General features: G+C 41.9%; 6 protein-coding genes across 19 annotated transcripts; 4 read left to right on the top strand and 2 right to left on the bottom strand.

Annotated features, from left to right (window-relative positions):
• The first annotated feature begins 27,424 nt into the window (after nt 1-27,424).
• HHAT (hedgehog acyltransferase) lies at nt 27,425-185,716 on the top strand. Of its 2 annotated transcripts, XM_063328532.1 has the most exons (12): nt 27,425-27,588; nt 27,966-28,102; nt 29,483-29,550; nt 31,253-31,366; nt 31,979-32,173; nt 33,451-33,663; nt 37,240-37,411; nt 46,996-47,146; nt 63,960-63,995; nt 102,795-102,996; nt 119,921-120,065; nt 183,084-185,716. In XM_063328532.1, exons 2-12 carry the CDS (start codon nt 28,009-28,011, stop codon nt 183,173-183,175), a joined length of 1,482 nt encoding a protein of 493 aa, XP_063184602.1. In that variant the 5' UTR covers nt 27,425-27,588; nt 27,966-28,008; the 3' UTR covers nt 183,176-185,716. The 2 variants fall into 2 exon arrangements, with proteins under 2 accessions (XP_063184602.1, XP_063184601.1); XM_063328531.1 differs by lacking the exon at nt 63,960-63,995 and having other exon boundaries at nt 27,458-27,588.
• Nucleotides 185,717-194,291: 8,575 nt separating this feature from the next.
• Nucleotides 194,292-386,656, bottom strand: KCNH1 (potassium voltage-gated channel subfamily H member 1). Of its 2 annotated transcripts, XR_010070239.1 has the most exons (12): nt 386,456-386,656; nt 373,216-373,339; nt 372,863-372,969; nt 362,281-362,409; nt 353,696-353,814; nt 345,967-346,359; nt 332,936-333,365; nt 295,820-296,019; nt 291,922-292,174; nt 277,644-277,840; nt 200,193-201,237; nt 194,292-196,336 (listed from the first exon to the last, which is right to left on the bottom strand). XR_010070239.1 is itself a non-coding variant. In XM_063328529.1 (11 exons), the coding sequence occupies exons 1-11, from the start codon at nt 386,526-386,528 to the stop codon at nt 200,389-200,391; spliced, it is 2,874 nt and encodes a 957-aa protein (XP_063184599.1). In that variant the 5' UTR covers nt 386,529-386,656; the 3' UTR covers nt 194,292-200,388. The 2 variants fall into 2 exon arrangements, 1 of the variants encoding a protein (XP_063184599.1); XM_063328529.1 differs by having other exon boundaries at nt 194,292-201,237.
• Nucleotides 386,657-401,085: 14,429 nt separating this feature from the next.
• On the top strand, nt 401,086-428,159 carry RCOR3 (REST corepressor 3). 6 transcript variants are annotated; one of them, XM_063328523.1, is made up of 12 exons: nt 401,086-401,381; nt 402,062-402,118; nt 407,843-407,920; nt 409,529-409,581; nt 411,324-411,485; nt 411,853-411,977; nt 413,519-413,597; nt 416,303-416,521; nt 418,195-418,272; nt 419,066-419,123; nt 424,430-424,671; nt 425,106-428,159. In XM_063328523.1, exons 1-12 carry the CDS (start codon nt 401,240-401,242, stop codon nt 425,448-425,450), a joined length of 1,638 nt encoding a protein of 545 aa, XP_063184593.1. In that variant the 5' UTR covers nt 401,086-401,239; the 3' UTR covers nt 425,451-428,159. The 6 variants fall into 6 exon arrangements, with proteins under 6 accessions (XP_063184593.1, XP_063184592.1, XP_063184598.1 ...); XM_063328522.1 differs by having other exon boundaries at nt 413,519-413,615; XM_063328528.1 differs by lacking the exon at nt 424,430-424,671.
• Nucleotides 428,160-430,877: 2,718 nt separating this feature from the next.
• TRAF5 (TNF receptor associated factor 5) lies at nt 430,878-454,600 on the top strand. 4 transcript variants are annotated; one of them, XM_063328512.1, is made up of 13 exons: nt 430,878-431,000; nt 440,863-440,936; nt 443,250-443,394; nt 443,755-444,128; nt 445,292-445,349; nt 446,660-446,761; nt 447,335-447,499; nt 447,807-447,884; nt 448,262-448,336; nt 448,622-448,714; nt 449,681-449,821; nt 450,338-450,506; nt 451,016-454,600. In XM_063328512.1, exons 4-13 carry the CDS (start codon nt 443,914-443,916, stop codon nt 451,591-451,593), a joined length of 1,674 nt encoding a protein of 557 aa, XP_063184582.1. In that variant the 5' UTR covers nt 430,878-431,000; nt 440,863-440,936; nt 443,250-443,394; nt 443,755-443,913; the 3' UTR covers nt 451,594-454,600. The 4 variants fall into 4 exon arrangements, with proteins under 4 accessions (XP_063184582.1, XP_063184584.1, XP_063184581.1 ...); XM_063328514.1 differs by having other exon boundaries at nt 443,246-443,394; nt 443,904-444,128; XM_063328511.1 differs by having other exon boundaries at nt 443,246-443,394.
• A 2,320-nt stretch (nt 454,601-456,920) lies between these two features.
• On the top strand, nt 456,921-465,138 carry LOC134512786 (corepressor interacting with RBPJ 1-like). Its single transcript, XM_063328519.1, has 7 exons — nt 456,921-457,046; nt 457,449-457,520; nt 457,780-457,914; nt 461,999-462,051; nt 462,685-462,768; nt 463,004-463,096; nt 464,567-465,138. Exons 2-7 carry the CDS (start codon nt 457,451-457,453, stop codon nt 464,615-464,617), a joined length of 486 nt encoding a protein of 161 aa, XP_063184589.1. The 5' UTR covers nt 456,921-457,046; nt 457,449-457,450; the 3' UTR covers nt 464,618-465,138.
• A 3,415-nt stretch (nt 465,139-468,553) lies between these two features.
• Nucleotides 468,554-493,412, bottom strand: RD3 (RD3 regulator of GUCY2D). 4 transcript variants are annotated; one of them, XR_010070238.1, is made up of 4 exons: nt 493,210-493,411; nt 483,356-483,665; nt 474,523-475,625; nt 468,554-472,634 (listed from the first exon to the last, which is right to left on the bottom strand). XR_010070238.1 is itself a non-coding variant. In XM_063328518.1 (4 exons), the coding sequence occupies exons 2-3, from the start codon at nt 483,649-483,651 to the stop codon at nt 475,328-475,330; spliced, it is 594 nt and encodes a 197-aa protein (XP_063184588.1). In that variant the 5' UTR covers nt 483,652-483,665; nt 493,210-493,412; the 3' UTR covers nt 473,084-474,652; nt 475,312-475,327. The 4 variants fall into 4 exon arrangements, 3 of the variants coding, with proteins under 3 accessions (XP_063184588.1, XP_063184585.1, XP_063184587.1); XM_063328518.1 differs by lacking the exon at nt 468,554-472,634 and having other exon boundaries at nt 473,084-474,652; nt 475,312-475,625; nt 493,210-493,412; XM_063328515.1 differs by lacking the exon at nt 468,554-472,634 and having other exon boundaries at nt 473,084-475,625.
• Nucleotides 493,413-524,065: the final 30,653 nt, after the last annotated feature.

Genomic DNA, 524,065 nt, shown 5'->3' with positions numbered 1-524,065 from the left:
CTAGTGTTTGGTTGGTTTAAACCTTCTGATTCCCTCATTAATAACTTGATATTAATGCAGTGTCTCTGAGGACTGGCTTACTAAGATGATGGTGATGATGTAGAAAAATCACACGCTGGAGAAACTCTGAAAAGCTCTGGAGCCTCCCAGTCATTACAGATGGGTAAGTACTGCTGGAGACTAAGCCTTACAGCAGACAGCTGCAGCCTTCTGCTGCTGGACCTTGATTCCCAGTCTATTCCTGTTTCCATCCTGTTCCATAGCCTTGCTCCTACATATGGTCTTTTTTAGCGGTATGCATTTTTTGTCTATGGGACTTGTAGACATCTTTTACTTAACAGTGCACATTTCTAATCTAGTCTTGGGTATGGGACCTGAGGTCTTGAGGTATCTGATGACTGAGTATTATTTTGTGTGCTCAACTTGGAGAATTAGGCAATAAACATCACTCGTGCACAATGTATATACCTGTGTATGTAATTTAGGTTCCTGCTGTTAAACATGAGACTGTGAAAGATTTGGTCCTCCCATTTAGGTTTTTTTTCCCCTTAGGGATAAGAACACATTTTAGAAAACATAGATATCAGACATCCAGTTCAAGTTTTCACTATTACCTAGTTTACTTGAAACATCACCTCTGACTCATTCCTCTGCGATTCAGTGTTTGCACAGTTCTCTTCCCTGTTGCTTGTGAGAGGATCCCTCCTCACCACCCTGAAATTCAAAAGATCAACGGTGTTACAATTGCATAAAAAAAGAATGTTGGAATTGTCACCATAGCAAATTATACCAAAAAGATCTGTTGCTGATCTATACAAAGAATGTCAAAGCCTTTCCACAGCTATTTGCTTTGGCGTTGTCCACGGCACTGTCCTTGGGCACCATGTGAGGAACGTGCAGGCGCCATACAGGCGATACTTGGGCTTTCTTAGGAGCAGTCTGCCAGACAGATCACAGGGATTGTGCAACTGAGAATTCAAACTGATTAGACATGTGTTTTTAAGTGAAATTGGAAATGAGGAGATCAGTGAAGACAGATGCCGCATTATGTATAAAAATCTGCAACTTGGTTAAACTGAGTTTCACATGACAATACGTCCTTATAGTGATCCTAATAGAGGAGAACTTTCCCTTCTGTTGACTTTTCTGACTTCTCCTGTTCTCTACACTGCAGTAGCACTGAGCTTTCTTACTATCCAAATCCAAGCAGGTCTCATAACACGGCCTCGCAGTTCATACCAAGGCTTTATTAGCTAGTGCGATCCTTAAATCTAAGTAGTCCACCATAAAAATTACAGCAACAGGTAAACCCTTGAAACTTGTCTACTGGCACGGCCGACACAAAGTCACAGCTCAAGGGCACGATCCACCCTGGGGATATGTGAGGTAACTCCGCACACTGCAAAGACTGAGGAGGACATCATGCGATGACCTTAGGGCCGTCATGCTACTGAAAGACATAGTTGAAATCATCGTTTACAGGCAAAGCCGATTGGCATTTGTACTGCTTACAGCTTCTAGTTTCTAAAGAAACCCCACCTTTCCTAGTGCAAAGTTGCAGTCTGGTAGACAAATACAGTCACAGGCAAACATCCCTACCTTTTAAAAAACTGCTGTATGTTTGATAGGCTGTGGGCCAGTCTTGTGTAGCTACCTGAAATCCTGATACCAAAGCTGCAAGAGATGTACTCCTGAAAGAATCAGAAACATTTTTTTTAAAGCTAAATTATGCACAAATATGCTTACATAGTTCATAATTCCATTAAGTCTTTATTGCATTTCCTTGTTAGTTGGACCAGGCAAGTTTGTGATGCCCTCGGCTGTACTGAGGTCTGCTTGTATTCCCGGCTGCATTAATTTTTCTCCCAGGTATGTTATTTTCATTAGAGAGAGTTTATACTTTTTCTTGTTTAGCTTTCACAAGAAACGTAAGCTCTTTCTACTTGAAGTCCCCAGTCATGCACTTCTACTGTTTTTCCTCAGACCAAAACATAATCTTTGTAAACCTTACTACCTTCTACAGCAACAAAAACATGTTGTATTTTCCAGTAAAACGTCTCAGGTGCCAAGCACAACCCAACTGGCAGTCTGAAGTAACTGTCTCCCAAAAAGGTTGGTGAATATGTGCAAACATGAGCTGTTTTTCTAAAAGCACTTGCCAGAGCCCTTCTGACACACCAAGCTTAGAAAAATATTTGGCATCAAGCCCTTCTTCCAGAATTTCTCCATTTGTAGGCAGTGGAAAATGCCTTCTTTTCATGTATTCAGATCTTCTGGGTCAATGCATAAGCAAAGCCTTCTATCTTTAGTTCAGCAATGGCTGGCAAACACACACACTCTTTTAGCTTTTACTCATGATACAGTTCTTTGTTTAGTTGTACCATTCCAGTCTCCTAGTTTCTCCCTTAAGATGAGAGGACATTTTCTAGCACAGAAGCTGTAGGATGGATGAGACCTTTTGGCTTTTTTCTTTACCGTGGGCGAGGGGGAGTACGGTGCCCTGCACCTCCAACTTGCCAGTCCTCCCGTGACAAGGAATTTACGGCATTCCGTAACAGAGATCATACACCTCTGCATAAAAACCATATGCCACATACTGTGAACAGATTCAAAGACTTGAAATGAGGATTTCTCAAAGCCAAGCAGACATGAAGACTCATGGAGATGAGGGAAAAAATGAACTAAGGTTACTTTTTTGTGCTACAAAGCTATCTCAGCAATCTGGCTATATTCTTGGATGTCTGTCTGTGTTCCTTCCCATCTGGCTTGCAGGTCTTCCTGTAGACTTCCTGTTAAATTTCATCAGTTACCTATTATACACTATAGCATGCTGCGTGGACTTTTCCTGTATTGCAAAGTGCGAATTTATTAAGGAAGCGTGGTACAGATTTTGAAGCAGGTCACGACATGTCCACAGTAAGCTGGTAAGTAGGTTAATAGAGCAACCCAAGTCCATATGAAGGCTTCTCCAACTATGCTTTCCAGGCATATCTGCCACCCAGTTCTTTACGACAACAGAATATCACCTGTTTTCACAACTCCTTCATGAAAAATGCCGTGTTGGTCTCTGTTAGAAGCCATGGACCCAGCATGTGGACTCTCAGATTAGACTGAGAGTAGATAAACCCCAAATAGTATTTGTGATTCTTTCCTAGTTTCATCTCTTGCAACTCACATTTAAGTTATTACAGGAGTTACGATGAAAAACCTCATTGGTTTCTTTCTGCAGAAGCCAGGGTGCAACATCGAAAATCTTTTATTGCTAAAATCTTGATGCAAAGCAACACCTTTCTAGCAGCTCATCACATACTTTCTTTTGCATAATTTCCTTACCCTGGCAGAAACAGGTGGCCAAGAAATGCAAAGAAAAAAAACCCACTAAGTTCCAAAGAACAATTCCTTAAACAAGGCGTATATAACTCAAACTACTTTGTAGTTATTGTGAATCATATACGGTCATGCATCCCACATGCACTGGGGCCAATTCCATTGCTTAAACATCAAATAGTTTTCAAATAGTTTATAATTACAGCACTTGAATATTAACAACATCTGTAGGGTCAAGTGATCCTGCAAATATTTCATCGAAATTCTTGATGTTGTAACTGTCCAGCTGCTATATAAATAGGCCAAGGTCCAAAGGCTTTGCTGCATCACTACCCAGTTAGCAAAACCAAGGGCCTTTTTCTGTACAGAAGGTAAATCTTTGTACCTACTCGTACCAGCTAATAAGGCTCCCTTATCAATTAGGCTCTCAAGAATTCAATTTTTTTTTCTATTTGAATTGCTGTAATTGCCCAGAGCACTCAAATGCTCAACTCCAGACTAAATGGAGGTCTGCTAACATACGTTATGTTCGGCCGTCAGAGTGGGTTGCTACACAGGCAGGTAGCACCCTACTCTAATGTAGGCAAATCCTAGATGTAAACTTGTCCCATGGACGTAATTTCTGCGTAACAGCAGAAATAAATAATTACTCAAAGTCAGAGTTATTGCTGTGTGCTCTGCCTGACAGTAAATGAATAGAAAGCAAACCTTTCACTTGTGGCTGATAATGAAATGCAGAATGTCTTCCTGAAGGGTCTCTTCATAGCTATGTAGAATGATGAGAGACTGTGAGATACAGTCCTTCCCTCCTTCTGATTTACAACCGCCTATCATTTCTTGCAGCTGTTTGTCTAATTTGTTCCTAAAAATCTACAAGGATGGGAATTGCACAGACTCCTTTGGTAACCTGTGCCAGTACTAAGCTACCTCTTTAGCAACTGTCTGCTCCCCACTGCTCTGAAACAGGTTTGGCTCTTCAATTTGTTCCCTCTCCAGACATAGCAGGACGCTGGTGACTCATCTTAAAGCATGAAGATAATACGTGCTTTTCAGGGAAGAACATATTTGGATGAACAATTTGTAAAACTGATGTTTCTTCCTTTTTCAATTAAAGCATTTGGCAAAAATAGATATTAACTTTGCTTTCCTGTTAAAGAAACTGTTCAGGAATTCTGTGGGAATGGGTCCCGCCCAGCTCGCAGTGACCAGCTGGTTGTCAACGACTCTGAAGTTCTCCACGGGCCAGCTTATTTTTCATACCATTGCAACTGTCCTCCCTTGTGTGCTTGTGCTCTTTTGTAAAGATGTCCTGGCCAAGCTGTGTGCTTCCTCCCTCCCACGCGCTTGGGCTGGGCTCGGGGCTGGGCGCCCATTAACTCTGCCCGGCTGCGGGGCCGGCCGTGCTTCTCCTGGGGGCGTGCGGACCTTGGGTAGGTATGGACAGGATAGCCCTCCCAGACAAAAGAATTCCTTGCAATTCATAACACGAACATAAAATAGAGCAGAAAGGAAAAAGCAGCAAAAGAAAGAGAAGCTCTACGTGCCTGCCATTTTGTCTAGTAACAAACAGGGACTGGCTGTTTCACGCAGCTCGGTTGGAGTCTGTGTTTCTCATCTGTTTCCCATAGTAGTTCCCTGTCAACTACCAGATCCTTAAAAAGAAAGTAACTTTTGTCCCTTTGTTTCAATTTCAGGGGCCTTTGTTGTATCCTGACTGTGGAAATGTGGATTTTTGGCTTGTAAAGGGAAACTGAAAAAAAACAACCCCAACTTTTCCAGAAATTAAACCACCCCAACTAAAGGATGTCTGGATTTTTTTTTTATATGGTCTTTATACATGGATTGTTATGTGACCATATTTTAAAAGTATTTTCTTTTAATAAGCTTACTTCTTTTTATATGGAATGGAGACACAAAACTCTCAATAGGCTAAAATTCACTCAGATATTTTGCCACAACTGGCTAAAGTAAAATTCAAGTTCCTGCAAAATACCATTTTCCCTGGAGACCTCTCTCTGTCACTGGCAGCTAAACAATTAATAGACAAAACAAGTGCTTCAAATAAGCTTGTTTGGGGGTTCTCTCCACAGGCAATGTGAAATACAATGGGCTTGGGAATTTCGTGTTAATTCCTCTTAGAATAAGGAGGATAAAACTGCGGGCCACTTAGCAAAGCAGGAAATTCCCCAAGTGCAAACACACTTCCAGACCTCTCCCAGAGAAACTGAAAGTTGTAGGGGGGAGAGAGAGAGAGATTAGTGTAATTGGAGGTGATGAAGCAGGCAATATATGGCCTCCCTTGCCTCCTGCAGCCACTCTGGAGGGGTGGCCCAGGGCGAGGTTGCCCAGCAGCCCCCAGCAGAGTCATCCCCAGGGTCACAAAGATGCGACTTTGAGGCGACATTTAATCCACAGCAGTTGCAGCTCAGTGCGATGCAAGGGGTGGCCCACAGCAATGCGCATGTAGAGCCTGGACGTCATTGCAAGCGGCGTCTCCCACAGCAGGCAGGCCTAGGACGTTTGCTGGCACGGGAGAGGGAGAGAACCTGGCATCCTTTTGGGCACCGTCTCCTCTCGCATTGCTGCCTGTGGCCGTGGCAGGAATGAAACAGCAGGGCTGCATTTGGCAGCGCCCAGAGGGAATGGTGTAGCGAGAGGCCCCCCATGGCAGCACCGCGGAGCGAGGATGCCCGAGGGGGCCGTGCCATCCCGGGGTGGGGAGTGAGTCCACTTCAAAGACTGGAGTAGAGAAATAAGAGAGCATGGAAAAAAAGAGATGTTTGTTCGGTACAAAAATGGAGACAATCTAGGCTAAGAGGGTGTCTCCCGTGAAAATGAGTGGTGTAATGAGAGAGGAGGGAGTCACTTTTACTGAACAAGCAGCTGGGACAAGGGTGTGATGAAAGAGAGTAAATCCAAACCAGAGGTCTGGCTGGAAAACTTTGATCCTCCTCAGAGATCTGGTCTTTTTTTCTCTGCAGACCCGAGCACTGAAGGGCCTTTTGTAAAGAAAGAGTCGTTTCCATTTTTCTGAAGATCAGGAGACTGTACAATATGTGCAGGGAGAGAGACCTCTAAAAACATTTATGGTGTCATGTGTTTGTTCATTTGTTTTTCCCAACAGGGTTACAGTTTCATTGTTACGTGCTGCATTTAAGGTTTGTGATCTATGGCAGTTGTACAGTTTCACTCCAGCAGAGTTTTATTCAATTATCAGATGATACTTTAACTTAACGGACACGTTCGAAATCCTAGAAGTATTTTTCCCCCTGTACCTTAAATTGACATTGCCATGCATATGTGTGTCCTGTGTATCCTGCTGTGCATATGCTTTTCCTGTTTCTTCATGCATATCCTGATGATATGGTATGATAGCACGTTCTGGTAATAGACTGGAATAATAAAAATGCTTCTTTTTTTTTTTTTTTTTTTTTTTTTTTCCTTTCTTAGCAAGAACCACACTCCATTAGCAAAGATGTTGAGAGCTTATTCTTTACTACAGCTGGTCCTTTCAGGCATTTATCTTATAATATCATCAGTTCTTGCAATATCTTGCAAGTTCTTAAATATCATCACTCAAGCTGTATGCTTGCCTTTCTAAATTTGAAGCTTGCTCAGTGAACACAGTCTCTGGTAGGAATCCATCAGTCGGCAAGTTTGTTAAAGGTGTGATGTTATCGGCAGTTCAGTTTCATGATTTTCCACGTGCTGCAGTACTGTACAAGAAAAGCAAAGCAGCAGGGGAAGCGTGCACGTTAGGGAGGATAATAGCATAGCAGAAAGCTTCCTCATTCTCAAACAAGTGGGAATTCCTTCCGATAACATGGGATTACAGTGGATTTGCAGCCAGGACATTGGTTTTACTAAGTCGGTGTATCAAAGCTTTTTCTCCCCATTGTCAGCTGTTTGAGTGTTGTTTGCGTGCTCCATTTCAGATGAGAGGTTGGAAGTCGGTGTAGGACATGGCCTGCCAAATCTTGTAAAGTGACAGTGACTGCAAAGCGTGGGGCTAAATGAAGGGGACTATACACACACTCTATTTGTATGGTGGAGTAGAGAGGGGCTCTGTGGGGAGAGCAGAGATCTGGGAGGCACCGCATATGGATGCAGGGTCCTGCTCCTAGCTTCATACTGCTGTGTTTGGGGATGTACCTGTACCAGGAGGCTTCACATTAAAGCACAGACTGTTTATATTTGTGCGGTGTAGTGCTGTGAGGTACTCATCCACCATAATCCAGATGGGAGACGTGGCTAGAGAGCACCCAGTCTTCTACCCAGGTAGTTGCCTAGGATTTATGGTGAGATCTTCACCTATGAGGAGCTGCCTGCGCCTTTGCAATCTGTTTCCCAGGACAGAATAGTCCTTTATAACCCATTGCTTAACTCTGGAAAGTTAAACTAAATGAGCAATACAAAACTAAAATACAAAATGACATTATTGCTAAGTTGAGCCTTTAATTTCAGAGCTGCATGCTGTGGCAGACTGTGACTTCTCCTTTGTCCAAAAACTTAGATTTAGGAGTCTAAATAGTGAATATGTGTCCAGGGGAACAAGGAGCTAGAGGTCAGTGGTGTTGATGTCACATTCATTTTGCCTCTGTAAGAGAATTAATTAAGCTTCACACAGACAGAAAAGTGAAGGATTGAAATCGTGAATGAAACCAGAACGAAAGGCAATTGCACGTTTTCTCATGTTTGCTTCAAATTCAACAGAGTAAAAGACGGGCCATGTTCTCTCCCCTTTGAACCTAAGAACAGCTGTAGAAAGTCAGACCAGAGATTTGCCTGTTCCAATGTCCCGTGCGTGATATGGGCTAACAGCAGAGCCCTGGGTAAAAAGTTTATATACTAGGCAAGCATACAGGCTTGTTTCTCTCAAGGTACTCTTCCAGATTCTGGAAGTCTGTAGCTAGGGATTTCCTCAGCCAGAGATCGTATCCACATCTCCATGCTGAATAGTTTTTCACGGAGTTTTGCAGGGCTCAAAGTCACTTCATTCACAGAGCTGTCTTTGCTCTTGAGGATGGGACACAAAAAGGCTGTAGAAATACAAACGACGAGTTCACCGAGAGCTGGTACTTACCAACTCTGTGCTGTGGAAATGTTTCACTACTTTGGTGTTACTCGTGACTCTCACTTCAGTGCTACTCATGACTCCTACAGATGCAAGAAGAGATTTGAGCCTTTTTACTATATTGTATATTGTTTAACAGGCAATGCCTGTGCACACAGCAAAACCTTTAGATTTAGCATATGCTGTTTCCTCATCAGAAGCTATTAGCCTCCACCTGTTAACCACAGGTTTTTTTTTCAGAAACTAAATTAAAATTAATAGCTGCTGAAGACTGCATAGGAAGTCTGTAATTGCTATGAAATGAGGATGAAGTGCATTTTGCATCACTTCCTAAATGGCAGCTTCTGGTACTTCTCCTGACCAAGAGTTCAATGGAAGCAAAAATCTGCAAAGGAGACACTTCGTAGGAGTGTCCAGGGTATTGGATATGCACGTACAGGACTTCTTACCTGAAGTATATCTGCTTAGTTCATTTACCCTTTCTGAAGGGAGGAACTATAACCGATTTTGATGGAAAAGTCAAATAATTCCATCAAGCCAAATACAAGGAGAAGCAAGATTTTATATTCCTCAATTATGCTAACTTCCCTTTTGGCTGCATATTAAAATTTATTCTGCAAGCGCCCAGAAAAAAAAAAAATCACATAAACTTACATACATCCCAAAGCCACTCACACTCTGATATGGGTCTTTTCCAGTTCATAAACTTTTCAGGTGACTCTCTGGGGACTGCTTGTACATTGTCATTATCACGGTACAGGAGCTCACTGTGCTTGTCCCCTTGTGAAATTTCCTGAGATTTTCTTTCAAATGAGATCAGATCCCATTAAAAATCCTCAGCCTTTGTATTAGCATAAGCACTGTTCAGGTTTGAACTATAATTTGGTCCTTTATAGAAAAGCAGAATTTTTAGAAGAAATGTAATGCTATGATCTAATGATTTAGACTCGCTATTTTTGTAAAACGTAAAAATTTGGCAGTATTCTCTCCTTGGTAATCCTTTCTCGGAAAAACTAAGCTTCTTAATAAATCTCAGTAGCCATGGATGGAAATCCACCAACTGCAACAGTGTTTATTGACCTTTCCAAAGTGTTAGATTTAATTAGACTTTCATTAGTACAACTGTACATAAACTAGCCAAGTCAGCTCTTTTCCATATTTGCATTGATGAGGTTCTCGGCTTCTTTTAGCCTTTACCGGTTCTTCACTTTAAAGGATATTTTCGCACTTCAGTCTGCAGAGTGTTTTGGAAATACCTGATCTGACTCAGATACTGGGATCAGTTTAATTGCAGTGGCCTAGAGATGAGCAGAGGGTTTACCCCACTTCTTGGCAGGCTAGTCTGCAGTTTGACTACGTCCAGCATTTGAGCGAGCTCATTTGAAGCCAGCGGAGCTATCTCTGTGCCATGCCACAGTTGTAGTGCAGACACGCACCCCAGAGGTTTAGCGGTGCTTGATCCTCTGCTAATATGCTCACTTGGTAAGCCTGCTGAGGGAGCATCTTGCACCAAAGAAAACATGAGTGGGGTCGTCTTTATATATTTTTCTGCTTTCTTCCATGCTTTCAGTGTCATGCCAAAAGCAGGTGAAGTCAGGGCCAGGAGGGTGTCTGGTTTTCTCCAACTGGATTACTAGAGCAGTGCAGCTACGGGAACAACATGACTACAACATTTATGAAGTCTTTGTCTATCCAGTTTCAGTCTTATGGTAGACAGGTATCTTTCAATGTAAAGGGGAGCATACAGTGGGAATCAGAGAAAAACACCTGATGTCACACCAAACACAGGTATTCAAACCTTTAGTTACATCAACATCTTTATTATGAACACTTAGCTATCCAATTTCTTATGGTGCCTTTTCAGGATATTTTTTTCCCTTGGTAACTCTGTCTGAAGTTGTAAGAATACCTTTCCACATTTAAAAATACTGTCCGTAGCCATATGCCCAGGCACTCAAATACATACAAATTAGTATTTCCACAATGGTTTATTTAATTCTACTTATGCAAACATATAATGTAGTAAGGGCTACCAAAATTTCTAAAGTACTCCAAGTAAAATGTTCCTATTAAATTATTTCCATTATTAACACAGAACTACAGTGTTTTGACAGACGTTTTCTTTCTACTGAAAATCTTTGTGTCCTGTTAAGAGAGGGTGTATATATGTATATAAAAGTACTCATTAAAGTACATAGTGCTCAGAATGGTAATGTAGAAGTCCATTTGACATCTCTTTCCCCAGAAGACCATACTCTGAAAAGTGCTGGGATATAAGTTTGAAAATCATCAGAAATTTCTCACTGCAATTTGTCACAAGTCAACCACGTGAATGTGTACTTATGGTGTAGATCCCTGTGAGCCATTCAGACTCCCTAGATGCTCTTCACACACTATGAAACACTCATTTAGATTTTCCTAGCTTCTTTCTCGGAGGCTTTTATTACTGAATTAATTAAATCTGTTGCTATTTGGAATATCATTTTTCAGATGGCACGTTAGGAAAAACTCCACTAGGAGGGTATTGTATCTCTGGAATAGGTTACCCACAGAGGTGCTGAAATCTGCTTCCTTGGAACTTTTCAAGACTTGACTAGGCAAAGCCATGGCTCTGCAGAAGTACTGCCTTCCTTTCCACCAGTGTTTTCTATTTTTTTTTAATGCAAAATACTTTGCTTTTCCCTGGATGTTTAAATACCATCATTTTTTGGTATTTCATGTAGTTCAAGACCAGACTTGAGCCGTGCAATGATTTAGTCTAATCATCGGCATTACACAGACTACAGAACTTTACCAGGATTTCCTGGTGAAAGCTGTCTTGTAGTCGACTGACAGTGTACGCTCAAAGAAGCAATTCAATCTTTCTTTAAGGACTTCAGGTCGTGGTGCGTGTCCCAGTAATGCAGAGGGTTGACCCAAGGGATAACTATCCTCACAGCTTCTAATTTGCAGTTCGTTACCTAAGTTTTTCCAGTTTCAACTTTTGTCCATTTGTTTCTCCAGTATCTGATATCATCTTCCTCTGCAACGTTTACAGTCAGAATTAAGACATTGTTTAGTACATTTAATTCCATTAATTTCTTCTCCTAAGAATCTTTGGGTTTTTACCATATGATTTCAAGTTGGGTACAAGCTCCAGGGCTCTGTTATGATCTGTATTGATGCAGACCTGCAGAAGGATAGTTAAGGGACATTGTTGCTGTTTACTGCTCTGGTATGAAGCAGTAGAGCAGAATTCTTGAATAAGCGCGCACACACACACACACACATATATATATATTTGGTTTTTTTTTAAACAGCTGTGGCCTCAGCAGGGACTTCAGGGTACATTTTTCAGAAAAAAATAATCATCGATTTAGTTCGTTTTCTACTACTCAGTTTGAGCAAGCTTAAATTGTACTCCTCAGCTATTGGCATTCCCTTTTAGACTGAAAGCTCTTCGTAGCAGAAAGCGTGACTCTCATTTACTTGTGAAATTACTTGCTGCACTTTCAGGTGCTACAAGATAGATAATAGGAAGTGTGGTTTGCAGAGGAAAATCTTCCGAATGATTCAGAAAACTATTATTGATTATTATAGATTAGTAAAAGCATGCAATAAAAGTAACAGTAAACATTTCTTAATCTGCCTGAACCAAAATGTATGTAAACATAATTCCTGATGTGATTCAAATGATATTTCCAAATATTACTGTTGTGAGGACTACCATGGCCACATCTGAAAAGTGATCAGCTGCACAGTAGATTCATCCCCAGATTTCTAAAGCTAGCTTTGGGTTTGTTGAGGGTGTCTCACACATTTGTTCACGTAACGCCTAGGCTAAGGTGCAGGTCAAACCCAAAACTACAATGCTGGAACCTTTTAAGATCCCACAACAAACCAACAGGCTGATGGGAATCAGCTGTGCCATGACACATACTGCAGTGCTGAGGGGGTAAGGACAAATCCGCACGTGGATGTGATACCTCGGTGGGGGGTGGGAATGACACACCAGTTTTCAGAAGATCCCAGTGTTGTGTCGCTGTACCATGATGAAATAATGAAAGCTTGATGTAATGCTTCTGATTAGTTTTTCATTGGTTAAGTGTGCTGTCATTTGATACCCTGATGGAGAGATTTTTGGAGGGGAGGGCTGAGCCCTGTGAAACCTCAAAGCACTTTCTTTCCATTGTGGGCAGCTCAGTTAAGCTCTTATTAAACTCAGCTTTTTCTAATTTTGTAATTCACCTCCAGACATTTGCTTTTGCTCCAAACACAATATTAGCTGTAGGTGTTTGTCTGTGTTTGTGGTGTGGGTTGTTTTGTTGCTTGTTGTTGTCTGGATTATCCTTTTCTACTGTCAGGTATCAATTAAACATTTGATCCTTCTTTGGCTATAAAATGGCTTGCTAATCATTAGGCTAACGCTCTTGAATTTGGGGCTTTATTGAGGTTTACTGGTGAAAATGTATGTATTTAGATACATTGGAGGTAATATATTCTTATTATAACTTTTGTTTACATACAATGGTCCATAAGCTGCAAAGATTTTCTGGTATTGAAAACAAACGTAGTTGAAGTGAATTCACTTCTTACTCCACCAGAATGTGTTTCCCTTTTCCTGAAAAAAACCTTTTCAAGTCAGTTGCTCAAAATGTATCGAGTGACGAACTGCAGATAGCAAACTGAGCATTTGTTTGAGTTCATGCTCATTACAGCAGTGTTCTGGAAAGTGTTTGTGCTTAGGCTTTTAATAAACTCCCTCTAGAGATCAATTACCATGATTTGTCTAGTTACTATGGATAAGAGGTTTTTGGGGGTTGTTGTTGTTGAAATGTTTTGTTAAACTGAAAGAGGCTTGAATGCTTTTATTCAGGCAGAATAAAAAGAGAACGGGAAGCAGAACACGGTATCTCTACGGAAAAATAATAATTGAAATAGTCTTAGTAAAAGAGCTCTGCAATGTTACCGGTTCTTGTAGGACAATTTTGTCTGTGTGTTTTAGGCTTGTTCGCAGGTAGCCCAGAATGTAGGTCAGCAGGAGGAGACGTGTAGGAAGGAGGATAAGCACCGATAAGTTAATACTCTTGACAAAGTTTTCTCACTATAAGGTTTCAGTATAATCAAAACCAGTTTAGCATTTGAGGAAAAGCACCATGAAATGGAGTAATGGAATTAGCTTTTATGTTTTTCCAGGAACCTAAACCACATTTCCTGTCACAACTGTATATTATTAATACAAGGCATCTGCTAAATCGGAGCTGCCCTAAAATGTGCACAAATATCATACATCTGGTTTAAATCATTTATTTTTTGACGTTTGTGGTGGAAAACCAAAGCAAGATGCTGCCTCAACCCATCATAAAAAAGAGTATGATTTGGAATACAGCAAGTTTTCAGTATGGTCTCGCAGACAGATAATATAATTCTGTCAATTTAGCAGACAGGACTGTTACTGCCTGCATTTTTATGTCTTGCTTCCCTTTCATTCTGTATTCTGTGGTTGCAGCAATTAGTTTCCACTCACAGAGGGAAATGAGCAGCTATCTTGAAACTCACTCACTTTCCCAGCCCCCTGTCCTGTAGAACTGGGAGTAGAAAGTTGTTTGGTTTCTGATTTCTTGGGGGACGAGCGAGACAAAAGTCATCTTTTGTCACATTATAACCAGCCTCTGCAGGCTTAAGGCAAAGGGCCCAAAGTCTGATAACAAAATGGGACCATCTCAGGAATATAATGACCAGAATGTAATTTCCCAGGGGACTAATACCCTACCCAGATATTTTTCCACATTAATACCCACTGTGAAAAATATCTATTACCACATTTTGTTGTAGATTACTTCAACATAAACCAAGGATGACAGAGGTTTCTTTGGGAGCCAGACAAGCCTGGAAGTCTGGCACTGAGTCCTGGACTGTGAATCAGGACAACGAGACTCAGAAATTCCTGTGTAGTTTGCCCAGCCCTTTCCCAAAGGCCTGCGTGGAAGGGCTCTGGATAGTGTCACAGGTATCTGTGGCTGTGTGCTGCTTGTGTCACGTCAGCCTCATCAGTCTGACGAGCAGTGGGAGAGGGTATCTGAAATCCCACCTGATTACACTAGATGACTTACCAGAGGCCTCGAAAGCCGGCAAAAACTTTGTACAAATGTAGCTGTAAGCTGAGATAACATGAGCACCCTGATGTGGAGATCAGTTCCCTTTTGCAGAGCTCATCAGCTGGTTTTCCAGCCCTCAACAACTCATTTTACGCTGACACCCATCGTGTCTTCTTCCCTTTGTGCCAGTGATGCTTGACCACCTTAGCCTCCGTTTTCGCTTTGTCCCTTCTCCTGAACAGCTCCACCCCTTCCCACAGATTGTGCCCTGAAAAAATCCTCTCGGCACTTTAAACAATTTGCTCTTAATGAAAAACAAACGTACTGAAAAAAACAGTGTGAGGAGCCCCTCTTCTGCTTTCTTCTTTATTGTAGCTGCGCCTTTTTGCATCCTTGGTCTGTTGTGATCGCTTGGCCGTGTTATGCCTAATTTAGGGATTCTGAGATTAAAGGACAAAAGCATTAGCTAGTTCATGTCTGCCATGCTGTGCAGGTTTATACCAACTGAGCATCTGAATTTGTGGGTGCTAAAAACCCTTTTGCAGACTATTCAAGTGACATTTCACATACGGAGGGAGTAACTTGCCTATCCAGCCATGCAGCTGGTTTGAGCCCTGAATATTTTGTCTGTAAAATAACGATGATATCCAGAACCAAATAGGGAAAGGAGAATTTTTATAACCTGTTTCTTAGAAGCAGATCTGGGGATCTGAAAGCCAGTTTGGGTGTTTTAAGGTTCGCACATCTACCAGGATAAAGATTTTGCAATTAGAGTTAATTAATAATTTTCTTGGTTGATGAACCAAAGCCAAATCCTGTTCACCCGGTTCAGATTGTGAAAAGAGAAAATATTGTTTGGAGTTTACTCTCCAATGGGACTAATTCTCTGTATTTCACCCATCACATTATAATCCTCTTCAGAGAAAAGAAAGAATAAATGTTCTCATTAAATTCTGAAAGAGGCATTTTTTTCTGACAAGTTGCACTTCCTTTGAAGAGGCTAATATCCGATGATGGAAATTGTAAAGAATAAATAAAAAAGCTTTGTAGAGAATGATTTACTTAAAATTACGCTGTCAAAGAGCTTTTCATAATAATTAAAAAAAAAATTCACAATGTTTGTGATGAAAACGCTATTGAAACTGCAATCTGGTTACTCACCTGGTGGTATTTTCATGTTCTTACTTAATGAACACACTCTGTGTTTTGTTATTGTAAGGCTGCCTGGGGGAGCTGGGCTGGTAGCATTGACTCTTTCCTCAAAGACAGAAGTCTCAACTGAGCAAATCAGTCCTATTCAGCAAACCACTTGAGCACGCTCTCAAATTCCATTAATTCGAATGATTTTTCGGACCTGGAGACTAAAAGGTCCCTAGTAGCCACACAAGCCTTTTGCTCTCATTTTTTGCAGTAGGACCACATGTTTTGGGTATAGTGTGTGTATCGGGGTGAAACTGGATGATAATGCTCTCCTCAGTAGCTGTGTACACACAGTGCCGATTTCCCTGCGAGAGCAGTGTGTGTTGATATCCAAGGGAGAACAGACTGCTGGGTGAAGGTGGGTTACCTCCTACAGAGGATAGAGAGCAGTTTAATATCTTGAAAATCAAATTGGTTTGGTACTATGCCATTGAAAAGTGAACTCCCTTAAGAAGGTAGACAGGGTCTAACGAGGCTCCTTTGGACCATTATGAACCAGGACTTTTTGTCTCAAAGAGTAGTTTCATCATTCCTGGAAGCCCATCATATAGGTGTGCCTGATGAAACACACCTCCTGGCTGCCAGGCAAAGAAATAACTTTTCCTTAGTTAAGGAGTGTCTGTCCAAAGGAAGGAAAGCAGCTCCACGCTGTCCAAAGGAAGGAAAGCAGCTCCACGCTTAGCAGATCTATTTATATATATGAAATGGTGTAATTTCAACCTGCATGTTGTTCCTACCTGAACATGTGAAAAAAACTTCCCTCTCATACCTAGGAAAAACTTGTCTTAGCTGGCAAGTAATTCATCTGGAGAAGTGTAGGCTGAAGTAGGGAATGGTTGTGTACTTCTCCAGGCCTGTTTGCCTGACAAAGTGTTACTGAGGGGCAGAAAATGTCCCAGAGAGGATCATATCCAGTTTTGGTGGTACAGTGCTTGTAGGCTTATACCAGTTACATGAGGGCAGCTCTAAGACTAAATGGTGCTTGTACCAGTTTCACTGAAGTCCCCTGAACAACATGTCAATGTTTTAATCATGTTTTCCTGTCCTGCTGCTGCTGGCTCCTGCTATCTGCTCTCCCTCAGCTGCAGGACTTCTCAGTAGCTCGTTCTACTCCCGGCCTCGGAGTTTGTCTCTGTGGGTACCAGATCTGGATCCATGGACTGCTGACGTGTCCTTTGTGATTTTTTCTGTGTTACAGCTAGTGTAATCCATCAAAACTGGAATCATTGCTTTTCCTTGTGATCCACATACTTTTTTTCAGGCTGACTTAATCTAATTTTCTAATACAGCTACTGTAAGTAAGGTATTAGAGACTCTGGCACTTTGAGATTCTCTCATCTGGACACTTGAATCACTACATGGCCAATACGTGCTGTCAGCCAACTCCTAAAACAATGTTAGAAAAGAGCAGCCCTGGGAAAGTGGTGTTATCCTGCCCTAATTTTTAAAACTGCACTGCACCTATTCTTTGTGCTGTTAACAAAAAATATGCTGCGGGCCATACCAAAGAAATATGTATCCCACAGCTAAGTCCACATGATTTTATTTTTTTTTTTTAACACACAAGTTCAGACATGGTTTTCAAGCATGATGAATAGAGAACAATGTCCTGTTTGTGTGGGTGTGCGCACTGTCAAGCAGGCGAGGTTTAAGTGACTGCAGACTTTTGAATGGGAGTCAAAAAAGGTCATTTGGAAATGGACAACATTTGCTCCTGCACAGTTTGTGACTAAACATCTGAGATTCACAGAAGACACTAGAAAAAGATATTAGTAGTAAACAGGATTTTGCAGGTTTCTTCCACAGAAAGAGCAATACCAAGAATAAAAATGGTATCAGAGTAGAAAATGATCAAAAATTGTGCTGTGTGCACTTAAGCTGCTTTTAACAATTATGTTCTTCTTTCGTTGTGGTGTGTTTTTTTTTTTTTTCTACTCAGAGCCTTAAAAATTGACTAGTTCTAATGAAAAGGAAAAGACACCGATGTTATACAGCAGTGGAAAACAAACCAATTTGTTGAAAATTACTGTTGAAAAGTATTCTTCGCTAATAGGTCACATTTATCCTGTTGAAACGTGCAAATTTCTAAATTCTTCTGAGGTTGTAGTGAATGTTTTTCATCTTTACAATAATGTTTTGAGGAATCACAGAGAGCAGGCATCTCAGAAGGGGAACATAAGTACCCTCCCAAAGCAGTTTTTACCATAATATCATACTTCTCTACCTATTTTCTCCCCTCTTCAGAAAATACCAAAAAAAATTACTTGCTTTCAAGCTATAATAACTTAGCAATTTCTTCATTTATGCCCTTCAAGAAGGTATGTATCATACTTACAGTTGTTTCATCTGCCTCTTTTCTGTTGATTCCCCCCGTTTCAGAAAATGGACAAAAATGAGAGTAGCTATTGATGTGAAGAATACTGATGCATTATTTTAACGTATTTATTCCTGTAAACATTCGTTAGTTAAAAAGGATGCTTTCTCAAAGCACTTCCCAGCACATTCTTAAAACACAATTATCCAAATAGATTACTCCAAGAGCAGGCGTCGCCCAGGCATTAATAACCCAGTAGCTGAAGGCTTGTTGGCTTTCTTACCAGGGCCATACTCTCAGTTTCTCTCAGATCTGGAAAGCAAACGTGCCTTGCAGCATGCCTTGAAGGATGATAAAGTCAGATTATTATTGGCAATAGTTAGTCTTTAGAAGGGACGCATGAAGTATTGTTCTGAGCACAAGACAAAACCTGAAACTCCCAGTCCTGGCTCTGTGATTCTCTCCAAGGCTTTGCATAAACCACTTGATCTCTTCACCTCAGCTTCTTTATCTGTAAAATGTTGATAGTATCACTTTGAATAATTTTACGAGATGCTAGAAAATTAATGCTGGGAAAACATTTTGATGATAAGTCCATTTTAAGTGTGAGGTTTAATATAAGCAGCTTGTAAGAATGGTGTTCTGCACTCTGTTAGAAAGTAATCGGGGCAGATTAAATGCTTAAGTCATACTGCAGGACCTACAACTGTTTTTAGAACAATCTACAATAGCATTTCCTTAGAAAAAGATACAGAAAGTGGAAACCAAAAATGCTCCCCACTGTTTCCTTGTGGCAAGAATGTTGCAATAGAAATGGTGAAGAGAGATACCGTTCAGAATATTTTACTCAAAATGTCCACAGAATGTTTCAGCTGAAAACAAACTGACGGCTCAGTGGAGAGTTGTACTGGGCGTGCAGTCGCCTCCGAGTGTAGGTCAGCAGCAATCCTGCAGATCAAGTGGCTGGCTTTTGTGTTGCAAAGTAGCCGTAGATCAGGTGGCAGCAAGTCTGGAGCAGAACAAAGTGAGTAGCAAAAGATGGCATTAGAAGGCAGAGTTTTCTCAAAGACCACGCTTGAAAACAAAAAGCAATTTCAACCATGAGCGGAATGGAAGACCTTTATTTTTTAGCTTTGTTCTCTGTGTATGGGCTGTATTTCTGAATGATGAGGCTAGTTGAGCCCGTCTGAGGCTAGTCTGACCCTTCCTCTAAAAACTCCCTCTGGAGAAAAGGCTGTGAAGAATCAGTTAAATGACGGGCTAATTCCAAATAAGGACCGTCATCTAAAACAGAAATTGGGTAAACTGGAGGTACCTAACCAAACACTGCCACCTAAAACCACTTAATGCCAGTGGTGTTGAAATGCTCTAACATTTCCCTGTTAGACCCCAAATATCTTCAGGCACCTGGAGCTCTGCTTTATCTCTTATGCAGGCTCCCTGTGTCCTAGGCAGTGCTGTGAAAACTTTTAGGGCGTCTCTGAGTTCGGTGACTGTCCCTCTGCGCTCCCTGAGGGCTGCCAGGAGTATGCTTGCCTCAGCAGCCAGAGCAGGTCCCGTTCTCCACACCCTCAAGGTGGCCATCATCACTTTCTATTTAAAATACAAATGGTTAGCCCCCCTCTGACACAACCTAAAGCTCAGAGCACACCTCAGGATGGGGCTCTGAGCAACCTGGTCTGGTGTGAGGTGTCCCTGCCCATGGCAGGGGGGTTGGGACTAGATGATCTTTAAGGTCCCTTCTAACCTGAGCCATTCTGTGATTCTATAGAGACAGATCTTGTATTCTCGTCAGCCTCAGAGTTTCCACCTGTCTCCATAACAGAAGAGAGCTCATGGAAAAACAACATGATGGGCAAAGAGGGCTCTCTACTTTTCCTTGGAAGGGCTATCACCTGACAAAAAAAAAAAAAAAAAAAAGCAGGATACTTGGGGCCAAAAAGAGAAAAAAGTGTGGGGCTGTACCTGTATCTGGGACACTCATGAGGGAAAGCATTTTTCTGGTTTTTCAGTCTTCCATACAATTGTTTTTGTATTTTTACACTAAATCTCCATTGATTCAGCTGTGTAAACCACTGTCCAGAGATGGTGACTCTCAGTTGTCTCCTACAGGCAGCCTAGAGGATGATCTTGTAGGGCTTGCATCATTTGGATGGGCTGGTCCTTACTCAGTTCATTTTCCATGTCAAGGCAGTGTTTTAAAGAGGTGAGTCCTCTTCTCATTAAGGCAGGAAGATTATGGCAGTTCAGGGTAGATGTGAGGTTTGAAACCTATTCCAAAGCTACAGTAGTCAATGAAGACATTGTGCACTGAAAGCAGCACCTTGTCCTGAGGCAGCAATTTGATGTATTTGCAAATCATGTTGCAGTTATAAGCCACTGTTGGCAGTGACCCACTTTTTTACTGTACACAATGTTACTCAGTTGATTTGTGCTAGTTGCAGAGCAAAATTTTGGCATTTCAAATAGCTGTAAATATTTATAAGTTAAATGCAATTTTTGCTAATATTTTAGCACCGTTATATGAAGAGATCATCTGCAAAGGGTGAGGTGTCACTGGCATTTTGCACAGGCACAAAGTGATTTTTTGAGTTCTTTTTCCTATTGAAAGGCATAATTTCAAGAACAATCTACAAAATGCTTCACGTATGACAGAGCACTTCTTGTTGTTTATATACATTTACGGCCTGTTTACATAAATACAGAAGCAAAATAGAAGATGTCTGCATCCTGAAGTCAGTTTTTTTGTGACTTGGAAGCCCATCCTGGAGTACTACGCTCTCTCCAAGGAAAGGTGAAACATAAAATGGAGACAAATTAGGAGGAAGTCAATGCACAAAGCAAGAAAGCTTCTCATATAAAACATACAAAATCATTTGTTTTCTGAAATATCCTTAGAGGAAGGCTCCTCCTGACCAGTAATAATATGTTAGCCTAGTTCTTAAGATGTCATCCATGTTCTCAAATAGGAAACCAGCTGTAAAATTTTTATTTGCAATACAATGTGGAGACAGGTGCAGACTGATCTAAATGTGCATATGTGTAAAGGAAAAGGGACCCTGCAGCCACAAGGCCACAAATGCACCAGGTAGCCCAGGAGCACACATGACTGTGGCCATGAATATACTTGCACTGACTTTAGTATTCAGTGACTTTCTAATATCCATGTTGTGGCAGAGCGTAGAAGGAACAATTGACAATTACGGCATCATTGACTAGGCCCCATAGTTATGGAACAAAAAGTCCCTGAAGAGAGGGCAGCCTGAATAATAAGGAAAATATTGGCATTGCTCGTGAAGCTAGGATGTAGCAAAATCCATTCATAAAAGATATCAAAATGTATACAGTCCTTTTAGAAATGTTTTTAAGAAACAATATTTCTTCCAGAGAGTTGACATTAAAGACTGAGGTGTGTATCTTTGCCTGATTGCTATGAGGGAGCAGTTTCTGAGTCCTCTGCTGGTTCTGTCTGGACGGGGCTGTATTGGCTCCATGTGTGATGTTGTGAACAGTCAGTTCCACTGAGTCCTCTTCGTTTCATAGACAACAAAAGACAAAAAAAAAACCCAACAAACAACATTCCACCAAATAGAAATAATCAACCTGGAACATATTCCCACTCTGTCACAAAGATATGGCGAACAATAGGAAGTAAGGGATAAATTCATAAAATACAGGTGGTTGTCGTAGCTGAAATGATCCTTTACTGGCTGTTCATATAGCGAAGCAATGTGCAGAGATGGAGAGTTTAGAAAATGTGCTCAGTAGGCAGGGAGAGAGACCATTCTGTCTGAATATTTTTTGTCAATTATCATATAGTAATCTGAGATGTATTTTTTTGCTACATCTATTCCATTCACTGAACTGATTAAAAAGGCAATGTTTTCAGGAATATAACTATGGATTAAATATAGATGTGCACAGATAGGAGTCATTTCTTATGCCACTGAAAAAAATGTGTATAATCTTGTATGATAGAATGAGATTTGTATCTGATTTACAAGTTCGGTATAACTAAATTCAAAACACCTTTTGGATCACTTCCATTTTGTCAGCTGCTTGCGCTGTTGGAGGTCAGGTGGGAGTCTTGCGATTGTTTGTAATAATGTAAATTATAGTTGAGTAAACTGGCTGTGATCTGGCCTTTAGTCTGAATTTCACTCCACTATTACTTAAAAATGGTAAGAAAAGTAATACCTGAAGTAGTGATTTTTTTTTTAAGAATCCCTTCTCCCGTGTTTGGACTGGACCATCCGTTCTGCCCGAGGATGCCTGAGATACTGAAGTACTGAGGTGTTTAAATACTCCAGTAGTGGATTATCCACTTCCTCGCTAGAAATCATGGAAGATTTCAATATGATGGCCAAGGTATGTAGGAGTTGACTCACCATCCCCTTAACTTCCCTCATTTCATACTTAAAGCTAGACAACTTCTAAGTAATATCGTGGGGAAAAGCAAAAAACCCCACCTTTGTGTTTAATAGCTGACTACTTAGAAACTAAGACTCAAGCATGATTACCTAAGTCTCAGCCATGATCAAGGTAGCACAGTTGAACCTCACCCCAGCTACGGTAACCGTACACAAGTGGACTCTACATCCATGGTGAGAGTAAGGCTGTATGACTTTGCTTACAATACTGCTTTCATGGGAGGGAAGAATGGGTAATCAGTAAAGAAACCTACTAAAAGGCTCAGACAAGGAGCCGTGGTTTTCAGGGCTTTAGTTAAGCAAAGCAGGTAGTGTATTGACGAGGAAGCCTCTGAGATGTTCAGCATGAATCTAACAGTTAGCTGCTTAGTTACAATACCGTATTAATTTAATGTATTTTTTCCAAACGTAATTTTATGAATCCCCAGTCAGAAGCATGATGGTAATTTTCCAGCCTCAGAGCATGAAACAAGTTCTCAAAGATGCAAGGGATTCATTAAAAGGAAGCCAGGAAAATTATTATATCTGCGTGCACAGCAATACTGGCTCTGCCTTTGTAAGTATCTCCTTATAAACAATGTCTACATGGATACAGATAACGTTGATGGGGAAAAAAAATGCTTGGCACTTCACAAAGAACCAGTTGGGGGTCAGAGGACAGAGGAACCTGTAAAGGCGGGGCTATCTGCAATGCTGACCAACTTAGTGTAATGTTCGCTTTTCATTAAGACAAGACAAACAAGACAAAAGGGGCAAACTTGCATGTTGTCTCCCTAGAGTTCATAACTCTGTGCCTGAGATCTCCAGAGGGAGGGTTCCCGTTAACCTCAGTTGTGTCGTATTTAACTTGGCTATTGGAGGACTCTTGGCTCTCTTTGTAAATACCACACCTTTTATATTTCTGACTCTCTCCATTTAAATACTGCTGGTTTGCTATGTGGAGATTTCTTGTCATACTTGTAATTTCTTCTAAATATATCCTGTCTGCTGCTGAACTTCTAATCTGCAGACTCTCAGTGGGTGCCGATCGTGTCCCGTCATTCAGATATCAACCTGTGAGGGAAAGCTCTAGGGCGCTGCTGAAAAGCTGTGAGAAGCCCTATGCTTTAACCTGCCTGAGGATGCCACTGCTGGATTCATAAATACTCATTTTAACTTCTTAACCACATGTGAAACAAATGACAAGTTGGAAAAAAAGGGTTTCCCCAAAACCGCAAGCTTTGGTTTACTTTCCCAGCTGCAGAATGCCTCAGTCGCCCACCTCGTTGCCTTTTATGGCCCCACCCTGCCCTGTCGCCATGGCTATGATGAGGCCCTAGAAATGAAGAGTTCTGAAACAAGCCCATCTCAGAAGAACTTGCACAGAAGGGCCTGTTTAAAAGGCCTCCTGCTACCTCTGCCCTGCTTGATTCTGGAACTGTGTGCTTAAGTTTCTGATGATCACATCTGTATCTGATCACATAACAAAGGGAGACTCTCACCAAATGGCATTTGAACTTTACAGTCAAAACCCAACACACCAACAAGGTGCTATACCAGCTTCAGAAGAGATGGAAATTAAAAAAGCGGATATGAACATCTGCTAGAGATGGACTCTATTCTAGTGATGCTTGAACTGATCTGCAAGAGGCTGGCGCTGCACCCTCCACTGTTCATCAAGGCCATGGTGGGGACTGGATGCCTTCCTGCTGGCTTCCAGTAGTGAAGATGGACATGGACCTCTTTGGCAGGTTGCTGCCTCTGCACTCTGCCGCCATTCAATCAGAAGCGATACTCTGAATTTGTCCCAGAGAAACACCTCTACCATCACAAATAGTCATTCTGCCCGAGGTGAATTGCTTTTTTTTGGCCTTGGAGAAACCTGCTGCACGTGTACTCAGCATCATACCACTTTCTTCCCAAAGGGCAGATACCTTGAAGAGGCTGCCAGGACTGTGCAGCTGCTGGGTCATGGGGCAAGTGACCTTTAAAAAACCTACCTCCTTGCTGATAGATGAGAAGTGGGGCTTTCTGCTGCCACTTTTCTAGTTGTTTCTTTTCCTCTCAGGATCCTCTGCTGCCTGTCAGTTGATATAGCAGCAGCAGGACTTGCTTTTTATTTGTGCCATCTAAAATGGTGAGGGCCATGTCGATGTGCAGGTGTTTGTGCCAGTGATGCTCAGCAGCTTAGTTTACAGCTTGTCTTGAAAAGTCATACATTGAGATTCTTGTCACATTTTACTATACAAAATTATTTGAATAAGCTTGGGAGAAAAAAAAAAATCATCTGATGTAGAAGTCCAGGCAGTGAGATATTCCAGCTGGGACTATTGTCAGAGTTTGTCAGTGTCCCTGCTCCATGGGCTTGGCAGCGACCTTTGTGGAAGGGTAGCTGCTCACCTGGTCACGAAGGATGCTTGGGCTCCTGGATGTCACCACATTACTAATGACAAAGATGTCCTTTTCAGTATAATCTGATGTAAAAGCTTTAACTTGTTCTACCTTTTCCCTTTTTGCAGCCGCAGTACCACTGCTGCGTGCGCACTGTTTGTGTTATGCAGCCACCTAGAGGGCCTGCTGCCTATACCAACCAACTTCACCCTGTTGACCAGAAACCACAAAACTGCAGCAAAATACAAGCTCTGCTGACCCTCAGTGGCCATAACTCGGCTGCAGTGTTGTGGGAACGTTTTTACAAATTCAGGAGTGCTGTTCTGGTGCTGTTATGCAGGTGGTGTCATTTTTGGGGGGGAAGAAGGTACTGACTAACATGCTGAGGGCAAAACTTGGTGAAACCCTGTCAGCAGCAAAGAGGATCTGGGTATCATAGAGAAGAATGTACCTGACCTTGAGATTTTACAACAGTTCCACAGAGCAAATGCAATATCTTACACCTAGGGGCTATCAAAATTGACATCGTAAACTGAAGGTGAGTCATTGCCTGGCAAAGAGAGGAAGAAAAATTGAAGGCAAAAAGCAAAATGATTAGAGACCACCACGTGGCTCTGATGGACAGATGTGATTCTTGAAGACATCAAAAGTTGCACTTTTGGTTAGATAGGGAAGACTAACCCCTTGTACCAGTGTAGTCACCTGGAGTATCAGACACACACCTGGCATTCAAAGATCAGGAAACAGGAATTTGAATATGCAAAGGCAGCCTCAAGGTGATCAGGGGAACTTAAAGATCCAGGCAGACAACATCCACAAAAGAATATGAAATATTTCCCCCATTAAAAAAATGACATCACTGATGTCAGCAACAGAGAGGGATACAACTCACATGGTGCAAGGTCAGATGAGCATAAATTGCCCAAACCTTTTGGGCTGGAAAGTCAATGTGTGCGTAACACTAAAAGCAGTGAGGTTCATTAGCTGTGTCTGAAGCGCCAAGAGGAGGGAACTCTCTCCCTGCTAAAGTGCAGGTTGTCAGATCCATGAGGCTGTTGTCAGCATCAGCACTTCCAGACCCATGTCCCTGCTTTGGTGGTGCTCTTCAGATCTGCTAATTTCTCAAGTTATGTTGAGATGACTGTAAAAACCGTGTCCCTGCATTAGTGTACCTTCCACCCCAGGAGGGGGAAAATACATCTGTGAGAGGCTCTTATGGACATCCTTTTGGTCTGAAGAGAATCCTTCACTTTTACTTCATTGTTAGTTTACACGACATCTCTTGGAACAACTTTTCAGAGACTGATATGTGGAAGAAGATGTCTGTGTTTTCACTCTTCCTTGCAGCACCTTACTGTTTCCCAGTGCCATCCCTGTGGCTTGTCCCAGCTCCTGTAAAACAGTAAAGCTGTCACCCTTTTCCTAGGATGCCTTTATACAAGTGATACTCACTTATGATCCCTCAGCTGTAAACGTGTCCACATCCACAGTCAAGTCGTGGTAAACACTATGGAAACACAGACCAGAACAGTAACTTCTTACCCAAATGGTTCATAGATATAAACTAACTGACAGGTTCTCAGCAGATCTAAGCAGACCTGTATTGGACGTTTTATGCCCAAAGACGTTTCATAGAATCTTAGAGTAGTTTGGGTTGGAAGGGACCTTTAAAAGTCATCTAGTCCAAACGCCTTGCAATGATCAGGGACATCTTCAACTAGATCAGATTGCTCAGAGCCCTGTCCAACATGACCGTGGATGGGGCATCTACCACCTCTCTGGGTAACCTGTTCCAGTGTTTCACCACCCCCATTGTAAAAAATTTCTTCCTTCTATCTAGTCCAAATTTACCCTCTTTTAGTTTAAAGCTGTTACCCCTTGTCCTATCATAACAGGCCCTGCTAAAGAGTTTGTCCCCATCTTTCCTGCAGGCCCCCTTTAGGTACTGAAAGGCTGCTGTAAGGTCTCCAGGAGCCTTCTCTTCTCCAGGCTGAACAACCCCAGCTCACTCAGCCTGTCCTCACAGGAGAGCTGTTCCATCCCTCTGATCATTTTTGTGGCCCTCCTCTGGACCTGCTCCAACAGGTCCATGTCCTGCTTATGCTGGGAGCCCCAGAGCTGGACGCAGTACTCCAGGTGGGGTCTCACCAGAACAGAGTGGAGGGGCAGAGTCACCTCCCTCGACCTGCTGGCCATGCCTCTTTTGATGCAGGCCAGGATACAGTTGTCCTGGGCTGCGAGCGCACGTTGCCGGCTCGCGTCCAGCTTTTCACCCAGCAGTACCCCCAAGCCCTTCTCCTCAGGGCCGCTCTCAATCCCTTCATCCCCCAGCCTGTATTGATACCGGGGCCTGCCCCGACCCAGGTGCAGGACCTTGCACTTGGTTTATCGAATCTTATGCAGCCGCAGCCGGCGAGGAGCGGGGATCGGGGCCTGCCCCTCTCCATGCACCAGCCCGCGTGGCCGATCGGACCCGCAGCGGGAGGCGCGGCGGGGCCGGCGCAGGCCGCCGGGTTCGTTCCGCCGCGGCAGAAGGGCCGCCGCGCCGCCCGGCGGCCGGGAGCTGGCGCGCAGGGGCGGGGAGCTCGGTCCCGCTCCGCCCCGCTCCCGCCCTCCCTCCGCGGGGGGCGGCCGCAGCGGGCGGGGCCGTGGTCGGGTGGTGTGTGGATCGGCCGGGGGCATCTCGGCCCGGAGTTGCCCCTCGCCGGGGGTGTGCCTGCCCGCCGCAGGGCTGGAGCCTCGTCTCGGCCCGCCTGGGGCTGCCGCTCCCGCTCCTGGCGGCGGAACCCTCCTCAGGTAAGGGGGAGCGGGGTCCCCCCTCCACTCCCCTCGGTCCCCGGTCGGCGAGAACAGTCGGGGTCCGGCCCTGGCCCTAGTTCGGATCCGGGCCGCACTGAGCGCTCGGCCCCGGGGCCTCCGTAGCTGTCGCGGCCGGGCAGGGCTCGCCTAGCCTACCCTCCCGGCGCGGAGCCCGGCCGACTCCTTGCCCTGACCCGCCTCGCCGCAGGGCCGTGGCAGCGCCGGGGCCTGAGGCGCGCTCGGTGGCCGCTGCCCGGCCCGCCCGGGTCCCGCGCCGAGGGCCCGGCGTGCGGTGCCCGATGCGAGTTGTCCTGCCGCTCGGTACCCGTCCGTCTTCCGCGGGGAAACCTCTCCCGTCCTCTCTTTCCCCGCAGGGAGGCAGCCGGCGGGGTCTGCGGCGGAGCAGCCCCCGGGCCGATGCTGCTGCCGGCCTGGGAGATGTGTATCTACGGGCTCCTGGCCGTGGGCTCTCACCTCTACGCTTTCTACGAAGCGCACCAGGTGTCTCAAAGTAAGTCAGCGACGGGGCTGTGCCCGCTCCTGCAGCGCTTCCAGCTGGTGGCTGGTGAGGCTGCTGGGCTTGGGTTGTCCTCTCCGGGTTGGTTTCTACTTTGCTCTTCTGCAAGGAGCGCCTGTGCGCTTCCTGGCTGCACACCAGCCCTGTCTGAGGAAGCAGTAGCCAGCTGCCAGCTGGGCAGACAGCTTTTCCCAAGGCTTTTCTGCATCGAGTGCTGGGACACCCTTGGAGGTGGTGTCCTGGCACTCAGCTGTCAGGGAGGAGAGGAGGGAGACCACTGAAGCTCAGCTACTCAAATGGGGGAAGTGCAGGAATGTTGGCTCTGAATTGGATTTTTTCCTGGCTAGTCTTGAATCTTCTCCCCTGCAGCCTCATGGAGGTGGGTGGTTCAAAAGCAGCTGTACCTCTTGATGGTGCTTGCTGGGGGTTGAACTTGAGGAGGCCTCAGGGCAGGTGGGTCCTGCCCTGCCTGGAGCTCTGGGGCTCCTCTGCTGGGTTGTCTGTGCAGCTTTTGGGGTCAGTTTGCTTCCAAATACCCACCTGTGCCTTGCGTAACCTCTTGGTAGCTGCTATAGTGGCTTGGTTCGGTTCAGTGGAGCTGTGTAGTGCAATTTAAATACAATTTGTAGATGAAAAGAAGCTGTGTTCTGGCACATCGGTATCTTAAGGGAAATGAAAAGGGTATTATCTAATAAAAGTATAGCTAGTTAGAGGGGCTCGTTAGGGAAATGTGTAATGCATCCTGTTAGGCTTTAATCAGCAAGGTGTTCTACATTAATGACCCTGGCTGGCTCTCAAAAGAGCTTACAGGAAGAACAGGAGTGCCAGAAAGGCACTTGCAGGGTAGTGAAGGAAGTGCTGGGTGAATGAGTACAGAGCTGTGCACCCACATGCGCAGCACGTCTTTTGCAGAGATGGCAAAATGCTGTATGGGAACGGGCTCTGGGCTCTGGAGGCAGCTTCTCTGAGCGGCTTTGCCCTGCTCTGGCTGTGCTAGTCACTGTCAGCTCTGTGTGTCTCTTCTGCTCTGGTGGGAGAAACCAGGCAGCCCTGAAAGAGGGGAAATGGGGATTAGTGTGGGTTCTGTGTGGTAAAAGGTTGGTCGCTGCCTGCTACTGCCCTTGTTGCAAGGGAGAATCAAAACGTAAGTTCTGAGCATTCAGTGGTTTTGCCTTTGCCATGGGGCAGAGCCGTGGCCTGGTTGGGCAGCTTGCCTGGTGAGCAGTGACAAGGTGATGTGTGCTTTCCTGGCTCCAAGTGTCTCCATGGGCAGAGGCAATGTGGGAACACGTTGCTCTTGAGCAACAGAGGCCACATCCCTGACTCTCTGCTCTGGCTGCTGTGTCCTTAGCAAAGGTTTGCTCTTCTCTGCAGAGTATGAAGCTGTGATGGACAGAAGGTTTGGGCTAGAACCAGGGACTCTCTTCCAGGGCCTCAAAAAGGTAGGATGGGTGATTGGTACCAGTGTCTTTTATTTTGTGGCAAGAATGTGAACATCATGTCTCCATGCCCTTTGCTCACCGGTGCTTCTGATTTAGCTTCAGAGGTTTGTAGTAACTTTGGAGATCGGGACACTGATAGTTAATTTTAGTAAGTCTCTGATGAGGAAAAGGGACTTGCCAGGTGTGTCTAGATCTAAGAATCATAACCAGAGTTTTGTTTTGTTTCTTGATCCCTGGGCTCAGTGTCTCTCCTTTGTTACATCACTTAATTACCTTCTGTTTTACTGTTCAGCCTTAAAAGCTGTGATAAGAAGTGTCAACAATTCCTGCAGCCTTTTTCCCCTTTTTCCTGTCACTGGGTGGTTTGGATAATGCTTAACATTAGTGAAAATACATTTTCCTCTTGGTTGATCTGTAGTTCAGGATAGAGGAGAACAGATTTTTGAGGTATAAGGGCTTTAAGAAACATGGTTGTTCTTAACTAATAAGAAAACTAGCATCCCTCTACCCCAAACCAAAATCAACCAACACCCCACCACCACCTCAGCCCCCCTCCCCGTCTGCTTTTGACCTCACATCCTTTTGAAGAAGTGCAACTAATATTGAGGATGATTTACACAAGACCAGGAATGCATATTTGTAGAAGTATTTTGGTGTTTAGTCCCCCCATCACTGCTAGTTAGGGACCCTTGATATGTGCTTTCAAGAAAGTCATAAAGCAATTGTGGAGATGAACTTTTAGTGGGGCTGTTTACTGCGGGCAGGGCTGCCAGCTGATCCCCCTTACCTAATGTAGATAAAAACCCTATGTCACAAGAGTCTCCAGCTGACCTAACTTCATCTGATCCCACCTAAGCTTTCTTGAAACAAGAAGTGAAACTTCTCTCCTGGCAAGGTGCCTTTTCACCGAAGCTCTTGGTCTTCCAAGGTGGAGCAGTGTTGCTCTCTTAATCACTCAGGAGAGGTGAGGGACATGCACAGGGAAGGCAGTGCTCTGCTTCTCTGTCGCCTTCCTTAAAAGCTCTGTTGTAAAAGGCTGACAGAAGGTGAAAAAAGAAAAAATCCTGGCTAAACTTTGCATGGGTTAAGTGTAGTCCAAAACTGTGTTGTTTTTTTTTCTTTCTAAATGAAAAAAATCCTAAAATTAAGAGGATCAGGGCAAGCAGAGGTGTGAATTTGTTGGGTTTGAAGAGATGGTTAGCAACAGTAGTAGTAGCAGACTAATTTGTTGTTTCCCAAGAAGTTTCCTGGTGGGGAACCAAAGCAAGGATGTGTAGGACTGGGACGCCCTGAGAAACAGGCTGCATCTCTGTGTAGTCACCAGCCCATGTCCCAGGGAGGAGGGGTGTGTGCGTAGGTGCCTCCCTGCCCACTTTGTGGTTAGAAAACTCCCATGGTGTTTGTAGGGAACGGCAGTGACTGCTGCTCAATCAGGTTCAGCGCTAGCATGGGGTTTAGGAGTCACAACACCGTCTAAAGCTCTTTTTCTGAATTTCGCACCATTGGAAGTCAAAGCAGAGCTGTCAGAGCTCACTGCTGTAAGTGATCACAACTGCATTACTGAAAAAAGATATTCCCCAGATGTTGAGTTCTGTGGTGTTGGGTGACAGACCTGGTGTGTTGTGGAGATGTTTCCTTTGTCCTGTAACAGCATGCCTTTATGGCCAGATACGCATACTCACCAGTTCCCTTGCTGCCCCAGGACCCCATGGACTTTGAGTGGAGCTACTGGATCGAATGGGGAAGGGAACGTATACTGTGGCTTCTGGCTGGTCACCTGCTGGTATCACAAGTGTCCAGGCTCTTGGTGGAGAAGGTATGTATGGATTTTCTTCACAGCAGGGAGTTTCTGTCGGTTTCAAGTTACTCCGGGCATGGGAAACTTGACACTGAGGCTACTTATGAGAAATCCCATTCTGTGGGGTGAATTGTTTGAGTGGGTCTGTAATAATGTCAGAGTGAGTTTGTTGGTTGCCTTAGTGTTTGGAGACTTCAGCCTCCAATCCACGAAAGCCTGTGCTTTTTTGTGACCCATTAACGAGTGTCATTTGACCTGTACACAAAGGGAGGGTGTGATTATTCCTTTCCAAGATAGAGGTGATGACTGCTTGGGTTTAGGCATGATTGTGTGTAATGACCAGCATGTGGTGTCCACACATGCTAGTTTAGGGAAGGAAAGGAGGAAGTTATGTTCTCCCTGTAGATCAGGGAGGCTCTGGATTTCACACACACTACTGTAGAAACCCCTTCCCTTCTGTCTTTATGGATACAGTTGAGTTTCCCTGTATTGTTTCATATGTGTTCTTAACCTTGTTGGCTGAGTTTGTTTCTACTGTAGACTCTGTGTAAGACAGCACAGATATTGAGTGCATTTTTTTTCTTTAGAAATAATTAAATTTTAAATTGTTCTTTTTTCTCTTTCTAACAGTATAAACCATGGTGCTTGATGGTTTATGGAATGGCTGCCTGCTGGTTGTTACTGGGAATCAAGGGCTTTGCTGTCATTTTGTTACATGCAACTATTTCATTTGCTGTGGCTCAGTTTCAGCTGTCACTCCTGACATGGTTGTGCTCCCTTATGCTACTATCCACTTTACGCATACCAGCTGTGGAAGAAACCAAGGTAATGTGGGAAGGACTAATTAAGCATCAAATTAATTATGGTGGTGGTTGTCCATTATGGCAGCTGTCTATGATGGGGTACTACCCTTTCAGCTGATGTAAGCAGAAGTTGGCTTGAAAACCTTAGGCAGTAGAGCTGCAGTGACTTGTGCTGAAGCTTCTTCAATTAGAAAAGTTGTATTTCTCAACCATGCTGGCTGGTGCATTGACATGGAAGTATTTGCCTTAATGTGTAAGTGGTATTCAGTAGAGATGGAGTATGATACTACTTTACTAGTGCTCTAGTAAACACATTTCTTTTTCTTTGGAGCTGTAATCATACCAATTTAAGGTCCTGGGTTTTGAGTTCATGTCCAGGAGTTGCTTAGTCAAGCCTGACCGTACCTTGTTGTTGACTGCAGCCTTCTGCCTGGAGAGGGGGACTGTTTCTCCAACACTTTGATTTGTACCAAATGAGCTTGTTCACAACTGGTTGGTGCAAGCTCACTTTTGCTCTTTCTCTAATGGCATTTGCTGGGCAGTACAGATTTTAGAGAAACTGCTGCTTGGTTGTCAGGAAATGTCCTTGTTGCATTTACTTTGACTAAGGGGGAAAAACTGGGCATATGTTGTAAGGCTTGTTGCCCTGATGCTCAGGGAGAGGAGTGAGTAGGATCTCTTCATGTGGTGTAGACAAATTGTGTCTTGCTGTGAGGAGGAGAGGGCTCACTGCAATACAAGTGTAATCAGCCAAACTATGTTTGCAGATGTTTCTAAGTTTTTTGGGATGATGTGTTTTTGTTATTGGAAACAGGTGTGATGGGTAGTGTCAAAAACTCAATAAAGGCTCAGTAACATCTTTCCAGCCTCGAGCACTCTCAGGAGTGACTGATTTTCTTCACATCTGAACTGTGGCCTTGTCAGTCAGTAGTCTCTGTTGCCAGCTGGTTTGGATATTGTATGACTGGTCCAAATCTGAGGGAGATAATGGCATTCCTGTAAGAAAAGCTCTCCTGCTGTTATAGTTCTTCACAACATAATACATTTCTGAAATCAAGCTGTTGTCTCTTTATGCTGGTTGCAGTAGCTCTGGAGGCCCTTTCTCCATCGACAGCCAGTGCTTGATGTTCACGCATTTAGCAGTGCTGTTCATTTCAGATGCTCGTTCCAGCTGCTGTTTGCTTTAGTTGCTTCCTGCAGCTGCTGACCCTGAAAGTTAGGATCTCTGGGTGGACATCGCTGTCCTGCTATAATAGAAAACACAGCACCATTGTGATCTGGCTTTGTTTTGTCTTGCAGAGAAAGTGGTACGACACTGAAAATGAGTATTATCTGCTGCTCTTCACTGTGTCTGTCCGCTGCCTTTTCTGCACCAGCTTCAGCCTGGAGTACTGCTGGCATGGACCTGCCCAGAAGTCATCCCACTCATTCCTGTGGATGCTGGCATACGTGTTTTATTATCCCACATTCCACAATGGGCCCCTTATGAACTTTGATGAATTCAGTAAGCAGGTAACAGTGTTCTTAAGATCACACAGTTACAGATTTTCAGTGCATCTGTCTCTCAGGTGAATTGTGTGATGAAATATTGAAAAGGATGGCGACTTCTTTTCAACTGCCAAACATAGACACAAGCCCTATTTGAGGAATAGATTAAAGCATGAAAGGTTGATGTTGGCTTATTTTTTATTCCTCATCTTGACAGATATTAATACCAATCATGAGAAAATGTTAGGTAGATGATTTCATTCAGTTTTCCTTGAGATGCTTTTTTAATGATAGGTTTCATAATGTAGTTTACAGGTAAGCCTGAGTTTCTTTTTATCTTCCAGTTACCTACTTGACAAAAATTTGTACTGATGAAACTTTCAAACAGAAGGTGTTCCTAATGTTAGTCTGTATCTATTGTCCTTTTCCTCTGTAAGTGTTGAAGTACACTGCATGCAAAAGGGAAGGCTGTAGGTAGAAACCAATCTTGGATATTCATGCTTGTATGCCAGCCATGGCATAATACTGAACTCTCATAAGGCTGAGCTCATAAAATGGAGAATATATTTAGTCAAAATATATTGTCAAAATAAATCTTTGTATCTAATGCTTGGGTGGAGAGATGTTGATTAGATGCCAGTGTTTAGGCATCTAGAAGGTAGAAAGAAAGAAAATAGTTCTTGAAGGGTGGATGATTAATCTGATCTCTATTTCCTTCTAAAATAAATATTTTTCCCTCAATGAGATACTTTGTGGGAAAAAAAAAACACCCAAACCTACAGAAAAGTAGTTTTAATTTATGCATGTTTTGACTTCAGTAAAAGTATCTATAAATGATGTTGTAATATTTTTCCTCCTTACTAGTAATTTGAAGGATTACAATTTTTATTTAGTCTTTGGAGATTAAGAATTGTTTGCATCTGAAGCTATCTTCCACATAATTTTGAAAATATCAAATAATGTTACTGGGATGTGAAGACTGGACAGTTTTGAGTGTAGTGTGGGGAATTTGAATATCAACTTTAAGACAAACCATCCTCCCCAAGTTGTTCTGCTTTACAGGATGTCTTTTTGTATGGCATCAGATTAATCCCTTCAAACCAGGGAGCCAAAGACACATGTCATTATGTTTGGAGAGTATTCATAATTTTAGCATGTAGCTGCTGGACTTGATTTTTGTTTTCCTTTCCTCCATCAGGTGGAATAAATTCACGTTTTCAGCAGTAGCTGGCTATTAACTCTGATACAGATTTCAGAGTCACAAAAAGCTACTGGTTTGTATTGGGAATTCCCAAAGACCACAATTTCCCTTTGTGTTGGTGTGAAAACAGCTGATGATTTACTTGGAACGCTTCAGACTTTAACAGCTCCTTTAATGTGAAAGACCTACCTATCTTACTGCATTTTTTTTTCTAGCACCTTGCAGACTGCTTTTCAAGCCTGCTTCTACACGAAACCCCCAGATTTGCATGCTTTATTGCTTTCCTTATTTTCTTGCACACTTTAAGAAGTGAAATCACCAGCCATGATGTCTATAGCTAACATCATTGGGATAAAGTGGATGAGTGGACATTTCAAAGGATAAAACTGCTTCTTCAGTTTATGTGTAGAAGCTTAGGCATTTCTTGCTTCTGTTTATATTTGGAAATTTTCTGTTCAAGCCACAGCAAATAGACTAGGCTTTATGAAAGTGAAAAATGAGATTCTGGTGGACCCCTAAGTGACAAGTCCTATGCTCATTTGTCTTCAGTAGCTTTGGAAGATGCAAGGCTGAATGTTGTTATCCTGGGCTGGATGTTGTAGGAAAAGTCCGCATAGACTTGCATAAAAACTGAGGTAATTTTTTTTTTACTGTTTTTTGCTTTCTAGCTTCTGAAGTGTGTTAAATTCCACCTGTATTCATGAAGCCCTAGCAGAGGGAGATGATTTTTTTTTTTCCAAGGAATGTTTCAGAAGACACATGAGACTCCAAGTTGAGTAGCTTGGGGGTAGCTGGTAGGAAAAATTGTGTGTGGGGGTCTTGCATTGAAACTAAGCTCACCTGATATGTCCCAGCAAAGACCACCCATGTTCTTGGTATGAGGAGAAAAAGGAAGACTGAGAATGGGATGCCTATTTTTGCACTACGTTCTCATTTGAACATGCACAGACCTGTTTGGTTAAAGCCAGAAAGAAGATGGAACAAACTAAACAACCTTAACGTGTTTATTGTTGGTGTTTGCTGAAGTGCGTTGTCAGAGCTGTTATCTGAGCAGAAGATGCTGCCTTAACAGGTGAGGCTGGAGAATGGTTTTGAAGTTTGCAAAGCCCAGCAGTTGATTCAAAGTGCACAATACAAAGAGTGTGTTTATTGCAGCTGTCAGAAGAGACCACCCGTGGAACCCCTTGGCTAGAGCAGAGACTGAAGTGAGCATTCCAGCTGAGCTCACTGGAAAGCAGAAGTCCTGGAGATGAAGACAGAGAAGCTGCTTTGTGGCCTGAAATGCGTAATACCAATGCTGGCAATTGGTATCCATTGCCAGGCAGAAATGAGACTGTGATACTTCATCAATGGCCTCATTGAATTTCTGGGTTGAAGCAGGGCATAGCAGTTTGTCATGGCTTTGCAGGCCCATTGTGCAAATTCCCCTGATTAAATGGTAGTCTTCAAGCTTTCATCTAACTGGTACAAATGAACCTTCAAAATGAGTGTCCTGCTTAATTTGTAAGTGAGCAGAGCTAACTGCATGTTACCTGTACTGTCTGTGTGCAATTATGAGGGTGTGTTTTTTTCTGTGCAGATGGGTTGGTTGCTTACCTTTTACGTGCATATTTGGTGGCCAGTTAGAGACTTGAAGAGGAGATGTTGCACACACAAATGATAGACATACAAAACATGACTGAATTTTTAAGCAATACTATGTTTCTGTTATTTAATCATATTCTCTTTTACTGCAGAAAGAAGACAAAGTAATAGTATACCAATGTGTTTACTATAGTTAGTACTTGTAAGAGTTTGGGGCATCTTGAAAAGCCTGTCAACTGCAAACCTTGTCTTATCCGATATTTAACTTGCATGTAACTGCTATTTGCTCAGCATGTCACATAGGTCTTGCTGACCTTGGCAATGCTACGTGAGAAAAATGAAGAACCGTCCTCAAATAATCAACTTTAGCTGGTAGAAACTGGAGGTACTTTAAGAGCAAACAGTCCTTGTTTCTAGAGCTGCTGCTTGGAAACCCTTCTCCTTCATAGCTGTAGTTTCTTTAAGCTTTTTTGATTATCTGTAGTGGTTGATCAAGTTACAGGAATAACATGATCAGGAAAAAAGCACTCACGTCTGGTTTCTGTTCAGGTTAACAACACTTGGCCTTTTCTACAAGTTTGGTGCAGTGTATGTTCACGTTTGGCCTCTTGTTGATTTCTGCTGCTTACTGAGATTGAGAACGGACAGACCAGTCTCCCTCAAGGCTATGTCAGGAATTTCCAGATGGTGTAGTCAAATGGTCCCCTTGGTAATAGTAATGAATAGCAAATGAAATCTAAGAAAGTTCTCAGGATGAGTATTTGAGTAAAACAGTGAGTTATGTGCCATATAACATCTTTGGATTTCTTCTTTAGATGAGGAGACAAGAAGCCTTCAATTTGAAGACCAATCTCGGCATCTTAATTGTGGGCATAATTCGTATTTTCTTCTGGTGGTGCCTGGCTGAGCTGATGATTCACCTCATGTACATCCATGCTCTCTACAGCAGCGCTTCACCTTTGGAAGCTGCATCATACTGGGCCTTGGGTGAGTATAGAAACAATAGCAGAAGTCTTCCCTCTACCCTTACTTCAGGAAACCCTGTCTACTTCTCTTTTATGTCCATCTGTAGGTACTTATGAATAGTACATTATGGCCAGCCACTGTCCGAAAGGTGGTCTACTTAAGAGTCAGAAAGGCTAACATGTAGATCCTCTAAGAAGCTTACAGTTGAACTTACTGCGCTGCTTCCTAAATTAAAAAATATTCTGTATTTTTTTTCAATCTAAAGTGTGTCTAAACTTTGGGCTAAAGTGGCTTTTCTCCCCAGGTCATAAAGTGGACACTTAAAACCAAAAAAAAGAAAAAAGAGCTTGTTTAGTGTAGGGATGGAGGAGGGGAGATGTTAAGAATTACCGTGTCTGTTGACCTCCTTCAGTGTTTGATGTTTCTAGTTTGTATTCATGTTGAAAGGTAAAATGACAGTACTAATGAAAAGCGCGGAGGGAAGGAATTGCAAACAACCTGGCCTGAAAGTAACAGTCAGTGCCTCCCAGCTCTGTTTTCCTGCTTGACTTACCCCTCTTCTTCCCTTCCTAGATACGTGGTATTTCATTAAAATGCCTAACTGTGGTGGGGAAAAAATGAGCGCTGACAAATGTAGCATAAAACATCAAGAGATTCGGGGGCTGCTATATAGGTAGATGTAGGCCAGCCCGTAAGCAGCTGGCGAATGAAAGCAGAGAAACCCCAGGCCCTAAAATTGGGTTCTTAAAAAGCCTTGGTGACTGCTGAAGTAAAGGAGATGCCTCTTACTATACCAGCAAGTAACAGGAATTGATACACACACTGGTATGGTTCTGTCAAGCATTCATTGGAGATCATGTATGATGAGCAGTGCGCATTGGAAGGCACTTATGTATTGAACTCTGGTCAGTAGAGGGCAATGTGTGTGTTCTGTATGTGCATATATATACACATATGCTTAATATACATTTCAAAAATAAAATTTTTATGTATAAAAAAAGAGCAAGAGCAGATGGAGAGAAGAAAGTGAGTGGTTTGCCTCTGTTGTTTGTTCTACCCCTCCTCACTCAATCACTGTTTAGAAAGTGGATTTTGAGTTTTCGTCTGCTCTAAATGTCAGTTCATTGATGAATTAAATCTGTTAGCTCCTGGTATTGTCTGTATGTCTGACAAAATGCTTTGCTGTGTTACTGAGCATGTGCAACCTGGTAGGCGCTGGCAACTGGATAAGGCAGGCAAGTCTACAGAATTCGGGACAAAATATTCCGGCTTTGGTGTTACCAGTGGATTCTTCCCTCCCTTCAGGACTACCAGTGTTGATTTTAAAAAAGAGGGGGGAGGAAAAAGTTACTTTCCAGACAATACCTAAGTAGGCTGTATATTTATTTGACGAAATTAAGTATTATATCCTAAGAATTAAAACGTACTTTGAACAGATGATTAGAAGAGGCTAAAAATGCCTCAAAGCAACAGGTTGATGAAAGCCAGTGTTAAAGCAAGTTTGAACTGTAAAGCTGCCTGATTAAAATATGATCACTTGAATTGAAGCAAGTCCTCTGTGGAGACCCAGCTTTTGGAGAGGTATATTCAAAGTGTAACCCTACTCTCATTGAGTCTTGTCATTGTAGTAACGAAAGCAGGTGTTTAAATATTATAGTGCAAATGACATTCTGAGGCAGAAGTTTGTCACCTCTTAAATTGTTTTATCACAATGATTATACTGGTCACCTTAGGGTGCGGGCCACTGTTGTGACTTGCTTTAGGAAGCCACTGATATGCGAGTAAGGGTACTGGTAATATTTTTTTGTGTTGATCCTTATCATATCCTTATGGATCTTACCATGTGTCTATACCAGTTCTTGTACAGAGCCAGACACTCCCATCTGTTATTTTGCTATGTTATAATTGATGTTCTTTAAACCAATTACACCAGATACCTCTGATTACATCAGAGATTTCGGACCAAGGAAGCAGCTTGTTGTTGACTCAGGAGGATTGACCACATGGTATATTATAATGTCTGCACTGCTGGGCTTTTCGTTCATTTTGTACTTCCTATTTAACAGCAGCAGCTTCAAAGCAGTGGGGAGCATCTACTTACGTTGTGATGCCTGGCTGCACCGATATAGCCCGAGGGGAAAGGCTATGAGGCTGTTTAGCAATCAGCTCTAATTAGGGAGATCATAACCGCTCCTCCATTTTGCTTCTAGGATATCTTTGAACAGTGGGCAATAAATGCCAGCAGTGCAGGTAAAGATGAAAGTGCTATGAGATTGTGTTCTTGGCATCTTTAGGGCAATGCTGATGGTCGGTATACACCTTGGAAGTGTGAAGCTGCAGAGTGTTCTGCATCACTTTGTGTGGTGTTCCTGTGAGGTGAGACTGCAAAGAAATACAAAAAACTAAAACCAAAACGAACCTTGACTGAGTTCCAATGCTTGTTGTACACTGGCACTTTTAAACATTAATAAACGTACATGTCCATACATGACAAGGCAGAAATGCTAAAGTTACCTGAAGTAACATTGAGTGCACACAGGTGTAAACTTAAGAAAAATTAGTTAATGTTTTAGCACAGAATTAATTTAAAGATGTCAGCTGGGCAGCACAGTATTGTTATTTATTGATCCCAGGAAGCCATTGTTTGGAGAATGAGAGCACTTTCTGGAATTCACAAATCATTGTGTCTATATTCACAAATATTTATGTCTGTGAATAGTTAGCTATTGGCATATTGAACAATATCAGAGCATTTGCGCTGATTTAACTCTGAGCACCAAATGCAGTGTTTATAACAATTCCATGTTTTTGTATAAGTGCTGCATCTCATTCTAGTATTGTGTGTCAGACTGTCTGAAAGAACTGGACACTTTCAGAATTAATGACACAGCAGAAAGACCCATATTCCATGATAATGGAAACCCTGATCGTTCATTCTTCTCAGTTTTTAAAGTTAATTGGGACTAATTTGCTGCCTTTACATTTTACACTGTAAAACGAAAATTTGCAGGCACTGATGATAAAAGCCACTATGGATTCCAGTAATCCAGTATCCTAGTGAACTGCAGCATACCAGAAGAATAGCCACACTGGGCCAGATCAGAGGTTCATCTGCTCTAATGAGTAATGTTTGGACGCAGTATGTAAAGAAGCCTGGGAAAAGAAATAAAAAATGAAGGATAGGTAGGTTGGTGATCCTTTCCAATGTATGTTCTTCAGGCTTCTGTAGCTGAACGACAAATTCACTGACTCGTGTAGTAACAGGAAGCTCAACAGCACTACTTAAAAGATCTTAAATTGAAATAATTGATTTATTTTTTTTCTTCACTGTGACAACATAGAATATCAGTGGTAAAATTCACGCTGGTGGGGGGTACATTCTGTTATGTAGAAACTGGAATAGTTGTTGAGTGTTGCTGATCCGTTTGTGTATTCAGTCTGATTCTGAAAATGCAGAGGTTGAAAAAAAAAAAATAAACCACTGCCTATATTTTCCTTATGAGGTTTCACATCTAGCCTGCTGATTCAGCACCATTTACTCATCTCTGCTCATCTAAACAGAGCTTCATGTCAGTCTCACAAGGTATAGGGAAGGATGAAAGCCAGAATTCTGCATGAAAGTGTATTTGTCTAATACAATTGTTGCACTGGATTAATCCAGCATACTAATAGGTATTGTAATTCTGAAAATGTTTGACTAGGAATCTGTATATATGTGTCTTGTCAGAGGTGTGTGTCTGATGTAGAGACTAACATCTGAGTTGTATGATACAATCATGAGTGTTCTGTGGGTTTCATGTATTGGTCTTAACCATGTGCCAGTTGTTTGTTCTAGTGAAGCATGCGCTAGTTAGTGTCAATTGGCTATCATTGTTTTAATTATTAACTACATTTAGTACTCCAAAAGAGTATTTATTTTCCTATGAGCAGCATGTAAGTCAATGTAGAAAGTGATCTGTTCAAAGGTGGAGTCACCTGGTTTAATCTGTAATTGGTGATTTCATGTTTTTTTTTTGTTAAAAGAAGAAATGTTACCTAAGTTCCGCTTTGAAAGCAAGAAAGCTTTGAAACAAGACCTACAGAGTAGTCTGTGTAAATTGGATGCAGGGTGCTGGTTTTGATGTGTTGCAGTTCTTTTTCTAATAAAGCCATAGATAGGAAATGGATTTCTGAGTTCATTTTAAGAAGCACGTGGTGTTTTGCTATTGAAATTAGGGTAGCTGTGCATCTGTCTAAATGGTAATGAAATGCTAACAGAGTAATCTGAGATTATTTTTTTTCCATCCTGCAAGATAATGATAAGGAGAATCTGATAAAATATTTGGCATCTTGATGTCTGTTTTGAAAATGGGGAATATAAACATTAATCAGAAAGCTTAGTAAGATTTTATTCTCTAAAACACTGGGTAGTTCACTGCTTTATAGAAAGAAGTGGATGGAGGGAGGTAAACTTTTTTATAAGCTTTCCTGCAGGCTAAACTTCCAGATAGCATTGGCAATTAACGTACTTTTATGACTACATTTTTAAGTTGTGTGTGTTATGGCTTAACCCCAGCTGGCAACAAAGCAACTAAGTGCTGGCTCACTCCACCCCTGGCCCCGCTGTGTGGTTGAGGACAGAATCGAAAGGGTAAAAGTGAGAAAACTTGTGGGTTGAGATAAAGACAGTTTAATAAGTAAAGTGAAAGCTGCACACACAAGCAAAGCAGAACAAGGAATTAATTCACTGCTTCCCATGGGCAGGCAGGTGTTCAGCCACCTCTGGGAAAGCAGGGCTCAGTCATGTGTAATGGTTACTTGGGAAGACAAATGCCATCACTCCAAACATCCCCCCCCTTTCTTCTTCTTCCCCCAGCTTTATATGCTGAGCATGATGTCATATGGCATGGAATATCCCTTTGGTCGGTTGGGGTCAGCTGTCCCAGCTGTGTCCCTTCCCAGCTTCTTGTGCCCCCCAGCCTGTCTGCTGGCGGGGCAGTGTGAGGAGCAGAAAAGGCCTTGACTCTGTGTGACCATTGCTCAGCAATAAAGAAAACATCTCTGTATTCTCAACACCCTTTTCAGCACAAATCCAAAATGTAGCCCCATACTCACTAATGAATGTGAAGATAATTAACCCTGTCCCAGTCAAACCCAGCACAATGTGATAATTGTTGATTTATTTAAAGAATTCTTTCCTGCAAGTATTTACTAATTAACATAATTCTTACTGTAGATGTTTGGGGAGTATTCAAGGTAGGTGGCTTCAAGGCATGTGTATCCTTGAAAAAAAGCTTCTGTTTTTCTGCTATCTGGAAGACCTGTTTATGCCTTGACCAAGAGTCCCTCGGCAGCTCTGTTTAGTCTTGTTTAAGTAACTTCACTTTGGGGTCTTTATATCCATTCACCTTTGTACTTAGCTTCCAGGGCAAACATTGTGGTATATGTTTTCCTGCCACTGCTCCATATATTTTAGGATTTTTCTTGCTTTTTGTGTGCTACTGGAAGGCTGGGATTTGAAGCTGGGCTGCACTAGTCCCTGTAGTACTTTTTTTGTTTCATCATTCCTTTTGATTTTGTGAGCTAACACCTCTTTCAAAGCACTGCCAGGCAGCAGTGAAAAACACTGCCAAGCAATATGAGCCTAATTATTAATTGCATTGTTTGCTGTTCCAGTAATGAAATTTGAGGTGCTTCATGTTTCTTGCACGATGCTCTCTTTCAGTGGCTGGAGACAGGAATAGCAGAATTGAGTTGTCACTTTTGCACTAGTTCAGGTCAGTGTAGCAGGTACAAGTGGGCAGTTAGCCCTGGCCGGGGGACAGGTCAGCACTGCGTGATCTACGTGGGGTTGCTGGCAACGGCTGCAGAGCTCTGCGTACCTGGGGGCTTGTGCCGAGTTGATTTGGTGGTGTGGTAGTCATATGTTGGTATGAAAGCTTCCCTCAGCATGTGGTGTAGCCTCCTGCTGTGGTCAATACCAAACTAGGAAGGTTGTAGTAGATCCAGTCCTGGGGCTGTTGTCAGGGAGGAGCATCTTGCTGTGAAGAAAATGCTGTAGCCCAGTGTGTAAGGCTTGTCAATAATCGTGCTCTTATTGATTGATTTATGGAGCTGGAACCTCCTGATGCATCTTATGATTGTTGGCATTATTGTTGAGATACATCTGTAGCCTATCTGCTCCAGTGCAGAGCCATATTTTTTTAACCGTGACCTTACTTTGAGGGAATGCCTGCATAACTTTTTTTTTCTGTAGGAAAAGAGGCATGTAAGAAATAAAAGAAAGGGTAAATGAACCTCCTAAAGCCTGATACTTTAAACTTGATGATATGGCCCCAATTTGGCGCTGTTTTAAATGTCTGTTTCTTATTAGACTTGTGCCATATGTCGGTAACCCTTTTGGAATATGACTGCATATTTATCTCTGGTATGTGTTTTCTAGTTGAACCTGCCCTGGTACTTCACAGAAATGAGCATCTGCAATCATTAATGCCATAGGGTCAGTGTAGCTGCAAAAAGGGTAAATCTGTGCTGTTGTGCTTGTAATAAAATTGCCTGCTAAGTTATGGTTCTTGACCATGAGCTTTGGTGATGGTTTGTGGACAGAAAACTGCCAAGTGTGGCTTCTAATACCTGGATCCAAAGCTTTTGTCACTTACTTATGAAAATGTTCTGTTTGATAACTTCTGTCAAAAAATATCAGGCAGGGTTTTCAGAATATGAAAACTAAAAAAAATTAAAATTCTGTGAGTATTCTAAATTCTAACTATCCTTGAAACAAAGCTCTATGAGACTTAGAAAATGTGGTTTTGAAGTAAATTTAAGGAAGGTAAATATTTGAGGGTCTGTGGATGTATTTTTTAAAGCATAGGAAAATTTAGAATGTTTTAAGGATTGCAAGATGATAAATTGAAAATATCGATTTCTATAAAAGTTAATTTAATCTGGGACTTGAAACAGCTTGACTGTTGATGTGCATGTGTTTAAGATTGCATGGGTACTTTAACTTGATTCTTCTTTTTATCCCTTAATGTGTTTCAGTTTTAAAAAACTTTGACCTTGACTCTGAATCCTTTGAATTAATTTATTCTGGGGAAAAGATACGTTTTTGCAATACTTTTTCCCTTAGGTGTGTTTTTAATATACACTTGATATAGCTTCTTTTCAATTTAAGATAATGCTTGTGTGCGAGTTCTCTTTAAGCCTAAAATTGAACACTAGAGAACAAATTATGTGATATTGTTAATGAATTTGAGAAATTTAGCATGGATCTTAAATTTATTTTTTTATTTCATGTTTTTTAAATCAGGTGAAGCAGTGTACTTGTGGTTGCTTTGTGCTATAATGGAGCAAATGGAAAGCAGCTGGAATGCAAGAAGGTGTAAACCCTGTACCTGTTGCCAGTGCAGCCCAGCTGTTGTGTGGCTGTGAATCTTGCCTTAATTTTCCATGGGTGGCCAGAACTCTCACACAGCTGGGATAAGTTGAAGATGGATGAGAACTTAATCTACATAGTTTGATAGGGACCTTCCCATGGCTGGTACTGTGAGTCTTAGAATTGCCACATGCAGAGTCGCTAGTGTGTGCCGGGTAATGGTTGGTGATGTGACATCTACATTTAATTAAGATAACAGTGCTATTGAGCTGTCTGCTAGTTAATAGTAATGAAAAATTATATGCATGTTACTAGATATGGTAAAAATGTGGTTTTGTAATGGAACTTGTGTATTATAGCTCTGTATCTGAGAACTCGGAAACTTTCATCGTTGCTTTTTAAAATTAAACGTATTGATTTTGAGGTCTCGAGAGAGTGGTAGACTGTGTCTCTAAATCTCTTTCCATTGTACACAGACAAAGGATTTTGACTTTTACCAGTGCACAGGCAGCTGTGATCTTTGTAATTGGTTTGTGTGGGTGTCAGCATTCAGCTCTCCAATGAAATTTGTCAGAAAGGAAATGAGAAACTGAATGAGGTGGGAATTAAAGCAGAAAGTTGACTGTATAGATGATTTAGCAGTAATCTAATGTGTAGCTAATTGGCTAATATCCAAATTGTGCTTCTGATTGTTTATTTTCCTCTGGGGGAGAATGTTATTGAATACTAGATCACTGCTTCCTTGAAGAAAAATACCGTAAGCTTCATGTCTAGGTATTTTGTTCTCACATCAGTTTTTATCTTGTATGGCACAACTGTTTCTTATCACGCACATGGACCATGATATTAAAACTAAAAATGAGTTTTTCAACTTACATTATTAGTGCCAGAATTTCACCCTAGGTTACTATATATTAGATGAACTTTTAATGTTTAACTTTTCATTGTTATCCATAGTATACTCATTAGTCAGCAGAATGCAAAAGGGATGCTTTGGCAAAAAAAAAAAGGCAGATTTAGGTGTTCATGGACTTGTACTGCTGGAGTGAGACTGAAAACTTTGTCTCCAAGGAAAGTCTGCTGGAAGGTTTTAAAATTACATTAAATATCTAAAGTACTCCAGTCAAATAACGAGTTAGTCAATATGAGTGAGGGAAAGGAAGGAGATGTACCAATTGTATTTTATAATTTTTACTCTTTCAAATCATAATAATTTTACTTTCCCTCCTTTGGGATTAGTTTTTAATTATGTCAGCTGTCAGTTGGATGGAAAAGTTCACCAAAGTCACTGGAATTTTTAGGGGTGAACTCTCACCAGTTTCTGTAAAGGCATTGGCCTCTGCTTTTTACTGAATTTTTTCATATGATTATTGGTCAAATACCATCTTATTCAGCAGAAAACACTTAAAATATGAATCATCTGGCTTTATAATGTGTTCCAAGACTGTTACTTGCATGAGTAATAACTCTGAGAATAGCCAGTATGATTTTTCATCTCACACCTGTGCAAGGTGCTGCATTTTGTGCCATACCTGGGGTTTAAGCTGTGAGCAAACACACTGCCAAAATTTCTCCTTTGGAAATCAGGCAGCTAAAGCACCTTAAGGTGGCCTTTGTCCTGTGGGTTTAAAAACTGAAATACACCGTAAGCATTATGCCAAGTGGAGTTCCAGTCTTCTATGCCTGGGATGCAGCAGGAGTGATCTTGTAGGGAATGCTTTGAGGGATGCAAATAATCTGACGTTAATGGGATGTTTATGGATCTGACAGGATAAGCTGTGAAGACAACCATTGTTTGTGTCTGTTCTGGAGGGACAAATGGAAGTTGTTGTTTGGGGTTTTTTTTGCAAAGATAAAACTTGCTGTTCCTGTAGTTAAATGTTCATCACTTCTGTTCTGATTTTCAGCTCCACATAAGTCAGTATTTGGTTTTCATAGCAGTCAAATACCCATGGTCCAAAGATCTTTGAAAGTGGAACTACAGATGGTTACTTATGCCTTCATATTGGAATGATGGTACTATTTTGTGTGCGTGTTTGCCTGAAGTCATAATTGCATGTGATTGTGCCTTACAGCTGTTGCAAAAGTAGGTATTGTGTATCCTATCAACTGATGACGCTAGTTTTAGTTCTTTGAATAATGGCTCTTTAGAAGTAATCAGTATTAATGGGCTTTAAAAGTATTTCAGGAGGAGTTTAAGGTATAATTTTTATTTTTTTTATTTTATTTAACTTTCTCTTTTTTCTTTTAGGTGGCCTGGCTTTAGCTCAAGTACTATTTTTTTATGTGAAATACTTGGTTCTGTATGGTGTTCCTGCCCTCCTCCTTCAAATGGATGGACTCAAACCTCCAGCTCTGCCTTGCTGTGTGAGCCTGATGTACGGTTTCACTAAAATGTGGAGGTTAGTCACTGTTGCTTTTCAGATGGTTATTACTGATATATTGTAGTCAGTGTGTAAAACATGCTTGTGTGTGTTCACGGACATGTACATGCTTGCTTTCATGTCCTCGTGCTTTTTCTCTCACCCCTATGATTCGTCTTTAGCACTTTCTAAATTAACTTCAATTTGGTTACTTTTTTCACGCTGCAGAGGGAAGGGGCAAGCACCCCTTTCAGCATTTTCATCCTCTTAGTTACTAGAGTTAGACTCAGCCTATTTGCCTTCACTAACATAGCAATTGTTTTTTTCCAGATATCTGTTAAATGGCTCATTTTTCAGTCTTGGTCTAAACCCCATATTTCAGCTAGATATTCTTCCAGGGAAGGAAAAGAAATCACCCTGTGAGAAAAGCTGTAGTTATAACACTTTAATATCTGGAGTCATACAGTAGAGAAAGTCTTCAGGACGTTAAAAATACTAAGAAAAATGGTAATTGTTTATAACGTAGGATGCATTTCTGGATCCCCTTTGCTTTTAAAGAATTTCAGCACAATATTTCACAAAAAAATATCAGTTTTGAGTCTTACGGTTGCTTTTAAATTGGTGTTCACTGTTTCCCAAGTGAATTCTGCTTGCTGTTTAGCCTGTGTGTAACAGTGGATTCACTTGACTTCTCAACTCCCGTGTTTTCCTCTGCACTATCTCTAGCTCCTCCAGTCTGTGGGATGCTGTGCCCCAGTCTTCGAGAAACATTACCTAAAATTATTTAGATGTGTCAGCTTTTTAGTGCACAGCCTTCTCTTGTGTTAGTGCGGAACCTAGCACAATGATGCTTACCCTGTTTGGTCTCCAGCTGCTTTGCGATATGAATAAAGCTTTTTCATTTTAGTCATAAAAACAGCGGGCCTGCTATTATCAGAGCTTCATTGGATGAGATTTTAATTTTGTTTTCAGCTTGAAGCTAGTTGTAACAAGGAGGCTTTATACTTTATAATAGTTGGCAACTGTAGGTATGTAGTATTCAAAGAAATGCAGCAGAAATAGAGTGCAGAAAACGGATGAGCTGTTAAAAATTATTTGACCTACTAGCAAGTGCCTTGGTTTAAATTATCTTTCAGAGTTTGAGCTGAACTTATGACCTACATATTTAATACAGAAATCTGTGGTTTTTACCAGACCTCTCCTGAGAGCAGCATCTACTAGCCTGCTGGGCCTTGTAAGCAGAGTTGCAAACAGCAGTGGTGTGGTTTTTTTCTCCTCTTCCAGTTATTATTCCAGGGAATCCGTGTATTGCTCTGGAGATGCCAAATGAAATTGAATTTCAGCACAAATATTAATGACGCTGCTGTGTCAGGTAGTGGTAACAGACCATGAAAAGGTACTCTGCACCTGCAGAGATGTGTGGTATATCACAGTAAAAATATAAGGTATTTAAAAAAAAAAATGATAACACTTCTAAGAAAATTGAAAAGGGTATCTAAGCAGAAATTAATTTTTTATCAAAGGAAAAAACGTCAGCTGCTGATAGTTACCATTTGCCCAAGTATTTCATTGATTCATGTACAGCTGACTTGATTTCTTGCTCTCAAAGCTGTGTGGATAATAGCATTTCCTAGGACTACTAGTAAATTATGGGTCATCCTCAATTATTTAAGAAATCTCACGTATTTTGCCCTCCAAATCCCTGAGTTATGACTTCCTTATGCCTTTACAGTTAAATTCTTCAATCGCTACTACCCAGAGGCTTTGCAGTCTTTTTATGCGTGTTGGTATGTTAGACAGGAATGTCAGCGTTAGAGGTGGGAATAGCCTTTGTTTCTAAGCTGTATGACTGTCTGAACAGGACAGGAAGTGTGGAAATGATGGGTTTAGCATAAAAGCTAGCAAAAGAGGGTGAAAGTAAATAGCTTGTGTTGTGAAGCCTTATGAATAGTGACACTGTGTTTCCTTGAAGTGCTGAGTACTTTATTGTAGTTTGTGAATACCTTTACGTGAATGTTCCTAACTACTTTATCAGAGCGCGTCACACTTAAGTGCCCAGTTAAAAGCTGGTAGAGTGAGGAGATTTGTACCAGACTGTTTTCATAAGATGGTAGTCTGGTAAAACTTATTAAAGGCTCTGAGGGCCAGGTTGGGAAATGGAGTGGGGTGGAATGAGCCAGATGGCGTGAAGTGCACTGCTGTTACCTGCTGGCTGGTGCTGGGGAGGCTGCTCAGGAAAAAAAAAAAAAAGAGTGCTTGTATATGCTTGGCTTGCTATTGCCCTTGCTGGCGTCCACTTTAAGGTACTCTCAGAAAAAGGGTATTATGCTAGCTAGGCTTTTGGAAGACACGGTATTGCTATTTTTAGGTCTTAAAGCTATTAGCAGTGCAGATTTTGAAGGAGAGAAGGTAGCCTTGAAGAGAAAGACAACATGAATGTCACAACGTAAGGAATGCAAATGTGCTACTCAGGAGTCTTCCTCCACCACCTGGTGTCCTCTGAGTGTAACAGCAAAGCTTTTGATCTGATACATCCAGACCAGTGTCACTTATAATCGGTATATGCTGACATAATCTGCTATGTGATAGAGCCAGATGGAGGAGCTTTCAATCAGGAAGGTAAGAAAGATACCACAGTGTGTCTAAAATTTCTCTAGAGCTGAAAAGTAAAGCATGTGTTAGAAAAATAAATCAGGTACTTCGCCTCCCTATTTATGGTACTAAACAATAAACCAAATTGTGGCCATTCAAACTTTAAAATAAAAGGCTTTAATTAAAAAGGAGTTACCAACACTACAGCAAACTCTGCCTCATTTGCATTTTATTTAATCAAGACAATCTCTTGAGTCAAAAAATTAGCAATCTTGTTTACTGTCTCAAGACAAATACAGGTGTTGAATGTGTTACTGTGGTTTCATTTTACCAGGATATCATTATCTTGCTAAATATGCATCTGCATAGCTAATAAATGCATTATAAACTTATTAATATTCAAAAGCTTGATTATAGCTGTGAAAAGCAGTTTCTGAGCTCCTGATTTCCAGATAGGGCAGCGGTTCAGTGACATGCCAACTTCGAGTTTTTAATGTCTGCTTTATCTGAAGTTATGAGGAATCAAAACTTGGGGCTTTTTACCAAGGTTAAAAGCAAGGTAATGAATCGTGAGAGCAACCAGTGATGTTATAAACTTCTAAGTGCTTTTGAAGAGTTGGTCAAGGCTGACCAACTAGCTTCTGAGGTGGGGAACTGATTGTGTAGTGCAACTGGAAAAAGTTGTGCTACTGCTGAAACTTGCAAATTGGTTCAATATGTAAAAAATCCTAGTGGAGGAGTAAGGGTGTGGAAACTACAGAAACAATAGATAGCACGTAACTAAATCCTATATCAATTTCGACATATTGGTGAATGACTTTGGCAGTGTGTTCTACCAAGAAACTTGTCAGTTCACAAATTAGGACAACGTTTAGCACAGGTGCTGTTCATGGAAAAAAAATCATGCTTCTATTCTTATGTTTCCATACTATGTTACTGAGTGTGGCAAGTGCTGTTCTGCAAAACTGTCAGACGCATTAATCAGATATGTTTTGACATGCTGTGGGAACAGCATGGCATAAGAAACCAGGTATCTCTGGTCATAGACTGATATGAGATGTGCAGAAGCACAACTCTTCTTCTCTGCCTTTCCACCTTAAAATTTGCACGTTCTCAAGTATCTTATCCAAAAATAATTTGGAGACAAGTGTGTTGGGGACAAATTGTACTAAAACTATGCATGTTCAATATAGGTTAGCCGTGGTGAGGGTAGAGGTTCTTCAGGAAGGGAGTAAAAAGTAGTATTTGAAAGGCAGATTTCCCAGGAAGCAGAATTTCATCCAGAGTAAATAAAATGGAGTTTAAGAAATGCTGCCAGATAAAAATAAAATAATGCAATGTTGGAGAAAGATCTAGCCATTTTCAACTACCACGCGGTAAGCTCCGGATCGTATCTTGTATTTAGCACTCCAATTCTTGATCAGACAGGAGCCTGACATAAGTCAACACCTCCATTTTCTTGCATGCTAATGGGTGGGCTAGGAGGGGCTGTATTTTACATGACACACATACACGCTTTTATATGAGCACATGTTAAGTTTATCGCAGATAAGTTTTGGTGACATTCAGAAACGGCTTCTGGGTTATGATTTGAAAGAAGTTGTGTGCAATTCAGTCTGGTTTACCTGCCTCATTATTGCAAAAGCATTGCTTGCCTTGTATGAGAAAAGTGTCCTATATGCAAGGTCTCAGTGAATTGCTCCAAATTACGGATTAGAATTTTGCTGTAGGCTAATCATTTTTGGCTATAACCATGCCATAGAAAATGGATCTACAAATGAAAATGTAATCTCATCTGCATCTGTTTCTTCCTTACCCTGATACATTTGCCTACCTTCACTGTTGTTCTTGCAACCTTCCCCCCTCTGGAAGCAGTTCCTTTTGTGTGTCTACCAGAAAGGACTGTAAAGGGTATTTTCCCTTCCTTTCAGATTCTTTTCTGGGAAAAGATAACTCATACTGATGCTATGTGTGAGTGCGAGCACAAGGGATCACTGTGACCACATGCAGTAATTTTGGAATGATGAAAAGCAAGCAAAAACTTACCATCTCTTATTTCTGGCTTGAACACTTGATAGTATTTACATCCAATTGCTTATTCTTAGTTTGTGGTGAGGACTGGAATTATTTTTAAACAAGGAAAATGTATCTTCTGACCTGTAGGGGGAAAAAAGTAATTATTTAAGTCCATTTTCACCTGTGCTTCTCACTTTCTCAGCCAAATTTATCATGTACTTCCCTTCTTTGGCCTTTGATTTTTGTATTGGAACGAATAATTTTGGGAGTTAATTTATTTAATGTGTCAAGATGAGTAAGCTGCTGAAAGGCTTTTTTATAAGATATCACAAAGGAAATGGAAGGAAGGTCAGAAATGACATTTCTGTCAATGCTTGATTTTTGGGAAGCTTGTCTGCTTAATAGCAAATAGCCAATGTCTGGCACAAGTTAGCACAAATGTAATTGTCCAACTGTAATTGTAATTGTAAATGTAAATGTAATTGTAAATTACAATTAAATTAAAATGTAAATTTTAACAGTTAAAATGTAAATGTAAATTGTAATTGTAAATGTAATTGTAACTGTGCTACAGCTGTGTATAGTCAGGATGACATCTCTGCCTCTGGGCTCAGAAAAAGGTGCCTTTTACAAGTTAAGGCGCTTGTAGTCTAACTCTTGTGGAAGGCTTTTGCTTTTTATTTGAGCATTGTAATGCTCTTTTGTGGTGTTTCTGGATAAATTGACAAATGGTCTGAAATTAGAGAGAGATTATCTCCCTAAATTTCTTTTTTATGAATTTAGTTCTCTGATCATATGCTAGTAATAACAGCAAATCACTGTTGTGCAACCTGTCACTTGGAGGCAATTACAGGGGAAAAAGGAAGGCTACTAAATGAGGAGTCGTAAACTCCTTCCCGTGGCACGTATGCTTGAAAAATTTGCATGAGATCAGGAGAGGCAAGCAGTGAAAAGGAACTCCACTTCTCCGTGGCAATGTGAAGAAGGGATCCAGACCCTGGTAGAAATTTGAATGGCACATCCAGATCTGTGGCTCAGACGTGCTGCCCACCTTGCTGTGGAAGCCACAGGAGGATCTTCACTGGAGTTCTGTGCCTGGGGAGAGGATGCTATGGGGAGAGCAGGGATGCCGGGCCAAGCCTGCTTGGGTTACGAACAGAGAATCTCATTTTAAGTGCCATAAATGGCCTAGGAGTCAGTTTCAAGAAGCTCAGGTATTTTGAGGTGATTTGTTTTGTATCTGTCCTCTAGTTCTAGACAGCTGTGTTTTTGAAAGCTCTCTACTCCATGCCTCTGATGGGACTTACCCAGCAGCTGGAACTGACAGATAAAAAAAGGAAGGACGGGCTTATGCATATTTCCCTTTCCTCTGGAGATTAGGAGTGTCACTTCTGGTATATTTCCAGCCTTTGATGTTTTCAAAGCAAAAGTTGTCCAGTGTGTTTTAGACAGTGTATCAGGTAAAACAAAAAATGTCTTTTAATGATCTAGCATCTCACTGTTCTTAATATTAAAAACTATTAATGCTGCAACACTTCTATTTAAAAACCAAAAGGGGCCTTTCCCCCACCCTGTATCTTTAGAGAAGATCTCTTAAGTCTGAAAAAGGATTATTTAAAAGGATAGTTGGATTGAATAGAATTACACCTGCAGTGTTGAAATGGCCTAGTGCTCCAGGTCTCACTGTCCTTCCCACCTACAACCCCTATTGTATTTTTAAGCATGTTCCTGTATGAAATAGACAGCTGCAATGCAGAGTAACAGCTGGAGTCAGGGTGGTCTTTCGAAGAGGAGAGCCCTCCTTAGAAAGCGTATGGAGTTAATACACAGCCTTTAAACATTACACCTGCTTGCCAGTGTCAGAATACTTAAGATGCTTGCCCAAAAAGTTGGGTGCTCAATTGCAGAATTAGTGCATGTTTTTTAGTAGTGGAATAACTTGTTTCTAAGTTGAAAAATGACACTTTTCCTGATTTACTTACTTGTTGTATTTTTCCATTAACTGTTGTGACGCTTAAAGCTGGGCATTGATCTGTGACACATTGTTTTTAGCTAGCATGTCACCTGAATATATGAAAGACGCTTTAGTTCTGGATTGGTTAGTCATTCTTTCACTGACGGAGACAAAAGATTTAACTGCTTTTGACGTCAGCCAAATTAGTGCATGCTACAGTTCTTATCTGCTGTACAGCTCAATTTGCTTGTTACATTAAAGCTGTAAAAGGCTCCTTAAATCTCTTCAGTAGAGGAAAAAAAAAAATCTATTATTTGTCTCTTTGGAGTGTAAAAAGAGGCAATAATAAAGCACCCTAATCCTTCTTGGGTCTAAATTCCATAATTACTGGAAACTTATTTGCATGGTGACTGCTTTGTTACCGTAATCTGAAATTGCCGGGCTTTTATAACAAAAAAAATAAGCCCACCTACTGCTGATCGCCCATGAAGCCTGTTCCTCATAGTATTTGACATGAGCTCTGCACGGATACAAACTATTACTGCTGCTCACATTTGGCAAACAGTGCTCTGCCTGCTCATAACCACTGTAGAAAATGAGTAATGGCTATTAATAAATTTCATTGTTCTGTTTGCAATAAGGATAGGGATCTCATAGTGATTGGACAATCACACTGCATTGCAATAGTCTTACTTGAGGAAAACTGAAAGAGAACTTACCCTATGGCAGTTTGCCACTGATGGGCATTAGGTTTCATCCACTCACCACAGGCTTCTGGAGAATCAGGAAAGGTATAAAATTAAAGTAATATTTCTTCTGAAGGGTTCTAGGAGAGATTAACAGAATATAAATGAGATTTGTTCTTTTAAAGAGTGTTCTGCTGAACGATATCACCAAGATCCAGTGTGAGGAACGGAACTAATTTCTTGTCTTAAAGTCTCCTAAGTAGGCAGACTTGTGTCTAAGCTTACATTAACACTGGCAATAACTGATGTCTCCTTAAATTTCTTCTTGGTCCCCTTAAAGTTGTTCTTGTCTCTCTGCACAGGAGATTGCAGAGTTGGGGGGAAGTCACTGCCTAGAATCACTAAAACTTTCCTCAAGCTTTCTGATGTAATACAAGTTGTGTGTTTAAATGAAACAACAAAACAGATTAGATCATGGATCCAATTTGTTAAGCTGGAGGCCACTAGCAGTTTGTGAAGTCTTTTTATGCGGTCCACAAAAGAACTTTCTCTGTGTGGCCAACTTACTGTAGATTACTTCTGCTATATAGGTCTCCAGCCTGAGCTCTCGGCTAATAACCGAAACTCCATAGATGAAGCTTTGGGACTCTTATTGATATTTTCTGCTTGGAGGTGAAGGTGTCTGTAACAAAATGTATATCAAAGTTGGACTGTATCCTGTGTTATACAGTCTGTCCAGAGTCAGTACCAGTGTTTCTGCTTCTGTTGAAGTCAGTGTGAGAAATAAGTTCCGGTCTGAATGAAATAGGCTCAGGCAGAATCCTCTGTGAAGCACATTTTTGTTCATGTTCTTGCAAGAGCGGGTGACCTAGCAAGTAGGCACGCTTTCAGTTCTTGAAATGCACCTTGTTATTTCCTAATCCCAGCCAAATTTTTCCCTCCCCTGTTTCCCATTGGTTAGGTACTCCAGGGTTCACAGTCTGTCCGAGGCACGTAAAATTCTTCCTGGATGTCTTGCCTCTGTTTACTTCTCTTTACACCTAAAGGGGTTATCTGACTAGTTTATTTCTTTCCTTTTTGGTAAAGAAATTGCTCAATGTCATTAGCCCTGGTTAAATGTTTGACTACCCTTCTAGACACTAATCCAGGAGGAATCAGTTTGTCCTTTTGTCTGTGTGATAAGAGATGTTCTACAAGTCTTTGCTGGAGCCTCTTTGTCTCAGTCATTCCCTTATGTCACCTCTGATGGAAACAGCTTTTCTCCTCTGCAAAAGCAATACCTGCCTTTCTTACAGTCAGTGAGGGTTTTACTGCTGATACTTGACTGGGTCAGGATTTCATTGTGGATTCCCACCATTCTCATAGGTACAGAAAGCCCCAACTTCTTGTGATGTTATGGAGGAAATACTTGGCAAGTAAAATGTTTAGGGTTTGCTATGTTCAACCTCAAAGTAATCATGTATTTACAAAGTACTTTTTGTGGAGTAATGTGAGTTGGTGCTGAGGAGCTGTACAGCCACTGAGCAGGAGCTCCAGCTGCAGGCATCTGGCACAGGCTGAATGCAGTGGCAGCTTTGGTTATTCTAATAATGGAGGAAACCAAAAAGGAACTTGGTACTGCTGAATCATGCCAGGAGAAAACAGAACAGAAGTGCAAAGTGTTTTATCTAAGCATGAAGTGTTAAAATTCCAGTATGTCCTTAAGCAAGTGTCAGATAATATGATAAAGATATCTTCATGCATATACAAGTCCTGCGTATTATTACTGCAACAATAAATTGCTTGTCAAAGACATGATATAAAAGCATTTGACGGTCTTCAGATTTTTTCTTTCAAATAAGACTGGTTTTCTTTTTCATCCTTAGTTGCATTTTTACATGGAGAAGAAAGAAAGCTGCTGCTACTAGTTTGCTGCATTGCAGATGGTTAAGACTTAAAACCAAAGCTTGCAAAAAAAAAAAAAAAAAGGCAGTCCATTGAAGCTTGAGGTCTAGGTTTAAGCAGGTTCTTAAGATCTTGATGTTTAAAAGAACATTGAATTCAATTAAACAGGAATTTTCTCATTGGGTTGAGCCAGGGATTGTTGCATTGTAAGAACAGTTTTGTTTTTGAATAGGAAATGATAGGATTTGTTATTGTTTATCTTGAAGGAATGCCAAAAGAGCTGCATATACGTGGTTTTTTTTCCCCCTGATTCCAATATCATGTCAGTGGGCAGAATGTAAAATCCTTCTGTAAGTGGAATTCACCAAGTGTCTTGCACTAATTGAAAGGCTGAGTGAAAAACGAGAGCTCCAAGAACATACTTATATGTGGCAAAAGAGTCCCCAGAAAAATGTTATAGTGTGACTTTCAAGGCTCAGTGTCCAAAAGTATATTCCATAGTTTGGGTAATAGACCCAAATGTGTTGTTGTATTGGATTGCATCTCACTCTTCTGGGTTATTTGTGTCATCATTCATCTTCCCATCTTCATTTTAAAAACTAACACCACTAAACAGTCTGGGCCTTTTAGCTGAATATTTTCAGTTTTCATGCTATATTTATCTTTACTGTAAAACATCTTGTGACAATTTAATTGTTGTTTTTTCTATTTTAAGTTATGCATCTGCTTTCTAAATAGTGTATCCTAGCATGGTGGCAGCTGTTACTTAGGAAGAAATGTGCTGATTGTCACTGAAGAGACAAGCTTTGCTATGAAGGTGTAGGTTTCAAGTAAACTTGCAGAAAACAATGTGTCTGAATCTGTGTAAGCTATAGACAGGCAAAAGTGTCTTTTAAAAATATGAATAGCTTTCCCAGATCTTTATTTAATAATGAAGAGGATGGTGAGTTAATTGGTAGCAGTCACTACTTGAAAAATACTTATTCTACTTGGTAGGCATACCCCCTCTAGGGGATTTGCTGTAGCAAAGTTTTATTATTTATAGTTGAGACATTAAATAATCGAATTTAGCAAAGTCTATGTGCAGGTTTTGTATCTGCTTTCCCTGTAGTAACCTTATTCTTCAGACAAGACTCTAAAACATGTTTCAGACTTATGTTGCACACTTGTAATTATTTGTAATTTAGAAGCTTTCATCTGTGAGGGATTGCCAGCTGGGGAGGTTGCCACAGGCAGCGTTGGAAGAAAGATGATCGGAAGTAGGAGGATCAGGCAAAGTAGTTTAGAACTGCTAAATGGTGGGTTTCTCTCTTTACACAGTCTTCTGGGCATCCCTGCTCTAAGACGTTGCTTGTGAAAGAAGTAGAGTGAAGCAATTCAAGAGCATCGTGTTGGTGAAAGCAGCTGTCATTCAATGACCTCTTAGTGTCCAGTGCAAAATGTTCTGGTGTGGGGAAACTCTTAGTCAGCAGCTCACCGGCAAAATGCCAGATTTACTTCCAAAGACTGCTAATGGAAGTGCTGGTCTTGCGAATGCTGTTCTATGGTTAAATAGGATGGGCTCCCCTGAGGATACGTGGTTGAGTTAGACTTTCTAATGTCAAGTTTAGCCACATTGGTAAAAGGGCTGAGAACCACTGTTGAAATATTGCAGCAACTACAATGGTGCTTTAAGAGGTGGTGAATACTCACAGGGTACAGAGTACTGAAGCGGTAATAAATAACTCACTTGTTAGATTTCATCACCAACATAAGTGGTAACTAGTCTCACTGATTTGAAGAGATCTAAGTGCAGTTATTGTATTGTTTGCTAAAGTGAAATGTGGGATAGTGCTCCTGGTTGAACGACTTTCCTGTCTGTAGAATTTACACTATTCCTTTCTGTGTTCAAAAGTATTCGTGTCCCAGCAGAAACATGACTGTTTTTAATGTGCCTGGTATATTTCTGTCTATGATACAATACAGTCCCTGGGCATGTTTACCTATCTCCATCTACCTTGCTGACTTTTAACTCGTCACAAATGGCAGGCTGTCCACCTAGATCCATCCCCCTGAAGGTAGAGCCCAAAGTTAGAATCGTGCCACTATCCCTCTGCATGCTGCTAGTGTGAGTTGTTGTCACGTTGTGTTTTAGCTGCTGCAAAAATAGTTTGTTAGTCCTTGACAGAACTGACACAGACAAACAAATGTTCTCAATTCTTAAATAAAAATATTGACATTTTTTAGAATACAAGTGATTCTAGTACTGGATCTCCAGAATTATGCAGCGTGGCTATTGAGAGTGATAGATTTTTTTTTGTCTGTTCAAAAATGTGCAGAATATACCTCATGTTAGCTGTAAGAGCTCTCCTTACGTCCTTTCCCCCTTATAAATTTGTTTTCCATCTATATGGCTGACACATGCAGTTATTTTGAGTTCACTAGGAGTGTTGGCTATACCCCAGTCTTGATATCTAGCCTGTTACTTTCTTAGAACGGAAGAGATTGTGCTTTCTATCTGAGTTTTCCCCACATAGTACTTTATATCCTGTAACAAAGAAAAATCCATTGAAATCTTACCCTCTCTAGGCCCTTTGACTGATCAGAACTCTGATGGCGCATATGAGACCTGTATGGGTGCTGCACTTGTTGTGAAAATAGTAATTTCTTGCTCTTTAGGGAATGTGGATTTGATTCTTGTCCCTCATCTAAGCAATTTCAGGGCAGCAACTCTCAATATTTTTATTTTTCTTTTGAGAAAAACCAGGGGATAATGTGCCCCCACTTCTTTCGCTGAAGTCCTGTCTTTAGTCTGTGCATAAGGCTTTTCAGAGTGGTGACATCCCATGTCCTTGGCAGTGAGCATCTCTGCTGAAGTGCAAAGATAGCCAATCGTTTCCTAAATTATCCTAGAGGATGTGTAATTTTTGTGCTTTGTGTCCAAGAATAGCATGCAGCCCAGCAATCCTGGGGAGGAATTAATGGCAACCAAAGCTGTGCAATTTAGCTTCATAAAAAATTGTTCCAGTAATGAGCTTAGATTTAAATTGATTCATGTGAAGCTCACATGTACTTGGTACTTAACTTTTTTTTAATGCTGTAAGTCATAGGGGGTGAGGTCTTACAGTCAAACCTTGTTGTGAGATGGGGTCCTTTAGCCAGCACAATGGAATTGTGGTCCCTAACACAGATAAGTAGCAGTTTTCATCTAGGTAGGTGTGATGTCAGATCCTCTAGTGACGTAAGCTGGCATAATTTAATTGAATTCAAAAGTGATATACTAAAAGCTCATACAACTCCTTTGTTAGGGAACCTGAGTTTAGACCTCAGCTAAAGGAAGGCACAAAGGAAGGGTAAGGGTTTGGGAAGCGGGGCCATAAACAGTCCATCAGATAACATGTGCACATGGTGCTGACCAGGGCGGGTATTTGGATGGTGATGCTCAGGAAACAAGAGTTTGTCACTGCATGTCAATCTGTAGCTGCACTGGGAGCCACCCTGTCGTCTGGCCTGTGCTGGGATCAGGGTATGTGGCCAGGAAAACATGAACCACCTCCTGGGAGAAGGTCCTGACCAGTTTTTAATCCTGATTTTATATTGGTATGCGCCAGCCTGCAATAGGCAGATACAGTCGGAAACTTGTGCTATACAGCACTGTTAAGTGGCAAGTGATGGACTATAAGGAAATTGGACAAATGGAAATCTCAGAGCAAGTCCAAGGTATCCATGACACAAGGGGTAAAGAGATGACTGGCTCCTCTGGTACCCTAATTGCAGTATGAGCAAAAACTTGTCACAGTTTTTGCTCATTTGGCTTTCAGATAGGCACATAGGACTCTCGCATCCTGGGGACAAAAAGAGGGGTCTTGTAATTTATTTTTTTTCTGGGAATCATCAGGATTACAGTTTCAGTGCGTGTGCTGTTGATACTGACTGTAGTTCATACCAGCATGTTTCTGCCTTTTCATATCTCTTCTATATAAGACTCTCCCCCCACAGCCCCTTCCCCATCTAAGCTTTGTGCTGAATGCAAATTTGGAGGCAGCTTGTTGCATTATGCATTTAGCTTTCAAAGCAGAAACTGCCTTCTGAAATAACTTTTAAAATGCACCTTGAGGAGAGGTGTATGCTGGTAGGCAGAGATTTCAAAGATTATATTTTTCAAAAGAGGTCTTGTTGGTTTAGTATGTGTATATTGTTGGTCACTGATTTCTAGTTAACATATTGAGGAAAAGATGAATTTGATTAGGAAGGATTATATGTATAACCTTTCATTGAAAGGTATCAGAAACTAGAACTTCCGTGCTTAACAAAAGCATTCAAAACTGATGCCCTTCAGAGGAACAGAATTAGAGACCTTTTTATAAAGAAAACAGCTATTAAATTGTCTGCAATGAGTAACATGATTATGAAATGGAGATTAAATATCTCCCCTTTATTGTTCTACTGACTAGTCAAGATTTTTCCCTGTTTGAAGACTACTATTACTATTAAACTAGATTTTACCCACTGTTTCTCAAAAAAATTAAAATAATATATTGCTACTGACATCTGAGCAGTATAGAAAAGTTAACCGGCAAATCACTGTTTGCTCATATTGCTGTGGGTATCCTTTCTCTTAATTAAAATCTAAAATAACCTTTCTGTCAGAAAATTGTGCTCATTATAGGATTTAAAAAAGCATTTGTGAAACTTTTATGTAACTGAGGCACCCTAAATTGCAAGGGCTGCCAGTTAATAAATCCTCAGTTTTGCAGAGCAGCTCAGGATTGAACAAGCTGTATGAAGTTGATTATAAACTATGTTGTAATATCAAATAAATATGGGTATACTTTATAGGCAGTAGATAATCATGCCCACGTGCATATGGCAGGTGTAATTCTGAGTTAATTGTGGCGGGCACCCTGTCATGCCTGATAGGTAGATTCCTGTGATGTTGAAGGGATCACTATGAAATTTTTAATACAAATGCAGTGTGGTTACTTGTTCTCTCTTTTTTTTTTCATGTAATGTAGTTGCTTATTCTGTGCCCAAGTTGCAGTCTGAACACTGCTATACAGACCCTTTTTATCCCTTGTTAACTTTTTCCATCTGAGAATGGAGGTATTAATTACATTTATCAGATTTGTTTCCATTGCTACTACGCTGTATTTTCACTTCACTTGTAGACTTAAATGTAGTATATATTTGAACGTGAACAAGCAGGATGGTTGACAGCATCTGTGGTAGTGTTTTGTCAAAACCAGCCTCCAAGAATCAGTATTTCAGTATTTTTGCCTTGCACAATGTCTCTATTCATTATCCTAGGTGCTTAAAAGTTATTTACCCAGTATCTATAGCCTTAAGTAATGAAACTTTCTCCCGTTTACAGTTTGAAATTGTTTGGCCTTGTTGCTTTTGGAACTAATCAATGGTACTGTCCTGATGTATCTTTAAGACCTAGGTGTACACCCTGATGTTCTGTGTATTCTCATAATTCTGTTGGACATAGTGGTGTTACATCTTTAAATGACTGCTTACACTGACTGAGAATTCAGAATCTTAGGTAGTCAGTAGAAATATGTCAGTACAGCATCAAACTGAGGAATAATGGGGCCTGTCTATCGGTGCTGTTACACCTAGTGAGGCTCTGATCTTTTTTCCTCCTTTTCATTTATTCTAATAAATTGGTTCTATGCATGTTCATTTTTAATACTTATTGAAGATTTTGTGGAAGTATTTTAATAGCTGTAGCCTATATGAAATAAAGTTACAGATCTTTTTTTGATAACAATTGCATTATGTTTTTGAAAGTGTGAAAAATGAGAGGAAAAAAGGGCATGTAAGTTCACAGCAAACTATCTCATTCTCCATCCCTGTCTGAACCCATCTACCTCAGCTTTGTCCACCCCAGCCTCCTTCAGCTCTGATTATCTCAAGTCAGCAGGACCGTTCAGTTTCCATGCCTGCTATATACTAAGTCCTCTGGCTTTTGGTTCAGTGTCAAAAGCGGTGATGTTTTTACGCTCCACATCCTTGTCCACAAGAAGTCCAGATGTTGTCTCATCAGAGACTATAGCAGGTTTGGTCATTGCCATCAGACAATATCCAGGAGAACTTGAAAAGATGAGCTGGGTGAAGATGTGTAAGATGGCTGTTGAGCATACAGCAGTTTCCTAGAGCTGTACAAATTTCCTCTTCTCCCCATCCCAAGCACAGATCAAGTGCTTGGTTCCAATTGCTTGGAAGAAAAGTTTTTTAGAGCTATGAATATGGACTGTGGCTGGCTCTGATACAGAATACTGCCTGCATGACACAGAATATTTTAGTGAAGGGGAAGAGCCAAATTACAGTACGCATCCAGGCAGGAGGAATGTAGAAAGCTAACTGGATACACTTCATGCAGAATAATTACACAGTAATATAACAGTAATGTAAAATGGGTAATGATTTTAGGAAAGAAATGTGAAAATATATGTTTAATTATGACCATATGCATGTTTCTGGAAGAATATTTTTTTTTCCTGTTGCAAGGCAGCTCTTAAGTGAGAAACTTGCTCCCCTCCTGTCCACCTGCTGAGCCAGTAGACTTTCCCTCCCTTGTTAACTCCTAGAACTTCTGCAGCTCACTTACTATCTGCTGTTACCAGGATGCGGTTAACTATCTGATGACTTCTCTTGCTGTTTCAGGTAGAAGGTGCCACACTGCAAGTGATACTGTTAAAATAAAACCATGTTGTAATCAAATGATCAATTAGGTGTTTGGAACAGGATGCTCAAGAGCTTAGTATATGCCAAACTGTTTTCTGTGTACAGCATGTAAGCCCATTTCAGAGCAAGTCCAGCACTAGAAAGAATTCATTTGCATTTTCTAATTGTGCTGTTATGCACATAGTCTGGGATTATATTGATTGATAGTCCCAAAACTGGCACATATATCAGATACTAGATAAATATCTCAAATCAGCAGATACCTTCCTGTAGTGTCAAGGATTTGCTAGTACACTACTCATGAGCTTGATTCTCCTGAGCTGTCTGAGGCAGGGAGGAAACAGAAAAGGGAAAGAAACAGTGGCAGTAACTGCCAGTGTATGTTGTCAGTGCTGAGGTTTTCAGGCATGGTTCTTGTATTTTAGTGTGATCTAACTTGTACTTACTGTCAAAAGTCCTGAAAATTATTTTCCTCACTGGATCTGAGCGGAACACGCTTGCAAGGCCCACTTCTTGGTATATTCTGTGTATCTGTAGGAGACATAAGGGGGTTCTTTGGTTATTGTGTGTCATGGAGACAGTTCACAGCAATCCCTTGCATTTTAGTGCAGTACAGAGCACAAACGGGGAAAGAAAGGATTCTGCAGTAGCTTTGCATAGAGGATCTACCTGCATATATGACAGGAAACATACAGACTCACTGGTCATCAGGATGCTTAAAATATTTCCAGTAAAAGAATATACACAATTTATGCTTTATGTGGGTTATACTACTCTGAATGGTACTGCTTTATTGAAGAAATACTCAAACAAGGAATTTGTGAGCTTTTTAATGTGAATTTAAATCTTTCCGTATGATGATTATCTTAAATTTCACATGTCATTACAGAAAAGAGATTGTATATTACATTTCTGTTTTTATCAATTCAGGAATCTTATATTTATCTTTGGTATTATTGATTGTTTTGGAATTCAATGTTGGTACAATACCCAAGAGAGTAGTATTTTTTTTTTTTAATAATTAAAATATGGTGGATCTCTTTTCTTACAGAAGTTTTGACGTTGGGCTACATCGCTTTCTGGTCAGGTAAGCTAATGTTTGTTTTGAATTGCAATTCCATATTAAAAAGCATTTCTGTTTTAAGTAGAGTTGGCTATGTGAACTCAATACTACTTGATATTTTCTATGGCAAGATTCTCTTTCTCTTCCATTTATATATTAGTTTGTGGAACTTTAACTAAGGGACCTCTTCAAGTGTCCTTCACAAAAACCTCGACTCAGGAAATTTCGGTGGCAATGTTCCACTCATTCCTGAGGAAATCTTAATTTTTCTTGCAGTAAATAAAAATTATTAAAAGTGTTTTTTCCCACTGGAAACTCAAGTACTTTCGCACCTTCTAATAAGGGCTTGAATTTTGTAGAAAGTTTTGACTGTGGAGGGGAATTTTCTTTTTTTCAATAGAGAACTTGATTGATTCAATGCTGTGGATGGACTGTATTCTGAAGATGAATAAGGAAAGTGGAATAATTGTTGTGTGTTTTGTTTGCTGACATTTAGAGGAGCACAGTGATTAAAGCAGGGCATTTCAACAAGAAAAGGGAGGTTAATGCATTTGAATGTTACCCTGAGGAACTGGTTTTGCTGTTTGGAGTTCTTTTGTGTGAGCAAAGTCACAGGTGTTCACTAAGAATGTGTTTGCATTCATTTTTGATAACCCACCTATCACTATCTACTGATCTTTACAAAGAAGTGTGATGTGTACCGTGAAAGATGAAGTTTGCTGTCGTCTTCAGGCCCTTAGAAAATTCATTCTATCAGTTATTCCATCCCACTAAAATGTTGCAATAAGCATCTGTGAAGAACTTTACCTTGGAAGAATGAACCCAGTATGTGAGCCAGAGCATGCTGTTTGGGTCCCCACCGTAAGGCTCAGGTGATCTTAGGCTTCCCTTGATTTGGCCTTGCTACTAAACTCATTAATTTAGGATACTTTGTCATATTTCCTGGGTAAAGACTCTGTTAAGCCTTCACACTCATGAATCCTTATGGCCTTCATGCAAAGGTTTTCAGCACTGATTCACAGGCTCCCAGAGCTCTAACAGATTGGTCACTCCTGATTTGCTTTTCAGTCGTCTGGTCACTCACTTGAAGCATGTATTTTTTAACATTTTCAGAACCCTGCTAATAGCTTTCAACTGTAGCTGGTACAAGAAGCATGCAGCTCCAGACAGGATGATAAATGCCTAGAAGCATTTCTCTGACTTAAGCTCATCACTTCTAAGTTTCACTTTGTCCTCTAAAGTATCTAAGATACCCCTTTCAGATTCAGCGTCTCCTCTAGGTTATTAGTACCATGGCAAAATCCAGGAAAAAATGCTAATTCTTTGTCCAAGGTCTAGGTTCCAATCGGCCAATAATACAAAGTGTATGTTTTAAAGCGAAGAATTCTGGGTAGTATCATATTGAACACCATGCTTTTGTGCCTAAACTCAATACACAAAACATGAAAGATATGAGATCACACAAAGCCTAGGTCACAGGAAATACCAGGTTCGTTTTTAAGGTTGTACAGAAAAAACCCCATTCTGACATCTCCTAACCTCTGAGCAGTAGGCTATGTAACATTAGGGTTATCTTACGTACTTCTTTGCATGTAAAGTGACAGCTTTTTAACACACAGCTCTCTTCACTAAAGCCATAGCATTGATATTGCTGAAGACACATGTATTTCAGTGTGTAGATATAGTTTTAGACTACTGAATGTATTTAAGTTCTGGTATCAGTTCTACAAAATCAGTTGCATCTATATTTTGACCAGCAGATTGATGTTTTTTAAAAATAATCATATAAGAAATTGAAGTCGTATTAAGAAATGGTTTAAAAATATGCTAGTATTGTAAAGGGAATACAGCGCACAATAAGGTCTTCTGGGAATGTGGACAACTACTTAAGACTAGAATCATGGTAAGCGTTGATGTACTAAGTTTGAGCCCCTGGTAAAGCTTCTGCCACAAGATTTCCTCTCACTTTCTTCATACAATGAATGTAGTAAGATATTATTCTCTTATACTGCATTGTTTCAAATCCTGTGGAGATGCAGTATTGGAATCGCATGCTCATGCAATCACTGGACCGCAGATAGCTGTTGAATTTGAATGAGTTGAATGTCATCTTTGACTAATGTGTCATTTTTTTTTTTTTTTTTCAAAGCCCACTGTGGGTTCTCTGCAGTGTGGTGTTCTAACCTTGGACAGCTTTAATAATTCATTCTTAGTCTGACATCTACCCCGGTTAGCAACTTGGGGAGCCATCAGATACTTTCTCTGTAACTGTACTGCTAAGGAGGAAATACTGTTCCCTTCTGTTGAAGCAGTGTGAGTTTTGCTTGGGTTTCCTTAACTAAAAAACCATTTTCCTTTGTTTAGTAGACGAATTTTGGACTAGGAAACAGAGAACTTGGTGTTACATCTCTGTTGTTGGTCTGCCATGTGACCTTTAGAAAGTTAGTGCCTTTGTTTTTGCCTATTTAGACAGTCTCTGCTCCTGAGAACTTGCAATTCTCCTTCTGTGTTCATATAGTATCTATCATAAATGGTCCTCTTCACAGTTTAGGTTTCTATGTGTGAAATACAAACAGCGGGGGGGAAAAAACCCAACACAAACAAAAAACCAAACAAACCAGATTTGCAGGAACTGTTGAGAATTTATGAATTGAGAATTGAAACATTCAACGGGTACTATATTGTTTTAAATAGAAGGATGCCACCCTGCAGTGGAACGGGGAACCAAGTATGACACTTTTAAATACAAAAGCGAGGCCAACAGCAGTAAAACAAGTCTCTGTTAAAAGGTCAATCTGTGTCTAATTACTTATTAAAATGCTGATTGAAGGCACTAGGACAGTACATAGCCTGGCATACACGGTCAATGGCTTGCCCAAGTGAAGCTTGACACAAAGTGTGACAGAATTACCAGAATTACAGGTACACAGCTTCCTCTGTGTTCTTAGCAAAAAATAAATATGAAGTTTCTGTCCATCCATCTAGCTGTGGCTTGAACTGTACTTCTGATATGGATTTTAAGATAGCTCAAAGTTTTAAAAATCCCATCTTGTTACATGTATTTGTTATTGAAAAGTGTGCATTATACTGAAATGGCTAATTATGTGGTGTTTACCAGCTCAGGCTGAACTGCATTGTAGGACTAGATTTCTAATCACTTTACTTGCATGCTGAAATATGGTGGCATCATGGAATTACTGTTTGTGAAATTTAAGTGCAATTGAGTACATTGGGGTCTGGGCCTTGAACATTTGTTAGCTATACCATAGAGTTTGAGCGGGGATCATGGAAATTCACAGGGGAAAGGTCAGTAATTTCATGATGAAAACTGGGTTTTGATACTACCCATTGAAAATGTACTATTGTACTTGAAAGGTCATTTGCCTACTGTTTTCACACAATGATATAAAAGAAAGTATTTGTTACTTCTTTTAGGATCAGCAAAATTGTTCATCAAGTACTGTATAAGCATAGTAATATTTTTTTTTTTATTCGGCACTACAGGAAGAACAACCCTGTGTTTCCTAAATCTAGGCATTCTCAGAATGTGGCAATGGATGTATTTTCAGAGTTCAAAATGCATAAAAATAGCCTTTGGGGTAGCAGTTCAGAGGGGAAAGAGCAATGGTGCTGTTTGCTCACTGAAGCTATTTTATCCAGGCATTTCATCCAGTGCTGAGAACAGGGTATTAGATGAAATAAAATTGTGAACATATGAGAATATTTACTGTCCTAATGCCAAACAGTGCTTCCTTTAGGGCAGCACAGATGAGGGCAGTAGAGAAGAACTGACAGTTCCTGGAGGCATGATCCTTTTGAGAAGTCTCCACGCTTTCAGCACTGCTGTGCCTTTGAAAAAGTGTGAATCATACTCATTCCCATACAGATCTGGCTTTGAAAAGAGCTGCAAGACCAGACACCCCCGATGTCTTCCAAAGTTTTCCATCTGTTAGCAGTGCTGACAGCTCACCCCATGGTTTGCAATGACCTTAGCTTGTTTAGAGTTGCAGGTTATTTAGGTTTAGCTTATTACCTGGTGCAAAGGTTATCCAAATACAAAACTTGAAAATCATCACCTTTCCTAGTTTTCTCAGGTGGAGCACGGCATAGTTTAGCTCTGGGATCAAAATTTAATATGTGTTGCCACCTGTATTGATTTTTAGTTAGAAACAGGGCACCTCCATGTAAGGGCAGAATGGTCTCATGGCAAAAGAGGGATTATGGTTCTAAATAAGATACACTCATGAAAGAAGATAAGTAGAAGTCTGCTCATCAGCTGGCTCAGCTCCTGTTTTTGTTCTCTGTGGAATCCCCTAGGACCCCACATATTTCCCACAAGGTCCCCCTAGGGCCCCACAAAATAAAGATATTAATGAACTATCTGATAACTGGTTTAAGTAAATGTAAGAAAAGTCAGTTTTTTCCCTTGTTAGTCTAATCTGTTCAGAAATACACCACTGAGATCAGTTTCTGTGAGGTCAAACTTTCTGAAGTGCAGACATTTCCTCCCAAAAGACATTACAGCTTTTTACTTAAGATGGTGAGAAGTCACTAAGTGTAACCCCTATGGGAAGCACAGGCTCACCAAAGTGAAAGCCATCCCAAGCTGAAGAGATCTATCCCCCCGCATAAAAAACCAAAACCAAACCAACAAAAACACAACCTCCCCCCACCAACAAACAACCAAAAATAACCAACTACAAAACCCAACAGATCTGAGCTTTCTCCTCTCTAACACACCCAGGTGTCGGGAAGTCAACATCTGATGCAACTGTCCCTTTCAGTCTGTGTTGCATCCCTCCTCCAACTCCATTGCTAGAGAAGATCAGAGGTGATTCTGGGCTCCAACAGCTAGACTCCCTGCTGGGGTGCCACATGGGATACAGTGTAAAGCATGGCCCTGTTTTTGGAGGCAAATGCCAGTGCTAATGCTATACAGTCTCGCTGCTGCTGCTTTGAATGTGGCTGCTCATAAAATATTATTGATGTTCTAATATACTGTAGCTGGGCTAGGTAGCATGGTATTAAAGAGATTCTGCTCTTCTTGAAGCAGGATCAATAGAGGTATTTGGATAACCACCTCTGCCTTTGAAATTGCTAGGTGTAAAGTCCCACGAGGATGATTCATTTCTCCTCTGCTGTATCAAGAAGTTCAGCTTTTTGGTTCTCTCTGTGTCATGATCACCTAGTCATCCTTACTGCATGCGCGGCAATGTATGCATAAACTCTCTGCTGGAGCAAATCAAATATTTCCTCGAGAACAGAAGTCTGAGTGTGGTTCTGGTGGTGATTCATGCCACAGACCCTTTCCAGTAGGTGGTGTGTATACAAGTACACCAACTTTGCCTTCCTGCACGGTTCCCTAGTATTGCTTTTACCCTTAGGACTTCCCTTCTCTTTTTGGGCTGTAGTTTTAGTCAGCACATGACCTTAGTCTTTTGCCGTAATAAATGGGCATGGTGCTGCCCTCACCTTCCTTCAGCCACCTTGAGAAAAACACAGCACCCTACAGGGCAACTTCTGCATTGTGTGGAATTGGCCAATCTATTTCAGATGAGGTTAATCCTAACCAATTTTGCCAAATCTTTGTGCTGCTTTGCTTGGGAGTCCTGGATGACTGGTCGGAGTGGATGTGTTTGACCTTTTATATGTAACCTGTGTGTCTATGGGAGACCCACTGAATAAGCAATACTCTCTTCTTTAGTGTTACCTGTGGTACATCTGTGACAATTTTATGTCTCTGTCTCGTTTTTCTCACTTGGGTCAGTGCTGCAGCAATGTATGTGGATGAAGGAAGACAATTTCTATCTATATATAATCATCAAAGTAATGTACAGGGTAAAAACTGCCAAAGATGCAAGTGACACACTGCATTGTTCCACTTAAATCTACTGATGGGCTTCCCGGGGAAGAATCCAGTGATGCTGGTACTTAGTTCACATGCAGGTAGGACCACTGTGTGAAGGATGTATGCAGCTGCTTGCATTGTCTTTTGGGTCCTTTCTGCCTCCGATCCCCAGCCTCTAAATCAAGCCAGGACTAATAGGACACAAGGCTATGGCAAGTATTCACCAGTCTTGACTCCCTTGGACCGCTGTGCTCTTCTGGAACAGTGCAGATAAAGCCAGTAGAAGTAGCAGGAGCACTGTTTTCAGTCAAGGGTGTCCAGCTGTGAAACAAGCATCTAAGAGCAAACTAACAGAAACTGGCTGTTTCCAAGTTGCGTTACAAAAACATCCTTTTGGACAAAAAAGCCCCACTGTAACAATACTGCCTTAGTGAAGGAGCTAGGAAAAACAAAAGGTGATTCTTACCATCTGTTGCACATCTTGCGATGGGGATATGATGTGCAGGAGACAGCCCTCGTAGAGATTTATTTGAAATTTTGTGATTAAGTTAGCATACTGAAAACCCAAGAATGTAGTCTTGTTGCTAATAAAAGCAATTGTAGTAATCACTAGATGTGATTGAATGGCTTTGTGTCTAATTAATAAGTAGTTTTAAGGTTAAAGTGTTTATTTTATTGCTGTGAAGAGTTATTGGTATTAGCTTACGAATTATTTCTTGTTTAAATTGACTTTCAATATGAGGCCTTAGGGTTTCTGCAAAAACTATTTGAAAGTTCTAAAATACAGAAGAGAACAGCAATCAATCTATCCGCAGAGACCCCTGCATGGAGGAGCTGAAAGCTGGAGGTTTTTTTATAAAATATTGCGGTTAAATCCAGCCGCATCACAGACTCCCGTGAGCTTTGCTTTCAGTTGTGCTGGAAGTTCTGCAGTGTTTGCCGGCCTTGGCAATTTTTGAAGGGGTCAGCACCAGTCTGATTGTGTTCTTGTTGAAAGCAGTGATAACACTGAAGTGATATTAAAAAAAAACAAAACAAAAAACACAACGCAAAACCCACAAACAATCTGAGCAGTGCTTGGAAGCTTCTAAAGTATTCCCAGCTACAGGATCCAGCCTTACCACCATTAAAGCCCATGGCTGAATTCCCATGGATTGTGGCAGGAGGCTCCATGAGTGTTCTGCAATGGGTGTGCTGGCCTTAAGTATGAAACGCATGAGTGGCCGTGATGTATAAAATCAGTTAGGGCGCTTTGGTTAGAGTAGGACAGTGTCCAAAACTTTCAATTATTTTTTTTTTAAAAATACCTAAAAACCAAACAACAAAAACCCCCTTGATCAGACAGTAATGAAGAATGATGCTAAATTGCTTCAGAGCAACTGCAGTCTTTCAAATGCTGTCTCAGAATTAAACTTTCTTTTGATAGAGAAAACAATCTGTTGTTACATTATGAATTAGCATCGAGCATGTTGCAAAAATAAGGCTGGGTTTTGTATAAACAAGACTGAGTCTTTATGTAAATGTTATGTAAATGTGACATTTAACTTAAACTGTTGGAGTGGGGAAGTCGGGATTAACAAGGTACAGATCTCATCGTGTTTATGTGTTGCAACTGTGAATTAAAACAGTTTGTTATTTTTGTTGCAGGGTGTTTGAGTTACTATCTGTGAGCAAGAAATACACTGTTTATGGAACGTGAAGTATTTTGAAATTCAGTTCAGGCTGCTTTTAAATAATTTTACTGAGTAGTTTAATGGATCTGGATCAAAGGTTGTATTTCAATATAATAGAAGAAAGTATGTGCCCAGGAGTCTTGAACCACCTGAGATCATCAGGATTCTGAATTTATTCTTTGTGAAGTCCAGGAAATTATATCATGGGAACACTTTTGTCCCTGACTCTGTCTCTAAGGGCCTGAATTTGTCAGGAGTTTACATGTGATTTCAGTCTGAGGGACTTTGTGTCTTTTATAACTGAATTATAACTGAAGGAACTTGTATTTCAGAGTCAGAAAACTGAATCATAGAATGGTTTGGGTTGGAAGGGACCTTAAAGATCATCTAGTTCCAACCCCCCTGCCATGGGCAGGGACACCTCCCACTAGACCAGGCTGCTCAAAGCCCCATCCAGCCTGGCCTTGAACATCTATAACGAATCTATAAGAAAAGTCATTTATATATAAAAAAAAATATATATATAATACTTCAGTTCCACCAAACACTTGTAGTTATTAAGCCTGTATAAAAATTTCCTATGACCTAGGGTATAAGTTTACAGATTTTTGCTTAACTCTGTTTTCTTTTTGATTAATTCTTTTGTCTTTCTCAGTTTTGATGTTGTCTTTTTTTTTTTTCTTCCACATGTTGTGGTCCATATTTGTACTTTGGCATGCTGAGAGACATGATTACAACTTCCAAATAGTAGGATGTGGTTGGTATAAACTTCAATCTCAAAGTTATTTTGTGTTTTATGTTTTAGCTGTGTTTCGGTAAGCTGCGTGCTATTTTTGTGTGGAAGTATATTGGAATTGTTAAGATGTAGACCAGCACTGGAGAAAAATAGGATGAAAAGACCATTCTTTTCTAGTCTCAGCTTCTGGTAAATGAGTTGTATGCAGCACAGCTGCTGTAAATTATATCTTAGCCAGCACATGATTCAGACGAAACCTTTGTAATCTGAATTGCTGCCGTGCTGAGGTTACCTTTCATCCTCCCCCCTTAAAAAGAAACGTGTTATGAACCTCCCGCCCTGTTTTCCCTGCCCCATGCAGGAGACCTACATCCTTAAATTAACAATGGCTGTATTTCTGGCTGCCCGCTAGTACGGCGCCGGAGGGAGCCCCGGCAGCAGCGGTCCCTGGGCGGCCGCCTTTCCCAAGCCGCCCTCCGGTTCCCCGTGGTGCCGCCAGGGGGCGCCCTTGGCCCGGCGCTGCCCGCCGTGCCGCTCGCTGGCCGGGGAGGAGGGTTGCGCCGACCCCGGCGATGCGCCGGTGCTCAGCCGGTCCCTGCGGAACCCACTCTAGTGCGTTCTACCGAAGTGCAGGCGCCGAGAGCCGCCTGGCGGCACCCGCAGAGCTGCACCTTGTCTTTCCGCGCCTGTACGGGGCTAAGCTTGGGAAGGGATGAAACTTTGCATGTTTAAGCTGGGCTTTCTCTATAACGACTTTCTCTGCGCGGCAGGTGTTGCAGGGAATGAGCTGGGAGTCCATAAGGCTGCCTTTATGTTTTTTTGGAAGAGTATCCCAGAAGATGCAGTCTATTATGTGACTTCCTCTGCTTTGTGTGCCTTCTCTTCCTGAGAGTACCGGTTCAGGCAGTAGGTAGTTCACGTAACACGTGGGATTCTAGGAGCAGCTGCTCAGAATAACGTATCTGGGTTAACACAGTGAAATACAGAATGACTCCCTCCATCCCCATCTGCGGGAAAGCTTGCATGCGTTTCTCTTCCTTTGCTACCTTACTGCGTGCAGCTGGGGACTGAAAGTGCTCCGAATCCTGTCCTGAAGATCATGGCTTTTCAGCTCATTTTTGTGCTCGGGGCCAGCTTGTTTGGCTGTGCCTGGATCTAAAGTGGGTTTTTTTTTGAGGCAGTTTGTGATATCACATGTCAAAACAGCAACCCCTTAACTTTAACCCGAAGTCAGAAGTTACAGTTTTCTCAGATCATCCCACCTGGATAGTACGTTATCAGATGTGCTACTGAAGTAGTTAGCTTCACTGATTATTTTATGGCACTGCAGTGGCACGCAGTAGTTGCAGTCAGAGCCATACCCCAGTAGCCAGTGTGGTTGTTAGTACACAGTCTGCTTTTAGTCCTTGTTCCTGACCGGGTAATCTCCAATACACAGACTTGGTTCTAGGTTCTCTGAATAGTCCAGGGGAGTCTATAGAGTTAAGAAAGTCTGAGTTTAAACATGTGCCTTAGAGCAAGGTGCATAGTGGGCAAGAGAAACAAGTCTAAATGAGGGGAGGAAAGGATGAAGGCAGGAGGCTTGATAAGTCATATCTTAGGTACCCATGGATCTTAGGTGCTTTGAGGGTTTCAGTGTGGAGGTGAAAATACTTTGAGACACCTGAGTGGCGTCATTAGACCTTGATATCTGTGCGTCTGTCTGCAGCAGCATTGATTTCAGTAGTAAAGCCTGAGTAGAGGACTTGACTGCAGCTATTTACAGCTCTGATGGCAACGTTACTGTGTTTAAAGCTGTAAGAAGGATACACGGGAGAAGGTAGAGTACACAGCTAAAAAGTGCTGCCTATGTGGGATGGGAGGCATTTTAGTGAATGTCAAGCTGAATAAGATACTGTCTTGAAAGCCACTTTCTCTCTGGATTTATTCCTAAATGGCATGTGGAGTTGTTGAGTGCCAATCGCAGGCCACCAGTGTTGCGGAAGGCTCTGGGGTCTGTCTGAGGATATGGATGCTGTTCTGGCTGACTGGTGGTACTGCCATGTAAAGTGCAATCCTAGCTTGACTGTGGGAATTCAGCGAGAGCTGAATTTCACCCTGAAGATCTGCGTGTTTTTTCTTTTCATAGCTGAAGCAGGATAATGATCATCCTTTGTAAAATGCTTTGAGATCTATGGATTAAGAATGCTATATAAGAGCTCAATGTTGATATTTAGTATAAGCTCTTTACATAATGCCAGGAACAGATGATAAAACAGGACAGGAAGTAAGTATTGGATTTGGAATTGTTCTATCACAGATATAAATTTAGGGTAAAAAAAAAATAATAAGGAAACACTGTTTTTTTGCAACTTGTATGTGCTTTTGATTGCGTTTACTTGGTCGGATTATAAATGTAAATAGCAAACTAATAAAAAGTGATCTTTTAAGCAGCTAAGGAAAAATCAATAAAGCATGTATAAACTATGTCAGTTAACATCTTTGCAAATATACGTTATGATATGAAGTTTAAAGGGAAGCACTCCTTTCCTAGCTTCTGAAGAAATTAGCCCACGTGAATCAAAATCTCATGCAGACTTCCATCTTAAATGTCACAAATAAATAATTGGGTAGAACTCATACTTTTGAAGGAATGTACAGGTCAAAACCTGCAAACTTCTGTTTATTTTACGGTCTGAAATAAGAGAGTAAAGTAATATTCTGTAGGCTTCCTAGTATATCCCAAAAATGTAATTGCAGTGCTGAAGGATGAGCTAAGGGCATGGTAACCAAAGGATAATACTTTTTATCAGCTGTCACACAGTTCTTGTTTGCTCTCTCCTGGAGAAGATTTAGCGTTTTCTTGCAAGCAACATAGCTGGATACTTGAAAAGTAACTCCGCTTTCCAGCCAGCCTCTGGTGTTCTGCTTTACGTGAATAGCATAATGCAATTGGCTTGCCTGAGTTATGTGATGTTACCTCAAACTTAAAAAGCATTAGATAAAGCAGAATTCTGCCCCGACTGATGTAAAGAGAATCAGGATGTATAAGTATTGCTCTACTATTTTTTTGTGAGTACTGATATTATATAATGAATGTTATCTGCCCTAGCTATAAGGATAATGGCATTCTGTGTTCTAGTGCTTTTCGGAGACAGTTCTGGTAGATTTAGAGATTATTTCAAAATGTATCTAGCATTTTGGTACAATGAATTGCTTTTCAAATCTGGATTAGACTGTTGCTCTGAAAATATTAGATATTAGACACTTATAACTTGCTAGTGAGGCCGAGTAGTTTTAAATATTGATTTTATTTTTTTGATCAGTGATAGAGAGCTAACGTTAGAATGTCAACTTCAGTAGTGTTTTTCTTTGAGTTCTGCCAAACTCAAATAAATATATATATTTATATAACTATATAAAATATCTTTTCTGGGTGGATTGAAAAGGGGAGCCAAAACAGGCCATGAGTTGTTCAGCTAAACTTTCTCATTTGAATGCCCTGAGAGCGTAGCAACAACTGAGGAGCAAATCTTGTTCAAGAGTAACCTAAGTAGAGTTGATCCTGCAACGGAGGAAAGATTAGCTGACCTTGGCAGGATTCACAGATTGTCTAAAAAAATAAACAATGTGTTCAGTGGTAGGAATTTTTGCAAACACACAGCAACGGCAAATGCAGAAGTTTGCCTGTAGGATGGCAGACAGGCTGATCGTGTTCAAGTTGCACAACAGTTTCCAGGACACTTTTTTGGCTAGAACACAACAGGAAAAATGCTACTGCTTAGAAAAATATGTCTGTCTTGGACTCTGTATACTGTACTGCATGAGTCACCGTCCCTGGAGGTATTTAAAAGACATGTAGACGTGGCACTTAAGGGCACAATTTAGTGGTGGACTAGGTGGTGCTAGGTTAATAGTTGGACTTGATGATCTTAAGGGTCTTTTCCAACCTAAACGATTCTGTGGTTCTATTTATCACCTTGTACTGAAATCAGTACTGCAGGACCACTGTCGATATTGGAGTTAGCTACCTTGGGTTTATTTGTGCTTCGTTGCTGCGTGATGAGTATGCATACAGGACCTAAGGCTACGTGCCACCTCTTAACTGAGTCGATGTCCAAATACCAAGGACTCCAAAATACCTCCAGACTTCCCTGTGCCGGGGACTCTGTATAGAACGTTTCGGTGTCTGAGTGCAAGTCTGGAGTCGTCCCAGTACCGTTGGTATCACAGAGTTGCTTGTCATTCCTCCCCCAAACAGTAAGAAGCCTAGCTAAAATAAAAGTTTCCAGGAAATCAAAATAAAAGTGACCCGATTTAGATGGCTTTTTTGCTGAAAAGTGCTGTTCTACAGAATTAACCTTTTATTTAGGGTGATGAGTCAAGATAAGAGGAACTTCTTTTGCATTAGAAGTAAATGATTAAAACTCTAGCTGTTGAAAATGATAGAACTTGAGAGCAGCCTTTGGTGGTCAGTTAGTTTTAGCTGACAGCGAAGCAGGAGCTTTTACTTGTGAGACACCTGCAGTTTTGTCATTGGTCTCAAGGCAGGGGATTGTCTTCTACTGAAAATAAATTACAGATGAAATATTAGTAAATGAACTTGAGTCAAGAGCTTCCTCTGTGCATGTTCAGTAAGGGTTTGTCCTATGTAATATGCTCAATAGCACCAGCACCTAGTAGATGTCAGTGTGTCTTTTAGAGCTTCATCAGACAGTCAGCTATTGAAACAGATGTGACATGGTAGGAGCTTTGTGTAATGTAGATCTTAATAAATATTTCATTTCTTCTTGTTTATAGTGTCTTGTAGTTTTTAAACTACGTAAACAGCAAAATGGAGATGGGTTAACAAAGTAACCATGGAAACCTGCTCTATCTTCTTTCCCTATCTCAGTGGAAATGTTTTTTGATGATATTTATGATTACTTTTCCTCACTGTGATTTGAACCGAACCAACAAAATAACCCATAAAAATTGTATTTTAAGTTGTTGGTTATCTAGTCACAACCAATAGACCAATATTTGTATGATCAGTGTAAAGAGGGAGTTTGCGTTCATACTCTTTATTTGTGGTAGCACTGCAAGAATAAAGTAAGTGGTACCAAGTAACTGCATGTAACGCTAGTAGCAAACCCTGAGTGCACAAAATACGTCTCTGCATTTCTAATGAATGGGATCTTCAAATTTGCAGTGGCTTTTTTTCATTGTGAAATGCTGGATGAGGAAAACAGATAAGCAATCATTTGAGGTTTTTATTGGTATTTCAAGTATGTGAGTGATAACTTGCATGAGATTGAAGCATCATTAGACAAAATTATTGTACCTTTTTTGGGGGGGAATTCTTAAACTGGAGACAGTGCCCTCACTTTGTAGAAATAAAGGTCACCTGAAGTCTTGTTTAGTTGCTCAGATTTGGGAGACCTTCCTTTGGGGAACCTGGTAGGTTAGAGCAAAAGTTAACGATGAGTCTAAGAGCAACTGTGCAGGGTCAGAGCGCGTCTCACCCTGGCCAAGCACCCTGTCTTTGCCAGCAGTGAGCACCCAGCGAGGAGGTGTGTACAGACGGGTCAAGCCTTGTCGGTAAGCTGTCTTCAGCAAATTTGTGGTTCATTAACTTCTCAAGCCAGGAGTGGCAAATTCACATGTGATGGTTTGTAGCGTGCCCTGACTTTTGGACTTTCTGGGTTTAGATCAGAATTACTGCTGTGTAGGTGAAATGCCCTCTGAGGAGGGGGCTACCTGCAGCACTTTGTTCTTTTTGAACTCTGAGGGTAGGAACCACGCTCTCTCAGCACTTGCACTCACTTAGTTTTTAAATGGGGGAGTATTCCTTACCTTTTGGAACATATAGCCTGTTGCCAAAACACAGGCAGGTTTCACAGAACTGATCAACCCTGGATCTACAGAACTGATGGAGAGGAATATGAAAGGAAATAATCTTTTATGTTTAGAAATCACTAGGCTTTAGCATTAGAAGTGAGTGTGAAAACCAGTATTAGGTGTAATTTGCCTTTCTAATTAACTCCTGACAAAATGATAATTGCAAAAACAAACTACATACTTTACATAATCTGAGACAGTTTTAAGAAACACCTAAATATATTAAGACTTGATGACAATGCTTCAGGTTCATATTTTAGTTCTGGAGTATTCTTTCAAGATGATTCTCTGTGTATTGGCATTAAACTCAGCAGAAAGGGTTAGTGGTCTTTAATTTTTGTCAAATTAAACAACTGATTTTAGTAATATAAAAGCAAAGGTTATTTCTTGGATTAACTTAGTTTTAGTGATTAGATACAATGAAACATCTGTTACGTGAATGCTGTTATTGTCCTTTGAATTCCATAATTTGGAGTTGGAGAATAACTTAGTGGTCCACCCATGGTTTGGAGCATTACTCTGTTATTTAATACAGTACTGGTTGTACTGCATTCAGTCTGGTTTTAAGAATTTCAGTTGCTGGGATTTCCATCACGTTTCTTGGAAATTTTGTTCTTGCTTTTATGGGCAATGGTTCTATTTCTTTGAGATACCCACCTTTGCAAGATTTTCCCCGCCTTCTCCGATTCCGGAACTGAAGATTTGTTGATGTTTTGAACTGTCTGATTAGAGCTTTGCATGACTCAAGAGCAGTGGTTAAGGAGCAAAAGTTATAATGAATAATTTTGCAATTTCTTATTCATGGTTTTGCTTTGGGTTTTGGTTTGCAGTACTGCAGAGCATTCTGTTTTATGCAGGTTTCCAGTTGCCTACAGGAGTTGTTACAGCAGGTAGGAGTTAAGCCCTGACTTAAGTAAAGAATTGTATAGAAGCCATCAGTATTTTACTTCTGTATAAAAAAGAGCTTTATTAGGGACAAAGTTCTGAATACACCAGGCAGAAATTGCTCCTGCAGGCCAGTCTTTTGTTATTTGTACTCTCCTGTAGATGCGATATCAAGCTCGCTCTTCTGTTTTTTGATTCTCAAAAATTAATAGTGCTAACGTTAGTATAGCTGGAACTAAGTGAAAAGTTGTGATTGAATCGTCTGTGGTCGAATTTCTGGGCACAATCTGTGGCGAGGAGTTGAGGCATGTGCCAACAAAACTGCAGATGTGGTACAGTGATGTATAGATTGCTCAAAGCCGACATGGGCTTATTTGCTAAATGTTAGCAATTTAAAAGATGTTTTGGTGCTAGGAGGCAAGTGTCTGTATTACAGAGCACTAACCTTTGTTAATGTGCTTAGAGAAGGGTGTGCAGGTCAGAGGCACGGTGTTCAAAAGTGAGTTTCAAAAAGTGTTTAGTATCATCCTTTCCAAATTATTTTAGTGCCTCACATTGCTGATTTAAATGGTTTTTTTTCCTCTTCTGTAGAACTGAGGAAAGATGAAAACTTGATCCACCTCAAACAAGGAGCAGTGGCACAAGGTTTTATGAAGTGCTGTCAAGTGCACAGACCAAATCAACAGGGAAAGCCTGAAATTGTTTTTCTCAAATTTCTTTCACCTTAAGTATGACTTATAAGAAAAGGTTCAGAAAGGCAGAACTGTCTCACTTCAGCTGTTGGTGTCTCTGAAGAGTTCAGAAGTAAATTAGAAAAATAATGACCGGTTTCATTAAGATTTTTCAGCTGCGAAAGCAAATGTGTTGGAGTTACATACTTTCACTAGAGCTGTAGATGTACAAATCATTTTTAGGATCAGACTGACAAATCATTTAATCACAGAAAGTCAACATATCTTTGTGCTGATTATGATCAGTGCCTCGGAGGCAGCATACATCTTGACTGGGTGATTATCCTTTCGCTGGAGTAGCATAGGCCCTCCAGAACCTGTGCAGAGTGGTCACAGCATGTTGACTCCTCTCATGTATCCTACGGAAATCTCTTGAGGGTAGTACGTAGGAAATGTATTGTTATGACTTATTTTGTAGATGGTAAATATTTATATCATCGTTCCACAGAATTCCTGACTTGACATTTTATGCCAGCCTACAGTAAGAAGATAACTTTTTTTAAAGTGTAGTAGCATGTGAATAACTGCAGGTGTGTGAATAAACGTTAGGCTACTTTCCACAGGAGTAAAATGATTTTTTTTTCTCCTCATTATTAAACAATGAAGTTATTAATGCCATGGTATTGGGTCAGCATTCTGTGCTTCATTGTTTGTGTCCGCATAACATACAGCTTTAGACCTTGAAAATACATACGGTTTTCTTCAGAAAAATCCTCATGCTTGTGTTGAGATCATCAGACTTTTTATTCCGTTTCTGTGTGTGTTAGAGAAATAAAGATTTTTATTTCTCTCTGAAGAACTATGTGACTTTAGGTCCTGATGCTGCCCCCAAGAACTACTGATGCAAAAGTCTGCCCAGGGGTGCGTGCAGTAGGTCCTAGTTTTGTCAGAAGGATCATTTAAAAATAAATTGGCAATCAAAATGTCCCATAGTTCCGACTCTCATAAGGCCTCAGAAGACTGATAGTGAAATTAGTACCTCTGCCTCTTGTAGGCTTCCTTTTGATGTCCGAGTTCAGTTGGAGAGCTCCTTGCTCACCCAGGCAGGCCTCTTGCTGCCTTTGCATGATTTCTTATTTGTCAGGATGGACCTTCCTTGGGCTTGGAGGAGGTGATGCCTGAATATCAACCAGCTTTCCTGGACCCCTCTTGTCTCCAGAGCCATATCCCATGGGGTTCTTTTAAACAGATCTCTGAAGAGGATGTTGTCTGCTCCCCTGAAATCTAAGCCTGTGGTCCTGCTTTCTGCCCTGATCCCTCCTCTGAGGATCCTGAAGCCCATCATCTCATGGTTTCTGCAGCAAAGTCTGCCTCTGACTTTCCTGTCCCTGGCCAGTTCTTTGTTGTTTGCAAGTGTGAGGTCCAGCGGAGCACCTTGCCTTCTTGGTTCCTTGATCATCTGTATTGGGAAGTTGTCATCAATACACTCCAGAAGTCTGCTGCATTCTCCTTCTAGCAGATATTGGGGTGGTTAAAGTCCTCCATGAGGACCAGGGTCTGTGAACATGAGGCTTATTCTGGTTGTTTGAAGACTGCCTTCTTCATGATCAGGAGTTCTATAGCAAATACCCAGTACAGTGGTACCCATCCCTAGGCAGATCTCCATGCGCTCCAGCTGCTCTCTTGCATATTGGGCAAGTCCCCCTCCTGGCCTTCCCATCCTGTCCTTCCTGAAGAGCCTGTGTCCATTCATCACAGCACTCCAGTCATGTAACTGCAAACAGACTTCTAGCTCCTGTTTGTTCGCCATGCTGCCTGCATTAGTGCAGAGGTGTTTGAGAGAGCCACCTGAGCATGCTGACTCCCTAGAGCGGGCTTGAGAGCTTTTCCCATAAGACTGTTCCACATTGTTGTTGTTGTCTTTTGAACAAAATGTAGTGTAAAGTATACAGAGATATACTTTAGTAGTCCTGAAACAAATTACAGAAGTGTTTTAAGCCAATATCCTGTGTTGGACATGTCTATTTTTCCTACATTTTTATTTGTTTTTAATTTATGATCAACATTTAAGGGGTATGGGGTTCTTTTTCTGTGTAATCAGTTTAGTACTAACCCTTAGGAAATTATGGTAATGAAGAAAGCTCCCAAATGAGTCCGTTTAGTAGATGTACATTGGATGATGAACACGGCTTCCTCTGTTTTGTTGGTTTATCTTGGTTGTAATTATCAGAGCAGTGTGATTTTTTTTGAAATATGTCTAATTAATGAACATTTTTTTAATACAAAGAAACAAAAGGAAGTTCTAAAGAGAGCTGGTTTATTTGCGTTCTTTTATATGTAATAAAACAGTCTGTGATCTGTCTATGTTAATTTATTCTGGGTTTAATATCATTCCATCTGTGCTTTTTTGAGTTGTTGCTACTAAACAAAAAGGTATCAATGAAATATTTATCTATGAGCACCTGGCAACCAGTTGTGCAGTTCTGACAACTTTGTGAGAAATCTCAGGTCAGAAAAGTTATTAGTGGCAGCCTGCAAGGAGGGGAGCACTGAGACGGCAGTGTCAATGATCTTCCAGTCCTGGTAGGAATGGATAATACCTGTTGTTCAACTCTGCGGAAATGCCTGAACATAGGGGAAAGTACTATTTAGTGACTGTAACTCTTTCCTAAATACTGTTAGTGCTTTATTGATTTAATCTGAAATGTAAAGCCACGCTGTTGAGATTTCTCAAATCAGAGGCGGGGGGAGGGGGGAAGTAAAATCTGTTCCTACTATGCAAGTTGTCTGAGACAAAACTTTGTCTCTCGGTGGTGTATGTGCTTGTTTCACTTTACTTTTTTTGTATGCAAGGTAATGTTGCCAAGACCTTAGAAAGTGAAGATAAGAGCCTAAACTAATCCCATCTGACTGAAGGTGCTTTATAATTTCATCGTACCCCCCCCTTCACCGATTTGAGGTAAATGACACAAGAGGAGGTTTTTTTCCTCCGTTGCCATGGGTTGAGGAGGAGGAAATGAGACTGTTCATTATTTCTGTTGCATACACAAATGCCGTAGAAAAGGTGATCTAAAGGCAGTTGGTGCTTTCAAGAGCAACAGGCTTTGGTTCCACTTCACTTTACAGAACCTGTAGGCACAAAATATACGAATAGGCTGAAAATTGCTATCGTTTGCTTTTGGTAGTCTCTCGTGCCCACGCTGCCAAAGGGTAAATCATAACACTGGGCATTGGAGAAGCAATTTCTCCATATTCAGGGAAAGAGTGAAATGATGGGGAGTAGGAAGGCGGTGCGTGGATTGAGTTCTGACAGCGTGGCAGGCTGGGCTTCTTGGCGGCAGATGGCGTTAAAATGTCAGAGCATTAAAATATGCATGTCAGGAATAGGATTGGGCATGTAAGAGGTAATTATTTCACAGAAACGTGATATTTCTATGAAACAGATTCTGAGAGGATTTAGGATGGTTGCTGTTGTAATTAGCTATGTTAGGCTTATCACCCTGTCTTCCAGCCCTGGCAGGAGACTGCCACAACCACTTTAGTTAACGGACTCTCAATTATTTAAATAATGGCAGAAATGAACGAATCTTTCAATCCTGCCTTTCTCATCTGGGAAAGGAAAACCTCTTTGCCTGGAAAAGGTCTCCAGAAAGTCTCTTTCCAAGTTACTCAAGAGTTGCTCTGAAATAGGCTCCTATTGATCATTTTAGGTAAGAGTATTCTTCCTCAGCTGATATCCATCATCTTTGCACCATTTGCTGTTACAGCAAGACCATCTATTTTCCTGGTCCTTAAGGATAAAAACCCCACTTCCGAAGAATGGTGTTCATATATTTTTGCTGTCAGTATTTTGCTAACGTCTGGATTCTGCAATCCTGGTAAATCATAGAGGCTGGTCAATAAAGCACTATATTAATAGAGAAATATGTTGCCTTTATCTTATAAAAACAGCGGATAAGCACTGTGTGCTGAGTCCTCGCTGTCTGTGTCCCTGGATGCATTATTTATATATTGTCCAAACTGGTGGGCCTGCTGAATACTGTAGTAATAGGTGTCTGTGTATGGAGGTAATTGTACTCTGTAATATGTTGCCTAGAGATGTGATATATTCTTTACTTAGTTACTTATAGATTATTTTTCTAACACAGCTGTGACTTTGCATCTGAATCTAAAACAGGTTTTTGGCTGTGAATCCTCATCTCAAATAGGAGCCGTGGGACAGTTTTGTGTCAGGAACACTTGGCTCTGGTGTCCATTTTTCAGCAGTCTGGCTGTTAAAAGTTCTGTTCATCCATCCTCCTGGTGCTTAATTCATCCTATATATTATGATGGTTCTTTAGACCGTCTTGTTCTCCTTCCTGAACCCTTACTTTAAGCCAGAATTCCCGTATGACACTGGCCCATGTAACTATCTTATGGACAGAGAAACATGAAAGGCTGGTAGAGTTTCCTTGTCCCTACATTCCCAGCTACTGTGGATGCTCCAAGAAAATTGTATAGGATTCATAAGTTGATTTAGGAAATTTCCTACAGCCAGGACTTGTATTACTTGGTTATTTTTTGTATTAGGATCTCAGTCTATTAATTACTTCTAATGTTGATCATTTAAAACCTCTCATTGTATCCTAAAGAAGGTAGCTTCTAAGCAGACTACTGCATTTGCCTGTGTTACTTTAACTCAGTGTTCATACCAGTGACTTCTGCTCTGAACTATATACATAACTGAAGCTGAGAATGAAACTTCCGTTGTCTTTCAGTTCCTTTACAGCTGTTTGTCTTAAACTCTCTGGGAAGTCCTCCAATGACCAGTTTTCCTTTGGTCATCTGTGCACCCTCTCCTTGTTTGCCCAGCAACTTGCACAAAAAGGGCAGTTCAATCGCTACAATGCAGCTGCCACAGTGAGAAAAGGTGAAAAAATCGGTAATGTGATCTTTGCCTGCTCCCTAGATAATTACACTGAATTCAAGCTCCAATTGCTATGGCTTGGCCCTTGAAGTTTTTATGGTATATATCAAAGACTGTGATGAAAGAGATCTATCTTTAAGGCGAACTACGTTTTAAATATGGTTGTGTTGTGAAGCATGTATGTAGATTTGGTTTAAGTTTTGCTAAAATTATCCTTCCCTTTCTTAGACTTGTCCAAAAACCTGTGTGTGTATACTGTAAATGGAGGTACCTATTAAGTACACCTTACCCTTGGTTTAGGAATTGTAGGTTCAATATCCTACTTTTTGATGTGTTTGCATAAAATAAGTATCTGAAATTCCTAACTTTGAAATAGGTAGGCTATTTTCACTTCGACACTTCCTAGTTACATAAAATTTTGTTCCTATTCATATTTTTCGGGTACAACACCAAAATTTTCTAATACCTTATTTGCAGCATGTACATCTAGTGAATAGAATTGTAAAAAATGAAATGCAATAAGTTTTGATTGTGGAAAAAAATAGCTTTATGCCATGTTTACATGATAGAGAATTCTAGACAGCCAAACATTATCAACTTATGTCTCCTTGCTGTCAATCCCAAATTTTGCCTGAGATTTTTCACAGGTTTTGAGGCTTTTTGCCTAAAAAATTAGAACTGCTCACGAAAATGACTGTAAATTGCTGAAAATTACATTTTTGTATCACGGCACATGAGCTGACTTTTCTATTGCAGTGCGATCTCTTTTTGTTTCTGTAGCTTGTGTTCTGATAACTGCTTTTTCTATGCATTTTGAATTGGTTTTAATTCTTTAACATAAGCTTTTCCATTCAGTGCATTTTAAGGGTTTGGAATTTTGAGGGTGATGGGTAAATTTATTTTGTCTCTTTTTAAAACATCTATTCAGGTTATCTCTGCTTTTCTCTTTTTCTTATTCTCAGTCAGCTGAGTTTTTTCCAGCCTTTATAATTTCTGCCACTCTCTTAACTTTTGGTTTTGCCCCTTCAGCTAGCCTGCTTAGTGCTGTGGTGCCCTTATCTAGCCACTGTCTCAAAATAGTTCTTGATGATGATAAAATCAACAGTAGCAAAGATGACCAGTAATTCCAGCTATTACGGTGTCTGCTCCCTGTCAATCAGCCCTACTCTGCATTCTCCCCATTCGGTTTTCTTCCTTTCCAGAAGTCCATCCCATTAACTCCCGTGCAGCTAGCTGGAACAGGCATAGCAGTGACAGACACTGCGCACGGCAGTGTTGGCTATTCTGGAAGTGTTTGTTACATCACTGTGTTTCCATGACGTTCTAGAAGAAGTGTTCCTGTGTCCTGATGAACATTTCAGGATTTCTCTAAAAATAGCTGTGTCGAGCAATGCGTATGCATCCAACGCATATGGAAACACTGTAAATGTAAACTAGGCTCCGTATGGTTCATGCAGGTTGTTCACTGTTACTCAGTGAACTCGGGCTTGTTTGGGTGGGATAACGGGGGCAAGATCGGCTCATTTTGTGGTGTGTCATGTATTTCTCTCCTTCTTCTCCCTGCCTCCAGGGTACATGTTTTAGATCCAGTTACAAATTATGAATTGGCTTTAGCCCCGGAAGGGTGACTTTGAGGATGGTTCTTATTATCCCTGCAATGGATTGGTTTAGGTTGTTTACAATCTCCTTGTCGTTGGTTTGTTGGTTGGTTTTTTTTTTTTTCCCTGCTGGCATAATATGTGTGTAGGTTGTGACTGTGCAATGTTTTACATCTATAGATGGCATCCCTATTTTCATACATAGTTACCAAAGTAAAATGGGTAATATAACAAACAGTTTCTTCCTTTGGTGCAGTCAAGTACTAGCTCATGCAACTCAAGTGTCAGGGGAGGACGGGACAGGATTTGGAACTGGATTCTAGGGCAACACGGCTTGATTTTGTATAGGGTGGGGTTTTTTACCAATTGCTTTTTATACCGTGCAATATACCGATAGCCTCTAGCGTAGCTATTTTCAGTGGCTCAATGCAGCGTGCCCTTGAAACTGTATTCTTACATTTGCGAGTGCTCTGTCTTTTATAACTTCCATTGCCGAGAAACTTCTGTTATTCCTAGATAGTGCCACAACGTGATGCCGTACATTGAACGGTCCAGTTGGCTCTGAATACTCTAGTGCATTTTTTCACTACTGTGGGCTGATACTAACATGTGAAAGCTAATCTGCATTCTCTATACTCTACTACGTACTAATCAAGTTCAATGTTTGGGCTCTGTCGGGGGTAAGAGACCCAAAAGATTTCTTTGTAAAGATCTAGAAGGTAGACCAGGGTCAGTAACCCTAATCTTCAAAGGTAGTGAAGCCTTCCACCTGTAGGTTAAAGGTGATCTTTTCAGGAGTTTATTCTGTCTTTCAGGAGTTTGTTCTGTCTAGTAATATAGCCCATGGTTTTGTAGTGAGCAGCTATCCAAGCTAAGGGCCACGGTATCACCTTCTAGTCTGTAGGCAGAGCAGTGTCTCAAACCTTGCTTACTTCATTTCCAAATGCACTTGGGAAAATGCATGCGCAGTCTCCTTCCACGCCAGACTGCTATGCTATATCACACACGTTTTTCCCTCTGCGGCGAGCAAATAAAGCACAGAGTATGGTGCGTTCAGGTTTTTTGGTTTTCTTTTAATAGAGTACCAGAATGCATTCAGATACTGTAGTGATGGGGATAGGGTAAGCATTTTTATAGAACAAGTAAGAACGTGGTTTGACAAGCACGGACTATTTAAAATAAAATACAGAACGCTTAGCAGTGCCTGAAAATAACTTTGGAACAAAAAGAAATCTTTTGAGTATTGTTTTGAATAGATATACTATCCTAGATCACACATGACACGCAGAAAATAAACGGTATATTAAGATGACATTCAATGTAACTTTCCTGTCTGAGTGAGATAAGTACCAAGAATGAAATCTGCATTTTTAAGCATTACAGTTATGACAAATGTTCTTTTGTTTACCTTTTATCTGACTTAGTATGGCTTCACTGGACCTTATTGAGAGAATGTGAATGAGCTGAACCCTATTAGATCAGATCGCATATTTTAAAGGTATTTTCCTATGCATGTTAAGTGATGATAATTTATCTACCTTGAAAGCAACTCTCCCCAAGTATGCAGAAGGAAATAATATCTTTTTAGAAAAGTAATGAGAAACTTATTAAAAAAAAATCTGTAGTATCAGACACATCAGTACAGAATTCATACAGAATTCATTCAGTCTAGGGAATAAAGGACTACTAGCTGTGTTCTTCCTATATGTTCTTTCACCTATGAAGAGATACATATATGTGTGTTGATAATAACGACACTTTATCCTTTAGTCACTTTATAATTTCCAGGTGCTGCACAGATTTTAGTTAGTGTCTCACCTTGTTTCCAGTCAGCTCAATCTCACTGAGTCAGACCACATTAGTCCTTGATATGCAATGTTCGGCATAATCAACTTTCAGCTTGCAAAGAGTCTAAAATCTGTTCTTTCTAGTGTACAAGCAGTTCTTAAGACTTGTACATGGCAAGGTCACTTGCACTTGAATAATTATGATATAATTTGAAAACATAATTACCATCTGGGCAGTAAAACCATTTCCATCATTATCGGTCAAATGGCAAATTTCTAAGATACACTTAATTTCTGTCTCTCATTCCTTCTTCAGCTCTGCTTTAATTTTCATAAATTGAGTCGTGTATTTTAGTTACACAGGAAGAAAAAGGTGCTGAAAAGGAACAAAAAGCGTGGTGGGTTTTTTCCCTTCTGCAATTCATTTCCATGCAGACTTCTTTTCTCTACTTCTGCAAACTTGCTGATGAAAACAAGAAGTAGGGTGCTTGCAAATGGTGCCAGCACAGTCAGCTAGATCGTTATCCGTGTTTGCTTTGAAGCACGTGTGTTCAATCGCTTAGCTATTAGATGAAGCTGATCCCAATGCAATGTAGTAGAGGTTAAAACTTTAGGTCTATATAAAATGATTTGGGGAGTTTGTTTAGTCATGTTTTATGTGTTGTTAATGTTGGAATCATGATGACTTAAGAAAGCCTAGAATTTGAAGGTGAACATGTCAAGCAATTATTTTCTAATTGTAATAGAGCTCTTGGTCATGTTTGACAACTTAAATATTTTGTATACTTGATCATCTCTTGCCAGCAGCAAACATAGATGAGACATACCGGTTCATGCCTACCTTGGGAATGGTCAAGTGCTGTCAGTAAAACATTCTCGTCTTTCCCTTGGCCCTTTTTCTCTCTCACACGTGCATGCAAAAATGCACATGGAGTTAGCTGAATGATAGCTGAGTGGTGCAGGCCTTGCAGTGCTCGTTAGTGCTCTAATAAGCCCGGTGCAGGATTACCTGGTGGTAAGCTATTAAGTGTTCCTCAGAAATGGAACCAGGATGTGTTGTAAAATCCTGCCCAGGACCTACTGGTTTCCTGCCAAAGCGTGAGACGCAGTGAGTGTTGAGTCAGGGACACTGGATATACTGGCAACCCGGCTCTTTCCTGCAATGATGTGCATGGTGTTTGAGTTTGTCCAGCATCAGTGGTCGGTGCTTTTGTTTTCCTTCTCTCTCTCTCTCTCTCTCTTGAATAGTGGACTCAGTCCTTTGTCTTTGAAGCATACAAATACAAGTATTTGAAACATGTTTTGTTCACAAAACCAAAGATTGATCACAAACACATTTTCTTGGTAATCTTACCTTTCAAAAATTCTGAGTTAAAATGGAAAAGCATGGTGGGATTTTTTTGTATTGCTGTTCTCCTTTAAAAAGTGAAAAAGTATAGCAAAGGTGGCTGAAGGTAGAAGATGGAGAAAAATGCCTGTGCTGTTGATTTAAACTCTACCTACTCAGCAAAACAAGAACCACAGGAATCACAGCTAGGCTTCCTTCACAGAATGTGCTCATATTTAATATTGAACTCTATTAACGAGGTTCAAAAAATGTTGTATGATACCTAAGACTAGGTTTTCTTGCTCAGATACAGCTAGCAAAGAAAAGATGTATCCTGTGCAAAGAGCCTGTTGATCACAGGGGTTATCATTGTTAAGAAATGTGTATTTCAGAACCGGAATTAGGTTCTGGTAAATCTAAAACTCGATTTACAATTTAAATTTTGCCTGCACTCACTTTTTGTCCACTCTTTCTCCTTGTTACGTTAGGAGCTAAAAGTCACCTCCTGTTCTGAATGGCAGCAGCCCTGCCTAAAATCCTCAACCTTCTGCCAGCAGTGGATGCTTTAAAGGCTTTAACACCGGGCCTTAACGGTTGTCTTTATACTGTCCCCTATAGCTTTAAAGGGATGTTGGAGCTCGCTTAAATGAGTCTGTGAGTGGATCCTTTGACATTGAACCTTACTGCTTTCTCATCATGCCAGGCAGGAGCAGAAAAGCCGTTATCTGTTGGGATCTCAGGAGTAGCCCCAGCAGCTTGTGCTTTCTGGCTCAGAGGAGAGGTGATGAGGGAGCAAGGGAACAACAGCTGTCCGAGAGGGATTACCTTGGTGTCGTACACCCAGTTTATCCCATAAAGGCACAGAAAAGAACCTGAGATACAGAGAACAGTGTTTGTATGTTTGTTCTTTAAATAAAATCTGGGCTTAACACTGACACCTCACAGCTTAGCTGCAAAGTTAGTACTGTGTGTGTGCTCAGAAAAGGATTTAACTGGCAGCCTTGATGTTAAGGACTGCAGGTTAGCTTGCACTATTTTTTCTTGATGGTTTCTGCACCTTATGGAGATAATTACTTCTCAATCCATATGCAAGTAAAAATATCAATCGATCATGGAAGCATAGTAAGAGTTCCCATACAGGAATGCTTAGAAGATTAAAATTGGACAGCCAGGTCATAATTATGTATGGCTATTCTGCCTGGCATATAAGGCAAGAAAATCATTGTATCTTGCACACGGTATAAGGTTTTTATAATAAAGAATTTTTAATATAAGAAACATTGTTTTTTGACATTAAAATGTAAATCCTTTAATGCGTATACTCCGGAAATTGAACAAACTGAAAGAGCATTCAAATTGGCAAAAATATCTGTCATGTTCACTCTGCTAAATCCAATCTCCAGACTAAGTTAGTGCTGAAAGAATTTATTTTTGTCTTGGTGCTCTGCTAAATGTATGCTCTGCTTAATGAACCCCACCCCTGCATCCACAAAACCCACAAAACATGCAGGCATCCAGCTGAAGCATTTGTTTGAATACGTGCAGAAAAAGAAATATAAGCATACAATTATTCAATGCTTTTTTTTCCCTCTTAAAATAACAATGAGTTGTAGCATCATCTCTGTAACTATGGAAAGTTCGAGAAATCTTTGATTCTTCTGTCCTCAAATTTTGAAGATGTTTTGATTTAGCTAATTTTAGGGGTAGAGCAGAGGGGCCTTGGTGCAAAAGGTACTTGGCATTGAAAACAAGCACAGGACCCAGATCCCTAGCCATCTGAAACTGACGAAAAAATCCTGCTGGCAATAAAAGAAAATATGGTCTGGCCTTTTCTTTTAGAAGCAAATAAATTGATCTTAGTTTTCACTGTCCAAGATAATTCAGTGCTCACCTTGGTAATATTTTGGTGCATATCCATCAACAGAACACTTGCATTCTTCCCTTTGTCTTAGGAATAACCTAGCAATCTGAACTAATGATTTGTATATCTGATGAAGTGTTTGTAGCCATCAATCATCATTTATGTTTTTCAGTCATCAGTTTCAGACTGTTATTGTCTCCTCACTTAGTGAATCGACTCTAAACTTTCACGTTACTGTGTTTAATTTCTTTTCAACAGTGTTAAAGTGTAAAGGATAGAATGGAGACTGAGGCAATCGTAGAAGAATTGTCTTTTGGGACACGGTAATGAAGAGGGGATGGAGTGGGCTGCTGTTGTGGGACTGGGGCCCTCTAATTTATAGAAAAAGGTGAGAAATGCAAATGAAGGAGGCTAGCATCACTAATAATCAAATGGGTGAGCAAGTAAAAATGAGAAAGTATCATTCTGTGGCCACACAACTTCACATTAATTCTCACTGAACATTAGTAAACAGTACTCTAGAGATGGATCATCATTATCAATCTTTGCAATGGTGCTGTTAAACAAAACATTTGCAATGTAAACGGAAGATGTTCCAGGATATTGTCAACACACTTGACCCCAGACAATTGTATTTGACTTTTTGGTATGCATGAATTCTGTCCATATGGCTATGCTCTGCCACTGCATGAGCTTATAATTGAGAATCATGAGTTTTAGGTACAAACTGTGTGAGAATGGGAGACGACTCCTTAACCTGGCTGAGCATTTCTAGTCTACTTCAGGGCAAACTGTCAAATCACCTGTGAGGGTGCCTGAAATTCAGGGTCATTTTCATTGCCTCTCAGCTTTTGGTCTCAACCAGGAGCTGATGGATGCCTAGTAGCCGTGTAAATGCTGTACCCTGGCATCTTTCCTTCTGAAGTAACCCATCTGTGAGAGGGGAAAAGTGCTCCTGGAGGCAGGGGACTGTCTCAGCTTGGAGGCAGAAAGCATTGGACAATGTTCTGCTTGTAGCTCTCCAAGTCGAGTGATACTTGTATGAGCGGTGCTTTGTCACAGGGAGAAACCATTTTCCAGTCAGGAACCAGTCTCTGCAAGATGGTGGAAAATCAACAGCCAAGAGCAGTTGGTTACCCACTGCCTCCCAGTTGAGGCTGGAGTCAAGGACAAGCGTCCGACCTCCATCCAATGTCACCCATGGTTTGTGGGTGTCTGATACTCTCCCAGGTGTGGAACTTACATCCCTGGGAGGTACTCACACCCTGTTGCTGGTGGGTATGAGTTATTGAATACTGAAGCAGTTTAAATGCTTCATTCATATTTGGTGAATACCTCCAGCAGTTTCAAGGCTAAACCATAGCTATCTTACCATGATGTTCTTTATATTAATGTTGGGCTTTAACTGACAGATTTGTGTTTTGTTGAGGTTTTTCAGGGGAACATGCGAGTTTGGCATTGTTGTTTCTATTTAACTCTTTGAAGCTACATGCTATTTCTTAGCTGGGTAGCCCCAAGTACTGAGGGTGATGGGAGCACGAGCTGCTGCTTCATAGTCTGTATCCAAGCGCCACCAGGAATTTGTTAGGCAGTTCCCAAGCTGGGTGGGGGATTCTTGCTCCTGCTTGGTTCACCCCACTTTGGAAGAAAGAAAAGGAGTGAGTTTGCTTTTTACAGTCTGTTGAAGTCTCAAGAAGCAGAAAACAGGAAAAACAATCACTGGTGATCCAATGTGTAAACTAGATGCTTCCTTGAATATATTTCAGAGAATTTCATGAAGGCACACCGATTGGAATGCTGCTGACAGTCTTAATGGTTTTTAACTTATTTTCTACCTTTTCTGACCTGCATTTGTACTTCCTGGTTAAAACCAGTTATGTTGATTCATCGTCTTAAGGCTTTTCATGAAGATCAATGCAGAGAAGTCATTCTTTTATCAATCATTCTTTGTTCTCTCTTTGTAACAAACAGTACCTTTAGACAGCTGGAAGGATACACAGCTACATGTTGTAGGAGTATAAGAAGATTTATGGTACATTTTCTACTTACCTTTCTGTGATACCCTAACTGATTTTTTCCCCTGACAGACTTTTACTGTTCCTTTTTCCTCGAGCATGCACCTTTTCTTTTCCCGTTTCTCTCCCTTCCTTACATATATATTTAAATATCTGTTTAAATGCTATAGCTACAGCATTTCTTACTCGAGTATTACATTTGTACTGGGATAATTTGTTGCGGTGTGTTTAAAACATATTGGTTTGTTTAGCTCTGGTTCCCTGTCACCACTGACTTCACAGGAACTGACATTTCCCCCTTAAGTTTTTATCTGGATTGAACCATGTTCCCAATTAGCGTTAGGAGACTGTGTCTATGCTTTCTTTAAAAATGAAAAAGAAATGTGATCATCGTTATTTAAGGGTACTGCTTCAAGAAAAGTCAATATTTTGCTTCACTCTGCTTAATTAAATTCAATATGCATTCTCACTTATATAACAATTAGGCAACATTGATTTGGGCTGATAGATAGGGGTTGTACTCTACATCAGAGGGGATTTAACTCTGCTGGTGTCTGAATCATTTTTGACACAGGCTGGAGAGTGTATAAGAGTTCTTTACTGTGGAAGATGCTGTATAATCTTAATTTAAGTCACCCCAGCTTTGCTTAGACATCTCAATGCCTTGGCTGTATTTTATAAATAGTCTTTTCCCAGAACTGCAGACAGTATTTTCTAAAAACTGGGAACTCAGGAGAGGTAAGTGAATTACTCAGCTTGGAATAATGTCAGGAGTCTAACTCTTTAAATTGTGCTCATGTGATTTGGAGGAATATATAATACCGCTCAATATTCAAACAGATACGTTGATATTCATCAAGTTTCCTGCAATATTTAAGCAACGTCTCTTCTATATTTCTGCTTTTCATTAATTACATGTTTTCACTTTGTTTGAGAGATACATTTGAAGTACATTTTGTTGATGTTGATTTATAATCTGAAGGTTGTAACGCTTACCAAAACTTCACTGACTTTGGAACTTAGAATATCAAACGTTATTCTGGTCTCACAAAAATTTGTATTTCTGATGTACCCAGGTGAAAGTCTTCTGATGCCTTGGTTTCTGCTTGTCTATAGAACTGTACAGTCCAGTGAGGAAAAGGTATTGCATGGTTTGGTGAAACTGCTGTGTGGATACTAGGCCCTTTAACATGCATGTGTACAAAGGGATATATAAATGCAAAAGAATCATCAAGATCTCCACAAAGGGATCTGTGAAGATTCAACGATCTTTTCTGTTGCCTAGCAAATTGCAGAGGCCTCTTTTATCACCTTGTCTCTAAGCAAAAATGTTTTAATAAGGAAAATATTATAGGTATTATTGTAGTGACCGCATTTCATGCACCCGTTTGGCAGAGGCGTGCTGGAAAAGGTAGCTGTTAAGTGCATGGCGATGAGTGTATTTTAAACATCTGAATCCACAGATGCGGATGGATCTGCATTTTGTCTGATGTACCTGGCATACTAAGATTAGCAGGATGGCTAAATAGCTTGTGCTTACACATATGGAATTTAAAGTGGCTTTCTGAGAGGGGGGAGAAAATGTAGTACTTTATTCTTGGCACGGTCAAAGCAAAAAATGACACGTACTTAATAGTTTTTCACTACTCAACCACAAAGAGTTGGATATGTACAGACACACACACAGGAAGGATTGGTCTCTGTTGCTTTAGCTGTAGTTGAAAACTACTGTAAAATGTGCTGTTGTGAATGCACACTTATGATGAGAGGGGAGATGGCAAGGGAAGAGATGTACTGCAAAGGATTTATTTGTGTGGGAAAATTACGCCCATTGAGCCTCTGGTGCAGATTTGCAGAGCTCTGGTTTTTGAGCTGGGCCCTCCAATGCAAGAGTCAGGAGAAGTGAAAAAAAAAAGAGGGGGAAAAAATTAATTTTTTTGTTCATGGTGTTGCTTGTGCATTTTGTTTAATGATTCTTTAGGGCACAGTGAGCAATTCCTGGTGCAGAAAGCAGGACTGGGATCTCTGCGTCTCTCTGGGTAACGCTCTAACCACAGACTTGGGTTTTTTTGCATATTCACTCTCTGAATCTCATTTTCTTTTCTGCCTGGTGGCAGCCTGGTAACAGACAGCTGGAGCACTCCTCTGGGAGACAAGATATGTTGGTCTCCCTGGCAAAGAGCCTGACCTCGACCATTTTATAAGTAAAGAGTGACAGTGCTATTAATAGATCCCTCCTCCAGCCAGGTTTTTCAAAGGAGTAAGCCTGGTTGCTGTGCTTCGTGCTGAGCATAGATATTATCAGCACATGGTAGGTGTATTATGAGTATCAGGAATGAACTGGGTCCCTGAGGGGGGGTTAAGTTCATAAAGTCTTCAGGGAGCTCTGCAAACTCTGCATGGAAGGAGGCGCCTGCTTCCCAGCTCCATCGGCCAGCTGGGGACACAGGCCCCTCCTGCTCAGTGGCTGAGCTGCAGGCACTTAACTCTGGGCTGTTTTGATAATAACATATAGGCTCCTACTGTCAGCAAAAAAGTTGGGGTCCTGGTTTGGACTTAGTGATTTAGCCGGTCTTTTGCCTCTTTGGTCATCTGGAACCTCTCCCATTTCCATTGCGATCAAAGGTAGATGACTGGTAGTTTTGCGTTTGACTGCAAACAGGTGGTAGGCAGGGTTGCTTTCTTTCCTAGGTGTGGCTGGGAGAAAACTAAGCACACCAGTCCATCGGTAATGAAACTTTTTCTATTAAAAGGAAATATTATGATTTAGATTAAAATTTAATTTGAAATAAATGAATCTCTTTGAAAACATGAGCTTCCTTGGAAGAGTGAATTCAAAATGATTTTTTCAATATTCCCCACCTATCTGCCCTTTGACATATGGACTTGACATGGATAATTTTTGGTGTTGAATGCAAGTGAAGAAAAATACATTCCACACTTTTCAGTTTTTTCAGTAGGAAACTGCACACTCAGTCTTAGCTGGGAAACATGCTAATAACTGGAAAGTGAACCAAAATTCAGGTCATATTTGTAAAGCCGAGTATTCTTGCATATGAATATTCTCATTAATGCTTTGTAACCCAAATGGACTTAATTTCTCATTAAACATTTTTGTGATAATTTAACAAGGCTTGCCTGGAGCCAACATTAGCTTAAATATTTTAAAGGGTCTGCATTTGTCAAGGTCTATCTAAACATCACATTAAGCTGGTGAGGTGAGAGAATCTTAAAGAGCTTAAAAAGCTTTGCTGACAGCCCAGCAAAATTATTAGACCATCTAAAAAAATTGAGTTTTGCAGTCAGAACAAGGTTTACCTCTCCTAATGGAAATTTTGCCAAATGGTATTCTAAATACCTCTGGTTTTTTGTTTTTTTTTCTTTTTGTATTTCAGGTGCAAATATATGGGACTCAGCCTTCAAAGTCTCATTTACAGGAGATGTTTCTGTGATTGAAAAAAGATTTATTAATGTGGACCCAGTCCTGCAAAGACTTACAGGTGTGCTTTGTGTATGCACTCTGTGTAGCTCCGTCCAAGTCAGTGAAAGCTTAAACTGACAAAACAGGAATTGTAAGAGCTCACCCAGAAGTAAGAATTTTCAGAACTGGGCCTGAAATCTTTTTGTTATGCAGTAGACAAAAAGTTTGAAATCAATGGTCTAAGGACACAAAAAGAAAACAAGGGATTAAAAACAAATAAATTAAGGAAGCCCAACCCCAGTTCTAGAGGGAATTCCCTTCTAGTTCTCACCCTATGTCCTGCCCTGTTTTTCATTTCAATCAAATCTGTTTTGTGGTGACAATCCTTGCAATGATTAAGAAGCAAAATGAATGGTAACTTGTGGCTATTTATCCTCAAAATTGTTCAGGCTCACATTGAGCATTGATTTCATAAGTAATGATGAAGAACTTTTTATTGACTTAAAGGGTCAAATTCTCCAGGTGTAACGCTGTCCGAGTTAAACTTTGTATATATGTCCACAAATGGACACCATCACTGTAGAGAACCTCAAGCAATTTCTGTTGTCAGGTTGTAAGATAGAAGACATTATTACTGCTTTTTTAACTTTTACTGTGTTGGCTATGTAACTGTCTGACTCAAAACACTATGGGTAGCCCTTGAATGCTTTGAAATTCAGAGAGGCCTTGGAATTTTGAACATCAAATATTCTCTAAATAAAACACAAAAAGCTCTTAAAGTAATTATATTTACAAGAAGTTTGCCATTACAAGCAAATTAACATTTTTTTAAAACTTTACATCTTACGTGGTTCTGGATAAGACATTCCAAGACCAAGAGCTAAGGAGAGGGGAAGAAAAATCATGGATAGCATGCATCTTGCAGTATGGTCTTACTTCAGAAAGAAATTGAAGCACATGTTGAAGAAATCCCCTGGACAGAATAGCATTTAAACAGGTGCTTTACTTGCACTTACTTCAAGGTAGAAATATGTTTAAAATTACATGCATGTGGAAGTAAGAGCAGTGTATTGAGGCCTCAAGGAATAAAAGCCCTTCAGAGTGATTCTTAACTGGTTGCCCGTGCTCCTTTTAGTGGTTTTCTAAAGTTATCAGAATAAGAACTTTATAAAGTAAAAGAAAACAATGTGTTTTCCAAGGGAATGATTGTCAGATCTCTTATGAGCATTCTGTAGATTACCACTTCAAGAAAACTAACAAAATGGTTATTGGATTTCTCTGTAAGTAAATGTCACTTTTAAATACCTCAGCTATTATTCTTGTGTTTGCATTACTTTAGGGATTTAAATGGTACCATTTACATATTTTATCCGATTCTCCAATGTTCACTTAGTGAGTTAAAATTAAGATAAGTTGTGTAAATGGAACAGCTTCCTGGCTGTCGATAAGCTGATTTAAGCTACTGTAAGTGGAACTAAAAGTAAGGCGCTTGGTTATTTAGAAGACACATACATACTTAAGCTTTGTTTTTGAAAGTAACCAGTTTTATAGCATGTAAGTTTTAGTTTGAAATTGAAACAGAGTCTATGGAAATGTGGTAAAGACTGACAGCATCTTTGCCTTGGGAGGGGAAGACTTAAGAATGTATGTTTAGTTGTGTCAGGTGTGTGTTCAAATAATTTTTACTGTGTAACATTCTCTCAATATTTATTTGTATTTATTTGCCTCAAATGCCTCCCAGATGTTTTGAGATATTTAATCTACATGGAGTTCTCTTCCCCCTTCTCTTCTCTCCATCTAATATGCACAACTTTTTCTTCTGACAAGGTGAAGTGCCTTTCCTTGTTGTCATTTAGAGAGTTCTAGCCGGTCTAGGAATAGTTGGCAAAGCCTGCCCTGTGGCATTCACGAGTTCTTCTTTGACAGCCTGCCTGGAAATCCTCTCGGTTCTTTCACCTTCAAATTTCACCTTTGAAGTTTTGGCAGGGATTGACTTTTGATCCCCTAAGTTGATCTTTTATTTTTAAATACTCACCTAGCCCGCATTTTTTGATACTAAGCATCTTCCACAGGACTAATCTTCCTGTCTGTAATTTTTATGGATCTCAAGTGGGACCAGCATTACCCATCCCTCTAAAATAACCTGGAGGAACATGACCAATTACTATCCTCAAATCTACTTGCCTTAACATCCTTTTCTTTTTGTAAAATACTTCATTGCATTCCTTCATTTGTCTGTCTTTGGCTCATTGACCACCAAATAACTGTTGAGTTTTCTTTTTCTATGAGTATGTGAATTAAGATGAAGTTATTGCACGTTGGCACCACGTTTTTCAGCTAAATCTGCCTTCCTTGCACATCTACAGTAAATGTGTAATCTGCTTATGAGCTGTTAAGAAATTCTGCTACGAGGGTGTTCTTTTGAGTTGTGTTATTCTGCCAGGAGGAACCATGATTACTTTTATGTGCTAGTAGTCTCTGAACTGGGGGTTTTGAGCTTCTCCGTGGATTTTCTGTGATTAGAGATGGAAATAGTCTTAAAAACTGTGTGGAAGCTTAAAATGAGATATTTATGTAATGCTATTCTGCATATGGCGCAGCAGATCAACGTGCTCTACAGCAACCTCTCTGTTTGTGTAAACCCTGAGTTTACAATTGCAGGACAGAAGGACTGTAGGATGGATGGAAGCTAGTATTGGTAAGGAGGAAAAATTTGGGAAGCATGCAGATATATATATATATATAAGACATCAAATCGTAGTAGCCATTGCCCGTTAATCTCTCTCTCTCTCCCTTCTTCCCTCCTCATGGATTTTGTTAGTGAACAGGAGGACAGAAAAACTTCCCAGATGTACTGTAAGAGACTCCTTTTCTTCCCCATCCCGCCAGGGGGGAGTGAGTGAGGGGCTGTGTGGGGCTTAGCTGTTGGCTGGGTTTAAACCACAACAAATCCTTAGTTTCAAAGCATGTGTTGTGTCATAAATGATAATACAGAAGTAACATGTTTCTTCTGTCTTCTTGCTTAATACTATTCACTGGTTTATTCTTCCTCACACTATTGTAAACGTAGCTTTCTGTAGTCAAATGAGCATTTTCTGTGTGAACACATGGGGAACGTATTGAGAAATTAGATTCTAAACTACCATGATGCTCAAAAATAAGCAAAATGCATTTTTGTAACAACAAGGGCTCTTGCGGTCGTTCTTTCGCAAGACAATTTTGGCTGTATCAGAGAGCACAAAGTGGCTGTCAGGGAGCCAGGGGCTGGCCCTGGCTGCACGCTGCGTTGCCTATTGCTGGTACGCAGGCCTGACAACGTAAGAGCGTGAGCACAAGAACATGGCATGGACATGATGTGCGTGGGTGATGAGGTAGCAAAGATATTATTATTTTTTTTTCCTGATGTTTTCTGTGAAGTAATAATGGATTTTTCACAATTTTTTCTGCATAAAAAGCACAGGAACCATACATACTGCTCTTCATGCTGCTTGAGAGAAATGACTCAACATCCATCAGCCCTTTATACCTACTTTAAAATTGCCAGTGGGAATGCCCTGACAAGGGAAGGCAAGACCACAGGGGCTGAGGGGGGTTAGTGCCCTTGTGACAAAAAATGGCAGCCGCCACCGTTCTATTTCCTTATGGCAGCTAGCAGGGAAGGAGAGAGGCATTACTTTCTGCTTTGCATTTCTCTGCAGGCAAGGAAGCAGACTCTCTTCAGACAGGTCTTCGTAAAGTTAGCGCAAGCGAATTTTCAGTTGCACAATTGCTGTGGGCCTTACAAGGAGCTGAAACTTCACTAGCCTTGAAGATTCATCAGAATTATGAGTTATTGCTGCTCAATTACCTAGCTGCTGTTGTTGGACATCAAAAATCAGAAAATAGCCTATTTTTCTCTGCACAGTAATCTGAAAGACATTCAGACCAACTTAAACTGAGCTTCCACTGCAAATGCAGAAGCTGGTGCTGCCAGGCCGTCCCTGGCCGTGCCAGTGCCAGCAGAGGCTGCCTGTGAGGACAAGATGGCTGGTGCCTGCACAACAGCTCTGTCTCGGTGCAGGGAAAGGGCCTGTTTGGAAACCTGGAGCGACTTCTGCACTAAAAGCCACCTTTTGTGGCGTAGATTTAACCCAGGACCCTATGAGGTCAGCAGAATAGTTTCCTGAGGGCTTAGAGTAAGGTCTCCGTCACAGAGATGCGTCTCTTCGACGCTGTCTGGGTTACTTTTAAATGCTGTGTTTCAGTAAACATACGGCAGAGAGCAAGCTTTGCTGGGACAGGCAGTGTCCTGTGTCAGGTTCCTTGGGGTGAAGCTCTGCCAAAGGAGGTGGTGCTGTGCTCGCAGGGGCACCAAGGTTCTGCTCCTCAGGGCTGGGGTTTCTCTGCTGCGGAACGGGGCTGCCAGCCCTCCTCCAGCCAGCTTGCCGGGGGAACCACTAATGACCACGGGCCCTGCCTAAAAAATAGAACAGTCAGCCTTTAAAAAGGAGAGGGAAGGTGTTGGGAAGGTATGTCCTAAGAGAGAATGGACTGCGTTGGTCTTTTGTTTCTGTAGTCCTTTGCGTGGAAGGAGTTTGTCTGAAGCAGGGGGTCTGTGGCTCTGCTTTCTTCACCCTCCATGCCAGAGCCCTGCAGGGCATCCCCCTGGTTACAGACTGCTGAGTACCTCTCTGCTGTTAGACTAATTGATTGCGATTGCAACTGTCTATTATTGCCACCCTGTTTCTTTATATATGTGAAGAGAAAAGACTAGACCCGAGAAAAACATAGGAAGGGGAGAGAGAAGAAAAACACAACATAAATAAAAACTATTGATCTTAATTTCTAATTATTTTCTAAGTAAAAAGCACATTTATACTGAAAATCACTATAAATGTAGTCAGATGTTCCCTGTAGCAGGTTGAAGTAAAAAGTTGTATTGATGTTATGCTTAGAGAGAATTTGGTGTGTTTGACAGTTGTATTTTTAATGACTTCTGTGTTTACCTTTTCATTACTCTTATTGCTTTATTTTACACCGTTACTGTATTCTCTTACTTCCTAAGATTAGGAATAAAGCACTATGTGAATTTCCCCTTTAATTTTTTTAAGCTACTAATTATCTCTGAATATAAAAACAAATAACCAGAGATAAAAATTTTACTGCAAAAAATTTCCTCTAATTATCTTAGCAAGTAGGAATAGTCTCAAGTATGAGTAGAGTGCGTCATGCCGAAGGAATGACAGCTGAGGAGAACTGTCACCAGCAGTTCTCATATACCGTATCTCCTCGCCCCTACCGATGAGTTGGATGGTGACTCTGTTACCTGATGAGCTTCTTCGAAGTGTTGACAGAAATATGTGACTTTTTCAGATAAAGGCTGGCCAGTGGCCGGGCCTTACTTGGAAAATGCCAGGAGTGGATGTAGCTCTCTAGGCAGGAGGAAGTGGAGTGACCCAGAAAAGAGTGCCAGCTTTCAGAATCCCATTGCTTCTGGTATTTTTACAAACAAGCACTGCTTTCTGGACACTTATAAGCATCAATTAAAGACTAAGATTCTGACTCCTGGATTCAGTTTAAATACAGAATATAGTTGCATGCAGGGTGCTTCGTATAAGTTTTGGGGTTTTTTTGGTACATGTGCTCTGAAGGTCATTAGGCAGACATGATCCTGAGTGTATGGTAGGAGAACCAGATAGGAAATCTTTTCAGTTCATATAATATTTAATGAAAGATGTAAAAAGAAAGAAATAACAAGCTTTTAAAAGTGAAACATGTTTGCATGTGTCTACATTTCTGACAAGTGGAAAACATTCTGTGGGTTATGACTATATATGATATATATGACTTTATATAATGTTTTAAATTTTTTAAAGGGTCTTATTATTTAAATTCACGTGAAGAGGACATGTAATTTCTGTGTATGTAAGCTGTCTTACAACTACTGCAATTTAAAAAACCCGAACATTAGCATTTTGCAGTTTTGAGAATATTGTTTATGCTATACATTTGCCTAAAGCAGAGTTCCCGTGACCACAAAATTGTCTCTTTGCCAAATGTTATATGCACATATTTCATGAAGTGGTCTACAGCTTTGCAGAAACTAGGGCAAGCTCTGTAAATAGAGAATGTCAGGTAATTATTCAATTTATTTTTTTTTTATGTCACAAAATAACAGTTTTGTTCTGTAGTAGGTGTTTTTCTGAGATTTCTATGAAATCTCCAATAATGTTGCTTATCTGTCATTTCACCTACAGGTACATTTATGTTCCGATGGGAGGATCTCAGTCCAGTCTGCTGGGAACACTCTTTTCCACAGCCCTTACTTTTGCCTTTGTAAGCTACTGGCATGGAGGACAGAGTTATCTGTGGTACTGGGGTGCGCTTAATTGGCTTGGAGTAATTGTGGAAAATGGTGTCAAGAGGATACTTTCTATTTCACTTATTCAAGATTTAATTGTAAGTTGAATCTCTCTTCACTTCATGTTCTTGTTTCATGGCTCCATGCTCATCTGAAGTTTCCTGCTTACTAGTTTGGTTTAATCTAGATTGAAAGTCATGGATAACAGATAAAAGAGTTAGCATTCCCTTGCCCACCCTCCAGTATTTGAGATAAGCCACATAACCAGAATTTTGCAAAGTATCAGCAAAGCAAAACTGAAATATGCATGGTCTTAAAAGCTGCCTCTGCAGTCCTAGAGTAAGCAACTGCTTGTCACATTGTATATGGATGAACAGAAGCTAGTTTTAACATTTGTATTCTGATTTCGCTCAGGATGTCCTTAAAATATTCATCTTCACTAAAATGAGGAGTGTATATTTCTAACCATGTGTTTCCTGGACAAATGCGTGTGTAGCAGCTGCTTGCATCTGGGAACAAGCTTACACTGGGAAATCTCATGCCACTAAAGAGCCAAGTAAAGAAAATACTGTTTTGCTTTGAAGACCTCTGATATTTTCACTTTACTTATACTTTTGACCTACATGCTGTCATTTCCAAAGGACGAAATTATCTTTGACATGCAATCATATGCAAAAAGCCCTATTTTAATTTTGATTGTGATTTTAGTCTGCAGGTTTGCTCACTATGAAACCCTATAATTCCTATGTCTTGCTTCCTTAGTAGTGATAAGTGCGCAGAATTCCTGCTCCTATATAATGTGGTGGTGGTGGCTCGCTCTGCAGCCTGATGAAGTCCTGATGTTCACGTAATTATGCTTGTTCTCCATTCCACCCATTTCAGTTTTCACTGTTGTGGCATTCCATGTGTGGCAGCTGATACAGCTAAGTAATTTAGTAGCCAGTAACAGCCCGTGCTACCTTATATCATCCAACTGTCCATCACTGCAAATTCAGTGACAGTCTAGAAGCAGCTTTTTTCCTTCCTAGAGAATGAATTTATCAGATCCATTAATCCTCCCTCTGGGGTGAAACCGAGCTTCACCATCTGACCAGCTGCATACATTTTTCTCTGGACTGGAAGACAACATAGTTTTTTAGACATCCAGCTGTATGAGGAAATATAAGTGTAGGGGCTTTTTGTATTTGATGTTACTGTATTAGAAACTTTAAAAGAACTCTTAAGGAATTAAGTGCCTAAATACCATAGAAATTAGTGCCTAAATACCATAGAAATTATAAGGACGTGGCATTATGAGAGTGGGGCTATATGTGTTGGATTAATTTCTAACACATCGTTCTAATTATAGTTAAGCTATGCTGGCAGTAATGCTGGCTCTCTGACAATGAACCAATTGCATTTTACCCCATTCCTCCCCTTTGTTTTCATCCAGTGTTTTTAAAGGCCTGTCCAATGTCTTCCATGTCTCCCTTGTTTTGCATGTCTGTTTGGAAACAAGGCTGCAGACCTTCCTTAGAAGACACTTGCACATCTTTCCCTGAAATATATCTGAAGCCAGCATTTTTAATATGAATAGTTTTGGCATCTAAATTAGTGCATTGGGCAGATCTTGCTGCATTTGGTGGTGGCTGAGTCGTGCTTTGCCTTCTACCTCGAAGGTTTCTCTAGAACAACATGAGCGACAGTCTTTGCAAACTACCCCTCATTGCGCTCTCCTCACTTTTCTAACACGCTCCCATTTTCTTGAACGCTGAGACTGAGGAGCAGATGAGTAGTTGGACTTTGACCCTTCCTTATCAAGGGGTGGAGTGACACGACATTCTCTAAGTACCACATTTAAAATGAACTGCAAATTCCCTAATGGCTTGTATAAATTTCCTTTTTGTCCCTTGTAATCTGGCTTTTGGAAGCATTCCCATAATCCTGGCTCAGCGAGAGGTGTGCTGCAAGCCTAGTCACCGTGGCGTTGAGAACCTCGTTCTGGGGGATGGGTTTTTCACTTAAATTTCTTCTGTTGACAAGCTGAAATCCTTTGCATTCTTGTGCTTCACTCACTTGCTGTGTTGGCTCTTGAAGGCTATTTTTGAAAAGGAAAGTTTATTTTTGTCCCCAGAATAGCAGATGAGTTTCTGAAAAAATAAAAAGCACAGGTTTATGCTGCTGCTTTTTTTTTTTTTTTAAACCATTCTATTTACCAAGCCTCCTCATATATTGTTGCTAAAGTTGCGTTACATAATTTAGTTGAGCGGGAGGTGTTTAACTAATAAAATATATTTTAAAAAATATTGAAGAATAAATAGAATTTTAATTCTGCTCTGTTTTTAAAATTGAATTGATAACAAAGAATGACAAATACCAAATATTAGAATAAACAAATATCAAAACTATTTCCCTTTTATCCCCACTATATTGTCTCAATTCTCTTGCGAAAGAAACATTTAGAAATCTAAATAAAGCCCATTTGAGTCTTGTCCTTCACTGAATACCTGTACTGACAAAAAATATATATAAAAAGAATTGGACCCTATATTTATTCATGTTTTATGGTAGTTTAAATCTCAGCAGTTGAAACCTAGCACAATATGGGTAAATAACGCTTTTGTAGCAGTCTGACAGGTTTTAAATGTCATCTCAGGCATATTGAACTAGAATGAATAAAGAAGCATGGGAATTATTCATAAGAAGTTAAATCAGCATATATACCATTATTTACTGAAAACAGTAAACTTCCTGACCCGTAAAATTGGATCTGAAAATTTTCATTTGTACTGGTTGCATACCAGTGCCTGGCTTCCTGATTTCCTGATACTCCTTCTTATATATTGTTCAGCTTACACTGCTCTGAACTTTCATGTTTCAGTGAGTTGTGTTGTGAGAAGTTATCTAAGTATCTTTTTTTTCCCCTAGAGGTTACTTGTTACATATCAGTAAATTAGAGCTCAATTAAGTAATACTGTCTTTTCATTAAAACGGTGTATATGAAACAACAGTAAAGGCTATGCATCATAAGCTAGGGCAAATCGGTGAAGTTTGTATTAAACTGGAGAAGTTTCATTATATTTTTATCAGTTCGGGGTTTTTTTGTGGTTGGTTTTTTTTCTTTACTTTTTCAGGAGATATTTAGACCTGTACTAAGCAAAGTAGTGCTCTATTTCACTGATTCTATATTTATTTCTTACAGATGAACAGAGATTCCAGTAGTAATTTGTTTGAAACCAATGACAGAATTTGTATTGACTTTTTAATAAATAACGTCAGACTTCTGAAAGAAAATGCTAATGGCTATCATTCTTCCAATGATTTAAATTTATTTCCTTCTCCTTTTTCCTTAAGGGAAACAAGATATAGATCTAGACAAGAAATTAGGTCTTGGTATAAAAATAGATTTAGAATGATTTAAGCCTTAGAATAGGTGGCAACATCTTTACATCAATAGATTTTTACAAAAGAAATATTTGGAAATTATCCAAAAGAAGAGACGTAGCAAAGGAGGTAAAATTGGTAGATTGTTAAAATTAATGTTTCAATCTCAATTGAAACAGGAACATTTATCTTCTTAGTTCTTTCGTAAAGTGAAAACATGTCAGTCAGTCTAGTAAGAATTTTTTAAATAGAGACATAAAGATCTCTCTTCTAAAAATCATCTTATGATGAATTTCTAGTTTAAGATCTTATTTCTATCTTTATTCAGTAAGAAATGAAATACACCATAAACAATTCAATTTGAGAATCCAACTAATTTTAAGCGTGATTATTTGAAAGTAATTTGTACTATCCTTGCAAGTGTTTTTGTTTTTTTAAAGCATAAAATACTTTGATTTCAACATTTTCATTTATGGCTGTAATGAGGAGCACTAATTAAGTCCGTTTCAATACACTGTAATTGCCTTCCCACCCCCCTTTTACAAAAGGGGAAATATTTTGTATGATATCCGTGTTTTTCATTAGTGCGTTAGATTAGATTTGGTTAGTGTGCTAGATTTTTCCCCCCAGAAGAATGAACTCCATACATTTGTCTCTGTAGTTAAAATATCACTATTGTTTTGGGTACCAGAGACATGATCAATGACAATTGGCATCCTCAGCTTTGCACAGAACAGAATTTTAGATATCTTTCAAAAAGCTGGGTGTGGTAAGGGGGTTTTGTCCCTTTTTTTTCTCTGTTTGATTTGGTTTGCCCTGTTTCTTCTGCTAGGTACATTAAAATTTCTACAGTTATTCATAATAAGTTATGCATTATGCAATGATCCTGCAGACGGCTGGTGTGGAGGATGGAAAGTTACTGACTGATGGGCCTGACCTCTGGGCTGTGGTTCAACAGGGAATTAAGCTGATCTAACTGCGCTCTGCTATTGAAGAGGGAAAGGTTTGATTTCCCTTTCCTCCCTTCCTTGCAGTCTCACCACTTCCTCCTCTGCACGCCTTCCTGCAGGAATCTTTGCTGAGCTGACCTGGTGTTTTATCCTGGCAGAAAGCTTTACTTCCTCTGGTTATTTTATTGCTAGATGATTTGTCTCATGGAGAGGAACGTGAAAAGCACCCAAAGCAGTACAATGTAAGAGCCAAAAGCCAAGGAAAGGAAGAGGAAGAGGAGGAGCTCGACTACTTGGAATCTCCCCCTTGCAAATGTACATAGGCAGTACAGGGTAGTAGGCTGAGCCTCTGTATTCAAAGTCAGCGGGACAAAGAAACCAATTGGGTTCTGCTGTAGTAATTACTCAGCCCTATGTTAGGCCCCAAATTCAGCCTAGCTGAGATAAAGATTCCCGTGAATTTCACAACCATGTCCTGTATACATTGAGCAAACATATAACTATCTCCTTTAATGACAAAATTCCTTTTTGCAATTATAACTCATTTTAAACTACCGTGAGATAACTGTGAAGCTTCCTTCTGTAGCTGACTGAGGCAAGATCTGACCAAACACTAGGAACTTATTCAAGGGAAGTATGTTCGTTGACCACCTTGCAAGATTAGAGGTTTAATAAGATCTCTGTGATAAATAAAGACCCTTCTCAGCTGTTCTTCAGCACACATTAGGCTTTGATTTTTATTTTGCTTCATTTGGTGGAAAGAGTATTTATATCACTGGTTTACTAATGTTGAGCCTGTCTGGCCTTTCCTTTTTTAACAACGGTTTTGTGTAATTCATACATGCTTTTATTGCAACATGGTGATTCAATTATGTGGCAAGCATTCCCAATGGTACTTTCTTCATAAACTTTTTATGTGCTTCCTGTAGACTTCTGTTGGGCTTGTCTCTTCATTCTCTGAGAATCTGTAAGAATATAAGGTGGGGTAGTTGAACAAAGTCCCTTGATCAGATTCGTACTCTTCAGTGCAGCGTTGGGTTTTGAAATATAGGTATCACTCACAATGTCAAAACCCAGACCAGTGGTGCACCACACCCCCTGCCCTAACCTTGAGTTCAGCCATATCATTGTTCTAACCAGAAGTCTCTACTACCCAAAGTAGGTGTACTCTGACTCAAAATCAATGGAAACTCCTTTCTCTAGATGTGGATGTTAGCCGGGGCAGACTTGTGACAACTGGTCTTTGTGTTTGGTACCTAGAAATCGAGGTGCTCTTTTGTACTGAGCTGCTAAATGACCGTGAAAGGTGAATATGGGCTGGCTGATGCATCCTAGGTTTTTTCCACTGACTTTTAGCTTCGCCAACAATTCTGAGTCAAGTAATTCTTGCCTTTTTTCTGCTTTTGGTTGATTTTATTTTTTTCCCCTCTCTTCTCCACCCTCTTCTTGTAAGGGTTCATTTGTCTTCATGGAAGTGGATTCCAGAACATTTTGAGAACCCTTCTAAAAACGTGCACACACTTGCACTCTGACTCTGGTTTTCTTTACTGGGGGAACTTCTTGCCTCAGACTCGGTAACAAAGACTGAAAAATCCAGTAGGTGTTGTTTTGTGTGAGGGACAGGCATATGCAATAGGATACAGGCTTTTATATGGTGAATGACAAAAGTGGCTGCAGTAAGATTTCAGAGATAACATTCTGTCATTTCCTACATTTTGTGTACAAGCATCCTTTTTTTGTCAAATCTGTGCAAGAAATATTTTTGATGTCAGCAGTGAAGGAACTATCGTGATTTTCCATCTGTCTTTAACCAGATGATTGCTGCTCTGCTTCAGACTGCAATGCCAGCTGGGAAGCCCCTTGCTCAGTTGTCATAACAAAAAAATGTTTCTCCCACCTACCAGCATTATTTACTTCCCCTTCTGTTTTGGAGATACCAGGCAGTTTTCTGGTCCTCAGGACATAATACAGTTTGAAAAGCATGTAAATAATGATACGGGGTGTAAACAAGGCAGGGTGGTGCTGGTTCCATGCTTCTTTGTTACTGTTACGTGAATACAGCCTCCCTCTTTGTTCACCTCAAAAATTAGTCCAGACAATAGATGTCAGCAGTTACAGGAATACAAGTTAAAGTACCGTCGCGCTCATCTTTCTGCTGTGCCTTGAGCTACAGAAACTTGCAACAGGGAAAGTGAGGTCTGTATTTGCTGAGAGTGTTTATCAGATGTCTCCATGGGGATTATTACTGTGTATTATTTATTTGTTAACAGGTGCACAGTGGCAATGTGGGAGGGCCATAAGGGCAGGACCAAAATGCAGCACTAATGATGGGTGAAGTTAGATCCTTTCCCAATTGGATTACAATTTAAAAGGTAAAAAAGTTAAAATGTGGATGAGGGAACTGAGAGAACTGGAATGGGCAGAATGGGAACCAGAAGAGCAAAAATTAAGGATGTCAAGGACCTGGACACAAAGGAGAGTCCGTGTCTCTCTGGACCTGTCCTTGCTGAGGGCTGAGACGCATTTATAGGAGTATATACGCTGCCATTACTTGGTTAAATTCCCTGCTTTAAACATTGAACCGAAAAGAGGATGGTACATTTCAATGCTGTTCATTTTGCACTTTTCACAAGCTGCCACTTTTTTAAAAAAAATATGTTTGGGCAGGTTCTTTGAGGGCGAAGAGTAAGTGTAAGAGCAAGTATAGAAATTTACTTCTGTGTATGTCAAACTTTCACACATGCATCTCTAAGTGTAGTGCATACATAGGAGCTGGTAGGAGGCTTACTTCAAACAGAAGGCAGGGTTGGCTGTTTGCTGAGAGATGCTATAAATGTAGATCTTTTGGAAAATCTAAAAATGAACTGGTGCTAGTGCAAGACAGCGTTTTGTGGAGGGAATGTTTAGTAAGACATCAATAGAGAAGATGAGTATCTTCTCAAATACTATATATAGCATTTATTCCTAAATTCAGAAACAAGTTCTATTTGTGAAAATAGATCTTAACTGACAGCTGCTTGCTTTTAATTGTGTGGTCCTCTTTTTATAGGAGTGATGTAGGGAATTACATGTCATTTGCATCATCCTTCTCTTGGAAAAATGTTGTCAGTTCCCGCCTTCATGTGTGAACTTCCCAGGAGCTAATTTTTACCTTTGCTTTGGAAGGAAAGTATATACCTTGAAAAGAAACAGGAGCTGACCTCAGGCCACAGTTCAACTTGGGGAGAAGGGAGGGAACAACTACAAGCAAAATATAATGCCAGAAAAATAAAGCTGAGTAAAGGAGACTGGTTCTGGGTTAGGGCTAGATAAAGAACGGAGCAGACAGGAATGACTGCCATTGATTGCTGAAGGGTACAGTATATGTTGTTGGGAAATTAAATTTATTCTTCCATTTGGTGTGGCAGTTGTTGATGCATGAGATCTGGTAGCACATCTCATTCACTTTCCGTTTGCAGACCTGTTCCTTATCTTGTTACTGTTATAGCTCTGGGGATTCCACGATTTCTTTTGGATTATTTTATAAATGGATATTTAGCATGTGTGTTCAATCAGAATTCTTTATTTTTGTTGTGCTTCTGTTCTGTGGTACAGTCTCTGCTCTTTTCCTATTCAACATCTGTCCCTCTGCTTCAGAGTGCAGGAGTAGGTTTCATATTGACATGTCAGCCTCTCATCGGCTGCCTCTCCCTTGCTCCTGCTGCTCTTCAAGCTTAACTTCTACCAACGTCAATGAACACATGTAGTCCCACCCTTCGTTTCTGCAGTCTCCCAAACACACTTTTGTCACTACTACCCATTGACAATGTGTATTAATGAACATTTTTAGAAGTTGCCCCACAGCTTGGACCCAGCCCGTCTTCATTTCTACTGCTCACTTTAAAAATTAAATAAATTGACATTCTGTTTAGCAGAGCTTTGTCACAATTTTCAGCCTTTCCTCCATTCCATCTGCTCCCCCAGCTGCTCTGTCACACCCTGCCCTCCATTTTCAGTGCGCCTAACTGCAGACAGATAAAATAGCCAGTAACTGTTAGTCAGGATGTGTCCCTTCCCTTCCCACCATCCCATCTGCTCCTCGCTCTCTTTCAGCTTTTCACCCGTGCTCTTGTTTTTATGCTGGCCCGTTATTTTTGGCAAATGGCTGCATTGCGGATGACCCAGATTCAAGGGAAGCATTGAGGTGTTCACTCTTGTGGTAATGGAGTGATTACCGGGGTTCAGGGGTAGACATTGAAGACTTGGCCGGTCATTTATCTAAGAACGTTTTCTAAAAGAAAGCACTTAGAAGCGTGTTTAAGGTTGACTGGGTGGTCTCTATTTGCTTCTGTAGAGAAGTAAACAATTTCGGGCCTTACTCTTCAGTTGTGATGCAATATGGATGAAAACTGAAGTTCAGATCCTTAAATTGCGCTGGTAAAAGGAACCACAGCAAGCGATTTGAGGTTTTTTCCAAGCATTTTCCTGATATGCATAATGGCACCACCTGTGCCGCTCCTGTACTACAGCAACTTTACCCACAAACATTTTATCTGTCAGTCCCCTCCCCCCCAAAAATCCTTGTAAACCCTATGTAACAGACCATTGCAAAGAATATTTCTTTCAGTTTTTGTGACATGAAGATGAGTCAACGTTGCATTAGCTTTTAAGCATTGTTTCTCTAGTAAAACCCTGCAAGAAATTGAAAGCATGGAGCTTTAATAACCGAAGGAAGCACACTTAATCCCGTCTCATACACTAGGAGAGGCAGTCAAAGATAATGCAGGAGTAGGTGTTATATTCGTGGTAGTTAATTTGCTTGATTTCGTCAACACAACAAATAGGTCAGTTTGTGTATCTTATTTTAAAATTATTATGAATAAGTTGGCTGATAGGTCTAAGTGGGTGAGGATGAAATCTGTAGAACAGATAGTAATTAAATATTATACGTTGAAAAAGGCAACTCTTCTAAAAATTGTACATTTTTGACCCCTTAAAAATGAAAGGCAGATGAAAATAGAATAATGTAATCTGTAGTGTTGCAGTTTGTAGTACCAAGTACATGTTTCATGTCACTCTGGCCATAGTATTTGACAGTCTTATTCCACAGTGCATATGTTCCCATAAGAAATATTCAACTGCTTCTCCAGTTTTACCATACGCTCTTATTTTGCCATGTGCTTGCATTATCAATTCTCTGGAAGGGTATTTCAAAAAAGAAATAAATGTTGTGAATCTCTTTTTTAGTCCATGCAGATGGACTCTTGTTTAAATTGCAGCAAATTTAATTTCCTTACATGGGACTTATTAAAGTATTTTTAGTATAAGCAAGCTTGATAACATCACTGACTTCATGTAGAAGTTTTCTTTAATCTGTCCCAGAATGGCTATATAAATGATACGTGTTGCGAATGCAGCACGCATAGATAATGTCCATCTCATGAGCACGTGCCAAAAAGTTACCAGCTAATGTCTGTCAGGGGAGGCTTTTTGCCACATGTTGCCCTGTCATGAGGCTAGGTTTGTAGTGTGGTGAAAGACACGTACCCCAGTTCCTGAGCATGATGCATGTGACCTGCTCCCAGAACAAGCTACTGAGAGTGGATTCAGGAGCCCTCTGAATAATGAGCATTTGGGACATGCCAAGTCACCATGAGGCCACCACTGTTTTGAGAAAAAGTTTAAGAATGGTTGCTGTAGAAAGATGTAGGATTGGGTCCCTGATAAAATACCGGGGAATATATTTGTGTAGAAGAAGAATTCAGCATGATATTTTGTATAGGGCTGCCTAGTTTTGACTGCTGTACAGCATTCAGTCTTGGGTGGATGACTTATTCTGGTCAATATTCTCTAAAGTATTTTCTCTGCTGGCTATCTAGAAGATGTAATGCATTTAGGAAAAACACTCCTGGACCCTCAATTTTATCTCTCCATGCCATTTAGTAATGTTGTTGTACAAAGTCCTGTAAATCAGTGGAAATGCAAATTTATTTTTGATTAGGTCTAATTCACCTTAGAGAGAAGTTCTTTTAAATGATGCTCTGCTGTCTGAAGCCACTTCTTCTGCCATGTTTCTTTGTTTCGCACTCACAGTGGTGTAAGTACCTTGCAAAGCAAATGAAATGAGTATTTTCTTTCACATCCTCTCTGACTTCAAAATTCCACCATGTCCTTTAACTTGACTCTTAATTCTAACCTAAATGATCTATTCTTCTCCTTCATAATCTATCTTTCTCAAGAAACAACCATTATACAAGCTTCCTATTTCTGACTTGTTTCACTTAGAGGCTAAGTATGACATGCTTGTGTAACTGGAAATGGATTTAGGAATGGGAATGTTTGGACTGTGTAAATCCTCCATGACTGGAGGATCGTGATGGAAGGCTATAGGCTGTTACATAGAGACAGGCAGGGAAGATGAGGCGGAGTCACTCTCTATGTTAAGGAGAACCTTGAATGTATAGAAGTCAACTACGACGATTGTGGAAGCTGTATCGAATGCCTCTGGGTCAAGATCAGAGGGGTTGTCTCCAAGTGGGACCTTACAGTAGGTATCTGCTGCTGACCTTCAAACCAAGATGATAAGGCCAAGGAAGCAATATTTGAGTAACTTAAGCAAGCTTCGAGTCACCAGAACCTGTTTTTTGTGGGTGTCTTCAACTACCCAGACATTTGTTGGAAGAACAATACAGCAGCTCACATGTCATCTATCAAGTTCATAGAATGCGTAGAGGACTGCTTCCTCATACAAATGTTAGATGTGCCAAACAGGAATGAGGCACTGCTGGACATGCTACTCACAAACCAAGAAAATTAGCTTTGTAATATCTGCCTTGTCTGCAGTGATAACAATATTGTGGAGTTTGGGATCCTGCTGAGCACACTGAAGGTTAATACTAAGACAAAGGTTTTAGATTTTAGAAGAGCGAACTTCAGCTTGCTCAGAGCTCAGTTGGGAAGGATTTCGTGGGAAGCTTCCATGGATGATAAAGGAGCTAGTGGGTGCTGGGAGTTTTTCAAGAACGCTCTACTGGAAGCACAAAAACAGTTCATCCCCTTTAAAGGTAAGGGAAGTAGGCAGAGCAAGAGACCCCCTTGGCTTAACTGCAAGCTTCTGAGTCTGCTCAAAATGAAGAGAAGCATACCAGAGATGGAAAAGCAGATGAATGCCCATTGAGAACTACAGGGACATTGCCAGGACACGCAGAGATGCAGTTAGAAAAGCAAAAGTTCAGCTCGAATTGAAATTGGCCAGAGATGTCAAAAAACTACAAGAAAGGGTTCTTCAGGTATGTAAACAACAAGCAGAAACAGAAGGAAAATATTGGCCTGCTGTTAAACAGGTGAGGTGAATTACTCACCAACAACACTGAAAAGGCATAAACTCTCTACACTTTCTTCACATTTGTCTTTACCAGCACTGTTGGCCTCCAGGCCTTGGGAACAAAAATCCAGGTTGATGCAAACACAGACCCACTGTCAGTGAAGGAGGAGTTGGTATGCGAACTATTACAGAATCTTGACACCGACAAATCGATGGGCCCTGACATTATCCACCTGAGGGTGTTAAGAGAGCTGGCTGACATATTTGCGAGGCTGCTGTCCATAATCTCTGAGAAGTTGTGGAGATTGGGGGATGTCCCAGAAGTCTGGAAGAAGGCTAACGTCACCCTCATCAACAAGAAGGGCTTAAAGAAAGATCCAGGAAATTACAGGCCCATCAGTCATACTTCAGTCCCTGGGAAAGTTATGGAATGAATCCTCCTGGCGGCTATCACAAGTCAAATGAAGCACGTGATTGGGAAAAGCCAGCACGCACTCACCAAGGGCAAATAACACTTGACAAACCTGATCGCCCTCTATGACAAAGTAACTTGCTCTGTTGATGTGGGGTGAACAATGGACGTTGTCTACCTGGATTTCATCAAGGCTTTTGATACCATTCCCCACAGCCACCTCCTAGAGAAACTGATGTGTTACAATCTAGACAAGCGGTCTGTGCGGTGGGTGGGGAACTGGCTGACAGGCCACACCCAGAGGGTGGTGCTAAATTGCCGCTTTTCAAACTGGCAAGCTGTCACAAGTGGGGTCCCCAGGGGTCGATACTGGGCTCAATGCTGTTTAATATCTTCATAAGTGATCTGGATGATGGGATCAAGTGTACCCTGATGAAGTTTGCTGAGTGGGGTAGTGGACACTTTGGAAGGGAGAGCCACCCTGCAGGAAGACCTGGGTAGGTTGGAAGAGTGGGCTAACAAGAACCTTATCAAGTTCAACAAGGACAAGTGTAAGGTCTTGCACCTGGGAAAACGTAATCCAGGAGTGCAGCACAGACTGGGATCTACCTGGCTGGGGAACAGCTCTGTGGAAAGGGACCTGGGGGTCCTGGTGGACAACAAGCTCAGTATGGGTGAACAGTGTGCTGCTGCAGCAAAGAAAGCCAGCACAATGCTGGGCTGCATCAACAGGGGCATCACCAGCAGAGATAAAGAAGTCATTATCCCACTATACTCAGCCCTTGTCAGGCCACATCTGGAATACCGCGTACAGTGTTGGTCCCCACTATACAAAGAAGATGTGGACAGGCTGGAGAGGGTCTAGAGAAGGGCCACAATGATCAAAGGACTGGGAAGCCTGCCCTATAAGGATAGGCTGAGAGAATTGGGTTTGTTCAGCCTTGAGAACATCTTATCACTATGTTCCAGTATTTAAAGGGTCTCTACAAAGAAGACGGAGACTCCCTTTTTACAAGGAGTCACATGGAAAAGACAAGAGCTAATGGGTACAAGTTACCCCTGGAGAAATTCGATTGGACACAAAAGGAAAATTTTTCACAATAAGAACAATCAACCACTGGAATAATCTCCCCAGGGAAGTGTTGGGTTCCCCAGAACTGGACGCTTTTAAGATCTGGCTGGACGGGGTGCTGGGCCCATCTTGTTTAGACCATGCTTTTGCCAAGAAAGGTTGGACCATATGATCCTTGAGGTCCATTCCAGCCTGGTATTCTATGATTCTTTTCATGCCTGTCTTCTTCCACCCCTCTCAAAAACATATAGATTTTCACTTTTCAAGGTATTGCACTACATGATAGTATCATTTGTTTTTGTAAGATGACTGTGAAGGCCCAGTTGAGAGAGATGTGATGGTAGACAATTTTGCTAGACCCAACAATGTGCAGGGAGAGGTTTTTCCCAGCATCTGGCAAAAATGTCTGAGGCTGATTTTCATTTACAGTAGGAATTGAATTGGGATAGTAACCCAAACTCCATTCAGTTCCAGGAAAGGTGGCCTGAGTCAGCCTTTTAAAGTCATCTCCTGTGTCATGCCGCATGCCTTTGGACTGGGTATCTTGACAATATGTCTCTTTTTTTTGTGTAGTTTAAATGCTACAGCCCATTCATTTCACAGTGTGTGAGGAGATGGGGTGATTAGTAAAAGTAAAGTATGATAAAGTATTGATGCAAGATTACAAGCATCAAGGAAGGATGCAAATATAAGGGGTTCAGCCAGCCAGCCACGGCTTCGTTGTCATTTTAACACTACGTGCTCTTTTGCCACTCTGTCTTCTGGCCATATTTGCAACAAGAAAAGAGGAGAGAGAAAGAGACAGCAATAAAATCCACAGAAACACCACAAATCCATTGCAGCTGCTTGTATTGTTGCAATGGAACATGTTGTTAAAAGTGTTAAATAGCATAATGAAGAGTTGTGGGTGTGGAGGGTTTTTTTAATTTTGTCTGCTGATGAAAACAACTTGCTGTATATTCAGAAAAATTCACATGCTGGTAGATATTTAAATCACAAATGTTATTATGGATTATCTAGACCAGCCTCGTTCCTTTTTCATGGATAAATTAATGCTTCCAGCATATTAATTTGAGCACAATAGCTGCTCAGGTACTTTCATGGTTAGCTTTTTCTAGATGACATGAGATGTTTAAAGAAGGTTTTCTTTTTTTACCTTCGTTGCAGCTGGGTAAAAGCTGCATTGACATTGAAGACTCTCAGGAAAATGTGTACTGCTTTTTGGATCAATGCCTAGCAAAGTTAATGGAAATTAGCTATAGCAAAACCCAGAAAGAGTTCAGTGTTTGTCTAAACTGTTTCTGTCTTAAACTACTCCTTTATACCTTATAAATGACCAAAGGCTTTTATGGTCTGCACTACAGTTAACTTGTATTGTTTAACATATAGCGCTTTTGTAGAGGGTGATGCATTATATGTGACAGTTTTATTTATTTTTTAGTAACTATATTCATTGTTTTTTAAGAAAGTGGCAGAGCTTTTTTAGCTATTCATATTGTTTGTCTTAGTTGGACTGCTTTCGGTTGTAAAACAGGCAGACCTCACAAACTTACCAGGTCTGCTCAGTGCTTTGGTGGACAATGCAGTCCAACACCAGCTGTCTGATGGGTTGTCCGTCTCTAACTGTTTTACAGATTTACCAGAAGATTCTTTTTTTCCCCCTTTCCTAATTAAAACCATTTCTCTCTACAATTGATGAATAAGTTTGATAGACAAAGGGAGAGTGTAAGGTACATCTGATGATAGACCATGCTGTATAGATAAGCTACAGCTCAATCAGAATTAATCAGCATGGTGTAAGAAGTGTGAACTGAAGGAGAATGTTTTGGAAGTCCTTGGGCAGCTTTGGAGATGCAAAGTACTAGAAAAGGAAAGAGTTGTTTCAGTAAGTAACTGTTGGTGCCTGTGAATATTTATATAATTATCTTATATTCCCTACCCTTCTCCTATGATGCCCTAATTTTCATCCAGAGTTTTCAGAGAAAAATCTCAGTCTCTGTTCTCATACGTGAATGCTTTTCATAGTGTTGTATGGAAGGTTGACTATTGCTGTATTGCGCATGCAGCCTTATACAGCTTATCTAGCCCCATTTTTGTGCTGACTCAGACTGACTCATACACTAGATATAGCTCTGACTGGGGCTAACATTCAATTTACCAGGGATATACTTTGCAGTCATGTGTTAAAATTGTGTTTTTATGCTTGTAGCTGTGATACATTTGAAGACTTGTCACTTTATAATCTAGTAGTTGAAACACTTGTTTTGATGCTTACAAAACTAGCAATTTAATTGTCTAGGAATGTATTTTTAGGTCTGCTTTGAGCATGCGTTTATGTTGTTTCAGGTATCTGAGCATGAATTCCGGTCTGGTTGCAGATATTAAAGATTAATTACTGCTCTTTATTTTTTGATGCTGCAGTCACAAGACTTTGTTTTCTGCAACATCAACGTTTATGATGTGAAGGCTGAGCAGCTCCAGATATTTTCCTTAGTTCCCAAGCCCTGGCAAATGCTCATCACTTCATACAAAGCATTCAGTCTTTTGCAGCTTCAGGCACTATGTAAAGAGGCTTTCAGCCTGGGGCCATGATGAACAAGATATTTTTCTTACGCAGTAATGAGACAATGGTTCCTTGTGATGTGCTATAATGCTCTTCAAAATTTGTTCTAACAGCTGAACGTTGGAGGAAGCAAAACGTTTCTCATCCTTCTTTAACCATCTTCTTGCAGTCTACGTGCTGCACTCACACCTCAGGTGATAATGCAAAATATAGATTCAGAAAAATATAAACTAGTATATGATGAAGAGAGACCTACTTTATTTGTATCATTAGAACAGCAGTACCAAAAACTTTATAACAGATGTTTACACTTCTTGAACAGGAGCAGTAATATTTGCACTGAAAAAAAATTTGGGGATTGCATGTGTATTTAAATCTTTTTTTTAATATGGAAGTATCTGTTTATTAATACTCGTTGTGATAACCAGTTCTGATCTTACTCTAGAATCTTTCAGTGAAGTCTTATTAATGAACCAAAGCATGAGTGGCTTCTGAAGTTGTTTGATGCTGTTTGTTTTATACTGAGGTGGCTTTACTCCATATGGGAACCTATTGGATAGTATTATCCATCCCAGCATGTTGTTACTGTTTGTTTCCATCAGCAAAAATTCATCAAGGAGTACATTTAATAAGAAAAGAGTTAAGACATAGAATGTATAGAACTGTGTCCAGTTTTGGGCCCCTCGCTAGAAGACAGATATGGACATGCTGGAGTGAGTCCAGCAAAGGGCCACAAAGATGGTAAAGGGACTGGAGGATCTGCCATAAGAGGAGAGGCTGAGAGAGCTGGCACTGTTCAGTACAGAGAAGACAAGGCTCAGGGGGAATATTGTCCATGTGTATAAATACCTAATTGTAGAGGGGAAGAAGACAAAGCCAGACTCTTCTCAGCGCTACTTAGTGACAGGACAAAAGGCAGTCAGTTTGCTGAAATACAAGACATTCCATTTAAACATAAGAAAATCTTTTTTACTGTGAGGGTAGTCAAACACCGGCACAGGTTGCCCAGTGAGGTTTTGCAGTCTCTGTCGTCAGAGGTATTCAAAACCCTACTGGACGCAGTCTTGAGCAGCCTGCTGTAGCTGAGCCTGCTTTGCTGACCTTTCTAGGTCACTTCCAGAGGTCCCTTCCAACCTCAGCTATGATTCAACACCACTTTTTATTGTGAAGTTTTACCCAAACTTAAATGGCATCAGTGGGAGTTCTGCTAGATATTTTAAAAGCTTTGGGATCTATTCCGTAAGGATTTGAACTTCTGTATAAAAGTTGTTTGTCATAACTACAATGTCTTTTTCTAACGTTGCGTGAAAAACTGTAGGGGTTTTTAACTTCATCTGCACCTTTTGTTTTGCCCCTTAGGAAAGTTTCTTCTCGCCAAGAATTCGTCGTCGACTTCATGCTGTCCTAGCATCTGTTAGCACTTCAATGTTGATTTTATCAAATCTAATATTTCTTGGAGGAAATCATGTTGGAAAAATCTACTGGAACAGGATCTTTATTGAAGGCAAGTTTATTTTTATGTGCTTTTTAGGTAACAGAACTTTCCAAATATTACCTTGGGTGGGCTAAGCCAGGTTCTTTTCTCAGTGCACTAACTGGGAGAAACTTCTTTTCTGTTCTGTTCAAAACTGTCAAAAATCTGTCTGACAAAATCTAAATAACTATGCAGGCTGTGTGACTACAAAGAAACATTGCTTTTCTTCCATCAAATCTAGAAAGAGAATTATCCGGCTGTTCTGTCAGTGAAATCACTGAAGATCAAATAATAAATGTGTGACAAGTTAGCCAGGCTGGATTTTTTTTTTCTGCTCTGCATTTCAGGTGCATCAGTAAGGACAGGCATACTAAAGCCAACCCTATAGATTCTATGGAAGGTTAGTGAATGAGATCTGCATAATACAGCATAATTGAGCAGTTAAGGTTTTTTTGTAGTGGATCTGTTGTCAGCGTAGAGACCTTCTGACTATTGAGGACAGAGTTTGAGGACAGGGGAACTTGGGTGACAGGATCAGCCTGTGATGTTGCTAAATAAGCAGTATGCAGCATTGTGCTGTGAGCTGACTTGGGAGACAAATCCAGCTTTAATTGTTTTTTTGCCGGAGTTCAACGTAAGTGAGACCAGTTTTCTTCTCAGGTTCTTATTGCTGCCAGAGCCCCACATTGTCAAATAAAGGTCTTGTAGAGGAATATTTCTTCATCATGAGGGAAGCACTAATAGGCTTCTGTGCCTAGAAGCGCTCTCCTACAAAGACCACCACTGTCTGTTGCTCCTTCTTGCAATGTTGTCTCCTCTTGTTCCTTGCAATGGTTTAGAGGTCAGCTCTGGAGTTCCAAGGTCCTACTTAAGCATCCCAAAATAATGAAACTATTAAAAAGTAAGTTATGTACATAAAATTAACAATTCCTCTTCTGAACTCAATCAAAAAACATTCAAACAACCCTAAGAAAAGTACATTTTTAGCATAAAATATAGTGAACCTTTTTGTTAATACTAAGCAGGGAAAATGGGGTGAATTGCTTGCTTATGTTTGGTTTTTACTTTTGAAACATAAAAGATTTGTTTTCTGTTTTCTTAAAAGGGTTTCATTTTCTCTTAAATTATTTCCTCCCAGTTATTTGGCTAATAGTTTCAGTAGAAAAAAATAGCTGTGAGAGTAAGTTTGGAAGTAAGGTTAGACATCACTCATCACTCTTATCTGTTTTTTAAAAAAAAAGCACCGGTGAAATTTTTCAGTTCAGGTTTGTAACTTGGCATTTCACAGTTTGTAAATATAATTGGTATTTGTAGATCACTAACAAAATTAGTCAAGAACATATATGTTAAACTCAAGCAATAAAATGCATCTCAGAGCAGAAATCAGATCTCCAGGTTTAGGTGCAACTTCAGGTGTTGTGCATGGCATATCCAGGTCTGGCAAGTAAACGAACCTCAGAATATCAGTATTTTAAAACCCTAAACACCCAGTGTATAGCATTTTGTAGTCAGGAATTTTGAGTTCTATTTTATAATATCTAAAAACAGTGCTTGGAGAGCAGCTTTCCATTAGCATGTGTGTGACAGTGATGCAAATTTAAGATGAGTAACTCTTAAAAGAAAGTTTCACTGAAGCTGAAGATGTATAAAATGCACTTCTAGTTTTGCCCTTTGGTTATTGAGGAGGATCTACTGTGTTCTTTTGCAAAGACTAAGTATTATCAAAAATCTATACAGCTGTCTAAGAGTGGGGTGGAGAGGACATGAGCATGAAAGCAATTAAACCCCAGAACAGCATAGTCAATGCAAGGAGGACCACGCAAGTGAGCTACCTTTGTTCCCAAAGCTTTGTGGATTGCTTCTAGGAACAAGATTTAGATGAGGTTGTTTCTCACATGCGGCAAGCTTTGGATGCTGCAACGCCCCTTGCCATGCCATAGTTATCCCTTCTCTTTTCCCAGAATTCTGCCTTGACTGATACTTGGACTGCTTTGCAACATCTTGGCAGTGCTTTCCACAGCTCACATACCACTGACAAAGAAAGTTTTTCTTTGAGCATGCCAGGTAGCAGTATTTTTTAGCATTTGCTTTCCTTTTGTGAAAAATAAATTAAATTTACCTGGATTCAAAATTAATTTCTGTACATCATTAAAATCGCTATTGCCAGAATTGCAAGAGCAGAAGTGTGTGTGTCTTACATGTATGAGTATTTGTTCTTAAATTTGTTCTCAAACTGTTCGGACCAGCCTTAGTGCTTGTTTCTAAAACTTAACTTGGCCCCATAAGTTATTTACCAGGAAAAATGTTCCTGCAACAAGTGTTTGCTTTGACTTTTTTTAGTAAGACTTTTCTCATAAGAGACAATGTCATTCTAATAAGAAAGCAGGAGAAATGTCTTCTATATAACAAACTGGTTTTAATCCTGCATTCAGAGTAATTAATTAATACTTCACTTTAAAATGAGAGGCTCCAACAAGGGGGGTTCTTTTTGGAAGGGCCATCTCTTGGGACCAGCTCTGTGCAGTGCTTTTGTTTAGAAGGCTGAATTATCTTAGCAAGCAAGGACAAATGCAGTAAGCTGGGAGGGGACACAAGTATATTGGGTGACAAAGGTATGAAATGCTTCCTGCACTTCCTCTGGTTTTCAAGGAAGAGAGCCCAGATCAATGAGGAAAGTGCACGGTGCATGTCAGGTGTATTTTACTTTGAATAGCTGTCTGAAAACTGGACAGCCGTCATTTAACTTAACTGTAAACCAGTACTTTAACCATCCAGTCTACCTTGCCAAATTGTGAGAACTGCCTCTCTTTAGGGCAGTTCATCCCACGTACATCTATTTTAGCATGGGATGAGATGCATTGTCACTCTTCACTGACTTCAGAGGCATTTTGTACAGGCTAGTTTAGATTGAATTGGATGTCCAACCTTTGAGAAGGTGTCCTTTAGTACATGTCCAGCCAAGAGTGAATTTCACCCTTGGTTAGAAATGATTTACCACAGGAATACAGAACAGCTGGCTGGGCGGAATTCCTGCAGTGAAGGGTACCTGACTGTTCTACCAGATCGCAAACTTTGTGCATCAACAGCATCATACCACTTACAACAAAAATAGACCTTATGCCAAGGTGCATTGACAGCAGTGTAAAATGCATAAAATGACCTCTTCTCATACATGATGTTCTGAAGGTTAAAGTGAAAATATGTCCAGTTTTGGTTACAGCAGCTCAAAAAAATAATAATCATCTGACAATTAGGGAGAGGGAAATACAGCAAGATGATTTGAAGCTTAGGAGCCATGACCCTGAAATAAATGGGATTGTTTTGTTTTGAGAGGAAAGTATTGAGGGGAGAAATAGGTACATAGAAGTTTCTGCAAAGAAAAATGTTAACAAGCTATTCTGTATCACCAGTGAGGTCAGGAGAAGAAAAAACCTGTAAAATGTAGCAAGGAAGCTTTGGTTGAGGTAGGAGAAACTTTCAAACTGTAAGGCATGGAGAGTATTGAAACACATTACCTAGGTAAGCTTTTGGTTTGCCAGCTTTGGAGGACAGTCTCCAGGTAGACAAAAATCTGTCTAGCGATGTAGAAAGTACTGATATCATCATGATATAGGAGGAACCTCTGAATGGCCTCCAGACCCATTCCAAGTCCTGTTTTCTCTTGATGGTTCATCAGCAGATACAGCTGTTTACATGGAAGAGAAATCTATGTACAGCACAGCAGGATTGTCATTTGGATTTATGTATTTCTTCAGTAAGTTAAAGACCACAGTAAGGTACAAAAACGCAGTTTCAGTAGTTTTATGGCAATTTCTTTTTGAAGGTTGATGGTCTGATGGGGGGAAAAAAGCCCATAGTGCTGTGGTTGAGGTGCAGCTTAGTGGAAGTCGTGGTGCAACTTTAAACTACCGACAAATACTCTTATGGAAAAGTCTGAAATTATTTGCGGTTTCTTTTGTTCTAGCATTTAGGGTGAAATGCATAGTGTCGTATATGAATATTTCATTAGATAAATTTCTGAGAGCATTTAAAACCAATTGTAATACGCAAAACTAAAGCTGATTTCTCAGTGTCTAATATTTGTTCATTAATTGAAGATGGTGAAGCCTTTATTTTGCCTCCAGTTTTCCCTTTCAGCTTGCTTTGAAGCAAAAGCAGGTTTATGCTGATCAGAATTCAGTTATTTGATTAATTTACAGGGATAAGAAAATATTTTCTCATCACTACTACCTGGCCTACTTTATGGAGGCAGAAAGCCTTAGGACTTCTTCCCACCTGTGCAACACTATCTCCGATTGTGTTTCACAGGACATCTTAGACATTGATTTGCAAGCCGGAATTTCCATGATACAAGATTCAAAGGCTTGAGTGAACCAAAGAGTTTGGTGTAACACGCATAAATGTGGAATTTTTGGCTTCCTTCGTCAGAAACAGTAGACCATTATTTTATGATATTAAATTTAAATGATGCAGTATTGAAGATTATTCTCAGAATTTATATTTGTTTTGTTTTATGTAAATCACATAGTGAATGAGTTGAGAATTGAAAGGGTATCAGGATCCTTCGAGGCATCATCCTGGACTGCTGTTATCTCTAAGTTTTGCCCTTGATTTTGAAGACAGTGAAATTAGGTCCTTTTTCTACAAAAAATTTACTTGTATATTAGTGGTTGAGGTGCCTTTCGATGTTCAACAACTAAATCATTTAAAAACCACAACTTATTCTGTAGCTCCACTGCTGTGTGAGATGTCGATAACAAAAAAAGATGAGAGATTCCTGTACCAGGTGTTGTATGCTCTTGTCTCTCTCATGTAAGAGCACGTCTACCTATTAGATATGTTGCTGATCATATGCCTCATTTGCTGCAATAATGAGTGTAGGAAAAACATCTCGGGATGATCAGCAGTTCATATGACAGCATCTTTCCCTTCAGAAACTACCTGAATATTGCTAGTTAGCTTAGTTAACAGATTGAACACATTTTAAGGGCTGAAGGAAGCTAATAAAAAGAGTTGGAGCAAAGTAGTTAGAACTTGTGACTAAACAGGGTTTTGTTGGACTTTTGAACTCTGAGGTGTTGCTGGATAACATACAATGATGTATTAGGCACCCTATTGCACTTCAACTTCTGGTAGCAGCCATATCTGTAGATACCTAGCTATGAAGGGGCTTAAAGGTGTAGGAGGAATGAAATCACGTAGCAAAGGACCTCAAAGGACCACAAGACCTATCAGCTGAGGCATCTGTGTGACTGTGTGATACTTTGCTATCTGTCTTTCCATCCCTTGCAAAGCCTTCATCCAATTTCTTTGCAGCTGAAAGAAAAAGGAGGGGTACTTCAATGATTGGCTGTTCAGCATTATCATCATTTGTGTTTTCAGACGGCCCTTGTTTTCATTTGGAAGCTTCTGCTGTAGAGTAGCTGGCATATGGTCTTCCAGCATTCCTGTTCCTCCAGATTTTCACTTTCCCTGAGAAATCCCACTTGCTGCTGTTATGCAGAAACTTACTTAAGGTCATTTTTTCCAAAAATACATTTATGAATGCAATATTGATGGATTGCATAATTCAGAGAAATATCGCGTAGTGGCAGGAATAGTACTGGAGATGTCACATTTTTCCAAGTGATTCATTCCTCTTCATGCACAAAGGAAACTTGTTTTTACAATCATTTATGTGACCTTGCTTGGTGGGTGCAGTTCATTGGAAAGTGAACTGGCAAAATACCAAGAAAAATGCATTTTGGTCTCCATTAATAAGGAGGCAGTAATTATTTTTTTTTTTCCCCTTCACCTCCCAAAGATGAGAGCTGTATAAAAGCAAATACTCTTATGGTTTTGGGAGGTTTTTTGAAGTTGAAACTATAAAGCATGTTCTGCCGTTTTCTGTTGAATCCCGTTGGTTTGAGCCTCCAATTTGTGTGCAAACTGTTGGTGCATGAAAATTGTTGGAGCATTGCTGTGTTTAAATTTAGCCGTTGCTGTTGAATCTCAGTAGTTTACTGTTTGTGTTCACAGTCTTAGGTTCTGATCCTGCAATCGTATCAATGCAGAAAGATCCTTCTATCTAGAAAGTCCCAGAACATGTGCAGACACGACCCTGCTGGGACCCTGCAGGGTCGGAATCAGTCACAAAGAACCTACATCTGATATACCATGTAAAAGCCTTTATTTTACATATGGCATGTATAAGTACAAAAATGCAGGAGAGGCTACCCTATGACCGCATGTACAGAGTTCACTGTTGTGCATTATGTTGTATGTGACTTACAGAACTAAGGAAACTATGCTGCACACAGAAAACGGGGAGTTGTTCCTACATCATGCTGCCTTCTTGGCAATCTACGGTTCTTCTATAAAAAGACAAGAAGTTTGCTATGTAATGACTTTTGCCGATCACAGGCAAAAAGCCTCCAGATTTTCTATGACTTGGGGAAGGTTCGTGCAACCTTTTTCTTATCATTGTAATGATGCCAGTAAAGTGTAGGATGGACAATGGTTGGGTTGGCCAAGTCCATCTTGCAGATGTAACCCTGCTGATACCAATGTGCTTAGTGTGGAACCTGGAATGAATGATACCACCAAACATGCGCGTTCTGCTTGTGTAGCAGATCAGTACATGGTGTTTTAGCATAGTCTTTCAGAAACTGAAGTAGTTTGAGTATGTAGATCCTTTATGACTTAAACATAGCATAAACATAAGAAATAAAACTAGTTTTTCTCTCAAAAAGCTTAAAATTGCCATGACCTCATGATTGCTTGTCAACATGTAATTCAGCTTGTAATTCCTATAGCAGAGCTCAGCAAAGAAGTAAGAGGGTGGGAATGGTTTTAAAATTCATGGGAGAACTTTTTTAAAAAAATAATCTTGTAATGCCTCTAGAATGCCTTTCTCTTTTGCGTCCTTATGCACATAAAGTACAATGACAGACACATCAAAATGTAGGAATACCCTTGGAACCATGTTTTCTTGAAACTGTTCTTTGGGAATTACGAAAAAGGCAGGAATAGTGCTCCTCATTTCCCCTTTGAGTTGTAGATTAACTGGCAGGGACTGGGGCGCAGGGCTGCCAGAAGGATTGGTGGTGTTGCTTCCAAAAGCAGCGCTGGAAGATAGGAGTGTGGCTGTGGTTATGCCAAACTTTTTTTGTCATGCATGACCATCAAGAGTAATTTTTGAGGACCGTTAGCTTTCTTTTCTACTCCAGGCCCTGCTCATCCTGGGTGTTGAGGGGAGAGAGATAATTTTGACCATACCTTGCAGAGGAAGAAGTGTAGTGACCCACACTGAGCACAGTTGTTTCTCTTCTCTGCCATTGCACATGCTGGCTCTTGCCATGCAAAATAACCCAGCCAAGAACCTTAGGAGGGCAGAGGATGGTCACAGTTTTGTCTTCTCATTCCCCTGTTTTTTTGCCAGACACAGCAAAAGTCTCACAAGGACTCACAGTAACATAGCCTGGTAGAAAATATTTGAATTGCTGTTTTATACTTACTGTGTCACTATGCTTATTGGGAAATTTATACATAAATGTACTCAGGGATATGGTGGCGTGTATGTAACTGATTCGTAAGAGCCATAATTTCAGCTAAGAACTTGGAACTGTTGAGAAAAGTTCTCTGAAGAATGATGCAATCTTCTTCTTTTCCCTTATTCAGAAATTTCCAGGAGTCTTGTAGCTGCTAGTTCTTTCTCATCATTGAGTCCCGTTTCTTCCTTCTGTCAGTTCCTTTCATCTGTCTTCAGATTTGAACTAGTCCTGACTATTTCACTTTTTACAAGCTCATTGAGAGAACAGTTCCCAAATACAGAAAGTATCCATCTAACAGCAGGAGCTGGAACACCAGCTGTATTTTGCTTTGCAATCATTGCGACTTTCATGACAACTTTCTAAGTTATTTATTTCCTGAAAAGTGATGTTAAAACAGCATTGTGGGGTTCCACAATACTGCCACTTGGAGACTGCTAGATCAAATTTTCTCAGCATATAGGAAAAAAAGACCTTTTTTTTTTCCAAATGCCAACCCTGCTTATCAGCTTGAGATCAGAAATTCAAGCTGTGTTCATTCTGGCTCTTGCATCTTTAGATGTTCCTAACAATTCTGTTGTGAAGGTGCATGGGCCACAGAGGAGGCAGATCCTCTTCCAAAAGTTGTGCTGTCTGTGCAACAGAATGAAAAGCAGTTAAGAGCTTATTTTTCTCACCGAGGAAGCTAGACAGGAGTTTTTACTATGCCACAGCACAGTTCTGCTGCATAAATAGGCGACAATTTTACACTAACACTGTTTTGTCTGTAATTCTGTTCTAGGTTCACAAACAAAAATAGTTGTCTCAGGCTATTTTAGCATCTTTCATTTTATCTTTGAATGAATTTATTTCAACCATCCTTAAACAGCCACTGCTTTAAAGAATAGGAAAACTAAAAGTGCAAGAATCCTGTGAAAAATTGTCTGATCTGATTAGACATTCTCTCATTGTCTTGACTGTTGTTTTTTTGGGTGGGGTTTTGGTTCTGTGTTGGTTTTTTGTTTGGTTGGGTTGGTTTTTTTTGAGAGGGAGGGAGCAAAACATTGTACCCATATTTGATAAAATTTATAGACTTATAACCTCATAAATGCTAATAGTTCTGCAAAATGTCTTCTAGCCCCTGTCATTACATTTCTGACTAAATTGCATGCTGGGGCGCGTTTTCTTAGTGCACTTGGTCCCAGACCACAAAGATCTGAAACTGTGCAGAGTTGGGATTTAAGTTCATGCCCAACTTGGAGTATATCAAACTTTATGTGGACTTATCGAACCCCATGAGAAACAGCACCATACAGTGGGGCAAACTTAGCTCTGATGTCCCTAAGGAAGCACCGTGAGGGCAGAAGTGTGTCTCCTTTCTAAACAGCTGGGATTTTTTGCTCAGTGTTACACCACTCTATTGATAGTCTTGCTATCTAGGGTGGCGCCTGTAAAGAAAGGATGGATGAGCAGGGAGGAACATGGCTTTACTACTTTTCTGATCTCTTTGGGCACTGTCTTCCCCTGAGAAAATGGAGAGATGTCTGACTCTAACTCGTAAAATCTCAGTTCTGTCTGCTGCAGAGGCTGCACCCCTGGGGTACGGTGCTCTCCAGTGCTATCATGTGTGTGACTTCCGATGACCGTTTAAATACATGGTTTTGAAGGGCATGGTCCAGGTCCACCTAAGCTAAGTGAGACCAGATCAAATTAGACTACTAAATGGCACAGTTCCCAGACTTAACTTCAATAATCCTAGAAATTCTACATTTTTCTGTTAGTGTGTGTATGTGTGTGTGTAAGTAGCAGTATGTAGGTGAGATATTAGACTAAATAAATACAAGAAATATTAATGTCTTAAATACAGCTGTAAAGTCAGAGATCACTATAAGTGTTCCCGGTTATTGTGACAAATTACAGCTGATGCCTGCTGTTCATTCTATAGTGAAAAATTATAAATTTCCGATCAGGGAAATTCCTCAAGAATATTTCTTCCAAGAAAATAATGGACTTCCAGTGTTAGAGTAGTTTTTATTTAATAAACTTTATTCCGTATTATCTTTCTTTTCCTTTTCTCACTCACTTCTAAAATTCCTAAAATAAGGAGAGCCTGTGCTTGATACCCAGTTGTGACTTGTTAGGTTGTGGATTAGGTGTTGATTTTTCACTGTTAGTGGGCTGGTTTAAAAGCCTGATACAAATGTCTTAGCCCTCCATGCTTTAACAAGATCCGTTTTATTTCTGACAGTTGTTGAGATACTCAAGTCTTTTTTTTCTACAAATCTCTGTCAAGCTGCCAGACCTGTGTGTTTCTGCCCATTCTACTGGTTAGCAGTAAATAGTGGGAGTCATTTGTAGCTACAGAGTAGCACACCAGTATTTAAGTGTCTTAAGCAGAAAATGTGCTCTGTTGTTAATAACTGATTTAGTTATTTTGATTTTTTTTTTGAAAGCGACTTTCTTATTTTTGCAGCTTGCATGCAAAAACCGATAAATAACATGATCGGCTTTTTTGTATTGTTAACAGCCATGCTCCTAACCATATAACAGCAGTGGACTATTGATTTTTATTACTTCTGCCCTCTTTCATGTGATTTTTATTAGGCCCACAGCTAAGCCTTCTGTCAAATATAATAATCCTTGTGCAAATACTAACTTAGGCTTTGAAGCAATCCTAGGAGAAGAGTGACCTGTGTATTATAATACAAATTATCCATAAAAATACTCCCACTGGTGGGACTTTTATGTCTGAATGAAGTTTTATCTTGCATCTGGGTTGGACAAAAACTGAAATCATGGTACTTGTGTATGGACTATTGTGGGAGAGGATTGTTTGTCTCTTTAGAAATAGTAGTAAAGTGTTATTGAAGTAACTGCATTGTTCAGATGGAAAAATATCTTCTTTAGTAGTTCTTAACATTGAAAGAAAAGTGTAAGTGTATTGTTCCATTACGTGCAGGTTAGTATGCATCCTACAGTGAGGAATGGTTTGTAAATAATTGAAAATGTTTTAAACTTGAATATTGTGACTATTATGTTTTGCCAAGCCCTCTGTCTTTTAGTAAATAGTCAAGGCATCTTCTATTTAACAAATAGCGTGTATGTAAATGGTTGAAAACCAGTATAGCAGGAAATCTTAATGTTGTTCCCGTGGCTATTACCTTTGATTTAAAATGCTTAAAACAGTGATCTTTGTTCTAGCACATCTGTTGCACGCAGCCGAGAATATTTTATATATAAGAAGTGCCTCAGTTATGTTTTTAGTATAGCAAATCAGAAATTAAAACTTACATGTGGAACAAGATAATACTTGAGACACAGGCACCATTCATTACAGATGAAATCCAATATGTGTATATCTTATTTTTTTGCTCCTATATTGAAACAGGAGAAAATTTGCTCATTCCTGCCCAAATAGCTTGTTTAAATGCTTAAGAACAGTTAAACTGTAGACTGATTAGAAATGTGGAAAATGAAATGACTGAAAACCTCTAGAGAATTGTTAATGGCACGTACAGTCTCTCGCCTTAGCTTCAGTTCAAATTTTTTCCAGGTCAGGAGCAACCGAGAGTTTCTACAACCTGATAGTTTTTTCCATGTGTCTGGTATACAAACTGGGAAGAAGGGTTTGGATAAAGTTGCTGTTGTTTAGCAAGAACTCTGCAGTATCAGGGTGGGTCTGCAAACTGCTCTAGCAGTGGAATAAGCTTGGAGACTGAACTTCTCTTGTCAATAGTTTGGCCATTTGAATCCACAGCTATTGCATAAAAGCTATGAAAAAAGTTAGGGATTCAATTTTTGTCACACCCCAGATGTGCTAGGAGTATTTGCATGGTGGTTTGGATATTATTTCCTGCAAAAGCAGTCTCCGTCTAGCTGATCTTATTTCTAGCCTTACTAATGATGTCCTAGTGGAATGAGATTTGGCCAATGTTGCATATTAAGTCAGGGACACAAGTAGATGGAGAAACCAGGAATCGTGAGTCCTAGTCACTAAATTCTCCTTCCATGAAAACTTAATGGTTATAACTTGAGCTCTATAATTAATATCTTGTTGTGGACCGGCCATGTGGTACACTGATAATGGCTAACCTTGCCAGTGCAGAGTAAGGGTTTCATGCTAGACGTTGAGGGTCTGTCTTCATTTTTCTTGGATGAGCATGCAGGAGAAACAGAGAAAGCAGTATTCGTTAGTTAAATGGGACAAATTCAGGTATTACAAGCGAGCTGTGGCTAAAGACCCTCAAAAGTCTTTTTAAAAGTGCAAATTTTCCTTCAGCATTGTGGCAGACTGTCGTGTGGACCAAGTTTTAGTACGTTGGCCAGTCCTGGCATGCTCGAAGGTCTGTCTTCTCCAGTATTATGTGTCATGCTAGCACCCAAACCAGATGCTCCGGAAAAGAGCATAAGGAACAGACCAGGTCTGGAGAGTGCAGAACAGCAAAAGCTTTTGTTACAGTGAGAGCCAGTACACACCTCAGTCTGAGCAGTGCAAGCTAGGAGGGGCAAGGTTGTGTAAACATGGTCCTTTTGCTTCTCTTTTAGTAGGACTGGGGAAGCTCTTGGCAGGGATGAAAGCCACTTGGGCCTCATTGAAAATCTGGTCAGTGAATGTGTTGCTGACTTTGAGTACGGTGAACACCCTCATGCCCAGGGCAGGACGTAATTGCTGAGCAGCACTGCATAATTGCATAGGGCAGTACATAATGTTACACCTCCCTGAAACAGCAGGATTTAATTTCTCTTATGGAACTGAGGAAGCAGGCATCATTTCTTTATCTTACAAATATATGTTTGGTCTCTGCACTCTTCTGCTATTGACAGAGTCAGATATTTTGGCTTAACTACAACTAAAGCCTGAGAACAAAAGACAAAAGCTAATTAATATTCTTTTGACTGCTGCTTGAAGGAACGGAGCTGTATTCTCAGCTCCTTCTTAAGCTCCAGTGGAGATTAAAAAACTACAATTACTATGAGGGAGAACAGGAAAAAAAAGAAATGGAAACAAGGCAGATTCAGCCAAAATAAAGGTCTGTCCTAAGCATTTCTTCACACTGCAAATTCATGCAAAATAAGCCTTGGAAGGGAGACCTTCATTGAAGCCTACTCTGTCTTTGCAAATTTCCTGCATAGCTTTTGCGTAGGGTCTCACTGTCCTTGCCTGGAGACGAGCTGTTGTCCAGTTCCTTCTACTGGACTGGTTTGTGGAGCAGACAGTCCCACTGCAAAGTAGCACAAGGAACATGGATGGTGTATCATGCAGTGCAAGATTCCAGTGGGATCAGCAACTCGTTGCAAGAGCACATTCCATTGAATGAATAAGTTATACCTAGTTAAAAATGTAATATGGACCAACACTTTCAATCTATAAAAGCAGAGTGCAGATTCACATCTCACGGGTGGCTGCTCTAGCTTGCGTGGCTGGTGCTGACACAACCGCCAAGGATAATGCGAGTAACGTAACTGACCTTGGCATTTTAATGCAGCTAGTACGAACTGTAGTTAGGGGCATTTTTCTTTTTCTTTTCTTTTTTTTTTTTTTATTTATTTTTTTAATGCTGTGTAAAGAGTTAGATACAAATTGGCTTCTGTAGCACCAGGAGCCATTCAGAGCCTCTGGTGAAGATCTAAACCTGTGAAATTATTGGCATCTGCCATCTGAGATACTAATACATTCAAGGAAGTTTGGTTCTGACTTTGTCCGAATTCTTGTTCATCCCCTCTCCTCCAAGTTTTAAAAGGATTCTTTTTTCTTTTTGTTTTCCTCTTCAACACTTTCAATCATCGTGGCTGTTCTGACTGGCTTTACTGGTAGCTCTCCCTTGGTAGTTGACAGTCACCTGGAAGGGACATCTCCTGAGGCTGCACAATTGTGGGGCCAGTGCTAAGGAGGTGCGTCAAGGTAGTTCATAGTTTAATCCTTTTCAATATGTGTAACAGCAAATAACCATGAATTCCAGTTAAATCCAACAGATATCCAGGAACGCTTTGTTTGAAAGACCACTTTAGTTTGGGTTAATACTGGGTTTGATGTTCGACTATAGCCCTTGCTTGTGTTGTATGTATTGAGAGGCCAAAGTACAGGGTGCATTAATGCAGCTTATAAACTGCATGCCTGCTGATTTTTCTTTGAAGTGTAAACTGAATCTTTTCTGATTGTTTGTTAATGTTAGCTAGAGAAACATACCCAGGCTGCAAAAGTTGCTTCAGCAAAGCTCGCAAGTCTGTTATGGCTGGAAACGGATACGTTTTTTCTTGTCAAAGTTGGATGGCCAGGAGAGGAACGTCTCTTTGGACTGTTCAGTAATGAAGACAACTTTTTCATTGCTGGTAGAGGTTAGAGCAGTTGTAAAGCTTTTCCAGTTTCTGCTGAAATTGATGGCCCACAACAGCTCTTAGCAGGCTAGAGACTACAGAATGCCCTAGACTCTATCATAGTTTAATAAAGTCCAGCTAAGGTGTAGCAAAGATGTAAAGCCCACCTACTCTGGCTGTCCTATTTGTTCTTTTTACTCTTTTAATTTATTTCTAAACCAAAACCCACTCATTTATCACATGTAGGGTGACTTTTTTCTCTGCCATGTCCACCATTTTGAAGTAAAACGTCATTAAGTATAACATCTTTTGGCTGTATTTCTCTTTACCTTAAAAAGAATATAAACCCCTTAGAAAGGATCAAAAATATGTCCTTTCCTACAAAAATAGTGTCATCTGGAATAAAACCCAAACCATATTCAGCCAAATTTTTACAGCTATATACTGTCCCTGGCAATATCCCTTTCTGTATATTCTTTCCCTAATTCCCTCAATAAAACAACCTACCACCCAACCGGTGGGGTGAGCCTTTATTATCGTTATTATTAGCAGAGCTGGCTCCAGGAAAACATACACAAGTTTGACTTCATCAACACTTACATTTTGCTGAAATACCACAAGACATTAGTGAGGCTTTGTGTTTAGCAGACAGTGTACTTGCAAGGCATGAAAGCAGGCACGTTGCCCTTATTTTGTTCTTTTGTTCAGTTTTTAATCCTTTTAAATCCTTTTTCTTAGTCTTTTCCAGGGAAGAATTAAATGCTTGACTATTTTTGTGACTACTTTTATTTCTGTTAATTCTTTGCGAGATCGTTTCTTTTCACAGTTTTGGATTTCACTGGTGGTCATTGAAAGACATCACTCTGGGCTAGAGGATGTGTGATGGGGTGGCCTATCACTCTTGGCTGACTGGCAGACTGACAGTAATATTGCTCTGCAATAGCTGTCACGGATCAGTGACCATTTAGGATGTCATGTGTTGTGTGGGTCACTCCACCCCCCAATCCCAGTATCGCCCTGAACATGTCTTGATATAGAAGAATAAGAGTAATTTGAGGACATCGAAGAGCAAACAACTGCCTGAGGAGACTAAGTAGCATACAAATGATTCATGAAGTGATGTATTTGGCACTGCTAGCATTATTTTTTTGATAATGTATTCAGGACGAAGGAAATCAGTAATGGGATTTAAGAAGCACAAAAGGAGATTTCAGTGTAATAAATAGGTATTACCAAATATCTGTAGGTATTACAGGAACAGGGAGGATTTTTATGTGAAGTGCAAACACCATACCCAGATTTCTAACTCTGTTGAGCACTGGATGGGTACAGTATCTGTCGAAGACGGCATTAGTGCTTTGCATTACTTTCATCATTCACCCTGCTTCTGTAGGGAACCGAGTAGGTTTCCCCACTATGTAAGAAATACCATATCTTCATTGCTGGTTCCATGAAGAAGCTGATAACTTCATGGCATCTGAATTTATCTGTCTCACTCCTCACCAAATTTCCAGATTGTTTTATTGAAGCAAACAGCACCAACATGAAATCTTCAAGCCCCCCCAACTTGCTAGTTTTCACAGAAAGGAATTTATCTTCTTTCTTTACATGCTGTTTCTGGACAGTTCTTTTTGTTTTCAGAATATTTAGGTTTTCTACTGGACTGCTTGGTGTTCTTCAGTTCCTTCTTGTGAATCACCTTACGAGAAGACCACTGGAAGCCTATACATGTGAAGCATGATAACTGTATTTCCTTCATTCACTGCCTTGGTGTTGTAATAATTAAGACAATTTTCCTATGTTAAACTATGCTGCCCTAAAAATTGAAAATCTCTGGAAAACAGTGAACCAATAGGATCGTTTAACTCATTTGCTGGGTACATATATAGGATTTACCAGTCTGTGACTCTGCAGATTGAACATACGTTATTTTCCTCCTTGTTATACATGAACGTGTCGGGTGAGGAGAGGGAGACGTGAATTGAGTGCAGACACTCCATCACACACCAGAAAATGTAATTGGAAACATGCATTGAGTAGATGGTTTTAACTGTGTGTGCTCTCTCTGTGTCACAGGTGGAGTTGGTTAAGTAGCCTAGGCAGGACCTTCAGGCAGATGTTCTTGCTACCGGCTGCCTCAAGGCAGCATGCGCATCCTATACCTATGTGACTTAAGACAGGTACTTGTACAAGGTTCTTCTGCAACCCTCCAGTGCTGGGCTTCCAGACTGCTCTTCAGGTTGCTGCTGCCTGCCCTGCCAACATCCCTGTCAGGCAACCTGAGCTTTGCTAACACAAGGAACTCTTCTCCTTCCCTGGCCACTACAAGCTGATGGGACAGATTTTTTCCTTCTGTTTTTAGGTGGCCTTTTACAGATTTGATACGCTCCTCCCTTATTTTTTCCATGTGTCTTTCCATCAGTCTTTCTTTTATGTTGTCTCTAGGTCTCTTAAAATTCTTGCTGGATGTTTTCCAGTATGCCCACATGCTCGCATCAGGTAACCTAGTGATGTTGCAGAAATGCAGTATTTATATTTCATTAAAATCTCGGTCTGTCTCTAGTTACAATGGGGTGATTTCAAGTTCAAAGTTTCCATTTCAAATTCATTGAAATATCTACCCACGCAGCATTAGTTTGAATACAACTATCTTCCCATTGACTAAAGGAGAAGGGTAAAATGCTTACCTGGCATCATTTTACCATTGGCTAATTTCAGGTAATGAAGATAAAGCAGGTTTATTATATGAGTGTAGTCAGGTACTTGGTTTTGAAGAAGCTTTAATTGTGGTCCCAGAGCTGTCGTAAAGAGAGGCTGACTGAGTATTTCAGTTTACCCTGAACAGATTAGAAACAGGTTTGCTTATGCAGCTGTTGGCGTCAGTGTTACTGAGCTAGAGTAGGAGTGCTCACAGGGTCATTACTGCATTTGGGTAATTAAAACGAGCTGAAAACATACCTTTTCATTAGACCACTGTTAAGCTACAATTTTTTTAAGGTAAAAGCAGAACAATAAATAGGCATTGAATATTAGCACTGATGTAGCTACCATCCAAATATATATATGTGTTTATAGGTACATAAAACCTTAAACTAAAGTGGCTCTGACATTTTCCGTTTTACTTACCATACACTGAGGGAAAACTCATGAGGTAACTATCACACACCAATTTATACACGGCAGCTTTTAAGGGTTGATCAAGTGCCCGAGATTACCTGTGCACTCAAGTCAGGTAGTTTGCCTTGAATATTGTCTGTCAAATTTCCTAAAGTTCAAGTTTTCAAACAGAAAAAAGGAGTGTTAAAATGCTAAATGGGTTTTATGAGATGCCCTGAGGAAACCTTCTTACACGTAACTTTGCTTGACTTCGATGTGCCGGCATTGCTTTTTACATTTTGTACTTTCTGTGTTTCGTTTCTTTCTGGTAGCTCTGACCTCCTCCCTTATCGGTGCTCTCCAGGTCTCACAGGGAGTAGTGGCTAATGGGGAATTCACTGCGCTTCTTGCTGTTTCCACATAATTTAGCTGAAATGTTATGGGCATACTCCAGGATTTCATCTTTTTTCCTTTATGACAGTAATTAGTTTTCTGGGTTTATCTCTTAATTTGTCATGCTACCAATTTCTGTTTCTTAAAATAATTGTTCTGTTGCAATCTTTTTAATTTCAGTGGTTTTTACAGCTCGTCTGGGTAGAAAAGTAACAACAAAATTCCAGATTAAGGAGTTCTCAATTTAAAGTGCCAGAGTTACTACAGAATAACGTATTCCTGGTCAATGCTACTGAGCAGGCAGCCTCTCCATTCTTTATTATATTTTAAGTGAAGCACAGACATTGTTTGGCCTCCAGATCATAAATGCAAGGTTGTTGTCTGGCAGTCGAGCTCTGGTTTCTTTTAATCTAGTTCTAATAACATGGCATTTTTCCCTTGCAAAAAAGGAGGAAAAGCCAGTTTGCTGGAGATATGGCATAGAGCTTTTCATCCCAGCAAAGCGTTTGATACCCCATAACACTGAAGTACACAAAGAACTGATAGATCTGAGACAACCTGGATTATGGCAAGTGGAAAAATAGCTCAACAATGTTAGATGTGCGTGAGGGGCAGGTGAGTGGGAATTTGTGGGGACTCCTGAGTGAGTCCTTTCTGCTAAAAACCATATATTTTAAAGGATCTTTTATTAGAAATATTGTGATCTTTGTCACTTCAAGTAGAGGGCAAGTACATTTTACTTGTAAAACAAAGTTCTGTTCAGACTTTTGGAGCAATGTTGAAGAAGCTCTGCAGCTACTCCACGAATAGATGTCTATGGTAACGCAACAGGTTGGTTGGTTTGTTTTTTCCCCCCCCTAGACTTGCAAGCGTACGGTAGTTCTTTTCAGAATATGAGTTTAAAATGAAAAGGATTTGGGTTTTTTTAAATAGTTTCTGTTTACCTGTGGTACATCTGTCAGGCACGTAGCCAGTCAACAGTAGAACCTTAGGGCATTCAAACTGCTCCCCACTAGTTGTGGTTTGAACTTCAGGTGCGGTCTTTGCCTGTAGTGCAGAAAGAAAAACTTGCTAGGGGTTGAGAAAATGTGTTTTTGTCATTATGCTAAATGTATGTTAAGTAAATGACTGTACACAAGAGCACGTATGTGGAAGTCATTCACTGAAGCCATGCTTTCTTCATGTTGCCGCAAAAAAAACAGGCAGGAAGCTCATAGCAAAAATAATATTCTGTGGTTGTTTTGTTGGGTTTTTTGTTGGGTTTTTTGTTGTGGTTTTTTTTGTTGTTGTTTTGTTTGGGGTTTTTTTGTTTTGGTTTGTTTTTTTTTTTACTTTTAAAGCAGGCAACAGTTAGTGTTAGACCATTTTTAAAAGTTACTATGTAAAAAAATCTGGGTTTCTTGTTTGTGGTGATCCAAATTAAAATGCATAGATGAAATTTAATTGAAGCTGAAGTAAAATTTGCATTGAAGAACAAGATTTCATTCCATAGCTTAAAAGAAGAAGCAAAAGTCAGTTGTACAGCTTTGCATACCAATATGATCATTACCACGTTAGATTGCTCCAGAATACTATATTAGCATCTGAATTTTGGGGTGCCTGTCATTTATTTCTTTTACTTAATGGCAAAGTTTAAGAGGCAAAATCTGCTTTCTTTTTGCTCTTGTCACCATCCTGCTATTTGGTATAGTTTTGACCTGCAATAACTAATTATAGTTCCTTAAGGACACTTAGGAATTCTTCTTCCAAGTTTCTGTTGTTTGCATTTCTCCCAGAATGTCAAGTATAACCTTGTGAGGATAGTTTGACATTTCTGCAGCTGCACTCCATCCCACTATGTTTTGCTCATGACCAGATGTAGTAAATTTCCTATGTTCTTTATCCAGAAAGGGAATAGATTTATCGGTCATAATTAGATTGTTTTAAATTATGGCTGCTTATCACTCTTACCTTTGTCATCACAGAGGTTGTTTGTAGTTTTTGTTATCTAAATATTTGCCGCATTATTTTACTAATTATACATGCCAGCATTTACAGCTGCTCTCCATTAAAACGAGCCTCACCGCTCTACAGCCACCTTTTCATCATTTAAGAAAAACTGGCTTGTGCTTTGGAAGGGGGATCAGCTCACTTGGCACCCTAGCAAGAGTGTCGTCTGGCTCTTTGGAAAGTCTGGGCTAGTGTCAATGGAGAAGCATTCGGACACGTTAGCAAGAATATGTCTGTTGGATGACAGGCTGGGTCAAGTAGAGAAAGGAGGGCTTCTTTTTACTGTTTCCTGTCTCAATAATCGTGAGTGCATCTAAGTAATGCAGTCTCTGATGAATGGTGGGACGTCTGTGGTCTGCATAACTAGAACCTAAAGTTGAACCGATTCGGCCTTTCTGATTTACAAAGGGCTTTTCCCTATATATCTCCTTGCTTAAGATATTTACCAGTACAGACTAAAGAATGCCCTGCAAATGCAGCCAATTCTGTGAATCTTTTCGCTTTATTGCAAAGGTAAATAAATCTGGGACAGGCTTCGTAAAGGATTAGCAGTGGAGTGGTTTGCAATTATAGATAGTCACCAGGGTTCATGATTGTGAGCTGCATTTGCACACCTTTCCTCCTATAAAGAGTGACAGAAATAAATTGAAAGATGACAGGAAGGTGATGGATGGAGAGCTGATGGATACAATTGTCTTCTCTTGGTTGCTTTTAAAAAAAGGGAAAGAATTTTTTTATATTACTGTCTTGCACAAAGCTGATACCTTTCCTGAGTACCAGGGAAAAGTAGCGCAGAACTGGGCTTCTTATTTGCAGCTCTGGAGCTGGGGGGTCAGTCACTGCTTCATTAGTTCATGTGCAGGAGTGACAGATCAGGGCAGAAAGCAGATTAGCTTCTATTAATTACTGTAAATCCCTTACAGCATCTTCTGTGGTGGAATTAATAAACAATTAGTTGCTGCTGGAAGCAACCGAGATTTTAAACATATAAAAAAGTAGTGATGACTCAGAACTGTATCAAATTAGCTTTGTATTAGTGTTGAGGTTGAGGATGACCATGAAATTGTGACAGTGGCAAAATCCCACCGGCCATCTAGACAACTGCCGTTTCAGACTGACATTTATAAGGGCTGAAATATTTTTAATTCTCCTTAATTCTTATCCAGAACCAATACTGAAGGGATGAGTTTGTATTCAAGGGTGTCTTTGTGGGCCGTCTGCTGGAGAGGTTTTGCTGAATGACTTATTTGGGCTAATGTAATTAAGCTTCTTATGGCTTACAGCCAAGGCAAAAAAAAAATACCTGTTTAAGTGTGCTGCAGTGCTCCTGGGCATGCTGTCCCTGCGCTCGCTGTGCGCAAACTGGCAGGATATGGCTGCGTCTGCATCAGCAAGTAGCTTTGTGCAGGAGGAGCAGAGCCGTACAAGCGGCAGTCGATGCTGAGGGTCTGCTGGTTACAAAATGCTTTTGGCAAGAAAAATAAAAGTGTTAACGTGGTGTAACAGTCTCAGAGTGGATAGCCTAACTTAGGTCCACATTAAAAAATCCAGGCTTGTTCTCTTCAGCTACCTAAGACAGGAACAGAGGCATCTTAAAGTTGCATGGTAACAGGACAATAGACAGCAGTCATAAGCTGCACCAAAAGAATATACAATTAAATATTATGGAAAAAGGTTTCAAATTTAGGATATTTAAACACTGGAACAGATTGGCCAGAGAGGTTGTGGAGTTTTGCTGAACAAAACCCTGAGCAAACTAAGCTGCTGCTGCTGGCATCTGGAGCAGATGACCTCTAGAGGTCCCTTCTGACCTGAAGTAATCTATAGTCCTAGCCTACATCCCCACGTCCATGCCCAGGGTGCTTCATGAAGAGAAGAGGTTACTTCAGACTGGGTTTGTTGGATAGCATTTTAAGGTTTTAATTTCAGCAGAGGAATCCAGTTCAGGTCAATCATGTTGCTCTATGATGCAGATCAAAGTGCTGTAAGCAGAGGCAATCACAGTATTCACTTCCAAAGTGTATATTTTCTTTTTTTAAATGATTTTTAAAATTATTATTATTTTTTAAACTCTCCCTAACCCACTGTGTCAGGAACATGCAGCAAGAACTAGATAAGTAACACTTAGTCAGGATCAGATCTATTGTTTAAAATGAATCACAGGTGAAAAACTGTTGTTGCAGAACCACTCTGTGTTACAGTCTGGAAGAGTCAGCAGTCTGCAGCAGATTGGAAAAGCTCCAGCTTGCTTCTTGTACTCTTATGTTTTCATGCTCTCTGGTACTGTGATAGATTTTTGGTTTCTGAGATTTCACTTTAGCTTTTAGATTTACTTGAGCTGCTGTAACAGTGAAATGTGGTTGCTCTTTGGTGAGCCTTGCAGTTGAGTATAGCAGATAAAAGGCTTATCTCTCTTCTACTGTATTGTTCAACATTTTTAAAGTTGCTTCTAGTTTCAAATGGGAACAATACAGAGAGGATTAGCTTTGCCTTAACAAATGCAACAAAACAGTGCAAACGAGATCCAGAGGCATCCAGGCTGAAACTCTTACTATTTGAGGTACCTCAAAGATGGATGTGGTGTAAGGGTGCTGGCACAGAGTTCAATGTTACTCTTTATTCTGGCCCAAATATCTGCTCTTTTGTTGTTGGTTTGGCCTTTTTTTTATTTAATTTTATTTTTTTGTCTCCTCTTCTATTTCCACTTTCATTTCTCTTTTCCTTTTACACGTACTATTTTCTTATACCCTATCCCCAAAATTTCTGTTTTGTTATGTCCTTATCTGTTTATTCTGCAGATATTTCCTCCTTTCCCTTCTTTATTTTTTTTTGCTACTTTTTTCCTGATATCTTCTCTGCCAGTGTTTTTAACCATCCTCAGCATTAGCTGGGCACCAGCCCAGTTTAATTTTTAACCTTAGTTATTGTGGTACAATTGTGTATTCTTTTCCTTATTCCATTTTCAACATGGAAGGCTGTGATTTTGCTTCTGCAGAAAAGTAAAATCCCCAGCAGTCCTCTGAAATGGCTGTTCGCTAACAGTAATCATCACACAGACCTCAGGCCTCCTGACTCCGGGATAGTACTGAAGTAGCAACAAGCACATAACTGGGAGCAGGTCCTGGGGGTCTGCAGAGACTGAAGGGGTCTATAACCTGTGAGGTTTGTGTTGCTGAGCTTTCCTGAGCATGCCCTTGCCCTGCAGCAAAGCGCTGTACTGATGCCTCTGTAGGCTTTCTCTGATGGCTGTCAAGTTCCAGGAGTCCTTTCCAAAACAGGTTTCTCTTCTTTGTCACCTCCAATTAGCCTGATATGAAAAGGTGTTTATTCACTCTTCTGACTGCCACTGATAGATTCTGATCAATGGCAGCCTCCTTAAAGTTTAATTGCTCAGCTTCATTTTTGCACGTTAATTTAGTTTTATAAATCACTGCTTCCCCCCCACAATTTTTCATTATCTGATACTCTTTGCTTGGAGCAGTCATCTAAATGACAAGTCAAGCGGTAGACCTTAAATGAGTTATGGCTTTGGCTCCTGAACCTGGTACTTAAAAAGATGGAAGCAGAGAAGCATAATATGTTCAGCTCCTGGTTTTACTGGCTGTAGCTTCAGCCACGGTATGGGCTGTCAGTGTCAGGTCCAAAGCCAACACAGTGGTGTTGAAAGTTGCCAGAGTCCAATCATCAGCAGTGATTGTCATCTTCCTTGTGAGTTATACGGCTTTGTATGCTAGAAAGCCTGCTAGCTTTTGACTTGAATTTCACATATTAAAAGGAGAAATGGAGGAAATGTTTTATGTCCCAAGTTGCCATTTTTTTTTTACAGTAAAATCGGTGATGGAATTAACTCAATCTACCTGCCTTTTTCATCTGTCGTGTGCCAATGATGCGTCAAGTTACAGGGATGAAACTGAGCACAGCTCGTGGTGGCGTCCAGCCAGCTCGCAGTGAGAGAGGCTGCCTCCAGAGCTCTGATGCTAATGAAATGGCCCATTTCATTGATGGGTATTGATCAGCGTTGGTATCTATTCCTGGGGCTTGTTGCACAGACAAGGTTCTAGGGAAGAAAACAAGCTGTACACTGTGACGACCTGACCCTGGCTGGATGCCAGGTGCCCACCAAAGCCGCTCTATCACTCCACTCCTCAGCTGGACAGGGGGGAGAAAATATAACGAAAGGCTCGTGGGTCGAGATAAGGACAGGGAGATCACTCAGCAGTTACCATTATGGGCAAAACAGACTCGTCTCGGGGAAAAATTAATTTAATTTATTACTAATCAAATTAGAGTAGGATAATAAGAAATAAAACCAAATCTTAAAAACACCTTCCCCCTACTCCTCCCCTCTTCCTAGGCTCAACTGCACTCCCAATTTTCTCTACTTTCTCCCTCAAAGTGGTGCAGGGGGATGGGGAATGGGGTTGTGGTCAGTTCATCACATGCTGTCCCTGCTGCTCCCTCACACTTTTCCTCTCCACTGTGGGGTCCCTCCCCAGGAGGCAGTCCTTCACAAACTTCTCCAACGTGAGTCCTTCCCACAGGCTTCGGTTCTTCATGAACTGCTCCAGCGTGGGTCCCTTCCATCGGGGCACAGTCCTTCAGCTTCTTTGGTGCCCCCCGCTTTCTCATCGGCAGGTCAATATGAGAAGCTGAAACGTCCTTGACTACTTAGCAACAGCTAAAATATTAATGTGTTACTAACATTATTCTCATCCTAAATCCAAACCACAGCACTATACCAGCTGCTGGTCAGAAAATTAACTCTCGCCCAGCTGAAACGAGGACACCCCCCAGCTACCAAAACCTTGCCACGCAAACCCAATACATACACACACACACTTCGGGTTTGCATTCTGGGCTTGTGCAGACTTGCTGTAAGGGCTGAAGTAGTTGTAAGAGGTTGTGAGAGACAGGGGGATGAGCTAAATGTAGGTCTTCTTACGACAGGCAGTGCCAGCTGCTGATGGTCATATCAAGTCAAGTGCTGAGGATAAGGAGAGAAATGGTGGCATAGTAGAAGGGGCAGACCAGGAAAGTGGCCCTGGTGTCCATAAAGGAAGGAGCTGAGGACACCAAGTGTTTCAACACTGTATGTCTGTAATTGTGTAAGTAATTGGCAGAAATGCTGTGTTTCTGTGCTTAGAGTCAGCAGAATGGACAATCGCTGTACTGCAGGATTGTAGTGCATGGTATCACCCTGGAAACATTTCTTTGAGAAGCCCTTTGTCCCTGTCTTGATTGCGTCTTGCCCATGAGACACAATTGCAAGGTCATAAGGGCTATTCCATAGTTCTGAGTCTGATGGAGGAAATGAGCCTTGTAGAAATTGTTCCTTCTTTGTAAAAAAGCAAACAAAAAGATGTATTGACAACGTGCACACAGCACATTGAGTGTTTTCCTTCTCTGTCCCTAGCTGGACAGGAGACTGGCACTGTCATCCTCAAATGAGACTCAAACTGCAGAAGCTACAGTCGAGGAGAAACTGAATACCTGGAAACACCGGCAAGTGCTTTGGTGGCTGGCACTTAGGTGGAAGAGTTAGACCATAGAACGCAGAGTGCAAGGAGTTACTCATTTATTACAGAATTCAGCAAGTTACTGGGTAAAATGGAACAAGGCCACCCAACATGCAGGATATTGAACCCAAATTATACAGCTGATAAAAAGCAAGGAATAGGCGAATTCACTGTAGCACCTAACTAATAAATCTATGCTGAGAGAAACAGCAGGAGCTGCGGGAGTTTTGTTGCTGAGAGTCACTGGATTTGCTACATGGAAATTAGTGGGATTCTGCTCATGCTCCTATCGAGTGACAAAAATCTGTCTTTCATGTAGGTAAAATAAGGCCGTGCTTTGTAGTGTTTCTCTGTAATAATGGGCTCCCTGCTTCTCTTTACTCATTTGTATTTGCACTAGTTATAATTAGCAGCGGCATACATTTGGCAGGCAGCGATGGGCAGGCGGCCATGTCACTTAGCAGAAGTGGAGCTTCGGAAGCAGTCACTGCTGTCCTAGCGCTTCTCTGCCAGCTCAGGTGTAGCAGTTGACCCTGCTGAAACCCTTGCTTCCCTAGCATTTGATTTTTGGATGCAAATTTTATTAGTGAGCCAAACTTTGTATCTTACGTTATAGCATTTGACAGTGGCTTTCCAGTAACATTCAGCACATCTCCCAGTTCTTCTCTAATTGAGCAAAATCAGGCGTTGGGGAAAAAAATAGCTGTATCATGACGTACAGATGAGTTTATTGGCTTGTCTAGTACTATTTCCATGATGTCCCTCATTAACTCTATTACTTCTTGTTGCCGTGCAGTTTCATTAAAGGGCAGTAGGAAACATCGTAGTTTATTAAATCCAGTAAAGGCCAAGTTTGAATAAATTGTAGCTAATTATAAATTAAACTGGAAACGTGATGTGATGTAAAACAAAATTATACAATTCCACTTCCTCTGTTTTTGTTGCGTGTTTTGCCTGCTAAATGTACTAGTCTGGTTTTCCTGAAGAGCAGCCTCTCCTTTTAAATGTTGTATTACTTTCCAAAGTAGCTACCTTGAATTTTCAGGTTAGTGATTAAAAATAAGGATTAAAATTGCAGAGATTGTTTCAAATGACTGAGGCAGTCCTCATCTACCTTCCCCTCCTCACCCGAGCAAACACTATTAAAAGTCAAAGCAAAAATATCACAAAAGAACTAATTTTACAGTGGACTGTGAACTGGTGTCACTTGGATCTCTTTCTCAGCATTGCCAAATGTGAATAGCAAAATATCAGAAGTCTGATCACAAAAAATGTGTTAATGTCTTAAAAATCATTTTAGAGCTTTGCTTCATTTGTATTTTCTATAATAACTTTGATTTCTTGGCTTTTGGCTGCAGTCCAGCTGTGTTTCAGGTAGTTCTCTCCAAACGTGAAGGCTGAATACAAACTCTAGTTTCAATGAAAAGCTGAATTTTTTATGCTACTCAAGGATCTGGGGCTTTAAAAAAAAATAATCTAGTTTTCTAAAGGTAGGAATTTTGATTCCTACAGCTTCAGCTGGAAGTTCAGCATTACTATTTCTGTTTGTCGCCATCTTGGAGCTGATTTCCAGGTCAAGAAAAAAAGAAAATACGAAGTTTGAAGGTGCAAGTAATCATATCAGGAGTACTCAAATGGACTTGCAAAGGCCATAGGGGAAATGTATTCCTTTCTACATGTCAATGTTAAGCTCTCTCTTTCCTAAGTACATCATTTTTAGTTGAATCCCAGTGCTATTTTAAGAACAGTAGGGTTTCTTTGTTTTGTTCTTTTTCATACCAAATATGTCCTGTAAATTTTGCTCTGCCAGAAATATCTCATGATTTTCACTCCGGTTATTTCACAAGAAGAGAAAAAATATTTAATGTAGGTGGGCTCTAGCCATCGCCTTTATTTATTTGAAAGGCTGGGAGCCTTTAGCCCATTACCTTCTGGCATTTTGCAGATGTTACTTACGTGAACTTTCTGTTTTTCTCCACTCCTGCAGAGAAGTCCTGCTTTCAGTAGGACTGAATAGTGCTGCCTATGGAGATTCTAGTGGAGCCACAAATGGAAATGAGATTTTTTGATTCTGGTCTAACGCTCCATCCTTTTACCCTGGTTTGAATTTGGCAGTTAAAGCATTACATACACAGTACAGCACAAAAGCTTTTGCTGATCATGTAAGCTATTGTTTCTGATGAGACCTTGTTATATTCCTGAACTACAGGGAACTATATAGACAAGTGATAGAAAATAGGCTCATGCAGAAGATTGGGGGGGGGTTGTTTTCTCATTGTCACATGTAAGATGGAGGCTATCCTGCATTCATCCCTTGGCTTTGGTTGCATACCCATATTATAAGAAAATACACAATACAGTTACAGCACCAGCCACAGTGATTCTGAGCAAAATACTCTGTATAGGGTGAGTATAAAAAACCCTCAGATTCTCATACATGCATAACAAAACTCACCTTCTGAACCTGTACTTTTTATATCTTGTGATTATTCTGCTCTTTTGTCAAAGTAGTCTGTGTACAGAGCAGCAAATGTGACCATATGTTATATTGTTGCATTCTAATAAGGTTCTCCCTGGGATGAAGTACTTTAAGCAGCAATAATGAATGGTGGGAAGTGAATGCACTAAATAAATAAATGGGGTTTTAACAAAATTATCTCATGCCACTTCCATATGCGTGTATCTGTGTGTATTCAAAGGGAAAAAATCAGTAAACATGACATCCTAGCATTCAAATCTTGTGCCAGATGTCTTATGCTTGGAGTCAAGTCCTACATGAATCAAGGAAAGCTGTTGAGTTTATTTGAAAGTCGATTCTGGTCTGCTTTGCTTGATCTCATGCTCAGTAGAGAGCTTGTCAAATAAAGACCACATCTGTGAAAGAATGGTTTCTTAGAGAGTAGGAAAATATCTGTTGTGTTGTTGTTAGTGTGTGGTTCCCAGTGTTTAAATCCCACTGCAATTAATGAGGCAGAGGAAAAGAATAGGCACAATTTTAATTTTCTGTAATTCCTGGTGGTATCGAGGACGTTCTCTGTGCTGCAGAACAGAAGTTTTCTAATCTCTGGAAATGAGAAGTTAGGAAGCCCTCGCTGAAACAGGAAGGGACCTGTTGTATGTCTGGTACCACACACTCAACCTTTTGAATAGAAAAGGAAACTTCCAGGGCTGGTTTACAAACTGGTGTTGCAAGCAGGGCAAATTAAAATTCCAATATACTGCCACACAAATGAGAATGATAGCGAGGTCTGCTTTTTATTATGCACATTATCAATGTTTTGTGATCATTGCCATTTTCTCCTCTAGAGAGAGAGCTCCAGAACAAAAATCAGAGCTGTCCTAGTGAATAGAAGCAATGGTAACTTGGGAAGTCTTCCAGGAACAGCAATTTGTATGGACCGTAGCATAAGTGACTGACTGTAGCGTGATTGATGTTCATATATTTCAATTCCATTTACTTTCTACACGAAGAAAAAAAAAAAACTAATAGCCGGTGCAGAAATTCTTACAACATCCAGTGAAATAATTTCATGGAAGAGGTATTGGAAGGTTTCTGCTCCTTGATGTGGCTGCTGTAGGGCCAAAAAGAGGGCATGGATGTTCTCTTTGCAACACTCAAATTCTGCAGGGCAGCTTTGAAACAAATAAAGCTGAGAGGGCAGTACTTATTTGAGCTCAATTTATATCTAGACTATGCAGGTGTAGTCTAGGTCAAACTGGATACACAATATCTGACTCTGTCCACAGGTCAGGTAGGTAGATACCTAGTTTGTGCTACTGTGCCTAAAATGACGTGGTTGAATGATGGGAATGAGAGAAATTTCCACTGTTTTCAGTTATGTCAGGACTCCACCAAAAACTATGGTCTCCAAAGTAGACAGGCAAATATGAGGTCAGTTTAAAACAATTCAAGATCAGTATCTCCGCTATGAAATACAGCAATATCCACTGGAGTCAGTTCACTCCAGTAGAGTCAGTTACCATTAAAAGGCAAAGTTACTTTTGTTTGAGGTTGAGGGCTCAGCTCTAGCTTTGTTGGTAAACTACAGACAGGGGATTAATTTGGGAAGGCTGCACAGGTGGGAGGATTTCTTCCAGTCACCTAAAATGACCTCCTTAGACCATCCTGCTTCTTGTGGTACAGGAAGGAAGACTTCACAGTCCCAGAACAAATATGCCTAAGTGAGATGCAGGGAAGTGTTTTGAACAATGCTGCATTCAGGAATCCTGCCTGGTTTGCTCAACGTGATGTGTTGTAAACTCTGCAACCATTTGTTACAGCAAATAAGTGGGATGGCAGGAGGCAGCTTGCTGTGCATTTCTTTCCTGCTTAAATGTCTTGTGGAGCTGATAATTAATAAGCAACAGGACATTAGGCTTATCACAACTTTACAGGATGGATGGTAAATTACCTACCACTGGAGGTAGTCAGAAAGTACAGTAAACACGTTATCTGTCAAGACTTTTCACATCTATAGGAATTGCAACCATTGATATATGGAATAGAGCACTCCTGAAGAACTCTAATATGTGGATGAAATATTATTGTGTGGAAATCTCACATGGGATTCTTAAATTGTTCCCATTTGCTTCAGCTGAACACCAGGTACAATACCGTCGCATGGTCTTACAGTCGAAGTAAGGGAAACTTTTGGGTTGAATAGTAGAGTTTCTGCATTGAATAGAATAGTTTCTGTGTACACACTTTCGCAGAGATGCACTTAAGCCGAAACAATGATTCAGGACTACACAGAAAGTAAAGTATTACTTACCAAAGCCTTAAAAACTAAAAATTCCTAAAGTATCCTCAAAGTTTTCTTTACTAATTCTGTGCAAATCGGATTCTGTTTAGACATCGTGCTCTAGTGAGTGTCTAGTTCAGCATCTATTGCACATATGCAAGATGTATAGGCACTAGTATAAGGCATGTTTATATTTAGCAGGGCATACTGGCTGGCATATCCTGTGGGCTAGGTCCTACCGCAAAAGGCTGGGTGCTGAAGAGGGCTGCTGAGCGCAGTGCTGTGTTACGTATCCTGCAGGAAGGTGCTGGGGAGCAGGTGCTGCTGACTCACGAGCCGACGAGAGTGCTGATGCTCATCATAAGCAGCTGGCTATGAGTAACGCTGCTTCGCAGGAAGCTTTTGTGTGCCTGTGGCTGTCTTTCGTAGCAGTTTGTGTTCTTGTTTTCTCTTAAGGTCAGCTCTTCTATTAAGGTGATCAAAGTGCGTCTTCAAGACAGGAGTGAGAAAAGCTTCAGGTGATGAGCACATTGATCGCGCACGCACCTGCACGCTTGTGGATTGCAGCTCTGGGCCTGCACTTGAATAATGGACTGTATCTGCGGTTCCCTAATATGCTGGTACCCACCTGATCGTCAGAGCTCAGTTCAGTGTACACGTAGGTGATTGCTTATACAGTCATCAAGCCCTGCAGCAAGGCAGCCTCACTTTCTGGAAACAGAGTAAAGCTGGGCGTTAGTGCGTTGCCTTGGTGCCTTGCTTTTGTCACTGCACTGCAGCTGGTGGCGGCAAGTTTTCCTAAGTTTTATCCCCACTGAAAAGACAGTGCTAGAGTCTAAAGGTCTGTAAATATAAAAGATCCATTAAAGATACAAGACTCTATGCCTATTGTAAAGCTTTTTGTTATTATTCTTTTTTTCTTTTTGCTGCTAGAACCATGTAAAAGAACTTGAAGGATTTTCAGTCCTTTGTGAGGAGTCGTCACTCCCAAGCTGCTGCTGGGGGACTGAGCGGAAATGGCATAGCTGCAAACTGAAGGCTGTTTCAATTCATGCTTAACACACAGTGTTGTGAATGTCACTAAGCAGGAATTAAATTCTAATATTTGAATAGTTTAGTTCTTTGAAGAGGCACTACTTAGTTCATCTTTAAAAGCTTGAGGCCATTTCTTCATGATAGTCTGCTAATGCAAGGACAGTGCTAACAGGTTGCTTCTAAAAGCTTGTCACGTTTATTTATATCCTTGATGGAAGCAAGTAGAGTGAAAGCTTCTCTATTAGGGCTGCGATGTAAGAGAAGTGAGTAAGGAACAGCTTTGAAAGAGCTGCATGATCAATCAGATAGGACAGTTGCAACACTTCATTCTCTGCGCTTTGGCAAGCACTGACTACTTGGCTTCTTGTAGCCACCGTCACAGCAACAGCAAATGCTTTGGCCTGGATGCAGACAGACGGGTTTGTAGCACTTACCTGGACTTTTCAGGATAGCATAAGGCCGGAGGTAACGGTGCTCAATTTTCCTCCTCCTGATAGGCAGTGGGCACTCTTTCAGTTCAAATGGACAATCTTTGGCCAGCATCCTGTGTTAGACACATCCTAATTCAGCAAAGTCTTTCTTGGAAACCAGAGCAGGGCAGGAAATGTTTTCCTGTTTCAGGGACGTATTGCGTCTCCAAAATGAATTTCCTATCTTAATATGGGATAAAACCAGTCAAAAGCAGTTAATTTTCCTCACCTGTCATATAGGATCCAGGAAGATGTGTTTGCCTTAGGTTTAAATTTCATTTAGAGTTGAATTCTTTTAATTGAAAAATAAAATCTTAGCTTGCATTTCAAAACAAGATTTTTGGGGCAGGGATTATATTTTTTTTCCTCCTGTAGGAGATGGTAAAAGGTTCTGTTTCATCGGGTTTTTTAACGAGAAACCACACACAGAACGTTCGTATAAATTTGTCTCTCCCTGTCTGAAGTTGCAGAGTCAGCGTGACAGTATATTTTGGGCCAGAAAAGTTCTCAGCCAGCTACTAGAATCTAAATACCTTGTGTTGAATCCGGGACATTTCGGTGGGCTCCTACTGCATGTGTAGACTTGTGCATTTTAAGTTTGAACATTCCTGCAAGTTCACCATCAGGTTCTTCAAAAGGAGAGAAGTTTGGTCAGGATTACAAAGAATTATAAGTCCTGGATGGAGACAGTAGACTGCAAAAACAGTGAGTCCCCTGTAGTCCTCCTCCAACTGCAGTTCTTCAGCAATCTTTGCTTCTTTAACCATTGGCAACCAATTCAGTGTTTTACAGCTGGTCATATTCAGTCTGTAGCAAAATGTACCAATTTCTAGTAGCCCTGTAGAAGACACAAGGTTAGATATTGGTCCAGTTGCAGGCCTATAGGGAAATATAAATATACCTGTCTATAATTGGTTTCTTACTATTTCATGTTCTGCAATGCTATGTATAGCTCGTAAGTGTTTCTACTGTGTGCCTTCAGCTCTGACTTCAGTAGCTGGCTGATTTCTTACCTGTCCAAGGCGTTAAATGATCATATGATGAAGAAGGATTTCGGCAGGTCTCAGGCTCACTGTACTCTCTCTAATTCTTACATCTTGTTAGCCTCACTTTGCTAATTTTCTGGCAGACAGATGTGTTCTTTTGTTGCTGTCCACATACAAATATTTAATTAAAGTAACGAAGTCATAACACTTCTCAGTCAGAGGTAGCTGTTCTCCCTACCTCTAAATGCAAAGAGTCAGTTTTAACAGTGGCTTTAAAATGCCAGAAAACGAGCAGTGACCTGGTCAGTAAGTCCATGCTGGCAGCAGGAGATGAAGCAGAGGCCATGTGCAGCATGTGTCCATCAGTGCGTTTGGCAGCGCAGCTGGCTGCAGCCTGCCTCGGGGTCACACAGCAGCAGCCAGAGCTGTGCCTGCTGAAGAGCAAAATGTTCATTAAGGTATCAGGCTTTCAAAGAAACAAAGAACTTGGAGCTGCTGAGAAGCTGGCCAGGCTCGAGACCCAAAGCAGAGGAGCTGTGATCTCTCACACCAGTATTTCGGGGGCAAAATGGGTCTGCTGGCTCTGCTGCAGCCCGCAGCTGCCCTCCAGGCCCCTTTGATGAATCAGCACAATCATCAGCTCCATGGTGCTAACTGGCATCAAAGTGCGGTTTCTCTTTACCAGAAAGCAGCATGCTGAAAACTGTAGGAGCAGTTTGGGTGTGTTAAGGCAACAGCATTGTATTGACTGCTGCCTTTCTCATTAAAATGTCTTGGCAAAGGATGTTGAACAGCTTCTTTGACCTGTTCCCTCCTCCAAGTGTCCAGGCAGGATATTCAGAAGTAGAACATTTTTAAAAAACAAACACATGGTGTATTTTTATTTAATTATGAGATCCATTTTCTCTGAGTTATAATCAAAACTTGGTGTATTTATACATGAAAAAGATTAGTATAAATATCACAGAAAAGATTGAAAATATACAGCTGGAGAGAGGAGAGCATTGGAAAAAAAAAAGCGTTGAGCATTGTCTTCCTGGTTTGATCTTAGGTTTTTTGATCATAAGAAGTTCCCCAGTTAAAAGCAGGTGTTTCCTAGTAAATGTATATATACTAATTCATTAACTTGTCGGCACGTGAACAAGAGCCATGTTTGGAGAATGAATTGCCAGTTCACTAATTAATCTGTTGGTTTTACCAGAACACGATATCCCTGACAGTGACATAGAAGAATGGCAGTTCTTTGGGGGACAATCTGTTCAGTGCTGCAGATTTAATAAAAAAATTAAAATAAAACCAAAAGGAAAAAGAAAACTGAGAGAGAGGGAAAAACCCACACTCATTGAGGACTAAGAGGCAAGTGTATGAAAATAAATTTCATCATTCCTACTTGTCATTTCTATATGTAGTTTTGAAGGAAAACTAATTAAAGTAATAGAAGTTATTTCTCTTGGTCTGGCATTCATTAAAATCTCCTTGAATATACAATGAATGTGATTAATATAACAAGACCTAAACTGAGAAGAAGGGGCCTTTTTTATCCTGTCTCTCCCGCTACCTCTTCACCCTGCTGCTGTGTGTTCGAGCATCTATTTTTTTAATGTAGTAGTGAATACACAATATATTTTTGTTATGGTTATCACTTTAAAATATAGTGTCTTACCTTATCAGAGGAGAAGCAAGACCGTTTCACTCTTCAGGATTGCTGGGCACTTTTTAAAATCAATAAACATAGTTAAATGCTCTAACAGGGTGTATCTAGCTGTTCAGGTTTAAAAGAAAATCTCTACATGCAGGTGGACGCACACGCATGCACACACTTGAATGCATTTGGTGTTACGGCAAATTAGCTGCATCTGATTTGGAGATGGAAAAGCTCTTTGTCAACCAAAGAGGTGGAACAGTGCAGGCACATGCTCACCTGTTTCAAACTCAGCTGGCAGAGGCTTTCTCCACTAATGAAAAAGCAGCTCATTTTGGTTCTTTCAGCTGTTATTTGGGATGCGATCTCATTCCAGGTGATCCTGATTAATATCAGGTAGAGTTTTCCTTTAAGAATTGGAGAGCATCCCTAGCTTACTCCTTACAAAAATAGCTGGTTGATTGTCATGAGCTTTCGCACAAGCTCTTAAGAGAAAAAAAAAAAGCAAAGTTCTTGATCTAGCTTCTTCTTTTTCTTTTTTCTTTTATCCGATAGAAATCCAGAACTCATTTTTATCTAGAGAATGGTGTAAAGGAGGAAATGCAAGTGTATGTCCCATCACAAGGTATCGCCCTTTTTTCCTTCTGTGTGTGCTTGTGCTGAAGGTCAGAGCATCAGCACCTCTCTCACTTGTGTTCCTGCCCTTTTTTCAGAACTTCATTTCCAGTGGTGTCAATGAAACTCTCAGTTTGAAAAGGTGAACTAAAGTAATAAAAAGATTAACATTGCAAGTGCATAACTAGCAATCAGTACAGTACATTGCTCCTCAAACAGGTCAGAAACTATTTGCATGCCTGTTCACCAATAATATATCTTTTTAAAAATCAACTTTCAGACAAGTAACCCCTTTATTTGATGGCTGAAAAAGAGAAAAAAAATTGACTGATTGTCTGTATCTGCTGCCATATGTGAACAATATCCACTTAATAAGAGCTCTACTGGAATACGTGGCTGTAAAGTGTCTGTGAAAGCTAAGCATCAGGACAACACTGCCTCCAGCAAATATTTTAATAAAAGTGACTTAAGAGATTGAGAACAGCTGGGATAATTTATCCTTTTATAATCCTTTCAAATCCACATAATTTCTGTTCAGTGAGGCAATTTAACTACCAGTATTCTATAAAGTTTGACGTTCCAGTCACACAATTGAGTAGTTGCAGTAATATTTATCGGTTGCCTCCATTTATTATAAACGGAATTCTCCAGATTTGCTTCAGACCTCCTGTCTGACGCAGGAACTCGGGCTTTTGGAAAAGAAATGCTGAGATTCAGCTTTCTAGCTGAACTTTTCTCACAAGCCAGTCCCACGCGTTTCATGCAGAAACCACATTAAATTATATGAATTTGACTAAACAAACATATGCAATAAGCATTGATTGTGGAGATCCACTCATTATTGAGGAAAATAGTCTTAAAGCAGTGCTCTTAAAAGCGTCTCAGACTTAAAAGTGTCTGAGCGCTACACTTCAAGTCTTGGGCCGTTTAATCAAAATCTAATTATGGGTTTTATATAAGCTAAATAGTACACTTCTCTTCCATAACTCAGTTAAGAAATACCACCTATTACCTTCTAGAAGATAGATGAACAGGTTGTATTTTGTCCTATTTATACCTCCTCACTGAAATAAAACTTCTCTTTGAAATGATTTTATGAAAAACTTCAGACGTTTTCTAAGAAAATTTGAGCAATCACACAAAAAAGGCAGAAGTTTTGTATTATCTAACAGTATTACTATGAGCTCTTAGGTAAATCTTGTGAATTTTTATAGATTATTTATATTTTAACCAGCTTCTAATTCCCTTTGTTACATTATTACCTATATAATTTTAACGTTACTGTCTCCTTGTGCCAGAGGTCTGTACAGTGAAAGGACGATTTGCTTATCTTCAGGATTTTGAGATCATCTTTTTCTACCGGCTAAAACCATCTTGTAATTGTAATGTAGTGATAACCGGAGACCAGATGTTAAAGATGGTGTGTTTTTTATTGTTTACCGTCTTGTAATATGATAGGAGTACAATGGATGCTTTTTACCACTGGAAAGAGGACATGAGCTTTTTCATTTTTCATAGCTTCAAGGTTAAGACAATGTTTGGACATTGCTCCTGATCTGAATACAAAAAGATTACTGCACCCATGCAAAGTCATAAAACAGATTGTGTGAAGTAAACAAAGATTTTGCTTAGTGCCAACACTCAGAGCTTTGTTGTTCTTTCTTGAAATCAGAAATGAAAAAGATGCATTAAAAATTTAGGAAATTCATAATATGGAAAGGAGGGGGAGGCAATTTATATTTTTATTTGTGGTTCTTATGCTTGGTAAAAGGAAGTTTGGGAAGTACCGGTTAATTCTATGAAAAGCTTCATATGTAAATATGAATACTGTTATATTAGGAAAACAATTTACTGGTTTTGAATATGCTGTAGGAGAATACCAAAATCTGCTGTTCAGTGCCGAACAGGTCTTCCTCTCATATTTAATTTGTACAGCTTTCTGCATGATGCTGTAGTTCATGCCTGTTCCCTAAACATAACCTTCTGCTACTGTGATCCAACTGAGTCACTGTTCAAAGGCATTAATAGAACCCCGTTGCCTTTCTCTATACATAGATATTCACTTTGGTTTTCAGTGGTTTCATTGCATTTCTTTTTAAATGAAATTTATCAGAAAATGTGGTGTGTCCTGTTATCATGAATTGATTTAAGAGTGACGGACAGTAACAGTAAATTGCGAGTTTATACGCTTTTTACAGTCTGTGGCAGAACCAGTTTGATAGAGAAAATTCTTAGTACAAAGTAGAGTAAGGACAGCATGGAGGTCTCTTTTTTAAAAAAAAAAGAGGGAGGGATATACTGCTAAAGGCTGGGTTTTTCGATGGATTTATTGTTGCTCTGCATTGCCACAGTAGCAGTGATTTGGCCCATTGGCTGTACACGTAGGCAGGGTGCAGAAAAGGCTGCCTTCAGGCAGATGCTCTCCAGAAAGATGTCTTTGAAACATAAATGTTTCTAGAGTACTGTTAGGTCTAATAGTCACCAAGTCATCAAGTTTTCATGGGTTTTAACAAGAGCAGGAAAACAAAGGGAGAGCAGTAAGTCTACTTCAGTCCAAAGTGAATTCATTAAAATCAGAGAGTTTCTACATCCTTGCTTGACCTCACAATTAGAGTAGATGAGGAAGAAAATTGAGGGAATTAATTTCAATCTTAATTTGTTGTATTTGTTATTTTCCTAAAAAAAAAGGAGGAAAAAAAAAAAAAAGATGTATTTCTCATGGTCAATACAAAAATTCATGGTTTTCTTCCCAAACAAATATTAATGCAATGACAGTAGAAGACTTGGTGTTTAGGGGGATTTTCAATAGCACCGAAGAACCTGTCATCACCTTTGGATATCTCAGACCTTCAGAAAGTCTGGTCCATACTGAATCCTTCAGCAGTGGGCTCTTACGCTCTCTGACAGTTTTCTTTGTAGGTGAGAAGAGGAAGATAAAGACTACTGGGGTTAGATTCACATTGTGTTTCTAACTTTCAGCTACTTTAAAGAAAATCTTCCTGCATATCTCCTAAGAAAATGAAAACTGACAATTAGTTAGGGCAAAACTTCTTTTTCATGCTCAAAATGAAAAATACTTGCATTTGTGGTAGAAAAGTACTTAAAATAGAGCAGGAGTTCACTCACATACTTCTGTCACAGCATTATTAGCTGCATTATTTATAAAACTTGAATTGACGTCCACAGCTACAGCTCCTAATTATTCCATTTCTACACTCATATAAAATCATCACCTTTTAACTTATTAAACTTCACAGCATGATTCAGTAATGCAATATTTCTTCTATAATTTATTTGAATAACTTACAAAAAAATCAGATATTCAGGAAAGCCAGTGGTTCTTGTTAAGTTTTAAACAGGTTTGTTTTAAAAGCAAAATGCGTTAAAATGTCATTTACACAGTAAAAATTCATTTGAAATAAATTCCTTCATCTCCACCCAATCGTGGATGCAACTATTAAAAATAACGTTGAGTGTTGGACCGTACCTTTCCTCTTTCCAGCTGTGCCCCAGCTCCCGAGTTGAACCCTGCCCTGCGCCACACCGTTTACATCATTATACGCAGATTTCCACCGTTTTTGCCCCATTGGCGTCTCCAGTCCTAAGTCTGAACTGCTCCTTCCTTTGTGGCTCCTTCCTTTGTGTCTCCTTCCACTGCTCTATTGAAGTCTTCTGCTGCATTACACCTTGTGCCTCCACCTCCTCTTTCCCTCTCTAAGATCCCTCACATCTACCGTGGAAGCAAATTTCAGTAAGAGTCTCTGGCTGCTTTCTGCCGCCGGATGTATGTCTTATACATGCTCATTGTCCGTTTGGATGCTCCGTCTAAATCCGTGTGATGCTAAGTTTTACACGCAACAATTGCTCAATTAGTTACAGTCTGAAAGATTTTTGCAGGGAAATCTGTGAGATTAGGAGTAAGCCCTCAGGGAAGCTGGTGGAAGTCTTCTGACATGGAGTATTTACACTGGAATTACTGACACGGTCACCCTGACAGAGGAGCATTTTATATTCCCCGAGTCTTTTACTGCAGCGTACGTGGGGTCCGTGAAGCACTTTGATGTGGGAGCTGTATTTAAGTGCCAGGCATTATTGTTTCGAATCTTTCAGGTTAAGAGTTCTCATGGACACGGGGAGGCTGGTTTTTGTTAAACTTTCCGTTTTATCTTCTTCACACATGGTCTCCTGCTGCACAGACTTGGCTTAAAATTATAAAATGCAGAATTAAGTATTAAAGAGGATTTTGGAAAGGTGACTATCAGCTGTGGGTGGCTGATGAACAATCTGGACTTACTATGTAGAAGCACATGGAGGAGAAATCCTCCTGACATGGAACTGGAAGAACTCCTCTTCCTCGCTCTGTGCTGGCATGCCGTGTGCCAGGCTGCACAGTCCATCCAAGGTGGGGGCTGAACTAACACATACCGGAATCCGTAAAACTAACAGAAATGACCTCTTTTTCTCAGGAACAGAAAATACAGTATAACATTTTGACTGTTAGGTTATTATTGCAATGTTAAGTCTTGGGAATCAATCTTGGGTAGAGGTTGTTTTGTACACTTTGTGTATTTCCTGAAAAGCCCTTTCTCCTTTGCTAAGAGCCATCTTTTAGTTCTGTCTGGGTTCCTGGGGCTGTTTGTTTGTGTTGGTGTATTTCTGTGCTCAGCAAAACCTCGAAAGCCCGGAGCTGCTCATTTAGGAGAGTCTGACGATGATTGCTCCTGCCACCTCCAGAGATCTTTTAAAGTGGAAAGAAGATTGGAAAGATCAGGGGAAAAAAAAGTCTTAATGGAAATTCCAAGAGGTTATTGGAAAAGTAAATCCGTGGGGCTGTGTTGTTTTTAGCCGAGTTTTGTGCTTTGTGTACATAATGAAGGGATAGCTGGGTTCGCAATAGCATGTGTGTGGTTGTTTTTTCAAGGCTGGCATTTCCACTGCCATTTCCTAATCAGTGACTGATAAAAGCTATAAATAAAATTCCAAAGAGGCTGCAAGTTTTGATTATTGGAGAATTATTTTTATTTTTTTTCCAAATCCAAAACACCTCTAATGCCTGAAACGTGCTCACTAAGGCAAAATCCCATGTATGGGTGAGGTGATGCCTAAATGGCCAGCAAAGTCAAGAAGTCAGGCTTACTTCTAATTACTTCTTACTTCTTATTCACTAGCTTATGAGACAGCCTTTCCTTTTGCCATAAGAAAAAAGTTAACAGGCCTTTTAGAGACTTGGCGGCTTTCCAGTCTACCCCAATGGGATGAGCTGGAAGATAACTATAAGCAGTTTTCCCGCATACTAGTTAAAAACAGGTACCAAGTAAGAACTGAGAGGCAGAATAACTGTGAAAGAATATGTATATATAAGTATCTACCTAAATATTTCTATACATTTGTACCCTGAGCACTTATTCATGCTAAGGCTGCACAGTTTTGCTTTTTTTCTAGCAGTGAAATTAGAAAACTGAAGACTAATATTAATGTTTCTATACTACATTAATCCTGAAATAAATTGAATTGGTGTATTACAAATAGGGTTAGGAGGACCTCAGATTTCTCACTACAACACCATTAATTCTTCATTTCCTTTTTTTGTGGTGGGGGTGGTGTTGTATTGAGTTTTTACTTTCCTCAGGCCAATTCCTAGAAGAAAAGACTCAGCCAAAACACTTCAGGCATCTCCAAGCATGGGGCTGAAGTACATACAACCAGGTTGGCAGTTTCTTTGCAAGGCCAGAGGCAAGATTTGGTGTTTGGTTAGAGCTGAGGAGAAGGGGAAGGGAAGTATGGGGAGGACTTTGGTTTGTGGCCCAGAGGTGAGGAACAACTGCGTCAGTCAGGATTTGGCCTTTTGTCTATGGGAATGGACCAGTCACTCTTCTTATTCAGAAATTCCTGCTCAGGTTAATGGGGGCAGTTGTTCTTTTCTAATATGTAACTGTTATTGGGTGAGTTAGCACCAGTGTAAATCAGTTTGGAGCCTGATCTGAAACAGTTTGTGTCAGGACTGCGGGACAGAGCCCCAAGGTTGCTACATGCTGGGTCTTCTTCGCATCCTTCTGTCTTGCTTGTTAGTGCGTGCTGGTTGTGCGCTCTGGTCTAGGCAGAGATGCAGCCTGGAGCAGGCGCCACTGGGCTGCCCCGAGAGCTGAACTGGGCTATAAAGGAAATGTGGCTCTGATTTTGTCCTGTTCTCTCTCTGCTTCTGGAGAAGAAGAAATTTTTGCTAGGTGCCTGGGAGACACGTGTTACTTGCCTGCTCACATCCTGTGCTTGCTGGTCAACTTTGCTGATGATACTGAGTATTAATGGTAAAAAAGACACGGAGCGAGCGCGAATAGGTGCAGAAAGATCTTATGAGTCTTCAGTGGTGTAGCATAAAATGGCAGATGAAATTTAGTTCACTTGTATGTTAACTACAGTTCACTTACACATTAACTGTACATAGAGGAGAGGGAGGGAACAAAATCCAGTCTTTATATCTATGAGCTGACTGTTACTGTCCAGGAGAAAGCCTGGCATTATCTCAGTGACAGTATAATGAAAATATCAACTCAGTAGCAGAAAAAACCAAACACGAGCGTTGTCCGTTCTTGGGAATACTATTTTCCCATGGTACAAGGCTGTGCTGTGCCTGCATCTTGACAGATGCAAACTTGCCTGTGACTTGATATGGAAGTAGGTGCAAAAAGCTACAAAAGTAGCATCTGGCTTGGAGACTCATCTAGTTCTAGGTTGGGTTTCTGCGGTGCTTGAGCGTACCATGTGCAAGTTCATAAATGCATGGCCTATAAGCATTTTTCAGTCATAAGCATAAGGCTCAAGCGTATATGGATTTATTGCATAGCTCTGAGTCAGCATAGCAGACTTCTGTCTGCACAATATGGAAAGTAGCGTTTGCCCTTCTGCTCTCCCTGCTCTGGTGCTGTGTTATTTTGCACCAGTTCTCATTGATTTCGACACGACAGCTTCCCTATATGGTCCTGCTTTTCAGACAGTTGTTCCACTTGTGGTATCTGCTCCATAGCCAGTTCCACCTGCATTTGTGCCTATCCCTGTCACAACTTGTTCCTTTTACAGCTTGTTACTTTATTTGGACTTCCTTCTTCTGCTTTACCCTGCCGTGTTTATCAGTCCTGGATGGGATTTATTTTACACACCACAGTATTCACGTACAGGCAACCCTCTGGTATTTGTGTTCAGGCTACTGTTGAGCTCTGCAGTCCCTGCAGCCTTCCCCCAGTATGAGAAAGCATATAGCAGCGCTTGACAGGTTTTAGAGAATAACAGCGGGGGTGACGAAAAGGTGGGACAGTTTCTATGTACAGAAGGGTCGTGCAGGTAAATAAATTGGTAGCTGCAAGGTAACCAAATACTGAAGTGAAAAAGTTGATAGATGGAGGAATTATAGCAAAATTTGTTCGAGTCAAATTTACAGATTCAGAGCAGACACAAGTGTCACTTTCTGTTTTCTAAATGCTTTTCATGCAATTAAGACTGGAAGATGTAACAATTCACAGGAGTCGGGCACTTATTTGTTAAACAATTTTGTTTTGTATTTTGATCTGTCTTTGCAAAACTGTGTCTGCTTTTTTCACTGAAGTATATAAAAAGTTCTGTTTATTTTCCTGTCCTCTGCTCGGACTGTTTTACTGGAGAGATACATCATTTTAATATTGAAGTGTTGCTCTTTATTAAAATATTTAATGCACTCCTTTTCTCAGATGGGAAGGTGTGGGGGATAGTTTGGGGGTCAGGGGGCAGTGGTAATGAGAGAAGGTCCTATCATGTATTCATAGATGTGAAGTCCCCCAGTAGCAATCACAAGCAAACGGTATATTTCCAGGGTGAGGTAGACATCAATATTTCTGCTACTTTCAAGCCAAGTCCCCTGAATTATTGAGTGCTTCTAAATTCTACCTGAGTTGCTGGGAGTGGTCATCGCCGTACAACGAGGAGCATCACACCTTGGCAACCCAGTCCTGTGTCCTTTATGGTTGGTGGTGAGATCACCACTGATTTTGTCAGGACCAGATTTAAATGTCTGGATCTTCTTTTCTCAGGTGAACCCATTTTCTTCAAAGACTACAGTATTTAAATCTGAGCCTTATTATGTCATGTGAAAATTTTAGTAGGAGCTTATCCCAGATACAGTAAACCTTACGTTTACTGTAGTCGGCCTTGTTTCTTTCACATACACTTTCACAGCCTTAGAAAACACAACACGATCAAAGTGTTGTTCTTAAATGTTCTCCAAGCGGTGAGGCCATCTCACAAAAAGCTAATTTGGGGTAAGCTGCATACTGAATTTTACGCAGCCTGCATTCAGTACACTTGCTGCTCTATACTGGGCTGAAGATCTATTGCCTGACTCCAAAAATGAGTCCAAGTTTTGTCACATCAATTCTCCGCAGGAAGTGGCTGTTTTCAGCTATTGAGCTGCATCAACTTGTGTAGTGGCAGTCGTGCCTTTTATCATATAAACAGTTCAGTGCACATTGCCTTTTATTCCTTGTCATGCTGCAAAACAAAACAAAAGAAAAATCTAAAGGAGCCAAAAGCTATTTTAGACTTGACAGCAGCATATAATGAACTGAGCTTCCTGGAGGAAAATTACTAATGGCTCCCTCTTGGTGTAAGGGACAGAGGCTAGCTCTAATGTGCGAGCCACCGGTCCACCGCATTTAGGAGAATTTAGCCCCGAGGGATGCCAAACTTCTCAAGGACTAATGACTTCCTAGAGAATGTCTGGAGTTAGTCTGGGATTTCTTTGGAGGACCACTTTTCTAAGAGGGAAAAGCCACAAAGGGATTTCTGTCCAGCTGTCTGTATTCTCAATTCATACACTTGGGGCCGTCCCTAAGCAGAGGGCATGTTTGCAAGTACAGGGATACCCACAGGCTGCACCAGTAGGATATCTCACATAAATCTGTGCTTTGTACCACTTCTGTAAAACTCTTCCCTGGATTGAAACAGCATGTAATGGTAGAAATACGCTTCTAACTTCTACCGGCAAACTTATGTAGAACAGGGATTGAACCTTATTATAGTGTTACCTGGTGTGTGCAGTTTAGTTGTAAGGGACGTATAGCTTTGATAGGGTATTTTATATCACCTTGCTGCTTTATGCTGAACAGTGAAATCCCAGACCCTGCACAGCAGCTAGGGTCAAAGGCCTTTCCTAGTAGCAGCAAGTTTATTCTGTTGTTCCTAAGGCATCCTTTCCAATGAGCCTGATCATATAGAATCATATAAGGGTTTAGGTCAGAAGGGACCTTAAAGATCATCTAGTTCCAAACGCCCTGCCCTGGGAAGGGACACCTCCCGCTAGACCAGGTTGCTCAAAGCCCCGTCCAGCCTGGCCTTGAACATTCCAGGATGATGGTGACACTGTCATGGAGCTCCATGCACGTCTCAGTATGAGCTAATCTGTTTGATAAGATGCAGATTTTACATCATGATGCCATGTATTTAAAAAAATAATAAATTAAATAGCACCTGTCTTTATTGCACTAAAACCTGTGTTGCACTGGCAACATGTTGGACAAAACTGCTCAAAAACATCCCCAAACACCTACCCTTATAAACCTGCATTGTTTCTAATTGCCACTCCTGAAGAGAGAGAGAGAGCATGGTTTCTTCTCCAAATGTCATTTGAATTTGCTTTGGCCAACTTTAAGTTTGCAGTACGTTGCCAGGTTTCTGAGCAGTAAAATGTGGCAGTAGACAGGTGAATCCTTTTGTTATCCTGTATTGTATTTTTGACCTAAAAATTTGAAGAATTTTGTGATTCCAGTTGCTTTACAAATAACAAAGGGAAACAGAGGCACAGAGAGAAGGAGCGGCAGGTCAGTAACAGAACTGGGAATAGATCTTGTCTCTCATGCCTGCTGTCAGTCAGCAGCAGTTCAGCGTTCATTCCCCCCTGTGATGTGCTTTTTCACAGCCCTGCTTAGACACCAAGTTCTTTGGGGTTTGTGAACGGAGCTCAGTAGCACAGAAGGAAGAGCCAGAAGTGATCATGAAGCAGAAACACAGCAGCATTAGAAGATCCTTTCAGTGCCTTGGTTTCTGTGCTTCTTGAGCTGACAGTAAAGTCTTTAGTGATAGCAGTGCATGAAAAATCCACTGTAGAAGGGGTTGCCATGAATTAAGCATGTCTAAATTTGTTTGACCCGTGCCAAGTTTTGAAAGGTCAAGTCCTTGTTTAAAAAGTCATGATCACTCACAGACACGAAGGTGTCTTCTTTACATTGCAGTAACCATTGCTGACCTGTCTCTCGGTGAAGCTGGCCTCCTGCATTACAGTCGAATACACAAGCTTTATCTGATGCTTCTTTTTTAAGTAACGTTATTGCTGATGAAAGGTTGTGAGATGAGGACAGGAGAAACTAGGGGAGAGAGTCAGCATTTACCTGCTTTCACAGTCTGGAGGAAATGTCTCTTTCTGTCCCGTCCCCGTTTTTTACTGCAGGATTGTCTGTGTTGGTCTATGTGTGTGTCATGCATAGGTTAGGAGTTCTTTATGATGCTTTTGTCTTTATTTGTGGGTTTATTTCTCCCTCTGAAAATCTGCCCTCACCTTTACTGCCCAGGTAAAGTGGAGTAGTGAGATGTCCTCTGCATAATCTGGGCTTCTGATGCCTCCTAGGGAATGCTAAAAACAAGCTGGAAGCACCTGTAGGATGTGTTTGCATCCGTTTCTGGCAGTTGGGCCATACTGGAAAGTCAGATTTACTTTAAACAGTTACTGGATAGAAACAAAATGTAGTCTGCGGAGCAGGGAGGAGACCTCTCTCTTCCACTGTGCTACAGGGGAGCGTGCAAGCCACAGGGATACAGAAAATCCTGGGGGTTTTATATAGTGGCTCTCTAACTGAGCCATGGAGCCGTTTCCAAAGGAGGCAGAGAGCTGAGCCCAGCATTGGGGGCAGCTTCAGTGCGAGCCTCCAGCAAAAGCTTCCTGGGGCGAAGCATGTTTCCCTTTGGGAATCTGGTCCTTATATTGGACCCCAGCAAATGCAATAGATATTGTTGCTATAACGTGGTGTGCCGGCGCTGCTACGAGGGTGGCCAGTAACAAAGTGAAAAAACAAACAAGAAACCCCACCACATACCTAGATGTCACATTTTAAAATGCTGAATATTCCACGTGATTGTGAAAAAATAAGGGTTGGTTGATTTCTTTTTTGTCTTGCCTTACGCTTTGTACTTTCTGTATCTTCACACTCTCTGTGGTGTTACATTAAATATCTATAATTTCATTTCAGTGCAGGCACAGTACTATATAAAACAACTGTAAAGGTCTGCCTACGCTAACCTTCCTGTAGTTCCGTTACAATCAGTTGTAAGTGCCGCCCGTCAGTTCTCTTGAAACTTGAGACTGTAGCAGTGCCGTGCTTAGCTGAGGACACACACTTTACGAGCATTTTAGTTGCTGAAGTTAATTACATCGAGACCCTGTATTACATGTAGTACTTTGCCAAATTTGTACTGGGTTTGAAAGATGACACAAATTGCTTCCATGACAATTGATAGATGGTTCAAAATTAATGTATAATCTCACTAGATCTCCATTAATCAAAGATAGTGGTTATTTTTTCAGAAATTGTTAACATTTACTCAGCACTTTTTACAGAGTGTTTCTACCATCATGTGAGTTCTGCCAGAGTAATTTCATTAATAATTCAGTTCAGCTTTATGTACTGCTGCCTTCATTAAAGAAGTTGGCTACTGACAGCACTTGTGTTTAGTGTTCTGTTAAGCTTGATTGAGATACAAGATTAAGTCCACTTATATCTCTGAGAGGGAAGACAATAAAATTTTTCTGCACTAGATCACAGCTATAGTTTAAGTTGCCGGTCAACCTGTACCAAGCCTATAGCTCTTCACCGTAGACTAACTTAAGTCTTTAATTTGAAACAAAATTGGCTTAACGAGCTCTGAAAGAAGGCTCAAAAGACTGGACCCATTTTTACCAGGTAAAGGCCACTCTAATTAGTAGTAGCTGCAATTTACAAATATATCATTTTGGAGGGCATCTTTTGGGGGTGCCAAATGACCTTCGGTAACCGTTCTGCACGTACGGGATGCACGTATGCACCAAAGGCACAAGGCGAGTGGAGCTAGCTAGTGTCCCTGCTGAGGCACACTCATGAGCAGTGGGGGAAGCTTATGTTGACATACAAGCTTTGTTTGCTTTTACTTGTAAGACTAGGAATAACCACCTAAGATTTGAAAAAAAAAAAAATACTGTTATCAAATCTTTTTTCCTATCTCCTTTTCTAAAAAACAAGTATTGTTTAATAAGAGTATTTGAATGTATTTTCTCATGCTCTCTCATAACATACTGGGCTGAGACCATTTGTTGTTTAATGTAGTGTGTAGGGCCCATTCTTTGCCCGTTTTCTAACTGGACTGTTAGATCAGTATTGGTGAGTTGAAGATCCTCTTATGGCTTCTTTTTTAGTGAAAATTTAGTTTGTTGAAATCTGTGAGTTTGACTCTTGCTTCCCATCTTTCCTCTGTCCCTGTTTCCCTAGTTCATTTCTCAGTCTACCTCTGGCATTTCTTCCTTCTTACTGGAGATTCACTTGATCACTTTAACCCTTTGATCTGTACTTTTTCAGAGTCTTTGTCTGGAGTGATGCCAGCACATTTGAGTCACCCTTCTGCTTCTGTCCTTCTCTGTACTTTTATTCTGTTTTGAGGCCTCCAACAGCAAATGAAAATGGAGATGTGCCACAGCCTCTGAAGTACTTCACCCAACAATTATAACATCTGTTGCCGTTTGGGTTAGGATTTAAAACAAATTAAGCTACATCACTCTCTGAAGAATAAAAAATAATTTATTATTCTAAAGCCATAGAAGATACAAGGCCTTCAGCAAAAGGGAAGGTAGAGATGTTAGTAAATTGGTAATGACCTTGGTCCATCTGCCAGGGTAATTTTCCTGCCTTGGTAATTGAAATGTATTCAAATGCAATTTAAAGGTCATCAAGGATGCAAGTCAAAGACTTAAGCAGAGTTTCTGATCAAAACATTAAGTATTATGTTTGACTTTTCCTTTTATGAATGGCTGAAGGATTCTGCCAAATGGTACATTTCTCTTGTTTAATCAGGCTTCTTTGTTACGACAAGCTTTGACTGCAGCTGAGCTCTTCACTTGAGTCCAGTACTCACTGAAACACCAAAGGACAGAGGAAGGTCTTTTATCCATAGTTATCTTGCAGTTCTGCAGTAAAGTGAACACTGAGACAAATGCTAATGCAAAATAATTCTTCAAAGGGGAAATGGAGGATCATCTGAGCAGCCTTGGCATATATGATGAATACAGTGTGTGCAGACATGAAGGATGCTGACATTTGTGTCAGAAAACTTGATCCAAAAAGAAGGACTTTGAAAATCTATACTTGGTGTGCCAGTATCATTCAAAAGATTTGTTGAAAGAAATGAGTAAGGCAATACATGATGGCTGGACAGTCAGATTGTGCCTTCAAGATTCCCAAGTAGAGTTAAGAATGAATAAAATAAGTGGATACTATTATCTTATTCTCCATTTTCCTGGGCAAAAATCAGCTGCATTAAGTGACTGTGCATAAATTTTGAGAAGCTTTTCCATTGCATCCATTGAATCTGTAGCTCAGCATGAGGAACTGATTTTTAGTAATAATTCATGTAGATCCAGTAGAAGATCCAACTGAAAATAATGTGGAAGGGGAGAAGATGAACCCTCTATCCTCTCTATTAGGTATCCTAATTATTGCCAAAGAAATTGGCATTAATCTCGTGTCAAGATCAGGAGGAATACTGCCTTCAGAAGAAAAATAGTGTTATTTGAGCAGGGAGAGCCATATTCCCCATCTCTCCATCATCCAAAAATGGCAATCTTTTGGATCTTCTCCAGCTAATCAGTGGAAATGATGGACACCTTGATATCTTCATTTGGCAATACATTTTCACCAACATACCAAGGGTTGCCAACCTTTAGCTTTGGCAATCCTAACTAAAATGAAGCCACTCACAGTCCAGTTAATCCCATGCACCTTTTTACTGCATCCCCTACAAAATCACGGCTACCTTTCTTGGTAGCTTGTTTTCCATAGCTAGCTTTCCTTCTCCCATCTTAACACACCCATCTAAGTGGATCAGACCTAATAAGATATTTTGTTCACCTTACGTTTTAAAATAAACCATGTTCGCGTTTGTTAAACCATGCTGAACACATTAGCTGCATAGCCCAATTACTATTGGATCATTTATTCACCATAACGGTGACATGAGGAATGATGCTAACAGACAAAGAGGACCTTTGATCTATCATCTGTAGAGCTGTTCCCCATGTCTTGCTCTTCCCAGGGCACGCTGCATCCCTGGGCTTGTGGGCCCACATGGCCGAGCTTTGAGCTGCTCTGCAAGCCCAGCACTCCATCCTGCGTCAACATCGGCTTTGCTCGAGCCCAGCCAGTCCTCTGTAGCCACCGTGTTCTCTTCTTCAGGCGGGTTACTTCTCCACCTTGGTGTTTTAGTTTCAAAATGGGGAGATGAGAAAGTGCTGTTTTGACGTGCAGTGATTGTAAACAAAGATGTTTGAACATGGTCTGGCCTGCTTGAGATGCAGCATTCATTAATTAGAACCAAATTATATTTAATCTGACTAATCTGTGCAGTCACACCATTGCGCATGAACTGTGATCTCAAATAATACAAATCAGATCCAGCTCTGATCCTCTGAGCTGATGTGATGGTGCCTAGATTAATTAATTATTCTAGTTGTGCAGCTGACCCCATGAAGAAAGGCAGCATTGCACCACGCATGCTCTGGAGAGGTTTGCAGAGATGATTGTTTAGCAGGGACTGTACATATGGAAATTTGTTCTCATTTCTTCCTTTGTGCTATCCCATTTACAAATGGAAATGACTGCTTTGTAGCCAGTTCTCATTATATTTCTCTCCCGTGAGATGTGAAATTAGCACTAGGAGAAATCCCACGGTGGCTGGGGTTGAAGCCTGGTCTCTGCCGTTGAGGCTGCTCCACCAGGAAGGGGGAGCAGGGAGGCAGCAATGCCGGCAGGACCCTGCGCTCACCAACGTGCCTCAGCAAGGGGCAGAGACACTCCGGTGGAGTCAACCAGGGTCGGCCAAGGGGCCAGCCAGGGCTGGGCAAGGTGGTGGTGATGAGGCAGGGCCAAGGTGGGGCTGGGAAGTCACAGTGTGCATACAGTATAGGCATGAACAATATACTTTTATAAATATGGAGGCAATGTGGAGGCTAAGTCTGGGCAGGGCAACGAGAGCCTGCTGTTGCCTTCATGTCCCTGACATCCACATAGGGCCCAGCCATCTTCTGGAGAGGGCAAATCCACCCCTCACTGCCCTTGGGGCTCACACTTTGTTGCCCAGTCCAGGGTTGTACAGCTTCAGCTAATCTGTTCCTGCCTTACATCAATAGCAAACACGATCACGGCTGTGAATCACTGAAGTGCCACTTCATTGCACACCGGGGCAAGGAGACAAGAAACTAGTTGAACATTTTGGAGTTGACGTATGTAAATGGGTCACCAGTTTCCTCCAGAGAGCTGTATGTGTGTGTTGGTTTTGAGCAAGATGTGTACGTTAGCACTATCAGCAGTCTTGTTAAAGTTTTGCAGCGCTGCTTTTATTACATTGAATAGCAGAGCTCTGGTGGGACAGGGGGTATAACAGCCATGCATCAGATCATGCTCCTTGCTAATTGCAGTGGGCCAGGGAAGCACATGGAATCACGGAATCTTCAGAGTTGGAAGGGACCTCTAGAGATCATCTAGTCCAACTCCCCTGCTAGAGCAGGATTACCTAAAGCACATCCCTCAGGGCTGCATCCAGGCGGGTCTTGAAGATCTCCAGAGAAGGGGACTTCACAACCTCCCTGGGCAGCCTGTTCCAGTGCTCTGTCATCCTCACCGTAAAGAAGTTTTTCCGTGTATTTGAACGGAACTTCCTATGTTCTAGCTTGTGCCCATTGCCCCTTGTCCTGTCGCTGGGAACCATTGAAAAGAGCCTGGCTCCATCCTCCTTAAACCCACCCTTTAGGTACTTGTAAACATTAATCAGGTCCCCCCTCAACCTTCTCTTCTCCGGGCTAAAGAGTCCCGGCTCTTTCAGCCTTTCCTCGTAAGGGAGGTGCTCCAGTCCCATAATCATCTTGGTTGCCCTTCGCTGGACTCGCTCCAGTAGTTCCCTGTCCCTCTTGAACTGGGGAGCCCAAAACTGGACACAGTACTCCAGTTGTGGCCTCACCAGTGCAGAGTAGAGGGGGAGAATCACCTCCCTCGACCTACTGGCCACAGTCTTTCCTATGCAGCCCAGGATGCCACTGGCCTTCTTGGCGACAAGGGCACACTGCTGGCTCATGGATAATTTACTGTCTACCAGGACCCCCAGGTCCTTCTCCTCAGAGCTGCTTCCCAGCATGTCCGCCCCTAACCTGTACTGGTGCTTGGCATTCTTCCTTACCAGGTGCAGGACCCTACACTTGCTTTTGTTGAAACCTCATTAGGTTCTTCTCTGCCCAGCTCTCCAGCCTGTCCAGGTCACGCTGGATGGCAGCACGGCCCTCTGGAGTGTCGGCCACCCCTCCCAGCTTGGTATCATCAGCAAACTTGCTGAGGATGCACTCTGTCCCCTCATCTAGGTCATTAATGAATGTATTGAACAAAATTGGACCAAGTATTGACCCCTGAGGGACACCACTGGTTACAGGCCTCCAACTGGACTCTGTGCCACTGATCACAACCCTCTGAGTTCTGTCACTCAGCCAGCTCTTGATCCACCTCACTGTCACCTCATCTAGCCCATACTTCCTCAGCTTCCTAATGAGGATGTTATGGGAGACAGTGTCAAAAGCCTTGCTAAGGTCAAGGTAGATGACATCTACGGAATGATGACATGGAAAGATTGTATCTCATTGCACTAAGCTGCACTTTGTTAAGTAAGACAATTTAAATGTAGACACTAACTTTCTGGTGAGGCATAGTAATACTGTTTTACTTGGTTATAGTTTGATGTAATGTAAATGAGATGGTGGTTGTGAGGGGTATTTTTCTTCTGCTAAAGATACTTAAAAAAAAAAAAAAGGATTTTTTTTAGAAAATGTTTTTGCAGTTGCAGGATTGTTCCTGTATGTGCTTTGCTCCACTGCAGTCATCTTACGTGAAAGGAACATAGTGAGTGATCCCATTCAGCGCCTGTTCAGGAAGCTTTCTTAAAGCAGGAAAGCAAGGAGAGCAGCTAGGCTATTATAACAACGTGTAAATCTTTCCATGGGCCTTCCTCTGAGCCAGCTACAGGGCAAAGAAGTGTTCTTACCCTCAGTGTAGAGGTGAAGGGGCTCGGGCTGACTTCTCTGACTGAGAATCATTTTGCTCTGGGTTACCGCAGCGGTAGGTAACTAACTTGCTCAGATTCATGCTGGTGACAATTCCTCCCCTCGGGTGGCTGCTTTCTGGCCTGGGACCAGATCCCAGGAAAGCAGAACAGGGCTCAGGAAACAAGCTCCCTGTACTTGTCAGTGCTGGCAGATTTTGCATGTTGATGTGGCTGCCTGGGTATTTCTAATCCGTGTTTTCTGACGTGAGTGATAAAGTGTTTGCTACAGATGAGCTCCAAGCTTACACAGCTCGGAGAGGAGGACCTGTGTTTCCGGGTACTCTCTGGGCTCTGTGTCGCAGAGAGCACACTTCCAATTCACACAGAAAGCAGGGGAAAAGGTATTTCTTCCCCAAGCTCACTGCATGTACTCTTCAAATCCAGAATGGGTTTTCTGAGACTATACAAGTAAATTGTCCAATTTTGACCTTGAAGTCAATTAAATACTGGTATCTTTCAAGTAATTTTAAGTTACTCTTTTTCTTTGTTTTGAATGGTCTTGATCGTGGACTAACACAAACTCTTTTTAAAATTTTCCATAAAACATGAAATTTAATCTTACCCACAAGCGATCTGTAAATGAACTATTTTACTGATAATTTTTCTGTTTAGTTGCTGTGACTCTGTGGGCTGCAGCAGAGTCAGGTTAGCTTGCGCAGGTGAGAAGTGAAACAATGGTTTTATCACAAACGGTTCAACCAAGGTCAACCCCGTATGGCCCTTTTCCTACAGATGACTTGCATGCAACAGTTATATTTCGTGTGATATGCTACCAGCGTGATGGAGGTTGTTTGTTGTCAACGTTTGCTGTTGGCTGATGGCCGCCTTCAGGCACCACTGTCCTTCCAGGGCTGCCGGCCTTAACTCGGCATCAGCCCTTTGGTGACACTGTGAAAACAAGACACAAGCGGAAGGGGAGTAACTGCATACAGCCTGAGACCAGCAGCATTTTTTAATGCCTTAGTCCTCAATCGATTGCTACGGCTCGGTAAGCGATTGCAAGATTGCCCGGTTACCTTATCTATGCACTTCCTTCCCTCAAGATGTTTGGATTTCTGTTAAGTGAGAACTCAGTTCAGTGGCCTCGCTTGTAGTCACAGCTTTACACTGATACAGCAATTATCCCAAGTGCACTGTTCCTGTAAATTACCGATGCGCTCTCAGCCCTTCTCTTACTGCATTAAGCTCTAACAGGTAATATAATTTTCATTACACGGAGCATTTCAGGTACGAGACCTCTGTGATGAGAAGTTGCAGTTTGTTTATTGCTAGCGTAGCTGGTTGTAAATAGTTGTTAAATTTGTCATGCTGTCTGCTTTTTTTCTTATTCTTAACACTGTGAAGGGACAAGGCAGTGCCATAGCATTGCTGCAACGGCCTGGGAACATATAAGTGGATGATGACAAGGAAAAATTGTAGATTAAGAGGTGTGTTGCAGGTAGGAAGGGGGCTGTGCATAATTCATCCTTAAATAATTCTTCACATTTAAAAATTAATTATTTTACGGTCATTTAAGCATCTTATATTCACGACCATTTAGGCTACCTTAGCCAGAAATTGGGTTGGGGAAATAAATTATTACTTCACCTTTTAACCCAAATGTTTGCTTGCTGGTGATTGATGATACCTGTCTGAATCCCTGGTTAAAATCCTCTGCTTTCGAGAATATATAGCCTTGATTTCTCAAGAGCTCCCAAGCATTGAAGGGCTACGGAAAGAGTTTTGTTGTATGCAAAAAGGCTGACATAAAACCTAAATCCAAGAATCCCAGTTAGGTTGGTACAGAAATCTTCCCTGAAATTCAAGCTCTAGTGGAGGGAAAGTTAATTCACCCTTCTGCTCAGTATGTCTTTCTGTATATAGTATGGGTATCTCTCTGCTCACTAAGAGACAGATGCTCACCTCAGGATCCTGCCAGGCGGCAGCAGCACGTTCCCAGCTCTGCCTTTGGGAGGTTGATATTCTTCTGGGGAGTTTGCTCTGTGTTCTCCTGTTTCATCTTGCAACTGCAACGAAAGGAGACTTGTGGCTCTGATGCTTTGATTGGCGTCTAGAATGCTCTCAGCAAATTATTAGAAGTGGAAAATGCCCTAAAATCTTTGCAAGTGTTATCTTTCCGTAATTGTTCACACCGTATTTAAGGGGAGGTTGTGCTGGGAATACCTGAGTAGACATTTAATGATAAGGATAGTGCTGTCCTTCTGCATGCCAAGCCAGATATATTACTCTAAAGTGTTTTCTTTGCACAACACTCTGAAGCAGTAGCTCTTTTGCCTTGCTTCCGGGTGAAGATGCATCTTTATTTACAATAATGCTTTCAAAAGCTTTTGTCTCTATTCTAAAAATAAAAGAACAAACATTGAGATTTCATAATTTGTGGGCTTTGATTTCACATTAGCTGTGTGTAGCTCTCAACTAAAGACCTGGGAGGAGAAGGAAGGTCACTTCTGATGTACGGATTCACCCCTTCTCAATCTGAAAACTGAAGCTGTTTGTTTGGTTTTCTCTTCCTTTTCTATTAGCAGTTGTGGAAGAAAGACTCTGCCAGGCAGTTTTAAGTGGTCTTCCTTACTGTTAATTCAGATTCAGCAGTAGCACGAATACGGTTCTTTTGATTTTAGTTGAATTACTCCAGAGTCAACTTGACATGCACGAAACCAAGATTACTGCCTAAAATCTCAGGCTTTTTTCCACTGACTAGCTCTGCTGGAAAAACTAGTAAAGGGTGAAGCTTTATTTCAAAACATAAAGCACAAGGCGTAATTCCTATGAGTGAAGTTATCAGCATCAGCCTGCTGATATCATGTGATGTGTGCAGGGAAAATAATGCTTCTGATCTACATTGTGCAGCATCTGGAGAGCTGCTAGTGTCATGGGTAGGGAGCATTCAATGAGGTTCTGGCTCCAAAGACAAAACGGAAAATGCACGCAGGTAGGCATCTCCTGTATGGATACCTGCATCCACGGACCATTTACCAGCATTTGTAAATAAGACGGCAGGTTATTTTTTCTTTCACGTACATACTTAATGCAATGCCAATAGTTTTGTCATCATCACTGAATTGTGTCAAGGAGTGCTTTATAAAAGCTATAGGGTAGGCCCGTCTTTTGAGCTCTACCTATGAAATTGTTTATTTGCAGCTTATCTAATTCATAGGAGAAAGTCTGTTTGGCACCCTTAGCCCTGACATAGGTTGAACTGATTTCTTGTTGTTTAAGAAAGTCCTTGTCAGCACCAGCTTTCTTTAGTGCCGTCAAGCATAAAAGTAAAATTATTTTAATTATGGTAAAGCATGGGTCCACTCACGGTAAGAACACAGAAAAGCCACAACTTTTGTGACCCTTATCTGCCAAATAAAACCTGTTTGCATTATGAAAGCACTGGCTACTGCTTTCTGCTCTCAGTAATGCTGATATGGGTGAGTTTTGGTCATCCTGCATTGCAGATCACAGAATCACAGAATGATAGGGGTTGGAAGGGACCTCTGGAGATCATCTAGTCCAACCACACGCCAAATCAGGTTCACCTAGAGCTGTTATCTATCCATTTTCAGTTTTTCTCAGCAGTGATAAGGACTCCTCGAAAGCCACAGATGTAAGCGTTTTCCAGGATGGTATAATTTAAAATTCAGAGAAGTAGACTACTATGTTATACATTTATTAATGTCTTTAGCTAGAAACTACTTCGTGTCTACCAAAGGGGAAGCTTTTGCGGTTACTGCCAGCATACCTGGCTGAGGTTCAGGTCTAGACCTGGCAGCTAGGGATTTTGTCCTTTTCAGTCTTGTTTCCAGATGCTGTGTGGTACAGCTTTTGAGTTATCCTTACAGCATTTCCCTGGTTTTCCTTTGAAATATCCCTATTTTCCTACAATAGGAATCCTCCTATTGTACACTAATACTTTTTTCTGAACATTTGGACCTTACCTACACTTGAAGCTTAACTATCTTCAACACCTGGAATTCTGTAGCAATAAGTAAGGTCAGCCTGGAGTCTCCCAGGCCGGTTCCCCTTGGCTGAGCCGCTCTGCTGCTCTGCTCCCAGGCTAGGCAGTGGATGGAGGGGAAGGATGTGGGAGATGTTTGCTGGGGACTAACAACAGGATGAGGCGGCATCTCGAACATGTGCATCTGTGTGCTGTTTTACATGGGGTGGGAGGATGGAGATGCCCAGCTGGGACTTCGAGGGCTGTGCGTTTGCTGGCAGAATCTATTGCTTATCCTTTGCAACGTGTGCAATGTGGAGGCTGAAAGTAACAGCATAAACAAACGTGTCATCCCTCAGTTTGGGCTTCGCTTGCCCTATGTATTCCTCTGCAACTGAATTCATTATCTTCTCTGTACAGCGTCTTGCCTTGCCATCCTTGCAGTTACCCCGGAATGAACCGCTAGAGGTGATTTGATATCCCTGTTTTGAGTGCTCCCACACAACAGCCAAGAAGACAGTTAAATGGAAGGGAAATTCTCTGCCATCAGCTCTTTTTTCCAGGCCTTTTGGTAGCGGCAAAAGTTTATGTATCAGTGGCTGAACTGGAAGGATGCAAAAATAAAATACTTATTAGTAAAAGCTCCTACACAAGGATACAGGCCGTTCTCAGACAGCAATGCCTAAGTTAGTCACTAGTTTAGAAAAGCACCACAGTTGAATTTAAGCATTTGAATAATACAAATTAGTAGACTCTTCATTTTACATTTTAAACCCAGAAACTGGGACCCTTAATTAGCCTTTAGGCTAAGATTTCAAGTATTAAATATTCTGCTGGATTTTAAGAGGAGCAGCTACAGCGAGTGATGCACACACTTATATTTTTAAGGGCCTATCGTCAAATATGGATTATTCAAAAAAAAAAGAAACAGAAAAAAATTTGACGACCAGCATCAGGAGATTAGGAAGAATTTAAGTAATGAGAAGACTGCTTCCCTGACCAAAGCTTTTTGTACAGCGCTTGATGCACACAGAAAAAAGTCCTTTACTAGCACTGCTCAAGAAAATACAGACTGGTGAAAAACTGTATTTCTAGTCAAATTCTCTAGGTGGTATGGAGCTTGCAGAGCAATGGGAGGATAAACTGGGGAAAAAAAATCTCTAAATTAGGTTTAGATCACTGCCAAATCTGGTCAGCTCAAGCAGAGCATACAGAGATCAGTGGAGATGGGGCAGATGTGATTGGGATAGGGCACAGCTCGGTGATTTAGATACATTAATAAATTTCCTGTCAGTCTAATATGTTGCTGTACCTACAGTATAGCAAATAATTTAAATATGCTGCAGCCATGCAAAAGGGAAATTACATGTCTTCATTTAATATTTTACGTGATTATTCTTCTCTGCTTTTTGGCCCTACAGGATACTGCAGTAAGTTTACTTTATCGCAGAGAGGATATAATTCAACATATATGAGAGTTTTTTCCCAGCTTCCTACCAGCTCTGCTTGCATCTTCCCATCTCTAAATTTTGTTCTTAGGATGAGCTATAACACAGAAGTGCTCAGGGCAAAGCTGCCAGCCACTAATAAACCACTCCAGAGCTTGCTAAGAGTGAGTCCAGCAATCTGAAGCCATGGCAGAATTTGATTAGAAACTGAAGAAGGGGCAGGCGGGGGGAAGAGGAATGAACTCCAGGAGAAAAAGAGAGGTTCCTTCCATTTCTCCCTTCATTGAAACGCTGAGCGTGGTCTAATGGAAGAAGAGTATCTGTGAAAAGATAGTAAAATAAATGTTAGTTTCTGTTCAGCTGTGCAAATACAGCACATGCTGCAGAACGCAGTGCTACCCAGAAACTGCATTAAGTAGGGCTGTGTGTGTCATGTCTGTGTACGGAACAGCTGGAAGACTTGATGCACGACACATGGAGCAATTTTGTATAAACCAATTATATCACCTCTAATGTGCTTTGAAGTTATCCAGTCCCACATGTGGATGCTGAATGCTGACACAGCTGAAAATATATAGGGTTTCCTTTTCCAAATACATAAAGAGTAATAGGGTATCAGACTGCATGCTGTTTGTCATACGTGCTGTTGGGCATGCCCTGCTATAGCATGGTCAGCAGAGGGTCCACCTGGAAGTGACAAACAGACCTGAAATTAAAATTAAAAAATTCAGAGTTTATCCTCTGCTTCAAATGTTGGGCTAGATAATAGGTTTCTTTCAACGGATCTTTAGTTTTGCATGTGTTATTTTTCCTGAAAATGTAGCAATTTTACTGACATTGTAAGGATGTTAGTAATTGTAGGTAAGAGAGGTCTTGGCCTCAAATGCCGGTTTGCTTTGTCTTTTTTTTCTGCTTGACAAATCAGTGTTTGTTCCTCCTCCCCACAGTTGTGTCTCCTTAGTTCCACTTTACAGGGGAGTTGCTTCAGTGTCTTGTCACATGTGAACTTTTGTTCAAGGTTAAATTTTCCTGAGTGCTAAGTCTTATAGCAACTTAGGTGCTTCCAAATCAAAGTCAGAGTAAGGTGTACGCTCCTGAAGTCAAGCTTTTCAAAGAGATGACTTCTTCTGACTTCTATTGATTTAATAACTACTCTGTACTTGAAGACTTCTGAGGACTCTGCGGCCAAGACACATCTGAAAATATCATTAAGGTCCCAAAGCTACTAAGGCAGTTTTGGAAAATGCAACTACAGTCCCTTTCTTTTACATCTCAGAGCTTGGAGGGAACAAAGGGCTGTTTCCTAGTGTTTTCATGATGATGTGAAAACCTGGTAATGCTTGAAACATTGCTGGTGTGATTCCTTTTCATTAATGTAGGTGATTAGGAAGTTTGAAAGAGCTTCCTTATGGATACATGATTACATGTTGGTTCAGATGGTTTGAACTGAGGTAATGAGGACATAACTGGTCTTTTGAGAGATGTGATCCAGGCTGTTACATTTAAGTTGAAAGCTTAGTTTTACTCCAATCCCTTCAAAATCCAGAGCATGCCAGAAACATGACCTTTGCTAGATGTTTGCAAAGTATCCAGAAGTGTTCCTGAAGAGGAGAAAGGACGTTTAAAGGAAGGAGTAACTCCAAAAGCTGTTCCTGTTGCAATTAGAATCATAGAATAGTTTGGATTAGAAGGGACCTTTAAAGGTTACCTAGTCCACACAGACCGCCTCCCCCTAGGTAAGCAGGGACATCTTCAACAGATCAGGTTGCTCAAAGCCCCATCCAGCTTGACCTTGAATGTCTCCAGGGATGGGGCATCTTTGGGCAACCTGTTCCAGTGTTTCAGCACCCTCATTGTAAAAAATGTCTTCCTTCTATCTAGTCTAAATCTACCCTCTTTTAGTTTAATACCATTACCCCTCGTCCTATCGCAACAAGCCCTGCTAAAAAGTCTGTCCCCATCTTTCTTATAAGTTGCCCTTAAGTTCTGAAAAGGCTGCTATAAGGTCTCCCCAGAGCCTTCTCTTCTCCAGGCTGAACAATCCCAGCTCTCTGAGCCTATCCTCATAGGAGAGGTGCTCCAGCCCCCTGATCATCTTTGTGGTCCTCCTCTGGACCCGTTCCAACCAGTCCATGTCTTTCCTGTGTTGAGGGCTCCAGAGCTGGACGCAGTACTCCAGGTGGGGTCTCTCCAGAGCAGAGTAGAGGGACAGAATCACCTCCCCTGACTTGCTGGCCATGGCTCTTTTGATGCAGCCCAGGATGCGGCTGGCTCATGTCCAGCTTTTCTTCCACCAACATCCCTAAGTCCTTCTCCTCAGGGCCACTCTCAATCCCTTCATCCCCCAGCCTGTATTGATACCGGGGGTTCCCTTCTTTGGGAGGAGGCTGTGTGATAGACAGATAAAGCGCTGCTGCTACCTCACCACAGAGTTAACCTCTTCACAGAGGGCCTCACAGTCCTCTTCATAAAGGAGTCTGTGTCTGATTTTTGCGGAGAAGCATACCTGTATAAGCAGAGAATTTGGTCGTGATTCCATTAATGTTTCTCAGCCAGCGTTCCTTTGTTAAAGAGAAGTCCTGCTGTTTTAAAAGAAATTTGTGCAGGTAGAGCTCACAAATATCGCTGGATTTGCAAATAGCATATTAATTTGTTCTTGGATTTAAAAATAGCTTATATTAATGAATACTAATTCATCTTCCCACAAAAAAAGATTATGAAAATAAGAGTTGTCTCATGAAACTTGGCCTTCAAGCCTAAAATCAAATTATTGAATACAGTCAAGAAATGTTAAGATTTAAGGTGGTATGTGACATGTTTTTGAATAGGCAAACTTAACTCAGTCATTTACTAATAGCTTAGTACTTGATTTGACTCCAGTAATGTTGTTTTCAAGAGTACATTTTTTGTATATGATTTTGTAGAGAGATACTGATCTAGAACGCAGGCATGCATGCTTCCAAGGAGAGTTTGGAGAATGATACACTGTAGGTAAGGATGGAATAATTTAGGGTGATGTGGTGAAGCTGGGGAGCCACCAGGAGGAAGAGCCTCTTGAATTGTGTTTGAATGTAGGAGCAGAATGAGAGTCAGCAAAAGGCCTGAGGGAAGAACATACCTTACACCCCTGGCCCAGGGCAAAAAGAGTGATTTCTGTGGAACTGTGGATCTGAGATCATCAGTACTGTTTGGTTGTTTGGGTTTACAAGGAGAAACTAAGCAAGGAAGGGGCTCCTGTGAAGTCATCTTGCAAGAGAGCAGTGCTGCTGTTTGATTATAGAAGTCACACACAAGGATGACACAGAGGTCATTTACATGCTAGGCAGAATTTGAAATTGCATCCTTGCTGGATTAGCGTTGCTGGATGTGTCCTTGCCTACGACATCACCTTCCGGAGACCAAGCAGCCGTGCATATGGTTTCTGTGTGGCAAGAAAGGGCCAGCAGGGCAGAGGTGCCTTCTCTCTCACCCCCACTCAGAGCTGGCTGCCTCTTGCCCATGCAGCAAGAAATGCTTTGGGATCTGTGCAGCTCCTCTGAGAATAGCTGTAGCAAGATTAAATTAAAAAAAAATAAAAAAAAAAGAAAAAAAAAAATCCCCTTTTCCCTCGCCCATAGTGGGTCACTTTGTCTTCCCCCTTCTTTTTCATCTTTATTAGATCAGGAGGAGGTAATCTGCCAAATGCAACCCCTGACACCTGTTAGTGTACAGGAGAAGACTCCCTGTGTTCCAGGAGGATTACCACAAGCCTGATTATAGCGCCAGGAGGGCCCCAGGAACCCAGGTTGTAGGCACTATGGAGGAATCTTATAAATCTAAGGCACCTAGGGAAGATTTCCAGTGCATACCTATGTATTCTGACAAGGTGTCTTATACATTAGCTGGGGATAACAAGCAAGTCAGACTAAAGACTACTGTTGGCACATTTTCTGTGTGCCAGAGCTTTAAAGTATTTAGAAATGCAAAATATGTATCTAGCAAGATTTCCAAAAGTGCCCATTAAAAAAAAAAAAAAAAAAAAAGCGGGCTATTCTAGACTCAGTCCTTTTTTAACTTTCTGGCTCTGTCTGTATAAAGCAGCCACCACAATACTGCTGCCAGAAGAGGTATGTTTTTATTACATTTATTGACATACTTTGACGTGCAATTTTATTAGAGACAAAGCACAGCTGGGCTTTAGCTTGCTATTGAAGGTGAAACCCAATCAACAGTAGCCTAATTTCACTGAAGAAAAAAAGGGACTATTTTATTGTTACAAATCCCTTTGGAAATACCTCAGCAATTTTGTTTTGTGAAATAAGTAATTACACAAAAAGTATCATTTTGCTTTAGGGTGCTGTGAGTGATTAATATTTGTAAATGTCTCCATGAAAATCATTCAGGTTACAAGACTGTCTTTCACCGCAAGACAAGGCCAGAACAATTAGAGACGCGTGAAGCAAACACACAGCTGTTCACAGGGGGAAAAAATAACTTTTTCTGAAGCGGTTCCAGGGTGCGCTGTTACACTGCCCAGGCTCTCGGAGCACAGAGGAAGGGTCCCAGCACGTGCAGTCCCCAGAAGTGCACACTGAGCCCAAGGCAGCGAGCCCTGCTCAGGGCGGGCTATTAAGGCTCAACTGGACATTATCACAATTAAACAATCTCCAGACTGGCATTGATGCCTGGAGAAAGCCAGCCTGCAAAATACCTTGTAAGCATACCTTCAGAAAGGGTCCTTCCTGAAGCATCATGTTGTGGAGAGGTTACTTCTTCTCTCCATCCCTTCTCCAGGCCAATGGGGAATCTTATTTCTGCCGGCAGATTCCTTCAAACCAGAGTTTTCCCCAAGAGGGAGCACCGAAGCCCTTCTTTCAGAAGGAGCTGCTGGTAGTTTGAGGACGGCGTGCAGAAAAGCAGTATTACACATAACCAAAATTCTTATGTTAACAACGGCAGCAAAAAAGACACCAAAAAATCCTCAAACACCTTCCTCCCTGCCCTCTTCCCACAGACAAAACACACTGAAGAACACGAGGGCCTGATGCTGGGGCCTTCAGCCTATAAACTTTAAATTTTGTGAATTCTGAGGGGAGGAGGAGGATGAAGAAAGGGGAATAGAGGTGCCAGGGAAGGTATCAAGAAAAGCAAAACATTCAAAAGTCTACAGATAATTATTTTGCATGTGATCTACAGCTCCACGGGAGAGCAGTAGACCTTTTGGCTTGTGACCTCCTCCTCACTGCTTTAGCTGTAAAAAGTTCAAGTGAAGAAATGGTGACTTTCACTAAGAAGAATTTGAAATAATGACGAAACGCGTCATTTCCCCAGCAAAAGTTTTGTATATAAGAGGAGTTAGTCTTTTTAGTTAATAAGAAATAAAACAATCTAACAGGAGCACATCAGGCAAATGTGGCTGGCTGTTCTGCAGGGGCACAATGGTGTTCTGACCCCCATTAGCTTTTTACAGGGCTGTAGGCATACATCAATTTAACACCCAGCTGCAGGGTATCCAAACCAGCCCTGATCAGAGGTTTCCCCAGACTCTTCTGGCAGAACGGGCAACGGGATTTGTTCCGATGTTTAATAACCTGCATTATGGCTGTGCGACCCTTTGTGCCTAGAGAGCGCCGTGGCCAGCTTAAAGCATCAGGGTTCATTCGGGGATCTGCTCAATAGACAAGCCCACCACAAAGGAGAGGACTGAAGCAGACCTCTTTAATTCGGCAAGCATTGTTTGGAGGTGCAGAGCGGGAATAAACCTGATCCAGTTCCCTGAAAATGGAAAAGGCTGGGACCGCAGCGGGTCAGGCATCCCAGAAGCTCAAACAATCCAGATTTCCCCTTTCAAATTTAGTGGGTTGGCTCTACTTACTGAATTGCTAATAAAATTAATTAGAAGCATCATAAGTTGGTCATCCCAAGAGTATTTCTACTCAAAGCAGTCATTAATTATTATGACTAGGATTGTCTGTCTTTCTATTTATAGGCTGGCCATGGGCGACACTGACTGTTCTTGGGTTCCTGTACTGCTACTCTCACGTTGGAATCGAATGGGAGCAAACGTACGCTGTGAATTAGGAACGACGCAGCACGATGATTTTTACGACAGGTTGATGGCTTTTCTACACTGGATATCCTATCTGCAGAAGGATGCGCCAGACACAAGTATTCGGTTAATGTGTTAGAACCAAAAGCTCGTGTAGTCGATTCTGGATTGTGAACGCAGGAGCTGAACCAGAAACACTGATGGGCTGTGGCTGGGGGTGCGGAGAAATTATGAAGCATTTTGAATTGTGTTATTTTTATAAAACAGTATCTCTGTGACTCTATGTACACTGGAAGCATGCATCTCGGAATAGGTATTTTATATATGTTGAAGACTGTACTTGTTTTTTTTCCAGTGTTTTACTGCCTATTTTGACATACTGGAGAGGGAATTTTTTCCTGCCTTGCACAATTCAAAAAGCCCAATCTCCCTCATCTTCTGTCCAGGGGCACACAGGGCTGTGCCCTGCACTTACAGTACTCCATGAAGGGCAGGATGCTCATCAGTTCCTCTTGATTGCTTTCTGATATAAGTTAGAACATTTTTTGCTATTCTCCGTGACAGCAGTAGTTCAGCCTTAAGCTACCTCTCTACTTACTGTAGCAAAGTCTGCTTTTCCTCTTTCATTTCTTCATTTAAAATTTTGCCTTTAAAACAACACCCTTTATTTTTGTAGTCTTAGGAATTGTTGGGTTTGTTTCTTTAAAAAGCGGGTGTAGGGAAGCAGGTCTTTTCTTAAGGAACAGCTTTTCTTTTTAATCAGGTATGACCTTACAGCTCCTTGGGCTTTAAGTGTTCTCTGCCTTGTGTTAAAGCTAACGCATAGAATATTACCTTTATTATGGGGTGAATCCCACCTTCAAGGGACCTGTTCAGTCAGCCTCTAGTGTTTTTCTGTTACGAAAGGACATCACCCGGTTCTGGCTGAATGGTAAACATGCTCAGCTTCATTCTCTGGTGTCCAGGCAATCAGCTGCTGCGACGTTAAAGACACCCTAGGAGTAGCATTCTAAGACCTTTAAAAAAAAAAAACAAAAACAAAACCACAACAGAATGGTCCAATAGAGCGGCACCAAATTAAGCAGAGCTCCATGTCCTTTCCCCACAGCCAGACCCGTTACAGCAGCATCTTTGCTAAAAGACGGGGTTGCCCAGAGCAAGCGCCAAGCGTCGGGGCTGCGGGAGTGCTTCAGCACGTGCTTGTTTTCTGAGGGAAGGGGAGACCCTACTCACGTCTGGCACAAGCCGTTCTTTCTTAAGCTGATATTGAAGAGCAGCCAGAAGACTTTTAGTCTTTGCGAAGTTAGACATTCCCCCCAGGCCTGGCAAAAGGCCACCAGTCCTGGAGAGGGTTTCTTCCAAGAGCAGCTTCCTGCACCCAAAAGCAGAAGAGCTCTTCTCAAAACTTGTTCTGTGCTCCCCCACCAGCCATTTCGGCCTCTTTGGAGGTCATTCCTGCAGCTTCAGCCAAGCCTGACTGAGCTCACCCCTTCAACAAGAAATTCGGTCCCTGAGAGAGGCTTCAGCTTAGTGCCTACACTTCTGGTGCCTCTGCTGCTCAGAATTATGGCAGCCTTCTTTTTCCCTTTCATTTGTTCCTGAAGAAATAAGGGCAGAGGCTTCAGCTCCCTACCCCTCCAGAGACTAAGCCCATCTCTTGCTGTTTCAAAGCAGAATCTCCAGACCTTTATGTTTAGAGAAGGTTTTTTTCCACCATGAGAACATAGTGATTTCCCTTGGAAGTCATTTCTAGAAGATACCATGGACTGCTGACAATAAGATTTACCTTGAATGCTGCCTGGTCAGAGCAGAGCATGGCCCTCCTGATTAATTTACAATGATTGCAGGGATACTCTCAGCCACAAAGAAGTATATTGCTCTCAGCCTCTGAATTTACTAAAAGCATCTAAGATTGGCCTCCATTTTGGAGTAGAACTGAGCTAAGGGCAAGAACTTCCTCAGACTTAATTCAAACTTTGTAATTAAGTGGAATTAGCATTGGAGTGAAAAGTCATGAGTCTGTTCTTCAGTCTTATCGATTACTGTTATTACATGAAACAAGAGGCTGCTAAGTGATTAGATTCCAATTTGTATGCATGCAAAACTTCCTACTCTAATATGGAGATGACCTTGAAGGTCATCTACAGTATGCTTATTTCTAAACTACAATTGTTTTGTATTTTTTTTTCAGTGCTTTATACATCTTTCATCATTTTGTAACCATTTCTATTTCTAAAAATAAAGCTGAAACCGACTGTTGGCTTGAGAACTGTGTCTTAGAAAGCTACGGTTTGGTGTAAGAAAAATAAGTGTTTCACCACCATTGCGAAACACCACTACGCACTGGAAGCCTGCAGGATGGGTGCAATGCAGACTGGTCACCTTTATCCCTCTAGTGCACTGCATGGAACGTGCATTCCCTCATGGTGCGAGTTTAAAAAGCAAATACAGCTTTCGTAGATCACTTAAGGTGAGACTTCAGCATGTGACGCTTCTGGGAATGGTCACCCAGAGTAGTACTCAAGTGAAATGATGCTTCCCTTCAGACTCTTGCTATCTTGGTCCGCAGTCAGAAATATGAAGCACGCTTGCACAATTTTTCTTATAGTTTAAATATTTATCATATGAGAAATAAATGGATTTCCTTTACACTCAGTCTTTCCAGGGGTTCTTTTTCCTGCTACGTTGAAACATGCATTTCAAGAACAAGCCTGCTCACAAAGTTTCTGAGCTGTCCTGCTTATAGAAGCACCAGTAGCACGGCTTGAGGCAAGGCATGGGGCACGCTTGGTCAAATACACAGTTCTCTTAAGAGTTCTGCCTGTGCCTGGAGCACACTACATGTATGTAGTCAGCTACACCTTCAGCTTGGAGACACATTTCTCAGCCTGACCTGAGAATTGACACTTGTTATCATGTGGCACCTGATGTAATTGAAATTATGTGGTAGCTAGAAGCGCATCCTCCATGCAAGTCCTCAGTGAATGGTCCTAGAGGGGGGGAGGAGACTGAAGTAGACGCCCTACTTACCAAAGAAAAATAAAGGTGAGGGAGGAGGAGACGGAGACTGCCAAACACCATGGAGAAGCTATTTGAGGGACCTAGGAAACAGTTGACAAAGACAGAAATTGCCAAAGGCCATTTTGAACTGAAAGGGAGGCACTGCTAGTCTGGGGGCGAGTGAGGTTTTGACACAGCGGCTGATAGACCCTAAAAGTCACAAATATGTGCAGTGACCAAAACAAAGATGATGGCTCTGAAACAGAGCTGCACATTCTGAAAAACCGCCTAAGCGCCTAGCAAGCGTAGCGTAGCACAATATATGGCTTTAACGGCTACCACTAAGCTGGAGTAACCAAGCCTGTTGCACACACACGTGTCCTCCCCCAACCCCCACCTTGGCTAACAAAGCCCTCCCAGCCACTGTTATTACTGGGGATAGGAAGATGATGCTAAGTGGCTCTTTCTTTAATTCTGCATTGATTAGAGGGCAAGTGAGGCTTTGGTCACGTATCTCTTTCACATCTGAGAGCTAAAAGCAGCTTAGTTGGAATAACCAGCTCACCACAGGTCAGAAGAAAAACTGCTTAACTATGAAAACCTGCAGCAATTTTGTTAGTAGTCGTTGCAACAACACAGTGCCTCTCCGTTCTCTTGCGCACCGGCTTAATTTACCCTCCGTCACCGCTGACCCTTGAGCAGGTTGCAGCTCCCACTTGCCGAGCAGAGGCTTGCCTTCCTCGGGCACGCTGGCATGATTTTCCTCAAGGAGCTGTGAAGAGCGAGAAGATTGCAATGCCTGGTCTGCCTGCGCTGCTCCTGCCTGCGCTTTACAGTTCCCCCTCCCCCTTCCCGAGCGGCGCTGCCCGTTATTGCTTTGCAAAAATAACTCTCTGGGCGCACAGCCACTTGTTAGTCGAGGCGTATATTTTAATCTGGCAGGGACAGCTGAAATACTGCTCGCCACAAAGCCTGTGAAGAACACCGATAACACCTTTGAGGAATGAGGGGAAATCTGCGCCACAATAGCTCATTTCTTGTACTAAGGGCCCGCTGAGACCCACCCTCTGTAGCGGGCATCTCTGCCGACCCCCTGCAGACGCAGAGGCACAGGGGCGTTACGTGCACTGGTTTCAGCAGTTTCACAAATAGCTGCTTGTGGAGGGGTTCCTCCATTAGTCTCATGTAGAAGGAAGAAAAGATGAAGACGACTATTTTATTTGACATTTCCACTTCCAGCAAATGCGCTCGTGTCAAGCCCAGGTCCTGACAGAGCATCTGAGAACGAGATGAGTCCCAGCATCCCATGGCTTGAGTCACCTACGCCAGAGCATCCCGCTGGACCAGCTCAGCTTGGGCATCCCCAGCCTAGGGGGCAAGCACTGGCAGCTCCAAGCCTGAGAGGCTTTCAGGAGGAGGAGAAGAAAAGAAAATATCTAACAGGTTTGACTCAGGTACTTTAGATACTGCGCAAGAGACGGAGCTGAAGAGTGTGAAGGCCTGACTTCAAGGCAGCCTCAGCGCCGCTCCATTCAGGGCAGCTCCCACAAGCTTTAGCAACATAAGTCCTCCAGCCACATGCCGGCATCACTGGCCTTGGAAACTACTGCTCCAGGAGGAAACGGGGGGGTGTCCTCAGTACCCAGCACAGATAATGACAGGATAGAAACTACGTGGCAGCATTAGGGGAATCAAACGCACTTACAGATGCTCGAAAAACTCCTCATTCCTTACACCGGGAGTGACAAAGGTCTGTGTGAGAGCAAGTTAAGCTAAGATCAGGATTTAACAGGTAAATTTTGACCACAAGGTAGGCTGCACCACCTTGCCTCATATCCAGGGCCAGTTCGGTGTAAGTGTAAATAACCGTAGGTACCTGTGTACCAGCTTCTTTCAGAAGTGGGTAAAAAGAAATGGGCTACCCGTGGCATACGCCTTCCCCAGCGATGGTCAGACGCGAGGTAATAGACGTGCCTCCTCACTAGCTATAGGGATTTAAGAAAAACTTTACATGTGGTTGGGTAGTCGAGGTGAATCATTGCTGACAGGTGCATCGGCCAACCACTGAAAAATTAAAGGTTACTGAAGAAATAATACAGAAACATAACTTTGGTCATGACCTGTGAAGTTTAAATTGTATTAGCACTCCCTCTAGAGCTGATCTTTCTTGACAAAATTAATTAATTTTTATGGACCAGAGAACTTCCATCCCTGCACTAGTGCATTTGGGTTTCCAAAATTAGGTATTAAAAAATAGAATAACTGGAAACGCTATTAGAAGACCAGAAATATCTACACTGTTGGTAAATGAATTTAAAAGACGAGTCATAGGGGAAAAAAGAAGACCCAGTTGATTTTTTTTTCCGACTGCTGCTGGAAGGGTTAAGGTTGTTTTAAGGGCTCGGGTATGTGGGAGAATTACCTTATAGTAATCCAAATTGCAGAGATAAAAATAAGCATTTACGAGACAGTTCTTTAAATGATGTTACTGTTAATTTATAGTTATGGGTTTCTTTACTCTTGTGGTGGTAGTTTTGCGCTGAAGTGGTAGTTTATGTTGAAATTACAGACTAATAACTTTCATTTGGTCATATCTCTGCTCCAGGCTACTTCCGTGATCTCCCATCCGCCTTCCCCCGCTTCTTGCCATCCTGCCCCAAGGCCACCCCTTCATCAGGTTCAGTTCTCATGATGGCGCTGCGAACACAGTAAGGGCACGGCCTAGGTCCTGTCGTGGCAAACCTCTGCCCAGGACCAGGCTGCCTAACAAGCGAGCCCAGCACTTGCCTAGCCCCACTGCTGCCTGCCAGGGCCTCCAGTGTCTGCAAAGCTGTAGCGTGGGGAGGCAGATAACTCCCCTTTAGTACCCGCCCCACATATGGCCTTAGCGTGGGCCCCACACTAAAGCACCACGCAGCAGCAGCAGCGCCCAGCCCGCCCTGGGCTCCGCTTTACCAGCCAGTTGCCACAGCCCCATCGTGAATCACGCCATGAAACACCAACACACAGAGGAGAAAGAACCGTGGAGAAAACCTTCTACAGGACTTGGTGACTCAAGGGCCCTTCAGCACAGGAGCCTCTGACTGCACCCCCTCCCAGCCTGGCAACAAATGTAAGGTTTGGGGACACTTCAGTGTTTTTAACCCCTTCAAGTCCCAGGCAGGTTTTGAGCCCCCAGGACTCCAGACAGTGATATCTCAGCAATATCCCAGAAGGTCCCCAGGGATGTGTGACCAAGCAAGCCCCGTGTGCTTTCTGCCCAGACTGTAGCGAATTTTGCTCAGGTTACTTATTCTCCGAGTTCCTCAATCTGGTCTAGTCCTGCCAAACATCGCTTGTTAAAAACATGAGACCTACAAAGGGTTCTTCAGTCTCTTGCTTTGAACAGTTATGCCAATAACCACCGGCACCAAAACCAACTGCAGGTTTAGTATGAGCACTGACAAGGGTTGAAAAAGCATGCCCATTGTTCAAAAATACAATAGCGTACTGCTTTTGGAGTACCTGGAGGCTATGAACCACTTAATGCTGGTTGAGGAAACTTCTGTTTTAAGAAAAATGACATTTTTCATAATAATAAGGTTTCCAAGCTAAACCTTTAAAACTTTAAAGCTGCTGGCAGTAACATAAGGGTACCCTGCAAGACTGGTAGGGACAACTCAGGCAGGGTGGAGTATCTCACAGCACCTTCCAGAAGACAGCCACACTCCACTGAGGAAACCACAGCAGCTGCCGGGCAGCCGGTAACTCAGAGGGCTTCAGCCTTGATAACCCCCAGCCTAAGGAGCTTCCTGGGCAGACAGTCCCATTTGCTCTTGTGCCGGTATGGTGCTTTCATTTAGCTCCTCCTGCTCCCTCCCTGCTGCCTGCCCCCCGGTGGGTTTGCAGGCTGCACTTACCCTCTCACGCTGTTCTCCTTGGCTTTCCTCAGAAGCTTTCCTGAGACACAGCTAGGTTTCCTCCATAGCCGATTTTCCAGGACAAAAGATTCAATCCGCCAGGACAGGTATCCAAGGCTGTCCTTTGGCTACATTATACGCTTCTTCCACAACCTTAGACCCTTCTCCTGACGCCTGGGCTACCACTGAGGTCAGAGCTACCAGCCTGCAGCTTCTCAGCACACCTGACTACAGCTGCTTTATTTGCCGCTCACAAGTGAGACATGCCCACCCCCGTTTTAGAGAGCTATTTACAATTCTTGTTGCCAGAACGGTAATTTCATGCACAGTTTCAGCACACTTTCCTAAAGGCTGCTTTTTTTCAATTTTGCTTTCAGCTGAACTGTTTTAGTTTATATTTCTGCCTCCACGCTTCCAATAGCCGGGTTCAATACGGCTGCATGTGCAGTGTTATCACTCTAACGGAAAACCAAAACAAATACTTTATTTTGACTTGGGGCTACACGCGGATTATCTTTGCTCTCTTTCCTACCCTCGCGCCACAGCTGAGGATGTCCAATAAATTTTCCTGTTATCATTAGTTCTTCTAAAATACCTTCCGCTTAACCGTAAGACTCGCCAAAAAAGATTGCCGGAGAGGTTTGAAAATGATCTGCGTTTCCCTTCACTGTAAGCCGCTGCTTGCGGGGAACCATTTCTCGTTCAGCCGCCTTGGTCCTACTGCTGCGCCCGCAGTAGCTCCCAGGCTTGGTTCTGCCCTTGTTTCCCCCGGCGGAAACCCCTGCTGAAGAAGAGGCCATAGACCTCCTGTTATGGAAGATCCACACACGTAATAGATATTCCAGCACAGTTTCTTTCTCCCAGAGTTGTGTGTTTCCACTAGGAGAACAGGGATGTGGAGCAAACAACCCTAGTAAGGCACGTCCCGCTCGGATTTACACATACGAACTGCAGTGACATTCACAGGGGCTACGCGTCCCCCCCAGGCAGACATTAACAGCAAAGCCGTACCTTCGCCTCATTCCTCATCTGCATGAACAGAAACACGTTCCAGGAAAACTCTACAAGTGAGCAAAGCTTAAAAAAATCACAACAAAAATAAAGGAACACTGTAGGATAGCTAAAGATGTCTCAAAAGCAAAGTCCTGGAGGTTGCTCACGCACTCCTGCCTCCAGGAGTGTTAACTTCACAGGTTCATCTCGTTTTAAACCTACACCTGTGCCACGGGACAGCTGAAATCTGAACAGGGCTGTGCTACCTGAGGGCTTGAACTTGATGAGGAAAGGGGAACAGGAATGGAAAAGGAAGAGGAAAAGGGAAAAAAAACACCAAAAGACCAGGCTTGAGCACATGTATTTTGCAGACACGGCTGTGCACAAGCATCTTCATACCTGCTTCTGACAGACACGTCAGGAGTTCAGTTACTCTAATGCCGCCTTTGGATCTCTCGCAGGTTTTTCCTCATTCTGTCTCTCAAGAACAGGAGAGGTCATTCCCCCTAGCTTCCACGTGCCAACACTGAGGCTGTGGTCAATGAGAATGAAAGGAGAAAAAATGCAATATCTTCTAGGTAAAAAATATCTCTATTTGCTGATATTCTTTATGCGCTGTATGCCTGTTGCAATGAAACCCCTCACACCACTGGCTATGGTAATAAATACCGTGGCAACACCCCATCCTTCTCGGCATTTTCCGGTTGGATCTGCAGCCCTACTAACCCCGCTACTGCAGTGGGGCACAAGGCAAGCACGGGAGGTGGCCCATCAGCCAAGATCTTTCTCAGGCGTTGGAGCGTTGCAGCCGTCCGTCTCTTGCTAAGTGAGGGGACGGACAGACGGACACCAGGCTCATCACCTCCCCCCCCGCCCCATTGCGATGGCCGCTGGGATCACTGCTCCCCAGTGATGGGCTGTCCCGAGCATCTGCCCACACCAGGCAGGCACATTGCTGGCACGCACCCCCCAGAAACAGTTTTGGTGTTCCTTTAGTGATTGGAGGTGGGGGGGGCACATAAAAGCCACTGCTCTTGCACACCTGTGTAAGAGGGGGTGGATTCCCTGCAACCCCGTCCCACAGGTTCTCACAGGATTATGCTGGTTGAATTTGCTCCAATGCAAAAAAAACATCAGAGCCCGAGTCCGTCTGACTTCAAGATACTAAAATGCACCACAGGGCAATTAAAGAACCCTCATTATCAAATGCAAAATTCAAAGCCACGTAGGCAACACTCACCTCCCCACGAGCCGACACGTCGCAGACTGCCCCAGGAGTTGTTGCCGGGGCTGCAGACCTGGCCAGGTCCCCGTGAAGGGTCCCCAGCAGCTGCCACACAGGCGGCAGCGTAGAGGTGAGGGAGGCTCCGTAGGGTCCAGACCCTCTGCCAGCCAGTACGAGCAGCAAGAAGCTCCTTTACAGCCCCATGGAGGCTGTTCCTCGTTACACATGCTCCAACCCCCATGGGCTACCCACCTTCAGGCATCTTGGAGGTGCCGTCCTTTGCACACTAACTCGTAACAGGACAGCAGCAGCAACGCCTGCAGTTATTGCTGAGAGAAGCCAGAAACCGCAGCACTCACCCCGTTGTTGAGAAACATTTTGTCCCTGCCCTGAACACGCTCCCAGGTGCAGGGAATGATGAGCAGGGGCTGGCGCAGCTGGGGCCGGGGGGTGCCCTCACTGCCGCTGCTCAGCCAAGCTGAGGGGACAACATGTGGAACGGGAACTTTTGCAATTTGTCACACGAATCTGGGCCCAAAAGTGCTGTAGTTAATAGGCTACGGTTTGAAATGTTGTGGGGCTGATGAGGGGAGGGACGCCGGGACTGGGAACGTTGTGCGGGCAATGCTATCCCTCTTTGCACTAATTAGGCTTGCAGCACAAGCCAGGAGGCTGCTAAGAATGCAGGAAAAGCCAGAGCAAAGAAAAAAATGGAGAGTTCAGAAAATGAGAACAACCACCTCTAGAGACCTCAAGAAAAAAAAAAAAAGTACCTGCCTTAACTATGGTAATCTTCCCTTTTCTAATAAGTCCAGGAACACTGTATATAACATGAGGCAAAAGAAAGCTGGATTTTCATACTGGCCAGTGAAACAATACTAGCGACTGGAGATCCTGTCACACCACATACTACAGCGGATGCAGAAATGATGTTAAAAATATCTCCTCATTGTGCTCCTTGGCTGCTCTCAGCACGGTCGAGCCTCAGCTCTGCAGTCTGAAAACTTACGTTTTATTGCTGTTCTTTTGAAGATGAGATTCACAATCCCATGAAGTGACTTAATGCAGGTGACAGCCGCGTTCACCAGACCCTCAAACGAGAGGATGGAGAATGAACCACAAAAATGGGTGTGAAGCTCACCGGGTCTAGAGGCTGACATCCTGAAGACTAAAACTTTGTATACACGTCGGGAGCGGCTGCTGGCCCGCAGGAACGGCTGCTGGCCCACAGGAACGGCTGCTGCGCGTGATCCCATCACGTATGACCTGAAAGGATCTCCTCTTCTGGTTAACAATTTCTTTGCCGAGGTAGCCAACAAAATAATATTCATCGCTGCCTGTTGCAGTGGTGCCACTGGCAGGTGACACGCTCCTCGGGGCGTCATTCCTGTTGTTTTTGTCTTCGTGTAAGTCCGTGGTAAGGTCACCTTCTGCGGCAGACGACAGGACAGCAGAAGCCTGTTTGACCTATAGTACTCTGGTTTCCGGAGGTTTTGTAATAGTTCTCAGATATTGCAATAGTGAACACAGTCTAAAACACAGAGCGACTACAGACACGTGTACCCTCAGGATATCAAACGATCATTTCCTACAGGTCACAGCCGGTCCTCTGCTGACCCCGCTCCTGCTCAGCACACACCTGGCCCAGACTGGAGTCCCCAGTGCAGGACGCTGCCTGGGGTGCGGGATATTCACTTTACAGAACACCTGAGTTCCGTTTACAGTGACGCTGGACGTGTAAATCCTGACTGTACTGATACACAGCATATGGAAATCTGAGGAAACAACCTGAATGGTTTATGACCAAGACAGTAATATCAAACTTCTCTACCGATAACACTCGAGATACAAACAGCAACAAAATGGCTAGCCAGAAGTTCTACAGAGTAACTTAAAACCCCCTTGTTGTTCTTAGAATCACATACTCAACACATGGAAAAGCACACCAAAGCAACCATAATGTATAAAATAGTTTATTACTATAATAAATAAAATTAAACTTTTTTTTTTTTACAAATATTATTTGTGCTTGTTTAAAAATGTTGAATAGGGATATCATTAATGTAGGTGCCTGCATTTGTAACTGAAACATTCCCAGACAGTGCGTATACATACGTACATACATACACTCACTGTCTATCTACTGGCAGCTGCTTTGCTGACCACAAAAATAGTATCTGCTCGTTCTCTTTTTCTGGTCATGCTTCATTGAACAAAGTGACAAATGCAAAGAAAAAGAACCAAGAGTATTTGGTGGATTTCTGAAAGGATAAAACCAAGTGAAATACACTGAGAAGCGCCAAAGCAACTGCATTAACTGCATATCAATAAAATGTCCATGCAGTGGTGGCTAAATATTGAAACGCAGACAGGTCTCCAACAGATGTACAAATATTGATTGTGTGTAGGTACAATAATATAACACATTCATTAGAAAACTTGGTATAACTTTATAGAGCAGTTCATCCTGATACAAGATTATTGAACTTCTTTCATCTACAGCTAAAATGATTCTTTTTCTATGTTAGTGGTCACAGATTCAGTGGGAAGAAGAAAAAAACCCATGAGCCTTTCCGAACAGTTAGTGAAAACCCCAAACTGTTTTGTTAACATTAGGCATTTAGATCCAGTTACGGAGATGTTCCGGGATTACACATCAAATATGTTTACACAACACTCAACGATCAGCTTGAAACAAATTACACTCGCAGGTAAATTCACATTAGCTTTGTTGAACTGTAAAAAAAAATCTTTGAAACAAACACTTCTGCAATATGACGGGCTGGCTCCCTGATACACAAAAGTGTTTAGACAATAGTTATGTCTCTTTGTTTTGTGAGGGGAGACGGCTATTGGAGTAATTCATTATTCTAATAAGAAGGCAATAAGTGGAGAAAGAGATGTGATTACCAGCAAGTGATTTCCATTAGATTTAGAAAGCTAATCAAAAAGTGCTTCATCTTTAGGCAACACTGTAAATACTACAGAACATTAAGAAGGAAGGAGAATGGAATCACAGTTTGAATTATATCACTTACGAAAGGGTCTTAAGGCTAAATGTTGGATGTATCTTATTGCAAAAAAGCTTTATTTTTATTTAATTGAATCAAATGCTCGCCACAACAATGTGGTCAAAACTATGTCGGATTGGAGGATACAGTAACCTACTGTGCCTCACCTCAAATTTCTGGAGCTTCCCCTGCACAGGACTCGCTCTAAAAGGTTTGTCTTAATGAATCAGAAGTGCAGCCGAAACACAGACTTTGTTATTGCCAATACACCCACAGGAGACGACATGGAAATGAAGAATTCGGTAGAAGATGCTTTTCACCACCTAACACCAGGACAAGAAAGCAGAGGTGCAGCAACCCCGTATTACGCTGCCCACGAGCAGAAGGATAGGCTCAGCACCTTTGAGACAGCCCCCGGTGCCAGGAAAAAGAAATCAATTTATTCCCCCATCTCTCTCGCAGGAGAAACCGCTACCAGGGCAGCTTAGCTTCAGAGTTACTGTGAGCAACAAATAGTGGCTTACAAGCCTTATTCCCACCCACTATGATACAGCATGATTCCAATTTCACGTGTATTTCTGTTCCCTGCCAGATCTTCTCTCAGTCACAATATTCACCAGACTTAACAGTATAAAATAGAGGCCAACCAGAGAAACCAAAAGTCATGGCCTTAAAAGTTCAACAGTTAACAAACAAGATACTCAGTAGGACACTGGGTGGATGTCTGCTGGGAAGATTTAAGCTCCCTTCTTGAACTGGAATCATTAAATGAGGGATGTGCTTTTACTGAACAGAAACGCAATCCATAGACTTATCTACACATAGATATCATATATATGTGTGTATGTACACGCATCTGCACAAGTGTAATACACATTGTTGTTTATATAGTAAAGACAAATCATGTATTAAATTCTTTCACAGACTGGTTAAAAGTGATTGAAAATATATCACCAGATATTCACAGTAAATATCTTGTTCGGTTCAATAAAGTGAAGTACTGTAGAAGCAGAACATCACCTTCGAAGCTGCTAAACAGGGTGTTCGCTGGGATTCAGGGCAGCACTGTGAAAGAGATTTAAAGCAAGAACGGTGTTTTTAAAAGTATACATGTAATACCAGACAGAAGTAAATGTATCTGAAGGCGGCAGGGGTGAAAGTTGGGTTTCGCTTTTTTAATCCTGTGCTGCGTATCGGTATTCTTTCTAACAGTTTAAGCATGAGCTTTTAGATGGTCCCATTTTACCAAATCATAACCCAGGCTCTTTCTCTCAACTACCTTCTTTTGACTGAAATCTAATTCCATCATATAGTAAAAATGGAACACACCATCTCTTGTAGATGAATGCAGGTTATTTAGCTGGTTATTAAATGGCAGAAGCACTATGCCAGAACACAGTTAAAACAGAGGCTTTTTGTTTTTTCTTTTCTCTTATAGCATGTACAAGCATTTGCTTGTTAAGGGGCAGAGTCTCATGTTCAGAGATCATTCATTTCTAAGCTGGAAAATAATTTAAGTGAAATGGCTTAACCAACGTGTAAAGAGAAACACAAGGAAAAGGAAAAGCTGACAAATAAAATGAAAGAACAAGTAATTACGGTGGGTACGCCCCCCTTCCCGCCGTAGGCATCTAAGTGTAAGGCTCGACGGAGAAAGACAGATTTGTAACACAGGTGCTTTCAACCACTCTCTAGAGGAGACGGGCTGCATCTGCAGAACCTAGGCACTACAGCACAGCTCCAAATTAGTCTGAGGTTCAGAGGAGCGATGTCCCAGAGCGAGCAAGGTTTTGCTCGTTTTAACCGCTCGGAAGCCCAGGGAATCCAAAGACCAAAGCTCATCCTAGATAGTATTTTTTTTTTATTATTATTCTTTTACAACATATACGCGTTACTGAGGGATGATGCAGTCTCCTACAACTAGTTTCAGTGCCTGCCAGTTCATAAAATCATAACAAAATGGGTCTGATCTCAATTACAGCTGTGCAAATCTGAATGACATTGACCGCTCTCAGTGCTGACCTGGAGCAGACACCCTGAAGGTGTCGTCAGAAGGAGCGGAGTTCCTCTGGAGTTCAATGACCATAACAAAATCAAATTTGGCCATAATCTTCAAAGACATTAAATTTTAGGCGTAATTGCAAAATATATTAGAGTCTTTGAAGGCCTTACAAATGGATTATAAATGGCTTTATAGCCCTTTATAAGAGCCTCATAAAAGCCTTAAAAACGGCCCCCGTGCTGCACCCAACCATTGTCACTCAGGCTGTGGAGGAGGACAGCATCCTACTGGACTTCAGGCAGCACCAGAAGTGTCCCCAGCAAATGGGCACTTGGGTTCCTTTATTCACAGGTGTGGCTAATTATGGGGCTTCTAGGGCTGACCCTGCCACAACTGCAGACCCGGGCAATCAGCAAGATCAGAATAACCTTTAACACATCCCTGAGGGCACATAAAAATACCACTGAGCAACAACAACTCAGTATCAGCAACAAAGTGCCAGGTAACCTGCAATTGCACGTTCAATTCTACCTCTGCACTGCAGTGCTGGAGATATCAGGCACATTCTTTGGAGGTTACAAACATTTCCTCTCTCACCCACCTGGCATAAGCTAATTTCCACGTTTCCACCTGCAGGTATGACGAGTGACACTTTCGCAAAGTGCTTGCTAAGTTCAGCAAGACCTTCCGCCTTTCAAAAAGAACATAACGCTGATGAGCAATTTGCCTGGATTAGGAAACTGTCTCCGACTCCAGTCTCTAAAACCTTGCTGCAACTTTTGGGCATGAATTATAAATCCTTGTACACCTGTGATTTACTTAGCCATAATTTCACTATCCAATGAATTTACTGACTGAGGAGACTAGAAAGAAAAATCATTTAATCGTTTCTCGCTGAAACCATTGATGTATGGATTTCTTAGGGCAGGGCAATCATGCCGTAGCTATTACAGGTAACTGTTGCCACTTACAGTGATTAATGCACCAAATACACAGGGTGACTTTGGTCAAAGAGAGCCTTCCTCAGTACTGCCTGTCTGCAGCACATAACCGTAAAAGGCACCAGTTACCACTGGAAAAACCTAAACATGGAACCAGAAATAAATTAAGAAAATGGCACCTCGGCAAGGTCACCTCCCTACTGCCTTTTCTTGGGTGAAGGGAAAAGGTAACCTACAGATTTGGTCCCGATAGCTGTTTCTCGGGGATATTTCAGTCCTTGGGTAAGGATTCACAATCTGTGGGCACCTCCATACCAAACCAAAGTGTAAGACCCTTGGAAGCCAATCCTAAACCAGCTGCTTCTGGACCTGGAAACTGCGGTGCTGCACTTGGAATAACCAGCATCTGTGGGAGCAGGGCAGTTACTGCAGGAACAGATATGAATACAGTGACTTCAAGACCTGAGCTAGTAGCTTTGCGCAGCGCGGCCTCACCACTGTGCCGGTTCATCAGTGGACCTCACACTTCCCCAGGGACGTCTGACACAGTTCTGCAATGCACCGTGCAAGCATCAGGCCACCAGAAATCCTTTCAAACGGGTCGTTTTGCTTGCCTCTTCCTTACTTAACGTGAACAAAAATCTTCCCCCCAAAATCGTGGGGTTTTGTAAATGACTTAGTACCATGGAAAAAGAATGAGACTTAACTACTTCCACGCTGTGTTAAGGCCTATTGCTATTAAAAATGAAAACCCAAAAAAGTGTTTCACAATGCTTCTGAGCTCTAACCTACTGTTAAATAGTGAACATACCGGATTGGTGGAGAGAATATACTGTGAATATACACCTATATCCCAGGGTGATAACCCAAGCCATGATACCAGCTATGCTACCCTACCTAATGAATAATCAACAGTAGTTTTGGTAAAGTGCTTCAATCTTCCTCCAAAAAAAGTTATGAAAATATAAGTTTTGGAAACATCTCCTTCTTTAAGAAGCAGATCTTTTTGTTTCCTTGCTACAATAGCACTTGTATACAGTAAGCACTGTATTTCTACCTCTACTATCCATTTGCTTAGTAGCTAGATTAGATCAGGAATGATACATCTGGATGTAGAGAAAAATGCCACAATCTAAAATCTTTAGAAGTTTCGTGAAAGCCTTTGGCTACGATTAACATTATCAAAACAGAAACTTCTGAATAATAATTTAACAAGAATTAAAAGACCAGATTCATAGCAAAACCAAGACATAAACGCCACAGTATATTTTCATGGGGAAGCAAATCTGCAGGGCCTGGTTAGTGATGTTCACAGTACTTGCTGTGGGCTGTGCTCAAGTACACTGCCCACCCAACCTTCTGTCCTCCAGTGGCTGGAGTTAAAAGCGAAGGTAACAACATTCAAAGACATCTGAGACACACATTGTTTTTGAAAATCAGTGTCCTTGACTCAGTGAGTGAGAATGTGGAAGATCTCATTTGTTAACAGACCTGAAATACTGTGGCTATTGGTGAGGATGTTGTTAAATGTAATTGCTTTAGCAATATGTCAGTTTGCAATTAAAAAGTACCATTTTTTTCATCTTTATAGCCGTTCCTTAACTACCCAAAAATAACTTCACTACTGAGTAAAATGAAATCCACGTCTCCTACTTCTCTTCGCATTATTACAGATATATGAAAATATACTGTGACGTTTAACATGTTGTACAGGTGACTGAGACAGTGACAGCAGCAGCAAAAAAACCCAAAACAACCCACCAAACGCTGAAAACATAAGCACCCTGGCAAGAGCTTATTCATGTAGGCAAAACCCGAGCTAACGACGTAAGGCATGCTCCAAAAACCTCAGAGGTCACCTGGGGCTCATGGGGGTGGCTGCTGCTGTCAGAACTCTTATTCCAACATCCCGAGGGAGAGAGGGGGAGCGAGGGGGAATGGGCACCAATGGAGAAAAGAAAAACTTTAGAAACTGTACCCTTGCTGTCAAAAAGGCTTCAGAGTCAGCTGCCATCTTGACATGAGGTTGCAATTCCTGTTACCGTACCTTTTTAGACACAGGGAACATGCTTAGTGAACTGGTCCCTCACTCGTTTTCAAGAAAGATTAAATTTAAAATGTTAGGGGGGCTGTTTGTTTGTTGGTTGGTTTGTTTGTTTTTAAAAAGAAACACCTCAGCTAGCTCCAAACATGTCTTTTTCTGATTCTGGAGACTGGGGCCTTGATATTTCAAACAATTCCTGTGGCGACTGGGAGCTTCTTCTTGAGGTTAATATCCTAAGTATCTCCGCGAGCTGTTTTTCTATATTGGTCATTTTTGTGTTTAAAGCCTTGATGTCCTCTTTCAACTCGTGTTTCACTTCTAGCATGGTGGCCTGAAGTGTCTGTTCTGGGATGGGATAAAAGGAATGCTTGACCTCGGTGAGGACCGGGCTGCGGTCCTGCGGGCTTCTTGTCTCCCCAACGTTATCCAAGCGCAAGTCACTTTTTGTAATGCCACTGTCACAAGAGTCCGTCTTCTTCAGGGTAGCTTCTCCCGAAGCTTTAGTTCTCTCTGGTAAAGTCTCCATGGACTCTGCTTTAGAGACCTTGTTCCAGTCTTCACCTTTCCCGCAGGCGTCTTTGAATTTGGCCCAGCCTTTTCGTCGGGGGTAGTCCCCCGACACTTTACATCCCGTGTAGTCTGATGTCGGGGCCTGCAGCTTCGCCTGGTCAGAGGCCCCAGACGTTGAAGCTGACTGGTAGGACACAGGGGTCGCTGGACTCTCCCGTACAGTCACAACGCTGGCTTTCACCACCGAGCGGGCGGAGGAGTGCTCCCCTAAAACGTTGCCCTTCTCCACGTCCAGGTCATCCGGATCTCTGCCCCTCTCTGCTGCGAGCCGCGCTTCCTTCTGCTGCCTGAACCTCTGGAACAGCCGGCGGACTGGGTGGTCCGGGGGTAAGATCAGAGGTGCTTCGTTCTTCCTTTTCATTCTCTCCTCTTCTTCACGTTTGACATCGCTGATTTTCCGGAACACAATCTACAGGGGAAAAGAGATTTCACTCTGTGATTAGCTGCACATTTTTTAAGGGGGAAAAGTTGTAGAGAAAGAATTATTTGAAAGAATCTATTTTAACTGTCAAATGTACAACCTCTGCACATTTATAGCAACATTTTCAAGTGTCTTTTCTTGTGTGGAACATGGCTTATTTCATTATTGAAGAGCACACACCATCTGTCTTATAACACCAGAAAGAAAGAAAAAAGAAGGAAAAGATTTCTCCAGTTCCGAGAGGTCAGCAAGGCAGCGCAATTGTAAATATAATGATCCCAGAAAGTTACTTGTTCTACTTTGTGTTAAAAGCAACTTCTTATATTTGTTTTCCTGACTCTGTGGTTTAGTACCAAGTTTCTAATATTACGAATAGCCATTCCCGTGTCTTACGTCAGTCTCACCCCAGAGCTCAGTCACTACATGCCACGCAAAAGAGGGGATATTATTTTAGTGCACCTTGGCCACTAACGCGGTCAGTACAGCAGAGACCACTCTGGACGCTCCAACAGGAGTTTGCAAAGTGCTTCTTGCCCTCCCTTCCCCCCCACACCCTCTTCTAGAAGCAACTTGCAGATCAGGGACAAGGCAAAGCTCAAGGTGGTCCCACGGTGAAGGGTACAAGGACAGTGGGGAATGGGCTCTGTGAGGCATGGGGAGGCTGTTCCTGGCTTGATTACTACAGCAGCTTGAAGAGCTTCATGTCTTGATTTATATCTTTATTCGTATGGAAAAGCGGGCACTTTTACACAAAGAAACATTAATTTTCAGCCTATTCTCCTAGTTAATTCGTGAGCCTGTAAGCTAAGGGAACTCTGAGAGCAGCCCAAGGGTCTCACGGTACTGATGAGAGCCTCGCAGTGCCCCCACACAACCCCAAAGCACAGCAAGGCAATGTTTCTCCCCTGGACTTGATGGCAACACATCCTCTTCAAAAACTCCATGCATTTCATATTGGTGATGGCATTTTCCAAGCAACAAACTCCAGTCAGGTATTAAAGGAGAACCAGTAAGTAGCCTGGTTTGAAAATGTGAGGTCCCCTAAGCTGAAGTTTTCAATACGGAGTATAAAAGCTGTAGCCCCCAGCTTCTACTGAACATTGATACCTAATCTCTTTATCTGCTTTTGGGAAAATCCACTCCAAGACCTTACACTCCAATACAGAAATAACTTTCAGATTCGAATCATTATTAGGAAATGTGTAAATAAATCCATCCCTCTGTTGCAGGCAGATTTAAATTAAACTAAACATAATAAGCACTGCTTCACTGGCAGACACAAAATGCATGTTTCTCCTGACTCCAATGCTTCTTGACAGTTTTGTCATTGTGAAGCAGGGGAAAAAACATCTTAACACCGCGTCTTGGAAAGAAAAAGTTGTCAGACTTGGCAGCCTTTCCCAAATACAAAAGAATAAAATTAACAGAAAGGATATTTTATTTCCAAGCTGCAATTAGAAACCTAAATATATTCATCAATGACCTGGATGAGGGGATAGAGCGCACCCTCAGCAAGTTTGCTGATGACACAAAGCTGGGGGGGTGGCTGACACACCAGAGGGCTGTGCCGCCATCCAGCGAGACCTGGACAGGCTGGAGAGTTGGGCAAAGAGGAACCTTATGAAATTCAACAAGGGCAAGTGTAGGGTGCTGCACCTGGGGAGGAATAACCCCATGCACCAGTACAGGTTAGAGGCTGACCTGCTGGAGAGCAGCTCAGTGGAAAGAGACCTGGGAGTCCCGGTGGACAACAGGATGACCATGAGGCAGCAATGTGTCCTCGTGGCCAAGAAGGCCAGTGGCATCCTGGGGTGCATCAAGAAGAGTGTGGCCAGCAGGTCGAGGGAGGTCATCCTCCCCCTCTACTCTGCCCTGGTGAGGCCACATCTGGAGCACAGTGTCCAGTTCTGGGCTCCCCGCTTCAAGAGGGACAGGGAACTGCTGGAGAGGGTGCAGCAAAGGGCTACCAAGATGATTAGGGGACTGGAACACCTCTCTTATGAAGGAAGGCTGCGGGATTTGGGTCTCTCCAGTCTGGATAAAAGACGACTGAGGGGGGATCTTATCAACACTTAAAAATACTTAAAGGGTGGGTGTCAGGAGGATGGGGCCAGGCTCTTTTCAGTGGTGCCCGGGGACAGGACAAGAGGTAATGGGCACAAACTTGAGCATAGGAAGTTCCACCTAAACACGAGGAGGAACATCTTTACTTTAAGGGTGGCAGAGCACTGGAACAGGCTGCCTAGAGGGGTGGGGGAGTCTCCGTCTCTGGAGACATTCAAAACCCGCCTGGACGCGTTCCTGTGCAACCTGCTCTAGGTGACCCTGCTCTGGCAGGGGGGTTGGACTAGATGATCTCCAGAGGACCCTTCCAACTCTATGGTTCTATGATTTTTTTCTATGAAATATGAGAAATAAGAAAACACCGTACTTGACAGTATTTTTTTCCCCAGGAAGCTCAGTCTGCAGTGAGCTCAGTAGAAAGTGGACAAAGCGGCGTAATCCTTAGAAGCGAAAGAATAGCACTTACTGGGAAGGGAGAATCAATAAGGTGCTCCAGGCTAATGGCTTCCCCCACACTGGCAGCCCTCTGCTCTAATTGAAGGAAGAGTCTTGGACCAGCATTGGGGCAGCTGCCCTGCTGGAGCTAGCGATGCCAGGCAGGGTCTCAGGGGTCACTCCAGCAGCTGGCTGAGGCTGCCTCTGGTGGCACAAAGCCCCAGCAAGCCAAGGCAACTATAAGCCAGGTCAACTTGTTGCTGCAAAATTCTGTGTCTCTGAGCCCCCTCCTCTCCTGGAGCTTGTGTGTTTGGCGCTGCTGCAGACATCCACGTCCTGCATGGCGCTGTGCCAGACGGTCACGCAGTTAACGGGGCTCATGTCACTTTGCACTTGAGCATGTACGTGAGCAGTCTCCATCTGACCTGTGGTTCTGGACTGCGTGTTTTCCTTAAATGCTCAGAAGGGGAATGTGACTGGGTGGTGCAGTGGTCACCCTCACAGGGGTCACCACGGAAGGCACCTGGGTGTTTGAAAGAGCTGGAGGCCCGGATGCTTCGTAGAGTCCCTGCCTAGTCCAACGCCTGCTCCACGCAGCCCGCAGAGCAGCTTGTCTGGTAGGCACTGGAGTACCTCTCACTATTTAATGACTAGCTTTTGTAACATAAACGGGTAAGTTATTTGACAGAAGCTGCCCCTGCTACAGCACCATACGGATGAGAGGGCAGTGGAGCAAGTCTCAAGCAATAACTGATTAACAGCCTAGCCCAACCGAGACTTGTACTAGCCATTGCATCTCATGCAGCTGGTAGCGTGGTCTCCATGCTGGAGTACACGAGAAGCAAATTCACCAGCAATTGCAAAAAGGTGAACACCGAGAGACAAGTTATTGGTAGCGGTTATCTCCCCACCGCCTTCCATTGCACCTGTTGATGCTAAACGTATTCAGCTGTAGAGGAGCTGCCATCAGCTTTCTCGCTGTGTGGTGGCTGGCCTCAGGGCCCTGAACATACCTTCACTCCTTTACCTTCAGGAGATCAGACTGCGACATACACAGGAGCATATGTGTAGGGAGCAATTACATAAATACTGCCTTTGCCATGGGTAACCGCTACCACGCTAATGAGACCCCTAATTTCCGTTTTCCACGCGAGGCCTTACACCAGCTACAAGGCAAGTACACTGCAGCAGGCGTCACCTGCGTGAATGCAGAAACGCAATCCTCAGGTCTCCTATCCTGCGTGACATCTTTTACACGTATACATTTATGTGACAAGCTGCACTCATGCGCTGCAAATCGCACCTACGCATATTTGCCAGGGGACACAGCCTCCAACTCCTGGGTTGGCTTCTGTTAACTAACTCCCAAGACACGGGATAAACACCTGTCAGAGAGCAACCTGTCTTTGGGAAGCCCAGGCAAAGCCGTCACTGGACTCCTTTTTTGCAAGCTCCCCAATGCCATATTTTCTCAAGACAGCTCTCTGTATTTTTGCATTAAGCAAAAGTGTTATAACTATGTGAAGCTCAGCAGTAATTGAAAAGACTTTACATAGCTGCATTTTAGATTTTTTCCCTGTCTTTTTTAAGATTAAATGCAAGTCTTTATCAATAAAAATAGAAATAACTGCTTTAAATGGACTGTTTCCTTACAATCATTGAGGAAAAAGCAATTTTTAAGTGGTTAAACAGCTTCAGCAGCATCCAAGGTATTCAGAAAATGTGGTTGTTATGTTGATGTATGTACACCTGCTCCCACAAGCAATAAGAGTGCAAAAGAAAAGAAAATAGGTTTCATTTGTTGTAAGGAAGAGAAGTGTAGACCTACACAGCAATTTTCATGTGGAGTTTGATAGGGCTACAAATATGAATCTTAATCAAAGTTAAAACTCAAAATATTACGGCAAAGATCCTAAGACAGTTCTTAGAGCAGTTCCTCTTTATCTCTCTCTACAAGCATTCGTTTTTGTCTGGGAAGGGATAGTGCTTTGTACCCTCAAAATCTCCTAGCCCGTGTGTTATGCGCCACGTAAACCCAGGGGACCTCCACTTTGCAAGCTATGGCGTTCTCCATAACATCGCCCGCTTTAAGACCTAAGCACACAGAAAAAAATCTAGTGGGAGCATTTTAACAGTATGTGACACCCAAAATATGGACAAAGAACCTGAGCTGAGATGAAATGACAAGAAATTTAAACACTAGGCCTAAAAGCGCATACTTCACACATCCAATCTCATCTTGTTTCATAATTCCATTTTTATTAAAAAGGTGCTGAATCTTGTAGCTCCACAGGAAAGCCTCCCAAGCTGCCAGAAATGTGAGTGTTGTGGGGGTATCAGCCTAGATTTGCCAAAATCTTGAAAAATAGCTCTGTTAGGCACAGATTATTGTGATCATATAAACATTTAACTGAGACATGCAGTTATGATGACTCAATAACAATTTTATTTTTGGACCACGCACTCAGAGAAGTGGAGAAATGCGCTGACACGAGCTGGTGCACTCCTGCACCCACATGTCCCACTCACCTATGACAGCACGCTCCTGGTGGCCACATTCCTGCCTGTGCATGAGCCATGTACAAGGAAGAACAACAGGGTTACAACCAGGACATTTCCCTTTCCTCAGTATTAACTAGTTGTGAAGGTGCCACAGTCTCTAGCAGGTTTTGGGGAAAGACTCTGCCTCTTTTTAATCGTCAAAGGATTTTCAATCTGTACTTGTAGAATCAATGGCTTTAGAGATTACGGTCAAGTTTTCTCCCCAAAGTATTAAACAATTAGGTGGACATAAATGAATACTTGAAGTATGTTATTTTGTTGTCAAATGTGGAGTGCCCAGCAACTGTTCCTTGGATTTTTTGTGCTCAGCACTGAAAACCAAGTATCATTTAAGTAACGCAACATGGACATTTTTCATGAATATGACCTCCCTAATTTCTTTATGATCAGACCAGAAGAACAGACTGCAATGTGATCTCCAGCATCAGGCAGGCCACAGAATTGCTCTGAAGGAGCAATCCCTGAAGGGAATCTTGTTACAACTAGATTGCATCTTTTAGAAAAATATCCAGTTTGACGGCAATAAAGAATCCATCATCACATCTCGATAAAGGATTCCTGCAATTTTTGCTTCAAGACTGAGTTTGCCTGACATCAGTGACATTTCTGTTCCTTGCTCCCTCAGACACTTAAAAATTCACATTTAGAAACTGGTTCTAGAGTCTTATGTCTAAAAATCTCTGCAGAAATATTACATCTAGTTAGTTACTACTGTGAAACATTTAGACAATAGTTTTACTGATACGAAACAGGAAAAGTTCACACCTTTAGAATTTTCAATTTAACTCTAAGCTTTCCAATTTTAACTCTTTGGAGATGTTTGAATTATTTCCTTCCTTCCAGCATCTTTAATAGGGGGTGCTCACTGCTTAAATTATCACTCTTGCCCAGAGCTAGAATGTGTAGTTGATTTAGTTCAATGCAAGTTTCCTTTTAAGAAGTCAAGTAAAACAACTAATCCTACAAGGAGTCTTCCAGGTGTTTCCCTCTGGTGGCCCACTACTATTCCCATCTCACTACTTGCACTGAGCTGATGTTTCTTCTCCGCATTGTTTTTCCTGAGCAGTAACAAGAAGGCAATGGGCACAGGTGTACTCACTTTGTTTCCTGAAGACATTTCAGAGAACCTATGCTAAGTTGGCCATTAAAACTGAAGACTGCCTTGCAACAAGATAAAAGGCTGAAATGCTCAACAACTGCGCTATCTCATCTGACCAGATGCAAATATAGACGCAGTAATTTAAGTGCCTACTTCCTTTACACAAAGACAGGGACGGGGGCGTGAAGAATATGACAGGCGTGTATAAAATCAGACATGGCATGAACAGGGGTAGGCAGGGATTGATTTTACAGTGTCTTACCCAATATGAAAACTACAGCATCAAACGACAGCAGGAGGAGTCGCAAACAAACCAAAGACAAGTTCATGGTTCTTCATCTGAATGTATTAGACATGTGAAAGATATTAATAAAGGATGTTCTGAATGCAAAAAGTCTGCATGGATTCAACAGACCAGGCAAATACTTGGTAGAGAAAGCCATTGAGGGCTACTAAACAGGCAAAACTGGCATCCTGCTCAGGAGTTAAAAAGAGTTGGAAGCTGCAAACACATTTGTAGTAACTGCCACATAGGAAAGTTTTGTTCTTACTGTCTCCTTAGGGATCCCTAGGCAATCCTAAATAATTACATAGGCCAAATCTGGAACTGCTGTGTCACTCACTACTGAGGAAACATTCCCAATGCAGGTGATAGAAGAAGTCCCAGAGGGAAAAACATCAGAAGAAAATAAAGGCTTGAAGACCTGAGCCTTAAGTATCTGAGCGGGCTGTTCACCTATTTCAGACAAAGGTTTACTCTCATTGCACCCTTCACTTGCATATAGGGAGAGGCAGGACCAACGAGCCATTAGCATGTAGTACTACGTAGCCTTGACATCGCTTTGGAGCTTGCCTGGGTTCCAATGAAACAAGTGAAAACGGCATGTTGCTTTGGTACAACAGGGAAGACCACCTGGTGCACATGGGGAATTAAGAAGTCCACTGTCTCTAGTTACCCTTGTAATGAACAACCCACTGAGAGGTTTCACCATCTCTGAACTGCTGGTTGCCCACAAAATGCACTAGAACAATGCTGCCTGCAGAACTGTACCAAGTCATAGAATCATAGGGTTGGAAGGGACCTCTGGAGATCATCTAGTCCAACCCCCCTGCCAGAGCAGGGTCACCTAGAGCAGGTTGCACAGGAACGCATCCAGGCGGGTTTTGAATGTCTCCAGAGACGGAGACTCCCCCACCTCTCTGGGCAGCCTGTGCCAGTGCTCTGCCACCCTCAAAGTAAAGATGTTCCTCCTCGTGTTTAGGTGGAACTTCCTATGCTCTATCCTATAGAGGGGGAGGATGACCTCCCTCGACCTGCTGGCCACACTCTTCTTGATGTCACATTCTTTAACACTCTGCACACTCCCAGGAAGGTAACTGACAGAAGGGCAAGGCAGAAGTAACTCTGTATTAGCAACTGTATTCTGGTCTTGTTGTTATCTGATTGTAAATGCAACCACCGTGCCGACACTGCATGAGACAGTCCTAAAGATCAGGGGATGCTTCATTTAGAACACATTATGAATATATTGAAAACCTTATCCTGCATCTGAAGTGGAAAGGATCTTTTGGTCTTATGCAAAAACATCCCAATTTCTTTTCAACTTTGATTTGTAAGAACTGATCCAAGACCCACAGGAATAGATAGAAATATGGATTTCATCATATTTTGAATCAGACTGTCATCATGGAGTTACAATTATGTGGCTCCTAGCCACAAAGATGCTGCTATTATTAGCTCCGCAAGCTTCCCTTCTTTCCACCTCTATAGCATGCACAAATACTGCAAGATTTGGCAGGTCTTCCTCAGCATTAACGGCAAGTAGCTTGGCAGCATTTTTCTCTGGTGCTTAATAATTCTCTTTCACAGATACAGAAACATCCACAGAGTCTGGAAGTGCCAGATATCATAAACAATTAAAAGCTTAAAATTACTTCATACGGTGCTCACAGAAAATGGACTTAGGTGTGGGGAAAACAATCACAAAAAGGCATTTATTAGTACGCAGTCCATCTAGCATCTGCCAAGAACTGATGAAAATATCTTCAGGCTGATATTGGTCCAATGAAAATTGGATCCAATCTTTCTTTCTTTCTTTTTTTTTTTTAAAGAAAGCAAGAGAAAAAAAAAAGGAAAGAGACAGAAGGCTTGGCAATAAAAATGCTTTTGACACTGATGTTAAAGAAACCAAAGCTGCATGTGATCAACATAGTCTACAGTATATACCCTACAGCAGTGAATTAACAGGTGTCAGGGAAAATGGTGGAGAAAGGAGACTATGTCTTTTGCAATTACATGGGATGGCAGAAAGGATGGAATTTCTGGTCTTGCCTTCTTACAAAATATGAGATCAACATTTCAGGCTCATCAAGCTTCCCACCAAAATCTACAATGAGTTTCGCTTCCATGATATGAGTTTCTATTACCTGGAGTTAGAGAATTCCTGGGTTAAATGCTGGTCTTAGCTGCACCTCTGGGATGTAGAGGTGTAGATGTGCGAGAAGGTGCATAAGGACAGGGGTCACGTTTGTGACAGGTGAGAGTGCAGATGCCATTATGCAGTTCAAGTTTCAAGGCACAATCCTCAAAGTCCACATTCCTGTTAAAAGGCTGATGCAAATTATCCAGTTTGTAGTCCCATGTTGTTTGGCTTTGACCCCGGCTTTCAGCAAATGATTTGTGCATGGGAATTAGGGCCACACAAAAAAGCACAAGTCTGCAATAATGCCGCAGATGTCAGTAAGTTCTCTCTAGATTTATGGGCTACAACAGCAAAATTTGATTTCTGCCTCTGAAGAGTAACAGGTTTCTTTTCAGTTGATGTCACATCCCTCCAGAGCACTCCCAAACATTATGTTTTGAGCAATAATCTGAAAACTCAAAGCAAACTAAGATTTGGAAGGTCCCGGCAGTGGGGCTGTAAAGGAGTACTGCTATCAGGAGTGCTGGTATCGGGAAACCTCAGGCATATACCTGGGCACACGCAGCCCAAGAACCAACGTGTGGATGGGCACAGCCCTCTTCCATCTCCGAGAAGTCTTTGTCCCGTGGGGAGTCAACCCAGCCCTTCAGACAGAGCAGTACCTGCTTACTTTCAAAAAATCAGACTGCTGTGCACTACTGGATCATTAATATACAAGTATTTGGAAGAAACGTGACTTCATAATTTAATTAGCATCCACACTATCCAGATGAATAGAGGTAACAGGGTTTTTAGTCTATACAGAACAACATCTGGGCTGTTACTGTCATGAGCACCATCGGTTTCAACAGTACTGAAGCTCTTCTCAGTGACAGCATATTTTGTAGCCTAATTACAAATTCTAAAAATACTGACTTGAATATTAGTGTTTAATCATGTCACTATTATTTATTTAGAAGTTCTGCACCACTCAAGACTCTACTTCTTTATGTCAAACTCCTCATTCTAATTCATGTTTACAGGCTATGCTAGCGTTGAGAGAAAAGGATTTTACAAAAATACTACTGAAAATAAGACAGAATTATATATCCAGAGCAATTAGTGGAAATAATAGAGAAAACCTGCCTGATCTACAACAGGCTCACTAGCAAGTTTTGAGGCATCAAGAGATGTCTCTTCCCCAAAATAGGCTCTAAAACATTACCATTAATAAACTTAGACAACCACAAAATTAAAACCATTGACACTGGTAAATAGTTTGGTTAGACGTTCACAATTACAGCACAGTACAGCTCGTTTAGCAACCTCCTTCACTAACTTATAAAAAGAATAAAATAATAATATGTAAAAACACTGAAATATATATTGCTAAAGATCTAGTAGAGGTTCATTATTTCTGAGAGAAAAAATAGCTGTTACAAGCAAATACCTAACGTGTAGGCAAGGGCTTTGGGGAAGTTCTGCCAGATCTGAGTGGGGGCATGTTATACCACTTGAGAACTACTATGTCCATCCAAACACGAAATGCTCAGTAGGAGCTTCTTGTTTGTACTGAATGAGGAGAAAAAAATGTTTCTCCTTCCTGTCTGCCAAATGTCAGCAGCTTCTAGCAGCAACACCTATGAAATAATATTTTCATATTTGTTTAGGATTCTTTTTGTGCCTTTTTTTTGGCATTTTTAGCACATGGCGTGCTTTTGTATCTGTGTATCAGACACACCACACAAACAGCTCATGTAGACTCATCTTTTACTCCAGATCAACATACTGCCGTCATTCCTGGGCAGACAACGCTGCCTCAAAAATTGCTTTAAAGAGAGCCCAAGGCACAGCAGGAACGTACCTCTCTGTCACCTAAATTACAACTATACAAAACGTCATATGATCTGTACGGCGTGCCTTCTCAAGAGTCAGAGCTCCCTGTGGCTTCCTGCCATTTACCCAAGTGTTTCCTGAAAGAAATCAGGCAATTTGTCCGAGGCAAGGATTTGGGATTTCCCCCCCGCTCCCCCCTCTAATTTAGAGACAATTTCACTTGAGATCTGAAATGGATGCAGAGGTTGTAGAGCTGAGGAAAGCAATGATGTGTTGAGATAATAGTTAAATTGTATAGTTTGTTTTCAGTGATTACATTTCAGACACTAGCTTGGCATTAAGATAATTTCCTCTTAGCCAGTGTCTATCTTTCACGCAATTTTTTTTTCCCCCAGCTTTCATTTATCTACTTTCTGTCATTAGGCTTATAGCGATTGACAGGTATTTTACTTTCCAAGGGAGTATCAAATGTATTTCTAAACGTACTCAAATCAATCAGGCACCATCAGTCCCAAGAGCTTATGAGTCGCTCAGCTACCTTTGAATGCCCACTCACAAACCAATCCACACAAACACAATGCTCAGTGTCCCTGATGTGCAAGGCTTGTGCAGCTCTTGAAATTATAAACTGAGAATTACATTAAGCTCAGCTGAAGCTCCTTGCATAAATTGCCTAAGATAGGATGAACTCTTCCTTATGTGTCTCTGTCTGAGTTAATAGGCTTAAAGTTCAGTTATAATAGTGAAGGAAAACAAACTCACCTGCAGTTCTGCATAAAAAGAGAATAGATCTTCTACCCAACTAGGTAACCTAGGATGGCAGCACAGCCGTGCACATCCAAAAGCCCAGTGCCACTCAACTGGTCTCTCCTTTCCCTGTTCAAGAGCACTGCTTGGATAACGGCACGCAAGAAGGAAATAAACTGCTAATAACTGAATGAGAATCAGCAATAAAAAGTACATTGCTCGCTGTTTCCCAAAGCAGCTGTCAAATCCCTTCAGCCCTAACTAACAGCCAGGAGCTTTAAATCTTGAAGGGAAGAAAACAGTTGACTGTAGTGAGTTGTCTCAGATCTTCTGATTACGAGGAGCTCCCCTTAGCTAGCAGTTGCTGGGAGTAGGTCTCTGCCAGTTTGCCGCGGTCCGGTTCCAGCTGGTGATAAGTGATGGCCCTGTCTTCCTTGTCGAGTGTCAAAACTGATAGCTGTCCCCCATCTGGTAAGTGAACAGGTCAACTAATTAAAATAGCCAAGAATTGACAGATCCCTCCAAATAACTTCACAGAAAATCCTTTAAAGCTGTACTTCTTGATTTTGTTGGAGGTATTTTTATTCTGTAAAAGCAGACACTTAGGTCCCATGGCAAATATAGATTCAAATACTGACAGAGGTAGATGCTTTCTATCCTATCAGTGTACTTCATTCACACATCTCCAAGTGTTTTACAGCAATTCCTCAATCCTCTGAATATGACCAATGCCATTACTATTATTTACATAACAGCAATGCTTAGGGTCGTATTAGACTTCTGGTTTATACACACACGCAGAGCAAAAAGCCATTATTCAGCGAGGTAAATGGCCTGTTTCATGGGAAGACACCAGAGGCCCAGCACATATCACAATGACTGATGTCAGACACAGAAAAATTCATGAACAGTTTGAAACGTTACTTGTGCAAGATGTCCCTTTCTGTTATGACTGGTAAAGGTTCACCCTTACAAGTTCCAGATAAGAGATCCTGAATACAATTTGTCAAAAAGAGTCGTGATTTCAAATGCACTTAACTTAAACATTCCCAAATTTCTCCTGAAGAAAGCTGAAGCCCTAGTAGAGGAAAACCAGGATAATTTGGCAGAAGCATATTGTTTCCTGAGACATAAACCAATACACTGATTTTCAAAATATTTATAACCATGTGTATGTCATTCAAACATTACAAAGTTAAATCTGAATATGCCGACTGCTATTACCAGGAGCAGTAGGAACTGCAAACTCAAGACTCCCCGGCACCGTCAAATGTGAGCCTAAAAGCAGCCTTTAGCCCAGCCTTCATTTGTATCACACCTCTCCTGCTTGCACACAGATATGGGCAGATACGTATTCACAATGGTTTATTTCAGTCATCATAAATTCAGACTGCACTTGCAACTACTTTTGTTAAAAGGTTTTGTTTAGAAAAGATGTGCTTGCGTCTGACTCTTGGACTATGCAGTCATGGTGGTGTCTCCCTTTCCTGAGTAGCTGAGAGCATTCACAGACAGCGGAAAGCAAATTTCCTTTTCCCCTCTGCCAAAAGGATTTGAACTCCCCGTTCAGGAGCATGCTCCAGTCACCGCATGATGTGGCAGGGCTGCCCAGCCAGCACAGAAACTCAAACTCCGAGGTGCACAGAGGTGCAACGAGAGAAGCTCGCCCTCCCCTTCCCTCCCTCCCCAGAGCTTTGCACTGTGAGGAGGCGGCTGTGACAAGAGATGTCCGCTTGCTGCAAGCAAGACACGGGCCAGAACGGCTGCGGTTACTCTGGGGAGAGCTGCTCTGCCTCCCCTGCCGTTTCACTTCAGACACACCACAGGGCATCCTGTCTTCAAGGCTCCAGAGCCAGCCTCTGTCTTCTTCACTAAATGTTTCCAAACGAGTGAAATGAGTCCAGCAGGAAGGGCTGAAGGAAGTCCTCCTGCTGTTAAAAGCAGGGACTGGAACTGAGGTCCCCCAGCTCCCCTCAGGCAGGTGACAGAAACGGTGCTACAGCCTGGTGACACAGGCCCCCACCAGGATCTGGCTCCTGCTCTAGCAAACGCCCTCACCGCTGGTTCAAAATGGAAAACCTCAACTGGAGAGAGCTCTGTTTCGTCAAATCCCAGAACCACCCTTAGACAGCAGTTTCACCATTCTCTTCATTTTCTCAAATCAGTGGGGAAAATGAACTTCCTGAGCCTGAAAGTTATCCCAGTTTTATCTAATAACCCAGTTTTATCTAATAGCCACCTCCTCCTGCTTTGCAACTCTAACCCTTCATTTCCCCAAACTAAAATCTTTCATTTCATCTTACAGTCAGCTTTTCATTTAAGCTTTCTCCTCTTCCTCTGTTTTTCCACTTTACTGAGGCAATGCAAAACATTTAATTTTCATTTGAGAGGCGGGTTTGAAGAGTTCAGCTGTTCAGTGAGGCAGAGCACAGACTGTACATCGACGTGGTTATGCGCTTTTAAGTGATCAATAAAATATTGATCGTTTAACTATCGTGCTTTGCCATCTCTACCTCTTCCATGTTCTAATGTCACATTGGGCTAAACTTAAATACGTGGGGTGACATCTCCTTGCTTCCTCCAAAGAAGCACTGTGAAACAGTTTTCTCCTTGATCCACTGTTCTGAGATGAGGAAAGAAAGAGACATGACGCAGCGCTTGCCCTTGAGCAAGCTGCCTCTCTTCCACTGGTAACACTGGCATGTTAACTCTTAACCTCCAAGCGTCACTGAAATGTGGCTTATTTTGAGTTTCAGAGCTGTACCAGTATCCAAGAGAAGACACCACCAAAGCCACATCTCGGCTGAGGAGTGCAGTGAAGCCTTGTAATCCCAGTTTAACTCCCCCTTATACTGCGCCACAGGCTCTTTAGTTCTCCACGTGCATTTATGGCTTATATTTACGTAGCATAATTTTCTTATTTTTAAAACAAGAGAAAGGCATTTTCAAGGAGGCTGTCATACTATGTTTTATGCTACACATTTTCTAGTCTGGTATTTCACACAAATGGGTTCTTATCCTAAGTGTAGGAATGTAGAAGAACCCACATCATCCTGATCAGAAATAAAGGCTGTGAGCAGCATGCTGTACTCTCACTTTCCTGAAAACTGGAAGAAATGCAGACATGGAGAGTCGGAGAAGCTGCTGGAAGCTCAGTGGGTTTCACGCTGCCGTAGACCATCGGCAGGTGCTGTGACATTCTGCTTTGTCACCATCACATTGTGTTGTTGTGCACGGGGAGAGGAAATAAAGGTTTGCCACCTACCTTGTACAACTTGGGGTACGCAACCTGCACTTGAAACCCAGTTGGGAACAGTTCCCAACGCAAGGCGTAACCTAAGTGTGGATGCTTCAATAGGTGCTGTAAAATTTTTCTGTTATGACAATGATTGTACTTGACTACAGTGTACAAATTTGTTGAATTGTTCAGAATTAAGGAAACAAAACCAAAAATCATTCTCTTCCCGCTTCTGTGAGAGCTCTCTTCTCCTTTCTGCTCTTTCTTATGCTTTTGTAAGACATCTAGTCTGCAAGAATTACTAGTCCCAAAACTCACTTAAATATGTTCAGGTGAGAAGATGGATGATCTTATACCACAGGCATAAGCTGAGACATGAAAAATGTATATCGAGAAAAGGAAACTATTTCCTTAGCAACTGAAGAGTGCGGCAGGCACTTCAGCAGTTAAGTACATGTAGAAATAATACCAGACTCCTTGAAGAGTGTATTTCAGTACACTGGAAAGAGTAATGTAATGGAAAATTCTAATTAGAAAAAAAAAAAGACATTATTATCCAAAATAATTTTAGACACGGATCTAAACGCAAGCAAAGACAGCAGCAGGTATGGCCCACTTTACCACTCTGAGTAAGCAATGGTCAGATCAACCTGTTATCTCTAGGTGTGCATATCTGACAGTGACACAGCTGAACAATTTAACAGAGAGCTCAGAGAAAATAAAAAGTGTTTGCACATACAGCAAACAACATTGAAGAACCTCTTCCTGACGATGCTTTCAATTGAGAGGTTACAATCCTCAGAAACACAAAGCAGCCTTCGTTATACAACCAGCACCAGCAACCGAAAGCTGGATTTTGGCAATAGTGTCAGCGTTCCACATAAAGAAAAAGTGCTCTTATTTTTTTTTGCATAATGACATCCTAATCAAACGAACTGCTTTTAGGACCATCTCTCTTATGCCATAAAACCCCTGTTTCTCAGGGTTATTATGTCTCACCCGTCAAGTGGGATTTGCCACCTAACTTCTGGGCACCCACTTCTCTACAAGAAGTTGTACTGACATCACAGCTCAAGAGCAGGTGGACCCGAGCCATCACTGTGTCTTTCTAATCGCGGGCTATCTGGGGGCTGGAAGGACTAACAGATTTCAGAGGACTCAGAGGCTCATCAAGGATGCATCTGCTCCCCCACCCCCGCTGTCCTCTCAAATGCCCCTGAACTCTCCCAACATGCATCTTTATCACCAATCTGCCCACGGTATGGATTTATATTGGGCTGCAAAATTAAGTCCTTAAAAGGGCTTTATCTGGCTCTGTGCTACTGACGGCACAGGGGCCTCGCTGTAGAGGTTTTGGCACTGGAATCACAAAAAGAAGCTACAGTGCTTTCAGATTTCAAGCAGGTTTTTCAAAAGGCTACAGGAGCAAACATTTTATCTCGAGATGAAACAACACAGCTCCTACAACTCCTGGCATGTGGACTCCACATTACCCCTGCTGAAGCAAGCCTACGGCATGGGCACACACCTGGGCTAGTCTGCACAAAGCAGGTTTGCATTCTTCTAATTTTTCCATTTCCCAACACTTTGAGCTACTATTACATGCTAAGTAAAGTCTAGAGAAACTTATTTTCTAAAGTTGTGACTTCTACCCCTTCCTTCCCGATTTTTATCTAATATTGGACTTCCTAGGAAACATTTGACTACAGAGGCACAGAAGGGGCAAAGAGATCGTGCATCCATAACACCAGCGCACTGACAAATTCGCTTCATATTCAGATGGAAACCATTTGGCTCAGAGGCATCGCTGCTTAGTAAATCAGCTGTAATTTCCATTATTCTCATTGTGCTACAGGGGCATCCAGCCCAAAATGCCTGTTTGGCTGAAATGGATGCAAGCACCAGGCAACTGCCAGGGCCCAGCTTTTCTTCTTCGGTGACAGAAGGCTCTAGAAAACGCTGTCAAGGATTTTGTGGCAATGCCGGCAGAGATCGTTTAATCGCCCTGAACTCCAAAACCTGCTCGCTTGTAACTTGGATCTGATGCCAGCCCTCAGGACAAGAGTCTCCCAGCAGGATGCCAATACTGGAGCATCTCTTGATGCGCCTCATGCTTTCTTTACGTGGAAAAGCTGTCTGCTGGCTCAGTGGTGGGTAAACGAGCTGCCCCGCCACACACCTTGCCTGGGCAGCTATCCCCATGCTCAGAGCAGAGCCATCAGGCCCACCAGTCCCGCAAGCAGAGGGTGGCACGGCAGCACACAGGGCAGGCGGGACATCCTCAGCACAGGGCAGCACAGGGTTGAGGTGGTATGCTCAAGTGCTGTCACTGCCTCCAAAAGGTGAAGGAGAACAGCAAATAAACTGCCTGCCTTTGCTCTTTCGAAGCCGGGTCTTGCATCAGAAGAGGTGAAGAATTAAAACACTTGCAAACTGCCCCCTCCTCTCTCCAATCCCTAAAGCTCACTAGTAGAGGGGGGAAAGAAAATCTTTTTCCACCACACAAAGCTGGACCCGTGAGGCCCCTCTGTCATGGACAGACAGTGGGAAATGCTCAGTATCGCCAGTTTCACCTGAAGTCCCTTCATCTCTAACACTGTGCCAGACTAGGCTTCTAAAAGGAGCTTTCTGAGAAAAAACCCACAAATAATCATACATGTTTGACCTCTCAACTCTTAGAAGGTCTTTGGGGAGCTGTGTCAGAAGTGTACCGTGCAGGCTGAACACGGGCGTTGCGGGGAGTGGGAGATGTGTCACTAACACCTGCTGCCGGCCCGGGCACGATGCGCAGGGCGGTGGGAGGTCTGCAGGCTGACGTGCCCAGCTTGATTGCAGACCACGGCACAACGTGAGCCCAGCTGCTAACAGGCATTCCCGCATAGACAGACGCAATAACTTCCACAAGCAGCTCCAAAGTATAAAGTAGGTTTCGCTTGTGATGTTGGACTAAGTGGAAACACCCTTTGAAGAAGTGCTACCCAGGAATCTTCTCAATTGTGTTTCCAAATTCACTTTTCCCCCCCTAAACCATCTTTCTCATCCAGTGGGGAAAAGCCCAGCTCAGCCTCTACTGGACATTTCTCTAACAGGAAAGTTTGCCAGATCCAACATTTTAACCAGATTTTGTCTTTCGTATTCTTTTTACTTAGCATTTGCCATTTCATACATGACTGTATTAGGAAATAAAGCATCTGGTTTATTAATAAAGAGGATTATTTCTAGAACATTAGTTTGGGTTAAAACAGCTAAAATTCAAACTGCTGCACTTCAAAATCATCATCCTTGGAATACTCTAAGTTGAAAAGCTGTTACTCAAGTCATGCAATTTTTCACCATTTATCTTAAATATGGTTATGTATCATCACCTGTTCTGCAAGGCAGCTGCCCTCAGCACAGGCTGTCTGGAACTGAGCTTGCTGACAACACGAGTTACAACAGCATCATCTGATTTTTCTTTCTTTGCTTTTTTTTTTTTTACACTTATATCACCTGCATACGACCTTCCAACCTTGTTCAGGTGCAGTGGGGATTAAAAGAAGATCCTTTTAATGTTGTTCTGAGAGCTTCTCCCATGGAAGAGCCCCATTAAGGGGTGTAGAGCTGGCTGTGAACGGCTGGCTGCCTGCTGCTGCTGTAGCGTGCAGACCCAGAAGGATTTAACAGAGGTGCAGGATGCTGCAGTGACTCCCTGAGAGCTGAGTCAAGTTACTTCACAGGGGATATTCTAATTAATCAGCACACAAACCTCATCTTTGCCTCACCCAAGAGAACAGGATTCGTGAGAGAGAAGGCAGAAGTTTTTATGTCTTAATAAATGTTTGGCATAGCGTGTTGCATTTGATTATCTTCTTGAATCTGTTGTTCACTGGATACATCTACCTCAGCAAAGCTTCGAAGAAGCAGTCATCAGGCAGACAAGATGACTTAGTTAAATGTGGGAATACTTTTAGCCCATACCTTGGGGGCAGGGAGAAGTTTGGCTCATCTCCGCACCACATCCAGCTACACCGGGTCAGGCGAAGCCCCCATGCTCTGAAAACATTTGGCCCTTATTCATGTATTGGTTATCAAAACCACATCATGCCAAATGACCCCCGGCATGGGTGCAGTGAGCCACTCTTCCATTGCCCGAGAATTTCCAAGGCGTTTACGTGCTTCAATACAACACGCTGTTCGTGTTCTCAGAGAGGCTTCTTCACATTCCAAACCTATTCAAGGACAAAGCTACAACAAAGCGAACGACGAGGAAGCACGCTACTCTTTGCTAAGGCACTCCAGAATTTGTTGTTGCTGTTGGCTTTGTAGTTGTTTCTGTGTTTCACGCTGTCAGAGACTGAGCGCTACCCCGTCACTGCCGCGTCCAGAACTTTAACTGTGCTTCCAGCCCCTAACGGGCGGCAGGGCGAGGAAACAGCACAGCTCCTCTCCTGCCAGCTCCATGCAGCAATTCACTCACCAATCACACATCACAGATGTGACCTGCCTGCTCTGCAGCCTCCAGCTCAACCCCAACGAAATGGGAGTCTGATGGCCAGGCTGCTCCCTTTCCCTTCTGGGTACCTCAGGAGACACAAACCAGCCTCCTGCACTGCATGAAAACATTTTGATGATTGTGGTGACACCTGCCAAACAGATGAAATCAAAACTCCAAACAGACCACGTTATTCTTTCTATACACACACACCATTAATTCTTCTAGCTGCAGTCCGGCGTGATGTTGCCATATCTATTTTATAGACAGGGAACAGAAGACAGAAGAAAATAAATTAGTTGTTAAAGGCCACCAGGGATATCTTTTTTTGCAGAGCGGAGAAGTGGAGTCTTCTCTGAGTCCTAAGTCTCAGATAAATACACTGCACAAAAGTCCCTCTTCCTCTTGTAGGTTTGGGATTAACTGATCAGAAGCCTTCTATGCACCCAGTAATACCAGCCACTGCAGAGGTCCTGCAGGACCTAAATGCTGCATAGTGCTGCATAATGTCGATAGGCTGATGTAGGAATATGATGATCCTGCTATGCCTTGCTGGATTTGTAGATAGCCACACACACAGAAGCTAAACCGAGAAGGTTTCTGTCTTACCAAAATGACTCCAAACACAGCAACAGTTCACAGACCAAATACCCAAAGGGAATATTGACTGGCCTGTGTCCTCACTTTAATTGCAGGAGCAAACCATGCAACAAATTTGCAAATGCATGATACACTGCAATGAGATGTGTTTTGCATATCAGGGAAGCAGGACTAGGATACTTCAGGCTCCCTGTGTCTGATGGCAGCAGTTTAGCCATTTTCATTGCTTGCTAATCTGGCTTCACCAAAGGTCGGGAGTCAGGACTGAGCTGAGCTTGCTGCTGGGAAGGTCAAGCACTCCTGGGCAGTGGAAGATGCAATGGGAAAATTCATCAGCTCTGATGAGGCCATTGCCTCAATTGGGTCTTTTAAACTCAAATGTTTATAAAAGGAAACCTAAATGCCTGAACAGGAGAGAGTGACAGTTCTACTTTCTCCTTTACTTTGTCAAAGCTGAGCTAGGGTCTGGACTCAGATGTATGTCTTCTCTCTTCCCACACTTCACTGCCAGATTGAGGCCTAAATTTTGTGCCTAACTATAGCTGATGGCACCCTCTTAGCACTGGCAGTTTTAAGCAGCAAGTAGATGTCACTATGGCCTCTAACACATTGCTGGACATAGCTTTAAAGCATCGTGATTTTGTCGAAAACATTTCCAGTTTGTATTAGCATGACACAACCGAGCAAGTAGAATAGAGACAAAGTTCAAAGTGTTTAACAGATAACAAATTCTGCTTCATAACACGCAGGAAGTATCTGTCACGAGCAGAAGGCTCAGAAAATCAAATCCTGGCCTCAGCTGAAGAAGCAGGCATTGACCATATTGTTTCATTTCCTGGCCACTTTCTATCAATTCTGTAAATATCTAGCAATCGAAATATCCCCTGCACTCTGTCATATATAGGAAATAGACCCAGAATCAACACAAAAAGTAACAGTCCGAAGGAGAAGAAAAAAACCCCACAAATAATTCAACTGGGGTGAATGTTGGATTGTGGTTTTTACAGCTAGTACTAACATGAATCACCATACTTAAATCCCTCCGCAGGACAGTTATAGCACGTCTCATTTAACTTTTTAGGCCTTTCCCCCCTATCTAAAAAGATCTTTTTAAGATTAGAATAAAAAGCTCCAGCTATATTCTTTAGGTCATTAAAGATATTTTCGTATGCTCCAGGAGCTCCAGCAGCCGCTCTCCTCCTCACGGGAGACTCCAAGACAAAAGCATTCTAAAGTTCCCGCTGGTGTAATGACATTGAGGAGGAAGACAGGAGGTATATGTGAAGTCCTTCATTTCAACTGGAAAACTAATAAGCACTGTCAAAACATTGGTCTTGCTGTGCACAATCAGTAAAAAAATCCCAGTAAAAATAAGTACTTTAGGATTTGATCCAAAGTTTAGAAACAACAACAGTCAACTTCAGTTTTTTCTTTTTTTTTTTTTTTTACTACCTATCTAGGCTGTGGCATAAGCTTTAGTCTCTTAAATAGTACCCGTCCACTTCAATACCACCTTTTACCTGGGAATCTTAAGTAGATTTAACTTCATAACAGCTTCTGTGCCAAGGGAAATATTATTGCTTTTGCTGCCTGGATGGAGAGTGAAGAGAGTGAATAATCAGCCTAGCCTTTATATGCTAGGTGCCTGCAATACAGAGAAAAGCAATCCTAATTTTCCCAGAAATATAGGACATTCGTTGTAAGAATAAATATGCCAAGGGGTCATATATGGCTGCAGAACAGTTATATACAGTGCATTTAATTACCAGTGCTGTAAATAAATGGTTTTGACTTGTGTAATGCAATACGAATAAGTGGTCCCTACTTTTATTTCACTGTGATCAGTTGCTTTCAGGCAAAAAGGAAGACATTGCAGTAAAGCGGTGATTCCAACTGCTACCCCCGTAATGGAAATCAGAGGAGTTAGTTTATCCAAGCGCGTTAATTTGACCATGCTCTATTAGACATATGTACAGGTAAAAAAAGTTCACTTCAGGTAAATGCAAATTGATTTCACTGTGACAATGGCATGCAGCTCCCTTGATTTTGCATTACTGTAAAGAAGCTCATATTGCCAGGTGAAGTTTCTCAGGTAGCAAACACTGCACACATGAAGTCTGTTATTAGCATATCTTTCCATCGCCTGAGGATGATACTTCAGCTTCTGAGTGCTGAGGGATTTCAGCAATTTCAAAATCATACCCAGCTTGATTTAAAAGCCCAAACAAGCTTCAACAGCTGGATTCTCAACGGAGCAGAACACCCTTAACCTCCCCACTGTAGCTCAGTGGCTACACGGAGTGACCAGCACCGGTGCTGCCCTGGAGCATCGCTTCTCAGCCTCTGTGAAACCCTCCACGGGTGGCCAGCCCTCCCTCACACGCACACGCACGCTCAGAAAACTCACTGCACTGGCACAAGGCTCAGGCAGGGCTGGAGTGTTATGAAACCCCCAGCCCCAGTTGCCTCAGACACCCCTCCCGTTACGCCATGGTCAGTATTTGTGAAAGCTCTGCCCTCTAACCCAGGGCTCCTGCGTTGCGAGCAGTGCCGAGTTCATCAGGTGCTATTTTTCACAGCATTTTGCATGACCTGGTCTATCAACTACTAGCATACGCAGCATCCAAACCCTGCACAGCCAACAGAGCAATTTCCTCATGGGCTTTTCTTGTTGCAGCGGCTTTATGTTTTCCAAAGATTAATGAATTCCCCTTTGCAATGCCCTGTGACATTACGACCCATTTATCCGCAGAAGAAAGATTGTACGACTGCTCCTAGTACAGACTCGTGCTTTATAATCAAGCCAGGTTGTTTCTTTAATATCAATGCATGTAGTTCATCCTTTAATTTAAATCAATAAGGATCAAAACAGGTTGACTTCCATGCGTACAAAAAAGGCTTGATACAGTCTGTAAAACAGCTGTATGGATTTTGTGGAGCCTGAAAGATGACTTTGTCAGATGCACAGGAAGTTGCACACTTTCAAGTAGTCAGACAAGGAGGGAAATGTCATCAACTAGTGTCAGTGCAAGTGCATCTCTCAGGAATGCCAGAAACTAAGTAGGATTTTGGAAATTATTAAAGCATATTGCAATGCAACACTTACACATACACCCCAACCCATGCTCCTTTATGTGTATATATATATAAGTAAGAATTTAGGGAGAACCCATCAAACTATACTGTGATCTATTTTCCTGTAAGATAACTGCTGTCATTTTTTCTAGGCAGCTCTTTAAGGAAGTGATAGATACAAGGAAGAAACATCAGTCAGAAGCAAAGGATTTCCCGAGAGTGAAAAATCTATTTTCAAGAAATCTAACAAAAAAATCCAAAAGAAAGAAAACCATATGTGCATTGAATTTTTTTGTAATGAGAAACAGTGCTGTGAAAATACAATAAATAATAACAATTTAACAAATTGTTAACAATTGTTAACAATTTAAACAAATTAAACAAATTAAAAAAACCTCTCCAAAGACCTTTGTATGCTAGGGCAGGAGAAATTTTTCTTGAGTCTAAGGAAAACTGAGACAGAGAATACCTATGACTCTAGAAAGTTTATCTTCTGAAATGTCTGGTTTATCAATTTGATACATTCATATTGAAGAATGTTAAAAAAATCCATGCAATGGAACAGAAACCTAAGCATCATGAGTCAGCAATAGGACAGGATCCATCTTCCGTTTGATTTAAAAGAGCTGGAAGCATCTCTGAAACATAGAAGCATTCAGAAGCAAGCAACTTGAGGAGCACTATACTTTTTTCAATCTATACAATGCGGAACGATCAGACAGAATTAATGGGTGTTTTGCAAAAGCCCTGCAGTCATAGTGAGATGAGTGATGCTATGTTGTTCTTGTACAGCATGTGTATGGAAATATGTACATCGTATTTATAGGCTACAATATATTTACACTGTATGCAAAGATTTCATGCAACCAGGATGAGGAAGTGCTTCCTACACTGAAAAGAGGTCATTGTATTCTATTTTAATACAACTGACACCAAGCAAAGAATGGTCTGCAATGCCCACACTGTGCGAAGCCACCCTTACCCTGAAAAGAAGGAACTGTCGGCTTTCCAACAGATACCTGCTGTAACTCTGCACAATGGAGACGGGATGGGGATTTCATTAAAAACAGGGTAGCAAGACACCACTGAGCTCCAGTGTGGAGCTGCTTCTACTGCTGACAACAGTATGATGGAAGCATATCCTGGACAGATAACTTTTGAGAAAAACCTCACAGTTAAAAGTTTGTTCCATTGTGTATCCACGTGGAATAACTAGGTAGCTCATCTCAGACAGTAGAAAAAGGCCAGACTTCTGAGACCAGTCACACAGAATCCAAAACATTACAGGTTTCCTCAGTCTCCAGACTTGTTTCACCATCAGTTGCATTCATTTTCTCCTATTCTTAATTTTAGGAAAACATAGTTGGAACTTCTCTGTGAAGTGCCACAACATGATTGTGATGCTTCTAAAAGAAAATTGTAAGGTGGGTATGGAGCAGAAGCCAAGCTCCTTAACCCAGAGTGAAATTAAATGTCCAACAAATGGCTGAAGCAAGATACCTAATCCTCACCACATCAAGAAGGCAACTTCATTGCTTGTCTGGTGCACTAGAATTATATTTTCAGAAGTCTATTTAATCCCTCCAAGATACCTAATCCTCAGCACATCAAGAAGGCCACTTCATTGTTTGTCTGGTGCACTAGAATTATATTTTCAGAAGTCTATTTAGTCCCTCAGAAATGTCATTGCTTTGTTTTGGATTTCCAGCTACACTTGAATCAGTTATCTACACCTTTTCAATTATTTCATCCAAAACAAAACTTACACTCCATTGGTTCAATCACACTTTACAAAGAAAATCTTAGAGGAGATAATTTTGCCTTGTCTGCACTTTTATTTTGCAGGAAAGGATAAGGATGCTGAAAAGGTGCCTTCTAAGCCTAGTGCCAGTAAAGCAAGGTTTCCTCTGGTGACAGTGAGATGGACATAAGCTACAGGCTGCCGTCTTGCATGGCCACTTGCAGACACTCGAGTTAAGAAAACCATTCCCGAGGCAAAACTCTATGAAGGACACAATGCTGCTACAGGTGGTACAAGGCTTGGGAGGGTGCCATAACACAGATAGGGCAATAGGTCTGTTAAATTTCACCATGGGTCATTCCTGCCCTTAAAATAGCCCAGTTTAGGAGCACACAAAACTCCTTCCGATCACATCTTTCATAGGTTCAAGTTCAGCATAGCTTCACTGAAGTTACTGGAACTGCCTAAAGAGAAAAGCAGTTACCCAATCGCTGAAACCCCTGGTATCAGTAGTAAGAATAAAACTATGCAAAAATCCAGCAAATGAAAAAAAAATCTGAGTAATTTTGGAAGACGTTCAACCCTTATCTCACTTCAGAGCTTGGCATCATCACACTTCTCTTAACCAATTTCCCTAAAGAAGATTCACAATACCTTTTGTGCTCACACACATAAATGTTACAAAACATCTTAAAAGCTTTAGTTGAAGTAACTTCCATAGCAAGCTGAAATTGGGAGGCCAAGTGCTGCAAGCGGCTGTAGTTACAGCCATACTGGAGCTCTTAGGACACTTGAGCCACAGCACTTACGGGTGTAAGTTCCCTACAAGCCACCAGCACTTCTGTTGTGGTGCTACATACTTTTATAGCATAAGCTTTTAAAGGAAAAAAGGCTTTGTGACAAATTAAAGAAAGATTAAAAATTTCAAGTATCTAACAGCATCTTACAGCGATGTTTGAAAGTTGCCTACGTGCAGTCATTATTCTGCCTTTATTCACTGACCCACATCCCTTCCTTACTGCGCTACCAGGTTAAAGGCAATGACAGAGTATAGGCTTTTCACATTCACGTTTTCCTCAGTCTGAATCTTTAGCGTCTCTATTTTACCATCCTAGATAAGGAAAAAAGTCCTACTGAATAGCAGTGCACAAATGAGTAATACTATTGCCTATTAGATTTATCTCTGCTTTCCTCACCTGAGGGATGCTTGAAAGAACCAATCTGCTTTCAGACCTGCGGTGCAAATCCACCACTAATTTAATGCACTAAGGTTAAAAGCAAGTGTGTAGCCCAAGCCTGCATTTTGCAGAGGAGTTACTCTAGGGTAGTCAGAAACCCACGTGATGCATTACCATTTTGTCCTGCCTTTAAAATCCTATCCGAGGTTGAGAGGAAGGCAAGGAGATGCGCACGCTTGCTGTTCTGGTTATCCAGTCCCTCTTCCCAGTCTAGAAAGGGGCTCTTCTGGGTTGGGCTGCTCCAAAGCGTAGATGCAGCTGTTCAAAATGTGGCTTTTAGTGGGCTGTCAGCAATCTCTGTGTATTGCTCCGTGTGTCTCTCATAAAGAAGAGAAGGCAAATTTCCAGACCATGTGTTTTTCACATTTGTGTGGGAAGATGCAATGAAGAAATTGCTTAACCTGAAGCAGGACTAAGCAGCAATTATATGGCACATTCTAAAGCCAGCAGATACACAAAAAATAGCAATTACTGACCAAAGGAGAAAGATTTTAATACATTAATGCCAATGATAAATAGCAGAACTTCTACCTGCATGAGCTACCCCATATAAGAGTTTTCTGGGAGTTTTTAAAAGCGCCTACATTGGGGGTTTTGTTTCAATGTGGTTTTTGTTTTGGTTTGGTTTTGTTGGGGTTTGTTACAAACTAGAGCCTGTGCAAATCAGATGTGAAACTAAAATACAGCACTCAAAAGAGGCATGTGGCTTTATCATATGCTTGTGGGTTCAGAATCCAAAAGATCATATTAAAACACTTTTTAGAGATACACATCGTATTTCCTATGCCGTAGATAAAATCTTATTCCGCTACTGTTCTGGTGACTCATGGGAGTACAATGCCAATTTTCTTCAATTCAGTGCTTTTGCATTACAGCAGGTAAACGATATTGCTCAGGCTCAATAAACTGAGAAATACAGGCCTTATTGCTCATCCTTATGAGACGAGGAGAATGGGTACAACTTTTAAACTGGTTTTATAACACTGCATTTGATCAATCACAGCTGAAACAGAAATCTCTCCTTCAAAATCTAAGAGATGTTTTCGCATGATTTGCCCTCAGTGCACTCCTAAGACACAAGAAATGCCATTGCAAAAAAATGACTAGGATAGAGCAAAGATGGGGGGCATCACAATTGAAACAACAACATTGTGCCTCGTGTGCATGACCCTTGTGCTAAAATACTTCATTCCCTTCTGCACAATGCTACCCTATAAAAAGGTCAGATATACTGTATTACCAACCTATAAATAATTCAGGGTTGTAAAGCTTCTTACCTGATGTTGAAAACGCAGAGGGCACACAAAAGTGCTCTCTGAATGAAGTCTTCATAAACCTTACAGATCAGAGTATATTAAACTGTGCTGCCTTTACCACAGCCCTGATGAAGGATGCGTTATCCCCTTAGCCTACATCACAGGCCACCGGCAGGTCCCTGGGATTTTCTGCACGAATTCCCAGGGAAGGTATGTTGCAAAGAAGTTTAGCTACCCCAGCTCCTGACTCAAAGGCTGAGTGCCCAGGCTACTCTGGGCTCAGAAACTAGAGAGAAGCCACTGACTTGCATGTGGGCTCTTTCACACTAGACTTTGTACAAGCACAAAATAACAGCTGCTGTTTTCCACGACGAGCTTTGCTCTAAAGGCTCAGGAGAGAAAGATATGCTTTCTATCACGCTAGTGCAAATGCAGATATTTATCAGGAATCAGGATAACACTGCCTTCATGCTTGCATGCTCTAAGCCCACACATTGCTGCACCTGCAACTTAAACATGCCAAAAATCAGTGAATACATTCTGGTGACAGCTCTGATACCTCTATCCATACATTGCCATTTTCATATAATGCAACAGTTTGCTTTCTCTGTTTCTCTTAGTAGAGAGATTTTAAAGAGTACTCTCAAAATTTTTGGTTTCACAACTATTCCAAGTATTTTAGCATATAGCTTTTCAAGTTGTTGAAGTAGACCTGATATTAAACACCAAAATGCCAGCCACTTTAGAATCCCATCTTCCGACAATTATCAACAAGAATTAAATCATCATCTTTCTTCTTTTCCTTACTTGTGACTTAGAAAGTTCACCCTGCTACTGTATAAAAAGAAGAAGGAAAGAGACGGCCTTGAAAATGACTGGACTTTATTAGCTAAATCAAAGCTAAATGTTTTTCTTTCTAGATGGCATTTTAAAATATTTGCAATAAAGCAAAAATATACCCTTAATCTGTTTGAACCATTTTTCCTCTTTATATATTTTCCCACTGTTTTTATGGATTAAAAAAACACTTCAAGAAGAAACATATGTTTGACCTTAAAGCATACAATCTGTCCATTGTCTCCTACGGAAAACAGATATTATATTGATTTTCCATCTTTTTTTCCTCCTCTGCAATGGAAAATTGAAAATTACTTCAGCATGCTTAGAAGACCTTAGCCTGGATCTGTATGGTCCAGCTGGCAACTCTATAGGCCAAATTGATCCTTTGGGATTTTTTCCTACCTGGGCTACTATCTTTTCCTCAGAAGACATTGGGAGCAGCTGCAGAGAATGACTGCTCAGCACTGACAGACGACTGTCTGTGTCTGTACCTACACCTCAAACTACAGCCACATCATCCACTTTGGTGGGAGGCACAGGCTTACGACGCACCTAAGATGCAGCCCAGCTGATGGGGATGGATCTGCAGTATTATTATCAGAATATGTCACTATCGTTGCTGATTGTTTAATCGTCAGCCCAAAGCACGCTATGTGCTATACAGGCATGTAAACAGAAAAATCCTTGGCGTAAAGGGAGGCGTTCTGTCCTGTATTATATGGCTACCACACAGAGAGAGCCTTGAATCGCTTCCGCGCGTCTTTGAGGACGTGTGTGCAGAAGCAAGCTACCTCCTATCCGATGAGGGGCAAAACACAAGGGAGCCAGCCCTCACCTCCCACCCTGGTGAACCAGCCACCCAGCATGGGGGGAAAAACCCCACCAGTCAGGACAGGTAACATGCAATGCTTCTCCTGGAGGCTGCAAATCACAATTTTCTCAGAACAAAGTGGGGAAGTGATAATTTCTTTTTGGATGGCAAATGCTTTCTAAGGTGCCGTGAGGAGCAGCACAGCTATACACTGCAATTTATAGAAAGATTACGAACGGTGACCGAAGCCCACACTCCCCAAGTTAAATCACTCTTTCTACAGGACTGAATTCTAGCAAGAGACCTACTGCAATCAATCACATTCTCAGAGAATAAGAACTGCAGAACATACAGTGGCAGAGCTGCATCTCAACTGGGAAGGGAGAAAGGAAAAAGAATACAAGGAGAAATTGTCGTTACTTTCGTTTTCTGAGTATTATTCTTCCTTTTCACTTGTTTATCTTGTGCCAAAATTCTTATTTCTAATGTAAAACAGAAAAGCAGGTCCCAAATGCATTATGTAAGTGCCTTAATAATACAGTCTTAAAATTCTAAAATCAGTGCTTACAATGTTTTTTTTCATTTTATTTCGGTGAGAGAAATAATTAATATTAATGCAGGGAGCACATTATCAATTTACATTCATTTTGTTTGCTGTTCAATTGCTGTAAATTCCCCATTCGCTCTTATTACTCATCGCTATTTTGCTGCTCCCGCGGTAGCTGTAGGAGTGAACTCTCGGCTGCTGTCTGTCCGCAGCACGTAGCTGTCTCTCAGTCAGCTTTACAGCATTAACAGTCATGCTCTGATAAATCTGCCATGGTAGGAACAGGATTAGGCCTTATGTTACTTTAGTAGGATCAGAACTAAGCCTTGAATCCTCGCATATGTTACGCACACACACACCAGCAAGCAAAATACCTTAAGTGAGTCAAGCGCCCTGTAGTACCTCAGCTTTGCACCATTTGTTATAAAGACCATTAGGTAATTCAATCAACAGGAGTTTTGTGTCGTATGAGTCATGGCACGGGGACGGGTGTGTGGTGGTACCACAGGAGCCCTGCCAAGGTACCACGGCAGAGCCAGGGAGAGCACGGCTGCCCAGGGAAGGCACAGCAAGGGATGCTGGGCACAAAGCACCGTGACAACAGCCTGCCCTGTCTCCTTGGCTGCTGCCACACACCAGAGGTGACTGGCCAAAGAAGAGGTGATTGTAATGCCCAGCAAGCAGCTAAAAAGGGCTGACTGCTGAGAACAGTTCAGTGGATGGCAGCAGTGACAATGGCCACAGACTGGTTCACAAACTACGTGCAGGCGTGAGGATTTCCAGGAGGCTTTCTCCTCACGGTTCCCTGCATCGAATGTCCACTCTTGCAGTCCTGGCCAAGCTTCCTTTCAGGGGCACAGGCGAGGAGCATAAAGGGACCAAACCTGTAAATCCGTCCTGTATCAAGAGCTTTGTGTGTATGTACCCTTAACACATGATTTGGGGAACAGGAAAGCCTCCCATGTTCAGGATAGCCCACATGGCAATTGGTTTTGCCTTAGACAGCCAAATATCTCACTTATCCAGTGACCCAGCTGCCAAGATATTGCCCCTCCCACACAATAGAGAAGTGGTGCCAGAGCAAACAGTATGTTCTCCGAGATCCCGCAGCACAGGACAAAATTTGCCTTGAGGACTTCTATTGCAGCTTCTTGTCATCATTCCACAAAGACAACTGTGGCTTCAGGTCAGAACAAACAAGTGTGACTCTCAGGAGGGGCAGAACTGCAATTGCAACTTTAAATAACAAGTAACTGGCCCCAGATACAGATATCTCTTACTCTACCAAAAACAGAGTTACACAGAGATAAATTATCATAGCAATCTGTAAGATAGAAAAGTCTACTTTGTGCAAAACACACAGCAATGGAAGGATGTAACGGGCACATTCACTGCTTCAATTTCAAAGGAAATCTAATTTTCTGACATCTTAAGGTACTTCAGAAGACAAAGGTAAATCCTCTGCCACCTCTAATCAGCTGCATCTGCAACCAAGGAATGAGCAATGACACCAATGAATGTAAAATCTAGAGCAGTTAGCTGCTCAGCTGAGCGGATAGTCCATTTGAAGTCTGGGAATCACGTTCTTTTTTCAAACCTAGCTCATAACAGGCACATGGCAAGACACTGCAGAGAGAGCTCCCTTGGCCTAAAATGTCTAGCTAGGCTGCCCAGTTAATATTTCTGCAGCGACTTGTGAAACAGAAGATACCAGATCAGTTGAACTTCGCTGAAACATTACAGTGTTGGGAATCCACTGCTTCTTTATGATGAAGAACAGTATTATTAATGTATTTTCTAAATAAAAATGGAAGAAATAGATGGAAGTAGTCATTGCAACCACTATTTAAAATTTTGCTTAAATCTATCTTGGTCTTAAACCCCTCATTTATAAGAAAATAGTGAATGTGCTTACATGGCACTCCCCGGGCACACAGCTGGGTTGGAGGCACACACTCTCCCAAAGGCAGTGTCTGATCTCTGTTTTCTCTGTTAAGACTAAAAGTGGCATGCAGCTAAACCACATGTGAGCAACAAGTGTCTGATGATACACTTTCCATATTAAAGAAATTATTAAAGAAAAATAATCAGTCAGAAAGGGGCAGTTTGAGAGAAGGGCAAATGAAACTTTTTTTAAGCTCCCCTTCCCTCCCCAAAAGCTATGTCTGGCTTTGCTTTAAAACTGGCTGAAAGATGTCAGACATGCAAATCGCCTCCCCTGGCACCAGGTCCAAGAGGAGCAGAGCTGCAGCAAAAGGAGGAGCAGAGACCGAAGCTGAGCATCTGCAGCACTGTGAGAGCTCGGCGGCCCCCAGAACTCTCCCTGCTCCTTCCACCCCCACCTGCCCTGTACCACCTGCCTCTTCTATGAGCCACTGCTGGAGGAGATGGGTCCTCGTCCCTTATTTCTCCTTCTGGTCCCACAGCAGCTTTCTTGGACAAGAGTCAACCCCTCTCCTGGAAGGTGTACTGCTCTCCTGAATTAGGGAACACCCACCTCCCACATGGTTGTCAGGCAAAGCCCTAAATAGCCTACGTACCCTTCTTGGTGAGAAACCACTGAGCAGTTGGCTACCACTGCTACAACAGAAACTGCCACTGGATTGGGGAACCATTTAGGAAAATATCAAAGCGACAGCAGGAAAAGGGCAAGCAGAAAAGAGGAGCTCAGCTCAATCTGATCTGTAAAGCCCTGGGCCAAGTGTTGCTGTATTTGCGGGTCCTTTTGAGAGCTGTGTGTGTGCAAGGATAGGTCTATGACATACATCCACTTTTCTCCCGATGGCACCTTTTCCCGGAAAAGGCTCAGTGAACTTCAAGTTAGGAAACTTGTTAGCAAACAATTACCATCGCTGTCCCAAACAGCATTAAAACGTATGTGCAGTTCATTACGTCGGATATCAGCTGAACATCTCCTCCTACCTCTTCAGAAAGCAGGAAAGCCTCACTCCATTTCCAATGAAGGCAATATCAATGTTTGATTTAGACAATGCCAATCACCACCGCTGTCTGTAGAAAATCAGAGGCAAGTCTCACTCAGAAATGAGCAAGCCACCTGCATAAGCATGCAGCATCTAACCGCTAGGCAACACACTTCCTTCAGTGTGTCCCCTCAAAAAACCTGAAACATGTCCCTGGTTTCTAGCAAACTGTTCTGCAGACACGGGCGAGAAGCTTTCCAACCTTCTCATAGCACATGCAAGGAGCAGCAGCTATTTCCCTCAGTTCAGTGGCAGGGATTTAGAGTATGAAAAGGCTTTAGACACTGCTTTTGTACCACAGAAAGGACCACCAGCGTCTTTCTGCATGTCCTGGCTTCTCAAATATATGCTACAGAGATGGTCTTAACAACTGAGGATCAATTTATTTCCCTTCAAAAAATGAATGGAAAATTCTGATGAAAACCAGTTTCTGCTTCTCACAGGAGGCATTTTCAGAACCATCGCACTAGGATGGCAAAGCTGCTCACCGCGAGCTTGTATCAGAAGGGCAAAACGTCAGGAAAAAGGGTGTTAGTGGAAAAATGCCACAGTAGATAACCTTCCACAGTAGGCAAGATCCATTTGCATGAGAAACTGTGGCTATCCCTTTAGCCACCTTTAGTGCAGACCTCAAGGAAGGCAAGAAGTAGCCTGGGTGGGGAAATTGGGGTGCCTCCGTCTGAAAGGTCTAGAGGAAACACCCACTGACACACACCTCAGCACAGGGTCATTACCTGCCATTGAGATTTCATTCAAATAATTTCATAACTAACTGTATATACGTCACTTCTATTGCATTGGTCAAGCTGACAGCTCTTGCTTATGAAATATAAATAGAATAGATAACAACGGGATTAGTTCAGTTTCGTCTAACTCAGCACAGTTAATATTTTTCCATAAAAATGCTCTCAGAAGCCTGCATTGCAATCATCCAGGCATAACTTTGTTATCAAGAACTAATTATTATAGACAGTTTGCAATGGCTATACGTTTCTGTCTCTAGTAAACAGATTAAATCACTGCAAGATGTCTACAGCAATAATCACACAAGACTGTTACGGTGAAAACTCCATTTGCTGGGTCTTTTTCTTTAATGCTCTGAATATCACAATCAACTGAGTCAGTGGTGAGGCTGCCTGTAGCACTACCAGTGAACATTCAGTATGACCCCAGTGCCATAGGGAAAAACACCGATATCTTTTGTGTAAGAACAGGAAAATTATAGCCTCACTTTCATATTTTTTTCCTCACAGTGAGAAAACAGTATCTCAGTGCTACAAGACACACCGAGTTAAAGAAATTTCATCCTCTCCCCCTACACGGGTGGTCAGAAGGAACAAACATTAACCAATGTACAGGGGAAGAGACAAAGTGGACAGCCTATGGTAATGCAGGACACTGCTGATAAGCAACAGCATTGCCAATGATCTATCTACCAATTTGCAGTGATGTAAATGAAACCCCATCTCACTGATGGTAATTTTTCTACCTGGGCCTCATCATTCTTCTGTAAATTCTTTCCCGGAATTTACTGGAGTCAACACCATCCACAGAGGCAAAAAGCAGGCACATCACCCGTACAAACCTTTTCCAAAGCAATTCTTTGCTTCTGGTGCTTTGGCACCTCCAACTGACTGACAATAAATCATAGCTGTTGGCTGAGTCAAGGATTATTTTAAATGCCATTGTCTGTAAAAATTCATACCAATTTACTGGTGCTATGCTCCAATGAATGGAAGACAACAGTGTCAAAATCCATTTTAGAGAGACACCTTTACTGTCAGTATTTTGTAAACAATGTTGAGACTGATCAGGGTATCAAAAAGGAGCATGTAAATACTTTGTTACAGCATTTATTGCAAGGAGTTATAAATAAATAAATGTATATAAATGTATATACACAGAAATTGCAATTAAAGATCTTTGTTCAGTCCCTTTGTTCTTTGAAGTAAAAATCAGGCTCGTAGGAAGCTCATAGTACTGTCACAGCATTTAATTGGAAACAGCTATTTTCCACCATGATCACCTCTGAGGATCTCCCACAGAAGTTTTGTTTTGCTCCTGGTGACAAACTAAACTAGGTGCAAAGTTCCAGAAATTAGTGATACACATCTTCAGAGTCTGAATAATAGATTCTGCCAATATTCAAAAAGAAAAAGGCAGAAGCAGATTATACACACAATGAACTAGCAGCTTTCTACCTTGGTCTTAACCTGAGGGTTGAAACCAGACTGGCTGACTAATCCAAGATTCACAAGTTTCCTAGAGCTACTTTTATGAAGAGGACAAAAAAATAAATGCAATCAAGTATAATGGAACTTGTTTTTATCACTCAATTGCCTAGAAATTACCAGGTACATTCATACTACTGTTGGAAGCCTATTATCATTAACAACCATATTGATTTCCATTTACAAAGAAGTCTTTGAAAGAGATAATTGCCCAGTTTGACTAGACAATTCCCTTGTAACAACACATAGAAATCTGTGGCATTAGGACCCTCCACTCAACAGCTTGTTCTCTACCTATGCTATGAGTGAAAGACATAGTAAAGGAGAACTCATTCTTTTAGTATTTTATAATTTATGCTATAATTCACACGACAACAGCGCTTTTTCCGTTAGTGCCCTCCCAATGTAACTTAAATCTGACTTGGAAGAGTGGTATGTAATATTTCTGTCTGCTCAAGCTGTGTATAAACAAACTACATCCATTAAAACCATCAAGTGTCTCTATGTTTGTTAAGATGACAACCAACTAATGCTTCTGGTTTTGTGATGTACACTTCACTTGAAAAAGGGGCTGCTGGTATTGTTGTGCTAGTCCTTTGAAAGACGAGGAGGCTGTGATCTCTCAGGAGCGATGCCAAAGGGAAAAACTTTGCGTACCCTGTGAGTGCTGTTCAGGTTTCATCAAAAGGTTGGAACAAATGGCATCATCCTGCCACAAGTCCTGTTGCACGATGGAACAGACACCCAAAGAGGAGCAGGGCTGGTCAGGGGTGCTGATCACACGCACAAAAAGGCAAAAGCTGTTGCTGATCTTGTGACTGATCTTGTGCCTACTGCCTAATCCCAGATCAGTCAGTTCTGAACTATGTGAGGGTGGGAGGGCAGCTCTAAGGAGGAGATTTGACCTCACGTACACCAAGTCAGCGGACAGTATCCTTCCTTCTAGAAGCAAGTTTTAAAAAATTACAGATGTCCCTGTGACTACCTCTCCTCTAGAAATAAAGCTTTTGATGTATAAATGTGAAAGCATAGACCAGCAACAACGTCATAATCTTCAATAAGGATAATTTGCCAGCAGCTCCTAGACTCTAATTTGAGACGGAAATAATATATTTAAATTACATTGCAGATTCAACAGTTCATAACACATTTCTCTCAATTACTATGAGAAAAAGCTTTTCTCTTAGTTCTTTTATAATGTTTATTTGCTTTTTAACTATTTTTCCTGCAGGCATATACTATAAAGGCTAATTTTTATACTGCAACATCTTAACTGCTGCGTGCCTGCAGCTACCTTAATGTTATTCTTTAGTGAAGTCACCACCATCAAATTTATCCTTTTATCTTTCATAATCTTCAAACAGCTGATACAACTGCACTGAGATCCAAACACATTTATTTCCACTGCATCCAGGATCGAGCCATTTATTTTGTTTGACTGCTGACAGTCCTACACAGTAATAGAAAACATTTTTGATTAGCTGAACCAAAGCATACTTCTAGCAAATGAACTCTTGATGAGGCTGTCATTTTCTATCGTTCACTGAATTTGTTGGAGTTCTCAATATTTAAAGTTGCTTAGACTGATGATAGTTCATTTGGACTGGAATTTTATTCTTTATACCTATTTGTACTACAGTTTATAAATTATTACTTTGATCCTGAATGGAACACCTGGAATCTGGTAACAGAAATATTTCAGTTATTGTAGATTTAAGGATTTACCTTATCTGCTTCTCTGTCCAATATAGAGCCAGAAAGATCTTACTCTTTAAGGTTGCTGGGATTACATTTTTCATTATTTTAAGCCAAGATCGTGACTTCTGCTCTTCTGTGTAAAATTCCCTACTCATCCTCCTATCCATTAGAGCCATTCAAAACTTATACCTACTTACTACCCACACCATCACTTCTCTATTTACATGACACAAACCAAGCATTCTTCCCTGCTTTTTTTCCTCCTACAGGAATTACATCAGACTTATGATGCTGTCAGAGGACAAAGTTGGACCTTTCCTAATGACTACACAGAGAATCAATAAAAACCTTAAAATAGATTTCCCAAATAATTCTATAGAGGTACCTTTTCTGTTCTAAAAGTCCAATTTGGCTAAACACACCCTACAAATATTGGGCCTTGCCCTCTCATAACAGCTCCACACTGAGATCTGTATTATCATCAGTCTGTGCTGCAGCTTTTAGACTTTTTCAGGAAGGTTTAACGGCGGTAGGCCAGAAGGTTGTGCAGAACACAAAAGTAACCCTATGTGATTTAAATGTAAAGGCACGCTCAGCCACAAGAGTACTCCAGTGCACGTGTAAATGCGGAGGAGATTCCTCCTGTCGTTAGCTAAGCACAGGAGCTACCTCCACCTTTATATTCTTCACCAACAGTTCATAAAGCTTCTCCTCTGCTCACCCATCCTTTCCCTTCATGTCAGCCATGGGCCCTTCTGCACTGGGCTGTGCAGTTGGCACATTCCCTGTGCCAACTTTGAACAGGAACACACTTCTCTGCTTCCCTCAGAGGAACATTTCAAACACAAGGCAGCACAGATCTTCCAAAATCCCTCTGAAAAACTCTTGGCCTCTCCCTAATTCAGTTCATCTTTCACGCTCACCCTGGCAAATGCTGTCAGCGAGCCCAAGAAGCAGGGACTGCACACCTGGGGCTGCTGGTGCATGGTCCTCAACTGAGGTTCCTGGATAGTGGCCCACCATAGGGAAAAATGGAAGGAGAGATGACATTTGTGATTAAGGAATATTTCAGTTTCCCTCTGACATCTAGTTGTTCACAGTCGCCTTTTCTTGGTCCTGAATGCTATTCTAAACATCAACTTTGTTGCATTAAATGCCTGTCTATTCCCAGCACTAGTAAGTGAATGCAATGTTTTGCTTCCAGAGCAGACCACGGATTCTGTAAAATGAAGGAAAATGAAGAGCTGATATGGGGTCAGAGATGCAGGAGGGAATAGGGAGACGTGTTCCCTGTAGTGAACAGTTCATATAGACATACTTCTGTGCTTTTCTATCTATATAACGTGATAGCAATGCTTTGGGGAACACTAACAAAACCACTGTTAAAAATGGATTAGGAGCAACATCACCTTTCTTTACTGGGTCATGCTTTAAATATGCTAAATAAAAATCAATTCATTTTGCAATCAATGGAGAGTTAAATCACAAAACATCTTTTTATCATTTCTTCATCAGGAATATTTCTGCGTTGCCAAAGCATTACAGCATACATTCAGAGTTAGCACACAAAAGCTGCCATTTTTAATGAATGTTGTGCTAAGATTGCTTGTTAGCAGGGCAAAAGCACCAAGATAAAGACATTGTTACTGTTGTGGCAGCCACAGTATAAATCAGAGATTCCTTTCACATAGACTTTTTCAGTCATGGCTAAGTGACAGAGAATCATTTAGCCTTTAGCTTTCCTAAAACCTGAGCTGGGGTAGTTCTTTTCTCTGAGACATGTTTGAAACCCACTGCAATAAAGCCGTGTTTAAAATTAGCTATCAACACAACTCTGTCACGAGGCTAACTCTGTTCTCTCAAAAGGAGTTAGAAAAACTTCCCGTATTGCAATTCTGCAACCTTATCAGTGAAGCTAATTCTTACTAAGCTGTTATTTTTACAGTTTAAAATCCATTAAGACCACCATTTAAATACAACATACATTATTTTTGCATTTTAAAATGCTGCTTTAAGAATGTATTAAGTTACAATCAAATGAGAATCTAGCCCAGGCTACAGAATATACCATCTGACAGCAAAATAGCAAGGACTAAAAACATATTAATTTATCTTTCTGCTCTGTAAGAGAAAGATTTCGCCTCTTTTGTCTTAAATTAAAACAAACACAAATCCCTTAGCTTAATCTTCTTGTGGCAAGGAATCACAACAGAGGTAGATACAAATCAGCGTTACCTTTTCAACCTATTTTCATTGCCCAGGCCAGACAGTCCTTTGGCCAGCGGCAGATTTAGCACAGGGGTTGATTTCAGTCACCCGCAGACACCCCACTATCGCATAATTGCACAGAAAAAGATGCAGCCGCCTCAGCTCAAATTGCTTATTTGAGGAAGCAATTATAACTAAGAGCAGAAAAAGGCAGTTAGTAGATGCGTTTATGCAATAATTCAGGGGTGATGGATGCAAAAACACAGGAAGGACATTTGCTGCAAAAGTTACTTGACTTAATGTCTCAAGACTGAAAAAACCCAAGCATTTAGACATGGCACAGAAAGAAGCCATGCTGGAATAAGTGATGAAAGTGGAGGGCTTATAGACACCTCAAGTCAAAGACTCTTCCCTTACTGTGTGTGAACATTTGTACACACGGACATGTCTGTGTAATAACAGCAAGATTTGAGAGGGCAAAGGAAGGAGATGTGAAGAAGGAAAATGCCAAATGTACTTTTTGGTCCCTTTTGGCTCTGCCAGCACCTCTGGTTTGGAAATACTGAGAGACAGGCAACTAACTCAGCAGGTTTCAGACTTTGCACTTCAAGCATAAACACGCTCACAGAGGCACAGTCCTAAGAACCCACGAGATTCCTCCAATAGCATGGCATAAACAGAGCAATCAAATAACTCTTGGCAGCAGGGCAGGGGAACATTGGCTTGGAGGGCAATGACAGCTCCTCCAAGTCCAGTCTTGCGCTGTCACAGACAACTGCATCCGCTCCACTAGCTTAACAACTTCTGTCTTGGACCTAATTTGACAATTTTTCCTCTTTAAAAGCCAGTTTCTGTATCTCATCCTTTCAATAATTAGAAACCTTATTTTGAATTCCATCTAAATTTATCCATGATCAATGTAGATCTATTTGGCATAAGCCTTACTCTTTCTTTAGTACATAATCGTCCTCAAGTCTCATTTTGTTTCCTCTTGGAGTTCACCACTATAATATTTTATATCAAAAGCAATGCTATGCCATTCTCTGCTTTCAAATTAAAGAAAACATATTGGCAGAAAACTATTTGACCACCAACTCTAAAAGGGTTGGAAGAACAGTATGTCCTAAAAGACCAGCACATGAAAACAAAGACTACTGATGGATGCCATATTGACCTTGAATCAGCCTGTGAAACTTTCATTGTGGCCAGGAAAATGTTTTCAAAAAGCCAATTTTGGCAGCAAGGGCAAGCTTCCAGACGGCAGTGAAGTTGCTCCGTATCTGTTAAGAAGGAGTACCCTGTTTCCCATTACTTGGAAATTGTTGGGAATCCTCCACAGTTTCTGCAGGTAAATTTTTTTTTTTTGCACTATTCATACTTATTAGTTATAAAATAAGGACCATATTCCTAAAAACATCTTGTCACAGTATGTTTGCTTGTTATTCAAATAAATACAGTAGGTGGAATTCAAAAAATGGTTTAGAGCATTTTATTGAATATTAATATATCAGTAAGCCTAGTACAATTCCTATTCAGTGTTTTAATGAGATGCCTACAAAAGTTAACTGCACATGCATAAATATATATATGTTATACTTCTGTGTGAAGTAAAATGTAGTTTTCCTATATGAGTGTATGCCTACATCTTTACAACAGAATAACAAAACACATTTCTGTGAAAACCTTCTCGTATCCAAAATCTTTAATTAAAGTCCTATGCCTTGTGACTAGATTCTTTTTCTATTCCCTTCTTTCATATTGAAGCAGCTATTTTATAAAGAAATGCTATAGCAAACAAATATCAAAGTTTAAATATTATTTTAGTGCTTTTAAAATTACAGCCTTATTTAAATAAAAATAAAATTTGTTGATTTAAAAGAAGTTGGTTATATATAAAACACAGGATCAATAAGAAACCTTGGAAAGTTATGCTAAGAAGTGTATAAAATAACCTCGCTGCTTTTTTCCTCTTTTCTTCAAAACAGGGAGAAGACCATGTTATCAACAATATTATTGCTTATCATCATTAAAAGGCCATGGGAATAACTTTGGAATTCACAAGATTAAAAACCAAAAAATAACCTGCCTTTTAGGTTTTGTATCATACGCATTTCCAAAGATTTATAATTGTGGGATTCCTAAACGTATGAGTTGGGTTTCTCGCATAGATACTTGTCTCCAGGAATTGTGCCATCAGGGAGAGAAAAGAACCAAATGGAGTCTTTTCATGAAATTACAGGAGCTGGCAAGCATTGTGACTCTTGCTATTTTATTGTGGATCTTAAAGCCGTTTTTTTTTAATGGCCTAGTTCTCAGAACCAAACGGTGCCTGCAAATGAAAATACTTTCAATATGCAGAAAGAAAGAACTAGCTGTTGGTCTACAATGGTAGGTTGGCTAGCACTCAGAAGTGTTAGTTTGAATGTGCGGTAAAAAAATTCTTCACCATCACGTGAGAAGAGATTTCTGGCCCATCCTGAACCCTTTATACCATCTGCTCTAACTCTCCTCTCTCGTGAAGGCAGCTCTGACGCCACCTTCAACTTCTAGTGAGGCAGAAGAGACGCATGCTGCTGAACAATGGGCAAGTGCACTTCTTTTTCTCCAACTCTTTCATTAATATCTCTCATTTTCCTAACACTGTAGTAAAAGTAGAAAAACAGTCACATACCAGCCATTCATCATCTGGAGTCTGTGCACAGAAACAGTGCTGGAAATTGAGAAGTAAAAAAGAATACATGCTTGTTTAACAGAGTAAAATGGTAGAAGTCCATCAGAAAATGGGAAAACCACTGAGAACTATCACAGCTTCAGAATCTGAAAGATTCAAAGCAACAAAAGGGAAAAAAGGGAACAGCTTGGGGATTATGTCTGCAGATTCATTACCCTTCATTCAAGCAACTAAGCCAGCCTCAAGTGGGTTTAGAAAAGGGAAGTACACCTTGGATGTAAAGACCATTCAGAGCAAAACGCAGTTCTGCATTAGGATTAGATTTCATGCAGCAATCACAACTCAGCATAACGTGGAGGCTAAGTAGTGGCAGATGACAAAAACAAATGGAGGAAGGAAGAGCAGTAAAAGAGGAAGAGCTTTATCCCATGTCGCTGGTGTGCTGCTGCCGCCAGTCTCTGGCTGCCTCATAGTTTATTTGGCAGATGCCAGCTAGGATCAGACTTTTCCATAATTCCAAGTCTGTTTTATCTTTTCTAACAACTAAAAATTTAAAGCTAATGCCAAAAATTAAAACACTTATATTGCAATTTTTTAATTTTACTTTTCCCTATTTCAGGAGATTCTCAGCACTGAGGCTTTTAGAGTAATATCAAAGAGAATTACGATGATATAAGCAAAATCATGGGCTTCACTGTAGAAAAATGAAGTCAATTCAATTTTAAATACCACAATGAGGTATATTTGAAAAAGAAACAAATTGAAGCCATTTCTACTAACATTAATGACTACAGTCCCAGAGGAATTACTCAGACAAGTTGCTCATCCACTTTCCTCAAGACTAATCAGTATATCTCTAATATATGTAGAGGCCACCATGGAGAATGTCGTTTAGAAGACAGATGTGCAAGAAGGAAAAAGGGGCTGGGGATGGAGGAGGGAGGAGGCTGTGCTGGAGTCGCTGTTATTGTGAGAGAAGGAGGGGCAACTGGACCAAGAAACCATGAGTAATGTTGGGTGGTCACCATCCCCAGGATCTGAAGTCTAGAACATCTTGAATAAAGAAAGTACTGGATTGACACTGTGAGGGAAATACTAAAGCACTTATCAGCCAAAGTCTTACAAGGAGCTTCCTTATCCCTTCTGGTTGTACGGGAAGCTGTTAACAAGACCATACTCCACCCAGCACTGTGTGGCTTGGGACCTCACCATTTTCCATCGCAAAAACTATTTTACTCAGAGGATTCACCAAAAATGCTTGAAGCAGCTCGTTCACTTCAGCTCCCTCCTTCCCCATGTTCAGCAGCTCACCAAAGCTCTACCTCAACAACAGCGAAAGATGGTCCAGGTCACTGTTCATTCTGGACAACTTTTTTCAGTATTGTCGACAAAACAACTGATTCTAATGCCGCTGACTGCAACCAAATGTAATGAATTCATTACAGACTTCATTTCATAAATAACCATTTTTCTTTTGCATTATTAGATGCTTTTAGAAGTAATAAATCAATTAATAAACACAGCAAGTGGCTTTTCTTTTTCAGAGCTGACGAGGTACAAATTCTGGTAATTTTAGATGTCAGAGCCTACCATTAAACTACTAGGCATTCTCTGCATAATAAATACCCAACCATCATCCTTAATTCCAGTTTAATGTTTGCGCTATGATATTGTGTTTACATTTAAAAAAAAAAAAAGGTTGAAAATTATCCCTGCTGTGAGCAGTTATTCTGAAAGAAATGAGAGAAAAAAAAGCAACTTGTTATCAGATTGTTTTTATTTCATTCTTTATGATTTAATAACTCTGCTTTCTTTTTCTATATGAATCTTTCTGTTCTTCACTGAAATGTTCTGATGGGAAATCAGAGAACATATAAATTGGCCGAAAAATCTTAAGCAAGTTGTTAGAAAAATTGGTAAGAACAGCAATAAATATGCAATTTAATTATAGAATCATAGAATGGTTCAGGTTAGAAGGAACCTTAAAGATCATCTAGTTCCAAACCCCTGCCATGGGCAGGGACACCTCCCACTAGACCAGGCTGCTCAAAGCCCCATCCAGCCTGGCCTTGAACACTTCCAAGGATGGGGCATCTACAGCTTCCCTGGGCAACCTGTTCCAGTGCCTCACCACCCTCACAGTAAACAATTTCTTCCCTATATCCAATCTAAACCTACCCTCTTTCAGTTTGAAACCATTACCCCATGTCCTATCATTACACTCCCTGATAAAGAGTCTCTCCCCATCTTTCCCGTAAGCCCCCTTTAGGTACCTAACTATGAAATCACTCTGTGCTTTATTTTGTCTGGAAATGTTGATTTGCAAACACTGGAATAAGTAACATATTTCTAGAAGGACATTGGTACCTCACAGCAAAATGGTTGTTCACATTTAGCAACATGAAGTATTTTTTGCTTTGGGATCAGAGAAAGAAAACCTGTAAGCCAAACACTCAAAACTGGAGGGAAAATAAGCAGGAGTTTGCCTTTCTATAGGTATGTCTACAAGACTTCAAATGGCCTATGCTGGAAGGAAGGTGCTGCAAAACGGCATCATTAGGTTATACCAAAATATTTACATTTGAGCCCCTTGTTCTCCGCATCAGTTTCCAGATTTATTTCAGACAAGTATTTTCATATTCTCAAAGACCTGATCTTGGCTGTTAAACTTATTCCTCTGTACCAAAGAATATGTTTCTCTATGACAGACTCATAAAAATCACCTCAAAGAAGTGGATACCTATCCGCAGCATGCTTAGCTTCCCAGCACAAAGAAATACAAGCAGAACTCTAATCTGATACTTTTGTTTCTGAAACTCTCAATAGCACAACTCAGACACAACCAAGAGAAACACGGAAAATAAATTTGCCCATCATGAATATTTTATGATCATTTGAATTTTGTGTCATATTACAGGCCATATACTTTGCAGAATTGGACAAATTAAATATGTCAGACATATTCAAAAATATTGTTTAAAAATGTACTTAGCCCAGAATTAATTTGGGGAAGTAGGGAAATAAAATTTTTTCACTTAGAAGGCATAATAACAAATATGTTGGAGAAAAAAACCCACACCTGTAATGTCAAATAATTTTTTGTAGTTTCAGAAGATGTTCTCCATTAGTAATTTCCTTTAAAATTTCTGCTCTGACCCTCATAAGATTTACAGCAGGAGTCTGGGTTGCTGGGCTTTTAGGACAAAAGGAAGAATAACTAATATACGTAGCACTGCCATGCACTTCTAAGTGCTAATTTTAGTATTAAGATTTATTTTTAAGAGCTACTTTTCCAAACTGGCTAGGGAGTTCCAAACTCCCTAATTTTACTGACTGAAAAACAACTGAAACTGGGGAAAGGACAATTATTTTTTTTATCTTCTTCCAAATTCATTCTTTTTTCAGCACTTCTGTTTGGATATTTGTTTTCTGTTGCAAAGTAATTCTCATAAGGATGTTTTCAGCTAGAAATATTTATTTTCCTTTGAAAACTTCCACGGAGATAAGTAACCTTTTTGGTCATTTGCAGTATTGAATCTATGAAGAAAATGCTAGACTATAGCATTATATGCTATAGCATTAAATGCTAGACTATATGCAACTACTCTCACAGCTCAGACCAAGCCTGATTTCTGATATCTGCTGATAAAGTACTAACTTCCCAGAAGAGCCCTCTGCTTAATAGCACACTGTTCATCATCTCACAGATTCTCAAAGTGCTGATTAACCTCCCAGTTTAATGAATGGTTACCTTAAAGTAAAATTTGTTTCCAATTTTAAAAAGTAAGTAATAAATGAAAGGTTTGCGTTGAAGGAGGTAGAACGCACACTTAAGTTCTGCATAATGTTGCCCTAAGTAAAATGATGTGGAATCATAAATGAAGGTCACTACAATAGTGTCTGAGCCACCTCGTCCATCAAGGAGGAGTGTAGATCCACTGTAAGGAGGAGAGGTGGTCAACTCAGGTCCTGCCAGTAAGAAGCACACAGGAGGCATGATCCGGGGGGAGTATACACTTTTCCATTGTTACCACGATGGATGAACTGCCAAAAGTGCGTGTAGTTCCTACACATGCAGTAAGCAGAGTCAAATGGCCGCTAAGCATGATCACTACTGACCATAATTTGGTCAAAAGCAAATGAGAGTGCTAACTTGAAACAGGTAAATGTATTCACCATAGATAAGAAAACGCTTAAAAGCAGCAAGGAAACAAATGTTTTATCTACATTGATCATCTCGCATATTTTATCACCATGCCATGGAAACGGAAGTCCACAACTTTGATATAATTTTAATTTTCTGCAAATACAATTCTGAATTATATAGAGCTGTGATATTCCAACTTCAGCCTTAATATATACAAAATGAGTTACACTGGCTGCCATCACGTTGTTAAAAATAGAAAAGGGAAAGAAATGCCCAACCATCTATTCCATTTCTAAGCCAAGAAAAGGTTTGTGTTTTTTGGGTTTGGGTTTTTTTTTAATAGTATATGCTTCAGTGGTCTGCCCAGAACAGACAGGCACTATGATTTACATTTCTTTTGTGGTACTTTTTAAGGAACTAATTAATTCTACAGTAATGACCTAGATAATGCTCAAAATTCTTCTTGCTACAGGAAATAATTTGCATAAATAATAAAACAAGAGAATTTTTTTTTCTTGTTGAACCTGTGCTGAAATATGGCACAGAGAAAATCTTATCATCTAGCATGTTGTAGACTAACATCTGTCCATCTAGGAAATAATTCAGACCCCGCAAAGTAACAAGCAAAAGTGCTTGTCCCTTGCCACTATTGCTATTTGTGAATAAGCAAACTGGGAGAAACCCAATAGTTGAAATCTGCTGGCTTTGAACTACCCACTCATTGCTATTCACACAATTACCAGCCAATATGTGCATTTCTATTTCTCATTTCTCCCTGGAACTCATCTCTGGGCTGAATCACAACCACATGAAAGATGACTTTTCCAAGGCAGCAGCATTTCAAAATTTAATGTGTGCATCAAATGTTGCTTGCTTAGTTTGATCCCATTGCTTTCACTGAACACTCTGAATTATTGCAAGCAACAGCCCACCCTCTCTGCTGTCCCTACAGCCTGTGGATTCTCTGCAAACCGCCTCATGATGAAAAAAGTAGAAAGGGTTTGGTTAAAAGGTACTTTTCAGGAAGTCTGTCGGCCTTCCTCAGCTACAGCAAACAGATCCGATTCCATACCTTTGCTTCATGGGCAAAACCTGCCACACAGTCGCAACTATGTCATGAAAATATACTGGTTAAGAAGGTTTCAAGTCAATAGTGAAAAAGTTTTTTAACTGGAAAAGCAATTCCAATATTTTAAAAGAAAAGAAATCCAAATATTTCAGAGGGGAAGAATGACTACAAGAAATTCTTCCGAAATATAAAGCAAGGAAATTCTTCTGAAATATAAAGCTTTGACATACCTACTCACACATCCCACCCAGACACTTCACCCTTCTATTGAGAGTTAGGAAAACAATGGCTGAAAGTCAGTCAGGCAGCATAATCCAAAACCAGATTACAATATCCCTTTGTCTTTTTGCCCATTTATAAAGATCCCAAGCACTACTGTAAAGTATTATTAGGCCTATGGTTGCACTAGCTATGTTTTGGGTTTAAAATCAAGAAGTAAATTAATAAAAACATAAATCTGAAAACAACAGCAGGCTCCAAAATTATTCTCTGCTATCCTGCTGACACACAGATTATTTGTTTTTAATTTCCACCCAGTGAGCTGAAAGCTGTACACGCTTCCAAAATTTCTTACACACACGTCCAGCTTTCATGCCGCTCACTCCTCTGAGCAGCTCTGCACGACCATCTCTTGTTTTTCAAAATGCCTCTCCTGTGTGAAAAATAAATAGCTTCCCTCCTCTCCAGCACTATTCACTTAACATTGTGGTGTTAAATAAATATTAATATAAGACTGGACTCAGGCTCTTTTATGACTAGTAAGTGGTACCTTAACTCTGCAAACATTTCCATTCTTTTTAACAGAGCAAGGTATTACTCTGCAGAAGTAAAGGAGGCAGAGCCTGGCTCAGCCCAGCAGCACCATCTATGTCTCTTCACCCCCCCAGCTCAACCCAGTCCACTCGGGCTCAGAGACAGAAACCCTGCTGCTGCCTGTGGGGAGGAGAGCAGGAGATGGAGACGACCCTGCGAGACCCCCACACTCCGCTTCCCAGCACGCTGACATCCGAACACACATCAAGCCCTTCCACTGCACCACCACACCAGGCAGACCCCTTCCATCCCTTTTCCTCCCCGAAAAGTGCACATGAATGAGGCCAGGGGACACCAGGCTGGGACAGAGCCTCTAAAATGCAGGTGGCGTCTAAGCTGAACTCCCTAAACATGCAGGCACAGGAACAGCCTGTCACGAACATGCACATTTATGTCCTTGCACCTTTTTTTCCCTCTTGGGTTACAAGAACACAACTCTAACTCCCTTGCTTTTTGAAAGGGGACACAAAATATAATGTGGCGTTAGCCGGGCTTGTAGCCACTTACCCATCTAACCAATTTACCTTGCTGCATATTGTCAGTTTATAAAATAATCCCCTCGCTTCAAAGATTCATCTTAATCTCTTCAGTTTTACTTTGTAAAATATTCCCCTCGCTTCAAAGATTTATTTTAATCTCTTCAGTTTCACTTTGTGGTACACCAAACATTGTGCTGCTCCACGCCACTTCTCCACGGTAAAAAAAAAAGAAAAGCTGCAGCTTCTTTTGCTCATTTTCTGCTGTTTATTTTTTTCATTCTTGACTCTTGTTCACTATTTGTATTTTAATGTATATTGGAATGAAAGACTTTATTTTTTTAAAGAAAATGTTTAAAGGCATTTAATCATATGCCACATTCCATCCAATTCATATTCTGGATTTCTGTTGAGCTTCCTTCAGTTTGTCTTCCTACATCTTTCTTTTAAAAAGATGCTAGCACCCAAAAGCAATAGCTAAGTTCAGCCCATACACAAGTTACATCTAAAAAACCATATAATTTTCATGTCTGTATCCCTCACCTAGCACTATTTCCACATTTTCCTCACCATTTTTATGACACTAACTGCCTAGAGTTTGCTGAGCACGTTTTATTTTTTTAAACCGGGGCGCTCTGGCTTGCCACATCACTGAAGAAACAGTAAAAGGATAAAATGTAACTTGTATTCATTCTGCTTCTTCCAGGGTTTGTGCTAATCATCTAGATGCCAGTTGGCTTGAGAGGTGCACTGATGTACCTACAGAGCACAACCATGTTCCTACACGTATCTATTTTATTTTCCTCTCACTCAGGTTTCTCACACTTTTCTCCATTACAAAGAAAACCGAGCAACAACAGCTTAACAAATCACTCATTATCAGTCCCCATATCATTTTCTCAAATGTTCAGTCTCCAGGAAGTTCTCAGTGCATAAATCTGTTGAGAGCCACTAACTAAAAAATTCTCACTACCCTCATTAAGTTTGTTATTACTATCTAAAACATAATTAAGCATCAGAACAGTTACTTTGCTGTGGAACAGACGGCATCACTTTCCTATTTCACCTGGTTGTCAACTGAGGCAGAGGAAGGTCAGTCAACATTTCCAAAGTGATCTCTGCTTTCACCAAGTCCATTTGAGACCTCTGATCCAAGACAAGCATGGTGGGAGCTGCAGAAATGTCCCAGATTCTGTGATAACCATGTGCGAAATATCTCCCAACAAGACAATCAAAGATTTGGTCACCCCAACATCAGAGATATCTGGCCATGAGTGTTCAGGTAATCTCTATGGACACAACTGCCATAGCAAGTAGGAGCCAAATAATGTGTTCAACTGCACAAGATTTCAGATTTATCAAGAAAACTCATCTACCAGAGTTAATTAATACCGCAGAGCCACAGAGAGTTTTGATGATTCTGCAGGTTAGCTAAGAAAGAGATTAAAGCTAAGCAAAGGGCCTGATGACGTACTTGTGGTTTCTGAAGCTGACAGTTTGTACCCAAGAAGAATAAATTGCCTTGTGTCCATATTGGTCTGTAGTTTTGAGTCACATTGTAGTATTCCAAATTAAAAAAAAAAAAAAAAAAAGAAAAAAAATACAAGATTTAAGCTGGGGGCTCCTTGTGCTTTAACTTTCTAATAAGCAGTCAGACTGTAACATTAAGAATTAAACTGAAGATTAGCCTGAGCCCTTAGTTGGCTGTTAAATCAGTCAGAAAAGGTATGAATCCAAACCAGAAGCAGCAAAGCCAAAAGCTTTTGTACCAAGATCTGCATAAAGGCTGCAGGGAGAACTTTGTAGTGAAACCTGTTTTCACATAGACCCTGTGCGTCCTGGTTTTCAGCTAGAAGATGGTGTCCCACAGACAGCGCTGCCAGTCTGACCTGGCGCCTCCTGTGCAGCAGGCATGGGTCTGAGGGCTGGGAGTGCTGCTAGGCACAGCAACGACTAGGAGACAACATTCAATTCTCAAAAAAAAAAAAAAAAAGAGGAAAAAACCCTGTTATTTTCCTCCTCGCACTGTACAAACTCAAAATATGCTGTTGTATCATGAAAGCAAGCTCCTGAAAACATCCTCAAAAGATCTACTTTGAGTCAAGCAAAACAATTCATTTTATTCCCAAGGGTTTTCTTCTACTTACATTGTTTTGTGGTTCCAAATTAAACCATTATGAAATGAAACACCTGACTTTGAAAATGTGAAAACAATTTTACATCATCATTTTTTCTCATCATGCTTTATTAGTCAAATTCAGCATGAAGCTGTGAATGACAAGTAGTCTCACATCCACCTTGGGGGTGGGGGAGAGGAAGAGAAGAGAGGGAAGGAGCAGAATCAGGAAAGCATGAAGGGGTCTACAGGGAGCTATAAAATCATTAGCGTCACGGCAGAGGGCAGGGAACAGTTGCTCACCTTCTCTTCTGATAAAAGAATTAAGGGGTATCAAATGACATCAGCAGGTTCAAAAGAAGAAAGGCAGCTCTTCTCATCCAGCCGGCTACTAACCTTCAGATCTCCTTGTCATGAATGGGCCTTATGCATTTTTTAATTTTAGCTTTAAGGAGATTCAAAAGGTAGCAAGACAAAGTCACAGAAGAAAACCACACAGAGGGTTAAGACATACCACCAAACTGCTTCTGATCCTTTCCCCTAATTGGTTGGGTGCCAGGAGATTATTCCAAAAAGTACAGTGACATTTTCGTCCTGCACTTGTGCTGTCCCCTAGACGGTACCGCCGGACACTGTCCAACAGCAGACACACGGTTAGATGGAGCTCTGAGAGGAGAAATCGCTTTTTGCTTGCACCTATGCTCCTAAGGAGCCTGAGAAAATATTCTTCATAAGTTACCATCTAGAGCCACATAACTGTGGATTCCACAGTCACCATCCCAGACCACGCTCATTTGGTTTTCTGCTTTATATAACTGATAGAAAAGCAGAGATCTCACTATTATCTTCACCAAGTAATTTCACTGTCTTTGCAAAACTGCATTCCCCTCAAACGAAGGTGGTTTAGAAACCACAGCATTCAAATATATTCTCAAAAGATGTGCTGGTAAAACTGCAAGCCCAAGCACTCTCATTTATCAGGACAAACTGAGTGATTGCATAGAGCACAGCTCTGGAGCACAACTGCACCAAAGCCACGCATGCTAATGCTCGCAGGCAGAAATGAATATAGAATAACCCTGGAGCTGCCTCTGCTACCAACTTTGAATTACAACATTTTAAGTCGGGTTTTCATCAGGTCCGAGTTTGTATATCTTTAAATGTTTTAGGACGAATAATTATTTGCACTTCCCGGTATTCAGGCGCAATTTACTTTGCTTAACTATTACAACAGAAATTCAGTAGACTGATAGTATGCTTTGGACTTAATAAGGAAGAGCACATAATTCCTAAGAACTTGATAAAAGCTTTTTAAAAAAGTAACTAACAAAACCCACAGATTTCTGTTTCAGCCACGGCGTAAATTAAAAAATCCAAAGAGTGTCAGTAAGGAAAGAAAGAGAAAGGAACCCAAAGTCAGGGATTTAGACTTAACAGACTTTATCTTGACGTGTAAAATGGCTCCTATCATGTTGTTCGGTAATCTTGAAATTCTAATATGATGATACAAACCCTAGACAAGAGCTGGAAGCAGGCAGCATATGTCCCTGCAAGCTCTCTGGAGTTTTCTCCAGACCTGCTGCTTCTGCACAGGAACGGAAGCCAGAAAGAGATATGATTTTTTTAACAGTCCATAGATCTATTAATTCTTATTAAGAAAATATATGACCTGGAAAGCTACGTGCAATCTCCCAGACTTTCTCAAAATCCTTCCTTACTTCAGTGCTTATAGGCAATGCACTGCCATCATACAAAGAACTGAGAGGGAAGCAGAGATGCTGCAACAGGCACAAAATTTAAACAAGTGATTGTTATTTGCAATACAAAAAAGAGGCTCAATATAACAATAAAAAACTGCAGGAGCATCCCATTGTGATTTTTGATATAATAAGCAATACTTAGTATGCAATCAGATATCTTTACAGTAATGCAAAAGAAGAACGCAACACAAAAGCACAGAATCTCTTACTATTCAGGCTGACGCACAAGGTTAGAAAGAAAATCACGTTTCTATTTTTGGTGTCTGTGACGTTGAGTACATGGGGCGCATGTAAGCCTAACAACTACCATTTACTGATTGCAAACATTTAGCAGGCATGCTGACAAACTCTTCATTGTAGCTCTGCAGAGACAATGCCATGAAGGAGACTTGGTGTGAGAAGGAAAAGCTGCCTACCTCCTCACACGGTGGGCAGGAGGCATGTCTGCTGAGCAGCCCCATCTCGTCAGCTCCCTGGGTCTCAAAACTCGTTCACAGGGCAGGGAGGGCTACACGTGCCATAGGGTCCTGAGAGTGTCCCAGGAAAGTGGGAAGCTGCAGTGGGCTGCAGCCAGCAAGGGACTCCTGTGCGCTCTGTTCCCAATTGCCCCCTTCTTGGACATGACTTGGGAACTTGCTGTGGGCTCCTGGCTGTCATTGTCACTAAGGATTAATGAAAAGGTCCTGAGCAACCTGCTCTACCTGACCCTGCTTGAGCATGGGGAGGTTGAAAAGATGAGCTCCAGAGGTCCCTTCCACCCCTAACCAGTCTGTAATTGAGTGAACCAGTGAACTGAGAGAAGAGTCACCAAGGTACGAGGGATGCTAGCACATTCCTGTGTGCTGTATCTGAGCCTGTCATCATAGATGAGGCTGTAGGTACTTTCACATCCCAAAGAGAGATGGTGAATGGAAGCTCACTATGGGGCTTCCCAAGAGGCCCTTGGGAAACAGAGTATCACAGCTGGGTATGGCACCAACCAAACTGCCCTTGGAGGTTCACAGATTGGACACCCCTCCTCTAGGTAATTCATTCTCAATCTCACAGCAAAAATTCAAAAGAAATAAAAAGTATTTTAATATAGTGGCTGCACTGGAGGCAGCAGAACTGTGTTGCCTGGAGCTCCTTTAGGGTGACAGAGCTCTGCCTCACTGTCTGAGCTGTACCCGAACCTGGCAGCAGACTCTAGTTCCAGACAGCTCATAGAGAAACCTCTAAAGGACACAGTGCCCTGCTACATCTCGAGGCCAAAGTCAAACTGCCACAACAGCACGAGGCAACAGTGAAATTAAATTGCAGTCCCTCACTCTCTGAAACTTTACCATCAGATAAATGACATCACCACAAATTAGGCACTGGGGACGCATATAAACTCAAGGTCAGTCGTCTCTGCATAAGGTTCTCTAGCTAAGCATAGGATTGCGATTAAAATGACTCAGAGATTTCTATAATTCAAGATGTCAAATGACAGTTTTTAGTGATGTCACTAAAAGACACATTAATACTGTGCAAAAATGGCTACAAAATGCAGGTTTACTTTGTAGGTTTCTAGTCTAAGAGGCATTACAGCTTGCTGGAAGTGCCACTTGACTGACAGGCTGTTTTTCAGGATCTAGCTTACAGAGAAGCCACCCCAGAAATTGCCTAAGGAGCTGGACTAGGAATCTGGCCATCTGGATTTAGCTCCCGAGTCTGTCACAGATTTCCTGTGTGAACTTGGGCAAGTCATTTAATGTCAAGAGATCAAAAATAAGAAAGATGTAGAGTAAAATTATTAATAAGTTTAAGTGACTTTTATGGGTGACTGGACCCTGACAGGCTTTGGAAATCCCACAAGGTACTGAACTCTTTTGTAACTTCCAACCCTTCAGATTGAGAGAGACTAATTCCTGTCACTACAAAAGGAATCACGCATCCTCTGCCTTAACCCGTTTTGCTTCAGACAAAATACCTTTGACATTCTGACTGCTCCTTGCAGGCAGCAATAGGCACGCCTGAGGGTCTCAATTTGCTAAGGACATTTCACTGTTGCTGAACTGAAATAATGAAATATCATCATCACAGCCACTGCCCTCAACGCTCAGTGAGGGCACAGGTAAGCAGGAACTTTTCAGCACCTTGCAGTAACATCGCTGCCCCAAACCAACTTTTAAAAAGGAATTCTGGAGTCAGAATAGTGTCAGACAAGTAAATAGCCAACAGGGGCATATTTTGTGTTGTGAGCCAGATCTCTTTAAGTTGAAGAACAAAATAAGCTTCTTCTGGTTGGAATAGCGAAGTCAATTCATCTGCTCAGGAGTAGCCTGTATCATGAGCCGCACTTTGACCAACTCAGCTGTCTCACAGAGATTCTATCCTTTCCTCTCCAATGCTGAGCTTATTTACTCATCTCAGTTCATCCATAATTAGACTATAGATACAATGCACAATTTCTAATTACTGTAGACCACCAATGTGAATCCTCAGTACCATAATCTTTTGTGATAATAGCATATACAACCTCAACTTTTCACTGAATGCTGAGGGAATGTAAAATCTTGCTCAGTTTCCCATTTTCTCCTCAGCTCAATAACTTCCAGGGGTATGTTAAAACCATTTAAGTTCTAGGGGAAGATCCTTGTAAAATTTGCTGGCCATTGGTATGGAATCACTTGGTACTGTAAAGGCAAAGCCTACTTGGGCAGGACACGAAGGTCCCTCAAGGGTCCAAAATACCAATAGAAACAGTACCCTCACGAACCCTACAATCTTTGGTCTAAAGTTGATAGTTTTTTCCCTGGCCTTTAATAATGTCACATCTGAAAAAAAAATTACGGTAAATACACAGCAAAAAGTGAGAATATCCAACTCTCCCCCAAGGAGGAGAGAAAGAAGGCATGTTGGTCATGTTGCCAGATGCCCTAGGCAGGGAGCAGACCCTACACTGAAAACATAATGGAAGAACCTGCCCAGAATCAGAGAAAACAAAAGGGACGGAGGAATGGCAGCATGTTCCACAGCTCACTGCAAGATTCCACAGAGCTGACAGACCAGGGAGGGGAAAAACGCAGCAAGAGATGACAAACCTATTTTTTCATAGAGAAAATTACATGCAACAATTGTATCTATCAGCTTGTTGCTGCCAAAAAGGGTAAGACTTCACTAACCTGCTTTCCACGCCAGCTCCTTTCTCACCCTTGCTTCCCAGTCGCCCCTTGTCTTGATACCCAATGGTGCTCATCAGACTGGAATCCCCATGACCCATCCTCTCTCTTTTTGTGAGGTCAGTGAAGTGAATGGGCCTGCAGATAGGGTCTAAATAGTGTCAGAGTTGCTGGACACAAAATAAGTGACAGGAGTATGCAGCTAGAAACAGAGAAGAGGAGACAGCAGGAATTCTTCCTTCTCAGCCACTGAGGATGATGAGATCAGGTCAAGTCACCTCATGCAATTTTAAGTTACTTGAAGCTACTCAAGCTTCTAGACTACAAATTGTCTTTCAAAGGAAGTCTCCCAAAGGAAGAACAACCTGAGAAGCCCTCTGTGTAACTTTTTGGACTAATGGTATGTTCCAGAATCACACACAGGAGTATGCATTTTTAGATGATTGCAGCACTGCTTGAGTGCAGAAAAACTATCCCTCTGAAAAAGCATACAGAAAATTTTCCTGTAGTTATGAAATGTTATCCATTCTTCATTGTTCAATGGAGATGCAAAGCTGGTTTTTTATTGTGAATTACTAACATCTTTATTTCTATATATACAGAAAAGCTCCATTTTTCTCAATACTCACAAAACCTTCTTAGGTATGAGATCTCATGGAAGGAGTTGCATGAATGGCTTTCCCGGAAAGGTGGAATGCCTAACAGGGCAATAAGAATGATAATAGGTCTCCAGCACTGAAGAAATGATCACAGATAATGCAGAAGAACTGTTCTACGGAAGGAAGGCAATTCAGAGAAGACTTCAAAGTGATTTCCTTGCAGTTCCCAATACTATTAAGGGGTGATAAAAAAGAAACTTGAATAAAGATAAGACAGATGAAACAAAGAGGGTGAAGATTAAAGAGCTACTAGGAATGCAAAGGACAGAAGTTAAAAGCAAAAAGAAAAGTGATTATCTGAATTTTTTAATGCACCAAGTACCGAGAAATTTATTGAAAGATGTGTCAGTCGTTCCAAGAGACACCATCCCTGCTGTGTTTATCCAAGAGCCAAAGTCATTACCTGGAATTATCATTAGGAAGAGGAAAAAGCCAGTACCCACGGGCTTTTCCTTGTTCAGCTCAGCTCGACCAGTAGGTGTCACAGCACTCAACATTATCGTTGTACAGCAGTTTCAGTCCACATAGGTATCTAGTTTGAAGAAAGCTCAATTACGGTAGTTAAAATAAATCGGGTTTAATTAAGAAAAAACAATAATAATAAGTCATTAGTCTTTTCTATGACTTTATATCAGATATTTCAAGTATCCTTAAAGAGCTTGGAAAAAATGCAAACCAAACAGATTGCCAAACATGTCAGCAAATACCACCACTCTTACACCTGCACTTAGGGCTTCGGTGAGGCATTAAATGCTCCGTGCTGGCACAGGTAAAAAGAACAGAGATGCTTACTGCCCCCTCCCCAATTGTATTAGCCAGCCTAACCCGCACGCAGGGCTGAGGTTTGTTCCCAGACGTGCCTGGCCCATGAACTACAGCTAGCAAACGTCAGGCTGTCACAATACGAACATAAAGCCAGAGCAGTATGAGTTGCAGAAGGAAGAGAATTTCAATGCAATTTTAAAAATCCTGTACTTCAAAAGAAATGGAAAACAAACACATCTGAGAGAGCTCCTTGGGTTTAGCTTCCTTTTTCCTGGTGTGTATGCTTCTGCAGCAAAACTTTGGGCTGAATGTTTTCCTACCCTTCCCCAGCACTAAGGGAAGCAGATGGGCTCTAATCATGCTCCAATATAGCAAAGAAGAAGAAAAGCATATGATGGCATCCCCCATCATGAGTCTGCCTTTATGCTTGCCAGTCAGCTGTGCACATATAAAGCGATCGTGACTTTGCTTGGCATTTCCTCTGGAACATATGGTGATTTACTATGCAGTTTCCAGCATGTATTGACACTGTTTTGAATTGCACTTAAATCCTTCTCTACTACACGCACAAACATAAATACATGTGTTTTATGTTTAGGGGCATGTCTACCTGATAGCAGGAGAGTCCTGCCAATAGCTATACAGCAGTGGCTGAAAGCTCTCCTGTCCCCACTGCCCAGAGATTTAAGTGGGAGGAAATGGCTTTGTATTTTGGGGGAGACCATGGCAACTTGCTGCAAAGCAAGACAGCTTTAAACCTGTGCCCAGAGGACCCCCACTGCTTGGCTGAGCACACCAAATGGTTTGTATTTATCAGCATCCCATTGAGCTCTATCCGTTTCTGCCTAGTCCCACTGAGTAGTGGGTTGCATAATGATCCAAAAATAGATCACTGAAATATGAAAATTATTAGACATTCTTAATAATAATCCCTGAAGCTACAACACTTTTCATAGCAGGCAACTGGCTGGCAGGTTACACAATTTAACATCCAAGATGTGAGTCAGAGCAAAAAAGGGAAGTTATAAGCACATCAGTTAAAAAGCCCCACAGATTTTGGCAGTGCTCAGTTCATTACCAACATACAGCAACCGAGACAATTGGATCTTCAAAAACTGTGCAACTTTGGAATAAGTAACAGTTTTCTTTTCTCACCAATAACCGAAGATACCATCCAACAATTAATCTCATGCCAGAAAATGCACCTTTTTTTTTTCTTTTAAGCAGTATTAATAGGAAGAATATAAATTAGATTTAGCAGTCTGGGATTTCACTCAAATTTCATAAAATCAAGAGAAATATCAAATAATATGTCCTGTGAAACATCGAGACCAGAACATTCTTTTATTGAATGTTTTTCTTAGAACAAAACAAGAAAATTCATTGGATTGCCACTGTGTTGTCTACTGATCTGTACATAGTCGTAACACTCTTAAAACACTTAAGAGAGGAAACATAGTTTGCCTTTTAAAAGACAGAAGCAATTCCAGTGAACAACCTTTCAGCCCTTCACTCCTAAGGAAAATAGCCATACTGCCCGCAAGATGCATCTCATCAACAAAATGTAATTATATATAATATTAGATGGGTCTCTGCTTCACCTTGCTTTTAAGAAGCTATTACCATTTACTGTTCTTGGTGTGTAGACTCCACCTTCTTTAACACAGACAAACTAAGAAACCCTACCAAAACAAAACGGTATACTGAACATACATTTACTTCTCCAAGGAAAGGAGGTGAGAAAGAATAAACTACATATGGCAGATGTTCAGATGTTAGTGCTTTTGCTTTATGCCTCACCAGAATACACTGGGATAACATGGCGACAAAGGCAGAATGAGAGCCTGCCTAAACCTGAAGAGAACTAAAGTTAAAGGAAAAAAAAAAAGTAAATATACTATTGCTATTGTAGTGGTACAAGAACCGAAACTAATTAGGTGAAAACAGGTTATTAATATCACTTTTAGAGCCTGAAAAAGTGTCACGAAAGCAAGAAGGCTGCCTTTAAACGTCTTGTCTTAGAGTGTGTTAAGCAAGCCCGATGAGAAGCACTCACAATTACTCAAGGTACTTGGGTTAGTGGTTCACTCACCTGAAGCTCCCACGCTTCTGTGAAAAGCTGCTGACTACCAGCTTCGAGATCTGAGAAAACTTACTAAGGACCAAGAACGACATGAACAAGAGTGCTTCGAAGTATCATGTTCAGTCATCAAAACATTGATTTCAACAATGGCCTTATCAAAACAGCTAGATTTATAAGTTAAAATTAGACTATTGTTGTCTTCCAGAGCCCCTGGCTCCAATCTCGCCTAATGCTGTACACACGCAGATGCCCCCTTAAAGGAGGTAAGGAAAAGCTTCAGTGTTCTGTATTAAATAGCTTTCTGGAGACAAGTCATAGCCTGTAACTCCGGCTCTCACAATGTAACTCACTCCAGGTTGTAGGGGGAAGATGTTCTCTGGAAAGCACAGGTTTCAAGGGAAATCAAAGCGGGAGCTCCTGCCTGGGCGGCAGCACTAGAATCATAATCAAGGAAATAAAAGGAGCTTGATGGAACCCTAACAAGCATGAGTCAATGTATTTCAGGCTTGTCTGCCATCAGGAAAGGCAGAGACGCTTTACCAGTGCCCAATAAAAAGAGCAGTTTAATTTCCAAGGTCTAGCAAGCAGCTTGTTCCAAATCTGTTGTTTGCTTCATTGGAGTATAAAACAAAATCAAAATTAAATCATTTGTCTGCTTCTCTAAATCACTTAGGATGTCTAAAGGCAATTGAAGCTTTTTAATAGTAAACAAAGAATATTTGTATTGCAAAACAATCTTTACCAATTAATATTATGCTATTTAAGAAAGTCTTTCTGAAATATTTTCTTGTTCACTCTTTCTGCATTAAGTCCAAGTTACAATGTTTATACTCTAAAGAAAAAATAGCACGGGAAGCTTTCTAATGCAATGATAATTAGAATGGCCTAAGATAAGCACATGGGAACAAAAGTGCCACTGATCCAGCAACAGCCCAATAACGACTAACATTAGCTACCTTTATACTACACCCATTACAAAAGCAATTTTTTAAGCTTATTATTGTTGTATTAAAACACTTCTTCCCACCCCAGTCCTATCTGCTCACTCTTGCCTTACTGACCATACAGAATTGCTTCAGCATGTACAAAACTAAAGGGACTACAAACCTCTGGTTAAAGAAGGATCAGGAAGTTCTTCAATAGAAGCCTTCTCCACTGATGTCAGATCCATTTTAGGAGGCTCCCAACCTTGAGAACTCTTCCTATTTGTTTGCTGTACATCTCCATGAACCACAAAATACCCTGCACTGAACCATGCTGGATTTCAAAGTACCAGTTCATCCTTTGAACAGTTTGTGCCTTTGAACAGAAGAACAGTAATCCTTTTTAAAAAGCTTATTTTCTTCCAGATCAATTAACGTTGACACTCCTACAGTAAAATTAACGATATTCAGTGTCACACTGCCCTTTCAGAACACTCCTGAGTACTGCATATGGAAGATGGCCTCAGGCTGGAGTATGAATGTTGTCTTCTCTGCTGCTGCCAGCCTGGTGTCTCCAACAGGATCTAGCTGGTCTTCAGTGCATCCCTGAGAGGGCACCTACTGCCATAGATACCACCAACCCTTGCAGCTAGGCCACTTTAGTCTTTAATACACACACAGTTTGTCCACACCGTGCACAGTCCCATAACACAACACAGTCCTATGGAAGGGGTCCTGCTCTGCTACCTGCCAGCATCTCTTCAGGCAAGGTGAGGGGAATGGAGAAAGAAATCAGAACCAGAAGAGATACAGATCTCAGAGAGAGAGATCAGCTTTCCTCATCTGTCTCCCTAGGCCCATCAGGCTAAAAAGCCAACCACCACTGATGTCTAGGTGCTTGTCCCAGCAGACCTGTTTGCTCACAGAGGGCAGAACGCACCTTGTCCTCCCCTCAGGGTCTTGGCTCCAGTACTGTCTCCTGAGAAGGTGCTCTCACAACTCAGCAACATGACAGGGCTCATGGAGCATGAGATGTACCATCTGTCTGAACAGACACAGCTGGCCCAGGTCACCTTCAAAGGCTGCTCAGAAGGTGTGGAGCTCACCTGCTGGTTGGCAGAACAGAGCAAAACATACGTGCAGAGTAAATCTCAAGGGAAAATGTGACCCAGAGACAACCTGCTCAGGCAGGGGTAGGCAGCGTGGTGTGCTGAGACTGGCTCGGCACATCCCAAGCACACACACGGTTGCTAAGGGAGTCTGGGAAGTCTGACAAACCCGTATTCGGCATTCATCCAGCAACTGTGGAGCAGCAGCCTCCAGCTTGATCACATGTTGTTTCTCTAAGGTGGGAGGGCTGCAGGATGCAAGTGTTATATATCTCTCCTGGTACTTAAAGCAGCTTTGTCACTCATGTTCACATGGGAGGAGCAGGAGCAGCAGGATCCATGGTGCACCATTTGGGTTACCATGTGGAAATACCAATTATGATTGCTTTTGATGATCACCATGGAACAGGCCCAGCAGCACAACCTGCCCAGTGGGACAAGTGAGTTCCATATCCATGCCACACAGTTTTTGAAGAAGCATGTGGAGTACCCCTGGTTCTAGGACACTTTGTGGTAGTAGTAAGACAGGATGCAGCCTGCACCACCATGGTCTCACATCAGACTTTCTAGAAGGCACTGCATTGGTAGGGTTAGACTTGGGTACCAGAGCAACCTTGGATATTAGGTGATCCAGATAGCTGAGAAGGCACCTCAAGTGCAGTAATGTCAGTGGAAGGTGCTCCTGACTTCTTCCTCTCCTTCTGTTGGCTGCTTTAATAATATTCCTCAGGGATCATGAGAGGGCAGATGTTGCTGTATTGCAACTTCTGTTGGCAGGAAGGGGTGGCAGACAGGCTGTCAAATGGTGCAATCAGGAGGGTTTCCTTGGTGGCCAGCTAGGGGAAAAACTGGTGAATAAGACAATTTGAGGTTGCCCTTTATTGCTTTTATTGTGTCCACCTGGTTTAGGAAAATGCTGAAAGAGAATGAGCTGACTGTTCCCAATCACCTACTACTGTCCTATAGCCTTGTGGATCATACACCACCAGCTGCTCCATTCATCCATTTTTTTCCACCCATCGCCATGGAGAGATACCAGATGCTCCACTCCTTTTCTCTCCTGCCTCTTTCTCTGTTTAACTTGCTTATCTACTGAGAGGCTCTCTTTGTACAGGCAGTATTCAGCAGGGGAAGAGGGAAAAGCTTGTGTTCCAAGTACCATTTTTCCAGTCTCTCTTGGCAACCTTGTCCTTGTTTTTGCTCACTCAGTTGCTTCCTTTAGCACACTTAGTACGTACTATTAAATACTTATTATTTATAGGATGGCTTGTCTTTCAGACCGAGAGCAGACACAAAGGCCTTTTACAAGACTCCAGCACAAAATTCGACTCTACTCTTCCACTACACATGGCATAATTCAACATGTTACGCTACGTGCTGCAGACCTTCTACATGGTGTATAGCATACGGCTAGAAAATCCTGGTTCTGGTCCTCAGCATCACTGAGACACTGTACAATCCACCAAGTCACTTAATCCTCTACATTTGAGCTTCCCTTCACATAAGGACAAGAAATTATCCAATATCTTATAAAAAAATAAAGAAATAAAACTCCATATGAGATCTTTGGACAAAAGGCTCCATTTATATGCCTCAAAATGTTCAGTAAGGATATTCCAACATGCAACAAAATTACAATAATTTTATAGGTAATCTGGTAGGGGCCTTATAATTCTACAAAATACGTCTTTCTGAACTGCTCTGTGGTGACAATGATGGGGTTTGGAAAATCTTACTGATAGGAAAATGTGGTGAACCAAGCAATATGCAATATTTAATGACAGATTTTCAGAGAGCACAATAAGAAACACCCCCTCAGTATTTTCGAAGTTATGCCTTCATATCACTAACAAATATGCTAGTATCATAAAAAATAACAGAGCAATAACAAATTTAGAGAAACTGCCATAAATTTCTGCAATATATTACAAACCAGAAGCCACAAGTTTTTCAAACTCCCTTCATGGCTGCATCTGTGTTAAAGGATGGTTTGGGTATGAACGATGAAGGTCATTTATGAACTGTCTTGATTGTCAAAAGCAAATTACAGTTTTGAATATAACCGACAAAGAACATCATAATGCTTTTATGTTAAAGGATAGAACTGTTCCCAAATGACATCCCAAATAAAAGCTTTTCATTATTACTTCTTCCGCTTACTCCAATGAATTTGTCATTGGAGTCAATGCGAATCCCCTCTTTCGGAAAGGGTACAAGATGATCACTGAAAGCACGCAAGCCACTGGACTACCTGATACAACTTTTCCCCCTACAAGACTTGCTGCTCGAGCAATTTGAAAAATGCAGGCAAGGAAAATCAAAGACTAATAATATGTTTCAAGACTATACCGAAGTTCTAATTGCAAAGCCAATATCCATTTGTTACAGCTAACTCCGTTTTCTTCCTCTGGTATTGCTTAGTATCTTAACATGAGCAAAGGCTACAGCATCCTCACATTTCATCTCTAGCCTGAACTATCTCATCATGTATGCGATTGAAATCAACAGCAATTTTGTTTTTGTTAATCAAGATAATAACTGGCCATAAACAACATCTTTCCTGTTACTGTTAAGTAAAAATCAAACCTTGGAAAACAATTTTAAAATTGCTCACCCCCTTACTTAGAGGAAGACTGTAATAGCTCACTTCTGCAACACTGCATGTACAGTTTACATGACTTATTCAAATTTTGTACAAAAAAAGCAGGCATCAACCTTGAAGACTGGAGACACAGATTTATCTATTCTAGTCAACCTGGGTACACTATTAGCTCTTTTTAAAGAATAATGTCCTGAGATTTTTGTGGGGTTTTTGTTTGGGCTTTGGGTTTGGGTTTTTTTTAAGAATAAAGGAAAAAAAATTTGCAAAAGGGGAACATAATTCTGCAGTTTCACACCAAGACAATGCTTATGGCTGTTTACACAGTAAATCATCCAATGTGTTAGAAAATTATTTTGGCAGAAATTTTCTTGGATTCTCTGATGTCAGCTGTATAAATGAATCACAAAGTAATTTTTTTGTGTGGTATATTTATTACAGAGCATGTGGGAGAAATGACCAAGTGTGGTGCGTATCAGGATGGTGGAAGTACATCCTCTGAAATTTTAAGACGAAGGCGTAGTACCTTTAGATGAATTGCAAGAAAAGGCCAGGTTGGGCTGGCTGCATGGTTCCTGGGGACCTGATGTAGATCTGGTTTGACAAAGTCACAAAGACTTTGGAACAAGGCAGGTGTTGAGCATTTTCCTTTCTGTACTTGGAAAAGACCCCAGAAGATGGTGGCAAAAGAAGTTTATTGTAACCATCCACCTAAGTATATGGTAACGAAAGCACATAGTATTCAAGTCTCAAATATTACTTTAATTGGGTGTAAGGTTTTCACATTCATAATGCTGTACTAATTAAAAATGGATTTAGCAGACTTAGCTCCCGATAAAAATCTGCTGAAAACATTATGCGGTCTCACAGCCGCAGACAGAGACAATGGATTTGGACCTGTGGTTAATTAAGATCACTTCATGTCCAGCTGCACAGTTGTTTGTGGATAGCACTATTCCCACTCCAGGTCCTATATGGACAGCATTTTGGGACACTGAGTATACTCAGAGTAGCCTACCACTGTATGCTCCTGCTTCAGTTGGGGGAGATATTACTGAACTCAGTATATACATAAGTGCCCTTACACAAGATACTGAAGTTCACATCCCATTTTAGAATGTAACAGGTAGAAAAAGAATGGGAACCAAAAAAAAAAGTGAGAACAAGACGGAGAGTACTGACAGTGTTTTTAAGCAGAGCTGAGTGCAAGTCCCCTCTGCAGTTTGCTAATTGAGAAAAATTACTCTAAAAACACTTAGTACATTCATTTGCATAGCGCTTTAATGTTTTACGTCAGTGTCAGGTATCACGTTTCTGTTTGAAAAATCTGAATCCAAACAGGTGTTTGACATGATAATGCACTTCCTTTTGAGGAAGGAATCATACACAGCTTGAGGAAAAACCCAGTTGCCTGCTGCAAAAAATAATACCAAATAAAGAGGGACTTACTCATGATCCTGCTCTCAAGGTATTTCAGTAAGTTCTTATACCGAGCCACAGACCAACCCAATGCCCTTCTTTACCACTTGACTTCAGCTGTGGCAATAGTCGGCAGCTACGGCCATAGCAGGTGATTGGCAATGTGCCCTATCAAGTTTTGTTTGCAATTGGTTCATTCCCATGATGGTAAAGCTTACTGGACTTCAGATTCAAAAACTTTCACAAGGCCACACCTAGTAGTTACTCCACTTCACGCTCCGCAGTCAAACACTTCAATGTCACATTGGAATGGGCAGCAGCCTGTAAAGCAGGTTGACATCAGACACCACGTTACCTGCGTGACTCTCCTGCAGCAGGCTTGAGACTAAGGAATGTGGCACACTCCTGGCTGTATCCCCCCAGGAAGATACTTGTCCAAAGGCAACTAGAAGGCTGATTCTCAAGGATGGAAACGGGAAAAACGTGAGTTGACTAAGCATGTAGGATAGTTTGACACAAATACGGTAGGCACCTCCCATTGTTCATAAATCAAGCTGTGAAACTGCTTTGTTTCACACACAATCTTAACAGCGTTTGTCACGCTTTGAGTACTTTTTTATGCCCATCATGGTGCATATCAAATAGACTGCTTGGAGGAGCTGTGGAGGCATGGCTCAGGTACCCAAAGAGGAAAAGAATCTCCTTTGTCTTGCTGTCCAAGAGCTCACAGTTACAACAAAGGTCTCAACATTTAAGCAAGAAAACAGAGGACCTGTCGGTAGGGTTTGGTCTGGAGCAGGGATCACAAAGTCTCTACACAACATTAGCAGTAACCTCCAGAATATTATTCTTTTTTTTTTATAGGGGGCAGTTATGTCAGCTTGCATTGGAGAGATGAAGAAAGGACCAATCTGATCACTTAGATTATACAGTTTGATTGCTCAAGGATGTAGGTTTGCCACTGTAACTCAGCTTTCATATTATACAGCTATCTACATTCTCTCTCCTTCAAGGAGTGCCTTGGACGGGTTGAGTGTTTGGATTTGTGGTCCTATGAGTTTGGCTTTTAGTGACCTTAGAGAAGACCAGAAGAAAGCTGTTATGCCAGGAAATCACACCCTTTTAATAGGAGTTCTTCCTAGAGTTAGCTGCTTCACAGACCACAGGCAGCAGAAGAAAATTATTTTTTGTAAAAAAATAATACAGGAGGGTATTAGGTCACTGCTCTGCCTTTTGCTTGGTCAGTAATGCTCCACAGTGTATGAAGCACCAGGGTATATCAGAAAATACAGTCACCAGGGCACAGAGGTTACCAAGCCATTGACATAAGTTAGTGCAGTTATAGTACATGATAGAACACGGTGCATACAGGCAAAAAAGCCTGGGCAACAGTATTTGTGTATTAGAAAAAGTGCACGATACTTTAATTACTTGAGGGATTCACAAATATGCCAGTCATTATACATGTATATACATACACGTGTACACAGACAGGAATGACAGGCACCAACAAAAAATATATTTTACTTTTTAAATTAGAAATACAGAGAGATTTTGAAACTCTAGCCACTCAGTCATGGTAGCCAGTAGAAGACAGACTTCTAGCTTTGGAGAAAGGGTAGGAACACTTTGAATTCCCATAGAATGTCCCCTTCCTCTTTACCAGCATGGTCGAAAAGTGGACTAAGGCACCTCAGTACACTTAACTGGTAGCGTGCCATGCACATATTGAAAACGAGAATAACACACTACACAGACAGGCTGCTGTTCAGCCTCCCTTGTGCATCCGTATTACACTTCTATTTATCTAAGTCAACACAATAGTAAGAAAAACGTGAGTTTAAACTAAGGACTGATCCTTCCCTACTGTAAAAATGCTAGTGAGCATTTCACTGTTTTCACAATGAAGACCTGATTTCCAGGCTGCATAAGAGCAATTACACTCTCTTTTGGATTATTGTCTTCTGTCCCTGGTGGTGGGCCAACATTTAGAACTTCCCCAGTTCCTAGGAAATTCATTTTCTATTTTGAAAAGGCTTCGGGGAGCTATTCTGGGGAATCCTTATACACACTGAATAACCTTTATCTGTATTGAAATTATTTTTATGTTTTAGTCTATGTAGGTGGAGGAGGGTAAAAATCAAAGTAATCCATTTTCTTCTGTTGGGATAAACAAGCCAGTGTAGGTGGTTGTGCATGAGAGAAAACCCTTTTTTAAATGTTAACTTTCAATTACTCACCTGAAAATAGCTTCACAAAAGCCAAATGTGCCTTTTTTTTTTTTTAAGGATTAAAATATTCTGAAAACAAATTTTATTTTAATTCACCATCAACCTTGTTAACTGTACTTTTCACCTACTCGGAATAGCTTTACCATATATGGGAAGCATTGATGAACGCTCTACAGATTTTGAAAAGGTCAGAATTTTTTTCTTTTACATTTAAGGCTCAGTATTTTATGGGTCACTGAGGAAAAAAAACCCTTTCAAAACCAATTCAAGCGGGTCTACTCGAAGTGCGATAACACAAACAAAATATCAAATCCTGTTTCTGGATTAATGAATGAAGTGCTTAACCTCAATTTCAGGATGACCAGAACTTGTTCCCTGTACCACATTGTTGCGTGAAACGGGGCCAAGCGGTTTTGGCAGAAGATAAACCCCCTTGCGTTCTAACACTCCTCACCGAGGTGGGAGGCTAGGTGCGGCTGGGTTTAAATTCTGAGTGATGCCCAATTCAGCACTATCAGTCCAATCGTGTTTAATATGTGTTAAACTATTACGATTTGGATACACTAATAGTGGGCTGCACCTTCAGTCTAGTCGTGCTCCTGAACTAGCACGGCCTCTCTCAAGTTTTGGTCGCGTTCAGTGAGAAAGCTAAACGACTAGCTACTTAACCAGTGCAGTTTATTTGAAGAACAGATATACAGGTTCTTTTGGATTGCCGGTGATAAATACACTGTCTGCAAAGCACGTGCAAATAAAGATATTGTTAAGTATACAAACGCGCGACAAAATTATAAACGATACAGCCTGGCTATAAATGTAGGGTAGAGATTCTCTAGAGAAATTTCTAAGTCCCCGAGAAAGCGCTTGGTGTAATCGAAGTCTTACCCAAAGGCGTCCCTATGGGGGGGAAGAGAGGCTCAGCCCGTCGACTGATCCCGGAAATCAGCGGTGGAATTCTTCGCGATGGTGTCTTCCCTGACATCCCCTCTCTCTTGGGCTATTTTTATATTATTTTTTTATCTTCAAAGTGGAGTTTGAGTGACTTTAGTCATACGTACTTTTATTATGATTAATGTATTCAAGGAGGAGTGTTCACACCTCGGGGGCGGATAGCCTCCGGGATGGAGGGGTGTTTTGGTACATTGTGGTGAGCAAAGTTCGCACAAAAGGACAGCATTTCATCAACATTTGACGAAATGTTGGCTCGGGTAGCGTGTAGGCCGCTTATCAGTTCCGTAGTACCATCTCGTCCCCATATCTGCTATTCGTCACAAGGGAAGGCCACGGAACGAGCGCGTTCCGTTCCATCCCTCGTGTAGTTTCGCAAACAACCTTGTACAGGGAATCACAGATGTTGCATTCTTCGTGTGCTAGCTGCGGCTGTATTCTACCTCAGAAGCCTCTCGATTTTATGACTTTCCTTAATGTGTGAACAATGCTGTATTTTTGTATTCTTGGCCAATTTAGTAATTATTCCACACACATCCTTTTTCCAAGTCCTGACATATAATTGACATGTCTTTCATTGATACAACATTGACTTTTCCATACTTAGAAAACACATTGGGAAATAGTTAAAATTCTGCTTTTTGAAAATTCAGTTTGTACAAATTTAATTCCTAATTCAGTGATCAGAAAGCAAATGATTGTTAAGTATTTAGTGACCAATGTGGAAAAGCCTATAAATCTACAATAGCACAGAACAGGAAATGTTCCCTTACTGAAGATACTACAAGGCAGTTAGGATTTTAGTATCAGCTTTGTAAAAGAATCATATTCTTCCGTTTTAAGTTGAATTGTAATTCAAAATTCACCCTTACCAGCTCTTCCACCAATTTCTTTTATTGATGGTTATTAATACCTATTGATCACTAGGTTACTTTTAATGGGATTTACTAGTGAATGGCATATCAGAATTTAAACAACTTCATATTCCTTTGGGGAAATACACATCTTGTTTTGTATGGTATACTAAGTTGTTTCTTTATAACAATTGTACAAACCTTATACTACAGCATCTAAATGTTTGAAAAATTGCTCATTATCCATGGTAGGAGAAGGCATCTCAAACACATGATGAATTCATTAAATCAGTTTAGAAGGGATTAGTCATTTAAGAGCATTTTAAAGAAGCATTTTGCTACTTACCCGCATAGATCAACCTAAGTTACAGCTAAAATTTACATGAAAATGTAAATGTACATGAAATTTACATGAAAATGTACTGAAATGCAAGCAACAGAACAGTTTTGTTGTCTGTATTGGGTTTAAGTGGCAAGGATTTGGTAGCAGAGGGGCTGGCTGTGCAGGGGTGGCTTCTGTGAGAAGGCACAGACGCTGTCCCCAGATTGTACAGAGCTGGCTCTAGTCAGCTCCAACACGGACCCACTGATGGCCAAAGCTGAGCCAATCGGCAATGTCAGTAGCGCCTCTGTGATCACATATTTAAGAAAGTGTAAAAAACACTGCACAACAGCAGCAGAGAGAGAGAGAGGTGAGAATATGTGAGAGAAACAACTCTGCAGGCACCAAGGTCAGTGAAGGAGTGGTAAGAAGTGCTTTAAGTGCTGGAGCAGAGATTCCCCCGCAGCCCACGATGACAAACATAGTGAAGACCATGGTGATGCAGGTTGTTCCCCTACAGCCCTTCTTATTTGTCATTATCCTACTCTGATTAATTGGTAATAAATTAAATTAATTTCCTTAAGTCAAGTTTATTTTGCCTGTAACTGTAATTGGTAAGTAATCTCCTTGTCCTTTGAGGGTGGCAGAGCACTGGAACAGGCTGCCCAGAGAAGTTGTGGAGTCTCCTTTCCAAACCCGCCTGGATGTCTTCCTGTCCAGCCTGCTCCAGGTGAACCTGCTTTGGCAGGGGGCTTGGACAAGATGATCTCTGAAGGTCCCTTCCAACCCCTACAATTCTGTGATTCTCTTGACCCACTTCTTAGTTAATCATGTCTTCTGTTGTACATATACATCACAGAATAGTTTTGAATGTCTCCAGAGTTGGAGACTCCCCCACCTCTCTGGGCAGCCTGTGCCAGTGCTCTGCCACCCTCAAAGGAAAGATGTTCCTCCTCATGTTCAGGTGGAACTTCCTATGCTCAAGTTTGTGCCCATTATCTCTTGCCCTATTGCCAAGCATCACTGAAAAGAGCCTGGCCACATCCTCCTGACACCCACCCTTTAAGTATTTATAAGTGTTGATAAGATCCCCCCTCAGTCGTCTTTTTTCCAGACTGAAGAGACACAAATCCCGCAGCCTTCCTTCATAAGAGAGGTGTTCCAGTCCCCTAATCATCTTGGTAGCCCTTTGCTGCACCCTCTCCAGCAGTTCCCTGTCCTTCTTGAACCAGGGAGCCCAGAACTGGACACAGTACTCTAGGTGTGGCCTCACCAGGGCAGAGTAGAGGGGGAGGATGACCTCCCGCGACCTGCTGGCCACACTCTTCTTGATGCACCCCAGGATGCCACTGGCCTTCTTGGCCACAAGGACACATTGCTGCCTCATGGTCATCCTGTTGTCCACCAGGACACCCAGGTCTCTTCCAGCTGAGCTGCTCTCCAGCAGGTCAGCCCCCAACCTGTACTGGTGCATGGGGTTATTCTTCCCCAGGTGCAGCACCCTACACTTGCCCTTATTGAATTTCATAAGGTTCCTCTTTGCCCAACTCTCCAGCCTGTCCAGGTCTCGCTGGATGGCGGCACAGCCCTCTGGTGTGTCAGCCACCCCCCCAGCTTTGTGTCATCAGCAAACTTGCTGAGGGTGCGCTCTATCCCCTCATCCAGGTCATTGATGAATATATTGAAGAGGACTGGACCCAGTACTGACCCCTGGGGAACAGCACTTGTCACTGACCTCCAACTAGACTCTGTGCCCCTAATCGTGACCCTTTGAGCTCTATCTTTCAACCAGTTTTCAAGCCACCCCACTGTCCGTTCATTTCACCCACACTTCCTAAGCTTCCCTATGAGGATGCTGTGGGAGACAGTGTCGAAAGCCTTGCTGAAGTCAAGGTAGACAACATCCACTGCCCTCCCCTCATCTATCCAGACAGTCATGCCATCATAGAAGGCTATCAGACTAGTCAGACATGATTTCCCCTAGGTGAATCCATATTGAGTACTTCTGATAGTTTTCTTTTCCTCCACATGCTTTGAGATGATGCCCAGAACGAGCTATTCCATCATCTTTCCAGGGATGGAGGTGAGGCTGACAGGCCTGTAGTTCCCTGGGCCCTCCTTCTTGCCCTTTCTGAAGACTGGAGTGACATTGGCTTTCCTCCAGTCCTCAGGCACCCCGCCTGTTCTCCAGGACCTTTCAAAGGTGATGGAGAGCGGCCCAGCAATGACTTCCGCCAGCTCCCTCAGCACTCTCGGGTGCATCCCATCAGGACCCATGGACTTGTGGATATCTAATTGACCTAATTGATCTCTGACTTGATCCTCCTCAACCAAGGGGAACTATTCCTCTTTCCCTCTTACTTTCTCCAAAGTCTGGGACACCCGAGGGCTGGGCCAAGTAGTAAAGACCGAAGCAAAGAAGGCATTCAGTAACTCTGCCTTCTCTGTATCCTCCGTCACCATGGCTCCTGTCCCCACTATGTAACCTACTCGTCTGTAGCCAGATCTTCCTCTGTATAAGCATAGGACCCTAAGGATCAGGGCCATATAAGCTGAAATAGAAGAGAAATAACTTCAGAGTTTAAAAGTTTTGCAAACTAAACTTTAAGATGATGTCTGTGAAAGGTAATGGAGTTACTCTCAGCTGAACGCTTACAATCACTTGTAGAAATATGGATATTAAATGCTTGCAGTTGGTCAAATCCTCTCCAAGTCTGGGTATTAAGGCTTTACCTGAAGGGGTCCAACAAGCTGCAGGAGAGGGGAAGGAAGAAATCCAAGGGCACATCCTCCTCAGAGCATGGGGTTTCAATTCAATGACAGTCACATCACTTAAATTATCCATAGCAGACATGCAAACCTAACAACATGCAACATGCCTCAGAGCACTTTCAGTCCAGCGTGTAAAAGGACTTGCACAAAAGTCTGTGAGCTAAAGAAACAGTTAACTGTTAGAGACAGATAAAAGTTAATTAGGTTGTCCAAGGCCAGAGAGAAGATGCAAAAATGCAATATGGAATCTAACAATGAGGAAACAGAATAAAATACATTTTGCTTAGACTGGCACGAAGAAAGAGAGAATATAAGAACATTCAACTACCTGCTTTTAAAAGGCATTCTCAAACATTCAACTGCTTTTAAAAGGCAGCATGGGAAAGAACAGAGTTGAGTACTTAAGTGTTTATTTACATTTGGAAGGTTTTTTGGAAAATGACAACTTTGCCTCCTGGCCAGCTAATATGCCATAACTGGCATAACATAACAAATATGCCTAAGCCACAGACCCATCCAGACACTGCAGTCACGTCCAATGTGGTGGGTCTTTGGTGCTGTAAGATGCATGCCAGCCAAACATCAAAATCCCCTTCCCACAGGACTTGTGGGATTGTTTTGGTGAGTACAAACACAGAAGAAAGCAGCACGCTATCAGTTTGACCGTTCTGAAATCCATCATCAAATAGGGCAATACTCTAAAATTAAAAACCTTTCACTCTTCTCATTTTAAGAAAACTGTGCTAAAAACTTCCAGCAATTCAGCCTTCCATATCAAAAAGAATTCTGGGATACCATTTTGAACCTATACCACGAAAAGAAATTGGAAAACTTGTCATGTGGAAAGGCAGAATACAAGGCCATGGATTGCCTCTCTGAAAACAACCTGCTGCTAACTCCCGGGAGACTTGAAATCAAGGCTCGAAGCACTCCTAGCTGAAATGTTTGATCTGAGAGAGGTTCTCTCTCTCTAGTTAGAGCTTACAGTATAAAAAGAAGAAAGGTGAAGCTAATGCTGAAGAGGAAAGCACAACTATATTTTAAAATCGCTTTTAGAAAAAGGTGGTGGGAGCCCTGTCCACTGGCACTGTTGGAATGGCATAGAATAAGCAAACCACTACATGTACAAAAGCAAGCAATCTTACTCAGGCAGGGAGACAGACTACTCTATTGCAATCACTGCTCTCTCAAAAAATATGTTCTGCCTAGGAGCTTTGGCTTTAAATCACTAAATCACGCTTGCTTTGTAAAAATGCAGAGTGTTCTTTGCCATTTCTCTCAGTCTTAAAAAATCCTAAATAAAACATCTACATCCTACTGCAATTCCTTCTTTTATTCCAAGACATGAATTTCGGTTTCTGGAAAAGCTACTTGCGACTTCTATCATGATACTCCAAAGCATTCAGAATTAGTCATTTAATCTCTATCCAGGCTAAAATGGCTTACTAGAGAAATCTCAGCTTAATAAATTATGTATAAGAATTCTCTCTTTTATGTAGCATGTGCGATCATTTGAGCTGTAATATCATTTATGGCTGCAGCAGAATGAACTGAGCGAATACACTGTGGTACAACCCAATGTAAGTTAATATTGGTCACAAAGCTCATATGCATGGAAAGAAGCAACTGCCAAAACCAGAATGCTTGCAAGTGCTGCCAAGGGCCTTTCACGTTCCTAATGAAGGTGCCAGCAAACTTGCAGCTCGTCACAAGCAAAAGTAGCTATCACACAAGCTTCTCTCTTCTTACGCTTCTACTATCCTGGAGCTACAAAGCCCAGGCTGGAAACTCAGAATGTTTAAATATTTGTGGGGGAAAAACAGACCTCCATCCAGCCTGTGAATCCTGCTGCCCTCCGAACCTGCAATATTTCTCGTTCGTCTAGCACACCCTCCGCAAGGGGGAGTTTGTCACTCGACCATACCACATACCGCCAGTGTCTACACTGTGGTTCCTATATGAGATTCCAAAAATGGAGAGAAACATCAAGTTAACCTGCTTTAACTTCACAAGATTATTGCAGCAGGAAGTGCTCTGAAAAATCCTCCGCCAGCTTCCTTTCAGCTGCAAAGCCCTTGAGCTTGCCATACAGCCACCTGCAGCCACAGACTGCAGATCCAGTTTCTTCAGATGTTGCGGAGAGAGATGCAGCAGCTGATGCCCCCCCTACTTCCAGTTAGATGAAATTTTCAATGGCTAGTAGCAGAAAGAGTTAATGAAAGGTCTCCTTTCTCTTCCCCTTTAGGAAAAATAAAATGTTTTCTAAGTCTGAGCTCCAGCCAGAGGTACCTAGACAGCTAATAATTTCAGGAGGGATTTTAGTCGCTTGAGGAAACCGCTCGGGGAGTCACCTGACAGTAAACTGACAGTTTGAGGAAAGACGGTATTTCTCGACCGGTGTTTGTCGAGAAAGTGAGTGAAAGGAAACTGCTTTCACAGCACAGACATGGACAGACATGGCATGCCAGGGGCAGAGCACTGGAAGCGTCCCTTGGCCACGAAGTCCTCAGATGTCAGGGGGGGTAACATTTCGTAACTGCAGCCCTGTTCTAGGGAGGGCATAAAGGGGACACAGACAGAAGCATCCTGCCCTCCTGGCTCAGCTCAAAGCACATTCAAGCCCAGTAGGAAAAGCGGCACAAAGAATAGAGGGAAGATGCTTTTTACTTTGCCTAAATCCAGCTCTAGTATTAGCTAAGATCAAGACCAATTGGTTTTAGTATCTTAAAATGCTCCTGTGTGTCCACTTATTTCTGTCACAGTCGTTAGCAAGTGGGTTCAGACCCCAGTAGTGTTGGGGGTATCCATAAGGTCAGCACTGCTCACTGGCACCGAAGGGTCTGGGACAGGGAATCCCATCTCCACGAGGGAAGGAGTCACTGGAGGAGACCCAGCTGCCAAGGAATAGGTGAACATGGTGAAAGAGTGGACCAATGCTAAAGCTCACTTAAGCTGAGCGAAACTTGTCTAGAAAGCACCTTGCACTATGCAGTGAGACTCAGTACCATGGCGGAGTGAAGGCACATGCACTCTGGAGATGGGGACATCTCAGAGGAATAACCAAGTCTAAAAATATACCCATGAGATCCTTCAGGCAAAAAAAATCCCCAAAGCTGCTTTTTCATGTATTTGGAATCTGCTTGAATATATTTGGGATGAATACACAGTGGCTACAACTTCAACTAGTTGAGTACTTTTGGAGCCAGAGATGAAACTGTTTATTGAAATGAAAAGTGTAAGTCTGGTATTTATATTCCGAAGGATATGCAATACATCACAAACGTAACTCACAGAAGGTACCAGTTCATCTGAATTCTACAAAATTCCATTTGCAGAAATAGACCGAGAAGTGTTAGAAGTGACAGGCTGGGGAGCTATTTCTATAAAAGATCTGCAGACATTTAAACCAGATTAAATTCCAAACTCTAAAAAGTTGCTTTTTAATGTGCATTATCTCCAATCTCTAAAGTATTGTACCTTCTATGCATTTCCAAAAGCATATATTATTTACATTATTTAACATTTGCATTCTGATTGCAATCAGCCTTCTTTCAATAAAATAAATAAAATTACAGTCTGCTAACCTAGATCCATCAACCTCTCACTTCCATTATCAATCAACGCCACTTTTCTGCTGACTGTAACTCAATTAAAATCCAATTGTTTGAATAACTGGATGGAAATTGCTACCATAAAACGTACCTCTCAGTAGGAACATTTTGTGTAGAAAATTGACACCCAGGAAATACGATAGTGTGATTAAAAAGTGTTTTGTAACGTGGACTGGGAAAAGCTACACCGATGAACACAGAGGAAAGGATAATCACTTCTGAAGGAGGCATTTGATGCTAAAGTTGGGACTTTTGGCTCAGAGCAGATCCAAAATTATTGGACTCTGCTAGCGTTACTGTGAGCTTTAAGAGAGTTGGTCCTTCTATGCCTCAAAGTTTGTTATTTCTACTAACATTAAAAAAAAGTAGTTACATATTGTTAGACCATTTTACCACATTACCCACAGTGTTATTTTAAAATATGGCAGTCAGTGATACCGATGCTTTAGGTGATCTCAATAACAAATTCTTTCATTTATTTCTTACATTAATTAACACCAGGTAAGTAGCTGGTTTTTATACTTAGTGTTTAACAGGACATCTCTCTTAATCTTCTTGCAGCTGTATATCTTCTCCTTGTCCTGCAGGAACTCAATGTCATTTGAAAAAATTGTCCTAGGAGGAAATCCTCAAGTATAAATTTCCTTCTTAGTTTTTAATTACATCAATTTTCTACCGGAGCTTCAATTTATATGACCAAAGTGTGGATAGCTTTTCAGTATCGGGCAAAGAAGAACGGTGGTATTCTTTGATACTGATAACATATGCAGAAAGAAAACATCATACTATTTCAGTTTCAGTATGCCAACTCTAGATACAATAAAATTTTTTTTTTAAAAAAATCAATACACTAGTCTTAAAGTCTGATTTTACAAAACAGACTTCAAAGATGAAAAGGTTTCTATTTTTTCAGTGTAATTATCTAGGACTTAGTTGGCACCTGGAAGTTACCATGGAGAACTGGTTTTAGGAACAAAAAACCCCTCCTAGCAAACATATTTCTTTAGCTAATCTCAAATATCTTTATATCATAATATTTTAAAGCAAGTATAGGTGTTCCAATGTATTTATTTTCAATGTAATATTACTGTCTTCTACATCGCATCGTAAAATTATATCAACTGAATTATATCTACTACAGTTTTAATAAATTTCTACAGTGGTGGTTCGCTGAAGATTACACGGAGAATTTAAAATGGGATATTAGGTTACGATGATTTGCATTTGACAAAATAACTTGAACTGGCAAAGGGGAAGAAATGAAAAGAGCAAAAAAAATCAAGGGTAAGAAAATGGAAACATTATAGATAGGCAAAGTAATTCCAAAATGTGATTGATACTAAAAGAAACAACTCTTGGCAGAATGAGTCATACTCATATTACTTTTCCATTGTGATTACTGTTGTTGACTTTAGTTCTATATATTAGATTCCATACCTTTCCTTCTACTTTCCTTGTAACTGCAGCCAACACCCCTAGCATCTTTTTAGCTGCTTTACAAAGTAAAGTTCCAGGAAGTAGCAAACTCTGTTTATCACAAGTGCATGACAGTTCTCAAATATGCTGAAATCTGTCCACTTCATAGAAATGTGAAATACTTTCACATATACACAGTTCAGCTCCCTATAAAACTACCACTGAAATAAATACGTATGGCCTTTTGACTCTACATGCTAGCAGTGTCTCTTGGGCAAGCTCTGAACATCCTTCTTATAGGAGAAGCTACGAAGAATGACAGAATTCACGCAATTCCGTTTTTTGTCATACAGACAGTCCTTAACAGTGATCATTTATACGGTGTATGTTAAAATCAAAGCTACTTACCCTTTTTCTCAAGTTGTAGGTCAAAATGAGATTTCTGGAGAAGGAGTGTGAAAAGGCTGTATAGAACTCCAGCACTTTCTGCAAGGCATCTCTCTTAATCACATGGAGATCACAGTAAGTCAAAGCCCTTACGTTAGCACAGGACTGGGCGAGGGTAGACTCCTTCCAGAACACATCACCAAAAACGTCTCCTTTGCCTAGAGAAAAGCAGCAGCATTGTTTTCAATAAGGGTACTATTTCTGCCGAAAATATAAAAGAACATACATCTCACTTATGCAGTCTATTTTGTGCGGTCAGAAAAAAACTCTGTCTGGGGAAAAAAAAAAATCTTTGAAATATTTCATTGATAACCTTTTCCACTATCTTTTTGTTAATTGCAACAGTCCAGCAAAATTTCATAAGAATAAATCACAATCAAAGAGTGTTTCATGTGAGAAATCCCCTTTAAATATCAGTAAAGGTTTTCCTCTAAAAACCAAGAAAAGCACTTCATTCTTGGTTCACGTTCACTTCTGATCCCTTTCAAAGAAATTAATTAAAAGGAAATGCCTTTTCCCTTTCTTCTTTTAAGGGAAGGATTTGTTTCTTACATCAACGTTGTTAAGTTTTCTTAATCTGGCTAACAATTACCCACTACTGTGTCAAAATCATCTTGTATAATATGTCAGCACAGTTACAGGCTATAACAAAACACTACTATACATCAGTATTAAAGTAAGTTTGCACTAGTTCGCTAGGATCATCACCAGAAGAGTCTGGTTTTACAACAGTATAAAAGCAGATCTCAGAATTCTGGTGGCTCTAACGCTTTTCAGCCGGTGAGGGTCTCAATAAAATCTTTCAGTAGTTGTGAATGTGTGCCCCATATAATACAGCGGAGGTTTAAGGTAACAATGTAGTCCAAACCATGAAGAGTACAGCTTAGTTATCACCAAGATAACACTGACAAGGCAAGAATATTTAGCTGTTACACACCGGAAGAAACAAAACATTGCCATTTCCTTACAGCCTTCCCAGGTGCCTGTCTCCATGAGCTCGGGGCAGCCAGTGAAATCCTTACTGAGGAATACTGAAACGAGGGAATTTGCACCAGTCTGGGCACTATAACGCAAGGCAAGTACACCAAAATCTGCCTGAGGAGCAGCCCCCCATCAGGATTTCACTGGTCATACCCCAGCTCAGGCTGGGCACAAAAGTGAACGTTTAGAAGGAAGTTACAAGCTCCTTTACAGAGTAATTGTCTTTTTTTTTTTTTTTCTGTTTTGCAACATATAATGCAAACAAGATAATAATATTCAGTTCTTATCTTGATAATTAATAACTATGCTGTTCTTGTTTTGAATGGTATTTTTTTCCTAAACCTCTGCTGTGGTGAAATATCACCACTACAAATCACTTTTAGGCCAAACAAAAAAGAAATACATTCACAATGTTTATCAAGTTGTGATAGGGATGGACCAAATGTTCCTTTGTCTTACAAGTAATACTTTGCCCGTAGCAACTCTTAAAGCCAAAGCATCAAAATATATACTAGTTTATTGACTTCACCTGGTCCCTTTTAGATTTCATTCCCTAAATAAATAGTCATGTATGAAAGTCTGTATGAAAGTCGAGAGAACTACCACAAATGACAAGGTCAAGAAAACTTTCAAATTAAACCCAGAACTCCCATCACAGCCCTTGAGCTGTACTTCCACCATTACATAATCTCTTCCATTAGGTGATAAGCATTTTCTCTTTGAGAAGCTATCAGCCTGATGGTAAGCTATGTGGTAGTGCAATAAGCTGTGGTTCACACTGATGTGCTCCCAGTCTTCCACAGAGTCCACCTGCCAGGACCAGCTTTGTCTCTGAACACTTTGGAGGAACACAGACTATATTTCCATTCTAAATACATGTACACACTGAAACCAGCTGTTCCATGAGGACATTTTTCCCAACAAAGTTAGGCAAAGGCACCATAATGATACCCTTTCTTCTACCTCTAGTCTCTTCACACAGGACAGTGCCAACGTCCAGATATATTACAAAGGCTGCGTATCAGTAAGCACGGTGGTAGTCCAGTAGCCCCGTGCAGTAAGCAACTTTTCATTTTAATGGCAATGACTTTTCCCATTTTCAATTATTTAAACACACGCTTTTTCAGTAGCTACATTAAAAACGGCCTAAGAAAAAAGCTTCTACGCACTTAAAATAGATCATCATCTACAAGGCTTTTAGACAGACAAACACACAATATATTCAAAATTGAAGTGAAAAAATTTTTATGCACCATAAAAACTGATATGCTTCACTGGGTAAAAATGGATTGTTTGCCTTTGGAATAAATATGCTTTTACTCGCAATCTTCCAGGCAATTAGCTAAACAACTGTTTTAATTAACGCTCTGGAATCTATCAAGTATTGAAATGTGCCATCACTGATGAGCAACAGTTAAAGCTGGTAGTCCAAGCACAAGGGAGAAGAATTCTAGCTCATTTCTAAGCCTATTTCTTAACATGTCCAGAAAAGTTTTTGAGCCTTGAAATGACAGTAATTATTTTACTGCCCCACAGTAGCATGAAGAATAATTACTACAATGCAAGTGCAAACACTATGGTCCTGCTTTGCCCACATATGAAATGACATGCAGCAGAAGCTAGTTACGTCTTACTCTTAAAAATTTAATTCTGCTTTTAACATAACACAGAAAGACACAACTTTGTCCTTCACCTGTGGCAGCAACCCTGATTTCCCCTTGCTATTTGTAACTCCTGAAAATGTCCCCCTCCTGCAGTTTCCTGCCACCCCAGGGAGCCGCTTCGCGTTCATGGCAGGAGCAGCACACGAAGGAGCCACATCTGCTGGGTGCCCACGGAGCCAAACCAAACAAAGAAAAGCAACACATGAATCACAAGCTGAGTCAGATCATAGAAGCCTCAATTTTTAAGAAACAAACCAGGCTAAAACAAGAAGTTGTACTGTTTTCTATCATTAACAATTTCCTTGAATTTAATCAGGTTAACAGCCAGTGATCTAGTCAAAAATCAATCCTACATTACAGTTCGATTTCCAAAGCAAGGCACACGTGCAAGCATCACGCTGCTTTGCTTCTGTCAAGTGCATTTTCTAAATGATGCATACCAAAAGTATCCCTCTAGATTGTCAGATTCTAAAAAAAACCTTGTATTTGACATTATGGAAAAACAAGGGAAAAAAGGAGGAGCAGGAAGTCTTTATAGTAAGCAGGAATTAAAATTCCACCCAGGAGTATCTGCACTGGATTAGAACAATTGTCCTCTTATACACGATAAGGAACCACATACCATCTCCCTTCGTTTATACGCTCTCTATAAAGTAAGATCAACCAACTCAGGAAAAAGGAAGAAAAAAAATAAAAGGGAAGATTAAGTGGCTGTTGTATCAAAAACACCTGTAATTGGAAAGCCAGGAGTGTAAGGTGAGACTCCTAAGCGTGTCAAAAGGTGGCTGGCAAAGTCTAATGGCTGCATTAGAGAAATCTGAGTCAAAAGCCTCTTTTTACATATAACCCCAGGCTTTATGTATTTCACCTAAACTCTGAAGAAAGATTAAAAAGTCAGAGAAATGCAGATGGCCATTTGTTTGTCAGTACTTTGCATTTCTCATTCCCAGCTTGCTGAATTCCAGACATTTGCCAGGAACGCTATCTGTCAATCACACTTAAAATTGGATGATCTAAGCTTTTACCATCAATCATTTATATTCCCTGCTGGATTTGTGGGCTGAGGACCTTTTCCACTGTCAGCTCAGTATGCACTAAAAAGCCGAATAGTTTTTTCCCTTTTATGTTTGCTTCTTTGTTTTAATTTTAATAACAAGTCCCCAAACACTGAGATATTTAAACACTGAAGAATTATTTTATAAAATCAGCATCTTCTGTTTCCATATTTATTCTTCCCCAATCTTTTCTCCATATCAAATTTTCTATTCATCTTAAAAGCGAAAAGAGGATTTCTCTGTTACCACTGCAAATTCAGACTGAGTCAGACAAAAGGTCAAGCCACATCCACTCTGTCTCCTGAAAGCAGGACCAGTAATGAAGATCTGATCATTGCAACTTAGTCAAGTGTTTTGCTGATTCTCTTTGAGAAGAAAACCCACGCTCACACACTACATCTGTATTTGCTTTGATGTTCCTAGCAGAACAGTCCTTAGATTTTTCACTCTTATAAACAGGGAGTATTGAAGAACTCTCAGCCAGAAGATATTCCACCTTACTCAGAAAAAATATGACTCTATGTGGAATATTTTGACTCATAACCTACTTAGTTCACCTTTGGGTTCTGCGTGTCTGGGAGTTGTGGTGCATTTTGGTGTGATAGCAGCTGGGTGGGAAGATGAGGCCACGGATTCATGTGCTGAAGGTCTTCCAAGTCAGTATGGACTTTGATGGGATTCACACAAATCCACGGACTTTCAGTACATCAGACAAAATATTCATGTTAGAATAATTCTCAAATCAATAGTTGTCATAGCAGCCAACACCAGAATCTAGCTCAGGTCCCTTCCAGATCTGCTTTCGTCTGCATGTTTGAACTATAGAAGAATTGTGATCTGACATAGTCTCAGCAGCCCCAAAGATAAGACAGAATGACCAAACACTGCTTGATGGTACCTCAGCAGCAAAGCAGCTCGAAGCTTATCTTGGAAATCAGGTGCTAGCAAATGCCGTTATCTGTGATGCTGATCCACAGCGGCTGCTGCACTTGCGCAATGACTTTCCCAGCACAGCTCTCCATCCAAAGCACCCACACCAGCCTGCGCCCTTGGGATTTGTTCTCCACCTCCAAGCAGTGGGAGACACCAGCTGCTGAAAAGGCAAACACAGATTCTCTGTGTGTTGGTGTCTATTTTAGTGACTGCTCAGTTAAAATGCTGCTGAAATTTAAAAACAAACAAAAAACTTGGCCTGATTTTTTTTTTCTTTTTTTTCCCCCCTCCTGGACAGACTTGAACAGAACCAGAGAATCTGAAGTCCATACCACAGGGTCCTCCCAATTGTATTCATGCATAATTCCAGTAAGGACAGTGTATTGCCTTGATGTTCCTAGCAGAACATCAGTGTTCAAAGCCAGCGATATGAGGGGGTCAAACCCCCTCTGTGATCGCCACATGTCTATTTGGCTTCGACTGAAAATCTTTCCCTCCCCTCTCTTCCCTTATCTCCTTCTTATCCGAGTAACGCGTGCAATTTAAATTTTCCCATTATACAGAGAGAAGACAGATTCGAGGAAAGTAGAGGCACCAGAGCAAAAAATAATTTTTCCTCTTGTTGCATTGTTTTAAGGCAACGAATATCTGCCAGCCAGAAAAAACAGAGCTACCATTTTGCATCAAAGTAGAGCATTCAGCATCCGTCCTGCAGATAAATTGCACAACTTGACAGCCACTGAGTAGCCTGTAGTTTGGTCCTCCAACACAGTACGGCTGGCAGGAGATGATGCATGGAAGTGATTTGCTGCTTTGGATTTTCTTCAGATTTTTTAAAGTGCAAACTGAAACGTGTAATGAGAAGCGAATGACCAGCTGCACTGCAGAGAGCACACTATTTTTCATTAACCAGAGGTTTTAATCACTCTTTTCCTCTAAAAGAAGACATTAAGGAAAAAAAGCCAGAGTATCAATGCCGCAGAAGCCAAAAGAAGTGTTACAGTGACAATAAACTGAAATTGCACTTTCAGTGATTTGCCTGGTGCAGAAAAAGAAGCAGAGTGTATCCGTTCATGTTTTAAAACAGAGCTTGGCAACATTTTGCAGACAGCTTACTATAGAACTGCACCAATTTTCTCTGTTGAAGCACATTACTGTACAGACAAAATAAAAACATTTATTTTAGAGCACAGGATGAGTAGCAACAACACGAATTAGTTACAGCTAAGATTTCTATTATTATTATAATTAATGTGTTTATTTGTCTCTCTGAATAGAGCGTGGATTATATTTCACTACTTGACTTACTGTGATGAGAAGAGTAGTTTTAAAACGTCAACTGGGCCCTACCAGGCTTATTCACAAAAATCTAGGAGGCTTCGCCAGAATCTGAATCATTTATCCTTATTTGCTTTTTAATGGTTACTGTAAAAAAAAAAAGTTATAAATATGTGGCCAGTTTTTACAAACTCAGAAGACATGGAAGTTGCCCCCTCAAATAACTAGAGTCACAAATGTATTTGAATTTATTTGTGTTGGTTAAGTAAGAGGAAAAACACAGCTCAGTCTGTATTGTCATTGTATGGACAGTGCTAGTTCTCTGATCAAAAAACCTATATGAGAGGCTCAAACTGCAATATCCTCAGACTTACTCCCTCATGACTTAGAAACAAGCTTTATGTTACAGCTATTGCTTGAAGCTTACATTAAAGCCCTAAAATTTGATTATTTTTTTTTCATTTCAGACAAAAGCATTCAAAGAGTTTAAAATAGTAGATTTTGCCTTCTAAAGTATATACAGTAAATATTTTTGAAAACCTCACAAAGTTCATAGCTATAGAATACTGCATTTTATTTAATATTTCTAGCATCTTCTTGAGGATAAATTTAATAATGTTTCAGAAACATACCTCTGAAAAAAGTTTTAATTTGAAACTTGGAGAAAACGAAGAAAAGTAAGTGGTCCATGAAGATTTATTTTTTGGATTTTTTCTTTCAATGTAGCTTTTCAGTGAAAAAAAAATTAATATTATTCTTCCTCCAAAGTTCTGAGACAGAAACAAAACCCTACCCAAAGCAAAAATGAAAATTAATTCAGTGGCTCACCTGCCAGAAATCAGGGCCTTTATAAAAGCTTCAATTTCTTCGTTAAGTTATAATTTCTACCTCTTCCCATCTCTGTTTGTTTGGACAAACGTGCAGACAAATGTGATGGGCAAGTCTTCCTAACACAGCCTGAGCTATCAAAGAACATGCCGGAACAGAGAGACTCATCTCTACCACATCTCAATTTCAGCTGCCAGTGCATCACGGATCGCTGTTGCCAGCAACCTGCCAGACATTACCATCTTCCAAAGGGGACTTCTTCCACATGTGGTGGTGTCTGACTACTCAAGAACACATTATGCAAAGCTGCATAAATTTGCAACAATAAAACATGAAACTGTAAGAAAAAAAATATCAACTAATTGGAAGTGCCGAGAAGTTGATGACTGAGGCCTCTATTCACAGGCATTTCCCCTCTTTCCCAGTTATTCCAGCAAGTCATTCATCAAGTGTTTTAAAAATCTGTTTCTCCAATACTCTGCATAGTCTTAGACCATCTACAGGTATCAGAGGACAGGGGCTCTGGTGATTCCTACTTTTAATGCTCTACCGGGAGTTAGACATAGAACATGTCTGGCTGAAGTCTCAAAATAGGCAACTCCTGATGTCAACTCACACTACATTCTCGAGATGTCTGGAGCATGGAATACGGAATACTCCCTGTCCAAAAACACCATTTGGAATAAACCCGTATTTCTCAAGAAAAGTTTTAGTGCAGCTCCTACATCACCATGAAATTAAAATTTTGTATTAACGTAAACTTCTTTATGTCAATGTCTGCTAAGAAGTTTAGCCTGATCGTCACTAGTAGTGTGCTAACAGTGTGCTTGAACACATGTTGAGGAAATCAGGGTTTTAAAATAATTCCTTTGGTTGATGTTCACTGAATCACTTCATAGAAACATGCAACTTGTCTGATCTGCCTATATATGTCAACCTGGAAAAAAAAAAAAAGCTTTAAACTATAAATAGAAAAAGCACAACAGAACTACTGAAGATAAAGCTGGATTTTAATTTCAATCATTGCTTTTTCAAAGCACCACTGGTCATGTTACGCTCTTATTCAACAGCACAAACAATGCTGTGACGTTACATACTGTGTTTGAAAATAATAAGAAAACTCTAATGCCATCCATAATCCTGCAACCACTTCTTAAGCCTAAGAGCACAGCAGCTTGGCATTTTCAACACAGGGAGGCGTACCTAAATTTAGAAGTCGGGTGAAAAACAAAGTAGAGAAGTATGGGACTTTTTCAAAGGCTTGGCATTAAATCACAACAGGCCCCAAAACACACAATTAAATTCTGAAAATGGAGTTGTACACAAAGCATTTTAATTTAGGGAGACCTGAGTTAGCTCAGGTACTGGGAACAGTCTAAAGATAGCAGCCTGGGCTCAGCACAGTTAACTTATTTGACATCTTCAAGTCTGCTGAGAAGCAATCTTCGCACAATTGTGTGGAAGATGCAATGTTTTTCCACTGAGAAGGTCTAAGACAGACAATATTTCTGCACTGCTGTTTTCCCTCCTCTAAAATAAACCATCCCTTTGGTGCAGTTGCCCTCCCAGGTTGCACTGTCCTATCTGGATGCAAATCTGTCCCACCAACACGTGAATCAAACCTCTTATGTCTACATCCGAATGAAATGCTTATGGCTAAATGAGTAAGCTAAAGCAATTGTAAAGAAAACAAACAATTATTCTTATAATGTTCCTTTAAGATTGTAATTAGATCAAATTAAATCAGCAGGAATTTCTCCGCACAAAGCAAATAGAGCATTTAATATCCTGCTGAAACAAAACATGGCACACCAAGCTCTCCTACAATATCATGTTAAAACCACAGTCTCCAATCTTGTCAATGTTATAGCTTTGTAAATAATGATAAGAGACCTGTATTTCAGGGACATGCAATTTTCACTTCCTCAACTCACATGTGAACTCAAATCTATGTGCCTCCTTTGCATGTTTCCCCCCCTCCAAAAAAAAAAAAAAAGAATAAAAACCCGATATATCCCACTTTCCCCTGATGGTGAAGGCAGCCAGGTCTAGACTATAAATTCCCATTCTTGACGTTCTGTTACTGCACAATTTCATACTTATGTAATATCTACATTCCGCTATTTCCCTTCAGCTTTGAGAGCAGCAAAAGGAATAGCTACAGCAAACTGTCCTTGTGGAGGGCAATGATTTGCCTTGCTCACAATAAATTACTGCCTTGATTTCCCTTCCTATCTCATTCACTTTACCTGCCCTTTGTGGAGTCAGGAGTTGGACTTGGACAATTCTCGTGGGTCCCTTCCAAGTCAGGATATTCTATGATTAATACTCTTTGCTAAAGCAACAGTCAATAAAAAAAGTTTATTCTTTTGAAAGTTTTTAGCTCAAATAACGATAGCAAGAACATAATAAATTCAGAACAGCTGGGAGGTAACACTGGGGATAAACTGCTTTACTCTTGGGATAAATTGTTTTTTGGTGGGGGGGGTGTTTCTTCTTTTTAACTAAACCTTCTAGTAAATGTTATTTTTCTCAGCCATTGCTCAGCTCTGGCAATCACAGTGGTTTTCAAGGTTTTGTTTTTTAATTGCTAAAAAAAGGCTTAAAGGCTCCCATTCTCTACTCAAATCTGCAGGACAAACCTCCAATCTTACCATCCATACACAAAGGGCCCCCTTGCAGGGATTATCAACTTCAGCAACTCTGAACAATTCACACAAGTGAAGATCTGCTGCTCAGTCAGGCCCTCAGGGAGCCATTAATTGACAAATTTTGCAACAATCTGAAAAATTAAGGACAAGACACTGCTTTCCCCACCGCTATCTAGAAAAAAAAGCCTATTACCCTAATTTCAAGGGTCTTCTCCTTCCTCTCCCTAGCCTTTTACTGGAATGTTTTCCTAAATTTTAAAGATTACCCCAATTTCAAGCAGAAAGGGTTGGAATCAACCTGAGTCCAGGAGTTACTTGCTTCTTTCAGATTTCCTAGAGAAGGGGGATTTCTGTTCAATCTTGGAGTACAATTATGTCAGTCATATGTAACAGAATTGATTATTTTCTAGTAAGATAAAAAAAATGTTTTTCTCAGTCATTTGTACATACATATTAACACAACATAAATCCTTTTCCAACAAGGCCTCCTATCCAGTCCTTATGTGTATTTCCAGAAAAAGCTTATGAAAAGTTAATTTTGCTACTATGCCATTATTTTCTATACTTTTCATTAAATTATCTACGCACACATGCAGTTGCAGACATAACACAAGAAGTAGCACTTCCTCTAGCAATGGTGAGGAGAGATTAAAAAGGTCCAGACTAAAAGGCTGGAGGACCAGGGAAGCACCCCGTCAGCCCCAGCAACGGCACGTCATCTGCTCATCTGGACTTCTAACATTAGCTTGTGATTACTGCAGTTCCAACCAATCTACATTCTCATGCTGCACTAAGGAAATGTATACCTTCATAGTGTAAAAAAGCCTGTAAAAAGTGCAGTGAAAGACAGTTTAGGTCTTCAGGCTTCCCTAAATTAAGAAACAACCACTAGCTATGTAGGCTTATTTCATGCTTGTGCTATAATCCCTTTTTCCCTTCGTATTTCAAAGAAAGCTGCAGCCAGACCTTATGGTCCCTGCCTGGAACACATTTAATTCAGGAAGAATCTTTTAAGAAGATATTCGTTAAATTAAAATGTAGCAAATCTCTCCTGAGCATGAGTAAATGTTAACTTTTCAAAGACCCGCAGTAAGGTCAGGTTTTCAGATGGCCAGTGGCTCAGCCTGAAAGGTCTGCTCCAAAGCAGAGAAACTAGAGCTGCCAAATGAAGTGCACGTAAATGGCTGATTGTTTTTAACAGCGACAAAACAACCCATTTTCTCTAACCACATTTGGATAAATGGGTAAGTTTTTAAGCAAGAGTAGTTCAAAGAAATACGTCAGTCTCAGATGGATGAAGCAGCATCAGCCCAAATGGGAAGGCTTAGAAAAGTTAAAAGCAAAGCCAAGTTGAAAACAGTCTCTTAATGGAAGCCCTGCCCGACCCGTGCTTCGCCTCAGTTCTCTTCAGGGCAGGGACTGTGTGATTTGTCTCTATCTCCCACCAAGTGCTGAGTCTACGTCAGCACTTCACCCTACGCAAGAACAACCGTGTAAATGGGAGAGCAGTGAACTACAGAAAACAGAATTGTATCTCATCCAAGCAGCTTCCCACTAGCTAGTCTTCACTTCTACATAATCCCACTCAGATACTTACACATTAACATAGAAAACCATAGTAATACAGCGGCTTTTCTTGCTATGCCTTCCTTTTCTGACCCATTTGTATGGGAATGAATCACAAATAAGTAAATCACCTGGTTTAAGGGTATTTTTCTACTTTTTTCTTTTTGTTACTTTAACATAGCAAATCCAAAGACTGTGTTGCATGAACATCAGTAATTTCTTTATTTCAGCAGAAATTTTGGATAGAATTCAAAAACACGTCTTTCACCCCAACAAATCAAACGTCATACAAAATGTATCAATGTCTTTAAATTTTTACAGTAAACATTGCAAAGAATTATTTTTTTTTTAAATTTACTCATTTTTTTTGTTTGTCTCTAAGTCAAACTAAAGGGGAAGGCAATCTTAGGGGACAAAAAAAAAGTACATTTTTTCACTGCTGACCTGTATGCAATTTCTTCCAACTCGTTACTCGTATTAATACAAGTAAATCGAAGTCAGTGCTTTAGTATAAGAACGGGAGCCTGAACTGAGAATATGCCTGTCTCTTGGGTATTACACAGAACTGATGTGGAAGGATATTATGCAAGTGCACACAATACACTCCAAATTCCAGGGCTACACAATACACTTTTATATGCTAGTCTGCAAGGCTAAATGATTTCAGAACTTCAAAATTTTTCATATGAATCGGATCCTTTAAGGGTTAAGCATAGTTTGCCTTTGGTTTATGTAATGCTGTACAGCAGTCACACAGACTAATTTAGAGATGCAATTTATTTCTCCATTGTAAAGAAGATACACGCTACATTGCAAATTGCAAAGGCTGCTTTATTAAGTGACAGCTAAAGCTGAGCAAATAATTCACCCTGAATAATTTATACACTTATTTTTTGTTTTTATTTCAAGGATGTTTGAGAGAAGATCACAGTCTCTCCAACATACCTGTTAACTTAAATTACCCTACCTACCTACCTACTTAAAATACCTCTCATGGTATGCTGTTACATGCCTGATGTTCATAGCTATGCTTAGTTGCCACTGGTAAACAAAACTTACAGCATAGGCTGTTCTAGCTGAATGATCAGCAACAATCACATTTCTTGTGCAATGTAGACATTATTTTTTTTTTCCCCTTGTAGCGCCTCATTTTATCTGGTGTACTTTATCAAGAACTTGACATATTTAGCTGAACATGAAATTTTAAAAAAAAAAAGAATCATTGCTACTCTACAGATAAGAAATCTGAGAGTACAAAAAAGTTAGGGCGGAAATTTTGACCCATCTCCTGCAGCAGCCTTCAGTAACGTGGTGGCTACACTATACAATGCTGAAGGAGAAGAAAGCCCAAATGATTTAGAATACTGAAAAACTTAGTTAACCACATAATTTCTTATCAGGAAAGAGAAACCTTTGACAGAAAGTTTCATAGCCTGGGGGAGGAAGGTACACAGACACATGGAAGGAAAGGGATTCCTTAGTCCAGTAACTGAAACAAAAAAATTGATACATGTTTATCCAAAATGAAATCTCACGGAATCACAAACAGATGCCACTTCATTTTTACTCTCCTCTCTGATTACAATATTCACAAAGAAAATGACAGAGCTCATCAGCTTTAGTGAGAGCCAGAGAACTGACTCCAAATTCAAAAAAAAAAAGAAAAAAAGAAAAAAAAGTGTGGAGGGAATCAATAATTACTGTCCCACTGTCCCAGGAGAACAGTAATAACATAATATTTCTATTCGTTCAGATACCAAAGGATCAGGCTCATTTATCTGTAACTATCACTCTGCAGGAGCAGGGATTAGGGCTTCAGGTTGACTTAACGCTGACTTCTCATGGAATCTAGGGCTAGAGTGTTTTCTAAAGCCAGTATTATGATAAAACACAGAAGTTACTGGTAAAGATGAGGAGAAAATTGGCATCTTTAAAGCACATTTTAAAAAATTCTATTTCAATGCTTTTTACCTATAGTGACTAAATGCAGCAGCAAGATGCTTTGAGATTTTCTTCTTGTGATGGACAGAGGAGGACACGTTATGGTATCAAAGGTGACACAAACTGAGAGGCTTTAGTTTGTTCTGTATTTTCCATGTTAATTCATGAGAGTTCAACACGGCTAAAGGTAGTACATTCTTGACGTGCAACTTAGAAAAACAGAGGTTGCTAGCATCATCTAGCACTGAACAGCACAGGTGATTCTAGAACAAAAGAGAATCAGTTACCCCCCTGCTTTTCATCTTTTTAGTTTCTTGTGTGGCACAAAATACTATGAACTTGATTCCTCAGGACACTAAATTCACCATATGCTATATATATAATCCTCTGCAGAAGTAGAGAAAAACTGAACTCAGCATATTTATTAGCCCCCTCATTTTCCAGTAGACATTCCTCTTAGGAGAGTTGGGTGTATGAGTTCAGAAAGAGTAAGATTACCAAGCTGTTTTCTTCTCTTTTTCCAGGCTTCTATGAGTGACAGGTACTGGATTAAGCCACCGTGAGAATTTACCTTATCACAAAAAGGTCTGACAGAATCAAACGATAAGTATCACCTCCTCAATGCTCCAGCCACCCCATGATTCATCTACGTCTATTGGATTATCACACTTTCTTCTCCTAGCTTTGCCTCAGAATGTTGTTCACACCACTATCAGCTTCTTTTTAATGCCTCCAACCTAAAGCTGTCACTCCAAGTTAACACAAATCAGCTCTAAATTTTTGTATTACTTGACTTTAAAAGAGATAAAGGGTATTTCAACATGAGATCTTAAATAAAGCTAATTGGAAAATTTTCAGCAAAAGTGGATTATTATCAGGGATACCAAGTACTTTAAAAATAAGTTTTCTGAAGTCCTCAGTGGAATTTCTAATAAAAAGAGATGTGGAGAAACAGGGAGAACCCCAAGAATGACCAGGATCACAATGCTCAAGTACAGATTCCATTGACCAGAAGAAATACAGTAGCAATCTGGAGATGAGCTGACTGCCCTTCCTATTTACCTATGTGGAAGAGGAAGGACAAGTCAATGACTCTACACAATGCTCCTGCATGACATTAAGCAAGGTGGGGTTTTTTTCCCTCTCTCTTTTGATTTTTCCAGACAATAAACATCTAAGACCATACAGCCCACAAGTTCATTAAAATATACCTCATCAGGCTGTGGCAAACCTACTAACTTGACTGAAGCTTTTTAAAGAATGAGTTAAGTGCTTGAGTAGAAAAGGTTATAAAAATGCATCTGTATCGAGCACAATGTATATTATTAGCTGTGAAACTCACCCAATATAGCAACAACTTCATCATCCTGGATTACTTCCAAAGACCCCGAAACCACAAAGCAAAGGCTGTCAACACTCTCGCCGGCGTGGTAGATCAGGTCTCCCGGGGCACAGTGCACTGTCTGAAACTCCATGGCAAGCGCTCGAAGGCACCCGTCGCTCGCCAGCCTGAAGGCTGGGTGCTCCTTGAAAACTTTGCGGTTCAGATGCACGCAGATATCTGCTCTCATGTCCTTAGGGCATATCTGCAAAACCTGAGAAGGAAGTTAGGCAATCGATTCCTGTGCATGGCTTATATGTGCCTATTACACCTAGTTAACTACACAGAGTTGAAGAACTACTTTCCTCCTCCTTTTAAAATTCCTAATCTCAGTTCATACATTTATTTTTATATTACTTATACACATAAGCCACAATACTAACTTAGTCTACTTTACAATACCTGAAGGAAAATAATGGTTTCATCTCAGCAACATGCTCTGCTGGATATTGAATTACCAGAATAAGGCATCAGGTTTTTAAGACAGTAAAACTGAGAGCACAGCAGAACAGAAACTGGTGGAGAAAAGCTTCCTGAAGGATTGTTTCTAGAGGGTAGGTTTCTAGAGTTAGGCATCCTTTTGATAGGCAGATTTCATGAAAAGCCTGCAGAAATTACATATTCCATGTGACAGAATATTATATGAAGTGTAATCTCATATTCCTTTAGCAAAGGAAAACGTTATTAAAAGTTTCATTAACTCATAACATTGAGATTTGCACGTATGCACATTCACCTCTCAGTGGCAGTAACAGGTTTTTTGTTCACACAAGGAAAGGACTTTAAGGTACGATACTGTGTTGGGCAACTTTTTATTCTCCAAATGCAGTGTTCCTCACAGCAATTCACGATGTGTGCTCCTGTGGGTACACAAACTGATCCCTAGCACAGCAGGTACCAGGCAGGGCCATTTCTGAAGGTTCTTAATATAATACAGACAGCCGCGTGGAAAAAATACAGAATTACTACTGCATGTACAGATTAAAAGTTCCTGGCAAAAACACTGGAAGTAAGTAACTTGAATGTATTTTGGGATGACAAAATCCTTGGAGAATAGCCTATGATGAAGTACATCTCAGGACATATTACTTGAGAAAAAACACCAAGTCTCATTTTTTTTCTTCTCAGTAATAACTATTCCATCCAATTTAGGAGCACTCTGGGTGAGCTTCAGAGTCACTCCCACACATTTTCCTGGATGGAAAGAGATGGCTGAAAGCGAACGCTCCTGGAAAACGTGAAGGTAACATAGGAAGCACTATGGTTATGCCTACGCCTTGCAGTGGGGCTCTGTACAAAATCTGAGCGGAGAACCAAGCCCATAACTCTGTGCAAGGCGCTGGTTCCAGATATTACACTTGCTACTCTTAAGGCAAACGACTCTACCACCAACATCAGCTCTAAGCAGACCTGCTATTACAGATATTACTTCTGAAAGAGATATATTTCTATGGTGCTTAAGTGTAGGGCACTCATGGATGATCTCTCAGCTGCCCCACAGGGAGCAGCAGCCAAACTCACTAGTTCTCAGTTTTGCAGGCTCACAGGAACGTGTTGGGGCAGCAAGACCAGCATTTAACATGGAACGCAGGCAGCAGCCATAGCTGTCTTTGCAATTATCTCATTTACTCTGGCAACAAAAACATTCAGCATTTGCAGATGCTTGCCAAAGTTCAATATTGGAATTACACACACACTTCACCGTTACTTGAACACCACGCACAAAAAGGGCTGTTGTAGTAGAAATAGTAGTAAGAAAACCTGAATATACAAGAGAATATTTAAAATGAGGCTCTTATCCAAAAACGTCTTTTTTTCCCAGTCTGAGAGGAAGCTAACTCATTTTCCATTCTCCATTTAGAGAAGTTGTCTCCAGACTTCACAAAAATTAAAAGGATTAAAGACATTTGAGAGTTACAGACAAATGGCAGAAGACTTTCATTTGTATGGGCGGTAAGAAACATATCTTCATGGATTAATTTTAGAATCTTTCAGCAGCTCTTGGTTAAAGTTTGTTACACTGGCATTTTCTAGACTTACAGACTTTGCTTTTAGCTGATTATTCACTCCTTGGCATGCCTGCAGTTAACACTGAATTGACAAATTTGTGGCCTACAAAATAGTGAGAAGATTGATTTGGCGTTAAGTTCATCCTTAAATATCTGCCTCATCTGCAGAAAGCTGCACTGCATTACACAGCAGCACAACTACCGCTGTTCTGTCACAGGAGCAATACATGTTTTATTCATTGCATGACATCCTAGAAGTTATACACAGGCATCAAACCAACGGAGCTCAGACCTGAGAGTTTATGGATTGGCACAGCCATTCGTCGGTCTCGTATCCGCGAGCTTTTGCTATGCAGATGAAAGTTGATTTCTTGGTTTTACAGTCATCGCTACTGGCAGTTCAGCTATGAACACACCAGTTATTGAAATCAACACCATATTAAGCTCTTTGATGTCCTGATAATTTGAGAGGTTTTTTCACTGTTTATTAAGATAATTCTCAAAGGCTACAGTGAGTTGTGCTTGGTGTGGTTATCCTGCTGTCTCCAAAGACATCCTTAAAGCATTTCTCTCCTTATCAGAGGAAGCCAAGAATGAACTTTGAAGATAAGCTAAAACAAACATGTTTTACATAGCAATTTTTTCTTGTTGCTTTGTTAAAATGATGAAAGGAGCTTGTACTGGGGGGTGAATGAAAGCACCAGCATTCATTACACTATATATCCTCAGATGTTGCCTCTCCACCTTCCCCAAACGTACCTAGCTCAAACTCATAGCCCCGTGCAAAGATATTTTGTGAGAAAATAGGCAGAGCAGCTTGTAAGCAGCACTATTCTGTACTAAAATACTATTTCTTTCTGAAAGCTAGTATGCCAGGCAGTGCTTCCCAGAATCATGGTCTGGGATCTAAATGGCAGATATGCTGAAGACCATTTAGGAAAGCAAACAGTACTCTGTGTACCCACTGGTCTCCAGACAGCCCAGTACAAGGCCACATCTGTTCTACTCTTTCATAATGATGCTTTAACGGCTAGACAAAAAATGAGATTGTTTGCTTTTTAACTGTTTAATCTACAGTTTAGAATTCTAAATTAAGCCGCCAACCAGAGGCTGGTGACCAGAGCACTGGTATGATTTCCTGAATGAACCACCCCCCAAACCACATCTCTTTACAAGCAGAAGAAAAGCAGTATCTATCTCCATAAAAGCTGGCAACTAATATGAAAGCAACAAGTTGCTTTTGTACATTTGTTCTGGTGAAAGGCCATTTATTATTTTAAAAGACACAATGGGAATTTACTTGTAAATTCAATGAATTAGGATGATAACATTTGCCTCACATAAGGTAGATTTCAAACAATACATTATTACTAAGGTAATGACTTACAGCTATCATTAATATCTTTAACCTGCACACAGAATATTACGTTCAAATTCTACGAAGACAAAACAAGTTTTACTTTGTATTCAGGCCCACAGAGCTGCAAACAACCTCACACAACAGAAATACTGCAAACAATCTCATTTGAAGAAATTCTGAGGTTGTGTTAGAACTTAGAATTTTTTATTTAGTTATTTTCTTTGTTTACTGAAAACCAAGCTCTTTCCTTCCTCATTTTTATACTATTTCATGACATGTCACCGGCAACACATACATACTTTTACTACTAACATATGTCAGTATGACAGAATAGATGAAATACTGTATTTGAAAGTTTAAAATTAAGGGAAGCTACTACTTGGAACTATTTAGAGAATATTTGTCTTCTTTACTAAGAAAGTACCTCCTGTTTATTTTAATCAAATACTTTCAGGATGTGACTTGTTTCCTTGCAGTTTAATTTACTTACCTTTTCAGTATCTATTCCTCTGGACATTGACCAGGTGGAAACGATGTAATCCATCACACGTTCGCTCAGTCCTTTAGGGACCTGGTAGAGCTTTAGAAAGTCCCGGACACTGTTCAGCATTTCATGATATCTGTTTGTATTAGCATACATTTGCTGAAATATGGTTGTCACATTACCAAAAATGGTTGCATACAGAAGGGCTGTAAAAAAGAAGAAAAACAATAGACATAATACATAATAAGTTGTGATGATCAGCCTGTGCTCCACTGTGCTTTAAGACTGGACATGCCAGGCCCATAGAAATGCACGCAGTAGCAGTGCTTGGTTAGGAAGGCCTGATGAGCACAAGCATTTTATAGGTCACCTTCAGTACTACAAATTAAGGACCACCACCTACCTTTGTGATGGTGAGTCCTGCAACACAGAGTTCCTGAAACACGACTATTTGTCTATCGAACAATTCAGTAGTATCCAAACCCTTACAAAACCACAATAGAAGACACAAGAATTTTAAGACAAATACGTTAAAATTTCGTCTCTGGTTTACAGCGCCTGTGTTGAAATGCCATCAGTGACAGATTTCCAAGCTTTAAGTGCATTACCACAGTAGTAAGCCGAGTCATCATTACCCACCTCAGTGTGACAACAACAATGCATCAAAGCAGAAGATGGAATATGTAATAAACAGCTACCATGGGTCAGTGATTTATCTATGTAAGTTTAATAATACATAAAAACTCATATTATGTTTTATATTCTTCAGGCAGAACAGCAGCAAGGCCTGAGGCAAGAGCTAGAGCCCTCGAATGCAGACCAAATGCTGCACAGCCCTTTTGACTTCTTTCAGCATATTTAAGAAGCCAGCTGGTTCATCAAGATGGGTTTAAGAATAAACATGAGAAAGAAAAAAAAATCAGTGTTTCCAGGTGTGCAGAGAAGCAGATGAAAACACACAGGACTTGAGAAGATCCGCCTGCTGGAGCCCAAGACAGAACAGCAGGCTGGTGCAAATCTCGATGGTCATGTTTTGATGGCTTGCAGAGGCTGGGGTGGAGGCTCTTCCAGCCAATGCAGCCCAGAATGAATGGGAAGGACAGGAAGCATTAAGGAGAACTTTCCTATGTTGTGAATCAGGTCAGTGATAAGTGAAAGGCTGGCTTGAGCTGATAACCACCAGTTAAGTGCTCTGGCTTGCTAAGGAAGTTCTTCCTCTTTATCATTTCCTGTCCTCCAAAACTGGCACCAAATTGTCAGTATCTCTTCCACTAGAGATATAAATAAATAATTGAGAAGCCAAATTTATAAAAAAATATGATAATGTTTTGCCTTGTCGAAATACCCCTTTTTGCTCTTTCTTTCCTCCTCACCCCCTCTTTAAAAAAATAAATAAAAAAAAAAATTCCTCATCCCATGCATTCCTTTAAGAATGCAGCTATTTATTCAGGTCAGTGTTACAGGCAGACATCCTTAAGCCAACTAAGATGGTTTAGGGTTCTATGACCAACAAAAACCCTTTGATAATGTGCAAGAGAAACTTACAGGTCTGTCTTTTCCCTGATCATCAAGAGAGATGTGATTTAAATTTAGACTTGCTCAAGGCCTTTACACAGCTGATTCTCTACAGAATTCCTTCTTGACACTGTATGACTTCTTTTCTTTTTATGAGTTCCTGTAGAGACCAACTCTCCCCTTTTCCAACTACCCCTCTGTACAGATGAGTATAAAAATGTATATTAGAAATATGCAAATTTGGTTTTAAAAAAAGTGGAGAGTATGAATAGTGATACAGTGACCAGAAATGTATAGATTATTTCTCTGTTAACCTTAACTTGTGCCTGAGCTAAAGCATACCGGGCAGTCCGATGCAATGTGTACGAAAGAAATGCTTTAAAAAACAGATTTCCTACAAATACTCCTTAATCCATGAGTATTTTGTATTTGACCAGCATTACCTTCCCCTAACTACATCTGTTTGCTCTCTGTTATGCAGGTGCAGACACAACCCTACGATATTGCTACCTTAGGCCTTACTTACATGGACTTTTACCAGGTTCCCTAAGAGAAACCGAACCCAAGGCCTCCAAAACTGCCAAGTCCCACTGACAGGACACTGCAGCAGCGCAAGGCATCCACAAACGTCGTTATTCTGCCAGCCAGCTGAAAATAGGTGACAGATAAGGAAGAGGGTCACAAGCAAATTCTAATCTGTAGATTTCTGGGCAACCATACTTGTGCGCATACAACTATCTCTTGCTCTCTGGTGAAGAGTGAGACCTGCTGGTTCACTATCTTGGGACGTATACCTCTATGCTAGCAAAGGTAAAAGGGAGTCCCCGCTCTGTCCCATTACCGTCCAGCTACATGAAGCCTAAAGAAAAAACAGAAAGAAACAGTTCTCCATTTAGATTATTATGAGGCGAGCAGTCCTAGAGCAATTTCCACTGCAAATTTCAGCTACTATGCTCTAGTATGAAAATTGTCTTGGCAAGAAAAATGATTCCTGCTACATTAATTTTTTATTTTTAAAAAAATCACCAAACTTACAAACCTTAATTTATCATTAGCTAACCACTTTATTACTATTAAAGACACATTAAAGCCAAGGATTTTTGCAGCCGAATATTGGGTAGATACATTAGCATATTAAACATTGACCTCTTCTGCATAGAAATAGATAGCTGCGTGCCTTTCTGTCTTTTCAAAGGAATAATGAAATGAACCCACTGCAGTACACTGCAGCTCCAGAAAGATTTCAGAAACACACACTCTACTACAGGAAGAAAGTTGGGCAATTTATGGCAGAGCGAAATCTCCAAATCCTTGTTTCAAGACTGATTGAACACTGACATTAGACCACTGCCTTGTAACAGCATCGGTGCAAGTCAGACGCCAACATCCAAAGGTCCCTGAGCCCTTGGCCAGAGTTTGTAGTGTGGCCCTACAGACTCTATAGAATCTATCAACTCCTTAGCAGTCCGATGTGCAGGGGATCAGAGGAATTAGGGAAAAGTATTTTACGGCATGTAAAAGGGTGGGAGGGAGAAACATCCTTGTATGGGATGGATGTGACTCGAGCAAGGCCACAAGTGCACCATGCAGAAAAGTCACAAATTAATCTGACCCCAACAGCTTCCTCCGATGCATCAGCTGGATGGAGGCTGTGCAGTGGTTTTTGAGGAACTGTGCCTGTAGCAACCATGGAGAATTTTTTTTCTGCAGAGCAAGCAATAGCCTGGTCTAAGCCTGCACACAAAGCTACAGAACGTCAAGCAGACAGCAAACACCTCCTCTCCATGAATGTCATGATCCCTCAGAAAAGATAGCCACCCCCCACCCCCGACATTAATATTCTTTTCTGACAATAGATAAAGAAAAACACATTGTCCCGAACAATGTGGCTACCTATTTACAATGCAGTCTGTGTTACCCCATTTAAACCAGTGTTTAAATAACGTCAAAGATAAAAGCATAGTAATTTCAATAGCCAATTACCCGCACAAGTGAATCATGAAGGTCAGACACAGGTTGGAAAGGTCAGCAAATCATCTGCTACTTTTAATGATGTAACAAATAAGAATAGAGAAATAAAAACAAGTCAGTGTAGGTCTCAGCTACCACAGTAAAAGATCTGGGATCTGATTTTAGAATTATAAGAGAAAGAATTTCTATCTGTAAGAATGAGAGGTTTGCAATTACCCCAATTACAGATGTAAGTGCTGCATGCGGTTCCTGAGATGAATCATCAGACTGATGATGATTTGTTCAAAATGCACTCATCCAAAGCCCTTGCATACAAAATGTGTGCATAAGAACTATACAGCAACAAGTGAAACCAACATCAACTAGCGAACAACCTCTTACATCTTGCCCCCAAGACTTGCACTACTTCCTAACACTGAACTGCCTTCATTTTCACTTTCTGGAAAGCTGATCCAGAAAGTCTGTCTATCTGTCTGCATAAAAGTTCCACTTAACAATTAAAAAAACAAAACAAACCCCTTTTACATACTTAAGCAGTAGCTTGTGCTATCCTAAATACTATTCAAAGAGCAAGCACCTGTATTTACAAATAATAGATGATTTAAATGTGTAACTGCACTTTTGTTTCACTAACAAGTTCCTTGTTTACAACAAACTATTGAGTTCATAGATGGCTGGGAGAAAGCACAGCCTTGAAAACCTGTTGCACTGTACCACTTCTCACTGAATACGAAACATAACTCTAAATTAACCACAAAAATTGCATGCCTCGAAGGCATTTTTCAGATAACACGTTGTGAGGTCACACAAAATTAACATTGATCAGATAAAAAGAAAAGCAGAAATTAAAAATTGTATGGATTATAACATAATTATATGAGAAAACTACATTGTTTTTAAATGTGCAATTAGAACAATGTAAGATCTTATAATTGCTTGAGATTAGGGGTCTTGATTAGTGGTAATTATGCCTATTTATAAGTAGAGAGCATGCAGTTAAAAGAAAAAATGCTGAACTGTTAATTACAGTCTGCAAGCAAATACCAAACTGAACAGGTATCTATCAATGAACTGTTTACAACACTAGTTTTGATAGAATTGTTACTTGCAACTTGAAACCAAAGCATCTAAAGTAAGATTTACTTATCGAGTATCTATATAACCTTCTAGAATAGTACAGAATTTAAATAGGTTGCCCCCTTTTCTATCAGGACAGATGCAGAGCTGCTTCATTTGCTACTTCTTAGGAGGCTTTGTATATTTTAGTTTCCTATTTGTAATCTTTTTTTCCTACCTTTTCTTTTTTATTAATCCAATGTAGAGATATCATTTAATTTAGCTAGTAAAGAATAAATGTAAAGAATTTAGCCATAATCTAATAGGGCGATTAATATTATGCACTTTATGAATTTTCACAATATCTTTACATAATATTTTCTCATGGTATAAAACAAATTACAATTGCTACTGTCTTCTTAACATGTACATCAATTCCTGAATTTCACACTTGGGGAAAAAGACATTTTTTGAAGTGAAAGTAAATTCCCAGAGGAGCTCTTCCCCCATGCTGTTCCAGTGATTGTTAAATCCTGCTCTTCCCACAGCTTCTCTATTCTCCCAGGCTGAACCGATACACTCCTCCACCACCCTCCTCTTTTGGTCCACCAGCTTGTAATTTGCACCTCAGCTTAGGTACCCCACAAGCAAAAGCAAGGCAGCAGCAACAGCAAAGATCAAAGAACTGGCACACTACTATCAATTGAGAAAGTCTGAAAATCAATTCAATGGCAAAGAGCAAAGCGGAAAGCCTGAATAGGCCATGAGGGACATGCGCATCAAGCTTTGTGGCAGAACCACTTGACTTCTAAGATGAAAGATGAGAGACCACAGGCAAATTTTATTAAACTCTTAGTCAAATGCTACTGCAAATCTTCTCACACTTATCACATTTCCTGAAATCACCCTGCTGACGACAGATGGGACATAGAAGAACCACACTGGGCTCCAGCTACAATGGAAATGCCTCCCCCGCAGAAGGATAAGCCACCAGTGAGGACACAGTTGATAAGGGCTAAACAACAGAGCATCAGAGACATTATTTCTTTTCCTCTTCCCATCACCAAAAAAACAAGAACTGCAATGAAATCAGAGACATAAACAAGGGAACAGCTGCTCTAAGAAGCCACTTAAGCAACTACCAAGGACTAGAGTAGTAGAAACATCTGTGCACCTTAAAATAGGCTGTCTGCAGCGTACAAGGGCAGAAAGGGAAGAGTTAAGAACAGCTATGGAACAAATATCGCAGGCAGCTCCCACTGCTTCTCTCCTCACACCCTTTCCTAACTACAAAATAAAAGCAGACTGCTACAGTAGCAGCACAGATCCACAGGCAAATAACCTCCTGTTATCTCAGGGACGTGAAACCACTTACATTTTGCCCATTTAAGACATACTATGGAAGAAGAGAGGTAAATGTCTGTAAAACACCAGCCTTCCAAAGATGCTGAACTCCAGCATCCCTCAGGATGCTTTAGAACTGAAGGTTTTTTATTTTGATTTGATCTGGTAGCACCCACACAGCTGGTAGCAGCAATCGCAGGTGTTTTGGCTCACAAGAATTTCACAAGCCTGGGCATCGTGGGCAGCACAAATCTCTAACAGGTCTTGCTTTTGCCTCCAGCGTGTTTGGGCAGAGGTAAACAGCATGGGAAAGTGCACAGACCAAAACTGATCAGAGGAGCGATCAGAGCCAAAGTGAATAGAAGCCAATAAAACAAACTTCAGCATCAGCCCTGCAAGAAAGCTCTCCAGCACAAATAGCTCTCTCTAAACTCACAGTGAAGGGCCAACACCAGTTTGCACTCTATGAAAGGCTGCATCTTGGATCCAAGAGCCTGATTATGAAAAGAGAGGATGAAGGGCCCCCTGGCAATCCATACAAAGGAAGGGTGGCTATTACCTCCAGGGACAAGGCTCCTACCTCTGTACAGCAGCACCTGACTAAATTAACACAATCCCACTAATTAACACTGCAAAGTCTGGATTTTGGCAAATTAAGAAGTGTCCAAACAAGTGAAATGGCAAGAATCCTGATTCCCAAACTCATAATTCATTTGTTTTGACAGCTACAGTTTAGTATTATATTTACACTGAAAGGCGCTAGCAGTCATCTAGAGGGGGATATAATGACAGCCACAGACTCCACTGCAGCCAATATGCTTGCAGAAAAGCAGATTACTAAAGTAATCAGATGCACAAGAAGCCAGAATTTGCCTGTGAGGACTTGGATGTGTTGTTAGTTGCAAAATGAAGGAGTAAGAGTCTGGTCGTACATTACATTTTGCTGTAAAGGGTAGCCAACAGAAGATGACACAAGCATGACACTGAAAGGAATTGAAGAGAAGAGCATGCTGGATACAGAGAGACTGCAAGTTGCTAGACTTTGAAATTCCTAATCATGAGCTTCTCTCACCTTCAGGAAAACAGGCCTGAATGTTCTTATTCTATAAGCGAACAGCACTTGCAGACCAATGAGTTCACCTGAATCTTCTCACGTAAATTATATGAAGGCATCAATATTTCTGCAAGACCATGTACTTCCACTGACTGGCTAGTCCCAATGGGGTAATACCATTTTACATCCAAAGGTGCATCATAAACTAGATACGCAGATATATGTTCTGCCTCAACTTACAGGTAAATTCTTAAACTGTAAGACAGACACGACTAACTGCAAACACAGTAATGCATAGAAATTAATTGAAATTAAGGCCTTAGCCCTTGATACAAAAATGACTTTCAGAGAACCGTTACAGTTTAATCGATGAGCAGAAAGCTCCTTGCAGAATCAAATTTTATTTCAGTCAAAATACAACAACATGGGATACTAAGACCAACAGGCAAGAAGACTTGCAAGGGGAAGTCCGCGTGATTACTCAAAGGTAAGACTAGTGAAAAAAAGATAATTCCACAGAAATGGCACTTTCTAGTTACCTCTCCATGGTTTATCCCCCACAAGATAGGTTCATCTCTGATAAGGTAAAACAGAATGGCCAGGAAATGTACTGATTTTCACAACCAGTTAAAACAACTACAATTCCTGTAAAGAACAAGATATTTATCAGAACATCTTCAGGAGGGTCATAAAAGGTTTTAAAAGTGGAGCAGGATCTTGATGATGGTCTATGTTTTAAGCATGTGTACTTCAGTGAATGCTAAGCCTTGCTCTAGACTAAGCCAATTTGATTATCAAGAGGAAACTAACTGTACAAACAGATTACAGCTGCAAAAACCATCTGTATTCCAAACATACGAGGCCAGATTCACCAGTGGGACACTTTTATCAACAAGGGATGACTTCAGCTGAACGTATTCACTAGCAGGTTTTACCATAACGAGAATTATTAAAATGGCAAAATCTGATTAAATCCTCTGCAATTTGCAAGAAAGGACACTATTTTACTGTTTTGTAGAATTTTATGGACAATAAAATTTAAATTGTCTAGAAAATTGAAATGGATTTCCATTTCATTTCCCAGCACTAATGAACAGATCACCACTTAAATGACGACTGAGCCATTTAAAGGCATCATTTTTCTTCTGCAATTTATACAGGGTAATGCATGGCCATTTTCAATTACTTGGTTAAAATTAAATCTCCAGATACTGCTTCTAGGTTTTTACTGACTTGCACCAATATGAAGGCTTCTCCTTTGAAAGCTGTTTTTTATCTACCTTGAACTTATCTGAAATGGTTAACCCCTAATTAGAAGCAAACTCTCTTTTTTTTTTAAATCCATTACTGAAATAGAGCTACACATGAAAAAAAAAAAAACAGTTAGGAAAAGATTAAAGAAGGGAGTGAATAAAAAAGAAAAGCTGTTCTCTTTTCATGTGAAACTGCTTACATATGTAGTTTTTATGGTTCCTCCATTTACCCTATTTCCTCTGTGATTTGTATGATGTCTTCCACTAAGCCTTGCAGGAGGGAACTCCGGAGAGGCTCAAGAAGATCGTCTTTTATCCAAACTTTCTGGCCCTTTCCCTACAACGCTGCACATTCTACTGGGCTTTTTACTGCTGGCTCAGGCCCATTCCTGTTGGCAATCCCTGAGACTGATTTTGCAATAACCTACCCTGTGGCCTTGGAGAGTTCAGAACTGGGTCTGAATTTTGCACACCAAAGTGATCATCTAGCACTTACACATACTGAATTCCCGGCTGCACTTTCCCCCATCACTGATGCAACACAAGAGTTTGGTAGCTAAAGTCACTTGCTGACAACTGCCCAAGCAGCATTCTCCAGTGCGATTCCTTTTGATCGTTGCTCCAGACCCCATTTAATTAAGGTATCTTACATTCAAGTGAGACATTTAGAGTAATCCTTTGTTTCCAATGATAAATGGATTCAAGTAGATTCCCTCTACTCCCACCAGAGCGCCCATGTGGGAAGTTGGTAGCTGGCTGCATTTCTTGCTGATTACTTTCAGATCTGAATCCACCAGTAAGACTACAAGGAGGAAGAACCCAAGGCCTCCCAAGGCTGCAATGATCTCACTTCTCATCAGGCTTAAAACCTCAACTCATCTATGCACTTAAATATAGGCTTTAAACACTACTCCACAGGTGTGAGCATGTATGCCTGTGAATAAAGGAATGACTTAGGAGAAATACTGAGACAAAACTGCTCTTGTCGACCACTAACTTTCATCCACTGAAAGCTTTTGCTGTCTATGTAGCAAGTACACCACAGTCTTTTTTTAGACTGTATTCCCTGAGAACAAAAGAATAGGTAAAATTCTAATGTCTATAAATTATCCCACTATAAAAGCAGAGTGGGATGAAGGTACTATGGTTTCATTGTGAAGTGAACCAGAGGTGGGTGGTAGAGTGCTGGCCTCACCCAGCCAGCTGATGTAAAAATTGCACATCCCTTGTCTCATAGATTACAGAGAGAAGTAACTTCTCCAGATTAACTGCATTGTCCCCAAACCAAAAGCTAGTTAAACAAACCCTCAAAACAACAGAAAGCGTGTAATTGAGATGAACCATGGGTCTTCTTACTTGGCTTACGCTCATTAGCCCCCTTCGAGCTGACTTTGCTCCAAGCGGTCACACTGCAAAACAACCTGTGACCTATACGTTGGCTGCACAGAGAGATTGTGTTAATCACCGAGGAGCTGTCAAGCCCAGTTGACAGGGCAGACAGCTAGAGTTAAGAGCACCGCTGCCCCTGACAGGATGAATGGATATCTGAGTTAAGGACAACAATTAATTCTCAGTTCAGATCAACTTTGCTGTGAAATCAAGCCCCTAAAGCTGTACCTGTACAGGACCGTGCTGTACCTGACTGCTTTGCTTCCCTGCAGCTCAGGCTCTGAAGCTTCTGACACAATAACCTTGGTAACCAGGTTCCCGGAGTGGTGTTACTTCAATAACCAAAGAAAGAACGCAAGATGCTCTTCAGCTGACACTGCATGACCTGCCATTCCCATCTTGCACATACACATCTTTTACCTCTGGGCACAAGAAGTACAAACAAGTTATGTGACTGTATTCCATACCAGGTTTTCAAACACTTTCCAAACAAACCTAAAGACAAACTGGTCCAAAAGATTCCCTCTTCTGATGTCATTAAATAGTTACAAATATTTGATGGTGTTTATAACACAAATAAGAATACTGAAGTTTTTAATGATGTTGAATAAGTCAATGAGGTCTGAGATAAAGGTGACATTCACAGATGAAGACTAATTTGAGACAGTTAAAGAATAATTGTCACTGGAACGACAAGGTCTGAGTCATGCTCCTCCCACACACTAGTCACAGATGTGCTTGCAGACCAAAATCAATAGGTGCATACAGTACATACAGGAATGGGAAATGGGAAAAGCTCATAGACAGTTGCTTCTCTAGGGGCCTGCTTTACTGACGAGGGAAGTGACAGGTTAGTGAAGACACATATGGCTTATCAAAAATACCTGAAGCAACTGTTTAGGTTTTTAATGAGAAAGCATGGATGACTGCATGTGAGAAGAATACTTTTCTCTGGAGTAGTGAAGAGAGTAATAGCCTAACTTTCAGAAATGGGTAATCATTAATGTTCCTATGGCTCCAATCTTGAAGATGCTTTGTCTTCCAGGCTGACCCAGCAGCACAAAAAGCAGCAGTAAAGATAAGCATGCATACAGCTGGGAACTCTGCACCTAAGTTCTAAAAAAAGATACATCGTTATATTCAGGGGTAGATATTATTGCATAAGAGATACTGCCCAATTTCTTTTTAAAGTAAACTTTACATAGAAATCATCTGAGATCAAAAAAATGTCCGGTAGTTGTGTTTTGTGGTTTGGTGAGTTTGCTAGCAAGCCAGCACAAAATGCAAATACATTTGCACTTATAGAAACTTACACCGTCAGAAGTAATGATGTAGTAGTATCCCATTGGGACCTTTTTAGAGAACTACACTGCTTGTGCAGTGCCGGAACCAGTGAGGCACACAAGAACGGCATTTGCAGATGCTAATAAGCTGAAGTTGGCCAGCAGAAAGTACAGAGGACTCTCAAAGGTAATGAAATACCTGTCCATAATATGCAGCTACAAACCTCATCCAGTAGTTAGGCACACAAAGCTTTTCCTTGCTTAGGGAAGACTGCAACTATACTCCCTGCAACCAATGTACATCTGAGATACAACAGGCCTGCGTTTCAAACGTCACTGCAGGAGCAGAGACCTACACTCAGCTCTCCCATTTTCCTATAGAGTTCGTTCACCTTTTAGGCAACTGGGTATTTTGAGAGAAAGGAGAAAAAAAGTTTTTATGGTTAAACGTGTTCCAGTCTCCATAAATATAGCAGGGATATGAACCAAACATTTTCATACCCTTGGAGCCTTTTAACCATGAAGTAATTGATTAGAATGGAAGAGGCAGGTGTATCTGGCCATAAACACAGACCTCTCTGCTCTTACCTCTCCCCAGAGTAATGTGTTTTCTGGCAGTCACGCTCCAGGAAGCTTTACTTGGCCAGCCCCAGCAAGTGGAGAACACCTACTATTCTAGCACTCCCAAAAGATCCTAGGAAAAAGGTAATTTCTAAAATTGGTTTAAGTGATTTCACATGTGTGTATAAACAAAGTCTTAGGAACCACAGGAATATAAGGTGGCTGTAATAATTGGTAGAAGTAGCCGTAATCTCAGTTAAAGTTAGCCCTAACACACCATCAGGAGTCAAACCTCAGAGTAAACTGTTCATCACTGTGATACAGAGCACATAATATGAGAAATATGGCTCCTCCTGAACTTAAATCCTGATATTTAGATTTCAAAACGAAAAGTCCAGGCAGTTCAGAGCCCTTCTCTCTGCTGACACAACACTGGATCTAGCCTAATCCTGCAGCAGTCCCACAGCATTCATTAAGGAAGCTTTCCCTGATAATTCTTGTGGATCAAGGTTAACTTTCACAACACCAGAAGACTTCCAGAAGAGGAGATTCTGCAGTTATCACAGGTCTTTCCCTTGTTCAAAGACTGAAGATCGTGCCTTCTGTAATTCTCTGTCACATACAGTATCACCTAAGTAGCATCTATCAGATCTTCCCACTGATAGAGACAACAAGACGATCTTACAGCTCATACAGTAACTGGAGACTAACAGTAGGAGTTAGGCAAACAATTGTGGTAAATATATTCCATGTCACTTAAAGGCATTGAAGTTATCAAATTATAAAGAAGTAAAAATGCAGGAACTCATTTTAGCACTTAACAAATTGCGGTAATAACCTGCATGCTTATCTTTTAAAAAGCTATGTGAAGTGAAGAACCGTTTGTAAACTGCGTGTGTTACCATGAATATTCATTTACTGGTCTTAGGAACAAGGTAAGGATAGAATGCTTTTCAACAGCTCAAATTTTTTATATTATATAGCTACTACTGGCTGACAGAAATTAATGATTCTTGACAGAATACTTATCTTTGATCTGTTGCTGTAATCAATCAGCACATGAGTACCGGGCTATTAAAACATTTTCCTGTCAAGCTCACTTGACATGCTTTGAATGGTACACAGCCTCAGTGTTGGGGTTTTTTTTTAGATTTTTGGTTTGTTGCTTTGTTGGTTGATGGTTTTGAGTTTTTTTTAAAATAAGAGAGTCTACCTGCAAACCACACAGCTAGATTTTCTGGAGAAGCGTCTCTTGAAGCTGTCCCTAAATATCACTCCTGATGTTGAGCATTCAGGATCCAGCCACCACGGTCTCAGCTCCCTCTGACAAATGTCCTTCTGATGAATAACCATCTATCCTGCCTTTCTCCATCTACCCCACATGCACACACACTCTTCTTTAAACCACTTCCCCCTGTCAAATTCTTGTCATCTACCTGGCCCAATATTACTCTTTATGCTTCCTTCCAGAAGTTCTGCCCTCCTGTTTTCTCTCACCTCTTCCAATTTTCTATTCAATACTCTGTCTTCTTCCAGCCTTCAGAAACCTGTCACGGGAGCAGTGATTTAGCAGTCTCTCTGCATCACAGAGCCTGCAAAATTTAAATCAACAGCTTAGCAGACCCATCAAAGAGGCTGCCAGACCTTCTTGGCCTCAACAGAGAAGCCTAATGACTAGGAGGGAATGAAAGCTAAATTAGATGGTCAAGAGAACAAGGAGTCTTCACGGGTTGGAGGAGGGGAGGAAGGGGAAGTACAGGGATGCAAGCCTAAATAAGTAAGAGGGGGGATGGAAAAGCAGAGAAGGAACTTAGGTGAGGTTAGCATTGGGGAACACAAAGCATCAGATGATAGCTGAACTGGTAAAAAATACAGAGAAAACGTAAATGTCTGGTCTTCTGGACAGGCTTGCCTTTACGGACCCTAATATCCCTGAAGTCAAAAAGACACTTCAGCAGCACTTTAGAGGGAAGGACTAACTACACAGTGGTACGATATCTACAGAGCATAGTAAAAGACAGTCTGTATTAGTAAGAAGTGAAGAGTTAGAGAGGCAAGGCAAGCAAAGCAAAGACATGGAGCAGTTTGCATAAGGTCACACGGGAGAGTGTGTGACAGAGCTGGGAACTCAGCTCAAACCTGCCAGCTCACATCCTCTCCCCTATACACTAGCCCCCACTGGCTCCCACACTGTACTTGCAGTATTTCTCAGCACTGAAGAGATAAGCAGTAGGTTTGGTGGGTTTTTTTCACCTTTTTGCTTTGCCCTTTGCCCATCAGCTTATTTTCTCTGCAGGCCATAACATCCATTTTCTGTGTCCAGAACCTTCTGCAGCTTCTAGAGGCTAACAAGCACCAATTCTCTCTCAACATTTGGTAACCAGCTCCCAGGAGAAAACAGAAACACTGTCTCTGGGTGAATCTCCATTTCTCCATGAAAAAGAAATCGTACCAAAAGCCTGCTTAATGAAGAAACTGTTTGAGTTAGGACGTCATTCACTAAGATCAATAAGTGAAATGCAGCGGTAGTAGGCTGAGCTGTGGCTAACAAGCATCCCCAAAAGCTTTGTTTGAAGAGTGTGTCAGCATTGTGACTGCAATGCAAGACACTTTAGACTGTGCAAGTCAGACCAGAGAAATACAGTGCCTGTAATAACAAATAGTATGGTGAGAATGTTGTCTTTGCTAGAGGCTAATGAAAATAAATTGCTCATTTTTTTATATCTTAAAGCAAATACCCTATGATTTTCATTTACTTTTCTCCATTTTTTTCAATGCTGAAAGCTTAGGCAATAAGTCAGAAAGACGAAAGAATAAACACTTTAGAACAAGCCAAGGGGACTGGACAACAAATCCAGAGAGGTTATTGCAGAGGGAACTAAAGAGAACAAAAATGTTGGGTCCTAACAGTATCCTTCATACAAAGCCTAAGTAAAGAGGTTGTCACAAGCAGGGTGTGAAAGGGAGGGTTAAAGTCCTTTGTGCTACTCTGCAGACTGGCAGAAAAGAACTTCAAGAGCTTCTGCACAGCCACAAGTCTCTTAATAGCATTTTCACTTGCCCACATTCTCCTCATCACTGTGCCATCAGGGACAGCATCCATCCATCCATCCAGAGATCACTGCTCTGCAGTTAGAAGGAGAGGAGATGCTGGTTCTTCTGAGCATGCTGCCAACATCTTGAACCATTTTTCCTCTCCAGCTGTGTGGATCTATCTTGCTAGAAGCCTTTCCTATTTGACATTATTTTTCTACCACTGACAAGGTAGACATGTGAAATCCCAAACAGCTCTAAACGCTACCCATTCCATGCTTCATATTAGTAAGTTCTGAGAAGGGCACAGGAAAGAGGGAAATTGCTCAGTAAACCATTTTTTACTGGAATGTGTTATCATTTTCCTAATCCAAGTGCAGGAGGGAGAAAACATATGTGTGTATCACACAGAAGGCGGAAGATTCTTAAAGGAAGGCTTTTTATACTTCGCCCCACACATCAAGAATATATTTCCCCTTCCAGATGAAGACCACTACGATCTGAAAATCTCCAGCAGTTAATGCCCAGTCCTGACTCCCTCTGCTGGTACTTGCATACAGTCTCCTCTTTCTCAGCCTTAGAAGAGAAGCAACGTCCTTTAGTGTTTCCAACAGCACTGTGATAGTGGGAATGTGTTGTCACAGCAGTTTCATGAATATTTATAAATATTTTCTGAAGCGTATGAAAAAATACTTTGGAATGTTTGAGTGTTCATTGTCAGGGTTTTTTCCTTCCTGTATTATACTACCCTTGTACTGCCTGACAGACTCATACTTCCAGCTAGACTTAAGTTACAACAGAATTAAGTTGCAATGAATATAAAACCTTTGCTTGCCTTAATCCGTGGTTTCATACTCCACACAAAAAGAATAACTGCTAATAAAAGTCTTTTTAAAAAACCCACACTTCATCAACATTAAAATAAAAGTGAAAGCACAGAGAAAGCTTTAAATACCAGAAGTTGCAAGCTGGAAGTGTGCAGAGCTCATTAAAAAAGCACTGCACAAGAATGCTCAAGGCAAATGCCATTCAAACTTTTTCTACTCTGAAGTTATTTAATCGTCACAGCAATCACAAGGGATAAGGCAATGTATAAAGGAATTGGCTTCTGTAGGCTTGCTGCTGTTCAGTCTTCTGGAAAGGTATTCACTGTAAAAGTGCCATCAATTTAAAATGCTTCTCAGTTCTGAAAAGCAATCTTTCTAACCTGAGGCTTGGTATTTCAAGCTGCAGAGCACCCTCAGCTGAAACAAGCCGAATGAGTGCCCCAAAAGACCAGAACCCAAAAATAGGGGAAATGTGAAGTGATCAGCAAGTAAAAATATTTGTTTTACACACACACAAACTAAATTTCTCCTTTTTTTTTTGTGTATCACCAATTCCAATAATACACCATCAAGACAACACAGCTCCTGCACTAGTTCTTTCTACTAACTCCCTGACCGTTAAACGCTAAGCTAGTGGTGCAGCGTCAGCGAAGTCTACGTTTCCATATAATATACTTTTCCATGGAATTACCCACTTTCCTTTTTCACTTCATTTACAGTCACTTACACTGTTCTGCACAGACTGGATGAAAACATGCTAACAAAATCAGCATGGAAACTTTTATAGGCATATGAATTATTACAATTGCTACAAGGCTGTGGACAAACCAGTCCTAGGCATACGTTAAGTGCTCAAATTTAAAAGATCTGAGGTATTCTGAAAAAGGTGTAGCATCATCCATGTTGCCACAGGACTCACTCCGCTACAGTTACAGTCTTTTTGTGCTAAGTAACCACTTCTTCATTGCTTTCTGGCAGATAATGTAGTCCATACAGAAGACCTACATTTCTCCTTCCTTTCATGAAAGCCACAATCTGACCCAGCCTTCCCAGCTGGATGTTCAATGAATTGCTGTGAGGGAAAACAAGTGTGGTTGGATTACAGGTGCTCGTCTGAGCTGAACCTAGCTACCATCTCTGACATTCAGCTTCTAGGCACAAACCTTTTGTATTGCCTTTATGTGCAACACATCTAATTTCTAAAACTAGTACCATCTCCCCATGTCCACACCTCCTTATCCCTCTAAGGTACTGCCAAAGTGCTCCTGATGAAGGCTACTCAGTTCAAGAACTAACACAAACCACCATGTCATTAAATGATACAGTCTATCACCACCCTCCCATTCAACAGCCCAACATTTGCACTGTGCTTGAATTGCTGTTATCTGGTCTAAAAAGCCAGTCCAGAGGCTAGAGCTTTCAACAGAAAAACAGCTAGACAACACGACGAGTTGGGAAGGAAAGGAGTTTCTTCACTGACCAAGTCCTCCTCTCCCTTCCTTCTCTCTTCTCCAAGAAGAGCATGAGCCAGGCACCCTTCAGCTGACAAACACTGAACCACTACATTGACTCTTCTGCAGTGAGAATTAACAACCACTGCAGTATCTCCATGCAGAGGACAAAGGAGAAGCAACCACAACTGAAGAGTGCAAGATCTAATCAGTGAGTCTCTGACATTATCTACTTCCAAGAAGTCAATGATGCTACATTTCTTTTCTACCTTGAAATAGATTTTAAAAGTGCTTTCTGCTGAAAATCCACACCCTTACTGAGTTGCACCAGACCTCTGCAGACTTTCTAAACAGTAGAAATACCAAAAATACACTGCTCATTTCAAAATGGCTATACAAAGATGGGAATATCTCATAAAGCCCTAAACCAGTACCTTCACTTTCCTATCACGTTATGCCACTGCTGGTTCTGCCAGAGCTAACTATGGAGGTTCATTGTGGCTCAGCTCCCAAATCCTGCCCCCTTTACAAGTCAACAGCTCCCCAAAACAAGCTGTGATTCAAAACAGCTAATTACACTGAAAAAAGAATTGCTACAGCAGCAAAGCAAAACTTAGTTTTTCTCTCAGGGTCTGTGCATCCAGCACAGCATCCATAAGCATAACACAAAGTGCACATATGCACCAACAGGTAAATCAATGTCAGCTGGTGCAAAAGGCGCTCTCCCACCACACTGGAGAAGAGTCACACTTTCAAGAGCTTCCAAAAAACCAGCAGTATAGAAGTTGATCAATAACATTTAAAGTTTTACAATAGGGTTTCAGTAAGAGAAAGTTTAAGATTAAGGGGAAAAAAGTCCGGGCACTGTTGGTACCAACACGCTCACTCCTCAACTCTGCCAACCCAAAACAGCAGGTTTCAGAATGACCCCAGCTGAGGGGGAGCCTGAAGGCAAATGATTAAACAGCTGCTGTCCAGGACAAGAGTTTAATTAATGTAACCAAAGCCATAATTAGGTTAATTGCAGCACGCAGACATCACCAATTAACTCACAAATTGCCAGTCCCACATATCTAAAAAACAGTGCCTGAAATGAAACGCACACAGCACTCTCTGGTCTCGCAGTGGGCTAGGGAGGAACGCAGCCGAAGGGAAATCACTCCTCAAAAAAAGACACTAAGGAGGATGCTTTAAGGATGTCAGCAAACAAAACAGCACAAAGGGTGCCTATATGTCTTAGTTTGTCCTCAGGGCAGTGGGTTTCAGGAGCTAAACATGCCCATCTTCTCCTGAGTCACACTAAAGTCAGGTATCTCCCTGTCACTTCTGCATGATTCATTCTCTTGTGATTCATCCAGTGAAGGCAACACATAGAATTTTCATGTTTGTTCAGCACTTCCACTGAAGTTAAACTATGTATATGGCTTGCTCAGTAATTGCATAATCTTGTGTCTTTCAAGATCAGCATTTTCCCATGGGTCACTATTAAAGGTCCTTACATTGTTGGTAACTTTCTTGAAAAAAAGCTTAGGGTTTTTCTAAGAAATCACCTCTATGAGTATTCTCTTGCTGCCAAATTTCAATTTCCAGCCCTGCTGTTCTTGTATATCTGAAGATCAAATTCTTGCTTTGTTAAATGGACAAACACCACCCTTGCTCTCAGAAACGGCTGACCTTGATTATCTCAACTTGGAAATTGAAAGATTTAGGAAGTTAGGAACATGAGTCAAATGGAAAATGGAAAGAAAGTGTGTAGACAACCCTAATTATAGATGTCGCTACATTCTGTTTCTAATACTATCATGATGGCAGCAGACAGATAATAGCAGTAAAATCAGGAACGGTAGGGAGGACTCACAACACAAGCAACAACATAAAACACATCATCAGTCTGCCGAAGGCACAAAGCCATCAGTAAAAAAGCTCATTGTTTCAGGGTTGGGTTTTTTTTCCCTTTCTAATGGGAAGACACTGGTCCAATCAAGCTGTTTGAATTGATGATCATAGTTGTTATGCTCTGTTTACTTGTCTGATTGTAATTTTTAAAGTCCGCAGTCTGAATTACAGCATACCCAGTGTATTCACTACACAATGATAAAACACAGAAACAGCATAGAGATCACGCAAGGAATACAGAAGCACAGTATGGTTTTGTTGTTGCACAGACATCAGCGCTAAGCTTATCAGCTGATACTGGGAAGGTGCAGTCATCTCTCTCACTAGAGAAACTGCATATCTGCAAGTTGCAGCTCCTTCCTGACAGGACCAGAAAAATTAATACCAGCATTGAATGTGCAGTTCTTTCCACAAAAAACTAGGAGGGTTAAGCTGGCAGAATTAGCCTATGCTACTAGGCTTCTCTATTAACGTCTTTCATTTGCATTTTAACTGTTACAGTCCTATTTAGATTTTCTCTACTAAACATCCTGCATAGGTGCCATTGACATCTGGGTACATACATCATTAACTTGAAAAATCATATACTCTTACGCCTGTCTTACCTCCTGTCATCCAAGGTCAGAGTTTTCCAGTGGGCCAGCAGTATACATAGTTACAATTCTTAAGGCCAGGTTCATTGTTTTTTATAGGTACTAAGTATGCATAGCTCTATTTTGCTTCAGAGGTTTAGCAACAAAGTCACATTTGCCGTATACCAAATGGAGAAAATCAGAACTAAAACACAAATTATCAGGCAGCCGTGAAAATATTGGTCAAAATAATTTGCCAAGGGTAACAGAAAAATGATGTGACAGCACATGAAACAGCTTTCAATTCTGTCAACAGGAAATTCCTTGAACATCCAAAAGTGACATAAGTTGAAAATCTGCCCCAATAATGTTATATGAGGCAGAGAATGTACATTTACAAGCAGAGATTCTGAGTCAACCTCAGAAGAAATGCAACCCTTCAATGAAAGATGTTTTGCCTTCCTTTACTGCAAAAGCTCTCAAAACACTGGCAGCTCTTGTGGGGCCAGAGCCTTTGAAACTCCTCCCAGAACACTTCAGGAACAGCACCGCTGGAGACAGTGGAGGAGAAAACAATGTGAAAGTAAAATCTGATCCTTAGGGTAAACGGGTTTTGTGGGTTGTGTGTTGATTATTTCCTCCAGTTGGCACATTTATATGCTGCCCTCTCTCTCCTAGAGGACCTGATCGTTGAGAACTGGGGCACAGAAGAGCATCTTGTTTTCCCTACCCACCCTAGATGTGGCTCAGCAGAGGCTCTGGAGGAAACTTGCTGTTTTTCAGCTATAATTACAGCAAGTGCTCTTTTTGTACTTTAGATGAATCTACAGCCCGATGAACTGTGAGAAGTAAGCAATCCCGTAGCATTTTAAATGACCTGCAATTAATGGGCATTTAATAGAATCATGGAATGGTTTGGGTTGGAAGGGACCTTAAAGATCATCTAGTTCTAACCCCCCTGCCATGGGCAGGGACACCTCCCGCTAGACCAGGATGCTCAAAGCCCCATCCAGCTTGGCCTTGAATGCTTGGCATCCAGAACTTCTCTGGGCAACCTGTTCCAGTGTCTCACCACCCTCACAGTCAAGAATTTCTTCCTAATATCTTATCTAAATCTCCTCTCTTTCAGTTTAGAACTGTTACCCCTCATCCTATCGCTACACTCTCTCATAAAGAGTCCCTCCCCATCTTTCCTGTAGGGTCCCTTTAGGTACTGGAAGGCTGCTGTAAGGTCTCCCCAGAGCCTTCTCTTCTCCAGGCTGAACAACCCCAGTGCTCTCAGCCTGTCTTCATAGAAGAGGTGCTCCAGCCCTCTGATCATCTTTGTGGTCCTCCTCTGGACCCGCTCCAACAGGTCCATGTCCCTTATGTCGGGAGCTTCAGAGCTGAACGCAGTACTCCAGGTGGGGTCTCACCAGAGCGGTGCAGAGGGGCAGAATCACCTCCCTCGACCTGCTGGCCACACTTCTTTGGATGCAGCCCAGGATGTGGTTGGCATTCTGGGCTGCCAGCGCACATTGCTGGCTCACATTGAGCTTCTCATCAACCAACACTCCCAAGTCCTTCTCCTCAGGGCCGTTCTCAATCCATTCTCTGCCCAACCTATATTTGTCCTTGGGATTGCCCCAGCCCAGGTCCAGGATCTTGCACTTGGCCTTGTTGAACTTCATGAGGTTTGCACAGGCCCAACTCTCAAGCCTGTCCAGGTCCCTCTGGATGGCATCCCTTCCCTCCAGCGTGTCGACCATGACACACAGCTTGATGTCGTTGGTAAACTTGCTGAGGGTGCACTCAATCTCACTGTCCATGTCACCAACAAAGATGTTAAACAGCACCAGTCCCAGTACTGACCGCTGAGGAACACCATGCATCACTGGTCTCCACTTGGACACTGAGCCATTGACCGCAACTCTGAGGGCAACCATCCAGCCAATTTCTTATCCACCTGGTGGTCCATCTGTCAAATCCATGTCTCTCCAATTTAGAGATGAGGATGCCATGCGGGACAGTGTCAAATGCTTTCCAGAAGTCCGGGTAGATGACATCAGTTGCTCTTCCCTTATCTACCAAATCTATAACCCTGTCATAGAAGGCCACCAAATTTCTCAGGCACGATTTGCCTTTAGTGAAGCCATGTTGGCTGTCACCAATCATGTCGTTATTTTCCATGTCCCTTCGCATAGTTTCCAGAAGGACCTGCTTCATGATATTGCCAGGCACAGAGGTAAGACTGACTGGCCTGTAGCTCCCAGGGACTCCCTTTATTCCTTTTTTAAAAATGGGGTTATGTTTCCCCTTTTCCAGTCAATGGGAACTTCACCGGGCTCCCATGACTTCTCAAATATAATGAGAGCTTAGCAACCTCATACACCAGCTCCCTTAGGACCCACGGATGACCTCATCAGGTCCCATGGATTTGTCCACTTTCAGGTTCCTTAGATGGTCTCGAACCTAGTCTTCTCCTACAGTGGGCAGTACCTCGTTCTCCTAGTCCCTGCTTTGCCTTCTGTGACTTGGGGGGTGTGGCTAGAGCACTTGCTGGTGAAGAATGAGGCAAGAAAGCCATTGAGTACCTCAGCCTTCTCCATATCCCAGGTGACCAGGTCTCCCTTATGGAGAGGGCCCACATTTTCCCTAGTCTTCCTTTTATCACTGACTTACCTCCAGAAGCTTTTCTTGTTGCCCTTGATGTCCCTGGCCAGATCCCTGACCTCTCAGACAATTTCTCTGCATTCGTCCCAGGCTACCTGTCCTTCCTTCCACCTTCTGTACGCTTCCTTTTGGTATTTGAGTTTGTCCTGTTCAAATAGCAGGTCATTTGGGAAAGTACCCCTGCTTCACAGGAATGCAATCGGTCCACTAGACAACCAGCAACTGATGGCAAGCTCCTCCAAAGCTGTTAAAACAGAAATACGACTGTGTAGCTATTGAAGGACAAAACCTTCCAGTTAGCAAGCAGTGGGGAATTTGGCTATGCGGCCTCAGGCAAACATTACTGTGTATCAACCATTTTTTGCATCGCTGCCTAGAAAATGGTACAAAACCAGATAGTTTCCTCTTAAATGGATAGAGTACTGTCTGGCAGTATAAGGTTAGAGACAGCAATTAAAGGAGGAAAGCAATGCTAGCAGCACACACACACACACACAAACAGCAGCCTTGGATACAAGTTCTTTCTTTTTCTCCACCCATACTGCCGCCTTCTGGGAAGCAGCTTCTTTCACTGCCCATTTACACAAGACTAATTGAACTCTTCACTTATCTGCAATATTACCTTAAAACCTGCGCCTGCCCCAGCCCCTCTCAAGCCCTACCCAGTCAGTACACTATGCTTGCATATTGTATAGGGTATCTGGCAGTACACAACACCAAAAGCTTACAGGAAACAGCCAAATGCTTTCCCAGATTCCTTCCCCACTACTCTGCGCTTCTGATACTATCTCAAATTAAATCTCTGCTGAAGAGCGATCACAGCCATGATGTGGCTTACAGAACAGCTGTAGAAAGGAAAATGCTACTACGAGGACAGTACTTATGTCATCAACACTGATTTATGCATGTTTGTGAAGAGTGTGCAAGGCTAGAAAGTTACTTCCATGCCTGACCAATTCTACCACAGCTACTCCCCCGATGGGATGAGACAATCTTCATAGCAGACTGCTCTCCTTCCCAACTGAAGGGGAACAGCTTGAGAAGTGTGGTTGCCCTCAGGCTCTCTTATCTTCCCTGCTTTTCTGAATGTCTTATCTGCTCCAGTATTTCACTGGCCACTGAACTGCCCGTTTCACTCCACTGTGGACCCTTGCAATCATACCAGTACTCCGTGTACTGAACCATCCATACCTTTCTACTATAGTTGCCTGCTGCCTCATATTTTCCATTTCTACCCAAACTGGTAATAACTTAGAGCATTTTATTCTGTCTGGCTACTGAGTGATACAACACAATGGTCCCATAAAACACTAGCCTTCCCTCCAGTCTTCCGTATTATTGAAGGCTACATATGAATAAAAGAGAACTTCACTCTGGATCCGAACTACACCCTCATGAAGGGAGATATCTTTTATATTGGCATAATCTTGATCAGAATCTCATACACTTTGTATGGTACAATAATCAAATCTGATAAAATCAGTACAGTCAACTGTCCACTCTTACCTCATGCCCCAGCATGCGCTCTTCCTCATATAAATAAATATCTCAAATTCCCTTTTTAAGTCTCTGTCTGCTTCAAAGCATCGTGCTTCAAACCATGCTCTTTCAGCCGCAAGGACCGAAGAAGAGAAATATCGCTCATCTGTTGGACTACAGGTCTGTAACTAGAATGAGGAAACAACCATCTTAAACATGCACTGGGTAAGATTATGTTTATTTTGGTAAGCAGCCAAAAAAAAAAAAAAGAAGTTTAAGAGTTTGAAAAGGAAAAATCAGAAACCCTAGTTTCAACTTTAGTTTCTATTTCTCTCTTTCAACGCCTGCTCACCCTGTTGTCCACCCACACACACCCCAGCATGAAAGCAAAAGAAGCAAGGGAAACTCTGTAGCTACATTCTTCCATCTCACGCCTGTCAGTGCATTTACTAAGAGACCAGCAGGAGCCCAAAAAGCAGATGGTCATCTGTACTGCCCTGAAAGGACAACCTTCTGATGCCATCACTGGAAAACAGAAGCATCCATCCACTTGGCAGCTTCAAGTCATACCCCAGGAGATGCTTGGCAGTGTCATACAGATCTCTGCCTCGCAGGTACCGCTGTTCCCATACTTCTAAACACAAGTGGAGAAGCTTTGATTCATTTGTCTATTGTAGTTTTCACAAGGAGTGGGCTGTCTTCTCTTATACCAGCAAGGAAAAAAAAAATCTGACCCACATGCCTCTCCCCTTTTTCTGTTGTTTTGTTTTTTTTTTTTCCCAGAAAGCTCCCGTCATGGTCAGAGAGCATATTGCAGTGCCATTCTCAGCCTGTACTGGGGACTCAGCATGCTCGGGTACCTCTCAGAAACACCTCTGCCACTGCAGGCAGCATGGCGGAAAAACAGGCAGACATAGAAGACTATATGCAGTTACAGGGCAATGACCTCACTGGGATCATGGAGACATGGCAGGATGGTTCACACAACTGAAGCCCTGCAATGTATGGATACAGGCTCTTCAGGAAGGGCAGGCTGAGAGAGCAAGGAAGGGGACTTGCCCTTTATTTGAGAACAGCTGGATGCATGGAGCTCTGCCTGAGGATCATTCAGGTGCCAGTTGAGAACTTATGGGTCATGATTAGTGGGTAAACCAACAGAGATGCCATTGTAGTGGGTATCTGTAATAACACCTATTTGCATTTTAGCAGAACTTCAAGCTCTAGTTAAGACCGATGGTCTTTTGAGAGGCAGGAGTCCCTCCCTGCCTCTCTGCACAAAGTCTAAATGCATAAGAAGGACAAAGAAGAGAAAATAAGTTACGGAAGGTAACACCACAGGTTAACACCTCAGCTGGGTATGGGACTCAGCTCCCCTGTGTCACACTACAGGGCACTAGCCACTGGATCCCAATGCCTCTTTCAGACAGCTTCTCACACAGCTTTCTGTCACTTGAGCTTATTATACACATGAAGGTTCAAAGCAGCATTAGACATTTTCTCTGCACGAGCAGGTCAGAATAGCATAATAAGCCAAAGGTGGCACGTAGCTAGGTCTTCTCCTTTTAGCTGCCCACAGTTAGTGTGGCACCTACGTGATGCAGTGGTTTGCTCAAAGTAATTTGCTTATTTGGTAATTCCTCTATGATTTTCACAGGAGGTTGCTAACTTTATGTGGAATAAGGGTCCCTTCCAGAAAAATGTCCGTTTTCCTCTCCCACGTTCTGTTGCTGTTACTTCACTATTAACCTGCAGTCAACTTATTTGCACGGAGTGTGAGAAAGCCAGTTCCTGGAAATTTTAGTTTTGGCATACTTAATTCCTGATAAAACTGATTTTATAGTTTTCCCAGTCATGTGAAGAAAGGCATTTATATGGAAAGAATAAGTAGAATCAAAAATATTCAAAACAAAAGGCGATTAAAAGTGAATCAGGAAATCAAAGCCTATTTGCAATACAGAAAATCACCTTCCTTTCCTCTCCCTCTGCATTTAAATGCACCAAACTGAATGAGAAGATTAAAGTCAAACAAATGTTTAAGGAATAAGAAGTTCAAAGAATTACAGCTTATAATAACTTCCCTCTCTAAAAGCAAAGGGGCAGAACAAGGCAAGTTGAGTATCTTTTCTAGCTCCTTGTTTCTTATTTCTGTGGGGGAAAAAAAAACAACCAGAAAACAAAACCAGGATGAAGCTGCTAGTGTGGGATGGCAAACCTCAGAGCAGTTACAGGCCCAGAAATGAAGGTTTATGCAGGGAAGTGAGAGAAAAGTAGGAGGAAGGAACTAGTGGTCCATTACAGGAAAGAGAATTGGAAATAGGTGAGTGGCCACGTCAGATCTAAGGTGCATTTCTGTGAACTATTCTCAGTAGATAACTGTGTTATTTCTAACACAACAACACAAAATCACTGCCAAACCTGTGTGTTTGATGCAAAAGGACACACTCCGTCCAGGGCCACACACACAAAGTGCCAAGTAGACCTGACCATTAGGAGGTAGAATTCCACTCATTTGCCCTCCGTGTATGAAAGGTGTGACAGATTTTGAAAAAGGAAGATTAAATTAGGGTTAGTTCAAGACTGGACCAAGTGTGCTACTTTCTATTTTACAAAAATTGTACTGAAAGTACAAACTGTCAGTAAGTGATACAACTATAAAAAAGAAGCTTACAGTTTTCATAATTCATTTAATGAACTGCCCAGAAGCTCTGAGACTGTTTAAGGTCCTTGCGGACCAGGATGATCCAAAAACCCTGGCATTATTTTCTATGTTTTCATTCAAGTTCCATTTCAAAGATGGAAATTAATTCTTTATCTTAAGTCCGATTTTCCAATTTTCTCTCCTTCAGTTTGGCCTCTGAGCACTTGGAGGATGTTACCAGTCTCCAGCTCCCTCTTATTTTGTAGTGAAAATCCCTCAGGACCTTCCCACTAATGTTGAAGAACTACCGAACCATGACCATGAATCATCCCACTCACCTGCATCTATTAAGCAACCCATTTTTGCAGGGGAAGGGCAAGGTTTGCCTATTATCTGACCAGAAGAATTTACTTCCATGCCACCTGGTACGGTTGCTGGATTCATTTCAAAGGAGGAGTAAAAAAAAGCATTCCCAATTTGTGTTGATGTGAGTAAGAAGAGGCAGGCTTTAATACCTCAACTACTTCATTCTTTACCATAAGGCATTTAGGATTTCAGACCCCACTGGCTGTCAAAACCCTTTGGTTAGAAGAATAAGTTTTCTACTTTCCTTCCAGGCAAGAGGGCCTATTAATAAGTTACTTGTCTCCTTCCACATTTTTCACACCAGTTGCAGCAAGAGTTGCTGTACTGTGGATAAAAGATACTGACATTTTCACATATATTCCATATTTTCTCAGGGGATCAGAATTTCTTCCATCAGGCTCCTGCAGCTTATGATACGATATGTCTTTGGACAGTAAGTCAAGTTCAGATCTAGACTATTTCGGAGCTCTCAGCTCCAAGAAATAAACCACATACGATCCACAGCAGCATCGATATCCTCTAGACCATTGCTTACCATTTTTATAAGCTGACAAATCTTTCTGTAAAATATAAAAACATCCAAATGTATTGAAACTCACTGATCTAGTAAGCACAATTAATCCTTATTCATTCTCCAGATGTCATGAGATAGCTCATCTTAGTGGTTAGGGACATCTCATGACCCACAAACCACTTACATATTACAGCTAGGTAAGCTGTTTCTACCACAACATTTTGTAACCTACAGCAGGTCTGCCTGAGTCCAGTAGCAATGAGACAGTAAAATAACTACATCCTTCTTGAAGCTGATGCAGAAGTGAAAGGTGCTTAGAAGATGCTTCAGATCTTCTGTCATATTCCACATATTAGATGATACATGGCACAATGTGTCACATGAGTGGATGTGCTATTTTCCCATGCCTATCTAGCTGGATTTTTCTTGGATAGAATTGGACTTTGAAATACAGATGTTTCTCATGTAAAACCAAATCCTTGTCCAAAATTTCTATCCTTCACATAAAGTTGCTGCTAAGGTAAAGGCCTCCCAGGACTGCAAAGAGAAAGAAAAATCTGTCACTCTTTTGGGGCACTATAGGTATTTAGGCAATTTCACAGGTGGGAATCCAGAATAAAATTCCAACAAATCAAATTGTGCTCTGTTAGATTATACTTGTGCACCTCAGTAATTTAAGAATAAAATTATAAACTGAACCCCAAGATTGCTTTACTGCATATCAAAACACAATGTCTCTTGCAGATTCTGAAGGTTTTTTTCATAGGGAACAAAACTCTTGTATATTATCTCCTGATTCACCTGCCCAAAATATTCCTTTTTCCTTTTACGCTCCTCTGTCCTTTCAGTTCATGTTCTGGATGCATCAGGCACTTGCTTCTCAAACATTAACTTAAGTTAATGATGTTCCTTTAGAATTCAAAAGACGTTGGCTGCACATGCTGATGAAAGTTTGAAAGAGCTAGCGCGTTTCACTGTTTTTCAAGTAAGAGAGACACACCCACAGCTGGGATACCTATTTATTTTCCTTATCCTCCTCATTACTATTAAATAATTCAAGGTAAAAATTTAGAATCATTGTGCAACAAAGAGAAAAAAGACGATTACCTAAAACATTATTGTAGCGTGAGCTCTCTCCCACATGCCCAAGAAAACCGAACCATTAGCACGTTACAGCTTTCATCTTCTCTCCTGTCAAACAGAACTGTTTTTTCTCCATTTGCATTTACAGTCCTTTCAAAAGTTGTGCAGTGTCTTGGAGAGCAAGGTTAAGCTCTGCAGGACACAACAGACTGTGAGAACCTTGAGAATTAAAAATTTTCACAAAAATCTCACTTCAAAAATTACCCTGATTGGATTTGCATGATACTGACAGTGATTTGGAATAAAATTTCCTGGCACTGTTCTAGCAATTAAGTTCTAGTGTGTTCTGAGGTAGGGCCATTCCCTACATCCATTAGGCTGAAGTACAGCCTGAAATTTTTAAAGTCATTAAGGCAAGATGACACACCACGGGGCGATTCATCAGGCATATATATGTGATATAGCTCTGGAATGTTTATCTCCTTTTTACCCTCACAACCAAAAGTACGTGGGCAATTTACCCTTGCCATTTGCAAATTGCATTTTGTGGGAAATTTAATAGCAATAATTTCATCTAGCTCTAATCTGGTCATATACACTTTAAATAACAAGAAAAAGAATATTGCTTTCTCGCTTTTGCATAGTAAGAAATAAAATGTCACAGAGAGTCAGTTTATGTTTTCCCAAAGCAGGCCAGGAAACAAAGTACTACCACATTAATATACTCACAAAAAACATTTTATTTCTTCTATAGATATTGCTTTGAAGTGTCTTGTGGCGAGGAGACAACTAACCCCATACGAATGGGGCACTCCTCATGTAGCCACGGTTGTTAGCTCAGACAGACTTATTACAGCATTAACACTGGCGTTGTGAACGTGAAAAAACCTTCCAGTCCGTCTTAGCCTGCAGACAACGATTTTTGTAGTTCGCTATTTACATACCTGTCACCTAAAGCCTGCCCTTTTGCTGGCTCTGACACCAGTGTTTTATCTTTCAACAGAAGCAACCCTTAGAAAAACCTGCAGGCCTCAGACATCCTTATCCGAAGAGGAGGCAACTTTTAAGAGCTACAGCTCAAGAGTTTGGAGCTTGCTGTGTTGCGAGGTCTGTCAGCACTGACCGCATCTCTCCAGCACGCCCTGTCTGTACCGAATATCAATGACGTAACTCTGTTCAGGCCAGACACTTTGGCTCATCGATGGGTCTGAAAATGCCACCATGACCTGGTGCAGTCCCATGCTTACTGATGAGAGATATCAATGCGCTTCACTGAAAGGGACTCAACTGTCTGACTTGTTTATACAGTCAAAAAGCCTGAAACAATGTTGTCTACCCATTTTCTTTTTTCCTATCACAATGACTTTGGGGTTTTGGGAGAGGTTTTTCTGGGGGTTGGGGTTTTTTTTTTGTCTGAGTTTTTGGGGAGATTTTTTGCTTCTGCTTTGGGTTGATTATCGTACTGTTTTACTCATTCTTTATCTTAACAAGAAAAAATGGAGTATTCTCACATTTAGAGATAACCAGTGATATCTCACCATTAGAGATAATCCTGCCCTAATATATAAACCTTCCTTCTAACCTTCAGAGAAACTCTATCCAGATTTTCTGCTGGCCTTTTGTCTTTGTTGAAACTTGGTGTAGCTGAGAAACATACCCATGACACTTCTGGTGGTTCATTCAAATGGAGAAAGCATCCAAGCAAAACAACATTCAGAAATCTCAAACAGTTGCTTAACAATTACAGCAGTAACACACCAGCTCTTCAAATATCATGACTACCCTCAAACAACAAGTAATAAAGCACTAAAGGGAACAGATCTCAAACGACTGTTCCTGCTTATTAAAAAGAAAAAAAAAATATCCAGGCCTTTAAATTAGGAATTACTAGCTTGAGTAGTGTTGCTGGTGGCTAAGACAGATGAGAACGAAAAGCAATGCAAAACTATCAGCCATATGGAAAGCACGCCAACCGCAGCCTCAGTGGCTAGCAAGAAGGTGAAGTCTGTGGCATCTAAGAGATTTTTATCATCTTGGCAGGGTTACTGAAAAAGAGCAGGTATCCAAGAGACCACTTTTGCAAGGCAAGGTTTCTTTTTCCTATCCCAGCATGTCCACAAATCAAAACATCACATTTGCAATAACCACGAATACAGAAAAAGTTGCTTTGGGTTTGAAGTCTCATAGGCCTTTGAGCTCAGCCCCTGAACGATCTCCTCAGCAAACCTAGCCGGCACTTGGCTGGCCCTCGGTTTCAGGCCACCAACCTCCAGGAACACCAATTTCAACATACCCCTGCCCCCCATCCCATCCCCTTAAAGGGGTACTAGGGATACACATGCTTCTCTTACAATAGGTACTTATTTGGTAAGTACCCACACAGCGTGGCCCCATCCATTTGCTCTAACAACCAATGAACTGCATTATGAGGGGAAAAATCATGCCTCAGGAACATCATCAAACAGGATGCTGCAATGCATCTCTATTTTGTTCACGTATTTTGATAACAACAGTCTAGTTTTAATCAGTTCCTGGCTATCCTTGTTCATAAGAGCCTCTGAACACTTCCTACCCAGCTGGGGGTCACTGAAGCACTCTACTCCTCTGCAGGGCTGTGAAGGAGCAACACTGACCCATGTGTCACAATACCAGCCATCAAGAATTTCTTATAGTTCAGAGAGATGTTCCCATTACTAGGGCAGATTTCTTTTCCTTTCAGCAAGAGCGCTGTAAATAAAACTACCTAATTATGTTTTCAAATTTACTTAATGTTATCCTCATTCCTGGTTTTATGTCTAATGAGAAAGAAGCTATTCACAGACAAAGCTGAACAAAGCTGAGACAGATACTCCCCACTCCTGGGATCTGTGTCTACCTTAATCAGAGACAACAGGTGAAGTGCTGCAGGACTGCATGATGCTGGTGTTGCACAAGATCAATGAAGATGAGTGTTTTCGGTCTCTGGTCTGTTTTGATTCGTGAACTCAGTGGCTGAAAATTTATTACAGTAGGTGAGTATACGTGTCCTCGAGTCTGACCTTTTAACTCCTACTTTTGTTCTTTTTCCATGATCCCTCTCACTATCTGGTCTAATTATAATGTTCACAGGAGAATTTATGATTTAGTTTAGCATTCAAACATGTGCCTTTTCCTCAATGAACTTCATACTTTGGATGAGTCAAGCCCTGCAGTTCCAGGAAGTTCCTACCTAACGAGGAGAATTTAGCGTGAACAGGCACCAAAAGCTTGGGATCTTTCAGTGAAACCGAGAACACTAACAAAAAGCTCTCGAAATGATAGATTTTGCTCAGTTGCTCAAAATCCAGATAGGCAAGCATCCATCAGTATTATGGTGTGTTAAAAGTGAAAAATGCAAAGCATTTTTTAGAACTGTTCATCCCTACTCCACCTGCAGAGCAAGGGGATTGCTGACACAGTGCCCAGATAGGAAAACTGCAAATGAAAGTCCTCGGGTTTCTGCTATTGCTTAGGAAAAATAAGCAATATGCAACCCAACCTGACAGCTTCACTGAACAAAATATACGAGAACTGTTATTTCGAGGCATATGTCTCCACAGGGAAGAAACTAAAAATTGAAATAGCTTTTTTTTCACCCCAAGTATTAAAAATGGAAAATATATGTCTTTCCACAGACCCAGACAGTGGTTTTAAACCTGGTTTTATGTAACGTCAGCCTCTCTGGAAGATCTGTCTGTAGACGTATTCCCTATTAATTAGCAATTTAGTGGCCATCTGCGAAAAGGGATAAGCAAATATGTTTTGATTCATTTTAAAATGAAGCCGAGGAGTTAATTGCTTTTACTTCCAGTAGTACCACTCATACTTCTCCCTATATATACACATACACTCAATAAATAAAGACAAAACCATGCAGGTCAGTTCATTGACAGATGTGAAGACAGTTTGCTTTACAAAACTATAATTTACCACATGTTCAGGAAAAACAGCTACATACTAATATGAATTGCTTATCTTATCAGAAGCATCAAGCCTCCATAGAACGGAAATCCTTAAGAGCAGCCACTGGATACTTCATCTCTATTTTAAAATAATTTGTTCTTCCCAAACAGATGTGCATTACTTGAGGTCAAGAATCAAGAGCATTTTCACCCGCCCACATCCCCCTTTGGTGGAGCTGACCAATGGACCGTACATCCCCAGGGGTACACGATGAGTATGCTGCAGTCCCTCACAACTCTAATTAGGGGTTGCACCTACCCATGTCAAAAGAACCGACTGTAAATCACTTTCTCCCTGCAAACTGCAGCCACACCGAGGTCAGTAAGACAGCGCATGCATACATTGCACTTGAGAGCACAACACCTCACTGCAGAAGGTGGCTCCGAAGCAGAAGCCAGGGCTGGTGAGACCAAGCCATACTCTCTTGTACTTTGCCCCAAGTGTAAAATCAACCAACCCAGCCGGCCCCACAGGCTCCATACCCACATGCAGCTGATTCACCTCAGTCATCCCTTCCCAGGGTCTATGCACTGCTAGTATAACTTGCCAGCCCTTCCTTCTACAAGTTCATACACCTTAAACTTTTTTACTAGGCCAACATTTGCACTCAACTCAGCCAAAATTCCCACTGGACCAGGTTAGCTTCACTAAAGTGTCTCTAAATTTTTAATTAAGAGTTACCTGGATTTATTATTTACCATAACGAAAGACTGAATAAAAAGGAAAATGGAAGTGGTCTTACCTATTTTTTTAAACAGCTATCTGACATTACAGCAAAGTACTATTACTAGTGGTCAATGGGTCTACAAAGAGTTAATGTAAGACACATGTATTTCTGCCACGGGATCAGTTTTACAGAAGGAGTAAGCAGTGAGCAGAAGGGGACATATCAGTGCCTGAGCAGCAGAGGAAACCAGGTTTTGTCTTATGGAAGACAGAACATAATTACAAAAGTATTAATTCCATCACTCTCTGCATAAGCATACTAAACACACATGGAAGGACATTAGTTATAAGCTGCTTACGCTTTCAAATACGTGTAATATTCTGAGCATTTCTGACACAAACATCCTCTTTGGATATCACGATAGTCCTGTGTTAACTGTACCACAAGCCTTTCAATCAGTTTGCCAGTGGAGAAGACAGCAATGCACATCTTAAAATCACTTGTTTACCAGTAACTCATCTCCTGAACCAGAGAAGCTCAATAGACAACACTCCAAGACCAAAGAAAAGTATTGCTGCTATTCACAACTTTCGTCCCCGGAAATTATTCAAGATACTCAGCCAAGTAAACCAAAACGAAACCAAAACCTAAGTTTGCTAGAAACAAGGACCAGAAAGCCTGCAAAACTGTGCACCGCCTGCTAATGCTCTTCAGGGCAGCGCACACCGTGTCCAGCCTTCCTCAGAGATACAAGAGCTTTTCAAAATCAAATCCATTCTACTAAAAATAATTCTGGACTATCAAACATGAAGAAAAAACCACACTCTCCTTTGCTTCTTTCACACATCGTAATATACACGCGTTCTCTCTCTGTGTATGTATACACATATGCTATGTCTGTATGTAGGTATGCATATATATATATATATATATACACATTTATTTTTAGGTTCACTGAGTAGGAAGAGTTCCCACTTCCAAAAGTAAATTCTTCCTTTCCCTCCACTTGATGCCAACATCCACACTGCATGGAAGCAGCCCTTGAGTGCCCCTACCAACCCATGGCTGCCTAGCTCATGGAGCAAACTGAAGTCAAGACCATTGACACCAAAACTCAGAGGCAGGGCGCAAAGGCAGGGCGACACCGATGACTCTAAGCTGGACCCAGGAACGAGCAAGCAGCACATTGCTGTAGTTCCTCGGTCAGCCACCAGTGGGAGGCAAGTGCTCACCGTGCACTGGAGTGGGACCTGCACCCTGACCTTCTGTAGGGCAGCTACACGTACAGCCCATGCAAGGAAGGTGGGGGTCACAGCCATTTTCACACATGTTGGCCACCATCTCCATTTTCAAGAAAATTCAGTTTCTTTTACAAATAAAGAGACGGCCCAAAATTTCAAAGGTGATCTTGCTAATAAAATTGCGACCATGGTTTTAGCTGGCCACAGTATTGTTTAACAAGCCACTAGTTTTTTTCGACACAGCGTTTATTGCTGTGCAAAAAGAACAGAGGATAAAATGCACAAAGAGAAGGAAATATTATAATTTGCTTTCTGCTCATCTAAATCTGTCCCCATCAGGCTAATGGAAGTTTTACTATTTATTCACAGGAGGTTAATTGGCCCGAGGGGATAAAAATCACCCTCCTATTAAAAATTTCCAGTCTATTTAAAGTAAAATTTTTCTGGAATCACTTTGAAATATTAATGCTGGCTCTTATATATTTGTTCCTAAATGCTCTTTTTTTTCTTTTTTTTTTTAATGACACTACAATGTCATTTTGGAATCTCAAAACCAATCTTGTTAACATATTCTCTTACTCATCTAAACAAAAACGATAACATACTCAAAGAAAAAGTGACAGTGTTTTTTCCATTTCATACGGAAAAGGTTGTAAAATTACTTCACTTATTTCATTGGACTATTTAAATATATAGGTATGTATTTTTGCCCAGACTATACCTAGCCAATTCAAAACCAAGACAAATTCACATAGTTCCCCCTAGCAGGGAAGAAGTTAATGGAGCGACATGTTTGAGGTTGGACTCAGCAAATTCCACCTATCTTCAATTGGAGCTTTAGATAGTCAAACAATTAGGCTCTCTCTGCATCCTTCATGGGGGAAAAAAAAAAAAGGCATTCCCTGTGCTACTGAAAGATAGCAGTAGCTTTTGACAATGCATACACTAGATAGGTGCTAAAATAAATGCAGTGTTAATGGCAAAGTATAAATGAGAAATCATATACCCTTTCCTTTTATTAGTGGGCAGTAACATGTTAGCAGAACTGATTTGAAATTGGTTATTTCTGATGCTTTGGACAACCACAGCCCCTATCCATTTTATGCGCAGATCTATGTGACCTGACATCTGCAAAATGAGGACCATAACGGGAACATGTAGCCACCAACTGTGATATAAGTGAGTAGCTCTGCTCACAACAAATATGTTACTTGGCCAGGGACAAATATGAATTTTTCTGAGTGATGTACAAAAGCTTTAGCCAGGAAACTTCTTTTCCCTCCCCACAGCTATCCCCCATACATTTGCTATGTACCCAACAGATAAGACAAAATTCTTATAAAATAGCGCTAGTTCAAATTCAGATCAATGATTGAGAGCTTAATTCTACAGGCTAAATAGTATTATTTGAACATAAAATTTTATGGTGGAAGAATGTCTGTCAACAATTAAGCTCTAAATAGCTGCAAAGTAAACAAACCAGTTTTGTTCCTCCCATCCTGAGGAACGACCACAGCTCAAAACTTCAGCACCTTAAAAGCAATCAAGACCCTACAAAGATCAGAGGTAAACTCAAAGACTGCATTACTTAGTGGCCATTCCAGCAAACACATATTGCAAATAGTCCTCTTTTCTAAGTAGTTGTTCACAGGATAAAGCTGCTCAGATACACAGACAGTTACAGGGTTAGAAACTTAACGTTCTAGAAGTCCAAATATAAACAAAATTGCTTCCCTCAAATGTGACTGCATTTGTGAGATTTTAAAATTGCCAGAACACTATATTTTACAACTTGCTGAAATTAAAGTTCATTTTAGAATTCAGAGCAGACATCTATCAACATTAATCTTGCATAAATTCAGTTTCTTTCCACCACATTTTCGTATGCAGGGTTTGGAGCAGGTAGAATTCCAAAGTATCACCATGTACATTCTGGATTTTATGAAGGTTACGTTAATTCACTATTCATAGTACTAAATAATACTAGCTGTTCTTGTCTAGGTAATATCATGAGCATAACCCAATGAACAATAAGCCAAAGGTCAGGATATTTCCTATTTGAACAGGCAACTTCAGAATGAAATATGTTTGGAAGCCTGTTTTGTACTAAACTGCTACATCGTCTCATGAGGAAACCGCGTCATTTTCTCCAAGTTTTAGATACACTTCCCTTATGCTACACGGATGTTTTATTAGGATGATGGGACTCTTAGCAGTGGAAAAAGCTAGAAGAACAAAATTAACAATTTTTATAGCTAAAATATCCCAATCCCTACGAGATCAAGAACACTTGTCTTTATACTTCTTCTCACTAACCTTCAGCCTGCTTAACACTGCACACATAATCTCAGTACATGATTTCAGTGTCACTGTAAAATGACACATCAGAATCAAAGCTTCACGTTTCTATCATAACAGTCACTGTGCTGCTAATTGAGTTTCATTATATATTTGGTTTTAATTTTCTGCTTAGCAAGGACTGACTGTTTTCTCCTCTAGATGTAATATTACCGTACAGAAGCTTCTCTCTTTCTCCATATGATATGCACTTCCATGTACAAAGCAGAATTTTCTTTCCTTATTTTGGTTCAAATTTCAGCCTTTTCTAGAAAAACATGACCTAGTTTAAGGGTTACCATTACATGGTTCTTAACTCTAAGTAGCTCTCAAGGTACTTTGAATGCAGTTCCTGCATTGAAGTGACACAACATGGCCAAAAACTGGACAGCTTGGCAATATGAACCCCTTGCAACAAAGAAATGTGAGCTACAGGTGCCCAAGGCCAGTATCATCCCAGTTGCTTTAGGATTTGACTGTGTGCTCAGCACACAGTGGATTCTGTGGCCTCTTGAGAGCTACTGTTCTCTCTCCCTTTCAAGATGCTCTTGGACCTCCTTCCACCCACCAACCCACTTGTCCAATATATACAACTCTCAGACACTAAGATTTTGCCACATACCAAATGGAGGCACAAAGGTTGTCTGTGCCTACTCTGGTGCATTAATTTTTAATACTTCAGGCTTTACACATTTTACAGTTTACTTACAAAAGAATATTGAAAGGATACTGACGGAATATTGCTTCCAAAATGACTAAATTTTTGCTAGTCACAGCAATACTCCCACTTGTGATTTTAAAACTAACCAGTAAGAAAGTGTATAGAACTATATTGCCACCAAAAATATTTTAAGCTGCATAATATTTGATACAATTCCAGATGTTCTTATGATATCAGTATTCATGACACACAGCTATTTGGCATTGTGTGTGTGAGGGAGAGAATCTCTAATACTTACAGCCAATCATCATCATAGCAACAGCAAAGATCTTCTCCCCATCTGTAGTCGGAGCGATGTTCCCAAATCCAACACTAGTGAGGCTGGTCATGGTAAAATACAACGAGGATATGTAGACCGAATCTTTGCTTGGGCCGCCTTCCCATTTTCCAAAGCCTGATGTGTTAAAGCGGTAAGGTGTTCCTATTGACATCCCCAGCTGATAGAGCCAGCTCTCAGTCCGGATCGTGTTTGTATCCTCATCGATAACTTCGTAGTCTCCTATGCTGTACCAGATGCAGGCCAGCCAGTGTGCAGCAAGCCCAAACACGCACACCAGCAGAACCAAGACTGCTGCTCCATATTCAATGTAGTGGTCCAACTTCCGAGCTACACGACCCAGCCGAAGTAGCCTGACCACTTTAAGTGAACTGAAGAGGCTACTGATGCCCTAGAAGGATAAAGCACAGCAACCATGAGAATTTAATATTAAAGCAACAATATTCATAACTGCAGTTTCCAAAGACACGATGTGATCCATCACAAATAGACGGTCATCAGATAACACTTGAAAAGAGAGATTGTGAAACATGAAAAGGTTAATGACTCTTTTTCAAGGATGCATATACGCACTCTTGTCTTCATCCACTAACATTTTGTGAGTTGCTCTCTGACCTCCCCTTTCAGATTACTTGAATAGGTCTACAAACATGTTTGTAAAGGCTTCAAGTGAAACGCTATTTATTGCACGTCCAGTTGTGCATGTAAACCATCCCTGAACATCCTGATGCTACTTAAGGCTGACTGAAAATAAAAGTGAAAGTCACTGACCATTAAACTGTACAAATCTAATGTTGAGAGGAACATAACCAGACACCTATTGAATTCACTCCAGCCTCTGGAGTCATGAACCTCTTATGGCTATTCCCGACTTCCTTATGATCCTGGGCAACATGTGTCCTCTCATGTCTCAGATACAAGACAGTTTGCATTATTTAGCTCAGACACACCAGGAAGATAAATAAGGAAGGCCAAAAAATACTGCAAGTACCTGGTGATTTGTAATTTTTCAGTGTAGCAGTGCATTTCCTATGACTTTACTTTCATATAAGAATTCATGTACCGATAATCAGTGCTCTGACATTTCTCACGTGGACTGCAAAAGCTTAACTACTTCAAATATCTGTCTAATCCCCACATCATATTCTTTTTATGACAGCTTTGCTATCAATGTAGCATTTCTGTGCTGATACCAATATGGCTCCCATAAAACAGAATTAAGCTAGCATGTAGGATTTTGTATTGTTAACTTTTGGACAGATTTGCAATTCCATGCACAAGAAGTTAAATAAAAAAAATTCAAAGCCATTTGGGGCACTAGAAGATCTGAGTAGCTTTTCATAAAAATCTTTTCTTATTTTTCTACTCCGTCTTTTCTACTCCCTCTTTACATAGAAGTCTTATTAAAATTTAAGCAGACTGGTTTAATGAGTATTTCTGGAAATGCCTAATTGCATACTTCTGGTCACCAGCTTTTACTGGAAGTTTGTTTATTCCTGCATAAATACAACTGCTTCTGTATCTTAGGCTGGTTCAATGCACTAGAAGAGATGTTTTATTAAATAATTACATAAAGCATATTGACTCATGTTCCCCAGGACTGCAGCAATGTATTTCCTTTTTATTTCATGAATTTGTCATGATTACATTGACTCATTTTCAGAGACAGATGTAATTTGTTACCTGGGAACACACTATCAATTTCTATTAAGTATTTGGACAAGATATAACACAACCAGGGGAAGGGAGGAAAAAGGAAGAACAAAAAGAGAAAAAAAAAGCAGCCTTCCTTTAAATTAGAGGTATTTACAGAAATCTAGAAAAGACCAAGTGATCTTTCATTATTTTCTATGTCAAACTTTTCAAGTCACTAATGCAAAAATTCCTTCACAAAGTAAAAGTTAATTTCCATTTCCCATTCATTCCATACCCAGCTTTGTTTTGTAAACAATGGAGCAAAGCCTTGATGCCAGTTCAGAGAATAGGACACAAAAGGCATAAGGCCTTCACTGCCAGGGCAGGGAAAGAAGGTACTTCTGAACACTCGGTATGGAGAGGAAGAGCAAAGGGGAAAACACAAAAAACTATAACATGATAACCGTATTTCAGAACTGGATACACAAGCCACAGAATGACAACAAGCACGTATAATCTCGACTTTCTAAATACCTGCATTCTGACATTACAACACAGTCTTCTGGCCGTTTTCCTCAGGACCAAGGCCCATTTCTCCCTTTCCTCTTTACAAACTTTAACAGGAAAACAATAATGTTTTACATTTGGAGAGGTCTCCAGTAATGACCTGTATTTAGCTTTATTCTCAAAGCCAAGGGTTTTAATCACTCAGTGCTTATAAGTCTCAGGCAAGGGCAGAAAAATTTTCCATCCCAACATTCTGAATATCAGTTTTAGTCTTGCTCAAAAATAGTGGTGCAAAACTTGTTCTTAAAATTAAGACTCACCGCTGGTATTTTTAAAAAAATAAATATGCTTTTTGTCAGTCAGAGTCCTACCAAAGACAAAAATAATAATAATGATTCAAGAAGGACTTAAAAGTTTGGAATTTGGTTAATTCTTAGTTTAAAAAAAAAAAAAAAGTCAATTATTAGAAATACTTGAGGACAAAAAAAAAAAAAATCACAGAAGGGGAGTTTAAGAAGTTGGATATGAAAAATGGGAATACAAAATAAAATACTTGAAATTAGGTTTAAAACATTTAAGGCAAACTACTTTGCTTTCAGAGTGCTCTTATCCTAATTTCCCTTGTGAAATTCACACACAAAAAAATTTTAAAGCATTCAAAATGTGATAGAACTGCATCATTGGGTAAAACTGATACTACCAAATTCTGACCAGAGATAGATAGAGTTAGGTTTTTTGTACAAAAAGAACTTGCTTATTTACAGAAAATAAATACTTGATTTTGTTGCGTTAAAATTTAATATTCAAATTAGTCACGATATTTCACCTGACTGCGTTGCCAAGAAGATTCTAAAAGTTCAGGAAAAGCTAAAAAAAAAATAATCATTTACTTTTATGTCAGCATTAACAGTATTTTCTATTTGATTTTCTCAGAGGAAAGGATTTGTCTATTCTAAATGGATCAATATCAAGAGGAAGAAATGCCCAGGGAAATAATTATTCATATAACTCTCAAAAATTTCTAAGCGATAGAATTTCAAATGGGTATAAACAATTTAAACTTAATAGACTGTTTCACAGATGATACAGTAGAAAAAAATCAGATCATTCTCCAATACTTTAAAACAGTACTTTTTGTCACTAAATTTAGTGAGTAATATTTTAATACTCACAGGAATAGATCTGCTGGATTCAAAATCGATGTTTTTAGATTACCACTTTCCAAAATAGAATTGCACTTTTAGATTACTGTCCATTTTAATGCTCTTATCAGTGCAGATTATTTTTATGCTTATATCATACAGATGGCTCCAAGATGTCACGCAAAAGAGCCTGAACTCAATTTATTCCTGATGCCTGTCCCACCCTCTCAGCTCTGCTTCTCCTACAACCTTTCAAAGGCAAATTAAGAGACACCCAGAGCTCCTTCTGCCCAAAGGACATAGATGAAGCTCAGTTCATGAAGAGCTAGCAATTGTGCTGCAGATCCCAAACAGGCACCCCCAGATGCTCTCCTCGAAAGGATGACCATAAGGACCTTCTGTGTGGCAGGCAGGGAAAGGACAAGACTAAGTAATAACCCACAAAGTCCCACCTGGGCCTGATTTACACAGACACAGTTCCACCTATTAGTGCTCTACCCAACAGATCCCTTCCCCTGGGGGTATGCAGAATCTAAGAAAACTCTTATACATCCAAGGTAGAAAAACAGTACATTTTTACTATACTTTGTTCCAGAATCAACTTGTGTGCAGCATTTACTTAAATATGCAACACTTACTCAAATATGGCAGAAAATGCTGAATTTCACACTTACATTTCAAATTGTTTGAACTGAATTACACGAAATGAAGATTCTAGTGTTGATACCTTCATATTGTTGTTGAGAAATATTTAATATGCTGGCAGTTTTACTTTTGTTGCCAGCGACGGCTGATGCATGAAAATGGAAGAATCTGTAGTGACTCCCCTCCGAACCAAGGGGCAAGCTCAAAGCACTGCGAGACAGAAGAAATAACTCTGTATCTGCTGATTAAGCAAACCTGAATGTCAAAAGCCCTTAGAGTAATAAATTCAACCACTCCCCCTTCCTCTCCTCCTATGCAATCTTTGCCGAGTGTAACTGCACCTCAAACACAACAAAAAAAACCATAGCGGCCTCAGGCCTGGAGGAAAGCAGGATCCACTTTTTACATTCAAAGAGAATGCCTTGGAAGTTTATGCATGAATTACTGTCAAAACTACATTTCCATGTATAATTTGTCATTAATTAGACCTACTCATTAGATACTGTGCAGATTCACGCAGATTTTCTTTTATATCTCCTTGTTTTCTGCAAGATGTGATCTACTGACAGGGCACCCCTTTGTCTCACACTGATATCTCAGCCGTGTAAGCAAACTTCTCTCCAAACACAGGATCCAGGATATCCGTGGTTTGGCTCTAGCTTTTCATCGAGCAACATAAGATTTGTACCATTACTTTCGTATCCAGAAGAAGAGGTAGAGAAGAGATGCTATGATGAAGTACTTGGTGAAGTGTTTTGAAAACCTGGGGGCTGTAGCAGAGTAATTATTGATTACTTGTGTCATTATTGTCCCCAAGAACAGTAACAGTGGACACTAAAGTGCTAGACGCTGTACAAATAAAAACCAATTGCTGCTGTTCGTTTGCCAAGCAAAATTACATTCAACTCAAGTCATTGAATAATAAAATTTCACCTAGAAAAAAAAAACAAAATACAAATTGTTTCAAGAAAAGCAATAAAAATTAACTACAAAAAAAAAAAAGTAAGAAACAATTCATTTTCCCTCCCAAACAAGACGTAGGATGAATAACTTCAGAAAAAAACTAAAATGCAACTTTCATCCCACCTCCTACAGCTATAGTAGCACTACCACTTTAGTAATAGATTCAATCTGCATGACAGTATTCACTTTTTAGGCCATTATTTACTTTCCACATGTACAGAAATAAAATGCACTTAACCCAAGCGTTAAGATTTTTTTCTAGGCTCAAAGGAAGCACAATTTACTTCCTACCTACTATCTATTTTAAAAAAGAGAAATATTCAGTATTGACACAAATCTGTTCTAAGTTTTCCAGCACTTTCTTCTCACATGTAACTGCTGAAGTTCTGGCTTCATCTCAATTAAAGGGAGATGCAGGAGACTAAAAGCTAGCCATTAAAAGAATTAGAACAAACCGAGAAAAAATAAATAAATTAATTATTTATCAAAAAAAGGGAGGCAATGAGCTGAATTTATCACTACCATATGCAAGGCAAGAGTCACAGAAAGCACCGCCTTCTTTCTTGACATTTGATTCTGAAGTCAGCCGTGCCTCAGCCTGGCTCTGCCTATCTGCAGTAACATGGCAGCCTTGTCAGGTCATTATTAGGGCTTCTCATTTCTGTTATTTGCCTCTTCTGATTTTCTTAATTAGGTCTGAGAACATGACCTTTCCTACAGATTGCCATACTTAGCAGCCAACAGATGAGACAACATTATGCACACAGGTCAAAATCAATATCTCAACCCTCTGGTTACTGCTGTGGCTTTCAGCGCTGGAGAAAGCAGATCTCTAGACTCACAAAGCTTATTTTAGTCAGACATCTGCAAGCTTGGTTAGAATTGAGGGAGAAACAACAATAATTCATGTATAAGAGCATGGGGTGTGAGGAGAGATGGAAAAAGCTGATTTTTCATTTATAAAACTATGTCCATGCTTGCCTTACACAAATACATGAACACTCAGAAAATCAACAAATCCAGGAAACAAACTCTTTTTTTTTTCACTTTGAGAGGAAGAACAAGGATAAAGATAACACATAAGTAACCTAAAGAAATCCAACTTTCCACACTATCAAATAAAAAATTTACCCCTGGCAGACAGCAATCTCCTTCCCAATGCTTCTGATTCAAAGAAGCCATCAGTTCCAGAAGCTTTTTACTTATCTTGAAGAGGCAAAACACCCAAATAAGATTTAGTGTTACTAGCATGTAATACCACTCCATCTTTCCAGTTCTAATCCAATCCCTAATATGAAATAGACTATAAAGCAACCATTTAGCTACTCAAATAAATACCCTTTGCCGTCTCATCTGACTTTTCTGCCTCAGATCGATACAAGTACGCTGAACGGGGGGAAAAGACAGAGTAACTGATCCCCGTCTCTGAAACATGCTTCCCTTTATATGCAGCGTAAGCATCACTCTAACAGCAGCTTTTTGAAATAATTCAGAATCTAATGTATTCAATTAGCTCTCCTTCTTGGACAAAGGCTATCACCATACATTATCACTGAAAATGTAATTCAGCGTTTTAATTCTTTTAGCCTTATACAGATTGAATAGCTTATGTAGGCTACTATTCAATCTTTAACAGGACAATAAATCATGTCATGCTTTTCAAAGCTATGAAGAAGTAGTCCTGAAACCCAGTAACACCCTTACTTATCTGTGACTTAGCAAAAAGGCTAATCTGAACATTAGTAGTGCAAAAGAGAAGCTAATTGTCATCTTAACAGCCACAGCAGAACCTGCGGAGCTGGTGTTGGGCAGGGACACAGCAGCACATCCTTCTCTGGTATTCTCTTTTGGGAGGGTCCATCCATCAGCAGACAGCGTAGATGCCTCTGAGCCACCCAGGTGTACAAACCTGGGGGAGACCAGGGAAGCAAGCAGAACTTAAATTAACTACACACCTTAAGCAGGCTTGGAGCAGAGGAGAGAATTTAACCCTAAATGGGTTAAATTGGGTTAAAAATGGCAGAAGAGCTCTGCAGCGCCTGTATAGAAAACCAACACAATTCAGAAAACAGAGGGCTTAGGGGAAAAGGCAGTCTGCTCCTTGAGAGGGGAGCATAAAAGAGGCGTTTCATTAGTAGCACAGGGGTTGGGTTTTTAAGGAGAGAAGTCAGAGAAACTCACATTTGATTCATAAAATGAGAGGGGAGAAAAAAAGCTTAGGCAACAAAGAGAGACACCCTGAACCAAATCCTCAAGACACTGCGAACAATAAGTGCTTCTTTGCCTCCCTGGTTTATATCTTGGCAGTCTACTTTACTGAAGACTTACTGAAGAATCTGCTTTACCCCATTTGCATTTCCCCAAACACTCCTTCCACCTACCTGCCAGTTAAGGAGTAATTCCTGCCTGGCACATCCCCTTGGGGCCATGCTGCAGTACAGAGGCAACTACAAAAGACAGATGAGCAGCCCTCCTCTTCCATGACCACCTTTCCTTTCTTTTGCACTCCACTTCTTACACAGGTCAAGGCCCCCAAGCTCCTTCTGAAGCTCCCAACACCACCTAGGAGCCACCAACACTACCAAGAACCGCCCTAGCCTTGCTCAAAATACCTCTGGCAGGTTACAGCCCATAGCACACACCTCCCTTGGGCTTTGCCATACTTCTCAGGGGTCTCTCACAAGGGGACACCCAAGTAAATCTCTACCACCACCATGGCCCCCAACCCAAGGCGCATGCTCCAGCTTTCCACTGCCCCACCTGCATACAGTAATCCAACTGTTTGATTCTTCCCCAGGAGCACCAGTAAGGAGTCACCGAGTCCAGGGGGTCTCACTAATCCTTTCTCATCTACTCTCATCACATCCAAGAACCACAATTTGCTGATATTTCCTCTATGCCTGGATCATACTCTGTCATATTTAGCTGCTTTGTTATAAGCATTACATAGAAAGTAGGTTATGACTACTTTAATTATCATTAGCCACAGAAAAATATTCATTTATTACCAGATTTATCAATAGACTCACACGCCAAACGCAGTGTTGCCTAATTGGATAGATCCAAATAACAGAGGTGAACTACACACTATTTCAAACAGATTTCATATTATAGAGCTGTTTACAGTTTAAAAGAGTTTTAAAATCATATTTTCCAGTTTGCAAAATTCATCTAACCCAAATTCTTTCTTTATGGACCCTTGTTTATTCCACAAAACTATAAATATGATAATTTATTCCCTTGCCCCTTATTGCAAGGAAATGGTAAACAAGTCTAGGGAAGTTGCATGCTTTTCAGTGTAGCTACTTCAGTAATTCCTAGATAGCTAATTTGTATTAGCATGAGAGATTATTCCACTAATAAGGTTTAAATTAATCTATTGCAAAAGTACTGCCTCAGAGAGTTGCCAACAATCTGACCAGCAACACATTCATTTTTTCCTCTCTCACAACTCACTGTTTACTTTCCAGCTACACCATGCTCACTTAGCACTAAATAGCTTAATTTACTTCTATTACTTCTGTAATGCGTTTTTTTCTGTGACTTTTTTATCATCATAAATTTCGTGCTTTCGAAGCTATGTATCTTTGTTGCCTACATGCTAGCTTCTCTCTTATTCATCCACTTAAGTGAACATTAGATCATTTATATTGAATACATCTTTCCTGGTGATCTTTTACTATGCATTTATTTCTCTTCTACCTCAACTAATAAGAGTGATAAATGGTTCCCAATTTGGCATCAGCCAACAATTGATCATAGTGTTCCATTCAAATACAGATAGCAATTACTACTACAAACTCCCTATTTCAGAGATTTATATGGTGGTGACATGACTGGATTCCACTCCTACCATGAGATTTCACAACAACAGTGTCACATGTAATAAGTCAAATTTTTTCCAATATAAATTATATCTTATGGTATTATGGCTGAAAACCACAGTATAAAATTGCTTAAGCTGACACTGCAAAAATATGCTTCAACTTGCCTTTGGAATTCAAAGTCTTAAATTGCAGTGTTCTTGGCAAAAATTGTGGAATTTTCTTTAAGCCTGTTGTTTATTAAATCTGCTGATTGATGTCTAAATACAAAAAGATAACATTATTCCCCAAAGCAGGTGGTATTTTCTTAAGTGAGGAATAATACTAATTACTGTAAAGGATTACTGACAAACGTTATTGTGATCATTCAAATTCAAATCAGACTAATACCGCGTGTTTTAAGGGCTGTGTAAATTTTAGAGCAATATTTTCTTTTCTTACTCAAACTGTACTACAGCATGATGTATTGTCTTAACAGTAGAAAGTCTAAGGCTAACATTAAGTTGATTCATCAGTCAGTGGAATATTTTCTTTTCTTGAAGTTCTATGGTAGGTCAAGAAAGTATTTCATATATATATATATATTCCCACATAGAAAAGCCACGAGAAACATTTATAACTTCTCTTTCATTTGAGTAACAGCGGAAATTTCTCTACAGCTACTCATTGCTTCATTTGTTGAATTCTGTTCATGTCTGAATATGAGATACTGTACTGTCTCTTTGAGCACAGCACTTGAGATCAGAAGCTTCATACATTCCCATATTTAATTCTATGGCCTTGAACAAAGACATTAATGTTTTTTCTTTCCTCTTCCATCTGTAGAATGTGGCTATTCATACTTAAGTGCCTCTTGTATTAATTGTAGTTATTAATAGTTGTATTAATTAATAGTTAATGAATTCAAAGTATTTTTGTGGACAAAAATATTCTCAACAGTGCAGAGAGGAATCTGGAATTTCAATTATATTAAAAAATTTGAATTGAAAATATACTGATGTTCCAAACTGCAACAAACCCAAAGAATTTTGAAATTGCCTGAAAAACGCAGAAGTCACACTCAATTTTGTTTCAAGAAGATATTTTCCATTATATTTTACAATGGAATAATGAAGTAAATTGCAAAAGAAAATTTTACTTCAAAATAGAAAAAAATTCAATATCAAAATTTTTTAAAATTAGTATCCGCTTGTCAAAAGTATTGATCAACTCTAGTTTCATGTGCTATAATTAATCTTATATTGGTGGATTGCTTTAAAGATGACAAAAATAGTTTCACTATTAATTTATCAAGAGCTAAGTGATGGGACAGTGTCAAAATTACGCAGAACCAAAAGAGCCTCAACACCCTATATACCCAGCTTTTTACTTCTTCAGCTCCAGGTCCCATATCCCCTGCAAATCCATTCATTGTCTCCATCACAGTAATTACAGCATTCTTAAAAACAAATTGACTTGTCAAGTTAGTTCCTCCATGACATCCTCAGTGTCTTCAGTGATGTTTCTTTTAACAGAGGATGACAGCGGGCAGAGAAAAAAGTGAGCTTCCACCTGCCCCAGTCACCCTTCACTATAACGACTGAAGCAAATCCAGGATTCTATTTCCTCCTGTTTAAAATCATATATGGAAAAGACCAAAACAGGAAACTAGCAATTCATATTCTTCATCTCATTTTATCACCACTGTTGACACTGGGTATCATTTAATCTCTGGTAATTTTTTTTAAGAGTATTCACATTAGGACTAAAAAAAAAAAATTCCCACAGTGGCCATGGACACCTGCTAACTCCAGTCTGATGGCTCCAAGGGAGCAAAATCAAAGTGACACACAGATAACAATCCAGTTTGGCTACTTACACCTTCAGCAGTACAGCCTCGCAGCTGACTTAATCCAACTGCAAAGTAATATGGTGTGTAATCCAGGGTAAGAGACAGGTAAAATTTAAACCAGCAAGTTCGAAAGAAAGGGAGTTGACCCTCTAGGGAATGCTCTGTACAACAGAGAAGAAGACATAAGGCAAAGCCTTTCTACTTTCAGGACTCCTTGAATGTGGCCTTTTTTTTTTTTTTTTCCTCTTCTTTAATAAAAGGCTATCTTTCTCTCTACAGGCAGTTCATGAAACAGTGATCAGCATATACTGTCCTAAATCCCCACCTGATGTGCACTACATTATTCCGCTGGCATTGCTGGCAAAGCCCCTTAGGTCCTGTAAACCAGTCCATGAGCCCTTAATAGAAGTACAGCAATTTACACCAGTGGAAACTCTGCTCTAATGACCCCACAATGATTTATACCAGCTAATGTCAGAACCCACTAGGGGAAATAGAGACGAACCCTCTTGAAAGGACAGCACTAAGAAAAATGATTTTTCCTTGGGCACGATAGCTAGAATAACTAAGACTAACACTGTTATACTGATTAAGGGGACTGCTGAAGAGCCATAGGAAAACTGAAGTACCAATCAGCTTCTCATTGTTACAAGCCAACACTGAGACGGCGAACCTGGAGAAATTCAAACTCACACAACAAGAATTTCTCTGCAGAATTGGTACCATGAGTCTGAAAGAGCCTGTGCTCGGCTTAAGGGCTGTCACAGCCACTGGTATAGACATTTTCCTTGGGGATGTTCTGTAGGTCACATCACCAGTCTACAGTTATGAAATGTTCCTCCAGCAAAATCATCAGCAGGTTGCTACTATCTGTGCAGCAGGTGAGAAAAGCTTCCTTCCTTTTTTTTTTGCCCCCCCCCCCTTTTTTTTTTTTTTTTTTTTTACACTCTTTCAGTCAAAATGTCAGAAACTAACATAGGGCCACTCCTTCCATTGCTTTATCAGTGCCATGGCAAAGTAATACGTGAAAGCCCTGCAGAGTACTCTGCAGCCTGTGTCTTTTTTATGACAAACAAATATTTAAGGACAGGTCTCACAAGGCTTTCTTGCTCGATCTCATTTGTGTTATTTCAGTCTGTAGCTTTATATAAAATGAAAACCTCTCTAGGGAATTAAATATCAAATAACATCATGTTTTTTCAACTACATTCAATATTTTGACTACTTATCCTCCAGTCATTGAGAAAAATACTTTAAATCTGATAAAAAATCTGTGTAGTGTATTTTTACAAAAGTAATGCGGTTTTATGTTCTTACCCAGATGTTTCACTTGGCATAATTTTCTTTTAATAGCTAGGTTGTCCTTTATAACATGGGCATATTTTAAAAGGACTCACAAAATTAAATTTTACAGGCTAAAAATTAAATACCAAGCACTGATGAGATGCATATGTATGTTACAGGTTTAGTATGTGTCACAGATAAATACAGACACACGATTAGTTCATGGTATGGATTTTATAACATGTAATTAGAAAGTGGACTGATGGAATCCTCTTTAAGATTTTATTAACAATTCATTACTTCTCTGAACTATTTAGGCATGGAACCTTTATATATTTAGTTTAGGAATATTTTCTTGGCAGCCTGATCCGGTAGGAGAACAAGCAGTTAAAACAGGGTAGTATTGTGGTTTTAAGTGTCTGAATGTTAGTTCTTTTGCTGGCTTGTGACCCGTTCCCAAAGAAATGAGCAAGAATTAAGAAAGGGTCTAGATTTCCAGATTTCTCCTTATCTTTTCTTCTAATTATGGAATTACCAAACAAGCATCAAAACAGCGTCTTCAATTGCTTCACCTACCTTTGAAACAACTGTTGCCAAACAATGCTGCATGGATCACCAGATACCAGCACAGTACTTTCTGGTGGTCTAAGAATATTTAGTGAGTCACTGCCTGCCTCTTTGCCATTAGAAGCAGCTGAGAAAAGTGTATCGCACTTCCCAATTGTTTCTGTGAAGAATTGCGATTAGCAGACATACCCGGTTCGGTCACCAGTGAAAGCAAGAGAACCCTGCCCCAAGAAACTATCCTGACCCACCAGTTCAAGCTATTCATGGTAAGTCAGATGAAGCAGTTTTTCTCAGTGCTGTACAGAGGTTCTGCTGTCTGCTTCCTCCTGGCCTCCTGAACTCTGAAGATGTAGAATGAAGGAAAATAAACATGGATTTCTGACACCAAAACCCCAGCCTCTCCCCGTGCAGTTAAAGATGGATGCTTCTGGTTAGGACTCATCAGCAAACAACTTCTGCACTGAGCGCAGCTACTAGAGACACACGTACACCAATTCAATATATCTAAAAGCATACACTTCTTTCTTCGCTCCACCACCTGCCCCCAGCCATTAAGTAATAATTAATGGGTGGAAGTGGAACTAGTATACTGACCTCATCAACGTTCTCAAATGCATTGATGACATCATACGGCAAGCATGAGAGCAGATCGATGACAAACCAGGTCTTCAAGTAATTCATGCGAATCAGCTTTGGGTCAGAGATCACCTCTCCGGCTGGCCCCACAAAGGTGGTATGGAAATTAAGCACAATGTCTACCAAAAAAATGACATCTACGATGCTGTCGACTACTAGCCATGCCACATTGTTCTGTTTGGTTTTAAAGGAGACATTGTAAGGGACCAAGATAGCAGTGTAGAAGGTTAAAATTAAGATGATCCAGTCCCAGGTAGTCTTGAAAACACAATAATGCAAAATTATATGCGGCGGAGTCTTTGGTGCCTCTTGTTTGTACTGCGGGAGGATTTCAGAGCCCAGCTGCAATACCTGTAGTCACAGAGATTTCAGGAGAAAAAGAAAAAGTGCTTAATTTTTTAACGTTATTATTCACATTGTAGATTCTCAAGCTCAGTTCAACAGTTGATAAAAATACATGTCCATTAACTCCTCTTATCACCACCAAATGGTAAGCAAGTCAGGATAAGTATTCTGTTACACAAATCAGCATCAACCTAAGAACAGCTGTTTCTTTTAATGCCATTAATTAATTTTTGACACTAAGCCTAATGTGCTGGGTCTCCAAGACATTTAGAGAATAGACAGCTCCTTCAGCCATCTAAATAGATAAGACAGATAAATGATGGGCAGAAAGGCAGTTGCAAATAGAAATCAATGGCAAAACCAGGAACAATACTGCAGCTTCTGACTTCCAGTCCAACACTGGGCCCACTGGACCACACTGTTTTTCAACATTGTCTATTTAATTCTTCACTATACTGAATCTGAAATAGTCTTATACTACAGCCTAACATGAATGCACGGGCCTTTGTTCCCCTTCTCTGGGCTGTGCAGGAACAAAGCCTATCATTAGCCTCAATAAACTCATTTTGAACTTCAACTTTTCATTGAGAGAAGATCAGTGCCTTCACTATCTGATGATGTACAGTTGAGTTACAATACAGTTAGGTCTGAATCCTAAAAAGCGCTAAAGCAAAAGATGATCTGTCAGCATGTGTTTTAAAACCTGGACCTCAGGCTGAGTACGTGCTCCAAGTGTTTTACGTAACTGCAATCTCAATTAATGCTGCCCATTTTAAGTCTACTATCTCTCCAGTTCTGCAAACGAGTGCAAAAAGAGTATGATCATGTATTTAATTCTTGGGAACTAAAGTTTCTTTTACAAACCTATCAACAAGAATGTGTTTGTTTACACCTATTGATATACACAAGGGTGAAACCAACATGAAGAAACTGTCTCCAGATAAAGATAAGTTAAATTTTAAAATGAAATTTGCCCTGAACGAGTTACAGGTGAAACCTGAAAGGAAGGTGAAGGTTTGCTTGAGTGAGAAGTGTTTGCTAATGCCAAACTCATAGAACCTGGGAGAACTATTTAGGAGCATGGTTCCTTTTTCAGATTTATTTACACAGAGTTCAGAGCAATAGGGAGCTGAGAAGGAAATTAAATGGCCACCTTCTCAGGGAAAAGATCAGAAAACATTGCTATAATAGGCAGATGCCTTCCTTTCGTGCTCTTTATCTCAGCTTTTTTAACGTCAATTATTTAGACACGCATTTTCATCTGCAAGCTTTTCTGAGTGCTTTTTATTATTCTTTTTTTGTGAACTGGTGGGCTTTTTTCCAACAGATTAAGCCAAAGGGGACAAAAGAAAACAATCAGCTACAAGAGCCCTACTTGGACAAACCAGCCTCAGATCAAGTTCCCTGCTGCTTTGAACCTCACATAATCACTTACTCTTGTGCACAACAGGGGTGAGGCACTGTCAGATCACAGGCCCTTGCACGTGTGTAAATGACAATGGGAGTTGCAAGCCTGCTGACTTTGAGCCCAGTATGTTCTCCGGCATGACCTGCTCAGAGAAACTTGCACGTTACCACAGAGGCGTCAACAATTGAAAAAAAATAAGAGGACTTGCTATTTTTGTTTCATTGAGTTTCTAGAATGACAGCAAAGAGGGAATAGGAACATTTTCCTCTAAGTAGAACCCCTGCAGACCAAACTAGGACTCAGACATGTCCACTGCAGTATTAAGTTCTCTGCCACTCCTGACACTCATTCACACGGGTTCTCCATACTACAAAAAAAAAATTTTTTTGAAAAGTCACCTTTTGGTGAGAGGAGCTGGAAGTAGCACTGGTAGTGACTGGAAGAGGCGTAGGTTGTGTACTGAGTTAGTATGTGTACTCAGAGCAGCGTTCCCTTCTAGGGGTTTTTTGCAGTCCCAGCAACAAATGTTAGGATGTCTTTTCTTGACAAAAGCTCTACCCCAAGACCAATATTGCAAATACGTCCTGCCCTCCCTTTTGAACATCGCAGCAGTACCTGAATCAGTTGGACAGCACTGAGCTACTACTGGCTTTTATGAGGATCTGCATGAGTAGGAGCTCTAACATAAGATCCCAAGCCTGAAATATGCTTCACTGGACAAGGAGACTCCTCTGCAATACTCACTCACTGGAATAAGTGATCAGCAAAACCAAGCAATTTCTATCATGTAGTAACATTTTTCACTTAGTTAACTGGATTTCAGTTGTAATGCTGAGATCTTACTAGCGTGGGGAGATTGTATCACCCCTTAAATGCAGGGTGAAGACATAATTGATTCTTTTGCAATCACATGCCTCCTAGAGCTTATTTTTTTAGCCTCTGATATTATATGAAAAAGTCAAACATTTTTGGTAACCGTCCTAATCAGCACAGGAGCCTCAACCATGAAACACTGAAAAAAAAAACAGCTAGCTCTTGTCAGATTGATTACATATACATAAATTCTAGACTAAGAATTGTATAATCTAAGAATTATAGAATTGTAGGGGTTGGAAGGGACCTCTGGAGAACATCTAGTCCAACCCCTCTGCCAAAGCGGGTTCACCTAGAGCAGGCTGGACAGAAACGCATCTCCAGAGAAGGAGACTCCATTTTGGCCACCGCTGGTCTCTTTGTACTCCAAGAACTCATGGAAGTTTTGCATCATCCAAACTAAAGTTAATCGAAAATGTAATAACGTATTCCCATATACCTGAATAATAGGAACAAAGGTAAGAACAATCTCTGTTTGGCAATAAAGAAGGGGCTAAATTATGGTGTCCGTTATTTTGCTGTAAATCAAAAAAAATTACAGTAAAGCTAGTGGAACTGCAGGGATGTAAAACTGAACTGAAAGCAGAGAAAAACAGACTGCTAGTTTCAACTTGTTAAGAAAATAAACTACTTTGCTGCTTCAGCGTTTTAAAATGTCATCACCAAATACAGAGCACTCTCCCTTAGCTGAGATCCAAAGGGCTACATCACAGGAAGATAAAAGGATTGATGTCTCCTTCCCTTTTTATTTAGAAAGTAAATGTATTCTAAACTATCTGAATGGCTATGGACTTTACTAATAAGCCTTTTGAACTTCCACTGCCACCTTGGAGTCTCTGGTTAAGCTCTACCAATGGCTATTTAAAATTACTAGGAGTCGTGACTTTAGCTGGTCTCCAGCAGAAAAATGTGCACCAGCAGCGTAAGTGTGAATCAAAAGGAAGGGCAGGAGATGGGCATCAAGGAATGACATAGGGATACCAATCACTTGCAAGGTGGAGAAAGTCACCCGCAGCAAGCCTGGGGTGTCTTCAGTCTTTTGTTTGGGTGGTAACAAGTTCTAGCCCTGGCTCCCTCTCACTACATCGTTAACGCGCACCTTGTGAAACCACTCCAACGTCTTGCTGTCATTGCTAGAAAGATGAACTGTCATGTCACAGCTTGAGATGGAAGAAGGGCATTGTCCCAGCTCACGCTACCTCTCCCCGGGAAAGGCCACTTGCTTTACAGATTGGCAAAGATCTTGCAGCCTCCAGGACTACCAGCCAAGAGCATTCAAAGCCACCAAATTCTTCTTTTCATTGAAGGAAGAGAAAACTCCTTGTAACAACACTTAATCATCTCAGAGAACAAGCATGTGCTGTTAGCATTAAGTACAACAATAGAGCTCAGTGCTGTACAGAAATAATGGAAAGAGGTCCACATGGCTTAGTGCTAAAGCTCTAGGCTTTGTCAGGTTTCTGCACTGGAAGTTAGAAGAGCTCTTTTTGCCACTTTTCACACCAAGGGCCAGACACAGCCTATTTCTTCACCATCCTTCCAGACACAGATTGGGAGCTATAAACCCCGTGCTCTGTGCACTACGTAGCAAAGCCAGGTAGATGCAAAGAGAAGTACCCTCTGCCCTATTCCAAGGTGCTCTTGCTGTACTCTAGCCCCTGGGGAGCATAGCACACACCGGAAACACAGTATTTGCTGAAGCAGTCAGGTGTGGTTACCCACCCACATGAACTAACTAGATTCAAATTGCTTGTAAAGGTACTTCTCCTGGAGAAGAAAACACACCCAAAAGATGAATATAAAAATAATCACGAAGAAAATGTACACAAACTATATAAACCAATACACTGAGCTCCCACCCATGTGCACTGAGCAAATATTTCATTACTATCGTTTTCTAAATGAAGGAAAGAGCCCTTTTGGGTTTGGAAGACTTTTCTCTATTATGCAGTTATACCATAGTAAAAGAAATATTTGTTTCAGAAAGTTGTTAATGAAAGTATTATTCCAATTACTTACGATTCATCAGCCACTACAGTTGTATTATCTGTGTTTATTATTTGTGGTAATGATGCATGATGTTTTAATAGCTCTCTAAAGATGGAGAATATTATTTCAAGAGCAGAAATTACAAATTTCATCATGGGTTTCACAAGGCTGTATTCATTTTTTTTTAACATAACAAAATTTTAAAAAATCATCCTAGATTTGTTAAAAAATAGTGAATGTATCACTAGTCAGGAGTCATAAAAGTGCATCAACAAGTGGTTACAATGATTTATTTATTTTTAAGACTGCATGACTGAGGGAAAAAAACCCACACAAACAATCACTCATTTTCAGCTTAATCTCTCCCTTTTGTGTTTTCAACCACACATATTTGCTTTGTCTCACTCTCCCTTGCTTTTGTTTTCACAGGAGCCCACACAAATTGCTCCCAAGCCAAGGGCTAGGTGCTAAGCCTCAACTTGAAGTAGATTTTAATGGCAGTTATAAGTCCCTGGTAAACAAGGTTTAAAAAAAAAAAAATGCCAGAAGTTCCATTATTAAGCAGTGCTGCTAAGCACCGTTATAATTTTTCTGCTTTTATTTCTCATAACTATCACATTTTTTAAATTATGACACAATCTTGTTTACCCAGAACTGCCTGGTAAATACACAGGATACATCAGCTAACACCTTAGGTGCAGAGGACATACGTACTATGCAGTGAACAGGAAGAATGATTCCTACAATCAGCTCTTTTGTGATAAAGCCACAGAAATATATCAATTACTTTATACTCTTATAGCAAAATGTACTCTCAGAGTTACCTAATACTCTTGCATTCATTGCATAATTAATTTAAGCAGTTTTCGTATGACTGGTAATAGAGAAATCAGGCTAAACAAATCTACATATACTGGCAAAAGTTGGAGACTGAGGCTTGGCAGACATTGCTTGTATTATCCACGGCCTGTGGATAAAGCAAAGTAGTTTGTCACTGACACCTTTCTTAAACTAATATTTCATAAACAATTAAAGAAGTTGTAAGCTTTTGTGGCAGGCTCCTGTTTTGTGTTTGTACAACACCTTGCCCCACTCAGGTTCTAGGACACAACTGACTCAGATATTAAAAAATATGTGATAAAGAACTAAGAGCAACGCAAATAATTCCAATAAACAAAGAGCCTTCTCAAGCAAACAAGACTGAAGTGAAATACTACAGTGAGTGGGAAAAGAAAAAGGATGAATTTTAATTTGAACTTAAGATTTCAAATGGGCTACTGCAGAGATGAAGAAAAAAAGAATTTGAAAATACAACAGGGAACAGTTAGAGATCCCATGTTCAATAATATTGAGAGATCTTTCCAGAATAAGAAGCCTGGCACCCCATGTGTCTTCGAAGGAAGAAAAGTGTCTGTATGATTATCTGCACTCTGCTTTTCTCTAGTGTGGTTCTATTGACTTAAGTGGAATTACGGCAGATACACAACAAGGTATCTAACATCACAGTTGGGGCTAATGTTCTTTTTAAAATAATGACTGCAATATTCAGTCTGCAATTAAAGAAACTCATTTCAGACATGTAAACTGTACACTTGCCCTTTATTATTTGTAATGAATCAAGTAGCTGAGCCAGTTAGAATACTTGCAAAGACTTGTTGGACACATCAGCTTGCAAGAAGTTTCAGTAACGTATAGTCACTTAGGTCCAGACTGAGGTTCACAGAGCCAAACAGAATAACCTCAGACCCTCTGCCTTACATTCTACTGCCTACATTTTAGCATGAACTAAAATTCAAGGGTAGACATCTAAAGAGAAGGAAGGATTATCTGATGCTAAGCCTTGAGGATTAGGAGGGAGGCTATTCCAAATTCCAGGACACTAAAGTGACGTCAGGGTGGACGTGTGATAATCACATGGTATTTCTACAGTGTAGTGTCCATGTGAATGTCTGTCCCTCCCCCTGTGCTAGTATGATCTATGTTATTTCTGCACTTACAACAGCAATCAGCTTTCCATTCTTGCGTGCATCTGTATTAAATACTCAATAGGTAAACTCCTGTCCGTAGGAATTTCATCATGACATGTAGTAATAGTACAGGTCTGGGCAGGAGTTGTTTGTTTTGCATAGAAACTAAAACACATACAGGGCAAAATTAACAGAGTACTGACTATATGGAGACCTCATGGAGCCCATCAATAGCATACACCTCCGGCTACACGGGAAGATTAAGAATTAATGACAAGAGTCACAGTTGCTGCCATGGCATTCATAGCAACAGGTGATACAGGAGTGCTATCTTATATTGGCCATGCTGTCATTAACACCATATCAAGACTTCCCCTAAGCTGTTTTTACACCAGGGAGACCCTGCTGCTGGCACAGGAGGCAGCTACAGGAAACCTGGGACAGTCTCTCCCCCTCGTGGAGAAAGCCCAAAACCCTAAATACTTCAAGGAGCCTTCTCCACCTGGAGCTTTTCTCAAAACTTGGAGGGTCTACCTAAATCACAAAGTTTTATTTTTCTAATCCATCTGCAGTGTTGCTTGTGGCATCTTACAGCTGTTTTGTCCATAAAACCAGTAATTCAACCATATGTTTTAACCAGTTTGTAAAACAGGATTGGGATCCCACGGAAAACAAACTAGACATAAATGAACGCAGAGAACAACTGTATCAAGGACTCTCCAGAATTTCCTTCTCTACTACCCTTTCTCGTCTCAGTTTTACATAAGTGAATAGTCTGAGATCCTACTAACACTGAGATCCTCAACAGAATGGAAACTAAGCAAGAAAGTATTACTTTAACAATAATGCCATCAAAAGACTTCGCTGAGATATGGAACACAACACTGCAATTAGGTTACTTGAAGTTTTTTGACACCTATTTCTATTCCATTGTCATGGGACACATTTCATAGCACATGTGCCATATTCTGAGGTCCCATGCCTGCCACCAGGCTTCAGATTCCCAGGGCAAGGGGGACAGATAGTTCTTTCCTCATGCAGAGACAACGCACTCACAAAGGCTAAAAACATTTCTTTACGGTTTCTCAGGGAAAGAAAACGTTACCTCAGCAAGTCGTGAATGCTTGTGAACATTCTCTCCTTTCTGCACACTTGGAGCAAGCTGCTGCAGCACGCCTCGGCTGCTTGTGAGGGCACGGGTCAAGCGAGCAAACTTTCCCCAACCTTGAAAAAACATGCAAGATTATACACATTACCAAAAAAAGCTGCAAGTGTACCACATAAAGCCTCCCATAACTAAAAAAAAAAGTTAAACCAGAGCAATCTGCTTTAATACTGACAACAAGGGAATATAATTTAACCAAGTACCAGATAAAAGCAAGTCACAAAATAGGTGTTAGGGTGGTAAAGTAATAAAACCCATGACTGCAGTGACTTTGTATTCAGTGGCTCTACAAGAGTGCTGTTACATGAACTGCATCTTTTGTAAGGATAAATGTCCACTTTACAATAATCTTCTATTAAATCCAATGGCCAGATGTGGATGTCACAACACAGCAGAAGACACTCCAGACTAATCAAGATGTAAAACTAGAATCACACACAACAAAAATTACAGTTGCCTGTAGCAGAAGTGAATCTGGCCTCAGATTTATTAAGCATAGCTCTGGCACATACAAAGAAACATACATAAGATAATAAAAAGCAGAGCAGACAAAGCAAAACAAAATCATTAATTTTATCCTCTCTAAACAAAAGGAAGAAATATACAAATATATTTTCTTGAACTCTAATAAAACATTTAGCAGCTTCTGGCAGAGGAGTCATATGCTGAATTTTAATTCAGAATACTTTTTACAGTCATTTCAAATACCTCTCAAAATAGAAGGCCTTGAATGACAGTCACAAGAGCTAGTTATAACTGTAACCTTTATGAGCAGTACTTTGCCATAACAGAAAGTCAGGCAGAGTATAAATCTGGGTATTTTTGGTACCCTGAAAGGAAAGTATCAGTGCATTTAGTCCCAGTCTTGAAAAATCCTAGCACCACCTGGGAATCATTGAGCAGTCTCTCCTCCTACTCCAACTGAGGACGCTCAGTGCTTGGCGGATTCAACTCTTAATGAGAACCTGGTTCTGGAAAAAGTTCCTTCCACATTGTGGCTTCACCACCAAAAGAAACGTTACTATTAGCATGACTATTTTTTAAGACCCGTTTAGCCTGCAAGTGGTCCATGACAAGTACAGGAACATGGGTGGTTAAAATACTGCTCAGTACTTTGAATATATCCTTGCCTGACATCTTACTTTGGTGGATTTTGCAGGAACATATTTGGTAATTCGAAAGGTGAGCACAAAAAATAAACAAATCACATGGATCCAATACTGAACAAGATTTCACAGGGCAGACCTGAAAAGAGAGTTTAGCATTTTTTCTTTTAAGAATATGCAAAAAAATACATTTATTAAAGGGGAGAACCAAATTCATCATATCTCTCCAACATCAAGAATAAAATGGAAGATTTTCTTATGCCTTAAAGCACATTTTAAAGCAAGTCTGTCACTATTAAGTTAATAGCCAAGTTGAGTAGAATTAGACAATACTTTCAGGCAGTATTCAGCAACACACAGATTGAATGATATCCATCCAGGAAGACAGATCATTCCTGATAAACCCATGTAAGATTAGCTACTATACTAAAGGACTATTTATGAGAGAAATAAATCAGCATGACAGAACCCCAAGTGAGGTCAGTTTGTATCGGTTATAAACCTGCCCAAAGCACTTGATTTCTCACAATAGATTTCCATGGAAGGTGGTGGGTTTTGGTGGATTGTTTTGTGGTTTGTTTTTTTTTAAATACATTTATAAAGAGTATTTTCTGTACTGTACGTGAAGAAATACAACTACTATTGATAGGCTGAGGCTTGAATGCCTTATTACCTTCACAGTAAAGCCAGTAGAGGTTAAAAGAATGGATCAGGTGGGAGAAACCATTCATAATAGCTAATCTGCAGCTGATATAAATCAGACTGGCCTTTGTAACGCCAACACAACTACAGCAAACCAAAACTTTGCTTGCACAAACTTATATGCCAGCACTACTACGTTTTCTTCCTGTTTTACAAGAACGTGGGAGAAGGTATATGTATACGAGCATCGGTATATTTCCAGCGATGTAAATCCCGACGGAGGAGGCCGGAGGGGGGATTTATTCCAGGAGGATGTGAGCGCTCTCCCCGTTTCCCAGCCCCGGGAGAGCGGTGCAGCGCCCTGGGTGCTGGCCATGGTGCTGAAGCGAAGGCCGCGCCGCCCCGGCGGCAGGCCGACGGGGTTTGTTTGCAAACGGCAGCCCTGGCGACAACGACAGAGTTGGAGCTTCCCATGGGAACTCGGAACCTGCCTCCCTTACCAGACACGTATTGTTTTTAACGGCAGCTAATACAGGCAGCCCCTTTTACTAATTCAAAACAGGTAGGGCATCTTCCTGGAAGACTCAAAATATGGTTCAAAACCTGAGGACAAAAGTTCAGTGTGTATTTTCTTCCTGTCATCGAGTTTTCTAAGAACTGGGCTATCCAGACATAAACAGAGAGAGGAGGAAAAGGAAGCACCTCGCCTGAGCTTTCTTGCACAAAAGCACTGCCAGACATCTCTGTGACGTGGTTTGTGGCTATGAATGCTGAGCACCTTTGAGTGCCTCACCCCCTCCCCAAAAGACATCTTCTTTTGAAAGGTACAGCTTAACCCATTCCTCTGTCCTCAGCATCCCTTATAAGCACGTCCCCTGCCCTACATGTTGCAAATCTCATTTCTGGGTGCATAAATGGTACCGGAATGAACTGATCCCATGGCCATGAGATCTATTAGGACATACTCCAAACTCTGATCTAAAACCAATATAACTGTATAGGTAAGAGACTGTGTCAAGAGGCAGGGCTTTTTAGCTTGGCTTTTTTGAATCAGTGCCGATCTGCAAAGGGCAGGCTGGGAGTATATACCCTAACTTTCTCCATACATTGGATACAACACATGGGAGCTCAGCTTGGAGTTACACGTGCCATTGTGTGATGAAATGCCTAAAACTAGGCATTGAATCACTGTGCAAATGCCCCAGGCATACAACTCATCTCTAGGAGAGAACGCTCTCCTCCTTGTATTGCCTTGTGTGTGTGTGTGAAAGGAAGATAAAAATGTGGGAACTTTGAAGTATAATTATAATGGACCTGCAGATTGTGGCACAGGAAAAAGAAAATGAAAATGAGAGAGAATGCCGGTTCTAATCCTATTGAATGATAACTTATCCAGTACTGCTTGAAAAGGCAGCAGTACCTGTTGAATTTATTGCAATTTTTCCTCCAGAAGCCTAAAGACAGACATAGCCTAGAGCAAGCCAGATATTTATCCAGTGAAGACAGATAAAATAATGGACTTAAGCCACAGGAGAGAACATAAACATTAAATTCTAAGGGTCATGGAGCTGATTACAGGAAGAAGATGGAGCTTTCCAAGACAAGAAGCTAGATTTCAGAATGGTGTAGGAATATACTGATGTTAGTTCTACTAGGATAGCAGGGCCAGATGATATGGATTATAAATTCTCTTTCAACACAAGCAGTTGGTATATCCTGCATCCTTTTTTTTTTTTTTCCCTCTTGAAATAGAAAAAAAATAAATTCAATTGAAATCTAATGACCCTAGGTGATTCGCACATAGGCATATACATTCCTCAAACAGACAAGAACTTACATAGCAGACAGCTGGGAATTCAGGAACAAAACATAAAGCTGGATGCCAGCCCCATGGTTGTGCTTGTCTGTCCCTCTGTCTTCAATTCTGACCCATTTTTATCATTGTTTGGTCTCTTTTTCCAGTTCTGCAGAAAACGTCATGCAAAAGCAATGAGATGGCACTAAAACATCTCCATCTTCAAAAGGATGAAGAGCCTTTGAGATTAACAGTACTGATTTCAGCTGTCCTGCATTCCATGAAGCTTTTTCAGTTTTCCGCCATTTCATTGCAAAAAGCAGATGCTAGGAAAGTTTCAGGTGCTTCTGGAAACACCCAAGAAGACAAGATGCCTATAACAGAGGCAAAAGCCATCCCCTGAGCTTTGTTTCATGGGGAAATGTGGCATTGAAATACATCTTTGTGATGTGACATTTAACTCATAGAGACTTTTCTTTAAGGGATGAAGCTTCGTTTAATGATGCTCTTAAGTTGAATAAACCAATTTTCTGTATTTTGAGGTGAGCATGATCTGTTGATACTCAATCCACAACAACATTCATTATTTATTTGTAGGTAGCTATTTGTTTCCTACCACTCAATTTGATAATGATGATTCATAAATTCAGACATTAGTAAGCGTGGCAATTACAGAACCCTTGTTATTAAGTTGCCGATCCATGACTTACACAATCCCTAGTGTTAGAACAAGGAGCTGTTGCCTTCTAGAGAATAAGCTCGTTTGGTCACGGGTCTATTGTTCAGACAGAACTGCGCAAATGCGAGTAAATCGAGATTCAAGCAGTTCTTGCTGCCACTCAATCCACCTTTGTTTTCTTGTATATCAAAGATCCCTGCTTACATCCATTTGCCTCTCTGCAGTCTTAATGCTCCTTCCCTTTGAAACTTCATGACTAAAACTGTCTTATTTTTCCATCTGGACTGGGAAAGCATACCAAAGTTTTTTAATACACTCACCACTTCCCTTTCATTTATTTCCCTTTTTAAGAAAACATTTCATCTAGATGAAAGTAGAGTATAACTTAATCAAAATATTTCAAACACTGGCTCTGTTCATATAAATACATCTTTAAAAACAGAACAAAAAATTAGACAGCAACAAAAAACCCCACAGAAACGAGAAGGAAAAAAGGAAACACTTGGAGTTTTCCCTGAATTAAGATGAAGGAGGCAATCAAAATATTATTTTTTTGTGCAGTCCTGATTGTGATGCAAAGGACGGCTTAGCTGCAAAATGAAATAAAGCTTCTTCTGCAGAGGAGATGATAACTGATGATTGCTATGAAGCACAGGAGGTTACAATAGCTAGGAGGCTAACAATCATTCTCCCATATGATTCAGTGATGATCACCTGAAAAATCTGATCACCTTTTTGTATAAAAACAAAATATCAAAAGCAAAAATTAGGATCCAAAGCATAATTTCCAAACTTTTATAAAGCAGCATAGATGCATCTGAATATGTTCACATTGTATTCATACACGCAAAACCTGTTCAGGCAAACTTCTTAGTAGCTACTTGGAGAACCTGCACAGATCCTATTTGTCTGCACAAGTTATTGTTTTCATAAACTGATACATTCCACTTCATACACTATTCACATACATGGTGTGTTAGATCTCAACCAAAAAAGACACATACAGACAAAATGCATGAATTCTAAATATAGCATATACTCTAAAATTCAGCTAAGAAGGTGACCTATCACTTCACAAGCCAAATTTAGCTATGCTATAGCTTGGTTTTGCCTACTTCTATTCTAGTAAACCTATTTTTTCCTGATTTTTAAAAGGGGCAAGCATACGGGGAAGAGTGGAAGGCGGCTGTCTAAAAATATTATATCATCATGATCACTGACACACTATTTTTAAGCTGTTTTATTTAGAATGCACTATTTTTAAAGCTGCTGCATTTAAAAGCAAATTTACTTAACTTCTATGGCAGTCATAAAATAAACATCAAGTAAATTATCTGAATCAAATAACAATGAGACTACAATTAGAAGTCTGGGTTTTTACATTATTTTAGAAATTTTTTTTTTTGTTTCATCTATTCCCATGTCTGATATTATAATTGAAAAAAAATCACTAAGAATGAAAAATGATACTGGGACCTTCTGTTTCTCTGAGTCACCTTCGGATAAAAGATGCCTATTCATTTTTGTGTACAAGTCAAACACCTGTCATTAGAGCTCAACACTTTTCACTCAAGGAGTCAATACATCTTTTGCAGCGAACAATCATGCTTGGAATTGCCAGCAGGTGATAGAAAACTAAGATATACCACAACTAAGCAGGTTTAGCCTGACAGATTAGTTGCTCTTTAAATTGACCATGTTCTTGTACTATGTGATATTTTCTTTACGTAGATATATGGGCATTGCTTTGGAAAAAGTCAAATACTTTATGCTATGCCAGTCTGCAACTATACAAATAGCACATATGTTAATAAAATATCTGCATTTCCAGGCAGCCTATTACATATTAAGTGGTCATATGCACAGGAAACTGATTTCACATATAAACACAGTAAAAGAAACCTAGTTGATAAAGACTGGTTGAAGGTGAAAGAAGGAAAAATAATTGATTTAACAATCAGTTTTTAGTTCTTTCAATTAAACATAAATCTCTAAGTTCACGGTTTTAGGTTTTCAGATTAGGATTTCATTTGGTTTTACAATATGAGAAACATTCCTATGAAAATTGCTATCCTTCAAAAGCATGCTACGGGATTCCTACGTAGTGTTGTACACAGTGAAAGAATATGCCCTCTTCAAAGCTCAGGTCTGTAAAAGCAATGATTCTAAGAAGAAGATAACACAATTTTACCTTTTTTAGATCTTCCAAAAATGTTTTTCCCCTCCACGAATCCTAGAGCCCTCTGCAGACAATTCTCTGACACATCGTACCTGCCTTTTTCCTCCCCCTCACACCATACAATTCCACAATAAGATCTAATATTAAAGACATGGTCATGTATGTAAAATTCTTTAATTGTTTGACAAATCAGCTCTTCTTTTCCAAGAAATTGCTCATCTAGCCATCAAGCAACTGATACAATATCCCTTCCTGAGATGCATGCAACAAAATTCCAAAGCTAGCCTATAGCAATTAACTTATGGAAGAAATGCAGGTGTAGGGGATAAATTAAGCATTAGAACAGAATGTGCCGTTTCATTTATATCATGTTTGTTTTGTGTACACAGCAACAGAGAACTCTTTACCAGCATGAAACTGCTGCACTCATTTAGTGCATGAACTCTTCTATGACTATAAAGCCATAGCATAAGGGGAAGGAGTATGGAGTTGTGAATCAGTGGCCTTTAAATAATACACCCAGTTCTTCTGCTCTGTCTGCAACTTTTGGTAGTCACTTAGCCAGTTTCCATGGGCCGGATGAAGAAATTTTGCTTATCATCTTAACTCCTCTGCAACTTGGTGCACTTATATGTAGGTTTAGTGCTTATATTGCTTTAGATATGGAACTGCTAAGAATTACCATGATCACTGTAAGAACAGCATGATTTCAAGATTCAAAGGAGATTTTAAAAAAAACAAGGGGGGGGGGGGGAAGAATGTTCTTTTCCTTGAACATACTTCTCTCGAACAAGTTACAGCGTTTCCTTATGTTGAAAGTGAAGGACAAACTCTTTTCACAAGAGTGCATATCACTATCACATTAAAGCTCTCGTGTGAAAGCAAAGAGAAAAGGCAGAGCTACCTTTTCTGAAAGTCCTACTTATCAACTGACTAAATGAAGCAAGGGCCTTCACTCCCAGCGAATAAATGAAAGCCAGCTTTACTGCATCATGCTGATTTATCTTTGCTGTCAGTCCTCATCAGGACACAGTGAAGACCACTAGGCAGGGAAAAAGATATTGTAGACCCAACCTTTCCGACAAGATACATTTTTTAGTTTTATTAAAGCAATGAAGAACCAAACAAATAGCATTAAAAAGAGAAAAAAAAATAACCCACATAGCCTGGAAGAGGGTAAGTTTCTCAAGGTTTTTCTTCCTTTTTCATGGTAACAGGTGTTTCCACTTTGAGAAACTACATTTTTAAAGAATAACATTTTGAGAAAAAATGTAAATCAGTTCACCTTCACAGTAGGTTTCCTGTTTAATTTAATACTACAAATATTATTAAATACTACAAAAATGCAAACAACAGGAGAACTTACGTCTTTTTTTACCCCAGAGGACACAAGTCTCTGTAATTCTCCATATGGGTACAAAAGGTCTGTTTCTGACAGGATCTGAACCTGAGTACAAGTTTGTGCTGCTGTCACAACTGAGTTTGCTTCCAGGTTTCCAGGGTGTAACTCAGCAAAGGGTTAACAGCCAAACACAGCAATGCTACTTCACTCACCAGGACAGCTTAAACCTGATTCAACTAAAGATGATGGGAATCTCTTCACATATGTTAAAGGAAACTAGTCCAGAACTTTAATATAAAGAATCCCATAATACTGGTAAGTAACATGAAGCCAGGCAGAATAAAATTATTGATATCTTTCCTAGACTCAGACAGGGTTAATTCCTCAGTTTTTGCATAGAGTGTCATGCACAACTTCTACAGGGCCCAAGACCCTTCAGTTCCCTCTGACATCAAAGAGATTGTTTAGCAACACTGTGACTACTTGAAGGCTATGCTGGAGCGTGGATTAATAACGAATTTAAAAGGAAAAGCAGCGCCTGTTTGCTAAGTAAACTCTGCTTGCTGAAACACTCGGGGATTTCATTAGCAATGACCCTTTCCAGTGCAGGCCAGAGCCAATTCGCTTAAGAAACCAGCAACAAATGCAGTTTGCAGTGGCATAGCTACAGCTTATTTTAACATCTAATTCTCTAGATTTGGTATTTAAAGGACTTCAGCTCTTTCAAGACCAGGGCAAACAAACAGAAGCAGCATAAATACATAATTGTGAAAAAGACAAACCTTTACATGAATCATCCTCAATGGGCTGCTTGAAAGCCGTTATGTCATTGAAAGTGCAAAGAAATAAAACCACTTTGTCCTGCTCATTTCGAATTGGAGCAATTTTCACAAAGAACCAGACAGGTGTTCCTGGAAACAAACATATCAAAAAGTTGGTCAATGGTAAGCAGAACAGTTAACGTGCTAGTTTAGATGTTTACACTTCAAAATCAGCTATCTGTAAATGTTACTTTAATGTTGTTTTTTTTGCAAACACCCATTAGGAAAAATGACAAAGCAGCTGACAAGAGTGTTAAGTTCTCTGCTCTGCCTCTGATTAGCTTTTTAATCTTCAGGAATCACTCACTATTTCTGGGCTTCATCTACAAAGTGAATATTTGAACTTCTGAAGTTCTTTGTGATCTCCTGAAAGAAGAGCCCCACGTACGTGCAAAGTGTGCACACAACAAAGTCTTGCTGGTTCTGTGCAGGACTTGAGAACAGACCAACTGTGCCTAGACTGTGACCATAATACAGACTCTCAACTCAAGAGCGTGACCAGTTTGGCTGCCCTTATCCTTCTCTGCAAACAGGCAGCATCATCCAGCCCCAACAACTACATCAGTCTTTGCCCGGCTTCAAGAGCCAGGCTCTGGGAGCTCTGGTCTAGCCTGCAAATCCTCCCATGCAAGGGAAATCCTTTACAAGCTGCCTTCAGCTTGCCTTGCCCTGAGCCTGCTCACAAGCACTCTAGCATGAAGCAAGACTCCACTGAATTCAGGAAAGAACAAGCCAACAGGACCAGGCCATGGGCTGTGGATAGGAATAAGTTGTACTGCACAGAACGGTACTCTTCTAATTACTGCAGTAGATAAGCTACTAATTAAAACTGCTTGAGAGTTCAGAGCCTGCACATCACAGAAAATGATGATCCCAGATAATGACCCTTCAGATGCTGCTGTCAATTTTCCCTGACATCTATCCACACAGATCACCTTGAGGAGCAAAACTGTCAGTCAGCCCTGCCTTTCTATATTTTTGGCAGTTCTGCTGAGGCTGCTGAAAAGACCCTAGTGATAGCAATGAAGTTCCATGTAACAAGATGGTGTCTACCACTCTCATTTCTCAGGAGTCACCACACCAATGTTAGTGACATTTGAGTATAAGCCACTTGGAGGGCTCAGAACAAAGCAGTTGGCTCCTATATGTCATAACACTGCCTCCTTGAAGGCACCATTTTTCAGTCTGCCATCTTAACTTTGGTCGTAAAAAGATGACTCCTTCTCCAACTGTGAGGTACAAGGCAATCAGGAGACTCCAGGGTCACCAGGCCTGGGCCTGCAGGGAGCTTGTACATGAGTTTTCAGACTGTCCCTACACCATCAACGATGACGAAAAAACTCACTGTTGCTTTTGTGGGCATAATATATAAAAGTCAAAGAAAGGTTTCAGGCTTGCTTCTTGTGAGCAACATTTCTTGAGTGTCCCTTGTGAGCTATGCTTAGAGAGAAGGGTCTACATACCAGGGGCCAATCTAAGATGTAAAAATCAGCAGGATTTTGACCATCTGGGAAAGCCAGAGTAAATAGCACCAGGTGTAATTTTTGTCACACCTGTTTTAGAAAGGGTGATCTTAGAAGAGTGTTCCTTTTCTTTCTCAATCACAGGACTCCCCTCTAGGCTAAAGATCAGATTCTCTCTCACCTGAATTGCTCAATATTTTAACATGAGTACTACATGATATATATCATGCAATAGTTAGTTCTAACTAGGGACACTTGTGCTTCCTGACTGTCACAGGGAAACCTCAGGTAGTTCACAAGGTACTGCTCAGCAAAGCAAGCAAAGGCAGCTTTTTTTCCATCTATGTTAATAAAACAGAGGTTGTTGCTACCAGTGCTTCACCTGGCTGTTTCCCAGCCTCTGTGCTTAGCAATCTTTTCAGGCCACAGAAAGCCAGGGCATCTCCAAGACCCATGGACAACTTCCATAAATGAAGTTCAATTCCTAAGGCTCCCACTGTGCCTGCATAGCACAGGCAGTTTCAAACCCTGGCTGAGATTCCATGCCATATGTACAGCCACCTCTATAAACAGCAGGGTATATGATGCATGGAGGCCTCTGCTCAGAAAGCAAAGAAATCCAGATGGAATCACTGATGGTCATTTCTGGAGCATGCCTGCATGGCAGAAAGTATTCAGGGGTCTCTCTCTATATGTATACATCTCTTATTTTTTTAAAAGAATTAGCATTCCTGAACAACCCCTTCCAATAAAGTATTAGTAAACAAAAACACTAAATGCAATAAAAGATTCAGCAAAGTAACTGTGCCAGTAAAATCATCACTAACTTGCTAATGAGCTTAGAAGACACTGCCACAAAGCAGCCAACAGCAATTTTCAAGACAGGAACACCCTTTACACTACCCTTTCTCAGGAGCTCCTAAAATTGCCTATCTCCATTTCTTCTTGCCTACTTTTTTTTTTTCCCATCTTCACATGTGAACTATTCTGAGGCTGATCAAATCTGTATCTAGCTTTTACACAGACTCCTTGGTGACTAATTGTTTTTTATTTTACCCACTTCAACACCCTTCACTAACACTGCAACTTTTTAATCAGGCAGGATCTCCATCTACATGCACTTGCCTTTTTCATTAGGAATCTTTTCCCCTGCCCAAAACCACTTTGTATTGTTTTGCTACCTCAAGCTACAGCCATTTTGCTACGGGCTGCTCGTAATATTAACCTTCATAGCATTGAGGCTGAATTACACACTCAACTTCATCTCTGCCTCTCACAGCTATAAACACTTCTTACCCCACTTTTGAAGACGCTGTATGCAGAAACAAACCAAAAGTATGCAATTCACCCTCTTATACTGGCTATTTGCCAGATGCATGCCGTCATCTTCTCTTTACGATTACAGTATGATACGTTGCTGCAAGATTTTTCTAAGATGTTCTGAATGGAGCAAGAGGAAAGACTTTTCCCGATAACCTGTAGAAGGCTGCTGCAGGGCACGGAGCTTATATCAGCAGGGTTCTTACTCCCTTGACTTCCACTCCTGCACTGCATTATTTATAGTAAAAAAGAAAACAAAACACTGTTCTACCTAGAACCAAGTGCAGGTCTTGGTGATGTGCCCCACAGGCAACGAGAAAGAGCCAGATATCCTTGACAGCTAAAAGTAGGTGTTTTTGATGACTGCCATTATTTGGGTACCCTTAAGATCTCCGGAGTGTCAGAGTACCACGAACAGGGTGTATTCCAGGGCAGAATATAAAATCAATGTGGCACACATGGCCTGCATAAATCATCTTCCAGTTTGGGATTTACACAGTAACACAGCAACAGCAGAAATAAGTAGATGGAAAATTCTGCCAGGCCGTGTATCTGTCTCCCCAGCACTATTCAGTATTTTTTCCCTGCAGCGTGTTCCCCACCATCTTGTCAGTCTCTTGTGTGAATAGGAGACAGGTGGATATAAAAATACAATCATGAGGCAAGTGCTCACAGCGCTGGGTGACACGGGCTCTCCACAGCGCTCTGCAACCAGGAACTCTTTCATAGCAGAACTGGGATATGAACTGTGGGAACACACTGAAAGGCTCAGACAAGATGTGGCTGTGCTCAGCTTTTTTCCTGCATACTGGTTTAATTATCAGAAGAATTTTACTTTTTAAACATTAAACAGTTTATTTAACTATTAAACAGGAAAGCTTAAAGCATAAACCACTTATAAATCAGGTCGGAAACTAGAATTTCAACCTCCTACAGGCAGCCCTCATACACTTGATGTCAAAGCCAATGTCCCTGCTCAGCCAGATGACCACGACTGGCAAGAGGCACAAAGAAGGCCATTTTAATGAAAAATATGATTTTCAGGTTCAGCCTATGGGTTATTCAGGGAGTGAAACTACAGCATGTTTCAGAGCTCTCATAGCAAAACAAGAGTAACTTCATCATATGCGCCCAGTCTGCATTGACGTACAGACAGGCAGAAACTGTTTACCAGTGTTTCCAACAATACATCTACTTTCATTTACATTTTTTGTTCAGTCCTGGCAAACTCTCTCACTTGCCAAGTTCAATGATGCCAATGCACAAACAAAGAAGTAAACACTCGTGAGCCACGTTGGCTTCTGTTAGATTTGCAATCAACAGTGAAAGAATCCAGAGTTTGTCTAATGGCGAAGGACCAATCCCGCTAGAAAAGAGAATGTCACTTCAAAGCTGGTGGAGAAGTAGTGCGAACAACTGGGAAGAAATTAAAGTCTACACTGAAGTTCTGACAGTAACCATAGGACCGGCCCGTCTCACAGAACCAAAGTTACGTAGTAATTCCAGAATTAAAAGATGCAGCTCTCAATAGTTTTCACTGGCCTGAGCACAGTACTTAGAGTGTTGCCTTAAAGGCAAGGTAATTTTAAGAGCTGTAATTCAGGTCCCAAGTCTTCTTCAGACTAACACATAGTAAATGTCTGCACACCTTATAATTTCCCATCTGTAACACAAATACTACTGTTTCTTCCCTCTCCTCTTTTCCAGTCCTGTGTATTTCAACAGTGATATGTTCAGCCCCTTGCTGAGCTGGAACACCAGCATTTAACATGCTATTTAACTTTGGTTGAGGTCCTTCAGAAACTCTCATAGTATCAAAGCAAATGAGTTGTTAAAGGTCTATTTGGCTTCTCCCCCTAAGCATACTGATGACCTCTCCTTCAGTCTTCCCTCCTGTCAAACAAAAATAGGCTACAATGAATATCAAAATCACTGTCTAAATGTGCTCTTTCCCCATATCTTGAACCATTTAATCAAAGAGGTCAATTTACCATCTGTTTTTCAAGATTACAGAAAGCACATTGCTTAAATAAAACTACAATAAGCGATTTTTCTTTCCACAAAGTAAAACAAAATTAGTTTATAAATATAATGAAAAAAAAACAAGTTTTGACAATTTAGCTGATGTCTTCAGTGCCCGTACTGAACGGGGCAAGTTTCCTCAACGCAGAACAACCTCTGCATTACTTGATAATGTTTCAGTCAAACGGTCATCAGACAGGTATTGCCCTGAAGGTAAACAGTCAAGCAGTATGGAAATGAAAAGGATAGACGCATGTGCTGTGTCTCCAACAACTCCTACATGCAGCGGTGCAGACAGCAGGACTTCAGTTATATAAACAGCGCGGCTGACCATTACAGTGACCCCTTCTGCAGTTTCCCTTATGCCCAGGTACTCAGCATGAGATTGTTTGTCTCTATCCCACAAAAACTGAATAGTTTGTCCAATATCACATTAGCAAACCATTTGAGGAGGTGCGATCCAAAAGAGTTAGGCAAGCCACTATATCCACACAGATTTTAACTGGGACCACAGAGGATCCTCTGACATTTGACCATGTAAGACAAAGAGCAAAAGTCTTCCTATAGACTCTACCTTCTAGCAGAGAGTGTGCACTGAATGAGAACAAACCAAGTCAGTATGTAGCTCACCACTCTGTGCCAATACTAATAGACCTTAAAATACATTTCCAGCACTTTAAAAGCTGTTACCTTCATGCTTTCCACATCTGGTGCTACTATGCTCTGGCAGCTAATGCTTCTAAAGGACAGATCTTTACACGCTAAGATAAGGAAAAATCAATTTCGGTCACCAAAGGTGGAATCGCTAAGCACAGGGGCTATCCTATGACACTGAACACAGTAGGAAAAAGGTTCAGCACTCACACTTGTACTGCAGCAGTGTTGATATGGTTTAGCCGATTCTGAGTTCTCTGAATAACAGAAAGTAAGTATAAGGAAGGTGAAGACACGGGGAAGTCTTGTTATCTTCCTTCCATTTACCCCAGATAAAATGTTTAAGGATTACTGCTGGAAAGTCTTGTTGTTCTGTATATGTTTGAGGAAATAACAGCAGGTCTTGCTTGTCAACACATTTGAAATTGACAAGATCAATGGGAATTATCAGTTTTATGAATCCAAAATACTTAGATTTCACCTTGCTAAAGGTAACTCAACTCATGCAGATGGATTTCGCAGAGGAGGAGATGCAGGTGTGCATGCTGCTTGACAAATATGGAGCTATATTTCAATAGGAGGCTCAGGATGATACATGCCACTTCAACACCCTCATTCTTTCCTGCTTCTGGTCCTATGCAATGATTTGGTTTAGCAAAGGTTTCCATCTGGAGACACCAGAGGCACAGCACACACAAATATAAATGGTTTTAACCAATAACAGTTATGAAAAACTCTCCCTAGTGGTGGGCAATCACAGGTCTACCACCCTGAAGTGAATTTTGCTCTCTATAAATTAGGATGGGGTTGCTTGTCTGCTTTTTAACCTCTGTAGAAAGCACAGGTACCAAAGATAAGTGCAAACAGAATCTATCAAATCACTATTTTGGGCTTATTTGCCATTCTTTGACATCTAAAAGCCTTCTAATACACTGTGGGAAATGGTGTGTGTGTGTTAAAAAAATTATCCAAAAAACAAAACAAAAACACACACACAAATATTCACGGTATTAAATTTGTTAAACATTCAAGCACCCAGAAAACCAGGGAAGTGAACCCCAGGACAAACTGAAAGTGAAGTCCAGCCTCTGGCACTCTCACCACAATATAGGCACTCAGAGCAGAGCTGCCGCTTATCCAAACCACTTTGCAGTGTGCAAAGTAATCACCTACAGCCAACCCTTTGGCTGCTGCTATTCCACTGGCCTCACCTGTAGAAAACCTCAGTGAAAATAAATAATAATAATAAAAAAGGTGTCTTATCACTCTGCAGCACTGGGAGCAATGGGAATGTCTTTGCTCAGACAGGGGACACTTGAAGACTCTTTGTAACTCTTCACACTTTTTAGTTTTGAAGAGTCTAGACAACTTCAGATATTCTTCCACTGAAGCGTATCAAGTACTGCATAGAAAAGGGGGTTAGATTTCAAACGGGACACCACCTCTTCAGAGACAGGCAGAAACAAGTAAACTTATATTCTTACAACAATTTACTTCAGCAACAATGGAAGCAAGTGCATCTAGAAGAAGCCTGCTTTTGCACTGCTTGTAACCCAGACTATGTTGTAGATGGAAAACCAGGCAATGCAAGTCCAGGTTTAACTTACTCAGCCATTTTAATTTATGAGGCAGACCTTAAAGTGTAAAAACCTAACGAATGGCTGTCAAAGTCTCATAAGAAGCTAGATGTTTAAGCTGCATCAGTTCAGATAAGCTAAGATATGACTAGGACTAGATACAAAATATTTTCTAATATATTAGGCCGTATCCTTCCTTGGTGTAAGGTAACATAACTCCACCAATTTCAGTGAGACTTAGCAATGTTTTGATTTTCCCATATAAAAATAAACAATACATCCAGCATCACTGAACACTCACATCTAATCAAACAATGGAACTGAAGCTCTCACATGAAATTACTGTCAACCTGTCTGTTGTCATTTTACAGTCCAGATTAAAGAAAGCTTTCATTTGTCTCCTTCCAGGTATGACCGCGAATCTCCACTGAATGCAACAGGATGGCATCAGAACCACAATGACAAAAATCTGGTGGCTGCGCACCTGCTTGCTCCAATTGCTTCCAATTATCCTGAAGGAGCTCTGCATTTCTAGGAAGCAGTTCTTCCAGAGAATAACAATGATCGTCACATATCTGCTAAGCAATCAAGGGCCTAGCCCAAGCAACCGTCACATCTCTTTCTCATCTTAACTTCAATGTCTGAAAAGAGGGAGGACAGTCACTTTTGGATGGGGGGAAGCCTGGACAGAGAAAGGGGAGGCCAGGGTAGAGACAGTATCCATAAATGCAAACATGATGCAGGCAGAAAATTGTATCATTATTCTGAATACTACAGCCTATGTTGTTTCTAGTGTTGATACTGTGAATTGCAGTGAAGTTGCTAGATATACTGTACCTACCAACATCTAGATGGGATATTCTTATCAGACAAACAAGTAAATACTAGCACTGGGTCACCCCCATGGAGAGGGCAGTGTCAAAAAAAAAAAAAAAAAGCCTATCACTTCTAGTAGCATTATTAAATGTCTCAATCTATTGTTGACATGTCTAGTGTAAGACCAGGACATAATTGTTACCCAGATGGAGAGAGAGAGAGAGATGACCGCTGCTCATGAAGATACAACATGAAGATTGGCCAGCACTAGCAACATCAAAGTTAACTTGAAACTTCTGCTTTGTTTTCCTTTTTTCCCCCAAAAGGAGAGAGATTGTATTGTTAAAACAGCTAGAAGTACATGAAACGCGTAGGCTGTGGAAAATGTACCAATTATTCAACAACATAAAAATGGAAGAAAAACTAGCTATTTATTATGACTCTCAGTTTATAGGGAGGGAGTGGGCAGGTAAAGAACAACAAAAATCTATTTCCTGTCTAATTTACTGGCTAACTTGAAGAAGAAAAATAGAATAAGGGAAGAATAGAGAGACAAAAAAAGGAAATAAAGAGCAGGAAAAAAGATGTCTAACAAAATTCAGGGTCTTTTCCAATACCTTCAAACTGAGAGTAGGCTGAAACTAATCACTTCCATTGCCCAAGCAGGCAACTGCCACAGTTGCAGGCAGAGGTAAGGTGACCACAAAGGCAAGACCACTTAGCAATCTGGGTGCTACATGACTGGTAAACAAGACAGTGTTCTTCTACCATGTGGCTGATTCTGAGAAAAAAGCTCCAGGATGTCCCCTTTTCAGTATTTTTCAGTTACAACTCTCCAGCGTTATTAGTCAGTCTCTGCAACAGTAGTTAATGTACCTCTAAAGCTATGAATCTAACAAACATAAGAGCACTGCGTTTTGTTAAACTTAAAAGCAAGATCTATGCTTTCCTTTTTCCCATGCCTGCGACCCTCTGCTTTTTGGCATGTCGCACAACACAGCCTCTGCACAGCTGGACTTTGTTCTAGGCCGCCTCTCCTCAGGGAAGTGCACAGCAGGGCAGGAAACATCTCTCACTCCGCGGTTACCTTGCTTTAAATCTGCATAAAAGACAGAGAGGCCCCAGGCTCTACTACAGGCCATATGCTGCAGCAATGACAGAAGAGTAGCTGCATAGCCTCTTGGTGCCAAATCACTGTTAACTAAGAGAGAATTCCAGACCCTCCAAGATCCCATGACGGCAGCTTATTTACTTGGCTTTGGATGCATAGATGTGAGCTGCGTATGTCCCTACGGCCACTAACTGAGCTAGGAACAGAAATCAGCTTTAAGAAATAGGTAAACACTGAAGGCAGATAAAACTAGAAGGAAAGAAGAACAAAGCAAGGCCATTCAGATAGCGCATATAGCTCTTCAAATGAGTTGGACCTGCAAAGCTGTGCTCCAGAAGAGCCCTGACTAATGTCATCATGTGAAAGGTCATGATGCTTTGAACAGGCTAAGAAGAGAAGGAAGACTAGAAGAGAAATGAAGCAAAAATTTCTAAAGTTCCTCTCTAAAAAATGACAAAAAACAATTCCATGTACTTTGGCACTACCACTTCTTAGAAGAACAGATTAATTCTGATAGAAAACAAGCAGCTCCACACATCCACAGATCAGCACTAGCATACATAAGCATTATCTTTTAGCTTTTGTGGTTCTCTCACAAACCTCCATTAGTACTACCTGGTCATTTCAACAGAAATACCAATGGTTCACATGTACAGATAGATTGGATAACCTTTCCCCAGAAAACTGGTCTTTCTAACAAGAAACAAAGTAGCAATGAGGTTAACTGTCAAAAATTAAGTCATAGCAGTTTATGTTCTATCTTGCGGTTAAAGCCCCCCATGCCCACCAATGATCAAATGGATCATCACAGCTCTGATGGGAAGGAGCTGCTGGCGGGATGCTTCTGCAAGGTTCCCTCCCCTGTACACAGACACTACCAGTTTCATGATTAGAAGGCAAAATTGTTAAGGGCAAAATAAGTTACAGAATGCAGACTTTCAGCTTAACGTTTGGCCAGGCTGAAGACCTCAGTGTATTTACACTCCAGGTGACGTTAAGTAGATGACAATAACTGTGCCATGACATAGTCCACACTAGATGGGCCAACACATTTTGGGCAAGTAGTTCATTTCCTGACATATGCAGTTACAGACAGACTGAAATTCCTAGGGAAAAAAATCATATCCCAATTAAGGAATTTTTGTCCAAAACAAAAGACAGTTTCATCTGAAAATGTCAGAAGTAGTTCAGCTTCTAAACCAAAAGATGGGTTCTTTTTATTCCGAAACAACATCTAAATACTGGCTTTGCTATATCAAATTTTTAAAAATTGAAAAAGTAGGTTCTCTGAATGGAAACCATTTGCACAAATCCAGCTTGTGTATTATCATTGTTGATGGAATCTTGACTGTTGTCTTAAAGCATCACATACAAATTGCTCTAAACGTCAGAACAAATTAGAGAGCTTCATCTGCCTCCTTGAGTGACTTTCATCCCTAATATTCTCATTTCTTCCTTGTATGGTGCTTATTTATCCCTAGATAAAGCACAGTCCCTCAGGCAAACGACTTGCAGCTTACACTATAATTTAAAACAACTTTACACACCTATGTTAGCAAATAAACCAATCAACTACTTACTGTTCTTCTTGTACATCAAGATTTCAAAGGAGTTCATCTCATAGTTCTCAAATGTTTGCCGGACCTTGTCAATTGTATCTTTGTCTGTCAGCTCTCCATACATAAAACTACAAATAAAATGAGAAGTTCAAGTCAGATACTAGACAAAGACACAAAGCCATTTGTTTACAGTGTGAAAAGGACCTATTTAGAAATAGCCCTTCTTTGATTTTGTTTCACCTGGAAAGTGTATTTGACAGATGCGGCCCCAGGAGATAAAAGACAAAACTGGAATAAACAGATTACTTTTCTCCTCAAGCAACAAGCACAACACTACAAGCTATTTAACAGAAAATAAATCTGCTCTCAAATACCTGCAGGTGCTGCTTTTTTGCATAACTTCTGCTCTGTGATATCCTGATAGCTTGCAAAATCCATCGTTGCTGTAGACAATGGGCCAATCCACTATCTGGGCATTACCCAAGACAAAATTAGTATCTGTTAGAAAGAGCACATCAGTTAGACGTTACACAAGGCTACGGTTACATTAGAGAAAAGACTCATTTCAGGACCCAATCCTGATTGCTTCAGTCCCTGCAGTTTTTCCCCAGATATTATTCTTCCTGCAGTCAAAGGATTATTTCCAGTTTTAATTTTAAGTAAATTCTTATTTTAAAAAATATTAATTACTCATGCAAAGCTTAAGAGGATGGTTTTATGCAAGCGAAACACATGACAGTTAAGTAGGTAAAATTCATCCTTTGACTGAGAACAGATTCACCAAACTGTTTCCCTCTGTGCCACGTGCACTGATCCACCATGACACTCAGTCTGAACGTGAAGCTTCTTACACACAGCCAAAACAGCACATGAGCAATATTTCTCCTTTCCGAATGTAGACACAGTGGCTCCTCTCAATACAGCCTTCCCTGCCAGCCACGCAAGCTCAAATACTTCTTATGTGACGTGTACGGCACAGTGCTCCAAACTAGACACCAGACAACTAGGGTTAGTGCTTACACCAGTAGAAAGAGCTTTTTGTTTGCTGTACAAGCCAGAAGGAGTTTCAAACAGTACGAAAAAAACTGAGCAAGATTCGCACCTCCATTCTCACTGGATCTGTGTGTGCTACTTTTTTTTTTTTTTTAATGATTGATATCTCATTCAAATTATGACCATCCTCAATGCTGGGCCCAGCTCTTGCTTTTCTCTGCTGCTTTGGCTCTTGTGCAGTCAACTAACTACACCTGTGCCAAGACAGAGAGCAGTTGCTGGTGCTTGGGCACTGGCAGGCAGGAGATGGTGCCTCCTTTCACAGCTGCAAAGACCCCCTGACTTTGGAAAGACAGGCAGAGCAGCCACACGAGATTAAGAGGCATCCGCCTTTAAGAAGAGCCTTTAAGGGAGTCTATGCTGTCTAGTTTGCAGGATCTAAGCCCAACTGCTCAACAATACATAGCTGTCATTAATACTTCCTGCAACCAAGAGACACAAACACGACATTTTACCTATTAATTGCAAAGAGTTTTATTTATTTTAACTTGCCCTTTCAAAATCTTTTGTCCTGTTGCAAACTTCAAGTGGGTTTAAATAAAACATTCCTGCAGCTATCTAAATCCATTGGCCAATCCCATGAACATGATTAAGTGTATCTTTACACACTCTTTAGAATGAAATACGCCAGTAGTATAACTTCAGGACACTTTAACTGCTTTGTTTCTCACAGTCTCTTTTAAATACCCTGGGTTTTGCTTGGTTGAAGCACTTTGTTCCAAAAACAATACACGTCTTTTACCCTTTCCTATGAATAAGTAAGCCAAGTCATTTCTCATTGCTAAAGCAAGTGCTTTTGAGTGTCTGTTATAAACACTGCATTGCACTGTGTTAGGATATTTTTAAATTTTCGTCAGGAAGTACAAAAAAATGACAAAAAAATATGCAAATACAAGTGTTAGGCCAGGTCCTGCCCTAATCTGAATGGTTTTATTTCATGCATGCATTCCTTCTCACCATCTCCTCTTCTCTCCATTTCCTCAAGAACTCCTTGAAGAGCTTTTATTAACTTAAGCAGTGGCCTTCCTTTCACGCTTAAACCTCAACATTGTCTTTGGATAAATAATCTCTTTTTTTAATTAAAAGCTATATAGGGCACTTTTCTGATGACCATTACTGTGGTAATCCTACTTTTATCTAGCCTTGCGATGCTTCTGTAAGGTACAACAGTGTTCTTATCCCCCTTTTACAGGTAAAAACAGATCACTAAGTCCACAAGGGGATTTAAGCACCAAAAGGCAACACTGCTACAGCCTAGCCCTTAGATGCCCAGCTCTCAAAGGCTTGGGAGATGGAAGCTCCATGCGTAGTGTGGGCGGGAGAACCGAAAAACATCAGCACAACAAATAGAAACCTGCCCAAATAGAAATAGATGATCTTTAAGGTCCCTTCCAACTCTAACTATTCTATGATTCAAGTTAAACTATAGAAAACAATGAAAAAGGGGGATATTTTAAGGGCTTTTTTTCCCCCTTTCCTACGTTACTTACGATAACCAGTATCTTAACATAAAACCAATTCTCAAAGATAATAGCCAGGATTATTTGCCATTATTGCAGGCGCTAAAGAATGACATTCCCACTTGCTTACCTTTTGGTCCAACAAAGCCTGATTTTTTTTTGACTGGCAGTTTCCAAAGAATGCTTAGAGAACATGCAAATATTTCCCTCCCCGCTGACAGCCTAGCAGTTTAGGTGTTCTCCTATGAGACGTGGGGCTACCCAAGGGCGATGAAAGCTCAGCCTTGATTTCAACTCCTGAATGATTGTTCTAATTATCAAGCTACCAAAAAGAACAGATGCTAACATCCTCACCATGTGAGTTTTTAAGTCAGTGTGACTTACTTGTTGTATTTTATGCATCCCTATTAGGCAATCCTGTTAGTCTACACTGGGTGAGCCACTCTGGGATGTGGAGGTAGAATGCTTCATTGGGGAGTCCTGGTTGGGTTTAGTTGTGAGTTACAACCAACCTGAGAGATCTTTACATACCTACAAAGCTTTAAAGGCAATAACTTGGGCATCTATCAATTCAAAGAGCAAGTCAGGGATTTTGATGATCCCACTGTTTTATAAGCATGTCTCACTTCCACCTAGTTGCCACTTCTGCATCTTCACCCTTCTTTGATCCAGGCTTTACGTAGCTTACAAACACACAGGAAGTAAATACTGAAGTTGGACCCATTCTCTGGAGCCAACGCCACAACCCTGACTCATTTTTGGGCTTGCTCCTCCAGCTCTATTGCCACATTGTTTAACCCTTGACCTGGGGTGATCCCTAGATCCCCAAAAATGCCCTGCAGGGGCCAGTGCTTGGGAACTCTCCATGTAGCTGAAAGCCTGCAGAGAATGTTGGCCCCTGTGAGCACAGCAGCCAGGCAGCCGAGAGAAGCTGTAGTGGTAGCACGATCCAGACTGCTAGGCCAGGAAAGAGGTTTCCAACCCACCGCACTCTGACAGCTTTCTTTGGGGGGCTAACAGGCTCAGAATGATCAATTCCTTTGTTCATGATTTTGTTGCAAAGGGAGAGACAAACGGCATTGGTGGTTTCCAAACTTCCTGTACCCACCTTTTTTTTTTTTTTTTTATGAAACTCACTGTAGCCTAACAGCCCACGGAGTGAGAGCCCAAGCATCCGCAAAGAAAGAGTCTCAGAGACAAATAAAAATTTCTTTCCAGTTACTCACTCCTCTTCCCAGATCTCTTTGAAGACAAAACAATGACACAAGAGTGGTTCTGTGCCTACATTTCTCCAGGAGTGTCTCCGACAGCAGTGTTTTGCCTGTGCGAACACTAGCAAGACACAGCATAAAATAAGGACTCCCACTTATAACTCCCCTGCATAGTTTATTCTGACAGATAACCCGGAGGTAGAAGGGCTGTTCTCATTGCTATCATTTACATTCAATTGCATTGACATCCCTGACAATGTGCTGCTCAGAGACAGCTCATAATCTGTTAAACAATTGTTCCTAGCATAAGAAAATATTAAATAACATCCACTGAGGCAAATACTGCCTCTCCATCCATAGGGACACAGGGTCCCAGAGGCCAGGAAACAGCTGTGGCTTTGTTGCACAACAAGCACAAGGGATGCTCTAGTGAACTCTTTGAGCATCGCAGGGCAAAGCCTCCTGGGGACTCACAAGTGGGTCAACAAAGCTGGGAGAGGAGTTGGTCAGAGGAAGACCATGAATAAATCCACTGCTAAATTCTCTTCAAAGACTTGGGGTAAAATGTATGTGTCACAGCTGCAGTACTCAAACTATTTAATGACTTGCAGCACCTCTTTGAAAGGACTCAAAGGACTCCCTCACCAGGAAATCGATTTCTATCAAAATGTCAATTGGGTTAGTGGTATTGCCTGGCCCAAGGAGAAGCTGTAAGCATCACTGGCCCACCTTTATCAGCTCCAAGAAGAATTGAGCTAGGAACTGGAGAGGGCGGGCTCATATAAAAGACCTGAGGTTCTGGCTTGTGCTGCATTTGGCACAGTCTGAGCCAGACGGTTGGGAGGCACAGAAATATGTAAAGCGCACCACAGAGCAGCTCATGCTGCAGAAATGCAAGAAAGAACTTCAGCATCTCAAAGGCAGCAAAATTACTTGCATGAGTAGTGCAGACTTCCATGATGAGAGTCTGCAGCACTGCTTACTTTGGGAAGTGCCCCACTTCATACTTTCTAGCCTGCATTTTCCACAAGTCAGTTCTGTTCACTGCAGTATATCCACACGTCAGCCTTTACACACTCAAATGTCAGACCCGTTTTGGATTATCACTTTAAACTAGTCACAGCAGCTTTAAAGCAACAAGAAAAACAATTTAACTCCTTCCAAAACGTAAGACTGGACTTGCTTAACCACTGAAACCAGTGCTTTCCTCCACTCACAAAATACATCATCACAGAAGAATCAGAAAATGTTTTTTCAAAATAACGGCAACCCTTTAACAACAGCGACAGCATGTCTCTAGAACACCCACCTTCACTGAAGCTACCGTATCTACTAAATCTTGTTGCTCAAGCCTCCGAAATGCCTGAGAACAAGAAGCACCTCACAGACACATAGCTGGTCAGGATGAGCTGCCTAAGGAGAAGTCATCTCCTTTGCAAAAAGCATGGAGCGGGCTACCAAAATGCCTCCTCCCTACCATTCCCCTGCACTGCTGCACATTCGTACCCATAGCATCCCAGCCTCTCCTGTAAGGTGGATCTTGCCTAGCTGAGCCCCCCACCTCTTTCCAGATGCCAGCACACCAGTTTTGCCTTTCCCTTTAGGAAGGCGCTGTCAGAAGGTCAGACACCAGCAGCCAGACGTATTCCCAGAACGCTGCCAGACACGTTCCCACATCGCCGCCTGCACAGAGGAGGCACACAGAGGCAACCAAGAGGAAACCTCTGTTCGGTGTGTTGTAGCGCAAACCGTGGTAACAACAGAGCCTGCACTTTCAAATCTGTATGCAGATCTGTCAAAGCCCCCCACAAGTGTGCTCAGGTTGGCACTATGCACAAACGTCATTTAAACATGTTAATATCTTTTCCCACAGTCATCATACAAATATAAAACTCAGAAGATTTGCTCCTAATTTATTCCCCTATAAGCAAAAGGAGAATCAGGCTCACTGTGGTGGGAATACCTGCTCCTCACTAAACTCGCTAAGTCTTCCATCAGCCCCCTATAGAACAGAAATTGGGCTCCTCATTCCAGACCACAGCCTTCATCGTGTTGGGTGAGGACATAACCCTGGTTATGGAGACCAGCATGTCTTTTTTTACCATGACTCAAACTCTTCCCATGGATCTTCAGTGCAGGAAACCTAGACCTCTATCATTACAAAGCACACACCACTGTTACAGCAGAACTAAGAACTGCTCAGTAAACAGGTCTCTTATGCTACCCATAGTCACTGGGGATAGGGGTGAGGGATACAGCCTCCTTCGCTACTGTGCCGTTAGCTGGGTATAATGCAGCATAGAAATGTGCAGTTGGCAAAAATCACATGCAACTGTTGTATGATTAAAGACTGTACCATAGAGCTTAAGTACAAGGGATAGATGAGTTTCTAAACAATTCTGGTATTTACAAACTTATGACTTTGCATCACAAGTAGCATCATTTGGATATGGGGGAAAAAAGAGATGGTTTCATTTTTGGTAAGGAACACAACGCATGGAAATAGAACATTGTTTATAAGTAGGCCGTCAAAATTGCTACAGTCACACAGCTCGTATTGTGCTTTTGCTTTAACCATTTGCAAAGGATAGGCTTGTATTAATTTTTGCTCGTGTTTAGTCTTAGCTTTGACAAAAGTAAACCAGCAGCATTTAGTCACACTGATTAGTTACATTGTTCAAATGTAACTTCTGAGATCAAAATACAGCCCTAAATCAGTGCAAATAAGTCAAACTGAATTTCAAGCATCTATTCAATCCTTTCTTTGCATATGTGGGATTCAAGGCTCACACTTCAGGGAGGAAAGACACAGGAACCAACCAAATTTTCATCTTAACAGAAGTGCTTTAACTGTATTCAAAACAAGTACAGAGCTGCTCAAAGACTATTCACATAGTAGAATAAAAGTAATAGGACAAAATTCTGCTCTTCCACCCACATTCTCCTGCAGAAGTCAATGGTGTTACATGGATACACACATCCACTCAGTATCTCCTTGTATTCATTCCTAGAGTGGGAGTGTGTCAATGTTTAAATATCCCATTGAACAACTTGATCTCTCTATAGAATAATAATATAGTGGTCTCAAAATTGTACATCCTTAATCTCATGACAAAATTATTTTAAGCTGTAGCCTCACTCTAATACACAACAATGTATTATAAAACCCTATTGATAGGTTTATTTGAGCTTACATGTTTTATAAAAGTTTCATATAACTATTTATTTTACAGCAACAAAAATGTATTTAAAAGCTCCTTGGCTGCTACAGCATGAACACAATCCACTAAATGCAGGCATTTCATGCTTTATTCAAATATGACTTACACTGTCATGCGTACTCCAGAGTACAGTGCAAGTACAGGCTGAAAAGATTATTAAAAAATGTATTTCATCATACTTACCACAAATAACAAAGAGACACTAACTAAAACAACAACTTCAAGTGACTCACTTTGAATCATTACAGAAAATGAATGCTAATTTCAGGCAGCAGTATAGATAAAAACTAGTGGTTCCATCTCAACATTTGTTATTTTGCATTGTTATAGCAAATATTTCACAGTAGGCCTCTACCACGAGAAATATTTAAATTGAAAAGAATACAGCCCTTCAACACTAGTAGCTGTAAAATATTCATAATTATCTATATTTTTTAAAAATAAAATGAATTAGTGAAGAATAATGGAACAAGAACAGCTGAAATGGAAAGTGCACAGAAGCTGTCATACGTATTTTATGCATAGCATCATTCTTTGCCTATCCCTGAAGTGCTGTCCATACCAAGAAATTTGAAAAAAAAATAGACAAAAAGATATTTAGACAAATTTGACATTAGCATGAGATCATTTTCAGAAATTAGAAAGTTCATCAGTTGTAAGAGTCATACATTGCACCATTCTTAATAAAGGACCAAAATACTGTTTAGCAGTGAGACGTCACAATTTAATTGATCAGGAGGTTTTTTTACCTCTCATCTGATCTTAAAAGTAATCCAGAAAAAAACATGTTTTAGGTGCATCAATTATATGGGCCTTCCATCATTTTAAAGAAGCCGTTTGATTTACTGATTATAGCCACAGCCATCAAAAGCCTTAAAAGCATTTGACAAGACCTAACTCCCTGCTCACTTTTAGCTATATGAGTTACAAAAATGCATTAACAAATTCTCCAATGAATGGGTTTCATTAAGATTTGTTTTATGATCTTGTTCTAGGATTTAATGCAGAAATGGATTGATATGTTGAATTATCACAGGAGAACTTCTTGAGCTTTCAGAACATTAATTTTAAAACACATTATCTATCATCTCCGTGTTGTACATTTTTTTTCTTACTATCTATAAAAGTAATTTTAAGGAAATTGGGTCATACATTTCTAAATGCATAAAGACGCACACACAAAACTAGAACCTTCCGGCCTAGTAAAAGCCAGCAAAAAACCATTTTATACTCAACACAGGTGATACTGAAGAAAAAAAAAAGTCAATACCAAATAGACATTTTGATCTACTGACCAATTGTATGAAAAACCTGGATGAAAATAAAAGCATCTCCACAGTTGTTAACTTAGAAAACAAGGAAGGTGAGGAGAAACAAAGTCTGTTCCTTTGTTTCACTCTCAGTTTAAGAAAACATCCTTAACACGGAACCTACAAGTTGTCCCCTTGTGGTTTTTGAAGGCCTGCTGCTTTCATGGCTAAATGTCTTGTTCTAATCGGTGCCAACAGACAGACCTACGCTCTTGGATTTTACTCAGCCAAATGTGATTTTACAGGAAATCTTGAATAAATTGGGTCTTGCAGTGTAAAGTGTACAGACTCAAGTTCAACCACTGGATGCACAGCGCAAGCCATAGTAATGGCAAGGGAAACAAGATCTTCAGCTAAAGGCACTCTATACATATCGCACCTTCTTATTGAGCCAGCAGTTTTCCATGCACTTTTTGCAAGGCGCGACTCTGGCAAAGAGCCTTCCGTACAAGGGAAGAGAAGCATTGTCCAGGCCAGAACCCTCTACTCCATTACATCAAGGTTTTTTATACTGAGATTAACCCACTGAAGCCTGGAAGGTGGATGAGACTAAGTTGGCAGCACGGAGCAGAAAACCTCCTGCATATCTGCTACAGCCTTCCAAGTCAGCCCATGTGGGAACTTTAAGAACTAGGATAGCTTAACCCAGACATTGCACTTCATAAGGAATACCTCAAGGTTGCTCTTCCCTGTACATAATGAACTTTGTCCTTTTCAATACTTCCATGTCTAAAACAGTCACTAAAATGCATTTCCCTATTCAATAGAACCTCACTAGATCACACTAGGATGTAATTTACCAGCAGGACAAGGTTTCTGTGCTCATTGTCTGCAAATAACAAATTTCACCCGGTGGTGCTTGAAGATTCATTGAAAATTATGGAACTTTATGAACCATCAGGAAACCAAACATACTCTATCAAAAGGAAATATAAAAGTTTACTCCACCCCAAAAGTGTGCTTGCTAATTTCAACAAAAGCAGTCCTGTTCTCAGCATGAAAATACGTTGTTGATGACTGATGCAATTTACTGATTTTGCACTAGTATGAGGTATGCTGGTGATGCCCAGGACCTCACTGCCCGTGGCATATCACATACAGAGGATTGATGCAGAGCTTGTGTTCATGTATGTGTTCCCTACCAACGTCACAGCTCAGCAGGCTGAAAGTCATTAGACCCACAACACGTAAGATAGTAAACCCTACCTTTGCGGAAGGATGCCTGTACTGCTTCTGGACCCAAACTGTATTAGCAGCAGCCAGGTCTGCATCTCCATACCATGTTGCTCGCTGCTTTAGGTTTTGACAGGAAGGCAGGCAGGGCCAGGTTGCAGCAGACACAGCACTGTCTGCAACCACTGTGTGCGAACATGTCATTCAAATGAACATTTTATTCAAGTGCAAAATTATGAAAATAAAACTGGGTTTGGTTCTTCATTCTCTGTTAGTTTCCTTTGCATTTCTCTCTGGCTGAGCACAAAACCAGGTTTTTCAGTTTCAGAGCTGTTTATTATAAAGTTAATTTCTCTCCTAGGTCTCAGGCAACAGCATAAGGTTAGCGTGCCCAGGTTGCAGAATATTTATTGTACTGGGACCTTATAGTCTCCAATGGAAGTAATGCCATAAATCATGGAAACGTCTGTTATTCTCAGGACTTGTGTCTGAAGGTGCTTTTTCTTTCCCCCTACAGGGAACTCGCTGCATTCTCCATCAAAGGGTGCAGGTTTGCTTCCATACCTGATGTCTCCTTAGGGTGTTCCCACAGGACTTTGTGAAAGCAAGACTAAATTCAGACAAGCCTTATGCCCTCTAATCTCCTCTTCTTCCAACCTCCTTGTCTTGTCAATAAATCAGAAAAGCATCTGTGACTTCCACTGAAATTCCATAGCCATGTAAATGCAGGGCTTGTGTTTGCCGTCCTTACACACGCACAATTATCAAGTACCTCTGTGAGAATTTTGACCAAGGAAGGACTGCAGAATTTATCTGGCATTTACATAAATTGAAAAGTATTTTTGCCTCCAGTTATCGATAAAGCATTAGAATATCACAAAGAATCAGTATTCTCTAGAACATACTGCACCATTTGAATTGGGTGCCCTGGCCATGAACCAAGATTATAACTGTTGCTGTTATAGTGCTTGTATACTGTAGATGTATTACATTACCCAGGAAAAACATTAATATCACATTAGCAGTAACCATCAGGGGCTAGTGATTCTTTACATACTGCACTGTTTTACAGCAGGGGCTCATTTTCTGTCCCATTGGGTGTTCTGGTCTTTAAATATTTCAATGCTCCAAACAATTTTTTGTCAACTGAGCACTATATACAACATTTATTTTTCTAGCTCTACATAGCTAATATAGAAACACAGCTTTTAAACATTAAATACAAGACAAGCAGGATTACAGTGTCCCTCATTTCAAAGAAGAGCCTTCAGTTCACACTTCATCCAAAAGGTCTTATTGTGAGAAGAAATCACAGAGGACCAGATGAGGTCGACAGGTCTCAGTGGATTCTTTCCTGTGTGTGCTACCATAAGGCCATCCCATCCCAGGATGGGCTGAGAAATTATCAAATCCTTCTTTACTCCAGTGTATGGAAAGGAAATACTCTGCAGCTTCTAACCCTAGCACAGCTCTTTTGGCTGGCATTTAGTGCGTGAGAACCTGTCTCAGAACCTAAGAAGCAGCTCTTGTTCCTAATAACTCTCAAGGAGACAGTTCAGACCAATGGAGTTTGAGGTGAGTCTCGCTGCGATATAAACATAAGCAAAATACTAACCCTAAAGGAAAACCCCTGAACTTGCATGCCTACACACACTGCTATTACTTTTAGCCATTGAAGGCTCATCAGCTTACCAGACCCACATCTAATATGAAAGGCTGTTCAAAGAACTACTTCTTAAGCAGTTGGTAAAAAAATTCGTATAATTAGTGCTGTCCTTAGAGCAATGGTTCCAAAAGTGGTTGCATGTCAATTACTTTGTTATTACCATACAGCCTCTTTCACTGAATTAACACCCCCTGCCCCAAAACATAACACGTATCAAGAATGTGTTTTCCTCAGTGCACCTGTGACTGTGGATGCACATCACATACAAGTACCTTTAAGTGAAGCACTTTTCAGTATCTGTTTCTGCTCTATGACCAAATTCCTCTCCTTTCAAAGGGAATCCTCGCCAAATTAGGAAAATTCCTATATCTGTATCAACTCAATATCTGTTGGCGCTACTTAACTTGCTTGCATGTGCCAGCAAATACAGTTTGACAACAAGCCCAATGTTATTTGGCAAATCCCAAATGGCTTAGTTTCATTGCGGGTCATGTTACTACCCAGTCAAATGAAACCAAGAAGGGGGAGCCAAACCTCAAGCTTTATGGGCCCATTTAAGCACTCATCCTGTGGGCATCCCAAATCATCTCAAAGGCCAAGTAGGCAGGCCAAGAAGAGACAGGCAACAAGGAACTGGCTTGTTTCCATGCTGCCAGCACAGCCCTGCCAGACAAGGAGAGCGAGGAGACTATCCTTGTCTCCTGAACAAGACAGAGGTTAGAAAAGGCTGATGGTCCCACATTAGCACTGATTCATACGCCATTCGTATGTGACGGCATCACATTTACAGCAAAGCTGGACTGCGTCCAGCAAAAACTAAAAGGCATGTTACAGAAGAAATGGTCTTCCTAACCTGAGTCACTTCTCTAAGCTTCTCCTAACATGGCTGAACTGTGCATCACTTCCTACCAGGCTTAATCTAAAAACTTGTATTGATTACAGCCCTCAGGACTTGCCAAGCATTTGGAAATGGAGTGCTGTCATCCTACCTGTGCTGTCTAGCACCACACTCTGTCATGACACCTTCTTAATAATGGGAGAAAAGAGGAAGAAACAGAGCATAGCTTCTGCGGCATGACTCCCCCCCATCTCCAAACCTCAACTGATTTACTGCATCAAGGTTTTGGCACTGAAAGTCAAAAGAGAAAACTGGTTTTTAATGAAGAAAACAATCTACAAACTCAAGGCAGTTTTGAGAAAAGCCTTAGATAACTAGTGTTGGAAGATTAGAGAAGCAGCCTGAGTGTGATGATATGTAACATTTCATTTTTAAAAAAAGAGGGCAAGATTCACTGTAAGAACGGCGAGTATTTTTTCAGGAATGCAGCTTCCAACCCCTTCCCTTCTATAGGAAACTTGCAGAGAGAAACAACCTATAAAAAGAGCCTCACGATTTTATGTGAAAATATGGTCTTAACAAAGGCTATTTCTCCAATAATAGTGCCTAACTGAAAAAAAAAATAAATCATTTTTTGGATATTTTGAGTTTTTATCTGCTTATCAAGAGGGTTAATTATCATTGCCTTATCAGAACAAACTGACTATATTTTTAATTAACACATCTTGTCTTCAAAAGGAGCTTGATCCTGCACATTCTCAATCACAGTAGAAGTTCTTAATCCCTTAAGTAACCCCATTGAAGTCAATGGAAGCACTAAAAATGGCAGAACTTAGGCTCATAGCTTTAAAAAAAATGCACATGCCCAGGTTTAACCAAATACATAAACGTTTGCACGGCCGCACACTTACTGAGGGAACAGCTTTTGGTAAGTCCCTAAGTGAAAGAATCTGGATAACATTAATGCATATTTGCATGCAATTGTGAAATTCGAGGCATTTTCCACCCCACAGTTTTCCACGAGAAAGACCTGCTTACAGTGCACTAGGGGGAAAAAAAAAAAAAAAAAAAAAATTGTCTACCCTCAGCCCTCAAAATGGCAAACTCTCTCCTCACTTGTGGCAAATCTTCCCTTTCCACTCGGACCCGCAGCCGTCGCCGATCCCCCGCCACCGGGCTTTTTCCCTTCCCAGAGACCATCTTGAATCCCCGCACCGCCTCCCCGACCGGAGCCGCCGTGCCCCCGGCGGCACGCAGCCCCCGCCGACGGCGGGACCCCACCGGTGACCCGACTCCCTCTCAACCCCCCCGGTGCCCGCCGGCTCAGGCCCCGTTGCTGCCCCCGGGGCGCGGATCCCGCCCCGCACCGGGCACAGCCCGGCTCTCCCCGGGCGCCCGGCCGTGCCGGCGCACCTGCAGCCGGAGCCCCGCCGGGAGCCGGCCGCCCCGCCGCCCGGGCCGGCGGCTCTCCGGCAGGACTTGGGCGGCGCAGCCGACCGGCGGCACCGGCTTCGGCCCCGACACCTGGATGCGCCGCTCCGGCGGAGCCACCCGGGAGCGGCGGGGGCCCAACGCCCGGGGCTGCCCCCGCCGAGGAAGCGGAGGGCTGCTTCGCCCCGGTGAGGGCTCGCCCTCAGCCCCGGGGCGCAGGCGGCGGCGCCTCCCCGGTTCCCCCCCCTTACCGTTAGACCTTCGCACGATGTTCTCCAAAAACGTGTTCTGAGGCGCCACCAGCCCTCGCCTTCCCCCGGCCATAGTCGCCTTTTCGCGGCAGCGCGGACGCGGAGGCTTCGCTCAGGGCTCTGCCGCGACGCTCCCCGCCCGCCCCATACCTCCGCCGGGACCGGCACGGCTGTGCGGCATCAGCCCTCCCGCCGCCTCCCGCGCACCACCGCCGCCGGGCCGCCCCGCGCCGCCCCCTGCCGGCCGCCGCCGCCCCGCGCCGCCGCCGCCGCAAGGCCGGTGCTGCAGCGCCATCGTCTGGACGCGAGGCGGCCCGGCGCTCGCTGAGGGGAGGCCGGCCACGGGCGCCCGCGGAGGGGCAACGGAGCCCGCTCCGGGAGCTCAGGGCGGCGAGCCGCCAGCGGCACTGCTCGCGGGTAGCGCCTCAGCGGAAAACGCTGTGGCGGGAGGGCGGAGGGGGGCGAGTGAGGGACCGGCGGCCCAACAGCCGCCGAGCCTGAGAGGGATCTGCCCGGGCCGCCTCACCACGGGGCTCAGAAACTCGGAGCGCTTTCAAACCGCTCACAAACTCGGAGGTACCTCCGCCTGCCGGGAGGGGCCGCTGCCTCCCGCCCCGGGCGGGACGACGCCGCCGGGCACCGGAGGCTTGGCGCTCAGCGACCCCCCGGGCGGCTGCGGGGGCTCGCCCGGCACTACCGGCCCCGGCCCGCGTCTCTCGGTTCGCTGGGGTGAGTTGCTACTTCGTAATTATTATGTGGTCTAACTGATGAACAGCTCAGGGTAAGCGCCGAGATAAAGAGTTTAAATGTAACCTTTGACAAGCCTCACACTCTTTGAAATATTTAATTTACCAGGGGTTTTCAGTCGGGGATTAAACGACTTTGTTCTTTCCCCTCACCAATCTATCAGTAAATGGAAAATACTCAGATCTTTGAAATTTAAAAGGCACATTTTCTTGCTGGCGTTGGCATTTACTTGCTGTAACGCCTCGTTAAGCGCAGCACCTTCAGGCTCCGCATCTCAGGGCACATTCAAGACACGACTATGTTTCCGCATGATCACACGTCGGGGGGGGGAAAGCTATGTCCCACACTGTCAGCAAATACAGCGTGGCAAAGATGACAGTCAACGTCACTCCAGCTTTTTAAGCATTAGCGCTGCTCCCACGGAATTCTGGCACTGCCCAGATAACCCTCGCCCAGGTCACACCAGGGCCGCAGCACAGCCAGGCACAGGAATTAGCCGTGCCATGGAAGCCGCTTTTAAACCCATCACGAACTCGACACGGGCCAGCCCTGGGTTTGCTGCCAAAGAGAGACAGGTTAGGAGAGAAAAATCAACCGCCTGAAGTTGCAAAAAGGCTACCGATTCTCCCTGAAATGTTGTTGGATTTGGAAAAAAAAATCCCATGGAAGCATTTATTTGCATCTTTACGCATCCAAATCGATCCCCAACAACTTCACATACGAAGACCTCAGGTTATTTAGCTCCTGCTAGCTTCAGCAGCACAGACCAGACCTGAAGAGATCTTAAACTCTCTGGCAATTTCCCCAGAAAAATTGTAACTGTTAACCTTTGACACTGGATTTATACAGCTGCTAACAACCAAGAGTGAGGTTTTGAAAAACTAGGATCTGGAAGACTGTTTCGTTATTCCTCTACGCCACCGTGCCAGAGGCCTAGGGAAGTGCAGGCTGCCTTAGCTTCTGCCGGGCTCTGCAGGAATATCTACAACTTGGAGACATCTGGCAGCTGGCAAACACTGCAGAAACTTTAAGGCCTTTAAAGAAAATAAAGATTTTAAATGGAATCAGCAAGTACATAGAAGTGGGAACAAGAGGACACAGAGTAAGAAAGAAAGGCCGTATTTTTACTGGAACTCAAATGAAGCATGGGCTGGCTGCAGTTTGTGTTGCATTGTGTGATCCAGTCTCCAATTAACCAGCTCTCATTTCAGAGCATCACGCTTTATCTTTTAAGTTCCACGTCAAAAATACTATTTTAGCTAGGTTAGGGTTTACATCTACCTTGTAACACTGCAAATGAATAAAATGTTATAGCAAACAGAAGATTTCTCCTTTAGACTTTCTCCCCACTGCAAAATATGATTCCAACTGGTGATACAAGTTTTTCACCACTGCTGCAGAAGTGTTAATGTTTCACTGTGATTATTTTAAATTATATACTCATTTTCTTGCCATTACTGGTAAATTTTGCAAAGTATACAAAGCTGGAAGCAAAGCCCCACTTGAACCAGCACACAAACACTGTCTGACTTCATTATTAGATGACAGACAGATACATCTCTCCAGCTATCATTTTTTTGGGAAAGTTGAAAACTGGAATTGCTTCATTTGCTTGAATGCTAAAGCCTAGTGGACAGAACTTAATATCCAACACTTCCACTTAAGGCTAATATAAAGGTCATAGTTTGCTACAGAAGACATTTGGCTGTATTTTGTTATGCTGCTCTTTCAGCCTGTTTTTTTTTTCCTGGAAAAGGCCCTCGGTCAGGACTTGTGGGAGCACCCCAGCAAGCGACCGTCCCTTGGCTGCAGAGCCTTAAGCTACTGTTTCACAGTCACTTTGAGCAGCAGCTGCTGCTGCAAAAAAGGACAGATTTGCCTTCATCTGAGCTGTGCGTATTTGTCACCCCACTTGAATTGAAAACCAGCCTGAAAAGAAACCCAGCCCTGGCAGTGAATGAGGAAAGGCAGCTGAGACACCTCCCTTTTTGGCAGCAGCCTGTATTTATGCCAACCCATTTACTAACATGACCATAACTTCCCATGTTGATACACATAAACATGTTGAAAACTCTATCATCAATAAAAACATTAGTTCCAGGCACTAATTTGTGGGAACGTCACTAAACCCCATGGCATCCGTGAAATAAAAGTGTTGGAGCAGGACAGAGCTCATTTCTTTCATCTTGTCACAAGGTTCACTCCTGAGAGATATTACTGTAATTTCCTTTAAAAACTTCCCCTTAGTCAGCCATACAGTGTCTCTGGGTAATCTGCTCCAACATCTAACAAATCTCATAAGAAAGCTCTTCCTAAAATACTGCTAAGTCATCTGGTCTTTAAAGGTAGTAAAAACCCTTTCTTCTGTGGGCAGAAAAACCACCAACCCTTTGTGCGTTTGAAAACTTGCAAAAGGGTTGCTGTAACGCCCCTGTGTCTGCTCTCGCTGCCTTTCAGTCTGAACAAACCCAGTTCTTCCAAAGCTGCACAAGACTTTTGCTGTTAGACTCCGTTCTTCGGGACTCGTCATTTCACCTTCACAGCATGACATCGGTAAAGAAACACAGTAGTTAGGGAAGCCTCGTATGCTCAAAATGTAATTAATTCCTAGTGAAAAGCACTGTTGTTCTTCAAGGCCTTATGGATTTCTACCCTGGTTTTCACACTGCCTTTTGTTCTTTGTTGAAAAAGTAAACTGTCAAAAAACAGAGTTAATAACACCACAAAGTTATAACAAACTACCACCAACCCTGAAAATAAAAAGAACATGCAATCTTTAAAGTGAGTTCCATTTGTATACTAACATATGGTTTTTGCTAAACTGCCAAAATAAAATACATTCATTTATAGGATAACAAATTAAAGAAGATAATGCACAAGTTACTCTGCCATACAGACGCTAAACAAAAAAGAAATTCAAACTATGATGGAAAAAACAATGATGATTTTATTTATTTTTTTTTTACATTTAAATCAATAAAGCAGTTCTTATTCTACAGGTTCTTACCCCCAAAAGCTTGCAGGCTAAGTACACATACATGAATACTTGCTTGTGATTAACACTATTTGTTGTCTTATGGAAAAAGCAATGAGAAACAAAAGTTAGACCTTAGAACTAAGGCAAGTCCATAGATTAACAAGTACATGCATGTCTATCAAAAGGAAAGAATTTGGAAAACATCTGTGCATCTTACTGAAACTGTTCAATTTATTACTACAACTCATTTTAACCAAAATGCTCCAGACACGGGCAAAGTTCAGCCTGAGGTTCCTAAACATTCCATTATTTCTGCAGCCTAAAGTTAAACGAAACTTTTAACTCAAAGAAATATCCGGTTGCACAGCTGACTGTAGACCTAAGAATTGAGAAATTTTTGTATTCCCAAACAGCCATAACAAATTTGTCAAAAAATTAATATGGACACTTTTCCAGTTTTGTAATTACGGAATTTCCTCCAGACTTTTTATGGGTAACAATGGGTACAGGACAAGAGGTAATGGGCACAAACTTGAGCATAGGAAGTTCCACCTGAACATGAGGAGGAACATCTTTACTTTGAGGGTGGCAGAGCACTGGAACAGGCTGCCCAGAGAGGTGGGGGAGTCTCCGTCTCTGGAGACATTCAAAACCCGCCTGGACGCGTTCCTGTGCAACCTGCTCTAGGTGACCCTGCTCTGGCAGGGGGGTTGGACTACATGATCTCCAGAGGACCCTTCCAACTCTATGGTTCTATGATAACAAAGATGGAAAAATAAGCCAAAAATCCTGCATTTTGAATGGGAAAAAAAAAATCTCAAAATAAAACTTATGAGAGAGTACACAGCCAGTCTTTATTTATACATCTAACATTTGGAGTGTGGGCTAGCAGGGAAGAACTGTTCCTTCTTAGAACAGCCCCAAAGGGCAGAGAAAAAAATTTCCCCATTTGGACAGCATGCCACCTCCTGTTGAAATAAATGGAGATGGACATGCTGTCCTTCCAGATTTAGAAAAACAAAGCAACAAAACCACAATTCAACACAAAAAAAATCCCCACAGACCCTGACTAGGTCATCAGCTACTATCATCATTCTCCTCACTGCAGGTGTCTCTACTCAACCCTGTCCTGCCCATGATCTCTCCCGGTCTCACAGCAGAGGCAGCGACCCACTGAAGTGTTATTAACCAAAGGAGGAAAAGAAATTAACCACAGTTTCTTTGGTTCTGGGTCTGGTAGTTTTTTTGTTAACGTTTTTATTGTGTACTTCAGTTGGCTTTGTTTCTCCTGTATCTGTGTCAATACAAAACAAGGCAAAAGGAAGCAACTTGGGTGCAGCTTGCTTGAATTCTACCAGAATGCAGGAGACCCCACTAAGTAATTTTAATAAATATTTTTATTTCCATGCCCTGTCCACAACAAGCCTAGGAATCCATAGTTCTGGGTGACAGTTTTTTGATAAGCAGCAAGGAGCACTGCAATCTGTATTACTGTTAAGTTACTGACCACATTTTTATCTCTCAACTGTGGTCCAGTAGTCACTGATTTAACAATATAAAAAAGCCACTTTTAATCCTACATTTTCATAATATGATGTACAAAGAACAAAACCTAGTTGGTTTAGGCGCAGATTCGGAAAAATAACTCCTAGTTAGGAATGTGCTTGCGCTAGCTAGTTGGTCTTCCATCTCTTTTTTTTCCTACTTTGTCCCTAAAACATCCGCTTTTAGCCACTGCCCTTGATCTAAACTATGTGATTAGCTTCCTGAACAAACTTTGGATTCTACTGTACAGCAGTTTCCAAAAATGTAACAATACGAAGAAGAAATCCTAAATAATATGGAGTCAGATTCCACAAAATACAATGTATAGCCTAAACTCTCTAGTTTAATTTAAAAGCAGAACAATCTTAAAGACGTCACTGCTTGTTCTCCGGACAGAAGCAACCTACCTGTAAGGCTGGCAGTGGTGAAGACGCCACTAGCACCTCTTTTACAGCAGCCTCTCCAAGAAACACACTTCAAAAGTTACACAGTATAAAACTATACTCAACACAGTGAGTAAGTTTCTTACACAGGGCTTGTATTTCACAGCTTTTGCCTTACCCGTGCTCTGAATTCCTGTGTTGAAGTTATGCATTTTATAAGGTTGATTTCTTACCTCACAGCTTCACTGACCATATCTGCTGCTTGTATGATTTCGATTTCAGAAGGTTTGCCAACAGACAGAAAACACACCCTCCTCCAAAAAAAAAAAAGCACCCTACAACAGGGAAGGAAAAAAAAAAAAAGCAAAACTCTTCTCACTTCATTTCAAAGTTTTTACTTTACTAAGCCTAACATTTCATCATGTATTTCCCACTTACTGATCTTCCTGTCAACAGGCTGGATTACTTGCAGTATTTGCTTTCTCTGCGGACAGAACTTTGTTGCATTCTTTGCCAGTTGGAGGGATACACAGAAGTAGCCAAACAACTCAGCAGAACAGATCTGGAAAGAAAGAAAGAAAAAGGAAAAAAAAGAAAAAACACCAACCACTTTATAACTAGCTTAGTATTGATATTTTTTAAAATTTAAAATGTTAATATAGTGATTACCAATTTTCTTATTCTAACTAATCTCTTACCATTATCTTCTGCAGTTGCACTGAGAAAAAAAAAATCCTAATTTTCTAAGTTTGATCTTATCTTAATAGCATTTTTTCCATGGCCTTCATCAGCACTGGTCTCATATCTAGTCCTAGTGACACTTGGATACCTGCTGTGGGGTTTTTATGCCTTTTTTAATTTTGGTTAATTTTGTTACAATATATTCAGCTCAGGCACTGCCAGTTACAACGTTCATAAGGAGCTCACATTTTACAGATGTTCAGTCATTAACATAGATGGTCTATGAAATTCAAAGTGTTTAAACAAATAGAAGAGGATTCCTTTTTGTGCTTCCATTGATTATTGTGAAGCAAAAACTGCTACCAGTTAATTGACATGAAAGCTTCTGTGAAAAGTCATGCAGTACAGTGAAATATCAGGACATTCTTTAAAAAAGACGCGCCATAATGCCCAAGCCTATCTCCAGCTACCTAACCAAAATACAGTGTATGGCACAAAGGAAGGTGAAGTTAGGGAATGAGTGGTTGGGCAGGGACACACGCTTGTTGAAAGTGAACGCCATGCATGAAACACCAGCAGAAGCGTCATCTACCAAAGATGCCTTTGGCAGTTCTGCAGTATCAGGAGGGAGTGGAGCTCTAGGAGCGGGCTCGGAGTGCAACTCTGAAACCTGGATCATCTCTTTGGTTTTTCAGAACACTAGATGTCTGACGCAAACAGACCTCGTAACAGGCTCCCAGATCATAACATATTTCAAGCTCTAATTAGGTAGACACTTAAACCAAGGATAACAGCCACCTTCATTAAAAGGGGTGTAATTCAGATGAAACACAGTGAACTATATATGAGCAAGTAAAAACCTCACCTCCAGCATAAGAGAGTTGGTTGAGAGTGAACTTGAAGTGGGTATTTTTCTAAAAATCTATCATGGAAACCAACGATAGCAAGGTCCTAGTGGTATCCAGCATTTTCCCCCTAAAGTTATACAAGCAGGAGTTTTGCTTTTTCCTCTTGGTTTAGCAAACACTCTGGCAGAAATACTGTGAACTGCTGAATCTTCCCAAGGAGAATCTTCTTGGTGTAGACTGACCTTTTATGCATTCATCCATACCCTCAAATGCAAGATTGTGGATTTCAGTTTTATATTTATGTAGCTTTATCTGCCTAAAACAAGAAAAGACAGGTTCACCATTCCTGAAAGCGTTATATACTACAACCTGAAGAGCCAGACATAGCCATATTGATTTGTTCGTTGTTGAGTTGGGTTTTTTTAACAGAACAGACTTAAGAGAACCATTTGTACTCCTAGAAAAAGCCAGGGAAATGGTATTATAATAACAATTTCCATACGGGAAAATAAATCACACGTATTTCAGAAAAATTAACAATTATATTTTTATTGCTTGCAACTCCATCTTACAGATATTCTCAAAATGGAACCTCTTGCTGATCCTTCCTAAACTGCATACTTGAACTGTGGATTATTACATCAACCAAACAATAGTTACAGTAGGAAAAGATATGATACTTGAATAGCAATAATGTTCTGGTATCTACACAGTCCAGCCACAGTGACCTTCAACATCCAGCAGAGTTCCATAACACAGGGATTTCTAAGAAACGGTATATACTTTTCTATAGAAACCATGAGATGGAAAACAAAAACACAAGCTCTTGTAACACCTCAGGAACCTTCTTTTTGTCATACACAGTCAGTGTTATTTTCCACTTTACACCTCTGCTGCCCTTAAACCACAAGAAGCCAGGTATGACAAGCTATGGAGAACAAAATTTAGCAGGAAATTCCAGGATGCTGTAGCATAAAAAGTTATTACAGTGCAAGGCCCAAGACATACAGCAAAATAAGCGGCCACTACTGGCTCCTACACCACTCTTCATACATTTTTTTCACATGCAAAGATGCATCATCTTCCTCAAATGAGGTTCTTAACACTACTACCTTTGGTTCTTCAAATCCCTCAAGATTACTCCTACAATGACACTGTGGCTTAAATGGATGGGCAATACAGGGTTATAGTAATTTTACCTGGTTTGTTCACATTAACATATTACTGATGTTTCCCTTACTCTCCCTTGGTTTTCCTCATGTTGGTTACGCACACTGACTGAATCCTCATTAAACAGTAAGCTGTCTGGGGCAAGGTTATCTCTTTTCAGGATTAGGCACACAACATAGTAACGTACCAGAACAATTTTTGGTTTTATTCTGGTATGTGTTAAAGGACATTTGTCTCAAGGGAAGTGAGGGTTTGGTATTATTAACCGCAAGAAAATCTTGCACAGTATGTTCCTTTCATAATGTTACTTCGCAGAAGCAAAAGGAGGAGAAAAAAATAGGAGGGAGCATAAACATCATTAACTCACAGCAAATGGTCACCTCTTCAGGTACAACAACAATGGACACCCTGACAAGAAAGAATAAAGCACAAGTTTAGCACACATTTCACTAAGTACGTGAAATCAAAGCAGTTGTTTTGCTTTACATTTTAAAAAAAAAAAAAAAACAAAAACACACACACAAAAAAAATCCAAATGCCATGCAGGAGAAGTTATGTTTCTTACATGAGTCCAACAGCTTTAAGTATCAGGTGAGATCTGCTTTCCACCGAACAGTCCTATGAAAAGTAATTTAGGTAACTATACACAGAAGTAAGACAGGAGAAAATAAAAGCACACTAACTTACCAATACAATTATAATGCTTTTTTTTTTCCTGTGGGAAACAACTGGCCCTAAACCCAAATTATTTGAAAAGAGATGCCACCATTTCAGCCATGTATATGAACTATTGATACACAGACTGAGATTCTTCACCAACAATACTGAATGCCAACGTTCTAATTCAAAGACATACTGCCAGCTGTTACCAAAATTTACTTTGAAGTGGGTATGGAAAAACATAAGCAGTTACATGATGTCTGTAAACTGACTTTCTGAAATGACCCGTTGTCCCAAGTTGCCTACGTAACATAAGGTTAAGCCAGCTAAACTCAGGCTTTTCCCACAGTGTGTCATAATTATCAACTGGACACAGAACCCTCTTTACTTTCTGCAAATGGTACAGCTTACCAGATATTCAGGTTAAATGTAGAGAAATTAAATAATGAGACTGAAAGGGCTGATCAGGAATGCTTGTCCCTCCTGTCAAGAAAAAGAGGATATTCAAAAAATCTTAATTTTTTGCTTAAAAGAAAAAAAAAATCACCATACATTGTCAGTGAAACTCACTGCTATAGAAAGTCACTGAAACAAGAATCTACAAATACATGAAGGTGGAACAGGTATTTTCCTAACACATCTAGAGGAATAAAAACTTCTTTTTTTTTTTCAAAAGATACCAAGCTTTACACTTCAGAGTTTCAACAAACCTTTAGAAGACCAAGAATAGCTTCTTGCCAAGAGAGAATGGAGATTACGGCATCCGCCCCAAAATGAGTTGCTCCATAGACTTCGCTGTTTGTAACTGTCAGGATCAAAGTACTGAACAAGATGGATGTTAGGAGTAACCCGTTACGCTAGTTCTTGGATAAGCCTTCCTACAGTGCAAGAAACCATTTCAAAATACTATTTTTAACAGAGTGACAAGTCCTAACATTCCCAGCTTCATTCAACGTATCAACCGCCAACACCGTACAAAACAGCCTAAGTCTCCAATTTTGGCAAAGGTTTCAGAAGAGCATGATTTGATCAGCTGGTGGGAGGTGAAACAACAACAGAAAAGCATTTACAACTGCTGAAGTCCTTAGAATTCTCAAAGGAACTGCAACATGATTTTCTCCATTTCCCAATAATAAGTTACTGGCTGTCTTTATACAGTCTACGTAGTGCTAACTAAATTGCAAAAGAATTCCATTCTGTTTTGGACAGCAGACAGCTCTTGAAGCCTACAACTGGAAGTCAGCACTGCAAAAATAAAGCAAACAAAGAAAAAAATCTCAAATCTCAGTTGAGGAATACTAACGGCAGCAAGTCTGTTAGCGAGTGTTTTATTGTTGCATTTCACCGACCAGTTAATAGAACAAATTTTTACTGATTTCTACCTTAAGAAAACATTAATACTAGAATTCAGAAATACTAGTAAGTGCCCAGAGACTGATGGCCTGACTTTCCAGAGCTGTGGAAAACCCATGGCTTCTCTTATCTTCCATTGGTTCCACTAAAACATGGAGGCTTTGGAAAATTCGAAAACATTGAATGGAACAGAGCAACCACCATCAGTCTGAAAGAACTAATAAATCTCACCCTGTCCACTCTAAGGCTCCCACTTACCACCCAGCAGGCCAAGTTGTGTTTAATGTAAAAGAAACACAGTACTTGACAGATGACACCTATATATTTTCTGGCAGGGGAGTGAACAGACTCCAACCAGTGTAATTTATTTGAAATTACCTTGATTCCAGGCATGCTTTTCTTAATGTGTTTATGAAGACAAAGAGCATACTTTTCTTTATGAAACATTCATACCAAAGGAAATTATAAATCTTCACATTAAAGCACAAGTTTCCAGGCTAGATATTGCCAAAGGGGTTCACGGTCATCACATTTTCTGTGTGTTTCACACAACACACATTATACATTCATAATTTTTCTGAAGAAGCAACACAAATTAATCCAACCTTTTTCTAAAAAGACAGATTTTAAATGGTATAAAGTGACATTCACAAGCCTGGGAACTGTCAAAATGCTCTTTCCAAAAAAATCCAACAAACAAACAAAACTTTCACTGCAAGATAAAAAGGCCAAGCATGTGATCTGCAGCACTTTTATGAGCTAGAAATTTCATAGGTGAGATGGATATAACATATAAGAAAGACATTGAGGGGCTGATGCGTATCCAAAGAAGAGCAACAAAGCTGGTGAAGGGTCTGGAAGGCAAGTCTTATGAGGAGTGGCTGAGGGAGCTGTGGTTGTTTTGCCTGGAGAAAAGGAGGCTGAGGGGAGACCTCACTGCTCTCTACAACTATCTGAAAGGAGGCTGTAGCAAGGTGGGGGTCAGTCTCTTCTTACAAGTAACAGGTGATAGGACAAGAGGACATGGCCTCAAGTTGCACCAGGAGAGGTTTAGATTGGAAATTAGGAAAAATTTATTCTCTGAAGGGGCTGTCAAGCATTGGAACAGGACACCCAGGGAAGTGGTTGTGTCATGATCCCTGGAGGTACTTAAAAGACATGTAGATGTGGCGCTTTGGGACATGGTTTAGTGGTGGACTTGGCAGCGCTAGGTTAATGGTTGGACTTTATGATATTAAGGGTCTTTTCCAACCTGAACGATTCTATAGTAATATGGGCATATGAAACCATCTAGTGTTTTACGAAATTATTTTGTTCTGAATAAACAGCCTTTGCTTTCCCATACCTCACCACCCAACAGTTAATGCTATCATTATCTTTCACTGCAGGGTCATAATAATGACACAATCACAGGAGTCCACAGTCTAAGAGCCTGATTTTAAGCAATGAGTTCCAAGAACCTGCTCTAAGAAAGATGATTGCAAGAGGCCTCAAATCTGCATGGAGCAACCTCAGAAGCCATGTGGATCTGAAGCTCATTTAATTCATGGATAGTGAAAACTCTTTCCCTTTGAGCTTCTATTTGTACTAAAGCCTTTTAACAACTCTGTTAAAAGCAAGAAGCAACTGCTTCACCTTCCTTGTTTGCAACCTCTCCATTCCTTAATTCCTTTCCTCTCTGTTGATACCCACTTTGCACCCCAGCAATCCCTCCCCTCCTGCCCAAACACAACCTTTCCCCCTGAGACTATGACTTTGGGAAGTAATTTTTAAGAAGAAATGCATAACCTCCAAGAACAAAAAACTGGCAGGCTCATAAAAGGAATCTTTAGACTGGCCCGAGTCATACCTTCCAAATGCACTGGTTACGTTGCTGTCCCCTATGGCTTATGTTTAGAAAGAAAAATTGAGAATAAGGATATATATGGTAATACTAGTCTAAGCTAATTCCTTATGTGTAGTTTCTATAACAAATGCAGGACCAATTTGACAAACAGTCTACTTTAGCATACATCTAATCCATGAGCACCCAGATACTGAATGCGACAGAAGTACTGGGGGGGAGGAAGAAGACTTCCATACAAGAGAAGACATATTCCAAGGCAAGCCAACTTTAAGATTGCACAGCGAAAAAACTCACTACATGCATTTGGTAATATTTAAATGCTTGACTTAGTGAACCTATTTTTTTTAATGTAACCTCTGAAATGGGAGTTTTAACAGTAGCCACACAAATAACAAAAACAAAAAGAGGCAACCTCTTCAGACAATTCTCCTCCCAACCATACTGACAAGAAATCTTTATTCCTTTCAGGAAGAAACTTCACAACACTTGTAACAACTTAGCATTCCTAAAAGCTGTGATAGGTCATTAAAATTTTCAGTGGTTTTATCAGTTAAAAGAACTGATAGACATATGCAGTCATAATGCTGTGCATATGCCCAAGCCTCACATCTTTAGAAAATAAAGCCTCTAATACTCAGTTTTAGGAGAACTAAAATAACAAAGCCCAGTTTCCTGCAAGCTTTCTTATTGATTTTGTGTCTAAAAATTGCAAACACTGGTTGAAGATCTTCCTGTTGTTCTGTTTTTTGTGAGTGCTTTCTCTTACGTGAATTCTATTGTGTACATTAAAATGTGAGATCGCATTACACTTTTTTCCCCTCAGTTGCTGAGGCACTTGCAGGTACTCAACCACCTTTTTCTTCTACCTTCGCCTTACTAGTCTTCTTTTCCAACTCTTGGAGAGAGAACAGCAAGCATACAGGACTCGGAGCTCGTTCTTTACCATTTTTGATGGTCAGCTGCCAAAAGCTGTCACGAAAATCGTTCTTCAAAGACCACAACATTCCCAGAGCAGAAAGGATCTTGACAATGTTCTTCTGACATATTCTAGGAAGCACAGGTAAATCAGAGGTTTTTCAAAAGCATATAATTTGACCATATTGGGCTGATTTCAAGGCAAGTATCAAAGAACAGCATCCTGCAGTCATAGTAAACTACATCACATTACAATCCTACTGTGAACCACTAGGGACACTTAGTAGTCACAAGTAGGGACACAAGCAGTCATCTTTCCTTAACCTCACCATAAGAAAGCAACTGTACCATTCTAGCTAGCACTCCTAAATCAACTTGGGGCAGACAACTGCCAGGGCAAAGTTCGGGAAGAATGGCTGAGATGTGACAAAGTGTAATGGATTGTGTCAGTCATAGCTGGAACACGAGACTTGACTACAATATCTAGCAATGGTAATTTAACAGCTAAGTTTATACTTCTTTTTTTTCCATACATCAGGCAAACAGACCATCACGTTATCACTGCATCATTAAAAACAGCTTTAAGACATACTTAAAGTATAGCCACAATAACATTAAATGTATTTGTGCAGAAACAAAACCTGAATAACACATCCCCAGACTAAGTAACAGGACTGTCACCTGATCTGCAATCCAGCCTCTATCTGGAGCCAATCTCATCAGTTTTTTCCCTCTCAAAACCTACATATTTTGATATGAACTGGGTGGTGACACCTGAGCACTGGGTAACACACTGGATTTACGCGAAATAAATAAATAAAAATAAATAATTTTGCGCGTTTAGGAAGAAAAACCAGCACCGTTTCACACACGCCCCCACAGCACCTGGAACCACCTGCGACGCCGCCCGTTTTCTGCTACCGGCTTCCCTGCGCCCTCAGTCCCCTCAGCCTGACTTGACCCCTGATCTGAAGCGTTTCCCCACAAGCCGCGGCTCGGAGGGCAGCCCCGACTGCAGCCCTGCTCGCCCGCCCGCCCGCTCACCGCGCCGGCAGCAGCCGCCATCGCCTTCCACAACCGGGGCCCCGCCCTGGCCCGGCCCGGCCCTAAGGTGACCGCCCTCCGGCCTCGATCCCCCCTCAGGCGCCACTCCCCCCTCAGGCCCCGCTCCGCCGTCCCCGCCTCACCCGGGCGCTGCCCCGCCGCCAGGCCCCAGCCCGCGCCCCCACCTCTCCCGCGCAGCCCCTTCGCTGCGGCCGGGCACCTCCCACCCCTCACCGCGGACCGCGCCACCCCTCCCCGCCGGGATCCCTGCGCCACCGGGGAAAATAGTCCCCTCTCCCCGCCGAGGGAGCCCCGCGGCGCGGCGGCGAGTCCCCGATAGCGGCGCGGCGGAGGAATCGCGCTTCCTGGGCTCTGCCCGGTTATCCCCGCCCCCTCGGCTAGATCCGGTCGGGCCGGCGCGGAGGGATTCCCGGTGGCTGCGCGGCGCCGGGGGAGGCGGGGGGGCGGTGTGAGGGGGGAGGAGGAGGTGCCGGCGCCGCGGCGGCCCGAGGGGGGGGCGGGGAGGGGGCAACATGGCGGCTCCGTATTAACTTCCCCCCCTCGGCAGCCCGCGCTGCCGCCGCTCTCGCCCGCTCCCCCCTCCCGAGCCCTGACATGCCGGGCATGATGGAGAAGGGAGCGGAGCTCTTGGGGGGCAAGAGCCGGGCAGCCCCCAACGGCACTAAGAGCAGCAGCCCCTCCAACGGGCACTACTCGGAGCCGGAGAGCGGCGGCGGTGACAGTGGCGACGAGCACGGTGCGAGCCTGGGGCCGGCCCCGGGCCGCCCCGCCAGCGGGGGGGGGAGGGTGGCAGCGGTGGCGGCGGCGGGAGGGGCGGCCAGCCGAGCCCAGCCGCCTCCCCCTTCCCCGCGCCGGTGCCGGGGCGGCCGCCGCCGTTACTTCTCCGCCGCCGCCGCGTCTGTACTGCGGCGGGCCGGGCCGCGCCGCGTGTGAGGAGGAGGAGGAGGAGGAGGGAGGGAAGGATCGGCGGGGGGGGAGAGAGAGGGGGATGGGGGGGGGGTGGTGTTCGCGGGAGCGCGCTGCGCGGCCCCGCGGCTGCCGTGCGGCCCCGCCGTGCTTAACGATGGGGAGTGTCTCCCGGGAGCCGCCGCCGTCCCCATTGTTCCGCTGAAATAAACTCCCCCCCCGCGCCCCCCCACCCCCCTTCTCCCCGGCGGTCGTCGGGGGCTTAATCCGCGGCGGCGGCAGCGGGCGGGGTGGCGGGGAAGGCGTTGGGGGGGGGGGGGGGGGGAGGTGGCTTATTCCGCGCGGCGGTGGGGGCTCCCGGGCGGCGCGTCCGCCAGCCCGCCCGCCCGCCACACGGCGGTAGCCTGGGAGGGCGCCCGGCCGTTCGGGGACACCCAAGCCGTTAATTTCTCTCCCCCCCCCCCCAACCCCCCCCCCTTCCCTCCTTTTCCCTCCCCCTCTACGTTGCAGATGTAGGAATGAGGGTCGGAGCGGAATACCAGGCACGCATTCCTGACTTCGAGCCCGGTAAATCGCTTTTCGGCTTGTAAGACCTGACATCTTGCCGCCGCCGTTCACGCGGCGGGCGGGCGGGAGGGAGGGAGGGATGGGGTCGGCGCCGGGGTGGGCTCGGCTCGGCGCTCCCCCGGCGGTGGCGGGGGGGGGTCTGGTATTTATTCTGCTTTTGAGCCTTTGTGTTGGCGATCCGGTGCCGGCGGGGGCAGCGGCTGCTCTCCGTGCGCCCGGGTTGGGGGGGGGGGGGGGGGACATCGCGGTGGGAAATTTTCACTTCATTATCAGCCCTATCATTATTATTATGTGTATCCGGCGGGAGGCGGTGAAGCTGGAAAAAGGTTGGATGCTTCCCACACACACACACACCTACCTTTTTTTTTTTTTTTTTATCCAAGCCTCCTTACACTATAACGCATATAATATATTAACAAGGTGATTTTAAAAATATTTGACGAGGGGTGATGGATGTTGTCGGGCGGCGAACGCGCCCAGCCGGAAGGCGGGCAGACCTGGCTGCGGGCTGCAGGCGCTGGCTGGAAGAAGATGCGCTCGGTGGGAAAAACTCCTGCCCCTGGTTTTGTGTGCGGTTGTAGCCTCGCTAACCCCGCTATTGCAGCCTGAGCTGCTCTCCTCCGCCTTCCTCAACTCCCCCCCACACCCCCCCGCAGCCCCGCCCCGAGGAATACTGGGTACGCTCGCATAGCCTGGTACTGGGTTTTAGCAAGTTAATGGCTAGAATGGTATCTTGCGTTACTAACCCTGAGCAGTGAGGCCGTGGGAGCGTTTATCAGTTTTGCTGTAGTGGTCAGATGAAGCCTATCTACTTTCCTGTTCTCCAAACAGGCGTCCATTGGTGTCAGATGATTTCCTACCGGAAGAGGATTGGGCCAGAGCTGCTCACATAGTGCCTCCTAAAGCTGGAGCGAGCCCCTCTTGATGGGCGCAAGTCCCCACAGGCCAAAGAAAAGGCCGGGGGAAAGAAAGGGGGAGGGTGGGATTAAATGGATGCATGATCCTGGCATAAGGGAATGCCTTTCCCCTAGGAAGGAGCACGTAGTCCAGGTCCCTTTGTTAATAGAACTAACCGTTTACAGCCGTTATTTTTACATTGCCTACATAAAAATAAATGTAAATAAAAATGATGGTTTCTAACCTGCAGCCTGGGCTTGTTTTTCCTACAGGCCACTTAAATTAGAAAAACAACATAGTGTTTGTTTTTTCTTTTAATTAAAAGAACTCTTCTCCCCTTGTAGGACAGCTGGGGTTCTGTGGTTTCAATTTTGTAAACTATATATGCAATAGTATCATTGCATTTGTAACCACAGAACTAATTTTATGCTTTCTTATAACCAGGCTTTTTCAAGCTCCTAAATGTTCTTGGGGGTGGAATTCAACTGATGCTCCTTTACTGAATAACTGGGATTACTATATACTCCTTTACTTTATCAGTTTCCTTAATGATGGAAATCTTCCTTCGATAAGTCTTGTGTAAAAGGCATAATGTACAGTATTGTTCTTCTCAGTGTCTATTTTGGTTACTAGGCCAAGAAGATATAACTTCTTTTGGTACGCCTAAGTCTTACAAAATTTAAAAAAAAAAAGTCCATACAGTGTAAAAATACAGTACATACCACATTTGCAGATTGGTTATCTGAGGAGATCTCAGCAAGATCTCATGCTTTCATCTGTTTTATTTCTGATGACTCTTGAGGCATCATTTCTTAGAGATGGAAGTAATGCTGGACAAAAAGTTGTGCTCGTATCATAGCTACACTTAGATGGTTTATGTGTTGTATCAAATGGATACACTCCATTCTAGGTTTGCATATATGGACATAGGCACTATCTCTAGTATACTAACTTTAATGCTGTTTCTTCTTGGAATTGTTTTAATGCCTTTTTTTGAGGGTTTTACAGTTACATTAGAATGTGTGTTTATTTACAGTAACTTTGAGTGTTGGTTTTTTTTAACACCCTTAAAATAAATAGGTAAGAGAAGGGAATCGATGGATTAAACTGGATAGAAGTCTAAGATACAAAGTCAGCCCTCTGGTAAACGCAGAAAGAATACTAAAATAAGTAGAATAAATACCAGGCCTTTGGCCTCACTTAGCCTGCGTTTAAAAATATTTGCAAGAAATGCTCTACCTGAATACATTGAGGAAGAAAACATTCATGATTAAAGTTGTGACAATGGTAAACTTTTTTTTTTAAGCTGAGTTTGTGTATAAAATAAGAAATTGCTTAAAGAAAAAGCGAATCAACTGTTTTTCACTGTCTCTTGGAAGAAGCGGATTGTTGCTGGAAGCAACAATTAGAGGTTAATTTAAACAGGCTCTTTCTTACCCCTTCCCCTACCATCTCCTTTTTACAAGCAAGCCTTCAGATAAAGCTGTAACAGAAATAGCATTTTTAATTGTTACTAGATCCTGCTGCAATGAGATACATTTTTCTTGCTGAAAAAAAATGGTTTTAATAAAATAAAAATCCCTTATCTCCTTACCTAGTTTACTGAGTTAATAAACCATCTCCTGCACTCCAGATTTTTGTCTCCTCCTGCTGGTTTTCCTACAGTACTTTATATTCTTGAGGTGAAATTGTTCCTGCTTGTACTTTCTGACCCACCTATAGACGTGGCAGGATGTGACAAAGCTGGTATCGTTATGTTGTGGGCTGTTTGCATTCTTGTGGAAAGCATAGTGGAGAATGTCATCACTGGGGATGCACCACTCTGTTGTATCATCCACCCATGAGGTGACTGCTGGAGAAGTTTTATTCTACTCAGATTTGGACTTCTCTAAGGCTTTAGTATGAATTTTGCTTGCTTAATGGAGAAATACTTATTTCCCATTTACCCCCTTCTCAGGGATAGGAGACCATCAAGAAGAATTTATTCCATGCCATCTGTCCTCACATTCTCTGATATTAATTTTATTTATTTGCTTATTTACTTATTTTTAAGATTTCTTTGTTTTAGGAATTTAGTTCTTCCTCCTGTTAGTTTCTGTGTTTCTGTTCCTGCTCTCAAAGCTTAGGCTTAAGTGGATGATGGTACTTTGTATGCTGGAAAACAATATATTTTTAAATTGCTATGCTGCCCCATGATGCCCTTACTAAGTCTTGTATGCTTCAGTTTTATTCTCAGTATTTAGAGTTGTGTATCGATGCAGCACCATCTGTGTGTACCTAACTTCTCATGCTAAGCTGGAATTTAGAAAGTGTCAGTTTGCTGCTACAGATTCTCTGTTCTGGAAGCAGTGGAGAGTGCTTGTTGGTTGTCTTCAGACAGCCCCATTTTCTAAGTGATATTGGCAGAGGAGCACAGGAGCTGAAGTACCGAAACGTCTTCCTAGGTGGCTTGCACCTGGGGTTTGGGCAGAGACACTTGTATTTGAGGTGTATCTCATGGTCTTTCTCTTCCTCGCTGGCTTACAACTCTGCTCTTCTAACGGGCTTTGGTTAACTTGTTGCCTGGTACTTCCAACCACTATCCGTAATAAGAATGGATCTTGCAGGTAAAGATCATGTTGCCCTTGAGATACAACACAGCCTTTGTAGGGGGGACTGCTGCTTGGTTGAATACTTGGGGCACAAAGGACAAGAAGCAGTTCTCATAAAGGCGTATGGAGATGGAGGGGTCCCTGTACTGTAGCTGTGGACACCCTGTGTTGAGGACAGGATGCCTTCCTTTGAGCACAGTCCTACCTGTATGCATCCCATCCTTCCTTTGTCGTCTTTGCTTTCCCTTTGGCAGTGTGAAGATGCTACCTGAAAGGAAAGAGTTGCCTGGTTCCTGCTGGAGAAACAGCACTGCTTCGAAAAGGGGTGTTCTGGTGGGAGATGCTTGTTAGTCATGGGAGGGTGGCACCTCTGTAGGGCGGTGTCACCATATACATGATCTCCTGCAGACGCAAATGACAGGACTCTGAAACTAAGTTTTTTTTTCACTTTAGTACTTGAATACTCAATACCTGATAATGTCTGTCATGCTCACTTGTCTGCAGGTGTCTGGTATTTTTTTGGAAGAAAAAACTGAGGGTATGCTCATGTTAAGTTTAGACTTTTCTTGCTCACAACCTGAAATTCTGGTGCATTCTCTGGTGGTCTTGTTTCCTCCTCACTCTTAGTTAGAATGGAGCACAGGGTGGCAGTCACTTACTGGTGATTAAAAACTGAGTGGACAAGAGAAATATTGTGCCTGTAACATGTTTGCATTACTCTTCATGAAATACATGAAATTCCTAATGACTAAAAATGGCATGCTTTTTTTGTTCTAAGGGATAATGTTATATTATGGAATCTGTTCTTGTATACCAAAACCCTTTCAGAGTTTAGTACTGCTTATGCCTTGAAACTGGTGCTTTATGAATGTGTGTACATTTTTAACTTGTTACAGAGTTTAGGGTGCATTTAGACTATCTGTCTTGCACATCTCATTTTGGAAGATGCACGAGTTCTGACAAGTTCTTTTAGTTTTTCAAATTAACTGGTTTTCAAGTTCACGGTCATAATGGATCTAAAGATTGCAAAGATGATAGCAAATACAATACACTGCCAAACTGAAGAGGGAAGAGCAACAAAACATAGTACATAATTAGAAAGCACTGAGTTGTTCTCTTTTTCCAAAGCATTGATTTGTTATGTTTCCTTCAACAAGATGTAGAACCTAAACAAAGTGTGGAAGCTTAAAATGGTGTGGAAAGCTGTTTGTTTCACTGAATAAAAAAAAATACCTGTCCTTCTCCAAGAAGGACGCAAGGAAAGTTCCTCTGAGGCTGATTGTTCAAGGAATTCATACTGACACAAGTGTAAATGCTTCAGTTGTTGAGCAATGTCTTAGCAAAATAAACTGTTGTAAACAAATAAGAGGCTTTATGTACTAGTGTACATTTGTAAAATAGTCATGAAAAGTAACTATTAGTTAATGCTTTTCCAGTATTGGAGAGTTTTCTTTTCTTTTACGGCGTGTTTTTAAAAATCAGAGACTCTGTGATTTGGTGCTTTGTACAAGGTTGCATCAATATTGCAAAAATTGCTCAACCTTCCTGATAGGTTAACTAACTTGGACTGCTTCCCTTGGTACATTGAGGTAGAGGTGAAGCACAAACAAAAAAACCACAACACAAACCCCAACCCCCTGCAAAACCAACCAAACAAAAAAATATTACTTTTACGCATGATTACTTTCTACAGCTACACAATTCGGTTGGCTAGGAATATCAAAATTACATGGCTATGAACATAATTGTTTCTGGCATGGTTGTTAGTGTAGTTTCTTGTTGAAAGGATCAGGGATGGTGACTGTATTTACCCCATCTCTTTTTTTTTTTTTTTGTTTTAAGGAATCCTGACTTCACACAGTAGGTCCTGATACGCCTTTGATAGAGATAAATGTTAGAGTACTAACAGGCAATCATACGTTCCAGAAGACTTTTCCAACACAAGTACCTCTAAATTTTGCATCCATGCCAACTTTAGCAATGTGCTTTAATGCTCCAGTTGTGGTAACCAGCATCCTGTCTAATACCCAGTTACGACTGAGCCTCGTAAGAGTAGTGTTCAAATTTAGCCATTCAATGTCTTAAGGAAATAATGTGGAACTAATGATTTTTTTTTTTTTTTTCCCCTCCCCTTAGTAGCTGGGATGGACTTCTTAATATTTTACTTATTGTCCCCTGAGTAGTTTTTTTTCTAGATCATATTTATAAATACTGAGATTTACTTGTTTTCTTACAGGTGCCACAAAATATACTGATAAAGATAATGGAGGGATGCTTGTATGGTCTCCATATCATAATATTCCAGATGCCAAGTGTAAGTCCTTCCCCGCTCAGGAATTTGGATGCTTAAGTATACCTAAATAATTGTTTCTAGTGTACCTGTTTGCTTTTTATTTTACACAAAGTGAAATTGCAAATTAGTAAATTAAACAGAAAGCTTCTCTTTTATTTCTTTATTTAGAGAACTCCTGGGAAAGGAAAGATCACCTTCTCTTATTTTATAGTTAAGTCTTTGTTTCAAATCACATTGCCTGTGTTGTATCGTCATCAGTGTCTGTGAAACCTTCAGTTATTGATAAATGAACATCTAAACATGAGGAACTTGCTGCTGTAAATTTCTAGGAGCAGGAGTTGCAGTGGATATACTCAGAAAAGACGTGTTGAGGCCCAGTTCAAGAGGAAATTATTATTGCTGTCTTATCGGGAAAAAACTAAGCATTTTCTCCCTTCAAAAGTGACCTGAAATACAGGAGTCATCTGACTAAATGTGATCAATTATCTATTTAACCTAGTTTAAACCTGCCTTCTATGCTAGAATTTCCCATCTGCCTTCTATGCTACAATTTCCCGTGTGTAATATAAGTGAGCAAACTTTGAGGTTGCAGTCATGAGAACCTGGTCCTTAGGCCTGTTCCTAGTTATTACCAGTAGTTAGAGGTTTTTGTCCCTCTACGTTTGAGGGGGCGTACCTTCTAGTACTGCACAGCAGTTAGAAATAAATTCTTCTACAACTACAACTATTAAACACTTCATTCCTTTAAAGTACAATTAACTCTTTGCTGCAGCAGTTCATGGCAAGGACATCTCTGGTCCATTTGAATAATGAGGATATAATTATTTCTGTTTTTCAATCTTGCTTCCTTTCAACTACACTTAATTGCCACTTAATTGTGACTGTAGAAGGTGAATGGGAAGAGTTTGTTTCTTTAAAAAAAAAAGTACCCATTGAATATCAAAACCAGCAGAACTTAATTGCAAAGTGATGGAAATTGTTCAACTCAAAGCTCGCTCTAGTATGGTCAAATATGATTTAAAAAAATATGTTATAGGCAAATTTGATGACCAAATTATTGAATTTTCATATTCTCTATTGAAAACTGACTTCATACCGTGGTTAAAATTGATGTTGGTCAGTGAAAACTATATTAATACCAAGGACATGCATAATCATGGATCTAGGATCTCTTTACATTAATATTTAATGTGTTTGGGAATATGAACAGTAGAATAAGTTCAATTTAAAACTAAGCCAGGGGTCTGGTCAACCCCCACAGTGTGTCTGTGTTCTTAGGAGCGTGTGCCAAGAAAACACAGCCTTTGACTGACCAGCTAGTCTCTGATTTAAATAAATAAATTATGACCCTCTGTGGCTTTGTTGTAGTAAAAATCTGAAGGAAAACATCTTTTTCACTGAGAATTAGCTTGTGTAAAAAGTTTATAAAATGAAATGTTGCATGAAAGACAGTGGGCTTATCGGTTATTAATAAAGCTATGAATATATTTAGCGTTTTGGGGGACTTGGGCCTATGCAGTGTATTAAAGCATGGGAAGACTGTTTTCCTACATTAGATGGCTAAATCTTTGTCACCTTGTAGCAGAACTAAAAGTACTGAAGAATAATTGTGACATTGCTTTGTTACAGTGGATGAATATATAGCAATAGCAAAGGAAAAACATGGATACAATGTGGAACAGGTAAGTGCTATGAAACCAGAGTGCTCATTTAAAGGATTTTTTTTATATATATATAAAAGTATAACACAACTCTTATTTTTTTTTTCCCCCTTGGTTACCATTAATTAACGCTGTTTCTCTTCAGGCACGGCAGCAAACACTGCAGTTAAATGGATCCGCATACAGTTGTGGTCTGGATTCTCTGCAAAAGATTGAGCTCTTTGTTTTCATGACATGCTCAGCTTGTAATGTGCACTTTTGAAAGGTTTGGTATGTTTCTTGATACACTGGGCATGTCATGCAGTTGTGTGTGTATATTTAGCTAAAGAATTTCTTAGGAAAGCAGCTTACCAATTTAATGTTTAATATTAGAATTCAGATACGGTGCAATTTTGAACTATTAATTGCAATAGGGACAGCACTGGAAAGGTTTCATGCATGTTGAAAAAAAAATAGGCAAACCAACTTTAAGTGAGTGTGTTTTTTTTCAGAGGCAGGAAAAACAGAATCAAATTCTAGGTTTGAGAGTAACAAACAAGTTCACTTTTTTTTGAATAACCTTTACTCACCATCCCGTAAAAAGTACAGGATAAAACTTTGCTGGTCTGCACTTAGTTCTGTTGCAATTTTTTTCATAAATTAACCAATTTATGTAAAAGTGAGATTACCTATTACAAAAAAAAATTTGGTATACAAGTGGAAACAAGTTGTACAATGACGTTTTAGAGGATGGAAGGTCATAATAGCAAAGACTTGCTAGTCAACTGCTTTGCAAAAAAGAGGCTGCCAATGTTCCGATGTCCAGAATGTCTGCAGTTTGGTGATGTTTGATTATGGCTTGGCGTTTGTTAGGGGAGAGAGGGAACTGAGGAATCTCAAAATAAGTCTTTAAAAAACGACTGATTTTCAAAACTTCGGGTACAAAATATTTGTAGACTGTTCACAGTGGAATAGAAACTATCTTTGCAAGAGGTGCTTTTCACTTGCCATTTTAACAGGAAAAGAGTTTTGCTGTGTCCAGCTTATTAGAAGATGTGAAATCAGGGTTTTGGAGAGCTGATGAACAACTAGTGATCATGTCTGCACTGTATGGTTGAAACTTGAGTGGATTGCATTTCCCAATTCCCATGACAGGCTTGGCATCAAATCTGTCATTGATTCTTTGGCAGAAAGTCTAATCGGCATAAAATTCTTTAAGAATATCAAGACATGAAATTGTGTAAGAAAGTATATTTGAATTTCCATTCCATATTAGGTGCGCATGACATGGAAGTGTCTGTGCATTATTTGTGGATTGGAGAGTTGTGGAAAGACCACTCTCACTTTGAACTTTCAGACTTGCATTTTGTATGATCCTCTGGCTGCTGAAAAGTATTTTGTTTTCTTTTTTGAGTGGTCTGGTAATAAAGGCGTGAAGACCTGTAAGGAACTGTGTATGTGATACATGCTTGTAAAGGAAGAAAGTGGGTCAATTTGAGTCTGTCAGCCTAGTTCCTGCTACTTCAGAATTACTGCTGCCATGCCAACCTTAAATTGTCTAGCTTTCATACCTTTAATAAAGTACAGATGTGCCGACTCTTCATATCATCTCCAAAGAGAATTTTGTAACCTAAAGTATATAGCCAATAAAATTGTAAATACATTTTGAGGAGTTTGGATAGTCAAATTTTATTTTAAGTGATTAAATTGCCTATTTTTATTTAACCTGTCTCAACATGTTAGAAAGTTGACTAAATCCAAAAAGGGACTATTTCTTTTCAAAGGCTCTCGGCATGTTGTTCTGGCATAAACATAATATTGAGAAGTCCCTTGCGGATCTCCCTAACTTCACTCCTTTCCCTGATGAGTGGACAGTTGAAGATAAAGTCCTATTTGAACAAGCTTTTAGCTTCCATGGAAAGAGCTTTCACAGGATCCAGCAAATGGTAAAGTAATATTTTAATCAGAAGCATTAAACAGTTCAGATGCGCAAAGAACAAAGGCTCCTGTTGGGCTAAAATTACATGTTGATTTCTGTGTAAAAGCTTCAGGAACAACCTTGAATATAAGTTGTAAGTTAATTTCATTGTGTCTCTTGGCCTATAGCTTTTTCACTCTAATAAAAAAGCCTTTCCGTCTCCTCCCCCCTTTTTAAAAATGTATATAAAATACATCACTCCTTTCCATCTTATCCATGCATTTAAAATATTTGTGTAAAGGTGGTTGTAAATAGAGCTTGGGTGGAGTATTGTAAATAATCTTGGGTGGAATTTTAATTTTGAAAAGTATTAATACGTTAATGAATTCTTCTAGCTTCCAGACAAGACTATTGCAAGCCTTGTAAAATATTACTATTCTTGGAAAAAAACTCGCTCTAGGACAAGTTTGATGGATCGGCAGGCTCGGAAACTAGCTAATAGAAATAATCAAGGTGACAGGTAAGTTTTATATTCTTAAGTAGCTAACCAGAGACTGAAGTCTTTCTAGGTAGAGATGTCAGAGTAATTTCCAGCTATTGTTTCAACGTGAAGCATGTGTTTAGGCTTGAGGATCTGTGGTGATGTCTCTGCTTTTAGCAAGGGGTTTGGTACCTGTGCTTTAAGAGCTATATCGCTCCAGTTGGTCTGAGTTGTAATAACACACTTGAGTGCTTTAATGAATAACTGTAAAATCAAGGGGTTTAAAAAAAAAATTAAGTCTGGGAATGTGGTTTAGAAGTAATGCTTTATTTGAGAAGTCTAACCCTGTATTATTGTGTGGGGAGGAGAGTGTTTTTGTGGGTGTGGGGGTTTTCTGGGTGGTTTGTTGGTTAGGGTTGTTTTTTGGTTTGGGTTTTTTTGAACTAGAATAGAACTACATCTGAAAGATCAACCACAATAAAGAGCTGTAGCAATTAGAATGTCCAAGTACTGTTTTATAACAAAGCTTATATAAAATCCTTTTTTTAGGAGACTTAGAACAACTATCAGTCAGAGAGAATTAGAGCTCAAAATAGTTTAAAATTGTCTTGTATAGAAGGGAATGACGGTTCCCCTAGTTACTATGAAATTAAAATTATATTACACTTGGTATACTTGAATATTAACTTGCACTTTTAAAAAGTGATTTAGATGTTGAATGTATAAGTAACATAATCATATTTATATTGGAAAGTATGATTTTGCATCTATGGAAAACAAGCAAGAGTCCATTAAATTATGTTATTGAAAAGAACTCCTGAAATCTAAAATTCGTGTGCTTCCTTAGTGTCCCTATAGCTGAAAAATTACAGAAGAAAATCAGTTTGCTTCTAATACAGAATTTTGGGAGGGGGGGTTGTAATAACCAGAAATTTTGGGGGTGTTTTTACATTAACGTATTCAGAAATTATATTGTGTGAATGACTGGATTGGACTCAACTAAACTGTTATCTTTTCAACCTTTTCTCTTTGACTTAATTCAGCAGATTTCATTTTGCTCCCCAACCCCCCCAAATTGCTAGATCTTGAGCACGTTGATGAACGAGCAGTCCCGTGTTTTCCCATCTTATATTGCCGCCTTTTGTTCCCTGCAGACTTCAGCAAAGGTTTATTCATGCACCTCGTGCAGTGGTTTGAAAATTGATCTATTAAAACTAATGTGACAAATGAAAGGTGATTTCTAGCCTTGGTATAGTTGACCATGCAAGTGTTCACGTTGGCACAAGTAGTTGAATTGAAGAAAGGTGACACCGAATTTTTTGGCAGCAGTATCAACACTGCTTAAAGTAATTTTGAAACTACTGTTTAGGATTGCTTGTTTATCATAATAATTATTAGAATTTAATAAAGGAAATGTGTTTCTAACAGCTTCCGTTTGAAAACTATGAATAACTTTGAGATGCCATATACTTAGAGAAGATACTTCAGAGTAGAAAATTCTGTTTTACCCTGATACATATTTATATTTGGCGTTAAACAAAAATAGATAAAATGACCAACTTCTTATAATCTGTCCACAGTGATGATGATGTAGAAGAAGCTCATCCAATGGATGGAAATGATAGTGATTATGATCCAAAAAAAGAAGCCAAAAAGGAGGTAACAGATAGATTAATGGTGAATGTCGGTTTGTTTGTTTTCTGTGAATGTGTTACTGTGAAGAATATGACTTGTATTAAGGGGGTTTAGCTTGCAGCCTGCCGAAATCACAGGGGCTTTAGGTGATCAAGATCTTGACAACTTCTGATCAAAACAAAATTTTGTCATATATTTTTGCCATTCTGTGGACATAAATGCGTCTTTCATTATCTTCACTGTCTTCTGAGATATCTTCAAGTTTTATAAGTGATGTATGCTATCGCTACCTGATAAAATAACATTCCTCCTGACTCTGTCTTGTTAATATGTTTATAGTTTTACTGGTTGTGAATTATTGGACTCTAAATGTTTTCTTTGCATTTTAAAATTAAATGACAATTTTCCAAGAATAACTTTTTGGTTCTTTCAAAGCCACAGTGAGGTTATGCATTTCAACCAATATGTGGCTTTATTGAGATGCTTTCTACTAATAAGTGTAGCAAAAAACATTTTTGTCTCCTCTAATGAGCACTTACTGTTAGATTTACAGATAAGTGCTGTGTTTGGAGTATGTTCAAGTTTGGGTTTTTTTGGGGGGTATTTCTGGTAAACGTTAGGTTATTTATGAACAAGACTAGAAAAACACAGTTAAGTTTGTAAATGTTTGATTATTTGCTTGATCAACATAATACGTTTTTGATTTTCCTAAAATGAGATAGTTCATGCTTCTTGAGAATATGAGGAGAGGTACTGCAAAACCTCAACATTCCTGTGAAGTGGTATCTAGGATTATTAATAAAACTTCGCAGTTCTACCAAAAATGATGTTGAGTAAGAGACGGATAGGTTTAGATTCCATTCTCAGCTTTGCAGTGACCTTCAATGTATCGGTTTACCTAACTGTCTCAGGAAGGGGGGCAGAGGGGAAAGGACAATTACAATTACCCCTTTCTGTAAAAGAGTATGGGATTTTAATTTTTTTAACATGCCAGGATATGTTTTTTAGAACTTGTAATGGCACAAGGTCTAATAATGAACTTTTTTACTTTATTCTGCTGTTGTAACAATGTTCTTGCAATTTGTTGATTTGAGTTGCTGCCTAGGCCACTTCTAAATAAGAGCTATTTTGTTCAATTTACGTGGTTATTGTTTGAATCACTACATGCAGTCCAGAATGAAAGTAGCGTGTTCATAGACTTCTAGGAACAGGACAAACAGGTTTGCATTTTCTGATGAGCTATTTGTATCTACATAAGATAATTTTGTCGACTAATATTTCTGGTAGGATTTGCATACTTTCACTTCAGAAGAAAATATAAACTGAGTAGGCTACTTGAACATCCAGAGCAACGGAAACTTTCTGTTACCAGAGAAAACTAAAACAAACCAAACATTCTAGCTTGGCAAGACAAAAGCTTGAGAGAATATTTTCACTTTAAATCCAGATTGAACAGACAGGAACTGCCATTTCATACTGAAAGAGCAATGCAGAACCAAAAACCAAATGGTATAAATAGGCCAGAAGTAAACTTAACCGTAGGAATTTTAGATGTCAAAGATGTGAGGCTCTATATCAATCTTCCAAGGAAGGGCAGATATCTTAAGTGCTTTTAAGATGGCCTCTATGAAGTTTGTGGACTGGATTAAGATGTTACATTAACTGGGAGGAGGATGTGGCAGAAGAGCAAAATGCTGCTTGCTGATCTGTACTAATGCTACAGAACATAAGAATAATGGCTGCTGCAATTGTTTTCTCTTCACTGTCATCAGATGTCCACCTCCTCTTAACCTGCATGGATGCCAGCAGGGAGGAGCAGTAGGGAGCTGCTTGAAATAGCAAAAAGCCTGAATCCCATCTCTGTTCTGGTACTAAGCATTGCTTTGAACTGGAAAATCCTTGCAGGGAAAGTAACTTTTGCTTCTCTACTCTTGGTCTATAGGGAACCTACTCGCTCTATGGGAGTCACATACATGCAGACTAGCTGCCAGCAATGTCCATTGAAGACAAAGCTGAAATGTTTAGGTGCCCAAACATATCAAAACAGCAGTTACAGAGACTTAATCTCCTCTTTGCTATCCCTTTCCACTTCAAAAAAAGCAAACAACAAATGCTGCAGTTCGCTAAATTACATGGATTTTTATAATGACTGCATAAGCACATCCGTCCTGTCTCTTCCAAATCTCAAATCCTCTCCCAAAGCAAATAGTGCTGTTGCTTTCCATAGAGCGCTTTCGGCAGGGAGAAGTGTCATACTGCTTTCTTACCCGTTTTGGTTGACTTTATCTCATTCTTCTCCATTGATTTTCACCTGAACTCTTCACACCTGACCAGAAATAAATATATAAATTCACTGATTACTTGGTTTAAACATGTAATATATATATTCTTTACCTTCTGCCTACATAAGTAGTTCTTGATTTTTTGCCCCTTTTTCACAATATTCAGACTGGGATTTCTGTAGTGTTTATTGTATTTTCAGCCGTGTTAAAAGAAGTTTCAAAAACTGACCTTTCTAAGACTAATGCAGGCTTATCCAGGAAATGGCTGGTACGCTCCATCAGCTCATCTGCAGGACTTAGTTTGGATACTACATGCAAAGGAGGATGTTAGCTTAGGGTTTTTTGTCATAAATACGACGTTACAATGCTATGTGATACTTTATTCTTGAATAAAGTTGTATACAAGATACTGTTATTCTTTAATGATTTATTTCTTGTAAATTAAAGGGCAATAATGATCAGCCTGTTCAGACCAGCAAAATAGGTCTGGGTAGAAGAGAGTATCAGAGCTTGCAGCATCGCCACCATTCTCAGCGTTCCAAATGCCGTCCACCAAAAGGCATGTACCTGACCCAGGAAGATGTGATAGCTGTTTCCTGTAGTCCCAATGCAGCCAACACAATTCTTAGACAGCTGGATATGGAACTAATCTCATTGAAGCGACAGGTACCATGGGTTATTGGTCTTGTTTTGTTTTCATCTCAGATTGTTCTGATTGTAATGATTTTGAAGATTATCTGTGAAGATTCTGAAACTTCTTTAATGTGAGTCTTCCTAATTTTGTTCCACAGTTATCACCAGAAATGCTGGACACTAGCTGACTAGCTCCTCTTTTGTTTTGTTTTCTTATGTTCATCTGCTCTTGTGGATAACATGAAATAAGATTACTTTCTTTAAATAAAAAAAAGGGGGGGGGAGGAGGGGAGTATGGCATGAAAACAATGTTACAGGTTTGGGGGCAGGATAAAACCAGTCATGTTTGATTTTTTTTTTTTAACTTTGTTGAAAGTATTTCTGTGACAAGTGAGAATAAGACCAATGAAGCAGAGGAAGTTACATTTGTTATGCTTAAAATTGTAGCTTTTCTTCTGGATGTCCTTCCCCACATACCATGAAAGCATAGGTGGGGGGGGGAAATCATGGGCCCAGTTATTTCTCTGTTTGAATTGATGAGCTTTCTACTTCTTATTAAATTCAGAAAAGATTTGTAGTCTTCACCTTTAAGAGGACAATTGCCTGCGTCCTTTGCATGAAGAAGTTAACTTTTGGCACTTAAATTTGAAACACAGGATCTATTCAGCTTCTAAGGGTACAGCAGTATGTGCATGCTTGCTTTCTAGGAGCCATGGGGCTACAAAGTCAAGGCTTATCTGCTGGAATTTTTGCCTCCTTATAGACCGCTAAAAGCTGCCATGTTACAAAATCATGGAGTGAATGAAGGGTTTCATGGGGTTTTTGCTCCCTTGTATTCTTTTACAGGAGAAATATGCTTCTTTCTGTCACAGCAGGACTCTGGGGCTAAATAGCATAGGTGGGTTTTACTCTTTAGCCTAAGTGTAGGTGAGTTACAGCCTTGAGGTTGTGTTTCTCTTTTTTTCTTGCAGTGATCTCTGAGATGCAGCCTTTGGAATCTCCCACTGAGTTGTCTGCTTTTGTGTCCATACTTAAGAACACTTGTAATAGCTGTGCACCATAGTATGCAAAACTATTTTCTTACCTATGTTACCTTATGTGCATCGCTGTCAGGTTTAAATGGTTAATAGATATGTATATGTACACTTTGGAAGCTCTCTGCTTTTTATAGACTAAGATATTTTATTTAAATATTTTAAATCAGTTCAAGAATCAACCTTAAAGGAAATAATGATAATCTAAGGTCAATAAAAAGCAGTCTGTCAGAAGGAACTAACTGGAAACATCTCATAAACCTTTTTTTTTTTTTTAAAGTGCTTTTTGGAAGAGAAGAAGTTAACGTATACAGTACATCTCACTTAGATTTCTAAGAACCAAGTTTTGTGTCTAGAATATTCTGCATTCTTCTTTAAGAATATATGCATCGTTATCAAAACTTGCTCGTTATGTCCTATTTTTAATATTCCTGCAGACAAACTGTTCTTCTGAAAGACTGGCTTAAATATTTTTCTCTCCATAGTAAAATGTGCTGTATTTTTTTTTAATTAAAAAGAAAAAAAAAAACAGTTAAAAATAGTGAAGCCTTAAACCATAATATTTCTCTTTCTAACTTAGGAGGTACTCTTGTGGCAATCCTAGTGAAGATATATGTGTAAAGTGACCAACTTTCTTTGTGGAGCTGATTAACTTTGTTGTTTTTGACCAAGGTTCAAAATGCTAAGCAAGTAAACAGTGCACTTAAACAGAAAATGGAAGGCGGGATTGAAGAATTCAAACCTCCTGAGGTAAATCGGAATAAATATTAGAACTTGTGGCCTTGCACTTACATTAGTGGGAAGCCCCAGAAATATGTTTTGCTGCAGCATAGTGTTTGCATTTCAGCAGCAGCTTAAACAGGATCCATTGAATTACATGCAGGGGTGAGTCTGGCTTCTTTACAAGAAATTAGTGGTAGGCTTCTTTATGGCAACTGACTGAACAAAGAAGCATAAAAAAAGTGAACGGTTATGTCTGTTCATGACAATAGGGAGCTGAAATTGAGCCCTGATATATGGTCTTTTTTCTGAATAAAAGTAGATAATGTAGAATGCTAGCAGGAAATTCTATGTTCTCTGTGAAAACGTGACGATATATACATTTGGGCATCTGAAGTGAATGATTTATTACTCCTGAAGTTCTCTTTTTTGCTTGTTTTAAAGGCTTGGATATGAAACATAACATGAATGCAAAACACTCCAGACAGCAAGTCCTAATAGTATAGATAAATGTAACTATAAATTCAAATTCTGTCTGCATAAAGATCATGAGCTTGTGCATAAGATACGATGTAGCTGGTACTAAGAACTGCAAAAAAATAGAGAAAAAACTATTGGTGTAGTTCTAAGCTCAAATCTTTAAATGCTATGTTACTTCCTCTTCATAAAGGCAATCTTAAACTATAAATTTATGGCTTACAAGCAAGAGATTTCTACCAGTGTTACAAAATGTAGTGTGAGTAAAACACATTCTGATGCTCAGATATTTTGCAGCTGTTGAAACATTTTAACAATCTTTGTGCCATTTTTCTGATTTTAATAGTCTAATCAGAAAATCAATGCCCGTTGGACCACAGAAGAGCAGCTTCTTGCAGTACAAGGTATGTTAATAGTAGTAGCGACTTGAAATCTGATGCAAAGGATTTGAAGAGATACTCAGGCTTATGTTTGTATTTCCCTCTAACGAAAAGCTAAACTTTATCTGGTCAAACAAGAAAGTCACTGGGAAGGCAGCAAAATAGTGAGAATTTTTAGGGCATTCATTCAAGCAACATGACACTGGTCTTTCAGTTACCCATATTAAATCTTGAATAGAAAAGTTAAGCCGGGTTTAACAACTGTAGTAGTACCAAAAAGTCCCTTCAATCATCTTCTAAGTCACCTTCCATGAATTTCTCTAAAGTAAAAGTAAAACTGTTTTACAGTTACTTTTCTCTGTTCATGAGGAAATAAAAGAGCAGATATCTACCCAGTGGAGGCCTTTTAACAGTCTGAATCTGGATACTTGGCTAACAGTCGTACTGGAGAAAAAACAACGTTACCTAGTGGGCCATTAATACAGCAAATTTGAAATTGTTTCATTTATATAAAGGAAAACTGACTCTTGTCTTGCTTTAACGTCCACTGCCTAGTCAAGTAACATGCAAGGGAAGTATCTGGAGAGCCTAACGCTGTCTTGAAGATGCTATATATTGACTTACTTCTATGGATCATCTTTTTTAAGATAATATGATCAGCTCAGTTATACACATCTGCTTTATTTCCCTGTATTCTTCACCTTTAAAATAAAAGGCTGAATTTTAGTATAAAACCTTCACTTGGATCAGTGTGTCAGGTGCGCCATACCTAGTAGTTATTAGCCAGATGACTGAACCTAAAGTTAGGTTTATTTTGAAGTGTGAGTAGAAATACTGAAGAGCATGGTGTGTCTGAAGTCACGCCTCTTAACTTACATGCCTCAGACTGGGATTTGCGTCTCCAAACCGTTTTCTGTCCTAAATTCATCCTTTCAGTATTGCTAACGAGCTCACTTTTTTTATTTTGTTCCCAATGCAACCGAAGGAGATGCCTGTCTTTTTAATATAGATAGTCTAGTAAGTAGAGTGCTTGCTGGAGAAATGGAGAAAATCCAGGTTCATCGTGCCTGCCTTAGCACGAAAGGGTTCAAACTGTCCTGTTTTTTCATAGTTTAGTTATCAGAGCTCTCACTAAGCATCAGTTTGGGAAGCAATAAGAATGCATTTAGCTTTTGTTAAGCTATGGCACTATGTGAATGACAAGGTAAATAATAAAACTGGAGCATGGGCAGAAGAGAATGAGGGTTGGTGATGACTCCCTGGAGAGGAGTTCTAGTCTTCTGGTCTCTTCTCTAGGAAATGCTTTGTGTTTTATAAAGGTAGTCAGCCCCGATACTTAAGGGTGGGGTGAGAAATCAGGCCTTCTGGAAGAAACCTGTTTTAATTGAATTTACATGTGCTTCTTATATGTATTGTTTCTTTCCCATCCCCTTCCTTATGCCACTGGATAAAATGGAGGTGAGAGAGAACCTTAACACCAGAAACAAAATATTATTACCTGTCCCTTACCTACTGCCCAGTAGTAGAGTCTCCCTCCTGCAATGAGAGTGCTGTACGTATTAATCTCCTGTCCCTCAGGCTAAGGACCCTGATCTCTTGCTTCAAAATAATTGCTTGAGCTTATGCATGAAGGAGCCACGCTGTCTTTTCTCTGTTTTTAGAAGAAAGTAGCTATGGTAGCTGTACTGAAAGCTACCATAATGCGTGTTAGGCTTGAACTTGGAAGTTGACTTGAGCATTTAGTTTGTACATTTAAAGTAGATTTATTTCATCAAATGTGCTGGTAGATTTTGGGATGTGCTTTTAATAATTTTACAGAAATCATAAGCATTCAGCAGGTAGGTGTCACTTCTATGATTTGTTCACTTGAATTTAGACGTTAAATCCAACCATGGAAATCATAAAAATAATCTTCAGTGATACGATTTTGAAACATGAAAAAACTTGTGATTTGTGGACTGATCTCAAGAGATTGGCAGTAACTAAAGAGGAGGTAATGAAAAAACCCACCTTAAAATAGAGCTCAGCGTGTAATCTTAAAAGCAGGATGGCTGCCTGCAATGGGGTTGTGTACTCAGACTCATGATCTCTGAGCCGATCTTTTGCAGTATAATTTATGAGGTTACGGTTCAACTTTTAAGTAGTTATTGAATGTAATGCGACAGTTCATCACTTGGAGTGTTCTTTATTTATGTGTAGAAATGTATGACCACAATCATGTTTTCAAGCTAAGATCTCAGCCATATGAAAATTGCAGTTGCAGAAATGTTTTAAGACTTGTTCAAAACAACCAAATTTGAATTGAAAAGCAGTGCATGACTTTCATAGCGTTGCAGTGGAAAACAGTTGGGACAACCGGGATCTAACTCTGTTCTGTGTTAGGTAGTTGCCAGGAGCACTGTAATCCCATCAGAGTGAAACTGCAGCGCTCGTAACCCAGAGGTTGCTATTAACTGTTTCTGCCTTCTTGTGGTCCTTTTTGTTATATTGCTTTGGACCCAAGCTAGTGTATTGTGTGTTTCTCAGTGTTCGCTGTGTTGCACAACACTAAGCAGCATAGACGGCATCAAACTTGGATTTATGAGTTTCTCCGAGTTAGAGATTCAAGATGAAACATCGTAATAGTGAGCCATGCACATGTTCAAGTGCAGCTCTGCAGCTGGGCAAAGTTTGGGAGAGATTGAAGGATTCCCATGCTCGGGGCTACTATCAAATGAGCCAGGAGAAAGGCGTTCATATGTGTGAAGTGAGGCTATGCTGCCATCTTTTTTTGAGCTTCACTTTCAGCAACCTAATAAGAGTATTCTTATTGAATAACAGTTTAAACACTTCAGAAATAATTTGTGTGGTGTTTAGCACAGAATTTGTATGAGGATGTGTAAGTAGTGTGCACCGATTTGAAAGGGATGATGGGTTGGCATCTACTCTTACAGAGATGCCAGCACCTTATGCATAAAACTTTCATAAACATATATTGAACTTCCTCTGTTTCTGATGCAGCTTAAAAGGATTTTACTACATCATTGTGTAGAAGTCATTGTGGTGATGCTAGAGCAGTACTAAATAACATTCTGAAAAGAATCCAAAATGCGTAGTGCTGGGTGTAGCTAAAATGAGGAAATCTTACGTTCTTTAGATATTTCTTATAAGTGGGCTCTCAGTGAATGCAAGATACACTGTTTTCAAGCTGTTTGCTTAGAAATAGGCTTTAAGACCTTATTTTTGACAACTTTAGTTGAAGTTAGCCAACAGGCTCAGCTGTTTTGTAGATTAAGGGGAAGGAAGAAGTATGGACAGCATAGTAACAGAAAAGGCTGAAATCGCTAAAAGTCTGAATTAGGTTTCAAACAAAAATGTGCTTTGTTCTGCTGGGCACTTTGTTCACTTGATTAATAGTACAGGGTGTTAGATATGTCGCAGTGGACATGTAATGATCCTTATAAATTAGTAAGGGTGGTAATGGTAGGGTGATCAAAGAATTATTAAGACACTGGAGGGAGCACTCTGTGGGCACACAAGGCTTTTAAGGAGTATAGCTGATACCTTGTATGACTGATAAAGCACAGAGCCAAATCCCTGTCTTTGCTTTGCCTAGATACGTGCCCTCCCACATGCGCTGATAGGTCCCTTTGTTTTCTTTCCAAGGTTCTTGCAGTCAGGATGGTTGGATTCTTTTGTGTGCCCCAGAAAAGATCTTAAATAATGTAGCTGGGCCCTTGACAGTTGAAACATCAGCTTCGGATACAGAAATTGTTACTATCCCGGAGCTGAACTTTTCTCTTAAATTGCAGTCAGTGTACATTACCACATCAGAAGTGCCTATTAATGAAGAAAGTAGAAAAGAGCAGAACAAGCTGAAGGTCATACTCTTCACAATTAAGTTGAAAAGGAACATAGCTTTCAGATTTGAAACAACTCTCACTTTTTGAATCCTTTGCTTCACTTTCTGAAGTGAGGCATTAAATCAGGCATAAATTTATTTTCCTGTAATGAGACAGCCTGTCCTCTAAGCACTGTAATATGTTCCGAATGAGTTTAGTTATCAGGAGCTTCACAGAAGTAGTCAAATTGTAATTCACTCATGCATAGCTGAGAACAGAAAAAAAAAAAAGTCTTCTGTTTACTCAGTCTAGAATAAAGCTCTGTTTTATTTCTCTTAGTCTCCAGACTTGTGGACACTTGATTAAAAACCTACTTTGTGGAGCTAAAAGCTGTGTTCTAGGATGCTGGAGAGTTTGAGGATTTATTTTCTTAAGCAGGAGAGAGGAGGAATTAGACACGTACCCTAAATACAACCAAGAGAAGATCAATAAACTTTAGGTTATAATTCCAATTTTAGGTTAAACACTATAGAATGTTGTAGTCAAGGGGGTTTTTGTGTTTATATGCAAATGTAGTTTTAGAACTTTAAAAAGTACATGTTGGGATTTTCTTGTGAAGGATTTACTTGTGAGGTGCTTGTAAACATGTGTGACCTACTGATGTCAGTACGAAAATGGATGATGCAAAGATCTTCTGTCATGCTGCTGCTTGCTGGATGATTTGATCCTGGAGGTTTCTGCTGGGCTGTCTTGTAAAGAGACACCAATAGCTTATATTTACATACATTCCCCAAGGTGGTTGTCCCAAAACCCCAGGTGGTTCTACCCAGCGTAAATGGTGAATGAAAGCTTTAAAAAGACTTTGTCAAGTGAATGCTTGCCAGTTGCTCTTTGTAGCCTCAGTAGAGCATGGCACAAGTGGAGGAATGTGCAGTGTATCGTGATTTATGGAACCGTGCCCCCCTATTCTGCCCTGGGTTTGGTCCAGTAGCTGCTGCCCTCCACCACTCCTGCTGTGCACAGGTTGTGGGCAAAGAAACATCTGCGTGCAGCTGGCACGGAGGGAACCTGTAGAAGCTGTTTGTCACTTGACATTTCTAGTGTTATACCCTGTTTACAACTATACACGTATGCTCGGTCACCCTCCCGCTCCTGTCTTGAACTTGTCTCGGGCTTCTGCCCTTACTACAAGCACACTGAAGGCTTTACTTTATTTGTCAGAGGCCATATCTCTGTGGTTTTAGGTTGGGAGGCTTGGTGAGTAAGCCAGGATCTTTAAGAAGAGCAGGTAATGACCTTTTAATAAAGTTCTTGATTTGTATGTTGATAGCTGTGCAATTAAAAAAAATATTTTGTTTTAATGGAAATCAAGGCCTTCTCCTAATTGAGAAGACCTCCTAATTAGTGAGTCCTTGGTTTGCAGGTCCCATAGGTTCTCTCTATAAATACATCACACGTAGCTGTGTCTGACTGATTCTTCACAGCTATGTTATTTACTTTGCCTTCCAGGTGTCCGAAAATATGGTAAAGATTTTCAAGCTATTGCAGATGTAATTGGCAACAAGACTGTTGGCCAAGTGAAGAACTTCTTTGTAAACTACAGGCGTCGGTTTAACTTAGAGGAGGTATTGCAGGAATGGGAAGCGGAACAAGGAACCCTGGCTTCTAATGGTGATGCTTCTGCTTTAGGGGAGGACACAAAAAATACTTCTAATGTGCCATCAGGAAAGAGCACTGATGAAGAAGATGAGGTGTGTTTTGTGTACCAGAAATAAGTAAGCATGGGTTGAGGAACAGCATTTTATTTAGTGATATAATGTAAGGTTAACTGGTGTGGAGTGGCAAACCGCATTCTAAAGAATGATGATGAGCTTGCATAGAACTTCAGCCAATGTCGTTAACCAGCTGGGAGCAGGACTGCACCTTTCATAGTGACTGCACCTTTCATAGCGTTTTATTGTTAAAATACAGTTCTTGTTCTAGAAGAAGACTCTTGCTTCGTAAATATTTTTTTAGTTCTGCTGTCCATAATGTTTTGGTTGGTGATTTCTTTTCAGTAACTTCTTGGTTTTTTGGTTTTGTTTTTTAAATGCTGTTTCCTGTGTAGTGGACAGTGGCAGCCCAACTGCATGGCGTTCTGGCTGGGGTGGCTGTTCACGCGGTCTTGTCTTTGTCCTTTGTGCAGGCACAAAGCACTCCGGCCACTCAGTGTTTAGGCCCTTCACCTCCAGCACAGGCATCTGCTCCAGCACCTACCGCTCCCATGGCAACTTTAAATCAGCCGCCCCCGTTACTTCGTCCGGCGCTTCCTGCTGCTCCTGCTCTCCATCGTCAGCCTCCACCACTTCAACAGCAGGCGCGATTCATTCAGCCAAGGCCAACTCTAAATCAGCCTCCCCCACCGCTCATCCGCCCAGCTAATTCCATGCCTCCTCGTCTAAACCCAAGGCCAGTGTTAACCACGGTTAGCGGCCAGCAGCCACCCTCGCTTATTGGAATTCAGACAGAATCTCAGTCCACTCTGCACTGAAGAAGTAAAGCGGAATTATGCTAACTCCTACATTTGAAAAATAGAATCGATGTACTTTTTTTTTTTTTTTTTCCAAATAATGAAGGGGAGAAAAGAGCGAGCCTTCACAGGTATCAGACCAGTTTTACAGAGGAGCAAGCTAATAACTAGAAACGGAACCACGTGAATGACCACCTGTATAAAAATATTTTTATGTCGAAGACTTGTACAGCAGAACAATGCCTACAATACAGCCCTCCTCTATATGAATAACTGTTGAAGGAAGCTAACTTCTTAAATGAATAAATGTTCAACACACCAAGATTTTGTTTAACTGATTTTTACTCTATTTATTTTATTACTGTTCTTTGTAGTCAAGCATCTAACTACAGGAAAGTAGTCTGGCAAATCTAGGAATAGATAATATTGTAGAAGATTTAAATGTAGTGTTGAGTTTTTTTGTGTGTGTGAATTTTTATTTTTTTTTTATTTTTTAGTGCAAAAAAATAATGGCCTTAGGTTCAGAATTTTTGGCCCTGTTTAGATAACAGTAGAAGCATTTCATGCACTTGTAAAATGTAGGTGTTTCTTCTCTTCATGTTTTTCCCAGAACACTTTTTCTTGTTTAAAAAGGTACTGTCTTATTAAATACTCCTCTGAAAGAGTATTCTGAAGACTCAGTGAGCTGTTGTACCAAACTTACTAAATCTCACGCGTGTTCTACTCACAGAAGTTACCTGAGAACAGGAGTCCAGTTTCCTGCTGCAATCTCTGTTGTGGGCTGGGGTGGAGAGGCAGGCAGCAACTTCCACCACCCAGGGGGATGACAGGAGAGAAACCATGTAGTGAGAACCATTAATTCTAATTTGTTACTCCACTAATTCTTCCAATTTAAGTACAGTAGAATTTCATTCCTCTGAGAATGGCTGTCTGGAGTTCGTGTATGTGTTAGATCATTGATATCTTGCCTAAGAATTCACAAGGGAAGTAGAGAGGCTGATGGTGGTAGTAACATATTGTGGCTGTAGAGTTACCTGCTGCCAGCCCAGTCTTACTGTTTAATGATTATCTCTGATTTCTGCAATTTCTGGCGGAGTTGATTAGCAGAGTTGAGGCTATTGTGGGGTTTTTTTTGTTTGTTTTGTTTTATTGACTAAGTAAAATCTGCACTTGGGTATTAATTATTGCTTCCAAATTTTAGGAGATAGATAGAAAGGTTTTCTTCCACTGCATTCTTGATTTATGCCCAGCGGTGTTCTAGGGGTGGGTGTGGGTTTTTCGGTGGTGTTTTGGTTTGTTTGTTTTTTTTTTTTTAAATGTAGATGCCTCTACCCCTGAAGTAAACCAGGCTGCAAATTTGAGTAGCACTGTTTGAAACTGTGTGATTGAATCAAGCTATTGAAAAATATTGCATTCTTGACTATGTGATAACATTCATGTTGACTGCCATACTATTTAGAAAATTATTTTTGCTTATAGCTGAAATGGTGTTTGAAAATCCTTTTAAATCCATTGTGTTTATTAACTAGATTTGCCCTTCACTAAAATGAGACTTCACTTGAAAATGGAATGTGCTCTCCCTAGGCTTTTTGACAGATAAATTAGATGGTCTAACGATCGGTTTAGCAGCTGGCTAGGGTCTTTTTTTTTTTGTGCGAGGGAAGTTCTTACAGCGTCAGATCCTATTTCATTTGTAAAATAAGTATTAAAGTTTGGTAGTTGTGGCCTGAACTACAGTTAAGGTGTTGACCTTCACTTAAAAATATTTTCAGATCAAACTCAAGAGATTTTTCTTGCTGAACAGCTTTCGCTGGTGCGCTGAGGTCTCGTACAAAAGGTCCTTCTTACAAATTTTATTTTGCATCAGAGCAGAGGCGTAGCCACTACGTGAGCATCAGATGACCTCTCGTCTAAGAAAAGCAGCATTGTAAAACAAGCACCGAGGAAGTCGTGGTCACTGAAACTTGTGTTCTGGGAGTCATAAGTGTCCCCTCACCAGCTACACACAAATCTGGCCGCTCTCCACACTTCAAAACCGATACAAAACTGATCTGGTACATTTTGACGTCTTAAATATCGCAGTTTAATTGTTAACGGTGATAAGATACATCTTCAGGATTTCTTTTCTTTTTTTCTTTTTTTTTTTTTTTATCATTGGGTCTCCGAGGTGTGTGTATTGTACCTTTGCTAATTTTTGTCTTGTCTCTTGTCGATAGACTTCAGTATGCAGAATGTTGGGTGTTGCAGTACAGTTGGCCGCCACCAACTGCTATAAAACTGTTCAGTACATTGTAATTCCGTTTAATCTTGTTTAAATATTCTATAACTGGGCAAAGGTGCTGTATTTGAAAGGGGGAGGGAGGGAGGGTCAGAGATAGGTAGTATTTCTTAATTTACATACACTGTAGCACACAGTAGGGAACTCCTAGCATTTGTAGTACTAAATAAGTATGTACATAGCAAAATGTCTTTATTGTGTGCTTTGCAGAATATGTGCATACAGTTTGCACGTCCTGTTTTGGGGGGTAGGGTTTGTTTTAAGCAGTGTTTGCCTGGAGAGTGATATGCTTGCTGCTTAATCAAAGGATTAAAGTTTCAAAGAAATCTGTGTCTTCTATTTTTATGTACCTTGTAATGGTCTAATATGTTAGGGCCCTTATACTGTGATTCTCTTCTAAATTCATTTATATTTTTTTAAGAATTAGAAATAAAATTATACAATGGTGTTGATTTCAGTGGGAAATTTCTTTTGCCATATCTAGTCTCCTGTTTTGTAATGTAGTAATGAACTCTGACTTCAAGGTTGGCTTAATTTTGTCACTTTAAAAAAAATGTAAAATGTTTGCACAGTAAAGTTTGGCAGAGAACATGTATCCTACATTGTTCAAAGCTAATGTAACTCTACAGCTTTTTGTACAGTTTATTTTAGTTAATAAAGCAAAACGGTACTAAAAAATGACAGATTTTACAAATGCAAGGCATAATCTGAACTACATGTCTTCTAGGAACCACACTTGCGAAATATGGATGTACAAGAACTATCAGAATTAATTGTTGCACTTTAAATCAGAATGGGTATGAAGTTAAGCAGGTATTTCTGCATTAATAAAACAATCACTAAACATTGCACATCATAGTAAAGCACTTTAATTTGTCTTACAGTTGGTCGTGAGCGAAAGGAATTATAGTTACCTCTGTCCTTAGGTTTTTTGTTCATCTTTATGTTGTTGGGACTTTTCTTAAACCGTACCATGTTTATTCTGGAAACTTCACAGTTCCTAGAAAACAGAACGCAAACCAGCAGCTTGTATGGGTGTGGGAGTTTGTGGATGAATAGCGCAGAATCGCAGAGCGTAGGGAAGAGTTTAGGATGGAGGTTACTAGAACTCTCTGTCGTGCCTCTCGCTAGCAAAAGAAAGGAACAGACTTGAAGTTACAGCTGATGCCAGGCAGAAATGTGGTTGCCAGGCAAAAGCAAAGCCGGGGCAAAGACAAACATCTTGAAGTTGTTTGTTCAGAGGTGCGTTTCAAAAGGCAAAGGAAGTTGTGGAGGAGTCAGCAGCTGCCACAGCTCCAGTGCAAAATGGTGCACTGTAAATTGCGCCGAGTACGACTTGGTAGTTTTAATAAATGTGGTGAACCTCCAGCTTTTCCTGAGGTTGAAATAGCTAAACCTCAGAGTTTACCTTTCTCTGAGCGAGTTAAAAGTGGGCAGCCTTGCAACAGACATCTGCCGTAAGATCACAGAAAGCTCTATGTGAGATACAAAAGGCAAATGTAGACTCTTTCAACACAACTTGTAGTCTGTTACTGATGAATTAGGCATCAAAAATCTAAGGTAGGGAGGAGGAGAAGCAAAATATACAGGCAGCAGTGTCTGGACTATTTAATAAGCAACTGGCCCATTTTTTATGATGGACATCCTTAAAATTGATACTGAAGTAGAACTTTAGCAAAATAAATGCTCATTGCTGTTAATGATGTGGAAGTTTTCCCTTAGACTGGCACAAAAGGAAGCACTGGGATTCAGGGGTTGTGATCTCTACTGGTGCTTCAGGGATATGACTGGTTTCGTAATGCAAACCAGGTCTCCTCTTACGCTCACTGAATCTTAGGACCTCTGATTTTAAAAGTAGCGCCTGCACCCTGATATTTGATGATCCGGTTGACGGATCTTTGTAACCACAAAGCTCTGTTCTGGAGATTGTCATGTTCTGCAGGAGGAGGAGGACCGTGAGTGCAGAAAATGTCCATCTTGGGAACCCCATCCCATCTCCAAAGAAACTTCATTTATGTTTACAAATATTTACTTAGGGAAACATAAAGCCTGTTGCTCTGATGGATGTTCCTGTGAACTTCCCCAACAAGTAGTACCCAGACTAATCATGACGTTCCTAAAAGCTAAGAAGAAAAGAAAAACAAAAGTGTCCTACATTTTTGCAAAAGGGAGTGTTTTTTAAAGGTCTCTGTTGTGGTAATGGCCTCTACACCTTTGCTGGACTCCCAGAATCTTAATGCAATATGGACTGACACCTTTGGGAGTGGTGAGTCTGAGTCATTTTAGCAAAAGAAGACTCTGAGACCATTTTATTCCTATTATTTTTAGAGCTCACTTTATGACAATCCAGATAACACAGCCCGATTGTTTCTTTTTTGTCAGCCTTAGTGCTTTTGTGCATGTGCCAGCGGGGTATTTTCCTTAGAGACTGGTTTTCCTAGAAGTGGTTTCACGTGGAAGAGAGACCAGAGCGCGGCAGCCGGTGACGGGGGGCAGTGAGCGGTGGAACAGTTGCATGGGTGCCGTGGGCTGGAGGGCGGCTGTGTTTGTCTGCATTTGTAAAAAATCCTTTGGTGTGTCCTAAGTAATTGGCAAATAATACTGGCGTGTGGTAATAGCTAATGTCTGTGTCCTTTGCATGGGCCTTGTTTTGCTATTTCAGTACCGTAGGGGTAAATAAGGAAAAAGAGCAGATATATTCCAGGCGGGCAGGGGGTGCATCGCCCAAAGGAGGAGCGGATCCATCTGCTGCTCCTTGCCAACGCGGCGGTGTTGCTCGCCGTGGGCTCTCGGCAGCCCCTCCCGGAAAACCAACTTCGTAGCCTGCGGAGGACTTTCGCCTTGCCTTTACCGAACCCCCCGGAGCGTGTGGGAGGCTGCGGAGCCCCGGGGTGAACTCGGAGCAGGCGGCGGGGCTTGCGGGGGAGCCTTCCCGACCCACGGCGAGCCGCAGCTCATCTCTTCCATTCAAGCTGAGCGCCGTTTCCGCGGTGGCGGAGGGAACACCGGAGGCAGAGGGAACACCGAAGGCGCCCGGAGCGGGGCGGGGCCGGGCCGCCCCCGGGCCCTGCGGGCGGGGCCGCGCCGCCGCCGCCGCCGGCGGGGTCTCCCCGCCCGGGGGTTGCCATGAAACCGAAAGCGGCTCCCAGCGGCGGCGGCGGCACCGGCGCTTCCTCCCCCCCGCCCGCCCCGCACGGAGCCGCGCCCCGCGCAGCCGGCGGCGGCCCCGCACCTCCCGCGCCACCGCGGCCCGGCCACCGTCCCCGCCCGGAGGGCAGCGAGTGCCGGGGCAGGTGCGGCGGGGGGGGGGGGCGGTGCCGCGGGTGCGGGGGTCACGCCGGGGCCGGGGCCGGGGCCGGGGCCGAGGCGGGTGTCGGGGAGCGGTGCCGGGGCTGCGCGGGGCCCGCGGGCGGCGGTGGGCGCTGGCCGGGCGCGGCCCCGGGTGGAGGCGGTGGGCGGGAGGCGGGAGGGAGGCCCCGGTGGGTGGGTGGGTGGGTGGATGGATGGGTGGGTGGGTGGGTGACAGCCTCTCTGAAGGGCTCTTCCTGCCCCCTCGGCTCGGAGGGGGAAGTCTCTTCTTTTTGCGGCGCTTTTTCGCTTTAAAAAAAAAAAAAAAAAAAAAGAGAGGGCCGTGGAGAAAAGGTGAACTTGGTGCGTCCCCCGGGGATGGTGTGGAAGAGCTGCCCCCGCTCTCTCATGGCGCTGCGGTGGGGGGTTTCCTCTGCTCCGCGGAGCCCGGCCCGGCCCCCGCCTGGCGGGCGGCGGGGGCTCCCCGCTCCTCTCCCGGGGGAAGGGAAGGGATGGCCCGGTGTGCGTCTCGGAGGTGGGCAGGGCTGAAATTTTGGAGGGTGAGAGGAGGGAACAAAGCAGCGAGGGTGTGCTGGGGCGGATGAATGCCTTTGCGGCCGCTCTGGGCTTAAGATCGCAGGGAGCTGCATGGAGGATCCCCGCTGGTGTCAGCTGAATTCTGCTGGGGGAGGGGGGGAAGGGAATTTCCCCTCCCTGTGTGTGCAGGGAATCCCAGCCAGACCTCTCATTTTCCCTGATTAACAGCACTCTGGGAGCGTACGGAGGCAGTAGGCTTTGACCAAGTACTTTCAACACTCTTCAGATTTAGCAGGAAAAATGGAGAGCTCCTATTGTTGCACTTCTTGAATTGCTTTGCCTGTTGTTAGCTTGGCTGCGCCTTCCCGATGCCAGCCAAGAACAACTTTCCTCATAACTTCCGTTCTATAAATACGGGATGGCTGAAGGGAGCGCAGCGATGTGCTAAAAATAGCTCGGTGTATTCAGGTCAGGCATGGCTCCAGGCCGGCAGCACTAACATGGTTGTATTTTTAAACCTCCCCAGCTGATTGTAGGCAGAGCACGCAGCTTTAACAATGAACATAAAATTGAGGCGCTCCAGGATGCTCTCCTGCAGGAATACCGGCATGACTAGTATCGCTCTTCATCTTCTTTCTCCTGAGGACTGCATTGCCTTCTTGCTTTTGATTTTAGTGTGAGCCATGGTGGTCGTGTGTTACGCTCGGCCTAAAACCACCCCGCGTCGCTTCCTTTGCTGTTAGCCTTGGTTATCTTTCTTATTTCTGTCACGTGGAGAGGTGTTTGCCATGGATGAGGACCCTGGTGTGCCGGGAGCTGTGCGAGCAGAGGGCAAAACCCCGCAGCCCTTGGCTGAAGGGGGTTTGTAGTCAAAGTCGGGGCAGGGGAGGGATGCGCCTGTGGGCAAGAGCTACAAGGGGACAGTGTGACCCTCCAGACCAGTATGATAGGCAGAAACCAGTTGTTGCCAGCTGCTTGGCAAAGGTAATTTTGCAGAAGAGATTCAAAGTAGAATAGCCTGCTAATACCCCTCCAAAAATCTGCCTTCCCAGTACGCACTTGCTCAAATACATAACAAGGGGGCAGTGGTGCCTGGTATCATCATTTGGCCAGAGATGGAAACAGCCCTTTTAAATCATTGGAGGGGACGCAGGGGCAAGTGGAGGGAGACTAGAACAGGCTTTGAAAGTCAAGAGGTTTTGGTGCAGTGGGGGAGTGGAGGGATGGACAGAGAGGTGATGTGATTGTAGCTGTGACTTAGAAAAACGATCCCTATGCAGCACCCTGGGTCGATAAATAAGTAAAAGATCGTGTTTCAGGAGAAATGAGTGTTTGGAAAACCAGAGGATGATGATGATGATGGACAAGAGTTTTATTTGTATACGGGGACAAGAAATACTGTATCGCGTAGAGGAATGAAGCAGGAGAAGTTGGCGAGACATTGTGAAGTTCTAACGCGTCAAGCTTGAGAGAGAAATTAAGGTTATGGACCTGAGCGGAATATGAAGCTGGCTGTGTCAGGTTTGGACACTGAGGAGCTGTGCAGGAGAAGGCCTGTTGGGGAAGGCTGGGGACAGCGGGCTACCTCCAAGCTGGTGGTCACCCACCAGCTGGGTACCGGAGGAGAGGCCAAGGATTCAGCCTATGCAGGAAGATGGTCTGTGGCAACAGGGCACATCTGTGAGTAGTTGGCAGGAAACTTTGGCTGAAGAGGGGCAAGCTGCTGAGAGATAAAATTCAGGGTAACGTGAGGAAGGAAGCATGAAAAGAAAAGCTTGTGGCACTCATAGAAACAGCGGAGGGCGCAGGAGGATACACCAAAGGAGTAACTGCGGAGTTTAGAGGGGATGAGGAATGACATCCAGGAGGGGAAAAGATTTCAAATGAGCGCAAAGAGCAGAAATGAGACAGCTCTTTTTCACCCCACAGACTCCCTAATCAGTCTCCCTAAGACAGGAGCATAGTTTTTGTGTAGCCACCAAAGGACAGAGCTGTGGTCCATGTCAGGAGCTCTTCGTTCTGTGCTGTGTATTGTTTGGGTCACGTTGCCTCATCCCTTCAGTGGGCAGCTACAGGCTTGTAGGGTGCTTGATCTTCTGGGCTTTATTTGTGTCCTGTCTTTAAGCTAACCTATAGCCCTCTATCTTCTTCAATTCTTTGTCTGAGCCCTTGATTTTACATAAGTAGATGTTACTTACGATCAATAAACAGCTGACTGTGGAGAGGTGTTCCTCCCCCCGGCTCTCCAGGGAGTCTGTGTGAGTCGTAACCTTTCCTGGGCTTCTGATCTTCTTGAGACAGTTGGTGGTGGCTGCAGCGATACAGGTGGTTTCTTTTGTCTGGCAGACCTGCCGTTCTCAGCAGGGGCCAGCAGCCTGCCCGGAGCAGCGTGCCGGCCCGAGGGTGCTGCTGCAGGACCCCAGCCCCACTGCGCAGCCTTACGGCCAGCGTGCCCTCATGGCCCAGACCTGAGTTGCGGTGAGGATTTCAGAACCTCTTCTCTTGCTTTCTAGTTCTTTTCTGTCCAAGTTTCTTGGCGAATGACTGCAAAGAGTTAATATTCACACTGTTAGTCGTCAGTCCCTTATCTGTACCAATTTGGGCTGCAATGCGCAGTTGTTCCACCCTCTTCCCTCAGCCCAGGAAGGACACCAACCTCTTTACCCCAATGCGTGGCTGGGCTCAGGAAGATGAGGAAACTTGAGTCATGTATATTGTTAATAAAAATGTTGCAAAAATTTCCATAGTCTCCCCAGCTCGGTCTTGCAACAAATAAACAAGTGTGTGAGAAACTGTCTGCACCCTAAACCACGGTGGTTTTGATATGGGACTGCCCAGAGTGCTGTATAGTTAAGCATATTTGTCTCTGAGGGGGAGACTGATAAAGCACGTTTTTGTATGTAATATACTCACATTTGCATATAGGGATTCTCTCAGGGTAAGTATGTTGCTGTGTGCTTATTTTGCAGAAGATAACATTGAAACGTAAAAGTTATTTTTTCTTATTACGCAAAACCACCTAGCGACTAACCAAACCTCAAGGGGAGGAACGATCTGCAAAGCAGTTTTTCCCGAAGTAGTCTCTGTGAGATGCGCAATGATCAGACCTGATGTGCTAAGTCCTACCGTTTTCAGTCTCGTCCGCTGTATCCATGCACTTGAAACTGGAATGTGGCCCGTACTAACTATGAAAGAAACAAAAAATCAAGGGTTTAATTTCTTAATATTGCCTTGGAAACAGCAGGTACAAACAGTTGCCAGGTCATGTATGCAATGAAAGAGACTATGGAAGGCTACTGGGCACTACCTATAAAGAAAAATCTTGTCCATTTGTGTGTCTCGCTGTCGTCGACATTAAACCTTGTTCACGGCAGTTTTTTACTGACAAATTATGAACACGGACCTTGGGGATGCCTGAGATGCACCTTGAGGTCACTAAAAACGGCAAAGTTATTCACTGCTGGGAGCAATAAAGCTAAAACTGGTGCCAGCAGCGAGAGCGGGGTTGGATGCTGCCCACAGCATGTTTAGCATCCATCTTACACGGCATCTTGCCTGATGCATAAAGGGACGGTTCTGCCTTTTTTTTTTTTCCCTCCCGGGAGGTCCCTGCACCTTGCTCCCAGCAGGCGTCCAGGCCTGTGGCAGTGGCAGGGCTCGCTGTGCGTCTGCCGGGCTGCACAGGTGTCAGCTGCAGATCGCATGTACAGAAGGGTCCACGGGAAAGCACCACTCCCCATCCATACTTCCATAAATCTCTAGCCCGTCCTGCTTGACCTCATGGGAAGGACTTCTTAAGAGCACATCCTTTCCCTCCTTTTTTTTTTGGGTCCCCAATAGCCTTGGGGTTTTGATATTAGCAGTTACCTTTTTGGTGAGGATGTGTGTCCATATGTCATCAAATACATGTGTGTGTTAGAGCAAAATCCACTGACCTCATGAATTCCTGAGGCCGCAGCGGGGGGAACGGTTTACCCCTGGAACAAGGGAACGCATCAGAAGAAGGGGGTGGCAAGCCCTAGCAAAATTTGAGTTCATCCTACTAATTCGGATGAATAACCAATGAGTTGATTCATAGGTTTCTGTATACACGCTGATTAAGTTCTTCATTAAGACTAAGTCAAATGGTCAGGGGCGTGGAAAATTAAACCCGAGAGCCTCTTATGCCTTGAGTAGGTATTCATGGCCAAATGGACTGAACAGTCAAAGCAACTGATGTCCTGGATAGCATGTTCCCTTGGGGCAGGGAAGGAAACGTAAACTTAAAAGCCCCAAAGACCTAGTTCTGCAAAATTTTTAATGGCCTATTATTTGTTAGGAAAAGTGAGGACTTGACTTCAGCTCCAATACACTAAAAGTAAAAAAATTAAAACGTGTTAGCTGTCTTGCTCTGTCTTTTATTGTTACCTCCTTTCAGTAACTTCTGTTTCTTTATGTTGTTCTTCTGTCTCTCTCTTTTCCTTCATTCTGTTTCCTAAATGCTGTTGCTGTCTGTCTTTTTGGTCGCCTTCATCCTTTGAGCCTGCTTGAAACTTGGTCGGGGTTTCAGCACTGCAGTTGGCGCTGGAGGAGACTGAGGGCTGCCCACGAACAGTATCACCAGCCTATGGCTCTCTACTCATCTGCAGAGTGAAATTGTTTAAAATTAAGATCCTGCTCCTACTCAGCTTCTCCATTTGGGGTTTTCCCCAAAGCTTCCCAGAAGCAGATGGTGCTTCCTGGAGCTGTGCTCACAGACCACCACACTTTCTGCAGCGCTGCCTCCTCCCGACGAAACCAGCGGATCCGTCCTTCCTCCAGAGCTGCCAGGCTCAAGGAAAGCCCACGTACGAGCTGGTTTGCTATTCTGATGTCAGCCTGTGCAGGGGTTGTGCATAGTCAGCAGCTTGCCAGGATGCACCCTGGGGACATAAGTTCGTGGCAAGGACGAAAGAATATCTTCTGGTTTAAAAAGCTTGACTGTAGAAGTGAGCTTAGGCTGCATCTAGAAAGTCAACTTGGATCAATTTAATTGATCCCACGAAGAAGCAGCATGCCTTCGAATCGATGCCTTTCCCTTTGCCACTGACTCTAGTGATAACTTGTCTGTTCCAGAGCTTCAGGGAAGGTTCATGAAAACATGCAGTAGGTTGAGATGCCTCCTGGGAGGAGAGGTGGGAAATTGAAATAGGTTAGAAAGGCTCTGGGAGCAGGCTCAGTTAAAGGGAAAAGGCTAAATGTGTTGCTTTTACTACAAGATATAATAGGAGCTTTCTTTAGAAAACTAGTATTTTAAATAACAGGAGGCTTGAAAATTACCGCTTTTATAGAAAATAAGTTACCTTACTTTAGGGGAGAGAAAAAAAAAAAAAAAAGAGACTAGAAAGCCAGGGGAGGGAGCAGAGGAGAATTAGAAAAGAGAGGGGTTAGAGATGGAGCCCGTGGACTGCCACGAGGGCAGCACGTTAGAGCCTTGGGAAGGAGGCTGGCGCAGAGTCAGTGGAGATGAAGGCTGCCAGGGGCCCTGTGTGCGCAATTAAGTTCAGGCTCCAAAATCATTCGGGTTTATGTCCACTTAAATTATTAAAACCCCAAATATAAACATTTATTTTCTTAAAATGGATTTTATCTCGGTTGGAGAGTTCTGGCTTAAATGCGAAATGCCCGTGCAGCCCGTAGCGCGAGTTGATGCAGTCGCTCTGTGACCGAGCCGGTGCCGTTTCCTCCCTGAGCCATCCCTTCGCTTCCTGCAACGAGCGGGTCCACCCGGGCTACTGTGGAAGGATTCACAGGGCTGGAACTGGGTTTTCCTTACATCCTTCTGTGCTTCCTGCTGCCCAGATGTTTTTTTTCTTTGGTCACATCACTCACCACTTTTGTGAAAGGTGAAAATTCCTCCGTATCTTGGATGAGAACTGTGAGAAAAGTCCTTGGTAACCTTGTGTTGCTCCAAATGGTAAAATCTGCAGTCCCCACATCAACACAGTAAAGGAAAATACTTTTCAATGGCTTGCCTTTGCCTTAATGCTTTTAAAGCGTTTTTAGACGTGATCTTTTTCAAAGCTACGCCGGGGGATTTCCACTCCCTTGCTGCTTTAAAATGCTCGTACTGTTGTTTTAACCACAAAGCTTACACTGGCGCACTCTCTCTCTCGTTTGCTCTCTCATTTTCTCCCCATTGAGGACCGGCTACAGTTTTCAGGTACGGCTTTACCAAAATGTGTCTTGTTAATGCCGGCAGGAGCCTAACTTTGCTAGAATTATTTCGCAGCTCTGAAGGGCTGGTGCAGGGGGGTGTGAGCAGCACGGGGCTGCACAGGGGGAGGGCTGCAGACCCCGAAACGTCTCAGGATCTGAGTTCAGCCCCTGAACTGGCGGTGCCAGGGTGTCGTAGGGGTGAGTGACGGTGCTTTCTTACCGAAATTGCTGTTGGTGCTTAGTTAAGACGGTAAAACATCCAGGTATTGCTATGGAAGTGATGGGAACAGAATTATTTTCCATCTGTGAATGGGATCATTTTAAGACAAAAGTTTTCCGTATTATTGTAACGATGTTGTGTTGATTAGATGTAGAGGGATTTCTTGATAATACAAAACTAATTAATGATTAGGAGATCCAGGGAAAATAGCAGATGTCGTCAATAAGCAAGTTGTCCATAAAATCAAAGGTACTTCAGCACCAGACACACTTCGTTAGTTGTAAGAGTTGTATTTTTTAATTTATTTTTTTTAAATGCTATCTCTGTTGTAATCTGTGCATTAAAAAAACCCCAATGAAGTCTGGTCTTATGGGGATTTATTGTAATGCTTGACTGTAACTCTGTGCAAAGGAAACCCTACCATCTTACTCTGCTTAGTGAAAATTTGCCTATGGAGAGTAGCAAATTGATGCTTGCGTAGTAGGGTTTTACTGTGCTTTGAGAATAAAGTTTGTCTGTATACAAAAGAAAATAAATTTGTTCTGCTGCCCTCGGCAGCAACATCCCCCGTGGGGCCTCAGGCACATATCCAATAGCAAATTATTGCTGTTAGAAATATTGTCTGCAGGGTACCAGCTGGTCACCACACCATGGTTTGTAAGCGAGTAGGACAACAACAGAAGAGCTCCTGAGGCTGACTTGCTGCCAGGTGAAGCAGGAGCGAGCCCTGAGTCTCAGTGGTGGGTCCATGTTGGTGCAATAGGGGATCCTTTCCCTCCGCAGCCTCTGGGCTGGGGGGCTCAAATGATGCAGCTGTGGTCCTTCTGCCCCATGGAGACTCTGCAAGTGCACTTCGTTGCAGCTCCTCCTGGGCTGGAAGGCGCAAGGATGATCCCTCAGTGATGTCAGATGTCATCGTCTGCTGTTTTCACATGACTCCGTAATATCTGCTGTATCTTAAATATGTATTTCAATTGTGTAGATATTTTTAGTCATTCTTTATCAGACTCTGTTACCTGTTCTGCTCCATATGTTAAGAGTTGGGGCATACATTTCTTGTCCCCAAAACGCAGTGGTTTTGTGGAGGACCTTATATTAGTAGCAAATCATATAACTTTGTTATTTTAATTCAAAAATACTGAAGGCAGCTAATCTACCTAGTTTATAAGGCAGCTTGGAGAGGATCATTTTAATGCAAGGTATGTTCCCCTCCGTTATATTTCTGCCTGTCAGCCCACAATGAAGTGAACTTAGACTTCTAAGTTTGACAAAACTTTCCCCACCGTGACTAAGACAAGGCTTCTTGTTCTGATGTACCATAAAAGGTAGATAATTTTCAGAGGGAGGGACAGGGCATCTTCTAAGACTCGTCCCTGCCAAGCGCCTTAGGGCAAAGCAATAGAGCTGAACTAGAGCTAGGTGTGTAGGAACATCGCGGCATGACTTTTTTTCTGTTCCCTCTTGTATGTATTTCATGGAAGCATGGTAAGAAAGAAAGTGATCACAATGCTTTTTACTGAGCCATACCCCGATCCTGGAGGGTAACTGAGGATTGCCCTCCCCTCATGCAGCGAACCTGTCGGAAGCCATGCTCTCAACCCCTCTTTGCTGGGCAGCAGGACCAAGGGGCCCAGCTTCTTGTCCATATGTCATGACCAAATCTGTGATAACAACTCACATATTTGCCCCTGTGAGTCTAAAAGACGTGGTGGTGTTCAGTGCCTGTGCCTCGGGTCTGCCGTCCTGCAGGTTTTGGTGCTGCAGCCTGCTGTAGTGGTGCACTCGTAGCTCATGGGGTAATTAATCTGCTGACCTTGCAGGGGTGCTTGGCTTCGCGCGAGAGAAAAAAGGAAAAACATATTCTCTTTAAAAAGAGTGACTACGTCATAGGGATGGTTTTCTCTGTGTGCAGTTAGTATGTTTTTGTGGCTAAAGAAAGTTAATCTGTCCACAGTAGTTCAATGTGCTATCGGCGTTGCACACCGCTTCTCTGCATTCTGACTGCGCAGAGGTGGCGCTGCTGGAGGGGAACTGTTTGAACATGGCTTTGAAAGTGTTAATGTAATTTGTATATTATAGTAAGTCATGCCCATGCTGATTTGCCTCCTTATTATCATGTTCTGCTCATCTCTTACTCGGTTTCTGAACAGTAAGATAGGCTAAGTGTGGAGCATTTTAATGGAAAACGTTTGGGCTTAGTTTGGTGTGGTGGTAGTTAAAACAGGCTAGCCCACATTTAAGAAAGTTTATTTTTGTTACGAAAATTCTCCCCTTTGGATTATTTCCAGTGAGGTTAAAGCATCTGCATACAACACAGTTATATAAAGAGCTGCTCCTGAGGCGTTTTGCGTGTGGCGCTGGTGGCGCGGGCAGGGCTGGGATGCTGAGACGGTAGGAAGGTGCAGCTGGGAGCTCTTTGTGCTGCGCTGACGTTGAGCTCCCTACTCTTTGGTGGCTCTTTACAGGACTTGGGCTTAGCTTCTAGTGATTCGTACTACTTTTCTATGTGCGGTCAGAATTAATTCTGTTTATTTCGGTATATGGAAATCCATTTTTTTTTGACGTGTAGATTTTCAGTGACTATAGATTGGTGGGGTTTTTTGTGCGTGTGCTGTCGCAGAGGAGTTGCGGTGAAAATCCCTTTGCCGCGTAGTGTTGTGTGTCTGCCAGAAGAGCGTCGTTATGCAGCATGAGCTCTAATATTTTAAAAGAGCATTACAGTTCATACATGTGCTGAAAAATGACAGTGAATGCAAAGAAAGGACACCTTCCCATTGCACTTAGTTGTGAACAGGCAGAAGTGAAAGCATACCTTGTCTCCTACGCCGTCAGGCATTAGCGTAAGCAGGAAATTGATTCAGTTAACCATTGGCGTGCTCTCACTGTCACACAAAAAGCACTTTTTTCCCCTGACGGTTTCCCTTTGGTTTCAGTTCAGAGACCACGGGTGTGGGCGCTGGAAGACCCAAGTGGAAGAAGAGCTGCTGCAATCCGCCCTGAGTCACCGGTGGGTACTGGGATGGGGATTACGCACCGCCTGCGATGGTTTGGATGGCATCCCGCCTAGCGCTGGCCGGCAGTAGGTCTGGCACAGGGCTGCGGTTTCTCGGCTCCTCTGAGCCCGTCTCCACGGCTGATTCATGCGGGCACCTCTCCAGCTTGGGTGAAGCATTGCCACGCTTAGGTCCTCTCCTGGGGCAGCCGTTTCCTCCAGCAGAACAGCTGCAAACCTCGCGGCAAGCCCCCTGCGAGGCTGGCAGCGGTGGCAAACATCCCCGGTCTTCTGGAAACCCAAAGGTTTCCATTCTGAATAGGCAGGCTCGCCTCTCGCCTCAAGTGATCCTTCCTGTGTCCTCAGGTGCCCTCAGCTGTGCAACGTGCTGCTGAGTGAGGCTGAGGGGGAGGCGGCGCGTTCATGGAGATGCCGAGAGTCTCTTTTTTTAGGAATGGGATCTGGGTTGGGGATATTGGTGCAGCATGAGGGCGTTTAAGGAGATAAAGGCTCTAATTTCAGCAAGAGAGCTGGAAGGGATTGTACCGCAGCAGAGTGCTCCTTGCAGAAAGAGATGGGAACGAATGTGAGTGATTTAATTAATGGCGAGAGCTCTGAAGGCATTTCTGGATGGGATTTTGGGCTGGTGACTGTATTTCTTCTTAACGCATACCATAACTTTGTTGCCTAAAACATTTGTAGCATTGTTCACCCCAGCTGGAAGTACTTCAGGAGTTAGGTAGACCCTTAAAGGCAAAAATGGGTAAAATACGGATTACTTTTTTTGCATGTTTTTACACAGTGCAGCATTGACTTGCTAAACGATTCCATCAGATGATACAAGTCTTAGAGTGTAATAGGACTCAGGCAGTTGGCTGCCATGTAAATGGGAGGGCACACTAGTAAGAGAGAGGAAGGAAACGTGTGTTGGGGTTCTTGCCGACCAACGACAGAATGAGTTTGTTGGAAATTCGTCCTGTAGGTAGTCTGTGCTGTGGGAGTTAATGGTGGCAGCTCTCCATCTGCCTCGGAAGCAGCAGGCGCGCTCCGTTGCTGGCATCTGCTACCAAGACAGCCCAGGCAGGAGGCTGGTAATCCCTCAGGCTGCATTTGGGCATCTCTGGTTGATGTGAGGAGAATAGAATTGCTCCTTATTAAGCGTCAGAGAAGCAGGAACCCTGTTTTCAAAGGAGAAAAGGTCAGCTGTTTAAAAATGAAAGGAGCAACGTGGACAATCATCTCTGGTTTGAAGCAGAAGGCAGTTCATTTAGAGGGACTGAATAGGGTAATTTGCAAACTCCAGTTGGAATAGTAAGTCTTTATGCTTGGGATATGATTAGGGCTCATATTCCTGTGGGTTACCGGTGTTAGATGATCAGTTGTGCTGGAGTTAGTCTGACATTCAGCCTGGTGGAGGGCAGGGAGGCTCTCACAAACTGGGCAGGTAAATACCATGCACAACCATGAAAAAGGGCGCTGAGTTACGGAAGCACGTAAATGTTTGTTGTGAAATACTCTTTCGCTGGTTACATGCTTTGGCTTGATTTTGAATTGAGTACTTTACCTATCAGCAGGATTTCCTTGCCCAGTAGGGGATTTTAAAGTAGCAAGGAAAATGGGTGTTGCTTTCTGGAGGCCGGGAGGTCTGTGGCAGCACCGGAGCTCTGCGTAGCACAGTCCTAATCACTGCTTTCGTGGGCCAGGAATCCATTGCAGCAGGTAGTCAGGGCGGTGTATCAGGACTTGGCATACTGTTTAATGCCAGCGTAAGGTTATTAATGGTGATGTGTTGGCCCTGCTTCCCTACCAGAGCAGCAGATACCCTCGGTGACCTTACAGGAGCTGAGTCAGAGCTCTCAGGGAGGTGCTGATGCCAGTGAGAGTGACTCGAGTGACTGACAGGGAAGGTGATGCAGGCAGAGGAGAAATAGCGTCCCGCAGCACAGCTATAAAATTGAGCACTTCCCCCGTGAAATGCTCTGAGAGCTCAGGTGGGTTGTGCTTTTGTACACATCCTGTAAGGAAAAAATGTCTTCAGAATGCAAAGCCACAAGAAACGAAAACCAGAGTGGCTCTAGGTCTTGAGCTATTTGCAAAAAACAGTACTGCAAGATTGAGGGACGGGTGGTAAATCTCAAGGTTTGTAATTTACGGCTGGAAACAAATGTTGCTGGATTTTCCTATTAGAAAACTAAGATTGTATTCTGTGCTGTGTATGAGCTTTAGTAGGTTGAGAGGAAAAACTTATGTGACGCTTCTGATTGCATTTTTTTTCTTTTTTCTTTTTTTCTTTTTTTTCTTTTTTTCCTCACCGTTTCTTTCAGGCAGGATGAATATAGCCAAGAACTTGCACATAATAAAGTAAAACTCTGAAAAAATAGTAGTAGAGTTTACTGCTATAAATGAGTGACCGACTGTGAAAAGAAAGATGTCAAACTAAGAGGCTTTGCCTCCTGTAACACCTAAATTGAAGGTAAAATCCCCTTGCTGCCTTCTTTTTTGTACGCGTCTTGCTGTAAACCACAAAGCTGTCTCTTGCTTGAACCAGTGCAATGAACTCGTGAAGTCGTGTGGGTGGCCTCTGCATTAAGTGTAGACTTTCCTGGTGGACATTAGGGCCAAGACTTGGCCTCTGCTTTCCCCAACCATGTGTGACTCTTGTAACTGTTTTGAAACTAAGAGCTGCTGCAAGAAAACTTAATAAAACATAAAAATCTCTATTCTGAGGAATAATTTTCAGATTGTGAAACTCATTTCCAAAGAAGTGTGCTTTGATGCTTGCCATGTAGCCATCATTTTGTGGTTCCCTGAGCATTTTGTTGTTCCTCCATAGTTGGCACCACATTTCCCTCCAAAATTTGTCGCACCCTGCTGCAAATGAAAATCCTCCTACGAGCAGCATCCTGCTGCAAGGGGTAGCCAAAGTGGCCTGTCTGCCGGTGAACATTTGAAAGGATTCTCCCTGTGTCTGGTGGTTCCCAGTGCAGCTCCCATGGCCTGTGACGAACTCACTGGTCTCTCGGGCATCTTCACGCGCCAGAACTCTGCCAGCGCCATCTCTCTGGACTTCGAGCCTGACGCCGACTACAAGTTTGTCGAAACTTTAGAAGACCGGTACAAGTGCGCCTACTGCCACCTCGTCCTTCACAACCCCCACCAGACAGGATGCGGCCACCGATTTTGCCAGCAGTGCATTCTTTCTTTGAGGTCAGTGCAGATTCCTCCTGCATCCACAAGCTCTCTGTCCTGTCCCTTCCTAAAAAGAAGTCAATGCCTTCTATAAATCAGCAGTGAGTGCCATAATAATAGTACCGATCTGATAAAATGCTGAAGGAGTCAATGGGAAGACTCTGCTGAACTCAATGACTGCAGTCTCAGTGCTTTAAAGTTGTCTTTAAAGACCTTACCCAGTGTTGGTGAGGAATGCTTTGGTAACTGCAGGGAAGTCAGCGTAAAGAAATTGTTGATATAAACTTAAGCACTACTGCATGAGATGCTATTTTGGTCTCCCTGTCTCACATTGTGCTGTTCAGCTGAATTTGTTGCATTAATGTCGTACAGTATTGGCACTGGTGGTTAGATTAAGCTGTTTTCACTTGCTTCTGTATAGTTTATTTTATTTTAGTGGAGCTTTAAAACTGATGTTAGTATTACCCAATACTATAGTCAGATCTTAAGGCTGCTGGCATCCATCTGCTTGGGATTTACCCGCAGGTACAAATGAGTTTACCCCACAGACCTGTCTGGAAATACATTACGTACTGGTTGCTGTGCCCAAGGGCAGGATTTGGCCCAGGAAGGCTGCAGAGGAGCCTGATTACGTGGATGGATGTCGCCATTTACCTTTTACGATTTTTAGATGTTTTGTGTTTGCTGCTTTCTCTCTCTGAGTTGCCTCCCTTTTGCACTGCCTCAATAAGTATTTTATTGTCCTTTATCCTGGGACTTCTGGAAGTCTTGAAAGATAGGAGCCATGAGATCTTTTTTTACTGGCGTAGCAAGGAGTGCGCTGCTTGCGCTAGGCAAAGGCTGGGTTTAATGCACACGATGGGATTATTTCAGATAAGACATTTGCGAGCAGGAGATGGCGAGAGTGTCACAAAGTCCTGTTAATTAAAATCATCTTATTAACACTCATAGGACAAACTCTGCTTTCTGCTACACATTCACTTTCGCACCTTAATGCTCTCCTAGAGTTGTAGATAGAATTTGGCTGTGTAGCTGCCAGACAAAAGTGGTTTTGAAGCACTTTTTTTGGTTGTTGTGGTATCCTAGTACTGAGTTCTGCCAGAGTCAGATTCTAGCATAACCCAATTTTGCAAAATAAATCAAATTTTCTGTGTGTTAACATGACTCTTCTTTCGATCTAGAGAGTTGAGTGCAGTACCCACCTGTCCTGTCGACAAAGAAACAATAAAAATGCACGAGGTAAGTGGCTGTAGTTGCAGTTGCTTCAACAGTCAATATCTGCTTGGAAAAAGCTGGACATCTGGGAACAAGGTGGCTCGTAGTCTGTTAGTCCTCAGGGGCAGAGCAGTTCTTGTCTCTGAAATGATGCTAAGGGAAGCAGTGTATTCAGTGGTGCTCTCCCAGAAAGGAAGTATGGGTGTATAGCTAACGCTTTATTTTATATCTCATGTTCTGAACTTATTTCATTTTAGTCTTTGTATTTCAAGTAAACTGTTGAAGAGTTTCACAAAGTTTTAAATTTTCCCTAGTCATCAGATGGCTTTTTTTGGTGGGGATCACTTATTGACTTGCCTTTTTAATGCCCCATCTTGCTGGGGGATCTTATTTATTTGTCTTTGTTTTGACTTGGTTATAATTTGTTGCCTTAACTATTTCCATTATATCTCATTAACCCTGCAGACTTAATTTACTTTTGGGTAACTTTGTAGAGGAAAAGATAAGTTTATGCTTCCTGTTTTGCAAATTGATTATTTCTTTCTTTGGTGTTGTTTTTGGTTTTTTTTTTTTCTGTAATGGATTCATTTAGCCTTATTTATATGCCAAGGCTTGAAAGCATACTGCATACTTGGTCCTGCCAGAATGAATTTTCCAGTGAAATCAAATCAAATCCTTCCTTTCTTCCCTACTCCTGATAGGAAATTGTAATCAGGCTGTCCACATGATTTTTGTTTTTCATTCGCTGTCTTCTACTTTGTGCAAATTTTGATGGCAGTAGTGCAACAGTGAGCAGCTTTATAATGCTCATTATATGAAGATGTCTAAATAAGACTGAAAGTTTGCTCTGGGGGCTTAATTTGCTTCTGCATGCACAACTGGGAATGGTGCTGTTTCTCAGAGTCTACAGAAGGGATATCTCAGCATCATCTCCATTCCAAAGACATACTGTGTGCTCAAACGTCGGAGCTGCATGCACAGAGCTGGTTTGGTCCTTGGGGCCCGTTAGTTCAGGCTGCTTCCTTCCAGATCCAGGCAGGCTCTGGCAGCGGTTTTGTAGCTCCTGAGCTACTACTCCTGCTGGCTGTGGGATGGATCAGCATCTGTGGAATAACTATATGGGGGGAAAAAACCCTACGCTTATTAGAAAATTCATATATGTTTTAGTTTATATTTTTAGTATAAGTTTTCAATATGACTTATCAAGAACCATACTCACAACTGTGGAGTCTACACTTGTGTGCTTAAAAGATTTGTTGTGATGTTTTGCTTTTTTATATTCTCTCTAACATCCTATGTGACTGGATATGAGGACTGGTTTGCTTCCTTTACAGGTATTCAAAGACAACTGCTGTAAAAGAGAAGTTCTGAATTTGCATGTGTTCTGCAAAAACATTCCTGACTGCAATTCAAAAATAATTCTGGGACGATACCAGGTTAGTTTGCTTGGTCAAATTTTGAAGCCTTTGATTTTCATGCAAACTCTGTGTATTTATTGTAAGCTAAATTCCAATTATTGTCTTCAGACTTCAGAGTTATTGTAGCAATGTGGTTTAAGTACATCAACTATGACTTAGCTGTACACCGTAAGTAACAAACATTAAGCTCAAAATATTACGGCTGTGAGCTTGTTCCGGCTTTGCCTTAGGTTATTTGTTTGATAAGAACCATTGCTTTAGGTAGCTTTAGTATATCTGTAGCATCTATACATACCTTCTGTATGCTTAGGTGCCACGTGATGGTTGACTCAAGAAATCTTGCCAAGGCGTAGTGGCCATTTGGGCCTTTTTTCGGGAAGTCAGTTGAATGAAAAGTGGTAGTCATACAAAGGACTCTCCAAATTTTCATGTTCACTATAGTTTTGAGGTTGGAAAAGGAGAAAGTTTACAGAGAAAAGAGTATATGGAATTTTGTTTGTTACCAAACTGCCGAATGTCTCTGTGGGTCTGTTGGGCAACTGGAGATGCGATGAAATACTTTGGGGTTTAATTTGCTGTCACGTGTTGCAGGAGCATCTTCAGCAGTGTTTGTTTGAAAGCGTGCAGTGCACTAATGATGGATGTTGTGATCAAATTCTACGGAAAGACTTGAAAGAGCATTTGAGCCGGCACTGTAAATTTCGAGACGAAATGTGTCAGTACTGTAATAAATATGTGATGTTAATTAACATAAAGGTAAGATTATAAAGCATTCCCTGGGAATCCATAGCACGTGTTTCTTCTTAATGTTGCTGGGTGAAAAGTTTCCAGCATTGCAATGGGCCTTAACAACCCCTGAAACACAATTTGGCTGAGTAGCTGAAGGAGAAAGTATAATAAACGTGCTTTAAATAAAACCAGTTACTGTTGCTCACTTATGAACAACAACGTGATATGGGGCTTACACATGTATGTTTGGGATTACTTTTTGCATAGCTTCCTCCATGTATACTACTTCACAAAAATCCAAACCATTGCCTTGTTTTGTTTCTTTTTTCCCCAGGATCATGAGAAAAATGACTGTCCTGATTATCCTGTGCCTTGTCTCCAAAACTGTTCACAAATAATTCTGAAAAAGGAGGTACTATTATTTTTTTCATATACCGTCATTCAGCAGGTCACAGACATTTATGAAAACTGAAAGTGACGTTGCAGACCACATTGGCCCGTGCCAATAAAACTTCATTGCTCTAAGTATTTTCTTTGTTTGGCCCTAAAAGGAATATACATCCCATCTTAGAAGTGAGGTATTCGGTCACTGCAAACTCTTGGCATTTTGCAGTATGGAAAAACATCTGGCTTGCTTATTGACTCTGAATACTCATTTCCCTGTTTACGTGATCGGTGGTGTTGTGACATTGGCCTTTGTTCACCCTTTATGCAGGCATTGAGATTTTATTAGTGTGGCAAGTTACTTCATATTTATGTCATAGCAAGTTTCTTTGTTAATACATGCAGATTGAAAAGCATCACGCTGTGTGTCCTGAGGCAGAAGTGGACTGCCCATATAAGCAGTATGGCTGTCTTGTAAAGGTACTGTTTTATAGATCTTTGTCTGTACTGGGACTAGAATTTGTCTCCCAAAACAATCAGAGTAATTAATAAAAAAAAACCAAACACCCCATTTTTTGTTCTTTCACAACCATTTCTAATATCAGCTAAGATGCTGTACAAGAGAATCAGGACGGCTGTTCCCTCACTTTCAAAGCACAGAGGAGACATTTTAAATACTTGCATCAATAAATTTTTTACTAACAGCTTCAAAAATCTGCGTATCTTATTATTTTATTCTTTCACTTCCCCCTCTGCCTCTCTAAGATTAAAAGAGGGAAACTTGCCGAACATGAAAACAGTGCCCTGCGGGAACACATGCTGCAGATTTTGGACAAGAACTCCCGGTTGGAAGAACAGGTAAGACGAAGTCATATTTAACGAGCACTCTTCAGTGGTGCTTCGCTGGTTAGAGGATGATACGAGATTCTGCATTTGTTGCCTGGTTTAGCTCAGCTACATTTTAAAAGACTGTTTTTGTCATCTTTGCACACCTCGAAAGTCAGCGTAAGCTTTTCTAGTGAAGTCAGTCAATCAGATGGAAACCTCTCTATGCTCAGGCACGTATATTCTCCACCAAGCACGGTGGGAGGCTCGTTGCCATCGCTCACCTCATTTGCTTTTGGTCTCTGCTTACAGTAGGTACAAAGTTTGGAGATAGAGCATTTTAAAGTTTCAGTGGCTGGTCAGATTGCTCCAAAAAGGAGCCTTTAGATGCCCAAGTCACCCCCCTCTGTAAAGGCAGCACAGAGTAGTGCAGAGCCAGTTGCAAGCAGCTTTCCACTCGTGATGGCTTCTGCGGCTCCCATCAGGTGACACCGGGTGTATGCTCAATCCTGCTAAGGTGAAGGCATCCAAACTGATGATTGACTTACTCTTCTGCTTGCTTATGCTAAAAATAAGTGCCCTGAAATCCTACAACTTGGTTTTGGAGTTAGTACTACTCACTGACTCATCTTTTTTACTGGTTAGACCCTAATATGGGGGGGGAAGTATATACATACACACAGAAACACATGCACATGTGTGCATGTAAGTATGTATTATCCCCCGAATGGATCATCATGATGGGGATGAGAGATATGAGTCTCTTTACGCCTGTTGCCACACAGATCTATTAAAGAATATGATTACCTTATGTTCCATTCTTTCAGACAAATGGACAAATTCACAAATTCTGAATTAAGTAGTGCTGTATCTAGCTAAGTTAAAGGCTTTGCACTGTAAACTTTTCCACTTTCTCCTACATAGTCACATATGTTTTAATTTGATCGTTGTATATTTTGGTGTGCCTTAGCATTTTTACTCTCTTTTTTCCATCTGTAGATATCTGACCTATATAAGAGCCTGGAATGTAAAGAGATTAAAATCCAGCAGCTAGCAGAGGCCATTAAAAAGTGTGAGAAAGAATTCAGGCAGTTTACACAGCTGTTTGGTAAAAATAGCAACTTGATGGTAAGCACACAGGTGAGACATTAATTTTATCTTTTTTGGCCAATTGCTTTCTTGTGTCCTTAAACGTGTTTATGCCATAAAAGTTGTTATTAATAGCAGGGCAATAAAAAATACTGTCTCCCAAACACTTTACAAGCCCTTCTTGTTTTTTTACAATACAGTATTGTTTTCTCATTTTAACCAATAAAGAATTTTGGATATCTGATCTGGGCAAAAAGCACTGTATAAATCCTCATGGCCAGATCCCCAGAGCAAACATGCAGATGTAAATTTGAATAATCAGTTGACTGAAGTGATGCAGTGCGAATTGATCTGAGTAAGGGACGGCTTCTCAGTCACTAAATACTGAATTAATTGTGAAGAAGCATTTGGATACGTTCCTAAACCAGCAGAGTACTTGCAAATGCACCGTATAGTTGATATTGCCGACAGGCTAAAAGCTTCTTTCTCTTATTTCAAACGAAGTGGCATTTTATGAATGTCTCTTGTCTCTGCTTCCACCCTCTTCCAATGGCATGAACTGGGAAGGCTCTGGCCAGTCACCTGGATAAGTCTGCGCGCCTAGAATCACAAGTGAAACAGCTGATACAGATGGCAAACCAGCAGCAAAGTAAATTAGACTTGCGACCCCTGTTTGACACAATTGAAAATGTAAAGCAGAAGATTGCCCTGATGGAGACATACGATCAGCGCTTGGGTGTGTTGGGACTTTTTGTTTCTTTTCTGCATGGTGTGGGGTTTTTGCTGATTTACTGGTGGCTAAAGTAGAGACTCTGGTCCTACAGTCAGTCAATTGCAGCTATTAGCCAGAGAGGGCTTTCTTCTTGCTTTCTAAGACCAAGCCATGGTGGTTTGTGCTGTATCCTCCAGCCTTCCCCTACTCCACAACATCTCCTGAATTCCTGTGGCACTGCAGGGCCAGAGAGCAGGGCTTGGTCAGGCTGGTGCGCTGTGATGGAGGCAGTGGTACTATCCATAGTCAGGCATTAAATCTGGTTTTAGTTACCAGTTTTCCTTATTAAACTGCAATTACAATAAAAAAAAAGTTAACAAATGCAGTAACACTAGTTAACAGCCTGTACTCAGGCTTGAGTCGTTCAGTATCGTCAGCTCGAGTCTGGTTGCTCTTTGTATCCCGTGCTCTGACAGTTTTATTTTACCAAATGTGTGTCTCTTTCTTTTTTTTTTTTTTTCCTTCCCCTCCAGTTGTTTTGGAAGGTCAGTCCAGCAAACACGATCTCCAGATCAATATTCACAAAGCCCAGCTCAATAAAAACGAAGAACGATTTAAGCTTTTGGAAGGCATGTGCTACAATGGGAAATTAATCTGGAAAATCACGGACTACAAGATGAAGAAAAAAGAGGCGGTAGAAGGCCGTGTGCTCTCCATATTCAGCCAGCCCTTTTACACCAGCCGCTGCGGGTACAGGTTATGCGCCAGAGCCTACCTGAATGGGGATGGCTCAGGAAAGGGAACACACGTCTCCCTCTACTTCGTAGTGATGAGAGGGGAGTTTGACTCGCTGCTGCTGTGGCCTTTCAAGCAAAAAGTTACACTGATGCTTCTGGACCAAAGCGGGAAAAAAAATCACATTGTGGAAGTCTTTAGAGCTGACCCCAACAGCAGCAGTTTTAAAAGGCCGGACGGAGAAATGAATATTGCCTCTGGATGTCCACGCTTCGTGTCACACGCTGTCCTGGAGAACACAAAGAACACTTACATCAGAGACGACACTCTGTTTTTGAAAGTGGTTGTGGATTTAACCGATCTGGAGGAATTGTGAAAAACGTAACCGATCAATGGGACTGCTTTAACCATTAAGAAATGCTTTTTTTGGTGACTACCAGCCATGCAATAGTGAATTGCCATCAGTCAAGCTACTACTGATAATCTTTCGAGGCTTTTGGACCACATAACAGTCAATGAATTGCCAAAGCATCAGCTTTTCCTTTTTTTAACCCTTTTTTGAAGACTGCGTTTTTAAGGCAGCTAGAAGTCCAGTTTGATGCGAACACGCGTTCGATCCAGACTTGGCTCAGTCCAGGCTGGAGGGAATGGTCGGCTGCCATCACCAGACTGGCATTTGGAGATGAAACTCCTCCAGTAAGCCCCCCGGGAGCCCAAGCAGGCCTGTGGGCTCCCCTCCCTCACACACAACTGAAGCCATGCCCCAGTGTGCGAGTGGGTTTCACCCGTCTGAAATGGAAATGTTTCAACGTTAGTACATTTGAATCCACGTTATCTCGATCCCTCCATCTCCTGGATTTTTGAAGCGGGAAGAATGGCTTCAGCTGGGGATCTTGCATCTTTTTTATGTTTGTTTTAATTGTTTTTTTCCAGAAAGCCCAGAGGAAAATGACAGTGCCTCTTACTTTTCTAGCCTGGTATTTCAGCTGTAACCCCAAGTCACAATAGCCTTGTTACGTCCTTTCCATTCCTGCCTAGTGCCTTGGGACTGATTTCCATTGATGGCGAACATCCGCAGTCCCCACCTGAAGTCAAAAGAAGCCGCAAGCGCTTCTCACCTCTCAGGGCATGGCCAGAAGTGGGTTACTTGGCCAGCCTGCCAGCTCTTGGCTGCGCTGCTGGGAGAAGAGGGGCAAAACTCCTGTACTTTTGCTCCCACATCTGCACAAAAGAAATGTTTTATGGCCTACCAGCTCTACAGAAGGCAGGAAGAGCTTTGGATACCTGCTTGGGAAAAAGCCCACATAACATGCACTGTTCCCCTCTGCTAGAAATTTGGATGTTTGGGAAAAGAGAGGGGAAATGGATTAAAGAGTGAGGTTGCTGTAAAAATGTGTTTCTTACAGGTAGCGCAGCTCTAGTGTTTGTTAAAGGGCGAGAAAGCCACTGAATAACAACTGCTGACTCTGAAGTACATCTGATGATCTTAATTTTTATTCCAAGTTCCTTCCATACTGCAAGGGAATGCGTGCGTTGTACGGGGTTTATTGGAGACGCGCTAAAACCACCAACATCAGGCACTGAGGAACAAGTGACAAAGAATACACGTGCCTTTTTAAAGCCTTTTGGGTGCCTGTAAGAGGGATGTAATTTTGCACACTCGGTCATTTTGTTATTACGAGTGACAGAATTTTGTGTCTCTCATCTGTCACGGATCAGGTGGTGAAACCACCGCAACGTTATCCATTGCTCCTGCAGTCCACTGGCAGAGCAAGCCTGGAGCTTGTCAGGAGGCAGCAAGAAACCAAGCTGGGTTTAGAGTAAGAGTAAACTAGGCAGGATGAAAATCAAAACGGGACACAGACTGCAAGGTATAAGGTAGAAAATTCAAGAGGGCACATGTGGCAAAATCAAAAATGCCCTTTCCTTGTAGGATGTTGAAATCAACTGAAACAAAGCGATTTGGGGATTGATACTAAGACGAAGGCAAAATACCGTATTTTATATCTACGATCTCGTTGCTAGGCATTTACTTTCCCACACGGTTTCTAGGACGTAATTCAGACACAAATGTTCTCAAATTCAGGGGTGGGAGGGAAGAGACCTTCGTTATCTGTACCTTATGGTGAGTTAGCTATATCTCAAATCTTCGTTTTGATCTAGATTGTCCTTTTTGTTGTACAATGTCAGGATGTACTGGGCCACTGTAGGGGCTTTCCGTGTTCTCAGGGACAGATGGCGAGGGCCAGTTTTTATTCTTTTGTACGGCCATGACTAACTTTAAGAGTCGTTTTGGCTGTACAACAGAGAGAATTAGGCCTCAGGTCCCTAACACTTCATTAAGGAAAGAGCAAGCTTGCTTTGAAAATGATGTGGCATTCTAGGTATTCTAGGATGTCCTGAGCCTTGGATGTGGACTTCATTTGATTATTATTTTAATGTTCATCATGTAACTTTCAAAGTGGCACAACTTGCATAATAACCACTAATAACTGACAGAAACGTACCACCCATGTTTCCTGGGACTCTCCAGTACATTGAGTGTAAAATATAGAAAGCGATAAAGAACTTGGAGAACCGAGGGAGGCAAGCGGGAAAGGATGCAGTCTGTATCCTGGCAAATTCCCAGCCCTCTCCACCTCCACCACCCCAAGCGTAAAATGGGGATAATAATACTTGCAGAAGCGTTAGGACTATGTAAATGTTTGTGAAGAATTTTGAGCATGAAAAGAGCTAAGTATTATTAAAACTCCATTTCTAATTGTTAGAGTAGGTGATGGCATAGTGATGTGGATAAGTGTTTAGTGTGTTCCTGGACAGATGTTGAAAGCATGTTTGGTTTTAGCCAGTCCATACTGCAATCTCTCCTCTACCTACCAGTTGGGTTTATTTTTTTGCCACGAATATTCCTTTTAAAATTTGCAAGCACAAATGATTCGTTACGGTGGATGGAAACATCCCTTTTGAAATACTGCCTGTTTTATAAAGAATTAGTTGAAGAAATGATTTTTTTTTAAAGACAACCTTCTTTAGATTGATTCTTTTTAATACAGCAATTGAGAGATTTGTGTTAAAATTTTCAGCAATTTTTACTACTAAACAGGGTTTTAAATTTCATGCCATTCCTAATAAAGAAAAAGACGTTGTATAGCATGAATTGTTGGAAGAATTTTGATGTTGCATGAAAAACACCAAAAAACTTTTCAATAATATTGTACTGGGTAAGTAACCAAAAGAGCATAGGGTATTTCTGCATCAGCATACAGTATGTTTTTAAGGTATTTATTGACAGTTTGTAGTTGTTTGAATATCTCTTACTACAATACAGGCATTTTTCTAGCCAAATGTCATCACTGTATATGTAAACTAATGTAAGAATAAATAATTTTACCATCCTTCTGGAGTGAGTGTGGCATATATTCCTTTTGGTGGGATTTAAGCAAATTGTTTAGAAGGATGTGGAGTACAGGAATTTTGTTTACAACCCAAAAAAAAATCCCGACACTGCTTTAGATTAAGAATCAATGTGCTTCACAGATATTTTGGTTTATTCTTGAGTATTGTAAAGCAGCTGCACATAGAAGTTCAGTAAATTCCAAGCTAGATCAGTGAAGATCCATGAGGTCTGAGGATCCATCAGAATCACAACAGGACATTATTTCTATTTGGGGTAGGTCTGGGTTCAGCTGAGGTTGGATTTCTTTCAGTTCAGGCCAGTAACAGAGGAATTGTTTTAGTATCCCATGATTACTTCATGCTTGAGAACATGGTATTTTAAAAACGGGAATGGAAAACTTGGCACGGTTAAGCCTAAAGTGTTGGAAATCAACTTGGGGAAAATGTTAGCATCTGAGTCCTATTCAGAGAGTTGAATTAGTTAGAAGAGACTTAGCTGAAAAGTAAAATTACTGAAAAAGAAAACTGGTAACGTTTTACCTCAAACCGCGATGCTTTGTGAGAGCTCAAACACACACTCAGTGCCACAGGGTGTCGCAGGGCTGTAAATATGGCCCGTAGGGTGAAGGTGATGGATGGCCTTAGCACTGTGCTGCTGCAAGCGGCAGGAGAACATCCTCCACACTGCAAGAGGGAGCGTGAAACGAGGTCCCAGGGCAGGACTCGAGCTCCCTTAGTTGATTTACAGCCAACTCCGTTTGACTCGCATCTGCCTGTGTGGAGACAAAGACATGCAGAAGGGCTGTGTCCACATACTGGTGGCTCAGCAACAGGATGGTGGGGAGAAGCTTGGGCTGGGGAGGTCTCCACTGCAGGAGCTACAGCTGGACATGGCTCTCCCAGGGCTGTTCCTTGGGAGCTGTGGGAAGTCAGTGCACTGGGCTACAGCCCATTAGGGCTAATTGCAGAGCTGAAATTCAATAAGGGCAAGTGTAGGGTGCTGCACCTGGGGAGGAATAACCCCATGCACCAGTACAGGTTGGGGGCTGACCTGCTGGAGAGCAGCTCAGCTGGAAGAGACCTGGGTGTCCTGGTGGACAACAGGATGACCATGAGGCAGCAATGTGCCCTTGTGGCCAAGAAGGCCAGTGGCATCCTGGGGTGCATCAAGAGTGTGGCCAGCAGGTCAAGGGAGGTCATCCTCCCCCTCTACTCTGCCCTGGTGAGGCTGCACCTGGAGTACTGTGTCCAGTTCTGGGCTCCCCGGTTCAAGAAGGACAGGGAACTGCTGGAGAGGGTGCAGCAAAGGGCTACCAAGATGATTAGGGGACTGGAACACCTCTCTTATGAAGAAAGGCTGCGGGATTTGGGTCTCTTCAGTCTGGAAAAAAGACGACTGAGGGGGGATCTTATCAACACTTAAAAATACTTAAGGGGTAGGTGTCAGGAGGATGGGGCCAGGCTCTTTTCAGTGGTGCCCGGGGACAGGACAAGAGGTAATGGGCACAAACTTGAGCACAGGAAGTTCCACCTGAACATGAGGAGGAACTTCTTTACTTTGAGGGTGTCAGAGCACTGGCACAGGCTGCCCAGAGAGGTGGGGGAGTCTCCGTCTCTGGAGACATTCAAAACCCGCCTGGATGCGTTCCTGTGCAACCTGCTCTAGGTGACCCTGCTCTGGCAGGGGGGTTGGACTAGATGATCTCCAGAGGTCCCTTCCAACCCTACCGTTCTGTGATTCTGTGGCAAGGAAGGGAGGGCGCCCTACGGATCCCGTGGCAGGAGCCGTTGATTTTCTGAGCGGGTACATGGAATAACCAACTTCTGTTTCGGTTGCAGCCCAGGTTCAGCAAAGGCTTCAAAACACCCGTTCGGGCTCGGGGTACGGGTCGGGTAGGAGTCCAGGTGTCTGCCCTCCCTCACAGAGGCGCCAGGCCCAGCCGGCCGCGCCGCTCAGGAGCCGCAGGCCCTTGGGGTGGCGAGGCGGCGGGCTGGCAGGGCCCTTCTGCCCGGCCCCGCGCTGTCAAGCTCGGCCCGGCGCCCACCCGACAGGCCCGGCAGCCGCGAGGCGCCGTGTGGCCCGCCCGTCCTCCGCCGCCGGCTCACGCGGGCAGGAAGCGACCAGCACTTCCGGGTCGGCCGCCCGGCAGCGGCGGGGCAGGGGCCGTCCCTCGGTAAGGCCGGGCGGCGGCGGGAGCGGCAGCGGCCGCCCCGCTCTCGGGGTGGGTCGGGCGGGGAGTGGGGTCCTGCCAGCCGCCGCGCCGGGCCCGGCCGCGGGGAGGGAGGTGGGAGCCGAGAGCCGCTCTTCCCCTAGGAAATGGCGGCGCGGCCTGTCCGCGCCTGTGTGCCGGCTAGTGGCCTGCCCGGCCGGCGGGGAGCCCCTCCCGGGCCGCGGGCTGCTGGCGGGACTGGTGCAGGGTGGCGAGCGGGCGGGTGAGTGCCGGTGCGGGGAGCGTAGGGCAGGTCGGGGCCCTCCCGGCGGCTGCAGGCCGCGGCCCTCCCGGCGGCTGCAGGCCGCGCCTGGCGGCTCCCTGTCGCCCACCGCCAGGCTGCGGTGTGGCTGCTGCGGCGGCAAAACCACCCCTGCGCCTGCACTAACCGCGTCTTCGTGGAAGATGACAGGAAAACAGGGGTTTGGCCTCAGATTCCAGGTGTAAGAGGATGAGAGCATAGACGCCCGCTTCCCGTTCGATGCAGTTTGATGGGAGTGGCGGTGGGGCTGCGCTCGCTGTTCTCCTCTGTCTGCACTGCGCTGCTCTTTTTTTTTTTTTTCTTTCTTCTTTCCCAAAGTATTTTGGAAATGATGTTATTGAACGTACTGTTGCCTCTCCCTAGATATGGATAACGTGAAGGATGAAAAAAGTAGGAAACTCAGCGCAACTTCACAAGAAGAGCTGAAGGTCCGAGGTAGGCATTGCTGATCTGTTTCAGTGTCTGTGGCACTGGGTGTATGTCAGTTACTTTATGACAGTTGCCATGTTTGACACGGATGTTGAGCATTGTCACTTGCTAATGGTAATAAACCATGTGATGCTGGAAGAGGAGGGGAAAAAAACCCCAACCCTGTCAAAATAGGGGTTCATTGTGCTTAAGTTCTGTGAAGAGTTGTTTTTGTAGACCATATTTGTCTAGCATGCTTATCACTTCTGCCTTGTGTTATCCTAAGGAAAAGAAAAACGGAAACGAAAACGCAGTAGAAGCAGATCATCATCTGTTTCATCCACGTCGTCTTCTAGCGCTACATCCACTTCTTCCTCCTCATCACGCTCATCATCAAGGTCGTCATCTTCAAGTAGCAGAGGTAAGCTACCTCCATCATACACATGATGTTTACCAGTTTTGATAGCACTCCCGGAATCATTTAAAGGTTATTTTAAATGTGACTAAACCAGCACAAAGGGACACTGTAGAATACCAGTACTGCATGTTCAGTGTTTCTCTCATAACCCTTTCCTATTGCTGTGTTAAGGTACCTCTTTACACACAGTATGCAAGTTCCTGTCTTAATTTAAATAACTTCAAAATAGAAATTGCCATTCAATATGCTGCATATATTTAAAATTCTGTGTTTTGAAAGCATAACGAATACAGAACTTTTTCTGCTTCACCTATCTATTTAGACCAGTGTTGGGGTTTTTGATGTAGTCTTGCTTTTGTCTTAAAGTTCCAAATATTTAACTTTGAAGACTCACGTGAAGTTTATTAATACTAATGACTGAGTTCAATGGGAACATATATGCAAGCATTACAGGATTAAGACACTCCATACTAAGCTGCTGCTTACTTAGAGGAGTTGAGGTAGTTTTCTAAAAAAGACACTGTCTGGGAGTAAGTGCAGATTTTTTGTATGGATATAACTTGTGACCTCAAGGGGAATGTATTGCGGATTATATCTAGACTGTTGCTTTGGTATTCTGTATGAAGATATTTGGTATCATTGCAAGTAAAATTACCAAATTGCCCTTCTATTTTTAATAGAATGCGTTAGGCTAAATACTGAAGTGTATTTTATCTTTTTATTACTATGATTGGGAAGAACTCTCGTATGAGCTAGAACCCTAGGAGAGTTCTGATGAAAACTCTCTAACTTCAGAGTTGGGTGAAGTTTCACTATCTGGTACAGGACCTCATGTTTGTGATTGTGTATCCCCCAGTTTAACAAAAACTTAGTTCTACTTCTCTTGAAGTGGGTTTATATCTGTATGGAAATATTACTTGTTCTCAGACTTCAGTGGCTTGATTCAATGTATCTAACATAAATATATTCTGAAAATGTTCAAATCTATGAACTTGTACATTTGGTTGGGGGGCTCTTCCTTTATTCTTGAATGAATTTTATCCCATGTGATCCACTGTTAACATTTCTAAAAAAAATGTGTCGGACACTAACTATGTGAACATCCTTGGTGTGCTTTCTGGTTTGTCTTTTGGAGGGGTGTCAAGAAACTCGTATCTGAGGGAAAAGTCATTCTGAATTAGGCCCGGGTTGTCAGTCTGCATGTTCAGAGATTTGTTAAAACTTTATAGCTCAAAATTCCCTAAGTTTTCCCATTTGTAGGGGAGAGGAAGATCTAGCAAAAATGTCATACAAGGGCATATTTAAACAACTCAATTTACTCAATCTAGAGAAGAAAAGATGTGAGGTAGTTGAGCTAAGACAGATATAAGTGTAGGTAGTGGCTTCTATGGAGAGGGAGTGAAAAATCTTCCTGTGACTTTCAGCAAGGAAAAATGACCTTAAATTGCAGCAGGAGGGTTTTGAATTAGATCTAGTAAAAATACATCCTAGCAGCAGAACAATGGAATAGCTAGCCTTACTGGCAGTTAAAGACCTGAAATGATGAAGATTGACCCGGTCTGGTGTGTCTGGTATAGCAGGATTGGAGTTAACATTCCTTGGGGATAGTAAAATGGAGATTCCTTCTGGCATTTTTTAGTCTGTGTTTCTCTTATTTAGCGAGTGCAGCTGTAACTTTGGCTGTTAGACACTGGGCAGTGGCTGGGAAAACCGAAAGGAGAGTGGGGGGAAACTGTCTTCTGCTCTCTGAGCTGTATCCCCCGCCTGCCTTCTCCAGCCTTGTTGGTAACATATGTTATGTGGACAATGAAGCTAACTTGAATGCAGAAAGGACACGCTTTGCTGTGGAAAAAGAGACATAGGGATGTAGAATCTGGGATTGCAGCTTGTCAGGTGGAGCTGGGAAGGGGGTTCCCCTCAGACAGGAGACAAGCAGGCAAATCAGTGCTTAAACTAGGGAGGTAGGGTGGCCGAGTATGGAAACAGACTGAGCCAGCGAGAAGGCCAGGTGTTGAGGGATGGCAACTCAGAAAGAGTGAAGAGGAGGAAAAGGTGGCCTGGCTTAGCCTAGGAAGTCAATAGATCAGTGCAGAAGTCTAGAGGAGTTCTTCTAGGGTTTGTGGTCATGAGAACCATGGCTAGGATGGTGGGAGATAAAAACTAAGTCTGGAGGAGATGTCGGCAAAGGGATAAAATGGGGCAAGTGTCTGTTCATGACAGCGTACTGATTTTCAGAGTCTGGAAGGACGTCCAGTGTTCTTGAATATACTCCTTTCCTGATGTTGGCAAAATTTGTAAAAGCCCTCTGGCCAGGTGCCCTGGGGGCACTTAGTCCAATTTGTTGTTACCAAGAGACTGGATGTTGTGATAGAATTACCATTTTCATCATTTATTCTGACATGCTTGTGCTGCATTTGTCATTAGGAGGCCAAAAGAAGATGGCTTGGGCAGCCTTACCTTAGACTTTTCTAACTCTTGAGTCTGGCTGTGCTCTAGTATGTTCCTATAATGTTATCTTTTATTTGGAATTTATTGTAAAGAAACTGTAGAGTTGATAGCTTGAAGGTAGTCTGTTAGAAGGCTAGTAAGATGTTTCACGGTCTATGTACGTTTATGGTCCCATAGTCAAAGCTGGTGCTTCAAAATCAACTTCCTCACATACCAGTTATCATGTCCCACTCTCAGGAAAGAGGGGCGGTAAGTGACTTCAGATTTGTAAATTCCCAATGGTGCGGACTAAGGTGAGATAAATCTCAGGGTCCATATAGAAGCATTTATTAGCTGCCCAAAATGGTTAGCATAGGTCTAACAAGTCCACGATAATTGGTTAGGTATATGACAAATTATGACGAATGGTGAGGTATGCATTGTGTTACTTAACAACGGGTATAGGACAACTTATGGCAAGCGGTACTTAAGGTCATACTTAAGGTCATTACTTAACAATTCTAACCAAGGGATAGAGAAAGGAAAAGGAAAAGACAGAGATAAAGAGATCGCTGGTCCTGGTTCCAGCATCTTTTTCAGGGAATCTTCCCAGGCATAATCTTCTTTCTTGGAAAAATCTTCCCAGGCACTGTCGTCTTTTGTTTCTTCTTTGTTCCCCCCTAGGGGCACTTATTTTCCCCTTTCATGTTCGCCGAATTAGCATGGTCCATCCCCCTTGCTGAGGACAGCCTCATCTCAGGTTTCTCCCTTCTCCCAGGTGACGTGTAGCATGATTTGGGTGGAGAGACAAGTGCCACAGTCATACATGTTTAGCACGATCTCTGTAATCTTCATTAGCATGTGCAGGGGTGTGCGCTTTCATATGCATTTCGTGGATAATGAAGCAAAGGTCACTTACCAGACACAATGGCCTTGAGAACTAGCAAGCTCACCACACAAGTGGCAGAACTGTCCTGTCTTCACAAGACAGGTCTCTCACACTTTCAGGCGCCAGAAGTGTTAGCCTTCTCAGTTCTTTGAAGGCCAGGCCTGCATTATTTATTTCCTTGCGAGTGTTTGAGGCATTACATTGAAGGCTTGGAGGGCCTTCTGCCTCTCGTCAGGGAATTTACAGTCTCTTACACCAGCCACAATGTTTTCTTTAAAATCTATGATTGGCCTATAGAACTTGTGAGTTTCTGCTTTATAAAATTTACTGAAAACCTTGAAGTTGGAAGGTGAGTTGAATAAGTAGGTAAAGGTTTTCATTTGCCTTGAACAGTGATAATATTTGCAGTGGTTTGTCAGCCCCAACTGTACTTTTTGTTGCCGCCTTTGCAAGTCAGGATCCCTGGCTATAAAACAGGTATTTGCAATCTGTTGAGCACAGCTGCAGAAAGAGAGAAATATTGTCTCTATTAATATAATATATTGGTATAAGTAATCACTGAGTAAATCGGGTATTTTCAGTTTCCACATTAGACCAGTAAGTGGCAGTAAGTTCATGTGGTGCTTTTCTCAGGATTAGTTTCAACCAGCACTAATATATATAGCTGGATTAAGCATTGTCTTCTTATATTTTGCATTTCTGTATGCCTTATCTGTAAAACCAAGTGCCTTTTTCAGAATGCTAAGCTTACAGGGTTTTGTTTTGTTTTAGATTCTCCTAAGTCTAAATCAAAGAAAAAGAAAAAAGAAAAACACAACAAAAAGGTAAACCTTTACTAGGAGAAGTAACTAGTTAACAAACAGAAAATAGTTCTTCGATAACTTTCAATGTCATGTAAGATGTAATGCTTTTGTCTATGGCTATGTAAATCTGACTTGCGCTTTTAGGGTTACAGCAGGTGAGCTGAAAGGTTGTCTTATACTTGACTATATACTAAAGGGGAAATAATTTAAAGGTTCCTTTTGCCAGTCGTTGCTGGTCCAGCTAGAATTTGGAGTAGTCTCTGAAGAAGAGACAAGTGGGGAATCTTGGTAAGTTTATAGAATTTCTGATAGAATAAACTATTCGTAGTCAGTGATAGAGAGTAGTAGATTCTTGCTGTTGTAATTTTTCTTTTTCGTTTTATTAGGACCTTCTGGCCAATGATTTTTATCTATTTGGGTTACATTAAAAGAGAGAGAATCAGGGATCAGACCATTTCTGTTCCTTAAGGTCTCAAGGGTTGCTAGCCCTGCTGCATTACTTTCTGTGTGCTTCAGATAGTGCCTGTTCAGCAGTGGTAAGGGCAAGCAGTAGTGGCTGTCTTGACTAGCCGGGGCGTTAAGAGCTACTTGTAGGTTTCCTTTTTTTGCCCTTGTGAGACTGTAAGCATAAGATTACATGTCTTATACTTGTAGAAAAGGAAAAAAGAGAACAAAATGAAGAAAAAGAAAGAAAAGAAGAAAAAGAGAGAGAAAACAGGACCTGTCCAGCTTTCCAAGGTATGCTTCTGTGAGTCTGAAGTCCCGCTATATTTCTCATCTAAACACTTAATCTGTCCTGTCATAAAAATGTTTATAACACCACCAGTTTTGTCATCAGCAAATAGAAACCTATCTCTGTTGTTTTGGATAATTAGGAAGTATAAAATATTATTGTCTGTAATTTTATTTAAGATTTGTAACATTACAAAATAAAGCAAGGCTTATGTCTTTCTAATGTGTGATCTCATTTTAGTTCTTTAAAAACAAAAAGAAGAATGAAAACTACAGCATGATAACTGGAAAGAAAATTAAGATGAAAATAAAGAAGACTAAGAAGGATAAAGAGGTATGAGTTAAAATAATCTATGTATCCCTAAGGGAAAATACTGTATCTTTTAATATTTTTTTTAATAGTAGTCTTTTGTAGGAGAATAGGTCTTACAGTTAGGAGTTGTAAATTGATTGCAGCTTTTAATGTGGCTATGATGCCATCTGAGAAATTTTAGTTCATTCTTTTGGCAGGTTTTGTGTTATTAGTGGTCTTGGAGTACTTGGGCATGAGTAGATAAACCAAAGGGTGCTTGTGCAGCTTCTTAGAATTTCAGTCCGTAATGTTTAGCTGATTCGTGGCTTTCTCTGTTGATTTAATTTGCACTGTTTTTAATTGTCCTCATCTTCTTCCAGTCTCTTGCGATCAATTGCGGTAATTGCTGCTTTACTGTGTTTCTCTAAAGCCATTATTTAGAGAGGAATTAAAAAAAGATGATAGTAGTATTAGGACCAATGCTCATGCATTCTCTCAAAGCAGTCAAATGTTTTTGCTGAGATACCCAGGAAAACAGATACCATGAACAGCATTTTGTGCTATTGCTATGGGTGTTTGGACTCAGCACTTAAATAATACGTTCACTCTTTTCAGCAGTTTCCACACCTTAGGGTGATCTGCAGAGGGCTTCTGCCACTAGGCAGTATGTGTTAAAAGTGTTACTTTGCTGAAATATCCAGTGTGGTAGATTCTGATTCAGCCATAACAGTTCATTCTATAGTTACCAAAGCAGATGGGAGCATTCGAAGTTAAATTTGATCAAAAATACATTCTCTTCCTTCTGTGCCACTGAAGCTTGTGTAAAATTATGTTGAATGCTTCTAGTCTTATCCTAGTAACCTGTGCGTTACGATATTTGATGTCAAATATTTGATGTTGGTCCTTTTTTGATTGGTGTCCATGGTCATGAACATGCCCAATTGAACAACATCCATTCTTCACAATATTTTAAGATTTAATGATCGTTTTATAAATTCTGATTTTAAAAACACCAGTTTTGACTGTTTGAGCTTACATAAGGTAAAGAAAGAACGTAAATTCATGGCTCCCTTTCTATTATGCTGCAAGCTGCTGCTTACACATAGAACCAAAATGGTACTTCCCAGAGCACAAGACTTGCTGTGTGTACAGTGCCTCAGACACCGGAGAATTGCATCTCTTCTGCTTTTCAGTTTCCTCCTGAGCAGGCTTTGAGCTACATGATGACAACCCAGTGGAGCCTCCACAGGGAGCCACTTAGAAAATGTATCATGAAATAGTGATAGTGACAGCTTGTCTCCTCTGGCATCTCTCCTGAGGACCCACTGCCTTGCACTTCCTCCAGGCACTCACACCTAACTAGTAGCTAGTCATATCCAGCTGTTTGAATGTGGTAGCGTTTGTTGTGCAGCATGCTGAGATGCGAAAGACCCACAGAAAGCAGGGTTATGCAGCCTTGGTCCACTGAGTAGAGGTCTGTTAAACCACTGCCTCTGCTTTTCTGCTCTACAGAGAGACCGGAACCGTGCAGAACTCCTTGAATTTCTGAACTCTGCCTTATAATGGGAAGAGTGTTAACCAAGGACTTGTAAATATACCAAGCCAACGATCATCATGCCTAGCAAAACACTAAAGGGAAACTCAGGGAAAAGGACGCCAAGTTTGACAAGACCAGACTCTCCTGCTGTGAAGACAATCGGGATGTCCTTTTTTAATGGCAAAACGAAGAGTAACTCATAACTTGTTAATGAAGATCCATGTCCTCCTTTTGAGATCCTAAGGTAATAGCCAGGCTGTGGTGTTTTAGAAGAGCTTAAGAGTGTGTTGTTGACAATGATAAGAACTGACACACCGAAGTCCAATAATGTAATTTCTATCCTAACTGCATGCAGAACGCACTCTTAATTTCAAATGTCTTAAAGTTTCTAGTAGTTTAAACAAAGCAGAGTATTTGTAAATGTCTATTTGAAAGATGAGGCGTTTCTATATGAATATTTTTTTCAGTAGTTGTTTTATTTGTCCTAAAGAGCAAGTTGACCTTTGTAAATAGAATGTGCTTTTACATAAATGACTTTTTGACAGTTCATTCATTAGTATATGATTTTCTTTCAAAGTTTAAGATATGATCTTTCTCTAGAAAATTTATTACTCTCTCTTACTAGAAGGTGTAACAGTAAAATACTCTAGAACAATAATGGAAGCGGAACGATTTTTATCCCAAAATAGAAGTGGAACGCATTTCTGGTTTTGTTCATTTATCTCGATCAGCCGTTGAAAGGCAGCTCACAATAGATAGTTTACCCCCCACATCTGGAGTTGCTGTCCCTAGACCTAAAAACTCTGGAGTTCTAGCCTGCCTTTCTGATCCCGTGAACTGTTTATCAAATCTTCCTCTGTCTGAAGTGCCACGACACATACCACATATCTTAGTCTAATGGAAAGGGAAAGAGCCATAGGAATGATGCCAAGGCAGGCAGTGACAGTGACCCTCCAGGTGTGTTGACACATCACTGTGAGATGAGACAGGTCTGGATATACAGCTGGCCCCAGCGTAACTTGAGCGTGCGTGTGTGTTAGCAGTGGTAGTTTGCTCAGCGCTTGCTTGCTTCCTTCCAGAGCTTTGGCTTCTGATTACCCAGCAGGTCCCTGCGTACGTAACCCTGATGTGGGAACTCCACTTGAATCCCCTGTGTAGCAAGTGCTCCTCGGGAACCACAGTTTAGGAATGCTTGAATAAAGGAGTCAAGGGTAGTTGACTTTGACAAGAATATCAGGTGTACAGTGGTCAGAGTGTGGGGAGTTCATTAAAGAGCAAAGAAATGGAAAACTCTTTGTGTCTGTGTCTGCCATGGTGTTCTGAGTAAATCTGAAGATTTGTACCATTGCACAAGGGATAATTTTAAAACTATTTTGATGTGTGAAACCTTCTGAAGATGCTAGAATCCGGTCTTTTCCCTAGGTTAATTTTTTGTGTGTGTGTATGAAACATTTTGCAATTGTTGCAGAGATTTAGCTCTTTAGAGACTAAAGCCGTGATCCAGAAGAGCAAGTCCTTACACCCTCATGGACATAAAACATGAAAACACGTAGGTAAAACTGGACTTTCTTTGACTTTTAACCTGGTGATGGAAGCTTTTTTTTTTTGGAAGCACTGTTCTGAAATGTCAGTAGGGGGAAAAACAAACCCCTCCTCCTTTGTTTCACGGGAATCATGCTTTGATTTACACTACTTTGGTATCTTCTGGCTAGAGGTGCCAAAGCATCTTGCCCAGATAACCAGCTTTTATCTCTGGACTTCTCTTAAGCAGGTTAATCCCAGACACACTCTAGAAGACACTAACATCCTTGCCATTCCCCAAGTTATACTTTATGTAAAGATAGCGTAATTTCCTGAAAATTTAGCTGGGGGGAAAAAAGTAGAAGTTTGGAAGATAGGAACGGGAAACCCAGAGATCTCATTTGTAAAGAGCTGCATTGGTTGGAAGGTTCAGACTTGATTGAAATAATCTGCTTTTTGCTGCCTTATTCAAGATAGGTCAAGATCATGAAAACTCCTTCACTGTTCCATGCCAGTATGGAAAAGGCAAAGGACTTTTATTAAGATGATATGGTCTGTTCTTCTTTTAGGGTTTTGGTAGTTGCCAACTCTGACTGTACAAAAATGAGTCAGACCACCAACACCACAACCTTTTTTGCTGTTTCAGGACAGAGGAAATTTTCCTCTTCGGTTTTGACATGCTGGATATGCTTTGGTGATGCTTTAAAGTACTTCTCTGTCAGCGTTTACTTCTTAAACTATCATTTCTTTTAGAAAGCCAAGCTGCTTAAGTTCTGTGGCAGTGATTAAGTTTTAGTCTCTCCTGCTCAGTTAGTTGTAAGTGCTGTCTGAAACTTCCCAGCAGCTGCCGCTTTTATAAGCCTCCTTTACTTTCCTACCCATCTCCATGTAGATTCTTAGGTTTCTGAAGAGGTTTGAGTTCATGTTGCATCCTTCCCTCCTCCATCTTTCTCCACAAGCACTGAGATCACGTGCATCTTCTTGGGACCGAGTATCTTTGAGACTGCCGTCTGGAGCTGGCCAACAGATTCCAGGGTCCCTAGTGAGCACAGGCCCATACCGCCAGAATAACTGCCCGTACCTTGCTGCCTCAGGAAAGAAGTTAATTTTGTTGACCTTTTCACTAAAGCATAGTTTCTTAATACTGCTTCAGATTACTGTTGTGGCAATTGAACCCGCAGATGTGAAGGTTATGACAGTAAGGTAAGAGATGTAGAGGAATGTGATGAAATACAGATTGAGAAATTTGTATGAAGGAACTGTGAAGCAGCGTGGGATGTCGACCTGATATGCAAATGGATGACAGAGACCCTTGTTACTTGGTCTTAAAAATGCATATCGTGGGGGAAGATGGAGGCTGGAACAATAGAACAATAGAAAAGGTATGAGGTAGGGATGGAGGGAGACTGCTGCTGTCAGAAGTCATGGAGTGGGGCAGAGGTCAGGTGATAAGGAAGGGGCTGCAGAAGCTTACCTGGCTGGACACGTTGAGATTCTTGCTAAAATGCTGAGTAATAGAAGTCTTTCAGATGTGAAACCTACTTCTTTGTGTGTGTGACAGTCTTCCCTGTCACGCCCACTTTCTGTGTCCCTGCACCATTTTCCATTCTGGCAATCATGCAGAATTCAACTGAATTTTTTTTAACAACATAAATTCCAGAAACAGAAGTCACTGGGATGGGAAGGAAGGGAAGGATATATTCTCTGAGCTGCTGCCACCATGCCCATCCTCCTTGGCACCATACTTTCTAAGTATTCTATCCTGTTTACAAGATGATATGCCACAGGCATCAGAACTGATAAGACTTGGTCCCTTGGGATTTGTGCCTGTTGCTCTTTAAGGCCTCGCTACCACAGTAGTCCTGTCTCCTGCTTGTGTGCTGTAGTTAGGCAGGCATAAATGTAAGACGGCTGTGTGGTTTTCATCGGTCCCATGGTGAAGGGTGTTCATTTGGAGCTCCCAGATCTAGGGAGTAATTGTCATGAAGCAGGAAAGGAACTAGGTATTTCTAAAGGTATCTCCACAATTGATGCAACTGGTAGTAGTCTCTAAAGTTACTGGAAGGGGATGGTACACAGTTACTTAAGCTTCTTTTCTTATGCAGGGAAAACAGGGAAAAACCCAAACGTGAAAGAGTGGTTGATGCAAGTAATTAAGTGATTCAGACAGTTCTCATGGGCAATGCAATTCTTTGTTACTCTTGTTTCCTTCATGATTTGCCTGAACTTGACTCCTTTGCCCATGCAAAAATCTACAAGACATCAAGATGAGAAAATACTTATTAAATACCACTTTGTCTTGGAAGTACTTGCCTCCATTGAACTTAAGACATATCATCGTGCACTGGCCTGCAATTTTGATGCTTGTTCAATATTTGAGTATGGTTAAACTTAGGCAAGTTGTGCTGGTTTGATGTACCTGGATTTTTCATGCTGCAGGAATGGAAGAGCGTCCCAGTCATCCTCTGCAGTGAGGAAAACCGAGTGAGCTGTATATGCAGGTGAAAAGCAGGGCTCAGAGAGGCTGAAGTTACTTGGCCAGAAGTCCCCCACTGAACCTGCCCTGGTAGGTCTGGGTGGAAGCCGTGACCACTGGATGGAGCTCTAATATGCTTTATTGTATGTATTAAACCTACTCCTCCTGGTCTTTGCTGTGCACATTTAGAAACAAGTTTACAAAGTTCTGCTCAACTCTCCACCTTGGGAGCTCCACTCTCATTTGGGCACTCCATGAAATGGCCGGATTTTAAGTGGTAGTGGGTCCTTCTGAAGGATATGAGGTCCTGGGCACATCCGAAAATCCTCCAGTCTGCTACTTGGTGATATTCGAAGCTGTAGGGCGATAAGCTTTTGAGAAACTGCTTTTTAAAATTATTGGCAAACACACAGCCTTCTATTTCCATCTCTGGACAAAACGAATCATCAAAATTACTGTCCAGTGCAGAGATCATGATTTATTTGGCTGTTGACGGCAGGTATTTTTTTTCCTGCCTGCACAATTTCGGTCTTAAATTGTGATTCACAAGGAGTGTGAAACATCTGGTGTTTTCTGAGGGGAGAGCAGGACATGGTGCTGAGAGCTCTAAGGGAGCATGTTTTGAGTCTGTTCAAGCAGCATGAAAGAACATCATTAATATCCAGTCTGAGAAATGTATTTTGATCACAGAGACACAATGTTTAAGATGACAACTGTTCTGATACAAGCATGCTGGCTGCTGGTGCTGTCTTCCGATAAGGTGCTAAACATTACAGCTAACATCAGTTGTGTTCATTTTGCTCTCCATTCGTGAGCTGCTCTCTGGGTGACAGTGGTGTGAGAGAAAGGTAGCCGGAGAGTGAGGAATCTGTATTTGCCAGGAGACGCCTGGTTAGAAAGTTGCTGCCTGTTTCTCTGTTAATTAGTGCTGGGAAATCTGCCGGCAGGTGGCATTGCTGTCCAGCTGGACTGTCATGGAAGTATTTTTATTTTTTTTTACCTTTGGACATTGGCTTTGGACTTTCTTATTCTGAAACCCTGTAATTAGCCTGCAAAGGCCTAATTATGTGGTGTTTATGGGGAACACTTGTTACTGCTGTCCTATGAATTTAATCTAGTTTTCGTTCATGTCTTGCTCTTGGCTGTGCTGTGGACAGACGATAGTCTGGTCCTTCTTGTGTGCTGAAGGCAGAACAAAGCCTTTACCTTCTAAGTAGTTGAATGCAACAGGAGCAGGTTGCTGAGAGCCAGTAGGGACCTGGAAGGACCAGGTGTTCTTGCGCCATCCCTACTTGGGGCTGCTGAGTTCTTCAGAAACTGCACCCTGCTCTTCTCCATCTCTGAAATAATATCAGACCTCCAGTGCCAGAATATAGAAAAAAAAATAATAAATAACAATACCTGAGGAGTATTGCACTGTCACTGCTTCATACCACATCTAGTTATTTGAATAGTCTTCAGGCTAAATCAGGTGTAATCTGTTGCTTTAGGCAACCTGGCACTGCAGAGAATAATGTTGGCAAAGGTACTGCACATGGACTGTGACTCTGAGGGCTGAGAGGCCTCTGAGACTCCAGCATTATGATCACTGAACAGGTGTAACAGTAATTACCGGAAGCGTAGAGTATACACAGGTGACCGTAAATCACCACATCTGTGGTGCATCTTGTAGCCCTTTTCCTTGCCTTTCTGTCATGTTTATTAAGACCTGATCCTGCAAAGATTTTCCCTTAGTTTGAGAATATCTTTGTGCAGCAACTGCACAGAAAATACACGGCAGTCATTGGGAGACCTGGGCCTGAGACCGAACTCTCAGGGTCAGCACAGTATCCTTCTGATGTAAGCCAGCTTGTCTGATCATACAAAGGGAACAAGAGGTCCCTTGTGCTGACAGCCCAAAGCACAGACAGCAGTACTAGGGGAAGGCAGGCGCCGAGATTACGATGTCTCTGCCTGGCACGGGTGGGTAGAACTGAGGGATGCTTAATAGCCCTGCCTCTATTGCAGGGCACAACCAAAAATGCTTTAACTTACGCAGTCTAGTGCTTCTCAGAATGCTTTTGGGGCAAAACTACGGTCCTTTATCAGGGAAGTGTAGCAGAACACAGGAATATCAGAATGGCCATCCAGTCAAGGCCTAGCCATCCATAGTCTTCCCCTGGGAGAGGTCTATAGCAATGTTTTGGAGAGGCAATGTAAGCAACAACACAGAGAGATTTGCTTGTCCACAGCTTCTGGCAAGGAGTGGCTTAAGCCCAGTGCTGTAGGCTGCATCCTGACTAGTGTGGTTTACTAACTCTCTGAACTTGTGTAGTCACTTTTTGGAACCACTTGTCTGTCTGACCTCTAGAATGTGCTGAGCCAGGCAATCCATACTTCAGTAATACTTTGTGTGGCAAAAAAAAATTTACTTCCTTTTGTTTAACATATGCATGCTTTAACATATGCAGAAGTGATTGAAAAGTATCTGGAGACAAAAACACCCATTTTGGCTCTTACATCTTATTTCAATGTAAGACGTGCTTGGAAGCATGTTGATGAAGACTTCAGTTCAAGGTTGTATCTGTAAACCACTTAACTTCAGAGAATTTCGGACCTTTGCGCTTGTTTAATCCTGGTTATTTATCACCTTAAATGTTGGGATCTGTTTGTAGAGGTAGCAAGATAGAAGGTAGGTGGCTGCATTTGTAGCCTGTAAGAGAGAGGATGGGGTTGTTTGTTTAGATCAAGTGCCTTTACCATTCTTGCCTTCCTCCTTTGATACATACACAGTGCACAGTAGGGCAGTGGAACAGCTGTTGTGTTTGGCTACATGCAGACAGATTATATTTCAGGAGATCTTTAATTAAAGACAACAAGTACAAAAAAATTGTTTTATATTTCACAGCTTTGCTTTAATTTTCTGAGGTTCTGTGATGAAATGTATAAACAGTGCAATCTCAGCAGACAGGTATTTCCTGTGAAGCTTACTCCAACTCCCCACGGTGTGATAGCTGTCTAAACTATATGCTGATATGGGTGAGGAACCTCACTTCCTGCACACCTTTGCTGGCTACCACAGCCTGTGGGCCAGGCTTGTCTGTAGAAGTCATGGAAGCAGGGCTGCCTAGTCTCTCTCAGATGAGTACTGACTCTGAGGAGTGTTAGCCCCTCGAAGCTAAGCAGTGCACTGAGCTGCTATAGAGGTGTTGCCATTGCATGTTAGAACTTATAGTAAGTCTAGGACTGCTTTTTCTCCAGGTGTAACAATGTCCTTTGGACAGCATAACGCTATCAGCAGTAGGGCAACAGCGATGCTCTGGGCTGATACCAAAACCCTTGCTCAGTTTTGAGAGAATGATTGAGGATTTAGAATGATCCTTATTCACTTGGGTTTTTTATGATGTTGTGCTGCTGTTTCACTTTTTCATCATCTTAAAGAATGAAGACACTGGTCTAGCTCTCAGGAAGGGCTAAGAACAGATCGGAGAGCCTCATCAGGGCTGTGTAGAAATGGGTTTTTTTCTACACTAGAAAATAGTGCAGCCCGGAGGAGCAGAGCTGTAGAGTCAGACAGTTGTCAGTGAGGACCTGATGTTCACACTACGCAAGTTTCATGAGGGTTTACTTCAGATGAGCCTTAGTCCAGCTTTGTGGTCTGTGAGCCAGCTGCAATGGATCACTTGGGTTAGCTTCATCCAAAAGGAGTCTAGTCCGCCCACTGTACCTGCTTAGTGCCATGGACCATAGCACAGTAGGTGGTGACAGTCAGGAGTTGCACACTCCTGATTTTAACTAAAATGCTAATTTAGCCACACAAAATGTGGAATTAGGACAAGGCAAACATGGGTGGGTAGTTGTGCCACATGCTGTGACCAAAGGATCATTTATAGTTCAGTCTACAGCATTCCTAAGAAAAATGAGCACCACAAGGACAGTGCAGCAGTCATGCATCCTAACCACCTCCCCAGCTCTGCTTCAGTACCTGCTGGTGCACACACAATGCAGAAGGTCACAGTCCGTCTCCAAGCAGCCAGCTACAGGCAAACATGATTCTACTGCTATACCTGTAAGAGTAACAGATAGCGTGTAGTAAGTATAGAAACCTTATTAGCTTGGTAGCTGAATATCCCTTTACCAATAGATGCTACTGTGAGCCCAGTGTAACTTGCAGAGGAGGTACAGGGAGAATGATACTGTTTAAAGGTTTTGATACATTTTATTGTGGAAATAGAAATTATAGGTAAATTGAGGCACACCAGCTGTCACAGGCACTGCCACAGCCTGGCCTCCATGACATAATGGCTTTGACCAAAGGTCAGATTTGTCTTCCTTCCTGGCTGTTAAATGAGAATGGTATCTGCTAGCTGGAGGTTGTTAATGAAGGACACAGTATGATCACAGGGTACTGTGATAGTGTGAACACCGTTCAGGTGATTTCCTTGGCTTTGTACATAGGGGTAGGGAACTTAGTTACTCCTGATTCTCCTTAAGAAAGAGTGAGCACATTCAGACATTGCAGTGTAACAAAGAGCTTTATGTCAGTGTGTCAGAATGTCCTGTCTCTCCCAGCAGTCCATCAAATATTGCATCAATACAGTCAATACTGAAGGTGTCAAAATAGAACGTGAGTGCAAATAAAATGATTACAGAGCTGTAGCATGAAACTCATTAACTCATCTCAGCATTCAGTACCATACAGTGGCTTGCAACTATATAAAAAAAAGATGGTTAACTTTTTTCCAAACAAGAATTTTTCTGCAAATTGTGGTGATCCCTTGCTAGAGATCCCACATCTTCTAAACAGCTAAGGCTATGCTAAGTATGTCAAGCCTTTGTTTTTACTTCACATACACAATCACATTACTTCACAAGGACATACAGCTGAAAAACACCAAGCTGATTGTCAGAAAGCTTTAAACTCTCCCTCATTGACCTAGAGTTGAAATAGTCCGTCCCAAACTGGATGCTGTAATTGGAAGCCCTGAGTTTTTGATTAAAAGTGAACTTCTGCTTTCTGTCCCTAGGGGCTTGCTGGCAGCAGAGTTTACCAAGGGACTAGAAACTACAGCCTGGTGCTAATAAGAAAGCCTTGTGTTCAATCTTAGATAGCCCAGAGGGGAGAGAGCGCGAGCCAGAATCCCACTGTCTTAGAGAGCTCTTAAGGGTTTGATCTCGATCTTTGTTTTATGCTGCCCTCCCCCATCCTGGAAGAAACTGCACATTTCTACTCTAGGATGGATTTCATGTGCTGGAATTCTTCCCAGAGTTGGCACAGCTTCAAAGGGTTTTATCTTGGCTGTAGTACCCACATGCTGCTGCAAAGTTCCCCAGGGAAACGAGTTGGAAACGGGCAAAAGAACAACAAAGCTACAGAGTCCTCCAGGAAGCTATGCCCCACTGGGATGATTCCCCAGAAGCCAGTCATCTAGGGAAATCCCTCTCTTCCTTCCCCATCTCCTGTTGGTCACCACAAAGCATCCTAGCCCTTGGCTCTTCTACAGGACCTGTGATTTTCACAGCGTGCCATTCTCTTTCCTTTGCTGGTGAGAGCTCTCGGTACAGATGCTGAGTTAGGGCGCCAGTAGCTTTTCCTCAGTGGCATTTTCCTGTTTCTTCAAGGTCTCAGCAGAGCCATGCTGGCCTACAAGCTACTCAGTTTGCATTAAAGACCCTTTTGTAATAGTATCAACTCACGGGCCAATGGCCTGTGAGAGGGACTGGAAAGCTGTCTTCTGAGCACTCATGAGAAGACTGAGGGAACAAAACTTCACCTACCAGAACCCTTCAGTCACTCAAAGCAGCTGTACAAAGAGCCCTGTAGATGAGTGCCAATTCCCTTCACCGTACCTTCTCTATACATTGATACTGTACTTTGGTACTCTTTCAGGCTTAGCCATAAACAGTCATTTCAGCCCACTGACTTGTTACTGGGATGCAGGGTGGAGCACTTACCTCAGCAACACAGAACACTGAGGACCAAGAACAGCATTTGTCACAGCACTGATGTATCCACCTGTATATCTATACAGCAGGTTGTTAAATTTCTATCTACTCTGCAGGTACAAGGTTCAGGGGGTTCTGCCTGCACAAAAGAGAAAATACCCAAGAAACCTGAGCATGCATAAACTGGTTGCTGTGGAATAACATTGGTCTTCATCTCAAAAAAACTGGGTGTGTTTCTACTCGGGTTGGATTGCCAATTGTCAGCAAAAAGCTGATCAAGAGCAGTGCTGAGGTTACCTGTGAAGTTTCCTGTAGCACTGAGGAAGGTTATTAGTTGGGAAAGGAAGTTCAGTTCCAGATCAGATAGTAGCTTTAACTCGCAGGCCTGATCCTGCAAGCCTTACTCATGTAAGTGGCTGTCTTGCTTTCAGCAAGATTTCTCCAGCCAGCAGCTCTCACTAGCTTGGGCCAAAAGCTTTTATAGGTAACTACATCCAGGCTGGGGCAGGGTGAAAGGAGAAGACAGACATCACAAAACTAATTCATTTTCCACAAGAAAGCAGTAATAAAAATGAGATAGGAGGTAAGCCTTGCCCTTAAGGTTACTGAATAGCTACTAAATTAAAGGAAAGGCTAGCATGGTTGGTAATAAATTGTCACACACCGCGGGCATCAGCAGCCGTTACTATGGACACAGCTTCCAAGAGAGACAGGCAGGAAGAGAGATTTGGAACAAAGAAGAGACAGTAGAGCTAAAAAAGGGTTAACTGGGTTTTTGAAAGATTGATGTCTAAAAACCTTGTTCAGTATAGAGTCAGTAATCCTTGGCATTCCGAAATTCTGGCATGCTCCAAACCCTTCTGGTGGGCTGGGTGCCCCGTTCCACATCCTCAGAGATGGTCTTGATGTCACTGATGAACGGGGAAATCCTGGACCGGGATTTAAACGTTGTTAAGGAGAGGCTGGTTTTGTTCTTTGTGTTCCATTGCCTGGCAAGCTTCTTGGCCTCTTCCTCCTCTTTGATCTTTTCAGCAGCTTCCTGCAGGACAGAGCGGAAAAGCCGGGATACTTCCTGCACTTCTGGTTCATATTCAGCAATGAGTTGCCGGAATCTGAAAGCACAGTCAAGGCACAGCTTTGATTAAAAACATCAAATTAGGGATGGCTGCCAAGTCACTGCTCTAGGCTTGGAAGTTTCACTCTCCTGCAAAATGGGACTCCCTGGACTGAAGGGAACAACAGGGAGGGGCCGTGAAGATATGCTCAAGGTCTCTAAAGTCACAAGCAAGCCAGAGAATGTAAGGAAGCAATGAATCACCGTTTCTTATAAGCACAAGAAATAATAAGGAGCAGCAAACAAAGCTAAAAGGTGGCAAGTTTGAAACTGAAGGAAGTGCTTTTTTCACAGAACACCTATTAAGTCAAAACTTAGTGCTATCAATAGCTTAAGAAACAAAATTATTAGACAAGTTTGTGGAAAATGGCCCCATCACTGCTGATTAAACATGATTGTCCAAATGCAAATCTTTGTTCAAGTAGTCCCTGAACTGCTGCTTTCCAGAAGCTGAGGATAAACCAGGGAAAGTCCCAGTAGACTTCCCCTGTTTCCAGTTCTCATCCCCCATAGCATTACCCAATGTCCACTAGACAAACAAAAATCCTGTAAAACTGTCCTTTGTTATACGTTGGATAGTCTCTCAATATTTAAATTTCAGTGAAGCGCTGTTTCATCCTTCTGTGGCTTTCTGTAAGATAATGGACTGGCTTATCTGAGAACACCTTGATTGGCAGCACGATGCCGTAACTGATTAGACAACTGTGAATTACTCCAGTGCCTTCTCAGCAGAGATTTCAAAATGGGGTTTTTTTGACATATAATTAAGCTAGCTTAACACCAGACAAATGAAGAATTGCCACTGTTTATTTTTCAGGTGAGGAAGATGAGATGCAGAGCAGGATAGTTTTCTCGAAGTCACTGAGTGGGTCACTGGCTGAGCCAAGAAGAGAATGCACCGTTCCTGACACCTTGTTGGGTGATTTGGTCTCCAGTCTGGAGAGTGTGGGATCCACTCCCAAGGCTCACACTCTGGTCACATAGAGATTCTAGTTGTTCTGTAATAGTATGTGTTTATGACAGATGGTAATATGGCTACTCTTCTAATAAATATTCAGTTCTTAACATAGAAATTATATCTACAAGCAGACACAGAGCTAAACTAGTACTTCACCAAAATCCAGGTATTTATACTTAGTGGAAAGTAAAGTGTATAAGGTCTGTAAGCATTTTCATATTTTTCTGCAACAGAACTGAACAAGGATGGAAAACAGTAGGATTGCATTTAAATAAGCCTAATACAGCAGAAGCTGATAGAATAAGATTCTGCCTCTTGTTTTCTTAATAAGCCCTAGGAATGTAACAAATTTAGTGCACTATGGAATTGCACTGCTTAATGGTGTACCAAAAGGTACCCAAGATAATAAGGACAGAAAAAAAACCAGAGATAAAACAAAAGACTCTGTACATGTACGCCTTTTGACTCTTACTGTGGAGTAAGCCTGGTATTGGACATACACCTTAACATCATGCTTTATGCCAGATATTTCAGTGTGCTTCTCTCACAGCAAGTGTTGGCAGCTATGTGTACAGCTGTGGCCACACCAGTACTGCATGCTGAGGAAACTCAGTATCAGCACCAGTCCTTTTCAGGGTCAAGCGAGAGGGGTTTGACACAATACCTACCAAAGCCACCAAGATATTCCTTAAATATTTCAATTGCTTTGGATGAATTCCTAATCTCCTTCCTCCACCCCCTACCACCCTCCCAAAAAACCCTCTAAACTTTGAACATTTGGGTGCAAAAAGCTTCTGAGGCACTGTAGTTCACACTGGTCATAAGTACTTACACAATGATGCTAAACTGAATTGTGCAGGGCCTGTAAGAGCAAGAGACTAGGTCTTGCTGAGGTTTAGCACCTAACAGCAGTAACAGATTTGCTGTATATTGCAAACATCCATTCTCCCTTCTGAGGAGGCACTTCAGTTGCATCATCGAGCCAAAAATACAATTTTCACAATAAATACGCTTTTCGCTTTATCCTAGTCAGAACCAGAGACAGATGAGTCCATCGAAACCTAAGTCTTCGTAACATTATTATTATTATTATACCAGGGAAAGCACCTTCAAAGGACTTTTATTGCAGAGGTGAACTGAATGAGTCATTCCGTTACTTTATCTCCATGTGTATTTTAAAGAGAGATGCTGGCACATTGTATATATCTATCAGTACATCCTCTTCTTTTCTATTGGAAATTGTGCACTCAGAAGGCCTCATCACTGCCTCCAGTTTTAGACATTGTGTGTCATACTGCTGGATTGTGGCTCCAGAGCAGGTGGCAGCGTGTGTCAGGCTGGACCAGTGACTGGCTCTGGGAACAAGAGGGAAAATGGGTGGTACGATGGCAAATTTTCCCCCTGAGCACAGAGCTCTAATGCTAATGCCCTGTGTTGCTAATAACACTCCCAACTCATCTAGCTGAAATAGTTTTCTAAAACCATTGTAGCTTTCCACCTTCACAGCTGTCTGCCTGTTTGCACTCTCCTTAGCTATGGCAGCAAGAATTATTTTGTGAACTCTGCTTTTGCTGTTAAGATTTGCCTCTGACTTTTCAGGACCAACACAAAAACTACTTCCTGTGGATTTGAGCAGGTCTAAGAAACAAAGGGAAAGCAATCCAACAGTCTGTCTGCCAGTCACCCAAAGGCATTCAGGTGGAGAAGGGAAAGGGGGACTCTTCCTCTCCCCCAGCAGGACGAGCTAACTTTGTCCTTTTATTAATGCCCACATAGGTTCAGCACCAGCACATTCGTATAAGGGACAGCCCACATATGCACAACAAAAGGTGTGCGTGCCACAAATATTTCTCAGCAGAAAGGATGGACAGTTTATCAGCGGCTGAGGTCTGGCTAAACCAGTCTGTGTCAGAAAATAGATGATGTTTGCTACAGCCACCTACACATAATTGAAGCCATCTTCCCCAGCTATCAATGAAAGCCAGTTGATGTGCTGGATGATCCAGCAGTCTGCTCTCTGCAACGTATAAAAACAGTAAAACCACTGCAGTCAAGGAATACAGGCTTGTATCCTGCGAAACAAACTCCACACAAAGCTGCTCGGTGGAATCAAGCCCACAAAATTGCACAAAAAGCTCACCTATCTTCTAGCACAGGTGAACGCCCTTACACTTTTGCATGGAATAGTTCAAAACTAGGCCACGGCACAGCTATATCTAGAAATCCCTCAGCAGGGCTTCCTTACTCATCAGAAAAGTATACCTATCTATCTTATTTGTGAAACAAGTTATGATACTACTGGTAGCTAGCCTGTAATATGTTATGCAAGTCACGCAGTCTTAGACGTGACTGTCAACAAAACTCACCTTGAGCCAGCACAGAAGCCTGGGGAGCATGCATATGCACACATAGGGACGAGCACGTCCCCCAGTCCAGGCTGTGTTGTAATCACAGTTCAAACAAATCTGTTCTTTAAATTGTGACCTTTCCGTTTCCTCATACAGCCATTAGATTTTAAGTATCTGGCTGTGCTTGGCTCATGCTGGCACTGCTTTTCTTAAAGCACTGTCACCTGCCTGTTATTCTGTAGGTCCCCAGTTCTATAGGTTTCCTAAGTACAGCCTGAACTTTAAAGACGTTAAATCCAATGCAAGTCCATAGACTTAAACAATATGCTTATAGTTCACTGTATTCCTGAGTGCCTGTCTGAACTGTGACCTCTAAGTAGATTTAGTCATTCAAAGAAAATGTGGGGTGCTTAGTGCTAATAATTAGCTGCTGAGTCCTGAATCTATATTTTGAGCAGGAATTCTGGCTATATTGTAAAGCTATGAACAGCTTTGCTAGAGAAGGCTACTTGACTACCAAAGAACTATAGCATTCACACTAACTGCAACACTCACGTCACCTCACCTCAAACTTAAGCTCATAATTGTAAATAAATCCATTCTGATTTTAGTCATTTGTCTTACATTCAAGCATACTAGGAAGTCCACTTCAGCTATACACAATCCTTAGAAAATTACGGTCCTTAGATGGTGGTATTAATAACATCTCAGATCACCAAAATGCAGGTTTACATTTCTGTATTAAGGTTTTTCCTTGTTTCTCTCTGGGCAGAGAAGGACATAAACTCACTGTTTCACTTTTGCTGAAACCGAAAGAAATGACACAGACTATAACTATCTCTGATTAGACACAAAGCTCTGAGTAAAGATGGCAAAAATGTAGCATTCTGTATTAGCAAGCTACTAGTCTACTCATTCTGTTTAATCGTGGCAGTTAGGTCCTAAGGGCCTCACCAGAATCACTACAATTTCCTTCAAATGGCTCCAGGATTTAATTTTAAATATAGTCAGTGATCTCTAGCCCAGTAACCTAAAGCTAAGTTACACCTGACTACAACAGTTTTATTGGTATGAGGTGAATCAGAGTCTCCAGATATCTGATGATATTTGCAGTGTACTTGAAGCCTTCAGAATTTCAAGAGGCTCAAAGAAAAGTTTCTATTGACCCAAAATACAAAACAGGCAAACTGGATCTGAAAAAAACCCTGCCATTTAAGAAGTGCTCTTTTCCAGCCTCCTCCACATCTGAAGAAACAAATCTATAGAAACTCTGCCTCCCAACAGATGTGACTGTAGCCACAGAAAAAGACAATTTGGGTAACCATTTAGACCTTTGGAGAATAAAGTGGCATCTCTGACAACTCATACAAAAATGTTTTGTTCTGGCTTTGCATCTCACAAAGAAGGAGACCTTGAATGACACAAACAAAACAAACTCTGCAGTCCTGCAAGATGCCTTCCGCTTGTGTTATTTAAGTATTACATGCTTGTTGAGTACAACAAAAAGGACTTCAGCTTTTCAAATGTCTAAGATGGAAAGGGAAGGATGAAGTTTAGTATTTCAGACGCAACCAAGGGTTTCAGTAAGGTACATGCTCTGCATTTGAATTTCCAAATGCAAGCCTGTAGACTCTTTTGGGGGGGATGGAAGTTATTTTTAAAAGTTACTACATATTAGAAAGTCACAGGGTATACAAGAGGCAGTGCAGTGATCTTGTGATTCAAGTACTTCACTGGCAACGTGAAGATTTCAGTTGAATTCCTATTATACTCATCTTCTGCAATTTTGAGGAAGTTTCCATGTTATCTCACTTTCTTAGAGGAGCATTTATCCAACTTAGCTTTTAGTTAGATTGCATGCTCCTTATTTCTCTGTACATTTTCAGGTCCTAGCGTGGCAAGCCCCATTCTTTTTCATTGTTTCCACGTCAGCGATGAAGATTTCTGAACCACAGGGCTCTCAGTTAGAAGGTGGAAAAGAAGAGGGGTCAACTGTTCACATTTCCAACACAAAAAGAAGAGATTATCGAATAAAACTAGTACATGTTAGTTTGAGACATGCAAAATACAGTTTTCTGCAGCAGAGTTGTAGTTCAGATGTGGAGCTCTGCCAAGGGGTGCCACAAATGCTAAAAGTTTACATGAGTTCAAAAAAGAAAAGCAAAACCCCACAACCTGAACAAACTACAGGAAGAAAAATCCCTGTAGGGCAATTATGGAGAGAAGGACCACTTCTGGCTCCAAAAGTCTCCGAGTTACAAGGCACAGTAAGTTGGAGGCTGTATACAACATACTGTAATTGTCCATACTGTTATATTTGCTTGCCTTGTTCTTTCTCTTTTCCTTACACTGATGCTACTGGCCACTGTTTCATACAGAATGCACATCAGGTCAAACAGACCTTTAACCCAATCCAATTCTGCCATTTTTGTGGCTATGACATTCCCTTCTCAATCATGGAATTGAACCAACAAAGGTTATGCAACCCTCATTTTTTTAATGTGGCTCCGCTAACCATGCAAACTGCATAGTATGGAACAAACAAAAACATGCCACTTCTTGAATCATACTTTAATACGATTTTTGATAGCCTGTAATAGCAATTTATAAGAGGATTTTTAAGAGGATGGTTTTATCTTTTTTCAGTTATGCCCACATGGAGCTCACCAATGTTGCTGAGTATGTTTACCTACTGTCAACAGTATGCTGAATCCTGAACAGTGAACAACCACTACAAGCTGCACTGAAATCACGCATCTTGCATAATCTCAGTTTAAAAAAAAAAAAAAAAGCAGAGCAGCAGCAGCAAGTTGCATATGGCTCAGAGGCTTAATACTCTGTTCTGAAGGAGTTGATGAACCTTGGGGCCTCCCAGCTCCAGCGACTGAAGCCTGCTCTCATGGAAATAACCTATTTGCCAGACGAGCCTTGCTCAGTGGCCCTGGGGATGGTGAAAATAACTCTGAACCCCAAGGGGTTTGTAGTGGCTTGTTTACAGCATAGCTCGGAGTTACACAAATACAAGGCAGGTGCCGTTTCCAGCAAACTTTCACTGGAGAGACGTTGGCCACTGACCGATCACAAATCCCTGATTCTGCCACCATGGCAACATCCACAAAACCCAAAGCCCTGTGCCAGCTTGCTTCCAAGGTTCAGCCCCAGGCAAGATGGGAGCTAGAGAGGTAGCTTTGGCATCCTTTCCTGGCCACCCCCACTGTAAGACAGAGGACCAGCTATTTCCAGCCCTCTTACGGTTGTAGTTGAAGAGCTGTAGATTCAGTTGTTCAAGGGAAAGCAGGTGCCAGCATATGCAGTGAGGGACTGCAGGGTGCTGAGCACCCCATTGCATATGGCCTGCCCAGACTGTCTTCTTTCTAATCCCAGGTGAAGAACACGTTGGAACAGAGGAAGTGGATTATAAAGTCCTGTTTCGCAATTTTGCTTTGGCTAAGGTGGACTTCAGAGTCACTACTGCTTACTTGCACTGTGCTAAGTGAGAGGGTTTAACATAGAAGAGCCCCCTTCCTCCTCAAAGGAAGAGTCACCTCCCTCCCTTCCAGTTTGGACGCTACAGCAGGCTTCGATCTATTTCTGAAGGCATTCTCACAGAAGGTTACTCAACTGGCAAGCAGCAACCCTATGTCTAGCACTTGAAAGGCTCAAACACAAGTCCAAGAGGCTATATCTACATTTACACTGCAGAGGGCAGAAGCAGCTGTTCAAGCCAACTGCATGCCCTACCTGCATCCTGCTCCATGTCAAGGCTGTGGAGGGAAGACAGGGGAGGGAGAATTTCTCTGGGAATATGTGGCTCACAGGCTAAAAAAAATAAAATAGTACCTTTTGGCTAGTCTGGACACTGGGAACGAGTGCCTCAATAGACCTGCTGCACAGCTTAAATCAAGGAAGGAAGGCTCCTATGAGAGCGGATAAACAGCAAAGCAAGTTGTTCAGAGGCTATGCAGTTTCCACCCTTTGAGATATTCAAGAATGGATAGGACAAGACCCTGAGCAACCTGATCTAACTTTGAAGTTGGCCTTATTCTGAGTAGGAGGTTGAAGTATGTACCAGAGGTCCTTTTAAACCTCAATTATTCTCAGATTCTAAAGACTGAAGCAAAAGCATCACTACTGAAATGTTAAATGTTAATCAGGCAAGATAAAGCTTCTCTGGCTGCTCAGAAGCATAAAGTACTCAAGCCAGTCTCAGAGGAAAAAGCCATTTAGTAACTTTTTGGAGGAAATGATACCATGTTAAACTGACTTATAACAGTAGATTTCCTTTCTTCCACAAAGACACCGTCCCATGACTTATGATACAGGATGCCAAGTTTTTGTTCTGTTGATCGTAACAACTCTCGTTCCTTCCTCACATGTCACAGAGAGGGGGAAAGGTCTGTATCATCCCATCTTTTACTGTACCTGAGTATGACAGGCCCACAGTAGGAAGGATGTATTTTGGTACACATATCCTCCAGCTGCAGCCGTTCTCCTGGGCTGATATCATAGCTCTGCTTTGGATAGCTGACCAGCCAGCCGTAGTCCACCCCAGTCTTGATCTTGCGATACTCATTCTCCCGCTCTCGCTGCTGCTTCTCTGCCTGCTTGGTCTGCCAGCTCAGCTCCATCATTAGCGTCTCAACCACCATTTCTGTGGGGTTCCTCTGGGAAATGCGGTTTGGGGGCTCATTCCACCTGAACCAGGATGCCAGTGACATAGTGCTCTGTGTATCTTCATTGGGAGTGGGGTGGAGGAAGGGAGGGAGAGAAAAAGAACAGTGCCATCATCAACACACCTCGGCTGAGAACATTCTCCCCCACACATCCCTCGAGTCTGTTCTTCACCTAAAAGTGTTACCAGTTTACCCACTTAGAACTAATTGGTGCTGAGCACCTTGAGAAATCTCATCCATACCAGCCAACTTGCACAGAGGGTGAGACAAAGGGTGAAGAGGCACAGTTTCCCTCGAACTTCCAGTCACGATGTAATTAAAATGACAGTCACAGTTCTTATGTCTGAAGCCAAGTTATAAGGATACCTTGCTCCCTCCAGGTTAGGCAGCGGAAGCGTTCTCCTGCCCACACGGAAGAGCTCGGGATAGGGATCACCTGCCTGAACCGTCATGGGAGGGCATGACCTTGTAGCACCCTACATGCAAAAACTCAGCACATGGAGTCAAACTATTCCTGGGAGCCACATGCTAGCCAGCAGGGGATCCTCAGGGGGGAGGGCAGGATAGGTGACCTGGGTAGGTTTGCTGCTGCTGTAATACAAGTGGTAGAACTCATCCATAGCTAGGTAGTACTGGCAGGAGCAACAGTGACATAAACTACAAGGCCAGGCAGAGCTTTAATCATTATTTAGCAAAAGCGTTGTTGCACGCAGAAGAGGCTATACCATCTTCCACAAGCTGAAGTCCAACTATCAGCTATGCTGGAAGAGCACACTTTAGGAACTACCACCAGCACCAAGGGAACTGAGGCTGAGCTGAGGGAAGTGACAGCATACCAAGGTTCAAACTGTTATTACTTCTAAGTGAGAGGTTTCTGCTGCTGGGGAGTTACCCAGCACTTAGAAGGCAGAACAAACTGCACCAATCAGCCCGCAAAAGATGGAATTAACTCCCCACCCAGCCAGTCCCTTCACGTATTCACATCAAGAAGACAATGCTTGGAACAAAGTTATTAACTATTATATTCGTATTTAAACACAATGGAGTCCAAAGCAGGCACTAGGGACCTGAACAGGAGCAAAACAGCATCTGTTTCTTCACAGAACACAGTTACGTGCCTTGTTGCTCCCTTCCATTAGCCCCCAGGGAGAAGGGGTGGCACAAATAATGGTTGCAGCTGGGATTACCAAAAGGCTACTCCTGGCAGCAGTCCAATCAGGACATGGCGTCAAAAGTTAACATGAGGGCAATGGATTAAAGAGCCTGATTCTGCAGGGCCTGAGCAAACCCTCACTACTGAGACACAGACATAAAAGGGAGAAAAATATGCTTTTGATTTAAGCTGCCATATTGGGGCTGAGAGCCTTTAGTGACAACACAAATCACAAGCAGCTCGTAATTGCCCGGTGCTCCCACTGGAGCTGAGAGTCACAAGCTCCCAGACTCCCTAGAAGAGCAATGGTCAACAGGATTGTGCCTGCAGGCCTAGAAAACCGCCACCATCTGCACCAGGTGAGAAGGGTGCTTCATCTGCTTTCGTGCCTTTATCACTTGCCGTAATGTAGCCTTGTTCTCTTTCAGAAATGTTCATATTATGTAAATATGTCACACCATTAAATGAAAATGCTCCAAAAACCTGAATAGTATGTACAGTGTCCCAAGTCTGAAGCAATTTCAGGGTCTAATGCTTAGGCTTTTCCAGAATCAGGAAGTTTGCCAAACTGCATAAAAGGACTAGTTTCCCTAGTCCCATATCTTACCTCTCCCAGCAAGAAATACCAGTTTCTTTAGAAGTAAGACATAAAAGCGCTAAAAACTTCCACAGGACACAGATCTAGCTACCTAGGTGAGTAAGGCCACAGGTACTCTTCTGAGACTGTATAAACATTAGCACCTTTGCTAGTTTACAGTGCTTTATACATGAGACATCACTGTAGTGATTGTTTTTGCTCCAGAGTATCAGCTCTGATTATCCTTATGATAGCAGCCATAGCAGCTGCTGGAAGTAATCTCACTCCTATCTCATTTCTGAGCTCTGAAGGAGAAGGAGCAGCAGGTCCTTACATTTGCCTTCATCAGCAGGGTGACTCCAGCTAACAGCTCTCAAATCACCACACAGCGTTTTGGCTGCCTGCGGCTGACTTACTTGCCCAAGGCATGTGAATGAACGCGGGCTGGAATTGATGTGCTGACAGCTTCAACTCCACAATCCCACCATCCTAACACGTACCTGGATCTTGCTACATGGTAGCCTCCGCTCACCATTCCGCATTATTAAGGATGAAAATCCTTAAAATTTAAGACCTTTTCCTTGGTCTTATTACCCCTTATGTATCACACAGGGGAACCCTCTATTAGCAACAGCGAGCAGCTACAGACTAGTGCTGTTACAAAAGATTCAAGTCTCCTGTTTCTTTTCAGCTTATGTGACAAGAGCAGTTTTTCATAAGCTTTTACAGGTATCTGACCAATTAAGGTATCATTATTTCCATTTGCACCTTCACTGGACAAAGGTGAGCATGCCCTTTTGTATTTTACCAGCAAAGGGTTGGTTTACTTTGCTTTTATTCTGGCTATCACCTGGTCTCACGTTGGTTTAACTCTGCTGACTACAGTGGTGTTAGGGGTAAATCAGTATAACTATGAAGCTGAGGAATATCCTTCCAGCTCTTCCTAGCTCACCAGCTCTTTCATTAGAAGAGGAGCAAGATAGGAATTTAGTGGTCAAAACTGGGAAAGACAGCAAGCAGACCTGCGCTCTGATTTTACCTGCCCTGGCTTTCACACATTCCTGAGCTGTTCTTACTGCCTTTATGTTTTTATCTCGCAGGTCTCCCTCAAAGCAAGTAGTTCCGCATGAGGAGAACCATTTTACCTAGCACTGGTACTGCAGGGGACAATCAGTTAGAAAAATATTTTTGATACCCTGTCAGAGCAAAGCCTGCTGAACCTGAGCTTTGCCCTGTCCCAGAGCTTTCATAAAACACCGGTAACAGGCAGATTTGGTTTTGATATGGGAACATGGACACCAGTGACTTTGAATAGGGCTTCCACTTGTCTCCCATACATTACTTGAAAAATCTGCTTCCACATCAGAAGCGTATAAAGTAAAGAAAGCACCTCATATGCAGTTTAAATGGCCTGGTTTGAAATGAAGGAAAATCCTATCCAAGCATTTCATGCATACTGGCAGCTTGTGCTGGCCGTTCCTAAGGGAGTCTTGTTTGTATGAGATTGTTTCCTTCCCCATCTCTCATCCATCATCCCTTCCTTTTGAGAGTTGGAAACTGGCCATCTCTATTTAGCAGGCTTGACAAGCCACCACTCTTCCCACTACTGGTCTTTGCAGCCTGCAGAAGATACTGTGGACTCCATTAATTGTAGCTGCTGTTTTTAATTTAAAGTCCATATGCAGGCTAATCATTAAATGACTCAAAATGGCTTTCCTATTAGGAAAGACTCAAAGGACTCTTGGCAGGATGTGGGCAACTAAAGGAAGGCAAAAGTTTCAGCCTGACCTTCTTATTGGGCAAAAGGACAAATTTACACTTTGCAAGCATCCACATTAAAATAATTAAAAGAAAGAGACACTGCTCGATCTGAGTCTGTTGTGTTGTACAATTAGTTCATTTTCTGATTCCTTGTAAGAGGCTATCCTGGGAGCTGACATAATCCAGTTGATGAACTACTCTGGTGTTATTCAGGCAAAATTTCAGAGTGGTTTATGCAAGTTCCACTCCAGAAACAGGCCTGGGTTTCAAGACTTTTGCCTCATTGACCCCTAGACCTTTGTCTAGAAGACAAACCTTCCCCTCACTCTGTTGATTGCAAGTCTGACCAACCACCTCACAGAGTTTTAAGCATACATTTACATTAGCTATGTTAAAGTCTGGAATAACTTGCTATCTCTCTCTCACACAGCCTCTGAGGGGGTTCTTCAATTTTTAGTGAGTGTTAGTAAGTCCCTCTGAGACTTCTTCACGTAAAAGTTTCCTGTTAGCTTTAGTTCTAAAGAAGCTTTTTGCCTCTCTCCAAATCTTTTTTATTCTCCACGTTGTCAGCAATTCCTGCATTTTTCTCCTTCTCACATACTTTACAGCTTTCTTCATTGTTTTCTCATGGCATGTTCCATACAATTTTACCTCATTTTCCACTTTTTTTACCTTCTCCCATATTTCCCCATGTGATTTCTTCTTCCTTCAGAGAATGCACCAAAGAATCATCAGAAATATCGAAGTCCACATGCCTTATTTGTTTTTTACCTTCCTAAAACAGGCTTTCAGTCTTTCCTAGCTCATACTAACAAAGGGAGTATGTTTCTGTAGCTTGCTCTCTGGCTGTTCTTTGGCCAGCTGGAGGCTGTTCATGTAACCTGACAGACATCAGTCTCCTTCAGGCTCTTGCAGGCGAGATCATCACTTGCTAAGACTTGCTACAGCAGGGCTGCTTTCTGGTAAACCATGAGTCAATCAGCAGGACCTGTTTGCCTTGTAGAAGATGAACTTCTGAGAATAAAAAATTCCCTTTCCGTTGATCCTTTTCCTGGTTCCCAGCTTCCAACACCCTCTAGGACAGGAAAGGAGTAGGCAGAGGGTGGAAAACGTGCATTTGTGCAAAGGAAAAAAAAAAAAGGCGAATACATCTGGACTATCTGGACTCTCTATAAACACATGTCCTCAGTTTGACAAGTCTCCTGTGGTTTGCCTTTGCCTTCATAGTGTGTCAATCCAGGAGTACTACTGACAGATTCTCAGTAGTCCTAGTGGTATGGTAGTTGTGTCAGAGCAGAAGGAGAAAAGTCTTAAGGGACTGGACAAGTAGGAACCTAATACAGCGTCCAGTGATGTCAATGGAGATGTTGTCACTCAACTAACTATAAATACAGTCCCAGAAAATCCACTGTCATCCAGGCAAAGCATACTGACAAACTGGGCTGAGGAGCTGGGAAATGTCCTCCCTCCCTTCTTGTGGGTGGTAGTTCCTTACTACTACAGTCAGAGAGCAGAGAGACAGAATTTGTTCATGCACGATACCAATTCAACCTTTTTCCACACATGCCAGATTAGAGGGTAACAAATAAGGAAAATTATTTCTAGAAGAAGTGGGACAAGCCCCATCCCCAAGTCATACTGATAATCGTACTTTTTAAAAGACACGTAGTCATGGGAAAAACAAATAATGTGAAACTGCGAGCATATTAAATTTTTTTATTCATTTATTTGCTTCTTTAGTAAAGTTTGGATTACATTATTCAGAAAAGTACGGTCTCTTTTGGGTAGCAAAGGGCATCTAAGTATCTCCCTTGACTGCAACTCATTGTTAGATTAAAGCTGGTTTGGCAACACCCATCCCTGAAGTCTGTATGTGCTCACTGATGGACTTTTAACCAGCTTCTCAGGCAGAATTTGTGGCCATGGCTATGCTGCTAGCTATACCTGAATGAAGTAGGGTAAGTAGCGACAGCATCATAGATGAACCCCAAATTCTGTTTCTCCTGTGATAAAGATATTTTAATTTTGTTACAAACAAAGAATCTTAGCAAGTTCTAATGAAGAAACTGCTGACAACACCTTCTCAATTTTATTTATATAGTCCACCATACCTTTGTAAAAGAATCCCTGTTCTCTGTTCTTCACCACTTTTCTGCTGTTACTTACCATTATCCTCTCCATACAAAGACTTTTGCCTTACTGGGGCCCAAAGAACCCTACTTCCTATCTGTCTGAAATCTCCCTCCTTGTTTAGTGACATGGAAAGCTATGGTATTTACAGCTACTTGCCGTGGAAATTATCATAACCTCAGACATCTATCTCCTAAAACTGCTATGAGGCAAATAATGCTGAGAAAGCAGTAGATAGAGCTTTTCAATCAAGAAACTTAAAAGCAATGCAAATATCATGATATTACTACAGCAGCATTCCTCACTCTAACCTGCAGAATAAAGAGAGAGCACTCTTGGGGACACTCAGAGTCTGTGGGGACACCACAGCAGAGAACCTGTGTTTCACTTTATGAGTGTACTGATTCTCTTGTGATGGACACAAGCTATTTCTGGACAAAAAAAAATAAATTGTGGTGGTTGAAATACATCCAGGGACATAACCCTGTTGCAAGTAGCAAAGAGTTTTGAATAACAGAAGTATAGGGGACCAAGCCAACGCTTTAAATTAAACGTTATTTATTGTCAAGTCATCATGGCTGCAGGTATTTAAGGACAGCAAAAAGAGCGGTGTCTAAGAGTGAGCTAACTGTGACAGGGCACTGTGGCACCCAGCAGGCCCTCGCATGCCAGGTAATGCCTGTCTGCCCCTAGCAGGGCAGCGCTCATGGTCTGACCAGCCTGCCGCAGGCTGACAGCTCCTGCTGCTGCCCGACTCTGCTTCTGAATGACAAGCGCTCTCAAAAGTGCGTGAGAACCGTGCTGCCGTTTGGCATACAGTCTAATTTCCATATTAGCTTTTCTCCAGCAGACTTTGCATTCTCAGCATTATAGAAACAGGCTGGCTGGCTCTTCCTCTGGTGTAATTGCCACAGAGAGTCACAAGTCACTTAGGCCATTTGTGAATGTGCACGACTGTAAAAATCACCACTAGGCAGCATAACAGAAGGACAGTCAGAGCACATCACAAGGTGCTGCAATACAAAAGAGGAACAAAAGTGGTACCAATTCTACCAAAGGAAAGCTTGAGTGGCCTTCTGAAAATACCATGACGATTATGATATACATGGGTATGGCACATTTTGAGGGCTACTAGCCCTCAAAAGATTTTTTTTGTAATGGAACTCTTTAAAATTGAGAACACTCGAAAAACACTGCTCTTACCTCCCCAGCATTTGTGTAGTTTCTAATACATTCTTAGAGCTTCAATCTTTCAGAAAGCAAGTCTATCTAATGCATTTTACATCCACACTTTGATTGCAAGAAGTATAAGGAAAAATGGATTCAGCATGAACTGGGCTCCAAGCTCAGGTATGAACGAGAAAGGTATTTTTCAAGCACTAGCCAAAACATGAGGAGAAAAGGTAGCTGATCTAACTGGTACAGCTTCATGATCTACAGTACAGCTGCACTAATAAAAAACAGATTTGCCTCACTGAAATAAATAAAAGAGCTGTGTTGATTAACTCCAGATGAAAATCCAGTCTACAGATCTTAAAAAGTGAAGGAAGGGCCCAATAGCCTAGAGCTCTTCTAATGGCTAGGACTCTAGAGAAGATAATCTTTGTGTTATCTGCAGAACCAAAAGGGTGGGTGTTGCTCAAATCTGCTTATGAAGCAGAGTAGCATTTTACAGTTTGTCTACTTATCAGAGCAAATGAGTTCCATCTGCTGAGAAACAGGACTATTTTCATGCCAAATTCCCACTCATGCTTTAAACAACATTTTCTAATGGCAACCATAAAAACACTGTATTGTATACAACTTCTACTGGACTATTACCTAAACCTACTGAAGCCAGGAAGTTAAAACACACTGATTTGCTTTGTTTGCCTATCTTGTTAGTAAAACTTCTTATATTTTTCTCAGATATGGCTATCTTGCTGTGGTAGATCAAACACACCTTCAATTCTGTATCTTTCTTTGATCTCTGCAGACTACGAAGACATGTTTCCAGTCAGGACAGAGGGACATAAAGTATTCTTCACCATTCATTTAGCCACGTAAATGAGAGTTCAGAAGGTAACACAGACACATAGCTTTCCTGTTATTAAAAATACTCAAACCACAAAAAAAGTATTGCTGCAATAAAGCAGCAATAACATCTGATGGAAGGCTCCAACACAAAAGACTTGCAAAGTTAAAACTCTCAGAGATCCCCAGCTCGTCTTTCTCTATTCTACTGTCATTGTAAGTACACAACATTATTAAAGGGGCAGAAATGTCATAAAATGGTGTTTCTAACACTGTCATTCACTGCAGATACTTATAGATATAGAATTATATAAAGTAAGAGCTTGAAACTCAGACCCAAAAGCGTATTTCACCAGTTGTGAGGTCCACTGAAGTTTGTTCATTTTATGTTGTGGCGTAGACCAGACTAGTGCTGTGAAAATGGGTGGGCGAGATGTGCATTCTCCATCCAGATAGAGGACTGATTCTGCTGTGAAAACAGGAGTAACTCATTGCATCATAAGGTGAGAATGTATCTTAACAGACGCCTGTACATTTCTATTCAGTACTGAACCTTAGTTACAGACTCTATCAGAAAGAATATTTACTGGACGTCCTCAAAGTCTCACTCTGTCTCAATTCACTACAGAGCTATTAACCTACGTGGGAGTCTTCCCTGTACTGGAGAACAGTAAGACCAGTGTAGAAGTTTGGTCCTTGTGACAGGAGTTATTTAAAAATACACATTGCTTTAAAATTAGCACCCAAAAGAAGGATGCTAACAGTTTGAAAACTTAAGCCCCTGTTTGGAGATACTACATACAGCATCAGAAGCAACTGGCAGAGCTCTGGGAAAGCTCACGCTTCTCTCCTGCAATAGCTGTATGACCCACCTGCAGCCCATCCACAGAGAGCAGCCATACAAGCAGTGAAGAGAGCTGTCTCGAGACAGACTTTAATTAATGTGTTAGCATTAAGAGATGTACAGTGTAGTCTGTTCTCAGTTACACTGCCATGATTCCAAAGCTATCTGACTGACCTTAGCAGTTACTACGCATTGGACTTCCACACTGAAGACACTTAGCAGGGCAGGTGTCTAATTTGAGAGATCTTAAGCAAGAGTGGCATAAGCGTAAGGCAGCATAAACCATCCTTTCCTCCCTGACTGTCTGTTCTTTACGTAACCCGTTACCCATGGCTAATCCACGCACGCAGCCCTGCCATGTCGTGCCCGAGCCCAGCCTGGGAGAGCCGCCGGAGCACCCCGGCCCCCTTCCCTGCCCACCCATCCCACCTCACCTTTGGAAGCAGCCGCTCCCGCTTGCTCGTGCGGACAGATGGACCCGGAGTGAGGGAAGAGGCTACCAGGGAGAGGAGGTGGCTCGGAGTCAAGCCCTCTAAACTGGCATAGCGAGCTTAAACCCACGCTGGGGTACGGATTAGCCCTGGTGACGAGGGATAACAGCTGGGCTTACAGCAGGGCTTTTGAGCTATTAGGGCTCGGTCCAGTACCTCCAGAAGATACAGCTACCCGCCAAAACGCTGACACCTCTCGACTTTGACAAACTTTAAACCTGGCAGATTTAAAAATCCCTCCGAAACCCGAGAACTTGGAGGGGTTCTCTAACCTGCAGCTGAGACGATACTTTGAAGAAACGAACGTAATTCACACAATTCGGACTTTGCCAAGCCGCTGAAGGAGGGCCGGTGTCCCGCCGCCCTCGCCCTCGCCCCCTCCCCTCCCAGCCGCCGCCCGTCCCAGCCCCGCGCCTCACGGCTCCAACGGCGGCCGCCGCTCCCTCACGGCAGCCCCTCGGGCCGGGCAGCGATAACCACACACGCCGAAACTGCGAAACCCCCGCCCCGGGCTCTCGGCGGCAGGGGCCGGGACACACAGCGGTCCCCTCCGCTCGGCACCACCTCCGTCCCGCCGGGCGCCCCACGGCCGCAGCACCCCAGCCCGCCGCCGGCGGTGTCCCCTCCTCCTTACCGCGGCCACCCGCGCCCGTCCCGCCGCCGACGCTGAGGCGAGCGGCCGCTGGCCGCGCCGGGGTAGCGCCGCCTCGACGCCGGCCCCTTCGCCGAAGTTGAGCGGAGCCGACGCCGGCCGCCCGCTGCCGCCAGCTTCAGGCGGGCGGAGGCGCGCCCGCCGCTCCCCCTCCCCAGCCGCCGGCTGCCGCTGTTGCCATAGCGACTACGCTAAACCCTTTCGGCCCCGGAGGCGGCGCGCTCCGATCGGACCCGGCACCAGGCCCCGCCACGGCGCCGACACCTGCCCCCCCCCCCCCCCCGCCCCGACTTACCTCTATAGATTAAATGTGTACCGAAAAATAACGGCACATCTTTTTAAATTTATAAATCGCCAGGGCGTTCAGTAATAGCTACAGTTGGGCGAGGGGCTTCAGTCACAGAAGCCACGTAGGTTTCGACTGGGTTTGGAGGGGCGAAGAAGGCCGAGGAGCTGGAAAGGCATGGGGGAGGCAAGGAGGAGGAGGAGGAGGAGGGAGAGCTGTGCTGTTGCAAAGGTGAGGGACAGGCAGTGCCGGGGTAGCACTTTGTCTGGGCTGTATTTCATCTGGGGATTAAGCACGTTCTTGTAGAAGGGGTCCATCCGGGCCCACGAGGCTGTGAGAATGTGTGTGGATTTTGGAAATCCTGAGAAGTGATTTGTGTTTAGTAAGAGGTCTGTGAGGAGAGTTGTGTTTAGTGAGAGGTCAGCGAGGTGAAAAGGAGTGAAAACCGGCCTGGAGACAGCCTGAGAGACAGGCGGTTACCCGGGCGGTGGGCGGTGAGGGAGCAGGCCCCGCGCCTCGGCTCGGGGGACAGGGCCGTGCTCGTGGTCCCAGCCACACGTGGTGGCAGTGACCTCTGTGAGTCCCTGGCTCCTCGCCCTGCCTCTTCCCGCAGTGCAAAAATCCACAAAAACATCCCCAGTGGCATTGGCCTTTAAACCCCCGCCAAATTGAAGGGGCGTTGAGCTGCACCAGGGGTGTCGCAGAGCTGCGGCCTGGGTTAAGGAGAGCACACGGACTGCTGGCGCCACTCAAGGACGTGTGAAACCTAAGCGTGGGTGGAAAGTCAATCAACTCCCTGCTGAAAAGCTTTCATAAATTAGGGCCCAAATTCTGACACCTTGGTGTTTACGCTGTGCTTACACAGGCAGAGGACAGTGGCGTTTCACACCACAAACATGTGTACAGTACATGCATAAGTCAAAACAGAGGGAAGGAGGAACCTAAATTTCAAACCAGACCAGCTAAGCAATTACAGGTTAAAAGATGCCCAGTGCAGTCTAAATTAAAATGTATGAGGAGGTTGGTTTTTTTTTTAATGTCTAGTTTATTATTAGATCAAATAACACAGCCAGACTAACAAAGAGATTAGAAGCATTTTCTGCTCTAATTATTTGTGGAGGATTATGTGTCTGTCCTGAGCTTCAGGTCCAGCCCAGCATACTGCCTAGTTTTCAGAGGTTTATGACATTCTGGGTGTGCTCTGCTCAACGTGTGATTGTTGAGCTTTAATTAAAAGTCATCTTAAGTCGCTAAAGGCCTTTATATTTTCATCCATTTGAACTTATTTCAAAAGTCATCAACTCTGACTAATGCAGAACAAACCCCATCTTGAAAATACTTAGCTACCAGGTAAATGAGTTGTTATATTTTCAATGCAGTGAATTCCCAGGAAATTCCTGCCATGAATCAGAGACACTGATGACTAGCGAATATCTTCAGGAACAATTCTTTGCAGATCTATAAGCCTCACAAAGGAAAAATCATTCATCTTTCCTATACCTTATTTAGCAGTTGAAACCAAGAATTCTTATACTATTTACTGGTATGACTTAACCTGATCAGTCAGCCTTCACATCATCAGTTGCTCAGTAGCAGCACTCTGATAACATAGATGGAGTAAAGCTTTATTCAGCGGTACATTTTCCAAGACATGCCAGGACAATCAAGTTTCGCCATACTGTAGTTTGTAGTGCTGTCCATTTGGGACTGCGATTTTTTGTGATTTATCAGGTGCTGCCCTGACTCACCTGAGCGCATTACTAACGCCACAGCTGCAGCCCCTGTGATGTTAGGTGCAGAGCCTTCATATTTCAGTGTCAAAGTCATCGACTTCTGACACTGGCACTAAAGATGGACTTCTTAAATCGGTAGCAATCATGCTGCCCCTGTCTTCTGCATGGGTCCAACCACAAGCGAATAATCTCACTTAATCACTGACAAAAGTCCAATATAATTGGGCCTGCTGGTTTTTGGCTAAGTTGGTGAAGTGTGTCATTGAATATAATGGGGCTCACAGGGGGAACATTGCCTTTTTCATAGGCTTAAAACGTTCCTTACAGAAGTGCCACTTTCAGAGCTATTTGTCATATTTTTGTAGTGCTTGTTTTCCCTCAGCAAAGCAGTTTTTCATTCACTGGGAAGATCGTCTTCCTGCTGTTTACTTCAAATCCAGTCAGCCCACCCACACAGAAGTGCACTGTGAGCAAAAAAAGAGAAAGTTCATTCAGTGTCTAGCAGCAGTCACCAGCCTTTTCGTAGCTGAGGCTCATTTGAGAAAAACTGTCAATGTTACTGTATCTCTTCTAGCGGCTATCTCTTTCTCTCCCCCCTCACTGTCAAACTGCCCCTTTCTCCTTCCGCTTGCTATTGCTGAGTCGTGGGCCCAGCAAGGCTTAAATGCTTGGATTTGATACTTCAGTTGCTGCCGGGTGAGACTTCACCCAACAGGTATGCCATCAGGGACCACCAATCCAGAAGATTAAAAAAATCAATTCAAAAAATAGTATCCTGGGTCAATAAAAGAGGTAGATACTTGGATATTGTGTTCCAGGGCACAGTTGGATGAAGAACATGGTATACGGGTCTTTCTCAGGAAAACCTGTTACATAGGACTGTTGCAGAGAGGGTTGTACTTCATCAAGGACTTTTGTCATGGATAAACACACCGTAATGCTATTGCAAGGACTACTCTTACTCAAGTGAACAGTCTTTCTCCTGTCGCCTTATACAAGCTCCTGAGTGGCAGGCCTGTTACTTTGCCTACTTTCCCTCTTTTAGAAGAAGATGACAGTTGCTATGGTTTAGTAAAACCTGGAGATCCTGAAGTCATAGAAAACAGAATCATGGGGTGCTACAATACCAGGAGCGGAAAAAGATTGCTTAAAATTAGTATTAGCTAGAGTAAAGGAAGAAATTTAAGGAAAGAAAATTAGGCAGTGACTTCAGATAAAAGATTTGTGTCATGGCCAAATATTTATCGTGGATGAGCCCCCAAGGTAAACATTTCAAAGGACTCTAGGAAAGCAATAGAAAATGTTTTTTCTTCACTGTAGGGAGGTGGAATGAGTTACCTGCTAGGAGCACTGTACCCCTAACCTCAATGGCTCAAGGAAGTAAAAACCTACATGTTTCTTCTTTGCTGCATGCATTGCCCACTCAGTGCAGTCAGCTTTAGCTGGTTATTCCTTCTGATATACTGTGATCAGGGAAGAGAGGCTGAATGTACACTGATCCTTGTGTACTTCAGAGCACCCTTAACCCTGATGCAGTGAGCGTAGTTAGCTATGGCCCGCAAAAACACTTGCGCTCATGTAGACTACCCAGAGCACAATGACCAAATAACCTTCGAGCCATGACATATTATCCTTCTCTCTGAAACATCATGTAAGCTGGAGATTCAGAGCATGCACATAGTAGCTGGCAGAACCACTGATGGTTTGACCTCTGTGCATCAGAGATAAACAGCACCAGAAAACCCAAAGCACAGTTTTTAAAATGTTGTTGCTTCCTTCTTGCAGGAGGAAGAGTCATTTATCAGAAGTGCAGCGGCCTGTTTAATTGCTGGTTATCTTAAACCGAGCAACTTAACTGAGCAAATATTAGTCCCATATTTTTAGTGCTATGAGTGAAAATGATGAAGTGTCATGAAATATTCAGCCAAAAAACAGATGTAGAAAGGCAAGCTGAGCAACAAAAATTACAACACAGATGGTCCTGATAAATTAATTGAAGTCACTAGGCTGCAGGGGGGGAGACGCAAAAAAATGCTATGGAGCCTAAAAGTAGACAGATGTCAAAAATATCTGTGATTATGCACTTAATTGCACTCTCTATGATTGCTTGATTCCTAATGTACACTATTAACAAACAGTAATCTCTGAAGGACATTATCAAGGTTGTTGGCTTTTAAAATGACCACATGTCAAAAGCTGACACAGTCCATAATGTCACCTTTACAGGGGTAATAATTTGTTAAGCATTGATTCTCATTATGTGATGAAAATTCCTTTAGTCCTAGAGACATAACTGCTTTCACACCATATTTGCAGGGGTTTTTCCTCTGTCTTACCCAAATGTGCATTATTTTATCTTATGCTGTTTGATGTGGATCTAACTGACAGCAATTGACAGATTTTCATTAGTCCCAGTGGGCTTTCAATTGGATCTTTTGGGTCCATTCAGTTCGACAGGAATTTTGCCATTAAATTCAACAGGACTAAGACTTTGTCCATCCTCTGAGTTTGTTCCAGAGTCTATGGAAATCAATGGAGGGATGTGAGCTGACCTGTAAGGAAATTCAGGAAAAAAAACCAAATGGAGGAGTGGGGTGGTGGATGATAATGCTGCAGGTTCTTTTCATGCAAATGCAGAGCATATAGGGAATCTATTTGTTGCTCCCTACAGTGTATAACATAATAAAATCACTGAAGCTTTATGGAATGTATTGTGCAAGAAATATTTAGCTTTATCAGATACATCCTCTCCAGGAGACATCAGTAGGAAGAACGAAGACAAGGGTATTTATGAAACTGCTTTGGGGATTTGAGAGTGGAGGACACAACAGAAAGAAGATCCTCTGGAGGCAAGAACTGAAAACTCAAACAAGTCCCGGTGAGAGCACGCTGTTTGTGTAGTGCCTCCCAAAGAAAGTTGCGCCAACTCTTCCCACTTCGAAGCAGACAGAGCTCCAGAGGATGCCCGTATCCTCGGTGGGTCTAACAAAAGCTTCTTTTAAACACTTAAGAAAAGATGCAGGGCACAAAATCTCCCTGTCATTACGTCCTAAGACCTTAAAGCCTACATCCCACAGTTAGGGAAGTGGGATCACCCCTTTTGCATTGCCAACAGCTGCTTAAGAATAAAGGTTTCTGAAACGGTGGTGTTTCAGAGGGGAGCACGCTGTGGGCATTGGAATTAAGCCCACATTCCCTGGGGTACCACTTATATCCATGGATTCTTTCCTGGGTCACCCACACAGCGCGTGGAAAGCACTGGTATCTAAGTAACCTTCAACCCAGCACCTGGGGTGCCCCTTGCACAGCTCCACCAAACTGCCAAGCACTCAAACACTGGCCATAAGCATCAAATGCTTTTTGGCACAGCTGGTAACGAAAGCTGGAGTACTGCAACCTTCACACCAGCTCAGCCCTGGGAAGGTCTTTCCCTTCAGGGAGGCTGCTCCCTACTTTCCCCATACTTTGCCTACTTGAGCCTGCAGACGGAGGGGTCTGCTGCTGCAGAAGCTGCAAGAGCTGCTCCGGCTCAGCTGGGCTGGGAAAAGTGGGGGACAGTCACAACAATTTAGCCATTCCTGCACACGAGGTTTTGGGCAGGGTGAGTGTGTTGCTTCTGCTGCCTCCTGACTGCGTATTTAAAGCCTGGAGAGCCTGCGTGTTGGAGGGGCGAGGGGGGATTTTAGTCACTGCTTGCAGGTCACAAACAAGCCATTGAAGTAGGATCGCAAGGGGAGGGTGGGGAACTAGGGAGCCCCAGCACAAGTTTGGTTTTTCAGATCATATCAAACTTGCTTTCTTTAAAATGTGAATTCTTAAGGTAAATCTTAAGATAAATGTCTTGAATATAATTCCGTCGGTTAAACGCTGGTTTTCTGTAAGATATGTAGCATTACCCACCCACAGACCTGTATTTCTTTCAGCGTGGGAGGTCAACATTTGAAACTCTAATCCCACAAATGCTGAGACTTATTCTAAATCTAGAGCCCGTGGGTTTTTTAATTTTTTTTTTAATTTCATTTAAATTCAACCTAACAACTGCTCTTTCCTTATGGCCGGCCCCAGGCCACCCCCATTCATTACCCAGCATTACGCTGAGACTATCCGCAACCAAACACAGTACATGCCGCAGGGGAGCTTTACCAGGGAAGGTGTTAAATGTAGTGATTTAGCAATAGCACATGTTTTCAGTCTCTTAAGCAGACCGTGATCTATGGAAGCAGATGCATCTAATAAACTGTATTCACAACACGTAGAGAGTCAGTTCAATCAGTCTGGAGCCTCTGTGCCCAGAAGTGAGGTGTAGTATCTCACTGCAGCATGGTCCTGCACACCACTGGAAGGGAAAACTCCATACCTGCGGCATGAGGCAGCAAGTGCAACAGAACATGCAGAGGCTGTTGGGCAGAAGCTATCAAAACACCTTTGAAATAACTCAGGCTCAGCCTAGATGAGATCTTCTAATTTGATGCTTATCTGCCACCCCACCCCTCTGTATGACAGAAATCTTTTTGAGCCTGCCAATAAAATGTTCTACATTATAACTCAAAATATTAATTATTTGACAAGCTAGTGCTGATTTTCTCACCACTGTGGCCGTCGGTTTTGTGTTGTGATTCTAAATGGTTAAGCAAGCTGTATACTAGGAAGAGTAATCTGCTGTAATACGCCATGGTCTGATGCACGCACCTAGATTGGAGTGTTACTTAAGCTTTAATCCCCGAGAAATCAGTGATTACCCACAGGAGACAAATGAAGGGCTGTTTATAGTATAGTTGCTAGACAACAGCGCACCATTTGAAGTCTATTTGTCCAAAGATTAAGTGCATTTCAGAGGTCGACAACTTTTCCAGCAACCTGTTTATGAAAAACTAAGTTTAAAACATGTAGATTTTCAAAAGAGAAGAAGGTATCCCAATTATTACTTGGCATTTGCAGTGGCATGGGGAAAACAGTGAGTGTGGTGCAGAATGCAGAGAAAGGGGCTCCTGGAGTTTAGCCTGCAGAAAAGAAATGAAGGAGCAGCACGGTGGGGGCTATGCGCAAGTCCCTGCCACCCCTCTGCACACAGAAGCTATGGATTTCCCCAGCATTTATTATTATTAGTGCCAGGCAGCTGCTTTAAAGCCTTTCGTTCACCAGCTCCCTCAGAGAGTAGAGCCAAAAATAGTAAAAAATGATAAAAACTGCACCATTAAATCCATCTCCTTTTCACCCTTTTCCTCTCCTGTGAGCATTACAGCAACTACCTTTGTGCCTTTTGGCAAAGGGGGATATGTAAATGGTGCAGAGCTGGGCTGCATTTATCAAGCTCAACTTGGAAATGCTCAAATACAAACTGCATTGCTAATGTCTAACTTAACTGGTGTTTCCTTATTTACTGCAACGCTGTCACACTTAGTTTTGCCTCTTCTTACAGTTTTTTTTTGTTGTCTCTTTGACCACAGTGTTTTTTCCTTCTTCACAATACAGAAAATGAAGCAAGGAAGGAATATGAGGGGCAGGGGAGGGAGTCCTGTGTGTGAAAGGAGCAGAAGGACAAGAAGCCCAACAGAGGCTCAGAAAAGAAAGATTTTCATGATCTGTCCTTCAAATCTTGTTTTCATTTTTTAAGAAGCAACTGTCTGGATTATATAGTCTTTACAATGTATGGCCTCTGTGTTGCTTGGCAACTTTCTGAAATAATCTTGGATTTTAGCAGAGAAGGAGCTGTTCAAAGTGTACATGAGTGCTTCAAAATCCGATCCTCTTAAATTATTTCCTCAAAGCCTGGTCAGTGCTCTTTTGTCTCTTCTTAACATATGGCAACAAGACTGTCACTTTCCCTTTTCTTTTTGTAAAGTCCACACAGGACCTTACACGCATGTGGTGGCTGAAATCCCCTCTTATGACTTCTTTTTCCACATGGAGAAATTCAGCAAATCTGCGCAATTGTCCCATGATGTGTGCAAAATAAAAATGCTGTCCCTCCAGGCCTTATTCTTGCTGCACAGTGACATTTGGGCACTATTTGTGTGGTGAAAGTGTGTTCCCTCAAATAAGAATTTAAGAATAAGGCCCACTTTTCTGCTAAGTGAAGGCAGGATCAGCTCCAAGCCTCACAGTGAAACAGCAAGGAGAGACCAGCAAAATGGTGCTGACTTGCCCATCCCTGAGCCGTGGAAGCCCAGGTGTTGAAGGTGGCTACTGGTGGTGGTGAAGCCTCCTCCAAGCAGCAGTGGCTGGTGTCAGCAACCTTCCCAGGCCCCACAGCAGCAGCGTAAGCAGTGTCACCTCCCCAGCGTGTCCCCTTTGCAGCTCATCAGCTGGACCGAGCATGGAGAAGGACTTTGCTGGAGAAGCTGCAGGGCAGATATGACTGGTGTTGTACGGGCTTGAGGTGCACAGAGCTGCAGGGGCCAAGGAGGTGACCTCACCCACCGCCAGCACTGGGGCAGCACAAAGAACATGGCGGCCATCCCTGACAGGTCTTCATCTAATCTATTCTTAAACCCATGATGGCAGGGATGCTGTGGCCTCTCTTCGCTGTGCTTCGCAAGTTTCACCATAACATTTTTCTTCATATCTAGCGTAAGTTCTCCTTCACACAAATTAACCTGCTTTGTCCTCATCTTATACCAAGTAGATGGGGAGAACAGCTGCCACAGTAGAATACCTGTGACTTGTATCTATCTTGTGAACTGCTGTGACCCCTGGGTCTTATTTTGCAGTACTTCTGCTACTTGTATAGTTCTACAGTACATTCCTAAATATATCATTTCACCTTCGTCATTACTGAATTTCATTCTGGGCCGCACGCCCTGTTAGTCCAGATCATTTTTAACTCAGGCCCTACTCCAGGTGCTTTCAGTCCTTTCTGGCAAGAAGGTCATTGAAAAATGATATAAATGTATTCTCCAGTCGGTTCCACTGGACACTAAGAAAAATATCCAGTAGAGCCATGCTCATAGAAAATCCCTGTGGGCCCTTATTTGAAATTACCTTCTACACTGAGATAAAGGAACCAGAGAGAGCTCTGAAGGTGGTTTTTCAACCAGCATTTCTTTGTTACGGTACTTCATCTACACCACAGTGTCCCTAGTGCATCATTAACTTTCAAATTGCTGCACAGAAGTCTGTGCAGCCGAGATCAGGATCTGGCCTGCATATTACTAAGGTTTGCTGTTCTGGTCCATGCTGTTTAAACAGCCATCAAGATGAAGACTATCTATTCTTAGCTTGAGGAATGTCATTAATGCACAACGTTGCAAGAAAAGCAGAGAAATATGTCCCCCAAAGCACTGTCTTTTTGTGAAACAAAGGCAATCAGGGCCAGCTCTAACTCCCAGGCCACCCTTTTAGACATATGTATATATGTATATATAATTCCTCTGACGTACATGGCATGTGTCCTCTCAAGCTGAAGCTATAACCTGTTCACAAATTCAGAGTGAGATTTGATCCTGATTATCTGCATAAACTTGAAGGGACAAACGGGAACCAATACTGACTTTATTGAAGATTTCCTCCCCGTAGATGAGCCAGGCAAATCACAGCCACTGTTCCACAGAATTTTGTTTCTTTTCTATGATTAGTGTCTCAGGAAGAAAATTCAGAATATGCAGGCTCTGATTTTGTGAGGTACTGAGCTCCCTGTGTCCCTTATCTACCAGGAAATCCCAGAACATGAAGGATGTCAGAAAGTTAGGCCCAGTGTGGAAAATACCAGTTTAGTAGGTGGGTCATTTGTTGAACTAAAGGGACTGGAGCTGCCAAAAAGCTGAGGACTGGGTGATCAGGCAGTTCTGCGAGCAAGAGCAGAGGCAGTCTGGAGAGAAAGTGTGGAAGCAAGAAGTTCTTTTCATATGCAAAAGCTGTCCACCCCCTTATATCAAGGAAAGACAAGCCATTCCCTCACAGAAGTTAGCAAAAAAATACTGAACACCTCCGTTCAACATTGCCGTTAATTAATTATCTGTAAAAAGGCAGTCTCTGTCCCACCATACTCACTTGGGCTGTCTATGGACTTACAGAGGACAAAGAGGTTTGAAGTGCAGCAGTGGGTGCTGTTCCCCGTTCAGTCTCCAAGCGGGTTGCTCTCAGCACTCCCCATTTCCAGTGCCTGGGGTCTGGAGAGAAAGGCCACATTCATTTTGAGAGCAGAGGCCAGCACAGCTTCCCGCAGGTAGCGACCGTCTTTCTGTGACAGTCTGAGTGCTTTTAATAGGGACAGCATTCAAAGCAGAAAGGCTGCTGCCATCTCAGCTCTCCTTCCAGTTGCTATTAGTTTGTACCAGAAAGCAAACCATCCTGGTTGTGGTGGTCTCTGAAGGAGCTGCACGAACATGGGGGATGCTGGCTCAGACGAGTGACCTGTGTTTCGGCAGTGGCAGTGGCTTGCCATGATTCATGAAACACAGCTCAGCCAGAATGAACCCGGTCCTGTACCAGCAGCTGAAGTGAAAGGAAGCTGAAGGGGAGAAACACTGATGTGTTTTCAGTGACGGGTCTACAGGAGGATTAGTTCTGTGATGTCTGAGTCCAGCGTTCCAGAAACTGCCTGGCCTCTGCAGAATAATTCATTACCTCTACTGAAAGGCTTTGCTATGGATTTGAAAAGGGCCACAAAGAGTGGCCAAAAGATCACACCGACTCATGGGGCGAGCCCCTTGGCATTGGACTGATGTTCATTGTATGCTACCAAGAGAAAGCTGGAAGGTGGAGGTGGGCACCCATGGGCACTATGACACCAGCACTCAAAAACAGCTGAGGCAGTAGCATAAGAGGAAGAAGAAAGAAAGATTGAGTTGTGATAAGCTGAAGTGTTCACTGAGCTTATACAACAGCACTTCTTTCTTTTTCCCCTGTCGTGCCATACTGGTGCTTGACAAAGACAGATAAATGCATTTTTGAGTTATGATACCAACTGTAATGAAATCATAACACCAGCAAGGAGTGCAGTTTTCAGCAGAAACACATTGGTCAACTCTCACAGGGTTTTGGCATCATGATTCAGATGGCTCTGTGACAGGCTTTACCTGCATATTTATTCTTTAAGGTGTTTCCTGGCTATTGGAACTATTATTCAGCTCAGTGGGTGGTTTATTTATTCTTTACAGAAGCTGTAACTATCCTGAGAACTGGTCTTCTTTTCAGTGACCGAACAGGTACCATACGGAGAGCTTCTCGCCTGCCATCTGCTCCAACCTGGCTGGAAGGGACCAGCTGCGGAGGCGGCAATCATTCAATTTCCACTGACACTTAGTCCTTGAGGTCTCTGCTGATTGCCCATAACAGTCCAATAAGTCTTACTTGTGATGTGCACAACTATCCAATAAGAAGAGGATTAAGACCATCTGTCTCGTTAACGGCCCAGATTCCTAAATGGTGATTATGCACTGCAAATGCAGGTAGCTCCTCTGAGGTTAACACATCCCTAACAATTTATGGCAGTCAAGGATCCGGCCATTTCTCTGAGCCTGCACTTAACAGATGCAATGCTACGGTCTTCTGCTTGGCTGAGGGCACTGGCACCCCTTACACAGCCAAATGTGGCGTGACTGCTGGGGTAATGTTTTGGCAGAGGTCAACCAGTGCATAGCATGTGATGTGCGATGTGAGGGATGACAGTCTGTGCGCAGCTGGCGCCCGGCATGTTGCTTACCTCGTGCCTGAGAAGTGTGGAGTCCTGGAATCTGTAATGAGCGATTATTCTTCTAATAGGATGAACATGTGTGTGTGCAATCTTAGCATGCTTTGGGATGATTTAATGATGGACGTGTCTAGGAAAGGGGGAAGATGCATGAACGCTCCACACAACAGTTTTGGGAGCTGATTACTTACATTAAGCTATCCTCTCATTTAGGCTTTGGGTTGAGGAATAAGACCTCGTGTCACAGGGTAAACTATATTTCTGGCACTACAGGAGTCAGGAGTTGTGCTTCAGGAACTGAATGACAGCAAGGCATGGAGGCAGGGATTAGACTCTCAGGTCAGAATAAAAAAAAAAAAAGAAAGAAATTGTAATGACAAAGATAGAGTGCAGTCTCATCGTTGCAGATTGCACTGCATGGCTGTGGAGCACCTTGTTTTAGAGGTGTCTGAAAGCAATAGAAAGAGCAGGAAATCAAGAGCTCCTGCTGTCCTCTATTACCAGTTCTCACTCCCACTTGCCCTGCCACGCACAAACCTGCGGATACACACACCTGGGGTTTTTAAACACGTATTTAGTAACCATCTTGAAGGGGACAAAATATAAGGGTCACAGAAGTCTGGTTTTAGTAAGTGTGCAATAAGGAAACAAAAAGAGGAAGCTACTGACTCTGAAGTAAAAGATGCTCAACTATAAAATGGTCCAATATCTTTAAAGTTAAAAAAAACAGTGCTCCTCTTGTTTTACTAGCAGGTTTCAGATTAGGCATCTACTCAGGCATTGCCCCAATTTGAGTGTGTGGGTTGCTTCAGAAAAATGGTTGTGGAAAGCCAAGCCCTCCTTTCACTCTGCACACTGGCTGCAAGGAATTTACACCAGGCGCTGGTCCTGAGAGGAGACTTTGTCTCTGCTGCAGACAGCTGAAACTCCGCTGGAGCCAAGGCCGCTGCCTTGCTGCATATTAAGAGCTCAGCTTGGTCTAATGAAGCTGTCTGTGCGTAAAGTGGCTCCTGTGCACAACTGCATCTGCTGCCTGGAGGACAGGACACCAGCAGCAACTCACCAGGGTCTGCAAGGGGACCACTAACACACTGGGAGTTACCTGCATCCCTCTTGCAAGGATCCCCGTCGGATCAAGCTGGCAGGTGAGCCCTGGTCTCTCTGGCACGTGAGTTAATGCAAAGCTGTCTTGTATCTCCCTGGCCTTTGGCAGGGACCTGTTACCTGGAAGTCATGATTAAAGTCACAGGGAAATACAAACAAAATGTCCTTCCTCTGGCATCTCAGTCTCTCTGGGTTCTGCGAACACAAAGCCTCTCCTCCCAAATGTTTTTCTGGGGAACATGATCACGTACTAACCCAGGTCCCACTGCTGCAGAGTAACAGGATGGTCAAAGAGGATCTCAGCAACTTGAAAGCAACAGGGATGCAAATTCCAGCTCCTCCTGTGTCAAACCACAATTACTGAGAAGAACCCTGCTTTTATTTCTTTATAATTATTTCTGACAGCATACCAAAACAAATTCAGATAATTTTGGAAAATGCCGATGCCGTTCACCACAACAGGACCATCCAGATCTTTTTGAGGCACCAGTAATGTTGCCTTCACTGAGTAAACAAACTGTTATTCTCACTGGAGTGCAACTCTGAAAACACAGGCAGATGTGTGGAGGTGTAAAAAGCAGAATGAGGGGAATGAGTCACTGCTTACCCCAAAGGCTTGCGATGGGCTGGCCGGGGAGTCCCAGGTGTGACAGCTCTGAGCACAGATGAACTTCAGCAGTGGATAAGGCACATTTCATTCATTCATTCATCCCTAACATCACTGCTTTTCTTCCTGTGACTGTAGCAGAAGTTTCAAGGCTCTCTGAGAAAGTTAAAAACTATATTTTCAAGGGGGAGGGGGCTATTTCAGAAACCAATGCCTTTCAACTGCAGTCACTGCCGCCTTTGAAAGGAAAATAGCTATCAAACCAAAGACGAGCTGAGCTCCCTGCACTCCAAGGGAGTTTGGGATCAAGCGTGGGCTGATCTCTGCAAGCAGAGGTGAGCTGCCAGGAGTGCTGACTTCTCTTCCTGGGTAGGAACCAGGCAGGGCTAAGGAACGCGCAGCCTTTCCCGATGTAACTCTGGTTAGAGGTGGCAATAAGCAAACCAGTTCCAAATCTTGATGACCTCTTAACGTGATTGACAGTTTCTGCTGAAAAAACAAAGCCCACCAAATACGACAGGTCAAAAGTGAGCCACTGCATAGAGCTGGAGGAAGGAGCTGGCCCTGGCCAGCACTCCCTGTCGGCAGCACCAGAGGCACATGAGAACTTTTAAATGGAAAGGAACAGAGACCACATTACTAGAAGCCGGGCAGTTTTACTACAAGAACATGTATGCTCCCCCTGCACCATGGGCAGGCTTTTAGCTATTTTGAAATTTCTATTGCCTATTCTGAATGCCGCAGGTGTAAGCACCAAGATATCTCTTCCTCCCACAGCCTGCTTCCCCCACTGGTAAATACCCTGGCTTACAGTTACCTTTGAGCCTGTAACCAGCTATTTAACTTGAACTGATAGAAACAACTTAGCTCAGATTTATTTCATCACCAGGCACCGACTGTGCCTGAACTTCTCTGTATTAATGTCATGTCTTCGAGCACTGATCTGGAAGGGGTTGATGGGATGGCAAATACTGATTGTCTTTGCCATCGGGCTGTCCTTTAGCTGGAGGACTGTGTGTGTGTGTTGGCTGGTGCGCAGCTGACGCACAGGCCCTGCCCAAAGCCAGCCGAAGCACTTTGCCTGATGCAAATTCCCGGTCTCTCAGTTGTATTTCTTCCATCCACAGTCTGCAACTCTGATTTTTCAGACAGTCTCTCTGCTTAATGCTAATTTTAGGATTTCACCAGTAGTTTCTAGACCTCGCTTGGCCTTGCTTTTCCTCCCCAGGTTGAAATATCTATACATCACATCACTAGGGCCAAAAAACCTGTCCTCCAGCTAAAACTAGAAACAAATTCACTTCTAGACTCTCCTCAGGCTTTTAAAAATTCTCCATTTGATCCTGATGGCTCAAAGATAAAACTGAGAAGCTCAGGACAGGCAAACCACCAAAGGAGCAGAATCTCAGAGGGAGTTTAGCCAGTTTGCCTGGCCGATCGATTATAGACACTCACCGTTCAAACAGGTGGGAGCAGTATGTGCCTCTTCATGATCCAGTAGAGAAAAAACTTCCTCCAGCACCAAAATAGCCAAACCAAATGCGAATGTGTATTACTACCCAAATGACACTGCCTCCTAGCCATTAGAGCACACTCGTAACCTCTGATGTGCTGCAAAACCTGACAGGACTCTCTGCCTGCGGCAGAAATCACAGCACTGTGTCTCCGGAGGGACTCTCGCTGGCATTAGCAGGGTGGTGCTGCCTTCTAGCTGACCTGCCAGAGACTCTCGCCTTCACTGGACTAGGATGGTTCCTTATGCCACATGCCAAAACCATCTGTCTTTCTCATTCTGGCCCTCTTGTGCAGATGCTTGGGGTCTCTCCAGAGCTGGTCTTTGTGCCATCTGAACAAGTCCAGCTTCATCCAAGCACCAGAGACTTGCTGTGAAGGAGAGGAGATCGCTCTTGCTCACATCTGGGCTCCTCCCCTGGCTCGCTGCCACAGATTAAAACAGGTTCCCACTGGCATCACAAAGTTCCCACCCTCCTAGCTGTCCCCCCTTTCCCAACACCAGCACATGGCAGTGCAGCCACACAGCCACCTTGGCTCTCTGGCTGGTGTGAAGGTCTGTGCTGAGGCAGGTCACTGGCCCCACTTGTCCATGCCAGGGTCACAGAGTAACCATGGAACCTCCCTGGCACAGCAGGGAAGGGATGAGCATCTCACGGAGCACAGTTTGGGCATGCAGGCAGGAGAGTGGGGCTGCGCTCTTGGTCGGATTTGCTACAAGAGGGTCTTTGTGGGGAGGAGAAGCCAAATTTCCCTCTGAGTGAGCAGTGAGCAGGACAGCCGTGCCAGGCAGGGCGTGCTTGAAGGAGGTGAGGGCTGGACCAGTTTGGGGTTGATCGCTGCTGCTGCTCCTGAAATTCCATGCACCTGCCGCAAGGCATTTTAATGGAAATTAAAAGCCTTGCAGAAGGACAGCTTGAATCTCAAGTGAGCGACAGAAAAATGACAGGCTAATTTTATGTTTCATTTTTAGCAGCATTATTCTGAAGTGTAGGATAATGGTTAACTGATTAAACCAGGTTCTTACTTCAGGTAACAAAGGCAGAACAAAGAGAACTACTATTTTTTTTTCTTTCTTTTTGCACTTCGTCATTATAATCAAGCAGCAACATTCGTATCTTTAGCTAGATTTACATATATAAACTTTTAATTGTCAATTAATGTGATTGTAAGAATAGCTTTGCTTAAAAACAATACATAGCACAATAAGTGTGCATTTAGTTAGGTTTGTGTAGCAACAAATAATTTTACTTTTAAACACTGTGCAATTTCAGTCACCCTCAGACTGGCTGAACACACTGGCATGAGGTCCTTTGGGATGCCCAAAAATGTATGGAAACCAAGCCAAGGAGAGAGCAGCTCTCCCTGGCCAGGCAGCCCCAAGGATGGAGCCTGGGCATGGATTCCCAAATCAGGCAGCCTACCTTAGGGAGGGGGCACAGATGGCATTCATCAGCCAGGAGGAGATCAAGAAGGTGGGTCCTCTCCAGGTCCCAAGCCCATCCTCTCCACAGAGATTAGCTGAGCTACTACATCTCAGTTTCAGTGGGCTCCAGCTTGACGGACAGAGGTGCGTTCCCACTTTCTTTGGAATCACTCCCAGAAGGCTCAGGTGACAGCACCAGTCCCCAGTAGTAAATGAACTTGTGATTAAATGCACAAACAAAACTACTAGTAGGGGTTGTGCCCACATTAGGCTGAGGGAAGGGTGTAGGTTAGTACCCAGCTGTATGTCTCTTGCGCTGTGATTTACACTGGGAGCGGGAAACTCCCAGGTGAATCAGGCATTCTTTGTGCTTAGCCCAAATTATAGCAAAGATGTAGTGCTTGGCAGATGCTAGCAGGATGAAAATCCCCTCTTTCCTCTCCAACTTCCTCCTGGCAGGGATAGGGTGGAGGTGGATGCAGAAGGCAAGCCTCCACAGCCCTCTCAGCCCCTCCTTTCCCAGGAAAGCCCAAGAGAGAGAGCTCACGTGGCTCAAAGGTATTCCTCTCCCGTTATCCCTTCCTTAGATCCTATCAGGGTCTCTCAGCAGAAATACGTGCACTCATGACACAAGCTTGACTACTGTAATTCCTCCTCACAGGATTTACAGCTTATCTCCCATGGCCCTTGCTGCTTTGGCAGAAGGGACCGGCGTACAGCATTCATGTTGGAGCCTCCACCCTGCACCCCAGCTGTGTGCCCAGCAGCGCTCCTCTGACCTGCAGCTGGCCCTGGTGGCTCTCCAGGCCTTCAGCCTGCACTCGCTCAGTGCTCACAGCTGCCAGATTCCCACCAAGGGCTCTCAGGTCAGCAGGAGAACAGGCTGTGCTGCCCTGAGCCTCTGTAGAAGCTGTCCCCCCACCTTTCTCTAGTCACCTAAGATACGCTGACAGGTCTCCTAAGAACATTTCAAAACTCTGAAAACCAATAATATTTATGTTGTTCACCAGTTCTGCTTTCTTTTGCTCTCTTACGTGGCTCTGTGCTCCCGCCTTATGGCGTTTCAGCACGTTGTTCAATTACACTTATTCTTTACAGTGGCAAGATCCTTGTTAGTGAGTAATGATTATTATCCTGCCTACCAAAGGGCTGTATGGTTGCATTTCTTTTCCTTCCTGATCACCTAGCCCTGTGTGCTAATCCAAACCGGACCTTTGTTAGCAACATGAGCAAACTGGTGTTGTGTAGGCTAAGCCGGGCAGGAGCATCATCTGCTCAATTACATGAGGTGGGGAGGGTCAGACTCTGACCTGAGCTATCATAGGTATAAGCCCTCTACACTCAAATTCCCTCAGAGTTCAGGAGAATCCAGAGTCTGACACACATCTCCAAAGGTGAGGTGTATGGTCAGTCAGGAGACACGTGCTTTAGGGTGCCATGTCCCCTGGCCAGCCCTCTCTAACTGCCGTCCTTCCTTTATTAATCTTTTGTTTGGTCTGAAATACATCCTTGGTGGCAAATGCTCTGTTGTGCACCATTTCTGCTCCACAGAAATGCACCATCATTTCTAAGTGCCACTGGAGCATAACCAGTAATAGTACACAAGTGGGGGTAAAGAAACCACCAGGGTGCATCTACTGCTCAAACAACCTCCAAGCAGCTACTTTCTTCTTTTTGTGAGTTTTGCCTTTAATTTAGTTTTCCCTCAAGTCTGCAGAGCAGCTTCTGCTGTTGCTGCAAGATCTGTATGCCCCTCCACCCCGTAGTCCTTAGCTGCTACGGCACCTCGGTAACTCTGGGGTTTGGTACAGCCTCACAAGGCAAAACTGGTACAGAAATCCACACAGGCAGAGAGAAAAAGTAAACTTGGAACAGTGACTGATATTTTTAAAGTACTTTTTTAAAAAGCTGAGCCTGCATTTGATCTCCAAAGGCAGGTCTTTCTGGGTAAAGGGCACTGCCAGGGAACATGCCTTTACTGAGCTCCCTTACGGCAACAGACTGAAAACCACCTCCCATCCCCGCTCTGCCCATGCAGAGGGTGGGGAATAGGAAACAAGCCCAGCATTCCTCGATCCTCTGATCTCCTGTAATCTGGCCCGCTAGCTTCCTGCAGCAATTTTCTCTGTAGCCCACCATGCAGAGCGTGCCCTCATTGCCCTGGGCCTGCTTAACCCAGCTCTACCTTAATTTGCACTAGCAGCAGCATTACATAAATTACTTACTCGCTAATGATGCCTTTCTTAAGTAAGCAAATGGGATGACATCATCCACCAGCAAAATACCAGCTGCTCGGGGAGGGAGGAAGGGAGGGAAGAGGTGAGCGTGTGTCTGCGTGGGTGTGCACGCAGAGACCGTTTGAGCCACGGCTACATGGCAAAGCCCAATCCTTCCAGGAATGCAGACATGATCAGGGATAATTCAGGCTGCAAGCGACCTCAGGAGATCTCAGTCCGACCTCCTGCTCACAGAAGGGTCAGCGATGATCCCAGACCAGGGCGCTCAGCGCTTTGTACAACTGAGTCTTGAAAGCTTCCGAGGATGCAGACTGCACAGCCTCTCTGGGCAACCTGCTCTGGTGTTCATCTGTCCTCACAGAGAAAAAGTGTTTCCTTGCATCCAGTCTGACTTCTTTTTTTAACTTAAGGCAACTTTGCCAATTGTAAAGCTGGTTTTAAATACCCCTATACACAAAAATATCATGTAGATGCATTTAAATCCATCCACATCTCTGCCCACATCTTTGTTCAAAGTAGGCCAAGCCTTCTCCAGCCTTTAATAAACTTATTATACAGTATTTGTTGTACACAGCCATCATGGTTTCAGCTGAAATAGAGTTAATTTTCTTTCTAGTGGTTGCTGTGTTTCCAGATTTGGTATGAAAGGAATGTCAATAACGCATATTGTGTTAGTTGTTGCTAAGTGATGTTTATACTAGTCAAGGACTTCTTTCGGCTTCCCATAGAGTCCAAGAAGGAGCATAGATAGAACAACAGAATGGCCAATGGAATATTCCATACTGTAGACATCATGCTTGGTATATAAATGGGGGTTGGCTGGCGAGGGGGAAATCCGCAGTGTTATTATTGTTATTTTCCTTTTCTGTATTGTTCTACTAAACTGTCTTTATCTCAACCCACAAGGTGTTTTTTTCCCTTTCCCCTCCTTTTCTCCCTCTTCTTCCTACCCTTCTTGGAGGGAAAGGGAGGGTGAGCGAGAGGCTGCATGATCCTCATTGCTGGCTGAGGTTAAATCATGACAACAGCATCATTTAATTTATCTGTGGGAGCGCAGGAATTTCTTCATCTCCTAAATACCTCAAGCAAGCAGGACCATATGCATTAACACAGCTAAAATGACTGCGTAGCTTATGTCTTGTCCAGATGCCGCGTTACTCCCTTCATGCCACAGCAACCTACCGTTCATGAGCTGCTCGCTGCCTCCCTTCAGGCAGGAGGAGCCCTCCTGGGTGCTTGTCTCCAGAAAGTTTCTTCCTGCCAAGCTCAGCCTTCCTTTTGGGGTCAGACAGTCCCACGCTGAGGGCAGTGCTGCTCAGACCCAAGCTGGCTGGTGATAGAGACATCACCCTTGCCAGAGGCCACATGAAGTCTCTGGAGTGCTGGGCGTCTGGCACCAGCCTCAAGCAGCCATAATCTGTGCTCTGGAAGGCAGATCCTCAACCCCATCATAGTCACTGCCATTCCACAGGACTCTACCCACCAGCGCTTAATTCTGCACATCCCAAAAGGGCGCTAAGTGGGATCTGGTGTGAGCTGCTGCAATGGTCACGAAAGCAAATTACATCCACCTGCCACATTCAGAAATCATCTAGAAAACTGACAGCTGGTGAAGAGGAGGGAGTGAAGAAAGGCACCGGCAAGCACCGAAACAAGTGGTGCCTGTTAATACCCACCTGTGGGAAGGAAGCTTTGCGTGAGGTGGTTTGGTAGCATAATGCACAACCGGGATAGTGCCAGCTTGCATCTCGGGGCCCAGCTGTCTCTGAAACTAATTCAGATGAGAATGGCCCTGCCAAGTCTCAGCAGCCATCATTTACTCTATAGTTTTACGCACAGGCCAGTTCTGCATTAGACATGTGGTGGAAGCAAATACTTCCACCTGCACTGAGACAGTAATTTCCAACTCCAAAATCAAGGAGTGAATCAAAATCCACACATTCCCCACCCCTGCACATAAAATGTGCTTTCAAAATTGCCAGCTTTAACATAAAATCGAATGCAGGCTATTTTAATTTCTCTTCTGATTTTCAGCCTCTCGGGTGTGCTCCAGTTATGTTGTGAAGCTTCTTTCTAGAAAGATGAGTGCCAGAATTGATTTTTTTTTTCTTTTTTTTTAACCCAAAAGAAGGACTGTCACAAAATTCTATATTTCTGTGGTGGCACTCGGGGAGAACAACAGACTATGAGACATTGCACAGAAGTGATGACAGCAGCCCGAAATGCAGCAGCTCACATCACTCCCACTGACACATACCTGTATCGGGGCGGGGGGGAGCCCTTTCAACTGAGGAACACCCCTAAAAGGCAAAAGACCCGTGAATGGAGCAAACACCTAGGAAGCTTAAGGAAGGAAGGGGGTTTGCTCCTCATGTGTTTCGCTCCCTGCCTTGCCTGGGGGACCGTTGGACACACCGGCACCCAAAGTAAACATCACTTGCAGGTTGATTACTCGCCACCCCAAGATGATGATCTACTGCTTGCAAAGTGCTTTGAACACATATGCCAAAATACTTGTGCACAGAAATACAAGCAATTCAAGGGTGCTGGAGATTAAGTATGCCCAGGAAATGCTGGGTTTTTCCTTCCAAAGCTACCCCGTGAGTGAGTTGTGTCAGAGGGCAGGAGCCTGCAGAGACATCATTGTTCAGTGTATGCCCCGCTGCATGAAATTCTTGCCTGTCATCTCATATTAGATCTGGTAACTTGTTCAAACTGGAGGAGAAAATGGATCTCTGTAAGAAATTTCAGGCATCATAAAGAAACATACAAAATTTCAGGCTCTTTAATTATCAAAGCAAATCCTGAAGCCAAAGGACGCAGAGAAAGCTATTAAGATCTACTCAAAGGAGAATTGAGTTAAGATTGCTTGAAAATGTAGCCTGGTTAAGTGCTATCCTTTGTGCTCTGTGAGAGCAAGGTTACTGGCTCAGATATGTCTGCTTGTGAGGAGGACGGGCTCATCTGCAGCAACCCTGCTGAACAGGCTTCTGGCAAGAAGGGGAAAGTCGGCTTTCCTCGGTGAGCGGGTTAACACCAGGCTCACAGAGATTGCCAGGGGACTGAGAGACCTCCCTTCTCCCTGTGGCTAGATTCCCAAACAGAGCTCGCCAAATCTGCAGCCTGCAGAAGGCTCTGTTCTTGAGAGTAAAACACAGGGGAAAGTGTGTTCAGCCCGAGGGCTGCAGAATTCAGCCTGAGGGCTGCAGAATTCAGCCTCCCTCTGCCCAAAGAAGAGGACCCAGCATTCACCAAAACAGCACTAACCGCCCCGGACTTCGTTCTAGTAGTGCAAAAGCCCCATCTGTAAGCAGAAAGTTGTGATGCCCAGTAAAAATATAATTACCAGCAGGCAACCAGAGGAGTGCTAGATGTGTCTTCACCAGGAGAAGTGTGGGGCCCGAGCTTTCTGGCGCCTCCTGCATTGGAAAGGTGCAGCAGGCAGGTGAGGCGGCAACAGCTGTAGGTACCTTTATAGCAGCTGGAGGCCAGCCAGCTGGAAGCTGTTCTAAAGCCTGCGCTGAGACAGAAGTGAAAATCAATAATATGGCTAATAAATCAAAGAGCAATCATTTGCACTCTGCCCAGCTTTGCCCCAAGCTCGGATTAGCCGAACTGGCTGCTCTCCTCGGGCTGCGCAGCCAGAGGAGCTGCTTGGGCCCCACACCGAGCAGCGTCGGTGAGGGGCTTCTCCTGCCTGCCAGCCCCCGGCGGCGACAAGGGCTTGTTCCCGGCTTCGCCCATCACTTGTGCTCGCTCCAACCGGGAAGGGCGGCACGGGAAGGGTGAGGGGCGCTTTGCCGTACTCCCGGGTGCCGACACCCCTCCCCCGGGGGTGCCCCTTTCTCGGCAGCTCTGCCGGAGCATCCCCTCTACAGCGGGATTTGCGGGAGGTACGGGGCGGGGGAGCGGAGGGGCTCTGCCGGCTCCCCCGGGGCTCCGAGCCCGCGCTCCTCCGCACCCCCGCTGCGCTGCGGGGCCGCCTGGCCGGCAGTGACACCGCGCGGCGGCCACCGGCACCGGCACCGGCACGGCGGCACCCGGCGGTCGCCCCCTGCCCCGGGGGCACAGGCCGAGCGGGAGCGCCCGCTCTACCGGGGGCGGTGGTCTCGGCTGTTGGCAGAGGACTCGGTGTGCCCTCATCCTCCGTCAGCCTTGAGGAAAGGAGCCTTCTCCTTCCTCCCCTTGTGGATATATACATACACGCACACACACATATATATATAGCTGCAGCCCACCTCCCTCCTCCTCGATTCAAAGCCTGTAGCGGCACCGTGTCTTGCCTCCGCACCCCGCGTCCCCGTTTCCACCATCAGGCCGACGCAGCACGGAAAAGGCGCCAGCAAACCCTCCCGGCTCAGCAGGAGCCTCCAGGAAAGCAGCCTTATCTGTAATCAAACTCACCCCGCTTTTTCCCAACCTCAGTCCCTTGCACCATCCCCATTTGGCTCGCCCTCCTGGGATGTTTTAAATGAGATTCTAATTTCTTCAGGCCAGGGATGGTCTTTTATCATGTCTCGTACAACCCTTAGCACACTGGGGCCCAGGCAGCATGGGACCTGAAGGCATAATTACAATCCCGATGATAAATACCAGTCATGCTGTTTGTCTCCCGATCAGCCTGCCGTGCTGCACTGTAATCAAACTTGCTGATTGTTTTTAAAAGGCAGGTGTGTACTTCAGGCCTGACGCAAGGCTGTCCTACATTCTGCTTTGGGTCACGTTGGGCTCTTTGGATTCAATACTGAAGAGCAGTGGTTCTCCTCCAGCCTCCTAGGCTGCCGGGTTGCGGCTCCTCACCCTCCCCGGAAGACCTGAGACCCCTGCGCAGCATGGCACGTCAACACAGCGTGTGGGTGCGATGCTCACCCAGAGGACGCACCCCTTTGTTTGTCTGCTCTGAAGGAAGGGTGAGCTGATGCAGCCTTCTCATTTCACTTTGTGAACTGCGGCATTTCCTGAAGGCCGTCAGTCAGCCAGGCGGTGCCCGGCACAGCTGACATGCTGGGTTCCTTTCTCCTAATTTTACCATTAATAAGCATGTGGTAAGTGCTTGGTGCCGGGCGGTGCTGTGTTTCCCGTGCCACAGACTCCCATGAGGAGACATGGGAGGACAAGAAGACTCCTCTCTGCTTCTCGGATTAGCATATGCCAAGTCAAGCTGGTCGCTCCAGCTGTGCAGATCAGTACAGAACAGATACATCAGCACATCCCCCATTGCCAATTTGCAGCCGCAGCTCCCTCTGTGGCCAGCCTGCCCCATGGGAGCGACTGGACTGACAGCATCTCCGACAAGACCACCAGTGCTTGCAGACACTGCCGGCAGAGACGCATGACACGGCTGTGGAGCTGCACCGCAGACACAAACTTCCGCAGAGATCAGGACCCCAGCTTTTCCCCAAAGTGACCAGAAGTGTCACTGCCTGCTCACGTGCTGTTAGCAGATCACTCAGGAAAGGCCTGGGGATGTACCGAGACCCTGAAGAGAGTCCTCCTTCCAGATGCTACTGCAAGCATACCAGCAATCCCTGTCAGAGCACTGAGGCTGACAAGGTTGCATAGCCCTGTGCCCAAGACCCCTAAGCATGTGTCACACCAACTCTGGAGGTGAATCACCATCACACATCCAGAATGAAAACTCAGGAATACGTCCCTTCTGCTCACTCTGTCCTTTGAATACTGATTGTTTCTTCTTCTTAAGTCTCTACAGGGTCATCGGATGCTCATTTTCAAGCCCCCTCAAAAATATGGCTTGGAAAAACGCAAACTGCATCCACACCTGGCATTGGGCAGATGCCCATCTGAACACTGGAGAGAGCTACAGGAGAGTCTGTTCTCCAAACATCAGAGAGAGCTGGGCCTCTCATCTGCTGAGCAAACAGCAGTTGCATAAATTGAAACTGCCTCGGGCTCGCTGGAGTAAACTCACACGCCCAGTGTGTTCTGGAGTTCAGGCGTTTTAGAGAAGAAAAGCATGGAAATCTCCTTGTCTGCTAGGGCCAGTTGACTGCTCCACCTTTTTCAGCTCTCCTCTGGCAGGTTGTCATCACTCCTTGCCTCTCGCGTGGTCCTCCCCTGCCATGCACTCTGGGCAGGTTTCCAGGCTCCAGCTGGAGAATACTGACTTGATTAGATTTGATTCACAAAGGCATTTCACAACACTTGTTCACCTAAACAAAATAAAAGTCCTGGATCTAAGGATCATAATTAGAGGCAGGATAGATCCTTTCGAAGCAAACTACTGGTAAGTCACCAAATTTTAAATAATACGGTTTCCTGCCAAAATCCCCTGCTGAGGAAAAAGTTCATATAAGTTCAGCTGTTCAACCCGTGACTTCCTGAAATAACAGGTGACATGTTTTTGGCTTTTGGGTCCCTTAAACATACAGGCTCCTGTTCCAATTTTGTCAAATTAACCACTCGTCAGGTATGCAGGAAGCTTTAGCCATCTCTTCAGGCCTCAGACAAACAGGATGCCACCAACGATGAGGAGGACGTTGTATCTCCTACCTTTCGCCTCTGGTTCTTTTTGCTTGAACTCCCAACCGACACGTCCAACATGCACGCTAGGGACAAGAGCAAAAAGCTATCACTTATGCAGGAGTGTTTAGTTCCCAATAACCTCTGCTCAGATTGACCTGGGAAGGAAGACTCCCTGGCCCAGTTCCATGCCGTGGTGTCTGTCATACTGAAAATCCACTTTTTCTTGCCTCGTTATTTTCTCACCAGCTACAAATAGGGAGGAATGAGCTGGCTCCTAGAAGGCTTTGATGATTACTGCTGAATTCATAGCGTGGTTTGCCACCCCAGCCTCTCTGTCTGAAATCATGTTCAGTTCCACATCTCACAGCATGCCGCTCACCTTGCTGGTCCACAAGGCAGTAGCTGGAACTGCTTAAAAACCAACAAACAAAGCATGCTGCACAAGGAGAAAACTAATGGTGACATACTGACACCCTTCCTGGGTGCTCAGGGAGGACAGCAGAGCTGACAGCTTTGGAATGAGGACCGAGGAGCATCATTTGCAAGCCACTGTCTCTCCTGGTGGAGAGGTCAGCCTCTCTGACAGGCTCAGCCACAAGTCCCTCCTGAAGTACTCACACAGGCTGAAGCCAGGCTGGCCTTGACTCCAGCCCTTCTGGCAGCTTTGTACTGAGAGGAAACGACTGTGGGGACACATTCAGTTTCCTTTCCATGTGCCCACTTAAACCATTCCAGAAAAATAATCTCTACCAGATGTACTTTCTTCAGAAGCAGTGCAAAGCCTGCTCTGTGAATCCCAACAACAATGTGCTAATTAAAAACTTCCTGTTACACTGCAATGAAAGTGCGCTTGAGGAATGGGTCTAAAAAAAGGGGTACCATCAAGAGCACAACAATTAATCAATGGAGAAAGGAATCCACAGTCAGACACATCACGCCTTCACTTGGCTTGAGGTGCTTCAGTCTTGATGGAACATGCTCAAAGGCAAAGCGAGAGCTGTTCCTGAGCAGAGGAGGACATGCAGGTGTGCGTTGCACTGACTTGTGGACATTCCTCACATGGTGGAAAGGGCGCCTGAAGGCCACATGATGGGTCCCCAGGAGAAGGCCATGGTTGAAGTGGACCTCTGAGAAGTGGGGGAGACTGGCCCGAAGCTCAGCACTGTTCCCATCAGCTCCCAGCCTAGCTGAAGGTAGAGGAGTGTCACGCAGCGTCAGATGCAGCATGGGACCGTGCTGCCGTAGTGGTCCCACTGTCAGTGCCCACACTCGGGCACAATCTCTCATGTCCTCTGCGGAAGCACAGCCCCTGACTTGCCAGGTAGGTCCATTACACTACACTGCAACACGAGACGAGGAAAAGCTTTTGGCCATATCAAAATGAGGCACTTTGATCGTTCTCTTAACTGGAAATTTAAGTGAAGTTGAGACCGTTGTGCAAAATGTTTCTATGTCGATGAATCAGCTTCTTCCAAAGGGAGAAGCCGTGCCATTTGAAAAACGTTAGCCCGTTATACATAACAAGCCCTCCCCCAGAGACCTCGCAATTAAGGCCTGAGACAAGCTGAAGCAGGCAGGCAAAATAAACCCTGGGTTCGGAGGTACCAATTAAGCAAGCAAAGCAGAAATCTGAGTTTACCACTGGCCTGACCAATGCCAGAGGGGAAGAGTTTGTTGGCAAATTTCAAAATTAGACTTAAAAGAAGAAGAGCTTGTTAATATGAACCAAGCAGCCTCGCTAGACTGAAAAATGATGAAATAGCCCTTTGCGTGTTCCTGCCTTCCCTTTTTATGCATATGTCATAAATAATTAACTGGCTCTTTGTCTTCATCCCTTGATGCATTCTGGGGTGTAATAACAGGAGTAGCTGATGGTATCTTGACTGTTCTCTTTTCAGACAATACTGGGCTTTTGCATGTAATCCCATGGTGGCACGGAGCAGGTTCTCCTTATCCTCCTGATCAGGTTTCTATCCTGTCCTCCTCCTGTGCACGTAATTATTCTCTGAAGCCATGTTCATGGAAGCAATAGGCACATACGCCACTCAGCAGCGCCGTACGGACTGACAGACCTGCTAAAGCTGGTCTGTAATTACACAGAAGAAGGCCTTCAGCAGCAGTCACCAGTCCTGGACAATAACAGCAAGCAAGCAACACCCTGTAGGCCAGCTTCCCATTAGTTTTTTGGATTATTTTTGTGGTTATGAGTCATATGGGAGTACCGAGCAGGTAACATGTCACATATAAGTGTTGGGCTTGGAGACCAACGGAGCAGACAAAAACATCTTTTCTTTGGCTATAACCTGAGCCACTCTCAAAAGACAAGGTGGGTTGTTACCACCCACGTGGCAGTCATCCTGGTGGCCAGGCAGGCTGGGAGCTGGGCAGGACGCCTGCCAACATTATATCTCCCTGGGCTCACAAGGACATATGTGGTAGAGGAAAGTGATTTCCTGTGATTTTGTTGAAGAAAGCTATAGGATATTGTGGCAGGTCAGTGCCTCCTGACTGGTAAGCGGGTGTCTCAGCTGTCCATTGGCAACCATCTCGGTTGGAGACTATTAGCTGGTCATCTGCTGTGGTCTTGCCTGCAAGTAATGCTCCGCGATGTGAAAAGGTGAGGTCTCAGCTGGCTGGGGACCAGGGAGCCCCAGCCCATCATCCCCAATGTGGCTCCTGGGGGTCGGACAGACCCAGAAGCCTTCCCGGCTCACGCAAGGCACGTCACCGTCTTCCCACCAACTGCCTTTTCCCAGTGGCCAGACATCCCCATCCTCTGTCCCAAAAGACATTATGGCTGTGAAATTCCTTGTGATGGTCCCTGTGTGTCCCTTCTGCAGTGGTGTCTCATGACCAGGAGCTAGAGAGCTGCCAAAGCAACTGAAATACAAGACAGGAGGTATGTGAATAAATCTGATCTACCACCACTGCAGGCAAGCACACTCCCTGCTGGGAACATGCAACAGAGAATGGGACACCAAAATAAAGCAAATCCCATACTTCCCCCATAAACTAGTACTGTTTCAAAGGAAATTGTCTGGGCCTGTATCAAATGCCAGTTCCCTTCTGGAAGACAAGGGTGCCTAGTCCTTCTTTCTGATATCTCCATTTGCTTTGGATACACATACCACAAACATGCATGTAATTTTGCACCTTGACACCATGTCTCAAAGCTTCAAGTCTAGAAGAGCCTACGAACACAAGGCACCACCAAGGGCAGGATGTTTGTATTCCACTTTCTAGCAAACCATTCACCTGTCCAAAGCTCGGGAAGCTCCACAGGGCACATTGCACACATTCATCTGTCTCCTAGAAGCAGCTTGAAAGCCACAGTCGTCCTGGAAATGTGACAAAATCGGAGGCTGATCTAAACCACACGACTGTCTGCAGGTGTCCACGTTTCATCCAAGGGGCATGAGGTGGGGACAGGCTGCCTGGATAGAGCCTGCAGGCTCTCCTGCTGTGGACGACCATCACAGGCTGGCAGAGAGAAGTGAGCTTCCTGGGGAAGGAGATGGAGCATGGCTGGCACAGAGGGCACAGAGACAGGAGGGCTGGCCCTTGTCAGGGTAAGATGAGCAAGTTTGCATTGAGATCTTGGGGGCTGATTAAAAAATGAAGCACAAAGGCAGGCCTGAAGAGTTGCACGAGCAGTCACAGGTGAATTAGCACAAAACAGGTACCACCGGTCCACATCTCCCTCCCTCTCACCCACACCCCTCGTCCTGCCCCGACTGCCGGCTCCACAGCCCTGGCGTCTCCATAGCTCCCTTCTGGGAAAGGAGGGCTTTCACCCTTCCCCTCCGCCTAGTCCCAGCGTCTCCTCCCCGTGTCTCCTTGCTCTGCCTTTCCCACCTTTCTCTGCCTCTGAGGAGGCATAAGCCTTTTTGCCTTGCACACTTTCCTTTCCCCTGCTGCCACTTTGTGCTTCCCCAATGAGGTGTTTCTCTTTCCCCCCTCTCTGGTGATGGGAGAGCTGAAGGCCGTGGTCTCCCTGCCGGCTCCGCTGCCCGTGGCCTCCACATCTGGGTAGCCCCAGGCCACCGATCCACCCATGGGTGCTCTCCACCTACACACTCCCATAGGCCTCAGGAGGCTCCTGGCTGGTCCCTGGCTGTGACGGGCACCTGCGCACCGCATGGCCCCTTCCTGGCTTCCAAAAGGGCTCCTGCAGGCAGCAAGGAAAGAGCTGCAAAACTCCAGTGGTTAATTTTTTTCCCCTCCTTCCATGGCATATTACAAGCCTTTTGTGAAAACAAAGAATTAAACGACAAATTAATAAAATAAAGTGAATAGAGACATGACCTCAGCATGGCCGCTCGAGGCAGTGTCTAGACCCGACCGACTGTTGCTACACCTATGCCACAGCCTGGTGGGCAGCATTTTACAGGGTAGTCAGAGAAAAGACAGAGTCCATGCTGTATGTTATTAATGTTTTTCAGTGAAAGAGCAACACTATATCCCCTATTTTCCAGCTTTCTTGTGGGAGACTTAACGGTTTGACTGGGAGGTGTTTACCTAGCCACTGGGCTGAGACTGAAATGTCCATGCTGCACCCAATATACTAATTTTTTTCCTTCAGAGCAAATAAAAACACAGTAGGATCAGAACCTGCTCTTTCATTTGGTAGTAGCAATGCCTGACTTGTCCCAGCTAAACTAAGCACATCTCCCCCCAGCTTTGTCCTTCACCTTTCATTCACTGTCCCCAGCGAGCTTGGGACTCCCAGAGGGACACAGACAACCTGCACAAAGCGATTGCCTCTCCGCAAACAGCAAGGACTTCTTGCAAACACCAGGCAGACAAACGAAGGGCGATCTCGGCTCTGGGAGTGCTCGGCCACGGCGACCAGCGCTCACCATGAGCGGCCCAGCTTCGCCCTGAGCAGGAATCCAAAGGACTGATTGTCGGCACAAACACCTCCTGCGCAGGGTGACAACAAGCACAAGGCAGGTGATTACTGTGGGCTAGGGAGTGTATCCACTTCAAAATTGCTGTTGACTGCGGGTGTATGATGAAACACGTCACCATTGTAGACAGACGTGTATATAGTGATGTCTGATTCAGATCACTACTAATTACTCTGGCAGAGTATTTGAGGTGCCTTAGAAAGCCAACACCCACTGAAGAGGCATGGTGCTTCCTGGAGTGATGTTCTGCCACTGATTGCAGCTTGGGTGTTTCAGCTTGTGTTTGTCTTTCCTCCTGAGAAGAGGGGTTACAACTTCTTCTGACCCTGAGCACCCACCTGTATTCACTGCTGTATCACCAACTTCTCAATGAAAACCCTGAAAACAAGTAAATTTATGACAGATCGATACTGAGCTATACATAACTACACTTGGAGTGTGGAGTTTTCACCCAGCAGTGCTACTGTCTGACAGTAAATTCATTCAGGAACCGGAGGAAACGTATGATGTGAGCTGTGCCCTAGGCAAGGAAGAGGGAAGATGCTAGTTCTGCCCTTCTGTCCATGCAGAGAGGCTCCAAACAAGACAAAGCAAAAAAGAGTAAGGCAGGAAGCAACCATGGACATGAAAGGCAAGAGGGAAAGATAGGTAAATATCAGGGGGTAAAAAAAGCTTCCCAAAGACAAGAAAAGTTACAGGAAAGAAGGGGCTGCTGAGGGAGGTGGTTGAAAGAGCAGCAGAAATGCACCCTCTACTCTACTCTCAGTTCAGGAGCTTTACCAGTGACAGGCACAAAAGCACTAAGACACCAAGGGGCCAGTGCCAAAAACCTCCAGGAAGAGATGTGCAAGTGGGGCACCCCATCTCCTTGGACAGGACATCCTTTCCCAACAGGCCACCATGCCACCT

The sequence above is a fragment of the Chroicocephalus ridibundus genome, chromosome 3 (genome assembly GCF_963924245.1).
Source record: "Chroicocephalus ridibundus chromosome 3, bChrRid1.1, whole genome shotgun sequence".
Taxonomy (NCBI): Eukaryota; Metazoa; Chordata; class Aves; order Charadriiformes; family Laridae; genus Chroicocephalus; species Chroicocephalus ridibundus.
The sequence above is the reverse complement of the archived record's forward strand: the minus strand, read 5'-3'. Positions and strand labels throughout refer to the sequence as shown.

What these genes read in the sequence shown, in the direction of transcription:
- HHAT (XM_063328532.1), top strand. Translation starts at nt 28,009, where the DNA reads ATGCTGCTGCCGGCCTGGGAGATGTGTATCTACGGGCTCCTGGCCGTG. An exon ending in TCTTCCAGGGCCTCAAAAAG is followed by an intron (nt 29,551 to 31,252) that starts GTAGGATGGGTG and finishes TTGCTGCCCCAG; the next exon opens with GACCCCATGGACTTTGAGTG. An exon ending in TTGATGAATTCAGTAAGCAG is followed by an intron (nt 33,664 to 37,239) that starts GTAACAGTGTTC and finishes TTTCTTCTTTAG; the next exon opens with ATGAGGAGACAAGAAGCCTT.
- RCOR3 (XM_063328522.1), top strand. Translation starts at nt 401,240, where the DNA reads ATGCCGGGCATGATGGAGAAGGGAGCGGAGCTCTTGGGGGGCAAGAGC. An exon ending in ATGGATACAATGTGGAACAG is followed by an intron (nt 409,582 to 411,323) that starts GTAAGTGCTATG and finishes TTCTTTTCAAAG; the next exon opens with GCTCTCGGCATGTTGTTCTG. An exon ending in AGAAATAATCAAGGTGACAG is followed by an intron (nt 411,978 to 413,518) that starts GTAAGTTTTATA and finishes ATCTGTCCACAG; the next exon opens with TGATGATGATGTAGAAGAAG.
- KCNH1 (XM_063328529.1), bottom strand. Translation starts at nt 386,528, where the DNA reads ATGGCCGGGGGAAGGCGAGGGCTGGTGGCGCCTCAGAACACGTTTTTG. An exon ending in CAAAAAAGCAGCACCTGCAG is followed by an intron (nt 372,970 to 373,215) that starts GTATTTGAGAGC and finishes TTTTATTTGTAG; the next exon opens with TTTTATGTATGGAGAGCTGA. An exon ending in CTTGATGTACAAGAAGAACA is followed by an intron (nt 362,410 to 372,862) that starts GTAAGTAGTTGA and finishes GTTTGTTTCCAG; the next exon opens with GAACACCTGTCTGGTTCTTT.
- TRAF5 (XM_063328512.1), top strand. Translation starts at nt 443,914, where the DNA reads ATGGCCTGTGACGAACTCACTGGTCTCTCGGGCATCTTCACGCGCCAG. An exon ending in CAGTGCATTCTTTCTTTGAG is followed by an intron (nt 444,129 to 445,291) that starts GTCAGTGCAGAT and finishes CTTTCGATCTAG; the next exon opens with AGAGTTGAGTGCAGTACCCA. An exon ending in ACTCCCGGTTGGAAGAACAG is followed by an intron (nt 448,715 to 449,680) that starts GTAAGACGAAGT and finishes TTCCATCTGTAG; the next exon opens with ATATCTGACCTATATAAGAG.
- LOC134512786 (XM_063328519.1), top strand. Translation starts at nt 457,451, where the DNA reads ATGGATAACGTGAAGGATGAAAAAAGTAGGAAACTCAGCGCAACTTCA. An exon ending in AAGAAAAACACAACAAAAAG is followed by an intron (nt 462,052 to 462,684) that starts GTAAACCTTTAC and finishes TTATACTTGTAG; the next exon opens with AAAAGGAAAAAAGAGAACAA. An exon ending in GACCTGTCCAGCTTTCCAAG is followed by an intron (nt 462,769 to 463,003) that starts GTATGCTTCTGT and finishes ATCTCATTTTAG; the next exon opens with TTCTTTAAAAACAAAAAGAA.
- RD3 (XM_063328518.1), bottom strand. Translation starts at nt 483,651, where the DNA reads ATGTCACTGGCATCCTGGTTCAGGTGGAATGAGCCCCCAAACCGCATT. An exon ending in TGTGGGCCTGTCATACTCAG is followed by an intron (nt 475,626 to 483,355) that starts GTACAGTAAAAG and finishes CTGTGCTTTCAG; the next exon opens with ATTCCGGCAACTCATTGCTG.